This window comes from Gorilla gorilla, chromosome 3, assembly GCF_029281585.2.
Source record: "Gorilla gorilla gorilla isolate KB3781 chromosome 3, NHGRI_mGorGor1-v2.1_pri, whole genome shotgun sequence".
Taxonomy (NCBI): domain Eukaryota; kingdom Metazoa; phylum Chordata; class Mammalia; order Primates; family Hominidae; genus Gorilla; species Gorilla gorilla.
Window position 1 is genome coordinate 198312759 of NC_073227.2, and position 514914 is coordinate 198827672.

Sequence of the window (514914 nt, forward strand, 5' to 3'; positions counted from 1 at the left end):
CGAAATGAAACTGCTTCTTCATCTGTAAAATACTAAAGCTAATATCCTCCCTGACTACTATACAGGGTTATCGTGAAGACAAATACATACAAAATACAGTCATGTGTTGTGTGACAATGTTTTGATAAACAATGGACCGCATACACTACGGTGGTCCCATAAGATTGTAATGGAGCTATTGCCTAGTGATGTCATCGTAGCTATCCTAACATCATAGTGTAATGCATTACTCATGTTTGTGGTGATAAACAAACCTACCGCACTGCTGTCGTATAAATAATTATGTACAGCACATAATATTTGATAATAATTGGCTGGTATAAACAAACCTACTGCACTGCTGTCATATAAACAATTATGTACAGTACATAATATTCGATAATAATTGACTATGTTCCTGCTTTTTATATACAATATACTGTGCATTTTATTATTATTTTAGAGTTTACCCGTTGTCCTTATTAAAAATAGAAAAAAAGGTTAACCATGAAACAGTCTCAGGCAAGCCCTTCAGGAGGTATTCTGGAAGGCATTGCTGTAAGAGATGACAGCTCCATGCATGTCGTTGCCCCTGAAGACCTTCCAGTGGGACAAGATGTGGAGGTGGAAGACAGTGATATTGATGATCCTGACCCTGTGTGGGCCTAGGCTAATGTGTGTGTTTGTGTCTTCATTTTTTCAAAAAGTTTAAAAGTAAAAAAAAATAAATTTTAAAATAGAGGTTATAGAATAACAATATAAAGAAAATAGTTTTGTACAGCTGTACAATGTGGTTATGTTTTAAGCTAAGTGTTATTACAAAAGAGTCAAAAAGTTTAAAATTTTATAAAGTAAAAAAGTTACAGTAAGCTAAGGTTAATTTATTACTGAAGAAAGAAAAATACTTTTTATAAATGTAGTGTAGCCTAAGTGTACTGTGTTTATAAAGTCTCCAGTTGTGTACAGCAATATCCTAGGCCTTCCCACTCACCCACCACTCACTCACTGACTCACCCAGAGCAACTTCCAGTCCTCTAAGCTCCATTCATAAAAAGTGTCTTATGGAGGTGTACCATTTTAAAATCTTTTATACTGTATTTTTACTGTACCTCTTCTATGTTTAGATATGTTAAGAAACACAAATATGGCCGGGCACTGTGGCTCAAGCCTGTAATCCCAGCACTTTGAGAGGCCGAGGCGGGTGGATCATGAGGTCAGGAGATTGAGACCATCCTGGCTAACACGGTGAAACCCCATCTCTACTAATAATACAAAAAAATTAGCCAGGTGTGGTGGCGGGCACCTGTAGTCCCAGCTACTTGGGTGGCTGAGGCAGGAGAATGGCGTGAACCTGGGAGGTGGAGGTTGCAGTGAGCTGAGATCACACCACTGCACTCCAGCCTGGGCAACAGAGCAAGACTCCGTCTCAAACAAACAAAAAAAAGAAACACAAATACTTACCATTGTGTTATAATTGCTTACAGTATTCAATACAGTAACATGCTGTACAGGTTTAGTAGCCTAGGAGCAATAGTCTATACCACATAGCCTAGCTGTGCAGTAGGCTGTCCCATCTATGTTAGTAAAAGTGCACTCCATGATGTTCACACAATGTCAAAACTGCCTAATGACAAATTTCTCAGAATGCTTCCCATCACTGAGTGGCGCATGACTGTAACGTACACAAATGACTGCACATACGGTTGGTCTAATGCCCTCGGGAATACATCAAGATTACTGGCTTGTTGCTCTAATTACTGGCATGTCACAGGTTAACGTAATGTATTACTAATTTTCCACAACATTTATTTTAGAAGAGACCCTTGAAAACATCAAATCTCAATTCAAAAGAATGATATTAAAGGCCCTTGGGAGCAGATGGTCTAATTTTTCAACCTTAAGTTAATGATAATAATTCAATTAAACAAATATTTGTTGAATATCTATTATATACAAAAAAAGCATCCTGGCTGCTATGGAAAGTATAAAGATGAGATCTCTTCTGTCTTTAAGGAATGAGGGTCTAGTCTAGAAGACCAAAATGTACAAAATGTACACAAATTACTTTACCACAAGGTAAGTTTGGTAAGTTCTTTGGAAGAACTAACTTCAGAAGATATGAGGTTAATTCTGACTGTATCAATAAGGGTTTTTAGAGGATATCCATACAACTGGGGCTTAAAAGTTGGGAGAACTTGGCCAGGCACGGTGGCTCACACCTGTAACCCCAGCACTTTGGGCGGCTGAGGTGGGCGGATCATGAGGTCAAGAGATCGAGATCATGGTGGCCAACATGGTGAACCGTCTCTACTAAAAATACAAAAATTAGCTGGGCATGGTGGTACGTGACTGTAGTCCCAGCTACTCGGGAGGCTGAGGCAGGAGAATTGCTTGAACCCGGGAGGCAGAGGTTGCAGTGCATGTTGGTGCATGCCTGTAGTCCCAGCTACTCGGGAGGCTGAGGCAGGAGAACTGCTTGAACTTGGGAGATGGAGGTTGCAGTGAGCCAAGATTGCACCACTGCACTCCAGCCTGGGTGACAGAGTGAGACTCCATGTCAAAAAAAAAAAAAAAAAAAATTGGGAGAACTTCAGTAAACTGGGAAAAAAAGAGGTATTAAAAACGTAAGAATAGGCCGGGCACGGTGGCTCATGCCTGTAATCCCAGCACTTTGGGAGGTTGAGGTGGGCAGATCACCTAAGGTCAAAAATTTGAGACAAGCCTAGCCAACATGGCAAAACCTGGTCTCTACTAAAAATACAAAAATTAGCTGGGGGTGGTGTTGGGTGCCTGTAATCCCAGCTACTCGGGAGACTGAGGCAGGAGAATTGCTTGAACCCAGGAGATGGGGGTTACAGTGAGCTGAGATCACGCCACTGCACTCCAGCCTGGGAGACAGAGCTAGACTCTGTCTTGGAAAAAAGAAAAGGTGAGAATAATAGCATGAGCCAAAAAACGAAAGGTACAAAATATATTCTGGGAATAAGTACAATTTATCTTAATTTCGTAGAGTATTCATAGTTTTCAAAGTGCTTTCACATAAGCTATGTTGTGTATGGAAATTAGAGCAATCATATGCAGGTGTATAGAAAAAGTATTATTTATTGTCCGTATGAAGAAAGTGAGTTTTGGAAAAGGTAAATGACATATATATATATAGTTATCAAATAGCACAATTTAATAGATTTAGCAAATTTACTAAAATTAGTAAATTGGATTTAGGAAGAAATTGTGAAGGTTCCTCTGGTAAGAGTGCACAAGAGAAAATTCAAGGAGGATAGCAGTTAGCAGGATCCTGACATAGTCCAGCTGAAACGTAGCAAGGGTCTGCACTAGGGTAGGCTTGCTTGCAATGTTGTGGGCTCTTTTTACAGACAATGTAGATACACAGCGTATGTGAGTTTGCTTTTGACTGGATGTAAGAAGCGAGATCAAAGAGATATACCAAAGGACTCAGAGGTTAGTCACATATAAACAAAATCTGGGCTGGGTGCAGTGGCTCATGCCTGTAATCCCAGCACTTTGGGAGGCAAGGCGGGTGGATCCCTTGAAGTCAGGAGTTCAAAACCAGTCTGGCCAACATGGTGAAACCCCGTCTTTACTAAAAATACAAAAATTAGCCAGGCGTGGTGGTAGGTGCCTGTAATCCCAGCTACTTCGGAGGCTGAGGCAAGAGAATTGCTTGAACCCAGGAGGTGGAGGTTGCAGTGAGCTAAGGTCAGGCCACTGCACTCCAGCCAACAAAACAAAACAAAATCTGACTCCGCCTTTCAGTCACGCCAGTGAAATCTCTTAATGCCTTCAGTGTCAGTCCCCAACTCTTACTAATTAAAGATCGTATTTGACCCAGATGTGCACAGTACACAACACCTTAAAGAGAAATGAGGTGAATCAGATAAATGAACAGGTTGATATTTTTAAAATTTGTCCAGAAGCTCTTTGATATCCCTCCTTTCAAATCACAGCTTAATTCCCCTCCCCTTGTGAATGCACTGTATTTAATGACTGGCTTCTGATGAATGGAATAAGAAGTAAGTTACCATAGTAAACTAAGTAATAAAGGGTGACTAAGTAATAAAGGGCATTGCAGCTTTCTCCTTGACTTCTCTGTTGGATCACACTCTCAGCTGCCATGTCATTAGAAGAGCCGAGCCGCACTATAGAGACACAAGAGGTGAGAAACTGAGGCCTCCTGCCAACAGCCATGCAAGTGACTCATCTCGGAAGTGGATCTTTTAGCTACAAAAAGCCTTTAGGGCACTTTAGCCCTGGCTAATATTTTAACTGTAACCTCTTGAGAAATGCTGAGCCAGGATGACCCTGGCTAGCTAGACTATTGCCAAATTCCTGACCCACAGAAACTTTGAAATAACAAATGGGATAATTGATGAAGTAACAATAAATAACTAGTACAACGCTGAAAGAGGAGAAGATATATAGGACTTTTCTCCATCAAAGGACAGAGATTATTGAATTGAACAAGGGAGTAAAGTACAAATAGTCCTGAAATTGATCCAGCCAACTTTTGATCACTAATCTCTCCCTGCAAAGAGAAAGATTTAATACTTTTCAAAATTTCAAAGTCAAGTCTTCAGTATATTCAAATTCAACTCTCTAGTATACAGATGCTCCTCAACTTACGATGGGGTTACGTCCTTATAAACCCGTTGTAAACCGAAAATACAGTAAGTCGAAAATGCCTTTAATACATCTAACCCACCAAACATCATAGCTTCACGAGGCCCTCCTTAAATGTGTTCAGAACACTTACATTAGCCTACAGTTGGGAAAAATCACCTAACACAAAGCATATTTTATAATAAAGTGTTGAATAATTTATTGACTACTGTACTGAAAATTAAAAACAGAATGGCTGTATGAGTACTCAAAGTACAGTTTCTACTGTGTGTCACTTTTGCACCATCATACAGTCAAAACACTGTTACGCTGAGGCATCCTAAGTCAGCAACCACCTGTGTATATGCTCTTCTGGTTTAACTGCAGTGCAGTGCTATGCTTATGAAATCACTTAGAAATTGACATTCTGTTTTAATGTGTAGTATTTCAGTTGTCAAAAAAGAATACACTTTATAATTTACAAAACTATATGGAGTCATAAACTTCATAGATTTATATATATGCATGCATCTTTGGTTAGGGTTGTGGGTAAATTTGAAAAGCTACGCATTACCCTCAAATTTATATAAACCTCTACCTTTAACAAAGTAATTTCATATAGCTTTCATCTTGGGGCGTCCCCTTACAAAATGGATGCATGGACTTAGGTAGGGCTCACTTAACTATCTAATAATGGAGTTTTTAAATATAGACACTAGAATATATTCTGCTGTTTGTTCCAAAAACCCTCTTCTTCGTTTCTCTTATCCCACCCACGTCCAAATATAGCATACCAAAAACAGAGCCAAAAACAAGATTGTCTGTGACATATCTGTCCTGTCACAGACAAGGACAGATTAAGAGGACCAGATCAGAAAATGTGTGTATACTAAGTAGCTCAAAGACAAAGGCAAAACTTTAACGCAAAGAAAATACATTCAGAGCTTTCCAAGTCCCAATTTCTTCTGCTTTTACAGTTCAGCCTAGTTAGTTGTCCTCCACGCCCCCCGCCCCACGCGCGTTTGCGTTTTCTTAATAAACCCACAGCAAGACCTAGGGCGGGGGTGAACCACAGCGCATGCGCCGCAGGGAGCGACCTCAACAGCTAGGGTGCTGTTTGGGCGGGGCCTGGGCGGGGCCAGACGCGCGCGAGATTTGAATTTCCTCTGCGTGCAGTCAGTGCCCGCGCAGGGTTGAGTTGCACAGCGGTATTCTCACCAGGCCCTGCAATCGGTGGGCCACAGTGCCGGCCACAGAGATGGTGGAAGGACCAGGCTGTACTCTGAATGGAGAGAAGATTCGCGCGCGGGTGCTCCCGGGCCAGGCGGTGACCGGCGTGCGGGGAAGCGCTCTGCGGAGTCTGCAGGGCCGCGCTTTGCGGCTCGCAGCCTCCACGGCTGTGGTCTCCCCGCAGGTGAGCTACTCCTGTAACAGGCCATGCAGTCAGCAGGGGGAAATGGAATAAAGACCCCATCAGGGTTCCAGGATTGAAAGTGTCATCTCTTTGCTCTGGCCCAGGTTTCCTGGGGTCCCACCTTTCACAGAGTTTATCGTCACTTTACTGTAGGGAGAAGTCGGTCCTAGCGCGCCTGCGCAGGAGAGGAGGGCTAGCGTTCTGGGCTCACGCTGCCTGAGCAAGATGCCCTAGGGGAATCCAGTGAAGGTGTTTTATCCGAGTCACCTTAGTTAACTTCTTTATGATACCCACATGGTTTCCCATGTCTACAGGTGCATTTTTTACTATTGATATTATCAAATCTCTGCTACCTCTGATATGTTTTCTTCGTCCCATTTTAAGCTTTTAGCATAAAATTCTACTTTCTTGCTTGCCTAATCTGCAATTGGTAAGTATATCACAACTAGTATATAATTCTAAAACTACACGTAGAAAATTTAGCACTAACTTCTCACTCAACTTCATATCGCCATCTAATTAAGGGGCAATGAAACCCAGTTCTGGTTCCCTTAAGTGAATTTCTTTCTTTTTAAAGTAAACTAGCACAGCTTCTTGCCACTCAGGCATTCATTGCAGACGATGTGGTATTCATTTGGCCAGAACTTGTACTAAAAATATTCTGATTAAGGCATCATGTTTTAAAAGCCCTTTAGATGTGTGGATGATTGTATTTCATGCCTACATGCAATATTGCACTGTATTTCAATTTCTTCTGCAAAGCTTCTTATAGCCTTTGGTCCTGGAAGAAAAAGTTGCCTGCTATGAAATTAGCATACTTACAACTTGAAAGAAATGAGGTTCTAAGTCTAAGAAAATATATTTTCAAACTTGGGAAAAAATAAGTTTTACATCTCCTTCCAATTGCCCTTTTGTTTATTTTGACTTGATATGCCAGTAAGTACTCTGTACCTATTTTTTTTATTATTGTTATAGTGTTTCTAAAATCGTTTCAGGGTACCACAGAGATGGATTTTAGATGGTTTCTTAAGAATATTAATATTTATGAAAATTATTCAATAAAATTTTGAATACTCAAGACACCTGGAGAGCAAAAACAAATACTTCCTCTTTTGGAACCTATACTTTAGTTGGGAAGATACAAAGACATTCATTAAATAATCACCTAAAGAAATATAAATTAATAAGTTCTGTGAAGGAGAGATACACGATTCTTTAAGGACTTGTAGGAAGACCTGGGAAGACTTCCCAGGGAAGTAGCAAAGCTGAGGTGTGGGCCGGGTGCAGTGGCTCATGCCTGTAATCCCAGCACTTTGGGATGCTGAGGTGGGCAGATCGCTTGAGGTTGGGAGTTCAACACCAGCCTGACCAATATGGAGAAATTCCATCCCTACAAAAATAAAAAATTAGTCAGGCATGGTGGTGCATGCCTGTAATCCCAGCTACTCAGGAGGCTAAGGCAGGAGAATCGCTTGAATCCAGGAGGTGGAGGCTGCAGTGAGCTGAGGTCGCGTTATTGCACTCCAGCCTGGGCAATAAGAGCGAAACTCTGTCTCAAAAAAAAAAAAAAAAAAAAAAGCTGAGGTGTGCAGGGTGAGTAGAAGCTATGCAGCTCAGGGATTGGAAAAGGAAAAAGACTGAAAGAAAGCCAGAGTAGACACTGCCCTCTCATTTAGGAGACGACTGCAGAAATCCAGGTGACAAATCTGGGGTCAAGTGCTGGTGGTGGAGATGAAGACAAGAGAATCACTATGATGGGAGGGCTAAGCAATGGATATGACATGAATATACTTAGGGATATCATCATTTACATCATTCAACCACAACGTATTTTGTGTTAGGTTTTATGCTAGCTCCTGCGGATACAAAGTTGAGTAGGATATGCTTTCTGCTGTGAGAGTCCAACCTAATGTTTTAAATAAATAGTACCTCATTGGTATTTAGGAAAAATAGCTTAAACATTTCCTTTTAAGTTTTGTTGTGATTATCTCTGATGGTATGGCATGAGATGCTTTTACATTTCATTCAGTCATGAAAAAGGATAACCCTATGATAAAGGATTAACCTGATTCTACAGATGAGGCATATGAGGCTCAGAGTGACTTTAAGTAAGTTTGCCCAAGATCACATGTCTAGTAAGGGGCTAAACCAGGGTTTGATTTTTCTTTAAAACTCCAAAGCCTACCGTCCTAACCATGCCATAGCTCCTCTCAGCCATAAAAGATTCAGTAGGATCTTTATTGCTTTTTTAGCATACAACGGTAGGAACACCATAATGCTCAGTATGTAGTAGTGGTTATTTATTAAATAGAAAAGTGCAATCTTGGATTTTTGCCTGTGTCTACCACCATTTTTAGTTTTGTTCGGTTGAGTCAATTCTCTTATATCTATTCTGATAATTCTCTTCTAACAGCTTCTATGGCCATGTTTGGATTGCACAAAAGAGTGCAGCCTGATAATATAATACAAATGCTTCAGTAATGGTTAGGCAATTATTAACATCACTTGGCAGCAATATTCAATAAGTTATACCCCACACATAAAAAGCCTGGCATTTAAAGGTATTATTTTTGATACCTTGATAGAAAGAGGCATTAAAAATTGGAATAGGTCTTTGTGGTTAGTATCAGGAATCTGGTTCTATGGACACTGGATTTTAAAATCAATATGGAAGGAATACATTCTTTGAGGCTGTTGGTAAACTTCTAAATAATTTACTATGGCTTCATTTTCTGGGACTTTGATCTGAAAAAAAAACATAATTATAACCTTTTGTAAACATGAAGAGTCTTTTGCATTTTAGAGGGATCCATAGTAAATTTCATTAAAACATGGTAGGTTGTCACAAACCTCTGGCAAGATCATTACTGTAACAGATGATCCCATGTCTCCTAGGCATTTATGCCAAAGAGTTAAAGCTATTTAAATGTTTCTGCTACTGGCTTGAAATGATTAGTTTTCACAAGGCAGCACTTAAAAATAATTTAATAACTGCATACTGCATTCTTTACAGTGCAGTAAATATGGTAAAGTTACTAATGAGAGCTAAAGAAATATTTAATGGGCATTCAAAATAAAATATTTAAACCTCAGATAATCATACCAAAAAACAAACCAAAAAACACTACTTCAGTAGTTATTGCCATAATGGACTGTTACTGTGTCATATAGCATTCCTCTTTGTTACAGTATAAAGTTTATAGAGAACACACTTGAATGCATGTCTGCCTGTGACAACTGATCCTCATTTTGAGAAAACCTAGCCATAGAAGATCCCAGCATCTGCTAGTCATGGATGTACTATATTATTTTTCTGAGTCGTGATCCACTGTCTTGTCAGCATAAAATTGTGCAACAGTATAAGCAAATTGCATAAAACTCTGCTGGAGATTGTGGAAACTTATGGTAAGAAACAATATTGGAATATAAATGAACATATCTGGTTAATGAGCTTTGAAGAGTCAATCCTTTGATTTTAATTGTTGGGTGGATACAATATTTTAGTGAAATCATATTTAATCTGCATGTGTTTTCAATCTCACAAAACAGGATATGAAACAGTTTATAAGCATTCATTTTATTTGAAACATGGTCTGATTATTTCCATCACTCCTTAAAATTTGATACATGTATTTAATATGCCAGCTATTTATCGTTATATATGCTTCACAGTGTCAGGAACTGAGGAGACATTTAATAAAAATTGAATGGATGGAGAAGAACAAGGTTTTGAATAGTGCAAAATGATTAAAGATTTAGAAATAAATTCCATTTGGAATCTTTCATTATGAGACTGTGTATATTTTGTTGTGCATGTTATATGGAAATTCCTACTACCAGAATATAAAGCAGGTAGTAAATTTTCCTTCTTCAAAGTGGGGAAAAAAAATCATGGCTCATTTTATTGCCATTATTTAAAGAAATGAGCTAATCTACAGAGATTCATTTTCCAGCAAAATGAGGCTCATTTCTTTAAGCATCTGAAGGGGATTTCTAAATAATTTAGAGAACATGCATTATATACTTCCTTACCTTCTTAAATGGATACTAATAATGATTTCTCCTTAATGACTCAAGATCATCATTATTGGTATCCAGAATCCTATGGAATCATGAAACAAGGGGTAACAAAGAACAGAAACATTCTTACAAAGGAGGAAAAAGGGGAGGTGATTTTCCATGGCCATTGTAGCTTTTTATCCAAGATGAACATATTTGGCATGCTGCAGAGAAGAGAACATCTGATCATCTTGATTTTGAATTCCCATTTTTTTGTTACTTCCTCGTCTGGAGATGCTTATTGTCGCATCTTAGCTTATTTGGTCAGGATTAAATTAAGCAGCATGTAAAATTCTTAGCTTAGTACCTAGCAAAATAAACATCCTGGGAATTGTTCCTTTTTCTTCTGGATCAGAGCTTTCTCACCAGACCCATTTATCTGAGGAACACCCTATTTTTATGAAGGGTTTGTAATCATTTGGTGCCTTCAGATAAGGTACAAAGTCTTTAGTCTGAGTAAGTGCTTGAAGGTCCTGCACTTAGAAAATTGTAGAATATGTTTTTGATGAATGGGCCTGAGGACCTCTATTTTGTTGTTTAGAAATCACTTTAAAATTATATTCTTTGATGACTTCGATTGGTATATAAGAGATCTCTGATTAAAAAGTGTTGTTGTAGGCCGGGCGCGGTGGCTCACACCTGTAATTCCAGCACATTGGGAAGCCGCGGCGGCCAGATCACGAGGTCAGGAGATTGAGACCATTCTGGCTAACACAGTGAAACCCTGTATCTACTAAAAATACAAAAAATTAGCTGGGCGTGGTGGTGGGTGCCTGTAGTCCCAGCTACTCGGGAGGCTGAGGCAGGAGAATGGCGTGAACCCAGGAGGTGGAGCTTGCAGTGAGCCGAGATCGCGCCACTGCACTCAAGCCTGGGCAACAGAGCGAGACTCCATCTCAAAAAAAAAAAAAAAAAAGTATTGTTGTATTGGGGTGAAAAGTGTGTGAGGAAAAGAGGAGAGAGTATGAAAGTAAATATGGTATTTTCTTCTCTATAGGGAAAATACTTAACTGCACTAGGGTTGAAACATTTATCTATGGAAAAGTCTTATTCTGCTCTAAAAAGTTTATCTTCCTTGTCCATCCATGGATAGGCAGGATAAATGGTAATCAGCACAATAAATCATGTGCTGTCTCTGAAAATACATGTTGTTTTGAAGATTTCATATTATTAAGCCACTTGAAAATGGGAAGGTGAACCCTTCTCAATCATACTTAAACTTGTGTCAAAGGAGATTTTCGTCTTTATTTCAGAAAAAACTAAAAAGGATGAAATGTTCAAATAATACAGTAATGGATTATAAGGGTCAACATGAGAACGTCAAGTGTATATTGGACAATTGCATATAGTCATAGCAAAGATAACAGGCTTATGGAAATTAGTTTTTGAATTTGTGCAGCAAAAGCTTGTAGACAGCAGTGATAACCCTAGATTCTATGGTAGGACAAGTGAATATCTTATAAATCTTAGGTTTATTGCAAAAGCCTTTCCCAGTTTGTACACAATAGCTCTTAAAACAAGTAGAACAAACCATTACCAGTATACCAGAATTTTACCTTAAGATGGAGTTTTAAAAGAGCAGTGAAAGATATATATCCAGGTGCTTGCAATGGCCAATCCTAAGTTGAAAATTTTATTTTATCCCAAGTATATTATCCAGAGCTGATTATTTTAGAAATGATAGAGTACCAGGAATCCGCTGACTTGGGTAAACCATCTGCATGATAGACAACTGAATAAAAAAATCTTGATGTGTCATTTCAAAACCAAAATTAAGCACCGTAGTACCACCTGTCCACAGAAGGTGCATTTAAAGACACCCAGCGAATGCCAGAAACCATGCATAGTATCGAACCCTATATATGCTATCTTTTTTCCTATACATACAACCTATGTTAGTTTAATTTATAAATTAGGTACAGTAGGAGATTAATAGCAATAACTAATAGAACAGTTATGACATACTGTAATAAAAGTTAATGTGGTATCTCTCTCTCTCAAAATATCTCATGGTACTGTACCGTGAGTAACTGAAACTACAGAAAGTGAAACCTTGGATAGGGGAGAACTACTGTATTGGATTAGATCTTTTTAGAGCAACAATTTAAATGCTAAGTAAACTTGTCAAATAAAAACCAGGCATTCTAGGACTGGTTGCTAAACACAGAGGAACTCCTCCCTAAACCTTCCCGTATGGTTCATTTAATTTTATGGGAAATTCTGGTAAGTAGAGTATTTTACTTCCGTTATAGCTTTTAGTAGTCATGAGAATTTGGTCCTGCTATGTTTAAATCTCACTCCATTGCAGGTAATTAGAAAATAAGATATTGGGATGTTAATGAATTTTAAAAGGAGATTAAGTAGATGGTAGAGTAGAAGATTTTGCCAAGATATCTTGGGAAAAGTCAAGCAGGGTGGGGATGGTGGGAGGGGAAGAAGTGAATGTATATTTTAAAGCCACACTTGGTTTTCAGAGCTAAAGGAGGAGGCATTATTTAATCCCACAAATGTTCACTGAACCTCAGGCATTGTGTAAAGCCATCAAGGATATTAGCTAAACTTGTTACTGTCCCCAGAGAGCTTATAGACAGGGGAGAAATGCAAGTCACAGACAAGTAATAATTCAGTATAGTAAGTACTATGACAGTGGTTTAGAAAATACTATGCGAAATTTGGCAGGTACAAAGCCTCAAGATTATCCTACTGTCCAGATGGGGAAACCCTAAGCCCAGAGAGAATTACAGACTATATATGTGAGCAAGGAAGAGGTTTTACTAACATTGCATTTTAATACCCAAATGCCATCGGGTATTAGAAAAGGAATTCTTAAACATATTCAAGCCAAGGTCATATAGCATCTGTACCTAGAAGAGTTTCTGCTGCACTGAAGTCATTTGATATTTTTAGGTTAATGTTTTTCTGTAAGTTAATATCTACCGTGAATTCCTTCACTTGCTCTTCTGTCAACATGTATGTTACAATATTAACATTCATCAGGCAATAAACATCTTTTTTCAACATTGGTAATTTCAGAGTTTTCATTTTTTAAAGATCATATTGTATGTTGTTTTTAATTGCAGAGAATAGGGTGAAACACCAGTAGAGCAAATAAGACGTGTATTACACCTCTAAGACTTTAGTTGGAGGTTCTCTTTGAGGCTCTGTCAGCTAGGACAACATATTTCAATTTCCATTGACAGCCATGTGAAGATATATAATGGTCTCATGCATTTTAAGTATATTGGGGGCTTTGTATTTTTGACTCCTTTTCCTTTCACAACAGAGTTTATTTACAACGGAACGTATTACCTTTTTTCTTGTTAATAAGTGGCGCAGTAAACATAAGGTTTGAAGAACTAGCCACCAAAACTTTGTTTCGCTAAATGGCCACATCATTTTCCATGGTTAGAACTTTCTTTTTTTTTTTTTTTTTTGAGATGGAGTCTTGCTCTGTCACCCAGGCTGCAGTGCTGTTGAGAGATCAGCTCACTGCAGCCTCCACCTCCTGGGTTCAAGCGATTCTCCTGCCTCAGCCTCCCAAATAGCTGGGATTACAGGCATGCACCACTAGACCTGGTTAATTTTTGTGTTTTTAGTAGAGTTTTCATCATGTTGGTCAGTCTGGTCTCAAACTCCCGACCTCAGGTCATCCGCCTGCCTCGGCCTCCCAAAGTGCTGGAATTACAGGCATGAGCCACCGTGCCTGGCCACCATGGTTAGAACTTGCTAAAATCTCTGATAGATGACAGTAGGTTTGCAGATATAGATGTCTGCTCCAGGATAACCTTTGATGCCTTGAGGCATAAATCCTGGAAATAATAAAAACTTCTTTCAAAAAAACCTGTCCCTCAGCATTGGTTATGAGGGACGTTTCAGCCGTTCTTTTCATAAACTGTACATGGAACCATATTCCCCACAGTGCAGGTTCTATAGAATCTTGAGGCAGGATCTTATAGGCTCATTTACCACATAGGAATTCCCTGGGGGAAAATCTCTGGTAGAAATCAGGATGGCTAGTTTTGAGTCTCTTCCTAATAAATATTATTAGGAGTCCTAAGCATTTTAATATTGGGGTAAAAAGAAGTTGAGGTTTCCATTAAGAACCCTTACTTTTGTCAGTTTTTTCCTGTTTGTTTTTTCAATTGATCTCACCTGAAATGTATGTCATATGGTGGTTTGAGGTTAAATGATACAAAAAATTTTACACATTATTTCTGTAAGTATTTTGGTTTGCCAATTACAACAAAACTCAATGGGGCAGTACTGCTGAATTAGATTTGGGCGTTTTGATAATGGGGCAGTTGTCTTCATGGAGTAGAAAACTTCCCCAGGAAATTGGCAGAGTTTTCAGAACTGATAGAGTAAAATCAGAAAATCTATCTACTACTCTTCCTCTTGTTCTCTGGGCCGTGGCATACAAGGGCCTTTGCTCTGTCATTCCTTTTGCCTGGATCATGGCTCACTTATTTAAAACTTGCCCAAATTTCAATTCCTTGATGAAATTATGACTGCTCCTTTAAAATTGCAACCCGTTGCACCCTCCCCCGATCTTGATCTCTCCTTTTCATCTCCATCTCTTTTCCGAATGTTCTAACATACTGTGTTGTGTTTATTGCCTACTCTTTTTCCTTACTAGAACATAAACTCCATGAGGGCAGCTGGTTTTAGTTGTTTTATTTATGGATGCATCCCAAGCATCTAGAACAAGGCCTGACACATAGTGGAAGGTCAGTAAACTTTTCTAAAATGAGTTTATCCAGGTAAACAGCCATTTTTAATGGGGAGGAGGATCATCTTTCCAGATGTCACGTGCCACTTTTGTTGTAGACAAAGCCAGGTGAATAACATGAACTGTAATAGGTGATGGCTTTTGGAGTTTTTAACTAAATGGTGTAAGTTCTTGTCAAAGCTGTTAACTTGGTGATGTGAGCAGACTTCACATGAGACATTTGGGACTCATGTACTGTCTTATTAGGTGTTGTGACAGCACTGTCTATTTCAAGGTTACTTCTCTATCTCTTTGCTAGTAGCCATTATAAAACCTGGTAAAGTCAGAACTAAGCAGAAGAAAGAAGGTCCAGGTAGGGAGAAGACAAGTAGTGAGTGCAGGCCAGTCAGATGGTTTCCCATCTTGGAAGAAGGGAAGAGAGCCAGTCAGGTGCACTGAGAAGCAGTAATATGGTAGCTGACATAGGATTTCATAATTGGCCAATCAGACATTAGATAGATGTTGAGTTTCAGCTTTAACTTTTTTTAATTTCTTATTTTTAATTACAGTAGGCTTTTGGGGGAACAGGTGGTGTTTGGTTACGCGGATAAATTCTTTAGTGGTGATTTCTGAGGTTTTGGCGCCCCCATCACCTGGGCAATGCACACTATACCCAATGTGTAGTCTTTTATCCCTCACGCCCCTCTGTCCCTCCCCGCAAGTCCCCAAAGTCTAATGTGTCATTCTTATGCCTTTGCATCAGATGTAACTTATAAAACTTAAAGGGGTAAAGGAGATTAAAGCACAGGAGTGGCAGTAGTAGCAAATTCTTCCCTACTGAAGAAGCAGGGAACGCTACTATATATGAGAGAGAGAGAAGGGTGTGTGTGTGTGTGTGTGTGTGTGTGTGTGTGTGTGTGTGTGTGTAAAATGGGATAACATTCATCACCTGGCCTCTGCTGGGAGCTCTAAGAAAAGCTAGAAAATTTCACAGGGTATGGCTAAAACAAGTTGCTAGTAAAGAATGTTGGAAAAAGATAAGAGATTGTTGACATTGGAGTGGTGGGGAAACAAGGCTCTGACCATTGACTTATAAATGTGGGTTTAAAATGTTAGTAAGAACTTAAATCTGAGATCCTGAAAATGTACAACCTAATCTATATTGAGACAAAGATCTATATCTGCTTTGTATATCATCATCTTAAAAGTGTCCTGGCAAGTTTATAAGAACTTTTTACATACTGATTGGTTGTCATGGAAACCTACCTTAAAACCCACTATTGTAATCTATACTTGGCCTGAAGTGTATTTAAGTGACTTAAAGTCTCTTGTTAGGGAGAAAAGCATCAAGATTCTTGGTGTTTCTCAATTCAGGGCTCTAAAAGATTGACTTATATAAAAAGAAGGCAAATGTGTTTTTTCCTCACTGAGTACTCAAGCCTGCCTTCCCAGTGCTTGATAATTATTGATAGGTGCTAGAGTTCATCCCAGAAAGGGCAACCAGAGACTGAGCTTTGAGGACATGGTGGCATATACCTACAGTCTCCAACAGGTTCTTTTTTTGTGATTTGTGCAGAACAGGAAGTGACTGCTGTCTTTTTTTTTTTTTTTTTTTTTTTTTTTGAGACGGAGTCTCGCTCTGTCTCCCAGGCTGGAGTGCAGTGGCGTGATCTCGGCTCACTGCAAGCTCCACCTCCCGGGTTCACGCCATTCTCCTGACTCAGCCTCCCGAGTAGCTGGGGCTACAGGCGCCCGCCACCATGCCCGGCTAATTTTTTTTGTATTTTTAGTAGAGACAGGGTTTCACGGTGGTCTCGATCTCCTGACCTCGTGATCCGCCCGCCTCGGCCTCCCACAGTGCTGAGATTACAGGCGTGAGCCACAGCGCCGGGCCTGCTGTCATTTTTAATTACTCCTGTGCATTTAATTTATCTGTCATTCTAAGCCAGTGATTGATTCTCCAGTCCTTAAACAAAGGAGGGATAGATAAAGTCAGTCGCCTGAACTTCAGGCAGTTGGAAAATTCTGGCATTGACTGTAGCTATTTCAACCTTGAATGGGTTTAGTGGAAGAATAGTGTCTGTTTTTTTTTTTTTCTTTATCTCCCTGTTATCTCTCTTTGAGCTAAGTACTGTGATTGTATCTTAACAAAGACCAATTTAGTGAAATAAAGAATAGAGTGGACATGTCATCTTAAGCATTTAGAATGACAAATGTCTGTAAAACCAAAAGTTTGAGAATCACTGAACAATATCATTTCACTCTAAATTGAGGAAAAATTGTGACTTGTTTCTAGACTCTGTATCTAAAGCTGTTTTATAATTATATCTTGACATTTCCCCACTCCCACTGCCCACCAAGGTTTCATTCAGAATCTTCTGAGGATCCTTAGCCCATTTGAGAAAAACACAAAAGAAGTTAGAGGTAAATGAGAATATTACCTTAGACTGAGTTAATGCGTAGATGTAATTCTGTGTACCCTATTTTATCTTATATAATAATTATGCATGTCTTAAGTTTTACATTTTTATTACATTTTGAGTTTAAATTAAATAATGTTTATAAAACATATATAAATAATAAAAAATAATGACATAAGAAACACCAGTATACATAATGCTCAGTTTAAGAAAAAGGGCATTACTAAAATCTAAACCAAATGCCCTTTCTTTTCTTCTCCCACAGAAGAACCTACATTTTGTATTTTTGTTTTCTGTGTAATTCATGTTTATAATTTCCTCGAATATCTTATAGGATTCTGCCTATATGTTGTCATTCTAACAATATATTGTTTGGTTTTGCAAGGCTGATGGGGGAAAGGGAATATGAATTTATTTTTTCTTTATTCTTAACATTGTGCTTGGAATAGGACAGGTCTCAAATTAGATTCCCCTACTCACGGGGCCGCAGGTTTTTATCTCTGATCTCCTGCACCCTCACAAGATGTGAAAATTGAAGCTCTCATTCCTTAGTTTCATGTGAAAATTGAAGCTCTCATTCCTTAGTTTCAATCAATGCCCTTAGGATAGATGCTGGCTTCACAGCTCTCCCTACTACCTCTCAGGGTTCTCTCCTGCTTTTAGTTTTTGACCTTTTATTATTTCATACTAGCTTAAAAGTTCATCGGTGAAGTTAAAAATATTTTGTTTTCATATTTTATCATCTGTCATTTGTAGCTGTTTTTATCTGACCACTCTTTCAGGGAACTTGGCTATATACTTCTGGAAATGGAAGAACCTGTATTCCAGTTTTTAGTTTTAGAACATTCGTGTTGTATTCCTATGCTTTCTTTTCATATGCACAGAGCTATATGGTCCTGGAAGAAACTTTATTTTGATTGTCTACCAATTACTTTTTTTCACTTAATTTTTTTGGCCTCTCTCTCTTTAAATGACTGCATAGTGATTTGACAAAATGTATGTAAACAGCCGATTACATTACATGACTTGTTGGAGATTATTCTCATTGGAATGCACCTGGGCATGAAGTAATATAAACACATTTAAGAATTAAATAATGATTTTGCTTAGAGTTTGTGTGTGTGTGCTTATGTGTGTACATGTATTTTCCACTAGGCTGCTGCACTGAATAATAATGATTCCAGCCAGAATGTCTTGAGCCTGTTTAATGGATATGTTTACAGTGGCGTGGAAACTTTGGGGAAGGAGCTCTTTATGTACTTTGGACCAAAAGCTTTACGGTAAGATAAGCCTGTACGATACATCTTATCTCTCTATATTTAAAGATGCGTAGAAGGCTAGATGGAGTTTGCCGGGTGTCACCTTTAATCATATAGGAAGTACTGTGTTTTTAAGAGAGCTCCAATATGAGAGGTTGTGATTCTATCATGGAAATCAATAAACAGCAGAAGAATAAATTCTGATGTCATCATCACTTGGAAGACAGTCATTTTACAGGGCTTCCCAAGATGTATTAGAGCAACACATCTGTTTTGCTAGTCCCCAAGCTTCCTATACCACAAGTCTCTCCTTGTTTTTACCGAATGCTTATTGTATTCAGTGACATCGGTTACTTTATATTTGTGACAGGCCCTAGTTTGGTTTAAATGTATCACTTGATCTTTAAATATTTTTCTGGCTTCCTGCTTTCTCTGAAGCCTTGAATGGAATTTGGAAATTTACTTAGAGAGTGTAAAAACTTTCCAGAGAAATAACAGGTTCTCCATTGTTTCACAGTTCCCATGGAAATTCATGGCTAATATACTGGCAGAGAAGGACTAGCAACCTACTCCCTTTGTTGACTTAATGATAAAAAAGTCAAAATATATGTAATTGTGATGCATGATCACATGTTTAATTTTTGCAGGAAAATGAAAGCGGCCTTTGAGTTAATACGTCTACCCAATCTCATTCTGTCTTTTCTGAGTTTAGCCTAAGCTTTTGCCAACTGTAAAAATTGATACTGCTTCCTCAAATCGTTTTTAGTGCTGTTTAAAGATACTGACCACAGTTATCACCTTTTTCTTAAAAGAAAAGACCTGTTCCTGGACCCCATGCTAACCAAAGGTGAATAATTGTCACAAAGAGATGATACTATATGATTGTTCTTTATTGCATCTCATCTACCACATATTTAGAGTAATCCAGGGTTTATGTAATTGCTTTTCCTTTGAGGTGTTCTCTTTTCATTGTCAGCAGCTGCTGTCCTTGGACAACATTGTCACTTCATGGTTTTGCTTAGTCTGGAATTGATAACATCAGCATATGCCTAGTTGTTCATGCAGTAATGATATATTGCAGGTTACACTGCTGCTGTAGTAGACTGATGTGATGGAAAACTCATAGCTCTGGATAGAGTAGTACACAATGGGATCTATGCACGATAGTTGAAAACATTGATATGTTATTGATTCTCTGGTGTTAGGTACAGATTTATTTCTGTAAGATGAGAGGGGGTTTTTATCAAGTGCTCTCCACCAGACTGATAAGGGGGAAGTCATTTCTCAGCACACGGCTGTCAGTAAGTGTTCCATGAAGTTCTAAACAAGGACAATCACTTCTTCAAACTCATTGAACTAGTGCCCTCCCTGGAGAGTACCTATGTCAGTATATGGGTGGGAAAAATGCAGTGGCTTGCTTCCTTTCAGTTTCCTGCAGCCATAACAACTATTGGATGTAACAATTCAAGGTCAATGGCAGATCTGCTGTTGGAATCTGAACCTAAAATCATTTGCTCCTCTTTTCACAATGTAACAGAAGTTCAAAAAATGTACTTCCAACCTGTGCTTCTTAGAGGAATGTATAACTCTCTCAAAGAAATGTGATCTTTTTGTGAGGCTGCAGGTCTGTGCACCTGCAATAGAAATGTAGTCTTCATTTTTGACTTCTGCCTCCCACCCACCTGGCTCGTCTGCATTTGATAGAGCTTATAGCAGGAAACACTTTTAAAGGTTGCTCACAGTTTTCCCTTGATACCCAACTTTTCACAAGCAAAATTGCCCGCAGAGTTTAGTCATAAAGTGTGTGCATCTCATAGGTCGGGCCATGAATCTCCTGGGAGTCATTGGTTGAATCTCCTGGGATTCATTTGTTAATGAAAGTAGAATACAAGCATAGCCCTCTAAAAGAATCTGCCCTGTAAAAATCCACACATCAGAAAGATACAAATTAGAGAGTGATTACTTCTCTACCTACTAAGTGATATATTCAAGTGCTCCTGATAGTGCCAAGGAATACTAAAAATTATTTGATACACATTTATTTCAGGAGCACTATTGTGGTGTTATGTGTGATTAATACCTGTACAACTTCTGAACACTTTCCAGTAACTCTTCAACTAAAACAACACAAACGTCACTTGAAGTTTTTGCTACAAATGTAACAAGTACTCAGTAGAGAAAACTGAAAAATAATGAAAATAAGTGTAAAGTAATACATTCTCAATCCCACTACCAGGTGTAATCTTTATTAACTTTGGATGCATACATTGCCACATTGCCAGTATAGTGTGTGCGAATGTTTATATGCATGTTCACCCAGCTGCACTCACACTTAAGCTATCATTTTAATCAAAATGGACATAGCTGTTGCATTTTGGACTAAAATTTAAAAAACAGATAGATAGATAGATAAATAAATATATTTTTCCAAGACCATTTTCTGTTTCCAGTTTGTGATTTACATGACTCTGGCTTTTGAAGTTATATGTGCTCAGAGACCAGAAACTATATCTGAGATATTTTGGAGGCTTTGCCATTTTAGAAATGCCTTATACATGATTGATTTTATAATTTATTGGGGTTTAAGTATGAACCTCAAATCAGTTATGCAAGAGATAATATAATGATTCTTTTTAGTTTTCTGAAATGTCTTTATTGAATCCATCATATATTACTTATAAAAGAGTTTTACAGCTTCAACATAGTTTCTGTACTATCATATAACATGTTAGGAGAAATAGAAGTGTACTTTTACTCTGTATAATACTTTAAGATTCATTCATATTGTTTGAAGTATCAGTGGTACTTTCTTTTCTTTTACTAAGTAGTCTCCCATTGTATGAACATACCATATTTTGTTAATTCATTCATCAGATGATGGACATTTGGATTCTTTCAAGTTTTTAATATTGTGAATAAAATTTCTATGAATATTCACATACATATGACATATATGTGTGGACATACATTTTCATTTCTCTTGGATAAATTACCAAATGACTTAGAAATTCTAAGTCATTTGGTAAGCATATGTTTGACTTTAAGAGGAATTGCCAAACTGTTCTTAAAAGTGGTGGTACCATTTTACATTCTCACCAGCAGAGTATGAGAATTTCAGTTACTCAGCATCTTTGCCAGCACCTGGTATTGTCAGTCGTGTTAATTTCAGCTATTCTAATAGGTGTACAGTGTATCTCACTATGATTTTAATTTTCTTCTCCCTACTAACTAATGATATCTGATGCAATATGCATATTTCCTGTTTGTGTATTTTATAGGGTGATGTGTCTATTAATGTTTTCCTTTTTTATTGGATATATTTTTGTATTATTGAGTTATAGTATTCTGTATATATTCTAGATGTAAGTCATTTATCAGATACATGTTTTGCAAGTATTTTCTCCCAATCTGTGGCTTTTCTCTTCATTTTCTTAACCATATCTCTTCAAGATTAAAAACTTTTAAGTTTGATGGAACCTAATTTATCAAATTTTTTTTTCATGGTTCATTCATACTTTTTGTGACCAGTCTAAGAAATAGCTGCCTAATGCAAATTAATTAACATTTCCTTGTTTGTTTTCTTCTGGAAGTTTTATTGAGTTAGCTCTTCTGTTTAGGATTATGATCTATTTTGAGTTCTTTTTTGTATATGGTACAAGGCAGGAGCTGAACTTTGTCTTTTTGCATGTGTATTTTCCAGCACCATTGTTGACGAGATTATCCTTTCTCCATTGAATTTCTTTGCAACTTTGTTGAAAATTAGTTGACCATATATGTATGGGTCTATTTCTGAACTCTGCATTCAGAAGAATATCAGATAAAGTGATATTCTATCATTTTTTGTGTCTGTCCTTTCACCAATAATACACTGTCTTAATTAAAGTAGCTTTAAAGTCAGTTTAAATTAAGTGGTGTCAGTCGTCTGACTTTATTCTTTTTTTTTTCAAAATTGTTTTTGTTGTTTTAGTTATCTTTCTACATTTTAGACTTAGCTTGTTGATTTCTACAGAGTTCTTTCTGGCGTTTTGATTGGCCTTGTGTTGGATCTATAGATCAATTAGGTGATAATTCACATGCTAACATTATTGTCTTCCACTCCATGACCACAGTATATATTAATATGTATTTAGATCTTCCTTCATTTCTTTATCAGTATTTTGTAATTTTCAGCTTCAGACATATTTTATATTTGTAACTAAGTGGGTTTTTTTGGAGCTATTGTAAAGGGTACTTTTTTAAAATTTGAATTTCTAATTGTTCATTTGCAGTGTATGGAAATACAATTTTTGTGTGTATATTGACCTTGTATCCTGCAGCCTTGCTGATATGATCTGGCTCTGTGTCCCCACCCAGATTTCATCTTGAATTGTAATTCCCATGTGTCGAGGTGTGGGGGTGGCATGTAATCCCCTTGTGTCAAGGGAAAGAGGCGACTGGATCATGGGGGCAGTTTCCCCCATGCTGTTCTTGTGATAGTGAGTGAGTTCTCACTAGATCTCTTGGTTTTATAAGGGGCTCTTCCCCCTTCTCTTTCTCTTCTCTCTCCTGCTGCCATCTGAAGAAGGTCCTTGCTTCCCTTTCACCTTCCACCATGATTGTAAGTTTCCTGAGACCTCCCAAACCATGTGGAACTGCGAGTCAATTAAGCCTCTTTCCTTTATAAATTATCCAGTCTCAGGGAAGTTCTTTACAGCAGTGTAAAAACAGACTAATACACTTGCTAAACTCGTTATAGTTCTAGTCGCTTTTTCTTGTATACTTTTAGTATTTTCTATGTAGATAATCATATCATCTGTGAATTAAAGCAGTTTTATTTTTTCCTTTCTGATCTATATGACTTTTTTAAAAAAAATTTACTTCAAGTTCTAGGATACATGTGCAGAACATGCAGGTTTGTTACATAGGTATACATGTGCCATGGTGGTTTGCTGCACCTATCAACCTGTCATCTAGGTTTTAAGCCTCGCATGCATTAAGAGTTTGTCCTAATGCTCTCCCTCTCCTTGTCCCCCACACCCTATATGCCTTTTATTTCTTTTTCTTGTTTTATTGCACTGGCCAGGACCCCCAGCATGATGTTGAGTAGTAGTGGTGAGAGCAAATAAGTTTGCCTTGTTGTCTGTGATATTAGCTTTATTTTCTTTTATTAAATCAAAAAATTTCCCTTTTATTTCTAATTTGTTGAATTTTTCAAGTATTTTTTCTGCATCTATTGAGATCATCATATTGCCTTTCTTACTTCATTTGTTTATGTGTGGAATTCTATATTGATTGGTTTTTAAATTTTGAATGAGCCTTGCATTCCTGAAATATACTCCACTTTGTCATGATGGATTATCCTTTCTATATGTTTCTGGATTCGATTAGTTAATATTTTATTGAGGACTTTTGCTTGTGTCTTCATAAGAGATATTGCACTATGGTGTTATTTTTCTGTTACTGCCTTTGTCTAATTTTGGTATTAGGGTAATGATGGCCTCCAACTGAGTTTTATCTGATATTCCAGAAACATTTGTATAGATTTGTTATTGGTATAACATCAACTGGTCTGATGTATTTGGAGTTCCAGAAAGGAAAGAGAAAAAAACAAAACAGAAGACATTTTTAAAAGAAGTAATGGCCAAGAATTGTGCAGGATTAACAAAGCTATGGAACAAGGTGACATAATCTAACATTCTTGTAACTGTCATCCTAGAAGAAAGAAAGAACAGAACAGAAGACATCTTTGGATTTAAATGGCCAAGAATTTTCTTAACAAACCACAGATCCAAGAAGCTAAAGGAGCCTCAAACCAAACCAAATGTCCCTCACACGTACCTAGCCAATGTGCTAAAAACCAAAGATGAAGAGAAAGTGCTGGAAGCAGAGAAAAAGAAACATTACATATTAATACAAAGGAACAAAGCTAAGAAATACATTTACAGAAATTATGTAAGACAGAAGACAACAGAGCAACGTTTGCTGAAAGAAAAACCTCTCAACTCAGAATTCTAAACCCATCTAATATATCTATTAAAAATGAAGGTATAATAAAGACTTTTTCAAAAAAAAGAAGCTAAGAGAATGTAGTAGCAGGAGACCTGCAGTGCAAGAAAAGTTAAAGTCTGTCCAGCATAAGGGATATAATAACAGACAGAAATCTGAACTACAGAAAGAAAAAACTGGGAATGGGAAACTTGGAAGTAAATATAAAAGATGTTTTTCTATTATGTTCTATATCTAAAGCAAGCATAATAACAATTTATTGTGGACTTTATAACATATGTCAGAGTAAAATGCATTGCAACAATAGTACAAATGAGATAGGAAAATGATGGTACACTAATGTTGTTGCAATATACGTTTTGCATATCATTTGAAGATACGCATATCATTTGAAGATATCACTGAGATAACTTGTATCTCAGTGATATACGTTTTGCATATCATTTGAAGATTTGCATATCGTTTGAATATATCACTGAGATAACTTGTATCACAGTGTAAGATGTGTATTATAAAACCTAGAGCAACTACTAAAAAAAATTCAAAAAGTGGTAAAAGTAATAAGCTGCTATGGAGATAAAATAGAAGTTTTAAAAATGCTCAATCCAAAAGAATGCATTAAAAGATGAACAAAGAACAGATGGAACAAATAGAAAACAATAGTAATACAGTATATTTAAATCAAAGCATAAAAATAATCACATTAAATATAAATAATCTAACCATCCCAATTATTTGGCAGAAATTAATTGAATAAAAACACAAGACCCAACTATAATGTGCCTATAAGAAAACCACTTAAAATATAATGATGCAGGTTAAAATAAAAGGATGGAAACAGAAATACTATGGAAACACTTATCAAAAGAAAGCTGGAGTAGCTAGAATAAAATCAAAGTAGATTTCAGATCAAGGAATATTACTGAGGGTAAAGAAGGACATTAAACAAAGATTAAGGGGTTAATTCATCAAGAAAATGTAGTAATCCTAATAGAAATTCAAAAGATGTAAAGCAAGAACTGCTAGAATGGAAAGGGCAAAGAGAAACTAATATTGTTGAATAATTCAACACTCTCTGGTCAGTAACTGATAGAACAAGTGGGCAAAAATCACCAAGGATAAAAGACCTGAGCAACACTATCAACCACCTTGACCTAATTGACAAGTAGAGAACATTCCACCCAACAACACATGCTTTTCAAGTGCACGTGGAACACTTAGCAAGATTGACCAGATTATGGACAGCAAAATGAGTCTTAACAAATTTAAAAGTATTGATATCATGGAAGAATACTCTCTGACTACAACAGAATTAAACTAGAAATTATTGAGATACCTAGAAAAATCTTTTTTTTTTCTTTTTCAAATGGAGTCTTGCTCTGTCATCCAGACTGGAGTACAGTGGAGGGATCTCTGCTCATTGCAGCCTCTACCTCCTGGGTTCAAGTGATTCTCCTGCCTCAGCTTCTTGAGTAGCTGGGATTACAGACGCCTGCTACCATGCCTGGCTAATTTTTATATTTTTAGTGGAGACGGCGTTTCACCACGTTGGCCAGGCTGGTCTCAAACTCCTGACCTCAGGTCATCCACCTGCCTTGGCCTCCCAAAGTGCTGGGATTACAGGCGTGAGCCACTGCGCCCAGCTGAAAAATTTTAAGTATTTGGAAATCAATGTGCTTCTAAACTCACCTGTCAAATAAATCACAAAGGAAGTTAGAACATATTTTGAATTGAATGAAAATGAAAACGCCAGATCAAAATTTGTAGGAGACAGCTAAAGCAATGCTTGAGGGAATGTTCTGGCATTAAATATTTTTTATAAATGAATAAAATTCTCTAAGATTTAAGCTTCCATATAAAAAACTAGAAGAATAAGAGCTAATTAAACCCAGAACAGACAGAAGGATGGAAATAATGAAGATAAGAACAGAAATCAATGGAATTTAAAAATGAAAGCAATAGAGAAAAAAAATCAATGAAGCAAATAATTGGTCCTTTGAAAAGCATAATAAAAATGAATAACACCAAAAATTGGTTCTTTGAAAAATGTAATAAAAATGATAAACTTTTAGCTCAATGCAGTCCAATATAAACATGGGAGACATATATATAATTTAAAATCTTCCAATAGCTGCATTAACCAAAGCAAAAAGAAATCAATTTTAATAATGTATTTTATTAACCTATACAAAATATTTCAACATATAAACAATATAAACAATTATTGATAAGCTATGTAACTTTTTTATACTAAGTCTTCAAAATCTACTGTGTATTTTATAATTAGAGTACACATTAATTTGAACTAATAACATTTCCAGTGCTCACTTGCCACATGTGGGTAGTGGCTGCCATATTGGACAATACAGCTCACATATAAACACTATGAGGAATGACAAAGGGAACATTACTGCAGATCCTCAAGTTGTTATTTGAATAGAAATACGACACTATATATTACCTAACAAATTTATGTCCATGAATTCAACAACTAAAATAAATGGACAGATTCCTTGAAAGACACAAATTATCAAAACATACTCTAGAAAAGTAAAAATATGAGTTATTTTCTATGTTTTAAATAAGTTGAGTTGATAGTTTAAAACTTCTCAAGAAAGAAAACCCCAGGCATATTTAAGGAATATGCTCTGTTTTATCTTTTTCATCCTTTTTTCTCTTTCTTAGGTTTGGATAATCTCTATTAATCTATATTCAGGTTCACTTATTCTTTCCTCTGCTCTGTGCAGTCTGCTGGTCTGCTCATTGAAGAAATGTCTTCTCCCTGCTCTCATGTATTTTGGTTTCTCTGCTGAAATATCACACCTGTTCATGTGCCTTTATACTAGATCCTTACATATGTTAAATCATTAACATATTAATAACTAATATATAATATAAAATTTGATTAAGAATCAATATTTTAAGTTTAAAATTAATTTAACATTACTTTTAAATCACCTGTCTCATAGATATGACATCTGGTGCATCTTTGGGTCTGGCTCTGTTGACTGCTTTATCTCTTGATATATTTATCTCTTGATACTTTTTTAATCTTTGTGTGTATATATGTGTCTTATCATTTTTTTGAATCCTAGACATTGTCTATAGAAGACAAAAAGCTAAATCCCAGACACCATGTATAGACAAATAAGAGCTAAATAATATTTAAGCTCAGAAACAGTCATGCCTCTTCTGTCAGTCATTAGTGTCAGGGATTGAGTGAGTCTAGTAAAGTAGTTGACCTTCGTTTGAGTTTTGCTTTGTTTGGGTTGGCTTCAGTGCACCAACAACTTCAAAAGTCCAGCTGCTACTGCTACTTTATGCCTTGTGTGTGGTCTGGTTTGGCAGTGGATGGTTTCTCTGTGTTGCTGCTTGACTCTCAGCTTTCAGCACATCTTGCATATTCATGTCACAGAGAAAGTCTCTCCATGTTCTTACCTCTCCACCATGTAGACTGCTGTCGCTTGTGACTCAGTGGGAGGCTTATGATGGGGATAGTGGGGATATTTACTTCTGGATTAGCCTGGAACTTGGGCAGGCCTTTGTGTATGTAGAACCCAAGGTCACAGTTTTCTTAGGGTTACTGTCCCTTGCCCTCCTATGGCAGCCAAACTCTGCCTTGCACCTGTGGGTGTACTTGGGTCAGAGAGCTTCCTACCTCTTTTCTGGTGGAAGCAGATTTCTCTTTGTATCATCACAGTATTTTGTGCCAAAGCCGATTTTCTGTTTCAACTCTAGGGACAGATGGCTTTTGCTTCTACCTCACCTTCAACAGGCCAGGGTACCTTTGCCTGGGCTGGGTGGCGAAGGGTTTCCGCTGCTGTCCTGTGGCAGACTGCTTATGGTTGTTATTCAGTATAAGACATATTGTTTGGGCAGAGGAAGTTTCCTGTTCCTCCCTCAAGGACAGATATGACCTTTGTTTCTACCTCTCCCTTGGCCCCAGCAGCTTAAAGACTTCTTAAGACTTGGACTTCATCTCAAAGAAGTGTTCAAGAAGCAGACAGAGTTTGATGAAGACAGGTGTCATGCCACCAAGAGCAGCTCTTTCAGGTCTCTTGCTGTCACTCACATCTTTCACATGGGCCCACGAGTGTGTATTCTCCTTGTGTCTGGGGCTCCAGGGATTCTAAACTGTCACACCAGCCCACATTCAGTATGTAAAAGTTTGTTGAAAATTTTGCAGTTTTCTGCTTTCCCATTTTTATAGTAGCCTTCTCTTCCTCTTGTGCTCTGCCACAGGTGAAACAATTTGTGTATTCTGACTTTACTTTCCATGGCGGGGCTTGTCACATTTTGGAATTTAGCTTACCTGGTTGCGTTGCAATCTCATGTCTCTGATGGGCTTAAGAAAATGTATGATTTTGTAGATAATGTGATTTTTTTTCTCCTTGTTGGAGTGGTAGCTATGTTCACTTTCAGCCTTCTGCATCCTAAGTAGTAGCAGAACTCCTATTTTTTTTTTTAGCGTTGTTAAAACCATATCTTTTTACATTCTTTTTTTTTTAAATTCCCAGCATAGGTTTTACAACTATTATGTTCTACATTTTCCACTCTTTATTACCCTTAGGACGCTTCTGACCACTTGAAAATTTTTATAGGCAGTTGCCTTATTTGCAAAATGTAGTTGTTATTAATGTGAAACTGTGACAGTACTGCTTTGTTTATGCTATTTGTACTTGCTTAAGGATGTTCAGATTATTCTGACAGTGATAGCTTGGAGAATACGGCTGATTCTTAAAACAGGATCAGGGCTTATTTACTAGTTTCTTTAGGAAGATATTTCTTTTTTTTTTTTTTTTTTTTTTTTTTTTTTTTTTTTATTGATCATTCTTGGGTGTTTCTCGCAGAGGGGGATTTGGCAGGGTTACGGGACAATAGTGGAGGGAAGGTCGGCAGATAAGCAAGTGAACAAAGTTCTCTGGTTTTCCTAGGCAGAGGACCCTGCGGCCTTCCGCAGTGTTTGTGTCCCTGGGTACTTGAGATTAGGGAGTGGTGATGGCTCTTAACGAGCATGCTGCCTTCAAGCATCTGTTTAACAAAGCACATCTTGCACCGCCCTTAATCCATTCAACCCTGAGTGGATACAGCACATGTTTCAGAGAGCACAGGGTTGGGGGTAGGGTCACAGATCAACAGGATCCCAAGGCAGAAGAATTTTTTCTTAGTACAGAACAAAATGAAAAGTCTCCCCTGTCTACCTCTTTCCACACAGACACGGCAACCATCCAATTTCTCAATCTTTTCCCCACCTTTCCCCCCTTTCCATTCCACAAAACCGCCATTGTCATCATGACCCGTTCTCAATGAGCTGTTGGGTACACCTCCAAGACGGGGTGGTGGCCGGGCAGAGGGGCTCCTCACTTCCCAGTAGGGGCGGCCGGGCAGAGGTGCCCCTCACCTCCCGGACGGGGCGGCTGGCCGGGCAGGGGGCTGACCACCCCCACCTCCCTCCTGGACGGGGCGGCTGGCCGGGCAGAGGGGCTCCTCACTTCCCAGTAGGGGCGGCCGGGCAGAGGCGCCCCTCACCTCCTGGATGGGGCGGCTGGCCAGGCGGGGGGCCGAACCCCCACCTCCCTCCCAGACAGGGCGGCAGGCTGGGCGGTGGGCTGACCCCCCCACCTCCCTCCCGGACGGGGCGGCTGGCCGGGCTGAGGGGCTCCTCACTTCCCAGTAGGGGCGGCCGGGCAGAGGCGCCCCTCATCTCCCGGTCGGGGCGGCTGGCCGGGCGGGGGGCTGACCCCCCCACCTCCCTCCCGGACGGGGCGGCTGGCCGGGCGGGGGGCTGACCCCCCCCCACCTCCCTCCCGGACAGGGCGGCTGGCCGGGCGGGGGGCTGACCCCCCCACCTCCCTCCCGGACGGGGCGGCTGGCGGGGTGGGGGGTTGACCCCCCCACCTCCCTTCCGGACGGGGTGGCTGGCCGGGCGGGGGGCTGACCCCCCCACCTCCCTCCCGGACGGAGCGGCTGGCCGATCAGAGGGGCTCCTCACTTCCCAGTAGGGGCGGCCGGGCAGAGGCGCCCCTCACCTCTCGGACCGGGTGGCCGGCCAGGCGGGGGTCCGAACCCCCACCTCCCTCCTGGACAGGGCGGCAGGCTGGGCGGTGGGCTAACCCCCCCACCTCCCTCCCGGACGGGGCGGCTGGCCGGACGGGGCGGCTTGCCGGGCGGGGGGCTGGCCCCCCCACCTCCCTCCCGGACGGGGCGGCCGGCCGGGCGGTGGGCTGGCCCCCCCACCTCCCTCCCGGACGGGGCGGCTGGCCGGGCGGGGGGCTGACCCCCCCACCTCCCTCCCGGACGAGGTGGCTGCCGGGCGGAGATGCTCCTCACTTCCCAGACGGGGTGGCTGCCGGGCGGAGGGGCTCCTCACTTCTCGGGCGGGGCGGCTGCCGGGCGGAGGGGCTCCTCACTTCTCAGGGCGGTTGCCAGGCAGAGGGTCTCCTCACTTCTCAGACGGGGCGGCCGGGCAGAGACGCTCCTCACATCCTGGACGGGGCGGCAGGGCAGAGGTGCTCCCCACATCTCAGATGATGGGCGGCGGGGCAGAGCCGCTCCTCACTTCCCAGATGTGATGGCGGCCGGGAAGAGGCGCTCCTTGTTTCCTAGATGGGATGGCGGCCGGGCAGAGAGGCTCCTCACTTTCCAGACTGGGCAGCCAGGCAGAGGGGCTCCTCACATCCCGGACGATGGGCGGCCAGGCGGAGACGCTCCTCACTTCCCAGACGGGGCGGCAGCCGAGCAGAGGCTGCAATCTCGGCACTTTGGGAGGCCAAGGCAGGCGGCTGGGAGGTGGTTGTAGCGGGCCGAGATCACGCCACTGCCAGGAAGATATTTCTAATGAGAGGAATTTTCTTACTATTAATTGAATTTTTAGTTTGGGCACATTTTCATATTAGAACTTGGTTGCAAGTGACAGAAGCCCAACTCAAGCAAGTTCAATAATTATTATCTTTTGTTGACTTTGGCACCAAAAACTTCTTTAAAATTTAAAAAAGCATATGAAGTATCTTACAAAACCTGAAGAGAATACAGGCAGGCTTCAAGGAGAACTAAAGCAAGCAAAGACTAAAAGCTGTTAGGATTCCTCTTCATTTCTTCACTCTGCTCCTCACCGAAATCTTCTATAGTCTTCCTCTTTGCAGGGAGATCTTCCTTTGCTTTGCTGGTGCTCACATTGGGAATCATTCCCATAGACAGCTCTCATATGAGATCTCTTAATGCTAACAGGATCTCCTTGGGTCCTACGTCTTTAAATTCATCAGAAAAATTGACGAATCCAGCTTGGATACTGATGGATCTAGCTTGGGACAGGTGTCCATTTCTGAATCAACTGTATCAAAGGCACAGGATCTGAGAAAACGACGGAGACCTGTTCAGGTTAAGCCTGATGCCCACCCTTGGACCAGGCAACTGTGGTTGGCAGGTAGACTTCTATTATGCAGAGTGAATTGTCTCGGGTAACCGTTTGGGTTGGTAGAAGGAGCTTGAGATAGAAATAAGGATCTGATAAAAGTTTCCTAAACTAATTAATTATGAGGAATCCTGAAAAGCAAATGAAACCCTAAAAATGTCTTTTCTTTATGTAATATGGGCCTATGTCCTGGTTTAAAAAAAAAAAAAAATCAGTATCAATTGTTGTCGCAGTATAGGTGTTTACTGTGCCTCAAATATTTTCATGATACTGATACATTTTTTATAGTTTAAGATCAAAGGTACTTAGTAATAAACCCACGAGATGTGTTGGTTTATTGGGGCTCAATTATAATATCTAACTATTTAATAAAACAAAATAAATAAAAATTTTAAAAAACATTTTATGCACTTTTTTCCTAAAAATGAATTGATTTATAAGACAGAGCCATACTTATTTGATCTAAGGTTCTTGCTGGGGCTACTCCTGCATTTAAATTGGGTCTTAACCTTTGAGATTTTTTATGTGGATGTGGTTTCATTATAGAAAGTGATTTAGAATCCACTTTATGAGCCATGCAGCTGAAAAGATTTTAGATATGATGGCTTCTGGGCATGACAGTTGTACACCTTTCACTGGTGTTGAACTTCCGTAAGTTAAATTATGGAGTACTTACAGGCACACATTTTTCCTGTCAAGAACTATGGGGCATGTAAAATGCATTTATGATTGATAGTAGGGCACACTGAGTTTAAAACCCACATTTTTAAAGTTAGACTGGTTAACCTTGTACAATACTATAACATGGTGCTCCGCAATTAGAAGCACAGAGCAGTAGCATTCGCTGCCAAAAGAGCCATATTTATGAACTCAACAAAGCTATGAGGAGAAGGATTTGAAAGGTGGATCACAGTATTTCATCTTGAGAATCATTTTTGATCTTCATCATCAGAGGTCTTACAGAACTACTTTTTTTAAAAACTGGACATGCTAATCAATCCTATAAAATCTGAAAGGTTACGAATTTTTCATCACTGCCTTGTGGCTTTCAAGTTAACCGTAAATATTTATAAATCTCCTCTTCCCAATACATATAGAGGTAAAAGAAAACGAAAAGAATTGAGGACAATAGCATTTTGACTTGTTCTCTCTTTTTTTGATATGTAAGATTTTGCAAAAATAAAAAAATTGTTTCATTGCCTAGTGCAAAACAAGGGGGGAAAAGAGCGTCTTAAACCATAGATATTATTTTGCAGTAGGTAATTATTTCCAATCCATTGTGGTTAGAAATAAGGAATTTGAATATTAGTGGCTTTGTAGAATTTATGAAAACACAAACTATAGGCAACTTAAACTTAGCCTTATCTCATCCCAAGCCTTTGAATCTGAGAAAATGCCAAGAGATGCTAGACTGTTCCGTGAATAAAAGATATTTCATCTGACAAGAGGAGCAGGGGTGTATTTTCTTGGGCTTATTGTTGGTACCATATTATTTCTTTGAGAAGTTATTTTACTTTTGAGTTGAAAAACTGATTGTCATGTCTTCTATCTTTATAAGGATACAAAGTCATGAGACAAAAATATATAATAATCTTACCACTGGTTTCTGCCCTTTAAATGTGTCTATCCTAACATTTGTTTGCTTATAATCCAAAAAAAAGATAGTACAGGAAAAAAGCTTGATAAATGATATACTTTCTGCCACTCAAAAATGGGTTTGATTTTGTTTCAGGATTCATTTTGGAATGAAAGGCTTCATCATGATTAATCCACTTGAGTATAAATATAAAAATGGAGCTTCTCCTGTTTTGGAAGTGCAGCTCACCAAAGATTTGATTTGTTTCTTTGACTCATCAGTAGAACTCAGGTAAAAAAATTAAATAAAAGTACTTACGCTGCAATACTGCAGAGCTTGGTTTGGGATGTCACACGTGTAACTAAAGAAACAAATAAATAAACAGTTTGTAATTGATGAAACCTCATTTTAAAGAAGCCTTCAGATAATATAATTTGTAAGGTCTTTGTTGTTTGCATATGTAACTCTTATACCCTGATTAACATAAAGTGCTTATAGCAAAGCTCATTTTAAAAGACACTTTGTGAAATTATAACCAGACTTATGATTAATGTGTTTTATATTCCTTTCTATAGAAACTCAATGGAAAGCCAACAGAGAATAAGAATGATGAAAGAATTAGATGTATGTTCACCTGAATTTAGTTTCTTGAGAGCAGAGAGTGAAGTTAAAAAACAGAAAGGCCGGATGCTAGGTGATGTGCTAATGGATCAGAATGTATTGCCTGGAGTAGGGAACATCATCAAAAATGAAGCTCTCTTTGACAGTGGTCTCCACCCAGCTGTTAAAGTAAGTTTTAAGTATTTTTTTAATTATCTGTTGATTTTTCAGTACTGTGAAGGAACCAACGTGGAAGCCTTAACTCTGCATTTCAGTAACACAGTCTCATCAGACTTCAGGTGTCCCGCTTCCCATTTCTATCCAGGTCAATTTCTCGGTGCAGCCGGCTCCGACCACAGCACTTAGAGTTGCCTTGTGCACACCCTCCCACTCCACATTTCACTCTATCAGTCTTCCTTAACTTGCCCTGCTTTTTGTTCTCTCCATACCAGGTATCCCTTTCAAACACAGCATATTTACTTATTATACGATTGTTTAAAAGCTGTCTCCTTCTGCTAGAACACAGTCTCAAAAGGAAACAAGGCTTTTGTTCACTGAAGTATCCCAACATCTAGAACGTGACCTCTGGTGTATGGTAGGCATTAGATATTAATATTTGTGGAATATGTGAATGAACTAACTCACAACTTATTTTCTCTCTCTGGCATATTAAGTACATGTTCTGCACACGCTTGTGTATTCCTGATTACAGCTGTTGGTGACATTAGAAGCTGCTGTTGTGGAAGGATAGCAATGAAAGGCAGGCAGCAGGGACCAAGGAATAAGTGATCAGTGAGGAAATGAAAGCAAAATGTAGAGCCCTTGTTCACATAGGCCGGAGTGAAGGGAAAATATTGGCCTGCTAGAGGGGATTCCAGGGCAAGACATGAGTTTGTTATTTTATTTTTTTCTTGTTCTACAACTGCAGAGACTTGAACTTATTTATATGTTGCAAAAAAAAAAAGTGGTTAAAGGGCAGAGGTTAAAATTGTAGAAAAGGGAATGGTGATGAATATAGCAATGTGGGTAAGAGAGGTGAGAACCCTAACCCAGGTAGAATACATACATTTTAGTTTCTAGGGAAGACCTCTACATTAGGGCTTTTATCAAGACCTGTTGCTACTAACTAAATTAATTTTTAGCTCTTTTAGCTGAATTATTTTTTACATAATTGACTCTATTAACTAAATTATCTTTTACATAAACCCAGGTTATTTTTTTACTTTGTGTAGATACTTACTAGATAGTTTTAGTAATACCCAAATCAGTAGGAATGAAGCTTTAAAAGAAGCCAGTTAATGATAGGTCTAGATTAGATTCTGCTTTTTGATACTTGGAACAAGTGAGTTCAGTATGGAAATAATGAAACAGAACTTTAACAAGAGTAAGCTTTTTAAAAATCACTTAGACCTCTACGAAAGTTGTTTTTGAAAAAAAGAGAACCCGGGGTATTGTTGTTATCTGTGATGCACTGAGAATTTACTTTTTATCTCTGCATCCAGCCATCCATCCATCTAGGAAAAGATCATTTACCCATAATGCCTGGGGGTTTAAAAATTAATGACATTGGCCAGGCACGGTGGTTCATGCCTGTAATCCCAGCACTTTGGGAGGCTGACGCGGGCAGATCACGAGGTCAAGAGGTGAGACCATCCTGGCCAACATGGTGAAACCCTGTCTCTACTAAAAACAGAAAAATGAGGTGGGCGTGGTGGCACACGCCTGTAGTCCCAGCTACTGGAGAGGCTGAGGCAGGACAATCGCTTAAGCCCTGGAGGCGGAGGTTGCAGTGAGCAGAGATCACGCCACTGTACTGCAGTCTGGCAACAGAGCGAGACTCTGTCACACACACACACACACACACACACACAAATTTCTGAAATTTAGCTATTAGCTTCTTAAAAGCACGTGCACAATTACTGAAAAAGCACAGTTTAACTTTTCAAGATGTGACTTAATATAGTATGTAAGATTTGGAAAGTAATAAATGTTTTGGATGTATGTAAGTTTTAAAGTTTAAGTGAACAACTGAGGAATATGTATAATACTTTCAGGATGACTATGTTGATTAGATTTTCGCTTCTATAGTCACTGATAAGTGATCTTCTTTGTATGTGTATGTGTCTGTTTATATGCAGCTTCCCTCAGTATACACAGGGGATCAGTTGCAGTACTCCTGCCTATACCAAATCCATACATACTGAAGTCCTGCAGTTGGCCCTAGGGACACTGCTACACAAAAAGTCAGCCCTACACACATGCAGACTTCACATCTCACAAATACTATATTTTTCATTCACGTTTGATTGAAAAAAATCTACATGTACGTGGACCTGCTCAGTTCAAACCTGTGTCATTGAAGGGTCAGCTGTACATATAGATATTCACACACAGGCAACAAGCATGAGGCATCAGACGGTTTCTTTTGGGATTACCATTGACAGCACATGTGCCAAATAATAATTCTGCAAGGGTAACACTGAGATTTATGTTAGGCTGTGTCAGAAAAAAATTCTTCAGTAAGGTCTGTGTCTGAGCTCTTCCATGTGTTAATAAGTACTTTGATATTAATGCATGTATAGAAATGTGTATCTTTTCTAAAGCTCGATAGTGACCTTGGTGGTCATCTGCTCCTGTGCCTATTTTCCCTTCCCTTCTTTCTGTTTTATATTGTTCTTGGTAATTTTTTTTTTTTTGAGTCCAGCAAGACTTCTCAAGGTGTCTGATAGACAATGCTGAGACTTTGAAGATGTCTAATACAGAATAAATATTCAATAAATGCTTGAATTTACAATTAAAACGTATAAATAGGAATCGTATTTTGTCAGTAATATTATCAGTTCAAAATAAAACTGCTGTTAATGGTACTAAATAGATCCGTAAAAAATAGAGCTCTAGAAGATATTCATATACGATTGACTCTTGAACAACACAGGAATTGGGGTGCTAACCCCCCCCATTGAAAATCTATATACAATTTTTGACTCTTCAAAAACGTAACTACTAATAGCCTACTGTTGATCAGAAGCCTTACTGATAACATAGTTCACACATATTCTGTATGTTTTATGTGTTACATATGTATTATTACAATAAAGTAAGCTTGAGAAAAGAAATTGTTATTAAGAATATGGTAAGAGCCAGGTGTGATGGTCTGCGCCTGTAATCCCAGCTACTTGGGAGGCTGAGGCGGAAGGGTGGCTGAGCCCAGGAGTTTGAAGCTGCAGTGAGCTATGATGATGCCGCTGCACTCCAGCCCGGGCAATAGAGTGAGACCCTGTCTCTAAAAAAACAGAAGAATATCATAAGGATTATATTTACTACTCATTAAGTGGAAGTCGGTCATCATAAAGATATTCCTCCTCATCATCATTACATTGAATAGATTGAGGAGGAAGAGGAGGGGTTGGTCTTGCTGTCTCAGGGATGGCAGAGGCAGAAAAAAATCTGCGTATAAGTGGACCCTCCCAGTTCAAACCCATGTTGTTCAAAGGTCAGCTGTATTCAAAATCTATTTACAGTTCTCTTTCACAGAATTGGCAAGGCGTATTATTTCTTACAGTAATGAGCAAGTCATGAAACTAGGCTCTGCTGTTTTTTCCACTTTAAGGTTTGTCAATTAACAGATGAACAGATCCATCACCTTGTGAAAATGATACGTGATTTCAGCATTCTCTTTTACAGGGTAAGAGCAAAATTTTTCAACTGTGTAAAATGTAAAATGTCAGTGGTTTCCTTTTGGAGTGCACCAAAAAATGTGAAAGCTGTATATAGCCATCAGTGGAAAGAGCATGGAGGTACATTAAGGGAGAGTGACATTATGTGGGTGTAATTAACATCTTGAAATTCTAGGTCATAGGTCAGTTCAAACTCGTCTAACTATAATCATATTCAATTCTCTTTATACCAAGTTAGGAGCAGCCATGTTGGCATTTCACAGACTCTTTTCCTATTTTTGGATACATAAAATATAGAAAGTCTAGAGAGGCTGACCTACAGTAACACTTTCAGATAACCTTAGTTCCATCAGGCTTTGCCACTGACTATAGACCTTGGTTCAATCAAGCTTTGCCACTTACTACTATCTGTGTGGTTTAGATTATTTGGATAACTTTATTTAAGTTTAGTTTCTTCATCTGTAAAATGGGATAATAATGTTTCTCTGTCTACCACAGTTTTGAGAAGGAAGGACTTGCTGACTTGTAAATGTGGAAAGTTATATACTATATGCATATATAGAATTCAATAAACACATCTTTTAAACAAAGTAATGCAAATATGTCTTTTCTTTCTTCACAGTCCATTTTCTGTATCCAAAATTTTCATTTTTACTATGTTCAGAAAGGCAGGTATTGTAGTATTCTTTATTGATTGGCCTAAAATGTGAATGAACCTCTTGCTCTGCAGATCTGTCTTGAGTAACTACGGCTATTTTTAAATTGCATTTGCTTACTTCTTCCTCCAGAAAAAGATGACCATAGAAAACTGCCCATTTCCACCCAGATTAAATTGGGTCTTTCAATACTTTCCTTAAATTAATATAAATTGTGTAATTTTCAGCTCATACATGGTGAGCCATATTTCTGGGCTTTTAAATTTTCACAGTGCTGATGGAAACTCAAGATATTTTCTTTGTAGGAGCCTTAAATATTTGTGAGTGGAATAAAACTGACCAAATATATCAAAATATCTTTTGAAGTAGAATTTATACCAAAATGGAATATATTCTCTGAGGAATGTTTATTTTCTTTCTTTCTTTTTTTATTAATGAATCTCTAAGGTTAAAAAAGAAAAAAATCCTTTTTCAGGTCAACAAAGAAAATGCTCTTATTAAATTTTGTCCCCTAGAATTAAGTTTTTTGGTTGTTGAAACTGAGTGAGCAGTTTCAGTCTTCTAAAAATAATCAGATTTCAAGCTAATCTAGCCTTTTTCTTTTAACTATATAATTATGGTTAATTAAAAAAAACCTAAAAGTGTAAAAGACATTTTTAAATATAGAACTTTTACATGTCATTTAGATAAGAGGATAAAGCTATGCAAAGAGCAATTTTGAATACTAATGTCATTAAATAATGACTTATTTCACACAAATTTTATTTGACAAATATTACCAAATCTTGTCAATACCTTTTTCTCTGATGAAAGAAAAGATTATATTGACATATGTACAAACATATGTAAATTTTTAACAGATGATTTTCAGAGGTGACTTTCGAGAATGTGTCTTTGGCTCCTTGGCAGCACTGTTTTGTGGATAACAGGATTTTTTGGTTTTTTTTTTTTTTAGTGCCGTAAAGCGGGACTTGCTCTCTCTAAACACTATAAGGTTTACAAGCGTCCTAATTGTGGTCAGTGCCACTGCAGAATAACTGTGTGCCGCTTTGGGGACAATAACAGAATGACATATTTCTGTCCACACTGTCAAAAAGAAAATCCTCAACATGTTGACATATGGTAAGATATTTAATTTAAAGGGATACCATTTGCCCTAACCATCTAACTAAAAGGCTAATAATCAGAGAATATAACTGAATAACTGTCAGGCTATTCAGAAGAAAACGTGACTCAAAAGTATTTTAGTCCTTGAAAGGAAATAGTAAATAATGTCACCAAAGAACCCGAGGGAGCCAAAGATGATTTATGGACCAGTTCTGAATTTAGGTAGAAAATCTCTGGCTCAGGGAATAATATCTAGCCTTTACCTTTAACCTAGTTTGTAAAGTGAGTACCAGGAGATGTCAATAATTGGAAAAAATGCAACTACCTTCAAAAGTCTCTGCTTCACTTAGAAATAATATAAAACACGAGCAAGATCTTTTTACAGATTGTATGTCTTGTTGGTGAAATAATAGACCACTTACTAAACTCACGTGTAGTAGTTCTGCCAGTTGCTGAGTATGTCTCTTCCAATGATACATTCCAGAACTGGAGAAATAACCACAGGATAGGTTTGAGGACTTACTGTGAGAAGTATTTGGGCTAAAACTCCATTGATCACCTGACCAGACTGGTGGTGGATCACAGTGATATTTTTGTCTTCTGAAATTAGTGTCAGTTCAGAGCCAGTGTCCAATAATCCTTAAAAAGTCTGATTATTTTCTTTTCCCCAATGTACAGTTACCTTGGTAACAGGCCATAGGACCTTTTGGGGAAATCTAAGAGAAAGATTATGCAGTAGAAAGCAGCTGCATAGCAGTATATGTGATTATAAGATTATGTAGTATAAAGCAGCTGCATAGCAGTATATGTGATTATAAGCCAGTAGTACCAGTATGACATGAAGCACAAAAAATGCTGCATGGGTTCAGGGATATTAGAGGTTTCTATGTGCAGGAAGGTTGGGAAGATCTCAAGGAAAGCGTCATTTGAATGTAGCTCCTTGTTCCACTCTTTCCCCCCTTCTCCCTACTGTACTTGACTAGACTTAAAAAAAGTATCATTTGAAATTTACCTTAAAAAATAGAATTTTGATTAAACAATAAAGCAAACAGTATTTAATTGGAAAAAAGGAGCATGGCCACAAACCTTGACTCATTAATAAACATGGCATGGTGGAGGAATGATGAGAATACTGGCCAACCCCAACAGAGGCTCCACGTTGTGGAATAATAAAAGCTAGTTTTACAGGGATAGTGGGATCAAATGGTGGGAGTCATTAGTAGTTTGGAGGATGGTTAAGGTCTTTCCTAAATTAGCGCGTTAAGGACTTTTAGTTGATTGTAGCATAGTTAACATGGAAAACGAAGAGACTGAAAATGCATGTAAAGAAGCTGGTGCAGAGTAACGGGCAAGTGATGGTTACCAGCCTGGGGTCAAGACACTGGACATGGTACTCTAGTAAAACTTTTTAAAAGTCAACAAGGACTGTGGCAGATTTGATAGGTAGGATGATGCAAAAGGTTTCAGGACCAAATAATAAAAATTTTCACATTGTGGGTGTGGGAAAATTGGGATGCAGCAGTGAAGATGCAGTATGTGTTAGATATGTGAAAGAACCCTGGAATATCCAGGAAGACATGTCTTAGGGGCTGCGATCCAGGATGAGAGAGGCTGTCGGCATAGTGCTGTTGATTGAAGCATTCCAACTTCTCAGTTCAGTAAGAAAGAAAAAGGAAATGAGCCAAGGTCTGAGCTTCAGCAAATACCTATAACTACAAAGTGGGCAGGAAAGAAAAAGCAAAGGAAACAAAACCATAGGATTGGACATAGGAAGAGACTCAGGGCACCACTCGACTGTGGGAAACCCGGGAGGTGGGAAGGGCCGTCATGTCTGTAGAGCTGGGGGCAGGGGAGGGAGCTGGTGTGCAGAGGAAGTCCCAGCTTAAGTCTTCATAAATATGTCCAGAACTGCGTGCTTTTTCTTTGTGTCCCTGCGTTTCATTTTCTGCATCACTCTTCTTGTTCTCCAATACTTTTCTCTACAGCACTCTATATCTTCTTCCACTCAGCTGCTTCACCCCCGTTACTATCATAGACATCTGAAATACATTTAGATAATTTTATATATATATATATATATAATCCACACTTATGGTTTTTAAATTTTTTATGAACATTCATAATTTTTTTTATAAACAAGAACTTTCATAGTTTTTTATGAACAGGAACTTTTTTATAATATAGGTATACATTTATTTGACCAAGTAACTAGATACTGCGTTGAACACAGTAGCTGGCAGATAGAAGATCTTCAATATATATTTGTCTACTAAATAAATGATTAATGTTATGTATTGGTTTTCTATGAATTGATATCTTTTGAGATTAAAAAATTATAAATATGTTATTTATCACATAAATAGTTGTCAATGTCAAAGGTTTTTTTGAAACTAGATTTCAAAGACCCCACAGTTCCCCAAAAGAGACCTATGAGTTTGGGAAAGCTGTACTGAAAATGTTCTGGGCCTTGTAATCCCTCTTCCCTCCCGGCCTGATTCTGTTTTCTACACTGGCAGTCAGCTTAAGACTCTGTTTGGAAAACCAACTATACACTGTGAAATAAATGTTTACATATTTTAAAAAGCTTGAAAACCAAGATGATTTGCCCTGTTCTTAGATTTTTCTATGAATAAGTACATCCCATTTATTTTCTGGATGAGTATTTGATCCTTTTTTATGTTGATTAAATTTTCTCATTTTAATGTAAAGTCATTTCAAGTTAAGCTGAAGAAGTCTGAAAAGGCCACTACCAATTATCTAAATCCTCCTGTTTCTTCTGTCGCTGAAAGCTTACTGAACTCATGAAGTCCTCCCCCAATTTTCCAGTTTCTACTGATCATATCACACTTTTAATACTGATACTATTTATTGTTGGTTCTTTTTTTTTTTTTATTTGAGTTGGAGTCTCGGAGTCTCGCTCTCATCACCCAGGCTGGAGTACAGTGGTGTGATCTCGGCTCACTGCAACTTTCGCCTCCCGGGTTCAAGTGATTCTCCTACTTCAGCCTCCCGAGTAGCTGGGATTACAGGTACCCACCACCACGCCCGGCTAATTTTTGTATTTTTAGTAGAGGCGGGGTTTCACCATGTGGGCCAGGCTGGTCTCAAACTCCTGAGCTCAAGTGATCTGCCTGCCTTGGCCTCCCAAAGTGCTGGGATTACAGGTGTGAGCCACCGTGTCCGGCTTATTGTTGGTTCTTAATTATTTGCTAGCTAATATAATTTATGTATGTGAGTATTATTTCCTTTAAAGAAAACAGAGGAGGTAGTCTTTACCTTTCATTAGGGACTTTAAATTTTTTTAATTGTTATTTCCTTTATTTATTAGGGTCTACTGTACACCAGGTACTTGGAATACAAAGACAAAATAGAACACAGCCTCTCAAAGTGCTCAAGGGCTAATGTGGGAAGTAAATGGTAAATAGATAAAGCACCATGATGGAAGTGTTGTAAAGGGACATGTTTATCCTACTGGCAATGGAAGTATGGAAGAAGAAACACTTAAGTCTACCTGGGAAGGACAAGGAAGTCTTTCTGAAAGAGGCAGTCTTTGAGTTTAGTATAGAAAGAAATAGGAATTCATCAAAGACAAGAGGTAGGAAAAGGATTTTCTGAAAGACGAAACAAGACATGGGAAGGTATACAGGGAGAACATTTGGAAAGCTGCACACAGGATATTTTGTTCCTTCAGGAGCACATATTCAGGTCTCTAAAAACCATCTAGTTTGGAAATGTGGCTGTAGTTGGTTGCCAGTCAATGAGAATTTAGTGCTGTCTGCAAACCAACTCTTTTTTTTTTTATTATTATTATACTTTAAGTTTTAGGGTACATGTGCACAATGTGCAGGTTTGTTACATACGTATACATGAGATGTCACGTATTTGTACGTAGAGATGGCATTTCCCATGTTGGCCAGGATGGTCTCGATCTCTTGGCCTTGTGATCCACCCGCCTCGGCCTCCCAAAGTGCTGGGATTACAGGCGTGAGCCACGACGCCTGGCTTTTTTTTTTTTTTTTTTGAGACAGAGTCTCAATCTATCACCCAGGCTGGAGTGCAGTGGCACGATCTCGGCTCACTACAACTTCCACTTCCTAGGTTCAAATGATTCTCCTGCCTCGGCCTCCCAGGTAGCTGGAATCACAGGTGCATGCTACCACACCTGACTAATTTTTTGTATTTTCAGTAGAGATGGGGTTTCACTATGTTGGCCAGGCTGGTCTGGAACTCCTTACCTCAGGTGATCCATCCACCTCGACCTCCCAAAGTGACAGGATTACAGGCATGAGCCACCACACCAGCCAAGTTTTTTCTTAAATAGATCTCCTCCCACTGGAATATAGTTATCTACAAATATTCAATAAATATAGGCGTAATGAACAAATTTTGCCCCTACATATCTATTACAACTGCTCTCTTGAAAATCACCTATTTCCCAGAGGTCTTAAATAGGCTTCTTCAAGCCTCACCCTCTCTAACTCAGTTGAATTATTTTTAAATTTTTAAAATTTTAATCTTTTTAAAGACAGGAGTGCAGTGGAGTGATTATAGCTCACTGTGATCTCGAACTCCTGGGCTCAGGTGACCCTCCTGCCTCAGCCTCCCAAGTAGCTGGGACAACAGGCATGCACCATCATGCTTGCCTAATTTTTTATTTTATTTTTAGAGATGGAGTATTGTTATGTTGCCCAGGCTGGTTTTGAACTCCTGGCCTCCAGCAATCCTCCTGCCTCAGCTGTCCAGAGTGTTGGAACTACAGGCATAAGCCACCGTGCCAGCTGACTCAGTTGAATTTAATTCTCTCCATCACTTCCCATCTTTGTTCCTATAGCTCTGTTTCTTCTGCCTCTCTTTCATGGGCTCCTTTTCTTTTGATTATCAAAGTTAAGGCAACAGCAAGGCTCTCTATTGGACCTTTCTGCCTCTCCTCCCTCTGTGCATTCCCAGTGATGGCAAATACTACGATTCAGCTATCATCTCAGACCATTTCTGGTAAAGATCTTTAGGTTATGTGTCAAACTATAGTTCTTGGGCCAGGTATGGTGGCTCACATCTGTAATCCCAGTACTTTAAAAGGCTGAAAGGGAGGTTCACGAGGTCAAGAGATTAAGACCAGCCTGGCCAACGTGGGAAACCCCATCTCTACGAACAATACAAAAATTAGCTGGGTGTGGTGGCGTGCACCTGTAGTAGTCCCAGCTACTTGGGAGACTGAGGCAGGATAATTGCTTCAACGCGGGAGGTGGAGGTTGCAGTGAGCCGAGATCGCGCCAATGCACTCCACCCTGGGTAACAGAGCGAGACTCCGTCTGAAAAAAAAAAAAAAGAAAAAGAAAAAAACCTATCTACACATACATGTATAAGACATGAGGCAATGATAAGTGGTGATTAGTGTTCTCAAGAACATCAGCCACAGTAGCGAATAGTGACGGAGACGGCTCGTTTTTGATAGGGTAGCAGATAAGTCCGTGGGGAGGACTTTGTTGAAAAGATATGATGACTTGTAACAATCTGAGGGTGGGGGAAAAATTTCAAAGAAGGTAGCCCAGAAAAGCATAAAGCCTCTGAGTTGTTCAAGGAAGAGAAAGAAGGCATGTGTGACTGAACCAAGCAGAGGGAATGAGAGATAGAGGCAGCCTCTCTGCTTGGGAGGGACCAAGGAGCATGCAGAGTCGGCTTGGCCAAGGAAAGTTTCTGAGTACAATGGGAAGCCTTTGGAGGGTTTTGAACGGGCGTGAAATAACTGACTTAATGTTTGAAAAGATTAATCACTCTGGCGACTGTTGCCAATACTTTTGAGCTGGGAAGCCACTGGGAGATTTTGAGCAGGAGGGCAGCATGAAGTGACTTGGGTTTTCTGAGGATGATTTGGGCTGCTGTGTGGAATAGTGACGGTCATGGAACCAGAGTGAAGTGGCAGCATCGGGGGCTCTCAACAGTAGTGCAGGTGGTAAATGCTGGTGACGGGAAAGAGAGAGAAGGTGGTGGGAAAAAAAGGTTGAATTTAGGATAATTTTGGAAGTTGAGGTAGGGTTAAGGCCAGAAATTTATATAATTTGGGGGCCCTTATTTATGAAAAACCATAAAAAATTATGACTACAACGTTAGGTCCTAATGTGAATATTTAGAATAAGAAATCACAACAAATTACATTTTTTAAACACCACAAACATCAGAAAAATGAGATATTATTAGTTCACTGCCTGACACAGCTGTGTAATTGTGTTCCTTTATGTTTCTGGCTGCAAACTCCTTGATTGCCTTTTCATATGACCACCAACAATATCATTACATCTTTTATTACGGCTAGATGAGAAAACTTTTAGCTTCACAATTGGCTGTTGATAGTGACACATCTCCAACTTCCTCTATCTTTTCTTTAAGCAGTACTTCTCTGTAAGGAAACCCTGAGAGCAGTGCCTCTCAAACTTTAGTGTGTACCAGCATTTTCTGAAGGGCTTGTGAAAACACAGATTGCCGGGCCCCACCCCTAGAGCTGGGGATTCAGTGGGTCTGAGGAGGGGCCTGAGAATCTGCATGTCTAACACGTTCCCACATGACGCCCATGCTGCTGGCCTGAGGACTTGACTTTGAGAACCCCAGCCCTTTGATCTTCCTCAGGTGCCTCAGGTTACCCCCCTCTACCAGGTAGTTTCTGAGATAGGGTGGGTAGTATAGGGGTAGAGTGGCCTGGCAGCCTGGATCATGGTGGCCTGTGAGCTCGGAACGATGCAGTATCTTTTGTTCAGGTCCTTCTCCTCAAGCCTCAGGGCAGCGTCCGCCTGCTCCTTGAGGTCACCAGGGCAATAGTTTCCCTGGGCACTGAGCAGATGTGAGGTGATGCTGGCAGCACCCAGGCGCCAGGATTACCGCTGCCTGCAGTCCTCTGAGTCCCCGGCATGTGGTCGAGTTATGGCTCCCATTCTCCACGCTGCCCACCCCAGTGTGCAGAGGACACGTCAAGCCATGGAAAGTTAAACTTCTTTTGTTTCATGTAAATTTGCATCTGCAGCAGATCCCACGGGATTTGCTGATGGACTGGAAGTGGGATGTGAGAAAAGGAAGTGTTAAGGGTGACTTCTAGGTCTGGGCCTGATGAATTGAGCAATGCTGATGCCATTTCCTGACATGAGATAGAATAGTAGAATTGCAGATTGGTGGCTCATGAATTTTTTTTTTTTTTTTTTTTTTTGACATGGAGTCTCGCTCTGTCACCCAGGCTGGAGTGCAGTGGCGTGATCTGGGCTCACTTCAAGCTCTGCCTCCTGGGTTCACGCCATTCTCCTGCCTCAGCCTCCCGAGTAGCTGGGACTACAGGCACCCGCCACCACACCTGGCTAATTTTTTTTTTTTTTTTTTTTTTTGTATTTTTAGTAGAGACGGGGTTTCACCGTGTTAGCCAGGATGGTCTCGATCTCCTGACCTTGTGATCCACACGTCTCGGCCTCCCAAAGTGCTGAGATTACCGGCGTGAGCCACCGCGCCCGGCCTGGTGGGTCATGAATTTTATCTGTATTCGTTTCCGCTGGCTGCCATCATAAATTATCATGACCATGGTAGCTTAAAGCAACAGAAATGCATTCACTCAAACGCTGGATGCTAAAAGCTCAACATCAGTTTCATTGAACCAAAATTAAGGTGTGGGTAGGACTGTGCTGCCTCTGGAGGAACTGGGGGGAATCATATTCCTTTCCTCTTCTCGCATCCAGTGCTGCCAGCGTTCTTTCATGTGTGGCTACATCACTGCAACCTCTGCCTTTGTGGTCTCCTTGCCTTCTCTTTGGTGTGTATCAAATCTCCCCCTCCCTCTCTCTTATAAAGACACTTGTGATTGGGTTAAGGGACCATCAGCTAATCCAAAATAATCTCTCTATGCCAAGATCCTTAATTACATCTGCAAACCCTCCTTCTTTATAAAGTAACATTTATAGATTCCTGGAATTGTGCCCTATGTCTTTGGGAGGCCATTATTCATCCTACTACAAAACATTAAGTTTGGGATTCTTCTTACACATCCAAGTGGAGATTGGGAAGAATTTATTAATGAGTGATTAAGAAATAGAGCAGTAAGGAAAGGAAAGAATGTTTCCAAAGCCTCCATATGTAACAATAAAATTCTCCTTATGATCAGGGAAACTTTTAGGACAGAAGAAAATGAAAATAGGGAAAAGTTGGAGCACATGGAAAATCTAAAAGTCATTTAAATTGTGTTTGTTTAATTATAGATAAATGCATCATGCTGCCTTTCAAAGTAAGTTAGTAGAGGACAAAGATTAGGTCAAATAAACAAATTCTGTAGAAGATCTGATATTCCATAGGGATAATAAATACTGAGTGGCATTAAAAGTCAAGGGAAGTAAAGATAAAAGAATCCTAATGAGATGTATCTTACCTTCAGATTTTCTTATTCTATTTATTATTTTACCAGACACTCCTGAATTTTAAAACTAGTGTAATTATATGTAAGGAACAAAATGTCACAGGAGACAAGGTTACCTTTGAAAGTCAAAGAACTCATGTTCTGAAATGTAAGATACATAGCCTTTACCTGCAAGAGCTTTGTTCAGTATTAATGTTTGGGATCATGAAGGGAATCTGTGATACTGCCATGGTTGCTTAACTGTGTGACATGCTCTATATCCAGACCTATAGCTAGCTGTGCATTAGAGAGTAGGACTATGTCACAGCCGTATAAAGGCATTTTGTGTAAAAATACATGGTCAATGAAGGACTTCAGATGGAGAATCATGATTTATGTTTGTGGCCAAAAATCAGGGTTTTATTGTTTGCTTGCTAATCTATTAATTGGCTATCCACCATGAAGCAGTCTTACATGAAGGGAAATAACACAAAGAGATATCTTTTTTCATCATTATGAATTAATGAATGTACATAGTGCTCAGCAGATACTGTAGAGAAATTCTAGAGTTTCCTGAGTTTTCTGTGCACATGAAGTAAATATAAAACTTTCACATCTTTCAATCCTCTAATTTCTGCATAGGTGTATTTTCCCATCATTTAATTGAATAAAGGTATTTTCATTTTGTTTGGGAAAAAGTACCAATTACTTAAAACATTATTTGAGAAATACTTCCTAATGTGATATCAAATATTTTTAGTTGGTTTAAAAAAAAGCTACTCAATTATTTGACTCTAAATAACTTTTATTTGATGTTTCTCACTTTAACAACAATTAGTTGTTAAAGGGTCCAGGTGAAAACATTTTACTCTGGCCAGGTGCAGTGGCTCATGCCTTAATCCCAGCGCTTTGGGAGGCTGAGGCAGGAAGATTACTTGAGGCCAGGAGTTCAAGACCAGCCTAGGCAACACAGCATTCCATCTCTACTAAAAATTTAAAAATTAGCCAAGCAGGCCAGTGTGCACCTGTAGTCCTAGCTACTCAGGAGATTCAGGTGGGAGGATTGTTTGAGTCCAGGAGTTCAAGGCTGCAGTGAACTATAATGGTGCCACTACACTGCAACCTGGATGACAGAGCAAGACCCCATCTCTACAAAAAAAAAAAAAAAAAAAAAAAGACTCTAAGATACAGTACTAACTTCTAAGCAATAATAAAGAGATGGCATTGGGGTATTAATGGTTCTATAATCATTTCTAAAATACCCAGACAAGAACAAGGCAATAACAACAATGTTAATGATTAATTTTAAAAATTATCTTATAGCAAGCTACCGACTAGAAATACTATAATCAGTTGGACATCCAGCAGGGTGGATCATGTTATGGACTCCGTGGCTCGGAAGTCGGAAGAGCACTGGACCTGTGTGGTGTGTACTTTAATCAATAAGCCCTCTTCTAAGGCATGTGGTGCTTGCTTGACCTCAAGGCCTATTGGTAAGACTGAATTTTGATTTTGAGTTTGTTACATTTCTAAGAGGGTTAATTATACAAAGTCAGGAATATATCTTGCTCCATCTTGATATTCCATAACTATATAAAATTTCTTTCTCAAAGGTTTAAAGGAATTGCCAGTTTTTACATGTAAACCATGCTAATATTCTGTTGAGTATTTTTTTTAACAGGGAGGGAAAGCATGTTTGTGCTATAACAGTATGTGCCTTTGTATCTCAAAAAAATGGAGATGATCACATCTGTTCTCTACTGTTTCTAATGAATTATTCAATAAAGCTTTGTTTTATGCAGATTTCAGCAACTTTCGAGTTTGTTATTCAGTCCAAGTGTTTCATAAATTGAAAGGGAGGATTTCTGTAAGAATATCTTTGCAGGTGGAATAGAAAAATGCTGAATTTTTTCTCTTCTTTATCCCTTCTACCCCTTGTTATTAAAATCTTTATCCAGACAATTGTACTGATTTCATTGAAATCCTTCAAAATAACTCTTTATAGCTCACGATTTCATGCATTTAGAGCGTGTAAAACCTCAGAGGAAACCTGTGATTAAGAGCCATCTCATTGCAGCGGCTTCTATTGTGTTCTCAAAGTGTTATTTCTTTCTTCAATTAGAGATGAGAAAGTTCATTCCTGACTTACGCACCCCCGCATTGTGTCAACTGTCATATTGTGTTTTGTTCCCTGGGCCAGAAAGGCAGACATCACTCCTTGCACAGCTTTGCTGTGCTGCATCTCCTATTTCCATCCCTCCTTCTTCAGTATCCTTCAGCAGAGATGGAGCCCATGGAAAAACACAATCTTAGGTTGCCACATTGATTTCAACATTCTGAAATGCATTTATATGTCTCATTAACTATTTTCTTGTTAATGTTTCTGAGTCAGAAAGACATCTTAATGATAATATAGAATGTATTATAGTACAGATTCCAAAATCCTAGGATACTCTGTTGAAACATTGTATTTAATAGATGTTAAGTCTGGCCGGTCGCGGTGGCTCACACTTGTAATCCCAGCACTGTGGGAGGCTGAGGCAGGTGGATCATGAGGTCAGGATATCGAGACCATCCTGGCTAACATGGTGAAACCCCATCTCTACTAAAAACACAAAAAATTAGCCAGGCGTGGTGGCGGGTGCCCGTAATCCCAGATACTCAGGAGTTTGAGGCAGGAGAATGGCGTGAACCCGGGAGGCGGAGGTTGCAGTGAGCCGAGATTGCGCCACTGCACTCCAGCCTGGGCAACAGAACAAGACTCCGTTTCAAAAAAAAAAAAAGATGTTAAGTCTTTGTGATTCATCTTTACTTATTTTAAATAAGCCTTTCACTTTGTCTTGTCATTCCTTGTCATTCCTAGTAGTCTAGAAACAGGTCTCTAACTGCTGACCTAAAGCTTTATGGGATATCATCTCTTAACTACCACTTTTTAATGCTTTGCCTAATATTAGCAAAACTGATAACTGAATGACCTTTAAATGCTTAAACATAATAAAAAGCAAATATAAATCTTTGTTAAACCCATGTCTGGGTTTCTGAAGTCGAAATTTTGCATTTTACATAATATTTCATTTCCTAGCCAGAAGATGATTAATTCTAACTTGTCTGAGCTAACTTTGTGTTATTAGTTCTATATATTAGTTCACTGTAATAAAGTGAAGTAAATTTTTTAATCAAATAAAAAGATGTTTCACATAATCAGTATGTTATATTTATGGGACTGTTGCAGAATTACTTCTCTCTCCTTCCAGATTCAGTGCTCAAGAATGAGGAAAATTCTACTGTCTTTAGCCACTTAATGAAGTACCCGTGTAATACTTTTGGAAAACCTCATACAGAAGTCAAGATCAACAGGAAAACTGCATTTGGAACTACAACTCTTGTCTTGACTGATTTTAGCAATAAATCCAGTACTTTGGAAAGAAAAACAAAGCAAAACCAGATACTAGATGAGGAGTTTCAAAACTCTCCTCCTACCAATGTTTGTTTGAATGATATACAGCACCCCTCCAAGAAGACAACAAACGATATAACTCAACTATCCAGCAAAGTAAACATATCACCTACAATCAGTTCAGAATCTAAATTATTTAGTCCAGCACATAAAAAACTGAAAACAGCCCACTACTCATCACCAGAGCTTAAAAGCTGCAACCCTGGATATTCTAACAGGTATGATGCTTTTAACCTTGGTCTTTAAGATAATTGCTTTTCTTTTTTTTTTTTAAAGACGAGGTCTCACTCTGTCACCTAGGCTACAGTGCAGTGGTGTGATCTCAGCTCACTGCAACCTCTGCCTCCCACATTCAAGCGATTCTCCTGCCTCAGCCTCCCAAGTAGCTGAGATTACAGGCACATGCCATCGGGCCCGACTAATTTTTGTATTTTCAGTAGAGACGGGGTTTCACCATGTTGGCCAGGCTGGTCTCAATCTCCTGATCTCAAGTTATCTGCCCACCTCCGCCTCTCAAGGTGCTGGGATTTACAGGCTTGAGCCACCATGCCCGGCCGGTTGCATTAAGTTTTAAGAAGACAGAAATTGTCCCTTGGTAAGGAAGTTGAATTACTTTTGGTAACATGAATCAAACCCTAAAAGACTATTATAGTAGTCTGTCTCCCTTCCCTTCTCTAGATTATAATGTTAGAGAAAGGAAGGAAATGAAAAACGTAATTTCCTACACGTATGAAAAGTTGGGTTTTTTTTTTTCTGACAATAACCATACACATGATCAATACAGAATATTTGGAAAATATTGTAAGGTATAAAGAAAAATATTTGTCACCCATAATCATACTGCTTATCAATAACCAGTTAGCATTTTTTAATATTTCCTTCCAATGAAAGATAGTCTTCCAAAAGGGGAACTATTTTTTATAGAAGTTTAGTAAGTATACTGTGTTCTAAAAGGAGGGGTCTGAGATGCCTGTAGTGACCTTTCTGTTAAAGAACGTGGATGGATCTCAAACAGTCATGCGAGATGGTGTTTATTTTTATTTTTATTTTTTTCTTTGAGATGGCGTTTTGCTCTTGTCGCCCAGCTGGAGTGCAATGGCGCAATCTCGCCTCACTGCAACAACACTCGGCTAATTTTTTTTGTATTTTTAGTAGAGATGGGGTTTCGCCATGTTGGCCAGGCTGGTCTTGAACTCCTGACCTCAGGTGATCTGCCCACCTCAGCCTCCCAAAGTGCTGGGATTACAGGCGTGAGCCACTACGCCTGGTGTTGTTCTTTAACTAAAAGTCCTAAAAAGCATACTTGCTACTTTGTATCTGAAATTCAAAAGTTGCAATTCTAACTAATAAATACTACCAGAGCAGATATATTTTATAGGACTTCCAGCTACATGTCCAGGAGAACACCCTCATTTTTGTCACCTGTGATACAGAAATTTTAATACATAATGTCATCCTCTCTTTTCCTTAATGATTATCGGCAGCTCCTGAAACAATTTTCTGTTGACCCTCCTTCCCCCTTTATCTGGCCCTCCCAGTCCCTTTATCTGGAATTCCTAACTATGGCAACCCGATGTCATATCTCCAACACAGGACACATTTCTCCACCATTTTCTTTTCTCAGCTGCTTTCTTTTTTCCTTCAGAAAGCAGCTGACTTACATCAAGCATTTTTAAATAAGTGGAGAATTTATAACACATAAATGGAGGGTTATCCTCCCATGTATGTCTTTTCTTGCCAGTGGGAGACAGGCAGAGAAGGAGTTACAGTCATCCCTCGGTATCCTCGAGGGATTTGTTCCAGGACCCCCCAGGATACCAAAATCTGCAGATGCTCAAGTCCCTGATATGAAATGGCATAGTCCTTGCATATAACCTATGCACACCTTTTCATATATTTAACTCATCTCTGCATTACTTCTTATAATACTGAATTCAATGTAAAGGCTGTGTAAATAATTGTTATACTGTATATTTTGTGTAATTTTTTTATTGTTTCGTTATTTTTTGTTTCCAAATATTTTCGATCCAAGGTTGGTTGAATTCATGGATTGGGAACCTACAGCTATGGAGGGATGTACTTTGGTTGGGACCTAGAGTAATCTCAGGTGGAATTCTGAGATTCGCTGGCTTTTCCTCTTATTAGCTGTGCCTTTACTGATGGGTAGATGCCTTCTCTCAGCGGTGGGGTGAGGGACCATTTGGTGTAAACTCCTAGAGCAACCTGTAGGAATCCTTAAGCTTATTTCATAACAAATTCTGAGACAGTCTCTGCTCAATAGATGTGTTTACTCCAAGTTTCCTATTCCAACTCTAAATTTACCATCAGTTAATCCTGATGATTTATCCTTGACTGGTTTTTTTAATGTTTTGTTCATAATCATTTATGATAACTGGTTTAACTTTTGTTCATATACTCACATTTGAAGTAAGCTAAGGGGGCTAAACTTTTAACTGACTGGATAAATCCACCACCTTTTCACTTTAACCCTAATTAGTGCCTCATGATAGAAGTTCATTAAGGAGTTAACTAAGAATGTTTGAGTTGGGAGGCTGTCCTGGAACAGAAAATCATTTCCAAACAGTCTTTTCTGTTCCATGGCTTAAGTGGAAAGTAGAAGTGATCATCTTAAAATATTGTGGCATTTGTTGTACCTAGATGAAATATCTTGGCATATTTTTATTTCCTTAATGCTTTGTAGAAAATCTCAGACATTTTAACTAATGAATTAGGGATTTAAAAAAACATTAATGTAACCTTAAATTTAAATGATTTCTTCATACGCCATTAGTAATAGGATCATATGATTAATCACAGTGCCCAGCATTACTTAGGAATGCTGCAGCCTGTGTATGTATTGAATATAAGAACACCAGGACTGAGACTCCACAATCAATCAAGATCAACTAGCAGAATAAATGTCAAGTGATGAAATAAATTCACCCAGCAGCCCTTCTGCACCCAGCTACTTTACAAGGAATAAATTGCAAATTACTGTCATTTATTTCATTTTTCTCCTTGTCTGGCAGCTATAGTGTTCATCTTGTGGACAAGATGCCTAGCAGAAGCTCACAACATAATACTATTAAAGCAGGTGGTCCATTCATAATTTATAGCCAGTTTATTTTTTCTTTAATATGATATGATAATTACTTTGACTTTTGTTCTCTTAATTACTGTTCTCATTACCACACAATCCGTGCAGTGTTGATGAGGCATATTTTCTGATTGGTCTTGAGATAGATGTGTATTCCATCCAGCTATTGGCTTATAAATTAGATGATTGAACCCATTTTTAAACAGTTAAGAATAATTACTAGAAACAGTTTAAGTTGTCGATCCAATTACTGTAAACACAGAGCAAAACACAGTGATGCAGTTTCAAAGAATGCATGTGTTTTAGGTTGAAATTTTTCCTGCGTTGATGCAAAGGCTCACATAGGAGGGTGAAATGACAATAACAAAATCATTAATATTTTCTCATGTTTGCTGCCATCAGGGGTGTTGAAGATCTGTCTTTAATCACCAGTGCAAGTACTGACACCATGTCCTTGTCTCTTGGTTGTTTCTTGGAGTTTTCAGTCACAGGATTTCAGAACCACCTGGGGCCGTCCAGAATGAGTCATTTCACTTTTGTTTGTTTTAATCCTCGAAATAATCCTGTATGACAAAATCTACATTCAGTGAGACCAATTAATCCAAAAAATTCAGACAGTATTTTTATTATAATGAATCACCCTATCTATAAAATGAGTTAAACCAAGCTTGTCCAACCATAGGCTTGTGGGCTGGATGGCTTTGAATGCAGCCCAACACAAATTTGTAAACTTTCTTAAAACATGAGTTTTTTTTGTGATTTTTTTTTTTTTTAAGTTCATCAGCTATCACCAGGGTTACTGTATTTTATGTGTGGCCCAAGACAATTCTTCTTCTTCCACTGTGGCCCAGGGAAGCCAAGATTGGACACCCCTAAGTTAAACTGTGATAAATTGACCATGAAAAAATAATATTCACTTTAAAATTACAGATCTGTGCTTAGTAATGTCTTCCTTCTTGAGGATAGTTTTTGTCTGGTCTCTGTTCACTTTTATTTATTAATAAGTATTGAGAATCTATTATGCCTCAGGCATTGTTCTTGATTCTGATGACATGTACATGAGCAGACTATAGCCAGCAGGGCCAAATCCATCCCACCACCTGTTTGTGTAAAGCTTTATTTACATTTGTTTAGATATTATCTATGGCTGCTTTTTGTGATAACAAACTTAGACCATAAGACCAGCAAGCCTAAAATACGTTATCTGAAAAGGTTTGCCAGCCCCGATCTATTGTATTAATAGATCACTTATAACCCAGAATTAATATTCAAAATGATGGTCATGATCACTAAAACGAACAATTCTGTATGCTACATTTAAGTAAGAAATCTGCTACATTTTAGAAAGTTTTTATAAAACAAAGAGGAACTAAGATGTCCTCAGTTAATCAGAACATTTAATTATCCTGGATAATGTTTTCTATCATAAAATTAAGATTAGCTGTGCATATTTAGAGCCAGTGTGATCACAGGTGGCATTAGTATCTTGGTTACATTACTTCAGTGCTTCATAACTTAATGTGCATACGAATCACCTGGGAATCCTGCTAACATGCAGATTCTGATTCTGCAGGCAATCAGGAGTAGGGGTGGATACGTCTGTGTTTTCTAACAAGCTCCAGGTGATGCTGCTGCTTCTGGTCAGTGGACCACACTCTGAGTACCAAGAATAAGATCACACGTGGCTATGTTGTTGTTGTTGTTGTTGTTTGTTTTTTGTTTTTTTTGAGACGGAGTCTTGTTCTGTTGCCAGGCTGGAGTGCAATGGCGCGATCTCAGCTCACTGCAACATCTGCCTCCCGGGTTCAAGCAATTCTCCTGACTCAGCCTCCCGAGTAGCTGGGATTAGAGGCACCCACCACCACGCCCAGCTAATTTTCTATTTTTAGTCGAGATGGGGTTTCACCATGTTGGCCAGGCTGGTCTTGAACTCTCGACCTCAGGTGATCCGCCCGGCTCAGCCTCCCAAAGTGCTGGGATTACAGTCGTGAGCCACCATGCCCAGCCTGTGGCTATGTTTTTAATTTAATTTTTAAAGGAAGAAATGGAGTGGAAGGCAGAAATGAAGGCAGAGAGATGACATTTGGGCCTCTCCTTTCTACTTTAATCCTACCTTCTACCTTGGCCCTTCTCCCCAGAAAAATTTTAATACAGAATCTAAACCTCTCCCTGGATATGTGGAACCCTGGAGCTCTCTAGGTTGAAACAAGTAGGTTAGAAAATGTTCAACCGTTATCCAAAACAGCCGCCTCTAAAATAATATATAAAACTGTTTTTATGTCCACACAATTTTTAATAAGAATGCATCATTTCATTAATTTTGTTAATATTCTTAATCTTTTCTCCTTTAATTTTAAGAGAGCATTGTTTATGAACCACTTGCTTTAATTGTGAAATCTCTTGACTTCTCTACAACTGTCCAGATATCTGGCTTCCCTTGAAGTTAAAGTTTTGGAGGAGATTGGTGAAATGGAGTTTTGGAGGGGGTTGGTGAACTGAAAGGTTGTGGAAAAGAAAAGTCCTCTGCCTCTCAGCTTTCCTATTTCTGGTCTGGTATTACCCATGACTCGAAAATACAGCCACCACCCCTCTACCCTGGACAAGTTACCATCAAAATAGTTGCTGGTGAAGTATTTAATGGTAACGATTTATTTAACAATGCCTGCAGCTGCTCTTATTTTGCAAATGGCTATTGAAGAAACCTTCAAAAACTGCCCTCAGAATGTTTGAGTTCATCCCAGCAAACATTTTCAAAGCAGTATATTTAAGCATCCTTTATATAAATGAATTTCAGTCCATTTAATCACAAATAAAAGATTGCATTCTCTGAACATTTCAATTAGATATGATGCATTGAGGCATCATAGAAAGAAGTGTGTAAAAAATGCAGTTTAGGAAGCAAGGAAAAAGGGAAATCACCTTTGATTTTTAAGTATTTTTAACAATTATTTAAGAATGATATTTTTGTTCTTTAGATATTTACCGAAAAGATGAGAATGGATTAACTGTTTTATCATTAAAGAGTTAAAAAAAAATAGGAATATTAAGAGGTGGACTTCTGGTTTTAATGAATGTGAACACTTTCTCTTCAACCAGTTTATTAAAAAACTAATTCTCTTAAAGGCATTATTAAAATACGCACAACACAGAAAATTTAAATAAGCTTCTTTTCAAAAAGAAAATTCTGTTTATACAGCTACAGTACAAGGCCAGCTTCTAGCCTGTGTACACTGGGTATGAGGACAACCTCCAAATACTCTTGATCCTAATTATGGGGGAGAATAAAGCTTCCCTGCTAGCTTTACAAAATTCACATTTTTGCTCTCTGCCAGGCAGCCTGTTTCTTGCAGGAATATGATTGCGACTATTATAGTAGCCTTGATCAAAGAAAAGCATAGAAAATTGTCTTGAAAGTGGACAGCAGAGAGAGTGATTTCTACGGCCTTGTCAGAGCCATTGATGAGAGTTTGCTACCAATGAGAAAATAATTAGAGAAGATTGTGACTAGCTACTTTGGGGCCAGTGGGAATGGAGAACCTGGACTTGAGAATATTTTAGAGGAAAAAGAAGTGGCTACAGTGTGATATTGGGTAAGAAAAGAACTGAATATCACAAATGAAAAATAAAATTTGATTTACTGGATACACAGTCCGGCTGCTTTTGTTCTTTAGAAATTTACATTACGTGTTTTAGGTACATAGGTAACTTTGGAAATAAATTAGAATTACCTGGGAAAACAAAGAATAAAGACAGCCTTTTGCATAATGACCTAATGTTAACGAGGTCCACTTTTTGATAGAATTTCTTTGTACAAGTGAAATTCTGACATGTGGGGGTAAAGTCATGTGAATGGTCCCTTAGCACTCCTATGCTGTACTTATTTTGTAACCTGTCATTACAGTGAACTTCAAATTAATATGACAGATGGCCCTCGTACCTTAAATCCTGACAGCCCTCGCTGCAGTAAACACAACCGCCTCTGCATTCTCCGAGTTGTGAGGAAGGATGGGGAAAACAAGGGCAGGCAGTTTTATGCCTGTCCTCTACCTAGAGAAGCACAATGTGGATTTTTTGAAGTATGTGTAAGATTTATCTAGCTTACTAAAATGTAATTAAATGCTTTGGTTATTAATGTATAACAAATAGCAATACTTTCCTAGTTTTACCTTTTACCTTTAAATTTGAAATAGCCATATTGGCATTCAGTTTAAAGCTTGAATGTTGACTAACTTAAAATTCAGATGTTCAGCCACAAGAAATTTAATAAAATAATAGCTGTTACATTGTTAGAGTATATCATATTTATAATCACAAGTCTAGAAGTGTTGCCCTTAGCTTGTAAAGTTAGAAAGACACTGAGTGACTAGTAAGTACTAGTAGTACATATGTGGCTAATAATCCAAGGTAAGAATTTGTTCTTCCTAACTTCAGCGCTACATCAAAACCTTTGGTTTATGCATTGGATAAAGGTTTATAAGAAAAGCAATTTACATGCCTGGGATTTACAATAACCTTATCAAATCCTACTTAACCACACTTGACCCAAAAAAGTGATGGCACAATAGCAATTTAGCTATAGGCGATTCCTCCTGCCTTTCCAGTCTGTGGATGTATCCCTAAAGATGAACCTAAGATAGGAGATAAGAACCTGAGGTCCGTTTAGTCGGTCTCACTTCCGGTATTCCTCGGTGTGAGCATCTCATCAGGCTGAGTGTGATTCTAATGTTCAGAGATAGATATTTTTTCTAGTTACTCTTCATCTGGAATAGAACTGAAAAAAGAAAATATTGATATGTTTCAGTGCTGGCGCAAAGATTTTCTGGTTGGACTTTTTGAAAGATCAAATATCTGTCTTCAATATGATACCTTCTTAAGGAATTTCCCGGGGAAAACTGGATAGTGATTTTAGACCTCAATCTCTGAACACAGTGTAACTCTGCCCTACAAAATCCACAGATTTCCTCCTCAAGAAGCTTTTATAGATGGAATGGGAAAATATTATTAGCAATATTCATGGTATTGCTAAAAATATAATAGCCTTTTTCATATCACTCTTGAGGTCAAAATTAGTAAGAATAATATAATAGAATCTGTCTAATTCAGTCTGGGTATTTGATTCTTTCTTTTCCTAAGGAAGTTTAATATTAAAATCATGACAAATCTTTGATCTTACAGGGTTTTTGTTGTTGTTGTTGTTTGATTTTTTTAGAGACAGGGTCTCACTATGTTGCCCAGGCTGGTTTCAAACTCTTGTGCTCAAGCTATCCTCCCACCTCAGCCTCCCAAAGTGCTGGGATTAAAGGCATGAGCCACCGCACCTCACCTGATCTTACAGGTTTAACTGAAACAGACCTATAGCAGGGATATTGGTGATTACAGCAAGATTTTGATAGTTTTCAATTATTCTTAACAAAGTGAAGAAACTTCTGTAAATATACCTTTAGACAAAGGGAAGCTCAGAATTATGGCCATTTTCTGCGTGATTCAAACAAATTTGTAAGAGAGATGCTTCTTTTAGGATATAAGCTTTTTTAAAGGTGACGACTAATTACTTGTCTATTTTACAATGTCAAATTAATGATAACAGCAGTGAAGACTATATGGCACTAATCACATGTGCCTAGGGTTAGCCTGTACATCATGATAACTTTTGTATAAACTTGTAAATTTACCTTTTTTTCCTGCAGTGGGCAGATTTGTCCTTCCCATTCTGCAACCATGGCAAGCGTTCCATCATGAAAACAGTATTGAAGATTGGACCTAACAATGGAAAGAATTTTTTTGTATGTCCTCTTGGGAAGGAAAAACAATGCAATTTTTTCCAGTGGGCAGAAAATGGGCCAGGAATAAAAATTATTCCTGGATGCTAATATCTGTAGATTCTCTGGCATTTAGTCTCTTCAAACTGTGTATAATGTTTGGTCCTCCTCTGTTTCATACAAAAGTTGTAGAATATCTATGATACATTGAAAAGTTACTGCAATATTTGAGAACTGTTCTTTTTTTTTTTTTCTTGTGTGTGCCATCTTTCCATTGTTGGCTACGTGTTTTCTTTTTGCCTTGATGAACGTTCTATGTATTTCATCGGATATACAGCATATTCCATTTAGGATGTGTATTTAATGCATTTAGTAATGACAATAAAGTGTTTTTAGTATGCTTTTAGTCTCTTGTAACTGGGGAGAAGCAGTGTTTTTTTTTTTAGGAAAGGATTATGCGACACAATAAAATAAGATATTCTGTCTGTAGTGAATACATTTCTCGTGTACTAACACTATTTATAATATATGATTAAAGATATTTCTTGTTTTATTAAATAATAAGAAATAAGATCCCCTTTATGAACAAGTCTATTTTTAAAATTCTGTTCAACCAACATTAAGTTCCTGTTAGATGCTGGGGCGATGCCACACCTTGTATGACTTCAAATTTGTGTTCTCATGTAAAGTGATGTGGATGCAGACTATAAAAGTAACATTTAAGAAAAGAAGAACTTGCGTGTAGCCATTTAAAAGAGAGGTTGATTTATATTTTTCTAACGCCCTCTCCCCACTGCTTGTATTTAAATTTTAGCACAGATCACTATGATTGTTCCTCCTCGATAAAAAGTCACTCTTAAGGTGTTTCTGTATGCTTGTAAAAAAAAATCCTTTCAGAGCTGGTTGAATCTATTTTTTTTAAAGGACAGCACAAAGGTGGCTTGAACCACTTTCCCGTTCTACCACTAATTTTTCCATGCAGAGCTATAGAAGTTAACAGCATATGAAATTACTGGCAAGAACAAAACATGTTTTATAGTTTTATAAGTATTTTGTTTTGACTCTACACTGAAAAGACAGGACCAACCTAGAATGAGTGATCTTCACCCAAATTGCTCAACATGGCAGTGACTCTACAGAACAGACCAGGAACTGGACTGGACAGTTGACAATCTTAGCTGCGCTAATGTGAAGTACATAGTACATTAGGAAGGAAACTGCAAGCTAATTGTGCAATAAAGAGGAAAAAACGTCCACTGCAAAAAGGACTTCCATGAAGTCTGGTCTCCAAAAATGTGCATGTTAATTACACGAAAATGTAAGTAAATGAAACAATAGGTTATATGATAAACGTACATCCTTATCCTAATAAGAAATGTACAGGATCTATATGAGGAAACTTTTTTTTTTGAGACAGGGTCTCACTCTGTCCCCCAGGCTGCAGTGCAGTAGCATGATCTTGGCTCACTGCAGCCTCAACCTGTCGGACTCAAGCGATCCCCTAGCCTCAGCCTCCCAAGTAGCTGGGAATACAGGTGTGTGCCAGCATGCCGGGCTAATTTTTGTATTTTTTGTAGAGACAGGGTTTGCCATACCGCCCAGGCTGGTTTCTTCTGGGCTCAAGAGATCCTCTCACCTTGGCCTTCCAAAGTGCTGGGATTACAGGCATGAGCCACCGTGCCCGGCCTGAAGAAACTTTCATCTGAGAGGCCCAGAGAACCAGATGCATTCTGGTTCAAACAAGAACAAAAACAAGTTCCTGTTTGAAAAGAGATTGTTTAAAAGACAGCATTCTTTCAGACTTAATTGTATTATGATAAAATTTCTCATAAAAAATCTCAGTGGGGGTTTCTGCCTCCTTGTGTCCTGGTGAGCTCCAGCTGAACCCAACCTTCCCACAGATAACTCTAGATTCCGGACAAAATCAAAAGCACCGCTGGAGAGTGAACTAAAGCAGGCAGATTCTTGAGGGCTGTGAAATTTAGAAGAAAGAATAGGCTGGAGGTGATTTCCCATTTTTTACAGCTTTTGTCCTGAGGGCAGAACAAAAACAGAATCAAGTAGGCCAACCAAAACTTCAGTAGAAAACCTGAAGTATTTCTCATCTACAGAATCAGCAGGCAATTTTGGCAGCCACAGCCACTGGGAAGTAAGGGGGAAATCTCAGAAAGGACATGGAGAGGGGAGCCCCACATTCTGTGAAACTCTGCTGATGTCATTGACCACTGAACCATATATGCATGGGACAAACTGAACACGGAGCAACCTAAGATAAAAGAGCTGAGCCGGCCGGGCACGGTGGCTCACACCTGTAATCCCAGCACTGTGGGAGGCCGAGGCAGGCAAATCACGAAGTCAAGAGTTGGAGACCATCCTGGCCAACATGGTGAAACCCTGTCTCTACTAAAAATACAAAAATTAGCTGGGCATGGTGGCTCACACCTGTAGTCCCAGCTACTGTGGAGGCTGAGGCAGTAGAATTGCTTGAACCTGGAAGGTGGAGGTTGCAGTGAGCTGAGATCTCGCCATTGCACTCCAGCCTGGCGACAGAGTGAGACTCTCTCTCAAAAAAAAAAAAAAAAATGCTGAGCCAAGATATTATCTGCCATGCAAGAAAGAGATTTTGCAATTTGAATCTAACCAAATTAATCTGCTGCTGAGATAAATATATCAACACTCTTTAGAAGACTACAGCAGGTCCTTGAATAAGACTTCATTCAACATCATTTTGTTATAACTATGAGAAAAAAATCGCTTTCAGCCAAGGCCACTATCTGTGTGGAGTTGGCATGCTCTCCACATGTCTGCGTGAGTTTTCCTCTAGACACTGGGTTCCTACCACATCCCAAAGATGTGTGCTTTAGGTGAACTGGCACATGTTCATGGTCCCAGTGTGAGTGTGTGAGTGTGAGTTGCCCTGTCATATGAGGGCATCCTGGCCAGGGAGAGTTCCCACCTGGTGCCCTGAGCTGCCAGGATGGGTTCCAACCACCTGCAACCCAGAACTGGAACAAGTGGGTTGGAAAATGAATGAATATGAATTATAGGACAATAAAAATTTGCCAAGTATACAATACAATAATCATACAAATGCACAACAACACAGTATGAAACATTTGCAAACATTTATTCTGTGAGTTAACTCATCACCACTACAACCACCATCAGTCCCTCCAAAATTTGGGTGACTAAGAAAAAGAAAAAAAATTTACTCTGACTGCAGTGTGGAGGGTGAATGAATTCATTCACCAAAATTTGAGTAACTATTTTGTTTTTATTAATCTTTCTTAAATATATGTACAACTCACGTTTATTTTAGTGTTTAACATTAGAAGTCTATTTAGAAGTTTGATGATGTTTTTGTGACCAGAAATATGCTGTAGGAATTTAACTCTGGTTTATATCAATTAGCCTTTGTGGAAATTGGTTCTGTTTTACATTATTTCGCTTAAAGTCACAGTTTCCATGAACCTATCGATGATGTGAAGTGAGAAATTACTGCATGCCAAATCCAGAGTCTTCACCATATAATACCTATACTATTCAGGATACAGTCCAAAACCACACAGCATATGAACAATCAGAATGATGTGACCCAGTTTTAGAGGAAAGACAACCAAGACCCACCCTAAGATGGCCCAGATGTTGAATAGTAAACACAGATTTTAAAGCAGCTATTATAACTATGTTCATTGAAGTGAATGCTAGAGGGAAATAAAGCCAGGTGGAAATCCAAATATTCAAGAGGCAATACAGAAAATATGAAATTGCAAATATCTAAAGGAATATAAAATTTTTTTCCTCTTAGTTTCTTTAAAACATATGGGACTTTTAAAGCAAGAAATTAGCTTGTGAAATTTACAGTGCAGGTAGATATATGTGACAACTATATCATCAAGGATGGAGAGATTGAAGGATCTATTATATGAGTTTTCTACATTTTATGTGAAGTGTTACCTTATTAATTCTAATTGTACAAAGTTAATGATGTATTTTAATTATCTATTACCAAATTTGGGAAGTTTGCAACCATTATCTCTGCCAATACTTTTTATTTTGAGATGGAGTCTCGCTCTTGTCGCCCAGACTCTAGTGCAGTGGCACGAGCTCGGCTCACTGCAACCTCCGCTTCCTGGGTTCAACCAATTCTCTTGCCTCAGCCTCCTGAGTAGCTGGGATTACAAGCACCTGCCACCACACCTGGCTAATTTTTGTACTTTTAGTAGAGACAGGCTGTCGCCGTGTTGGCCAGGCTGGTCTCAAACTCCTGACCTCAGGTGATCTGCCTGCCTCGGCCTCCCAAAGTGCTGGGATTACAGGCGCGAGCCACCGCGCCAGGCCTCCAATACTTTTCCAATCCCATACTCTTCCTATTCTTCTGAGACTCCAGTGATACAAATGTTAGATTATTAGATTGTTATTGAGATCCCCAAGGAACATAGCCCAGATCCCTGAGACTCTCTTCCTTTTTTCCAGTCTATTTTTCTCTCTTTTGTTCCAATTGAGTAAATTTTATTGATCTGTCTTCAAGGTCACTGAATCTTTTCCGTCATCTCCACTCTACTATTGAGATCATTCAGTGAGGTTTTATTTCAGTTATTATATTTTCCATTTCTATTACTTCCACTTGGTTTTTTAAAAATATAATTTCTGGGGTTTTTTTGCTAAGATGTTCTAGTTTTTTCCCCTTTGGTTTTGGGGGCATGTATAATTGATTCTTGAAGCATTTTTGTGACATCTGCTTTAAAATTGAGATAATCCCCAAATCTGATGAATCTCAGTATTGTCCTCAGTTGAGTATCTAGTCTCATTCAGGTGGCTGTTTTCCTGGTTTTGAGCTTGACAGGTGATTTTTTTTTCATCATACCCTGGATGTTTCAGTTATGTTAGGAGAGCTTAGATCCTATTTTAATCTTCTATTTTAGCATGCCATCAGCCTGTTGAGGTTTAGTGTGTAGGTTCTGGCCTGCACTGTAGGCTTTGGTTTCAATGACAGTGTCATTTACAGAGCCCTTGCGATGCAGTTCTGTTCTTTCTTCTGATGCTGCTGTGGCTCCTTATCAATCCCCCTGGTGCAGTCTGCGGGCACAGGTGATCCCCTGGGTTGCCTGCTGTTTCTGGAGTTGGGGAGAGCAGATGTCTCTGTGCCTGTGTTTCCTTATACCACTAGGTGGAGGGAAGCAGTTGCTATTGTCCCACATCAACCACATTGACTCCCACAGCAGCAGAACCTGGACAGGGTTGTCAGATTTCAGAGCCTGCATCTGTTAGTCCTTATGCTTAACTTGTGAGATGCTGTGTGGTCTGCTGGTATTCATCTCTTTGGAGTTTATCTGCCCATTTCCTGGTACTTCAAACCAGCATCACAAGAATATAAAATATTTTAATGATGGGAGAAAAAACTGAGAGTCAGATAGACTGTGAGGAAGACAGTGATTTCGAGAGCCACTGTTTATTGAACCTTTCTTTGCAACAGCCGCTGTGCTGAATATTTGCCACAGATCACTTCACTTAATTCTCTTGACCACTCTGTGTAATAGACTGTGTTGCTGTTGTTGTGGTGTTGTCGCTATTTCTGATTTTTCAGTTAAGGAGACTTGGACTTCTGTAGGTTAAGTAGCAAGTGTGTCTGTGTCACACAAGCCATGGTTTGAATGAACTTTGTGAAGCACTAATGCCCACACCCTGAATAAGCTATTCTCCTTTTCATTTATTAAGGAAAAGTAGCTGTACCCACAATTGCCTGTCTTTAATATGTACAAATATCTAAGAGTCATCTATGTAGGAAAAATAAAGGGAAAAAATACACAAATGAAAATAATTGTGGTATGATGAGATTATGGTCATTTTTCTTTTCTAACATTTATGTTAAATTTACAGTGTTAAAATTCCCATAAGTTCATTTTAAATTCTCGTTACACATTTTAGTTCCATTATTTTATTTTTAAAAATCCACTGTTTTCATGTACTTTTCTAAAGGTACTTATCATTGTATATTATAGTTTATCAGTATTGGCAAATTGGTCAAGGAAACAAAAAAGTAAGTGTTCTCATGGGGTTCCTAAAAGATGAAACTTCTTTTTGTGGATGTCTTTACAGCACGGATATCTTTTCTGGAGTATACTATGGTCTGCATCATGTTGTATTTGTCATCTCCGCATTTCTTAATGTTCACTTGCTTAAGAAATTATATATGACTCTTCCTTATTCTTCACAGAATCTTACCAAGTATTGTACTTTGCATACAGCAGAAATTTGGTAAATATTTGTTAAACTTTGTAGATGGAGGTTTAATATAATGTCAATCTATTGAACATTTTTAACGTTGTTACCACTATTCAAACATGAAGGCAGTGAAATGTCATTGAAAAGTGTTACTGGAAAATTCCTAAGTATCTAAAAGCTGTTAAATCTTTCCAGTAGTTTAAATGAAAGTCCCTTTTTTTGGTATTTTCTAGAACTTTGCTTACAGATATACAGGCCAAAATTAATCGAATCAAAGGACATGCATTCAGTAAAAGGGAAAGAAGACACAAAAATAATGCTGCCTTACATCTACACTGTATTTAGGGACATATAGAGATGAGTAAATATAATTATATCTCACAATGCCCATGACTTTGAACCTCTTCATTTTTTAGAAAACAAAGCCAACTGATTTAAATAAATGTTTAATTCAATTAATCTCTGTTGAACACCTACTATGTGAAAGATTCAGGGACAGGTATTTTTAAAGCGATCTTGCAGATACATAAATGAGGAAGAAATGATAAGGGAAAATAAGCACTTTAAGCAAAGTGCTAAAGGTTGCAGAGAGGGAAATTTCACATATGAGTCAGGAGCTAGGAGAGCTTCAGGAAAGAGGTAGGAAAGAGTTGACATGTCACCTTGATGAGGATTTGCATACATAGAAGGGCATTTTAGGCAGTAGGCATAGCATATACAAAGATCTCTAAGAGCAGCAGCACAAGAAGGTGTCAGCAACAGAAATATTCCTGTTTGGCTAGATCATAGGGTATATGAAGGAAAATGGGGAGATAAATGTATAAAAGAAGAATCAATTCCCATTTCATGGCTATAAATGGATCCTGGGATGGGCCAGTTCTGAGTTCTGAGAATACAAAAATAAATAAATCACTCTCTCCTTAAGGAGCCCATGGGCAGATAAGCAAGCCAATGTACACTGGGATACACGCTAAACTAATGATGCAGAGGAACTCAAACAAATGAAAAAAATGATCAATCCTGCCAGTGGTGTGGGAGATGGTATGCATGGTGGTTAGTTACTCAGATTCTGAATAAAATTGAGTCCTGGAGTCAGACTGCTGGTCCCAAGATCTCCACCAGCCCTGACGGTGACCTTGACCATACGACCTCAATCTCAATGTTTTATTAAGTTTTGGCTACTGTGTGCTAAGTCTTAGATACCTCATCTGTTAGATGGTGACAATAACAGTACAGTTCTTAACACGGCTGTTGTGAGGATAAAATAAAATATCCACATGAAGGGTTTAGCATTGGCAGTTAAAGCTCTTGAGTTAATTTTATTATCTTTATCAGTAATAGCCCTGCTACTGTTATGTGTCACAACTACTCCTGGAATGTTTCAGAGAGGAAATAACAATGGCGATAACCTTAAAGAAGGACCTGAACTACACCCTACAGCCAGGGGATTAAGGGTCGAAGGAACAGTGCAAAAGCTGTTTTTGTTTAGGGAACAGAGTCCAGAAGTTCAAAAAGAAAAGTATTTGGAAGAGATGCTGGGGTGAGTATTATGGTTCCAATGAGACATCAAAAATTTAGAAATAGAAAACACGAAAGAACTCATAAAAGTCCTTCATACGTGATGAATTTTGAGAGCCAAAGCCTCAGATTAACCTAGGCATATATTATACTATAGATAGAAATCATGTATCAGAATAATGAATGTTATTACCAAAACTAATCTCTTTCTCTCTCTACTTCTTTGCAGCAGAGATTGTGGCTTCAAGTGCATGGAAACACTGAATATATAGTGTTTCTAGAGGAGCAGATTGTAGGGTCACATGGTTTCACCCCGTGATGGATCCAAGTAGTTCCAGAGTCACATTCATTGAAATCTATTTGAGAAGGGGTAAATCCTGTACTCAAAGGAGGGCCTGGGGAACAGCAGAGAATGGAAGAAACCTATTGTTCTACTTTCTATTTATTATTTGAATTGTATTGACTTCTCTAATAAAAGAGTAATGAGGGAGGAAAAAAGAAGTTAAAAAGAGATGAAGAGCTGGGTGCAGTGGCTCATGCCTGTAATCCCAGCATGCTGGGAGGCCGAAGCAGGCAGATCACTTGAGGTCAGGAGTTTGAGATCAGCCTGGCCAACACGGTAAAACCCCATCTCTACTAAAAATACAAAAACTAGTCTGGTTTGGTGGCGAGCACCTGTAGTCCCAGCTACGTGGGAGGCTGAGGTGGGAGGATCACTTGAGCCAGGGAGGTCGAGGCTACAGTGAGCCATGATCATACCACTGCCCTCCAGCCTGGGCAACAGAGCGAGACCCTGTCTCAAAAGAAAAAATAAGTGATGAAGAAAAAAGTGAAGACAAAAAAAAAAGATCCTGTGACTGCGAACAGAAAGGGAAGGATGAAGAGAACACCTAAAGTATCTATATTTAGGTGGGCACTTGGCATCTGTTTTTGGTAATCAGAAACACAAATATATGTAATCAACAAAAGAACAGTCTTCTAAATTTTTAAAACTACATACTAGCATTTTGTACTAAATGCTATCATAAAATGCAAAACTGCAAAACAAATTCAAAGTCTCATTACAAAAATTCCATATCTACCTTCCATATTAACATATCTATGTCACTCCCAATCGCTAGCATGAGCATCTTGGTTTACCTATTAATAAATACTTGCCTGCTTGTAATATGCATTTATTTTTCTTATTATTATGTTATTACATTCAGCTTGTTTGGCACCATTTTAAAGAATTTATTTTGCTATCAATACCAGAAAACAATTTAGGAAACTGAATAGAGCAGGAAAAATGTTAAATCTATGTACTTGAGTTGGTTATTGACTCCTTAGTTTAATAACTCATTTTTTCAAACCTGAATAATTTAAATGCATTAGAAATGATACAGCATTAAAAAATGCCTTCTGAAAATGGTAAACACTGGATCTAGGATCTGAGTTTGTAGTTATTACTTATTTAAAATAAGCAAATTCCGTTGAGATACGGCCTCATTTTTAGGAATGGTCTATTAGCAGGCAGCAGTGAGCACAACAATTAGCCATATCAGCACATTAAAGCCTAATGTGTAAACTCAACATAGCAGCAAACACACATCCTACCATGGCCTATTGAGTAATCAGAAATGATTGCAGATAATTAGCCCAGGAACAGCTGCATAAACTCAACTATTCCATTTTTTGTCAGACGTGGAGACTTCAAGTGGAAGGGAGGTTTATCAGGTATGTCTTGAATTGGGTGGGAGTACCACTGTGAAATGAGAGACAGATTCTAACGTTTGATGGCATATTGCCATTTTACATTGTCTTCTGATCATACTCCTAACGTTCACATAAATATTGTTCTTGGGTAAAAAATATGGAAACAAAGATATCACCAGTGATTTAAGAAACTTGTAAAATTGGAAGTCAAAATAGGATAAAAAGTAGAAGTCGGTTAGTAAATCCCTTTAATGAGTGTGTATCATTCATACTTGTTTGTATTTTCAGTTCAAATTTGATTTGTGCATTCCCATCTATTCTTTCTGAGTGACATTAAATACAGCACCACTGGTAAATATATATTTGCATTTGAATTAATACGTATACTTGGTAAGTATTTCTTTTCTAAATTTAAAAAAATGTAGTCTCCTTTTTTTTCTATTCCTTTGTTTACAAAAGAAAACATGCTAGGTAGAAGATAACTATCTGTAGAAATCTGAAAGACTGAGATAAAAAGAAAGAATTATATTTATTCCATGCATGTCCAGAAAAACAGAACTAACATGAGTTTGATTGTTAAAAAGAAGAATAAAATTCCAAAAATTAGAATTTTAAAAAATGAAATGAGGACGCTGTGAGGTGCTTAGCTCCTACCGGGAATGTCATCAGAGAAATTCAGTGACCGACCTCCAGGAGTAGATGTGGTTAAAAGGAACCTCAGATTCCATCAAAGTTTCCTTCCCACTGTAATATTCTAGGAACTATAGCTAAAGAGGTTGAAGTCCTTCAAACACAGCTTTGCTATACACTTGTCCAGAGATCAGCAGCAGATGGGAATGCCACCTCTTAAAGAAGACTGGAATCTATGTTTATCTGTGCCCATTATATCCTTAAGTTTGGACATTTAGCTGACCTTCTCTTTTAACATGGGTCTAATTTATTTGCTGTGTCATTTTCCATACAATTCAGTTGCTTTAAAAGTTCATTTCTCATACCATGAATTAAAATAAAAATTTGACCAATTAAAAAAACCAAAGAAAATGGCTCAGAATAAATGAATGTATTATCAATGGTGCTAAACTTTTGCAGGGTAATTCCTGAATACTTGCATTAAAGATTTTGTATCATGAAATTACACTTAGCACATGTTTATTGTTTTTTTGACAGTTTTCCGTTTATTTATAGGCCTACCAAGGATAAAATGGATAGATAAAATTAGAAACCATAAATTTCACAGAGAATTAGTTCTACTATATATATTTTACGTATGTTTTCTCTCTAGTTATCCTCATTTTTATAAGCGTTCAATCGACAAATGTTGAAGTGCATGATGTCAGCAAGGCACTGTGAAAGCATAAATAAAGAACAGTGCCTCAAGGAGTTTACAGTCTTCGGGGGGAATTAAGCATGCAAAGTAACTATTACAGCCCAATGTGACAAGGACTATAGTCGAGAGAGGTAGGATGCAAAGAGAAAACAGGAAAAAGAACTCCCGTTGCAACCTGGAGGACACAAGGAATCTTCACAAAGGAGGTAGCACTGAAGAGATGAGTAGTTGCCAACTTCAAGCAAGTAGAGTTTAGGAGAAGCCTATAAACAGAGAATTTGTAAAGGGCTACTTGCCATGGAAAGGAACTAGCATATTGTAAATATGAATGATAACTGGAGCTAAAATCAACCCACTCTAATAATGGTAATTATTTTCATGCCGTTCATTCATTGCAAATTATTACCTGTTCTCACCCAACTTACCAAGAGTGGGCTTACTATAACCGCTGTTTCCTAGAGCAACACTTGTTAAGTAAAAGTGCTAATAAAATGTGAACTAGCAGCATCAGCACCAGCTTAGAGCTGCTTAGACTGTCCGGGATTAAGGCCCAGGAATGTTTGCTGTCCAACAAGCTCTCCTGGTAATCCTTGTGCATTCTCAAATTTGAGGACCCCTGTCCTGGAGGAAAAAGTATTTGCTTGTGTTTTAGATAACATTTTAATATACTATATTAGAACACACAGGTGAGACTTCTTTTTTGAAATGTGTTGTAATACGTGGGTTAATTCATTTAAAATGAAATTGAAATGTGAGGTTGAAAAAAGAACAGTGAGTGCAGTGGGAGTCAGGCAACCTGATTTCTCATTTCAGCTCTGCCACTAAATAATCATTAATAATAATAATAATAATAAATATGATTGCTAACAAATATATGAAACTCTGCCAAGATACAGAACTTCTCTTGGATCTCAGAGTCTTCAGCCATAAGACAAGAAGGTTGTATTAGAAGATCTCTAAAATCCTTTTCCAAATCTAAAATACATTTCTCAAAAAGTTTCTGCATTCACCATTTGCGTAATTAAATAGTATAATCATCCCCAATCTCTTCAGATTAGCTCCAGTTGTTTTCAGCTTCTTGTGTCTTTTCAAAGCAGTACTGAAAAGACCGCTCTCTGCTGTGTTTCCCTGTCCATCACTTTTAAATCTGCTTTTCTTTCTGCCCTCTCTTTCCTTTAGGTCAGTGGTTAGTTCACTATACAATTGTTTAAAATGAGGTATTCTTACTTTTATACATGTAAATTCCCATGAAAACTGCTTGATTAAAACTCCCCCATAGACTTCTAGAAGAAAACAAAACAAATTGTACTCATCTCAGAGTGTGAAGCATCCTGTCTTGAAGGTCAATTGAACAATTCACAGGGGCTGAAAACTAACAAGAAAAAAACGTTTCACTGAAGTTGAGATAGAGAAGAGAAGATCAGAGAAGCTAGCAATCCAGGGGAAAAATGTAACACTGCTGTTTGTGCACAAGCCTCTGAATTTCCTTTTCTCATCCTTTTCTGTTTTTCCCTCCCTCCTTTCCTTTTTTCCCCTACTTCCTTTCTTCCTTCTTTTTTATCTCTTTTGTTGATGCTGATTGTCTATCTGTCGAATTGCTTTCACACCAAATCTTGCTTATGTAAACTACAATCTTCAAAAAGGCAAGATTTAATAACCCCCATAATATTTAGTGAATACCTCCCAAACTAATAATTTCTCAATAAAAGCTTAAGGGAAACACACTTAAAGAACAAATGCATAATGCATTATAATCCTGGCAACAGTCAATTAATTGGCTTTCTTTACAACCTATGAGTGCTTCTTCCCAAAACATTTTATTTGTATTTTCGCAAGGAGGTACATTTTTTCTTTCATCTATCCACTGCTTCCTCGGCTCCTGCTCCCTTTCTGTTAGGATCTGTGACTGGGGGGCGGACATATGCTGGCGCTTTGCTTGTATCTCACACACTGCAGTGTTTTAGCACTTCATATTTTATGTCCTGGCTCTCCAACTCCTAACACATTCCTGGGTAATGCAGCTTCTGCCTGAGTGCCCTTGAGGCCCACTTAGAGCATGTGCATGGTTGATCTAAAACTTTTCAATAACCCTTCTCTGCCTCAGATAGGAAATTACAAGAGAATGCCCTATTTCAGCATCACATTGCAATCATTCTACCTCCATGCCTTATGGTCTTGCATCCTCAAATTGGTCTTTCTGCTATAGCTGATTGTCCAGTGCTTTCCAATGGGGCTGTAACTACAGCATGTTTCCAGCACCCTCATTTTGTTTCAGGAATGAACATAGATAATTTTGATCCATGGTCAACTCCAGTGGTGAAAATCTTCAAAGCTGTTAGTTATCAGTTCAAAAAAGATCGGAAGTAGTTCATTTCTAAATAGTACATCATTTCTGGAATGTGGATTACTATGTAAGCCTCTCTTGATGCCACTCTTAAGGAAACATGAGCAATAGTCTTTCAAAACGCTCTGTATGCAAATAATTGCTTTGTCACAGATCGTTTTTGAGCTACTTATTGTCACCCACTTTATTCACAATGTTAGCCTAATGTTACTCCCTTAGCTAACTATATTTATTCCCTCATTCCTTCTTTTCCCTTCCATAAGATATGCATAAATCAAACAAAAGAATCCTCAGAAAAGCTTTCTCTAAACCTCAGGTCAGTTCAGGAGCCCCTGTGATTTTTCTCAGTTCAGGTAAATCCTGTATATGTTCTTCCTAGAAATAATCACAATTGTAATGAAATCATGTAAATCTTGTTGTTGAATACCTATCTTTCTTTTTTAAATGAATGCACTATAAGGGCATGGATTTTCTCTTCTTCAACACTGAATCCCCTGTGCCTAGGCCAGTGGCTTGAGTGTAATTGGCATTCCATAAATGATTGTTGAGTGAATATGTATCCTATTCCTTTATTAATTTTCCTAACTGCTCTTTGCCTGTTATTGTATTTCTAAAAATGCAGTCCTTGGCATTTTGCTGCTTTGCTGGTAAAGGCATTCTCTCCCTGTAGACAAATGGACACACGAATAAAGCTTTTGAAATCCAAATTACTATGGAAACAGCCCTTGTTTCTACCAGCCTGCTAAGTGGAGCACAGTGGCCACACATCTTACGCTGGAGGGAGCTGAAGTCACACACAAGTTCCGGCTTCTCAGGTTCCCCTTTCCTTGTGGACACCCCCCGATCCTTCAGTTAGAACTTTTTTTCTTCAGGTGGGTTACAATGCAATTGACTGTGATTAGGGCACTTAATCTATTCACTATAACTGATTAAGTTACTGCTTGATTGTGTTACAGCTTCATCCATTTACTGTGATTAGATTGTTGCTAGAAATATATGGATACAATCAAGCTTCTGCTATTGTCAAATTCCTCGGGGTGTTCTGAATTTCTCCACAAAATCTTTTTGTCTGTTCCTTGGGGTATGTCATTTCCACAGATAACTAATCTCATCCATTACGTTTTGAATCTTCTTGATTTTATTCTCAGAGGGCAACTTTATCTCAAAACTCCTGGGGTGACTTTCCTGCTCTCCCCAGTACTAACCATGCCTGACAAATAACTTACGGGGGGCACCAACTATGCTTTTCTTTGCCTTTCCTACGGTCTATTCCTTCATCTCAGAGAGGTGGTGGCAGAGACTCATTCATTTATAACTCCTAACAAAGAGTAGGAGACCTTTGTGTGAATTTTTCATCAGGGGCCTGGAATGCAAGTTATGCCAACATCTTCAATATATTAGAGGAGCAGAACAGGCAGAAGCACAGTTGTAAAGATAATAACAATGAAAAGATTCAGACTATGCAATGCCCCACGTTAAGAAAAGCACATATGCATAACTCAGATCATAACCAACCACTTGCATCAGGCTCACCTTTTCCAGGGTGAAGTGGGGTCAGTGGTGGCTTCCGGCACACTCCAGGTTTCCCAGCCATGGCGATGAGCCTTCAAAGTCAGAGAGAGGCTCACTTTGTAGCGTGACACAGCTGATGCCAGTAGGCTCACTACATTTATTGCTTTGGGAGGTCAACAGAGCAATGAGGTGTGTCGCGTTTGTTTGTGTATTTGACTTTCCAGAGCCTCCTCTTGTGGATGAATGGTGAAAAGTTTCCTCTTCGTAATCACAGAAACCAAACGCCAGAGACTTCCCTATGGTTCCTCCAGAAATCGCGTGGTCTAGCTAGGCAGTGCCTTAAAAATTGTTTTTCCCAAACAACACAAGAGAATACAGAGGATCTCATGGTAAATATGATAAATAATAATTAGTAATTGAAAATCTTTTTTTTTTTTTTTTTTGAGACAGAGTCTTGCTCTGTTGCCAGGCTGGAGTGCAGTAGCGTGACCTCGGCTCACTGCAAACTCCGCCTCCCGGTCCAAGTGATTCTCCTGCCTCAGCATCCCGAGTAGCTGGAACTACAGGCGTGCGCCACCACGCCCAGCAAATTTTTGTATTTTTAGTAGAGATGGGGGTTTCACCATGTTGGCCAGGATAATCTCGATCTCTTGACCTTGTGATCCACCCGCCTCAGCCTCCCAAAGTGCTGGGATTACAGGCTTGAGCCACCGCACCCAGCCTGAAATTCTTTTCGTCTGTGAATATGGATTGTACCAGCCTTACATCTCTTGTATGCTGTTAAATTATTTTTTGTCTCGGGAGTCCTAGTCTTCCAGCATTTCTGTTATCTCTTCCATTCATACAAGCAGGTGCAACCCTGTGCTCTGTCTTCAGGGCTACATCTAATTGCTTTCAAGAGGAAAAAGAGAGGTGCAAGTTTACACAGTTAAATGTATACAAAACACATTTTTGTTGCACTTCACCTACAAAAACTATAATCTCTCTTTTTTTTTTTTTTTTTAATTGAGATGGAATCTTTCTCTGTCGCCAGGCTGGAGTGCAACGGTGCAATTTTGGCTCACTGCAACCTCCGCTTCCTGGGTTCAAGTGATTCTCCTGCCTCAGCTTCCCGAGTAGCTGGGACTACAGGCACTTGCCACCACGCCCAGCTAATTTTTGTATTTTTAGTAGAGATGAGGTTTCACCATGTCGCCCAGGCTGGTCTCGATCTCTTCACCTCGTGAACCTCCCTCTCAGCCTTTTAAAGTGCTGGGATTACAGATGTGAGCCACCATACGCAGCCCAAGAACTATAATTTCTTGACACATAACCTAAAGAACTTTACCGGAAATGGAAAAACAGAACTACAAATACCTCCGTATGTTTTAACTTTAAAAAATAACTTTCTAAAATATCGTATCATGAAGAAATTCTCTTTATCTAAATGAGTGGCCATGTTATCTGCACTTTAGAGGTTGAATAACATTGTCACATACTTTGAGATCCTCAATAACAGCTTTAATAATGTCCACTAAACATTATTTGAATATGAACCCAGGTATCTGACGATCTCATGTAAGCAGAACACTGTGCAGTAAGTAAAACATGCTTTTGACAAGGTAAAATATAAATCCCCAAATCCCGGCACTCCATTTCTGTAACTGATTTTGGGGGTGAACTACCATCTTAAAGATGAGGATCAGATTCTGCTAATTTGCTCTTTGTACACTATTTTCATAAAACTGATCGTCTGGTATTCAAGACTTTCAGAAAATGAAAGCAGAAATCAGAGGTAAGTTGAGAGTGGCTTATTGGTATCCATGCTGATAAAAACTAGAAAACACAGAAAAATGCAGGAAACTTCAAAAAGCAAAGACCGAGAATCCAACATATAAGAGCTGTCATATCTTGTCCAGATTTACAGTCATCCCTTTACTATAGCATAAAATACTCATCTATGTTCATAGCAACAGCATCGAGGAATCAATTCAGTAAACACACCGGTCCCCTATCTGCAGCCTAACATTTTATATTCAGCTCCTAACATGTTCTGGCACATGCCCCGGAATTCAACTGGCATAGTGTCGAATGATACTGTGAAAATCCGCTTCATGGACACACAGTGGAAATTAGGTACTTCACATTGTAATTTTTAATGGAACTATTTCAAGAGAAGGGTAAGAGAAAGTTAAAGGGTATCAAGAATAAAGCAAGTAACCTGGTAACTGAGAGTTTAAAAAAAATGGATGAAGAAGCCATCAAAGATTATAGAAAGGTCAGGAATATAGAGCTTTGAAAAATGGAGAGGTAACGTAGTATAGCATCAGAATTCTAGATCTTCTGAAACTCGCAGATTAAAGATTTGAGAAGGCTATAAATGAGGTAGAGGTAGGATTTGATACAGAAAACGATTAAGATATAAATAAGAATCTCAGCATAGGCAAGATTCTGGTCGGTGATGTATTAGAAATGCTCAGGAGTGGATGACATGAAGAGGGGAAATGGCAAGTTCAAGTCAAGGATAACTTAACTATTTTTGGCCTTGGGAAAAAAATAAAATGAGAAAATCTGAAGGAGAAAAAGAAGCAAAACCAAATCATGATCAGGCATAACTGGAAGGTAAATGACATTCTTTAAAAAATGAAGAATAAATTGACAAAGTTTAGGGAGATAACAGATTCAAACTAGGAACTAAAAAAGGTATCTGCCTTGAAATAAGTTTGAGACCAATATGATCATCAGATATTCTCGTGAGAATCCATGGGATTCACTGGGAGATCCAAAATCAGGATTAATTGCACTCATGAAAGAGGCAATGAGGCAAGACTGGGAAATATTTTAAAAATTATAGAAAAATGCACCAAAAAGAGAGCTGTGCTTTGGAAATAAGGGCATGCATAATATAATCCAAACGGTATCTTACTCCTGGAGGCTCACCTCACCATTAAGGTGTCTGAGGCTCAGCTTTTAACAAGTATACTTCTTCCCATCTTCTAATTAGATTGTGTTCATGAGAAACAGAAGGATGCATAAGGACTTAGACAACATGTTAAGAATAGATTGCAATCACTCCTGCCTTACCAATTAGAATTATTTTTTCAGATCTCCTCATTAATTATAAAAATGGAAATTATTGTACTTGGTGCTTTACAATAAATATTCAAGCAACTGGAGCTGTAAAATATAACCTGGCAATTTAAGTGATTTATTACAGCAGCGTAATGCTCGAGACATTTCTATTAGCTGAAAACCTGAAATATTTCTAGTAAAATATTTAACGAAAAGAAGGTCTCTTTAGGCCAAGTAAAACCAGAGCACTTGTAGCTGAGAAAGGTGGATTCGTCCTCTTCCTTCTGTCACAAAAATATCATCAAAATGACCTTTTACCATATTCCATTATGTAAATAACACAACTTTGTATAATGTTATACATAAAAAGAATAGGAAAAATGAGAACTGATTGCTAAGTGAATTACTTTCAGTCATTAGAAGAAACATAGATTTAGTAACATTGTATCATTGTAATTGTTATGTTATGATGCTTAGGTTTCTCATTAAATGATACCTATGTGTGGAATATTGTCCTAAGAACAAAAAGTGAACAAAATAAAGTAGTAAAATGAGCATTTTTAAATGACCCTTTTTCACCAAAAAGATGTTATTAAATTATATGTAATTTTCAATGCATTAATATTTTTGTGGTTTCTAATTAACTTTCTTTAATGGAAAAGTACTATATCACCAGAAATCACACATCATTTCAAAATTCATTGATAGTTTATACTTATTACTGCAAGATGTAGCTGACCTGGTCATTTTATTTAGTTGAAAAGAAAACAATAAAGCCAAATATAATTTTGCATGAGTCTATAATGAAAGTGTTTTGGAATGTGTAGATTTAATTGTACCCAATCTAACAACATCAGGCACAGTTTTCAACTACAGGGGGAAAAGGCAACAACCCTGTCTCTGTACATGGCCTCCTTCTTATATGAAAGTCTTGCTAGAGTCTCACAATACAAACTGCATTTTACATTTCTTTTGATATTGACTTAAATAGCTTGTTATTGACAAAGGAAGAAATAGGTCAAAGAAACCGTTATAGTCACATCAAGCCTGTTCAGGGCTGTAAGGTTTCACTAATTGTGCACATTTCTCTGAAGTGAACAGTAGCAAATCCAGCCCTCACCACATGCTCTCTGGCCTGCCTCGTTTTGTATTGAGCCATATTTTAAATTACTTGTCAATATTTATAATTGGAAGGTGTCACTTGAAAAGCCTAGATTTATGGATCCTCTTTAAAAATCAGAGATGGATCCACATTCCCCCATGGGCTCCCTCTTTCTGTAAGGTACTTGATCACTTTTGTCCCAGCCCTAACTATTCCTTGTTGTCCCTCCAACACTGAAAGAACATCGATTGTCCTTAAACATCTTTCTAGCTCACACCCATTTTACTTCTCACATTTATGTCACCTGCCTGGCAATGCATGTGTGTTTGATGCCCACTCTACGAGCCTAGAGGATTAGCTTTGTCATGCCTTATTCCTCTACCCCCAATCATTTGCTAGAGTCTAAGTCTGCATTATCTTCCAGATACCATCTCTCAGTGCTTGGAGTAACTTTGAAGATTTTTCTGTCTTTTATGTTGTAAATTTTACCTGCACAGTGAAAAGAGGTGGATTTATTTTCATTCAGCTTCCTTACTTAATTCATTCCTTCAGTTAATGTTCTGTTTTATATTTTTAATATCGTTATGTCCTGCATGGGAGGTGAATTCCTTTTAAATTAATATTTTAATTTATTTAGTCTCTATTTAATTTTGCCTAGTCCCAAGGTTATCGCATATATTTAGATTTTGTCTGCTTTTCTTTTCAAAAATGTTATCTGTTTCTTTTCCCTAACCATTGCTATTTAACATGTGTTTGCTATGTTCCTTCACTGAGACTCCTAAACATACTTATTTTAATGTAATTTTCAGCATACTATTATTTGTCTTTCTTCCAGAGTGAATTAATCTCCTGATGCTTCTGTTTTTATTTTATTGACTGTCTTTCCTAGCTTTGCTTTTCCTTATGATGCAGGAATTTTTCTGAGCCCCTTTGCTGGGCTCGCGGTAGAAGATCACCCCATCTACTCAGCGTACCTAGCCGCGCTTGAGGGCAAGTCTCTGGCGCGAATCCCACAGCCACTGTGACTGCGGTGAGAGGCAGCATGTGAGCGAGCGAGTGCAGGGTCTGGCCAGCTGCTCCGAGCATCAACATAGCAGCAGGCTCCACGTGCGGCCCGCGGCCAAACGAGGTGTCACCCCAAGGGGAATGTGGTGACCCACTCAGGCAGGGATGCCCGTGACCCCGAAGCCCCAGAGGGGGTGTCACAGTGTGCTAATTAGCTCTTTTAGTTCTGCTCCCCACAGCCCAATGGACAGTGGTGTGTTAGCAGCTCAATCAGCCCCTTGCCCTGCTCTAGTCCACAGCTGCGGGACTACCTCGGCCCCGCCACTGCTTCCGGTGCATGGAGCAGCTGCCCTCTGCTGGCAAAGGCAGAGGGCCACAGTGTTACAGCCTTTCCAGGCACCCATGTTTGCTGGGTCCTGAGCTCTTGTCCCACATTCATGAAGAATGAGGTCATGCTGACAACTGAAGGGTGATGAGGGCAGAGAATTTTATTAAATGACAAAACAGCTCTTAGTGGAGAGGGGACAGGAAGGTAGTCTCTCACCTGAAGTTGGGTCATCTCCCCCAGTGTGGCTGAGTCTGGGATTTTTATACTCATAGATGGGGGAGGGACGGGCCAAAGGTAGTATTGGAAAACGTAACATTCCATTGGTTAAAAAGCATTATTCAGAAAGAACCAATCAGGAAAGGGCAGGCAAACAGGAACGGAAGTTCTCACTCTGGGTCACGTTTTTCATCCGGAACTAGCAGTCCAGTCTTTCAGCCTTCAGGCTGTTTTTGACTTGAAGGTGGGATTTCACAAGGGACCGGCCCCTATCTGCCTAGGCATTTGACTGCCTCCTGTCACTTATCACTCATACGTTTAAATTTTTATTTTGTTTTAGGTAAGTTTATATATCCTTTTTCTACATTTGGGTTTTTTTGGCATTTTCTTTTGCTTTAAGGGTACTCTTTATATATTAGCTTAATTTGCCCATAGTGTTGTCAGGGGCCTGGTGTGTTAGCACTGCCCCGAGTGTGCGCAAACCTGGCCAGGCTGTGACAGCACCTGGGCTTGGCCCCAACCGCACTCTAATATCAGAGTGGGCTCCTGGAGTGGGGAGAGGCCAGGCAGTAGGAACAGAGAGGGCTTTCCTGGGCCCGGAGGGTGCAGAGTTCAGAGATGCCTGGGTCCTGCGCCTGGGAGGGCGGGACTCCTGCCCACTCCATGGCGCATGCAGGCAGCCCTGGCCACACCTCCTTACAGCCTGGGGTGGGGGCTCCAGGTCCTCACTGGGCCCCTCTCTGTCTGCCCTTCCATGCCTGACTGGGCTGCTCCCCTGCAAACAGGTGGCTTAGCCTGGCCCCATCGTGGCAGCCCCCAGGGCAGGAGGTTCTGGGAGGTCTCCCACTTGTCCCTGGCTCCCACCGGCAGTGTGGAGCATGGCAATGCCCCAGGCCCAGCTCTGCCTCCTTCCTGCGTCCTCCTCACAGCAGCCAGTGTGATGGCAGTGGCTGCCCTGGACGGTCCGCCGCTGCCATCATCAGCATCTCTGAATCTAAATTGATCAGAAAACACTCTCAATCACATAGTTGGTCTCATTTTAAATTTAATTATTTATTTTATTTTTGTGTAGAGACAGAGAGGGTCTTACTGTGTTTCCCAGGCTGGTCTCAAACTTCTAGCCTTAAGTGAGCCTCCCACCACATCCTCCCAAAACACTGGGATTACAGGCATGAGCCACTGCACCTATAGATAAAACTATAGATTTAAAATATTAAAATAAAACTATAGATTTATTTTAAATATTCTCTTTTGTCCTAGAACATCAAACCTCTAAAAGCCTTCCATATCCTCACTTTCAATTGTCTATATCCTATGTCACTAAAGAAACAGAAGCAATCAGAAGAGAACTTCCATTAGCTTCCTCTGTCACCATCCACCCACCTGCATTGAGCAAGTTAAATCTTATTAGTGTGCCTCCTCCAGAGAAGTACTTCTTCAGTGGCAGTGTTTTAATGACGTAAAGAAGTCTTTATTAATCAGAAAGAAATCTTACAATAAATAATTTGGGAATGCAAATATTTTTATGATCTCATACAATTTTATTATTCCACCGTAAGTACTACTATTTTAAATCTTTGAGATCACTGATAAATTACTTAAACATCATAGTATATTACAAAGCTGAAGTGTCAATTGCTTCGTGAGCCCCTGATACTGTCTTCAGCATTGCCCTTCTTAGAAAATTGATTCATTGACTGTTTTGACCTCATTGATCTTGATATATCTCCAACATAATTTCAGGGATGCATTATAACTGAGTCTGATTTGAAATTATTTTCTCTTAAACAGCATCACAGAATGAACCTGATATTAGGAAATCTATGACATTAAGTAACATTTTTTAAAAGACTTTTTACATTCATCCCTCAAGAAGTAGAGCGCATTTCCTTTTCTAGCAGCCGCAAATGACAACCTGCACAAGTTCAACAATCCACAACTATATACATGGCTACTATGCATGAATATGATGACTGCAAAGGATTGGAAGAAAAGTTATAAATAGGTGCTCATGGAAATGTCACCTTAGTTCTGAGACTATAGAAACACTTTTCAGCTGTACCTGGAGAATGTAAAAACTACTGCTTAATAAATGAGTGTCTAGTCAAGGAGAGAGGGTTTTTCGTTTTTCATACTCTACTTGGTCTTAACAGGCTCTTTTATTTTTCAAGAGTAGTCTATGATAACTTACTTTGGCATTCTCTCCTTGAGAGCTAAAATTCTGTAACTCTATCAAGCTGGTTGCTTATTGCTCTTCTGTGAATAGCATACTCTGTCCAATCTATTTCAAAGGACAATACTCCAGGCATAACATATGATGCAAATATAATGTGGCGATCTGACTTTCAAGAGGTATTTCCTAAGAAGCATGTTTAAGCAAGAGCAGCATGCCACAATCAGCCCTTGTATGTATTATATGAAACCGACTTAAGTGTTACCGAGTAAAGTAACAATCTTAACTTTCTCAAAAACAGATCATATCCCAAAGATTGAAAATATCTTGTTCTCTACAACTTTTAGCTCATAAGCTTAATTCTCTACCTTTCCCTGAGCATGGTTTGATGCTCCTTAGACCCCAAATGGAGAAGACAGTCCTTCTTTCATGGCTTCAGCTCCACTTAAGAGATTCATGGTAGGTGGCTTAGTCCTACTGCTACAACAAAAATACCCCAGGCTGTGTAATTTATAAAGACAATACATTTCTTACTCACAATTCTGGAGACTGAGAAGTCTGAGATCAAGGTTCCAGTAGATTTGGTGTCTGGTGAAAGCCTGATCTCTGCTACCAAGATGGCACCTTGTTACTGCATCCTCACATGGCAGAAGGATAAGGCAGCTCCGTTCAGCCCCTTTTATAAGGGTATTAATCCCATTCATGAGGTTGGAGCCTTATAAAATGACTTGTTTCACAAAAGACCCCACTACTTAATAATATCAGGTTCCAGCATGTGAATTTTGGGGGGATGCCAATATTCAGACCATAGGGACAGGTTTCTCCGACTCTTCCAGATATCAAACCTGGAAATGTACATTGTATAACACACCCAAGACCAAGAGGATAAACAGAACTAAGGAGGTATATTAGGAGATCCTCATTCAGGCGGGGTGCGGTGGCTCATGCCTGTAATCCCAGCACTTCGGGAGGCCAAGGAAGGCGGATCACCTGACGTCAGGAGTTTGAGATGAGCTTGGCCAATATGTTTCTACTAAAAATACAAAACTTAGCTGGGCGTGGTGGCACACACCTGTATCCCAGCTACTCAGGAGGCTGAGGCAAGAGAATTGCTTGAACCCGGGAGGCGGAGGTTGCAGTGAGCCGAGATTGCACCACTGCACTCCAGCCTGGGTGACAGAGTGAGACTCCTTCTCAAAAAATAATAATAAATAAATGTTTTAAAAAAAAGATCCTCATTCAGTGTGTCAAACATAACTATAAAGATAGCAGTCAACCAAGTTATCACAAAGAATTTTTGGGCAATAAACAACAACAGTACCAAGCAAAGCATGATGTGCTTTCTAACATTCCTCCTCAAGACCCAGCCTCTTCCCAACCCCTTAGATATCATCACATATGTGTCAGTAGCAGTCACTCAATGACAGCATCTCAGAGTAAATTCTGACTCCTTGCTGTAAAAATCAGAACAATTTTCCCTACAGCGGTCAAAATGTTTGCATCTTCCTCTCTACATATCAGAATCAAATCTCTGGTTCAGGTCACACTCATCTATCTCATAGCTGAATGACTGTAATTTTCTCCACTGTGAAAATCATCTCTTTGGTCTTTCAGTTCTGCTTGACTGTGTCAAAATCTTACTGGCTTCCTTTGGACTTCTGTATTAAATTCCATTTCCGCTCCCTCGGTTTCTTTCTGTTTACTCAACAGCATTACAGCACTCATCTAGCCAGGCTTTGCCACCTGCCCCTTCGGTTTAGAGCAGCAGTTCTCAAATGTTTTGACCTCAGAACTCCTTTACATTTTTAAAAATTAATGAGAACCAAAATGTTGATGTGTGTTCATTCTATCTATCACTATTCATTATATTAAAAATTAAAATGGAGACATTACAAAAATATCTACTTATAAACCCTTCACATGTTGACATAAAATATTTTTATTAAAAAACTATTTTTTCAAAACAAAAACAAAGCAAGAAGAGTTATGTTGTTTTACATTTATGCGAATCTCTTTATTGGCTGGCTTCTTAGTGGTGGCTTCTTATTTCTCCTTCTGAATTCCATGTAGCAATGTCTTCTTTTGGTTTAAGTTCCTAAAGAAAAATTCCACACATACTTCACACAGCTATACAACTGGAAAAGAGAAGAATATTTTAATCGCCTTCTCAGATAATGTTGAATTTCCTTCTTTGATATGACACCAAAACTTGACAAGTGATAATTTCTTAAAGCAATATGCAATGTAGAAACTGAAACCATGTCAATGAACTTGTTTTTGTGTGCTGCATTAAATTCCACTGTTCTGTCTTGTGATCAAATAGGGGTATTTTGTTCGTGCATAATATTATACATCCATGCATTTGGAAAATATTGACTAACTGATTATGCAGCTCTTACAAATGTTGATGATTTTATTATACAATATAAAAATACTTATAATTACTGATCTCATAAGAAAAGTCTCTAAGTAGTGGGAAGCTGTTAAATCTCATGGTTGTGGATGTATTTCAAAATGTAATGTGTACATGAAAGCTCTAATTTTACTGCTGACAATAATACATACTGACAGCTATTCCCTTGAGGTGTCAGGCTTACATCATTTATTTTCAATAAAATCTCTGCCAAATATCCAAGTCTGTATAGTTTGTGTGTTAGCCATTCTTTCAAGTAAAAAGAGTGTTTACGAAAACATTGGCTAATTTTAGCTCACAACTCAATCACACAAGTGTTTTTCCTCAAGACATACGTTAGTATGCAGCAGATGCAATTCATGCATAATTCTCATTTTGTCAAAGAACACAAAGTGAAGGGGTGACATTTAATCAAATTAATATTTTTCCTGCTTCATCATCAAGGACATTCTTAAGAGAAACTAGATTTTTTTTTTTAACTGCAAGTGTGTAGCTGCAAAAACAAATGATGACAATTAGTACAATTTGGTGTCACTGTCTTGATGTGTGCTAAGGCACCAGCGGTTTTACCCATCATTGTTTTTGCACCAGATGTCAACACAGAGAATCACTGCAGATATCAACACAAGGAAAAGGCAAACAATGCCCTAGCATTACTATGAAAAGAGTTGTGACGTCACAGACCATGTGAGAGTGTTTCCGGAACCCCCAGGCCCCGGTGCACCACACTTGGAGAAGTGCTGCCTTGATGCAGGGGATTTCAAACCCTGGTTGCCAATTAAAACAATGTAGAGAGCTTTTATATATACACATACATACACACACACAAACATATATGCATACATATCCATATCCATATATTATCTATACATACATATATACATTACATATATACACACATATACATACATATATACATATACATGTACATTACATATGTACACATATACATACATGCATATACATGGACATTACATATATACACACACATATACTTACATATCTTGAGATGCATCTATGTTTCTCAGGCTGGTCTCTAACTCCTGGGTTTAAGCAATTCTCCCACTTTCAGCATCCCAAGTAGCTAGGATTACAGGTGTGAGCCACCACACACAGGTAGCTTTTAAAAAATACATATGCTGGGCCGGGCGTGGTGGCTCACGCCTGTAATCCCAGCACTTTGGGAGGCCGAGGCGGGTGGATCATGAGGTCAGGAGATCGAGACCATCCTGGCTAACACAGTGAAACCCCGTCTCTACTAAAAATACAAAAAAATTAGCTGGGCGTGGTGGTGGCTGCCTGTAGTCCCAGCTACTCGGGAGGCTGAGGCAGGAGAATGGCGTGAACCTGGGAGGCGGAGCTTGCAGTGAGCCGAGATCACGCCGCTGCACTCCAGCCTGGACGACAAAGCAAGACTCCGTCTCAAAAAAAAAAAAAAAAAAAAAATACCTATGCTGGCCAGGTGTGGTGGCTCATGCCTGTAATGCCAGCACTTTGGGAGGCCGAGGCAGGCAGATCACAAGGTTAGGAGTTCGAGACCAGCCTGGCCAAGATGGTGAAACCCTGTCTCTACTAAAAATACAAAAAATTAGCCAGGCGTGTTGGCGCACTCCTGTAGTCCCAGCTGCTCAGGAGGTGGAGACAGAAGAATTGCTTGAACCCAGGAGGTGCAGGTTGCAGTGAGCCAAAATTATGCCACTGCACTCCAGCCTGGGTGACAGAGTGAGACTCCATCTCAAAAAAAAAAATAAATAAAATAAATGCTTAGGTCCCAACCAGACCACTTAAATCAGAACCATTGAAAGTGTGGCCCAGGAGTCAGTGTTTTTTTTTAAAGGTTCCTGGGTGTTTCTACTAAGAACAAGGCTGAGAAACATTGGTCTTGTCTCTATGGTATTTGAACCAGTTTTGAATGCTATGGCCTCTTCTTCCTTGTTTTATTATTCTAACTTTCCCCAAGTTCTTTGATGTGCTAAGCACACTTATCTATGACTCTTCTAACTCACTCAAATCTTACATTCTTTAAGAAATTTTTTCAGACTTTTTTTTCTTTGAGACGGAGTCTCGCTCTGTCGCCCATGTTGGAGTGCGGCGGTGCGACCTCGGCTCACCGCAACCTCTGCCCCTGGGTTTAAGCAATTCTCCTGCCTCAGCCTCCCGCATAGCTGGGATTACAGGCACGCACCATTGCACCCAGCTAATTTTTGTATTTTTAGTAGAAACAGGGTTTCACCATGTTGGCCAGGCTGGTCTTGAACTCCTGACCTCAGGTGATCCGACTGCCTCAGCCTCCCAAAGTGCTGGGATTACATGTGTGAGCCACCATGCCTGGCCAGTGATGCAATCTTGGCTCACTGCAACCTCCTCCTGGGATCAGGTGATCCTCTCATCTCAGCCCCTGAGTAGCTGGGACTGCAGGCACGCACCACCAGGCCCTGCTAATTTTTTTTTTTTTTTTTTTGTATTTTTGTAGAGATAGCATCTCACCATGTTGCCCAGGCTGGTCGCAAGCACCTAGACTCAAGTGATCTGCTCACCTAGGCCTCCCAAAATGCTGGGATTACAGGGGTGAGTCACTGTGCCCGGCCTTAAAATGATTATTAATTAATATATGAACTTGTTGTTGGAAAAGAATATACATTTTTCTTATATTTTCTAATAAGAAGGTACAGAAAATCATATTGCAATTTGTTACATTCCCCCTCCCACATAGCACTTTGCTAGATTTTGAATTTTACTTGGTAGGATAGTCTGGCATCATGCAGACAAAGAGTTAAACTTGTTTCTATAAATGACAAAATAGCTCTCTCTATATAAGTGACAGAATTTCCTGATGAAAATTAGACCATGAAGCAAAGGTTAATAGTAAGTATAATAAAAATAAGGTTTCCTGGCCAGGAGCAGTGGCTCATGCCTGTAATCCCAGCACTCTGGGAGGCCAAGGTGGGCAGATCATACCAGGTCTAGACATTGAGACCATCCTGGCCAACATGGTGAAACCCCAACTCTACTAAAAATACAAAAATTAACTGGGCATGGTGGCACATGACTGTGGTCCCAGCTACTCGGGAGGCTGAGGCAGGAGAATCGCTTGAACCCGGGAGGCAGAGGTTGCAGTGAGCTGAGATTGCGCCACTGCACTCCAGCCTGGCAACAGAGCGAGACTCCATCTCAAAAAAAGAAAGAGAAAGAAAGGTTTTCTGTTTATAACATCTTTTCCTATGAAAAACCTAAAACACTTATCAAGACAACCTATTATTTTTTGATGCTAACCCTCTCATATCTGAGCAAACTCTTCCCTTAAAGAAATAAAAACGGCCAAGAGTCTCGGATGACTAATGACACTAAGAGAGCTGGTGTCAACAATCTGTATCCAGTTCACGGGCCACAGTTCACTAGCCTCCAGCGTGGCTGATAAAACTATGCCCCGTGATAAAACTATTCACAAAATATCACTTGAACACTTTACTATATGGAATTTAAGATAAGAATTTGGGGATGGGGGGAAAAGGTATTTTTCTCCCTTCATAGAGATTGTAGTTCTCAGCTGTTATCAAATTGTCGATATAACACGAAAGAGTGACTGCTCTCTTTCAGAGTCTGAAAGAGAAAGAGAATTCCTCCAGGTCAGAAGAAGAGGATAATGATTTTTTAAGAGTATATCAAGAGATTGATGATATGAAGAAGAATTTCAGGCAGGCAAAGGAAATGGCTGGAAATAAATGTCTCAGGCATAACTGGTTTTCCACAGTTGTCTTTCAGAGCTGCCACAGGGAACAACTTCATAGCCTTATTGAGCATGAAGCAGTTAAAGTTTCCATTAAAATTGGCTAAATTAACTCTCCCGATGCTTTCGGACAAATAGTAAAAGGTCAGGCCTGATGTTTAACTGACTTCATAATATCTGCTTTTCTTTTATTTATTAATATTATTTTCACTTTCCTTTTTATTACCATTGTTTCAAATATGCTATTTAAAGTAACTACACATGAGAATGTTATGAAATAGTGAGGCAATATTAAACCAGTCCAAGCAGGTGCTTCTTTCCATAACCACCTTCATATCTAATTGCAGTCCTCGCCTTCCTATTTTCTTATTGGACCACTAGGCTGGAATGTCTAAGCTGTGTAAATTCAAGCTCACTAGGCTTTTATCTTTGACAGTGCCTAGTGTCACTTTGGGAATATCTTGGGGAAAATGTTACATCTGCACATTTTTTTTTCATTTTATTGTCTTTTCTTCCTTGCAAATTGTTACCTAATGACACATTAACTTGTCAGATTATTTGGTTACTTTCTGTTTCAATCATTTCTATTAATTTAATTTTTCACATCCAGTTTTCATGTTTACCGAGCAATTTTGATGTTCAGTTTGTTTTACTTTCCTTACACTACAAATTTCTTGTTTGAAATCTCCTGCCTTATTTCCAGTTTTTTTTTAAATCCCTTTTCCCTCCCTTCCTTTTCCCTCCTTCCCTCCCTTCCTTCCTTCTTCCCTGCCTCCCTCCCTTCCTCCCTTTCTTCTTTACTGTCTTTCTCTCTTTTTTCTTCCTTACCTGTTTCCTTGCTTTTCTTCCTTACTTCAAAATCATAGGGAAGGCTCACAGATACTCAACAATTATTCAATTGTTAAGTATTCAAATGGTAAGCATGTAAATGCTTACCATGTCCTAAACACTGTGCCAAGCCCACACATATATATTTTTTTAGTTTTCATAACCATTCTCTGAGGCAGAAATTATCATTCCCCTCATTTTGCAGATATCAAACCTCAGGCTTAGAAAGAACATGTAAACTGACCACGTAAGTCAGTGGCAGAGTCATAGACAGAATTGAGCTACGCTGCCTTTCCCCATAGGGTGAGATTCTCAACCATTCTGCCTGTAACTCTATCTCTGACTATAGCTGCAAAGTGTCCTCTAAAAAAGAAAGGATAACTGTCTTTGATGATATTCACCTCAGAAAAATTAAAGTTTATTCCAAATGTCAGAGGCTTCCATTAATAGTATTTTATAAGACTATGATCTATAAATGTGTCCAAAGCCAACCTGAAGTCATTTATGTTTTTTACACTTACTATCTCAAAATGGTAGACTTTTCTAGAAGTTTTATATACATCCTATTAGCTGCTGTTCCTTTTAGACCTTTAAAGTTTCCCTCATTCGTCACCCCTTTCACCTGCAGGCATTTTCTCGACTCACTGCCAAATCTCTTCACTCCCTTCCCTTTCTTCTAACATTTTTGGCTTCTGTCGCATCTCTTCTCCACTTCAACTTTCCAGAGTCCTAATTCAGTTAGTCAATTGTCATTCACTGCCTCTGCTTTCTCTTGATTTCTGTAATTGCACTCCTTATGACCCCTTTCCCGTCCACCATATTCTTCTGAAAGTACAGATCAAATAGATGTCCCAACTTATTTCAGACAGGAAAGCTTTGATTGGGCAAATTATATTGTAAGTACTGTGAGGGCTGGGTTGAAAGAAAAATATGAGACTTAAAGCAGGAAAGCTCTTGCAATAACATGGATAAGAGGCAATGAGGTCTGCTGAGGGGATCCGTGGGCTGTGATGAAAGGAATGCAGACAAATATGGGGTAAGATCCACTGCCGCCCACTTGCCAGCTCGGTGGCCCTGGGCAAATCACTGAAGGTCTTTGAGCTTTAGTGCTTTCATTTTCAAGATAAAGGTTGTAATATCTATCTTATTTGTTGCTTCAAGCATCAAAGGAAATACATTTATTTTGGCTTATAGGAGATGCTCCAGAAGTTGCAGTCTTTACAATTTAGATTTGGGGCAATTCGGTTGCAAAGAGAGATAGATAAGGGAAACAAAGACGAGAAGAATAAAAGAATGCCAGTAGGTTCAATTTGAATTATCTCTGGCTTTCTAAATTCCTAGATTGTTCCTAACCTGCCACAATATATGTGGGTTTTCTTTGTCTTGTTTTCATTTAGAAAAACTTACCATCTTTGAAAAGATATGTTTTTGATAATACTAGCCTATATTACTTGCCAGTTAACTGTGCTGTCTGTGAGTTTCTCTGTATAGGAAGTTGGAGGGGGGTAGTGATGGGAAAAGAAAAAAAGCAGTAGAGGAAGGCAGAAAGGTGGGCAGAGGAAAGATGAGGGTGGAGGGTGGCAAAGGCAAGGAGTTACACAGTCTTTCTTTTTGATTCATAGCACACACTTTTCCTGAGTTTGCTCCGGGTTGTTTTCAAAGAGTGTACAGATTTCCTGCTGATTATTGACTCTGCTTTACAATTCCAGCGTTTTGTCATAGTTTGTTTTTTAAAGTTGAGTAACCAAGCAATGGATTTTTAAAAAGTGTTTCCTCTCCAAGAAGACATTGATTCCTATTATATTATGACTTAACCCACAGATGCTTCCAGCAAGGATTTCTGTTCACTGCTCAGGTCCAGGCCTATACCCATTTATCCTTCCCTAAACTATTGTAGCCCAAAGGAGAGATTTCGCCAATATAGTATGGATAAAGTCTTACAGTATAAACAATTACTACATTTTTGTGTTTGCATTTCTCCTTATCACTACCAATCCTTCTACCTTAACATAATTTATCCTTGTCAAATCTCTGCAATATATTTCATTGCCAGTTTTGAAAACATTGTATGGACTAATACAAAGCACATACTTTACATGGTTTGATTTTTGTGCCATGATGGTATCTGTTTTTCTTTGCACAATGCTATTTCTCCTTCCATCTTTTTGACTTTTCCTGTAGACTTTCTAATCTGCATGCTCCATGCCCCCTTTGATCTTCCAATCACTGACATTCAAATTATTTCCAAATTATTTCATTTGCTGCCATGCTTCTTATTCAAACTTCCATGTATTTATTTATTTATTTTTATTTTTATTTTTATTTTTATGGAGACAGGGTCTCACTCTTGTCACCCAGGCTGGAGTGCAATAGCGTGATCTTGGGATCTCGGCTCAGTGCAACCTCCGCCTCCCAGGTGCAAGCAATCCTCCCACCTCAGCCTCCTGAGTAGCTGGGATTACAGGTCCATGCCACTACACCCTGCTAATTTTTGTATTTTTTGGTAGAGACACGGTTTTGCCATTTTGGCCATGCTGGTCTTGAATGCCTGACCTCACGTGATCCGCCCCCCCTCGGCCTCCCAAAGTGCTGAGATTATAGGCATGAGCCACCGTGCCCAGCCCCTTCAATTTATTTTTATTAGGGCCTTTAATATTTGTTTTAAAGCATTTATGCAAACTTGGCTTTCTGATTTCCTACCACAGTAAAATTGACTGATATAATAAACAATTTAGTCCTTCCTATTCTCCTTAAATTGTCTACAAAATTTCTATGTTACTTTTTAACTGGGTCACTGAATATAAATCTTACATTTTTTAAAAATTGGCTTCCCAGAATTTTTAGTTTACAAATTGTTTTTCCATATTTAACTTATTTGGGTGGAGGGAGCTAAATTTAATATTGTTTAGGTTGAAGTTCATCCTTCCTTAACCAGCATAGTGAGCATATAGAGTCCCTGAATATTCTTGCCGTCCACACATTGAAACATTTGGTTGCATTTCTTTTGGTTACATTTATTAAATGGTGTCTAAGGAAATACTATTCATAAGTCTTGGATTGAATTCTTCAGTCTATGAAACAAAATGGAGCATTAGTGTCTCCACGACCTGTACCTTTATCTATGCTGCTAATACCTCCTTAGTCACATGACAACTGTTCCCTGGGTCTCTCCTATAGTGTTCTGACATGTTTGTACCCAGCAAGGAAATCATATCCCTCAGTCATCATTACTTTAGTTCTAATCATTTGCATTTCTATAATCTCTCCTATGATATACATTCGTATTTCAGAATTTCTCGCCCTAATTAATGTGGGAGAATTAGCTAGAAGGTAAGTTATATAAAAAAATCTGTTTTCTTCCTTGTAATTGTCATCTAGAGGTCTCCCCTACCATCATATCCCTTGAAATTCTGAGTAACTACTGTATATGCTTCTATCTGAGTCTCTTGATCAATCTCAGGGAAAAAAGCATGCGATATTATTATTATTATTATTATTATTATTATTATTATTATTGAGATGGAGGCTTGCTCTGTTGCCCAGGCTGGAGTGCAGTGGTGCAATCTCAGCTCACTGCAATCTCCACCTCCTGGGTTCAAGCAATTCCTCTGCCTCAGCCTCCCAAGTAGCTGGGATTACAGGCACCTGCCACCACTCCTGGCCAGTTTTTTGTATTTTCAGTAGAGTTGAGGTTTCACCATGTTGGCCAGGCTGGTCTCGAAATCCTGACCTCAGGTGATCCACCTGCCTTAGCCCCCCAAAGTGCTGGGATTACAGATGTGAGCCACCATGCCCAGCCATATTATTCTGAGATAACCATACAAAATTCTGTAATCAAAAACTATTTCTGTGTTCCTGAGTCTGAGATCATAGAACATAATAAACATAAAGCTTGATTGTATGTTATGTCACTGAACCATATTGACTACTATCAGAGCAAACAGACCTTTGATGAACTTTTGTAACTGTTGAGAATAGAGAAGGAAGAATGGGCATGAGAGCAGAAGACCTCTGAGAGACAAAATGATCTCAAAGCCATATACACATGGAGCTCCCTACAGGGATTTGGTTAGGGGGAGGTAGGTAGAGATGAAGATGTGCTTTTTAATTTGTTTCCCATGTACTTTCCAGCCACTCCTCTGAGCTATTTGGATGGTTTGTTCTAAAAAGTCTAGATTGGTTGTGGGGACATATTAAAGTTCATTAGATATATGAAATAATCATCTTTTTTTATTTTTTGATACGAAGTCTTGCTCTGTTGCCCAGGCTGGAGTGCAGTGGGGCTATCTTGGCTCACCACAACCTCTGCCTCCCAAGTTCAAGCGATTCTCCTGCCTCAGCTTCCCAGGTAGCTGAGATCACAGGCATGTGCCACCATGCCCAGCTGATTTGTTTTTGTATTTTTAGTAGAGACAGGGTTTCACCATGTTGGCCAGGCTGGTCTCAAACTTCTGACCTCAGGTAATCCACCCACCTCGGCCTCACAAAGTGCTGGGATTACAGGTGTGAGCCACTGCGCCTGGCCTGAACTAATCATTTTCATTTTCACTGTCTAAATACAGCCTACGAGGGATTACTCAAATATTATAATATAGAAGATCTTAGTTTAATGAAAAAATTAGAAACCAGTGGAAAGAATTATTTAACATTGATATAATGTGTTACCAGAAATGCTGTCAGGATTCAGAAAAAGAAGACATTGGTATGAGCTAGAATTTTCCAGATAATTTTCACACAATAGTAAGGATACTAGTGAGACCTTAGGGAAATGTAAGCTCTGGACTGGTAAGGTAGTTGTTTTAGGCGAAGGAGGCTCCTGAAGCAAAAGTGTGGAGATGAGATTTCCCCTGGCTTATATGCAGAGGATGGAAGGAAAACTCACCTCAAATTATGGAGCCCATAGTTTGAAGGCAGTGAGACATCAGATTGTACAGTGAAGGGTCAATTGATGTGGGATCTTGAATATGGAACTAAGGTGTTGGGATGAGATCCAATCATTTAAGGAACTAGATCTAACTCTGTAGAGTTTTAGTAGAGATGTGTTTTATGAAGATTGGTTCATGAGCAGTGTGTGCTATATGGATTGGAATGGGAGAAAATAGGAGTATTTGCAATACAGGTGTTTCCCAACTTATGTAGCTTGACTCTTCCATGGGCTTATCAGGGTATCAAATGCGTCTTAGACTTATGGTGTTTTCTACTTACTGTGGGTTTATCCTGACATAATCCCATTATAACTCAAGGAGCATCTATATTCCAGACATGAGGCAATGATAAGAGTCTACACTAATGTAGCTACTATAGTAACAAAAACAATAAGATATGAGACAGGCTGCAAAGGAAAAAGTCAAATACACTTGGTGCCTGCCTAGATTTGGAAAGCCAAGCAATTTGAGAAGAGATAATTCTAAGGAAATAAGAAGCAGTTGCCCAATATTTTAATAAACCTTTTTTTTCACCTTCATTCTCATACTAAATTTTGAAGCTGGGGTAAAATCGAAATGGAAAGAAAATTATACTAACATCCTCCTGAAGAACTAAATATGATCAAAGAGTTGATAGTTTTAAGGCAAGGGTATTGTTTTTATTCTATAACTCAAGATCCACTTGTAAAACATGATCATCATTACTGTGTTATTTGTATATTGAGTAGCATTTTTTGTGATTTGTATATTAACAGCAAATTAGAATAAGTTTTATCCAGTGGGACTTCAAAATGTCATTAGTGCTAGTTCATTAGTTCCATTAAATGTTTTTTATTGAACTCAAAACACAAATCAGTACCCTACTTTACTTTTGCCACATTACTTTAGGACAAAGTCCTTGTTTTCTTTTCTTCTAATGTTAAAACGTAAGATCTAATTATCTTGTTCACACCTCCTATGATTGACTTTCTAACAAGGACCTTTGTGAAAACCTATGAACCTATTGCTCCTGGAACAAGAAGAGGTTTGAGATATAGACTTAGCTTCAAGAGAAAAAGTTATCTTCTAGGCTGTTTGTTATCTGGAAGACTAGATTTGCTTAGAAACATTTTTTTTTCTCTGAAATACCTTCCTGTCACTCATTATCAGATACCTACCTCACTGAGCAAGAGGGGTTAATAGCTACCTGCTTGCTGCCTTGCATTTCATGTCGATTTAAACGTAGGCAGCAAATATAATTATATCCCGGGGTCCACTGTCACCACCTTGACCAACACTAATGAGGACATTACAAAGAATGCTACTATTGTGATTATCCCCAAACCATGCATGAGTCCACAGCTGCTTTCAAAACTGCTGTTTCTTTCCATTTATTCTTCTAAGCTTAATTGAACAAATTATATTTAAATATTGCATATAAACACATGGTATACAATAGGGATTTAAAAACTTGTGGCTATCCCTCACTACCTTTGAACATTAAGAGCTGTCTTATTTGGATGTTAATAATAATTAACACTTATATTGCACTTATGTACAATTCTAAACATATTAATATGTTTACTTCTTTTATCGTAACAATAACCGAATGAAGTAAATATTTTATTATTGCCATTGTCTGGATGAGGAATCTGAAGACCACAGAGGTTGAATAACTTTTCCAAGGGATATGCCAAGATCTGAAACCAGATCATCTGGTTCAAACGTCAGCATTCTTAATTCATATTGAAACTCATAGCTCATGTCAAATAACTCACAACTCATGCCAAACTCATAACTCATATCAAAATTCGACTTTGATAGTTCAAGCTAGTCCTAGTCTATTCTACTTACACAGTACTAGTTTTTGTTATCTTTTTTTTTTTTTTTTTTTTTTGAGACAGAGTCTCTCTCTGTCACCCAAGCTGGAATGCAGTGGCGTGATCTCAGCTCACTGCAGCCTCCACCTCCTGAGTTCCAGCGATTCTCCTGCCTCAGCCTCCTGAGTAGCTGGGACTACAGGAGCGTGCCACCATGCCCGGCTAATTTTTGTATTTTTAGTAGAGACGGGGTTTCACCATGTTGGCCAGGACGGTCTCGATCTCCTGACCTCGTGATCCACCTGCCTTGACTTCCCAAAGTGCTGGGATTACAGGCATGAGCCACCACGGCTGGCCTTGTTATCTTAATTGCTTAATATGTGATGCTCAGAAATGTATTTTAAAGTGAATTCATTTATTCATCCGTTTCTACAAATGTTGAGTGAGCCTCTGCTGTTCACTGTGCTTAGTGCTGAAGGTGCTGTGAGCGATAAGGCAGACATGGCTCCACAATCTGGTGGGGAAGAAATGACAGCTCAACAAAGACTTTCAAGACAGCAGTAAGTGGTATGGTTGGAGAATAATCAGGACGCCCTTGAGGGCTGTGAAAATATTTAATGGAGGGAAAACTTTACCCTATGGCCAATGAGACGCCACTGAAAAGTTTTGAAAAGAGAAATCCCTTGATCCAATATACATTTTAATAAGGTAAAGCTGCCCTCAATGAGGAAGAGACGCTGGAAGGAAGCAAGAATAGGGAAAGAGGGCAGCTATGACAATCATCACAGACAGGAAATGATGGTGGCCTCTGCTGAACCAAAGCCAGAAAAGACAGATGAATTCAAGGGAAGAGGGAGGTGAAACAACTTAGAATTTTCCTGGAGTCAGTTAAGAAGGAGTAAGCAGAAACTCCAGGTTAAGGCTTGAAATACTGGGTAAATGAGAGTGTCATTTACTGAATTAGAGACTGCTTTAAAGGATTGAGTTGGTAGGCAAAGCTCATGAAAAAGGAATTCACGTAGTTAAGGAGGTAGCACAATGTAGTGTATGCTTGTGCAATGATTCCCAAACAAAGTAATTTAAGAAGCTGAGAAAACACACAAATCTTTTCCAGGCCATGGCCAGGAGCAGTAGCTCACGCCTGTAATCCCAGCACTTTGGGAGTCCGAGGTGGGTGGATCACCTGAGGTTAGGACTTCAGGACCAGCCTGGCAACATGGAGAAACCCCGCCTCTACTAAAAAAATACAAAAAAATTAGCTGGGCATGGTGATGCATGCCTGTAATGGCATCTACTTGGAGGCTGAGGCAGGAGAATCGCTTGATCCCAGGAGGAGGAGGTTGCAGTCAGCTGAGATTGCGCCACTGCACTTTAGCCTGGAGACAGAACGAGACTCTGTCTCAAAAAAAAAAGAAAAAGAAAAAAGAATATTTTCCAGGTCATTATAATCTATTGATGCCATAGACTATATGTTCAGGCGTTAAATATTTATCACTATAACAAAAACATTACAATCTAGAAGCCATTTCTACTCTGGATAAGAACAGTATGGGCCGGGCGCGGTGGCTCATGCCTGTAATCCCAGCACTTTGGGAGGCTGAGGCAGGCGGATCACAAGGTCAGGAGTTCGAGACCAGTCTGGTGAAACCCTAGCTCTACTAAAAATACAAAAAATTAGCCAGGCGTGGCGGCACGTGCCTGTAATCCCAGCTACTCAGGAGGCTGAGGGAGGAGAATTGCTTGAACCGGGCAGGCGGAGGTTGCAGTGAGCCAAGATCGAGCCACTGCACTCTGGCCTGGGTGACACAGCAAGACTCCGCTTCAAAAACAAAAACAAACAAACAAACAAACAAAAAACAGTATGGCTGTACTGCTGCCATAGATGACAGCCACAGGTTAGGAGATCAGAGGAACAGAGAAGTTCTGCAGGACCCCCACTTATAGGAAAGATGCGGGAAAACACAAAGCTGGGCTAGGGTGGTCTGGATTAAGAGAGAGGCCGTGAGTTGGGGAAAACAAAGGTTTACCACCTTCCAAACCACCACTATTTGCAGCCCTCCTGTTTGTTCTCTGCTAGCCAATGCTTCCCCACTCTCCCATTCTGCCTGTGGGTTGCCCCCTGTAGCCCTGACCTCCATCCCATCTCTCCTCCTTCCATCCATCCCAATCAAATATCTCTAATTTGGTAATTAAGAAGGATGTTCATCTAACTAGAATATTCACACCAGCGAATGGATGAGGCTTAACCCCTTCAGAGATCATTTCCATTTTAAAGCTGTAAAAATGAAGAAAGGGAATATTGGGAAAGAAATGGCCAGATCCTGCATTTTTCGTGACCCCATATCTGCTTTTCTAGAGGGCCAAGAGATGAAAATTATTCTGGCTGCATAATTTATAGCTATATGGATTTGAATTGTTGCTTTCCTCTTGCTTCTCTCTGACTTGACCAAGCACGTAGCTAGGCCTTTGTGCCCCTGTGCACGAGGGAAGCTTCGTGCAGAAGGAAGGCAGGGAGTAAGTGTGGTTTGTGGTGAACTCTTTCTCGTGATCTTTGTTTTCAAGAATCCTGAGCTCCTCTAGGGGTCTGTACTAGAGCAGAAGGCAGGGAGACCAGGGCCTTTGAGCACAGTGCTCTAGAAGGAAACTGCTGCAGTGTGAGCTCAGCGGACTGGACTCCAGTTAGAGGGTCTCAGCTTTGTCCCAGGCTGTGAGGGGCACAGGAGTAACAAAGCTGAACCTCAGAGGATACGTGGGTCTGAACATGAACACATGTAAGGCATATAGGTGGGCTGGTCATAGGAGGACTGCCCCCATCTAGGCTGCTCTGGGTGAGTCTCTCCCTGCCCAAAGAACGTTGAGGACCCTAAACTAGAAGGGCACTCACAGTGATGGAGATTGAATTCCCCATTAGGCAAGTTAGAAGGGGGCTCAGAGACTAATTTGTCTTCAAGTAAACAACATTTTTTAGTATATGGGGGTTTGTGGATTCAAACTTACACTCAACAAGAATCAACTTTAGAGCCATGTAAAATCTCCTTTCATCACTAGCTTGTAAATGATCACAAAACAAAAAGTAGAGTAAAATTCACAATCCTCTAGGCAGCAGTGCAGGTATTACTATATCTTCACTGTCTCCATGTTCTCTATATCGTCATTTTACTCAAAGCTAGGCTTCAAGGAATCAGTCAGGTTTATTTTAAAACTGAAAATACAAACGTTAACAACTTCTTTTAAAAAACCAGAGTGTCTCCCAATAGTCCTAGCTCAGCTATTTCATTTTTACATATTACCTTTCACTGGCATAATTTTACACATTTGCAATTATGTCTTGCAGACTGTTTCTTTTCTTTCTCAAAGCCTATGAGGGTTAATGCTTCAAATAACCTGCTGAACTTGAGAAGAACTGACAGAAGATATCTATTAATTAATTAGCTCCAGAGAATGCTAGAGGAAAAATAAGAGTGGCTTGGTCTGGTCATTGTATGCTACACAAATAAAGGCTAAAGGGAGATTTTAAAGCATACCACTGGTCAATTGCATACTGTTCAAATCCTGAACTAATGCTTTTTCCCTCTACTTTTTTTTCTGCCACATATTTTCTTTCCTGAAACACCTTGGGTTCTCCTAATAACCTGGATTTTTAAATACGCTCAGGCCTATTCTGGCCAAATACCTGAACTTACAAGATTCCTCTTTTGTACTGTCCTGTTGCTCTTCCTGCATTTGCAGATTGATAGAATAAGCACTGGAGGCTGAGCACGGTGGCTCACGCCTGTAATCCCAGCACGTTGGGAGACCGAGGTGGGTGGATCACTTGAGGTCGGGAGTTCAAGACCTGCCTGGCCAACAAAGCGAAACCCCATCTCTACTAAAAATACAAAAAAATTAGCCAGGCATGGTGCCAAACGCCTGTAATCCCAGCTACTCCAGAGGCTGAGGTGGGAGAATTGCTGGAACCCAGGAGGCAGAGGTCAAGGAGGCTCACTGCTTCCTTGAACTCAGGAGGCAGTGAGCCAAGATTGCACCACTGCACTCCATCCTGGGTGACAGAGCCAGACTCCTCAAAAAATAAATAGAGAAGCCACTGGATAAAGCAGGTCTTGATTCTAGTTCTCCTTCTGCCTACTTTTAGGAGCTTGGTGGGCAAGCCATTCAGCCTTTACAAACCTCATTTGTTATCAGCAAAATGTGAATTACAAATAGTGATTCTATCTACCTCCCAAGGTGGTTGTTAGGATCAAAAGAATCAAATCTGGGAAAACACTTGAAAAACTTTAACATGGAACACAAATGTAAGCTATTGCATAAGACCAAATTAAGTATCTTACATTTAATTGTACTTTTTCCCATCTATCAGTTATAAGCAGGTCACCTGAATTTAAAAAATAACTGATACAGAGTAATGTGTGTGTGCATACCATTCTGGCCATAGAGCATACTGAGAAGACAATATTATAATTCACTGCATAACACCATTAGTTAGACGGAATGTTTTCAATCCAACCAGGTGATCTACTTTCTTTCCAAGCAGCTTTTAAAACAGGTAGCAAACTGCCATTAAGTGAAAAAAATAACCATTTTATAAACTTCACAGGCGTTTACTCCTTTATCTTTCTTGTCATTTGCACAGAAAGTAAAATTTGCACAGAAAGCACGTAGCTCACTTACTTGAGAAGCGAGGTGATTCTGTTTTCTCTTCCCTTTGGAATCACCACTTTCCTTCTGCTGTTATTCTATGTGGGCTTCACTAATCATAGAATGGCAGTTTCTTAATCAAAATTGTCTTATTTTGAACACAAAAGCAAATTAAGCAGATTTTTTAAGAGATGGAATCACACAGAGTTTATCTTACCTCCAAAGGAATGGATTGGGTTTGGTGTTTGAGTTTTATTAGGAAATTTATCATAAACTCAGGTCAGATATATTAATAAGTATTATATTTGGCTCAAATGAAAGCAGAGGGGAAAAATGACGTTAGGGATAGTGATGGTTGAGAAATAAAAGCCACAAATTATTTAACACTCCTGAGCAACATCAAACAAAACACCTCCAAGTTAAGGGATCACTTTTTACACAGCAATATTTACTGTAACAGTGGTCCCAAAATTATTTTATGTTGAACTTAGGTAGTTGGTAAGACTAATATTCAATTTTCAAGAGACCGAAGTTCCTACCCCTTAGGTAGTTGGTAAGACTGTTATTCAATTTTCAAGAGACGGAAGTTCCTACTCCTGGTTTTATCATTCATTAACCTGTGAGCTAGCCAAAGTGTCATTTAAATGTGCTGATTCCTTTGTCTATAAAATGGGAATGTCTATTACTTAAAGTTATTATAAAGTTCAAATGAGAATACATGTAAAACTCTTTTCAAAAGGGAGCATGTGGAAAGCATTATCATTATTCTCGATTTAACCAATAAGAAAAATTGTAATGTTAATCTCTTATAGCACAGATTTTGTGTTTTTTTTTACAAATCAAATTTTCCAAGAAATGTTTAAGGTGTTTTCTTATTTTCCAGAGTAATATTTATTGTTAGATTGAGGGAGTGGGTGGAAAGAATACAAATTCAAGTCAAAGTACATAAAAGCATATGCCTATTTAAAGTTTCATTTTCTTTCCCATTCTTATTGTGATGTTACTCAGCATGATGTATTACGGGCTTTAGGGGTGATTTGTATTCATCATAAAATTTTCTCTCAGTATTATTAGAGCCCATTGTGGGATGCTTAGGACTGTCTGAAAGTCATTTATCATTCAGAATTTATGATAAAACCACTGTTAGGCAGCTTCTAGACACTCTGTCATATTTACCCTTCTGGAAAGCAACATAGTGAAAGAACATTTGGGAAGTGACCTTGATGCTTTCATATTGTGCTATTGTAAATATCATTAATGCTAGAACTTTTAAACATCAATCCTATCAAGAATCAACTGCTAAGATGTCTAAAAAGCTATATTCCTACATTTCATTTCTGACTCTTTTCCTCAAATTGTAAATGAGCTGTTTCTAGCAAGCATGGTCCTTGATGTGGCATTGGAGTGTACTTTTTCGATCACTGACATTTACTAAGGCCTTTCAAGAAATGAAGGCCACATTCTTCAGACTGTATTTCTGGAAATTATGTGCATATTTAGCTGGATTTGTTTTTCTGTGCAAGGAACAGACTAGAGACTTGCTGTGCAACGTTATTGGGATGCCCCCTTGAATAATTCTCAAAGGTCTGAGCAGCTGCTCAGAATGGGAAGTTGTGCTTCTTTGCCAAGACAAGTATTTTTCATTTTCTAGAGTCATAGATTACATTGGACAGAGAGAAAATGTTCTGGATTCTTATTGTCCCAGTGATACCACCATACTACCTACCTTGCATGCAAGTTGGTGTTGAACAATGCAGTGAATCTACAGTGCTAGTGTGTATTCTTCCTCCTTATTAGGGCAATCAAGAAAAAACAAAACTACCTTTGTCCAGAATTTAAGACGATGACAACTCTCAGTTTTGAAGGGTAGAAATTATTTAAGTGCTATTTTTTTCTAGCACCAAAGCCACTTCTTCTGTACAAAGTACTTAGATTGTAGAAGTTTCTTGTAAAAAAACACACAAAAAACTTCCATGATTCCAAGGAAGAAAAAATGCAAAAACATTACACAGTTCCCCCAGAGAGTTGGATGCTGTCCCTTTTTCTAGGCTTGTTGCTCCATTTCTTTTCTCCTGACGCTACCCACCAATATAACCAGTCTCTCCTTGCCTAACATGTCCTTAGACTTTACTCAAACTGTTCCCACTACTAGTAATGCCATTACCTGATACTCCAACTGTTGAAGTCCTACCCTTCCTTCAAGGCCCCATTGAAATTCTGCTTTCTAGGTCTTCCCATATGTTCTCTGACCAAAATGATCTGTCTTCAGATATACCTTCATGATAATTTGCTTATACTTCTATTAATGGCTTTTTGTCAACCTTATTTTATCATTAGTTATCTACTGTGTTTGAAATAAAAAATGGGCAGCATGTTGGTTGTCAAGAATTGTGGAGCATCTGAGATTTTATCCAAAAGTAAGCTAACATGTTTACCTATCAGATTCATGAATGCTGGCAGAAGACATGAAACTCCTGGGTCAGAGACAAAGGACTTTATTACACAAAGATATAGCAGTAGCTGGAATATCAGCATTTGTCCCAGTTCTCTAAACTCCAGTTCCCAAGGGAGACACAAAGAAGGCCAGGTAATGCCTGCATGTGCAGTGGGTTGCCCTGTGGAGAGGAACCCTGAACTCACGGAACCCAAATCCTTTATAATAAGCAGTAAACCTTACTAAATTTTGCCTGGAGAGATTAATTTATTATTCTGAACCACAAACAAACCTGTCCTTTGCTCCAGAGGCAGCTCCCTTTACTGTCTTCCAAGTCTGTTCACTAAACAAACATCCTTAGAAAGATTCCCCAAAACAAAGGTGGTCTGTACCTCTGCACCTCTGTCCGTAAGACATGAAGAAACGTAACAGACCCAGAAAATTGATTCCCAACACTAGTTTCCTCTATACTGCCCACACTTCCCCTTGATTATAAGCCCCCTAGAGGGCAAGAAGAATGTCTTATCATAGTTCTCATGGAATAAATGCTGTTTGTTCAAGAAAGTCCATTACATCTTCTGAGTAAATAGAATGATCTACCAGAGATGTTAATAATTTCCTATGTCAACACACTATTTTTAGAGAAATGTTTCTGCCCCAGCTGTCTGGAGACCAATGAGAATATACATTTTTTTGACAACACAGTCTCCCTGTTCTACATGAGTTTTTCTCTTTGGGGGTAACTAACTCTCAGGCCTTCCATTTCCTATTTCTTCTCACTCCTTGCCACAAACAAGTATTTTTCTACTTTTATTCTTGCCCTCGCCAATACCAAATCCTAGGAAAAGAGTGAGATTCATTTGCACCAGGGTATAAAAAGCTTTAGTATCACCCATCTGAGACTGTCAACAACTTCCATTAAGTGGGAAAGAAATACAAATTTTGAGAATGTAGCAATTGCTAGAAACCATAATAAATAAAAATGTTTGACTGCTGTTCTTGAAATTGTTCATTCATAATACATTGATGAACAACTACCCTACCTACACACAAGAGTAAGCTTCAGGAATGAGTATTCATACTACAAGGAAGTTATTTACGATGGAAGTACTCTGAGAGTAGAAATACAGCATTTTTATTATCACTTATATCTCTGCTATTTTAAAGCTAACACAAAGCAACACAAAGTGGTTTTGAATCAGGGACAAGAAAAAACACTTGTTCCTGCTAAGACAATCATGTAGTAGTATATATTCTTTGTCTAAGACAATTCTTACATAGGCCAGGCACGGTGGCTCACACCTGTAATCTTAGCACTTTGGGAGGCTGAGGTGGACGGATCATGAGGTCAGGAGATCAAGACCATCCTGGCCAACATAGCGAAACCCCGTCTCTACTAAAAATACAAAAATCAGCTGGGTGTGGTGGTGCGTGCCTGTAATCCCAGCTACTAAGGAGGCTGAGGCATGAGAATTGCTTGAACCCAGGAGGCAGTGAGCCGAGATCACGCACGGCATTCCAGCCTGGCAACAGAGCGAGACCTCGTCTCAAAAAAAAAGAAAAGAAAAGAGAAGAAAATTCTTACATAACCCAAGGTTTTTTTCTTCAAAGTAACACCCCTTCTAAACATTGAGAGTGCCAAGAGAGTTTGAAAGGGCCAAAGGGGATGGTGATTATCTTAACAGAAGAAATATGCCTGTATGAGTATGGCATATTTGAGTGGTGTGAGTGGTAGCTGCACGGATTTTATAAAAAGTTCACATAATGCCTAGGGGATACACTGCATTGTATTTAATGCAGCATTTGCATGGGAGTTGCCAGAACTCTCAGAGATGCTTTCATAGTGTGTCATGTTTAAACTCGGTAGGTATAAAGACGGTTGTGATAATTATGGGCCAATTTTGCTAGTTAATATTCACTGCAAAATATCAGATCCCATGTATTCCATGCCTGGTGCCACTCCAATATTCAGGTTTGCAGGTCGAAGTTACCACCTCAGAGAGAACCTCTCTGATCACCAGTCTAAAGCTGCATCTATACCCCATCAGTCAGCCTGAAATGATCTTAGTGGTTTATTTGCTTATTGATAATTTTCTCCTTTCTCCCTCCAGCACATGAGATTTGGGAGTCTTGTCTATTTCTTTAGAGCTGTATCCCTGGGCCTAGAACAGTGTCTGACATACAGGGAAAATCAAGAAACAATCAAAGAGAGAATGGATCTGTTGTTCTACCCTTTTAGGCCACAGTTTCCATTGGTATCTGCAGTTTTCCCGGCAGTTAGCAACTGTTCTCAGCAGAGTGCTGGCCAAGTTTGCTTTCTCAAAACCCACAGATGATAGGTGAAATCCTCATGGCTTGACGAGGAAGGAAGAAGACTCTTTCATTCTTCTCTCACAGTAACTGTGGTTTCCTCCTTCTAATGCATTTCTTCTCCTTATTTGAGATTTGGGGTTGTGTTAGGCCATTTTTTGCATTGCTAGAAAGAAATACCTGAGACTGGGTAACTGAAAAAGAAAAGAGGTTTAATTGGCTCATGGTTCTGCAGCCTGTGCAATAAGCGTGGCACCGGCATCTGCTCAGCTCCCAGTGAGGCCTCAAAGAGCTTTTACTCATGGCAGAAGGCAAAGTGGGAGCAGGCACGTCACACTGCAAGAGCAGGAGCAAGAGAGAGAGGAGGGAGATGCCACACTCTTTTAAACAACCAGACCCTGCATGAACTCAGAGCGAGAGCACAGATATCACCAAGGGGATGGGCCAACCTATTCATGAGGGATCTGCCCCCGTGACCCACCACCTCCCACCTCCAACACTGGCGATTCCATTTCCTTCTTTTTTTCTTTTCCGTTTCATCATGAGATTTGGAGAGAACTAACCATATCAGGGTGTTTTTCTGAGTATAGAGAGAATCATTCCTGGTAACTGTTGGATTTTTCAGCAGTTCATCCAGTCCACAGACCATCTTCCCTTCAGTCCCTCCCACCACATCACACAGCCTCCAGCAATTTGTGGGGAATACTTGTTTACAACCGTGTTATGCATATACACTTATGTGTGTAACATAGATTATGCATATTTCACACTGATAAATACAAAGAAAATAATGATAGGGGTGCAGGGAGAATGCACACCTGCTGATTCTCACATTTTAAAAGGAAGTACTGGCCGGGAGCGGTGGCTCACACCTGTAATCCCAGCACTTTGGGAGGTTGAGGCAGGCGGATCACGAGGTCAGGAGATCAAGACCATCCTGGCTAACACGGTGAAACCCTGTCTCTACTGAAAAATACAAAAAATTAGCCGGGCATGGTGGTCGGTGACTGTAGTCCCAGCTACTCGGGAGGCTGAGGCAAGAGAATGGTGTGAACCTGGGAGGCGGAACTTGCAGTGAGCCGAGATAGCGCCACTGCACTCCAGCCTGGGCAACAGAGCAAGACTCTGTCTCAAAATAAATAAATAAATACAAGTACTAATTTTATGAGGGAAATTTCAGGTACTAAAACTCTTCTATTTAGTAATTGGGCTAGGTTCTATAAAATATGAGCCACATCAAATCTCAGATGATTTAGGTCACATTGAGTTTCAGATTAGTCTGCCTTTCTGAACCTAGGCAGACTTCTAATAAATATATTCTGGAAAAAATGCATATATTTCTCTCACCATCAACCCCAAGAAGGATGTATGTGATTTTTTTCTAGTATTATTTCTAACACAAGCCATCCTTATATTCACCATCCTCCCTCTCCTGTTTCTACAATTCTGCTCATTTCACATTTTCTGCAGAAGCAGATTTCCAGAAGGAAAAATCAAAGACCTAACAATTGCTGTTAGCACAGGAGTTGACCTAGGAAAGGGCTCCGCATTTGCAAGTTGGAGGCCTAATCTACCTCGCTGTAGATAACTGTCTGTTTCCTTCTGTGGCTCTAGGGCTTTCCCAATTCATCTCGCTGATCAAACCTGGTTACTCAGAGCCTGGGGTGTGTTTGCGAAGGACAGAGCAGGCTGTATTTAGGGAGAATGCCTGTTAACACATAGAAAAAGTGACTTAGTGTTGGCAAGTCTTTCATTTCCCTATTTATCTACATTATTTCTTTACATGGATGTTTCTAACATCACAGGAAGTACTGTGGCTTTCTTGCTGTGTTTTTGTCTTCCTCCTCAACCAATATGGTCACCCTTTCCTGTTCACTAAACCTAAAGCAGGAAGATTCTTATACACTCTCCAAATGCTTCCAGGAAAGACTCTGTTGCTTGTTCCTTTGATTGAGGAGATTGCATTGCAAATAGGAAGATATCTTGAGAATGATTAGGAAAGGCTTTTATTCTGGAAATGCTCAAGTACTGAGGTGAAGAAAGATGAAGACCTGCAGAGCTGATTCACATCCATTTAATTGTTATGTAGCAGGACAAGCCACAGACAAAACCCCTCAGACACCGAGTTAAAGAAGGAAGGGCTTTATTTGGTCAGCCAGGAGCTTCACCGGCAAGACTCATGTCTCCAAAAACAGAGCTCTCTGAGTGAGCAATTCCTGTCCCTTTTAAGGGCTTACAACTCTAAGGGGGTCTGCGTGAGAGGGTCGTGATCGATTGAGCAAGCAGTGGGTACATGACTGGGGGCTGCATGCACCGGAAATCAGAAGGGAACAGAACAGGACAGGGATTTTCACAATGCTTTTCCATACGATGTCTGTAATCTATAGATAACATAATTGATTAGGTCAAGGGTCAATCTTTAACCAGGCCCAGGGTGCGGCACTGCGCTGTCTTCCTGTGGATTTCATCTCTGCCTTTTAGTTTTTACTTCTTCTTTTTTCGGAGGCAGAAATTGGGCATAAGACTATATGAGGCGTGGTCTCCTCCCTTAGTTACAGGCCAAATAAATACCAAGAGGAAGGAAAAACAGAAATTCTCAACTGAGAATGTGGCATTTTCATTGAAACACTAGTAATCAGCTAAATGAGATTTAGGGGCTGATATTTATATTTACAAGAATTTTTCTTTCAATAATAAGAAAAGGCCAGGCACGGTGGCTCAAGCCTATAATCTCAGCACTTTGGGAGGCCGAGGCGGGTGGATCACTTGAGGTCAGGAGTTCGAGACCAGCCTGGCCAACATGGTAAAACCCTGTCTCTACTAAAAATACAAAAATTAGCTGGGCGTGGTGGCGTGCATCTGTAATCCCAGATACTCAGGAGGCTGAGGCAAGAGAATTGCTTGAACCCAGGAGGCGGAGGTTGCAGTGAGCCGAGATCTGGCCATTGCACTCCAGCCTGGGTGACAGAGTGAGACTCTGTGTCAAAAATTAATTAATTAATTAATTAAAGAAAAACATATTTAACACAGTGTTGAAAATGATTCAGAACATCCCATCTGACTGAAAAAGATCAACAGATTAAGTACTCTGCACTCTTATCTAGTAGAAGTCATGATTCATTGTAGCATTTCAGAGACATTGGCTTTAGTTTCCGTTTTGTGAAAAATTAAGAAAGCCAGTAGCTTAACCACAAAAAAACCTTGTTTTATGTGTTAGCTCATAATGATATCCTAATATCACACAAGACAGTGATTTAATCCATAAGGCAACGAGCTCAAATTTCACACTCAGCTGTCACTTTCTGCCTACCCTGTATAAAGAATCACCTAGTTTCCTTTTTAATCTTAGCTCTGTAAGCAATTCCTTCATCTGACTCACAAAGTTCTGAGGGTTGTATCCTTACCTGAAATATACGGATAGCATTTTCGCTGAGACTTAAATTATCTCATTGTGGTAAGAAGAGAAAGGTGATTCATCAGGAAAAACAGGAAAGTTTGACATTTAAAAAATAATATTAAACTATTATAAAACATATATGGAAATAAAAAAAAGACAACTAAACTTCACCAGATGGTCAGAGACTTCTAGGAGTTCTGTATACTCAAAATGCTTTGAATAAGATAAGCTTTTCTTCACCACCTTGAAATGTAACGACCCAACAGGTTCGCCTTGCCCACAGCCTGGACAGAGCCCATTTATCAAGACAGGGGACTTGCAGTGGAGAAAGAGTAATTCATTCAGAGCCAGCTGTGCGGGAGAGCGGAGTTTTATTATTACTCAAATCAGTCTCCCAGAGCATTCTGGGATCAGAGTTTTTGAAGATAATTTGGTGGGTAGGGGCTTGGGAAGTAGGGAGTGCTGATTGGTCAGGTTGGAGATGGAAACACAGGGAGTCAAAGCGAGTTTTTCTTGCTGTCAAAGCGAGTTTTTCTTGCTGTTTCCTCTTCCGGGGTGGGGTGGCAGAACCATTTCAGCCGAATTATGGGTCTGGGTGGTGTCAGCTGATCCACTGAGGGGTGCAGAATCAGCAAATTATCTCAATTACTGATCCTAGGTTTGACAGTAGTGATGGTATCCCCAGGAGCAATTTGGGGAGGTTCAGACTCTTGGAGCCAGAGGCTGCGTGACCCCTGAACTGTAATTTCTAATCTTGTAGCTAATTTGTTAGTCCTGCAAAGGCAGACTGGTTCCCAGGCAAGAAGGAATTTTTTTCCAGAAAGGGCTATTATCCATTTTGTTTCAGAGTCAAACCATGAACTGAATTCCTTCCCAAAGTTAGTTTGGTCTATGCCCAGGAATAACAAGGACAGCTTGAAGGTTAGAAGCAAGATGGAATCAGTTAGGTTCTTTTACGTCATCATTTCCTCCGTTATAATTTTTGCAAAGGCAGTTTCAGAAACACAAAAAACAAATCTGAAAGCACAGAAGCACACAGACACACATTGGATCGCCAGTTACGATACAGTCATTGTTTCAAATCTTTCTCTCCCTGTAGCAGTGAGAGCCTGGTCTGAGATAGGACTTACTGTCTGACAATCTGAAAAAAACAGAGGAAGATTCGAGTGCCACAAGGAACACCTTTCAATCTAACTCTCAAATGTGTCAACTGAAAGGTTAAATAACAAGCACTGTAACTTAAAGAAATTTAAAGTGAGCTTTATTCTGAGCCAAGTTTGAGGATGATAGCCCAGGAAACACAGAGTCAGGGCAAAACGACAATGTGTCCCCAAGTGGGCTACACGAGGCACAGTATTTATACATTCCTCCTACGTAGGAATGGGAGAAGGGGCAGTCAAGCAAAGGCGACAAGCTTACAATTCTGTTTATTGCTCAGTGATCTTATACATAAGATACAGCAAATATGTGGTTAAGGCATAGAGGGTAAAATGTTTAAGAACATGTGGGCATCTTAGGGCCAGAGAGGAATGACCTGTTCTACTGTGCCCTTGTGAATCATCTGCTAGGCAAGGCTGTAATCAGTACAGATCAGTGAAATATTTGACAGCCTCAAGCCTTGCAGACAAAGGTTCAGCTCTAGTTCATGGGCATCGTTTCCATTACCATATGTCCAACCTGTAACCATCTTGGGCTGCTTTTAAATATTTTCCCTTCAGATTTTCCTTTTTCTGACATGTAGAATGAAATCAAGCAGAACGCTACTCTGACTATCTCAATTTATATATTTTCTAAAAACAAAATTTGACATTTGCATGGTAATCTTTCAGCCAATTTGGCAGAAAAAAAAACCCAATTCAAATATTTCAAAAGAATTCCACCTGTTCTTTTAAAAAGTTATTGGAGACCCATCAATGACAAAAAATACCTTTCAAGCTCTCCCTCAAACAGTGTCACATTTACCAGGTGACATTTTCTTCTACTTCACATAACTTATCTGACACAGGAGCGTATCAGCAATATACTACAGGGAAGATAATTGGAATCAAGAAAGCTAATCCACCTTTCTGCTTCAACTGTCAGAGAAAAAAAATTGAAGTCGCAGCAAATACTTTTAAAAGCACAAGAGTAGAATGTCAATTTCCTGACTCAGCAACCCAAACAAAAATGGCAAATCTATTCACAAAGCTGGAAGAATCTGCCACATCTGGTATTCAGTGGCATAATGTGCTTTCACAGCTAACTTGAATGGAAGCTATAGGAAAGAAAGATGTGACAATCCCTTTGCCCCAGGCTCCATGTAAGGATATCATACGTGCATAAGGGGATACTGCCCAATAAATTCAGCTGAGTTAAAGTGTTAAACTAGTACTTTGGTCTAACAGACCAAAAGTTTCACAAAAGTAATTCTAAATGCAAGAAAGGACAATGATTTCCATAATACTTGTAGAAAATGATGTCACCTGGCCACAAAGTTAATCGGAAAGCAAAATGGACCCAGGTAAATCTTAACACACTGGTATTCACACACCCCCATCTTCCTTATGCCTGGAAGCAGATTCCTAAGCATTGGGCAGAAACACATATGCTGATTTTAGAAATTCACGTGCTTGTAAGACCAAAAAAAAAGCTGACTTGATAAATACATTGTTCTTATTTATGTCGTATCAGGAAGTGGATCTTTGAAGTTATTTTGCCAAGGACAATTTTCGCAAGGTATCCCTCTCTTTCTGCTTGTTTCCCTCCCGCTCACGTGTGATCTCTCTCTCTCTCTCTTTTTCTCTCTCTGTCTCTCTGTCTCTTTCCTTGTTTCTTTCCAGGAAGTCTCTGACTTAGGAGCATCTACCAACCTTACCAAGATGTTGCGCATGATTTCCAAAATCTGAAGGGTCATCTCTCCTGGGAGAGAAATGTCTAAATATCCCCTAGGCCAACAGCCACGGTATGAAGCAATTCCTTTCTTCAAGGTGGCAGCAAATTGATGGGGTAGTGAGACCAGCAACCAGCTGGGCACAGGGAAAGGCCGCCCCCCTGCTCCATCCCAGTGCTTGCCACCTCCTACTCAGCGGAGGAAGGGGAACTGTCCTTGGATTCCAAGGCTGATTTCCAAAAAAGTCCAGAAATTAAATAAAATAGAAAGTTCAAATTCCTTTATGTTTGATTTTCTACTTTTATACTAAAGCATTTAGAGGGGAAATAACATCTAGGAAAATGATTTTTACAAGGAAACTTGAATTTAAATTTTTTTTTTTTTTAGACAGAGTCTCGCTCTGTCACCCAGGCTGGAGTGCAGTGGCGCAATCTGGGCTCACTGCAAGCTCCGCCTCCTGGGTTCATGCCATTCTCCTGCCTCAGCCTCCCGAGTAGCTGGGACTACAGGTGCCCGCCACCACGCCCGGCTAATTTTTTTGTATTTTTAGTAGAGACGGGGTTTCACTGTGTTAGCCAGGGTGGTCTGGATCTCCTGACCTCGTGATCCACCTGCTTCGGCCTCCCAAAGTGCTGGGATTACAAGTGTGAGCCACCGCCCCGGCCAAATTTAATATTTTATAGGCTGGGTTCAGAATCCTGTCTCCCATCAAGATGGTAACCTATTATCGCACTTGAGAAAACGCCTGAGGCATGAGTGATTGCAGACTAATTCACAGTCTGTCACATCGTACTACTTGTCATATACCAATGTAAACAGATACCATATTTTTGTCACTAATAAACATGTTTTTGTTATGAAGGCTTTAATGTAATTAATTCTACCTGTAACTTCAAGCCCAGGAAAGTAATTTTTGATATTTGCCTACAAATATCATGAATAGGAAATAAGCCTGCCCTCTCCTGCCCTTTAAACTTTAAACCACCCTCGTCAACAGTCTTAGCTACTACATTTTTGCAAAATTCCCTTATGACAGGTTCCAACATTGCTCCACAAGAGTTTCATTGTTTCTTTTCTTTCTTCTTTTACAAGCAAATATCTATGGATTTCCCACTAAGGTGAATGCATTACACTCAGAACTGGGGAGACAATACTTAACACAGAGATAGTTCTCCGTCTTAGCATCTAGAAAAGACAATCACAGGCAATGTAAGTTAGTGTGATAAATGTTATGCTGGGGGTGAACCGGTGCTGATGGAGAACTTATGAAGGATACCTGATCAGGATTAAGGGAGTCAGCGAAAGCTCCCTGTAAGATGCGGTGACCTTTAAAATAGAAGGTGGAGGGTAATCAAGAGTCATCCTGGCAAAGAAGGGCTTGTGGTTGGAGGTAGAGTGTGAAGAGTGGGGAGTTGTGAAAAAATGGGGTTGGTGATGTTGGGGCTCAGAAAACGGTCCCAAAATTGTGTTACCAGCAGGTCTTTGTTCTTAGAGCTCCCAAGATGGTGGGGGGCCGCTCCCAAGATGGCACAAGCCTTTTGTTCCCTGACCTGGGGTTCTTGGCCTCACGGATTCTAGGGAATGGAACGTTGGGCCATGAGGTGAGTTGTTATAGCTCTATTAGAAGCCGTGGGTCGCAGAAGAGAACCGTGGAACCCAGCGACTAGTGTTCAGCTCAATTAGGATGAACCTGGGCACTTAGCCGCGCAGGAACAATGGCGAGCCTCTAGCCCGACCGGGAGCGGCAACGGGCGCCTCGCTGGATCAGGAGCACAGCAGACACCGGGCTGGATCCGGAGGGTGGAAGTCAGTGGAGGGGCTGCGACGGCAGCAATCAGCAGTGGCGGACGGTGAGTGAAAGCTCAGCTCGAGCCAGAACAAACACGGACCAGAAGAGCGCGCAGTTGCAAGATATAATAGAGTGAAAACAGAGCTCCCATACAAGGGGAGGGGACCCAAAGGGGGTTGCCACACCGGATCCAGTGCCTGGGTTTATATCCCGGTCATTGTCTCTCCCTGTGCTCTCAGGCGATAGATGATTGAGTATTTCTTTACCTCCTGCTTTTAGCCTAATTGGTATTTTAGTGAGCTGTCTTTACTTCCTGATTGGTCAGGTGTGAGCTGAATTACAAGCCCTGTGTTTAAAAGCGGGTGCGGTCACCTTCCCCAGCTAGGCTTAGGAATTCTTAGTCGGCCTAGGAAATCCAGCTAGTCCTGTCTCTCAGTTGGAAGGCCTCAGCAGCAAACGTTTTCTCTGACCTTCTGCCCTCCTGTCCTCTTATTGCATTCCCTACCAAGGCTAGCCACAGAAACTTAGACCCATCCACAGGGTGTATCTTAGAAACCAGAATTTCTTTTCCCCAAAGCCAATTATAAGACCTAAACATACTACTCTAATTTGCCTTCCTCTCTATCTGTGTAAAACTGATCATAAAAAAATTATCTGATCTACCTTGTAAAAGCCTCATTCCAATGAGGGTCCTGCCCCACACCCAGAAGGAAGGAAAGCTGCACAGAGAGGCCAAGAAGAATCTAAACAGAAAGGTCTTGCAGGGTGACCCCACCCAGTCTATTAGCAAGGTCCAATGAACTTTCCCCTTAGCCCCTACAGCGATGTCAGCAAGGTCCACATCATGTCACATTCTCAAACTACATGAAGGATTAGTAGGATCCTAGGACCAATGTAATAACTAAAAAATTAGATGAATTACATTTGGGTTATAATAACATTACTCTGGCTGGAGTTTAGAGAATGGATCAGAGAAGAGCCTTAGACTAGGGGTAAGAAAATCAGTTAGGTAGCTGCTGGGATAATCTACATGGGAGGAAACGGTGGCCAACCTAAAGAATCACTGGCGAGGATGGTGAGAAATAGATGGATTTGCAATATATTGGAAGTACAGTGAACTCCATGATTGATTCTGTTTGAGTAAATGAGTGTTGAAGTTCTTGAATAGCTGGATGGATGCTATTGCCATTGCCTGAGACAGAAAACACAGTAGAAGGAACACATTTGTTGAGAAACATGAGTTCAAGTTGTACCTGATGAGTCTGATGATGATTGCGGGATAACCCAGTGGAACTTTCCAGTAGGCACGTGGGTCTATGAGACCAAACTTTCAGCGAGTGATGGAGCGTGATGGCAGGAGAAGCAGATGTGGGACTCATCACATCCTAAAGACGACATAGAGCCATAGGGGTCAATGAGACAGCCCAGGGAGGGTGTGGAAGACGATAGGGCCTAGGACAGAGCTTCGAGGAAGACAGACATTCAAGATTAGGCACAAGAAGGGAAGTCATAGAAGCATACAGAGGAGCAGAAGCAATTCTTCTTAAGCTTTGAATCCCACCCTCTTCCCCAGGTCGCTCACGCCATCCATTATTCCTTCTCTACTCTGAATTTTTAACTTTTCCCTTTCTACTGATTCTCCTCATAGGCTTTGACCACACTCAGGTTCCTCTCATCTTAAGGAAAAGCAGCCAGCCTTTGACTCCACCCACTTCCCTCCATGTACTGGCCTATCCTCTCCTCAAAGGCAACTTCAGTAAATTACTCAAGTGATTTTTATTTACTCTCTCTCTTGCCCCACCTACAGTCATATTTAGCTCACTCTATCTGGCTTCTGCTCTAAGTATATTCTAGAAACAGTCCCCATTAAAGTCATGAATGATTTCTGTGTCTCTAAATTCAACAGATATTATTCATTCCTTAACACTTCATCCTTTTTCTTTTTTCTTTCTTTTTTTTGTTTTTTGTTTTTTGTTTTTGAGACAGAGTCTTGCTCTTGTTACCCAGGCTGGAGTGCGGTGGTGCAATCTCAGCTCACTGAAACCTCCACCTCCTGGGATCAAGTGATTCTCCTGCCTCAGCCTCCTGAGTAGCTGGGATTACAGGCATGCGCCACCACTCCTGGCTAATTTTTTTTTTTTTTTGTATTTTTAGTAGAGATGGGGTTTCACCATGTTGACCAGGCTGGTGTCGAACTCCTGACCTCAAGTGACCCACCTGCCTCAGCCTCTCAAAGTGCTGGGATTACTGGCATGAGCCACCGCGCCCAGCCACTTCATCCTTTTTGAAGTACATCCTGTTTTCCTTTGGACAGGTGTAAGGACAAACACAATTTGAAAATAAGAGGCTTGACTGTCCCTGATGAAAATTAAGAGAAGAGATCTTTCTACCCCACCTCCTTTATCTCAGGACACTTACTTTAGAATTAAACTCCTGATTACTTTGTCCTGTTTTGAAATGTATATAAATCCCTGGAAGATTAATAGGCGTTTTGTCAGCTTTATGACCTAGGGAATGTCTTTCTCAAAGAACTGGGAGCCCTCTCTTTGCAATGTAAACATCTGGGGAGATAGAAACACTGTCTCCCAGTTTCTGTGTTAAGGTAGGGGCCTACATTTAGTGAGTGCCTCTCTCCAAGTTGGAAAATGACCTTCTGTCATAAAGATATGAGAAGTTTGTTTTCCCTCTAGACCATGCCATATTTACCCATCACACATGCTCATCCCAATTACCAGATGAAGTGAGGATGAGCTATAAGTGACAAATGGTGCTGGTAAGTCCTCTAACTCTAGGACTAGTTATTGTTTAACTTGAGAATGAGAATCGGTTGTGTCTGCTTGGCTATAGAAAAGGCTGAGATTTCTTTCTGTCTTTTCAATTTCTTAGCAGATCGCCTGTGAGGCTTGCTTGCTCAATACTTTTTAAAAATGTTTTCTTTCTCTTCTTCCTTTGTGGAGAGGATTTCTGAGTTGCAAGAAGGTTTTGTTTTAAATTATATTTCCCCTACACTGGTTGTCACCAACAGAATGTCACCATTTTCCATTCTGTGTAATATTATCTTTCTGTCTAACAATCATTTTTTGTTAACACACTGCAGCATGATTTTTCAAATGTGAACGTGACTACATCAAAGCCCAGGTCCATCTCTTTCCCCTTACTACTTATTTAAAATACTACAGTGATCTTAGCATTAAAATTACAACCAGTAATACAGTTTGCGCAGGCCTACAATCTCGGGCTTTATCTTGTACCCTTCTTGTCTCTAGCCACACTAACCTTCTAGTTTCTCAAATGTGCCACGCTCCTTCAGTCTAAACAAGTCTCCCCTCTTCAGCACCCCCACCTCATTTTGCTTAATTAACTCTATTTTACCGTTAGAATCTCAGCTCACGTATCCCATCTTGAAGGGGAGCTTAGCTCTCACAGAAGCAAGGTCAGATTTTCCTGGTATAGTTATCACAGCTCTGTACACAATTTTTTTTTGATAATCCTATTGCAGATTGTTTTGTGAAATTATTTGCTGTCTTCTCCATTTGACTATAAGCTCCAAGAGGGCAGGGTCTTTATCTGTTTTAACTTACCATTGCTTCTCCATGGCCTAATACAGTGCCTGGCATATGGTAGGAGTTCAAGAAAAGCTCCATTCATCCTGCTCCTCATTGGAACAAAATGTTGCCATGCTATGCAATAAATGAGAAAAAAATTCAGGAATTTCAATGTTAATTTTTTTCAGTTGTTAGATTCCTTTTGAATCAACTATAAAGGTATGTAGTTAAGAAATCTACTATTTTATTAAAGGTGTTTCTTATGGATTCCATTTGCAAAGTCAGTATTGACTTTTGACTTAGATTACTGCTGTTTATTGATTACTGTGTAACTAATTAACCCAAAACTTGGTAGTTTAAAACAGGAGTTGATGAACTTTTTCTGGGAGTTGACAAACTTTTTCTGTAAAGAGTCATATAGTAAATATTTTAGAGATCTCTACTGCAACTACTTCACTCTGTCATCGTAGTACAAAAGCAGCCAACAACGGTACACGAAAAAATGGGTGTGGCTGTGCTCCAATACAACTGTACCAATGGACACTGCAATTTCAGTTTCAGATGATTTGATTATGTCACAAATATTATTGCTATTTTGATTCTTTTTGCAACCTTTCAATAATGTAGGACTCATTCTCAGCTCACAGGCTATACAGAAACAGGCCATGGCCTAGATTTGACCCATAGGCCATAGTTTGCCAACAATAATATTTTTATTATCTTTGACTCTTTGGGGGGTTAAGGATTAAGACAGATCATAGCAGTTTGATTCTCCTGCTCCTCTTGATATTGACAGAGGCCAGTTGGTAGTATTCGTCTTTGGATGTGTTGGCCTGGCGAGTCTAAGAAAGCTTTTTTTTTTTTTCTTAGATGGAGTCTTACTCTGTCACCCAGGCTGGAGTGCGGTGCTACAGCAGCTTTATTCGTATTTCTGGCACCTTGGTGGGAGTGCTGGAAAGGCTGAGCTCAGCTGGGATTGTGACTCCAATTTCTGGACTTTCAGAGAGACTTGAGATTACCAATATACATTTTGATAGAGGGTATGATCTTTTCCACATGTAAAATGAGTCAGGTTTGGAGAGGAAGGAATGATACTTATGAGCATTAACAAAGTACAATGGTGTGGTGGTGTAAGTTCTTCAGTTTCCTCATAAGAAAGTGCTTATGCTAATGCACACCGTCAGGTTTCGTAGCACTGTTCGCTTTTCATCTCATCATTTTCTTCTTTTTTCTTCATCCTTCAATTGCCTTTCCTTTTCAGTTCAAAACAAGCCTGCAGAGTAAATGCTGAAGCATAATCCTGTATTAATTTATGGGCCGTGGTGTGGCTTACTAGAAATGAAATGCTCTGGTCCCATGAAATCCTAATCACTTTCACAGCCAGCAGGTGCCAGAGTTAAAGCATTTCCAGTGAAGTGAACAAGAACATTAAATAAAACCCATGCTCAGGACTGGATGCATTTAAGTCAGGAAGAGGAAAGTACTGTGTTACTGATCAAAGTCTGGCCCAGGGAGGCAACTCTATTTGGCTTTAACTCAGTGGGAAAGGCAGTAACTTCAAATCCATGGTCAGTTCAATTCAATTTATGAGAGACTTACCCAGTTATTTCTGTATTGCATGGCAAGCAGCGAGGCTCTGAGCTGGCTTATGAAAGATCTCCCAGGTGAAAGAGATATAGAAAAATTGCCCCCCATGCAAGTTCTTTCAACTATCCCTGACCCTTTGAGCCATTCTGCGGAAGTAGGATCAGAATCTCAAGGGAAGGGGGAAGGCATCTGTGTTTGGAATGGACAGTCCTGGTCCCATTCCCTGGTGAAAATTTCTCTCTCATGTGGCATGAGTGGTGGGAAAAGCCCTCTCTATTAACTACTGACTAGGAGTTGCCAAAAGAAAAGCAGGTTTGGGGGAAACCCCAACTTACATGTGCTGAGATTAATGAATGAACTTCCTGAATAGACAAGTGACTGAGAATAATTTTCTAAAGTGTACATACAATAGATATAAAGATATCTTTAAAGACATTGTAAATCCAAAAGATGCTGAATAAGGGATAGTTTAAAAATAATATGATTAAGGTTAATTCTGATGATTGATTATGTCAACCAAAACAGATTCTCAGAGCTGACAAACACTTTCCATATATCTTAAACAGCAGAGGGCTGTTATAGCCAATAGAATGGTGAAGAGAAATAGAATGATAAGCCAAAAACTACAGACAATCAGAAAATTGTTGATGCAGTATTAGATTTGGAATATCTGATATGAACACCGTGGCAGAATATGTATCTTCTTAATGATATTTAACTTACAAAAATATTAGAATCAGCTTGCTTTCCCTGCGTTCTACTTATGATGTCATACAGAATATTGCCCAGGTTTTGATTTTGACAGTAGTCCTAATTTTGAATGCCAATTTTATCTAAAAAATGATTTTATAACCGATTAAAATAGCTTGGGTAATGTGTAAGCATAATAGCATAAAACTTTTTAGAATTAAATTAAAGTTACTAACATTGTCTTCATTTTGACTTCTAAGTTTAATACAATACAGGCATACCTCAGAGATATTGTGGGTTTGGTTCCAGACCAACACAACAAAGCAAATACTGCAATAAATTTAATCACACAATTTTTTTTGGTTTCCCACTGCATATGAAAGTTATAGGCCAGGTACAGTTGCTCATGCCTGTAATCTCAGCACTTTGGAAAGCAGAGACAGAGGGATCACTTGAGCCTGAGAGGTTGAGGCTACAGTGAACCATGGTCATGTCACTGCACTCCAACTTGGGCAACAGAGTGAGAACCTGTCTCAAAAAAAATTATGTTTACACTATGCTGTAGTCTATTAGGTGTGCAATAGCATGATGTCTAAAAAAATAGTGTATATAACTCAATTTAAAAATAGGCCAGGTGTGGTGGCTCATGCCTGTAATCCTGACATTTTGGGAAGCCAAGCCTGGAAGATTTTGCTGGAGGCCAGGAGTTTGAGACCAGCCTAAGCAACTGAGTAAGACCCCATCTCTACAAAAATAAATAATGATTAACTGGGTGTGGTGGTGGGCACCTGCAGTCTTAGCTACTCAGGAGACTGAAGTGGGAGGATTGCTTGAGGCCAGGAGTTTGAGACCAGTCTGGGCAACATAGTGAGACCTCTTTTCTACCATAAAGTAAAATAAAATAAAAATACTTTATTGCTAAAAAATGCTAAAAATCATTTGAATTGTCAGCAAGTTATAATCTTTTTGCTAGTAGAGGGTCTTGCCTCGATATTGATGGCTGTTGACCGATCAGGGTGGTGTTGGTTACTGAAGGTTAGGGTGCCTGTGGCAATTTCTTCAAATAAGACAACAATGAAATTTGCCATATCGATTGACTCTTCCTCTCATGAAATATTTTTCTGTAGCATGCAATACTGGTTGATAGCATTATACTCACAGTAGAACTTTTCAAAATTGGAGTTAATCCTCTCAAATCCTGTCACTGCTTTAACAAATAAGTTTATGGAATATTCTAAATTCCTTGTTGTCATTTCAACAATGTTCACATAATCACCAAGAGTTGATGTCATCTCGAGAAACTACTTTTTTGCTCATCCCTAAGAATCAACTTCTCATCTGTTAATGTTTTATCATGAAATTTTAGCAATGCAGTCACATCATCAGGCTTCACTTCTAATTCTAGTTCTTTCGCTATTTCTACTACATCTGCTGTTACTTTCCCCACTGGAGTCTCAAACCCCTCAAAGTCATCCATGAGAGCTCGAATTAACTTCTTTCAAGCTCCTGTTATGTTGATACTTGACCTCCTCTCATGAATCATGAATGTTCTTAATGGGATCTAGAATGGTGAATCTTTCCTGAAAGGTTTTCAATTTACTTTGCCTAGACCCATCAGAGGAATCACTGTCTATGACAGCTATAACCTTATAAAATCTATTTCTTAAACAATTAAACTTGGAAGTCAAAATTATTCCTTGATTTGTGGACTGCAGAATAAATATTGTGTTAGCAGGCAAGAAAACATTAATCTCCTTGTACCTCTCCATCCGAGCTTTTGGATGACCAGGTGCATTTTCAGTGAACAGTAATATCTTGAAAGGAATCCTTCTTTTCTGAGCAGTAGGTCTCAACAGTGGGGTTAAAATATTCAGTAAAGTGGGCTTAAAATATGCTGTAAACAATGTAAAAAAAGTGGGCTTAACATATGCTGCAAAATAAGTAGATATGCTGTCATCCAGGTTTTGTTGTTCCATTTATAGAGCACAGGCAGAGTAGATTTAGTATAATTCTTAAGGGCCCTATGGTTTTTGAAATGCTGAATGAGCATTGGCTTTAACTTCAAGTCACCAGCTGCATTAGCCCCTAATAAGAGTCAGCCTGTCCTTTGAAACTTTGAAACCAGGCCTTGACTTCTCCTCTCTAGCTAAGAAAGTACTAGATAGCATCTTCTTTCAATAAAGGCTGTTTCACCTACCTTGAAAATCTGTTGTTTAGTGTAGCCATCTTTACCAATTATCTTAGCTAGATCTTCTGGATAACTTGCTGTAGATTCTACCTCAGCACTTGCCACTTCATCTTGTACTTCTATGTTATGGAGACAGCTTCTTTCCTTAAACCTCTGATGGCTTCCAGGTTTTCTTCTCCTGCTTTCTTACCTCTCTCAGCCTTTATAAAATTGAAGAGAACTAGGGCCTTTCTCTGGATTAGGCTTTGACTTAAGGGAATGTTATGGCTGGTTTGATCTCCTATCCAGACCACTCATACTTTCTGCATATCAACAATAATGCTGTTTCTCTCTTTTATCTTTTGTGTGTTCGCTGGAGTAGCACTTTTAATTTCCTTCAAGAACTTTTCCTTTGCATTCATAACTTGGCTAATTGTTTGGCACAAGAGGTCTGGCTTTTGACCTATTTTGGTTTTCAACATTGCCTTCCTCACTAAGCTTAATCATTTCTAGCTTTTTATCTAAAGTGAGAGGCATGTGACTCTCTTTCACTTGAACACTTAGAGGCCATTATAGGGTTGTTAACTGGCCTAATTTCAATATTGTTTTGTCTCGAGGAACAGGGAGGCTGGAGGAGAAGAGAGATGGGAGAATGGCCGGAGGGTGAAGCAGTCAGAACACACACACATGTATCGACTAAGTTTGCTGTCTTATATGTGCACAGTTGGTGGTGCCCCAAAACAATTGAAGTGGTAACTTCAAAGATCACTGATCACAGAGCACCGTAACTAGATAAAATAATAATGAAAAAGTTTGAAATATTGTGAGAATTTACAAATTGTGACATAGAGAAACAAAGTGAACACATGCTGTTGGAAAAATGGACTGATAGACTTGCTATCAATGCAAGGTTGCCACAAAACTTCAGTTTATAAAATATGCAATATCTGCAAAGAATAATAAAATAAAGCACAATAAAACGAGATATCCCTGTATTTAGAATACTTTTTTTTTTTTTTTTTTTAGAGATAAGGCCTCACTCTGTCACCCAAGCTTGAGTGCAGTGGTACAATCATAGATCATTGCAGCCCCCTGAGCTCAAGCAATCCTCCCATCTCAGCCTCCAGAGTAGCTGATACTACAGGCATGTACCTCCACACCAGGCTATTTTTAATTTTTTTTTTTTTGTAGAGCTGAGGTCTTGCTATGTTGCCTAGGCTGGTCTTAAACTCCTAGCCTCAAGTGATCCTCCCACCTTAGCCTTCCAAAATGTTGGGATTACAGGTGTGGATCACCACACCTAACCAGAATTACTTTTTCATTACAAACGTAGTAACAGTCACAGTAGCCAGTGTGGCAATCCAAGGGTGAATGTAGCAAAATCTACAAAACGCATGTTCATGCTGTGATATGAGCATTGGGAAAGAATTGAGAAGCTACTCATAAGCGTGGGCTAGGAATGGAAGGAGTGAGTCTGAGGATACTTTGAGCTAGGCCAATATATCAATATATAGTTAAGCACGAATTCTGTTTTGTTTCGTTTTTTTTGTTTGTTTGTTTGTTTTTTAGATGGAGTCTTGCTCTGTCACCCCTGCTGGAGTGCAGTGGTGCAACCTCAGCTCACTGCAACCTCTGCCTCCCAGGTTCAAGCAATTCTCCTGCCTCAGCCTCCCAAGTAGCTGGGATTACAGGCACCCACCACCACGCCTGGCTAATTTTTGTATTTTTGGTAGAGACGGGGTTTCACCATGTTGGCCAGGCTGGTCTCGAAGTCCATCCGACCTCAAGTGATCCACCCGCCTCGGCCTCCCAAAGTGCTGGGATTACAGGATTGAGACGAATTTATGGGTTAGACAGTAACCTAGGGAGGAGGGAAGAAAGGAGGAAATGTTGTTGATGTGACAAGTGGGTGGTTGTGTGTGTTTATGTGTATTTTTCTATACTGGGTAATAAAAATATTGCCTAGATTTATAAGATGACAGAAGGAAACCCTTCAGAGGCTCTTGAATTTGATCCTTCTGTAAATCTATGTCCTGAAAGAATAGCTACAAGAGTATTTTATAAGCAAAGATCTCCAATCCCCTTTCTTCTTTCAGCAAGTTTTGTCATAATCATGACACAAATAATTCAGTTTTAAAAAACAAAGCTGTTCTAGAAAATGACTGTTAATGGAGCACTTGAAGCATATTCGGACTCAACAAGCCAAGTTCAAATAGTATTTGTGGGCATGAGAACATGGTTTATTTTTATCTGCACCCAGACATTCTACCCCTGGAAAAGTTTTGTGCCATGATTTTTTAAAAGAAATACTGTCTAGAGCTTTGACAGTGCTCCCTGCTGATAATCCTTAACCAGTTAAATAGGACCCACCAGAGACCTTGTTCATAAAAGATTTACAGAAAAGTCACAATGTAGTTGAATTCAAAATGAAGAGTGTAAGATAAGTGAGCAATTTTTGAATAATAACATATTCAGTAAACCATAAAACATATCACCTCGAAATACAATGGAACAACATTAAAGTAGTTATCTTGGGAGACATTTCTCTCCCCTAACAACTCTTTAGAATAAACAGATTTCTTCAGGGTTACTTTGAAAGACTGTAACACTTAAAAGGTAATTGGGTCAACAATCTTGTTTTGAGACAACACTCTAGGGATGCACTCATCTTGCCTCCAAGCAACAGCATCATTTTGATAATTTGAAGAACAAAAATGTTAGTTTGATGGTCTCTAGCTGAACTGACACTCATAGAGAAAGAAGCTAGTTTGTTTATTTCCAAGAGATATTGCATATCAAGACCTGAATTAATACCATGTGTTGACACACAATAACTACTGGTTTCCAGAATAGGATGTCACTTTTGCAAGATTTTGTACTTTGTTTATTTTCTTCTTAAGTTAGGGACAACAGCAGTAGGAAATAAGGTCTACAGAAGGAAATGGGAGCCATAGAATTATAGAATATGGATTCTGCAGGAGAGAGCAGGCAAGGGAGGAGAATTAGAATACATTAAATTCCTATTGTATGCCAGGCACTCTGGTAGGTCCTTCATAATTTATCATTGCTATATTAGTCTTATAAAGCACGTATTCATGTCTCTCATTTGGCAGATGTGAAAAAGGCTCAGAGAAGTCAAGTACTTTCTCCAGTGCCACGTGGATAACGTGGTAGCAGAAAAAGAGTTCTAATTTAGGGCTGTCAAGTTCCAATGTTATTGTTCTCTCTAATTGAAGGCTGACTCAGGAAAAGAACTAGATATCATCTAGCTCTTTTCTAATTCTAATGCACTGCTCAATTCCAATGTGCATATGAATCGGCACATTAGATCTTGTGAAAATGCAGTTTCTGATTCAGTAGGTGTGGGGAGGGGCCTAATATCCTGCATTTTTTAAAGCACCCTAATGATGTAGATGGTGTTGGCTTGGGGACTACACTTATGGTAGATAGTCTCTAGTTTACCCTCTCAGGTTCAGATGTAGAAACCTAATGTTCAGAGAAAGAGCCTAAGATCCCTGACTGGTGCTGAGTTTGAGCCAGTGTCAATGCCAAAAGGTGGTTTTGGAGGTAGCCCCCTCCTATTCTCCATCATTCCACCAAAGCAGACCCACATAAAAGCATGTACTTGCTGTGCAAATTCAGTTACAAGAACTCCCTAGGCCCCTATTTCAATGGGATTGCTGTCCCTGTCTTCTATTGGAACTCTGGAGTCATCATCACTGTGAACCTCTGTATTCTGACTTCCACTTGATGCTCTTTCTACTGTAACTGAGTTGTTACATCTCAAAGTGGCATATACAAATGAGAAATGAAATGAAACCATTATGATTCCCCCACAGCAGGAGCCACAAACTCAAATGTCCATGGTCCGGCAGGTAATGTAAAGGAATAACACGGTCCTCGTGGGTACTGACAAAACTGAGTGCTTGTGTCCATCCCAAGAGGGCAGCTGATACACATGTCCTGGTGGTCACCACCATGTGGAATGCAACCTTAATGCTGACTGATCTTCCAGGTTTTTGGAGAAGTTGGAAATATGGATTATTTTAAATAGACCATTTAAAAATAGTCTTTTTAGAGCAGCTTTGGGTTTGCAGCAAAATCAAGCAAAACATGAAGTTCTTATATACCACTGCCTCCCCATTTTCTCCCCCGTATCAATATCCCCCACCACAGTGGTTCCTTTGTTACAAACCCAGAACCACATCCATAGTCCACAGTTTACATTAGCACTTATTCTTGGTGTTGTACATCCTGTGGGTTTTGACAAATGCACAATGACATGTACTGTGACTGCCCTAAAAGTCCTCCGTGTTCCGCCTATTCATCCCTCCCTCCATACTACTCCTGGCAACCACTGATTTTTTTACAGTCTCCATAGTTTTGCTTTCCCAGAATATCACATGGTTGGAATCATAGAGTATGCGACCTATTCAGATTGGCTTACTTCACTTAGTAATATGCATTTAAGGTTTCTCCATGTCTTCTCATGGCTCAAAAGCTATTTTCTTTTTAGCAGTGAATAATATTTTACTATTAATAACAAATAAATAATAAATATTTATATCTATTTATTATATAGAGTAGCTCACATTTATTGTGCCACAATTTATTTATTCACTCATCTACCAAAAAACATCTTGGTTGCTTCCAAGTTATGGCAATTGTGAATAAAATGGTTATAAGCATCCATGTACAGGTGTTTATGTGGACACAAGTTTTCAACCCACTTGGGTAAATACCAAGGAATGTGGTTACTGGATCACATGGTAAGAGCATATTTAGTTTTGTAAGAAGCTGCCAAATTGTATTCTATTTTGCACGTACCACTGTGCATTCTCACCAGTAATGAATGAGAATTCCTGTTGCTCCACATCCTCCCCAACATTTGATGTCGTCAGTGTTTTGTTTTGATTTTGGCTATTCTAATAGGTAGATAGTGGTATCTCATCATTGTTTTAATTTGCATTTCCCCAATAACATATGATGAGCAGCAAATTTTCATATGCTTACTTGCAATCTGTATGTCTTCTTTAGTGAAGTGTCTTTTCAAGCCTTTTGCCCATTTTAAAATCTTGCTGTCCATTTTCTTATTGTTGCATTGTAAATGTTCTTTGTATATTTTGGATGACAATGCTTTATCAGCCAAGTCTTTTGCACATATTTTCTCTCAGCTTGTAGCTGTCTTCTCACTCTCTTGATAGCATCTTTCACAGAGTAGAAGTCTTAAATTCCAGGGTATCAATTTTTTTTCATGTATCTTGCCTTTGGTATTATATCTAAAACTCATTGCCATACCCAGGTCCTCTAGATTTTCTAGGAGTTTTATAGTTTTGCATTTTTCATTTAAGTATATGCTCTATTTTGAGTTAATTTTGGGAAATGGTATAAGTTTTGTTTCTCAATTCAGTTTTCTGCATGTGTATGTCTACTTGGTGTAGTACCATTTGTTGAAGAGACTATTTTTTTTCTCGATGGTATTGCCTTTGCTCATTTGCCAAAGATCAGTTGACTATATTTATGTGAGTTTATTTCTGGTCTCTCTATTTTGTTCTATTGATCTATATGTCTATTCTGTTGACAATACCACACTATCTTAATTACTGTTTTTTTTTTGTAAGTCTTGAAGTTGGGTAGAGTCAGACTTTCAACTTTATCATCGCCTTCAATATTGTGTTAGCTATTCTTGGTCTTGTACTTCTTTATATACATTGTAGAATCAGTTTGTCAATATACAAGAAATAACTTGCAGGAATTTTGAATGGAATTGTATTGAATCTGCAGGGCAAGTTGGGAAGACCTGACATCTTGGCAATATTGTGTCTTTCTATCCATGAATATGGGGTATCTCTCAATTTATTTAGTTCTTCTTTGATTTTTTTAAAATAAGAGTTTTATAGTCTTCTTCATATAGATCTTGTACATATTTTTGTTAGATTTATATGTAATTATTTTATGCTTTTGGTAATAATATAGGCATTATTTTGTTTTTAATTTTAAATTCCATTTGTCCATTGATAATATATTAGAAAGTGACTGACTTCTGAATACTAAGCTTGAATGCTTCTGTCTTGCTATAACAGCTTTTTAGTTTCAGGAGATTTCTTATTGATTCTTTCAGATTTTCTACATAGGCAATCTTTTCATGTTATCTGCAAACAAAGACAGTTTTATTTATTTCTTCCCAATCTGGATAACTTCTCTTTTCTTGTCTTATTGGACTAGCTAGGATTTCCAGTACAACACTGAAAAGGAATGATGAGAGGGCACATAATTTTTTAAATTATTATTTTTAAATATTTGAAAGAAAACTCTCTCTATATATAGTATATATGTAATATATATAATATATAATATATACTGTATATAGTATATAATATTAATATATTAATATATAATTAATATATATAATTAATATAATTAATATATCAATATAATATATAATATATAATATATACAATATATACATAAATACATACATATATATACATAAATATATGTGTGTGTGTGTGTGTGCATATATACATATATATATATGTATTTTTTTTTTGAGACAGAGCTTTGCTCTGTTGCCCAGGCTGGAGTGCAGTGGTGTGATCTTGGCTCACTGCAACCTCTGCCTCCCCAGTTCAAACTATTCTCCTGCCGCGTCCTCTCAAGTAGCTGGAATTACAGGTTTGCGCCACCATGCCTGGCACATTTTTATATTTTTAGTAGAGACAGGGTTTCACCATGTTACCCAGGCTGATTTTAAGCTCCTGACCTCAAGTGATCCACCCACCTTGGCCTCCCAAAGTGCTGGGATTACAGGCGTGAGCCACTGTGGCTAGCCAAAAACTCAAATATTTTTAAATGCTGGGCTAGCTAGACAAAATACATATGGAGATATATATTTGGCTAGAGAGCTAGCAGATTGTGACCTCTGCCCCACATCCTTGTGTGGAAAAACTATGCACTTTCAGATTATTGGAATCAACTTCTCTTGTTTTTTTTTTTGGCACAGTGTCTCACTCTGTCACCTAAGCTGGGGTGCAGTGGCACAATCTTGGCTCACTGCAACCTCCACCTCCTGGGTTCAAGTGATTCTGGTGCCTCAGCCTCCTGAGTAGTTGGGATTACAGACGTGTGCCACCATGCCTGGCTAATGTTTTGTATTTTTAGTAGAGATGAGGTTTCACCATGTTGGCCAGGCTGGTTGTGAACTCTCGCCCTCAAGTGATCTGCCCACCTTGGCCTCTCGAAGTGCTAGGATTACAGGTGTGAGCCACCGGGCCTGGCTGGAATCAACTTTTTCAACCAAAACTATTTTAGACATGATCTGCATAATGATTAGCTACTTTATATTCAGGTATTTACGATACTAAAATGACTAAGAGAATGAGTCTTATAAAGGCCCTATTCTGGTCTACATACCCTTCCAATAGCTAACTAGTGATAAGACTGAGTGTGAATGAATCTTTACAACTGGAGTTGCCAGAAACTAGAGATATTATAATCAATTACACAGACAACTCAGTCTCAATACATGATGGGAGAAAGAGAGGGATGTCTATGAGGCCCTAATCAAGGGTTAAGTCTTGGACATGGTTATAAAATCAACCACCTCTTTCTTTCTTCCTTTCTCTCTTTGACAGCAAAATACACATAACAGAACATTTACCATCTTAACCATTATTATTACTAAATTACCATCTTAGCCATCATTAACCACTTTCATCTTCTCTAACTAAAACTTTGTACCCGTTAAACAACTCTCCATTTTTTCTTCTCCTCAGCCCCTGATAACCACTCATCTACTTTCTGTTTCTATCAATTTGACTATTCTAGGTACCTCATCTCACTGGAATCAAACCATGATTTGGTTTGTTTCCAAACCAAACTAGAAGATATTAAAATTAATTCAGAAATGCTAGTTCAGAAGGCTAAACTTTTCTACCACTGCTTAGTATCTCAGTAAACAACCCTGCTCAAATTTTCAGTTGAGGATTGGTTCCTCTGAGAATATCTAGGATCCTCCAGGGTGTTGGAGGGATTTGAACAATTCTCAATCAATTTTGGATGATAACATATGTATGTATTTCTGCTTGTCCTATTCTTCATATTCATATTCAGGGACTTCCTTCCCTTCCATTTTGTATATCTGCCATAGAATTTCAACTTGACTTGTGTAACTTGGCTTCAAAATGTTCCACTGACTAGGGGATTATTTGGTTGGCAATGGACTGTTAATCCAATTAAATAGTAGCAGCTGGCAGTTCCTTTCCAATGTGGTTAGATGAGACACCTGGGTGAGGTATGCCCACTTAATTATTTACAAAATGAACCAAATCCAGAGAAGGAAGTAGGTGTTATCATGGTTTCTGCATCTTATTTTAACTGATAACTTATCTTCAAGTCATCTTTTAATGTGAAGGTATCAAATAATTCAAGCAAATGTTACAAAATATATGTTTTAAAAGTATTACTCTAGGCTGAGCGTGGTAGCTTACGCCTGTAATCCTAGCACTTTGGGAGGTCAAGGCGGGCGGATCACCTGAGGTCAGGAGTTTGAGACCAGCCTGGCGAACATGGTGAAACCCTTTCTCTACTAAAAATACAAAATTAGCCAGACGTGGTGGCGCTCACCTGTAATCCCAGCTACTTGGAGGCTGAGGCAGGAGAATCGCTTGAACCTGGGAGGCAGAGGTTGCAGTGAGCCTAGATCGTGCCATTGCACTCCAGCCTGGGCAAAAAGAGCAAAATTCCATCTCAAAAAAAATTTAAAAATTAAAAAAAATTAGTCTATAAGTAACAGTCCATATTAAATGGACTTAAGTTCTACAGCTGCCATTAAAAATATGGATTGATCCTTTGTGGCTCAGAATATCAGAATTATGAATTCAATTAATTTATTCACCATTTCTATAATTCTGCATACAAATTAAATGTTAGGAAACCTAGTAAGTTAGTAAGAACATAGAGTGTTGGACACATTTTGTTTAAGAATATAGAAACTTGGGTTTATAATTTATGTATGATCTGTATTTATGCATAATTCTATGACTATACTGGAGATTATCTGAGTATTATATCTGACTTAGAATTTGAGAACCTTATGATTTCCTGCTGTTGCCGAAGAAAAGAAATGAAACACCAGACTCTTGAAGGACAGAATTAACTGTAGTGTGTGCACCCTTGGTAGGGTAGCATGCTTGGTAGGATAAGCATGATCACAGGCAGAGAGAAATGATATGTTCTTGACACTAACTAGTCATGACACCTCCTGAGTTATGAGTCACTTTTAAGTGTCAGCTTACCTATAAAATGCAGGAGTTAGATTTCTGTAGCTGATCTCAAAGGTGTATTCTAGTTCTAAATTCTGATCCTATGAACCATTTACGGTTTCACATTTATAGTTAGCTTTAATCAACCTTGATATATTATGAAAATAATAGGTAGGTATGATTTTTAAAAAATTCTAGTAGAGAAAGGCTTATGGAATTATCAGTGATCTTCTTATACCTCCACCTCCACTCCCTATAAGGAATCACTATTGACTTCTCCTGGTGATAACCTCCTTATTCTAAAAGGGATGTGGTACTTATACCTCTTTTTTTGACTAATTGAGTGTAGATAACGAGGATTTTCCTCACACTCCCCATTGCAGTTAAATCACTGTAGTGAGAGAGATCCTTTCTTGAATACCTATAAACATTTACACCTTTGTTTCTTGTTTCATTTCCTACTGACAGTGTCTCCTGATTTTCTATTTTGAAAGATGAGAATATTCATCATTTTAAACGCAGCCTGTTTACATTTGAATTACGTTAGTTACTATCTGATTATTTTCTTCAAAGGAAAGAGGTTAACATTTAGATGTTTTAGATGGTATTCCTGAATAGAATAAGGGTTCCTTTGAAAACTTTATCGCAATTAATTCAATGTTCATTATATGAACTATTTATAAAACAATCTCAGAAGGTTGTCCTTGGCTTTTGTTAAGTCATTCTTTAGGTTTCGAACTTGCAAAACTGCAGTCTTTGATCTTATCTTTGATTTACCTGCAAGTCTACAATTTTTTTTTAATCTCAAATACGTATTGCAAGGGAAAGCAAATAATAACAAAATAAGTCTCTTTTACTAAGCACTGTTGACAGTATCAAGAATTGTGAAGGGTCAGAGGTTTCACCCTACTTGCCAGCTAACAAGTTAGCTTGCCATAGCTTCATGAAAACAGGCAGAAAGCATGAGACACGCGGGTCAGAGAGAAAGGACATTATTAGTCACAGCACAGTAAACAACAGGACTTTGATGTTCTGATCCCTACTAGGGTCCCATTGGGGGTACAGAGGGGCAGGTTCAGGTGGATACTGCAAACGGTAAGTTTGCGTGCATCTCAGCTGAGGGACCTCATGCTTAGGAAACCCCAGTCTTTCATAAGGGTTGCAAGCAAACCTGCCTAACCTTTGCCTCCAAGGGAGACATTATTTTTATTGTACTAGACAGCAACAAACATGCCCCTTGCCCAGGAGGGAAACCCCTTGGAATCTCAATCTTCCAAGGGTTTTTTGCTATAGAAACATTCTTGAAAAGATAGTCCTGAACAAAAGCCAGCACCATGCATGCCTGAAGGAATTGCAGCTACTATGTATAAAATTATCTAAACCCAGGATGCTATTACCTTCCTCACTGGCTTTTGGTAGAATTAAATGATAATACATCAAAGTGCTTACTATTGTTAGGTGTTCAATCAATGCTGGCTACTCTTATACAACAGCACATACTCAGATGAAAGAACTTTAATACTTGAGTTTCCCGCCTCCATCATAAAAATAATATATGCTTCTTTTTTTCCTTTTAAATAGACTTTATTTTTTTAGAGCAGTTTAAAGTTCACAGCAAAATTGGGAGGAAGGTACAAAGATTTCCCTGATATTCCCTTTCCTCACACGTACACAGTCTTTCTTCCACATCACCCACATTCCCCAGCAGAGTTGTACATGTTACAGCTGGTACACCTGACATTGATACATCGTTATTACCCAGAGTCCATAGTTCACGACAGGGTTCACTCAGTGTTGCATATTCTATGGGTTTGGAGAAATGATAAAATGACATCCACCATTTGCAGTATTATAGAGAACAGTTTCACTGCCCTAAAAGTAGTCTGTGCTTTGCTGATTCATTCCTCCCTCCCCACAACCGCTGGCAGCCTCTGATCTTTATACTGTCTTCATAGTTTTTCCCTGTCTGGTGTCATACAGTTGGAATCTTATGGTATGGATGCTTCTTTTTTAAAAACATACAAATATTATTAAGATAAAGTGACCAACAACCTTCCTACAAAGTAGTACCTTTAACTTTTTGATTAATTTCCTAATGATACCTTTCTAGGCATCTATTTTTTTTTAAATTCCTTTTGTCCTTTAGAGTTTCATTTGTCACTAGTTTAATAACCTCCACAAAAACTCTTTAAATTATTTCTTTCTTTTTTTTTTGAGATGGTCTCACTTTGTCATCCAGGCTGGAGCGGAGTGGCACGATCTCAGCTCACTGCAGCTTCAACCTCCCAGGCTCAAGTAATCTCACCACCTCAGCCTCTGCGGTGGCTGAAACTACAGGCATGAGCCACCACATCCAGTTAATTTTGTGTATTTTTTGTAGAGACCAGGTCTCTACAAAATTATGTTATTGCCCAGGCTGGTCTCAAACCCCTGGGCTCAAGTGATCCTCCTGTCTTGGCCTCCCAAAGTGCTGGGAATATAGGCAAGAGCCCCTGTGCCTGGCCTAACCATGCTCTATGTATCAGTCAGGATAGGGTAGTTTATGCTGTGTCACAACAAAAAGGCTTATTTTGGCCGGGCGCAGTGGCTCATGCCTGTAATCCCAGCACTTTGGGAGGCCGAGGCGGGCGGATCATGAGGTCAGGAGATCAAGACCATCCTGGCTAACACGTGAAACCCCGTCTCTACTGAAAATACAAAAAATCAGCCAGGTGTGGTGGTGGGCGCCTGTAGTCCCAGCTACTTGGGAGGCTGAGGCGGGAGAATGGTGTGAACCCAGGAGCTGGAGCTTGCAGTGAGCTGAGATTGCACCACTGCACTCCATTCTGGGCAACAGAGCGAGACTCTGTCTCAAAAAATAATAATAAATTTAAAAAAAAAGGCTTATTTCTTTTTCACACCGCATGTGCATCCTGCACTGTCCTGGGGTTCTCTTCATTACGGTCACTCAAGGACAACCACCATCATGTTGTTAGGTTTGAAAAAAAATGGTCAAAACTCATGACCAGAACATCACATGGCTGGACCAGATCACAAGAGGCCAAAAAGAACAATCCTACCATGTGCCAGGTAGGAAGAGCTGGAAATGTTTGGTGAACAGGATTCATGACAACCAGTTTACACCGTGGCTAGCAGAAATAAGAATCAACCTACAATTAGTCTTTGTTGCCCATTTAAATCAGTGAAATAATTTCTTTAAGTTCCAGGGATTGATCAAAGCAAATAAAGAGCATGAAACTACCAAAATCTTTACTACATACCGTGGTTAACATTTTCCTCTTTGCCTATTGTGCTAAAAATACAAAGCACTTGAGTGATGTTTATCTGAAGTCTCTGGAGTATTAATCAAGAAATTTTAATATTGTTAATATCAAAAATCAGTTTCTTTTTCTAAGTGGGGGTGTTAAATTGAGCTAAAAGAATGCTCAAACTACTGCCCGCTACGCTCCTAGGCTATTCTGTAATAGTAATGTTATGAGATGGAAGGTGTAAGCAGAAAACAGGAGAGAATAGAATCAGGTGGCAAGTACTTATACCTCTTTGCATATACATATTATATATGTATACATATACATATATACTTTTCTATTTCTCTTTATATATATCTACATGTATCTATAGATATTGTCACTTGATATATATTGTCACTGAAATGTTTATCCATTTAGAGAGAAAGAGAATACAAAAGCTGATAATAAAAATCTAAATGACAATATGTTCGTTCTCAGAATCACTTAGAAAAGTTGCTTAATCCACATATGTGCTTAGGACAATCTAATTTCACCTTAGCAGTAGGCAAGTGATAGAACATTTTTTTATAAGATCGAAGGAAAACAACAACAACAACAACAAAAAGAAAAGCAACTTGCCAGAATGGGGAAGAAAATTCTGCAACTAGATCCCTTACCTTATGCTATGTAATAGCCATGCAATCTATACAATGATACAACCAGGACAGATGTGAGGCAAACCATTAACTACTGTCTGGCATAAAAAGTTAAATCAAGTCCAGCTGCGGTGGCTCACGCCATAATCCCACCACTTTGGGAGGCCGAGGCAGGTGGATCACAAGGTCAGGAGTTTGAGGCCAGCCTGACCAACATGGTGAAACCCCATCTCTACTAAAAATACAAAAATTAGCTGGGCGTGGTGGTGGGCGCCTGTAGTCCCAGCTACTCGGGAGGCTGAGGCAGGAGAATGGCGTGAACCCATGAGGCAGAGCTTGCAGTGAGCTGAGATCGCGCCACTGCACTCCAGCCTGGGCGACAGAGCGAGACTCTGTCTCAAAAAAAAAAAAAAAAAAGAGTTAAACCATGATTACATTTTCTAAGGCTCCCTTCCCAAGTTACTTTCTTGCTTTTCCCATTTTAGTGAACCACTTCCAAATTCAATGTATTTCTGATTGGCTCACAATTCTCTTTCCCAGCTGTGTTATTAATATTTCACCAGTTTCCTACATGTATTTCCCACAACCCCCGTGAACACTGGTATCGCATCATCAGAGAAGTTCCCTCCGTATACAACATCACTAGGGACACACAAACAATTCTTTTCAAAAGAAGACACATCTATATTATTTAAATAATATTACAGTCAAAACTGAATTTTACGAATGTATTTACAAAGTAATTCCATCACTTAAGAAATATAGGGAAATTATTTCTCTGAGGAAGAATGCGACTTAAAAAGAAAACATCTTTTAGAAACATATGTGGATTGCTTTTGTCAGCTCAACTCCCAGTTTGCTGGGAAGTGACAGGCCATGAATACTTCATTCTCCTTTTCCTGGTGATTTTGTAAATGACTGCCTTATTTATTAATGGAAAGCAAATATACAAAAGTATCATCTTAATGTAACCACAAGTTTAAATCTGATTTTTTTCTTTTTCCAAGGCCCAGCACGAGGTTTAAGCAGGTTAGCATACCTCAGATAACCCTGGAGGAAGATTCCTTCTCTGAGAGTGTGAAGCTGTAGGGCTGCCATTAGTAGTTGCTAATTCCAGGTTTCAAGTCCTCAGTTATGGAGAATCTGACTTAGTGGGACAGAGGGCATTTTTAAAGAAAGAGGCTCCCCAGACAATTCTGATACATAGCAAGGTCCCAGAACAAGTGACTTACACTGTTCTTAAAACGATAGCTTTCTCCCCTAAATTAGAAAGAACATAAGATGAGCACAGAAAAAAACAGCTGAAATTCTAAAGTTTGAATATCGTACATGTACATTTATTAATGACTGTTGATTAAAAAGATGATTTTGAAGGAAAAATGCTGCTGAGAAAGCACGCGCACAACTTCTGTAGAGTGGTCATACAGAGAGTTAATCAGAAGTTAGGGAAACAAACCAAGCTAAACAACCCATTTCTTGACTTCTAATTGCCATACCCACCTCTGCACAAGGAATTAGTAAAATTACAGTACAGATCAAGTTCCCCAAATCATTTTTAAAAGAAACGATCAATACTAAACATTAGCAGCTAAAACATCATTGATTCTTGTGGCTTTAGAACTTTCACACACTGAGAGCTCCATAAGAGGAAAAAAGCAAAGAAAATCAACACAATTGCTCATCAGAAGATAGCTGTATTTTCTAGTATGTACAAAACAAACAGTATCTCATGTTCTATCATCTTCCTTCCTCAAGTTTTTAGGGAATATTAAGTAAAACCAATAATCAGTGCTAAGAGATGCATCACTGTGACATAATGAAATTCAATCAGGACTGATCATGCTGAGACTCTGCTGTTTTTTTCTTTGGGTCTAAAAAACTTGTATACTCTATTTTAAGCATCCAAATATGATGATTCCTTTTGGGTTTAATATATCACTGTGGAAATAAATCTCAAAGTAGCAATTTTTTGCAACACTGATCAGAAATCCAAGTGTCACTTAAAACTTAAATATATACAAAATACAGCCACATACATATTCATCTTCGGATAATATAAGAAAGGTTAAATAAAAATAGATAATACAATTTCAGATATAGAAAGTGCCAATTCAACATAAATTTATTTTTGTGTTTATTTTACAAAAAGACTTTAGAACACATGAGGAACACTAGATGATGAGAGTGAGCAGCCTTTTCAGCCTTTGTTCCTTTCTTCTTTAAATACAGATGTTGACAGTAAAGATGGATTAGATGCAGTCCACTTTTTCCTCAGTTGGCTGATTTTTTTCGGAATTATAAACCATGAAACTAAACTGAGTAAATGTTGAAAGTTTATTGCAAGCAGCACCTGGGGCCAAAAATAAGAAAGACGTTTGGTGAACTATAGGATGCACATATTTATAACCAATACAGATACTGCTTATTTGACTAGACACTGGCTACTGTATACCTTATGTCTAACCACATGGAAATACACTAGTGTCATCCTCCTCAGAACTGAGCAGTGAACAGTCCATGAAAGGAATGAGGTAGCTGGTAAACTATCTCTTTGAACTTCAGAAAACTGGCTGGTTTTTGTTGTTGTTGTTGATCTATACACATGCTGTCACTGCTACGATTATTTAACTGTTCTTACGTGTTTTTCTTAGAAAAAATTATTCAGGCACATCTCCCACATTTTATTTCTCTAGCCACTAGAACATTCTCATCATTCATTCATAACCCCATACCCCACCACTGCTCCCTATTCTTCTACTCTCACAGGAAGAGTCAAGAGTAATTTGTCAAGATGCTTTGTCTAATCAAGTTCATCTTCTCATGCTCAAACACCTGGGGGAGGGTCCTCTTTGGTCATTAAACAGAAGAAATTAGTCACCTGTAAATTCATCCACAATGATATAATTATCATTTTTTTCATTCTGTTAAATCCAACTTTGAGCTTTCTAATAAGGTTTATTTCTTAAGAGGGAACCAATAAAACTGCCTTATTTGATACATAAAGCTTTTCCCCTTCATAATTTTTATTGACTTTTGGGTCTTAGTGCTTAAAAAAGAATAAAGCATTCCTCAAACAAGTTTTTCAAATATAGAACTGTGGGAAGTAAAAGATCAAAGAACAGTAATAAGCAGTCCAACCTAATAAGTCATATTGATCAGTAAGCTGTGTATCTTCCCCATCTGAAAATTCACTAATGAGAATCAGCAGTGGCTGATCTTAAAATGCTTTGAAACTGTGATAGGCTCATATGGAAAGTAAATGAAGCGAAAGACAAGCCTCAAACAGTGCAAAAATAATTCTGCTAACCTCTTCGGTTTACTAATTAGTAATACATTTTGTTCTTTGGAGCCCCGAGAAGATCTAAATGGCTGAGGCATTTAAATAATGAATAGAAAAGAAATAGGGAAGATAACTTATCCTTGTCTATTTTTAATTAGTATAAACATTTGACTAGATTAGCCTATGTCAACGTGTACTGGAGCTGAAGCTAAACTTCATTTAAGACACATGTGAAAGATAAGAACTACTAGTCAGAGACTGGGTCATAACTACCAGCAGTCAATCCAAAGAGGCTTTTAGGTATATTTTTAACGCTGTGGGTCTTGACAGATCATCAATGAACATTTATTCAATGCCCACTTAAGGAGTCTCTTTTTCTATTGAATATAGTGTATTGTACAAAACAATATTTAAAAAGTGTATGTTTTATAGATATTTGGAAGTTCACACAAATACAAAATCCAAACGCAACTTACCGTAACTTCCAGTCACATTGGCACATATAACAGCCCCAAAGAATTCTGGAAAATGCTTCTGGATTCTTGAAATCACTTTTTGGCAAGCTATGGTTGGCTCTTCTCCTCTTCTCATGTATTCTACAGCTTGGTAGCTGATTGAAACAGAGGTGAAACCTTAGTGTCTCAGAATAAACACTAACTCCAAATTGGGTTACTTGAAGTTAGAAATTAAAACCACCAAAATTGCCACGTGATAGAATACACATAAACGAACAAGAGTTGGTTACTTCTGTTAAAGCATCCACAAAGCAAGTCAACTTTGATACAGTGTCTATCTTTTCAACTAATCCACCCAAGAATTTCAGATGTGGAATATTATTTTTGGCTTTGGCTGAATAACCATCAGTAATGATACTGACAGTCAAATGTAATGGCCAGAAGTCAAAAAGAATACAGATTTTCAATGAGAAAAACAGCTACAATCAAAGGGGAAAGTAGTGTGCATGGGCACAACATCTAGCTAGGGTGGTTAAAGGTACACGATGACTGCACTTCCTACTTTTACCATCAATTATCACAGCTCCTTTACTCAGTAGCTTTACATCAATTACTAAATAGATCATAAGTATTCTCATCTTGGAAGCAGGGTGAGAAATACTACTTTATTTCACAGGACTATGATTACTTAACATGAATGATTATCATTATCAAAATGATAAGCAACAAGTTTGTATGCAGTTTCTAAGAAGCTCTTGTGCACAGAAATTCAGGTTACACAATACAAAAATTATGTTTTCTTTCTTTTTTTTTTCTTGAGACAGAGTCTCACTCTTGTTGCTCAGGCTGGAGTGCAGTGGCGCGATCTTGGTTCACTGCAACCTCTGTCTCCCAGGTTCAAGCGATTCTCCTACCTCCACCTCCTGAATAGCTGGGACTACAGACTTGTGCCACCATGCCCAGCTAAATTTTTTGTATTTTTAGTAGAAACGGTCAGGAGTTCGAGACCAGCCTGGCCAGGCTGGTCTCGAACTCCTGACCTCAGGTGATCCACCTGCCTCGGTCTCCCAAAATGCTAGGATTACAGTCGTGAGCCACTGCACCCAGCCTCAAAAATTATTTTCTATCTTAAAAGAAAAAAATATCTTCTCCAAAGGTCTCTAAAATTCACAAACTAAGAAGTCATACCTTGGTAGGAAGCGCATCAATATATCACCATTCCCAGTGGCTGCGGCTGCCCCTGCAGTATCGTCAGCATAGGCTCCAGCTCCAGGTATTGGTGAGTCTCCTACACGGCTTTGAGAGGGTATTAACAATTTAGGGCAGGAAATCGAGTGTAAAACACATTAAGTCATAAGCTGTTCCAAATAAGGGATAGTTCCACTTAGCCTCTGATACCGTTTTAAGTAAATTCTTCATCAGAACAAAGACAGAACAGGTTTTCATTAGTTTTTCAACTAAGGTTTTCACAAACCTGCATTAATTATGTAAGAATCTGTTATCAGACGTGGAGTGTAAAACAGCTGAACTCATAGAAACAGAGACTAAAATGGTGGTTACTGGAGGCTGGGGGAGGGGGACCTGGCGAGATGCGGGTCAAAGGACACACAATTCCAGTTAGGCAGGAGGGTAAGTTCCAGAGGCCTACTGCGGATCATGCTGACTAAGGTTAATAACAATAGAGTGCACATTTGAAAACTGCGAAGTAGACTTTTTTTTTTTTGAGACGGAGTCTTGCTCTGTCACCCAGCTGGAGTGCAATGGCATTGATCTTGGCTCACTGCAACCTCCGCCTCCTGGGTTCAAGCGATTCTCCCTGCCTCAGCCTCCTGAGTAGCTGGCACTACAGACATGAACCACCAAGCTCAGATAATTTTTTGTATTTTTTTTTTTTTCAGTAGAGACTGGGTTTCACCATGTTGGCCAGGCTGGTCTCGAACTCCTGACCTCAGGTGATCTGCCTGCCTTGGCCTCCCAAAGAGCTGGGATTACAGGCGTGAGCCACTGCACCCAGCTGAAAACTGCTAAGTAGATTTTAAGTGTTCTCACCATAATAAAATAGGTCTGTGAGATAATAAGTTAAATAGCTTGATTTAGCCATTCTACAACATATACATATATCAAAATATCATGTTGTACACCACAAATACACATAATTTTCATTGTCATTAAAATTAATTTTTTAAAAGAACTTGTTATCAGCCAGGTATATACCAGGATGGCATAGATTTACAGTGACTATTCTATTATTACCATCCTTTATCATCTAATTTCCAGATGATCGCAACATGTTCAAAATTGGTTTCCCTCATCTATAATCTGTTTCCGCTTCCTATGTAATGTGCCAAACTTTTACCAGATTTTTTTCTAGTAAGAAATGTTTAATGCTTTTCTATTTCAAAATTAAATCCAGAATGCCTTCAACTGACTTAAGACGCCTTAAATCTGGCCCCAGTCTTCCCTTGTAGTCTTATCTTCCAATACCACTTCCCCTACCCCAAAATACACACACACCCCCACACCCCTTCTTCCCTAGCCAGTGGGAGCCCTGAATACACACACACACACCCACACCAGTGGGAGCCCTGAGCGTGCACGCACACATACGCACACACACACACACTTCTTTCCAAGCCAGTGGGAGTTCTGAACACATGCACACATACACACAACCCAATGGGAGCCCTGCACACACACACACATATACGCACACAACTTTCCTAGCCAGTAGGAGCGCTGAACCTCAACTACCATGACTCAGGGCTGAGCTCCAAGCATCACTTTACTGGTGTTCCTAACTACCCCAGGTTAAAGAGATCCCTCTGCCACCCCTAAACCCTACAGCACTGGCTGTGACTCCCTCTCCTGTGGCACTCAGCAGAGAGTACTGCGTTTTCTTTCACACTCATTCATCGCAGCTGTGAGACTAGGGCTGTGCTTTGCAACCCCCATAGCACCCGGCATATATTGCTCTGCATTCAATGTATATTTGAGAGCTCTGTTCTTTTGGAAACACTAACCCATGTATTTTGAATTTTATACCATTTGTAGATGTACCAGCAGCAATATGTCCTGTCTTATGGATTACAACCATGCCTAGAAGTTAAAAAAAAAAAAATCACTGTAGGTGTATAAAGTTTACCTCAAATATAACCAAATAATTGAGCAACTGGTAATAACTGCTGTGCTCTGAATGTTTGTGTTCCCCCAAATTCATGTCAACATCCTATTCCACAAGGAGATGGTATGAAGAGGTGAGGCCTTTGGGAGCTCATTAGGTCATGAGGACAGAGCCCCCATGAATGGAATTCATGCCCTTATAAATGAGGCCCCAGAGAGCTTCCTCGCCCCTTCCACCATGTGACGACACAGCAAGAAGACGCCATCCATGAGCCAGGAAAACAAGCTGTCTCCAAACTCTGAACCTGCCAGCGCCTTGACCTTGAACTTCCCAGCCTCCCTAACTGTGAGAAATAAATTTGTTGTTTATAAGCCATCCAGTCTGGGTATTTTGTTAACTGCCACTGTAACAGGCAATTAACATTATTAATTATTATCAACAGGTGGGGCCTTTAAGAGGCGATTAGGCTAAAAGGGCTTAATGCCATTATCGCAGGGAGTGGGTTCCTGATATAAAGGATGAGTTCTACCCGATTTCCTGTCTCATTCTCTTGACTTCCACCTTGGGATGGCCCTTGCCAGATGCCAGCGCCCTGTTCTTGAACTTCTCAGGCTCCAGAACTGTGAGGCAAATAAACTTTTGTTTATAAATTACCCAGTCTGTGGTAGTCTGTTATAACAGCGAAAAACAAACTAAGACATAGACTAATGTAAATTTTCAACGTTGTAACTTGGAAAAAGTTATTTAAGGTCACTAAAATACAGCAACATAAAACTGCCAAAAAATGAAATGTCAAATAAAGATTTAAAAATCCGCAAGTGAATAGTCACTGGGTTTTAGGTGTCTTGTATAAATAATTTACCAAATTTTATACAGATCCTAAGACAAGATGGATCTATCTATAGAGAGGCACACTTAATTGGCAGTTAAAACAATCAAAATCAACTTCTGGTAGAAGAATAGGGAAGAGCTACAGGAAGATAATTAACTAAACTTTATCCATAAAAACTGCACAAAAGGCAAATTACCAATAGTGTCATGACCACAATCATCTTCTGTTTCTTTATGGATAGGAATATCCTGCTTTAAGATACCAGGTGGTTTGTAGGGTCCGCAGTATTTTGAGGGATCTGGTATAACATTCTGTAAACAAGATTTAAGTTTTATTTCTTACAAAGGGTATTTTTAGAAATTGCCAAGAAATTATGTACAATCGCTAAACACTAGCAAGAAACCAAAAAAAGACATCTGGTAACTTAAAGATAAGAATTAAAAGCTAAGAAATCACTAAGTCTTATATAAAAACAAATAAGATAAATAATTTTACTGAATATCCATTCTAGTCTAAGAATTAAATAATACAGGTGAGGTATCTATATTGCATGACACAGGTCCCTAATTTCTCTCTTTATATATACCTAAAATTCTCAACACAGTAGTAAAGTTTTTTAAAATTAGATATTAATCCTTAAAGAAATTAGATACACACTGGACCTTTAAATTTCAGAAATTTGTTCCTTGGCCAAAGAATGCTGAGACTTAAAGTAAAATATGTTTTAAAAGCTTTTATTGTTTTTTCAAAGCTAGGTTTATGTGAATATATTCTAAGTTGTGCTTTAAGATTCCTTTATAAATCTTAAGGGCTCAAGAATATAATGCAAACTCATAAATTTAGGTTGTGTATGTAGACTGGTATTAAAGCAAGAAACCTATTCCTATTCCTCATGTCTTACACATCAGTGCACTAGATGCCTCCCCTAACTTCATTTTATGATTAGCCTCTTTGAAGTGCTAACCCAAGGGACTTCTGACTTGATGGCTACTTGAAAGTAATTAGGACTTAGGGAAGAAATAGATGAGAGACTAAGATATCCCACAGAAGGACCCTGTACGGCAAAGGCAAACTGATATATGCCAAAAGTCTCATTAAAGAAAAATTATTCCACTGGTAACATACTAGACATGTAATAATTACATGTCCTCAAGTCAAGAACAAGATACTGGATATACTGCACGTAAAATCTAAGAAATATTTTAGACTCATAGTTTCCAAACTGATTTTTTAGACTTAGTTACAAAGAAATACAAGCAGAGCAGCCCTGATTGAGGCAGCCACTTCCACATGGCAGAAACTTCAGTTTGAAAACTATTGTTAGAGACCAGTAGCTCTCCACGCTGGATATGCATCCGATGCAGCTAGAGGTGTTTCAGGAACATCCATACCTGGAGAATCAACTAAAACCACTAGTTCTAATATACAGCCAGGATGCTAACCAGCACCCTAGACAATAGGCAGGCAACACTGAGCAGAAAGGATGTCACTGAATATTTTCAATTAACTTATTTTTTTAAATTAAATGTGTGCATACCCTCCAATAATTTGGCTGGCAATTCCGAGCAAGCCAATCTGAATGCAGAGCTTGAGAAGCACTGGTAGATAAGTCTTCATTGATAAACCCCATACTTTGAGCAAATGTGGTGGCTGGAGATTGGAAAAAAGGAAAGTGTAAATTATTCAAGTATTGTCTTTTCAACAAAAATATATGTACTAGAGACATTCTGGGTCAGCAGCATCTTAAGTGAGCTACACAAAGACTTTCAAAGGAATATTCACACACGAACAGTTTTAAGAGACTCAACTTTTAGACCTTCGATTTCCTTATGCCCTTCCTAAAACAGATCCACTTAAAACCTTTGTGGTATGCATTGTAAGAGTTCTTGTCCCGGCCAGGGGCGGTGGCTCACACCTGTAATCCCAGCACTTTGGGAGGCTGAGGCGGGTGGATCACGAAGTCAAGAGATTGGGACCATCCTGGCCAACATGGTGAAACCCCGTCTCTACGAAAAATACAAAAATTAGCTGGGCGTGGTGGCACGTGCCTGTAATCCCAGCTATTTGGAAGGCTGAGGTAGGAGAATCACTTGAACCCAGGAGGCGGAGGTTGTAGGGAGCTGAGATCGCGCCATTGCACTCCAGCCTGGGTGACAAGAGTGAAACTCCGTCTCAAAAAAAAAAGAGTTCCCTTCCCACCTCGCCGCCTCCACAATTTTCCTCCTTCCACTTCACAAAAGGCACACTTCTCACCAATACTGAGTCTTAGAATTGCACTGAAACTAGACTGCAACGCCCGCGTATAAAAAAAAAAACTTTGAGATACCAAAGGAACAACTGAATTCCAATGAATGGGTAGCAGATCCTTTTACTTATCAGGTAGTTTCTAATTCTGTAGATGCTACAAAATTGAGGGAAGCCTACTGGAGTTGTTAGATAATAGATTATTAACAATAAATTTTGACTACAGGTCACTGTATGGTTTTTGGTCTGTAACTTGGAAGGTGTTCAAATAACAGACCCTGCCACAGCAAAACTTCCATTCCCTTCTTCTTAGAGATGAAGAAGTAAAGAGATTTAGAAGTTACTTATCCAGTTAAATAGATGTTAAGTAACACAACTGGAATTTGAACTTAGGTCTGCTTTCATCCATGATTTTGTACTATTTTTCAGTGAAAACTATAGTCAAAAGACTAGAAAAAATTTTAGTGTAGTTAAAAAAATACCTGACTCTCCTACTAAAAGTGTGTGTGTTGTATGTTCCAGTACTTTCCGTGCCACACCAATAGCATTTTTAATTCGTCTGAGATCTCCTACTGCTCCTACATCCATAGTAGTGCTGCAAGAAAATAGAATGCAGTTAGGAATTAAGGAGTTTTCAGAGGTTCATAGATTAAAAACATTGCTTTTCTCCAATCAATAGTGTTTTGCAGTTAAACTCCACCATCTTAACACAGAAGTGACAGCACATCCACGAAGTTCATATAGATTCCCACAATCAGACAAAATTAAGGAAAAAAATAGAAAATCAACTTGCCATATACCACAACAGCACTAAAATTCTCAGTTTCTCCAAGCTCATTTTAAATATGGCTTTTGAAAGGGGCCTGAAGACTTCAGGTCAGGCAAATCACAGCATTTGTGGACAGCAGATAAACGATTGTTTATAAGGTCAGAGACATAGTTTTTTAGCTTGGCATTCTCCCAGTTCTAAGGGACTACCTATCTCTCCATGTGATATTTCTATTACTCTGATTTTTTTTTTTTTTTCAGTTGAGAGGGAAACTGTGTTTAGAAAGGTCAAGTATAATAAGCTAGGGGTTTTGATCTGTGACAAAACTCATGCATTCTTTCATCTTGCTCTCAGAAGACCACAACTCTAAATGTAACTCAACATAATAAATAGGACCTGAACGGTGTTCTTACCCATCCATGATCATGGCATCTAGTGTGGTTTCTCCAAGTTCATCAGGACTTCCTCCAAAGCCTACAGAGCCGTCACACTGCTCTCTCTCACACATGGCACAGCCGCTCTCCACTGCATCCAGGGCAGAGCCTCCAGATGCTAATGCCCTCCACGCTGTTAATCAAATCCCAATAATGCTTGTTTATATATATATATATATTTTTTCAATGCCAAATGCAACAAACCAACTCCAATTTAACAACTTTTTCACATTTACTGAGTTAAGCTGATTTTTTAACACATTAGTTTATCAAGTGCTACAAAGGAGTCAGTGAAGAGTCAAAATTATTTAACTAGTTATCAGAAGAACTCAAAAAACTGGCTATTGGTGCAAGGTGAAGGTTTTTTTTTTTCACTTACTAATAGCTATCTCTTCTGTGTGTGAGAAACGAAATCAGTATCCCCTCCTTTATTTTAAAAGGTACAATCGAAACCACTAAAAGGCAGTTAAATAAAAAATCCACTAAACCGCAGCCTTCTTCACACATTTCTTCTGCATCATTAGATTAAAATATGCATAATTAATATGTGTATTGAGGTAACACCTATCCCAGGAAGTCTTAATAATACTGAACAGCAAACAATTACAACGTGGACTTCATATGGATTAGTTCATTGAGTCTTCATAACAGCTTCTGTGGTAGGTACTGTACAATCACGACGCTCATTTTAAAGAAAAGTAAACAGAGCCACAGGTCAGGCAGTTAGTTTAAGGTCACACAGCTGGTAAGTAGCAGAGCCAGGATCCCATACATTTGGGGGTGTGTGGGGAAGGGTCTTTGATGGACAATTTCTTTTCTGGTAACAACGGAATTCCTTGAAGAGTGGGTGCTCTGGTTGGTAAACACTTTAAGCATCACTACAGCACCTACAGGCTTGAAAGTGTATTTACACGAGTTCCCTCTTTCAATACAGGCAACTTAAACACAGAACTGTCCCCCGCCCAGGCTGATGCAATTTCTTTTCGTCTCATCATGGCTGGGAATATCTTTCTCACAGCCTGCTTCTTCATTTTCTCTGAATCGTATGCACTGCCTATAACACAGAAATTTAGCTCCACCAAATTCTGGAGCCAATTCTGCCCTAGAAAGTTAATACGTTAGCAACCTCAGATGGAGGAGGAGGGGTCTGAAAATGACTCTTCTGGTCATTAAGCAAATGAAAGAAACAAGCATAGTACAATGCGAAAATGCCAAGATAATGGTACGTAAAGGCTATTAACAAGGTGCAGAAGGCAGGAACCTAACTCATTCTGGACACGAGGGCAGTTAAGTCAGGGAACGCTTCCTGGAAGAGGTGATACCTTAGCTTAGTGGTTCTCAACCCTGTCTGCAAATCGAAATCACCTAGGGAGCTTTTTAAAGAAAAACAGTGGCCCTGATTCCAGCAGTTAGATCACAGTCACAGGAGGTGGGCCCCGGCAGGATGATTTTTGAGAAGCTCCCCAGATAGTGTTAATGTACAGCAAAGGCTGGAACCTTGAATTCTAGGTGGCAGGTAAAGTATGACAACACGTGGCAAAAAAAGTAAATGGCAAAAGAGTAGGCTATGGCTGGGAAACTATTAGTCGTCTACAAAACTGCAAAGAAGTGAAGGATTAGAAACGAGAGGTGGAGACGTACACAGCCCGTGAAAAGACTGTCAGACAGAAAAGCGTAGCTGCTACTTGATTAAAGCACAAAGGCCGTAACTATGGTCAGCAGCACGGTGGAAAATATATTGCGCTGGGGGCTGCATGAAGGGAGGACCTAAAATGCAACAGCGGTAGGTGGGGAGGATGCAGTAAAGGCCACTTGCAAGAGACTGAGCGGCGCTGGAGACTCAGGAAGACCTAGAGGGCGGGACCGCGAGGCCCGGCCCCGCCCGGCGCTCGTCCGTCCGCCCTGCTGGGTGACTGCAGCGGGGTGGGCTAGTCCTCCCCACCCGCCAGCTCTCGCGGCGCAGCCACCCGCCCAGGCCGCCAACCCGCACCTGCTTCGGTTGCATTCTTAAAACGCCAAGTGTTGAGGACCAGGGGCAGAGGGCTGGAGCAGCGCACTAGGGCCTGGCAGAGCAGAAACGGCACGAGAAGCACACGCAAGTTGGACTTCCGCGCCATCCCTGAGCACCGAAGAGACCAGCGCGAGAAAAGTCCCGGCAGCCAGCGATCGCTGAACAATTAATATCCAGTGCCCCGCCCGCCTAGCGCCCACGCCCGCTCTCTCGGGGGTGCGCTCAGGCGTCCGCTCAGGCGTCCCTCAACTCTCGCGAGACGAGGCGTCCCTGGGCCCGCGGGAGAGTTGTATCACGGGGTGCTGAGCTGTTCCCTGCGCTAAGGTGCTTCTTCCTAAGTGCTGTTCAGATTATTAAAATAGCCAGACAAGTTGCTGCTTTTCCTGTGGTTAAAACAGATTTAGCTTGATATTGGGAATTTAATACAAAATTCTTCAACTCTGGGTTGCAGGGCCCCAGGAACTTTAGCCGATTGCTGTGTACTATGGATTTGGTTCTTTTACTGTCTGTTTAAAGTTGAAGTTGAAAAGTTTGTCAAACTCAGTATATTCTTGGGGATCGCAGGCCTCGGAGGTCTGCAGTAGTTATGAGTGTAGGTGAAGCGAGTTTGCTTAGAACCGGATTGATTTTAGATTTTTTTTTCCATTCATAGCGTCCGTCATTTTTGCACCACAGCTTTTTGTAGCACTTCCTCTCATTATAAATCCCTGAGCTGGAAGAAAAGCAGAAACGGCCTATGTACCCTCTACCTAGCACACTGAAGTGCAGCTTCCTGCACCTCCAGGGCAAGACGGCTACCTCCATTCCCTTTTAAATGTATTTTTACCTTCCTGCCTGGCACTATTAAGTGCTAAATAAATGAATAAGAGGAGGAATGGGGATTTTACGTGCTTGGTGGAGGCTGCTCAGTTTTGTTGCTGGGCAGACGTGCGAACATGAACTAATAATCCCTTTGGGCGTCTGGAATGCCTGCCCAGGTTGCCAAGGCAAGACACATAACCACATAATTTTTAAAAGCATCTATAAATCTATACAAACTTTAAAAATATGAACTAGGCTGGGCACGATGGCTCACGCCTGTAATCCCAGCACTTTGGGATGCTGAGGCGGGTGGATCACGAGGTCAGGAGTTCGAGACCAGCCTGGCCAACATAGTGAAACCCGTCTCTACTAAAAATACAAAAATTAGCCGGGCGTGGTGGTGCATGCCAGTAGTCCCAACTACTTGGGAGGCTGAGGCAGAATTGCTTGAAGCCGGGAGGTGGAGATTGTGGTGAGCCGAGATCGCACCACTTCACTCCAGCCTGGACAACAGAGCGAGACTCTGTCTCAAAAATAAATAAATAAATAAATGTAAAAATATAAACTAGGTAGGAGTTGTGAGACTTACAAAACCTTCAAGGCTCTTATTGATTGCTAGGAAATTAAATACATAATTTAAAGAACATAAGATAGCCCAGAAGTATCATTATCCCGTTGGGGAAGTGTTATTTAAAAGATACAATAAAAACAAATTTTCTAAGTTCCTTTCATGGGGTTTGGAAGAGGAACAAGTCATCTGTGCTGGAGTAATCATAACCCAATGGCAGGTGAAACTGGAAACTTGGGTGAAACAGGGTAAGAAAGCAAGAAAAACATACATTGTCCTCTGAGTAAATTTTCCTTAGCTCCTGGGCTGAGTATTTTTATGCAGCCTTAAGGAATTAGGACATGCCTTTAGCAAAAATTGTAAAATACAATACATGGAAAATTGGTCTTAGTACCCCACTGATCTCTCTAGCCTCTTCCTGTTTTTTAAGGTATTTGTGTTTCTTCTGGTGGAAAGAGCCTGATCTGTTACCTCCTACTATGTCTATTTCTCCAAATTCTTTCTTCTTAAATAAAAATTCGTGTCAGAGAAACAGCTAAATTACACTATAGCGGGAACGGCTGATAGAAGGTCTCAATATATCAACTTTTCCATGGATATTTGTATGTATGTATGTATGTATTTATTTTTTGAGATGGAGTCTTGCTCTATCGCCCAGGCTGGAGTTCACTGGTGTAATCTCAGCTCACTGCAACCTCCACCTCCTGCATTCAAGCGATTCTCTTGCTCCAGCCTCCTGAGTAGCTGGGATTGCTACTGCCTACCACCATGCCCGGCTAATTTTTGTATTTTTAGTAGAGACAGGTTTTGCCATTTTGGACAGGTTGGTCTTGAACTCCTGACCTCAGGTGATCCACCCACCAACCCCCCAACCCCGGACATCCCAAAATGCTGGGATTACAGGTGTGAGCCACCGTGCCCAGCCGGATATTTGTATTTAAATAACTAATATGCAATCCCTATAGAATCTACCCGATTAAGTGTCTTCTTAGTGGCTACTAAAATACCTACTGGATCCACTGTCCAGTTTGCCTAAACTGTAGCTATTTCTTAAAGAAGTTAAATGTGTCTGGTTATTTGGTTCCTTCTGGAGTAGTTTTCCTTTGACTAACACTTGAAGAATAATTTTCATTTTAGTTCTAGAAGTAACCTACCGTTACTCTCACTTAGGTGCTGTTTTGGGCCTAAATATAATTAGATCCTTCGCCTTTGTTTTGAGGTAAATCTAAACGAAAAGGAACAACTGTTAACAGGTAGTGATGCCGCAGGCAAGTGCTGGGAAGGGAAGGGCGTGGTCCCTTTAAATGATACGGAAGGGGGACGGGAAGTGCTGGGTAGAGGAGGGCGTGGTCCCCAGCTAGGGCTTCATCCCTGGGCCTGGGCCCACGTAGGGGAAGACAGGCACTTTTGTTTTCCTGCCCGGATGTTGCATTTCCCAAGACCACCCTGGCCTGCCATGCCCTCATCTTGTGCCTATAAAAACCCCCGAGACCCTGGCAGGCAGACGCACAAACAGCTGGACAGTGAGAGGAGCATATAGGCAGAGAGAATACAGGGGCTGCTAGATGTCGAAAGGAACTCACCAGCATAGGAGCACACCGGCATGCTGGCAGGCCATTGACCAGTGGAAGAATGCAGAGTTTGTCGCGGGAGGTCAGAGAAGAGTCAGGCCGCCATACCTGACTCCAGGAGAAAACCATCTCCCTTCTGGTTCCCCCGTCTGCCGAGAGCTACTTCCACTCAATAAAACTTTCCACTCATTCAAGCCCACGTGTGATCCAATTCTTCCCGTACACCAAGGTAAGAACCTGGGATTCAGAAAGCCCTCTGTCTTTGCAATAAGGCAGGGGTCTAACTGAGCTAACACAAACCGCCTACGGACGGTTAAACTAAAAGAGCACCCTGTAACACATGCCCACTGGGGCTTCAGCTGTAAACATTCACACCTAGACACTGCTGTGGGGTCAGAGCCTCACAATCTGCCCGTCTGTATGCCCCTGTAGAGGTTTGAGCAGCAGGGCACTGAAGAAGCGAGCCACACCCCGATCACAAGCCCTGCAAGGGGGACAAGGGAACTTTTCCTGTTTCAGTAGTAGACCGTAAAATAAATGATCCTCAGTTTTTCCAGCATCCTCTCCAATTTTTCATTCTTTAAATCATTATACACAAGGGCAGAGATATTTAGTGTTACTGATAAATCAAAGGAACTATTTGTAAAAGTATTTTTATTTAAATTTAGAATGCATTACACAATTTTGTTTGGCAAAATGTTTCTGTTCCTAAGTAGAGCTTACTTATAACTAGCAATACTTCAGGATGATTTTCGAGACTTAGATTTTAAAACTTAGGGTGTGGCCAGGCCTAGTGGCTCATGTCCATAATCCTGGCACTTTGGGAGGCTGAGGTGGGTGGATGGCTTGAGCCCAAGAGTTTGAGACCAGCCTGGGCAACATAGCGAGATTCCTGTCTCTATTAAAAAAAAAAATTAAAAAAACAGGTGACTATGTATCAGCTGTGATTAACTCATGTAAGCTTCCTAAGCCATGCTTTTCTCATCTATAAAATGGAGATAATAATAGTATTCTTTCTTATTTTACGAAGCTTTGTGAATGAGGTAGGAGATGTGGGAGAATGGTGTAATACCAGGCAAATTAAATAAAATTCTCTTATTCTAATTTGCCATTCCCAAGTACCTATAATTGATGTCAAGGAGGCAGTCCAGAAACATACAAGGCAGTAAAAAGAAATCAATTTGATCAATTTGAGACACAGAAATTTCCACAGGAAGAATAAAGAGTTGACCCAATACCTATAATGCATTTGAAAGTAATCACTTAGAATTTCCTTGAATATATTAAATGAGAATTAAAAATAATGTTTTTAGTTTACTTGGAGCTGCCTGAAATTTGGTTTAAATGCTTATAAAGATGGTGCATGGCAGGACTGTGAGATTTCTGGATGTCTTAAAAACAGCACCCTTAAGTCTTAACAAGGGGAAAGCCTCAAATGGAATCTTAAGTGATGTTGCAAATAGAGCCTTTGTGTGTGTTTGTGTATGTGTGTGTGTTGGAGGTGGGTGGAGGAGTTTCAGACCGCTGCAGGCTCTCTTATTTCCTCTAAACTTCATGGCTTTCAATTTATCAGTCTCAGAAGGATGAAGAGTTGAGTCCCTCCTGATAGCATTTGAAGCTGTGGTTCCACAGAGGATTTAATGCTGTAGTTGCAGGGAGTCTAGGTATTTCAATTCTGAGGCTTAAAAAACTAAGCCATCCCCTCCAGCTTTTGCACTGATGCTGTGAAATCCATTTGAGAAACATGTCCATGTTTTGCTACTTGTTCAAAGCTGTAAGCGTGACTTGGCATTGAAATGATAATTTCTTTTTCAAAACTCCCCACTGAACTATTACCTAGGTTATCTAAATATAGGCTATTTACTTGATTGGCATTTGCTCTTGTCAGTTTCATAAACTGTAAGTAATGATTTTTGCTGATGTTAGAGCATTGTGGTACTGTGTTTCTAATTTAAATCAGTGTCTACATTAATCTGGGAACATTTGATGTTACTACCTGATTGTACATTCTGGATGTAATTAGAGTCATTATACAGAAATAAGTGTCATCTTCTTATTCTCTAAATGAGAAAAGAGAGCATTCTTCTCTTCTGAAATAATTTTTCTGGGTCATGCCCCCAAAACCATTTGTCAAATCAATAGCAGATTCTAATCACAAACTTTTTTGACTTTTTAACCTTTAAAAGTCATCTTAGTGACTTATAAAGACCAAGATTGTGCAGTAGAATGTGGGCCTATTAAGTTATTTCTTATCAAAATAAATTATGTACAACATATTTTCAATGTGTAATTGTAATACTGGGCCACTGCTGTGATATAGTTTTCATAACAAGGACATAGTAGACTATTAAACATGGTGGATCTTGCTTTTTGTGACAGTTGTTTATAACATTATGATGTCATAAATGTGATCCATTACAATAGTAAAGCCTTGGGGCAACAGAGTAGATGTCAGGATGTCTTCCTACCACTTAAAAAATGACTTTGACATTGTTAAGGTAGTGTGACAGATGATTTCAATAAAGAAATTCAACAATAAAAGCAAACTTCTAAACTAACAGTGACTTACAGGAAGTACATTATGCATTTAAAATGATATCTACTTGTTGATCATGATAATGAGTATTAGAAAACTATCCAAATAATGAACACATGTATCCTGTGTGTAGCTACACAAATAGTCTGTTAATTCTCATTCATATAAAAATATGAAAGGAAAGATTTTCACATAACATAGCTTATTTTTTTCATTTTTTAGAAACACTTTTGTGTCCTTCAAATATCTCTGAAATACTCTAGTTCTTGTTGAAAATCAGCAGCCTCTTAACATTTTGATATGTATCTGTTTGGTGAAAAATCTTGGTATTATACACACTGTTGTAGAACCTGCTTTTTTATTTAATTCTCTTTGACCTCTGCATATCATTAAAATTTATGCTTTTTAAAAACCTTCATTGTGCAATGTAAATACAGTAAAGGGCATAAAATGTAAATAAATAGATTAAAGAATTTTGTAGAAAATGAACAGCTATGTAATCACCACTTATATAAACAAACAGAATATTGTCAATACCCCAGAAAACCGCTAAGGACCTCTATAACATGTTCTCTGAAGATTTAAAAAAATTTTATTTAATTTTTTATTTTTATAGATACGGGGTATAAGTGTAGTTGTGTTATATGTATATATTGAGTAATGGTGACGTCTGGGCTTTTAGTGTACCCATCACCCAAACAGGATACATTGCACCCAAAAGGTAGTATTTCATTCCTCACCCCCTCCTTCCCCCCTACCTTTTGGAGTCTTCTGTTATTCCACTCTAAATGTCCGTGTGTACTCATTGTTTAGCTCCCACTTACGAATGAAAACATCCAGTTTTTTCCTTTCCGTTTCTGAGTTATTTCACTAAGGATAATGGCCTTCGGTTCCATTAACATTGCTGCAAACGACATGATTTCATTCATTTTTATGGATGAGTAGTATTCCATGGTGTGTGTGTGTATATATACATATATCACATTTTTAATCCAGTTGTTTGCTGATGGACATTTAGGTTGATTCCATGACTTTGCTATTGTGAATAGTGTTGTGATAAACATTTGAGTGCAGGTGTCTTTTTGATAAAATGATTTCTTTCCCTTTGGTTAGATACCCAGTAGTGGGATTGCTGGATGGAAGGGTAGATCTATTTTTAGTTCTTTGAGAAATCTCCATACTGTTTTCCATAGAGATTATACTAATTTACATTCCCACCAACTGTGTATAAGTGTTTCTTTTTCTACACATCCTTGCCAACATCTGCTGTTTCTTGCTTTTTTAGTAATAGCCATTCTGACTGGTATGAGATGGTAACTCATTGTGGTTTTAAATTGCATTTTTCTGATGATTACTGATGTTGAACATTTTTTTCATATGGTTGTTTGCCACTTGTATGTCTTCTTTTGAAAAATATGTGTTCATGTCTTTGCCTACTCTTTAATGGGGTTATTTGTTGTTTTTGTCATTGTATTGTTTGATTTCTTCCTAAATTCTGGATACTAGTCCTTTGCCAGATGCATTGTTTCCAAATATTTTCTCCCATTCTGAAGGTTGTGTGTTTACTCTGTTGATTACTTCTTTTGCTGTGCAGAAGCTTTTAGGTTTAATGAAGTCCCATTAGTCTATTTTTGGTTTTGTCACATTTCCTTTTGAGGACCTAGTGATAAGTTCTTTGCCTAGACCAATGTCCAAAAGAGTTTTTCCTAGATTTTATGATTTTATTCTAGAATTTTTATAGTTTCAGGTCTTACATTTAAGTTGAAGACTTTATTTCTTAAGAACAATTTTTGGTTCACAGCAAAATTGAGCAGAAAGTACAAAATATACCCCTGCCCCCACACATGATAGCCTTCCCACCAGAGTGGCACATTTGTTACACTTGATGAACAAATTCTACACATCATTATCATTCCACATCCATAGTTCATATATATTTTTTTTTTGAGACGGAATCTTGCTGTGTTGCCCAGGCTGGAGTGCAGTGGCGCCATCTCGGCTCACTGCAAGCTCCGCCTCCTGGGTTCACACCATTCTCCTGCCTCAGCCGCCGGAGTAGCTGGGACTACAGGCACCCACCACCAGGCCCAGCTAATTTTTTGTATTTTTAGTAGAGACAGGGTTTCACTGCGTTAGCGGTGGTCTTGATCTCCTGACCTCATGGCACATTTGTTACAGTTGATGAACAAATTGTACACATCATTATCATTCCACATCCATACTTCATATTAAGGTTCACACTTGGTATTATACATTCTGTGGGTTTGACAAATGTATACTGGCATATATTCCATTAGAGTATTGCAAGAATCCTCTACTCCATCTATTCATCCCTCCCTCCCCTCTAACCCATGGCAACCACTGACCTTTTTACTGTCTCCATGGTTTTTGCCTTTCCCGGAAGGTCATTTAGTTGGAATTGTGCAGTATGGAGACTTTTTAGATTGGCTTCTTTCACTTTGTAATACGCATTTAAGGTTCCTCCATGTCTTTTCATGGCTTGATAGCTCATTTTATTTAAGCGCTGAATAATATTCCATTGTCTGGATGTATCACAGTTTATTCATTCTCCTACTGAAGGACATCTTGGCTGCTTCCAAGTTTTGGGAATTATGAATAAAGCTGCTGTAAACATCCATGTGCACCTGGGTGTGGTGGTGCATGTCTGTAATCCTAGTTACTGGGAAGGCTGAGGCATGAGGATTGCTTGAGGCCAGGAGTTAGAGACCAGCCTGAGCAATGTAGCTAGACTCTGTTTCTAAAAAAATTTTTTTTTAAGTTAACTTTGTGGTGGCAACTGCTGCCTGTAGTCCCAGCTATTAAATGGAAGGCTGAGGCAGGAGGATTGCTCAAGCCCAGTGTTTCAAAACTAGAATGAGCTGTTTGCACCACGGCCCTCCAGCCTGGGGCAACACAGTGAGACCTTGTCTCTGAAAAAAAATTCCATGTGCAGATACAATGTAATTTTAAAGGATGTATAAAATCTATTTATGATGCACAGAAATTACTTAACCATTGATTTCTGTTGCTGTAAAAATTTTTGGCTTTGTATACGAAGAATTTTTTCAGAATTAATCTGTCAGATACTATGTTGAGTTTATATGATAGTCAGTAGCAATTAAAATAGCATCACGCTAGATCATGAGTGAAGGTCAGTATTAGGAATTCAGGACTCTGACAAAGCAGAGTTAGCGCTGTCTGTTACTAACACTAAGGTTTCTCAAGAGGGCAGATTTAGAGATTAAGCAGGTCTCCAAATTCAGGACAAATTCAGGGAGTCAGGTGGTTTGAGAGAATGGTATCATAAGAACTCTGATATGAGGAAGCCCCTTATGTATCAGAGGGGCTTGAGACAGTGTCTTGCTCTGTTGCCCAGGCTGGAATGCAGTGGTGCAATCTTGGCTCAAGATTGAGAGGATTGGCAGTGCATCCTCTGCCTCTTGGGTTCAAGCAACCCTTCCACATCACCCTCCTGAGCAGCTGGAATCCCAGGCGTGGGCCACCACACCCAGCTAATGTAGCTTCTGTGGAAGAGGCTTTTTGATCCTCCTATCATCTTTATAATTTTCTACTAACCACAGAATTGGGTAGCTGTGAAGCCACTCACTTTTAATTGCACCCAAAGCTCTGAGGACACTCAGTAGTTTAGGTGCCCTTATTACTGGATGGCCCTTAGAATAAAGGCACAGCTTAAAAATGTTTTTTTTTAATGCCAGGTCTCGCTGTGTTTCCCAGGCTGGGTGCAGTGGCTATTCAAAGGTACAGTGATAGCTCACTGCAGCCTGGAACTCCTGGACTCAAGCGATCCTCCTGCCTCAGCTGCGACTAACAGGTGTGTACCACCACACCCAACTCATAAATTATTAAACCCCTTGAATTTCATAGGTTTAGAGTTATGACCATGGTAACTCTGCAATTTTGTATTAGCTTTAAGTGCTTTCGGTTGCAAATAACAGAAAACTTAAAGCGACAAGGCTTTACTTTTTTGCACCTAGTAAGAAAGCTGCTGGCATTGGTTCAGTAGCTCTAAACTGTGAGAACTTACTTGCTGCTTTATTTTCACAAGACAGCTACTGTTGCTCCAGACATACATCCACATTCGAGCTGGGGAAAAGGACAAGGACCTGGTATCAGCCACATCTTTCCCTTTTCATCCAGAAAGCAAAAGCCTTCTCAGACACTCCCAGTAGAATACTGCTTTATTCTCATCATCAGAACGATGCCACCTGGCCTTTTCAATGAAGTCTCCACTACTCAACAATATTTCTTTCTTTTTTTCAAAAAATTTTGAAGGATCTGGATTTCGCTTCTGGATCAACATAGTATACAGTGGGGCCGGGAGCAGTGGCTCACGCCTGTAATCCCAGCACTTTGGGAGGCCAGAGCAGGCAGATCACTTGAGGCCAGGAGTTCGAGACCAGCATGGCCAACATGACAAAACCCGTGTCTTCTAAAAATACAAAAAATTAGCTGGGTATGGTGGTGCATGCCAGTAATCACAGCTACTCAGGAGGCTGAGGCAGGAGAATTGCTTCAGCCTCTCCCCTCCCCACCCCTCCTCTCCCCGCCTCTCCTTTCCTCTCCTCTCCTCTCCCTTTTCTTTTCAAAAGTATTTATTGGCTGCCTACCATGTGTCAGAGGTTGCCGTGAGCTCAGATCAGGCCACTGCACTCCAGTCTAGGCAATAGAGCGAGACTATGTTTCAAAAAACAAACAAAAAAGCCCCCAAACCCCACATGGTATATAATGGGAATAGCACATGCACAAACAGAAGCTCAGATACTTAGGTGAGCTTGAAAATTTAAGACCTATGTAAATGTCTAGAAACGTTTTAAAGGACTTTGGACTTCAGAAGAGTATAAATTCAGAGTCTAAACCTATCTTATTTAGATCTCAGGGACCAAAGAAGCCTCATTCAACATCAGAATTATGACTGTGGTGCTCAAGGAGAGATTGAAAGGAAAATGACAGTTCTCCATCTGGGAGAAAAAGATGGTTATTTTTCAGAATAAGAGATTAAGGGAACATGGGGGATTAATGCCTGCTAATCTTGATCTTCTCTAAGAGTAGTAAAAGTCACCTGCCAAGATTACAACAGATTTGAAATTGAATTGGTGACTAGAAATTGGTGAAGCATTTTAAAAGATTTGTTATGGAAAGTCTTATGAAGATGGGCAATAACTGAACAAAAAAGATTGTGAAACATGAATGGGGATCCATTTGAATCAAGTAGCCTAACATTGCTGAATCCTAATTAATCACAGTCTTTTGCCTTTCTTCAGTATCATTTTAAAACCTAAGTTATAACACTAAAAGTGAGGGTTATCCCTTACTGTAGAGGGAGTCTAGTTGGTTGATGGGAAATCTATTGGTATTGCTGATAATGACAAAGTGCAGGCTGGAGCTGGAAAATAAGGAGTTTGTAATAAATGATAACAGCCCTTTTCATATACCACTAACATTGTATTCTAGGCTTCAAAGGTAGGTTCAACCACAAATTGAAGAGGGTGTCTTGCAATATAAGAGTGACTTAGCGTTAGAAACCCTAACAATTGTTGCTTTTCATTTGCCTTCCTTTTTTCCTTACTTCTTTTTCCCTCCCTGCCTCTCCTTCCTCCCTTCTCTTTTACTTTTTCCTCTCCCCTTCCCTGCTCTCCCCTCCCCTCTCCTCCCCTGCTCTCCCCTCCCCTCCCTTCCTCTGCTCTCCTCTCCTTTCCCTTTTCTTTTCACAAGTATTTATTGGTTGCCTACCATGTATCAGGAATGTTTTTAGGTGTTGTGGATATAGTAGTGAATAAAACAGACAAAATTCCTACTCTGATGGAACTTATCTAAGCTACTAAACAAATGCATAGTAAGAGTTTAGAACTCATGGAGGAAATTGAAGCAGCATAATGGAATTGCTGGGGTGCGATGCTCATGGTGAAGTGATGAGAAGTGGATTTTTTTGTTTTGTTGTTGTTGTTTTATTTTTGTTGTCATTGTTTTCGTTTGAGATGAAATTTTGCTCTTATAGCCCAGGCTATAAGAGTACAGTGGCGCGATCTCGGCTCACTGCAACCTCTGCCTCCCTGGTTCAAGCGATTCTCCTGCCTCAGCCTACTGAGTAGCTGGGATTACAGGCGCCCACCACCATGCCTGACTAATTTTTATAGTTTTAGTAGAGACAGGGTTTCGCCATGTTGGCCAGGCTGGACTGGAACTCCTGACCACAGGTGATCCGCCCACCTTGGCCTCCCAGAATGCTGGGATTACAGGCGTGAGCCACCGCCTGGCCAAGAAGTGGTTTTGAAGGAAGAACATACAGGGCTTGGTGATGGCTTGGATATGTGGTGTAGAGTAGAGTAAGTGAAGCACCGAACTTTACCTAGTTTTGTTGAACAATGTGACTGGACATAGTTTAGGATGAGGAATACATTTTTGGCCTTGGGTACAGAGTGACCTTGGAGGTGATTTAATGAATGTAGTACTCTAGCAGCTTTCTGAGCCTTATGAGACTGAAATCTATATTGTTCACAGTGGACTCAGGAAAATACTCACAGAAGTGATTGCTGGTATTGAGAGAGTAGTTTCATGAAAGTAGGAGTAGGACTCTCCTGCTCGATTATGATATCTTCCTCCAAAGAGGAGAGCCATATCCCTGACTGACCAAGCGTTAATGTTTAAGTCATCTGGAATAAGAAGAAAAGCTGAAGAATGTTAGAGGAAGACACTCCTTATATTTCCTTTCATGTCGAGGGTATTCAGTGAACCGCCGTCTTTCTATTCCTTTGCTTTGAGTGGCTTCTTTGATTGATAAATTTTGAAAGACAAAACCAGGCATGCCAGCCTCATCTTTGACCTTGTTCCTGTTGATCCGGAGCTGCTTACAGGGACTGTGTTCCTTGCCTCTGCTTTGTCTTGCCTTGCTGCGTACATCTGGGGTTGAATGCTAGGAAGTCCATTTGACTCTCGAAGCAAGGGATGGCCTCTGACTTAGCCTTTATTAACTATGAAAGTCGTCTTCAGTCCTCTCTGTGCCACTCCTTAATTTTATATTTCAGTTTACTGAGAACCCTGGTGGGGAAGAGAATTACTCTTTACTGAGTCCCTAGAGAACCAAGAAGCAGTAAGAGAGTCACACCACTTTCTTCTGTTTCATAGCAGTTTGCAAAACAGAGTCACATGTGTGTTATCATCTGTAGCTCCCATTTTTCTGGTGAAGGCATTGAGGTTTATAGAAGTTAAATGACAGGACCAAACCTATAGAAACTAAAAGTAGCAGTGAGATGCTATATCTACAGCTCCTTACTACAAATACAATGTTTCTTTCTTCTCGCCATGACTACTTAGGAGATACATTAAGGATAAGTTTTCTTTTTGTCACTGGGGTGGTGCATACATGCATCAGAGTTTGAGCAGCAGCATAGGGAATCTCTGTCAAATTGTGAAAATAGAAAACTTGCCACTATATATTTTCTTGAACCCTTTCACATTCATTCATCCATCTCACATTTGAAACATGTCAGATTTTTCACTTGTATCTGAAATGTATTCAAATATATTTCCTTGAGAATTGCCCTTCTCGGAGTGTTTAATTTAAAGTGCTGAATTCTGGTATTAATTTTGTTCTATTTGTTGACCTGGTGATATTTGTGGTTCAACTAAGATATAATAATATTCCAACAATGTTGAAGAATCTCCACAGCAGCTGCCTTCCAGTCACGTACTTTTTAATTCCTCCACCATAGCAGAATGCGCTATTAATTATTGCAAAATTTTAAAAGTCTCCCACTTCACAGTGGAAACTCTGTTGCGCTTATTTTAATGTGAAGGAAAATCTAACATGGTGAGTGCCCAGGAGAGTCGTTATGGATAGACAGCAGTACAATATGAATGGCCCTGGCATGTTGCCATGTGGCAGTAAACCCTTATCTCCAGCCAAGACCCATGAACACAAATAGAAGGAATGTGAATTAGCTGTGGAGGCTGTGTGTTTACCATTAAGAGCAACTGTGCAATCTAGTTTTCAAGACCCGTGCTACCCAAACACATTTTTCTAAATTACATAATGTTATCATTTAAATATTGTCATTCAAATGTGAAGACCAGCTGTGCATATCAGGACACAGCTGTCGGGTTGAGGTGCAGATAAGCCATCTGGTGCCTGGTTCTGGGTGGTTAGATTCCAGCTGGGGATTTAGCTTCATATCCAGCTGTGATAAAGAAAATTGAAGGCTGCATATTATTCCTCAGAAATCACTCCTTCGGGATAATTCTCAGAAATAAATTTTAACCAGAGGTGTCATTGATTGGTTTTACACTTTCAGTTATAGCATTTGCCAGAATAAAACCAAATGAAAAACTATTCTGTCGTTTCATTTTCTTTGTATGAAATAAAACCAAATAGTTAAAGAGAATGAAGCTTCTTCAGTCTTCTTCAAATTATGTCTGTACAGGGACAATCTGCTGTCAAATTGCCTGGGTTCACACATCTCTCTAGACAACGAAAAGAAAAATCAGGTGATCCATAAAAGCTGAGTAGGAGAGCAAAGGTGGTAATTATCCTAATTTCTAGAATCATTATGTCTGGAGATATGTGAAATATGAGAAAGCAACACCATTTTAACAACAGTCGTTTCTTGTGCTTAGACACACCTCTTTCTTGATTTCGAATGTTTTCAAGGAAAGGACGTTAAAATCCTGCCTTGCCCTTTTATATGTGTGGCTAATCATGGAGTCCACAAAGGAAAAAAAACCTGAAAAAGTGAGCCTTCTCCAGTGTCTTCAGGCATGTTTGTGTATAACTACCCAATTATGGAATTAATCTATATTACTGTTAAACATCTTCAAAGGAGTAGACTTTTACTGTAACTTACTGCAACATTTTAGTGAATACTGTATAGATTATTTTATCTAAAGCAAATAACACTAGGATATATTAAGTAATGAGTGAGATAGAGTTATGGTATATATTACGTATGTTAGCTATCAAATAATTTAGCCAATATACAGGTAAAATGGTTTCTTCTTTCTTTAAAACTAATTTACTTAATTCTGGCCAGGGCGGTGGCTCAGGCCTGTAATCCCAGCACTTTGATAGGCCAAGGTGGGCAGATCACTTGAGGCCAGGAGTTACAGACCAGCCTGGCCAACATGGTGAAACCCCGCCTATAATAAAAATACAAAAAACTAGCCAGGTGTGGGGCGCAGGCCTGTAATCCCAGCTGCTTGGGAGGCTGAGGCAGAAAGAATTGCTTGAACGCAGGAGGCGGAGGTTGCAGTGAGCTGAGATCACGCCACTGCACTCCAGCATGGGTAACAGAGTGAGATTCTGTCTCAAAAAAACAAAAACAGAACTAATTTATGTAATTCTCCCATCCAAGTACTAACCAGGCCCGACCCTGCTTAGCTTCTGAGCTCAGACGAGAGCAGGCATGTTCAGGGTGGTGTGGCCATAGACTAATTTACTTAATTCTATCCCACGGCTACTGATTGGAAAACCAACCTTGTATCTCTAGATGGAACTTTCTTCTGGCAGACACAATTGCTAATTTAAATAAACTAAGAAGTGATTGTGGGTGTGTGTAGAGAAATTATTCAGTAAAGACAACATTTTTCTTTTCAAAATGTGTTTAGGGAAAATCTTGTAGGAGGAGTATGTGAATCAACGGAATCCAGAGATAAGTATACTAATGCAAACTTCAAATGCAAACCTTCAGATTTGGCAGTTTATTTTCCTTTTGATTCTACATGCAGAACTCTTAAGTTCAGGACTTGTTTCTAAAGGTTTGAGATGTCTAAGATAAACCACTGAAAGTGGTATATTGTCAGAAAAACTGAAGGGAGATTATATTTCTTTTGCGTGTGTTTGTGGAGGGAAGAGAATTTAAACAAATATTTTTTGGAAGCCAGTCATGGTAGCTTATGCTTGTAAGGCTTATGCTTGTAATCCCAGCATTTTGGGAGCACGAGGAGGGATGTTTGCTTGAGGTTAGGAGTTCAAGACCAGCCTGGGCAACATAGTGAGACTGTCTCTACCAAAAATAATAAGAAAATTAGCCGGGTGTGGTGGTGCATGCTTATAGAGACAGCTACTGGGGAGGCTGAGGTAGGAGGATTGCTTGAGACCAGGTATTTGAGGTTACAGTGAACTAGGATCATACCAGAGCACTCCAGCCCGGGTGACAGAATAAGACCCTGTCTCTACAAAATAAATAAATAAATAAATTAATTAAAAAAAAAAGGTTTTTTAGAATTGGCATCAGGATTATATACTAATTAGCAATTTCTCCAAAATATGTTTTAAAAATCTTATTAATACATTGAATACAAAATAAAGAAATCTACCCTTTAAATTCTATAGGTGCCTGTACTCTACATTCCATTCCCTGGACTAACTGGGGCTAACAGTAGCAATATAAGCAACTTTGTGGAGCACAGAAAGGCAGGCCTTGATTTCACAGAAATTGTTAGTCAAAAGTGAGAAACAACAAGGCGAAAACAGAAGTTTACCAAAATTCTAAATTTACAAAGGTTCTAAACTCCTACTATGCCTCCTGTTTTTAGATTTTAACTGTTGACAGTTGTTAAATTTGAGACTATTTCTCTTCTCATCTAGAATACTTAAAAAATAATTTTTACGTGCTTTTTTTACTACAAGGTTTTGTACATTGAATTGAAGACAATGAAAAACTAAACTGAAAGTTGCTGCTACTTGGTGTCAGAGGTTTCATTACTTGACTGAAAAAAAATTAATTTTACTGAACTCACCATGCCGCTCCAAAGCCCTTCAGTGATGGCAAATAGCCCCTTCTTCCTTACAACAAAAAGGCTGTAACTGGGAGGGAAAGTGTAAGGAAAACCAATTTTCAGCGACTTCGGCTGTTCACTTTATGTGAATTCTCTTTCTTTTGAAAATGGGAGGTGAGCAAGAATCTCCTGAGTTAGTGAATTTTAAAAATACTTGAAGGTAGGCCGGGCATGGTGGCTCACGCCTGTAATCCCAGCACTTTGGGAGGCCAAGGCAGGTGGGTCACCTGAGGTCAGGAGTTCGAGTCCAGCCTGGCCAACATGGTGAAACCCCGTCACTGCTAAAAATACAAAAATTAGCCAGGCGTGGTGGCACACACCTGTAATCCCAGCTACTCGGGAGGCTGAGGCAGGAGAATTACTTGAACCCAGGAGGCGGAGGTTGCATGAGCCGAGATCGCACCATTGCACTCCAGTCTGGGTGACAAAAGCGAAACTCCATCTCGAAAAAAAAAGAAAAAAAATAAAAATACTTGAGGATAAATATATAATATAATCCCTGTATGGGAAAATGTAAGGGAAAAATGGGGAATGGTGGAAAGTACCCAAGTCAATTAGTGTTCATATTAAGGGACAGGTTGAAGAGTCAGACCTTCTACAATAAAAAAGAGGTTTTTGGCTTTTTTTTCATTTTCCTGACTCTGCCATGAGTTTTGGTTTCCCTCTAGGAAATGTGAGGAGCCTAAATATGTCAATGTGTCATGTATGTATACAATAACATCATGACGATGAACAGCTACCACATACTGTGTACTTACCAAGAACCTAGCACTATCCTGAGTATTTCATGTGTTAACTTATTTAATCCTCTCACTATTATTATCCATGCATTATAGGCGAGGAAAAGAAACCCAGAAAGGTTAAGCAACTTGTCCAAATTCTCCCAAATAGTACAGCTAGAATACCAACCCATCATATCTAATTCCAGAAACCACATTATTTTCTTTTAAATTATACTTCTTCCAAACTAATAGGTCATGTTATATTACATAATAACATCTGATTGTGTCTCATAAACAACTAAGACTCAGAATATACACACACACCACCCACGTGCACTGTTTCTCCTTAAACAACCAACCAAAGAAATGATTATGTTGAGGATATTTTAAATATGCTAGATTAGTAATCCTCTCATTATTTTTCTTTAAGTAAAATAATTTAAGGAAAGTAACTTGAAGATGATGAAGTGGAAGGCAACAGAATAATTTAGCTTCTAAAATGGGTATTAGAGTACAGAGAACTTAAGCAGCTTTGACTTTAAGAGGGTTACCTAAATTGTAATCAAATGCATTTAAAAAAATCCCAAACAGCAAAGGACAAAGTTTCCATATCCATATATACCCTGAAGACAGGACAAGAAGAATTTTGCTCAACAGGTAGGTTTAGTTTAGACATAAATAAATCTTTCCAGGACTCTGTGACCTAAATCAAAGCCATAGAGAATCACTTGGTCACTGTTATCACAACTCATGTACCTGTTAAGGTCAATACTGTATCACTAACATTTCTTCCACCTCTATAATTTTATTGAACCTAACCAACAGTCAAAGTAGATGCTCTGTCCCCCTACCATTCAAACTGATATGACTTGATTATAAGGGCTGTGATACAAATAACTGCTAAAGGTGATTATTTAATCATTGGGGAATTACAGAAAAAGCAGTATGATGAATGCTTGATTCGTGATGGATACTCCAATTTTCCTGATTTGATCGTTATACATTGTGTGCTTGTATCAAAGTATCACATGTACCCCATAAATATGTACAACTAGTATGAATTCATAATAATAAAAAGCTTAAAAATCCAGTATTATTACCATCCTATGGGAGCTGAATGGTGGTGTTTTACAATTTATTTTCAAATCTTTATATAACATCTCAGATAAACTTAATTAAATTCTAACCAACATGGGTTTGATAATCATGGATTTAGCCTATTCGTGGGTTAGAATCCTCTAGCCAAGCATCTAGTTTAGGTTAAAAACAAACAAACAAATATTCTTGCTGGGAAAACATTGTGATAATCAAAATTACAATTTAATAGAAGACATAATCCTCTCTGAAGGAAAGATTTTAAGCTAAATTTTAACATAAAAAAATGCACAGTCAGCTCATTGCTAGTTGTTTGGAAGAGGAATAAAAGAACATTTCATTTTGAACAAAAACTAAATTATCTAAACAGTTACTTGACATTTGTAAAAACGGTAAGTCTTATGAAGCATCAATTAATCTTGCAAGTGCAAATCTATGTATTAGTAATCCTTTAATCATCATATTGCTATTATCTGGCTGTTCCAAATTTTCTCGGTCCACCCCAAGTTATGAAACCTACATTATTGGTAAAATAGGGCCTGGAGGAACAAAATGGAACACTTCTTTTTCATTTTTTTAATACAAAGATATGACATTGCAAACTTGTGATATGTGTTTGAATCTATGTTCTATCAGGCTATATTTCCTATGTATGTAACCCGTTTGATCTTCATGAGCAGTTTTAAAAGTTCTGGTTCCTTCAATAATTTATTCTAAGTCACTATTAAATCTCATCCCATCTTCCAAAATTCTTCATCCCTTTCAACAGGTTTGGTGACATTTCAAGGTCAGTAACTACTGAGGATAATATGAAAGAAAATCTGGTTAAGATGAAGCCCAAAATATTAGGTTATTTTTTATTTTTATTTATTTATTTGTTTTGAGATGGAGTCTTCCTCTGTCACCCAGGCTGGATTGCAGTGAAGCAATCTTGGCTCACTGCAACCTCCACTTCCCAAGTCCAAGAGATTCTCCCACCTCAGCCTCCCGAGTAGCTGGGATTACAGGTGCATGCCACCACACCCAGCTAATTTTTGTATTTTATTAGAGAAGGGTTCTGCCATTTGGCCAGGCTGGTCTTGAACCCCTGACCTCAAGTGATCTGCCTGCCTTGGCCTCCCAAAGTGCTGGGATTACAGGCGGGAGCAACTGTGCTCAGCCAACATTAGGTTATTTAAATATGAGACGTTTCTTCACAAAGAGGCTTGTTAGATTTTATATACTTGAATATAAATTACCGTCTTTTATCTGTTGGTTATAAACATTCTCATTTATCTGACATGAAGTAATTGTAATAATTTTAGGAGAATTGGGAAGGAAGTAGTTAACCTTAAAAACTCATCTCATGAATCTAGGTATGACATATACAATCTTGGGTAGGAAGGGATGAAATGGTAGCTGTCTAAGGCACTATTCTCAGAGTAGAAGAGACTGTTTAACGGTGATTAATGGGAATGTCATGGCATACTTGAGGCTGCCTAGTGATGGAGGCGTAGGAGATCTTCTTGTCAGAGTGACTTTAAAGGCCCAAGCTTCCCACTCACTTTTCAGAAAAATGCAGTACCCAGGGCTCGGTTGAAAATCCAGAGCTGGGGCTGGGCGCAGTGGCTTACACCAATAGTCCCAGAACTTCATGAGGCTGAGTCTCAGCACGTGAGTTTGAGACCAGCCTGGGGAACGTGGCAAAACCACTTCTGGACAAAAACTATTAAACTTAGCCAGGCATGGTGGTGTGCGCCTGTGGTCCCAGCTACTCAGGAGGCTGAGATGGGAGGATGGCTTCAGCCTAGGGAGGTCAAGGCTGCAGTGAGTGGTGATCATGCCACTGCGCTCCAGCCTGGGTGACAGCGTGAGACTCTATCTCAAAAGAAAAAGAAACTGCAGAGCTGAAGCACCATGCAGTCATACCCAGAGTCAAATGAGAAAAGCAAACCTTTCATATAAATTAGGTGATATAGACTCGTGCTTAAAAATATATATTTGAGCAAGTGCAAGCAAAGGCTAAGGCTTACTAATGAGGAAATTCAAAAACATATGCCTGATGTCCTGGTGCAAAGGAAGCACAGCAGAGTGGGTAAGGCTACAAACCCTGGAGTCTTCAGGTGTATATGTTTGAACCCACTATATAAATTTTGTTGTTTGTAGTATAGAACTATGTTTTTCATATTGTAGAAAGTTTTCATTTCATCTAACTATTTCCTTGCTTATTTGATGTGTTAGTCCATCTTCCTAATAAAATCCTCTGTTTTGCCAAGAATTTCAGTTTCTTCAGTGGATTCTTTTATCATCTTCATAAAAGGCAGAGGAGATGTCTGGGTAGTACACACAGTTGTGTTATAAAAGCTGGTGTCTCTTCTGAGAGTCTGGGTATTCTTTCTGATTAGCTAGTGCTGATGAGTCAAAAATAAATCATTTGGGCCGAGCGCGGTGGCTCATGTCTGTAATCTCAGCACTTTGGGAGGCCGAGGCGGGTGGATCACCTATGATCAGGAGTTTGTAACCAGTCTGGCCATCATGCCGAAACCCCGTCTCCACTGAAAATAACAAAAATTAGCTGGGCACTGTGGCGCACACCTGTAATCCCAGCTATTTGCTGTGTCACCCAGGCTGGAGTGCAGTGGCACAATCTCAGCTCACTGCAACCTTCTCCGCCTCCTGGATTCAAGTGATTCTCGTGCCTCAGCCTCCCAAGTTGCTGGGATTATAGGCGTGTGCCATCATGCCCAGCTAATTTTTGTATTTTCTAGTAGAGATGTGAGTTCGCTATGTTGGCTAGCCTGGGACCATTTAGATTATTTTCAATTTAATCACTTTTATTGAAGTATATAAGTTATACTAGATTTGTATGTATAGCTTACATATATTTCTTATAGAAAGTATAAAAGTATACATGTGTGTATGTATGAGTGTACAAATATTAAGTATATAACATGATGAATTTTTACATGTAAAAATTCACCAATGCAATCACCAGTTAGATCAAGTTATAGAACATTTTCAGCATCTCCCCCTAGTTAATTTCTACCTCCTTCCAAAAATAAGCCCTGTTCTTATCTCTATCGCCACAGAACAGTTTGCCTGCTCTTGAACTTCACATACATGAAACCATACAGTCTGCATTCTTTTATGTGTGGCTTTGTTTCAACACTACATCTGTGAAATTCATCTACATCACTGCACGTAGCTATAGTTCCTTCTTTTTCATTCTTGTGTAGCACATTGTTCTACAGCCTGTTTATCCATTGTGGTATTGATTGATTGCATTGTTTCCAATTTGGGCTAGCTGTTACTAGTATGTTTGCATATGTTCTCAAGTAGACATAAGCATTCATTTCTGTAGTGTGTGTACCTACAACTCATTGCTCTTAAGCAAGGTAAGTAAGGCACCTTTGTCCATTTCTTGGATTCTACCTATCTGCCTAAAGGGAGATTAACTCCCTTCATATGCTGAAATCCTCTTTGTTTAGGAATTGTTTCCTTGCTCATTTGATATGTTCATCTATCTACCTAATAAAAGCTTCTGTTTTGTCAAGAAAGCAAAACAGAGTTGAAGTGATAGCTCATAAGATTTAAGCATGAAGGTCTAACAGGACTATGCCATAGGCAGAGATCAAAAAAAAAGAAAAAATGATAATTTTATCATTAAACCCACGGTCTCAGCCCAAATTCTCTGCTCCAGAAAAGCTAATCCAAACATTTCAGAAACTGTCCTTACCTGCAGCAATTTCCAACGCATCCCTACAAAAATGTAAGAGGCATGCACAGCTTCTTACAGCACCCTGATCGTTGAGAGAGAAATGCCAGCTCTTCTCTGCCTCGTGACTTACACCTTCAGCCAGAGGAAGGAAAAGCAGTGTGAATTATGTTTACATATGCTTAGGAATTGCATTTGACAAGGCATAATGAATCAGCAATGTTTTCTTGTTTGGTTTCTGTCTCAAAATTGATGTAGCTCCAAGTTTAGAAGACCCTACGACCTGACTCAGTAAGTGGCCTCACCTTCATCCGATTGCTCAGAATTAAAACCTAGAAGTCATCCTTGATTTTCTCCTCTCAAATCTGTCTCCATTCATCGGCACGTGCTTTTGACTCGATGAAATGCTCCAAACACAATTGCTTCCCACCGCCTCCACTGCTGCCTCTTGTCCCTGCAGCATCATCTCTCACCCACATTGGCCACAGCGGCTTGTTGTTGGTGTTCCTGCTTCTACTTTTGACTTGTTTCTATTGTCTTCCATGCCCACTGGAACTGTAATTATTTTTTGCAAATATAAGTTAGATAATGACACTCCACTGTTAAAAAAAAAAAAACAGAAAACAAAATGAAAGAACAAAATAAAAATGTCTAGTGACCCCCTGTTACACCTAGCCGAAAATCCTTACTTGGCCCAGAAGGGCCTAGATTCTCAGTCTTGACTGCACATGGGAAATCACCTGGGAACTTGAAAAATACTGACTTTAGCTGGGTCTGGGGAATTGTGTGTGTATGTATGTGTGTGTGAGATGGAGCTTCGCTTTTATTGCCCGGGCTACAGTGCAATGGCACCATCTCAGCTCACCGCAACCTCCGCCTCCACAGTTCAAGCCGTTCTCGTGCCTCAGCCTCCCGAGTAGGTGGGATTACAGGCATGCACCATGACGCCCGGCTAATTTTTTCTATTTTTGGTAGAGACGGGGGTTTCTCCATGTTGGTCAGGCTGGTCTCGAACTCCTGACCTCAGGTGATCCACCTGCCTCGGCCTCCCAAAGTGCTGGGATTACAGGCGTGAGCCATCGCGCCCAGCCGGCACAGGGAATTTAAAAGCTTCCCAGAAGTTTCTCATGTATAACCAAGATTGAGAGCTACTCTAGGATCCTTCCACCACTCTCTTCCTCTCTCTGTCTATCTCCACCCCAGTTGCTTACTTGCTGTGTTTTGAGCACACTCTGATCCTTTCCACCCCAAAGCATGGATCATTCTTGCCCCAGATATTTGCATGAGCTATTCTTTCACACAAAGAGGTCTCTGCTCAAATGTTACCTTTTCAAATATATTTTCCCCAACGAACCTACCTAATGACTCTATTTTTTTACCCTGTATATTTTTAGTTTTTACATGAAATTATATTACTTGCTTCTTTAACTGTTTATTGGTGCTCTTCCTCACAAGCATGTAAGTGCATGAAGATAGACACCTTGTCTTATTCACTAAGACATTATCACCCTGGCATATAGTGTGCTTGGAACTCATTCTCTGATTAGTATTTTTCAGTGAAAAAAATGAGGATTACTCAAGGTTCTGGGATCTGGATTTGCTACAAGTAGCTAATTGTAGCTTATGGATTCTCTGTTTGTAAGGCTTTTGTTGCTTTTGTTCTATTTGCAACCCTAGACTTTCCTTCCAGAAATAGTTGTCTGGGCGTGGTGCCTCACACATGTAATCCCCGTACTTTGGGAGGCTGATGCAGGTCGATCACTTGAGGCCAGGAGTTTGAGATCAGCCTGGCCGATATGGTGAAATCCCCTCTATTGAAAACACAAAAAACTAGCCAGGTGTAGTGGCGGGCGCCTGTAATCCCAGCTACTCAGGAGGCTGAGGCAGGAGAATAGCTTGAACCCAGGAGGTGGAGATTGCAGCGAGCCCAGATTGCCCCACTGCACTCCAGCCTGGGCGACAGAGGGAGACTTTGTCTCAAAAAAAAAAAAAAGTCAAGGAGTCTTTTGCTTTTACTTGCTTACCTATGCTGCTATATTTTACATTTAACTTCCTTCCTGATACACAGGAAGGACTGTGTCTGCTTGGACTGGACACAGTTGGACTTTCAAGTGAGTTGGCTGGCTCTGGGTCTTTGATTATTCCTCTCTGTTAGAGGGGCAGAATCCACCATTTTCTTAGGAGAATGGTGCAAGTGGGAAATCCTTGTCCTATAGGCTGAAGGCCAGTCACTTCTCTCTCTCTCTCTCTCTCTCTTTCTCTCTTTCTTTCTTTCTCTCTCTCAATAGGGTCTCACTCTATTCCTGGGCTGGAGTGCAGTGACACTATCACAGTGCACCATAGCCTCAACCTCCTGGACTCAGGTGATCCTCCTGCCTCAGTTTCCCAAGTAGCTGGGACTACAGGTATGCGCCATTATTCCCAGCTATTTTTTATTATCTTTTTTGTAGAGATGGCATTTCACCATTTTGCCCAGGCTACTTCTCTCTCTCTTTATTCATGCTTCCTTTCACTTTTTGATATCTAAGCCTTGCCCATCTCTTTTTCTCAGCCAGGGGGATGGATCTACACATAGAGGACTTAAGCTCTAGGTACAGACCTTCCACATATCTGTCTGCCTATCCCTGGCTTAGGTCTGGGTCCTGGTCACTCACAAAGAGGTCCAAGATGGCTCTATTGCAGCTCCAAGGCAAATAAATGCTGCAAATCTTTCTCCTGAATTAGAACTTGAATAAAGGAGGAGTCAGAGTCCAAAATCACACTCCAGCATTGAGGCTGTGGCTTACAGTGGTCGGGAGCGTCTGAGTGCTAACTCTTCCTGGCTAAAGATTGATTTCTCAGGAATAGAAAATCTCATTCATATTCATGTCGTAGGATCTTTCAACATGCTAAGGTGCTAATATTATTTCATTATTATAATCTTGGGAGTTATTTTCCTGGTGAAGAACCAGATGTATGAGAGATTAAGTTATTGGTCTAGAGCCATATAGCTTGTGAGAAGAACTGAGGTTTGAACTTATCATTTGACTACAAGAACTGTGCATGCTACATTTTACCACGTTACTTTTCTAAAACTAAGAGAAAATATAATGAAAAAGTGAGAGAGGTGAGAAAAAAATGGAGAAACTAAGATGGAGAAAGAATAAAAAGTGAAATAAATTTTACTTTGGATTGGTGAATAGAAACTGATCTGGCTATTTTAAGCAGAAAAGGATTTTCTGTAGTGGATTAAGTGCTAATAAGAACATACATATGATGATGACACAAAAGTGGGAACAGTCCTTTTTTGAAAAAGTGAAAATAAGAAAAGTCAAAGATGTCCTAAATGTACATGGCTAAATGCTTTTTAAAATTGGAGTGATTCTGAAACATAATATGTAAAAAATTCTGCAACATATGGGCAACAGGAAATAGGAAAATGATTATGACAGATAAAAAACAAAACTTTTTTGACTATATGCCATGCATGAAAACTCAACATTAAGGGAGTTTATAAAGCCCTTACAAGAGTTTCTGCATATAGAGAGAGATCAATAAGTACTAGCTATTAGTATCACTATCCTAACGTTTACCCAGGAGAAACCATAGACTACATATATCATGTGGAAAGTGCCAACTCACACAATTTTTGTTGCAAGCTCCAGGTAGTTGACTATTTTGAAAGTCCCTTCAAGTCTTCTATTGTCAAGATAAGTGACAAGGCACCTGGCTATGGAGGGCTCCAGATTCAATATTTGGTAAGGTGGCTCCAAACACATCTGAGACATAAGGTTGGTGGTGCCAGCCTCAATAGATTCTGTTCTTGTTTTTTTCTTTTTTTAAATTATAAGTCATATACTCCTTACGTCAAATCAAACAGCAGAGATGTATGAAGAGAAAGTTCAGAAATGCAGCCAAATCAAATTTCCCATCTAATTTTGCTAACAAATGTTAATGGCTGTATGCCAGTCCACACATTTCCAATCAGTGCATTTCAAATTCAGGTAACGTTTGTTCATTTTGGAAAAAGTTACAAAATAGAAGCTAGGAGTAAAATAGCATGCCTTCAAAAGAATTTCATTTCAGAGAATTGTTGGTGGAAATACAAAGACAGTAAGCTTAATTCCTTTATGGATATATGAACAAAAGGACTTAGAACAAACAAATTACCTTTATAGTATTTTGTTAGTTAACTATAAAAATAAATTTTTGTTGGTATTATTCTGGAAAAAAAAGAATGCTTATTAAACAAGACTGTGAGCTCCTTAAGGATTGGTATTATCATAAAACCCAGCAAAGAACCAACCTCACCATGTGATGGGTATTTTCTAAGTATTTGTTAAAATTTTAAAAAAGAACATTTAAACTCCATTAAATGCCAGGGTTTTTGTTTCTATAATGTCAATGGAGGGCTCATTTTACTTAATTATGAATACTACTTTCTTCCACTATAATCATTAAAATCAGATAAAACATTTATTCAATTTGTTTCATGTATTTTTATTTAATTACTGTTATTGTACAGTTATATGTATTTAAGAATTTAGTATATTTTCTACTTGTTTTATGACTGAATATTTTAAAAAATTGTTATAAATTTTCAATACTTCCTTCGTATAATACATAGCATACATATTAGCTTACTTCAGCACCACCTAAATTAATGTTTCTGTAAGAAACATTACCAAGTCCAAATAATACATTGTTTAGAATTCTAAGTCTGTTTATAATTTAGGGACTGCTTATAATGATTCATTTGGGGGGTTTAATCCATAGCATCAGGCATATATGGAATGTGCATTAATGGCACAGGAAGAAAAGGAGACAAAGGAAGCATCTACTTTTAATTACCTCTGAAAAATATCTAAGTAATTTCATACACATGGCTACCTGTTTTCTTCCTGACCATCTCAAGGGACAGCTTTGCCACAATAGTTCCCAGTAACTGGTTTTATTCCAAACAAATGTAGCCCAAGCTGTACTTAAATCTGCATTATATCTGGGTGTCTCCTTCTTGCTCTCCTTTCTCCCTTCTATGAGGACTTTACCTTTTGTTAATCAGCTAACAAAATTCAAGTAGTGCCACTCATCAAGAAATCAAGGCTCTGTAATAGGGTGCTAGGTTATTCTTATTGAAATGTAGTATCCGTCTCGCTCAATATGAAGCCTATGATTGAATTTAAATAATAACCAAATCTACAGCTCAACCAATTGGTTTTTAATGAGATTCTTGCATAGTTATATTTTATTTTGTATAAGGAATAGGGTCCTTGTGCATCATTGACTATGGAAAGGTTAAGGAAGAAAAAAGTGTAAAGAGAATTTTAAAACATATAAGGTTAATTGAAATTCCAGGTTCTTCTGCAATCAAAGCAATTCTAACTCAGTTTGGTGGCAATGAAACATGTTTTAGAGGTGTGTTAGTTATGGTTATGAGGAGCAGATATTTTACCCTGGTTAGTGTTAATTTTGTTAAAGAAACCAGTGTCTCAGAAAAAGTTTTATTTCCATTTGGATGTGGTTTTGTTAGTGTAAATTTGATAGGAAGGGCAAGATTCTCCAAAGTTGGGTCTTCTTCCTTTCGTTTTCAAAAGAGAGATGGTCAAAGGCAGGAGCTAAAGCATCTTGATTTGAAAAATAGACCTTTAATTAAAGAACGCCATTTTCTTGTCCTGCTAGAAAACAAAACCACATCTTTAAATCTTCTGTGGATGGTTGAGAGATTATAATAACGATTGGTGTACTAATAATCCTTTTTATATATATATATAAAAGCAAAACTGGATTTTAGTAACTATAAAATACTATTGAATATATCAATCGCATACATTTTTATTGGCTGAATTTTCTAGTAATTGCATATAACACATGAATGTGCTTCTAATTAAATTAATTCATTTAGAGAAAAGAAGACCTCATAAAGCAATTGCTAGTTTCATGATTTTTTTTTTTTTTTTTTGATATGGAGTCTGGCTCTGTCACCCAGGCTGGAGGGTAGTGGTGCACTGCAACCTCTGCCTCCCTGGTTCAGGTGAGTCTCCTGCCTCAGCCTCCCAAGTAGCTAGGACTACAAACATGCACCACCACGCCTAATTTTTTTATTTTCAGTAAAGATGGGGTTTCACCGTGTTGGCCAGGCTTGTCTCAAACTCCTGGCCTCAATTAATCCTCCCACCTGGACTTCCCAAAGTGCTGGCATTACAGACATGAGCCACCATGCCTGGCCTAATCTTATTTACCATAGATTTTTTTTTTTTTTAGGTGAATGAGCCAGGAAACTATTGTCATTGTTTGAAAAATAACACTATGCGTTGATAACTGCAAAAAGTGGCAATTAAGTAGTTTATGTTATTCCTAATGCTAATAATAATGACACTGAAACAGGAAAGGTTCCCTTGTCCCCCTCGCAGGGCGTGCGATGGGGGTGTGGCTCACTTCTTCAGTGCCCCACTGCTCTAGGGGAGCATACAGACATGCAGGCTGTGGGGCTCCGAGCCTACAGCAGTGTCTAGGAGGGAATGTTTACAGCTGAAGCCCCAGTGGGTGTGTGTTACATGATGCTCTTTTAGTTTGCTGTCTATAGGCAGCTTGTATTTACCAGCTCAGTAAGACCCTCTACCTTGTCCCTAGGGCAGAGGGTTTTCTGTATCCCGGGTTGTTGCCTTGGTGTACCGGAAGAATCGGACCACACGTGGGCTTGGAGAATGAGTGCAAAGTTTTTTTGTTTTTTTTTTTTTGAGGCGGAGTCTCGCTCTGTCGCCCAGGCTGGAGTGCAGTGGCTCCATCTGGGCTTACTGCAAGCTCCGCCTCCTGGGTTCACGCCGTTCTCCTGCCTCAGCCTCTCAAGTAGCTGGGACTACAGGCGCCTGCCACCACGCCCGGCTAATTTTTTTGTGTTTTTAGTAGAGACGGGGTTTCATCATGTTAGCCAGGATGGTCTCCATCTCCTGACCTCGTGATCCGCCCGCCTCGGCCTCCCAAAGTGCTGGGATTACAGGCGTGAGCCACCGCGCCCGGCCGAGTGCAAAGTTTTATTGAGTAGAAGTAGCTCTCAGCGGTTGGGGAAGCCAGAAGGGAGCTGCAGTTTGGCTCGTCACTGGCCCCGGCTCTCCTTTGACTGCCTCCGCCAAACTCTGCCTCCTCCCGCCGGTTGATGGCCTGCTGGCGTGGCAGCGCCTATTGGCGTGCGCTCCCGCTGGCGTGCTCTCGACAGCCTTGTCGAGAAATAGCTTGTGTCTTCTTCCACCGATGTGTTCCTCACGATGTCCAGCAGCTTCTTTTTCTGCTGATGTGCTCCTCTTGACATCAGGCCGCCTGCGTGTCTACCCGCTAGGGTATAAGCCCAGGATGGGGGCATGATGGGCCAGAGTGGTCTTGGAAAATGCAACATTTGGATACGAAAGCAGGAGTGCCTGTCCTCACCTAGGTCCATAGGGTTGGAGCCCTAGCTAGGGACTTGCTTTTCTCTACCCGGCACTTCCCTGCCCCCGTATCAACACTACTTGATTAAAATTCCAACTTTGCTACTTATTTGCTGTGTAACCTTGGGCAAGCTAATTGACTTTTTTTCCTCTTCAGTAAAATGTCTCTGTGTACATGTGTGTAAGTTTGCAATGTAAATAATAGTTTTTGGCCGGGCGCGGTGGCTCACGCCTGTAATCCCAGCACTCTGGGAGGCAGAGACGGGCGGATCACGAGGTCAGGAGATCGAGACCATCCTGGCTAACACGGTGAAACCCCGTCTCTACTAAAAATACAAAAAAAAAAAAAAAAAAAAAAAAAAATTAGCCGGGCGTAATGGCGGGCACCTGTAGTCCCAGCTACTCGGGAGGCTGAGGCAGGAGAATGGCGTGAACCCGGAAGGTGGAGCTTGCAGTGAGGCGAGATCGTGCCACTGCACTCCAGCTTGGGTGACAGAGCGACACTCCGTCTCAAAAAAAAAAAAAAAAAAAAGAATAGTTTTTTTCTGAGGATCAATTCATTTAATTCATATAAAGCACTTAGAACATAATACATGCAATATATGTTTTCATTTTTCTATTCAACAAAAGTTATACTTTGAGCTAATTCCCCTTCCCTAGCAGACACATCATCTCAGCCAATGTAAAGGCTTCTCTTTCCTTCATTCTAGGGTTGTCTATATTGCAGGAGCTTACAGAGTAACAGGCTTTAGTGGGGGTGCTAGGGCAACAGATCCGACCCTCAGAGTCTTTGCTCATACAGTTGTCTGCTGACATGAGCTGTCCATCATACTGACTGGCCTTCACAATCTAGGTCATTTCTAATATATGTTTGATATGTCGATTTTTCATCTGTCCCTGGGCACACAGAGAAACTGTGAGGCTGTTTGAAGTCCTGTCTGCCTAGACAGTCGGAGGCATAGCTCCTGCTCCAGCCATGCTGCTGGCCCTGTGTTCTCCCCATGGAATGAAGCTCAGGGCTCCCCTCATTTTCTGGTCCTACAAATCTAACTGGAAGTTTGCATATGTAAATAGGATGGACTCTGGAACAAATTTGCCCAAAAAATGTAGAAGCACAGAAACATAAGTATCTATTAGAGTTACCAAATTAATATTATTTTGAGCAAACTCTTTCATTCCATTTTTTGGAAGGAAAAGGAAGATTAAAGACAGTAATTGGGATGTGCAAAGACATTAGCAATAATCCTGGGCTGTTATTTACCCTGAGCTTGGGCCAGGGGACTCCTTGACATTTGATCAGCTGACATCATGACTATTAAACTAAAGAAACATTTGTGAGAATGTAACTGCACAAGACCAATCTGGTTCAACTTTTATGTAATAAAGTTCCGAGTTGATTTTAAGTTGCCATGAAGGTCACGTAACCTGAGCATGCCCAGTTGAACCAAGGGTGTAACCACAGGTGGAACTTGAGTGCTCCCACCAAGGAGTGGAGAATGAGTTAGGAAGCCGACACCACATGGCAAGATCCAGGATCCAATCAGATTGAGTTTTGGCTTCATCCCATAGCAAGATCCAGTCAGATCATGCCTTCCAGCATCACCTAGTTGCAAGATCCAATCAGAGCACACCTCATTACCTTATGCTTATAAAACCCAACCCAGTCCCCAGCTCAGAGAGATAGATTTGAGCTTTCCCTCAGTCTCCTTGAGGGCCAACAGCTGGTCTTTTCTCAAAAGCCAGTATGGTGGTGTTGGCCTCTATGCACACAGGGCAGTGAGCCCACTGAGTGCTTGGTAATGAGAAGTCAAGGACTCTGGTGTTTAGTGCCATACCGTGAATGTAGTATATGAATGATTTGGTCATAGTGAAAACAATATTTGGGGAGTGTTAGGAGAGAGATTGGTCACTTCTGGCTAGTGATGCAGGGAAAGGGAAGAAAATGGAAGAGGAGGTATATAATTTAGGCCTGGAAAGTTGGCTGGGGTTTAAGCAAAGACAAATTTTGCAAAGAAAAACTCTTAATGCTGTTTCTACTCAAAGTTTATCTTTTTTCATCCTCAAATTTAATAAATAGGACAGTGTTTTGTCGTGGAAAGCCTGTAGACTTTGCAGTCATTAGACTCTACTGCCTGTGAGTTGTTGGATGACTTTAGAAAATCAGTCTCTGTGCCTCTGTAAAATGACAATGACATCTGCCTAACAGGGCTGAGAAAATCAAATTCTGAACTACACATAAAGTAGCTAAAGTACCCTGCCTAATGCCTTGTAGCAACTCAATAATTGCTATTTCCCTTCCTTTCTCCCTTTTGATCCCAGTGGCTTTAATGTTAAGTTTATGTAGCTTATGTTGGGGACCTTAACAAAATTTCCTTAAGTATCTAATTCTAGAAATAAGCAGTTTGGATTGATAGTCCACTTTTTTCTTGGAAGAATCTGTAAAACATAAGATGTTTATTGGCTCTGATGTCTAACCCAAATTTGTATAATCATAAAATGTAACCAAATAGCTGGTGATACATAGAGCCTAAAAAGAGATGTTTGATTTACAGGATTTTTTAAATCAGAAAATTCTACAAAGAGCTATTTTCAAAGGAGCACTTCTGCAGACCTGACATCTAAGACTTTGCAAGTGGTTGCATTTAGTGGGAAACATGATGTTTTTCTCCCAATTGACCTCTTAAGAATTAGGTCACAGGGTACACTCTGTTCCCACCAATTAGGCTTTGATAACATCTAATTGGACAATTAAGCTCCCTCTTTAGACCTTTTGCTCTTATTATGTACAAATTTACCCCATCTCAAGAAGCATGAGACAGCCCCCCTGGAGTAAAAATGGAAGACATTACAGTTTTGAGGTATGTGGGAGTGAAACAGAGAACTATTCTCTGCTATATAGGCTAACCGTGGAGTTGTAGAAGTCGCAAATGCTAATCCATTTTTCACATCGACATGGGGCAGAATTTCCAGTCTTGGTACTGTTGGGTGTCCGGAGATGGTTTGGAGAGAGGAAAATTAGAAGAAAAAAGCTGCTGTCAATGGAGAGGAAGTCAAAACTCGTCTACATAAAGACAGTCTGATTTTGACTTTTGCTAGGCAAAACCCTTTATAATTATTTTATCCAGTCATACAAGTGAAATAAGCATGAAATCACAAAATGGCATTTTGATGCCATTTATGATAAATGAAAATTGTCTTTGATTAGCTCTAAATAAGAATATTTCTAATAGAGCAAAGAATTGTATCTGAATAAATTGCTCATTAATGATGTCTGCACAGCACAATTGAGAGTCTGCAGTATTAGGTACTAACTCAGAAAGAAAATTGTGTTTGGACTGATTTTTAACTTGTTATCCTAAATAATTCAAATCCATTTCTCCTCAGCACGATTTCTTGCAACAATGTTAAGCATTCAGCTTATTTTGTGCTATTTTGACCTGGCATTTGTAATAGTTTGGGGGTGAGGATGGGTACACCATATTTGTTTTTCAGTTATCCCACTTATGACCACTGTTGGGGGGCTCAGTTAATTTTTATGTGAATATTTTTCAAGTGGTTTGCATTTTTTGTTGCCTGCATTACTTTGTTTTTGTTGTTGTTGTTGTTGTTTTGCGACAGAGCCTCGCTCTTGTTGCCCATGCTGGAGTACAATAGTGCCATCTCGGCTCACTGCAACCTCTGCCTCCTGGGTTCAAGCGATTCTCCTGCCTCAGCCTCTTGAATAGCTGGGATTAAAGGTGCCCACCACCACGCCTGGCTAATTTTTGCATTTTTAGTAGAGATGAGGTTTCACCATGTTGGCCAGGCTGGTCTCGAACTCCTGACATCAGGTGATCCGCCCACCTAGGCCTCCCAGAGTGCTGGGATTATAGGCGTGAGCTACTGCGCCTGACCTGCATTAGTTACTTTGATCCTGTTCTCACATTCATTCCTTACTTGAGAGCAGTAGATTCAAGGAGTTATTTCCTCAATGTCGTGTATTTACTTTGCTATCCCATTCTGTGGTCTTTGTCATCTGCTTTGACATGGAACTGTTCTGCATTACTTCTCTTCTTCCTGCTTTACTTATTGAGATTGTGTCCTGCTTCTAATTAACAGATAGACTTGAGAATTCTTTGGTGGTTCTAATTTGTGATACTACATTTACAGTTAGTCAGAGTTAATATTAAATACATATTTTCACAACTTTTTGCTTTATTAGAAATATTTCATTAAAGTTAACCTTCAGATTTAAGCATAAAATGATACTTCATACAATTTTATTGATGGTTTCTCTGAACTCTCTTAATAATGTATACATTTCTTATAGAACCATGTAGCCTATTATTTATATTCTTTCTCCCCTACTAGTTACAGATACAAAATCTGATGGCTCTCATGTTCCAACAAACTATGGCTCATGGGCCATCTAGCTAACCACCTGTTTTTATAAAGTTCATGAGTTGAGTGATTTTTACACTTCTAAATGGTTGAAAAAACATCAAAAGAGGAAGATATTTTGTGACGTGAAAATTAGATGAAATTTACATTTTGGAATAGAAAAAGTATTACTGGAACACAGCCATGTTCTTTCATCTATATATTGTCTATGGCTACCTTCATGCTATATGACAGCAGAGTGGTGATTTCATCCTCATGACAGAGGCTGTATATTCCATAAAGCCTAACATATTTACTGTCCATTCCTTTACAGAAAAGTTTACAGATCTCCACTATAAAGTTGAGATCTGCAACTTTTAGAAATTTATAGAAGTATTTCTAACACTCTAAAGTATTAGAACAGTGCTTTTCATAAGAAGTGTTCCCTAAAGGACTTCAAATTGTCAAATAAATGTATATTACATTGGAAGTCATTATTTAAGCCATTTATACCAGTGAATCCATAGAGACAATATAGAACTAGGAATTTTCATTGGAATTTGAAGTCAAACTAGCATCAGGTACTTTGCTGTTTCTCTGTTGTCATTCTTCTGGAATCAAGGTTAGTAGCTATAGGGCATAGTCATATAAAGATGATCCAGCCTGTGGGATTCTGGAAAAGATTGAGAAGGTGCATAAATTTGAAGAACACTAAGAACTTCCTGCTTGAAAATGAAAGGAAGACTTTTAAAACTAATTGATAAAATTCAAACACCAATTTTAAGTAAACTAATAAAAAACCCCAGGGATTTCATTTAGATAAAATAACTCTTAGGATAAGAAAAATAAACAATCTTGATTTAAAACAAAGCAGACATCATATAAAACTCACATCCCTACCTGTGGATTAGAAAAAGTATATAGAGAATAATAACTTGATACACGTATAAAAGATGAAGAAAGCTTTAAAATCACACTAAGAGGAGTATGAGATGAATTTTCTCTCTTATTTTGACCACCTCTGACACTAAAAAAGAAATGGCAAAAATTGAAAAAGAAATATATTTCTTATGCTCGTCTCCTTATCCACATTTTGTTATGATGAGGCAGCACTGAAAATGTTAGTGATTACAAAAGGTGAGTTACCAGAAAGATGAGATTTTCTTTTTTGTTTGTTTGTTTTTTGAGACAGGGTCTCGCTCTGTCATCCAAGCTGGAGTGCAGTGGTGCAATCCTGGCTCACTGCAACCTCCGCCTCCCAGGTTCAAGCGATTCTCGTGCCTCAGCCTCCTGAGTAGCTGGGATTACAGGTGTCCACCACCACGCCTGGCTAATTTTTGTATTTTTAATAGAGACAGGGTTTCACCATATTGGGCAGGCTGATCTCAAACTCTTGACCTCAGGTGATCCACCCGTCTAGGCCTCCCAAAGTGCTGGGATTACAGGCTTGCGCCACCATGCCGGCCAGATTTTCTTTCCTTTTATTTTTATATGTTGACCAGGCATTTCTGATATTCATAGTTTTAACAGCACTTTGGATGTTTAACAGTGGTTTTGAATACAAAATATCATTTTCTGTACTTAAATTCATAAAAGAAAAGTTGTAGTTAAAATGTTTCCCGAAAGTTCATAAATTTTAATACGTGACATTTAATAGGCAACATATAACTAAAACTTAGACTTGCTCTTACTTGCCAGGACAATGTTTTACTTAGTATGTTTGCATTAAGCACCTATTGGCGATGAGACTATCATCCCTCTTCTTCTTACTATCATGCCTACTATAATTAGCTTGAAAATATTCAAATAAGTATCATATAAACACATGCCATAAGTGTAGCCCCAAATGCATAAAAGCCAAGAGTAGGGGAGAATTTTATTTGTCTGGGGGTAATCATTGAAGAGTTAGCAGTGGCTCTTGAAAGATTTATAATGGGTAAAGATTGGGGATGAGTAATCCAAGCAGGACTGGCAGGAGAAAGCCCATGAAAGCAGGAACCATATGAGATGTCTTCAGAAAGTGATATATCACTTACTATGTATCATTTGGGGTATATGTAGGAGAATAAGTCCCCAAGTTAAAATAAAACCGTTACAGAAAGATGGCATGAAATCATGTTTAGATGGTATGTTTTCTTATTTAAAATCTAGGCAGATTCAACTGGCAGTGAACATAAAACACTGAAATAAAATTTCATATTCTGATATGGAAAAAAAGAACAACATTAAGCATCGGTACTTGAAAAACTAGTGATCTGAATGCTCTGTGAAGACCTGCCTGGTAAAATTTACTAGGGAGAAGAAAAGTTGTATTAGCCAGGATGTCACATCATGCTTCATCACCCTTAGCTTCTCTCTGCCAAAGCAAAAGGAGAGAAGCAGGGAGTTCAGGACTTCATCTGGGCCATTTAGAAGAAAAAAATCCTTTCTAGAAATAGCATAACATAGCATTCGTTATAGGCCTGTATAGGTTTATCACTTGTGCTATTTGGTCATTGCTTACAAGTCCTGTTTGCTCTGCCTAGGTTGGTAAAGCCATAGGTTTCTAGTTACAAAAACATGTAACTAATGCATTTCCACATTTTTATTTTGAGGATTTCTGAGAAGGGAGCCCCCAAAGCAAAAACTCTGGAGCAAAGATGTGTGGATATTAATATTATACTCATTATCCATCATTATCAGTTTCATCTTTATTATAAACTAATCTTTTTGTACACAGAACTCTCCAAGGCCCAGGCTGCAATGTCCATGACAGTTTATAACTCCATGAAATGTAATTCCTTGTGCTCTGATATGACGAAACTATAAAGGTTTAGTGATAATGAAGGAAAAAGATGAAAGAAAACATTACTTACGTAGCATAGTTTAGGGAATGAAATGCTTAATCAAATTTAGAAAAGTAAAGCTGTATTGCTAACAAAAAATACCTATCTGTTTACCTTTTTATGGGAAAAGTACAAATTTTCTGAATAGTTGGGTCAAATCCCAAAATACCATGTGACTCTATAATACAGAATGAAAAGCATCTATTGTATTCAAACCATGTGTTCAGGCTAAAAGGTAATGTTAACTGGATTTACTGAATCCAGCCTAGGAACTTTGATATCCTTCTGTGCCCTGTGAGGACTTAGAAGCCTCTGCACGATATTAAGCTGCCTACGGAGGATCATACTGTCTTTTATCAATCTGGGTTGCCCCTTATCCAGTTTTGCTCCTATTAACTTCTGCTGCAACCCCTTCTGGTAAAGGAATAGAAGTTAGATATTCTTTTCTTGCCATCATTTTTGCATTGATGTGGCTCTGTCTGTGCCTGAGGATTTCAGGAATAAATAGATATTATGGATCAAGAAAAGAATAAGAATAAAATTGTGAAGTTGACCTAGCTATTAGAGAATATTTTTCACTATTAGCTTGGAAGAACATCTGCTTCAATAGCGTATGATATCGGAACCCTGACTTTGGAGGCTTCAGACATCCTGAAATATAATTCAGATAATATGAAAAGGATGCACGCTGAAGCCTCTAAAGCTCTGTTCCTGCAGATTTTCATCTCTTCCTGTTACGAAACTAAAATGATAGCCATTCTCTTATCTGTGCACAAGGTATAAACAAGTTAATTGATGGCTGTTCTTCCTGAGTTACATTCAGTCTACTGGGGAAAACCTATGTGTAATGAGTTTAGAAATAGAGTGAATTAGAATGTAATGTCACAAATAAGCAGTGAAACTTTAATTCATACTTTTATGGTAGCCAACTTAGATTACTGTAATTCTCTGTCTCCTTCAGGTGTCCCACTGGAAAAAGAAAAGATAGCTTGTACAAGTATGCAACCCCTGAGATTTTAAGCACGCAGAATCTGGTCAACATACACCTAGACTTAGAGATTTTGGTTCTAGCTGTCAGTGAGCTACTAGATTGATTGTAAGAGGTCCTAGTGATGTGTTTTTGAAACACTGCATGAATCCAAATGAGTTTTAGGTTCCCTATTGTCCAAGCCGAATTTTGTTCAACTGTAAAAACGTTGGGTTTTTATTTGTTCAGAACTACTATTATAAATCACGATGCCCTATAGTTTTTTCAAGCACTTGTGGAATATATTTTTCCCAGACAGATTCAGAATATCAGAAGTGTCATTGAATTTAGGTCAAGACTAAAGTGACTTGTTTAATTTGTTTCCTTTCAATAGTACTGATTCTTTCTGTGTAGCTTTCCTAGGTACTTTAAGAAATCCTTTAAAATCTTAGCATTGTAATATTTAGCAATACCGTTTAAAATGGACACAGTTGATAGAATCTGGGTTAAAAGCATATTAATTTATATGCGTACTGTGCTATGCATGGTAACATCATAGCCATCACTCTCATGGGTTTCTTGTTGGTGAAAAAAACATTTTGTATTTTGCTTATAATGTTAATTATATTGTATAGGATATTTTATAGAAATATTTTGAGATCATTTTTCACAGGTGTTATTTTCATTATAAATTCTCATATTATTATATTGTGTCAATCATATTTGAAATTAAATCATTGAAATGCATTTGCACTGTTTAAAAAAATCTGGTAGTTGAAATAACAATAAAGGCCTTTATTTCTAAGTGCAGTTGCATAATTTAGTTCATTTCTCTACTGGCATTTTCCTATTTCTTTTAAGCATATTTCTTCCACTATATAGACACTTATTTGCTATATATATTGTAGTCAGTGAAATTGTTCTCACCTTTTACCTGTTGGTCATATTTGGTATGTGACAGCAGTTTTATGCATATTAAGTCAGCAATACTTGTTTTAAGGGAAAGATATATTACTGATTACTAACTACGTCAGTTTTATTTCTTCTGAGCATGGGATAATTGTTAGCTGTATAATTATAGGCAATGTGGCATAAGAAATAAAAATGAGATTTGAAAATGAAAAATATTGTGGTTATGGACAAGTCACTTTGCTTTTCAAAAAATTATTTATTATTCTTTATAACTGACATAAGATTGTGTTTGCTGTGTACAACACATGGGTTTTTGGGTTTTGTTTTTAGCTTTTTGTAGCGATGGGGTCTTGCTGTGTTGCCTCGGCTGGCCTTAAACTCCTGGCCTCAGGCAACCCTCCCACCTTGGCCCCCCAGATTCTGGGTTTATAGGCATGAGCCGCCACGCTCAGCCCAACATATGGTTTTAAAGTATGTATACACTGTGGAATGACTAGCTAATTAACATATGGATTACCTCACATAGTTTTATTTCTGTGGTGAGAACACTTGACATTCACTCTCTTGGCATTTTCCAAGAATATATTATTAACTTTAGTCAGCATACTCTACAGTAGAGCTCTTGAACTTATTCTCCCTATCTTACTGAAATTTTGTATCTTGACAAACCTCTCCACATTCCCCCCTACCCCCAACAACCTCAGGCCCTGATAACCACCCTTCTAATCTCTACTTCTATAAGATCAAACTTTTTAGCTTCCACATATGAGTAAGATCATCTGGTATTTGTCTTTCTGTGCCTGCCTTATTTCACTTAACGTAGTGTTCTCCAGGCTCATCCGCGTTGTTGTTTTGAGCTTCTTTTGTTATTTGTCACATAGATAGTAGTAGTTCATGACTTATGCTGAGAATTAAAATAAATATAAAAGCACTTTGTAAGCTATAAGAGTCTTTGAGGCCGGTGGCTCAGGCCTGTAATCCCAGTTCTTTGGGAGGCTGAGGCAGGTGGATTGCTTGAGCCCAGGAGTTCCAGATCAGCCTATGCAACATAGAAAAACTGGTCTTTGCAAAAAATACAAAAATTAGCTGGGTGTGGTGGTGCTTGCCTGTAGTCCCAGCTACTTGGGAGGCTGAGGCGGGAGGATCACTTGAGCCTAAGAGGCCAGAGTTTGCAGTGAGCCGAGATTGCCCCACTGCACTGCAGCTTGGGTGATAGAGCAAGACTCAGTCTCAAAAAAAAAAAAAAGACTATTTGATAATATTAGTTATTTATAACACTGGTCTAGTGGAAGCAAAGATTTTATTGATAAGAAACAAAGTATGTAGCAGCTTACTTTAGTACAGTCATGCACTGCATAAGGACCTTTCACTTAACGAAGGATCACATGTATGATGGTGATCCCGTAAGATTATAATGGCTCTAAAAATTCGTATCTATTAGTATTTACTATACCATACTATTTATTGTTATTTTAGAGTACTCATACATATATATGCATATATATACACATATATATTTTTTGTATATATACACATACATATGTATTTATATATATACATACACACACACACACACATATATATATATATATATATATATATATATATATATATATATATATATATGAATCAACTGTGAAACAGCCTCAGGGAGGTTCTTTGGGAGGTATTCCAGAAGAAAGCTTTATTATCATAGGATAATTTTATCCTATAATCATAGGATAAAATTTTATCCATATTATCACACTCCATATGGACTATTGCTTCTGAAGACCTTCCAGTAGGACAAGATGTGGAGGTGGAGGACAGTGATATTGATGCTCCTGACCCTGTGTAGGCCTAAGCTAATGTGTGTGCTTATGTGTGTTCGTGTCTTTATTTTTAACAAAAAAGCTCAAAAAGTGAAAAAAAAAATTTAAAATAGGAAAAGCTTATAGAATAAGGATATAAAGGAAGAAAATTTTTTTGTTCAACTGTACACTGTATTTGTGTTTTAAGCTGTGCTATTACAAAAGTCAAAAAGTTTAAAATATTAAAAAGTTTATAAAGTAAAAGTTACAGTAATCTAAGTAATTTATTATTGAAGAAAGAAAAAATACTTTTAAAATAAATGTACTGTAGCCTAAATATACAATGTTCATAAACTCTATAGTAGTGTACAGTAATGCCCTAGGCCTTCACATTCACTCACCACTCACTGATTCACCCAGCTCCACTTCCAGTTCTGCAAGCTACATTCAAGTTAGGCACCTATACAGGTGTACCTGTATTTTTACTGTATTTTACCTTTTATACTCCTTTAATTTTTACTTTATCTTTTCTATGTTTAGAAACACAAAAACTTAACCACTGTGTTACAGTTGTTTATAGTATGTAGTACAGTTACATACACACTGTACAGGTTTGTAACTTAGGGGCAACAGATTACCCCATATAGTCTAGGTGTGCAGTAGGTGTGTCAGTGCACTCTATGGTGTTTGTGCAATGACAACATTGCCTCATGATACATTTCTCAGAATATATCCTCATTAAGCGACACATGATTATATTTTATTTTGAGTCAGAGTTTGTTCTAACAGATGATCCTTCTCCCCACTCTTTTTTTTTGCTACATATTCTCTTGCACTTTTTTGGTTTATTATTCCACTTGTATGTCTATTAGTATGTTTTATACAAATATCAGTATAAAACACTGCACATGATGACCTCTTTATGGTGTCTTAGTAACAATCCAGATAATAAAATCTTTGAGTATGTGCAAAAATATGGTAGTAAATATGGAAAGTGAAAATATACATTATTGAGATCGTTTTGAGACATTTCATTCTGTAAGTTCACAATAGCAGAAATAACCACCATTTTTCCAAACTGTCACAAAATATAGTGGTAATTATGCTGGGATTAATACACATCTCATTTCCATATTTTCTATAGGGTTTCTTTAATGTTATTAATATGATATTAAGCAGGGGATTCTTCTTTTCAGGTGACTTGAGAGCTATTTCTGACCATATCTTTGAGCTTTTCCTAGTAAGGAAAGGTGAAGTTCAAATGCCTGAGCATACAGATGTGGTACCATGTGGAAAGGGTGGGGTGACTCAATCTTATTTACCTCTTGGTTTCTTCCTGTTATTGCTCTGTTTTGAGTAATTGTCCCTTTCTTCTGAGAAAAGAAAAAAAGCAGCTTTTCTTAGGGAATCACAAATGAGCTCCTTTAATTCTGTGGACCAAGTCCTTTTGCAGACCAGTTAAAGTGGTTAATCTCTTGCTACTGATCCAGCTGTAGGACATCTTTTTCCTTGAACTGTTGAAAGCTCACAGGCTACTTGGATTCTTTCTTCTTTGTGTTTTCTGCCTGAACTTTTTACTACTGAATTTTTTCCTCTTTTGTTTTACATCATTGCCAAACTCATGTGTATTATTTTTTTAAAAAAGGAGCATTTATAGATGGGACGAATTGTCCCAGTTTTATGCATGCCCGGTGCAATTCATGCTCTGCTTGAAAGTGATTCTGCATTTTGTCTGTAAAACAAACTCAGAAGGCTTCATCCAGAACCAGTTTACACAGCTTCGAAGAAGAATGCAGATGTGACATAGTACGAATGCTAACAGCGATGGTAAGGTCTCACAACACCGAGGTGAGCTTCTGATGTTCCCAAATTACTTCCACTGACCATAAATTACTTTGCCATCCACTAGCTCTTAAAACTTTCCTTTTTATTGCACAAAATGCAAGTGAAAAAACAGAAGCTGGAAAATGCATGCATGTAAATGTACAGCTGGACTTTCTCCTGTAGGCTAGGTTGCAATAATTATAGATTAGGCCTTTAGAATATTTCATTTCACAAAGAATGAATTCTTCTTTACATGCCCTAAGTCTTGTTCAATCCTCTAAATCAATTATTTTCAACAAACATTTCCTGAACATGCTAGGTAGTAAGCTGAACGCACACATATGAATAAAATATAGTCTTAATCACTTACGGTCTCCCTTGGCTTGAGGAACTCATAAGCTAACTGCTTATAAGTTGTAAAGAATTTATTTTGGGGGAAGAGCCTAACTAATAACAATGAAGATACTTAAAACTTATTGACTTGTAAAGACAGGATAGCATAGTAGTTAAAAGCTTGGACTCTGATTTCACCACTTTCTAGTGTTGACCATTGGAAAAGTGGTTTGATCATCTGATGCCTGTTTCTTCATTTACCAAAAATAGTTAGTAACAGAATTTACCTCATAGGCTTGTTGCAGGGCTTAAATGAGTTAATAGTTGTAAGGCACTTAGAACAGTGCCTGGAGTCAAATAATTGTTTAAAAATAGTTAAAATGCTTTGCTTATACCAAGGATAGATCTAACATTAGGAATGCACAGATGGTATTAGTCATCTATTGTGTAACAAATTACCCCAAAACCTAGCAGCTTAAAACAACAAACCTATTGTCAGGCATGTGAATACCTAGTTAGCTATTTGTCTCTGATTCAGGGTCACTTAAGGCAGCAACTAAGCTGTGAGCTGGGGCTGCAATCATCTTAGGTCTTGAATAGGGAAGGATCAGCTTTGAAGGTCATTGTTGTGATGATTGGCAGGTCTCAGGTGTTTGCAGGTTGTCAGATGGAGACATCAGTTCCATGTCACATGGACCTCATGGGACATTTTATAACATGGCAACTGGCTTCCCTCAGACTGCGGGATGGAGGAAGTAGAAAGGGCACCACAGAGGAAGCCACTGTTTTATGATGAAATGATATTCTATCACTTTTACTGTATTTTGTTTGTTATAAGCAAGTCACTGGGTCTGGGCCACATTCAAGGGAAAGGATTTACACAAGGGTCTGAATACCAGAAGGTGGATTTCTTTGGTGACCATCTTATGAGATACCAACCACAGAGATGATTAGTATTTTTCTTAGCCTATAAATGCTAAATAGAATGTATTTAAGTACACAGTGTTTAGAAACTGTATTTATAATTCTTCCAGTAAGAGAGAAATGAAAGTCACTTAAAATCTCCAGAAATTTGGCAATCTTTGAATGAACTTTATTTGCTCAACTTAAAGTTTGTCTCAGATGCCAGGTTGTTCATTAAAGTTTCTGTTAGTCCATTGTCTGTCTTTAAAAGATAGAAAGACCATGGTAACTTGAAAGTCGCCAAGTAGAACTCCTCCAGGGTTGGAACTAATACTGCCTCTTTCCTCTGAAGCTCTTGTTCCACTCTGATTTGTGGATTTACTTATATAATTTAGTCAAGACTATGGCTTCTTGGAAGAAATCTCAGAAGGACTGAAATATAATAGCTTCTTTGTCCATACGGCCCTCAAAGTGTGATTCCCAGAATATTTTGCCCTTCATGGCTCATGAGAAACCACGTCATGTCTTTAAGTCATTGACTTAAAACTAAATTATGAGGATGAATCAAAATGATGTAAAGAAAAGTGTCTGTTGAATTTAGTATGAATAATCAACCTGTATAATGCAAGATAAAAAGAAAAATAGTGTTCTAAGATAAGAGTTGCTATGATTTTATTTGGTCTTGAAGCACTGAGATGTATTCTGTTTTGCCTCATCAGTTCAATCAAACACACATGATTAATATTTTGTTACTAATTAATTTGTGTGTACTTTGAAAAAGTATCCTTGAACTACACAATTTATATGAACTATTTCTGAAGTATATTTAGAAGAGAAAAAAATTTATGATTGCTTTTTCAATTAGTATTCCTCTGCTTATATTGTGCCTGACCTCTTTTAAAACCTTAATTTAAATGAAGAGTAAATAATTCAACATTCTCTTGCAAGGTGTATTCCAGATGAAATGTTCTTCAGTTATGTTTCAAAAACATACAGAGTTGTTCTGAATTTTAATTCGACTGGCAATGAACTCTTGTTCTCTAGAAACGTGAATAGTAAGACACAATTTCCTAGCAGCATCGTAACAACAAAAACAACAACAACAAAATGATGTTTCAGTATGCCTTTCGATGAGGAGAGAAAGTAGACAAACTTACTATTAAGAGATATATTGGTTTCATTAATTTAAAAATCTAAGTGAATTTTGTGGAAAAAATAATTATTTCTATTTTCTGATTAGACCATCTGCATAACCTCATCTTTCATCCTAATTCTTCTCTATTATTTCTGAACCCTTCCTTATTCATTCTCCTCCCTTTCTATTCCATCTTCCATGTCTTCCTCCCCATGGACCTCTTTTTCTCTGCCTATTCACAGGCCCAGGCCTCTTATTTATAAACAGAAAATAAAATAGAAATTTTCCTTTAGCCATGCCATTCCCTTGAGGAACTGACTTATCATGCACATTTTTAACCAAAAAAAAAACCAAAAACAAAAACAAAAACAAAACTCTTTGACAGAAACTGTTTCTGTCCTCTGTGCTTTTTTATCTTTGCATTCTTCAACCCTAAATCATCTACCTTCCACCTTAACTCCTTAGCAGGTGAACAGCAGCCGTCACATGTGATTGTATAACAACACAAACAATGGTCTCTTTTCAATTTTCATCTACCTTGATAAGTTGTCAGTAACTAACACTGATTCCCCCAACCCTTTTTGCAGAAATCAATCACCCTGGCTTTCTTGATATAGCATTTTATAGTTCTCCTATCTCCCACTAAAGGAAGAAATAGAAAGAGAGAGAGAGAGAGATAATGGTGAGACAGACTTAATTAATATAAAGAATTGGTTTACACTATTATGGAGGTGGAGAAGTCTGAAGATCTTCAATTGGCAAGCTAGAAAACCAGAAGAGCTGATGGTGTAGTACCAGTCCAAGTCAAAAGGCCTGAGAAACAGAACAATGGTCTAAGTTCCAGTCCAAAATGTAGCAGGCTTGAGACCCAAAATGAGCCATTTCAGTCTGAGCCCAAAGGCTGGAAAAACCAACTTTCCAGTGCAAGCAGTCTGACAGAAGTAATTCCCTCCTACTCAAGGGAGGGTCAAATTTTGTCTTGTTCAAGTTTTCAGCTGATTAGTTGAGGGCCATCCACATTATGGAAAGTAATCTGCTTTACTCAGTTTAGTAATTCAAATATTAATCTTATCCAAAAACACCCTCACAGACACACTCAGAATAATGTTTAACCAAGTAGCTGGGCACCCCGTGGCCCAGTCAAGTTGACATATAAAATTAACCACACACCACCACCCATTCTAAATTCCCTTTTCCCTCAAATGACACATAGCAAATCAGGGTTTATTCCTTGTGGGTAACTCAAATCTTCCTTGTTGTAGCAGAATTGGGAAGTAACCTTGCCCAGAGCATTGCATCTTCCAGAATATTCTTTCTGTCTTCACAATATAGCAATGACTATTTCCCCGTAAGATGTATTAATCACCCACTAAAACAGTAACACCCCTTGTTCCTTTGTCGGTTCAGTAACATGTGGACTCCCAAATGACCAGGCAACAATGCCATCTGCTAGTGCAGTGGGATCATTTTTATTTTTTTGGTTGAGAACATTACTCCCTTGGATACTGTTTCAGTTACAGAACAAGATAACCTGCTACCATGAAGAAACCACAAAATACGGTAGCTCAAACAAGATACTCTTTTCCCCTCCCATGAGTCCAGTACTGGCAGATGGTTTAGGGCATAAAACTATCTCTGCTTTATAAGATTACATAGGGGCTTCTTCAGTCTTGTTCTGTCTTGTTGCTCTGTAGTGCTGTAGGGTTTTGCAGTCATGGTCAGAACTGGATCATCTGCATTACATCTGTAGAATTTGTATGTATTTGTACATACGAATGTGGAAAGAAAGTAGAGTTCAGGCATTTTCCATTATTAAAGATTTGACCTGAAAGTTGCATGCATCACTCTGCTCACACCCCATTAGTCATAACTTAACCACGTGACTACCTAATAGGTGCAATGGAAAATTGTAACATGTAGTCTCTAACCGGGCAGCCATGTGCTAAATACTTAGGGTGCTCTATAATTAAGATGTAGAAAGGGATCATTAGTCTTGGGGACATTATTAGTATTGAAACCTCTAAACAACTGGAGACCAAAGTTCCAGGATGGAAAACAAAATTATGAACAAGACAGCAGGTATGAGAGCAAGGTGCCACTTTCATTCCTTGGTCCCAGGCTCATGTATTTTTGGTTTTGAGAGACTTGGCATCATATACGAGATGACGGTTTGAAGCATATACTACGTCCTGAAAGACAGTGCCCCAACCACAGTGGGATTGGTGCTCACTGGGAGGATTAATCTTTCCTACTGTCCATCAGGGACACCCTGACTGTCCTGAAATGCTATATTGGTCTACCTCTGCATGGTTATAACATACCATGTTTATGTAAACCAAGTCCAAATGTTTTCTTCCTCAGTCGAGTAGTAACAAAAGTCATTCTCATGAGACTTTATGAGGGAGAGGAGGCAGGACAATAAGAGTAGAGATGGTGATAATTTGAGTTGTCTCCGCATTCAACTTGCCTATGTCTTTACATTGACTTCATGATGTAGTATTGCTGACAATGTGATGATTTTCTGGGTTCAGTAACACCTAATTCATGCTGGACAGGTCAGGTTGCATGGCCATTTGGTATCTCATGATTGAGTGTTTAGTCTACCAGATCCTAGTAATACGGTTGCAGTTAGTACAAAAGAAGAGAAAAATTGTTTCCAGTGAGGGTTTTTCCTCAGGGGGCATTCAATGAGTGTTTACTATGATTTTCTTCCAGGAGCCTGCCATTGGCTCCACCAAGTACCCTGATCTGCTACAGTCATTTCAAGTACTAATGGGTCCACAAAGTCATAAGAGCTAAGAGGCAGGGATGCTTTTGCTACAGCTTTATCAGCTGTAAAACTTTGTCTTTCTCTGGATTCCATTCAAAACTGGCAACCTTATAGATGGCTTGCTAGTTTAGAAAAATATGCCAAAAGTTGTATGTTGCCTACCAAATTGAAATAGGACCGTGGTGTGTACTTTATCTTTCTTAGTTGTGGGCAATGCAAGGTACAGCAAGTTGCCTTTCACTGTGGCAAAGATATTATAATGTTATTTAGTCCACTGAGCACTATATTTTAATGGGTTTATCTTGGACCTTTTTATTTACTTGTGTCTTAGCAAGACCACTAGGTTAATTGCTTTTAATTAGTGTTCATAAAATTCTATCTTTATGAAATAATCAGTATAAGAGTACAACTTGACTTACTGTGGAATGGTGAAATCATTATCATTCCTATAGACTAAATTATGACACAGAGATAGAATTACCACACATAGCTCACATACTACACAAAAACTGACATATCACAAGACAGGAAAGTGAAAATATACTGCTATCCATGCCCAGTGAAAGCAAACTGTTTCTGGTATTCTCTATATAGTATGATGGAGAAGAAAAATAGTCCAGCTGCATACTAAGCTGAAGGGCTTAATTTGCTCTGTTATGAGACAATATTTGGTTCAGCAGCTTGAATTTGAGTAACTACTGCTTAAACTCTCCCTAATCTACTATTCTTCTGTAAGTCTTATTGATTTTCTGTATAGACTGAAAGGCAAATTAAAAGAGGACACATAAGGGACCAAAATCACTGCATCTTTTAAGTAATTAATAGTGGCACTAATATACAGATTCCCACTGGAGATATCATGCTGCTTTGGTCTTACTCATCTTAGGGAAGGGGAATTCCACAGACACCAAATTGGCCTGTGGTTCCATCTAGTCCTCACTCCGTGATTCAGAGTCAATGTAGGGATTTTGCTAGTTGTTGAGTATACCCATTTCAATTTACACTCTGATACTGAGCAACAGGAGAATGTGTTTACCATGAGACAGACCCAGGCCCTCACTCTGAGTGGTGTTTCCGCAGTAGCATTCTAGGTCTCCAGGGATTAGCAGAACCAGGGTCTGACAGTAAGTCCACGTATTTCTCTCTCCCAATACTCAAAGAAATTAGTAAATAGTCACAAGCTCCTGGCAAAGGCCAGGAGAAAGAATTACAGAATAGTCTTTGATGGTTTCTTGGGGTTCTTTCTCAAACATATCTGATTTTCCATTCTTTCAGGAACCATGAGTACATTAATTTATTCAGGTCTTATAATTGATTGAAGAACCATGACATGGCTCAACACTCAATGTGACATTCTACAAGGGTCAAGTTATTCAATTTATATTTGCTATACCTAAATATTTTTGGATATGTAATAATTTGGGTCATTAGAGAATTTATTATTAATTAGTTACCACCAAAAATTCTCGTGGTTTTATACTCACTAGTTGTAAGATCTTAGATAAGTGTCTTAAGATTTAAATGCCTTAGTTTCCTTATCTGTAAAACAGATTATAGTACCTGTCTCATGGATTAATAATTCTGTGGATTAATTGTGAGAACAATTAAAGTGGTTAGAATAGTATCAAGCACAAAATAAGTCTTCAATAAGTGATAGCTGTTATTTTTATTGAATGTAGATCAATATCTTTAGTTTGCCAATAAAAGCCCTTCATCCTCTTATTATCATCTTACCCTCCACTGTTATTTTACACCAACCACGTTTCATTTTTGCTTAGCTGGATTACATCATGTTTTCTGACAAGTCTCTCACTTCTGTGTTTTGACATCTTTTTCTGACATGTCCTTTCATGGAACACTGCTTATTGGATTTCACACATTTTCCGATGTTCATTTCAAGTGCTACTGCCATTGTGAATTCTTTCTTGCTATTTTCCTGTCTGAATATGATCTCTCTTCTCAAAAATCTTCATTATAGTTTTTTGGGGAATATCTCATTAATTAATTAATTGACGGAAGAATTAAACCCATTTTGAATAGGTAACCACCTATACCATATTTAAGGAGACCCTTTCTGTGAGAGGAGCTTGCAAATTTCTAAGAGAAATAGCTGTATAAATAGATGATTCAAATACAGTGGTTTGATGTTATTAGAGTAATGCTCAGAGTTTTCCAAAAGTTCAGAAGATAGGGTACCTAGCTCCAAAATGGGAAGTCAGTAAGGCTTCTTGGAGAAAGTGATGTCAGAACAAAGTTGTGAAAATGTTTTGAAATTAACCAGGCAATGTTCAGCAGGAGAGAATAACACAAGCAATGTTCAGCGATGGATATGCAGTTCAGAATTTCTGAAGTGAACTTATGATGGTGGATTAAGGGAAGGTATACTGAAAAGGTAGGTACTGGAAAGGTAGAATCCCAAGGAACTCTGTATAAGAGAGTAAAGAACTTGCACACATTCGTAAGTGCCATTGAAGGCTTTTCAGCAGTTTTTGATATAGACAGTTCATCTTGACAGTAGTATAGAGGTGGTGCTTTGAGGCAGAAAGGCCAATTAGAAGTATATTGCCATCATTCAGGTGAGAGATAGAAAGGGTAGGAATAGTAGAGACAGATGGAAAAGAGGGAATAAATATGAAAATTATTCATGAGAAAAATCAGAATGGCTTTATGATCAATTAAGTCTGGGAGATGAAGAAAAGGATGGCACTAAATATATCTTTAACATTTTAAGGATGGTAACAGGGAGGTTGTTACAGAATATTTCCTGAATTTGAAACTATATGTAGTGTAGGAGACAAAAGAGCAGGATTATAATGTTTATAATGTGCACATTCCTGATCATGCAGTGACTTTTAAGTTCCCATATTAAACACAGATATAAACATCTGAGGTGAAAATGTGAGTACAATGACAAAGGAGAATATATGTTTATGGAGTCATGTCCACCAAAGTCTCTACAGTAGTATCCCCTTATCTGTGGGAGGTACATTCCAAGACCCCCAGTGATTGCCTGAAACCATGGAGAGCACCAAACTCTCTCTGTGTCATACCATTTTTTCCCATCTGATACAGATGCTAAGTGACTAATGGGTGGGTAGCTGGACAAAAGGAGGATTCACATCCCAGGAAGGATGCCACAGGATGGTGTGAGATTTCATCACACTACTCAGAATGGCATCTAATTTAACATTTATGAATTGTTTATTTCTGAAATTTTCCACTTAATATTTTCAGACCGAGGTTGACCGTGGGTAACTGAAACAGCAGAAAGTAAAACTGCAGATAAAGGAGGACTACCTATCTCTTTATTTGGTTGTTCATATCATCTTATTTGATATTGATAGAGAAAGCTGCTAAGGTAGAAAATATTCATAATCTTAATTAAAAAGAGGGAGAAATGGAGAAAAAGGAAGAAGGGAAAAAAGGAGGAAAATCAAATAAAAATAATGAATTGAATTTTTTTTTTTTTGAGATGGAGTCTCGCTCTGTCGCCCAGGCCGGAGTGCAGTGGTGGGATCTCGGCTCACTGCAAGTTCCACCTCCTGGGTTCACGCCAATGAATTGAATGTTTTAATTCATATGGAAGTTGAGTTTACTTGAATACAATTTTTTTTTAACAATTGGAATTGGTGACTGTCATAATGTGAAAAGCAGTTAGCTAATAGGATAATGAAAAACTGCTTTCAATGAAAAAATTGACTAATCTCTACCATCATTCTTTTTTGTAAAGCATTTATGTAAATTATTCCATACTGAAGATCTATTTCTGTTTGGAAACATTGATGGCAGAATGAAAGATGTACTGAACGGGGACCACAAAGCCTGGTTTCTAGCACTATCCTATCATACCCTCAACAAAACAAATAACTAGAGCTCTTTAATCTCTTCATAAAAATAAATGCGTTGTTTAAGTTCTCTAAAGTCTGTATCTGTTCAACACATTGGCTTTATAGTGAGGACTAGACTTCCTTGATTCTTTTTCAGTTACTGACATTCATAATCTCCTGACATTCACAATCAAATTTACTGCGGCTCTGAAATATTCACCTTCTCATTCAGAAATGCTTGTGAAAAGAGAAGAAGCATATGGCAACTGTTCTCAGACATGGTTGCCCATGAAGTGCTTATATCAATCAAATATAATATAATATAATGGTACCAAATTAAGGCTCTGGAATGAATACTTTTAATTTCCTCTAGGCTAATATTGACACTGCTACAATGACAATGGCTACAATGACAATGGCTACAATTCCACAAACAGTCCATTAAGGCATAGTATTAGTAAGTTAAAGGGTTAATACAATTTTAAAAAATGTACTAGTCAACTTTTAAGGACAGAATGAAATGAAATGGAAATGGAGTACAAGATGAATGTAATTAGAACGTATTTTACAGAGTAGACGTTTTAGAAATACAGGTTAAATACATCTAAAAAAATAGCACAAAAGGCTTGGCTTACTTTTTCCTCTACATTTTAAACTGAAATTTTTCATTATGATCAGTGTTCTTTTTCAGAGATGAGTAGCTACATCTGCCTTTAGCAGTAAAAAACCCCACATTTCCTCAGTCTCTGTTATTATCACCATTGTACGAAGTGGCCAGTGTTCAATTATTACCTGTCACTAACAACCTCAAACTGTAGATTGAAGAGGTTAATTTTCAGTTTATTATACTCTATATGTGAGTGCTGAGTAATAATGCTAGTCTTGAAATTTTTTGAAAAGAGAAAATCCTTTCTTGCTAGAGGAAATTTAAGCTCATTGGGATGAAAACAGTACTTATACTATTATTTGCAGAGCATAAAACACTTAAAATTAAGAAATTTTTAGAAACTTTGTGTTAGCCAAAACTGGCTTCAAAACTCATTGAATTGTATAATAATTCATATGAAAATGTATGTAAGACTAACCCAAGGAAGAAATGATACAGATGATCTATTTTTCAGGATTTTTTTTTTTTTTTGTACAGCTTCATGTACAATCTCTATAGATACAAGGGAGGAAATAGGTTGCTCACAAAACTTAAATTCAGTGGGGTACTGATTAGATTTTTGAACTTATGTTTAGTTCCTAAATAACTTTTCTTTTGCCAGACCACCATGTCCTTGAAAAGTTAATTTTGTTTTATCTCCGGATACAGGAGGCTTCACATGACAATGGCAGTTGAAAGCTTCCCAGGTAAAGATCCTTCAAAGAATAAGCAACTCATGATAGGGAAGGATAAAAGTCAACAGTTTATACCACTCAACTGCTTTTAAGATTTTCATCAAATGCATCCCCTGCAGTTGAAACTTACTAGAGAAGCTTCCCAGCAGAGTTAAAATCATAAAACAATGACAATGTTACCTTTGTTTCTCTGAGCTTTTAGACAGGAAAGACAGCCACCGAACTGTGTATCAACTTACTTTCTTCCCCTTCTGGTGTTGAAAAAAAAAAAAAATCTCTTACCCTGAGGTACATGCCATTATACCACAATTTAAGAAAAGATAGTTTTTGTAATCAGCTAGAAAATACAACTTTATTCTAAAAGTGTTTGTATTTTATGGTTTCTGGTATGAATATGCGATGTATTTACTAAAGGGCAAAATCTTCCATAGCACAAAAATGGAGTTCATTGCAATTTTAAAAGTAAATATTAACTTGTGGGTTAAAAAATTTTTTTACTAATACCTTTTCATTATGCCTAGAATTTGACATTTTAAAATATGTACATATCATGGCAAAGACTATAGCATATTTAAACATAAATATTGGCAAATATGAAGAGGGCTGTATTTTCTTATTTCTGAGATGTTGCCAGTCCATGATCTCACGCTGACCATTGCTCCGGAAATTATCATAAGTCAGTAAAAGAAGGCTTCTGTCCATTCCCTTGTGTGTATGATATGTTTCCTCTTGGGAGCAAAGGTATGAAGGGAGCATAGTTTGATACTATCCTTAAAATGCAAAGTACAGTTTTGAGTTGAGAAGCTTTATTAAAATCCATACTGTAGCTGCTTCACCAAATAGACACAGAATGCTGGACTAGACTTGCTTTATGTTATACTGCAAGCTAATAAAAGCTGAAATTAGTTCTCTTGGATATTCACTGAGTAGAAGTTTCGCTGTTGAATTGCCTTTTTAAGATTTAGTTTTTAAAAAGTCCTTGATGTCAGCACAAAGGAGACTCTGCTATAAGGTTCACTAGGACAAACTATATTAATCTGGCTAAATTTCAACTGGGTTAATGATATTTTGTCTCCTTAAATTCTTTTGAATAACATACTTTTCTTTATTCATATAAATGCCATATTGAGAGGTGACAGCGTGCTGGCAGTCCTCACAGCCCCTCGCTTGCTCTGGGCACCTCCTCTGCCTGGGCTCCCGCTTCGGCGGCATTTGAGGAGCCCTTCAGCCCACCACTGCACTGTGGGAGCCCCTTTCTGGGCTGGCCCAGGCTGGAGCCCACTCCCTCAGCTTGCAGGGAGGTGTGGAGGGAGAGGCGCGAGCAGGAACTGGGGCTGCATGCAGCGCTTGCGGGCCAGCTGGAGTTCCGGGTGGGCATGGGCTTGGCGGCCCCACACTTGGAGCAGCCGGCCGGCCCTGCCGGCCCCGCCGGCCCCGGGCAATGAGGGGTTTAGCACCCGGGCCAGCGGCTGTGGAGGGTGTACTGGGTCCCCCAGCAGTGCCAGCCCACCAACGCTGCGCTCGATTTCTCACCGGGCCTTAGCTGCCTTCCCGCAGGGCAGGGCTCAGGACCTGCAGCCCGCCATGCCTGAGCCTCCCACCCCCTCCGTGGGCTCCTGTGCGGCCCGAGCCTCCCGGATGAGCGCCACCCCCTGCGCCACCCCCTGCTCCACGGTGCCCAGTCCCATCGACCACCCAAGGGCTGAGGAGTGCGGGCCCATGGCACAGGCCTGGCAGGAAGCTCCACCTGCAGCCCCGGTGCGGGATCCACTGGGTGAAGCCAGTTGGGCTCCTGAGTTTGGTGGGGACGGGGAGAATCTTTATGTCTAGCTCAGGGATTGTAAATACACCAATGGGCACTCTGTATCTAGCTCAAGGTTTGTAAACACACCAATCAGCACCCTGTGACTAGCTCAGGGTTTGTGAATGCACCAGTCCACACTCTGTATCTAGCTACTCTGGTGGTGCTTTGGAAAACCTTTGTGTGGATACTTTGTATCTAACTAATCTGGTGGGGAGGTGGAGAACCTTTGTGTTTAGGTCAGGGATTGTAAACGCACCAATCAGTGCCCTGTCAAAACAGACCACTGGGCTCTACCAATCAGCAGGATGTGGGTGGGGCCGGATAAGAGAATAAAAGCAGGCTGCCCCAGCCAGCAGTGGCAACCCGCCTGGGTCTCCTTCCACACTGTGGAAGCTTTGTTCTTTCGCTCTGTGCAATAAATCTTGGTACCGCTCAGTCTTTGGGTCCATGCTGCTTTTATGAGCTGTAACACTCACCGTGAAGGTCTGCAGCTTCACTCCTGAAGCCAGCGAGACCATGAGCCCACCGGGAGGAACGAACAACTCCAGACATGCTGCCTTAAGAGCTGTAACACTCACTGCGAAGCTCTGCAGCTTCACTCCTTAGCCAGTGAGACCACGAACCCACCAGAAGGAAGAAATTCCGAACACATCCGACCATCAGAAGGGACAAACGCCAGACGCGCCACCTTAAGAGCTGTAACACTCACCACGAGGGTCCGCCGCTTCATTCTTGAAGTCAGTGAGACCAAGAACCCACCAATTCCGGACACAATATTAAACATCTGTTACATTTCAGTTTTAAAAAAGTTTTTGAAGTTTAGGAATTGTTATCACATCAGTTTTCTGTGTAAATGGTTTTGATTGGAATTAAATTTAAAATAAATTATTGTGCTTTTCTGCGGTAGTTCCTCTAACATGGGTAAATACGACCAAGGCAAGTATATTCTACTGTGGTTGAAGTAATGCTGAAGCTGCAGTTTAAAAACATTGTGAAGAATGAGAACAATTATTGCATTTGGCCGAGGTATTGAAGGAGTTAAACCTGTACCACTCTGGCATTATTGACAATTTTGAATTAAAGGCACTTAAAAAAACAGCAGGTGCAAGAAGATCATTGTGACCTCTTTTCTACTTCTTAAAAGCGGAAGATGAAATTGCTATGTGAAAGACACTTTCCCTGTACCAAAAGGAATAACATTCTTATTTTCATGGATGAAAAATTGAGACCCAAATAATTCTGTACAGACTTTGTTAAAATAACTCCTCTCTTTTAAGCCTCCCCACATAATTTAGTTGCTTCTCCACAACTCACTGTTGTTTATCCAACTCGGTATTTAAGTAACTGACTCTAACTGCTTCATTGGGTTTTCATTTCCTTATGAAGGCTCTCGTGCCACATAAAACTTGTATTGAGTAACTTTGTCTCCTTTTCTCCTGTTAATCTCTTTTATGTCAGTTAAATTCTTGGGCCCAGCCAGGACCCTAAGAGGATGGAGATGGAATTTTGTCCCTGGTATTGTATTGAAGAACTTACACTTTTTTACTGCAGTGTCTTGTCCTCTGCTCTTCCTGAGGATGGTTCATATTTGAAGAAACGGACACAATTCTTCTAAACAGAGAGAAAATATTCAATGAGGAGTTGGATGGGCCCATCAATTCTTTTGTCTTCTGTGAAAATTACATATTGCTGCATTTTGTTGTTCCTGTGGTGGCCAAGGACATTAGCTTTACTGTCACCAACATTTTGTCTCCTAGTGGCTGTTGGTCATGTCTCTCAGCTTTTCCTCCCTCAACGATGTCACTAGACTTGTCAATTACAATTATTGCTTTTGGCATTTCTTCACTGATTAGGTTTTATAAATTCTCCTTACATAGTTCACCCAAATTCATGTGACCTCTTGCTAATCTCTTAGATTTTCTGTCTACTAAGGGTTGACTAGGGACAGAGAAGTGAGCTCTAAGGTCCTTTCTCTCATAACCCTATTAGTTCTCCAGTCACCTGCAAAACGATGAAGAAAATTGACATTTTTTTGAATCTAATGTAAAAGTGCAGGAAAGCATCTCTGGACATTTTGTCTTTTTTTTTTTTTTTTAAATCTGTGACATATAAACAACATAAAAACAGTACACTTGCTTCTAAACTGTAACTTAAAAAAAATCCTCTAGTCCCTTCCCCAGCAAGCCTGCTGCCCCTAGGCCCTGCTATGTGGAAGTTCTATGGCTCTGGCGAAGCTCCCAAGTAGCCTTTGGGACATAAACAAGGAGAATCAGAACCAGAAGATGTTAGGGTTCCTTTCAGAAGCTACCAGATGTCCTCTGAGACTACCAGATAGGAAAGAGACTTGAAGGGAAGGTAAGGTTGTGTGTTAAGCAGTTATAAACAGGGCACACGCCAGTGGAATTTTAATTACGACTGCTAATAATAGCAATTATTATGTAGAATTTTTAAAACTTATTTATTTTATTTTTCCATAATTTATTGGGATATATATATATATATATGCCACAGTTTCTTTATTCACTCATTGATTAATGGGCATTTGGGCTGGTTGCATGGTTTTGCAATTGTGAGTTGTGCTGCTATAAACATGCGTATGCAAGTATCTTTTTCAAATAATGACTTCTTTTCCTCTGGGTAGATACCCAGTAGTGAGATTGCTGGATCAAAGAGTAGTTCTATTAATAGTTCTTTAAGAATCTCCACACCATTTTCCATAGTGGCTGCACGACTTTCCATTCCCACCAGCAGTGTAGAAGTGTTCCCTGTTCCCTGCATCCACGCCAACATCTACCGTTTTTTGATTATGGCCATTCTTGCAGGAGTAAGGTGGTATTGCATTGTGGTTTCGATTTACATTTCCCTAATCATTAGTGATGCTGAGCATTTTCTCATATGTTTATTGGTCATTTGTATATCTTCGTTTGAGAATTGTCTATTCATGTACTTAGCCCTCTTTTTGATGTGATTGTTTGTTTTTTTCTTACTGATTTGTTTGAGTTAATTGCAGATTCTGGACATTAGTCCTTTCTCAGATGTGTAGATTGTGAAGATTTTCTCCCACTCTGTGGGTTGTCTATTTATTCTGCTGACTGTTCCTTTTGCCATGCAAAAGCTCTTTAGTTTAATTAGGTCCCAGCTATTTATCTTTTGTTTTTATTGCATTTGCTTTTGGGTTCTTGGTCATGAAATCCTTGCCCATGCCAATGTCTAGAAGGGATTTTCCAATGTTATCTTCTAGAATTTTTATAGTTTCAAGTCTTAGGTTTAAGTCTTTAATCCATCTTGAGTTGATTTTTGTATAAGGTGAGAGATGAGGATCCAATTTCATTCTCCTACATGTGGCTAGCCAAATACCCCAGCACCATTTGTTAGAAAGAGTGTCCTTTTCCTACTTTATGTTTTTGTTTGCTTTCCTGAAGATCAGTTGGCTGTAGGTGAGAGGTGACAACGTGCTAGCAGCCGTCGCTCACTCTCGGTGCCTCCTCGGTCTCAGCGTCTGCTCTGGCCACGCTTCAGGAGCCCTTCAGCTTGCCGCTGGGCTGTGGGGTCCCCTCTCTGGGGCCGGCGGAGGCCGGAGCTGGCTCTCTCTGCTTGCAGGGAGGTGTGGAGGGAGAAGCGTGGGCAGGAGCTGGGGCTGCAGGCAGTGCTCACGGGCCAGCATGGGTTCTGGGTGGGCGTGGGCTCCCAGGGCCCCGCACTGGGCATGGCAGGCTGGCGCCTGCTGGGCTTGATGGGGGACAAGCTCCCTCTGGGCTGTTGGAGAGTGCCCAGGCTAGGTGCCACAAAGTCCCGCCGCGAATGCCATTGAGAAGTGAAGCCGGCTGGGCTTCTGGGTCGGGTGGGGACCTGGAGAGCTTTTCTAACTAAAGGTTTGTAAATGCGCCAATAAGCACTCTATGTCTACCTAAAGGTTTGTAAACGCACCAATCAGTGCTCTGTGTCTAGCTAATCAGGCAGGGGACTTGGAGAACTTTTGTGTCTAGCTAAAGGATTGTAAATGCACCAGTCAGCCTCGGTGTCTAGCTAAAGGTTTATAAACACACCAATCAGCACTCTGTCAAAATGGACCAATCAGCTCTCTGTAAAACAGACCAATCAGCTCTCTGTAAAATGGACCAATCAGCTCTCTGTAAAATGGACCAATCAGCAGGATGTGGGTGGGGCCAGATATGGGAATAAAAGCAGGCCACCTGAGCCAGCAGTGGCAACCTGCTCGGGTCACCTTCCACGCCGTTGAAGGTTTGTTCTTTCGCTCTTCGCAATAAATTTTGTTGCTGCTCACTGTTTGGGTCTGCGTCACCTTTATGAGCTGTAACACTCACCACAAAGGTCTGAAGCTTCACTTCTGAAGCCAGTGAGACCATGAACCCACTGGGAGGGACGAACAACTCCGGACAGGTGGAACAAACCACTCCGGATATGCCACCTTTATGAACTGTAACACTCACTGTGAAAGTCTGCAGCTTCACTCCTGAGGCCAGCGAGACCATGAACCCACTGGAAGGAATGAACAATCCAGACGTGCCACCTTTAAGAGCTGTAACACTCACCGTGAAGGTCTGCAGCTTCAGTCCTGAAGTCAGTGAGACCACAGACCCACCAGAAGGAAGAAACTCCGGACACATCTGAACATCTGAAGGAACAACACATCATCTTTAAGAACTGTAACACTGACCGCGATGGTCCATGGCTTCATTCTTGAAGTCAGCGAGACCAAGAACCCACCAATTCCGGCCACATAAGTATTTGGGTTTATTTCTGTGTTCTCTATTCTGTTACATTGGTCTATGTGCCCATTTTTATGCCAGTACCGTGCTGTTTTGGTGACTGTGGCCTTATAGTATAGTTTAAAATCAGGTAGTGTGATGCCTCCAGATTTGTTCTTTTGCTTAATCTTGCTTTGCCTATGCAGGCTCTTTTTGGTTCCCTGTGAATTTTAGAATTGTTTTTTCTAATTCTGTGAGGAATGATGGTGGTATTTTGATGGAGTTTGCATTGAATTTGTAGATTCCTTATGGCAGTATGATCATTTTCACAATATTGATTCTACCCATCCATAAGCATGGGATGTGTTTCCATTTGTTTGTGTCATCTATTATTTCTTTCAGTAGTGTTTTGTAGTTTTCCTTGTAGAGGTCTTTCAACTCCTTGGTTAGGTGTATTCCTAAGTATTTTTTTTATTTATTTTGCAGCTATTGTGAGAGGGGTTGAGTTCTTGATTTGATTCACTGCTTGGTCGCTGTTGGTGTATAGAAGAACTACTGATTTGTGTACATTTATCTTGTACCTGGAAACTTTGCTGAATTCTTTTATCAGTTCTAGGAGCTTTCTGGAGGAGTCCTTAGAGTTTTCAAGGTAAACAATCACATCATCATCAAACAGTGACAGTCTTATTTTCTCTTTACTGATTTGGACGCCCTTTATTTCTTTCTCTTGTCTGATTGCTCTGGCTAGGACTTCCAGTACTATGTTGAAGAGGAGTGGTGAGAGTTGGCATCCTTGTCTTGTCCCGGTTCTCAGAGGGCATGTTCTCAACTTTTCCCCATTTAGTATTACGTTGGCTGTGGGTTTGTTATAGATGGCTTTTATTACATTAAGGTATGTGCCTAGTATGCCGATTTTGCTGAGAGTTTTAATCATAAAGGGATGCTGGATTTTTCAAATGCTTTTTCTGCATCAATTGAGATTATCATGTGATTTTTGTCTTTAATTCTGTTTATGTGGTGTATCACATTCACTGACTTGAGCATGTTAAACCATCCCTGCTCCCTGGTATGAAACCAACTTAATCATCATGGTGGATTATCTTTTTGATATGCTGTTGGATTCGGGTAACTAGTATTTTCTTAAAAATTTTAGCATTTGTGTTCATCAAGGATATTGGTCTGTAGTTTTCTTTTTTGTTTGTGTCCTTTCCTGATTTCGATATTAGGCTGATGCTGGCTTCATGGAATGAGTTAGGGAGGATTCCTTGTTTCTCTATTTTGTGGAATAGTGTCAAAAGGATTGGTACCAATTCTTCCTGAATGTCTGGTTGAATTCTGCTGTGAATCCATCTGGTCCTGGAGTTTTTTTGTTGTTGTTGGTAATTTTTAAGTTACCATTTCAATCTTGCTGCTTGTTATTGTTCTGTTCTGTATTTAATTTTTCCTGATTTAAGCTAGAAGGGTTGTATTTTTCCAGGAATTTATCAATCTCTTCTAGGTTTTCTAGTTTATGTGTGTAAAGGTGTTCATAGTAGCCTTGAATGATCTATTGTATTTCAGTGGTGTCAGTTGTAATATCTCCTGTTTTGTTTCTTAGTGAGGTTATTTGGATTTTCTCTCTTCTTTTTTGGTTAATCTTGCTAATGTTCTATCAATTTTATTTATCTTTGCAAAGAACTAGCTTTTTGTTTCATTTATCTTTTGTATTTTTTGTTTCAATTTCATTTAGTTCTGCTCTGATCTTGGTTATTTCCTTTCTTCTGCTGGGTTTGGGTTTGGTTTGTTCTTGTTTCTCTAGTTCCTTGAGGTATGACCTTAGATTGTCTGTTTGTGCCCTTTCAGACTTTTTGAAGTAGGCGTTTAGGGCTATGAACCTCCTGTTGGCATCTTAGAACTGCCTTTGCTGTATCCCAGAGGTTTTGATAGGTTGTGTCATTATTGTCATTCAGTTCAAAGAATTTTTAACTTTCCATCTTGATTTCATTTTTTACCCAATGCTCATTCATGAGCAAGTTATTTAATTTCCATGTATTTGCATGGTTTACAAGGTTCCTTTTAGAGTTGATTTCCAGTTTTATACCACTGTGGTCTGAGAGAGTGCTTGATATAATTTCAATTTTCTTAAATTTATTGAGGCTCATTATATGGTCTGTCTTGGAGAGAGTTCCATGTGCTGTTGAATAGAATGCATATTCTGTGGTTGTTGGATGAAATCTTCTGTATATATCTATTAAGTCCATTTGTTCCAAGGTATAGTTTAAATCCATGGTTTCTTTGTTGACTTTCTGTCTTGATGACATGTCTAGTGCTGTCGCTGGAGTATTGAAGTCCCCCACTATTATTGTGTTGCTGTCTATCTCATTTCTTATGTCTATTAGTAATTGTTTTATAAATTTGGGAGCTCCAGTGTTAGGTGCATATATGTTTAGGATTGTGATATTTTCCTATTGGACGAGGCCTTTTACCATTATATAATGTCCCTCTTTCTGTCTTTTAACCGATGTTGCTTTAAAGTTTGTTTTGTCGGATATAAGAATAGCTAACCCTGCTCTCTTTTGGTGTTCATTTGCATAAAATGTATTTCTCCACCCCTTTACTTTATGTGAGTCCTTATGTGTTAGGTGAGTCTTCTTAAGGCAGCAGATGGTTGGTGAGTTCTTATCCATTCTGCAGTTCTGTATCTTTTAAGTGGAGCCTTTTGGCCATTTACATTCAATGTTAGTATTGAAATGTGAGGTACCGTTGCATTCATTGTGCTCTTTGTTGCTTGTGTACTTCGGGTTTTTTTGTTTTTTGCTTTTGCTTTTCAGCTTTTATTTTTGTTTCATAGGTCCTGTGTGATTTATGCTTTAAAGAGATTCTGTTTTGATGTGTTTCCAGGATTTGTTTCAAGATTTAGAGCTCCTTTTAGCAGTTCTTGTAGTGGTGACTTGGTAATGGCAAATTCTCTCAGCATTTGTTTGTCTGAAAATGACTGCATCTTTCCTTCATATATGATGCTTAGTTTTGCTGGATATGAAATTCTTGGCTGATAATTGTTTTGTTTGAGGAGGCTGAAGATAGGGCCCCAATCCCTTCTAGCATGTAGGGTTTCTGCTGAGAAATCTGCTGTTAATCTGATAGGTTTTCTTTTATAGGTTACCTGGTGCTTCTGTCTCACAGCTCTTAAGAATCTTTCCTTCATCTTAACTTTGAATAACCTGATGAAAATGTGCCTAGGTGAAGATCTTTTTGTGATGAATTTCCCAGGTGTCCTTTGTGCTTCTTGTATTTAGATGTCTAGGTCTCTAGCTAGGCTGGAGGAGTTTTCTTTGCTTATTCCCCCAGATATGTTTTCCAAGCTTTTATAATTCTCTTCTTCCTCAGGAACACTGATTATGCTTAGGTTTGATCATTTAACATAATCCCAGACTTCTTGGAGGCTTTGTTCTTATTTTCTTATTCTTTTTTCTTTGTCTTTGTTGGATTGGGTTAATTCAAAGAGCGGGTCTTTGAGCTCTGAATTTCTTTCTTCTACTTGTTCCGTTCTATTGCTGGGAATTTCCAGAGCATTTCACATTTCTAAAAGTGTGCCCAAAGTTTCCTGACTTTTTTAATTGTTTTTTCTTTAATTCTCTATTTCAGTGATTATGTCTCCCTTCACTTCTTGTATCTTTATTTTGGATTTTCTTGCATTGAGCTTTGCTTTTATTTATTTTTTATTGTTTTTTTTGAGACAGAGTCTTGCTCTGTCACCCAGGCTGGAGGGCAATGGCGAGATCTCAGCTCGCTGCAGTCTCCACCTCCTGGGTTCAAGTGATTCTCCTGCTGCAGCCTCCTGAGTAGTTGGGGCTACAGGTGCCCACTACCACACCCAGCTAATATTTGTATTTCTAGTAGAGACAGAGTTTCACCATGTTGGCCAGGCTGGTCTCAAACTCCTGACCTCAGGTGATCTGCCTGCCTCAGCCTCCCAAAGTGCTGAGATTACAGGCATGAGCCACCATGCCAGGCCTGGGCTTTGCCTTTCTCTGGTCCCTCCCTGATTAGCTTAATAACTAATCTCTTGAATTCTTTTTCAGGTAAATCAGGGATTTCTTCTTGGTTTGGGTCTATTACTGGTGAACTAGTATGATTTTTGGGGGGTGTTGAAGAGCCTTCAGGGTTGGTTTTCTGGTTCCTTCTCATTTGGGTAGGCTCTGTCAGAGGGAAGGTCTAGGGCTGAAGGCTGTTGTTCAGGTTCTTTTGTTCCACGGGGTGTTCCTTTGATGTAGTGCTCTCCCCCTTTTCCTATGGATGTGGCTTCCTGTGAGCTGAACTGCGGTGATTGTTGTCTGTCTTCTGGGTCTAGCCACCTAGCGAGTCTACCAGGCTCCGAGCTGGTACTGGGGGTTGTCTGCACAGAGTCCTATGATGTGAACCGTCTATGGGTCTCTCAGCTGTGGATATAGGCGCTTGTTCCAGTGGTGGTGGCAGAGGGGCCCAATAGACTCCGTGAGGGGTCTTAGCTTTGGTGGTTTAATGCTCCTGCCAGGAGGTGGTGCTTTCCGGAAAACATCAGCTGTAGTAGTGTGGAGGACTGGCAGGGCCCTAGAACTCCCAAGATTATATGCCCTTTGTCTTCAGCTACCACGGTGGATAGAGAAGGACCATCAGATGGGGGCGGGGCTAGGCATGCCTGAGCTCAGACTCTCCTTGGGCAGGTCTTGCTTCAGCTGCTGTGGGGGATGGAGGTGAGAGTCCCAGGTCACTGGAGTTGTGTACCTAGGAGGATTAGGGTTGCCTCTGCTGAGTCATGCATGTTATCAGGGAAGTGGGGAAAAGCCGGCAGTCACATGCCTCACCCAGCTCCCACGCAAACTGAAAGGCCGGTCTCACTCCCACTGTGCTCCCCCAACAGCTCAGATGGTCTCTTGCCCTCCTTCCAAGAGGAGGGCAAGAAGGGCTTGAAAATTTACCTGAGGCTATCTGCCTCCCCGCTGCCAAAGAAAAGGGCTTTAGTTGTTCCCCTTCTGGCCCTGCACCGTGAAGTCGGCCTGCTGGATTCACAACCTCTGTGGACTTCTGGCCAGGAGGCTTCTCGCCTCATTCAAATTGTTACAAAGTTGGACTAGAGAATTCTTTCTGCCTGTGGAGCTTTACCCCCTGCACCTCTGGCCACACTCGCGATGGTTCCCTGTGGTGCCAGGCAGGCATGGGCTGCTCGGGGACCCAGCAAGCTTCCAGGGCTTTTCTGCTGCTTCCTCTACCCCTGTAGTTCACTTGGCTCTCTAACTTGACTCAGCTCCAAGTCAAGTCGGGAACTTCTCCCACAAACAGACCTTCAGCTTCTCCAGTGAGGGTGTGTGTTCGGGAGAGAAGGGTCTCCCTTTCCCACTTCCACAGTTGGGGCACTCACAGTATTTGGGGTGTCTCCGGGGTCCTGCAGGAGCAGTCCGCTTCCTTCATAGGGTCTGTGGGTCGTCTCGGGATTGCTGGTTTGTTCTTGCAGTTGATCTGGAGCTAAAATTCACAATGCAAGCCTCCCGATGCTGCTCTGTCTGGAGCTGCAATCTAGTCCTGCCTCCTGTCTGCCATGATCCCCTCCATCTCTGTTATTATGTAGAAAATTGAAGTGACACCTGCCACTGACATTCTGAGTTAACTGTCAGGTCATCTGAAATGGGAAGAAATTTATCTTTGATTCCGTGCGCACCACCCTAGGGAAGAATAATGCTAGAGTTGGATATTTAAGGCCACGAAGTATTAGAGAAGTGGTCCTCAGACTTTAGCACACATTCGAATCTCCTGGAGGACTCTTTGAAACAAAAAGTGTGCCTGGGAGCAGTGGCTCATGCCTGTAATCCCAGCACTTTGGGAGGCCGAGGCAGGCAGATCACCTGAGGTCGGGAGTTTGAGACTAGCCTGACTAACATGGAGAAACCCCGCCTCTACTAAACATACAAAATTAGCCCGGCATGGTGGTGCATGCCTGTCATCCCAGCTACTCGGGAGGCTGAGGCAGGAGAATTGCTTGAACCCGAGAGAGGTTGTGGTGAGCCAAGATGGTGCCATTGCGCTCCAGCCTGGGCAACAAGAGTGAAATTCTGTCTGAAACAAACAAACAAAATGATTGGACTCCACCCCCAGAGCTTTGACTCAGTAGGTCTGCAGTAGGGAATCTGTAGTTCAGAAAGTTACCAGGTGACACTGCTGCTGTTCCTGGTCTGGGGATGACACTTTGAAAACCACTGGATTACAGTGGAAATGAACACAAGAAGCTGCGCAGAGAATGGAGCAGGCCCCTAAATAGAATCAAAGGATCCAAGTCCCAATTCTTCATGGAAGGGAGTAAACAGCAAGAGTTTCGTTACTGCAATGCCTTTAGAGCAGGAGTAGGGCCAAAGACAACTTTTGTTGTCATCATTGTATCCATTAATGCTGTGAAAAGATAAGCAAAGGAAGTTGGAAATGGAGTTCTCACAGGTTATGCTTAAACAAAGATGGAGAATCACCACAGCTTTCTCCTATCTATAGCATTTTTAGCCTGTGCTACTGAAAAATCTCTTTTGCATTTCGCACTTGCATTTTTTTAAATTGAGTTTTGTTTTGTTTTTTTTTTTTTTTTTTTTTTTTTTTTTGAGGCAGAGTCTCGCTCTGTTGCCCAGGCTGGAGTGCAGTGGTGCAATCTCGGCTCACTGCAACCTCCGCTTCCTGGGTTCACGCCATTCTCGTGCCTCAGCCTCCCGAGTAGCTGGGACTACAGGCACCCACCACCATGCCTGGGTAATTTTTTTGTATTTTTAGTAGAGACAGGGTTTCACTGTGTTAGCCAGGATGGTCTCGATCTCCTGACCTCGTGATCCACCCGCCTCGGCCTCCCAAAGTACTGGGATTACAGGCGTGAGCCACCATGCCTGGCCTAAATTGAGTTTTAAAAAGTACTGTGAATATAAATGCACTTAGGTTAAGTTTCGGTTATCCTTAATAATTAATGGCAAGTTTACTGCAATCTGAAAATAGTAACTATGGTAAAATCAAGCCTCATGGAGACTGGAAACAGATCCAAGCAAGTCCAGGGAGCTCAGCAGCAAGAATTCTTGGACATCCCCTTTTCAGTGGTGTGGTGGAGGCAGCTGTAGCGTTTCTTCTGAACTGAGCATTCAGTGACTTCACATTGGATGCTTTAATTTGGTCAGGCTGGAAGCCTTTACTCCACAGAAATTATCAGTTGTCAATGCTGCAAATCAAAGATCTCTACTTCAGCCCATTACTCATTTACTTTTACCAGGGCACTTTCACCTGATGAAATAGCTGGGAAAATTCTTTTTCTTACTCTTTCTTTAGTGCCTTACTTATAGGCACAGCTAAAAAAAATCAGGTGGACTGGGATGGCACCAGAGCTTTGTGACCCCTGACCAGGTATTAGAGGGGGATCAGACCCCAAAACCAGCCCAAGCTGGAACAGAGGATCCCTAGTTGCCTTTAGTTCATGACTATATCATTTTAGTGCTAAAATTCCCACCCCAAGGAGAGAATCTCCACCATCTTATGTATATGGGTTGTGTGAAGATGCATGTTTATGAATGAAGCCTGAACATGTGGAGTCCCACCTTACACATGCTAACATTCCTCTCCAACCCCCAGACTCAGTCCTTAAAAACCTCATGTTTTCTATTACCTGGGGAGAAAGGGTCTTTAGAGCATGTGCTTACTCCATCTCTGGCCAGAAATGTTTGCCCTTTGGTCCAGTTGGGTGTTCTTTCTTTGTGACCCATACAAAGTAGGAAGAGAGCTCAATTTTCCGGTGATATTACCCTTACGCCACTGCCTTTAGTTCTCAGTGTGCTTTTCTTTCACACTGTTAATCTTTTTTCTATTTTACAGTTTCATCTTTTAAAAAAACACAATTTCTCCTTTTGCCGCTCCTCTAGCATTCCTTCAATTTTAGCTCTTGAAAATTATACGATTTTTGTATATTCCAGCTCAAATACCCAAGAAGGGGCTACAATTTGTTATTTTTCTTGTACCCTCTATAACTCATTGAACAATCTGTAAATGGGGTGTTCAGATGAGATGCCCAGTTTCAAATCCTCTGGGGCAAGCTCTACATTGTACCATACACAGCGCACCTGCAGCCAGGACTGTGGAAGGGAAACTCTTTAGAAGGGGCTGTCGCCTGTTAGAAACCATAAATGATGCATTTAGTGCTGACGAGTCGTTTGTATCCCAACCAAATACTCTGTTTTGTTACATTCATTATCTTAGCCTCTAGCTTTTTGTTTTGCTTTTTGCATTTTGACTTTTGTTCAGGTAATTTTTTAAACTGGTCCCATTTCATAAGATCATAGAATTTCTCTCCTTTTAAAAATAGCGATAAAAAATGATGAACCAGGGTAGAGTTGGAGATAGGGCACCATGCTTCAAATGTAACAGTAATGAATAAATAAATACATGGACATGTAAGACTCATTTTACAAATCTTATCTACATTACCTATGATAGCTCTCTACTTACTTATGGCACTATAAAAATAGTTTGTAATCTAACAGAGCTCAGGAGCTAATGACTCCCTTAAATTCTTTGACCAGAGGTCTATTAGAATTCTTTATTGCTGGGATCAAATTTCATCACAGCTCATATGACCCCAGGATCTCCCTCCAGGCCTATTTGTTTCCTTAAGCCTGTGGTGATAGACCTCACCTAGGCCCGCTGAGCTTAGTTCCCCCAGGCCACGTGGAGCAGAAGATACATGATGGTCCATTCTTACATGATGGTCATCAAAATGTAATTACAATGTGGCTGTGCATGCAGGATGCCTACTCATTATTACATAACCTTTGGGTAATGCAGTAATATAGCATTGGGAGCATACAGGAAACTGTACTTATGCCCTGGAAGTTATGATTTGGGTAATTTGGTTTATCAATGTTGTTTCACAACCGTAAGAGGTAATTATGACAAGTCTGGGGAATAAAACATGCAGAGAGCTCCAGCCCTGGCTTTCATTTCCAGCATATCTTCCTCCTGAGCGAACTGAAAACCACCACTAAATCTGAGAGTATCTCTCATGAGTGAAAGGGCTGCACTGCTTACTGAACATCCCTGGCTTGATGTCATTTGACTGCCTTTGCAAAAATCTCTAACCTTGGAGTTGATTGCTTTAAAATGCAACTTACATAAAACTTACGTGTGAGAATGCTCTTTTTAAAAATTTTATTTTATGTTCAGGGGTCCACGTGCAGGTTTGTTACATAGATAAACTTGTGTCACAGAGGCTTATTGTACAGATTATTTTGTCAAGCATGTGTTAAGCCTAGTACCCATTAGTTATTTTTCCTGATCGTCTCCCTCCTTCCATGCTCCACGCCTAGGTAGGCCCCAGTGTCTGTTGTTCCCATCTATGTGTCCATCTGTCCTCATCATTTAGCTCCCACTTACAAGTGAGAGAAGCATGCAAAATATTTGGTTTTCTGTACTTAGTTTGCTAAGGATACTGGCCTCCAGCTCCATCCATGTTCCTGCAAAAGACATGATCTCATTCTTTTTTAATGGCTGCATAGTATTCCCTGGTGTATATGTACCACATTTTCTTTATCCAGTCTACCATTGATGGGCATTTAGTTTGATTTCATGTCTCTGCTGTTGTGAATAGTGCCACAGTGAACATAACACATGCATGTGTCTTATGGTGGAAAAAAATTGTATTTCCTTGGGTAGATACCTAGTAATGGGATTGCTGGGTTGGATGGCAGTTTTTTTTTTTTTTTTTTGACAGAGTCTCACTCTGTTGTCAGGCTGGAGTGCAGTGGTGCAATCTCGGCTCACTGCAACCTCTGCCTCCCGGGTTCAAGCAGTTCTCCTGCCTCAGCCTCCTGAGTAGCTGGGTCTACAGGCACGCACCACCATGCCCAGCTAATTTTTGTATTTTTAGTAGAGACAGGGTTTCACCATGTTGGCCAGGATGGTCTCGATCTCTTGACCTTGTGATCCACCCACCTCGGCCTGCCAAAGTGCTGGGATTGCAAGGCGTGAGCCACTGTGCCCAGCCGATAGTTCTGTTTTTAGTTATTTGAGGAACCACCACACTGCTTTCCATATGGTTGAACTAATTTACACTCCCACCAGCAGTGGATAAGCATTCCCTTTTCTCTGTAACCTCCCCAGCATCTGTTATTTTTTGACTTTTAAAAAATAGCCATTCTAATGGAGTGAAATGATATCTCATTTTGGTTTTGATTTAGATAATGTTCTTCTTCAACAAGCCCCAAATTCAGTCTTCAGCGGAATGAATTCACCAGTTTCTACTTTACCTCATAATTACATCACTTGGAGTGCAATCTACATTTCTTCTGTATCTTTAGTTATTTCAGCAGCAATTTTCATGATTTTCAGTCTTTTCCCTGTTGTTCAGTTTCCCAGACTTTATAGATTTTTGTTTTAAATTCACATTGTTGGCTGGGTGCGGCAGCTCACGCCTATAATCCCAGCACTTTGGGAGGCCAAGGCGGGTGGATCACGAGGTCAGGAGATAGAGACGACCCCGTCTCTACTAAAAAAATACAAAAATACAAAAAATTAGCCGGGCATGGTGGCGGGAGTCTGTAGTCCCAGCTACTCGGGAGGCTGAGGCAGGAGAATGACGTGAACCCAGGAGGCAGAGCTTGCAGTGAGCCGAGATCATGCCATTGCACTCAAAGCCTGGGTGACAGGGCGAGACTCTGCCCCCCCAAAAAAATAAAATAAAATAAATAAAATAAATAAATAAATAAATACACATTGTCAGACCAGAATGACTACCCCTTGAACATAAACATCATGTGGCATTGCTCAGGCTCTGGAGAGATCTCTAACAGCTTTGTCCTTTTCTGATTCTCCACTCAGTATCTACCAGTCCTCCCACAATGCTCCCTGAGTTTCTAACTTCCCATTCCCTTCTCACAAAGACCTTCAATTTCTAAAACTTGTCTATGCGTTCTCTTCTCGACTCCTTCTTTATCTTAGACTATTTTCAGTCTTTTTGGTTTTGTCCTGCAGGTTTCTGGACTCCTTTTACCCATCTTCACCTTCCCAGCCCTCATCACCCTATTTATTTACTGCAGCTGATGTTCAAACCTGCTGGAGGCATATGTGGAGCATGCATTCTTCATGTTCAACCTGTTCTTCCTGTTCGACCAGGCAAAGTTCTTACTGAGACCTGGGCATGTAATTTTCTTGCCCCAGAAGGTTTCCACCTTCTATATGTTCTTATTTACTGTCAGCTCAATTCTAGCTCATACCCTTTGCTCAATATTCTTTATTCAATATATTGAATAACATCTTCAAGATGTGTATTTACATAAGGCATAAGATAACTAATTCTATAAGAAAAGAAGCAAATGTGGGAAGTGTTGTTTCATCACATCTTACATTATGATCGCATGTTATCTAATTTGACTGCCTTCGGATCACTTTTTTTTTCTTGTGTCTTTGTCCTTTTTCTTTTTTTTTTTTTTTTTGAGATGGAGTCTCACTCTGTCGCCCAGGCTGGAGTGCAGTGGTTCTATCTTGGCTCACTGCAACTTTCGCCTCTCAGGTTCAAGCGATTCTCCTGCCTCTGCCTCCCAAGGAGCTGGAATTACAGGCGCGCGCCACCATAGGCAGCTGATTTTTGTATTTTTAGTGGAGATGGGGTTTCACCATGTTGGTCAGGCTGGTCTCAAACTCCTGACCTTAGGTGATCCACCTGCCTTGGCCTCCCAAAGTGCTGGGATTACAGGCGTGAGCCACCGTGCCCGGCCCTGACTGTGAATATATTTCTAATTGAAACTTGCATTCATAGAATCTGTGTGCAGAGACTGAAAACTGTTTCATTAAGTAAATATCAGTGACTTCCGCTGAGGTCAGTGGCTGAAGAGCTGCTCTTGTATGAAGACTTGGAAAGACACCTTTGCTTTTTGATTATAACCAGAAAATACTCATAATTCTGCACTGGTACCTATGGTGGTAGTAGTTTGTAAACCTCTTGGTCATATAGATAAAAGGAATGAGGTAATACTCCCTTATAAATGGATAAAATGATAATGCATTTTAGTATTAGTAGGAATGAGAGGTGACAAATACATAATTACATAAGTACATAGTAAGCAGAAAGGGTGGGAATTTTCTGTTCAGACTCATGAGCTGGTACATGTTTAGACTGGTTTGATTGTTGTTTCTGGTGGACAGCTCTAAAAATTTGGTAGTTACTGCATTTTTTTTTTTCCAGATCTAAGAAAAAAATTAGCCTTTGGTCTTTGGAAAATAGAAAAGTGCTAACTTGAAGTATGGTATATGTAATCTAGTATGCCTACCAAATAACATCTTCATTTTTAAAACTAGGAGTTACATAATAAAATGGTGTCTTAGTGCATTTGATCTGCTATAACAAAAATACCATGGACTAGGTATGCTTAAATAAACATTTATTTCTCATAGTTCTAGAGGCCAGGAAGTCTGAGATTAGGGTGCCGGATGGTTGGGTTCTGAGGAGGGTCCCACTCTGGGTGGGAAACTGCCAACTTCTCCATGTATCCTCATGTGGTAGAACAGGCTGAGGGTTCTCCGCGGACTCTTTTATAAGGGGACTAGCCTGCTCATGAGCACTCCACCTCATGAGCTAAAACCCAAAAGCCACATCTCCTACCACCACCACACTGGGAATTAGGATTTTAACATATGAATTTTGGGGAGACATATTTAGTCCCTGATACAAGGAATATTTTGTTTTATTTTTATTTTATATATTTATTTATTTTGAGATGGTAGTCTCGCTGTGTCTCCCAGGCTGGAGTGCAGTGGCGCGATCTCTGCTCACTGCAAGCTCCGCCTCCCGGGTTCACGCCATTCTCCTGCCTCAGCTTCCCGAGTAGCTGGGACTCCAGGCGCCCGCCACCACACCCGACTAATTTTTTTGTATTTTTAGTAGAGGCAGGGTTTCACCGTGTTAGCCAGGTTGGTCTTGATCTCCTGACCTCGTGATCCGCCCGCCTCTGCCTCCCAAAGTGCTGGGATTACAGGTGTGAGCCACTGCGCCTGGCCACAAGGAATATTTTAATAGGATATTTTTATAACAAAAATATTTTCTATTTAGAAGATACAGTATTCTGATGACATAGATACAAGGTGTTTTTTTTTTATTCAGTTAGATAGCATCCTTCTAATAATTATTTTCCATAATTTAAATCAAACACTTCTCGAAAAATAACTGGCAAATTAGGATCAGTTAGCAAAAAAGGAAAACGATGAAGAGATTACTTGAGTTTTAAAGAATGGAGGGAATAGAAAAAAATTGTGCCATGAAGACACTGTAACATAAACATCTTATGATTTTAAATAAGGAGCTCAGATTTCATAAGTCAAGGCCAGTGAGAACAAAGATACTTTACTGTACATTGCTATTAAAGAGTCACACTGTTACATTAAAAAAAAAAAAAAAAGAATAATTAGGCCAGGCCCAGTGGCTCATGCCTGCAATCCCAGCACTTTGGGAGGCCCAGGTGGGTGGATCACGAGGTTAGGAGTTCAAGATCAGCCTGGCCAAGATGGCAAAACCCTGTCTCTACTAAAAATACAAAAAAAAAAAAACTTTAGCTGGGCATGGTGGTGGGTGCCTGTAATCCTAGCTACTCGGGAGGCTGAGGCAGACAATTGCTTAAACCCGGGAGGCGGAGGATGCAGTGAGCCGAGATCACGCCACTGCACTCTAGCCTGGGCAACAGAGCGAAACTCCATCTCAAAAAAAAAAAAAAAAAGAATAATGAAAAGCCACACAGTAGAATATGAACCAACTTGAATCCTCTGGGGACATGCTAGAGTTTAGTTACATAAGATAATTGATTTTTAAAAATGTTTTATTAAAACCATTTACTGATTTTTTATTCTTATAGTGCCTTTGAGAATTGCTTTTCATTATTAGAGAAGATTTTTACTAATGATAATATATAGGCTTTTTACTTGAAGGATGCAGACAGAAAGAATTCTCAAACTTCAGAGAAACAAATTTGGTTGGATTACAGATATTTTTGTAATGAAGGTCACAATTGTGGGTTAAATTACAATGTCCATAGAGCGTTTTGTGAGAGAAAGTCAGTCATTAAATCTCAAAGCGTATTTGTATGGAAAGATCCATAATTCCTGTATTGAACAAACCTTTTCCAAGCTCTTATATTAGAAAAGGCTGCCTTCCAAAGATGTGGCTACACATGAGGAATATACTGTTTTAATGCTATAGCTAGGATACTGAAATACTAACCAAGAATTTTTATAGATTGAATTTGCAAGCTGAAAATAGCCTAAATTTATACACTACATGTGGAACTTATGTCCAGACAGAAATATCTATAAACATACAGGATGACAGCAATTTGTACTTTTATTTAAGACTGCAAATCAGTTTTTACATTCTTTTTTTTTTTTTTGAGATGGAGTCTTACTCTGTCTCCAGGCTGGAGTGCAGTGGCACGATCTTGGCTCACTGCAACCTCCACCTCCCGGGTTCAAGTGATTCTCCTGCCTCAGCCTCCCGAGTAGCTGGGACTACAGGCGTGTGCCACCACGCCCAGCTAATTTTTGTATTTTTAGCAGAGGTGGGGTTTCGCCATGTTGTCCAGGATTGTCTCTATCTCTTTACCTCGTGATCTGCCTGCCTTGGCCTCCCAAAGTGTTGGGATTACAGGTGTGAGCCACTGCACCTGGACAGTTTTTACATTTTTAGATTATATAACTTTAGATATGGCCACATACGACTGAATTCACCACTATTGAAAATCAGGCTGGGCATGGTGTCTCACACCTGTAATCCCAGCACTTTGGGAGGCTGAGGCGGGTGGATCACTTGAGGCCAGGAGTTTGAGACTAGCCTGGCTAACATGGTGAAATGCCATCTCAACTAAAAATACAAAAAAAAATTAGCTGGGCATGGTGGTGAGTGCCTGTAATCCCAGCTACTCGGGAGGCTGAGGCAGGAGAATCAGTTGAACCTGGAAGGCAGAGGTTGCAGTGAGCCAAGATAGTGCCATTGCACTCCAGCCTAGGTGACACTAGTTCTTAGTGAAACACTGTCTCAAAAAAAAAAAAAAAAAAAAAGAAGAAAAAAGAAAAACAAAAAGAAAATTATCTGTGAGTTAACCATTGTATAATTCAAGTTTAAAACAATTTTGATGCATTCTAAATAACCTTAAAATGTTCAGAATGAACTTGAAACTATAATATACTTTTTTGGAAAGAAGTTCTGTTACAAAAGAACCTGCTGTCAGTTGGTAGTGAGATGAATTATTTATGTTGCAAAGAACTCTTGTGGGTTGCATCCTTCCTGATAGTGGAGAGGGAAGGAGATGTAGTTGGTAACTGAGCCAATAAATCTCTGATAGGGATAATTCAATTGCCCTTTGGAGGGAATGAATATGATGTTATGATTATGATAATCCAAGACCTGTTAAACCTTTTAAAATTATTCTGGGCCTGGTGCGTGACTCACACCTGTAATCCCAGTACTTTGGGAGGCCAAGGCAGGAGGATCACTTGAGCCCAGGAGTTCAAGACCACCCACCCTGGGCAACATAGGGAGACCCCATCTCTACAAAAAATAACTTTTAAAAAATTAGTTGGGGCTGGGTACGGTGGCTCACACTTGTAATCCCAGCACTCTGGGAGGCCGAGGTAGGTGGATCACAAGGTCAAGAGATCGAGACCATCCTGACCAACATGGTGAAATCCTGTCTCTACTAAAAATACAAAAATTAGCTGGGCGTGGTGGCGGGCGCCTGTAGTCCCAGCTACTCGGGAGGCTGAGGCAGGAGAATCACTTGAACTTGGGAGGCAGAGGTTGTAGTGAGCCGAGATTGCGCCACTGCACTGCAGCCTGGCGACAGAGTGAACCTCCATCTCAAAAAAAAAAAAAAAAAAAAAGAAAAAAAAATTAGTTGGGCATGGTGGCACATGTATGTGGTCCCTGCTACTCCAGAGGCTGAGGTAGGAGAATCACTTGAAGCCTGGGAGGTCAAGGCTGCAGTAAGCCATGATTCCGCCACTGCACTCCAGCCTGGGTGATAGAGTAAGACCCTGTCTCAAAAAATAAAATAAAATCAAGGAAATAAAGTAAAAACATTCTGTTTCTTAAACTGGGCACATATAGTTGATGCATTGGATTATTGTAAGCAAGTAGGTAAACTTAGCTTTTATTCCTGGAAAATCAACATTATTGGAAGATTTTTAAAAATTAATCACTCATTCTGTAGTAGAATGCGCTATTTGCATAAAATATAACAAGAAATCTCAAAGAAGCTTGAAGCTTTTAGCTCTCCTTTCCATTTCTCCCCTTGATTCCTGCAAATGTACAAGTCAATCTCCCCTACTTTTAGAGGGACCTGAAGTGTTTGAGAAGCAATGATATACAACTTAATCTTTACAATGGCCCCTGAGATATTGATTTTTCATGGTTGAAAAGAGAGACTCTGAGAAATTAAGCAATTTGTTGGGCTTCAGATCTAAGAATCTAATTCAGTGATAGCTCCCCCTCTGACCTGCTGCTTCCCTACAATTCTAAAAGGATTTTCATTTCTATAACTTTGTTTAAATATCATAAATACTGTTGAGTATTATAATTTCCATTTTATAAAAGGGAAACCAAGGCTCAGTTATGATGGGGCATACTCCCGGATATACTAAGTATCAGAGCTAAAATCAGACCTGGGTTCTTGATTTCCAGGACAGAGGCTTTTCTTCTTCACAGAAGCAATCAACTATAACATGAAACTAACTATAGCCATTCAATGCTCGGTTGGAGACACAGATCCTTGTCAACTGACTGGACATAATTCTTGTACTAGTAGTAGTGATAATGAATGTAAATATGTTGGTTTACATTTCTCAAAGGTCTTTTTGCATACATATTATCTCATTTAATTCTCCCTGTTACCCCCATGACAAGAGTTCTGTTAATCCCTTTAATAGGAAGAGGAATTAACCTTTATTTAGCTTCTACGAGGCACAATACTAACATCTTAAGAAAGGTAATCTCATATTATATTCATAACCTCATATTGTCATCATAATTGTCATTTGTTGAGGAAATTGAGGCTCAGAGGAGTTAAATTATCATCATCTTGTGTAGCTAGTAAATTTAGTGAAACTAAAATATAGTAAGATTGAGTAAAATCCTCTAATGCAAATATCAATCTCTTTTTTTACTATAAAATATTTGTCTCATAACATCTGGTGAAGTCTATTATTCTGCCTTGCTCTGTTCTCACAGATGTTCATGAAGCAGATGATATATCCTTACGAAATTCAACTGCTCTCAGGCACTGCAGGACATCCCTTCTCTTACTTATGAGAAAGTTACTTCCTTTGGGAGGAGAAAGTTTTCCAGTGAATTACTTGCTCATGAATAATTTATTACTTTTCTCCCCCATTCTTCTATCAGCATATCTCTTTAGGATATTTGAATATAACAGGCAGTTTATACAAATAAATCTATTTAATACAAATAAATCTCTGGTATTTCAGGCAATGGAACCAAGCAAAGGGGAGATGGGGAGATTGACAGACAGAATGGGGAAGACATATGGGGGCACTGGACAATTCCTGGTTACCTAAAACCCCACTGTGCGGGTTTTGCTCAGCCTTTGCATCCTCACGAGTTAGCCCACCCTATGGCTCGGTCACTGGGGGAACATCAGATGATATTGTTTCTTATTAGAGATACTATGTACGAAATACCAAAGACCACTCTATTTCCTTAGACTTACGTGGCCTTTCTGGGAAGAGGCAAATCTTGTCAAAGGAGATGGACTAAGAATATCCACCTATCAACACTGATCCAACTGGAAAGAAACAATTTGATTTAGATAAAGATAGCTACAGCAAAAAATTAGCAGTGCCTAGGATTCTCGCTGAGTGGCTTGCTATTTTGTTAGCAACACGTTATTTAACGTGTTTAGTAAAATAATTGATCTGATGCATTTATAAACTCTGTTCTGCCATGTGATGCTTAAAATGCTGAGGTGCTTAGTCGTTTGATTAAATTGACTAGTTGATTAGTTAAATGTCATTAATCAAAAAACATCATTGAGTGCCTTCATCGTGCATGGGTCCTTGGGGGTGGAGTGGCAATCTGAAAATGTATGACCTGGCTTCTGTTCTCTTTTATGTTTCCAGTCGGGTTGGACAATGACAACATAACAAATAGGCAACTAACTATTACATGGATCTATATGTGCTAAAAAAAGTCGAATAGGCAAGAAATGCTTTATAAAGTCTGTGTACAGTGGCAATAGCTACCGCAGAGAATATAGTTCATTCAGTTCTCAGAATACCCCTATGAGGTAGATACTATGTTTATCCCTGTTTTAGCAAGGATAAAATTAAGACATGGAAAAGTTTTAAAAGTTGCCCAAGGTCATAGAAGTAATACGTGATGCAGTGTGAATGCAGAGGAGGGTGTCTGGGTTAAGAACTCAAGTCTCTAGCTCCTGTTCTCTATTGCCTATCTGTGAGATGTCGCAGAAATGGTCAAATGTCTCTTTAAAATATTTAATATATTGAAGTTTGTTACAATGTACATTTTTACAAACATATTGTATAAAATGATAATTTAATGACATTGCTTTGTTTCTCAATTTTCATGAAATGATTTATTCAAATTCTGAGAAGACTGTTTTTACCATAAGGATCTTTATCATCATCAGAGACACAGTTTTTAGAGCAGATTGTCTTTACATCTATCTAAGTTATCTGAAAACAAAGCACTTTCTCAATATGTATATGATACTGTCACTGGAAAATTTATACAAGTGAACACACTTTTTTCCCATTTGTTCTGTGGTTTTTTTTTTTTTTTAATCTCTACAGTGTAACCACTTACTATATGCTTTTAAAAGTAATTTTGAGACAGGAATGATACAGAGTGGTTGCAGAATAGAAAATTCCAGGCAGCAGTTTCATATGACTAGCAAAAAGGATACAGTTGAAATAGCATCATAAGCTAGGGGCTGATAAGACCCTGAAAACCAGCGTGTGTGTGAAACTCCCCAACACCGACTGGACCCATCACAGTGCTGGATTTGACTCAGCTTTCTCCTAGGGCCTCATTATATGCCCATTAGCCTAGAAATCACACACCCTCCAGCACCATGACAGTTCCAGGAACACCCATATTTTGTGTAAAAATGGATGGCATCACACTTCCAAGAAATGTCCACCTTTTTCTGGGAATATTCCACCCCCTGGTTAAAGAAACTCATAAGGATAAAACCCCAAACCCCCTTGGGAGCGACTCACTCGCTTGAGTACGCCTGCACTCCCCTTTCCTGAGTATGTACTTTCACTTCGCAATACATCTCGGTACTTTCACTCTTTTCTCACTTGTCCTTGAATTCCTAACTGCAACAGTGTCAAGAGGTTGGACACTGGCCGGGGTCGAGGTCCCACTGGTGTTTGGGCACCTCCCCTAGCCCATTAGTATCAATTTTAAAATTCTTTTCTTTAAATTCCAACACTGGCAGTTCTGAGGTCAAACTTCGAGAACAATAATGAAATTTACAGTGGCTCACGCCTGTAATCCCAGCACTTTGGGAGGCCAGGGCGGGTGGATCACGAGGTCAGGAATTGGAGACCATCCTGGCTAACACGGTGAAACCCCGTCTCTACTAAAAATACAAAAAAATTAGGCGGGCATGGTGACGGGCGCCTGTAGTCCCAGCTACTCGGGAGGCTGAGCCAGGAGAATGATGTGAACCCGGGAGGTAGAGCTTGCAGTGAGCCAAGATTGCGCCACTGCACTCCAGCCTGGGTGACAGAGCAAGACTCCATCTCAAAAAAAAAAAAAAAGATAAATAATAGATAACATTTATATTACACTTATTTGCTTTTTTTTTTTTAAAAAAAAAAAATGGACTTCATCTGTCAGTCTTTAAGCACCTGATACTAACATTGCGAGAGGTCATTTCAGGCTATGGTGTTCTTCCCAGATAACTCACTGTTGTTCCAGGTTAAGTCTCTGAGAACTATCTCACAATGTGGAAGTCTTGGTAAGGATTTACATCTAAGGCAGCCATTATATGAGCAGGCATAAGAAATGGATGTATTGAGGCGATTCAAACAGAATAAGGGAAAAAATTAATATAAGTGTGAAGCCGGGTGAGGTGACTCACACCTGTAATCCCAGCACTTTGGGAGGCCAAGGTGGGCAGATCACGAAGACAGGAGATGGAGACCATCCTGGCTAGCGTGGTGAAACTCCATCTCTACTAAAAATACAAAAAATTAGCTGGGCGTGGAGGCACGTGCCTGCTACTTGGGAGACTGCTACTTGATAGTCCCAGCTACTTGGGAGACTGAGGCAGAATTGCTTGAACCCGGGAAGCGGAGGTTGCAGTGAGCTGAGATCGAATCACTGTACTCCAGCCTGGGCGACAGTGTGAGACTTCATCTCAAAAAGAAAAAAAAAAAAAAAAAATATATATATATATATATACACACACACACACATATATATATACACACACACATATATATACATACACACACACATATATATACATATGTATACGTGTATATATATACACATATACATATATACACACATATATACGTATATATATACACATATATACATATATAGTATATATACACATACATATATAGTATATATACACACACATATATCCGTATATATGTGTGTGTATATATATACATACACATATATATATGTTCTTGTTGTTCAACTCCCACTTATGAGTGGGAACATGCGGTGTTTGGTTTTCTGTTCCTGTGTTAGTTTGCTGAGAATGATAGTTTCCAGCTTCATTCATGTCCCTGCAAAGGACATGAACTCATCATTTTTTACAGCTGCATAGTATTCCATGGTGTATATGTGCCACATTTTATCTATCCAGTCTATCATTGATGGGCATTTGGGTTGGTTCCAAGTGTTTGCTATTGAGAATAGTGCTGCAATAAACATACATGTGCATGTGTCTATATAGTAGAATGATTTATAATCCTTTGGGTATATACCCAGTAATGGGATTGCTTGTTCAAATGGCATTTCTAGTTCTACATCCTTGAGGAATCACTACACTGTCTTCCACAGTGGTTGAACTAATTTACACACCCACCAACAGTATAAAAGCATTCTTATTTCTCCAAATCCTCTCCAGCATCTGTTGTTTCCTGACTTCTTAATGATCGCCATTCTAACTGGCATGGGATGGTATCTCACTGTGGTGATGATGAGCTTTTTTAAATATGTTTTTTGGCCACATAAATGTCTTCTTTTGAGAAGTGTCTGTTCATATCCTTTGTCCACTTTTTGATGGTTTTTTTTTGTCTGTAAATTTCTTTCAGTTCCTTGTAGATTCTGGATATTAGCCCTTTGTCAGATGGATAGATTGCAAAAATTTTCTCCCATTCTGTAGGTTGCCTGTTCACTCTGATGGTAGTTTCTTTTGCTGTTCAGAAGCTCTTTAGTTTAATTACATCCCATTTGTCGTTGCTTTTGGTGTGTTTTAGCCATGAAGTCTTTGCTCATGCCTATGTTTTGAATGTTATTGCCTAGGTTTTCTTCTAGGGTTTTTATGGTTTTAGGTCCTATGTTTAAGTTTTTAATCCATCTTGAGTTAATTTTTGTATAAGGTGTATAAGGAAGGGGTCCAGTTTCAGTTTTCTGCATATGGCTAGCCAATTTTTCCAACACCATTTCTTAAATAGGAAATCCTTTCCCCATTGCTTGTTTTTGTCAGGTTTGTCAAAGATCAGATGGTTGAAGATGGGTGGCATTATTTCTGAGGCCTCTGTTCTGTTCTGTTGGTCTATGTATCTGTTTTGGTACCAATACCATGCTGTTTTGGTTACTGTAGCCTTGTAGTATAGTTTGAAGTCAGGTAGCATGATGCCTCCAGCTTTGTTCTTTTTTGCTTAGGATTGTCTTGGCTATACAGGCTGTAGTTTTTTCTAATTCTGTGAAGAAAGTCGGTAGCTTGATGGGGATAGCATTGAATCTATAAATTACTTTGGGCAGTATGACCATTTTCACAATATTCCAAGCAGACCTAATCGGCATCTACAGAACTCTCCACCCCAAATCAACAGAATATACATTCTTAGCACCACATCACACTCATTCTAAAAATTGACCACATAATTGGAAGTAAAACACACCTCAGCAAATGCAAAAGAATGGAAATAATAACAAACAGTCTCTCAGACCACAGTGCAATCAAATTAGAATTTAGGATTAAGAAAGTCACTCAAAACCACACAACTACATGGAAACTGAACAACCTGCTCCTGAATGACAACTGGGTACATAACGAAATTAAGGCAGAAATAAATAAGTTCTTTGAAACCAATCAGAACAAAAACACAATGTATCAGAATCTCTGGGACACAGCTAAAGCAGTGTTTAGAGAGAAATGTATAGCACTAAATGCCCACAGGAGAAATCGGGAAAGATCTAAAACCGACACCCTAACATCACAATTAAAAGAACTGGAGAAGCAAGAGCAAACAAATTCCAAAGCTAGCAGAAGACAAGAAATAACTAAGATCAGAGCAGAACTAAAGGAGATAGAAACACGAAAAACCCTTCAAAAAAAGCAGTGAATCCGGAAGCTGGTTTTTTGAAGATTATCAAAATAGATAGACTGCTAGCCAGACTAATAAAGGAGAAAAGAGAGAAGAATCAAATAGATACAATAAAAAATGATAAAGGGGATATCACCACTGATCCAACAAAAATACAAACTACCATCAGAGAATACCATAAACACCTCTATGTGAATAAACTAGAAAATCTAGAAGAAATGGATAGATTTCTGGACACTTACAACCTCTCAAGACTAAACCAGGAAGAAGTCTAATCCCTGAATACACCAATAACAAGTTCTGAAATTGAGGCAGTAATTAATTAATAGCCTACCAACCAAGAAAAGCCCAGGACCAGATGGATTCACAGCCGAATTCTACCAGAGGTACAAAGAGGAGCTGGTACCATTCTTTCTGAAACTATTCCAAACAGTAGAAAAAAAAGGACTCCTTCCTAACTCATTTTATGAGGCCAGCATCATCCTGATACCAAAACCTGGCAGAGACACAACAAAAAAAGAAAATTTCAGGCCAATATCCCTGATGAACATTGATGCAAAATCCTCAATAAAATACTGGCAAACCGAATCCAGCAGCACATCAAAAAGCTTATCCACCACGATCAAGTCAGCTTCATCCCTGGGATGCAAGGCTGGTTCAACATATGCAAATCAATAAACATAAATTATCACGTAATCAGAACCAATGACAAAATCAAATGATTATCTCGATAGATGCGGAAAAGGCCTGGCTGGGCGCAGTGGCTCACCCCTGTAATCTCAGCACTTTGAGAGGCCGAGGCAGGCAGATCACGACGTCAGGAGATTGAGATCATCCTGCCCAACATGGTGAAACCACACCTCTACTAAAAATACAAAAATTAGCTGGGTGTGGTGGCGGGTGCCTGTAATCCCAGCTATTCAGGAGGCTGAGGAAGGAGAATCACTTGAACCAGGAAGCGGAGGTTGCAGTGAGCCGAGATCACGCTACTGCACTCCAGCCTGGCAACAGAGTGAGACTCCATCTCCAAAACAACGACAGCAAAAAACAAAAGGCCTTCAATAAAATTCAACACCCCTTCATGCTAAAAACTCTCAGTAAACTAGGTATTGATGGAACATATCTCAAAATAATAAGAACTCTGTGACAAACCCACAGCCAATATCATACTGAATGGGCAAAAGATGGAAGCATCCCCTTTGAAAACTGGCACAAGACAAGGATGCCCTCTCTCACCACTCCTATTCAACATAGTATTGGAAGTTCTGGCCAGGGCAGTCAGGCAAGAGAAAGAAATAAAGGTTATTCAAATAGGAAGAGAGTGTGGGAGTTCAATCAGGCTGCTGAGAAAAATATTAAAGATAGTTACAATAGCCACACACCTTTTTGGAAGGCCTGAAGGTTTTTGCAAAAGTCTCAGGATAAGGCTATGGCTAAAGGCAACCTAATCCTTACCTTAAGTAAATAGCTTAAAGTGGGTACAAAGGAAGGTAGAGTAATTTATCTAATTAGCTTGTTTACTCATGTGGTCCTAGGACTAACCTTTAATTTACCAGGTTTCTTAATTGCTTTCTACTTGGGAAGTCCACAATGTCAATTACCCTTTAGTGGTGTTGACTCAAGCCTTTGTCAATTAATCTTTACTGATGAAATGTACGTCTCACTAGCTGATTGGGGCCATGGTCGCAACTGTTTACAGCACTCTGCTTGGAGTCTGTAAGCGGCCTGGATGCTCAGCCAAACTGGCAAAGCAGAATATCTGTGTGTCAGTGTATTTCATTCATCTGTCATTGGGTCAGGGTCTGCAGGACAGGCCCCCGCAAGAGAGGAAGTCAAATTGTCTCTGTTTGCAGATGACATGATTGTATATTTAGAAAACCCCATCATCTCAGCCCAAAATGTCCTTAAGCTGATAAGCAACTTCAGCAAAATCTCAGGATACAAAATCAGTTTGCAAAAATTACAAGCATTCCTATACACCAATAATAGACAAACAGAGCCAAATCATGAGTGAACTCCCATTCACAATTGCTACAAAGAGAATAAAATACTTAGGAATGCAATTTACAAGGGATGTGAAGGACCTCTGCAAGGAGAGCTACAAACCACTGCTCAAGGAAATAAAAGAGGACACAAACAAGGCTGGGTGCGATGGCTCAAGCCTGTAATCCCAGCAGTTTGGGAGGCCGAGGCAGGCGGATCAAGGAGGTAAGGAGATCAAGACCATCCTGGCTAACACGGTGAAACCCTGTCTCTACTAAAAATACAAAAAATTAGCCGGGAGTGGTGGCGGGCGCCTGTAGTCCAAGCTGCTTGGGAGGCTGAGGCAGGAGAATGGCGTGAACCCGGGAGGCGGAGCTTGCAGTGAGCCGAGATCATGACACGGCACTTCAGCCTGGGTGACAGAGCGAGACTCCGTCTCAAAAAAAAAAAAAAAAAAAAAGAGGACACAAACAAATGGGAAAACATTCCATGCTCATGAGTAGGAAGAATTCTTTGATTGATTTTATTTTATTATTTTTATTTTTATTTTTTGCCTGAAATTTTCTTTTTTTGTTGTGTCTGTCGCCCAGGTACGATCTCAGCTCACTGCAAGCTCCGCCTCCTGGCTTCACGCCATTCTCCTGCCTCAGCCTCCCGAGTAGCTGGGACTACAGGCGCCCACCACCCCGCCCGGCTAATTTTTTGTATTGGTCTTGATCTCCTGACCTCATGATCCTCCCACCTTGGCCTCTCAAAGTACTAGGATTACAGGCGTGAGCCACCACGCCAGGCTTGGTTTTTTTTTTTAAGAAAACATATATTTATTGAGCTTTTAAAAAAAATTTGCCAGGGATGGTGCTACTCATTTGAGATTTTAAAGAGAAAAAAGTCTCGCAAGATTCTGACCCTCATAGAACTTACCTGTAGTGTGTTAGACAGAAAATGAACAAGTGAAAAATAATTAGAACAATTACAAATATTATAAAGTATATGAAGGAAATAATGATGCATTAAATAAGTAATTAACAGAGGGCCTATTTTTAAAAAGGTAGTCAAAAAAATGGCTGTATGATTCCATAGACAATAAGATAAATAATTATTTTAGCTATCTGATTTATTTGCCCAATATTCATTTCCCACTTGTAGGAATGGCATTTCAGTCTCTTTGGGGAACGAACCCTCTCCCACTCATAGCCCATGTCCATGTTTCTGGCTTCTGTGGCTTAGGCCTAGATAGTCGATATTTCCTCAGGCTACCATAATGTCTTTGATTTAAGGATGAACTTTTAACCCAAATATGAAAATGAAATTTGATTCCTAATCTTTAATTGGGTCTATAGGGAAAAAAATTCTCTTCCCACTGGCATAAGCTGGAAGGATGTAATTGTGGAGCATCCAAGGGCCATGAGATGAGAACTGATTAAGAAAGGAGGGAGTCAGCATAGACAGAAACAGAGCACGTGGAAGGAAAGAGGTGATGCAGATGACATCATTTATCTATCTTGATGCAGTTGTAAATTCTCACTCATGGGATCCAATAAATGTCCCTGTCCCCACTCTCTTTTTTAAACCTAAGTAAGTTAATTTTGTAGATGAGTTTAGTAGCTGATATGTCAAATTTGAGGCAATGTAGGCTCTCATACCTTAGATCTGTCTATTTGGTTGCTGTGATACAGGACTGTGCCTGTATCACTGGTAAGATTGTGGCAAAATTTCTCTCAATTTATCTACATTAATGTGTCTTAGTTTTAGCAATGAGGAGATAATATGTTTAAAGATGAGAATATACACCCACAGACCCAGAACCACACACAATGTACACATATTACAGTGTATGTATATCCAAAATATGTGTCTATAGATATGTATACTATATACATATTATATATACAAATATACACATATATACTTATATGTGTGTATATATGTGAATAGACTATTTACATGTATATATACAAATATGTTATATACACATTATATACTATATATATTTATACACATATTTAAACACATGCATGTATGTGGTTAGAGAGAGAGCGAGATAGAAAGATAGATAGAAAGGGAAAGAGAGTGATCCAAGCTCTGATTTAAATTTAGAGTTGGGGGAAAAAAGAACTCTCAAAGAAAATAGAGATTGAAGAATAAGAGAGACAGAAGGACGTCTTACAAAGTAAGGAAAGAAAGATTTTAGTATAGAATTTGTTGTTAAAGTCTTCAGCATCTTCAGTGGTCATATCAGGATCTGCTATTATTTTCCATCTCTGATTCCCTACTCCAGTCATGTGTTCACTTTTGCCTCTACCAGTAGCCTCAGAGATGAGTTCCTGCTCTTGGCAAAAAACACTGAAGAGCACCCTTTGCCCCAGCTGTGGATCACTGGGTTTTGCTAGCAGCGAATCCTCAGATGCTGGCTTTTAACACCCTGGGAAACAACATTTAGCTGTATATGCAGTCTGCCGCCTGCCATTTTTTGAATTTATTCTATCTTTCCTGATTCTAATCGGGTCTTTGGTTTTGGTGCCCATCTGGCATATGAACACTATGCTTGCCTAAAATTTTTGATGGATAGGTTTGTTTTATCCTCGGGATGTATTGTCTGAGACTGACATCATCTAGCCTCTGGGGCTCCTTAAAATTTTGCCATGTATCCTGGAGCACTGATTACCTATTTGATCCTTGTGTTTGTTCAACGCTTATGGCCTGGCATGAAATACAGAGAATGGGGAGTAAAATGAATAATTAAATTTTCCCTGAAGAACATTAACAATGCAATTTCCAGAAATTGGAGGGGTTAGAAGCACTGAGAAACTTTTGATTTGTCACACATTCTAGATAATCTAAATATGAAAATTAGAACATAAAAAGCAATATCGTATTTTTCTACACAGAAGAACTGCAAGAAGTAAAGGGTAATTTGCTGCATTTGTAGTGGGAGCAAAAAGGTATGTAATGAAAACCTTCTTTTAGAAGCTCCAAAGTAGAGAATGGGTGTAGCCAATTGCCAACAGGGAACACAAAATTGATTGTGGCTTGTCAAATTGGAGGCATATAATGCATGATGTAGTAGCGACTGCACAAGTCTCCCTCATTGTAAAACCTGATCACACTCCTCATGTAATCTATATTTAAATCTTTTGGGAATCATGACACAAATATGCCCACCCCCAATTGTTAAATTGTCAGCTTACACTGAGCATACTCTAGCTGTCAGACTGATCCGTGGGCGCCAGCTGACCTAGAAAGCAGGACACAGAGAGCCGCGCTTGAAGTTGAGAATTAAACTGAGGGCTGGATTGAAAAGAGTATATGAGACCAAGGTGGACCAAGAAGTCAGAGGTGTAAAGCAGTAGAAGGTCAAGGCTATGTAATTTCTCAAAAGCCAAAGACTACATGCAGTTGTAGGCCAAGCTGGGGCAGTCTGCAAAACAGGCAAGTCATAAGGGAGGAGGGGACAATGAAGCAGAGACAGGCGTGACGCAGGCAGAGTTCCTCATTCACTCCTCACTCTTGCAAGAGCCAAAATTTGATATCTGGGCAGGCATGAGGGCAGCCCAAGTCTTAGGGCCTCAGGGCAGGCACGAGGGTGTCAGGTCTTCGGCAGTCTGATCTACTTCAGTCTCAGATGAATGTGAACAGGAATATAATACCTGACCCAGTCAGCCAGGCGTTTGATACAAAAATGAATTGAACAAAAATTAATTAACCTTCATTTCTATTGAGATTTTGTAGCAATATCTCATATGAAAATATCTACTCTCCTTAGGTATAACTTACTTTTCTTCGTATTCCTAGAAATAGGAAAATTTCTTCTTATATTTAAAGTGAAGGCATATTAGTTAAAGTAACTAATTTAATTCGTCATGTGCTTAAATGTCAAGTACTTTATATTGCTTACTTCTTCCATTCTCTGAGTTTGGCTTCTTATCCTCACATTAGGATGAGAGCTATTCACTTGTTTTTTTCAAAGTTATATCACTAGTAATGGTAGATTCTTGGAAGACCTGTGGTTTTGAGTTCTCTCTCCTAAAGAATGTATATATGAAGTATGTATTTATATGAATACTCTCTATATAGTTTGTATATTTCTTTTTTTTTCTTTCTTTTTTTGAGACGGAGTCTCGCTCTGTCGCCCAGGCTGGAGTGCAGTGGCGTGATCTCAGCTCACTGCAAGCTCCGCCTCCCGGGTTCACGCCATTCTCCTGCCTCAGCCTCCTGAGTAGCTTGGACTACAGGCGCCCGCCACTACGCCCAGCTAATTTTTTGTATATTTGGTATAGACGGGGTTTCACCATGTTAGCCAGGATGGTCTCGATCTCCTGACCTTGTAATCCAACCCCCTCCCCGGCTTCCCAAAGTGCTGGGATTACAGGCATGAGCCACCACGCCTGGCCAATTTGTATATTTCAAACTTCAAATTTCCAAACCTGTGTTCAAATGATCTTGACAAAGGAAAGTTAATTTACCACTTAATTGTGGCTTGATCAACACTTTTAAGGCAGCTGCTATCAAAAGAGTGGCTATTGTTTCATATATGAAATAGCCAGAAATTAGATTATGCATAGACATGGAAATGGGGAAAGGAGCAGAACATAACCTGTATCCTGTATGAACTTTAATTCCTAACCTTTAATTGGACCTATAGGGAAAAAACATTCTCTTTCCACTGGCATAACTTGGAAGGATGTAATTGTGGAGCATCCAAGGGCCATGAGATGAGAACTGATCTCTGTATCCTAATTCAGTGACAGAAAAATAACCCTTAAATCATGAATTACTGGCTGCTGTAAATGAAGGTGATTAGAGGTTCCTCTGGTTGGGGAAGAGATGAAGAAATGTACCCAGTAAATTGTCACAGGTAACACCATACACCACTCTGACCATCACAAACAGCTATCTGAATTACTGAGCAACCGCCCAACTCATCCTTTCAAAGCGGACCCTCACACTGGCTCAGTAAAAGAAATCATTTGCCTGCTTAAAGATGATCTGGAGATAAATTGTTGCAGGTCTCTCCATGATATTGTTGCAATTACAGCTCAGACTCACAATAGAATATACAGTACTTGTTGTGAGAGACAATCACTCTTGTTCCTTTAGGTATCCTGATTTGTTGTTAACAGTTGCCAATTGTGATCTTCCTCTGATAATCTCAAGCCATAGAACATTTGGGAGGGGTGACCAGGCTTCCTTGGTTCAGTCAAACTGGACCTATCTTACATTTTACTAGATAGAATATCATATATATATATATATATATATATATATATATATATATATATATATATATTTTTTTTTTTTTTGCCTGTGTCTGCACTCCTGTTGTGTTATTCTGAAATGGGTTTGTCTACATTGGCTAGTGGAAAAAAATAGCACAAGGAGATGTTTGCTTAAATTAACATCTCTCCTTCTGCCCTGTCCCTCTCTATCCCAAATTCCATCTGCACAGTAGAATGACAAAGCAATGCAACCATTCATAGTACCAAAAGATTTTGTGGAAGATATTTGCATATAAAAAGTCCTAGTCATTCTCATATGAAGAGGACAGAACAAAACTCAATATATCTTTTATTATAAATTACATTAGCAATTATGGTAATTCATATTTCTTTGGAATGCTTATATCTTGTGGCAACAGTTATCTGAAGGGAAAAAGGATGCATATATATCCTGGTTTTTCTTGCAATTGTTAGACTTATTCCACAACATTTATGGCACCAACATTTATGCCTCATTATCATTATTTTACTTTTCTGCCTCTTTAATAGCAACTGAACTCTGAGGAAAGAAATGATTTCAGGATCCTTTTGGCCCTTTCTTAACACTGAACCTCAGTGTTTGAAAATAAATTTTTAAAATGTATATTCTGGATTTTAATGATAAATCTTGAAATAGCTGTCCACTCTCTTCATTTCAGCATTCAAATCCTTCAGTGTTTTCTTTTTTTTTTAAATGCAAAGCTAATATGGTTTCTCTTCATTTTTTAGAAAAATTAACTAAAACTTTGGCATTGCTTTATCATCTTGGCTTATTGTGTACCCTCTCTCATTGGAAGTTAGCCTCTTTTTATTATATTAATGGGCAGACATTAAAATGCGGTTGTTTTTTCAATGAATGAATAGACTTTCAGCTGTTCCCTTTCCCACATGAGCTTACAGTAAAGAAGTTCCCACTTGCTTCTTGCAAATATGTTTCTACTTGCCATTTTTAAATTACTGTTGCCTTTGGATGTGGGAGAATGTCTTCCTTTGTCAAAATGGCAATAGGAGGCACAAGTGACAATCCCTTTTCCTTAAGATTTGGGACTGCACAAAGCTGTCAGTTTTTAAAATGACACTGTGCCACAGCCTTTCTCTAAGGTGGTGCCTTTCATTTTTGACTCCTGCTGTTCTTGACAGTTGAAATGGCAGCAGGAGGTAGAAACTAAAGTAAGTTCTCTTGGCATTTGCCCTTAGGTAGAAATTAATAATTGAAGAAGCAGCCCTGTGTTTAAAAACAGTTAGTGTCAGATGTCACGCAATGGAATGTGACCAATCCCCTAATGAGATGACCCAAACTGTCCATAATTTTCCAGAGATAGACTTAATTCTCACACTTGCTTGCAATGTTCATCTGTGTTCTTATACTTAAAGAACATTTAATATGTTCTAGAATATTATGTTCTACTTCAAGAACTATGCCAAAAATTCCAACTGGATTTTTCACTAAACCCTAAATTACTTGTCTACTTTGAATTTGCTAAATTGTGCATTGTATTTTTTTTATTACTCTGTGTTTCTAATTGCTGATGAATTAATATTCACATTTTTGCCCTCACTCCCATTATTCACATTTTTAAATGTAATAGCCTTATGTGATATAAATACCTCTACTGATTCAACCTAAGTACTAACTGCACATTTTTACAGATTTATTATAACTGTATGGACTCTTCTAGCTTAGTAGTTTATTTATGTGTTGCTGAATTTTATTGTATCCCTTCTTTGTCTGATACAGTCTAGTTCTGCACCATCAGCTGGTTTGTATATAATATTTGCAATTCTTTTCTTTGTGGCTGGATGCTCTATTCCCAGGGCTTGGGATCTGGACATACAATAGAATTTAAATGATCCTCTTCCAAACCCCACTTTGGTAGTTGAATTCCCATATTCAGCTCTGGGAATAAGCCAGGGCATTTAGCTATGTGGTTATGTATGAGATATACATTCAGTTTTTTTGCTCAATAAATTTTCACATCAGTTGCTCTGGTACCTGCAAATTGCCTTAGCATGTACTTTAAACTCTTGCACAATCTCCCTTTCCTTGCCTGAGCTGATGTATATTGATTTATTTCTCACTTCCTTAACTTCATTTTATAATCTTTTTAGCTCTCCCAAATGCCTCTTTCTCAAATTTGATTACTTCTTGTTTTTCTTATTTATCTATTTTGGTCCATTTTATTCAGGGTATTTTCCTTTCTAGTTGAGCCTTCCGATTCTTGGGCAAGATTAGTTGCCCTTTAATAATTGCCATTTTTGGGATTTTGTATAGTTATTGATTACATATATTTAATTTCATATACTTTGAGTCAGCTCCCAACGTTTGTTTTCTTTAAACTGTTTACCCATTAAATGTTACCTTAGTGATAATTGATTGTAGTCACTGTCTCAGCCGGTCCTCTGTATATTTCTAATCTGTCATTTACGTTACTACTGAGTAAGTTGGATGCTGTTCCATTTTTACCATTTCATGTTAAGAAACAATATTTTCCCCACACCCACAAATTACTCACTAATTTTTATTTTTACCACTAGACATATTATCTCTGATATTTTGGTTCATAGGAATACACTGATACATTTACTCACTTCATTAAAATGTTCCTCATTGTCTATGTTTTTCTTTGTGTGTGTATATATTTGTTTACATATAAGGAAAGGCTATCTCACTATTTCTTCTAACACAGGAGTTCCAAAACTTGGTTATGTATCAGAATCACATGAGGAGCTTTGAAAAATACAGATTCCCTAGGATTTACTACGAATTTGCAGATTTGAATTTCCTGATAAAGGTCCCAAGAACCTATATTTGAATAAGCCTCCACTGAGAATCTTTGGCAAGTCAGTCTTCTGATAGGCATTTGGAAACCAATACTAAATATTTCTCCATTTGAAATGGACCCAAGTCCCACAGACAGGTTGTGAGTTTTTCTTTTTGTTTTAATAAACATAGAAATTGACCCTTCTGGTCTTAAAGCTTGAAACTCACCAGGTCCAGACAGTGAGATACCAGGCCCCTCAAAAGGTATTGAAGAACTGAAACTCACCAGATTATCACATCCAGACAATGAGACATCAGGCCCCTTATTCATCATGATTGCCTCCTTACTCCTCCCTTGTTCCTGTTTTCCCACACATAGTTACATTTCTTCCCTGCTATAAAACCCCTAATTTTAGTCAGAGAGTTGGATTTGAGACTGACCTCCCATCTCCTTGGTTGTGGCACCAGATGGAAGCCTTCTTCCTTGGCAGTAACTGCTGTCTCAGTAATTGGTTTTCTGTGTGGCGAGCAGCAGGACCCAGACCAAACCCCTGGTGTTTAGTTAACACATTCGGGACTAATTGTGTTTAAATACTTGGGGTAAATGAAATAATACAGATGACAAAGCTACATATATTTATGAAGAGCTCTATTTTGATCATCTATTTGGTTTTCAGTCTGGTGTCTAGGACTTCTTCGAGGGCTGGAACTTACTTCAGCTTGTTCACCCACGAATTCCCTAGACCTTGACTCCTTCCTGACACAAGGGAGTGCGCCATCCATGTTTGCTAAATATAGAGACTGTCTGACCCATTATCAATGGGCATGGCTTCATGAGTGTCTATCAGGACATGTTTGAAGGCAGTTCTTTGAAAAATAATATATCATTAAAAGAAAGAAACACCTCTCTGGAGAAGCAGGAGGGAGTAGGGAGAAAACATGAGCGAGGAAATGGGTAGAAAAACAGGTAAATGTTGGAAGCATGCAGAAAATGATTTTGAAAGCATCAAAAGTTGACGTATAACAGCCACCTTTCTTTTAAGGTCATTTATAGAAAATATCTCAGTGTATTGAATGTTTCACTGTTACAACAGGATAGTGTTACTCCTCGTCATATCGTTTAGTCTGTTGCCCACAAAAATGGAATTTTGCAATAAAAACAGACATCCTTCAGAAGAATTTTTAATTTTATTTTCTGTTTCCTGAGAGAGAAACAAAGTAATAGAAGATACATTGCAAAAAAAAAAACACATTGTAACATAAGAAAATTTATTTTCCTAGTTTCTACAGCGATAAATGAAGATTTGTGTATGTGTGTGTGTTTATTTCTTCAACTTCATCCTCTTCCTAGGCAGATCAAAGGCAATCTTTTCAAGATTTGTATATTTTAGCATGAAATTAGTGCATAGACTCTGATTTATCAGGAAACATTTATTTCTAATCACTGAATAACAACAAATGAATAACTAAGAACTCTCATTAGAACACTGACTGAAAATGAGTTAATCTATCCCAATTTCAGAGTTTTAGTATCTTTCATTCCAACCTCAGCTACAGTTTGCACTCTGGTGTCATATGTGTGCTGCACAGGGTTTCTTAAGGCTACAGAGAAATCACTGCAAGAAAGCTGTGCTTCCTAGCTGCATCTTTATAAACAGTTATTATCTTACCCAGAAGTGGGCCAGATAGTAAAATGGCAAAACAGGGTGTATTAGTCCATTTTCATACTGCTATGAAGAAATACCCGAGATTGGGTAATTCATCAAGAAAAAGAGGTTTAACAGACTCATAGTCCACATGCCTGGGGAGGCCTCACAATGATGGTGGAAGGTGAAGGAGGAGCAAAGGCACGTCCTACATGATGGCAGGCAAGAGAGTGTGTGCAGGGGAACTGCCCTTTATAAAACCATCAGGTCTCATGAGACTTATTCACTATCATGAGAACATGGGAAAAACCTGCCCCAGTGATTCAGTTACCTCTCACTGGGTCCCACCCACAACACGTGAAGATTATGGGCGCTATAATTCAATATGAGATTTGGGTGGGGACACAGACAAACTATATCACAGGGGAGGTGTAATCAAGAGGTCCTCTCACCCATTGTTAAACTTCCTTATTATTAAACTTGTAACCAGTGAAATGTGAGCAGATGTGATATATATGCTACTGGTAGGAGCTTTAAGAATGTGTGTGGCTTGCGGCCAGGCGTGGTGGCTCACGCCTGTAATCCCAGCACTTTGGGAGGCCAAGGTGGGCAGATCATGAGGTCAGGAGTTTGAGACCAGTCTGGCCACAATAGTGAAACCCCGTCTCTACTAAAAGTACAAAAAAATTAGCTGGGTGTGGTGGTGTGCGCCTATAATCCCAGCTACTCGGGAGGCTGAGGCAGGAGAATTGCTTGAACCTGGGAGACAGAGGTTGCAGTGAGTCGAGATTGTGCCGTTGCCCTCCAGCCTGGTTGACAGTGTGAGACTCTGTCTCAAAAAAAAAAAAAAAAAAAAGGGTGTGTGGTTTGCTATTTTTTCTCCCTCTGCTGGAATGATCAGCAATGTTGTAGAGAGTGGCTACTCTGCCAACTGGGATCCAGGAATGAGGAAGATGTGGAATTTTGATCCAGCCAACCTGTAATAAATGTGAAGTAAGAGAACGTAATAAACGATTCTTTAAACCTGCTGAGACTTGGGGCCTGTTGGTTGCTGCCTCACTTCTTAGATCATTCTGATGAATACAAGGGGTATATAATAATTGGGCAATTCACTAGTTGATAATGTAGAATGTTTCAATGGGTTTATAGTTATTCATGGATATAGATTTTACACAAGGTTTAATATTTATGGAAAAATTTACATAATATCAACATTTAAAAAAGAAAGGTAATATTAAAACATATTTAATAACTACAAAATATAGAATTATTGAAAATTAAATTCAAGGACCCATAAATGTACACAATTATATGCCAATTAAAAATAATATCTCTTTAAATTTAAAAAAAGCCTATTTCTGTCAGTTCATCAAACTTATTCTCCATCCAGTTTTGTTCCCATGCTGGTGAGGAGTTGTGATCCTCTGAAGGGGAAGAGGTGTTTTGTTTTTTGGAATTTTCAGCCTTTTTGCACTGGTTTTTCCTCATCTTCGTGGATTTATTTACCTTTGGTCTTTGATGTTGGTGACCTTTGGATGGGGTTTTTGTGTGGACGTCCTTTTTGTTGATGATGCTATTCCTTTCTGTTAGTTTTCTTTCTAACAGTCAAGCCCCTCTGCCGCAGGTCTGCTGGAGTTTGCTGGAGGTCCACTCCAGACCCTGTTTGCCTGGGTATTACCAGCAGAGGCTGCAGAACAGCAAAGATTGCTGCCTGTTGCTTCCTCTGGAAGCTTCGTCGCAGAGGGGCACCTGCCAGATGCCAGCCGGAGCTCTCCTGTGGGAGGTGTCTGTCAATCCCTTCTGGGAGGTGTCTCCCTAGTCAGGAGGCACGGGCATCAGACACCCACTTTGGGAGGCTGTCTGTCCCTTAGCAGAGCTCAAGCGCAGTGCTGGGAGATCTGCTGCTCTCTTCAGAGCCAGCAGGCAGGAACATTTAAGTCTGCTGAAGCTGCGACCACAGCCGCCCCTTCCCCTGGGTACTCTGTCCCAGGGAGATGAGAGTTTTATCTGTAAGTCCCTGACTGGAGCTGCTGCCTTTCTTTCAGACATGCCCTGCCCAGAGAGGAGGAATCTAGAGAGGCAGTCTGGCCACAGTGGCTTTGCCAAGCTGTGGTGGGCTCTGCCTAGTCCGAACTTTCCAGAGGCTTTGTTTACACTGTGAGGGGAAAAACGCCTACTCAAGCGTCAATAATTGTGGACGCCTCTCCCCCACCAAGATGGAGTGTCCCAGGTCAACTTCAGGCTGCTGTGCTGCCAGCGAGAATTTCAAGCCAGTAGATCTTAGTTTGCTGGGCTCCATGGGGGTGGGATCCACTGAGCTAGACCACTTGGCTCCCTGGCTTCAGCCCCCTTTTCAGGGGAGTGAACGGTTCCGTCTCCCTGGCATTCCAGGCACCACTGGGGTACAAAAAAAAAAAAAAACCTCCTGCAGCTAGCTCAGGGTCTGCCCAAATGGCTGCCCAGTTCTGTGCTTGAAACCCAGGGCTGTGGTGGTGTAGGCACCCGAGGAAATCTCCTGGTCTGCGGGTTGCGAAGACTGTGGAAAAAGTGTAGTATCTGGGCCGGAATGCCCATGATACCTAGCCATGGCTTCCCTTGGCTAGGGGAGGGAATTCACCGACCCCTTGTGCTTCCCAGGTGAGGCAGTGCCACACCCTGCTTCGGCTCGCCCTCTGTGGGCTGCACCCACTGTCTAACCAGTCCCAATGAGAGGAGCCAGGTACCTCAGTTGGAAATGCAGAAATCACCGACCTTCTGCGTTGATCTCGCTGGGAGCTGCAGACCGGAGCTGTTCCTATTTGGCAAATCAAAACCACAATGAGATACCATCTCACGCCAGTTAGAATATCGATCATTAGGCTGGGTGCGGTGGCTCACGCCTGTAATCTCAGCACTTTGGGAGGCCAAGGCAGGAGGATTACGAGGTCAGGAGATTGAGACCATCCTGGCTAACACAGTGAAACCCTGTCTCTATAAAAATACAAAAAATTAACCGGGCATGGTGGCGGATGCCTGTAGTCCCAGCTACTCAGGCTGAAGCAGGAGAATGGCGTGAACCCGGGAGGCAGAGCTTGCAGTGAGCTGAGGTCGCACCACTGCATTCCAGCCTGGGCGACAGAGGGAGACTCCATCTCAAAAAAAAAAAAAAAAAAGCAATCATTAAAAAGTCAGGAAACAACAGATACTAGAGAGGATGTGGAGAAACAGAAATACTTTTACACTGTTGGTGGGAGTGTAAATTAGTTCAACCATTGTGGAAGACAGTGTGGTGATTCCTCAGGGATCTAGAACCAGAAATACCATTTGACCCAGCCATCCTATTACTGGGTATACACCCAAAGGATTACAAATCATTCTACTATAAAGACACATGCACATGTTTGTTTATTGCAGCACTATTCACAACAGCAAAGACTTGGAACCAACCCAAACACCCATCAATGATAGGCTGGATAAAGAAAATGTGGCACATATACACCATGGAATACTATGCAGCCATAAAAACCTATGAGTTCATGCCCTTTGCCAGGGACATGAATGAAGCTGGAAACCATCATTCTCAGCAAACTGAGACAGGAACAGAAAACCAAACACCTCATGTTCTCACTCATAAGTGGGAGTTGTAAAATGAGAACACATGGACAGAGGGAGGGGAACATCACACACCAGGGCCTGTCAGGGAGTGGGGTGTTAGGGGAGGGATAGCATTAGGAGAAATACCTAATGTAGATGACAGGTTGATGGGTGCAGCAAACCACTATGGCACTTGTATACCTATGTAACAAACCTGCACATTCTGTACATGTATCCCAGGATATTTTATTAAAGTAGAATAAAAAATAAAAAAATTAATAAATTATTTAAAAAAATAAATTAAGGAGATCTTAGAGTTCTGTAATGTATTTTACTGTCCCATGTACATAGAAACATCCATAAGTCTTTCCTCGCTGTGGATATTTGGTAGCTATATAACTCATGGTCTTTTTGAGTCAACAAATTCTATTGTTGAAAATTCTAATTGTTAGGTAGAACTTTCTTAAATTTAGAGGAAATTATTTTCTTGAGGGTTAAGCTCTGTCCTAATAGGAAATTGTTTTCTGTGTCAGCCAGTTCTACTGCTGGACAGCTATAATAATTAGGTAGGATTTTTATATATATATAATACATATATATATATTTATCAAAGTCTTTTTTAATTTAATTTTTTGCAAGGCCTACACTCAAGAAAAGGTTAGATTAAATGTATTCCACTGTTCACATGACAATTCTTGAAATATTTGAAGACAGCTGTCATGTCCCCTGAGTCTACTATCTAGCACTAAATATGGTTTCTCAACCATTCATTATAGGAAACCTTTATGACACCATTTGAAGAAATTGATTGCTCTCCTCTAGATACCTTAATGTATAAATGCCTTTTTAAAGGTACAACAAGAAGGACGTTTGGCATGCCAGATGGGGTACAACAGTTTCTGAGTATATGAGGATTATTCTTCCTGGGTGTTATACTTCTGTTACCACAGCCTGGGACTGCATTAGTTTTTTGAGAGATTGAATCAAGCAACTGGATCCTCTAAACTCCCTAGGATGTTTTTCTCCTTCCTCTGTCCTTTTCTTTTGTGATAGGTTTCTGGGAAACAACAGAAGAGCTTTATTTGTAATACCATATACATTGTTAAAGTAAATATTACTTAATTTTAATTCCATAGAGTTACAACTTAAACATTTAAGTTTGTGTGTGTTTATAAACGTAATTGATAAGTGAAATATTTTCCCCTTAGTTTATTAGATTCTTTGGGATTACCTATTGCTATAATTTTCTAACTGTGCAGTATAATCTTTGATACACTTGTTTCAGGTATATCAATGTTAAAAATATTGGCTGGGCATGGATGGCTCATGCCTTTAATCCCAGCACTTTGGGAGGCAGATATAGACAGATCATTTGAGCCCAAGAGTTTGAGCAAGACCAGCCTGGGAAACATGGTGAAACCCTGTCTCTACAAAAAATAAAAAAATTAGCCAGGTGTGGTGATGTGTGCCTATAGTCCCAGCTACATGGGAGGCTGAGGTGGGAAGATCACTTGGGTCTGGGCAGTCGAGGCTGCAGTGAGCCCATGATCGCACCACTGCACTCCAGCCTGGGTGACAGAGTGAGACCCTGTCTCAAGAAAAAAAAAAAAAAATTAAATATATCATTCGTAAATTTTTATGTGAATTATTAATTTATAGGCTTTTTCCATTCCATTCATGTTACTTCTAAGATAATCTGCTCACATAAAGACCATTTAAAAAATTTAAACATTAATAGTAAAATGAATAATAAATAAAAATTATACTAAAGACAGTATGAAGTACAAAACCAGGCAAAAATAAGCCATGATGTTTGACATTAGGATAGTGGTTATCCTTGGGCTTCAGTGGATTGTAATAGAAGTGGGGATGGGGACTGCTTATAGGATGCTGATAAGGATTTGTTTCTTGGTCTGGAAATTAGATATATGATTGATGAAAATTCATCTTGTGTCCAGAATTTATTCCTTCTGGTGGGTTCTTGGACTCGCTGACTTCAAGAACGAAGCCGTGGACCCTCACGGTGAGTGTTACAGCTCTTAAACATGGTGTGTGCAGAGTTTGTACCTTCAAATGTTCAGATGTGTCTGGAGTTCCTTCTGGTGAGTTCATGGTCTTGCTGACTTCAGGAGTGAAGCTGCAGACCTTCGCAGTGAGTGTTACAGCTCTTAAAGGTGGCACATCTGGAGTTGTTTGTGCCTCCAGGTGGGTTCGTGGTCTCACTGACTTCAGGAATGAAGCCGCAGACCCTCATGGTGAGTGTTACAGCTCATAAATGTAGTGTAAACCCTAAGAGTGAGCAGCAGCAAGATTTATTATGAAGAGCAAAAGAACAAAGCTTCCACAGCATAGAAGGGTACCGGAGCAGGTTGCCACTGCTGGCTTGGGTGCCCAGCTTTTATTCCCTTATTTGGCCCCGCCCACGTCCCACTGACTGGTCCATTTTACAGAGTGCTGATTGGTGCATTTTTACAGAGTGCTGATTGGTGTGTTTACAGACCTTTAGCTAGACACAGAGCACTGATTGGTGCGTTTTTACAGAGTGCTGATTGGTGTGTTTACAAACCTTTAGCTAGACACAGAGTGCTGATTGGTGCATTTTTACAGAGTGCTGATTGGTGCATTTACAAACCTTTAGCTAGACACAGAGCACTCATTGGTGCGTTTTTACAGAGTGCTGATTGGTGCGTTTACAAACCTTTAGCTAGACACAGAGCACTCATTGGTGCGTTTTTACAGAGTGCTGATTGGTGTGTTTACAAACCTTTAGCTAGACACAGAGCACTGATTGGTGCGTTTTTACAGAATGCTAATTGGTGCATTTACAAACCTTTAGCTAGACACAGCGCTGATTCGTGAGTGTTTACAGAGTGCTGATTGGTACATTTACAATCCTTTAGCTAGACACAGAGCACTGATTGGTGCGTTTTTACAGAGTGCTGATTGGTGCATTTACAATCCTTTAGCTAGACACAGAGTGCTGATTGGTGTGTTTTTACAGAGTGCTGTTTGGTGCATTTACAATTCTCTAGCTAGACAGAAAAGTTCTCCAACTCCCCAGTCGACCCAGGAAGTCCAGCTGGCGTCACCTCTCTGTGTACTTATAATGGGTACTTGTTTCTCTACGTATCTTATATTTCAATAGAAACTTTTCAAAGATGTTTCCATAATGGGAACTATAATAACATTCTCTAAACTGTTGAATCAATTCGGTAAGCTGTTATAAAGGCAAAGCCTATGTTCAGACTTCCATCTGGGAGAAGTGTTACTTCATTCACAATGCTGTCCTTACTGTGGTTATGTTTCAGAGAAGCACAATGGAATTACTACAATTTTGCAATAACTAAAATATTGCACCTATAAAAAAGGGAAGCTTTGTCCCTTCCACAGGGCTCTTCGAATGTGATGATGCCATGTGGAAGCTGGGGCTTTTGGAAGTTGGTTATGATTGAGTGGTGAGATCTCTTCACTCTCCCTCTCACTACTTCTTCATTCTAGAAAGAGTAGTAAATACTTATTTTTCTATCTGACTAAAAACTCTTATATTTATTTGTTCTATTGATGGTAGACCTTGCCTGATGCTTTCCTATATCTCTATTGAAATCTTCTGAAAGTGACAGAATGTTCCCATTAAAAACAATTTACTGCCACTTTGCTTCAAGACACTGGACCAAACTATAATTAATAGTGAGTTAGAGAGAATGGAATTAGTAGGTACTGGTGACTAGAGGTGGAAAGATCAATAAAGAGAAGGAATGAGATACTACAATAGAGGAAGCAGACAAGGGCCATTGAAATAAAAAAAAGTAGAGAGGAAAAAGAACTGAGAAATGAGAAACAAAGGGACAGAAAGATAAAAAAGAGAGACAAAATGGGCTGGTCACAGTGGCTCAAGCCTGTAATCCCAGCACTTTGGGAGGCTGAGGTGGGTGGATCACGAAGTCAGGAGTTCGAGACCAGCCTGGCCAGCATGGTGAAACCCCGTCTCTACTAAAGACACACACACACACACACTAAAGACACACACACACACACACACACACATTAGCTGGGCATGGTGGTGCGCATCTGTAATCCCAGCTACTCGGGAAGCTGAGTCAGGAGAATCACTTGAACCCAGGAGGCGGAGGTTGCAGTGAGCCGAGATTGCACCACTGCACTCCATCCTGGGCAATAGAGTAAAAAAAAAAAAAAAAAAAAAGGACAGACAAAGATTTAAACAGTGATCACTGTTCCTCATCCTTCCCCTCCCCACCCCATCCTAATTCTGCCATAGCCTCTCTTTCCTACCCACTTCGTCTGAAACTTGTTGGCCTGGTCCTGTAGACAACTTCCCCACCTTCCCTCACTCAGGAAATCCTTCTTTTCTTTTTTCCTTATTACTGTAATTCTTGTAATGAACATTTGTTGAGGGCCACGTACTCTGGTTGGCTCTGAGGATAGCGGGGAAATACAGCACAAGGTCCTGCCCCTTGGATGCATTCTCTTGTGCTATGTCTTTCTGTGGCTACGGTCACCCTTACTGAGAAGGTGTGATTGGGATCCTATTCCTTGATGGATTCCTCTCAGGATGATTCAATTGTATCAGGCAGTATTACTTACTCAAATTATAAGGTTCTACAGTTAAACCCCGTATTTACAATTCTGCATGTGTTTGAAAGTTTAATTCTGCACATATCTAAACATACATAGCTAGACAGATACAGATCGAGTTTGGCTTTAGTTTGCAGTTATACTATTTTATATTATTATATCATTATATTTGGTTCAGGGCTTGCAATTGTTTTCATTCAGTCTCTTGTTCTATGTTATAAAGGCCAGGCCAGGCGTGGTGGCTCACGCCTGTAATCCCAGCACTTTGGGAGGCTGAGGAGAGTGGCTCACCTGAGGTCAGGAGTTCGAGGCCAGCCTGACCAACATGGTGAAGCCCCGTCTCTACTAAAAATACAAAAATTAGCCAGTGTGGTGGCACATGCCTGTAATCCCAGCTACTCGGGAGGCTGAGGCAGGAGAATCGCTTGAAGCAGGAGGTGAAGGTTGCAGTGAGCTGAGATCTCACCACTGCACTCCAGCCTGGGCAACAGAGTGAGACTGTCAAAAAAAAAAAAAAAAAAAAAAAAAAAAAGGTCCAGGTCATAGAGAAACAAATGTTTCTTAAGTGCCTACTTTATGTCAGTGGCTTTCCTGGATAAGTAAGATTGGATAAATAAGACATACAGTATTTATGTTTCAGAAAGAAATTAAAAAAAAAAAACAACCAAAACCCTGTATCCCAGATAACTAATTCAGGAATCATTGGTTGAGGAGACCTGAGGGACCTTAGTTTAGCCTTTTAAATGTTAAAATGTTCAGCTTTTCTCACATGTGACATTTGCTGGTCTAGATAGCCTTAATTTTACAGCCGCCAAAATTTCTTTGGTATGGCAAATGCAGACAGAAGACTAATCTCGTGGGATTAAGTAGAGTTAAAAACTATTTACAAATAACTTTTAGAGTGTGAATAAATGGACAGACATTACTATGTGTCTCACATAGCAATGGCACATGCACCCACAGTGCAGTAGTAGATTTCCCCCGGTACCCCGGCATCAACACTGGTTTACTTTTAAGAGCAGGGCTGAGCTCTCTGGGAGCACATTACTACTTCTTAAGTGTTTTTTCTGCTATCTCAGGATATCCCGCATGATATTCTGACTACTTTAGAGGCCTGGGCAACTACGCTCCATTCATCATCAGTGTGAAAGAAATCTACACATTACATACGGTTAAGGATATTTCTTTGTTCCTTTTTGTGTTGCAATTTAAATCAGAGCCAATGTGGTGTATTCTAGCTGCGTTTTAGGTATGTAAAATTTTCAGTACTATGGTTGCTGCAAATGTAATTGTGGTTTTTGCCATTGCTTTTAGTGGCAAAAACCACAATTACTTTTGCACCAACCAAATACTAAAATAAACTTTTTTCATTATAATAAATTTGATACCATGATATAGACTTAAGAAATCAAACCTTAAAAATATCTAGTTCAAATGGCATACTATTATAGTAAATGATGTAATAATTTTAAGCAATTAAACATTATCACTTAACCATATTCTCCTACATGATTGGCATTTTAATGCAAGTAGTGTCAGTTAAAGAGAAAAGTTCTTTTGATAAAAGCTCTATTGATATAATAACTAAAGTCAAAGTTAATTCTAAATAGTAAATAAATCAATCAGTGCACATTTATTGGGGGTAATTCTGTGTTTTCTGCACAATTCCAGAGTTGCGGAAGATAACATAATTCCCTTTCTAAAGCAGAAAGAAAAATACAAGGGAATTTCTAATTAAATGATTGATTATATGGCATAAGTGTATTTGCTATAGAAGTTAAGAAGAGAGCTATGAAAGCTGGAATGAAAATTTGAACTAGCAAGGTTAGATCAGATTTAAATGACTGGAAGAAAGTAGGAAAGATATTTTTGGCAAACCTAAAAGCTGGGATTGAATGTGTGAGGCTCTGAGGGGAGGCCACTCTGTGAGTACAGCTGTCAGTGTATGTTGAAGTGAAGCAGGATAGGGGCTAATGTGGAGAATAGGGCCAAGTTATAAAGCGACCTGAAGGCCATGAAAAGAAACAGAAGTAGGCTGGGCGTGGTGGCTCATGCCTGTAATCCCAGCACTTTGGGAGGCCGAGGCATGCAGATCACCTGAGGTCAGGAGTTCAAGACCTGCCTGACCAACATCGTTAAACCCCATCTCTACTAAAAATACAAAAATTAGCTGGGCGTGGTGGCGGGCATCTGTAATTCCAGCTACTCAGGAGGCTGAGGCAGGAGAAACACTTGAACCTAGGAGGCGGAGGTTGCAGTGAGCTGAGATCGTGCCATTGCACTCTAGCCTGGGTGACAGAGCGAGATTCCGTCTCAAAAAAAAAAAAAAAAAAAGAAAACAAACAGAAGTAAGAACAGGTAGAGATGGGCAGGGAAACAAAACATTTCTTGGTTGTATTGTACAAATTATAATCGGTAACATTCATTATTAGCTTAATTATTATCTGAATATTGTGCTAAGAATTTCGCATAAATTACATAATCCTCATATCAACCTTGTAAGTTGGTATAATGATTGTTATTTTAAAGATGAGAAAACTGAGACACACAGAGAATAAGTCACTAGGCGATTATACACAGGTAGTATATGGAAGAATCAAGATTTAAAGTCAGGCAATTTAGCTTCCAAATTTCTATACTGAGATACTTTACCATCCAACATCGCGAGGAGGCTCTCGGCCTAAAAAGTTACACAACCCTATGAAAGAGGTATTATTATCCTAATTTTCGAGTTGATATACTGAGTGTCCACAAATTCCTACTATAACAGTTAAAATGGAAATTTCTACTTACCTGAAAGCACAATACAGCATTTACTCTGAGTTCAATTGCAATAAAAGGAAAATATTTAATCAATAATTTAATCAGTATATAGAGACAGCAATACTGTGTGCCAAACACCGTTGGTGGTACTAAAGATATAACTTGGGGACTTTGTAATTAACTAAATATTTTGTTATACTTATTTCTTCATTTATCTATATGCATTTTATATGCTCAGCTACTAATATTTTCTTTTTTTCATTATTTATTATACTTTAAGTTCTGGGATACATGTGCAGAATGTGCGGGTTTGTTACATAGGTATACATGTGCCGTGGTGGTTTGCTGCACCTATCAATCTGTCATCTAGGTTTTAAGCCTCGCATGCGTTAGGTATTTGTCCTAATGCTATCCCTCCCCTTCCCCCCACCCCCCGACAGGCCCCAGTGTGTGATGTTCCCCTCCCTGAGTCCATGTGTTCTCATTGTTCAACTCCCACTTATGATTGGGAACATGTGGTGTTTGGGTTCCTGTTCCTCTGTTAGTTTGCTGAGAATGATGGTCTCCAGCTTCATCCATGTCACTCCAAAGGACATGAACTCATGCTTTTTTATGGCTGCATAGTATTCCATGGTGTATATGTGCCACATTTTCTTTATCCAGTCTATCATTGATGAGCATTTGGGTTGGTTCTATGTCTTTGCTATTGTGAATAGTGCTGCAATAGACATACATGTGCATGTGTCTTTATAGTAGAATGATTTATAATCCTTTGGGTATATACCCAGTAATGGGACTGCTGGATCAAATGGTATTTCTAGTTCTAGATCCTTGAGGAATTTTCTTCTGTCAACATTTACTTTGGTTTATTCTGAATTTCAGCCTAACCATTCCCTACCCTTATGCTTTGAAGACAAGACAGGAAACAGGTACCAACAAGCACAATACCAGTGATGAAAATCACAGTTGTAAGTTTCCTCTGGTGTGGAGCCACCACACCAGAGTAAAAGCAGATTGTTAAATATTTCGGAAGTTTGATGGCTGATTGTTTATAGTTTATATGTTATAGTTTATAGATTGTTATATAGCTTGAAATTAGCCATCACAGGGTGCATCTACATCACAGAAATTGGCAAACATTACTGACACTATGATATATATATATATATATATATATATATATATATGCTATTAAATGTGTATATATGTAAAATGTGATATATATGCTCTTAAATTTGTATATATATGCTATTAAATGTGTATATCATATGTGTGTGTATATATGTGCTATTAAATGTGTATATTATATATATGTGTGTGTATGTGTGTGTGTGTGTGTGTGTGTGTGTGTGTGTATCTGTTCTATTTTCAGTGGCTCGCTGCACAGAACTGCCAGGGAAGAAGACTTTTTATTTGGGTGAAGTCAACCAGAGGGATGAGAGCCAAACCTCAAATCCATCTCTCCAAATTGATTAAAATTGGTGTGTTGACATAGTGGGGGGGAAATATAACTACATGTGGGAAACAGGAATTAGAGGAATTAGGGAAGGGTGAGGAAGCAATCACGATTTATGGGGGCTCTGGCTTCTCCTTGTCTGGGTGCCAGGATCTGGTGAGTCCCTTGCCTGAGGGTTGGTTTCCTGAGGAAGGAACCCAGAGGAGACAAATGTTAAGTTTCGAGTTTCAAGATCAGGAGGATCAATCTCTATGTTTATTGAAAAAACCCCATAAATATCAGTTCTATGGGAAAATTGGGCCAGTTTTATGTAAATATGTGTAATATGTGTACGTATAATTTTGAAATGCTTTAGTAACATAGTTGCTTTGTTAATTTATTGATTCCATAAATACTGAATATGTATACATATTGTGAATATGTCATCTGTATACACACAGGGGCACACACACATATAGGTTTTCATCCATTGTTCCTGGCTCATAACTCCCGTAGCCTTTGTAACAGTTTTTATAATGCTGTGGCTCTTTAGGTTTCAAAAAACAGAAACTCTCTCTCTGACCTTCTCCTATTCTCCTGTCAGCAGCCCGAGACAGGACTCTAATCTTCTTTCACCATTCTGATTGTGGGTTATAAGATCCTCATTTCAGAAGGGGTCCTGCCCCTTAGCCTGGAAAAAGGAATACAGCAAAGAGAAGCCAAAAAGAATCTGGACAAGCCTTGCTGGGTTTCTGTTCAGCCTATTAGTATTAGAGAATACCCTTTTTGTCCAATCATACTTCTCCCTGGTGGTCAATTCTGTCTATGCAGTGAAGTCTCCATTAAAGGCCCAGGAGGACAGGGTGCAAGAGAACTTCTGGATAGCTGAATATGTGGAAGCTGAGAGGAAGGCGAACAAGAATTCATCTATGTGCTGGGAAGTGGTGCACCCAACTCCAAAGGGACAGAAACTCCTGTGCTTGAGACCCTTCCAGACCTTGCCTTGTGTATCTCTTCATCTGGTGGTTTATGTGTATCCTTTAAAATATCCTTTGGCATAAACTGGTAAACATCATAAATGTTTTCTTGAGTTCTATGAGCCGCTCTAGAAAATTAATTGAACCCAAAGAGGGGGCTCTGAGAGTCCCAATTTGAAGCCAGTGCATTAGAAATTCTAGAGGCTGGGGTATGCTGATGGGAAGGAGGGGGTGGTTTTGTGTGACTGAGCCCCCAACTTGTGGGATCTGAGGCTGTCTCCAGATAGTGGCTGAATTGAATTGAATTGGAGGGCACCCAGCAGGTGTCTGCTGCAGAGCTGATTGCTTGCTTGGTGTGGGGAGAAACCCCACACATTTGGTCACAGAAGTCTTCTGTGTTGCTTGTGGTGATAGAACAGAGGAAAAACAGTTTGAGTTTTTCCACTATCACAAGTACAAATGAGGGCTTTTATTTTTTTTTTCAGTCTAGCTGCCAGTACACCACTGCCCTCCTCCTTTATGAGATCTTTGTAGGTTCTATTCTCATTCTTTCAGATGCCTGGTATATTTGTAATTTGCATCCTGTTATTTGTATCTTTTTTTCCTATCAAAGAGAGCTCACAAGAATGGAGAAGGGGAAGGGAATTAATATTTCCTAAGCATCTTCTGTATATCAATTACTGTGCTTAACTGTACATATTATTTGATATTCATGATAACTCAGTGAGTTAATTATTACTCCCATTTTCAGGCTGGAAAACTGTGACTTAGAAAGGTTAAGTTACATTTCTGTGGTCAAACATATAAGAACTGAAGTTGAGGGCGGGCACAGTGGCTCACACCTGTAATCCCAGCACTTTGAGAGGCCAAGGTGGGCAGATCAGGAGGTCAGCAGACCAAGACCATCCTGGCCAACATGGTGAAATCCCATCTCTATTAAAAATACAAAATTTAGCTGGGTATGGTGGCACGTGCCTGTAATCCCAGCTACTCGGGAGGTGCCACTGCACTCCAGCCTGGGCAACAGAGCGAGAGTCCTTCTCAAAATAAAAAAAAGAACTGAAGTTGAATTTCTTATATGTGACTTCAAAGTCCACAGTCTTTCCAGCTGGTGAATGTGTCAGTAATTTAGGCTTCTGGGTTTGTTTAGAGTGGCTAATTTTGAAATGCTTTAGTAACTGTTTTACATAGTTGCTTTGTTCATTTATTGATTACATAAGTACTCAAGAAATATGGCCGGGTGCGGTGGCTCACGCCTGTAATCCCAGCACTTTGGGAGGCCGAGGCAGGCGGATTATGAGGTCAGGAGATTGAGACCATCCTGGCTAACATGGTGAAACCCCGTCGCTACTAAAAATACAAAAAAAATAGCTGGGCATGGTGGCGGGCACCTGTAGTCCCAGCTACTCGAGAGGCTGAGTCAGGAGAATGGCGTGAACCCGGGAGGCAGAGCTTGCAGTGAGCCAAGATCGCGCCACTGCACTCCAGCCTGGGCGACAGAGCAAGACTCCGTCTCAAAAAAATAAATAAATGAAAAAAAAGAAATAACTGGGTCCCCATCTGACAATGAGAAGGACATTTAATGCCTTAAGGTAGGAATGAAAGAGGCAGACACCTGAACAGAGAGAGCAGGTGTGTGGAAGGCATTGTTTCCTAATCACAAGCATTTGAAAAAGGCTTTTTGGGGAAGCAAATATAGGCCTCTTGACATCCAAGAAATCCTACTGCATTCCTATTCCAGTTAAGGCTGAGTCTGGAAACAATGTTTAGTACCTGTTCTCTTAAAGACCTTTCATACCACTTCAGCTGTAAGGTAATAATGGAGTCTTTGTATAATAAAAGAGTAAAAATAGACTTGTTTTTCTATTACATTTTGTTTTTGGTTAGGGAGGAAAAAAACGTGAAGCTGTATCAAGGTTGTATTTGTCCTAATAAATTTTGCTTTAGATTCATTGACGTTCAAAGGCCCAAGTCTCCTAAATCTCAGCTCTGCTATTTGTTACCTACTTATTACATTGCACCTGTTGATAAGTAGCTCAGCTTTTTGGCCCCACTTTTCTCATCTATAGTTTCACTACTGTATGAATACTCACCTTACAAGGCTGTCTGGCTATAGATAATGTACATAGCCTCTCCAATCTACTTTTGTACCCAACTTCTATCACTTTCCTGTGGAATCCTTAATGTTAGTAAAACTTTTCTCCTCACTACGCTTTGATCAGTCCTTTGGGATTAACTTTCCTGCAATGCCTCCTTTTCTCTTTGTCCCTTCAGCTCCAACCTGAAGGCCCAAGTCAAGTTTAGTACCCTCCCAAATCCTTCCCAGTCCATGATATCTGCTTTAGATCTCTTCTATTCTCTTCTGAGTTTAGACTTGGTCTTCCTTTCCTTTACCTATTTGTAATTATAAACCATCATTAGCATCTCTTGTAGCATTGCTTTGTGCGGTTACACATATCTTTCCCTTTTCTTTCCAACAAGATTTTAATTACCTAGAGGTTGGGGCTGTTATGTTTCTTCACATTTCTCACAGAGTGCAACACACCTGAACAGACTCAAACAGCAGCAACATTAATATGTACTAACATTCATAATCCTTCCATGAGCATTGCATACAGAACTGTGCACAGGGTGAATGTTTAATAAGTATTGCAGTAATTACTTATTACTTCTGCGTTAATTGTAGTATGTTCCGAGGATCCAACCTCTGCAGCACTTTTGCTCATTTTCTTGACCTGCATAAATTCCCAAGAAAATTAACAAAAAGTTTGTTATGGTCTGAACTGTGTCCTTCCCGAGTTGATAGGTTGAAATCCTAACCCCCAGTATCTCAGAATGTGACTGTATTTTGAGACAGGGTATTTGAGGAGGTAATAAAGGTTAAGTGAAGTCATTAGTGTGGGACTGGTGTCCTTATAAGAAGAGGAGGTTAGAAGACAGGCACATACAGAGAAAGGACCATATAAAGATACAGGGAAAAGACACCTGTGTACAAGCCAAGGAGGGAGGCCGTAGAAACCAACCCTACAGACACCTTGATCTTGAACTTCGATCCTCTAGAATTGTGACAAAATAAATTTTCTGTTTAAGTCACTCAGTCTGCGTGCGTGTGTGTGTGTGTGTGTGTGTGTGTGTGTGTGTGTGTGTGTTTTCAATCTGGCAAACTAATACATCATCTTAGAAGAGCAAGTTTGTCTGCATCTTTTCATTGTACAGCCTGCTTCCCTTTGGATCTGGCCCTTTCATTTAGGTTCTGGGAGGAGCCAATGAGTTCAACTGCTTAGTGGTTTGTTTTGTTTTGTTTTGTTTTTTCAGACAGAGTCTCACTCTGTCACCAAGGCTGGAGTACAGTGGTGTGATCTTGGCTCACCACAAGCTCCATCTCCCAGGTTCACGCCATTCTCCTGCCTCAGCCTCCCGAGTAGCTGGGTACAGGCGCTTGCCACCACACCTGGCCAATTTTTTTGTATTTTTAGTAGAGACGGGGTTTCACCGTGTTAGCCAGGATGGTCTTGATCTCCTGACCTCATGATCCATCCACCTTGGCCTCCCAAAGTGCTGAGATTACAGGCATGAGCCACCATGCCCGGCCTTGGTGGTCTTTTTGAGAGAGCACAGAGAGGCAGGAGACCATGGTGGGTATGAATGGATTGCTCTGCAGTCAGACTTTTTTGACTTTGAACATCAGTTTAATCACCTGTTAGTTGTATATTCTTGGGCAAATTAATAGATTTCTTGTTTTTGTTTTGCTTTTTTTTTTGATTTGGAGTTTCACTCTTGTCACCCAGGCTGGAGTGTGATGGCGTGATCTTGGCTTACTGCAACCTCTGCCTCCCGGGTTCAAGTGATTCTCCTGCCTCAGCCTCCCAAGTAGCTGGTATTACAGTCATGAGACACCACGCCTGGCTAATTTTTGTATTTTTAGTAGATACAGGGTTTTGCCATGTTGGCCAGGCTGGTCTCGAACTCCTGACCTCAGGTGATCTGCCTTCCTCTGCCTCCCAAAGTGCTGGGATTACAGGTGTGAGCCACCACGCCCTGCCTTAAATTTCTTTTTTCCTTGGTTTCTTCACCTGAGAAATGAGGCCCATAATCACATATTTCTTATAAGGATGTGAGAATCAAATTAGTTTAAACATACTAGTGCTTAGAACAGTTCTTAGTACATAGTAATTAGTAAATTCTAGCTATTATTTAAAGATTTTTACCTTTATTGTATGAAGTTATTTATTTTTGATGAATTGAATTCTAACAGCCTAGTTAAACGGTTTAGCACTGAAATTGAGAGACCCATTCCTTCTAACACATATTCCTGTATCCACTTGTATTCTTAAACAGGTTTAAAACAAAGAGCTAAATTATTTATTTGTCTGTTGTGTGTGTACATGTACAGACATATGTACATATTCATCTTTATTAACCCAAGAAGAAGTGATCTGTTAGCACCTCTCTCGTCACAGGAAAAACACACATTTCTGTTGTCAAGTTTCCCTGGCTCCCAGGCCTTGTTTGTTTGGGTACCTCAGTCACTGGGTCTTGATCCTGTTGAACTAATGAGGCAAATTGACTATGTAGTTCAGTGTTGATGAATGGTCTAAGAGGTGACTTCAATTGAATATTTTTCTTTTTATTATCATGTTTTTCTTCTAAATTAGTGCTATAAAACCAAGGACACACTTTCACTGGTGTTTCTGTGATTTGAGATTACTTCTGTTACTGCCTTTAGATTTTGTTTCCCAAGGGGGTTGCGGAACAGACTGCCTTTGCACATTGTGAGCATCTAATCAGTTATAATATGCTAATAAGTTTTAATATGGTGTGATCTTGTGTTTATAAGCACAAACCTTATTGTAAATGTCAAAATAATTCAGATCTTAATATATCCCCTGTAGTGATACATTAATAAGGGCCATAGGAGCAAGTACTGTAGGTGGTTAATTCTTAATGGACAAGGATCTTTTTGCTATTTGATTTGGAGATCAAAACCCAGAGAGACAATAAATAGCCTGCATTTTAATTTCAGAATGTGATATTTGCTCTCCTCACAGCAAGGGAGAAGTTCCCTTGAAAATCCTCATTTATTAATCCACCATGGCAGTACCAAGGACATGATAGGGTTTTCTACCCATGATTGTCAAATAAATAAATAGATGTATTCATCATTGTGTTACAATTATATGTAGTCTCAAAAGTAGTCTTTGAGCTCAATAGTGTAGCACCACTACTTTGCAGTTAAGAAAACGGAGGTCATAGAGGTTAAGTGACTTTGGATCATGGACAAATCAGATCTAGAACCCAATTCATTGATTCCAAATCCAATTTTAATTTTGGAGCTTTTTATTTTATTTTTAATTTTAATTTTTTTTTTTGAGACTGAGTCTTGCCCTGTTGCTCATGCTGGAGTTCAATGGCCCAATCTCGCCTCACTGCAATCTCTGCCTCCCAGTTCAAGCAATTCTCGTGCCTCAGCCTCCTGAGCTGGGATTACAAGCACACACCACCATGTCCAGCTAATTTTTGTATTTTTAGTAGAGACGGGGTTTCACCATGTTGGCCAGACTGGTCACAAACTAATTTTGGAACATTTTATACTACACCATCTGTAATAAAGATTTGAAGGAAGCAGGATAATTGTTAGATTTTAATTGCCTTTGACATTGAAAACATATTTTTTTGAGAAAAATAGGGAGAATACACAATGTGACTAGTTATTTTTGGTATTCATTCCATAAGAAGACCTTTCTAGTTGCTGCATATATTTGTTAGCATTATGCATGCAAATCACTACTCACTATTTTTGTATTTCTTCATGAATTGACTTCCACAAGATAGTTGAACACTAACTTTAATCCAAATGGAGCTTAAGACAAAATACAACTTAGCGTAATGTCCTACAGGTTCATCCGTGTTGTTGCAAAGGACAGAATTTATTTCTTTTTTAGAGGCTGAATAGTACTCCATTGTGTATATGTACCATGTTATCTTTATCCATTCATCCATCAATGGACACTTAGGTCATTCCATATCTTGACTATTGTGAATAAAGCCGCAATGAACACGAGAATGCAACTGTCTATTCTACGTACTAATTTCAATTGTTTTGAATATATACCCAGAAATGGAACTGACAGATAATATGGTAGTCCTATTTTTATTTTGCAAGGAACCTCGATACCGTTTTCCATAATGGCTGCACTAATTTATATTGCCATTAGCAATGTACAAGAGTTTCCTTTTTTGATGAATATGTTAAGTAGTTTGATTTAATCACTCCACATTGTATACTTTTATCAAAAAATCACCTTATACTCCATAAATGTATACAACTATGATTTGTCAGTGAAAAATAATATGAAATTAAGAAACAAAATTAAAAACCCAAAACACAATTTAGCTGACAATCACTCCCAATGTGACAAAATTTAACAAATCTGTATTTTATGTTGCCACCAGGAGGCAGCACAACCAAGCAATCCAATCTGTTTTCATTATCATTTGTTTTTTCAATCTGGAAAACTGAATAGTGTACAGGCAAGTATAGTATTGAATTGGTCGATATAACTTCTTATTACATCATCTCACTATCTTTTGCCATGTAGGTTTAAACTATGACTTAGTGATACAAGAGACCACATCTTCAAGTAGCAAATGATGGAATCTCAATGACCACATCCATGATCTCCTGGTCCAAAAAGCATATGTTCTGTTTCTATGTATCTCCATTTATCTAGGTCATTCAACTAATTCCTGGGGGTAGGGGAGAATCTCCTTTCAGGTGGCATTATGGTTTAGAGGACATATGAATTAGGCATGAGAAGTCTTGGCTTCTCCATGAACTGTGAGATCTTGGGATCTTGGCCTCAATCTAACGCTCTTGGCCTCAACATTCTAATATGCAAAATGGGAGAGATGTGTGAAGGTAACTTTTCCTTTTATGATATCTTTATGAGGTAATATACTATGCTTCTAAAAAAGAATTGGCAAGAAAAAAATGTGAGAATTCCTTCAGCCGCAAGACTGACAGGAAATCTCCAGGTTTCCCTGTAGTCTAACTCATATCAGAAGAGTAATGGCTGAGTCAAAATACATCAGTTCAAAAATATGGCACCGTTTCTTAAGCCTGGAATGATCCAACCAGAAAACAAACTCAGTGTTTGTACCTCACAGTGGGTTTTAACATCTCTAGAATGCACTTCATATGTGTAGACTCTGAGGCACTTTGATGGAAGATTATTTCTGATATTTAGGAAACTGTCAGGCCGCCTTTTGGAGATTTGTAGTTGCTGTGATTGACAACTGGTTTCAGATATATATTTTCATTGCTTTGGTTAGGTGTGAGTATATATCAAAATGAATTGCTGAGTGTATGAAATAAAAGAAAAGTGAGTTTCTTCTACTTGTGTGATCTCTAAAGATCTTAAAGGAATCATTTGTAAAGCAAATTGGCTAAATATCATTTATAGCAACCTAAGGGAATTTTCTTTTTTTATATATAAAAAAGACATGAGAATTAAACCAAAGGTCTTTGGTGTGCTAAAGACCTTTGAATGTGCACTAGTTTTGGAGTAAGCAAACTGCTATTGTATTTTTTCTTTATTGTCAGTGTTTTAAGACCAATTTATTCGAGCCATCAGATGGCTTCTTTGTACTTACATAAAATGAAGTTATGTACGCTTCAAACCAGTCCTCTATTTATTATTTATTTGCATGGAGCTTTATTCACACTATTATTATTATTATTTTCTTCAAGGATAATTGGGGTGCAGGAATATTTAGGATTTGGACAAAAAATTTAAAGACCTGATATTTACTGACTTTACTCAAGTTGATATTCTATCTTTCTAGCTTAACTCACATTTTGTAACATTTTAAAGGATTATTTTCAAAATAAAGAATATATACAAAGTTAGAGGACCACACAGCAAAAAGTTTTCTCTTTCCATTAGGGAATGCTGGATTCCATTACGGTAAGACATTTTTTGATGAAGTAAAGCAGTATATTCAACTGTCAGCCAAAAGGCAAAAACTTCTATTTCTTTTCTTGTTATTGATCTTCTTGGAAGCCCGTATCATTTGCAAAAATATAATTCTTGACTTTTTCACATCCAGTTTCTTTTTTCTTTTTCTTTTTCTTTTTTTTTTTGAGACGGCGTCTTACTCTGTCGCCCATGCTGGGCTGCAGTGGCATGATCTCGGCTCACTCCAAGCTCCGCCCCCCGGGTTCACACCATTCTCCCACCTCAGCCTCCTGAGTTGCTGGAACTACAGGCGCCCGCCAGCCACCACGCCCAGCTAATTAAAAAAAAATTTTTTTTTTATTTTTAGTAGAGGCAGGGTTTCACTGTGTTATCCAGGGTGGTCTCTATCTCCTGACCTCATGATCCGCCTGCCTCTGCCTCCCAAAGTGCTGGGATTACAGGCGTGAGCCACCACACCCGACCTTCACATCCATTTTATAAAGTGTAAACATTTTTTTTTCATGATTATACTCTAAAACACTGTCCAATTTACAATAAGATCTCCATGGACACAATTACTTTAGTTTCCCGCAGGCTGGCCAGTGAACCAGATCAGTGCCAGCAGAGAAGCATGTTGTAACGCTGCTATTGATACGGAAGGGGAGCAGGGAAGTGCTGGGTAGAGGAGGGCATGGTCCCTGGTTAGGGCTCCACCCCCAGGGACCTAGGTGAGGACAGGCACTCCTGCCTTCCTGCCCAAATGTTGCATTTGCCAAGACCACCCTGGCCCACCACGCCTCCATCCTGCACCTATACAAACTTGAGACCCTAGCGGGCAGACACACAAGCGGCTGGAGGTCGTGAGGAACACATCTGTGGAGGAAGACACAAGTGGCTGGTTGTTGAGAGCACGCCAGCGGAAGAGCACGCGACAGGCACCGGCAGGCCAGGAGGCCATTGACCCGCGAGACAAGGCGGAGTTTGGCCGGGGCAGTTGGAGGAGAGTCCTGGACCACGGAGCGGCCCAACTCCGGGGGAAAACCATCTGCCTTCTGGCTCCCCCATCTGCAGAGAGCTACTTCCACTTGATAAAACTTTGTATTCGGCCGGGCACGGTGGCTCACGCCTGTAATCCCAGCACTTTGGGAGGCTGTGGCGGGCGGATCACTTGAGGTCAGGAGTTTGAGACCAGCCTGGCCAACATGGCGAAACCCCGTCTCTACTAAAAATACAAAAATTAGCCAGGCCGGTGGCATATGCCTGTAAACCCAGCTACAGCTACTCGGGAGGCTAAGGCAGGAGAATCTCTTGAACCCAGGAGGCAGAGGTTGTGGTGAGGCGAGATCGCACCATTGCACTCCAGCCTGGGCAAAAAAGAGTGGAACTCCCTCTCAAAAAACAAACAAACAAACAAACAAACAAACCTTTGCATTCAGTCTCCAAGCCCACGTGTAATCCGATCTTCCCATAGAGCAAGGCAAGAACCAGGGATACAGAAAGCCCTCTGTCCTTGCAATAAGGCAGGGGTCTAATTGAGTTGACTAACACAAGCCGCCTATAGACGGCAAACTAAAAGAGCACCCTATAACACACACTTTCTGAGCCTTCAGCTGTAAACATTCACCCCTAGACACTGCCGTGGGGTTGGAGCCCCACAGCCCACGCATCTGTATGCTCCCACAGAGGTTTGAGCAGCTGGCCACTCAAGAAGCGAGCCACACCACCATCACATGCCCTGCGAGGGGGACAAGGGAACCGTTGCCGTTTCACTATAGCAGCACCACACAGCTCTTTTTGGGGAATGAACTTATGGTTGTAACAAAGATGAAAATCACTGCATAAAAAAAAAATCCCAAAATACCATGTTAATCAAACATAAAGTACAAAAAGCATTGGAGTAATGTTAGAAACTTGACTGGATTTGCAACTGAGAGAGAATCAGAAGGAATGAGAGCACATTTCTCTTTCTTCACTGTTATGAGACTTCAAACGTACACTACTTTTAGTCCTTTAAAAATCATTCAGAGCCTCAGTCCAGCAAGATTCATCGTAGAGGCATTGGTTCCTTAAGAGCTAAACTCAAAATATGTTGTTGGTAAGAAATGGCATTATGGAACACATCGTGTTTAAGTATGCGACCTGTTGAAGAGTGTGTCTTGGTTCTTAATCTTGAGATCCATAGCAAATGTGGATGCTGATATGCAAGATTGAGAGTATATATTAACCCCCTTTTCCTTTTAGTGGCAAGAGATTTAAGATGGAATTTAGATCTCAGAAAATACAACGGGTAACAGGTATATAACCCTGAGAAAGAAACAATCATCCCTTTACTGGAGTGATTCTGTATGTTTTATTTAGTTTTCTTACTGCAACGCTCCTTCCACCACCGTCACAGTGATTTTTGTTGGACATAACTTGAAATCCTCCATCAGAATTAAAGAAGGAACAAACAAATCCCCCCTCCTGCTATAGAACAAAAGCAAACAAACAAAAGAAACCCTACAACCCTCCTGCTGGTTCCATCCGTTTGCGGGCTTCCTGCAGCTTGGTTCCTGCTGTTCTATCCCTAAGCCGACTGCAGGCAGGGTGACCATCTGCTGCTAGGTCACAGCTGCCTCTTCAAAATTATGCTCTGGTTCCTCTGTCCCATTTTAAATGCCTGAATATTGTTATATGTTGCTTTTATCATCTGCTGAAAAGCTGCCAAAACAAGTCTCTATTTGGAATCATTGGTCTTGAATATTCCTTTAAGACATATACATCTCATCTCTTATTTTCTAGACAAATATCATACAGAGTTCTTTCCTAAAGCAATGGTCCCTTCTCTGATAGAATCCAGACTCTCAAGTTAAGTGAGAATTACCAATATGTACCACATTAAGTCTCACACTATAGATATTAATTTTTTTGCTAATAAATGTGAATGCTTATATTTGATTTTTAAATTTTATGTTTTCAGTCATTGATAGGACATTTGGGCTTAGTGTTTTTGTGTAACATTAAGAACATGAAGTCACAAATGCAGCTAGAGAAGAGACAAAGCATGGGAATTTTTTTTTGGGGGGTGGCAGGGGGGACGGAGTCTCGCTCTGTCGCCCAGGCTGGAGCGCAGTGGCACGATCTCGGCTGACTGCAAGCTCCGCCTCCCGCGTTCACGCCATTCTCCTGCCTCAGCCTCCCGAGTAGCTGGGACTACAGGTGCCCGCCTAATTTTTTCTATTTTTTAGTACAGATGGGGTTTCATCGTGTTAGCCAGGATGGTCTCAATCTCCTGACCTCGTGATCCACCCACCTCGGCCCCCCAAAGTGCTGGGATCACAGGCGTGAGCCACCGCACCCGGCCGGGAAATTTTTAAGAGTAATTAAAGAACATTGCTGGGCAGATCTCCTGAGATAGGCTAATTCTTGGGTAAGTTAACATGGTTCATTCGTAAGAGTTCTTTCTTCTTTGGACAGAGTGTCTGTGGGCTTCAGGTTCCTGGGGAACAGCTTTTAATAATGATGTTTGATAGTATGGCCTACAATTGTCTATTTTAAAATGTAGCATTTTCTCATATCTCGTAAAATTCAAGGACATAGCACTAAATTTTAATTTGATAAAGCCATTTCTATAGAGATCTAAGATAAGATAGCCTAGACACATTGTATTCCAAAGATCTGTTTTAGGAATAGAATACTAGAGACTCATTATATTTAATGTAAAACACTTAGGTACTTCTGAGTTTTCTAGTGATCACACTAAAAAGAGTACAAAGAAACAGGCACAATATATTTCGGGCTGGGTGTAGGTGGCGTGCACCTGCAGTCTAAGCTATTCGGGAGGCTGAGGCAGGAGAATTGCTTGAACCTGGGAGGCAGAGGTTGCAGTGAGCCGAGATCGTGCCACTGCACTCCAGCCTGGTGACAGAGTGAGACTACGTCTCAAAAAAAAATTATATATATTTCATGTACCCAATACATCCAAAATATTATTTCAACATATAATAAACAAAAAATTATAAATGTAATATGTTAATTCTTTTCTTGGATAATCTAGTGTATATTTTACACTTACAGAACATCTCAGTTGATACTAATAATATTTTAACTGCTCAATAGCTACACAGATCTCGTGGCTACTGAATTGGACAGGACAATTGTAGTGGAATAACTGGCTATTATGTTTTTTGTATAGCCCCTTTTAAAAACTCAGGGCCCGGCACAGTGACTCACACCTGTAATCCCAGCACTTTGGGAGGCCAAGGTGGGTAGATCACTTGAGGTCAGAAGTTTGAGACCAGCCTGGCCAACATGGTGAAACCCCGTCTCTACTGAAAATACAAAAATTAGCCAGGCATGGTGGTGCATGCTTGTAATCCCAGCTACTGGGGTGGCTGAAGCAGGAGAATAGCTTGAGGCCAAAAAGGCAGAGCTTGTAGTGAGCCGAGATTGTGCCACTGCACTCCAGGCTGGGTGATGGAGTGAGACTGTCTAAAAAAACAAAAAGAAAAACATACAAAAAATCAGATATTTCCAGTATGTTTGACTAGTGCTATATGACATTGAGATGGTTGAATTCAAATGTAGGTAGCAAAATTTCACCTTTTTTAGAAAGGTTGAAAGCCCAGTTTGTCTTCTCACTCAGATAGGTAGTCATTAACACAGAAATCTACATACTGGTAAGTTGTAAAGTTTTTTTACTGCCACTTTGGGTGATAAAGATGATAGTTACTTCAATTATCTTAGCAATTATTTACTTTCAGAGGTGCAAGTTGGGCAATTCATTACTGCTGATATTGTTTAGGTTGTCACAACTTTTAAGATCATGTATATCCTACGAGACTTGAAATAACCTTCCAAAATTTAGGTTATTACCTTTGAGAATTCACTATAGTAGGAATTAACTGGGTGACACATTTAAGTCAGTCAAGAATCGCATTTTTCTTATGAAGTTAATTTGTATAATAACACATTTAAGAGTAAAACAGTACTATGGCATGCAATGAGGAGTTAAAAATAAATTGCTACTTTCTATGGAAAGAAAAGTAGTAAGTTTAATGGTGAAATTCCCTAGGAAAACCACACAACTTAACATCTTATTCTTGCCAAGTAGCATGACCTCTTTAAAAGCTCTCATCTCATTTCCAAAAGGAAATAGAAAATCAATGAAAACATCAACAAGTAAAGTAAGCTAGGTGCTTCAAAGAGGAAATAGAAAATCAATAAAACACCCAGCAAAGTAAGTTCTATAGTAACATTTGTAAATGAAATTAATATGTGTTAGAAAGAGAATGTGTGTGTTTGTGCAATGAACAGAATCACTTAATGCACACTATTATAGAAAAGTTAATTCCTCAGAGTTCATGCTATGATGCTTTTCTTGGTTTGCATTTCAAGCAAAGAGGGATAGAATTAACATGAATGCCTTATGATATATTTGGTTAGTGGATCCATTATTGTAATTTAAGTTGTATTTATACTTAATAATCCTTATTTTATATTTTACCTGGATTAAATTTTGAAAGAAAACTGGATATAAGATGGTAAAAACCTAGAAATTTCATTTTCATCAATCTTTCTAATATGCACTCATGCACCGCATAACGGTGTTTCAGTCAATGGTGGACTGCATATGTGACAGACCCCAGATTATAATGGATCTGAAAACTTCCTATTGCCTAATGACATCATAATCAATGCATTACTCATGTGTTTGTGGTGACGGTGTAAACACACCTACTGTGCTCCCAGTCATATGAAAGTATAACACATAGAATTCCGTACAGCACATAATATTTGATAATCACTATTTTACTGACATGTTTACCATACTATGCTTTTATCATTATTTTAGAGTGTACTTCTACATATATGTGTATATATATACTGTTAATTAGTATAATTAATAACAATACTAATGAACAGTTAATTAGTACTAATTGATACTAATTATTATTATGAGTGTATATATATATATACTGTTAGCCTCAGGCAGGTGCTTCAGGAGGTATTCCAGAAGAAGGCATTGCTATCATAGCAGATGGCAGCTCCATGCAGTGGGATAAGATGTGGAGCTGGAAGATGGTGATATTGATGATCCTGACCCCGTGTAGGCCTAGGCCAATATATGTATTTGTGTCTTAGTTTTTAACAAAGAAGTTTAAAAAGTAAAGAAAAAAATAGAAAAAAAATGTAGAATAAGGATATAGAGAAACTAGTCAAAGAGTTAAGAAATAAAATGTATAAAGTAATAATGTTACAGTAAGCTAACGTTAATTTATTATTAAAGAAAGAAAAATTGGATCCCATGAATGTAGTGTAGCCTAAGTACACAGTGTTTCTGAAGGCTACAGTGGTGTATGGTAACATTCTAGGCCTTCACATTCACTCATACTCATTCACTGAGTCACTCAGGTCAATTTCCAGTCCTGCAAGCTCCATTCATCCTGAGAGCCCTTTACAGGTGTACCATTTTTAATCTTTTATACCGCGTTTTTACTGTACCTTTTCTGTGTTTAGATATGTTTAGAGATACAAATACTTACTATTATGTTCTAATTGCCTACAGCATTCAGTAGAGTAACATGCTGTCCAGGCTTGTAGCATAGGAGCAAAAGGCTGTATCATTTAACCTAGGTGTGTACTGGGCTATACCACCTAGATTTGTGTAAGTACACTTTTGTTGTCTTGATGTTCACATAACAACTAAATTGCCTAATGTTGCACTTTTCAGAACATTAAGTGATTCATCACTGTATATAGAACCATTCTGATCAAATGTTACATTTGGATTTTTCTTCTGTGTTTAGTCACAGTATAAATTTTACCACATTTTATTCACATATTTAAAAGACAATGCCAGCTTTTCTAGAAGACTTCATATATTTATAGAACAAGGCTTAACGTATGAATAAGAATCTAATTCCTTTTAAATAGCTTTTAATCTATATAATTTATAATGACTTTTAAATTACCTCCAGATATTTTTAAATGGTAAAGCCTTTGGAATTATGAAATTGCATTCTAAGTTTAATGTAGTTAGTGCTTTGGTAACTTTGATACTGTAGGATGGGCCATAAAATAAATGTATCCTGAAAAGATTATTTTAATTCCCATTTTAATCAAGAAAATGTGAGATATGAAGATTATATTGCCATTAAAATAAATTCAAAAGCTTCATTTACTTTTTAAAATAAACTTCTCATTTTAGGAGAGTTTTATATTTATAGAAAAATCATAAAGATAGTACAGAGAGTTCACATATAGCCCATCCCCAGTTTTCCCTATTTATCTTAAATTGCTATGGTACATTTGTTACAATTAATGGACCAATATTGATACATTATTTTAAAAGTCTATGTTTTACTCATATTTCCTTGGGTTTACCTAGTATCCTTTTTTCTGTATAAAGATTCCATCCAGGATGCAGGATTATATTAGCTCTCATGTCTCGTTAAATTCCTCTTGGATGTAACAATTTCTTACACTTTTCTTGTTTTTAATGGCCTTTCATAGTTTTGAAGGTTATGGCCAGGTACTTCATAGACTGTCCCTCAGTTGTGACTGTCAAATGTTCCTAATGTTTTGGGGAGGAAAACCATAGGTAATGTGCCATTTTCATCACATTACATCAGGGAAACATGCTATCAGCAGAAGCAATCACTGTTGATGTTGCCATTGATTACCTGACTAAGAATAGTGTGTGGCAATTTTCTCCAATGGGAAGTTTCTCTGCCTACTCCCCCTTTCTATACTACATCCTTTAGAAAAAAAGTCATTAGTGCAGTTCTCACTTAGGGAATAGGGAGTAATGTTCCACCTCCTTGAAGGTGGAGTGTCTACATAAGTTGCTTGGCATTTTCTGAATAAAAGATTTATCCCTTCTCTCCTATTGATTTATTTGTTTCATCATTTTAGCAGTATGAATTCATGGACGTGTATGTAATACTTGGGGATATAATTCTATACTACTTTATGTTATTGCTTGAATGGTCTCTGCTTTAGCTGATGTGTCCCTTTGACACACCACATCACCATATGGGGGTGTGTGTGTGTGTGTATGCACGTTTTAATTTTTTTTAGTTCTTCCTTACTTCATGGCACTAAAGGATACTGTAGGCTTCTCTTCTATATTTCCTACCCCAAGCCTAGAATCCACCATTTCTCCAAGGAGTCCTTGTTCCTTTTGTTTCAGGTTGGTATCAGAAACAGAGACCTAGGGGCTTTATACGCTCATTGCTGCTGGGTGTCATTGTTTCTAGGACTCTTAGCTGACACAGCAAGGAAATACACACGCACACACACACACACACACACATCATTTACTTTTTCGATCCCTGTTTTCCTATGTGTTTTGGCTGCATGTTAGTCACAGAAAGGTGATATTAGTACTATCTTATATTTGTGGACTGCATGTTTCAATAGGTTAATAATGATATGCTACCCATAATCCCCTCTCCTCTCCATACCAGCCTCGTTTTATGGGTGGAGTCACTATTTGTCTAATTTGGTTTTAAATAGTGACTTTAAATTTTTTAACCAGGCAGACCTATTAAAAATAATGGTCATCTGACATACAAAGGAAAATGATAGAGGTTTGTACAAGTTTTTTATCAAAGCAAGGAAGGAAAATTATCCTGACTTGTGAAGTTTAAGGATGGATGAAGTGTTTAAGCTCATAAGCAATCATAAAGTCCATTTCCTTGACCTTGTGATTATTTTGGGTCTTTCTATAAAAAATTTCATTTTCTAGCTCATGTTACACCATGTGCAGTTTTGATTACTGCAATATGGTGTTACTGCTTTACCAAAGGTAAATATTCATGCCTCATTTTTCCAACCATATTTAAGCTGGTCTGTGAAGCTTTGTTTTTTGTTTTGTTTTGTTTTGTTTTATTATTATACTTTAAGTTATAGGGTACATGTGCACAACGTGCAGGTTTGTTACATATGTATACATGTGCCATGTTGGTGCGCTGCACCCATTAACTCGTCATTTACATTAGGTGTATCTCCTAATGCTTTCCCTTCCCTCTCCCCTCACCCCACGATAGGCCCCCATGTGTGATGGTCCCCTTCCTGTGTCCAAGTGTTCTCATTGTTCATTTCCCATCTATGAGTGAGAACATGCAGTGTTTGGTTTTTTGTTCTTGCGATAGTTTGCTGAGAATGATGGTTTCCAGCTTCATCCATGTCCCTCCAAAGGACATGAACTCATCATTTTTTATGGCTGCATAGTATTCCATGGTGTATATGTGCCACATTTTCTTAATCCAGTCTATCATTGTTGGACATTTGGGTTGGTTCCAAGTCTTTGCTATTGTGAATAGTGCCGCAATAAACATACGTGTGCATGTGTCTGTATAGCAGCATGATTTATAATCCTTTGGGTATATACCCAGTGATGGGATGGCTGGGTCAAATGGTATTTCTAGTTCTAGATCCTTGAGGAATCGCCACACTGACTTCCACAATGGTTGAACTAGTTTACAGTCCCACCAACAGTGTAAAAGTGTTCCTATTTCTCCACATCCTCTCCAGCACCTGTTGTTTCCTGACTTTTTAATGATTGCCATTCTAACTGGTGTGAGATGGTATCTCATTGTGGTTTTCATTTGCATTTCTCTGATGGCCAGTGATGATGAGTGATGATCATGTGTCTGTTGGCTGCATAAATGTCTTCTTTTGAGAAGTGTCTGTTCATATCCTTTGCCCACTTTTTGATGGGGTTGTTTTTTTCTTGTACATTTGTTTGAGTTCTTTGTAGATTCTGGATATTAGCCCTTTGTCAGATGATTAGATTGCAAAAATTATCTCCCATTCTGTAGGTTGCCTGTTCACTCCGATGGTAGTTTCTTTTGCCGTGCAGAAGCTCTTTAGCTTAATTAGATCCAATTTGTCAATTTCAGCTTTTGTTGCCATTGAAGCTTTGTTTTTTATTTGACTCTTTTAATTATTTGACTAGTATTAGCTTTTATTTTATGTATTAGCTTTTGCTAACAAAAAAAGTCAAAATCTCAGTGGCTTACCTCAAACACTTATTTTTGCCCGCTTGTCTCTATACATCTTCTCATTCTGAGACTCAGGTGCTGGAGGAGCCTCCATGTGGCTAATGCTGTGCTCATGGTAGAGAACCAGGAATACAAGCCCTGCTAAGCCCATTGCAATCACATTAAGCTTCTGCTTGGATGCAGAAAGGGCATATGTCCTCTCATTCCGTTGGCCAAAGTCCAAAGTCAATGCGTCAGACAGGATCATCTACTCCTCCTGTAGAAGCACAGGAAAGTTATGGGAAAATGGCAAATGATGTAGAAACAAACTACAGAGAGTGAATGAGGAAACACAAGCAATAACCCAGCCCCAGAAACTTTGCCTAAATACTTATGCATTAGAATTACATCAGCTATATATGTCAGAAAGACCAAGAGAAAATGGCTTAAAACAAAGGAGAAGTTTATGTCTCCCTCACCGAAATGAATGGTCCATGCTCAGTATAGACCTTCACAACGTTCAGGACTGAAGCTCTTTCTATGCTGTTTCTCAGCTGTATGTGATGGTATGGTTTAAGATGGTTCCAGGCAGTAGTATGGAGGAAGAGATGGTGAAACAACACATCAGTTGTTTTTTCAGAAGGGTTTAGAAAACTGCTAAGGAATAATTTTATTTACATTTTATTGGCCAAAACATAGTCACATGATTATACATAAATGCAAGGAGACTTGAAAATATGGTCTTATTCTTTGTTTCTCTGTGCCCAGCTAAAATTTTTATTACTGTGGAAGATGTGGAGAAAGAGTTGGGAATGAAAACATGTTAGCAGACTTGGAGTAAAGTTCTTTGAATGAATCAGATAAAGTCTAAAGAATGAAGGAACATAAGGTAATCAACAAAAGACCAAATGAAAGGCAGAAACAGGTTAAAAAATTCAGAAAATAATGGTTCAATTGAGTGGAAAATGCAATGAGGTAACAACAGGTAACAACAGACTTTGAGCAGAGAAGAGAGATGGCTGGAGGATGGAAATAACTTTGAATTTTTGTAGGAGATAGGTGCAAATCAGGTTCTCAAAGAGTTAAAGTTCAGTATTTTTCTGCTAACGTAACGATCCATCTCAGGAATCTTAAGTTAACCAACAATTGCCCCAAACTTGTTTCAGTTCTTCTTATGACCTTTCATTTAGATTAGTTTTAAGTAATTTATTTCCTCTGGTATTCTAATCAAATGGCTTAAAAAGGATCTCTGAGATTCCTGAAGTATGCTTGGCTGTTCAAATATTTTCCAAACAAATTAATGGACTTGAAAATCAGACAAAAGAGAAGTTAGGCTGAGACTGCATTGTGTGCTCTGTAAAGCCAGAGAATGAAAGGATGCACTGTGTACCAAGACATTGACTTAGGACAGTAAATGTGAATACACCTTCTTATAGCAACGAGCAAATGTTGGTTTAAAAATACTGGTAGCACGGCCGGGCGCGGTGGCTCATGGCTGTAATCCCAGCACTCTGAGAGGCCGAGGCGGGCGGATCACGAGGTCAGGAGATCGAGACCATCCTGGCTAACATGGTGAAACCCTGCCTCTAGTAAAAATACAAAAAATTAGCCGGGCGTGGTGGCGGGCGCCTGTAGTCCCAGCTACTCGGGAGGCTGAGGCAGGAGAATGGCGTGAACCTGGGAGGCGGAGTTTGCAGTGAGCCAAGATCGCGCCACTGCACTCCAGCCTGGACGACAGAGCAAAACTCCGTCTCAAAAAATAATAATAATAATGGTAGCACACTAGAGCATAACAGGAATTTTATACTGACAATTTCATTTACAGTATTTAATTCAGGAACATCTCTATGAATATAGGCACTCGATATGTTTCATACCTGTGTTCTTATACTTTGGTACCTATTCCTCATCTTTTGTAAATGGTATTTAAGACACATCCTAATATTTCTGAAGTATTCAGGGATATTTTTAAAGTGTGGGTGACGTATGAATCACCAGCTAGTTGTATCTGGTGCGTTTTACTTTGTGCTTGAGAATGGCATTGCAATTCTGGCCAGTGACTATAGAGTAGTCATTTTCTAGTTAATTGGTTTTAAGAAAGTTTAATCATTACTGGAAGCACTTAAACAGACATCAGGTTAGACTTGACGTTTATTTATTTATTTTTTACGTTTCACCCTCTTGGTCTTTTATTCTTTTATTTTAAGTCTTGTTTTATTTTAGCATATGAAGTGAATACAGACCATTCTAGCATTGTACATCTGGGGGACTACCATGACCTTTAGAACAGCAGCATCAGAGGAATCTGGGGAAATATATGCTTTGAACATTTAATAACACCACTGCCGTGACTTAGTGAATATTTTCATGCCTGTGTATTATGAAAATATAGCACTGGGACCATGGTTGAAAAGTTCAAAACCACAAAAGCTGAAGAATACATGGCATTTCAAATGTCTGCATTACTGTTCTGTGAGATGTTTAGTTCTACTTTGCTAGAGCCGGGATTACTTAACCCTCGGTCCTGTAGATTATAACAAGAACAGTTGAAACAGCTATGATTTCATGTTTGAGATGACTCTATAATGTAAAATGCTTTTTAAATTCTCAAGTTTAATCAACAGTGTGTGAATGTAAATGTTGTTATAAACTCATGATCGATGTTTTACAAATAACCTGAATTCTTTTGAACTAGCTGTGTTTTGACAGAGGTTTTTTTTTTTCTTTTTTTGGTTTTTTGCTTCTCTGACAAAGGCCTTTGGAAGAATGAGCTCCTTCCCCCACATCTTTATTTATTTATTTATTTTTAAGCTATGCTCAGGAAAATGAACATTTCTCCTTTGCAGTTGATAACAGCATTTACAAGGTATACAGCATATAGGGTTGTTCCAAATTCCTTCCCCAGATAACCATGCTTGCCAAATAGCTTTGACTTTGCAAAAACATTGCATTGTTGGACAAATGCCTGATATGAATCTTTCCCAAACTTTCGGTTGGGGAAGCAAATATGTGGAATAATGCTCAGAGCCATTTGCTGTTCAAAGGATTTCAGATCCTCCATCCAGCCCCACAGATACTCAGCCTTTGCCACAGTTTTAGCAGCATGCTTGGCTTTTTTGACAGCAGTAATAGCTGTTTGGCCCACTTTCTCTTCTAAACTTTATCTAAACTTCAAACTCTTTGGCTTTTTCCCCCTCTTTTGCTAAAGCTAGTGATCACATGCTGAATAAATAATCTATAGACCATGATCTCCTGTCCTGTCAGGCTTGTTATCCAAACTCTAAACCAGCGGTGTCAGAAACCTGCCTGATAAGTATTCCCAGGTAGATTTTCTAACTACCTACCCCACTGGTTACCATCATCATTGCTTACATACTTCCAGAACTCCCTCATAGCACATTGACTATATTTGGAAGAACTAATTGGTGGTTCTGGTGTCTTTGTTAGGAAAAAGTGACACTTTTTGAAGTTAATAAAAATCTCTTCAGCTACAGCCTTTTATCAGATGTAACAAAACATTGTTTGAACAAATATGTTCTCAGTAGTAGTGACAGTTCCTTTCTGCTTTTCCTAGCCATCAACATCTTAGGAAAGAAAATGGTAGGAGAAGTTCCTTAAAGACGTAAAATTAATTTTTGAATAATGGCAGCTCCTGATAGAAAATTGCTTTTCAAATCAAGAACTCAATTAAATTAGGTTCCAATTGGATTGCATCAGCATTTTTATATGTCTTTAAGTAACATATTTTTCATTTGATCTTAAGCAACTTTTAATATCTATTTCAATTCTGTACAAACATTTTTTACTATATTAACGGCTCTTGGAGGAAAGAAGCATATTTATCAAATATCACAATTAAGAAAGTGACTCTGTGATTATTCAGGTGTGACATCAGCAAAACTAAAAAGGGTTCCCTTTAGCATTTACTAACAGAATTTTCTTGAGAGGCAATGAGAAGCAGAGAGATCATGCTCTTTGGGGACAGAAAGTTTACCTGAATACAACAGAGCTTGATTTATTCAGCAGTGACTGAGAATTCAGTACAGTCTTTCAATATTTGAACTCTAGTATAAGATGTACTTGGAAAAATTTCTTTATTTCCCATTTGTAAATGTTAAAACAAACATATTCTTGTTTAGTGTGAGGGAAAAGGATAAATATAATCCATTAAATATAGTGCAATGCCGATGGGTGGCTGGGTGCACTCGCTTCTCCCTCCTCCATGATGTCGTTATCTACTCTCAATTCACCCTCATTCACATAATACCTAATTGAAATACATTGATAACCTGAAGACTTAAAAAAAAAGGAATTTGGATGCTGCCACTGTTTTGTAAATTAGGATTTTGATAATATGGGAAAATAAAAAAAGTTTATTCATAGAAATCTACTCAGCTGCTTTTCAGGAGCATTATTTTTCTTAATTAAATTAATTAATTAATTAATTTTTTTGAGATGGAGTTTCACTCTTGTTGCCCAGGCTGGAGTGCCATGGTGTGATCTCGGCTCACTGCAACCTCTGCCCCCGGGTTCAAGCAATTCTCCTACCTCAGCTTCTTGAGTAGCTGGGATTGCAGGCATGCACCACCATGCCTGGCTAATTTTTTGTATTTTTAGTAGAGATGGGGTTTCTCCATGGTGGTCAGGCTGGTCTCGAACTCCTGACCTCAGGTGATCCACCCGCCTCGGCCTCTTAAAGTGCTGGGATTACAGGCGTGAGCCACCATGCCTGGCCTATTTTTCTTTCTTTTAAAAATTTAGATACTTATTTTTAAATGAGAATAGAAAATATTAAGTGATCTAGTTACTTTGTTTTCTTTTTAGCCTAGTGAACTACCAAATTCAGTTGATTTTTTTGCATAATCAAAAGTGATACATGAAAATATTAAATCTAAGCAGGTAGATGAATATTTGAATGAGAAGTTGTGCCAGTAGTATGTACATTAACCCAGTAAAATTTATAAATCAGTTCACTAAAAAATTCAGCTAAGCATAACTAACTTGACAATTTTGAATAGTAAGCTATTATTAGCACTTTTTCCACAAGTATATCATATTTCCAAAATACTCAGCACTAAAAATTATAAGGTTAAAATGGGACTTTATCAAATTCATAAGTATTTTGAATTCAGATGTAAAATAAATTATTTTTATTATTTGAAGCATTTGTTAATTGCACTGTTTACTCAACAAAAATGTATTGAGTTTCTTTTTTGTACCAGGCACTGTGTAAAGTATAAGTGAAGTGCATAAAGTATTACTTTATAAAGTAAAGATAGGTGAGATGTTCATCCAGCCTTCAATGACTTTACAGAATTAAAATGTTTCTTAATTAAAAAAAGAAAGGCTTAAACCAAGTAAAAGCCCAAACTAAAGCAAACAGAAATGAACAGAAGACAAAATTCACTGAGGAATTAGCACCAATAAATACACAGGTGTGTTTTATCACCTGTTTTGTGGGATTAAACTGAGGCAATATTTTCACGAAGTGTATTATTTAGTCTTAAGAAACCCCACATGTTTCTTAGTTCGCATAAAAGCTGTTGAAATGGGTTAAATAAAAAGTAGTGTTCATTTCACTAGAGATCAATGACTCAACCTGACACTTGTTTCTAATGGTCAGCAAATTTTATTTTCAATGTGTGTATTACTTTTTTGTAATCGCAAACCAAAGTTTGCTAATCTTCATCAATCTCCTGAGTATTTAGTATAGTAGAAATGATTTGTTTTGAAATATCAGAGCATATGATGATGGACCTTAATTGTGTGCTGCTACAATAGAATACCACAGACTGGGTAATTTTTAATGAACAGACATTTATTCAGCTTACAGTTCTGGAGGCTGGTAAGTCCCAGATCAAGGGGCAGGCATCTTGTGGGGCCTTCTTGCTGTGTCATAACATGGCAGAAGGGACGACATGTGCAAGAAGGAGGAAGAGAGAGAGAGCACGCACTTGCAGGCACTTGAGAGAGTGAGAGAAGGGGTCTGAACTCATCCTTTTATAAATCAGCCAGTCTCTCAATAATGACATTAATCCTTTTAGGAGGGTGGAGCCCTCATGACCTAATCACCTCTTAAAGGTTCCATCTCTCAACTCTGTTGCATTGTGGATTAAGTTTACAACACATGAACTTTGGGGGACTCATTGAAACCACAGAAGTGACCTATGTTTAATCTTTGTACTATGAAATTTTCCTTAAAAAATTAAATCTAAAAAATTGTAGCTAATAGGTGAAGAATTATCTTATTATCACACTGTTATAAATTGTATTTCTTTATTGCTAATGAGGTTCAAATAGTTTTTTGTTTTATTTTTCATTAACACATAATGATTGTTTATAAAATAAATTTTTAAAATACTATCTTTAAGTCTTTGTGTTGAAACTAAAGACCAAAATACAAATATTTAAATTGGAATGACCTAGATATATAAATATGAAATTGAGGACTTAGATCCTGATGGATTAAAATGGGTTGGCAAATTTCTTCTGTAAAGGACCAGATAGTAAATATTTTAGGCTTTGCAGGCCGTATGATCTCTGTCCCAGGTACCTAACTTTTTTGTAGTACTGAGAAATCTTCCACCAACAGTGCATAAATGAATAGACATGGATGTGTTCTTTTTTTTTTTTTCGAGATGGAGTCTCCCTCTGTCACCCAGGCTGGAGTGCAATGGCGCGATCTCGGCTCACTGCAAGCTCTGCCTCCCGGGTTCAAGCGATTCTCCTGCCTCAGCCTCCTGAGTAGCTGGGATTACAGGCACCCACCACCACGCCAGGCTAATTTTTTGTATTTTTAGTAGAGACGGGGTTTCACTGTATTAGCCAGGATGGTCTTGATCTCCAGACCTTGTGATCCACCCACCTGGGCCTCCCAAGGATGTGTTCTAATAAAACTTTCTTTATACAAACAGGCTGGGTACTGGATTTGGCCTAAAGGATATAGTTTCCCAATCCCTGGATTAAAACATACATTGAGTGGATAGGCATTTATGTTAACCATAAATGTGACTGTGTCTTTGCTGATGAGTCATTGCTTCAAAGACTGAGATTCATTAACTTTTGGGAAGACACAAGCTGCTTGTTTCTCAACTCTATTTTAAGGAAATAGATTGCACTTCTTTCTTTCTCATAATCAGATAGGGATCATGTTGTACTTACTGCAGCTCTGCCAAGGAATCAGTTTTTTATATCAGTGCTTCATCCAATTCCTTCCCGCCATGGCATGTTTGGAAAAGAATCATATTTATATTAAATACTTGGGCAAATGGCTGAGGCTGCTTATGGATGAGGATTTTGATTATGCCCTTTAAATTCAAAGAATCATCACAGTATTCTCACTTCCTTCCCAATTCTTCTTTTCCTCTCCCCCACTTTTTTTTGCGGCCCAATTCTTTGCAGGCTTGAGTTCCTCTAAATATATCCCCCCAAAATGAAGGTGACAAACATTTGCCAGAAATGAGATGAGATGCTGCGGTACATTACTTTTACATATTTTAGTGAGCCCATCTATTTTCATTTTTGTAAAGAAACCAGGAAAAATAAGAGATTTTTCTAAGGCCTTATTCAGGATTAAATTTACATATTTACATATGATATCTATCTTTTAAAGTCTGAAAGAAGTCTCTTTTTCTGGAGTCTTCCTTGTCCTCTGAACCCTTTTCCCTCATGTTCGGTTACTTGTTTATAAAATAATGTCCGCGATCTCAACTTTTTCTAGAGGAAAGTGGGCTCAGAAAAATAAGTTTGGAAAGTACAGCAGAATCTCCTCTCGTTAATCCTCAGAATCTGTCCGAGTCACAGTAAATTATATTTGATGCTGAAACAAACAACCTCACAGTAAATTATATTTGATGCTGAAACAAACAACCCAAAATTTCTGTGGCTCGCCAAATTAAGAATATATTTATCACGGACATTCCAGTCTGATGATTCAGGTGACAGTTAAGTTCAGGCAGAGGTGCCAGAACTTCATGCATTAAGCAAACTCGGCACCTCTGTTCAGCTAGTGGCTCTTAGGCTCTGAAGTTGTCTATAGACGAGGGACTAGAGAGTGAAGCTGGAAGATCTGAATGTAGCCGACACTACTTCTGCCCACGTTTATCTGGGGACCCAGTTACGTGGCCCCATGTAATGGTAAGTGAGCATGGGCAATATAATCTAGCTAATTGCATAGAGGAAAAGGAAACAAGGCTTGGAGAATAAAAATCATTGTTTAAGCCCTAGCCACCAAAACAGGTTTTCCACGAAGCTGATGTTTATACAGGCATGCAGTTCCTACTTGGTGTATACTACCTGCAACATCATCTTCTCATACTCAAGGAGAAGCACAGGGAAAAGTACATAAACCTCTGAATGACATGGTGGAAACTATAATTCTAAAACTCTGAGAGAAACACCAACAAGGGGAATAGGGCTGAGCTTAGGTCTCAAGACTACAACTGTGAATTTGACTATAAACTCTCAAGGACAACAACCAAGTGAAGGATGTATTGTAGATAAAATCATGTTTAGTTGTAGAGATTTTACAGACATACATTCATGTCAGCTGCCAGAACTCTAAGTGGTAGGAACCAGTCTGCTATAATAGATCAAATGAAAACGGTTTAAAAATGAGCACGATGATTAATAGATATGTATTTGATTAATGGGTCTGTAGGATACGTATTTGATTAATAGGTCCATACACACACATGTGGATGCCCAGGCATACCCCATACTCTACTTCTTTCTCGTGCTTTCAAACTCAACTTTCACATGAAAAATTCTTTATTATACCTTTTCTTTTCCCCTTGACTGCAGTATTCATGATATATGACATACTGGCACCTTTTAATATAAAGGCCATCAGGAACATTTTTGAGAATTATGGATGTAAGCAATGCCACAGAGTGTCCTTTAATTTTTTAAGGTTACATTGGTGAGCTACTTCAAATAGTCCTGTTTGCTTATATAAATCAAATGAAAACATTGGTGAAAATATACACAATCAGATGATATAGGTTATTAATCCAGATTTTTTAATGTTCAAAAAGTGATCTACTATTTTTCAGAAGTATTTTATAATTTTAGTACAGCTGGCAGTTGAAACTTACCATTACATTTCCTGACCCAAAGCATTAGATACAAACTCATTTTTTTTATCTATAGACATGAATTTAAACCATTTTCTAGTGACTAGATATTGTTGCTGGAACACATGGAGCTTAACAATAAAGTAAGCGTTACATAGCCTTTAATAAACTGTGATTCTGTTTCATAATGTTTTGATGCCATAGATTATCAGAAAATGGTATTAATATTCTTTCCCAAAATAACATTCATAAAACTTTCCCAAATTGCTTTTTAACTCAAACCTTTTATTTGATGCATTAAAATAATGTTTATTGGAGGGTTTTTTTTTTGGATGAAATTGAGACATTCAGGGTTATTTTTTTAAACAAAGTAAGCTCATTTATTTAAAACTCACCACAAGCTATAATTTGCACACACTCATACGCAAAAAAAGCCTGGACAGCTGCACTGGTGACATAGGTACATCAAAAAGATCTGAATTATCTATGTGACAAAACTTCTGAAAAGCCTTTTTTCTTTGCATCTGTTTTAAACCGTTCTTTTCTATTCCTGCATCGTTTCTCAAATGCCACCCATGCTATCTCCATCCCTGCTTTCCTGATCTTCCTTTCCCTGCTCTATTTTTTCTATAGCACTGATCATCTTTTAATAGATAATACAAATTGCTTATTTGTCATGTGTGTTGTTTATTGTCAATTTCCCATTCTAACTTGCAAATTCCGTGGGTAGGTATTTTTGCCTGTCCTGTTCCCTGATGTATTCCAACCACCAGGAACAGTGTTTTCTCCATGTCTATTTCTATATTGAAATATGAATCTAACTACAAGTATTACTTGCTTAACCTTTATGTGTGATTCGTCTTCTTTTTGCTCACAGCAACAACAGCAAAGATCATCCCAACTGTCTCTTACATTCAGATGGTTAATAGCTCTGATGACTATGGGTTGCCTCCACCAAAGTAAGAACCTGCTGTTTGGGTCTAAGGACCTTGGACCCAGCAGTCCATTATTCTTGTGCACACCAGAGTTACCACTGAAACTACTCTTCCATGATTCTAAGTGTTTGATCACTAATGCACTTAATTCCAAATTAATTTGAAAAAATCCTTAATTCCTTTTGAAGTCATCTCAAATCATTTTGGAAACAGGGTCAATATAAGTAAATGCATAAATTTGCTGTTGAATTACACTTTCTTTTTCTACTTAATTTACGTTTTTTGCTAAGAAACCACTTTTCCTTACAAGCAGTATCAATATTCTTTTATTTCAAAGAACTGTAGCATTGTGCAGATCTCATGTTTTCCTCATCTACCATTCATTTTTATGCAAATGCAAATTAGTCTACTTAAAATAAACACCAGGAACAGCTTTGTAGGGGATGATATCTCCTTGAAAGTGCACCAGACGTCTCTAGGCAAGCAGGGGGAGGTCTGAGGGCTTTGATTTCCCCTGTTTCTGTAGCACTATTGTTCTCTACACTTTCCCCACTAAGGGCTGTCTCCCTTAGGTTACTAACAGCTATAGCATTATCTTGCCTTCTGTAGTACAAGTCCTGAAGCAGCTGCTGTCGTACTCTACAGCAGTGTTTTCCAATCTTGGAGCATGAAATCTGACAGTATACAGTAGTTGATTAAACTAGCTTTATTTGTTTTTTAAAACCAGAATAGCATAGTATAGAATATAATAAAATGGAACAGACTAGTATGGAACAGAGTAAGATGTATCAGAATACTCAGTAAGGTTAAGTATCACTTCATTAAGTAGTAATTTCTTATTATTTAATATCTATAATATACATGTATTATAGAATCAACAAAGAGAGTGCCATTATTCTAGGTTAGGGATTCTTAACCAAAAACCTATGATATGGGCTTTAGAGTTTTCATAAACCTCTTGAAATTGTACATATATTTGTGCTTATGTATGTTTTATATATGGATTTACAGACTATATATGTATATATACATATGTGTGCACCTATATATGTATATATAGTATGCATATACATATATTTTATTTCTTTATACATACAGTCACGTGCTGCATAACTGTGTTTCCAGCACCAATGAACCACATATATGACGGTAGTCCCAAAAGATTAGAATCTTGTATTTACACTCTACCTTTTCTATGTTTAGTTATGTTTAAGTAAACATATGGCCATTGTGTTTCAATTGCTTACAGTATTCAGTAATGTGCTGTATGGGCATATAGCCTAGAAACAATAGGCTCTACCATATAGCCTTGGGGTGTCGTAGGCTATTATACCACCTGGGTTGATGTAAGTGCCCTCTATGATGTCTGCACAACCATGAAGTGTCTAATGAGGCATTTCTCAGATCATATCCCTGTCACTAGATGACATATGACTGGAGATTGTTTTTAGGGACAGAATCGTAGCTGCTATCAAGCTTTCAAACTGGGCTGGTAACCTCTAAGTTTAGGAACTTCAGTTCTAGGAAAAGATATTCTCACTAGAGAAGTTCATTTATCAGGAATTCCCAAAGTCAATTAGCATCCAGTGGAGTTTTTGGCTATTCTTCCATACCAGAGCGGGCCATATTCTGTTGGTTTATTTTTTGAGAATTGTTAATCTTAAATAATAGATGAATTTGACCAGGTTATAAAAATCTCTTCATGTTAAGGTAATTCCTTCCTTGTCACTTAAAATTCACTCAATAAAAGTACTGGTTGGATATTTTTCATGTCCAGGCCATATCTCTGAACTTAAGAGACTTACAGATTAATAATGAACATTTGTTTATAAAGTCTAGGCTGCTAGGCATAGTTCTAGTAGATTTCACAAGGTTATTTTAGTACTTAACAAAAACCTTGAGGAAAAGGTATTATCATCCTCGTACAAGGAAACAGAAGCTTGGAGAGTTTCTGTTAGAGATAGATACATAAATTCACCAGCTTGGTAAGACACAAAGCTATAATTGGAACCTGTGTCTTCTAATGTGTTTTCCAGATGCATGTAAAATGAATGGATTTCTAAGAAGGTGAATCCTTTCATTATGTCTGTCATACTTATTTTACATTCTGTGTTTAGGTCGTTATTAGTACCATTGGATCAAATATGTCACTAAAAGTGATCTGTTAATTTGTTGTTCAGATGGTACACATTAGAATGCGAAAAGGTGCTCTACTGGTAATTACTATAGTCTCAGGCAAATCAGAATAGATGATTGCCCCAAATGACGCCAAAGAATCGTGTTGGTTTTCTTTAGGGCTTCTTAGTGGTCTAAGACAGCAGATTTGTATTTGCTGTATAGTCTGGTTTTACCACATGAGCAGTTCATTTGTATCGTATTCATCTGTGGATTGATTTGTGTAATTCTACCATAATTTTCCATTGGTCAAATATGTCCTTGTTTCACTATAGATTTCTTAGTTAAATAAAGTTCAGAAATGATAAAAGAATTGAGCTACATATTTAAATGTCTGATTTTCTGATATACAGTCACCATATCCAGGAATTATTCCAACTTTCAGTATAGATGTTTTAACAATTATTGAACAAAAGTAATTAAAAATTATGTATAATTTTCATCATTGATTTTAAGGATATTATATATCACTATAATAGTAGAAATAACTTTTTACTTGTAGTAAAAAGATGTAGTCTTGAATCTTGGCTATATAATTCAGTCTTTGAAACTTTGAACAGTAATTCATGTCTTTAAATAAGAGCTTTCTCATTTTTAAAAGGATATACAAGTTTCTGCTGTAACACCTCAGAGGAACACTGTAAATACTAAATAAGATAATATGTGAATGCTTTGGAAATTGTAAAGAACTTTAAAAAATGTATGTCTGTAGGTATATATATTTACATATATACATTTTGATGTCTACATTCTCATCTACATTAAAGCTTAAATTATTTTGCTTTATAGATTTTAGCTAATATTTTAAAACTTAAAATAACTATACATAAACAAAACCTTCTATAGCTTTAAAATAATAATTTAAAAACCCCACCAAGGAAAGTAATTTCTAATTTACTTCATGGAGCTGTTTCCTAAAAACGCCCTGAAGATGGCACAATAAGTACATTTTGGTGCAAATATTACTAAAGAAGTTGTAAGAAAAATATATTTGAGGTTAAAACACTAAATTTAAAACAAGTCTTTTGTAAGTTTGTGGAAAAGAAATAGTTTCTGAGCCTTTTAACCAATGCCCATTGTTTTAATGTTACAGAAGTCATTTGTTTCATTGCAGCTTAAGGAGCACTACAAACAGGTAGCTAGTCAGAAAACTGATATTGTCACATGTTACTGACAAGAGTCAGGTTAGCTCATGTTGCACAGTTTTATCAATAAATTTACCCTTGTAATTGTAAAACAGCTGATAAGCTCATCTGTTATCTTCTGCATAATGTACAATCTGTATCTAAATGCCAGTTTTTATTAGGCATTATGGGGATAAGGACTAGCAGAGAGAAAGGTTGAAAAATATCTGTTTTATTAAAATATAAAATACAGTAGGCCCTATTTTTAGAAAAAATATTAGACAGTTATAATGATTTCTGTGGGGTTGTAATACTTACAAGTTTTAAAAATATACATCTATATTATAGGCCAACTATATATTTTACAAAGATGAAGTAGAATTCACGAAATGACAGTTAGTAGAAATAAAGGTTTCTTTGGAAATACACAGGTGTGAAAATATTTATGCTCTATCTATTTGAGTATCAGAGGTTACTGTTCTCAGCCATCTCTGTGACTTACTTATTTCTCTATCACACACATATTAAATACTTATAATATGTATTATGTAGTCTCTACCTATTAAGGATTTAAAATCTAAATATGACCAATTATATATTCATATGCATACACATATAAATGTTACAAATCAATTAATATTATATATTGGTTGTAAATATATGTCCATACACATTCACTTACAGCATGTTAAATAAATACCTAGGTGAAAATTAGGTTTTGTAATTAAATTCATATCTAAATCCTCGAAGGAAAGAGTTTGTGTTTTTATGGGTGTTGGCAAATTGTGTCTCACTGGAAGGGACTTCTTTAACTTACCTTTCGAGAACTGAACTTTAGTCCCAACAAAACTGATTTATTAGTGTTATAACTCTTCTATAATTTGTGTAGCAGGTTTTCTGGTCTTCACTAGAAAAACTAATAAGGATACATTAAACAAAATGATTTATTATGGCATTCTTAGAGCACTGAGATACTAGAGGAGCATAAGAAATTTTGACAATTTGGAAGTTAATTACAATTTTTTTTCTGTGTCAATATCCCAAGGCCTCTTGAATTTTTTTCAGGATCAAAAGCGATATGATTTTTGGCTATTAGTAAATCATGGAAATGTCAATATAGTCTTTTCAATTTAGATGGATTGCTAAAAATTAAAATGATATGAAGTTATAGCATTTGGGACTTCATCAGTTTATAAATTAGGAACTGAGGCCAGGTGCAGTGGCTCATGGCTGTCATCCCAGCACTTTGGGAGGCCGAGGCTGGTGGATCACCTGAGGTCAGGAGTTCGAGACCAGCCTGGCCAACATGGTGAAACCCCATCTCTACTAAAAATACAAAAATTAGCCGGGCATGGTGGCAGGTGCCTGTAATCCCAGCTACTCGGGAGGCTGAGGCAGGAGAATTGCTGGAACCTGGGAGGCGGAGGTTGCAGTGAGCCAAGATCGCGCCATTGCCCTATAGCTAAGGCAACAACAACGAGACTCCGTCTCAAAAATAAAATAAAATAAATAAAGAACTGAGTCTTATCATTTGTTTTGAGCTTTTCTTCTTGTGTTTCTTTTTGAATGAAATATCTGCTTATTTAAAATATTTTAGTAGACCTTTTATGTTCAAAATCTTTAGGTAGGGAAAATGGGAGTATACATTTAGAAAATTATAGATTGTGATGCTTACAAAAATGTCATCATAAGTTATCAAAAGAATAATGGATGGTTCAGAAATGTCTAAATGCTTATGAAGCTGATTGTTAATGATGTGTTATTTGGAACCGTATGGGTCAATTTGACAATGTGTACTTAAGGATGTCAGGCGACATGTTGCTGAACTGACTGCACTGCCTCTTTTAAAAATGTTTTAAAAACTGTCCATATATACATTTATCTATGTGGTCTTTGTTAGTATATTTTTCACTGTTTTAAAAATATTTTTAAAAACAATTTTAAAAATCTTAAAGAAATGAACAAAATGGACGAACACACTAAACAAGCAAACAACGAAAAAGCAAACAGAGAGGGAGGGAAAAAAAGCTCTTACCTTGCAACATGCTATTTTGAACTTAATCTGACAGAATCGCAGTCAGTCCATTGTTGGAAGGTTCTCAAAAGAATGTGAGATCTTATTTGATTGAAAGAAAACATGGCTTTCAGTCATAATTTTCATATTTCACTGGACTTACTTTATTTTCATTGTAGAGTGGTATTTCATGACCTTGGCAAGGTTATAAAACCATTCTGCATTGATGTAGCATATCCTATAGATGTTAGAATGACCTGGTTAGTATACCATCTCTTTCAAAGTAGTCCCAAATGATTATTAAATACATAATAATATATTTAATACTTTCTGAGATCCATAGTTTAGCATCCAGTGTCTCTAAGGACTGTTACATGTTAATCCAAGGAAGAAAATGGTATAATCTATATTATGATGAAAAAATCAATAAATAACTGTGAATGAACAACATTGATTAATTTATAGAAATAATGAAAAGTAGTGAAAATAGCTGAGAGAGTGATAATTCGCTGCCATGATATTTCATTGTAATTAATTAGTTGTTCATATTTTCTTAGTTGAAGAGATTTTGAAATTTGACTTTCCATATATTACCTGGGAGATGGCATTAAATGAAATAAAGCGTATTGTTATTATTCCCAATTAATAAAATCATGTGTATTTGTTGATAGCATGCTTTTGTAAAACCACTTTTTTGGTGGCCACACAAGAACACACATAACAATGTTGTAGGCATTTGAAAAAGGAGCATAGTAAGCTTGAAGGGAGTGTTAAAAAACGGACTATTTTACCTTCATTTGCTTCACTTAATTGTTCTAAAATGTTAGTAAAGAAAGTTGTTATTGTATTTTTAAACTTTTTGTATTGGTTTCTTTGTTCTGTCTTATTGAGAGTATACTTTTACTTATCTTTCTCTATAAAAATAGCAATCTGCAAATAGATATGTTTTAAAGTGTCTATAGCCACCTATCAATTAAAGAGTATGTCATCTTCTGTTCCAAAAGACTCTAAAATAGAAGTCATTATAATGATTTAGATGTGACATTGTGTAAGTAGAAGGCTCTATGAATGATCTCTAAATATTTCTTAGGGCTTTAAGATTGTGAGATTTTCTGAATGAAGTTTGGGTGTTCCCTAAGCAACCATTAGTCATGGTAAGTTATTCATGTACATGATCCCCTTATCTTGTCTAAATAATCATTGTTAGCACATGTGAAGCTTTAGCAACATTCATGTTATGCTCACTGACAGAATGTAAAGGGACTCTACATTTGGCATGCTTAGTAAATGGCTTGAGGTTTTGGTTGCAGTGATGTCTTTCTTTGTGAAGACTCTAGAACACCTTTGACTTCCTTTAGTAACACTTATTTGTCAGAGAATATTTAGGGACTTCAGTGAGACACTCACAAAAGACAGTTCCTACCACAGTGGGTTCATCACCACCACCACCCTACTACTGTAGTGTTTTGGGTGTTTGTTGGCCACTGTGGTGCTGGGGCCCTCACTATGTCTTTGCTCCCTCCACCTCTCCTGCCTGTTGCTCCAACTCACCTTTCAGACTGATGCCAGACAAATCTTCCTCAAACACTGCTCCTATCATGACCTATGTGAGTGAGGGTTTTGTGGATTATTTTTTTTTGGCCCAACCAGTGAAAATAATTTAACCTAATCTATTTTCCTTTTTGTTTTAAGTAAGAAAATGAAGAGTGAAGTTTGGCATAGCCAAGTAATCAGCATCCAGCTGTTTCAAGTAGTGCGTAGCCCACCATCTCTTCCTTCTGTTTCATTAAATTCATTAAGTCCATTAAATTCGTCAAGCAGACAATGCTTGGTTTTATTCCCTGATGCCTAATTTTGCATCATATTGTACTGTGTATACCACTTCTTGTCCTCGTGGAGATAAGTGCAGTATAATTCTTAAACAAGAAATCTCAGGCTTTTGCTCAAGAACTTCAAATGTTTCCCAGTTTTCTACTGTGTCAGTTCTAAGTTCTGCTGTGTGGTTTACAAGATTCTCTGCTCCATGTATTTATTTTCCACGATTTCTCAAAATTTACTCTCTGTCTAATTAGGCCTATTAAGTTTCTCTGAAGCTGTCATAGCCCTTCTCGCCTTTGCTTTCCCTGGAGCCCATCATCTTGCCTCTAATGTACTCTCTTTTCCCCACTCCTATGTCAATCTCACCATTCTGTCCTTGAGAGACTAACTCACACAACTTTTTTATGAAGCCCACTGTAATTATTCATGGATCTCCTTCTTTAATAGTAAATGTTTCTGTTTCTGTGCTGCAAAAAAAAATCATTCTTAAATCTTGATACATTTTGCATTGACTCCTTAACCATATTATACATTTTAGGATTTTCGTGGGTAGGAATTATGTCTTAAACTTTTTATGTTTCACAAAATCTCGAATATAAGATTGAGGACTCATCTAGTAAGCATTTTGTGGCAGAGATCTAACCTCTCTTAATTCTTCTACGTATTACAGATTTTTAAATTGCATAGGCTTTAGTTGAGATACGTGGCAGAAACCAATGTTTCCTTCATTTCTCTGCATTCTCTAGCCTTCCATCTTGTTCTGATTAATGAGCTATGAGCAGAAATGACATCAATTCCAGAAGAAGTAGAAGCCAGCAGGTGTGTCTCCACCATCACTCTCTTCTCCTGTGACTTGGGAGGCATATGTTCCTGATGGCAGAGTAGCAACATGAAACGGGATTTGTATCAGATTTCAGGTGGACAAGAAATACATCTATGTTGTTTTAAGCCATGGAAACTTTGAAGTCTGTCTCTTGCAGAAGCTAAATTTAATTATCCTCAGGAGTATAAGATTCAAATGGTGGTATACATGTTTTGTGGAATCTTCACATATATGTATATTTGTTTTATAGAATCTTCACATATATGTGTATTCAATTTTATATACATGTATTTTTTATAGAATCTTCAAACATTAATTCAGATATTTGTATTCTCTAGAACTCCAGAGTTCTGCAACCTCCCTAAGAATCTCTTCAAAGTAAATTAACGTCGTTCATATCTACAGCAAACAAAGGCACCTATATAATGGTTTTCTCAGTTATAGCAAATGTTGGCTTTGACTGCATTTTGACATTAAACATTGTTGATGCCATTTCTGAATCTACTGCATAGTTGTAATCTTAGTTGGAAATACTGTTGGTTACTGGTTGGTCAAGGAGATTAACCCTGGAGTTTGAGACTTTATTTAGAGTTTTTCTTTTGGACTTGAAAAAAAATCTGCTAAGAGAACTTGTCCCATTTTAGGTTATGCTGAAGCATGACAAGATGTACAGAAATATTCTGAATTCTAAAGGAAGCTCAATATTATGTAATCTCAATTTGTAGTATAATGAAAAAAGTGTGAATGAGAAAGTCAAGGAGTAAAGGTGAATTTGATATTCCATAACTTCAGTTTTACTTCTGCTATATATTTCTTTATTAATAGTAATAGAGCACATCGCCAGTCATTTGATAAGGAGTGATTAAAAAAATCCGTTACTGAGAAAAGCTATCCTTTTAAAGTTCTCTCATTTTAAAAAACACAGTTTTAAGTATCAGATTTTTTCTAAGTTTTAATGTTAACCATGAGCTCATGCTGTCATAGTGGCTTAATAAGAATTACTACTACATATAATGTGAACAAAAACCTTCATGTTTATTTTGATATTCAAAATGCAAAGTTAGACCAAGATAAAACAGTTAGTTATCCAGCTAATAAAGATATAGGTACGATAAGAGATACTTAGACAATGAAACCTCTCATATACTATTGGTAAGAATGTATTCTTCCTGGAAAGCAGTTTGAAAATGCATACGAAAATCTCTAAAAATGTATTCTTTCCTCCATAATCCTAGTTTTCAAAATCTATGCTAAAAGATAATCACAGATATTATATATGTGTGTATATTAATTTTTCATAGTTCCTAAAAAACTATAAATCACTGAACGCCAAAACAAAGGTCACGATTAAATATACTTTGGTACATTTTGATGATGGCATATTTTGCAGTTGCTAATAAACAATTTTTAAAGATAACTTAAAATATTTAATGGCATCTGAAAATGTTTGCAATATTAAGTTGAAAACCGGGTATCAAACTACATATTCGATGACTCCAATTTAATAAAATTTATGTAGCTACTTTGAAAAAACAATGAACAGAAATACACAGAAATATTCACATCAATTGATGTTGGTAGTGTTTTTTGCTTTATAAATTTATGCATATAGAAATGAAGAATATAGACAGACTTATGGAAACTACTAAATTATTAAAATAAGCATCTGTTGCCTTGATTAATGGAAATCACCAAATTCTGCGCCAGCTGTATGGAGTGTGTTGTAGGCCTGTCATCTTTCTGTTCATGCGGTTGCTATTACCTCAGAACAAATGAACAACAACAACAAAACATTTCATCTTCTCAGACTACCTTACCTCATCTTAGCCACCAAGGACAGTGGAGGTGCCAGCCTCTGTGACAAGCCCTCCCTGCCCCGCTTCAGATTGGGTTGTGTATTCTTCCTCGTTACTCCCACTGTGTCCAGCATATTCCCTTACAACGGTAATAAAATGGGATTGATTGCTTGGCTGGGTTCGCCACTGGACTGTAGCTCTGCAGATCTTTGAGGTCTGGAATATCTTTTCCACGTTCTTAGCATTATAGCACAATGACAGGCACACAAATGGCAGTCAATAAATGTTTGTAGACTGAACCATGTTTAAATGACTTATGGCAGTGTGTAATGCAGAGTGAAGTGCTGTCTTGAGGCAGGTTCCATTAAACTCCTGATTTGATTTTGCTCTGGAAATGTCCGGAATCTAAGTAGTCTGAGAGTCCTATATATAAAAAAATATACACATCAACTTTTGCTATTCAAAGATGATTTAGATAATTATAAAAACAATACATGAAAGTACTGTTGTTTTATATTTCAGGAATATTTTTCATTGATATATGAGAGTTTCTGATTAATCTGAATAACTAAATTTAAGCTTTCAAAGCCAGGATGTTAATGGTAGTCTTTAACAAATTGTACCCCCTTTTTAGACTCTGTTATAAATTATAAAGTGCACTGGTACTAAACTTCCCAACTCAAATCACAGTGATGTTTCATAAATTTATTTGATAAGGTTATTCATTAATTTGTGTGAGAAAGACAGTTGTCATGGTAATGGCTTAAAATGAACCGAAACACAATCCTGGTCATGTTTGCTAAAGCAGGTGAATCTGCTCTATTGTGTTGCATTTTTCTAATTTAAACATAACTGAAGCAAAATACAAAGGGAATTTAAAATGAACATTTAGGGGTGTTTTCGCTATATATATATATATATAAAATAAAGTTTCAAAAATCCCCGAATTTGGAGAGTCTGTTCTATTGGCATACTCGATATTCGCATTCCTGAGTTTTCCATAAAATGCAGATTTTATTCAGAATGATTCAGATCAATGCAACTGGACTTTCGTCTGATTTTCAGAGAATGAGTTAATAAAATGGCTGAGATGTGTCTGGAGAAGAAGGCAAACAGATAAGATTATTTCTGTGTACAAACATGTTATCTTTGATTCCCTACCTAAGCTATTTGGTTTATCATAACTTGCCATGATGATAATTAGGTGACAGAATAAATGAATGTGCTTTCATGGAAGAATGGCAGATGCAAAAAGTAATAAAAAAGGCAATACCTGAGCTTGAGTAATTTTATTATTGTGCATTCAGAGAGTTTTGAAATCTATGGAATTCCTGCTGGGAAACAAATTTTCCTCACTGAATGGATCATTAAAAAGTCCATTTACTATAACAAAATGCATGTTCTGAATGTGTATACATTTGAATTTGCAGATTTTTTCCCTTCAAGTATAGATGCTTGAATTTCATTGATATAATTTAAAAAGAGTGAAACAAATTTCTTAATACTAAGTAGTTTTATTTTTTTGTAAATGTTGCTATGTTCAAATAGCATTTGGCAAAAATCATTGCTTATAGCATTCTGCGTAAGGAAAATAAAATGTAGTTGTCTCTCAAATTGTAAGGTATACCTTATTGTTTACTTGAAAGTTTAGTGCTGTATTTTAAATAAAATATATTCAACGTCTTAGAGTAGCAGTCATCTCTGCATTTTAGAGCCAAAACCTCAAAACAAATCAGGCGTATGTGTGTAAAATATGTGTATATTTTTAACTGCTGCATAAAACACAAATATACATAACATTTTTACATAATCCCAGCCTCTTAACAAATGTTACAGTACGATACCAATTGGTGAGGTTCAAAAAATTAAGATGTGGATGAAAAATAAAATTCTGCCTCTCAAAAATTGCCTGGAATGCCACTTACATTTTAATTCCAAGAAAACTCAAATATCAATAAGATAATCTTTTTGGATGTTTCACTCATAATGTAAGATATTCAGGTAGTTTTTAATTTGTTTAAATTTTAGGTTTGGGGGTACATGTGAAGGTTTGTTGCACAGGTAAACACGTGTCTCGGGGCTTTGTTGTACATATTATTACATCACCCAGGTATTAAGCCCAGTAAAATCCCAACAAATTCACATATCATCTTATCCATGTGACAGTAAATATCCAAATAAACAATTAAAATTGAGTACTAAATTTTTATAACTTACTCTGGGCGATATTAAATGAGAAAATATTTAGTTACATCCAGGTAATTGACTCAGTTCCTTGTGTCTGGTATGTAACTGTTAAAATTGAAATACAGATAAAGTAGATAATTTAATTTTTGAATTGTGTAAATGTCTGTGTGTACCAAATGAGGAGAAAAGTCACAAAACCCAATTCCCAAATCCTAGGTATTGCATATGAGATGAAGGTTTTAGTTACGCAACAACAATAATGATTTCTCTGAACAGTACAATCTTTAAAAATAACTTTCGGAGTGCTGATTTTCATAATTACAAATAAGTGCAATTTAGCTAGTAATTAAAATGAAAATGTTAACAAAGGCTCTGCATTGATGCTTCATTTGCAAGTACAGGCAAATGTTCTGAGGCAATCTGTCTCTATGCTTAATTCTTACTTGAAAATTTCCCTGAAGATATTCCTTGCCTTACAAAGTGAAGTCAATTGTTTGAAAAAATATTAAAGAGTAATTTTCTATATTATTCTTTAAAAAACTATAATTATTCGCAATATCTTAGGGTATAAGTAACAGCATAATAAACCTATTCTGGCAATATTACCCCCTCATCCTTACCAATTCATGTACTCAGATCCACTTTATATGTCTATTCCAGAAAATTTCAAGATGTAGTAATCACTAACAGTAATGTTATCCTTTTCAGACAGTAAAAATTTTAACCTTTTTGAATAATTGGAACAAATTACTTCTTTTAGCCAAGTACACATTTTAATGACCATACATTATCTTGTTAGCCGACCCGTATATTAGGCATATTTACTACTATACTTTGATTTACCTTGAGATCAAGCTTTGTTCTATTATCTAAATTTCATAGGTTCAAACATTTTCTTTACAAAAGAAAACGTATTACTGTTTTATGAAGAATGTAACCTATGATTTTTCTAATGTTTCTAGTGAATTTTCTTCTGGCTTAAATAATATTAAAATAAAGCAAGTTAAATTAACTTTGCAATATGATTTCTAGTTCTTTTCTCTAGAGCCATTACAAATGACTTTTACTACAGTTCTATATCATTTATAGTATATCCTGATACATTAAATTTATAGAAAATGTACTCAAATTGATATCTTTTAAAAAATTTTCACTAAAGGGTGTATTCATACAAAATAGAATATGAATTCCACAATATGACTTGTTTTATATTAAAAAATTATTATTTTTAAAAATGTGTTTTGCATTATTTACATCTGGTGAAATTAAAATATGAAAGAAATACGTATCCATGGTTCTTTGGAAAGTGTAGTAAATTTGAGGTCTATGTATGCTTTATTTTAATGTGAACACAGAAAACCATAGAGGTGTTTTTTTTCCCCCTTTGGAGATAAAGCAGTTGGGTAATGGATAGCAAACCACCTGTCTTCTGCTCGGAGAATGTACTCTTGTTGCTCTGGGTTCAGAGAGAATCCCTCCTGGTACCCATTGCCATGTCCTATATTGTAAGTTAATAAAGTTACAGTCTAATGGTCTTTTTGAGTAAAGTACACTTCTGAGTCTCTTTTTGCCCAAAGGGTCTGCACTATTAGTAGAGTCATTCCCAGTGCTCCTTTGATATTTTGCTTTTCTGTCCTTTCTTGTGAATGAATTAGTAAGAACAGTGATATTAACTATTCACTTCCAGTGTTGGTTCCATTGCATTAAGTGGCCAAACATAATTAATTCCTAAAATCTAGTCATTTCCTCTGTCACGTTTATTAAGTCTGCAAAAGCAAAACAAAAACCCCACTTTATTAATACAGGAGTATTTTTTACTTGTTTTGGAGGTTTACTCAGTTTCATCTTTTTCTTTAGCATGCTTTTCTTGTGTAATAAACATTTATTCTCACAGCAAAATATTCATTTCAATTATGCTATCAGTTAAATAATTTATTGAATTTGTGTGATCATTTTCCTCCCTCATTTATCTAAATTTGTTAGCGCCTCACGGTTTATGAAGGGTCATAAATAGTTTACTGGATTTATCTTTTCCAATTTTAATCTAATTCTTATTTACCCATGACTGCTGAAGTTATCCAACTATTGTTACTGAGATGATGTTGGGAAATGACAAAGAAAGTATCATTTGATGTACAATTTTGTACAATCTGTATTTTCTTATGCTCCTTCTGTTTTTGTTGTTTAGTTTGGCATTTTTCGAGACAGAGTCTCACTCTGTCACCCAGGCTGGAGTGCAGTGGCGTGATCTTGACTCACTGCAACCTCCGCCTCCCAGGTTCAGGTGATCCTACTGCCTCAGCCTCCCGAGTAGCTGGGATTACAGACATGTGCCACCACCCCTGGCTAATTTTTGTATTTGCAGTACAGATGGGGTTTCACCATGTTGGCTAGGCTGGTCTTGAACTCCTGACCTCAAGTGATCTGCCTGCCTTGACCTCCCAAAGTGCTGGGATTACAGGCATGAGCCATGGCATGTGGCCTCTTATGTTCCTTTTTAAAAGGCATTGAAAAAATGTGAACATTTTATAGTATCCTGTTGATTTTATGAATGTATCTTACTCTTAAAATTTTTTTTCTTTAAGATATATCTGTAAATGTTAAGTAGTATTCATATTTTATTAACTGGCTATTTTAAAATTGAACTTTCTTCCCATTTGGTGTATAACTAGCATTTTCCCACTTTGTTTTCAGAACCTGTTTCATCCCCTTTATATTCCATGCACTCTGTTCCTCTAGGGTATTAGGTACCTTCATGTTAGAATGTAGGAATTTGCTAGGGAATATTTATTTATTAATTGTGTCCTATATGTTCAACATTGGAAAGTCACTTGGTGATCATCCATGGAAAGTCCTCTTGTTTTCTTTCTAGCTATTACGCATTTTATCTATCTAGTCCCCACTAATACAGATCCATTATATCTTTTCCATAGAATTTTCCTTGTTTGCCCCAAGTTATCTTCTCCATTTTAAGATCTCATCTGGATTAATTTTGAAGATTGGTAGAAAGTCCTTTCTGATATGTTTTCCATCTACTCTCATCCTGCTAGGCTCTCAGATGCTTACAGTTCCATTATTATTATTGTGTAAGTTAAACACTGTATTTTGAGTTATTGCTCTCAGTGATCACATAATGAATTATTATCTAAATTTTCTTGCCTTAAAATTTTAAGGGCCACATTATGGAACTGCTGGCCCATATTAAAAATGTGAACTCTGTCTAAAGAACCTTTTACTGGCCAGGCGTGGTGGCTCACACCTGTAATCCCAGAACTTTGGGAGGCCAAGGCAGGAGGATCACTTAAGGCCAGGAGTTTGAGACCAGGCTGGCTAACATGGTGAAACCCCGCCTCTACTACTTGGGAGGCTGAGGTGGGAGAATCACTTGAACCCAGATGGTGGAGGCTACAATAATTATGCCACTGCTCTCCAGCCTGAGTGACAGAGCGAGACTCTGTCTCAAAACAAACAAACAAACAAGAACCTTTTATCACTCTTCAACCTGTGTGCATTACTCAGACTTGGAAATCTTTTTTGTCCTTTCAGGGATAACCCCTACCTCTAGAATTATTTACTTTCTAAATTTGAGTGTGAAAATCTAATGAATAAGATTTGCCTTATTCTCTTTGATCTTTGTGCCACCAAAACTTGTGAATGTTTCATTTATTACTAATTCTCTATATTTGCAAATTGCACATTAGAAAAAGTAAGTGAAATCACATTTTTCAAAGGAAATTGTTTAATTTTTATCAATGAACACTTCTTAAAATGAAAAAAAGATGAGCTTCCCTTACTTTCATTTCTAAATGTAGTTACATCTTTACAGTAAGAGTTTAGGTATACATTTACAATGAGATGGTTAACAGAAAGCATTAAATATCCTGAATTGTCAGATGGGAGAGCTTTATCCACAAAAACTCCTTGATCTCTTTTGCCTGTGAGCTTTCTCAGCTTTTGTATCTCATATAATCCACATTTGTTCTAATTTTATGTTGTCTGGAATCCTTTCATGTGTGTTAGATTTGCCTCTTGAGGTAAATGCTAAAGTTTTTTACGATAAAGCTTATGTCACATATTTGTATATTACCTCTATTTCTATATTTTCAAAAAAGTTAATTTGTTAATCAAAAGATTGAACTTGTTAGTTACTAAACAGATTGTCTCTAATTGTTAGACAAAGAATATTTATGTGAGCAATTGACTTTTAGCAATAGCACCATAAAGATAAAGGCATATTAATTTAAACCTTAATTTTTATGGGTAAGGAAAATGATCCATAGAAATTAAATGAACATTGAAAGATGATATAACAAAATTGTTCTTTTAACCTTTTTGAAATGTTCACTTTTTCTAAAATGTGCACTTTTATACACATTATTCATCTTTAGCATCTTTAGTACTGGATCAGTAGAAATAGTATTTTTTAAATTTTACATGAGTGGCTATTAAAGCATACAACTAGGGGTCTTTAAATTATAAAACCTAAACAAATGATTAATCTCTCCTAACGCTAAAATATTTTTAAATTGATTACTACAGTGCTGGTAATGATGTATACCTGGCAGTTGACCGTCAAATCTTATGAAGGATTAAAACATAAAGTTTGCATTAAAGGTAAGATTTCTATGTACCTTATAACTGTTTCATCTCAGAAAACAATATAACAACTTCCTTTTCTAACAACCAGTATTTCTTTTTTCACAAACATAAATCTGTGAGCTATTAGCAAACACTGAATTGACATTCCATTGAAAAGATACACACTGAAATTTACAGTGTAAAATACATTTTATGTCCTCTTTATGGAAAACACAAACACATACCTACACGTGCACACATACACACACTCACCCTCACATGGAACTCTATCAACATAGCATAACTAACTGCAAAGTATGTATCTAACTAAAAACATCGTTATGTGACAATGATTCTCTCCTTGACCAAGCTCTTTTCAGGCTCCTCTGAACTCTTCTCAATTAGGCCCTGACTTTTGGGCTTCTGTGTTTATCTCTGCATTGTCCAGCTTTAGCAAGAATCGTGCTGAGCCAATTTATAAAAGCACCCCTCCATCCCCAGTTCTTGGTCTGACTACTCTGAATTTTATCACCTGGCCTGTCTTCAGCAAAACTCCTTAGGTCAGCTGAACAAATAATTACCATACCTCCTAGTAATTGTCCATCCAGCAGCCCCTGACTCTGCTCCTTTGCTATAAATCCTTTTTTCTTATTGTATCTGGAATTAAGCCCAGTGTCTCTCACCTGCTACAATCCTCCATTGTAGTAGCCCATTTTGAATTAAGTCTTCCTTATCATCTTTAACAAGTATCTTCAGTAATTTTTCTTTAAGATAAAAATATATTCCAGCAATTCAGTTTTTACACATTTCCTCTTAGATGTTTATCATTCTGCTTTCTTATTAGCAATTAAATCATAAAATATAGTTATATTCACATTTAATGTTTGCACACTTACAACATGTAGTCTTTGAATCAATAGCCCTAACACTTAAAATGTGCTTCAGAATGGCCTTTTCTCCTTAAATATGTTTTTCTTAGCCCACTGGATAAAAATGCAAGTTATTGTATTGAATAATATAAACCAGTACACATGTTATAAGCACCATATTATATATCTCTGCACAAGACAGAAGAATGCATTCCCCCCCTCAAATAGACATTTAAGTTCTGAGAACAAAACAATACATAGGAAGTAATAGAGAGAGGAGGTTGGAGCCCCCACTGAACAACATGAAGCCCCTCACCTGTTTGTCCTCTGTCACATCACCTTTTCAGTGAATTCAATACCAAGCCTTAATGCTGCAGTTAGACACTAAGCAATGATCTTTTGTTCATTAACTGTATACTCCTTGATGTTCAGCTCTCATTTACACAATGTCAATATGCTTCTTGCAGTTCTTTTTGCTCTTTCAAACAAACTATGACCTTTAATTGAAAGGAGAAAATTAGTTATGATACTGTGGCAGGAGATACCTTCTGGGACTTGAATTTGCCAGAAAAGATAGTAGCTAAGAGTTTGGTGCCGAGAAATCTGGGAGTAGAGAAAAAATAAAGTGGAAATAGAAGAAAAGTGACATGTGAAACATATTTATAATAAACAGATTAATATGAAATCTACATAAAGAGAATAGACTAATGATGCCTGAATATAGCATTCATTGTCTTCTGTCTCAAATTTTTATTTTCAAGGACTGACGGTAAGCTGCTTGTGTGTAATGATAACTGGCTTTTTTCCTTCCTTTTCTTTCTGAAATCATGCTGTTGGCGGTTAATCAGTCATAATAAGAATGTTACAGTGTCCTCAGCACTTGTCCTCCTAAAAGCTTAAAGAACACAAAATGTCCTGGTTCACTCACTGGTTTTATTTTTCCCAAACTCCATATGCTTCCATTGCACAGCCTCTGGGCCCAATTAAATGATTTTTAAAAATTAGGTTAGCAAAAAGAAGAAAATGGCCTGTTTTTTGTAGATGCAAAGACTAAATGGTCCCCCTACATCGAGGAGTTGACACAGACAATGATAACAGAAAGAGGAAAAAACAATAGAATCCTTGCATGTGCCCCCCCACTCCCCTTCCCTCTTATTCTTTGTAGGGACAAAAGAAGGCAGCATTCCTTTTTCCATCATCTGCTGTCACAATACTGACTGGCTTGCCTTGCAAAATTACCTCTAGAATGACACAGAATTTGTACCAAGTGCAGGCAGATGACAAAACTGAAGATCAAATAATATGCAATTGAGAAATGATTTTTAGGTGCTTTTCAAAGCATTAAAGGCTTCTAGGTATTGGCCCCAAATAGTGGTGTTTATTTCATGAATGCTTGAAATGGATCTGGCAATTTTTCAATAATATTGACAAACATTACCTCCTCTTTGAAGCCTTCCTCAACTTGCCCAGCCAGAAAAAGTGGTCTAAGGACTGCTCTTATCAGAAGAAAGCTTTAGGCCAATATCTGATCATCTAAAGGATCTTGAAGGATTTAAAGTTACTGAATATTTGAAATAAAGGCCATCTGAAAATTCTGAAATATATGATCACTATCTATTTTGTTCCATTTACCTATTGCGACATGACAAACCACCCCAAACTTAGTGACAAAATGTCAATCATTTTATTATGCTTAGACTTTCTGTGGATCAGAAATAAAGGCACATTGCAGGCATGGTTTTCTCTGCTGCATGTCAGGGCCTAGAAAGCCTTGACTGGCTGGAGGTGACTCACACTTGTGAGTCATCTGCAGGTTTCTCCATCTGCGAGTTGGGTTCTTGGGCTGGGGTGACTGGCAGGCTCAGCAGGGACTGTCATCAGAGCACTTACTTGTCCTCTTCCCAGGAGGCTTGGCATTCTCACAGTACAGCTGCTGGCTCCCAGGGCCTGTGTTCTGAGAGGGAATATCCAGATAGTAGAGATTCCAGAAAGCCAGATAGAAACCTTATGCCTCTAAGGATCTTGCTTTGGAAGTCACATAGCATCACTTCTTCTGTTATCTACAGGTCAAAACAGTCACAAGCCTGCTCAAAGTGGAAAAGAGGGGACGGAAATGGAACCTCTTCATGGGAGGAAGGTAAAAGCATTTGGTACCGTCTTTAAGACTACCACATTACACCGATGGCATCTTCTCCACACTTTTAGCACAGCCTCTCTGCAACTCGATGATCTGCAATTTGTTTTCTCTTCTCCCCAAGTGACTATGAGCTCATGAGGGGCAAAAATTATTTATAATCTTAAAAAATTATATTCTAAGAAACTTTATTAAAATGAGACACTATAAATATTGAATGAAGTTTACATACACACACACCTAGAGAAAATTAAAATGTTAATAATAAAAGACAATCTAAAGTCTATGGTTTAATCTCTTACTTAAATACAGTCAGTTGCATTTGAGTAACTTGACAGTGATGCAGGGCAGGCGACCCCCGGAAATTGGGGTTTAGCCCATGAGGGTTATTGGCTTCACCCAGGAAAGAACTCAAGGGGGAGCCAGTGGTGTTAGACAGCAACTTTTATTGAAGCAGCAGCGTACAGCAGCAGCAGAGGTATTTCTCCTTGTGGAGCAGGGCCACCCCATAGATAGTGAACTCAGGGTAGTGGCCGAGAGCCACTTCTGTAGTCATATTTATACCCACTTTTAACTACATGCAAATTAAGGCGGGATGATGCAGAAATTTCTAGGAAAAGGATGGTAACTTCCAGGTCGTTGGGCCATTGCCATGGAAAGGGGTGGTAACTTCCGGGTGTTGCCATGGCAATGGTAAACTGATGTAGCACACTGGTGGGCATATCTTACGTAATGTTGCTTTTGCCCCAGATGCCCTGGACCTTTTAACTAGTCCTCAATCTGGTCCAGTTTCCGAGTCCCTGCTCCAGAGTCGAGTACCGCCTCCTACCTCAATGGGCAAGAGTCTAGAAAATTTAATCCTTAAGCCTGGTAACTTACATAATTATTTTTGTTTGGATGCATTCTAATTGTTTCAAGGTTTTCTAGAGATGGACAATTGAGAAGGTGGCAGTCTTGCCTATTTCTAGCAAAATTTCATTAAATAAATGCTAGCAGACAACAACAAAAAAGCCCTAAAAAGAGTGTTTGTTATTTTGCCCTCCAGGTGCAGATTGAGATGTGACTTTTATCAATTAAGAAAATTGATCATAAGAAAAAGGAGATTGTGACTTAGAAGCTTTACCTCTAGATTTATCGTTTATATTCAAAAGTACATTGACAGTCCTCTGTTCCTTGAACAAGACAACATGCCTCTTTGCAGAGCTCTTGCATTAGCTTTTCTTTTGTCTAGAATGCTTTTTCCATAGTATATACGTGCCTCATTCTGTCACTTTTTTTTTTTTTTTTTTTTTGAGATAGAGTCTCGCTCTGTTGCCCAGGTAGAGTGCAGTGGTGCGATCTTGGCTCACTGCAACCTCTGCCTCCTGGGTTCAAGCGATTCTCCTGCCTCAGCCCCCCCCCAGTAGCTGGGACTACAGGCAGGTGCCACCATGCCCGGCTAATTTTTTTTAGCTTTTTTTTTTTAGTAGATACGGGGTTTCACCGGGTTAGCCAGGATGGTCTCAATCTCCTGACCTCGTGATCCACCTGCCTCAGCCTCACCTCCCAAAGTGCTGGGATTACAGGCATGAGCCACCGCGCCTGGCCTCTGTCACTTTTTAAAAACAACAGCTTAAATGTCAATGCATTGTCCTTTTTAACTATACTTTATACAGTCCTTACTCCTATCAGTCTATCTAGTTTTGTCATAGTATTTACCTAACAGAAAACTACTTATTTGTTTATTTATTTAAGTCAACCTCCCTTACTGGAATGTAAATTGCATAAGCATAGGGCCTTTCAGCTTTATCTTCTACTACCATTCTAGTTCGTAGTACAGTGACTGGTGCATAATAAACAATATACATTTGTTATATAAAAGAATGAGTACAAAGCATATGAAGACATCCTCCATTGTACAAGGGCATGGAGAAAATAAATAGTGATACATTTAATGAATTTATGTATTGAACAATTTTAAACATCACATCTAAAGAGCTTAACAAGTATTTGTTTTTATAGTTTTTGCTGAAGCACCAAAATAGAGGCAAAGTTTTGTGGAGGCCAAGTGCTACCTTATTCTCAAATGGAGTTTTAGATCATCCATGAATTACTTGCAAAAGGGACGTCCTGAAACTCTGCACCACTAGACCATCGTACACCTTTAATGAATTCTTAGATGCATTTTATATATGATGTATGTATATAAAAATGAATGAATTCATTAGAAGACATTTTAAAAATGGGAATTTCCCTGGACAAAGAGTTTTAGGAAAGTGGAGTATTTCTTTTGAAGCTATGTGAGGAGAGCTTTTGGAAAAGCACTAAGGAATCTTGATACGTATGCTTCGTGCTTCTGTAGACACACAGTTGGCACCTGACTCAGATATAAAAAAGTCTCAAGGTTTTATCATCACTGGCAGAGCAAGAGGAGAGATGGCCAGAGTGGGACACTGCAACCCACCCACTGATGTTGGGGCGAAGATGCCCTGGGCCAGACCTATAACACATAAATAGAAAGGAGCTGGACTTGAGGGACTTGATTTTGGACAGGACACTGTCAAAAGCCCCCACCTGGGAAATTGTACTAATAGCCCCCACCTGGGAAACTGTACTAATAGAAGAGTCAGCGTGGGGTGGTGTGTTAGTTTGTTTTGATGCTGCTGATGAAGACATACCCAAGACTAGGCGATTTACAAAAGAAAGAAGAGGTTGAATTGCACTTACATTTCCGCACGGCTGGGGAAGCCTCACAATCATGGCGGAAGGTGAGGAGGAGCAAGTCACATCTTAACATGGATAGCGGCAGGCAAAGAGACAAAGAATGAGAGCCGAGTGAAACGGATTTCCCCTTATCAAACCAGCAGATCTCATGAGACTTATTCACTACCACGAGGACAGCATGGGAGAACTCACCCCCATAATCCAACCATCTCCCACCAGGTCCCTCCCAGAACACGCAGGAATTATGGGAGTACAATTCAAGATGATATTTGGGTGGGGACACAGAGCCAAACCATATCAGGTGGACTGCCAGTAAAAAGGGGCAGGCGTGTGTTAATGCTTTGGAGAAGGCATTGTGTCTCTGATACGAACTACAGGTGAGAGAGAGATCCCAGCGACAGAAGGTCGCCAAGGAATCTGTGGGAGAGGAAATAAGAATTTGCCTGTCTGTTCCCAGTTGTTTGAGACTGGGGAGAAGACGATGAGAAAAGTTTTAAATTGGATGACAGGTTGATACTCAGATATTAGGCAGAAAAGAACTTTTATACCCCTGAAAAATGAGAGTTCTTCTTAATAACTAACTAGAAAAAAATGTCAGATCGGCCTAATATTTCATCTGGGGATAAATAAGGACAGTTCAAAATTAGAAAGAGCAGTAGTGAGGAAAAAAAAATGGTCACTCTCTGCTTTTAACCTGACAACTCTTATTCAGTCAATTTAAATGTTATACAGGTTTTAGATAAAATACTAACAAGTAAAACACCTATGATAGAGTTCTGAGTAAAATGTACAGCATTCTGTACTTCATAAATAATATAAACTCAAGTTTATTATATATATTACATGTTCTCTCTATATTCTTTCTATATAATCTATTATATGTATTTTCTCTAATAGTAATTAAAAAAACCCACACATACAGGTATGTATAGAAAAAACTGGATGCTGACACACTTACCTAATGTTAAGACAATTTTTTCCCCAGGGATTGATTTAAATTTTCTTCTTTATATTTATTTCCTCTGGCCCTGGAGGCAGTGTATACTTTACTCATTCTTTGATGCAAATGCTTTTTTTTTTTTTTTTTTTCCAGACGGAGTCTCACTCTTGTCGCCCAGGCTGGAGTGCAGTGGTGCTATCTCGGCTCACTGCAACCTCCTCCTCCCGGGTTCAAGCGATTCTCCTGCCTCAGCCTTCCAAGTAGCTAGGATTACAGGTGCCCGCCACCATGCCCTGCTAATTTTGTATTTTTCGGTGAGACAGGTTTCGCCATGTTGGCCAGGCTCATCTTGAACTCCTGACCTCAGATGATCTGCCTGCCTCAGCCTCCCAAAGTGCTAGGATTACAGGTGTGAGCCACTGCACCGGGCCGCAGGTACTTTTTTGAATCCTTTGAAGGTGTCTGTTGGAAAATGTGATTACACTTCCCAGGAAGCAGGTGATAATCTCTCCCTAAGCCCCTTGACAATGGATGGTCCAGCCTCCTGTTGGGGTTGCTTGGTCCTTTGGCATGATTTAAAATTTCTTAGGCAAATTTTTATTTTCAGGCAGCCGCTCGCTGGTTGATGAGAACCACCTGCATGCTGTTGCCCCTGCTGATGAGAGAATTCTAGCTGGTTCCAGGGCTGCTTGGGCTTTCTCTGCACAGTACTTTCTTGTTATTACCATGGCCTCTTGCCTTTATTTCATAGGCCTTTGTCAGACCCTGGGTAACAGTTTTCCTAAATATCCAGGGCTCCAGGAGGCCCTTTTTCTAGGCTTAAAACTCTCCTAACTTCTTCCCAGTCGGGAAATTGAGACTTAGAGCAGACCAATAACTTTCTCCTAAAATAAATCACCTCCTCTATCTGCAACCTAGGTCAGCTTCTCTAACTCTTTTACCAGCTGGAGGCCAGTGATCTGCTAAGGTCATATGTGTGCACGTGTTGCTGGGTGAGTCTAGCTTTCTATAGGCTATGGGAGTGGCTGACATACATTTCCTAGGACTTCGTCATACACATAATGGAAATAATTCCATGTGAGCATACCATTTTTAGCTTACTAAATCCAAAAGTATATTAAAAGGTACTTTATGATAAATAGAAGAATAGAAGAATATTTTCACTTTGTAAAAGTTTTCAATGTTCTAATTCACTCATTAACAGTAAAAATCACATAAATATCTTGATAGATGCTGAATAAGAATTTTATAAAGCTCATTATTTATTTTAAAAATTGAAACAAACAACTTATAAAGTTGAATTTCTGCCATATTATGTATTTTTTAAATTCTCATAAAATTGAATGGAAACTTCCTTAATGTGTTAAAAGCTTATACCAAAATATAATGTAAATATAAATATTTGATGCATATACATCAAATATCACATTTAAAGATTAGATACATTATCTTAAATTGGGAGCAAAACAAATGTCCAATTTTAATTATTGGATTTCAATAAATCACTTGAGATTAGAGCTAATTCTTTGGAATTCATGTAAAAGAAATATGGATTTTGAAAATTTTGAGAAAAAAATAAAACAGTATAACTCTATGATTACAGAGATATGATCTGCATGAAATCCTAGTAGAATTAACAAAGAATGAGTGTTAATAAGAGAACTGAACAAGTTTGCTAAACATGAGGTCAACTTTCTCAATTCTTCAGCATTCATTTAAGTAAGTAATGCCAACCAAAACAAAAAATAATGTAATATAAAACAATAGCAACAAAATTTTAAAAGTATTTAGAAATTAACTTTGGAAAGAAATCTATAAACCTTTATAATAGAAATTTTAAAATTGTAATAAATGAAATTAAAGAAGACCTAAATAAATGTGGAAATCTATTATGTCTTTATTTAAAAATATAAAAGTTTTTATTCCAAAATAAACGTATAAGTTCAATGTAATTTCAATAAATATTCAGTAGTACCTTTGAGGAACTGAACATATATACGTATATACAAAATATACAGATACAAAAATATCTGTGAAAAAGTCAGCTGACAAAAAAGAAACAGGAAATCTTCTTAGTGATATATAAATGTATTACAAAGCCTAAGTAATAATAATATAGGAAATAAAGAGTGAAAATATTAATGTAACAAAATAGAGTTCAAGAGCAGACCCCTTGATCTGGGAACTAGATAAAGATGAAAGTGGTATCATGTCCAATGGCAAAAGGTTGAATGGTTCATAAATTGTTTTGGGAAAACAGACTTACAAAGTATAAAAATAAAATTGGCCTTCTATTTCATAGCATATACAAAGGAGGACTCCTGATTGATTAATGATTTAAATGCAAATAGTAAAACCATAAAAAATAATGGGGCTATGGAGACTTCATTACAGAACCTTAAAAGCACAATGTATATGGATTTAACTGCAATGGATTTATCAACATAAAAATTCAGGATATTTTTCCAGCAATGAATATTACAAAAAATATTAACAGATGGACGACAGATTGGGAGAAGATATTTGCAAAGGGTTTAATATTAAAACTATACAAAGAATGTCTTCCAAGTAACCAAAAAGATGAAAAAATTAGTAAGGAAATTGGCAAAGGATATAAATGGCACAAAATGACTGAAAATTATGTGTATAGATGTGCAACCACATTAGTAATCAGATAAATGCAAAATAAAATAAAATACTACTTCACAGTTATTGGAGTCCCCAAATGGAAAAGAAACTGTGTTGATAAGAATATGGAGAATTGATGCTTGTCATCTATAGCTTATGGGAACATAGACTGGTGCAGCCTTTCTGGAGGAAATTACACAGTGGTGGATTTACAAATGCTTATATCGTACTACTCAACAATGTGATCTTTGTTATTTTATTCTGGAAAAATCTTGCCCCCATTCCAAGCAAGAACATGTTTTGTGGAAATAGGTAATTGGAGGCAACATAGCTATTATTATTAGGGGAATGAATAAAAGCAAAATGTGTTGATTACATACTATGGTTGTATTAGTCTGTTTTCATGCTACTGATAAAAACATACCTGAGACTGGGAAATTTACAAAACAAAGAGGTTTAATTGGGCTGACAGTTCCACATGGCTGGAGAGGCCTAACAATCATGGCGTAAGGCAAGGAGGAGTAAGTCACATCTTACGTGGATAGTGGCAGGCAAAGACAGAATGTACCAGCAGGGGAAATGCCAGATGCTTATAAAACCATCAGATAATGAGAACTCACTCATTATCATGAGAACAGTAAGGGGGAATAGCCCCCATGATTCAATTATCTCTGCCTGGCCCCACCCTTGACACCTGGAGATTATTACAATTCAAGGTGAGATTTGGGTGGGCACACAGAGCCAAACCATGTCAATGGTATTCATAATCAACATGTCTGATCTTAAAAACTTCCTGTTGACTAAATAAAAACAGAATATTGATACATAGTAATAATTACAAGTACCTTCACAAAACATTATTCTTGTTTTAGAAAAAATTCTCATACTGAAAAAAAACCAAAAACATGAAATCAAGCATTTATTCCATTGATAGATGAATGGGGGTAGGACTCAGGGAGGAAGGTGAGAAATATAAGATAAAATATATAATAAAATAAAATAAAACAAAATGGGACCTTTAAGACTAATGGTGAACATGTGTCATGATTTATGTGAAATGTTTAATTCAGTTATTTGGACCTGTGGTAAAAATCAAATACCAAGGGGTAAAAATTAAATGAAATTTTATTTTAATGCACAGGAAAATTGATCATGCAGACAGGTCCTATTCTACTATCAATCTCTTTTTAGGAAATCCCTTTACAAACAGTAGACTGTTGAGCATTGTTTCTTCACATTTTCTGTATGTGAAGATTTAAAATATTAGGCATTTTTGAATATGGAATTGATAATGTATGGTGAAGGCAATTTCTTTGTGTGTTTTTACAATGCTATCCAATACGCAATGAGTATGTAAAACATTTCTGTCAACTTCAAGTGTGCCATTTTGTTCTATTACTTGCCAATATTTTCGCTGCATGAAACTAATTTGTTTCTGAGGAGTTGGTGACTTTCTTTAACATATTTTATGGACAATCCAAAACAATCCATTAAGCACTCCCTCCCCACACTCCCTGTTTTTCTGTTGACATTCAGATTCAACACATTTATAAAATTAAGGACTGTTTTGCCAATCTCAGGTACCAGGTGTACTATACTTTGAGGGTTATTTATTTTCTTCAAAGTCAGACTGGATTTTGGCCCATACATCATTTGAACTTCTCTCCTTGCATTATTTGTCTATAGGAGAAATATTGATTGGAAAAGCAGTGTAGAATAAAGTTAGGTATCCTATATAATTTTTCCTAAATAATTAAAAATGAGTTTTTTTAAAAAGTGATGTTAAAATTGTTAAGTAAAATCCAATATGACTGATTCCTGTTTTGACTTCCCAAGGATTAAAATCTCATTAGATAAGCATGTAATATGTCTTACATGATAAAGTATCCATAAGAGTAGCTAATAGTTTTCTTAGCATGTAACATTCAAAACTGAGCAATTAATAATATGGAGTGACCAGTAGCTAACAGTATTTAAATTTAATGAAACCTTCACAAATTCATGTTCTTCCATTTCACAGAAGGAGAAAAAGCTGATATTTAACAGTATTCAGTTTTTTGGGGGAATACTTTTTAGGAGTAATAATATTTTCTAAGTGCTTATTCAAGATAAGTTTTACATTATGGGAAAATGCAAGTTATTAATTATCATTAGATTTATTTAGTGTTCTGTCACTCTTACATTTTTGGAGATTTTCCTAATATGTATATTTTGGCATCCAACCTCTCAATATCTTGCATGGTATTTAATACTGATATAGATATTCCTTTTTGTTATCCTGGAGTTTGAAAATGCCAGCTTGTGGTACGTCCTTTGTATATTATGAATTAAAATATTTGCCATTCTTTAAAATACCATGTTATCCATGATTTATCTTTTATTAACATTAAATCCACAGACTGCCATAAGCATAGTCTTATCACAGTTTCTTCTCACCTAAGTATTTAACAATATAAATCAATGTGTTAGATGTTCTTTCATGTGCTACGAGGGAAAAATAACTGGCTTTTAAATGATTTTTAGTTGTAATTATAACAATAGCTATAGTTCTTCTCCTGATGGCTTTTTTTCCCAGGTGGCCTATTTTTATCCTGACATTTTTGTCCATCCTATGAATTTCATCATAGGGAAGGAACAGCAGTTTGTCTTACAGCAGCTCAATTTCAATCTCCAGGTGACAAGCTGATATTTCTTTCCTTTGAAGAAGCTTTTAATATGATGGGTTAAATGTCAAGGAAGAAAAAACCATCATATATTGAACCTTGATAACCTCATTTCTCTTAATATTAATAACATTGACATTTGATTTTTAAAAAATGTTCTATTTTTTAACAGATGTCAAGATTTTTAAATAATGCATTTATTTAGGTATCTTGCACGTTGTTACCAAGTCATTTAGGGTAATCACATTATTTTGGTGAATATAAAAGAAATAAAGGTATTTACTCATCTTCAGCTGATAGTATAAAAAGAAAAACTGTGAATTATTACACTAAAAATTCTGTGATATTGTATTCATTTTAGTTTAAAAATGGTATCTACTATGAATAACATGAAGGAGCCAAAAGACTAGAGTTGAAAAAATAACTTCTATTTATTAGATGATAAAAGAAAAGTAAGTTACAAACAGGAGAGTTTAAAATGGTTTCTTACACTGGCTTCTTAAATAGATTTTATGTTACTTTTTTTCAGAGACACAACTATTTAAGTATTGAGAAAATAGAACGTTATATGTTTACTGTCTGTTTACCTAAGGCCATTAATTATACAACAAATACTAAATGTAGTCATGTGTCCGGAATTGGTGGGTTCTTGGTCTCACCGACTTCAAGAATGAAGCTGCGGCCCCTCACGGTGAGTGTTACAGTTCTTAAAGGTGGCGTGTCCGGAGATTGTTCCTTCTGATGTTCAGATGTGTTTGGAGTTTCTTCCTTCTGGTGGGTTTATGGTTTCCTTGGCTGAGGTCACAGTGAGTGGTACAGCTCTTAAGGCAGCACGTCTGGAGTTGTTTGTTCCTCCCGGTGGGTTCATGGTCTCACTGGCTTCAGGAGTGAAGCTACAGCCTTTTGCGGGCAATGTTACAGCTCATAAAGGCAGTATAGACCAAAACAGTGAGCAGTAGCAAAATTTATTGCCAAGAGCCAAAGAACAAAGCTTCCATGCTATGCAAGGGCACCACACCAGATTCCTACTGCTGGCTTGGGCAGTCTGCTGCTTTTATTCTCTTATCTGGCCCCACCCACATCCTGCTAATTGGTCCATTTTACAGAGAGCTGATTGGTCTGTTTTACAGAGAGCTGATTGGTCTGTTTTGACAGGGTGCTGATTGGTGCGTTTACAATCCCTGAGCTAGACACAAAAGTTCTCCACTTCCCCACTAGATTAGCTAGATACAGAGTGCTGATTGGTGTATTTACAAACCCTGAGCTAGACACAGAGTGCTGATTCATGCATTTACAAATCTTGAGCTAGATACAGAGTGCTGATTGATGTATTCACAATCCCTTAGCTAGACATAAAGATTCTCCAAGTCCCCACCAGATTAGCTAGATACAGAGTACCAATTGGTGCATCCACAAACCATGAGCTAGACACAGGGTGCTGATTGGTGTGTTTACAAACCTTGAGCTAGATACAGAGTGCCTATTGGTGTATTTATAATCCCTTAGCTAGACATAAAGGTTCTCTAAGTCCCCACTAGACTCAGGAGCCCAGGTGGCTTCACCCACCGGGTCCCGCACGAGGGCCACAGGTGGAGCTGCTTGCCAGTCCTGCACCTTGCGCCAGTACTCCTCAGTCCTTGGGCGGTTGATGGGACCGGGTGCCATGGAGGAGCATGGGGCGGCACTCCTCAGGGAGGCTCTGGCGGCACAGGAGCCCAGAGAGGGGGGGTGGGGGGTGCTCAGTCATGGCGGGCTGCAGGTCTGGAGCCCTGCCCTGCAGGGAGGCAGCTAAGGCCCGGGGAGAAATCGAGCACAGCGCTGGTGGGCGGGCATTGCTGGCGGACCCGGTGCACCCTCTGCAGCTGCTGGCTGGGGTGCTAAGCCCCTCACTGTCTGGGCCTGCGGACCGCTCTGAGTGCGGGGCTGCGGAGCCCACACCCACGTGGAACTCGTGCTGGCCCGCAAACGTCACGGGCAACCCTGGTTCCCGCCCGCACCTCTGGTTCAACGCTTCCCGGCAAGCTGAGGGAGCCGGCTCCAGCCTCGGCCAGCCCAGAAAGGGGCTCCCACGGTGCAGCGGTGGGCTGAAGGGCTTCTCAAGTGTGGCCAGAGTGGGCGCCAAGGCCCAGGAGGTGCTGAGAGCAGGGGAGGGCTGTGAGGGCTGTAAGGGCTGTCAGCACGCTGTCACCTTTCAGTAAGCCCCTTACCAAGCCTGAAAAGTAATTTCTTTTCAGTTTTACAGCATAAAAACAAAATCAGGTGCCACAGGAGATGTGATTCATGACTCTTACATAGCTTTAAAATGAGGAGATATGGGAGGTTTTTAGCCTCTTAAATAAATGCTGCAAGTATAGCTTACTTCATTTATTCTTTCTAACAATCGCTATACACACAAACACAAGTATGAACACATATAAGATGTGTAGTCTATACTTTTAGGATGGTAGCCACTAGCCACGTGTAACTACTTAGGTTTAAATTTAAATTCATTAAATTTAATAAAATAAAAAGTTCGTTTTCTCATTTTCCCATTTTAAGTGCTCAAGAGTCACCTGTGGCTGCTGGCTTCCCGATTGAACGGTATAGGTCTAAAACATTTCCATCATCGCAGAAAGTTCTATTGGACAGTGCTGCTAATTGATTTCTCAGTGTGGAAGGAGGTGTCTTTAAACACCTTTGATTCTTTCATAACATTACATTCAATATTTTAATATCTAGTCATACATATTTTCCGCTGTTATGGAGCTACAATATGCATCCATGAACTTTTCACAAATTTCTACTTAAAAAAATCAATACCACTGTGTACTATCAAGTTCTTAAAAATTTAAGAACTTAAAAATTAATGTTTAAGAAAATTTAAAATTTAAGTTTAAGAACTTAAACTTAAGGACAGCTTAACCACTCATCACATCATAGAGTAAAGAAGATACACTTTCTTAGGAGAAATAAAACAGATTAAATATTCATGTTTGGTTACTGCTGTGGTTTGAATGTCCCCACCAAAACACGTGTTAAATTTAATTGCCAGTGTAACAGTATTGGGAGGTGGGGCTTTTAACAGGTGATTAGCTTATGAGGGCTCCACCTTCATGAAAAGATTAATGCCCCGATGGAAGCAGTGGGTCAGTTATTACAGGAGTGGGCTCCTAATAAAAGTGCAAGGTGGACTTATCTCTATCTTGTGGAAGGGTGCCTTCCACCCTTCTGCCATGGGGTGCCGTTCACCAGATGCCAGGGCCATGCTCTTGGATGTCCTAGCTTCCAGAACCATGAGCCAAATAAATTTCTTTTCTTTGTAAATTATCCACTCTGCAGTATTCTGTTACAACAGCAAAACACAGACTAAGACAGTTATTTACTTTGCAATTAACCTTTAAAAAATTAGTCATTCTTTCATTTGTTTGAAGGCAAGATTTTGTTGTTTGAATTTGTGGCCTCTACTGAAACTTCTCTTCGAATAATTTTTCTTCAGACTGTGTTATTTTGTAATTGCATAAGGAGTCTGACATTCTAAAGAATGCTTTGAGGGAATTATCTTTCTCTAATCTGAAAAATTATTGGTAATAAGGGCCATGGTAATTTCAATTTCAGTTTCAACAGAATATTTATTATATTAAAACACAAGGGGCACAATTGACAAGGCTAGTATGATATATTAGGTGTAGTTTAAAAATGATAAAGTGCTTTAACTAAAAGTTATTTTATATCAACTTAATTCTTAATTCTCTATCAAAGTATCAGAGAAAAGTTAAACTGAAGTTCAGAAAGGTTATCTAAATTAATGTAAGTTGTGATTGCAAAGTAAGGATTTAAGCTTATGTCCTCCAAACTTGAAGTCCTGTTTTTCAATTCTATAGCTGTGGTGTGCTGGTAAACCAGCTCTTAAAATTAAAAAAAAAAAATTAGTGCTTTGCCACATCTGCTGATTTTTGTGATGTAAATACTCCCACTGTGGCTAAATTTAAGCTACCAATGATTTAAAAAGCGGCTACAAAATTGTCAAATATTTCATTATTGCCTGTCCTGAGTCAGTCTGAGTGACTGCAGCACACCAGTGCCACTCTGCTTTTCTAATATACAGAAAAATTGTGAGTGAAGGGGAGTAGGTGGAAGAACATTGTAGAATTATGGAGAGTCACCCTTTTCTGCTCCTGAATTTTATTACATAGTATTTTCAACGAGGGAGATCTATCTGAACATTCATCCAACTATGATTACTGAAGGTCATAAAAATACATATCCATAATTCTTTTCTATTTGAACTTTGTTGCATGGTACAACAGATTCTAAAAGAAAAAATCTAGTGTACTATCATTTTCAATGAAAATTCAATTTGATTCTCTTTTGTGCTCTCTCAACAAGCTGATGCCAGGCTGGCGTCTGACCAAGGTAAAGAATAATGCTGAATGATCAAGTAAAACATAGGAACCACATGCATATCTTGATATTACATGTCTCCAATGATGAGACTTTGTCCTCAGAACAGAGGAGACAACTTTCGACTCAACTGACCATGCTATCTAATAACTATCATAAAGAACAGCATACCATTATACAATGTTAAAACTATTGGTTTTGTTTTTACAGATGTTCTCCAAATTATAATTGCAAATCATCATTATTAAAAATTGCACTTAACAGGCCAATTTGTTCAATTACATGCATGCATATTTTGGTGTTAACTGAATTCTCTAGGTGCAATGTTGAGTCAATGTTACCCTAAATCTAATACAGCATTCCACAGAAGAGATGATCTTTGATTGAAGTGAGAGCCTGGTAAAACCTCAAAAACATCCTCAACTAAAATGATCTCTATCATGCTCAAATGTCCCTGCACATAAAGCCACCCACGAAGCATATTAAAAAAGGCGGTTCTGTAGGCTCCACTGCAACGGACTCTGAAGGAGTACGTTTAAAGAATGGTTGAAGAACGTGTACTTTCCACAATCACACCATATGGATTTGATGAAAGTTTAAGCTTCTACTGAAATAGAATTAAAATAGAAGAAAATTAGGTATCCAAACTTCACTAACTTTAGGCCTCTAAACACATAGTTTTCTAGTTCTTAAAGACTTTATATCCCCTTAAGTACATTTCCTTAGATCCTCTTTTCCTGCTTTTAAATTTTGTTTGCATTCCAGTTCACCTTTTATTATGCACATTATACATCGCTTTTCAGTAAAACCTGTCTTGACTCACCCCCGAGTAAATTTACCTCTCCTCTTTCATTGCATATGTAAAATCTGCATTTATTCTAGCATCTATTGCACTCCAGTGTCCTTTCGTTTGCTTCGTTTTGATCCGTAAGGGCCTGCAGCCTTCTTGAGATCCGGGATCCTGTTAATTTTGTGTTCCCTATCAGTGACTTGTCAAATATGTCGAACAGATGACTGAACAAATCAGCTTACCTGCTACCAAAATTGCCTCACAGAGTTAGGCTTTATTGTTGGGTTTTTAGGCCATTAAAAAAAAAATCCTGGTACACATTTTAAAGGCACCCCTATTTAAAAAAAGTGACCATCATATTTCTGCGCATTCTTTATGTAAGAACTCAGTTAATAAACTTCTTTTAGAAAAGCTTTGTCCCTCTTAAGGAATTCATATTATTATGAATTCACAACTCTGCCTATCCAGGTTTGAACCGTGTTTCCATCAGTTACCCTCTGAGTGACCTCAAGCGATTTGTTTAGGATATCTGTGCTTCAGTTTTCTTATCTTTTAAATGGGGCTAAGCTGGGCACATTGTCTAGTGCCTCTGTAATCCCAGCTACTCAGGAGGCTGAGGTAGGAGAATCCCTTGAGCCCAGGAGCTGAAGACCAGCTTGGGCAACACAGGGAGAATTGGTCTCTAAAAAATAAAATTAAAAAAGAAAACGGGGCTATAATCATAAGCACTTCTTGAGCTTTGACTAAATTAAAATATGAAAATAACATAATAGTAAGAAAACATTGTAAATGTTGACTATTATTTCTTTTTAAAAATTTTGAGGCTTATATTTCTCACATTATTTTTCTTATTCAGGTTTTGAAAACATCTGAAGGTAATATTAATATCCATTCACAGTAACTGACCACATCAGTATGTTTGCTTTCTTCTACTTCTTCCTATTTTAATATGATGTTTCTGCACTGCCTGGTTTATGGTATACCTGTGAGATGCCTACTGTATGCCTTGATCTTTTATTTCAAGTTGTCTTGAATAACTTGCAGAACATCTAGACAGCAAATTATTAATAAATACTAAATAGCCTTGGATATTTTACCTTTTAATGTATGTGCATATGATCTTTACATATATATATATATATATATATATATATATAAATGTTTTCCTGTCTGTATTCTCACTCATCAGATGTCACTTTTTGCATTTGTCAATATATTCTACCTAACCTCTCCACCCTAATTTGTTGCTGTGCTTTGGGAAAACCAAATAATCACATAGCCATCAGCTGTGTTTATCTCAGAAAGGACTTTTCGAAGTCTTTAATCTTAGTGAGTAGCACAAATGACATTTTGCTTGCATTGTTGGATAACTTTGGTAGCTATCACCTGATTTAAATAGATGGGTTTGACAGATAAATAATATTGGATCATAAATGAGACATTAAGGCTAACTTTATTCATTTGTAGCAGCTGTTTCCTTTCCCAAAGTAAAGTCCAAGAAAGTATAAATAACAGGATTTGAAGATGATAAGCAGCAATAAGCAGACACTTTGGAAATGTCCTCAACAGGACATAAATCAGTAAGTTAATAAAAATATCATGTTTCATGGATAACAGGAGCAGGAAACATACATTAAAAAAACTTTCAATACATCAAAAAAGATGGGATATAACTGAATTCCTAGAGATGAAGAGAAAAACCAACCTCTGATTTCAGTTTCCTGAAGTCTTCGTTGGCTGACTTTTAATCATTTACTCCAGGCACATTGATATTAACAGTATCATTGTTGAGTTCCCTGCCCCTCCATTCGTAGACTAGCTTTAGAAGGGGACCGTCCCAGCACACCTTCTCCTCAGAACTGAGTGGAAGCGTTAGTTGATGTGCAAATGTGCCACACTGTTTAACAAGAAATGTTGGATTTATTACAAAAAAAAAAAAAAAGTGAGTGAAACTGAAGCCTCTGGGCAAAAGGAACTGGGAAGGAAACTGAAAAAAAAAAAAGGATGGTTGTGATTAACAACAAAACAATTTCACTTAAAATAATGAGGAAAGACATCCATTGTTTAGTTAGAAGTAGAAGCCCAGATTGGCTGAGCTAAGGTGGCACCAGGAAAGACAGAATTGGAGCTTATTTTTTCAATTTTCTATTTCTGTATCTAAGAAGTTACTTTCCTCGTAAGTTTGAGTATGGACACAACTGTAATACAGTGTATATTGGCATGGTTCCTATACTTCCAGGTTGCTCAAATCCAGGATCAGTTATGTTCGTCATACAAGCATAAGAAGGTGAAATTAAAACATTTTCCCGGGAAACTGATATGTGAGGAAATGTTAGAAATAGGATTAGAGTTAAACATTTCACCCATATTTACCCCACCTATCCTCCTCAACAGTCCCCAACATATTTACAAAGTCTGTTTTTGCTTCAAAGAAGGAGGAATTTAGCAAATTATTATTTTGATGAATATATATTTATTCCTTCTCATCACCCCATAATTGGTTAAGTCCTGGGCACTGATCCCTTTATTTGTTGCTGCAGAATCCTTCCAGATCCTTCCTTGGGTCTACTAGTCTGCAATTCCTAATAAAGATGTTATTCATTTATTTTTGTAAATATGTTTGTATTTGCTTAGACTTCTGGGATCTTATGATTCCTCAACGAGTCTTTAAATATAAGAGGTAATGGCAGTGAGATTGAATCAGTAGTTTCTGAGTGCACTGGGGTAAATTTCATCAAGTCTAGATTACCTGTAAGCATGGAGTTTGACTAAGTAGTCTCTCACCTGTTAAGCTGCTGTTTGCAATTGCTTTGCTGTCAGTGTTCAAATTTATGTGAAGCCTGCAATCACACTTAATTCCTTTTGGGAAGAGGAAAGAAAATACAATTTAAGATCTAACATTCTAGATTTCCTCTTTCATATATTTATTTAAAAATATTTGTTAATTTCCTTTAAAGGGAATGTTGTATGCCTATGCACAGCTATTTTTATACAACAGAAAGTGAGAAAGAATTTTGGGTAAGATTAAGAGTGACACCATTGGAGCCAAATGTCATGGGTTCAGAATCTTAGCTTTGCCACTAAGTTTGTGTAATCATGTTTGCTCATTGTTTTTCTGTTTCCCCATTTCTAAAATGTGGTCCTAGTGGTATGTACCTCACATCTACTTTATAGGGTAATTGCAATAATTAAATGAATTAATGTATAGAGCAGCTGGTTAGTGCTATGTACTATTGTTTAATAAATAGTGCTATGTAACTAATTCTTATTTAAATGTCATATGATGTGTGTATATATGTATGTAAAATATTATGTTCTCTATATACATACATATATACATACCTACGTACAGACATGGCATTTTTTTCTTGTGTGTTGCTCCTTATACTATATACTTAAATATGTATTATAGATGTTCAAAAGATAAACTAAAATATTTTAAGAGTATGAGTATGACTCTCACAAAAATATAAAAAGAATACATGCTGAATATTTTATTTGACTTACTGATTCATGAGAGAACCAATAAGACATTAAGACTGATTCAAAGAAGGATTCAAAATACATACACATACATACATATAGTCCATCAAGGATGATTATTAATAAATTGTCTTACTGATATACACATGTACATAACTAATTATACATATGCTTATATATGTAACAATCAGCTCTTTATCTTCCTATCATTTTGTCTATAATTTTATTTCCTTAGCATTTTGCTAATTATTGTGTACATTATATGGGGTCTCTGGATGCTTATAAACCTTATTTTTAATTTGTCCTCACTTTCCTTTGTGTAATATAAATTTGAGTGTTAGTTTCAGAGAACTTATCGCTTGGCCGGGATGATTTCCTGCAGTGTATTTCATTCATTGTCATGATTCTGCTTATGCATCTAATAATGCTTCTATTTACAAATTTACCTATTCTCCTTTTTTTCTCCAATCCTTGAAATCTTTTCTGTTGTTTCACCATGCTAACATTTGCATTTTCCAAGGACATTTGCTTTTCTTTTTGCAATTTTTCATCATCTTTATGTATAAAACCCTAGTTTTTACTCCTCTATTTTTAGAATATGTTAAAATGTTAAATTGTCTTGTTCTTTTTGCTTTGTGTCTTTGCACAGTGTACACCCTAAGCATTTGTTAAACCCTTCTGTCACATACCCAATGTCCATTTACATTTAGCTCTAGGATTTTCTCACTTTACCAAGTGTCTTCTCGAACTTTCATGCAAAATCTACATCACTGACACAGAAGACTTTTTTGCTTCGTACTCTACTTCTAGTGATATTTGAAAGATATCTCACCAAGAGTTTTATTACTCATTATCATTGCTTTAATTATGTATTCCTATAATTCTTTTGTGAATGTGATTAAGTATCCTCTTTTCTCATTATTGTTCCTGGTACAACTTCTAAAATCTGCATCAGCTGATTGCTTTCTCCATCATTACAATTTAAAATCACCTCTTGACTATGTTCATCATTCACTGAAATTATTTCAAAGTCCCTTCCTTGGATTAATGACTCCTTCTTGCCTTGTACTGCGCTCTCCTTTCTTTGAGAGATAAATAGGTAAGTAGCCCATTCCATAATCATCAACTCCTTAGATTAGAAGATAATACTAGAAGTTATTTAGAGTTGATCCTCTTGATTCCAGATGGGAGGGAGGATACTGAAACTTTCCGAGTCTGATGGTTATCTCTTCAGAAGGAGATTTGGGAACATCTTATGTGAATAAATTTATTTCTATGCTGTGATGCAGAGTTACTAAAAGTGAAGGTTCAATTAACAGCTACAAATTCAAGTAAGTTTAAATCACATTACTGCCAATTATCCTTTGCTGGTACGTGCCAAAGGGGAATATTAACCAGAAAATTAGCATGTTGAATGTTTCATTCATATACAAATCAAATTCCAGCAAGATGTCTCTTCCAAGGAGAAATAGCAAGACATGTATCCTTAGCTATCTTTGTAGGACAAGAGATTCGGTAAGGTACTAGTTTTTAGAAAAAACAAAACAAAACAACTGTGAACCTTTTAAATAATTTTGTATTTGTTTTGTGACATTATTTAATTGTTGTAAAGGCAGAATATTTCCAGAGTTGACATTTATAAGTTTTCTACCTACTTCGTTATCTATCTTGTAACAGATAATAACTTTATTTATTTATGACTTATTACATCAGCAGGAGGATAATTTCCTTTTTAATGTTTTCTTACTTTTTTGGGGGGAGTAGTCTTACACTGAAATTGAGTGGTAGATAAAAACAATTCAGGGAGACGCATCAAAAGTTTGCAGTGTATTAATCAATAGTAAGAAACATTCTTACAGCTTTTTCTTACCTTTGACTTTTATCTACTCTTTTTTCTCTTGCTGAAATAGCTAATGTCCCCTATTCACCTATCAATGTTTTAAAACTCTATTGAACTATCACCTTTTCCGGGAAGTGTTCTCTCAGTTTGTTTTGACAAATCTTTCTGCACTGTCACCCAGTGTGTGGGTTTCTCATTGCACTGTGGTAAGAATGGCTTGTCTATGGATCAAACTGCGGTACTCAGCTATGAAGTCCTTTGTTGGTGGGATGATTCTTGATTATCCCTGCATCTTTGAGGACTAACACTGCATCTGACATTTGGTGAATAGAAATTTATTTATATTTGATAAGTAGAATTCTGACCCACGGTTTGCTGTTATTTTGGTCAAAATAACATTATCACATTAAACAAAAGCAATATTGCATAAGTGATACAGAGGTTTAACAAACTCATAGGGCATATGCAATGGAGAAATCAAAACAAAAGAACAATCAAAACAAAAGCAACAACAAAAAGACAAAATAAACAAAAACAGGAAGAGAGAGGCAAGAATAATTAAAATAAGTGAATTTGCTAAACCCTACATGAACTGCTACAGATTTGGTAGGTGTTTGTGTCAAAGACATGAATCAGCTATCTTTAGTTTTGTAAAATTGATGTAGGAGGGACATTATGGGGAGGAGACATCAAGAATTCTCACAATTCACAACTCTCCTCTATGGCTACTAAACCTTTCAAATAACAGGTAGTGTGGTGTTGATTGTGGTGATAGTGGTGGTCTTAGGGGTGAAATTTGATTGCCTGATGATAATTGAAAGACAGTCCATCTCCCTTTTTGAAGCATCAATTTCTAAGAGATGATTCATGAAAGAACTTCGTAGAGAGTGAGGGATTGAAACCTGATTGTCTGGTGAAGCTTGGAGCAAGGGGTGGAGGGGGAGACTGAGTTCAGGAACAGACTTACAGAATCAAGACCATATTCAGATTCAGGCCTAGGGTATAGATATGCGGCTTGAACAGATTCTACTGATTGCTGAAAGGGTGCAGCAGTCTAGCTATCCTGGACCCTTATTTTGACAACCACAGGAGGCAGGGCTGAGACGTGACTGGTAATTCTCTTGGCAATTTCAAGTGCCTTGCCACAGTCACCCCTCACAATGGCAGGTTATGCATTTTTGCTAATACTTTTTCTATTTTTCCCTTGAATTTCTTCAGATTTCTTAAATGCATTTAATCTGATCCTGGTACTTTGTCTTCTATCTGTTTTACCCATTCAAACTCTTCTTCCCTGTGAGAGGTGAATTTTAGCAATAGAATGAGTATAAAATGACCCTTGGAAACTGGAACCACAATAATAACATAACTATCTGAGGTTCACTAAGAATAAATATTCCTGGGAAAGAAAAACAAACTGCAATAGGAAAATAAGCAAACAACAAAAAACTCCAAATGAGAAACGAATGTGAATAAATTACTACCTATGGAAGTGAAAATAAGATGAAATTCAAAAGCTGAATTTGACCCTAGTGTTTGCTCCAACTCTAAAAACAAGCATGAAATTACAATCAATAGAATAGGGACCAGCATTCCTAAGGCGGGTATTAGAGTCCAACATGAGAAGAATGCAGAGGATGTAAGAGGCTTAATAAGAATATCATCATGGTGTTTGAAGGATTCCATCAATTTGGAATAGTTTACCTGTGAACAGATGATTGAGAAAAGGCTTCTAGGAACTTAAAATCTATTCTGGAAAATAAAACAGTTATAGAATAGTGCCAGACCATGGGCAATGATTTCTAAATTGTGAGGTTTAGACTAATGATTGTGTATCATTTTGGAGAACAAGTCCTATGAGTTGGACAAAGTATAGATATTTACTTAGAAGAGGTGGAATTTGGGCCGGGCGCGGTTGCTCATGCCTGTAATCCCAGCACATTGCGACGCCGAGGCGGATGGATCACGAGGTCAGGAGTTCAAGACCAGCCTGGCCAAGATGGTGAAATCCCGACTCTACTAAAAATACAAAAATTAGCCGGTTGTGGTGGTGGGTGCCTATAATCCCAGCTACTCGGGAGGCTGAGGCAGAGAATTGCTTGAACCCGGGAGGCAGAGGTTGCAGTGAGCCGAAATTGAGCCACTGCACTCCAGCCTGGGTGATAGAGCGAGACTCCGTCTCAAAAAAAAAAAAAAAAGAAGAGGTGGAATTTAATCTGACTTTTTAAGGGTTTTAGGATTTAGATGAGCCTGGATACTGGGGCATATTGGGATATTTCACATGAGAAATAGGAAAAGCAAATTTACATATATTTAATTTGGCATAATGGATGGCCATGATGTAGGGTGTTTTCCATGAAAACTTTTTTTTGGTATTGTTTAAATGCCATCGTAGGTGAAGGCAAGAATAAAAAAATTTGTTTATGTCTCACTTGCTTCACTCTCATTTTTATCAGGATTTTGGTGATCCCTGGTGAAGAACTATATTTCACATGCTGTTTTATATTTGTTTGAAAATAATTATTAATAAAATACATAGCCATAAAAATATTCAAAATTCATGTATAGATTATTAGCTTTTTTTAAGTGAAGTAAGGGTGGTGTTTTAAACAATTATTAATATCTTGACTTATTGTAGATTCTTTTTTTTAATTAAGAAACTCACCAGACACCTTAATACTATGCCCCAACTAGGTCCCTTATGTCTCTGAATTGCTTGTACTGTGAGGGGAATCACTTAATACAAGCTTATTAGACAACCGAGTAGCTTGGAAATCCCCCGCTAGATCTTTCAATAAGGTTTAATCAACCAGGTAAGACCCTGATGAGGCTGGCAATTAGACTTACTGTATTTTTTAAATGGAGATGCTGAGTTTCAAAATATTAAAATGCTGTTTAAACACAGTGATGACAAAATTGGAGGTGCTATTGCAGCCACAAATCCAAATCCCTGCCCCCCACCCCCACCGCCACCCTTCAACCCTGTGGTTCATTACAGCGCTTTGTTGAATTAACAAGTATTAATTTACCTCTGAATTGCTACTAGGAATTTAGCCTGATTCAGTATTGCCATTTGAATGGAGAAAATAGTTGCAGTACTAATAGGTATTGCACTGGAAATAATTAAACTGAGTTTTTTTAACTCTCCGTATCTCTGAACTGAATGAGCATTTCTACTTTAGTTGTCTCTTAAAAAAATACACACATATACTTATATATGTGTATATACAAATGTACAAATAGAAATATATGTATATACATGATAATATATGGGCATAGTAAAAAAATTCAAAATGTGTAAGAGGTTATATTATTAAATATAGTTTATCTCTTCATTCACCAGGTTTTTAAGCTGCTAATGTAAGGACAAATAAAAATTGCAGTTAGAAGCTTAATTCCCCTCTTAAAAGCAAGAGAATGTCTCCCTTACCTTTTCTTAGAGCGTTTACTTTAGGAAACTTGTAATTATGTCATTTCTTGGTCTCTGAAATGTATGGAAAAATTTTTTAAAGCTAAATAAGCTTCTGACCAGCTTTACAACGCAGAAATGTCTCTCTCAAAGACCAGGAATCACCTCTTTTAAATTTAATTATTAACCAAAAAAGCACCCCACCTCCCAGTTTCTGTGGGAGGGTAGGAGCCTAACTCCAGTGAACATCTCACTCCAAGTTGCAAAACTACATCTTGTCATAAAGACGAGTTTATTTCTCAATTGGATAAATCCAATTAGGTCACACAAATGATCATCCCAAATATCGAGTGAATTTAGGATGAATTACGTGTGACAAATGGTGCTGTCAAGTCCTCTTACTTGAGGACTTGGCTATATAAACGGGTGAGGTTTCCTTCTGTTTTTGCAATCTCTTAGCAGATTTTGTGGAATGCACATCACATTCTGGTTTAATGCTCATTCGACGATAAAATTGTCTTCTTTCTCTTCTACCTATATAGCAAGTTTTTCTGGGTTGGTAGGAGATTTTGTTTTTAATCCTATTTCCCCCAACACAAAACAGACACCACTCTGGTTCTTAACAGAGAAAAGGGATGAATTTTAGGTATCTAAGATACCTAAAGAATTCTCCAAGATGATTGGAGAGTCTGAATTGGAAACTAACATAATATGACCATGAAATCTGGACAGGCAAGCTTTGTAGCTTGAAATACAAAGTGAGAAATCACCTAAATGTAGGGATAATTTTCAAACACATTGGACAGCCAAAAATATCTAGTATCCACTACATCCTTCCAGCCCTGTCCCTCGTCTTTATTATTCTCAAATGTCACTATTATTAGTTATGTAATACATTCATGCACCATATAACATTGACATACCACGTATATGAGATGGTCCAATAAGATCATAATGGAGTTGAGAAATCCCTGTTGCCTAGTGATGTCCTAGCTATCCTAATATCTTAGCACAATGCAGTCATCACGCATGTATTTGTGGTGATGCTTGTGTAAACAAGCCATTTGCATAAAAAGTATAGCACACACATTACATACAGTACATAATACTTGATAATGATACTGGTTTATGTATTTACTATACTATACTTTTTATTGTTATTTTAAAGTGCACTCTCCTGAGTATTAAACAACTGAACTGTAAAATAGTCTCGGGCAGATCCTTCAGGAGTGCTATAGTTTTGATGTTTGTTCTCTCCCAATCTCACCTTGAAAATTTATTCCCAACGTTGGAGGTGGGGCCTAATGGGAAACGTTTGAATTCGGGTCATGGGGACTGGTCATGGGAGTGAGTGAGTTCGCAGCCTATTAGTTCCCATGAGAGCTGGTTGTTAAAAAGAGACTGACGGCCATGCACGGTGGCTCATGCCTGTAATCCCACCACTTTGGGAGGCCAAGGGGGGCGGATCATGAGGTCAAGACATCTAGACCATTCTAGCCAACATGGTGAAACCCTGTCTCTACTAAAAGTACAAAAATTAGCTGGGCGTGGTTGCGCTCGCCTGTAGTCCCAGCTACTCGGGAGGCTGAGGCAGGAGAATGGCTTGAACCCAGGAGGCGGAGGTTGCAGTGAGCCAAGATCGCGCCACTGCACTCTAGCCTGGTGACAGAGCGAGACTCCATCTCAAAAACAAACAAACAAACAAAAAACAAAAAAAAAGAGACTGAGGCCTCCATACCTCCTCTCGATTCCTCTCTCACCATATGATCACTGCACACACCAGCTCCCTTTCGCCTTCCACTATGAGTGGAAGCAGGCTGATGCTGACGCCATGCCTCTTGCACAGCCTGCAGAACCACGAGCTAAATAAACCTCTTTTTTATAAATGACCCAGCCTCAGGTTTTTCTTTATAGCAACACAAAACAAAGACAAGGAGGTATTCCTTAAGAAGGCATTAGTATCATAGGAGATGACAGCTCCATGCTTCTTGTTGCCCCTGAAGACCTTCCAGTGGGACAAGATGTGGAGGTAAAGACAGTGATATTGATGGTCCTGACCCTGTGTAGGCCTAGGCTAATTTGTGTGTTTGTGTCTTTGTTTTTAACAAAGACATTTAGAAAGTGAAAAATTAAAACAAAAAATTTAAAAATAGAAAAAGCTTATAGAATAAGAATATAAAGAATAAAAGAAAATATTTTGTATAGTGGTACAATGTGTTTGTTTTAAGCTTTGTTATTACAGGACTCAAAAAGGTAAAACATTAAAAAGTTTATAAAGTAAAAAAGTTACAGTAAGATAAGTTTACTTTTTTATTAAAGAAATAAATTTTTGTTTAATAAATTAACTATAGCCTAAGTGTACAGTGTTTATAAATTCTACAGTAGTGTACAGTAATGTCCTAGGTTTTCACAGTCACTCACCACTTTCACTGACTCACCCAGAGCAACTTCCAGTCCCGCAAGCTTCATTCATGGCAAGTGCCCTATACAGCTATACTATTTTTGTCTTTTATACTATATTTTTATTGTACCTTTTCTATGGTTAGTCATGTTTAGATATGCAAATACTTACCATTTTGTTCCAGTTGCTGATAGTATTCATTATAGTAACAGGCTGTACAGGTTTGTAGCCTAGGAGCAATAGGCTATACCATACAGCCTAGGTGTGTAGTAGGCTGTACCAACTCAGTCCGTGTGAGTACACCCTATGATAGTCACACTATGAGGAAAATGGCGAATGATGCAGTACTCAGAATGTATCCCCATCATTAAACAGTGTTTGACTGTACATCTAGATAAACTATGCTGGCCGGGTGCAGTGGCTCACGCCTGTAATCCCAGAACTTTGGAAGGCCAGGGCGGGTGGATCACGAGGTCAGGAGATGGAGACCATTCTGGCTAACATGGTGAAACCCCATCTCTACTAAAAATACAAAAAATTAGCCGGGCGTGGTGGTGGACGCCTGTAGTCCTGGCTACTTGGGAGGCTGAGGAAAGAGAATGGCATGAACCTGAGAGGCAGAGCTTGCAGTGAGCTGAGATTGTGCCACTGCACTCCAGCCTGGGTGACAGAGCGAGACTCCATAAAAAAAAAAAAAAAAGATAAACTACGCACATGCAGGCAGACAATATGAAAAATACACATTCTGTCTTGAATATTGTTTTCTTAAATTTTTTTATTGAAGAATGATAAACATATATAAAAGTAGACAAAATATAAATGTACAATCCAAAGAACTATCAAAGCTAACACCAACATAATCACATCCCAGGTCAAGAAATAGAACATGGCCACATCCCCAAACTACTGCCCTGGCGCCTCTTGCAGTAAGTCACTTCTCTCCTCGTTCCTGAGTTTTAATACCATAGATCATTTTTTTGTGTGTGCCTATTTCTGAAGTTTATATAACTGCAATTATATTCTTTTGCGTCTGGCTATTTGGGTTCAAAATTCTGTTGGTGAGATTATGTTTGTGAGTGTAGCTGCAGTGCATTTTATCGCTCTATGGTATTTCATTAACGTCAGTGTCCCCCTAGTAATTTGCTCACTTCAATGTGGATGAATTCTGTTTTCAGTTTGAGGCTATAATACATTAAGCTACTATGAATATTTTGAAAATGTCTTTAGGTGCATACGTCCATGCAGTGCTATTCAGTATATGCTAGGAGTGGAATAGCTGGGTTATATATCAACTTTAGTAAGTACTGTTTTTGCAAAGTGATTGTACCAATTTGCATACCCATGAGCCCTGGATGAGAGTTTCTATTATTACTTAACATGCTCAACCAAAACTTAGTTGTAAGTGTTTCATAATTTTAGCCATTATAATGCATAGTTAATAGTGTCTCATTGAGATTTTATTTCAAATTTGCCAGATTAATAATGAGGGTGAGTACCTTCCACATTAGTAGTTATTTGTATCCCTTTCTGTGAAAAGATATTCTTTTTGCCCATTTTATGATTGAATTATGTGTCATTTATTAATTTGAAGGGATTATTTATTCTACATACAAATAATTTGCTGTTTATATGTGTTGCAAGTGTCTTTTCTTGTTGCATGGTTTGATTTATATTCTCAGTGATGTCTTCTGATAAGTAGAATTTTAAAATTTTACTGTATTTGAATTATTAATCTTTTATGGGATATATCTATGTATTTATACACACATTCATTTAGGATTTAAGATTTGTAAACTTCTTGTCTTTCTTTCTGCCTTTGTTTCAGAAACAGGGTCTTGCTCTGTTGCCCTGGCTGGAGTGCAATGGTATGATCATAGCTCACTGTAGCCTTGAACTCCTGGGCCCAAGCCATCCTCCTACCTCAGCAACCAGAGTAGCTGGGATTACAGGCGAATACCACCACACCTGGGTAATTTCTTTTTCTTTTTCTTCTTATTTTTATTAGAGATAGGATCATGCTATGTTGCCCAAGCTGGTCTTGAACTTCTGGCCTCCAGCAATCCTCCTGCCTTAGCCTCCCAAGTAGCTGGGATTACAGGCATGAGCCACCAGTCCTGGCAGATTTGTTAATTTCTTTGAATTATTATATATTTTTAAGTTTACTTCCATGTATTTGACTTTTTGTGTGCTTATAACTGGTATCTTTTTAAAATTTCATTTTGTAATTGTTGTTGCTGGTGTATAGAAATAAAAACAATTTTCATATGTTGACCTTGTCACCAGCAAATTTTCTATATTTACTTATTAGTTGTAATGTGTTATCTGTAGATTCTGTTAGATTATTTGCAATCATTAGCATTGATTATGTAATGGTATACGATGGAGCTCATTTCATCTTAGTAAACACAAAGTTGGATAATTCTTTTTAATGGCTAGTGAGTATTTATATACTACAGGTCAGTGGCATGGTTAGTATGGAGACTGTAGGGTCAGACTTCTGGGTTTGACTTATGGTTCCACCAGTTATTATCTGAGTGACACTATTAATGTCACCCATGTCCCTATGCTTCACTTTCCTTCAAGGAAGACTCATGCATATGTGTTGCTCTTACCAACACTGTTTCAGTGAATGCTCTTGAGTATGTTCCTTGTTTATATGTTGTGTGTAAATGGGTGTGAAGTTCTATATTCAGATATTTCTCTGAAATGGTTGTACTAATTTACACTCGTATCAGCTGTTTGTAAGAGTTCATATTGCCTCACATTTTTGTCAGCACTTGGTAATGTCAACCTATGAAGGGTTTTGAATCAAAAAGATTTTGAAAATCTTGTCAAACTTAAACATTGGCAAATTAAAAAAAAATAAAACAATGTTTCACTTTTATGAGACTGACGCATTGCTGGCTGTGCTAAGAGGTCTACATAGCTCATTAATTTTATAATTAGCACTTTTATGGTTACTAATGAGTTTTGGAAACTTTCCATATCCTTGATAGACATTTTGCTTTCTGTGAATTGGCTATTCATTTTTTGCCTTTTTTTTTTTTTTTTTTTTGAGACAGAGTCTCACTGTGTCACCCAGGCTGGAGTGCTATGGCACGATCTCGGCTCACTGCAACCTCTGCCTCCTGGGTTCAGGCAATTCTCCTGCCTCGGCCTCCCAAGTAGCTAAGAATACAGGGGCCCGCCACCACGCCTGGCTAATTTATTTTGTATTTTTAGTAGAGATGGGGTTTCACTATGTTGGCCAGGTTGGTCTCGAACTCCTGACCTGGTGATCCGCCTGCTTCGGCCTCCCAAAGTGCTGGGATTACAGGCATGAGCCACTGTGCCTGGCCATTTTTTCTTATCAATTCAAAGGAATTGCTTCAACGTGTTGATTACTTATTCTTTTTTGGTTACATAGATTGTAAATGTCTTTTTCAGTTTGTCATTTCTTCTTCTTGTTCTTTTTTTTTGATGGGGTCTCACTCTGTCACCCAGGCTGGAGTGCAGTGGTGTTATCTTGGCTCACTGCAGCCTCCACCTTTCAGGCTTAGGTGCTGATCCTCCCACCTCAGCCTCCTGAGTAGCTGGGACCACCAAAAATACAATTTTTTTTGTATTTTTTGTAGAGACGGGGTTTCACCATGTTGCCCAGGCTGGTCTTGAACCCCTGGACTCAAGTGATCCACCCATCTCAGCCACCCAAAGTGCCGGGATTACAGGTATGAGCCACTGCACCTGGCCCAGCTTATCATTTCTTTCCTACTTTGTGTATGCTGAACTTTGTTGTACAGAAATTGCTTAATATTGTGTATTATGTTTTGTTCATTTTCCTCTTGTATAAAAAATCCCTTCTCATCTTAAAATCAAAAGATAATCTTGCATACTCTATTCTCAAAACTTTTACAGAAATGCTTTTCACATATGTATCTTTAATGTACCTGGAGTTTGCTTTTGTGTATGGTTTGAAGTACGGACTTAATTTCATTCTATTTTCCATATGAATAACCAATTGTCCCAGAACAATGTATTGAAAAAGTCTTCATTTTCCCACTGATTTGCAAGCACTCTATCTTAGATCAGGTTTCCACAAATGCATGGCTACACTTCGGAGCACTTTCCGTTCCTTCTTATTTATCCTTGCACAAATTCCACATTATCTTACTAGTAGGATTTTGTAATACAGTTCTTAGGTATCAACCCCCCTCTCTCTCCACTATTATTCTTCTTTAGGAATATCTTGGCTCTTTTTGGACCTTGAAGTTTTCATTACTGTAATTGTATTAGTCAGGGTTCTCTAGAGGGACAGAACTAATAGGCTAGATGTATACATGAGGGGGAGTTTATTAAGGAGTATTGACTCACACGATCACAAGGTGAAGTCCCACAATAGGCTGTCTGCAAGCTGAGGAGCAAGAAAGCCAGTCCGAGTCCCCAGACCTCAAAAGTAGAGAAGCCAACAGAGCAGCCTTCAGTCTGTGGCCAGAGGCCTGAGAGCCCCTGGCAAATCACTGGTGTAGGTCCAAGAGTGCAAAAGGTGAAGAACTTGGAGTCTGATGTTCAAGGGCCGGGAGCATTCAGCGCTGGAGAAAGATGAAATCTGGAAAACTCAGCAAGTCTGCTCTTTCAACATCTGCCTGCTTTATTCTAGCCACGCTGGTAGCTGATTAGATGATGCCCACCAAGATTGAGGGTGGGTCTGCCTCTCACAGACCACTGAATCAAATGTCAATCTCCTTTGGCAACACCCTCACAGACACACCCAGGAGCAATACTTTGCATCCTTCAATCCAATCAAGTTGACACTCAGTATTAACCATCACAATTACATTTTAGAATTTTAATAGGATTGTGCTAGTGGGTTGTCTGTGATTAGCTGTCTCTCCTTCCCCACGTGGGACCCCTTCCTCCTTGCTGCTTTAAAATGCAACCCTGGGGCGAGTCTAAGGGAATAGAGGGGCTTTGCCCCATGGTGGGAATGGGAAAGAATGTCTGCTGGGGACATGAACTGCAATTTGTCTAAGGCAATCTGGCCAAGGGAAAAGGGATCCACTCACATCCACTGACAGACTCCAAGATGCACTTGCCAAAGGGGCATCCCCCCTATTAGAAAGGATCTCTCGGTGCTAGAACCTTGCACTGAATGAACACTGGGTGAGCAACCCCAGGTCAGTTCAGGTATGAATTATGTTGAGTGACCAATCCAGGTACGAGGATAAAAGGTTGCGGGAAGACTCACTGTCCTGGTGCTGTTTGGGATCACCTGACTTAAGACATCCAGAGCATGGTGGCTGGCTGTCTTCATATGAGAATTTAGATTGAGAAAGATGGGGTCTGAGTTCCCCAAAACATGTGTGGATTTGTCCTGTTTGAGCTTCTGCCTCCAGATGCATCACATGTAGGGACTGGGGACTTTTGACTGGAATAAGGAGGAGAGAACCTTCCTCCTTTCCGGGGAAGGCAGCCAAACCTGTTCATCCCCTGGCCATCAGGCTACACCAGGGAGTGGCCCTGGCCCATTGCCTTCAGTTGCCAGAGGGATACTAGAGATTGTCCACTGGACAACTGAAAGGAAAATTCTAAACTCTCACCCAATCAGGCAGTGGCAGTCAGATGTCTTTCCACTAGGACATTGGGAAAAGAGGAAATGGGAAGAGTACGGGAGAGAGTACGTGGCTGGCTGGGGCCGGCGTTGCAGGGGGTAAAAGAATTTACTGACACAGTTGTGGGTAAAGAAAGGTAGATTTATTAGAGAAAGTACAAAGATACATTAAAGGGTATACAAAGATACATTAAAGGGTGCAACAGGCAGCACAGCAGAGAAGGGGCTGTCTGCTAAAAGAGGCAGGGGCTGGAGGGTGGTGCTGAGGAGCTGTGTGTAGACGAGGTTGTGCTGCTGGGCCTATGTGTGGAGCAAGGTATTTGGGAACAGGATTGTTGTATGAGTGGGTTGTCTGTGATTAGCTGTCTCTTAGAGCAATTCTTCTTTCCAACCTGGGGCACGTCCTCCTTGGTTACTTATTTTATCAGGACTCCACGATTACCACAAATGGTCCCTCAAGCTACTTTGTAGTGATCTCCTCAACACTCTGCCCTGGGAACCACCCCATTTCAATCACCATGATTTAGTTTTGTCTGTTCTAGGACTTCATGTAATGGAGTATGGTATGGTTTCGTTTGCATCTGGCTTCTTTTTTAAGTTCAGGGGTACATGTGCAGGTTTGTTACATAGGTAAATGTGTGTCATGGGATTTGTTCAGATTATTTTATCATATTAAGCCTAGTATCCACTATTTATTTTTCTTGATTGTCTCCCTCTTCTCACTTTCCACCCTTTTCTCTCTCTCTCTCTTTTTTTTTTTTTGACACAGAGTCTTGCTCTGTTGCCCAAGCTGGAGTGCAGTGGCTCAATCTTCGCTCACCACAACCTCCACCTTCCGGGTTCAAGCGATTCTTGTGCCTCAGCCTCCTGAGTACCTGGGATTACAGACACCTGCCACCATGCCTGGCTAATTTTTGTATTTTTAGTAGAGAGGGGGTTTCACCACGTTGGCCAGGCTGGTCTTGAACTCCTGATCTCAGGTGGCCCACCCACCTCGGCCTCCCAAAGTGTTGGGATTACAGGCGTGAGCCACCGCCCCTGGCCTCCACCCTCCCCTTTAGCTCAGCATACTAGTTTTGTTCATTCACGTTCTATGCATCAGTAGTTTGTTGCTTTTATTCCCAAGTAGCATTCTACTGTATGCGCATACGCAACTTTTATCCATTCTTCAGTTTATGGTCACTTGGGATGTTTTTAGTTCTGGGCTGTTATGAGTAAAACTGCTATGAACATTTGTATACGTGTCTTTTTTTTTTTTTTTTTTTTTTGAAATGGAGTTTCGCTCCTGTCACCCAGGTTAGAGTGCAATAATGGCACAATCTCGGCTCACTGCAACCTCTGCCTCCCGGGTTCAAGCGATTCTCTTGCCTCAGCCTCCAGAGTAGCTGGGATTACAGGCGTACACCACCACGCCTGGCTAATTTTTTTGTATTTTTAGTAGAGATGGGGTTTCTCCATGTTGGTCAAGCTGGTCTCGAACTCCCAACCTCAGGTGATCCGCCTGCCTCGACCTCCCAAAGTGCTGGGATTACCGGTGTGAGCCACCGCACCCCGTCCTACATGTCTTTTTTTTGTATACAAATGTTTTCACTTCTCTTGGATAACACCAAGAAATGGAATAGCAAGATCTTATCCAAGTGTATGTTTAAATTTACAAGAAATTGCCGAAGTGTTTCTCCAACAGTTATAGCCTTTTACATACCCACACACAAAATATAAGAATTCCAGTTTCCTCACATCTTTTTATTTTTAGCCATTCAAGTGGGTGTGTAGTGGTACTCAAATATGGTTTTAATTGCATTTATTGAATAAAGAAAGATGTGTGTGTTTTCATGTGCTGATTTGTTATTCATATAGCTTCTTTGGTGAAGTGTTTGTATAAATCCTTTGCCCATTTTTAATTGGATTGCTTGTCTTCCTATTATTGTGTTGTAAGAATTCTTATATGCTTGGCTCAAGACCTTGCTTAAATACATAAATATCTTTTCCAATATGCGTCTTGTTTTTCACTTACTAAAGGGCATATTTTGAAAAGTAGAAGTTTAAAAGTTAATAAAGTGAAATTTATTACTATTTTCCTTTTCTGGTTGGTGCTCTTTGTATTTTTTAGAAGACATGATTGCCTCACCCAAAGTTGCAATGAGTTTTTCACTTTTTAAAAGACATTTTATAGCTTTGGCTTTTATATTTGTCTCTGATTCATTTAAAATTAATTCTTAGGTGTGGTGAGATTCAATTAAGGTTTAACTAAAAAATATTCTTCAGTTGTTCCAGCAGCAGTCGCTGAAAAAGCTACCCTTTTCCTATTAAATTCTCTTAGCAGCATTGTTGAGAGTCAATGATGCTTTATGTGAGGGTCTATATTTGAATGCCCTGTCCTGCTCCATTGACCTATATTGTCTATCCTTATGCTAGTACTGTATTATCTTGATAGTGGTAATTTGTTTTTTTCTCTTTTTTTTCTTGGTTGTCCTGGCTAAGGCTTATCAGGTTTGCTGATCTTTCTAAATAGTAAACCTTTAATTGCTTCATTGATTTTTTTCTATTGTTTGCCCATTTTCTATTTCATTGATTTCTGCTCTTACTGCTTCCTTCCTCTACCTATTTTAGAATTAATTTGTTCTTTCATTTCTAGATATTTGTTTGTGTGTGTCTTTTGACTTTGGTCTTTCTTGTTTTCTAAAATAAAGCACTTAAGACTATAAATTTCCCTTTAAGACCTGATTTAGCTGCATTTTACAGGTTTGGCAGTGCGTTTTTATATTTCAAAATATTTTCTAATGTTCCTTCTTATGATTTGTTCTTTGGCCCATAATTATTTAAAGGTATGCTGCTTAACTTCCAAATGTTTTCTATATATTTTTGAAAAGAAATTGTCTAATTGTTTGCTTTAGCTTAACTTCCAAATGTTTCTGTATATTTTTGAAAAGAAATTGTCTAATTGTTTGCTTTATATATATTTGTGTATATATAATTATCTCATCAGTTATTTATGTTCAAATATTTCATAATTTTTTAAAAGAATTATAGAAAGAAATATCATGAAATATCCTTTCAACTATGATGTTGAATTTTCTGTTTACCTTGTAATTCTTTCATATTTTTCTCATGTATTTTGAGGTTATAGTATCTACCTGCTGATTGAGAAAAAAAGTTATCATTGCATAATAACTATATTTCTTCCTCTTAATTATTCTGTACTACAATGTATTAGGTCTGATTAATATCTCCATACCAGATTTCATTTAGTTAATATTTACCTGGCATATATTGTTTCACATTACTAGTCTAAAAAAATGCACTCAATCTCTGCTTTTAAATTTAGTCCAATTTATGTATTTATATTCATTGTAAATGCTAGTATGTTTGCATTTATTTTTAATATTTAATTTTGATTCGCATCCACCCAACTGTTTTCTCTGTTTCTTTTTTTTTTCATTTTCTTCCCTATTTAGTATTGGAATACACAATACCAGAAAAAGCTTACTTCTTTAGAAATTGTATTTTCTGTTTTTCTGTTAGAGGTTAACCATAAAATTGTTGCATGTCTATTTGCCTTAAAAATGTCTAACATTAATGTATATGTCTACACTCCCTATATTAAAAGAGTTTTAACTGCATTAGCTCTGAAAACTTCTTTCTTGTCTCACAGGTAATTGATATAATATAATTGAATTTGTCTTTTTCTATCTTTACAAAAAACCCATTATTAATAATTTTTGTTTATACTGCTGCTGCTGTTATATAGTTAATACTTGTTAAAGTCTTATCTACCACTTCAGTAACTTCTTTGCTCACCATTCCTTTCTGTATTTCAGACGTTCTTTATAAGGTTCAAATTCCTTATACCTGAAATATATGCTTTATTACAAAGAATTCTTTTTTTTTTTTTTTTGAGACTGGGTCTTTCTCTGTCACCCAGGCTGGAGTGCAGTGGCAACATCTTGGCTCACTGCAGCCTCGACCTGGGCTCAAGTAATCCTTCCACCTCAGCCTCCCGAATAGTTGGGACCACAGGCGTGCACCACCATGCCTGGCTAATTTTTGTATTTTTTGTAGAGAAGGGGTTTTGTCATGTTGCCCAGGCTGATCTCGAACTCCTAAGCTCAAGCGATCTGCCCGCCTCAGCCTCCCAAAGTGCTAGGATTACAAGCATGAGCCACCACACTGGGCCGGAATTCTTTTATGTATAAACACCAGTCTTTTATTTTTATTTTTTCTCTCTTAGTTTGAAAATACAGCCCTTTTGCTTAGCTGGGTATAGATATCGAACTGAACTTTTCTTTCTCAGTACATTCATTGTCTTTATATTTTGTTTTAGCTCTTCAGCTCTTCAGTCTGCCCTTAATCTAAAAATCAGTCCTTTGAAAGTAGTTTGCCTTACCTATTAAGGTCCTCTGTTTTACTGTTTTTCTTCTTCTGGTTAATGTTTACCTAATTATCTGTGGATCTAAAAAATTTTACTTTTTATGGGATATTTTGTACTACTGAATCTAAGAATTATATATTTTTTCTATGTAAGGAAATTTCTCCAAGATAATACTTATGAAAATATGAGTTTTTCCTCATTCTTTTTCAGTTTAAAAACTTTATATTAGCCATACATTCTATTTCCTATTTTAACTTACATATTGTACTCTCATATATTCCATGTCTGTTTTTATTTTCTGCTAAATTGTAAGTGATTTTTCTCTGATTAATATTCAAATTTACTGATTTTCTTTACAGCTTTATTTAATTGACTATTTAGTTCACTCAGTTTTTGACTGCAATTACTAAATATCTTTTAATATTCAAATTTCTGCTTTATATACATGTATATTTTTATAGTCTACTAATCTGGGATTTTTATGTGTTTGATTAATTCTTTTATATTTTACTCATTTTGGACTCACTGTATTATCTCTATATAATCAGATAGTCTATATCTGATAGTTCTACTGTCTGTACTTGAATATTTCTTTCTACTAGTTTTGGATCAGCTGGGTGAATTCTAGTTTTCCATGTTCACACTCATGTTGGGTTGAAGTCTGAAGAGGGAGTTTAAGAGAGAGCTTTTTTTTGTTTGTTTTGGTTTGGTTTTGTTGTGTTTCAGTCTGTGCTTTTTGGGTGCTACAGGTATCTCAGCACCTCAGGCTGCATTTGCTGTTGATGTCTTGAGGTAGGAATTCCCAGATCATACTTGAAATTTAAGCTGCAGGCCCATTGTGCTTGTAAGTTTCCAGGAGATTTTTTTTGGACCAAAGCCCAGGCTAAAATAGGCAAACAATGTTTGTGGGCATCCTCTATCAGTGGGAATACTTTTTTCTCTTTCACTCTTTTATTGTGTTTTCATCTAAATGATATGTGTGGTTTGCCAGGTGCAGTGGCTCAAGCCTTTAATCCCAGCACTTTGAGAAGCTGAGGCAAGAGGATTGCAAGAGAAGCTGAGGCCAGGAGGTCTAGGCTTCAATGAGCTGTGATTGCACCACTGCACTCCAGCCTGGGCAACAGAGTGAGGCCCCATTTTTCTCCAAAAAGAAAAATAGTATATGTGGAATTCTTCACAACAATTCCCCAAGGCTTTTTTGCCCGTCCCCACGTGTGGTTTTCTGGGTTATTGAGATGAGCAGAATCCCTCAGCCAGTCGCAGCTTCAATTCATGGGCGTAACCATGTTTGTCCCTCATGATTTTCTTTATACTTTTCTGTTCAGTTATTTATTGATAGATATCCCACACATACACACATACACTCATCACTATTTGTATACATTTCTAAAGGTTTTATTCTGGGAGACTTTTCAAGGGCTCACTCAAGGCTTCTTTCTACTGGCAGAGGAAGAGAAATGAAGAGTGAAGCTTCTCTGCTTGTTCGTGGGATTCTAGTGTTCCTCCTGATACAGAACAGGGGCTCCTGGCTAAACCCCACCCTCAAGCCTGGAACTTTGGCGCTAGGTGAAAACAGCTGACCCCATTTTTCCTCCCAAATGATTACCTTTTTGGCCTGCCCCGTCCTATATCGTGTGCCCTTAAAAACCAGACCAGTTGGCAGAAACGAACAAGAAAAAGAGCAACAGAAGCGGCTGATGCAAGAGTTTGGGGATGCAAGCTGCTGAACGGTGGGGATACATGCTGCTGAGCATCGGAGACTATGGATACACTGGGTTATCTTCAGATGGTGCGGCTTCAGGGAAAGATCACCTTCTGCACCATCTCCTTTCCAATTCCCCATCCTTCTGAGACCCACTTTTAACACCCAGTGAAATCCTCCACATATACTAGCCTTCAAATAGTTTGTGTGACCTGATTCTTTCCAGACACCAAACAAGAACTCGGGTGTCAAAAAGTGTAGGTGCAACTGGCTGTCACCCTGACCCTTCACTGAGCTGTTAACACTTATTTGTCCATGGACTGGAGGCTGAGTGAAACGAGCCATTCCAGTTCCTGCCCACGAAGGGGGTCAAGGTCAAGGGAACAATGCCGTCTCCCTCCCAGAATGGATGGATGGGATTTTACCATTTTGTTTGGAGCTGCCATCTCCTAGGCTAGCTGTTTTCTGCAAGGGAATCAAGCTTGTAATCCTTTTGTGATTCTCCCTCAAGAAGACCCAGTGTGAATAGTGTTACATTTATAATCCATAAAGAGAGAAGTAACAGCTCTGTGGATCAAAAAGCCTGGGTTCTCTGGGCAATTTGTGAATGTCCGGGTCAAATAAAGTCACTTCAGTAACTTGTGAGAAGGACCAATAGAACAGATAAGACAGCACACCCAGCACCTCATCTAACATTTGAGTAAGAGAAAAGGGCTGAACCACAAAATAATTATTTTGCTATACGCTTCTTCCTTAGATGTGCGTCTGGTGTCTTGGAGAGACTTCTGTTATATTACACAGCATGGTTACTCTGATTCACACACCCTGAATCAGATTCTTTTCATTATTTTTCTCTTTTTTTTTTTTTTTTTTTTTTTTGAGATAGAGTCTTGCTCTGTCGCCCAGGCTGGATGCAGTGGCACGATCTCGGCTCACTGCAAGCTCCGCCTCCCAGGTTCACGCCATTCTCCTGCCTCAGCCTCCCGAGTAGCTGAGACTACAAGAGCCCACCACCGCGCCCGGCTAATTTTTTGTATTTTTAGTAGAGACGGGGTTTCACCGTGTTAGCCAGGATGGTAGTTGTTTTTCTCTTTAAAGTTCCTAGTTAGAGTGGTGGTTCTTACAAACCACACTCCCTTTGCACTAAGTCAAAATGTGTATTAGTTGCTGCGTTTAGAAGTTGTTAGATATCTTCCTGCATTCACAGAATCATTTTTATTAAGTTACAATATTCAGTTAACAATATTATTTTTCCATTTGAAAAGTCTAATAATATTATTCAATGGGGCCCTTCCTATTATAAGAAAATAGCTGTCTTATGTGTAGACTTCAGTAACAGGATGTTCCCACATATAAGGACGATGTGTAAATGTGTGGCTTAGCTTATGTAAGAGGGGAGCCATCAACGTTTGGTATTCTAGGTTATGTCAATCTAAAGATACTTGGGTGATGGAGAAATAGGAAAAAAAAAGCTCAATTTATTTTTCCTCTTTATATCAATAGCAGCAGGTGCCCTTTTCAATCAACCTAGAAGGCTTTGATTTCATATGGAAATATCCATAAGTGAAGGTGTAAAATGAGTTAGGTACTGGAGTATGAACATTTTATCAAGAAGACAAACTGTGTTAATGCTCATCTCTACATTTATTCATTTTAGATAGATTTATTTTATGTGTCAGGCACATAGCCATTCTATTAGGCACAAAATATACAAACATGAGTGATCTGGCTCTTTCGTCAAGGAACTCATGGTTTGATAAGAGAATACACACGCACACTGTCTATTATCTATCTATCCATCTATTTATTACCTATGTATTCATCTATCACTCTCTCACACACACAATAATCAGGAAAAAATTTACAGATGATTGAGCTTAATGGAGTTTGTCAGTCAGGCAAGGAAGGAAAAAGCATTCCAGGAAGAGGGAACAATATTAATATAGTGAGATGTAGCCAGTGAAAATAAAAGTAATATTCAGAGACACTGAGGTAATTTGAAATTTCTGAAGTGTAGAGTGCATAAGGAAGAGTAGTGGAAATTCAAACTAGGGCAAGTAGGGATTAACCCGTAAAGGGCCTTGGATGATATGCTATAGAACTGTTGACTTTAATCTTCCAAATAACCGAGCTTCTCAATAATATGAATGAGAGAGACCATATAACACCACTTGAATTCATCTCACTTGTCCTTCACTCTATCTCAGACATGTACTTCCAAGAGTGGTACTGGACCTGGTCAATAATTAGCACCCCTATAAAAGTCAAACTTCCATGTATATTATTCTTACCTCACTTCCTATAAAGACAGCTTACTCTTAGTCCGGAAATCTTCCATTGCCACTCTAATCCCTTACTCCACTGGTGTTATTTAATTGGCCCTTACCTGATTTGATTATCTCCTCATTGCCCTCCTTACTCAGAATGAAGCTCATAATCAATCACTCTTATAATAGCTTTGCATATATTTTCAACCTTGTTTTCAACTTTCTTGCTTGCACTAGGTTGGAAAACCTACAATCTGGTTAAATTCAGTTTTCTACCTAATTCTATGACTGGTATCAGCTTCAAGTCGTGATGGTGAACCTCAAGTGGACTGCTTGGAATCACACTGTATATATATATATCCACAGGCTATTCTCCAAAGGAGATCATTTCCAAATTTATTTTATTTTGTTTGTTTTTAAACTTTTAGGTTCAGAGGTACATGTGATGGTTTGTTACATAGGTGAACTCATGCCATGGGGGTTTGTTGTACAGATTATTTCATCACTCAGGTATTACATCCAATACAAACAGTTACCTTTTCTGCTTCTCTCCCTCCTCCTACCCTCCACCCTCAGGTAGATCGCAGTGTCTGTTGTTCCCTTCTTTGTGTTCATGAGTTCTCATCATTGAGTTTCCACTTACAAGCGAGAACATGTGGTATTTGGTGTTCTGTTCTTGTGTTAGTTTGCTAAGGATAATAGCCTCTAGTGCCATCCATGTTCCCAAAAAGGAAATAATTTACTTCTTTCTTAAAATAATTGTAATGTTTATTAAAACAAGCTGTTTTATGTTTTTGTGTGGGTATAATGGATCTACTTCTTTTTTATGGCTGCATAGGATTCCATGGCATATATGTACCACATTTTCTTTATCCAATCTGTCATTGGCAGACATTAGGGTTGATTCCATGTCTTTGCTATTGTGACTGGTGCTGCAGTGAACATTTGCATGCATGTGTCTTTATGGTAGAATGATTTATATTCCTCTGGGTATATACCTAGTAATGGGATTGCTGGGTGGAATGGCAGTTCTACTTTTAGCTCTTTGAGGAATCACCATACCGCTTTCCTCACCAGCATCTATTATTTCTTGACTTTTTATTTTATGATTTTTTTTAAGGCAGTGTCTCACTCTGTTGTCAAGTCTGGAGTGCAGTGGCATGATCTTGGCTCACTGCACCCTCTGCCTTCTGGGTTCAAGCAATTCTCATGCCTCAGCCTACTGAGTAGCTGGGATTACAGGCATTCACCACCATGTCCAGCTAATTTTTTGTATTTTTAGTAGAGATGGGGTTTCGCAATGTTGGCTGGGCTGGTTTGGAACTCCTGGCCTCAAGTGATCTACCCGCCTCTGCCTCCCAAAGTGCTGGGATTACAGGCGTAAGTCACCGCACCTGGACTATTTTTTGATATTTTAGTAGTAGCCATTCTGACTGGTGTGAGATGGCATCTCATTGTGATTTGATTTGTATTTCTTTAATGATCAGTGATGTGGGGCTTTAATTCATATGCTTGTTGGCCACATGTATGTCTTCTTTTGAGAAGTGTCTGTTCATAAGTAGACCCTTTCAGACCTTGGCTGACCATTTTCATACCCCAATGCCTCCTCCTCCTTCCCCGCTCTCAGCTTGGTTTTTTTCTCACTGAAAAATTGAAGCAATCAAGAGATGTCTTCCACAGACTCTCACTGCTCACTCTCTGTCTTCCATACATGCAAACTCTGCTTTTCTGCATGTTACTGTGGATGGACTTTCTGTGATACCGTCTAAAACCAATCAACGTCTCTACTTTGCTTGTCCATACCATGTCATTTCTTTGTTCCTTGTAATAGTTAACTTCCTATGTCTAAGTCTTCTTCTCCCATTATTTTAGAAATAATGCTTTTATCAATTTTTTCCCCTCACTTCTCCATCAAAATTGCTCCTAGAGCTCACTAATGACTTCATGTTGGTGCCACCCTTGTTGGTAGGAGATATAATCATCTTATCTGACTTGGTAGCAGCCCTGGCAAAATGAATACTCATTTTCCCTTAATACACTAGATTTTCACATGGACTAAAACAAACAGATGTCCTTTCTTTCCCTCCCACTTCGCTGAACTTCTTGGGTTCCTTTGCAGGTAAAATAGAGAATGAATTATTTTTCTTATATGAAAGACATAAACTGCATATTTGTGTGTCATGAGAATAAGCCATTCTGGAGTTAAAAGTAATGATACAAGAAAGTGGGATGATTAATTTTCTATGTCAACTGGACTGAATTAAGGTATATCCAGGTAGCTGGTAAGAGGTTGCTTCTGGGTATGTCTGTCATTGAGGGTGCTGTAAGAAGAGATTACCTTTTGAATATTAAGAAGACTGAGTATAGAAGATCTGACCTCATCATTGTAGGCAGGCATTATCCCACTTCTTATGGGCCCAAATAGAACAAAAATGTGGAAGAAAGGCAAAATTTCTCTCTCTCCTTTAGCTGAGATATTTATCTAATTTTTCCCTTAGACTTTGGAGCTCCTGGTTTTTGGGTCTTCAGACTTTGGAACTTACACAAGTCCTTCCCACTCCCGGCATGGGTTCCCTGATTTTCAGACCTTTATACTCAGACTGAATCACAACACCAACTTTTCTGGGTTTCCAGCTTGCAAACAGCATATCATGAAACCTCTTGGCCCTCATAATCATGTGAGCCAATTCCCATAATAAACTTCCTCATATATTTATACATATCTTAATGGTTCTGTTTCTCTGGAGAACCCTGACTAATACAGAAAGCAAAGAAATAATAATTTTCCACAGTGTCTATGAGCATACCAAGAGGGGATGAGATTCAGGACAAATTGAGGAATTGGTTTTGGATAAGACCATGGCAAATTCATCTAAGTTAACAGGTGGAAGAGTAGGTTAGGTAGGTGCAGATTGGAGTAAGTAGTAGATGTGGTGGTGAGACTCTGTTAAATGTCACCTTACGGTGGCTCCATTTTTCTATGTGAGTGTGAGTAAAATCATTAACTAAAGGTGTGGGTGGGAGGCATGAAGGAAGAGGTTTGGGATATGAGCAGGTATGTGAAATAATGAATCAGTATTCCTGTCAACTTTAGAGAGACCTGCTGAAATCCCCAAATTCACTGTGATTCTCCAGGAAGTTACCAGGGCCTGAGCTAATGACATGGCCAACAGCAAGCCTGCAAGATGAAAGCAGTTTATTAATACTCATACCATTGAGGATTCCAGGAAGGAAAGCAGACTCACCAGCTGGAGGTGGGTGGTCCAGAACAACAGGGGAAGTGGCAGGAAACAAAAGGGAAAGAATGTATGCATCAATTAGGGAGGGACATTTATTTGTTTATTTGTTTGTTACTTTTCATTATTTTGAGACTAAGATCGAGATTATTTTTCTAGTTGTGTAATTGCAACCTTAATAAAAATAAAAGATCGATGCCCTTGATATTTTTCTTCCAAATAAATAGATACAAAAAAACAACAAAACCAAATACTTGTAACCTTAGTCTGGGTTCAGCATTCTCCCAGCTCTTCATGGGAGTTTCTATACCCTCCCAAATAAAGCTTCGCCAAAGAAAACCTCACAACATCTAGCAACAGTATCTTTATGCCTTCATTTCCTACTATAATGTAAATTTCTGCTAGTACATTTCCTACTAGTCACCATACGACTGGATTTTGGTCCCAATCAGTACTTGCAGATATCACCAAAAAGGGAATCTGCTTTTCTTTTTGTATCACAGCCTCTGATGAGGGCCATTTATCAACCTAACCCATATGAGTTATGGGTGTTGGTTAAGGAGAAAACGAACTGGGGAGAGGCAAGTGGTAAATGTTGCTGGGGCATCCCTGGAGCTGACAAGCAGTTGTCACGTAGACATTACAAACTGGTGAGTCCTTCTCATTTGAGTCACCTGGGATTGTGGAAGAACAAACCTACATTTATGTCTGTACCCAGTAGAATTTAAGCTCCTTGAGGATGAGCTTCTTTGCCTATCTTTTTGAAGGACCAGAATCCAGTATAATGCTTGGCACTATTTGGCGTTCAATAAATATTTGTTGGAAAATCAATTGCACATATAAAACATTATTCTCATAGAGTTTGTAGGGATTGCAGAATTGGTATGCCAAACAAACAAACTGGTATCAAAGTAACTCAAATGCTTACGTTTTTCTAACACTGTAATATTAACCAAGACTCTTGTTTTTGAGGACACTTGTTTTTGAATATAAACTCATGTCAAAGTGTTTTATAGAAAAGTGTTTTACTCTTTTTCATTTTCTTCACATAACTGAGAAATCCAAGAGGTGAACGAATGTCAGTTATGGCTGGATCTAAGGCCTCATGGTGCCACTACAGCTTGATGCCCTCTCCCTTTCTGGCTCTGCTTACCCTGCCTGGATTGACTCTCAGAAGAGCCATCTCTATGTGGTGGTGTGAGTGAGGGCTGCTTCAAGTCCCATGCTGCCATCTTCCTTTCTACCTTTGATCCCAAATCTGAGCCACTTCTTGGAATTTGGGTAAAGAGATTAAATTAAAGAGGAAAATGCATCATCTGCATTAGTGGATTGAGAGAGGGCAATTCTGTGAGCATCTAGAGATGAATTCTTTCTGTTCTCTCAAGGATTTAAAGGATTCAAATTCCTCCAGTGCACATGCTCTTTCCTTTTACAGGGATGACTTCCATATTGTGTGTGGAACACTTACTTAGTGTTCAAAACGCTGTCCAGCTTTCACTTTCTCTGTGAAATTGTCTGCATCAGTCTGGGTTTACTGAGAAAAAGTTCACTACAAGTATTAGAGAAATAGAAGATTTTATCTAGGAATCTACATATAGGATTTAATGTAGGAATTAGAATTTATCTGAATATGGTAGGATCTGGAAGACTGAGAGATTAGAGTCTGGGAGATTGGAGAAATACTCAATATAATGTCAGCCTGGAGGAAGCTGCAGATCCTGTAGCCCACCCAGCAGGAGTTTGTGGAAGGCTCTGGAAACCTGCTGCATCAGACAGTATAAAATGCCAAGCTCATGGTTTCTGCTTTCCCTCTTCCCAGTCTTCTAGGAGTTCGTTTCAGTGACAAAATCTAACCTGGCACTTTTCAAGACAAGTGGTTTCTGAGAAATGTAGTTTCCAGCTTAGAAAGAACTGATAGTGATGTCACCAAACTGACAGCTGTCAGTCCCAAAGCACTGCCATGGTGGTGAGCTGCCTCCAACCCCTCAGCCAATCCCTACAACCATGGCTGAGGCTGGGCTTCCTCTGCTGTAGCCCCGTGGTTACGTGGGGGCTTCCTTCAACTTCCTTCTGTGTACTCCATAAACCGTTCTGTTATTTCATCTTTTATATTCTAATTATTTATTTACATAAATGTCTTCCTCTCAGAGTTGTGACTACAGAAACTACTTTCTTATTCATGTTCATGTCTTCAGAATCTGCCATGTAGTAGACCCATAAACATTTTCTGTTGAGCTAAAATACTGTAATAAAAATATTTCAAAAATCAGAACGAAAGGACCAGATATCTATAGATAACAGTTAAACAAAGGCATGAGGATGCCCTTGCCAGATGTTGCGAGGTTTTCTTTGGCGAAGTTTTATTTGGGATGTTATGAAGACCCCCATGCTGAACCCAGACTAAGGTTACAAGTATTTGGTTTTGCTGTTGTTTTCTTTTTGTATCTATTTATTTTGAAGAAAAATATCAAACGCATCAATCTTTTATTTTTATTAAGGTTGCAATTACACAACTAGAAAAATCTCAATCTTAGTCTCAAAATAATGAAAACCAACAAACAAATAAACAACAATAACACTGTGTTCTTACCTGAAAGAATATTGCTTTCTTAGTACTGAGATCGTTAAACTTAATTCCTGAGAAAAACAAAGATGGCTCTCTTGTCTTTAGGTATTTGTTCAGCATTGTGTGTTTTACTCAAACCAGTTGGGTCATCCACAGGCTATCCTACATGCCCTTAAAACTTCACTTATTTAAGGATAGGACAGATTAACAGTTTGTCCTATCTTTAATTCTGTTTTGCAAAAGCTATTTAAAATACATCTGATAATACATGTATTTTAATGCCAAAAATCCCGTGCCACTTTCCTTTGAATGAGTCTCTTTGTCTTGGAGTATTTATCCTTTTTGATACTGCATTGTTTTAGAATTCAGAGTGTCGAGTTTAATTCTGAATTCTGTCAGTAACTTGGCAAACTTTGTCCAAGTCACTTTTCTACCTAGTGCATGAGTATAAAAATAGGCATCTAATCTCACTCTATCAGAAAACCTACAGTAATGTTTTCAAAGCACTTTGTATTCCTAAGGCAAAACTCTCTATATAAACCCAGTTTCCTTCTTTCTAAAAGTGAATTGAAAGTTAAAAAAAAAGCTCAAGTATATGATGAAAATTCTTTTCCCTGCATAAATAATTAAAATGGCATTTTGCATGAGACACTCTAGGGTCCACTGAATAAGCCATTAACTCATTGTTTAATGTTTGCTCCCACAGATGCCTTAAGAGCAATACTGGCAGCATGCTGAAGTATTTTTCTTACTTATTTTTAGCTATTGCTTTCCTTTTAATTTTTCATATATCATGTATAAAATAACAGGTCATTAGTAAAAAGAGAAAAAAAACTAGAGGGATATTTTCCCCATTCTTTTGAGAAATTTGGAGTTAATTGCTCATACTTTTGTATTTCACTGTGAACAGAAATCTTGCCCCCTGTATGGCATAGACTACAAGGATTTAAATCGTATCGTATGATAATACTCTTGCTTTAAAACCATTCTGGAAGCATATGCATTTGCAGGAGGCTGGCCACTACAAAATTAAGACAAAGAAGAGGAAATTTTTAGGTCTCTTACCTCAGCTAGGGAAAAAAAAAAAAAACAACTTAGAACATAATCCAAGTAAATGCTATCTGCCTACTTTAAATCCCTACCACGTACTTGGTATAATGCACAAAATATTTTGGGTGAAGGGAGGTTGAAGAAGGAAGAGTAACATTTCAAAAATGTGAAGTTAAAAAGAAATTAAAGATCGTCCTTCTAGTTCACTTTCAATATTGTTCACGGTTCACTTCTTTTTTGATCTAATTTGAAATTTCAATCTATAATTTCCTTCACATTTATACAATTTAATGGTCCCTTGTCTTAATACTTTCTTTCATATCCCCTTAGGATTCTAAGATGAATCACCCCAGCCATTCTTTTCTCTGTATGCTAAACCTCCTGCTCCATTTCATCTATCTGGCAAAATCCCAAATCTTGCAGACATCCAAGTCGAACTGCCTGATTTATTCTCACCCCAAAGTAGGCCACTATATAAGAAGACGCCACTTTAGAGACTATGAATGCCCCCCGCCCCACACCCAGTGCTTTCGTAAAAGGTCTATGTTTCTTGTCAGGGCTTATAGGACTAGGGGCATTCTATTTGCAAAACTTGGCTGCTTGGCAGTTTCCTAAAACATTCTAAAGATACAGTAGATCTTAGAAATAAGTTCTAGCATTCTATAGCTCTGTAGGATTCCTACAGTTAACAATAATATATTACTATAGTTGACAATAATATCTGCTATATAGATAATATATAATAGTAATATATTAATAATACTATAGTTAACAATATACTATAGTTAACAATAATATAGTTTCAAATAGCTAGAAGGAGAATATTGAATGTTTCCAACACAAATAAATGATAAATCTTTGAGATGATGTATATGCTAATTACCCTAATTTGATCACTATCCATTATATATATGGAAACATCACTATGTATCCCATAAACAGGTATAATTATTATGTGTCAATTAAAAAATAAAATAGACAAAGAAGCATTGGAATGCAAACAATAAAAATAAAATGATATACCTCAATATACCCAGGTCTATTTTCCCCTGGATTTAGCCATTCTGCCCACAGGCCCATTGCTCTTCTCTTCTACATGATGAAAAGCCATTCTGCTCTATTCACCATCTGTCTTCAACTTGCTGACCAAAACCCATCTCAGTGCTCAGCAACCAAAATGCCATTCAGCCTACAAACCCAGCCTCTTTAGAATCCATTCAGAAGCGATCCTTTGTTACACGATCATGTCCTTGGTTATTAGGCAGTGGATGGGGTTAACTTTGCCCTTGAAGTAGCTTATCAACATATTTCTTTCAAAAAGTTCTCTTCCCCAGAATAATTCTGGTGAATATATATATATATATATTTTCACTGTCTGATTCCACTGTTCTCTATTCCATTCTGACAAGTGTTGTGTGTGGCAAGTTATGTGATCGAACTGATTACGTTCAATTCAAATTCATATTATTCAAGACTAATTGGATCCTCACTGCTGCTCCACAAATCTCTTTACTTCTCTTTAGCTTTTGAATTCTGAACAGTAGCTGTCCTAAACTATTTTATTCCCATCAAGACCTGACTTCCCTCTCATTACATGACTTTCTCTTCTATTTTAATAAAATTACCAAGACTATTTAATGTAAGCTCCCTGTGCTATGCCTTAGAATGTCCTCGTATTTTCTGCCCTTTTCTGTTTCAGAGGAAAAATCATCAATTCTTACTTTGAAGATTATTGTTAGTGTGGTAACAGTGTAGCAGTCCATCTGTTTGATGAATCTCAAGATTCCTACAATTTTACTCTGAATTGTGAAGAGAGTAAATTATCAGAGTTGATCTTAGGTTTCCTGTTCTCTTTGTTGCATTCTCATCTCTCTATTCCGTCTTCCTAATTTGCTTCCTGCACTTCCTGGGTTTAATGCCTTCATATTTCTTTTTTTTTCCTTCTGTGCTCCCAACTTCCACTTTCAGGCTCACAACCTCAAAATGCTGAAATCCTACTTACCCTAGAGTTCCATCCCTTTAGCTAGCTCTCTATCTCATCACGTTCTTTGCAGATTTGTCTATCTCTTTATATTTTTACCTCCTTATTTGGAGGAATTTTTTCTGCCTCTACCACATACCACTGAGTGTTAAGGTTACCACTAGGGATAAAAATAAGTGAATGAACTATATTTCCCATTTACAAGGAGTCCTATTTGGAATAAGTCATTTTTTAACGAGAAAATGGAAATGAGGAAACTAATGATTAATGAGGCATGCTGGTCTCAGGTGCTTCATAGAGCTGATCTTCCATTCTCATTTGATCAGTAGGTCACATTCTGATTACCTGAAATTTCCCCTGATAATTTCTTAACTGGAAGAGTAAGGCTACTTTCTTGTGAATTTGTAATGCCAATACTATTTATTCAGGATAAATATTGAAAATGTATTATTTTTATAAGTTAAGCTAACATATTTTCAAAGTTTTGGTTTTGTACAGTTTTGTTGGTCACCATCTGTATGCACAATATGCATTAGACTAGCTCTATCACAAACTAGTAACATTCAGTATAGAAAAATTCTACTTCTTCCTTTTGCATCCCAGACAACCACCTGGACCCAAGAATCTTCATGCCTCTGACCTGGCTCCTATAGCACTTTACCTGGGTCTGAATGGGCTTTAGTTTTATTTGTTTGTAGTTTTGTTTTAAACTGCAGAGTAGACAGTTTTCTTAACTTCTACCTATTAGCATATAACCCTAATAATGTTATATGCTTGTATTCTGACAAAATTTTCCATGTGGCTATATCATTATGTAAGTTTTTACAGTTATCATAACATGCTAAGTGGGTAATATCCAAGATATAACATGTTAATATCATTAATGAATCAATTTAGACATGTTGGCAGACACATAAGAATAATATTGTTGGACATGTCAGTTTTTCAACATCTCTAAAAGCATATCACTGATTAAACCATAGTTTCTTAGCCTAGTAGATCTTTGGATCACAAAGTTACTCACAGATGGCCTTCAGAGGACCGGGTGTTCATGAAACCATTCAAAGAGTTTGCAACAATTTCTTTATGCATGTTTACATATATATATATATATATACACATATATACACACACACACATGTATATATGTATGTATGGTTTAGAAAGAGGGTCTATAACTTTACTTACATTTTTCAGTGGGATATCAGACCTTTCAAAATGTTAAAAACCTTTGACTTTTACTAACTTCAAAACACTTTTGAATGGAGTAAACAAATGTGATCCACAATCTTTTGATTTATTATTTCTTAAAAGACTTTTTATGTGAAATTTACAACTTCAGTTTTTCAAGAATATATTTTTAAAATATATTTGAATTCTAAAATTATATTCACTTACTTCTAAGGTAGAATACAAAATTGAACTAATACAAAATTGAACTAAGCATCTGACATATCCACCCCAGGAATTTGAATATAGATTGCTTCATAATATCGCCTAAGGTATTGTATCTAATGGTAAAATGGCAGAATAGAAGATATTGTTAATTTTAACAAAATTAACTTTGTGCTTTGTGAGTGTTTTATATTTCTTTATATATTTGCCCCAGGATATTTCTAGATGAAACAAATTACCTCATCTGCAGTCAAGAAGGATGGACTCTGAGCATCACCTGGCAGTCCTATTGGTTGAGATTAAATAGCTCAGCAGTGTTTCTGAAAAACATTAGATGCTCCCTTGGGCACATTTTGAATTTCTACTTTTTGATTTTTAAAATATATGTAAACATAAGCATGTTGATTATAAAAATACCTCTGAACTCATCTTAATGTTACTGCATATAAATTATTTTTAAATCAGGTGTTCAAAACATTTACTGGCCAGAGACAGTGCTTGTGCTTAAAATCATGTTTGTGCATACAAATTAAAAGTATCCAGAAGAAGCAATAATAAGAGTACACTTCTCATTTAACACCAAAGTCTCTTCTGCCTTGCTCGATTAATTGTCACTGAATGCAATTTTTTCATAGTTAAAATGAATTCAGGTCTATTTCCAGGTAGTAATAATTTTGGGGGGGTTATAGAAATTAATGTTCCTCGAAAACTAATTAATAATTTCTAAAGAATCATTTGCATAAAGGATGTTCGAGTCTTGTGGCCATCATGTGTTGTATGTAACTAATTCACAGGTCCATTTTCATTACTGCATGTAGCTGTGAGGTGACAAGCGTGACCACTCCAAATGGCCAAGCAAAAGGCCAACTGATTGAGCAATCATTTAGCAGCAGTTCATCCAATGATCACATTGTGTTTTTCAGTAAGGTCTGTCAACAAAATAAAGAAAAGAAGGGCAGGAGGAAGGGAAAGTCCACCAAAATAGTGGTGATGTTGTTTGAACTTAGGCTTTTTTCTACCATAAACTTATTGTTCTTGAGCCTGGTTCATTTCTGCATTTTAACAGTGTACTATGCATTAAGATGAAGTCTTGATCTCACCATAAACCTGTATGGAAACAGGTTCATTATATAACACATATTTTTATATTAGCAGAAATAACTTTCCAACTTTTCATTTGTTTTGATGTCAATGTATTATAAGAAACTCTTGCCTGGAAGTGGAGCTATTGTGTTGCTCTGCTGAAAATTACTGTGTATAACAATTTTAATATATTAAATTTGTTTGACTTATTGGTAGAGCCCACCAAATAAGGACCATGCAAGAGAGCATAATTCTTAGCAGACAGAAGATCCATTCACTATTTCTACTATAATTACAGTGAAAACATTATTGATAAATCAAACCAAAATAATTATTCTTTGAAAAGGAAAGGATATTTGTAGCTTTCTAATGACACGAAAGATGCTGAGTGTAAAATGTTCACTTGCTCACTCTCAAATGTGCTGGGATAATCCAGAAATATCAAATGCAACTTTCCACATCATTTCCTCCACCAAACTTCATTTCCACCATCAACAGTGGTGAAATTATAGGCTTTCAAACACAACATATGGAACAAAAATCATTTTATCAGAGTGAGGATGTAACATCAACTCCCCACCCCAAGCTCAAGCAAAAGAAAACAAAATAAGGAGTTTTTATAGCTTTGAAGACAATCCACAGGAGGTAAATTTCCCCCCATAGCAAGACCCTACTGGAAAGTGTGTGCTAAGAAAGCATTTCAATTACCAGCTAGCTGAACATGATTCACAATTTTCGAGTAAACTTTTTTTCCAGTTCTCTGAATATGTAGAAAATTACGTGAAGAAATAGCTATAGAAAATAAGAATGCTAAAGTCAGCAGTTGAAAATAGAGAAAGTAATGTTGAATAGCTTGCTCAAATAAACTTATTGAAACCTCACTAATACATTATCTTGGTGGACTCCATTTTTGAAGATAATACAACCGACTGATGTAATTGTGAGCTGCGGGCCTCCAGGTACCTGGAAGGACCTGGATGGAATCAGGAGTCTTTTTTACTGTACATGTGAAGAATCTTCTGGCTTGGGGAAATGGTTGTTTTGGCTTATTCTCTGCCCTTGAAAATGCCCAAGGCTTTTGCGAAATGTGAATGACCTAATTTCTGATTGCTGTGTGCCAGGTCGGTCTGTCTGCTGTTGTTATTTCCCCAAAGTGGACAGTTAACTCCATGTTGTTTCAAATTGTGTTTTTGTATTCTTAAAGCTTTTCTTCAGACTGCTGTGCTTATAGCCATTGTAGGGCATTCTCACAGCAAAACACTTGCACAATCTTACTAAATATAACAGGAAAAATATAAAAATCACTTCGTTTGCTACATGACACAAAGTGTGAGCATTTGCTTAAAAATGTCCCTAAAGAATGTTGCTGAATATTTGCATCAAGAAAAATCTCTTTAATTACAAAATAGCAAAACAATGGCTTAAACATTAAAATAACACCCTAGGTTAGCAGCAGTCAGAATAATCCCCCAAAGAGACTTAACATTCTCACTAAGATAGACAAAAATGCTGCTATGACAAAATGATCATGTCTACATTATAAAAGAAAACAGAGACAATTCTTAGTTTACAGGCTTGAATTCTGGAAATATATATAATCCAGTTTATAAGAAGCAATATAAACCAGTATACAGAGTTTTAGTTTAGCACTTATAGAGGGCTGAGGTGTAATTTAGTGGGTTTTCTTATTCTTCATAAAAATAAACTGCGCATTTTATATATGTAGGAGCTTTTTGAAGTCATCAGAAATCATTTGGCTTTTCATTTTTAAAAAGGTTTTAGATTCGATTATCTCCAAGATATTTTATCATATTTTATTACTATGACTTTAATTTCATTGCAGAATAAGTGGGAAATTAATATGTGCAAATAATATAATATTTTAAGTAATGAAGTATATCCATAGTTTGATGCTTTTTTTGATAACTGTGTTTAAAATTTTATATGCCCAGCATCACTAAGAAGAGTTCAGGAAGGGTTTTAAAATGTATTATGTTTTGTGTAGTCACATTATAAAATTCCCCCCCCATTCCCACTCAGTTACTAAAATCATTTATATATATTTTTAATTTTTAAAAATTTGTATGCCTTGGATACAGAGAGAGTATTTGGTGTGATCTTTTAGGAAATGCCAGAGAAGCAACATTAATTTAGAAAAGACATAAAACAATATGGTGGGAAAAGTAGAATCAGGAAATTCTTGACTTTCTTTTTGGATGCAAACACATTTCACAACAGAAACTATATATTAAGGTAGGTGCACTGTGCATAATATAGAATTTTCTTTTGTAATGTAAGATATTGCTTTATACATATAGTTCATAAGACTTGTTTCATGGTATATTATATTATATATGGTAACTTCAGAGGATCCGTACTTGTGTAGTTCATAAGACTTGTTTCATGGTATATTATATTATATATGGTAACTTCAGAGGATCCGTACTTGTGGAACTTTGACATGAGGAAGGTGTATGAAGGGCTTAAATGCACCTGTTTGTATTTTCCCATTGTCTTTCCAAATGCCCCAATTTTATGATGTAATTTTAGAGAACTTAAAGGCAAATGGTGCAAAATTAGAAAAATAAATTGTATTGAGATATACTTAAAATAACTATGATATTTACTTATTTTTAACGCATCTAAACTAATAGGAATTAGTCATACAAGAGTGTGGCAAATAGCTTCCGCTTTTCTATTAGCTTATATGTACTAAACAATTATCCTCAGGGGAACTTCGCTATAACATGAGGCAGACTTCATTTGGCAAATATATGTAGTATTTGATCTTTGATTTTGCCTACCCTCATCTGCAATGTGTGCTAACACAGAGTTAGGAAATGGATGAAGAAACAGTTTATTAAGTGAAAAATCAGTTCTGGCTTCTAGATGTATTGATTTGTATTCCTGGTAATGAGGCCAGGGAAAGCAATGCTGGAACAATATGTTCTGTAGATGTTGGTGACAAAGATTATTTTCATGACCAAACTCTTGATCGTTCTCCTATGTCCATCTGTGAACCCTGCTAAATCAGTTTAGCAAGAAAACCTCACCCTCGATATCTGATCATCCTCAATATCTAAGCGGGATCCTCATCCTCTGCCATCCCCCAGGTAAGGTCTGATCACCCTGGCCTGTCTTCAGCAAGAATTCTGTTAGGTCTGTTTAGACAGAGTCCTCCTTACTTCTTAGTCATTTTCTATCCACTGGCCCCCACCCTGCTCCTTGGCTATAAATTTCCGCTTTCCCATGCTGTATAGGGCGTTAAACCCAATCTCTCTCCCTTACTGCAAAATCTCGCTATGGTGGTCCTTAATATCTATCATGATGGCCCTGAATAAAGACTCCCTTATCGTGCTTTAACAACTATCATTGAATAACTTTTTTTGTTTGTTTGTTTCAATTTTATTATTATTATACTTTAAGTTTTAGGGTACATGTGCACAATGTGCAGGTTTGTTACATACGTACACATGTGCCATGTTGGTGTGCTGCACCCATTAACTCGTCATTTAGCATTAGGTATATCTCCTAATGCTATCCCTCCCCACCCCCCACCCCACAACAGTCCCCGAAGTGTGATGTTCCCCTTCCTGTGTCCATGTGTTCTCATTGTTCAATTCCCATCTATGAGTGAGAACATGCGGTGTTTGGTTTTTTGTCCTTGCAATAGTTTGCTGAGAATGATGGTTTCCAGTTTCATCCATGTCCCTACAAAGGACATGAACTCTTCATTTTTTATGGCTGCGTAGTATTCCATGGTGTATGTGTGCCACATTTTCTTAATCCAGTCTATCATTGTTGGACATTTGGGTTGGTTCCAAGTCTTTGCTATTGTGAATAGTGCCGCAATAAACATACGTGTGCCTGTGTCTTTATAGCAGCATGATTTATAATCCTTTGGGTATATACCCAGTAATGGGATGGCTGCATCAAATGGTTTTTCTAGTTCTAGATCCCTGAGGAATTGCCACACTGACTTCCACAATGGTTGTTAAACACTGAGTAGGGAAGCCAGTCTCAGAAAAAGAACAATGTACTCATACACTGTTAGGAAGTCATTCTCATCAACGGTCAAATCATTTGCTGATGTGAGCCACAAGTTACCTTTTCTGTTGTACACAGGAAGAGACTACTATTAGTTAGATATTGACTATTTCCCAAGGTCTAGAAGATTGAATAATAGCTTACAAAATTGTTCTAATATAGTTTTTAAACTAGTACTGTTCTCTAACCACAATCTTAAATTGCTCAGTAATTTCCAATTTTCACTTACATGATAGCAGTGTGGATGAAGCTTTTATAATTACTGAGCTACTACAAATAATCATGTTTTTTGTCACAGAAATAAGATGATTGAAATTCAACATTCAGCTACTAGTTGGAAAATACCACTTGGCTTTTATAATTTAAAATATTCATAAGTACAATGTATAATTTTATTTTAGATATTAATCATAAACTGATTCATGAGGACACTTATAAACCTTGAATGGGCAGTATTTATGGCGTTGTAGTTACGAGTGCAATCACTGTATATTAGAGATGTGAGCTCAAGTCCATTATTTGAATTCTCTATGTCTTAGTTACTTCATATAAAAAGTGAGAATAATGGTGTCTATTTTCTAGAGTTGTTGTGAAGATTAATTGTAAATCTCTTAAAATGGTACCTGACATTCTATAAGCAGCATATAATTACAAGCTAATATCACAGAGAAGCTATATATTTAATCAAATGTGTAACATTGTTTCCAAATATTGGAGAAATGGTAATTTTCATTATGAATGATTTTATATACTCTCCATCAAGTTACTGAATTACTAGAACAAAGTTATGACTCTTCCTTTAGATAATTATTTTTTCCCCTCCTCTGGCTATAGTTTACTTAAATTACTTAGAACTCCTTTTAGTAGCAGGCTGACTTCTAACGTTGGTAAGAAACTATCATAACATGTTATTCAGAAAATATTAAAACTAGATATTTGTTTTTAATGGAACTTGTTCAATGTGTCAATTATCTGGAATACTGTTATCTAATATATGTGTTATGGGTGAACACAAATAAGATTGCCTCTTCCAGGTTTATCAATTTATATTTGGGATATGGAGACTGTAAGATGCAAATTAGGATAATACACCAAGCAGATGGTAAGTAAAGAAGCTAGTCTACAGAGAAAGAACAAGGAAACAGACAGACAGAAAAATAGATACATACATAGCACAGTTATGAGAGGGAGAAAACTGTCCAAGTGTGATTTTTCTTCCTTTAAAGCCCTATTGTATTGTACATAATATAATCATATGTATGTATACATATATACACATATCTTAATTCATATATATAGTAGGCTGAGAGCCCATTTCTGATGATAACTAACATATTGGCTCTCTTGAACAGCAACTTCTTATTGGTCAAGCAGACAACAGTGGAGAGAAGCTGACACTCTTCATTTCTTAGGGAAGAAACAATACATGCCAAGACATAATGGTATAAGAGCAAATTGTGTTTGCGGGAGTAAATTAGTTTCTAAGTATAAGATGCCAGGGTATGTCTGGTGCAGTGGTCAGAGATGATGCTGAAATGGAGGGCAGAAGCCAGATCATGAATGACCATGCTTTCCCCACTGAGGAGTTTGAATTATATTCTGTAGGTGATTTGCGTCGCTAAAGGATTTGTACTGGGGGGATGACAAAATCAGATATTTGTTCTAGAGGTTGACATTTGAAATATTCATATATGATAGTCCAGATATCATGTTCAAGCAAAACTCATGATTCTCTTCTGTTCCATTACACACAGAAGTGATGAAAATACACCTTGACAATGAAACTTAAAAATAGTCATCAAGACCGGGCGTGGTGGCTCACGCCTGTAATCCCAGCACTCTGGGAGGCCGAGGTGGGTGGATCACAAGGTCAGGAGACCATCCTGGCTAACATGGTGAAACACCGTCTCTACTAAAAATGCAAAAAGAAATTAGCCAGGCTTGGTGGTGGGCGCTTGTAGTCCCAGCTACTCAGGAGGCTGAGGCAGGAGAATGGCGTGAACCTGGGAGGTGGAGCTTGCAGTGAGTCGAGATCGCACCACTGCACTCTAGCATGGGCGACAGAGCGAGACTCCGTCTCAAAAAAAATAAAAAACTAAAAACTAAAAAACAGTCATCAACCCATGCAAGAATTAACTAGGCCGGGCGCGGTGGCTCACGCCTGTAATCCCAGCACTTTGGGAGGCCGAGGTGGGCGGATCACGAGGTCAGGAGATCGAGACCATCCTGGCTAACACAGTGAAACCCCGTCTCTACTAAAAATACAAAAAATTAGCCGTGGTGGCGGGCGCCTGTAGTCCCAGCTACTCGGGAGGCTGAGGCAGGAGAATGGCATGAACCCGGGAGGCGGAGCTTGCAGTGAGCCAAGATCGCGCCACTGCACTCCAGCCTGGGCGACAGAGCGAGACTCCGTCTCAAAAAAAAAAAAAAAAAAAAAAAGAATTAACTGAAAAATGGGTGGGGCTGGGGGCTGGAATAACACGACCCTTGGCTATGCCTACCTTGAGGGGAATAAGAAGATAGACACCAGAAGATTTTTACTTATCTACTGTCTAGCTGGGGTTAAAGTGAATGCATAAACTAAAAAACATGCAGCCACTCACAAAATCTCTTGTGAAATGGGAAATGAACAGAGTAACATATTAATATACTACCTCCTATGTATGGTGTGGTTTTTTTCTCCCTGATAGAGAATTGTGATTAAAAGAGTTTGGGGACCACTGATTTTATTTTGCACTTATTCCTGTTTTAAAGTCTTAGAATTAGACAAAGGTCAATAGTACAGTATAGTCACTGTAGAATGATCCTGAGGTAATTATTGGATACAGGATTAAAGATAGTAGTGCAACAATTTACTTCTGGCTTTAGATTTGAGAAAAAACTTTTCCAGTTATTACATGGAGTTGAGAATTAAGGAGTGGGCAATTAGAAAAAAATTAACATTATTTTGCTGGCAAAAGTCAGATCTAAAAAAAAAATCCTAATTCAAAAATCAGTAAAGAGATACCAAACAAATGTTAAATATGAATAAAGATAACTGTAATAAAATAAAAATAAAATCTCAAGGGAAAAAGGGATTGCTGTTTTCTAGGCAAAATTTAAGAAGAGACCCTTACCTAGAGATAGATTAGTGGCATCTTCAATCTCAAGAAAAAGAAAAAAATCCTATTGGCTCTCAAGCAGAAAAGTAACAATAAGAAAACTCTGATTACTTTAAAAAATTTATAATAATAGTCTTCTATAACATAAAATTCCAGAAGACAATGGAACAATAACCAATGATAACATATTGAGAGAAAACAGTTTTTAATCAAAATGTTGACAGTGAAGCAAGTTGATGTTTATTATAAATGCAACAACAGAAAAAATAACTTTCTCAGAAATCTAATGGCTTCCAGGATGCTGGGGTAGCGGCAGTAGAGTGACTGATTCCAAGACTTACTCCTACTGAGAAAGTGGCTTAGAGATAAATACAACTGAATAATTCAAAAACACGTACTTCAGTTTGAAAGAACTACTCATGAGCACTGAAATAGTAACATGAAATGACAAATCCAATCCTCTTCTGTTCTCATTTGAATGCATAAAACAAAAGGGGAATATTTATGATTCCTTAAAATACAATAATGATTGTTTAGTTTGATATTTCAAGATTGAATTCATGAAAAATAGAAGTGGGTGAGATGAAGAAAATTAAAAGATATTTTTCCCTCCAGCAAGAAGGAAAAGAAGGTCAATATTTTGGTGTGTTTGTTTAACTTTCGTATTAGGAGAAGTAATTCATGTAGGTTTTGAAAAAACTTACAGACAAATAACACTGGAATTTTTTAAAGTTTGACTTTCAAGTCATTGCAGATAATGGATGTAATAATAGCTTAGTACACATAATTATAGACTGAAAATAAATGAAACAATTAGGAAGCCTGATAAAAAACATAAAACAAGAAAACAGAAATATAACCAAGGTCATCAGTTATTGCTCTAAATGTTAATTGATAAAGTCCCCTATTGTAACAAAATGCTCTGAGATTGTATTATAAACAAAAACTAAAGGAAATTCAATTATATATTGCCCATAATGGAAAAACTTAAAGCATAGTTACACTTAAAATGTTGAAAGAATGGGCAAAAGCTTATTAGACAAAGAAAAGGAAAGATACACCTTAATTTTATTAGTGATGGACAAAATAGAATTTGAAAGAATAAAAAGTAATATATTGATATTATATTTATATTGAGAAAAGGTACATTCCACAGTAAGGCTGTAATATTAATGAGTCTCATTAAAATGTGAACCTTGGGAATAGAGATTATCATCAGGGCCAAACACAGTGACAAGCACATGCAACAGATACTTATTAAATAAAATGGACCAAGGATAGTAATTTTTTGTTGCTAAAAGTTAATAATAATCACTCACTCTTTGGCTCTGTATGGAAGGGATCATGAAGCTCTTTTATGGGCCTTAGTTCCTTCAGATACAATTCATAATGAAGACAATCCCATCATAAAACTGTGACAAATAATAGAGCAGCAAAATGTTTATGACAAAAACCATCAAAAATCTAGAATAAATAGATTTATTTATTTAATCACAATTACTGGAAGAGCTATTAGTACATCACTAATTAAAATACTATGAAATATATAAAATATGACAAATAAAGGATTTGAGCAATGAAATTAATAAAGTGTAATTAATATATACCATATTTTGTGCACTACAAATAGAATACACTTTTTAAAATTTATATAAATTTAAAGGGTACAAGTAGAGTTTTGTTACATGGATATATTTCACCATGGTGAAATCTGAGCTTTCAGTGTAACCATTACCTGAATAATGTGTGTTGTGCCTATTAAGTAATTTCTCATCCTTTACACACCCCCTTTCCCCCTCCTACCTTTCTCGGTCTCCAGTGTCTATTATTCCACACTCTATGTCCATGTGTGTACATTAGTTATCTCCCATTTATAAGTAAGAATATGTGGTATTTGACTTTCTATTTCTGAGTTGTTTCACTTAAGATAACAGCCTCCAGCTCCATTCTTGTGGCTGCAATATACATTATTTCATTCTTTTTTATAGCTGCATAGTAATTCATGATGTATATATTCCACATTTTCTTCATCCAATCATCCTTTCATGAACACTTAGATTGATTCCACATCTTTGTTACTGTGACTAGTTCTGCAATAAACATCTGAGTACAGGTAATCTTTTTGATATAATAAACTATTTTCCTTTGGGTAGATATCCAGTAGTAAGATAGTTGTACTGAATGGTAGTTCTATTTTTAGTTCTTTATCAAATCTCCATATTGTTTTCCATAGAGGTTGTACTAATTTACATTTCCACCAATAGTATATAAGTGCACCCTTTTCTATACATCCTTGCCAACATCTGTTATGTTGAGACTTTTTAATAATGGCCATGTGGAGATTGACGTAAGATTATATTTCACTGTGGGTTTAATTTGCGTGTCTCTGATGATTAGTGATAAGTATTTTTTCATAAGCTTGTTGGTAATTTGTATGTATTCTTTTGAAAAATGTCTTCATATCTTTTGCTCACTTTTTAATAGTGTTACGTTTTTGTTGTTGTTGAATTGCTTGAGTTCCTTGTAAATTCTGAATATAAGTCCCCTGACAGATGCATAGTTTGCAAATATTTTCTTCTATTCTGCAAGTTGTTAGAGTACATATTTTAAATAAATTTGAATAAAAGAATGAGTAGATGAATATATTGTGTGTAGAATGGTTTCCATTATTGAGATAGTAAATGTGAGGTTATGATCAGTTTTAGAACACCTGTTGAGACCTACTGCTCAAAAAAATTCCTTTCAAAATATTACTGTTCATTGAGAATGCACTTGGTCGCTCAAAAGCTCTGATAGAGATGTATGAGGGGATTAATGTTGTTTTCATGCCTGCTAACACAGCATCCATTCTGTAGCCCATGAATCAAGGAGTAACTTTGACTTTCAAGTCTTTTTACTTAAGAAGTGCATTCTATAAGGCTGTAGCTTTCACAGTGATTCCTCTGATAAATCTGCAAAAAGTTAGTTGAAAAACCTTCTGGAAAGGATTGACTGTTCTAGATGTCATTAAAAACACTCATGATTCATGAGAGGAGGCCAAAATATGAACATTAATAAGAGTTTGTAAGAAGTTGATTCCAATCCTCAGGGATGACTTTGAGTGTTTCAAGACTTCAGTGGAATTAGTCACAGCAGATGTGGTGGAAAAATAGCAAGAGAATTAGAGGTAGAAATGGAGCCTGAAGATGTGACTGAATTGCTGAAATCTCAAAATAATACTTACATAAATGAGGAGCTGCTTTTTATGGATGAGCAAAAAAAGTGGTTTCTTGAGATGAAATTCACCCCTGGTGAAGATGCAGTGGGCTTTTTTTTTTATGGGCTTTTTTTTTTTAATGACAACAAAGAATTTAGAATATTTCATAAAGTTGATAAAGCCATGACTGGGATTGAAAAGATTGACTCCAATTTGGAAAGAACTTCTACTGTGGGTAAAATGCTATCAAACGGCATCACATGCTACTGAAAAATCTTTCATTAAATAAAGGGTCAACTGATGCAGCAAAGTTTATTTTTGTCTTATTTTAAGAAATTGCCACAGTCACCCCAATCTTCAGTAATCACCACTCTGATCAGTCAGTAGCTACCAATATTGAGGCAAGACCTCTCACCAGCAAAAACATTACGACTTGCTGAAGCCTCAGATGATCATTAGCATTTTTTACCAATAAACCATCTTAAAATTAAGGCACGTACATTGTTTTTTAGACATAATGCTATGGCATAATTAACAGACCACAGTATTCTATAAATGTAACTCCTATATATTAACTGAGTACCCCATTTTTTTCTGAAAGAAATGTGTTTTTTATTATATTCTTCTTCTTTTCTCTTTTCTCCTTTTCCCCTGTTCCTTACTTCCTATTTCGCTCTTTAGAAATACAGTTATAACCTTTACCTTCTCTTCACCAGACACTTACTACAGGGCAAGCTTATCTAACTATGTACTTACTTAGAAGCTCCAGAGCAAGAGCTCTTTCCCACCAGGAGATTGCCTCAAGAGACAACAGTCAATTTACAACTGATATGGTTTGGCTGTGTCCCCACACAAAGCTCACCTTGAATTGTAATAATCCCCACATGTCAAGGGCAGGACCAGGTGGAGGTAATTGAATCTTGGGGGCAGTTTCCCCCATACTGTTCTTGTAGTGAATAAGTCTCATGAGATCCGATGGTTTTATAAATGTGAGTTCCCCTGCACACACTCTCTTGCCTGCCACCATGTAAGATGTGCCTTTGTTCTTCCTTCGCCTTCCATTATGATGGTGAGGCCTCGCCAGCCATGTGGAACTGTGAGTCCATTAAACCTCTTTCCTTCATAAATTACCCAGTCTTGGGTACATCTTTATTAGCAGCACGAGGATGGACTAATACAAAAACCTAACATATGCCCACCAGAAAAAACTCTGTCCCACCTGGAAAATATCTCATACAATGTCCAGTTTATAGCCTAGTTCTTCCCCTAATGGGGCCAACTCGACCACCCAGGAGAGAAGGCACTGAAGTGAGTCACATAGATCCCCACCTGCTCACTGCCTCCCCTGCATGCTGTTCGCCAACTCCTGCTTTTAAAGCCCCTGCGTTCTGTCCCAAAGGAGAAGTGGCACCCTCAAAGGCAGGAGCCTGTCCCTCTTCCTTTAAGCTAAACTTTGAGATAAAAAGTCACTTTTGGTCAGATGCCTGTAATCCCAGCACTTTGGGAGGTCTAGGTAGGTGGATCACTTGAGGTCAGAAGCTCAAGACCAGCTTGGCCAACATGGTGAAGCTCTGTCCCTCCTAAAAAATACAAAAATTAGCCGGGCATGGTGGGGTATGCCTGTAGTTCCAGCTACCTGGGAGGCTGAAGCATGAAAATTACTTGAACCTGGGAGGCAAAGGTTACAGTGAGCTGAGTTTACGCCACTGCACTCCAGCCTGCGCGACAGAGTGAGACTCTGTCAAAACAAAACAAAACAAAACCATAAAACCAGTCACTTTCTTTATATCAGACCTCACTCTTGCAAATTGGACTGCAAGCAGCCAGTCACTGAACCTGAGATTTAGTTACATATATACACTGGGAAACCAAAATTTTGTGTGACTCACTTTATTATGATATTTGCTTTATTGTGGCAATCCAGAACAGAAACTGCAATATTGCTAATATATGCTTATATCTTATTCTGTTCATAATTCTGTTATAGTGTATCTAAAATATATCTTTTCCCACTTTACCTCAAGAATTAAGTGAATTCATTTTTGTTTCTATTTCTAAGTGTCCATCTGAAATTAGCACAACTTGGAGTTCATTTCATTCAGAGACAAAAACAAAACAGTTTGTAGGGAGAAAGGCAAAGGGCTTGTCTCCTGACTACCATCCTTGTTACTGGAGATTGCAGAGAATTATCACCATAACTGGAGCTGGAAAAATGGTCTCATCCATTGGGAAATGTCTAGAAGAATCTGTTTGACATGAAATTTTTTCAATATTTTATCCCAGAATTTGTGCCTTCTCCTTTTAGTTCCAACTCTTTCCCCCTTCCTCCAGAGTATTCATTTGTCAAATCCCAATGCTTTTTATAACTGAAGTTATAAAGGACTCTGGTTAGACAATATTATTATAAGATACTGGAAAAATAGTGTAACACCTGAGGTATTTTCTGTCCTTAGTGTGTTTTTTGTGTGTTGGTTGGGGAAGGATAGGTATATAACACTAAAGTCTGAGTATTCTGGCCTTACAATGTAATCATAATCGAGTCATTCTCTAATTCAGTGACCCTGTCTCAGAACAATTAAATAAGAGTTTCTGGGAGCCAGTCACAGTCATTGCTATATTTTAGCCCCTTCTTAGATGATTTTCCGTATAATTAGTTTTAAGAACTACACCTTACATTACAGACTTTAGAAATTTCATACTCTTATTCTTTGTTTCCAGGTCAACTGTAATTGAGTAGTTTTGTGAGTACTTCTTTCAGATGCCTATAATTTGAAAATAATTCTATAAACTATGACACTGGGGTTTTGCTAAAAATAAGCATTTGCATATCACTTTTATGATCTAACATGGTATATCCAAGCCTGTTCAGAGTTTAACATTAATTTCTAATGGTTCTCTTTTATAGAATTTAACTTGTGAATTTATTAAAATATACTAAACTTGCTCACCCTCAGGGTATGTGAGAATGAGCTTCTGCATTCCTGGGAGCAAATTGCAGATCAGCATTTTTAATGCTGCCTAAGACCCTTTGTGTGTGTGTTTTTTAAAATTACCAACATAGATCAAGTTTGTGTTAATTGTATGAAAAAGCAACAGAAATAATCAGTAACATTTACACAACTTTAAGTAGTTAACCTAGTTCTGAGGCAGCAGAATTATTAAATAGTCAGCACCTTAAAGTAGGCAAAACATGTAATAAAGCATTTCTTTTTACTAGCGTTTTTTCTTTCTGCAGGCATGGTTGAGTACTGAGGTGTACATGTTGGGGTTGTAGTGATGTGGTTTAAATCAAATTTATCTCAACTTAAACTAAATATGTTTCTTTACATATGTTAAGCAGTCTTCTGTAAGTGACTTCTTCTTTCTTCAGAGGTTCCGTGCAGCTCTTAAAAGTAGAAAGATCACTAAACTGACAGCATAGAACAGGCACAAAAATTGCCTTGTATACAACTGCACACACACAAAAAGAGAACAAAATAGCCGTATTTTAAAAACTTTGTAAGAAATCAACATTTATTAAGAGTATACTTCTATACTTTATTGACTGAACAATAGCTCATCTTTTTCTTGAAAAGAAAGCTCCTGAATATTGTGGAAAATAAAACAAATCTTAGAAACAAGTTACTATATACTTCCTCAGGGGCTGAGTAGCATTTTCTGTCTAAATGACACATTGCTGTGCATTATCACATTGTTCTTCCAAATAAATCTGTGGTTTCGTCAATGAAAGGTGAGTAATAGGTTCATTTTTTTTAAGATTTTAGAAGGAACACAGATCTAACTAAATACTACCAGCATTATTAATGAAGATCTATGATTAATTAAAAGCCTATGGAGCTTTAAAATTACCACTGGCTACTCGAGAATTGGAGCGGCCCCTCCTGTTCTTACTCTACTCTTTCTCCCTCTCACCCACCTCCTGATGACCTTGTCACTACACTGGACCTTTCATCATTGATCTGCTATTACCAGACTCTTACTCTAGCACGTTTTGTTTTTTTCTGTCCCATCACCATTCCAGAGGTTTTTCTCTTAAACACAGATATACATGTCCTTAGAACATTATAGACCCCAGTGAAAGCTTATTTTACAATTGTGGTAAAAAGCACATAACATATAATTTACAGTCTTAAGCATTTTTAGGTGCATAGTTCGGCTGTGTTAAGTACATTCACGTTGCTGTGAAATAGATCTCTGGAACTTTTTCACTTTGTGAAACAACTCCCCCTTTTCCCCTGGTCACAACCAATTTACTTTCTGTTTTTAAGCATTTAACTACATTAGATAGCTCACGTGAATCACACAGTATTTGTCTTTTTGTGACTGGTTTATTTCACTTAGTAAGAACTTTGTTTTTTGTCCTGCGTGATGGGAAGCTATTAGATGATTGATATGGTTTGGCTGTGTCCCCATCCAAATCTCATTTTGAATTGTAGTTCCCACAACCCTCACATGTCGTGGGAGGGACCTAGTGGTGGGAGGTAATTGAATCATGGGAGTTGGTTTTTCCTGTTCTGTTCTCGTGATAGTGAATAAGTCTCATAAGATCCTGATGGTTTTATAAAGGGCAGTTCCCCTGAACACTCTTGCCTGCTGCCATGTAAGACGTGACTTTGCTCCTCATTCACCTTCTGCCATGATTGTGAGGACTTCCCAGCCATGTGGAATTGTGAGTCCATGAAATCTTTTTTCTTTATAAATTATCCAGTCGCTCGGTATGTCTTTATTAGCAGCGTGAGAACAGACTAATCCAATGATCTTGAGCAGGGGAGTGACAGAATCTGATTTACGTTTTTAAAAGGTCACCCTGATATTGTGAAGTGTGGGTGATTTTGTGAGGAGATGATGGCAGCTTGGATTTGAGTGGTAGTGGCGAGTCAATGAGAAGTGACTGTATTTCAGTTATATTTTCAATGTAGATTAAAGCTATTAAGGTTTTGCCATTACTTTCAATAGCAAAAACTGCAATTACTTTTGCACCAACCTAATAAAAGTCACTGATGAGTTGGATAGGGAGGTAGGATTCATAAGCCTGTGTTCTGTGTAGCTGGGAGAGTGGTGGTGCTGCTTCCTAGGATGTGTATGCTTCTTAGAAAGGGAGTGGAAGAGTCTGAGGTGTTTTCCTTGCACATTAAAGAGTAGAAATTGCTGAGACAAGCTCGGTCATGGAAACTGAGGAATTAAAGACATACACCCAGAAATATAGAGTGTGGAGTGGGAAATCAGGGGTCTCACAGCCTTCAGAGCTGAGAGCCTTGAACAGAGATTTACCCACATATTTATTGACAGCAAGCCAGTGATAAGCATTGTTTCTATAGATTATAGAGTAACTGAAAGTATTCCTTATGGGAAACAAAGGGATGGGCTGAAATAAAGGGTTGGGTCTGGCTAGTTATCTGCAGCAAGAACATGTCCTTAAGGCACAGATCGCTCATGCTATTGTTTGTGGTTCAGGAACTCCTTTAAGTGGTTTTCCACCCTGGGTGGGCCAGGTGTTCCTTGCCATCATTCCAGTAAACCCACAACCTTCCAGCGTGGGTGTCATGGCCATCACAAACATGTCACAGTGCTACAGAGATTTTGTTTATGGCTAGTTTATGGCCAGACGTGGGGGCCAATTCCCAACAAGAAATATTGTTCAGGTAGTTGGATTTAGGAGACTTCACAGGGTAGAAATTGGGGTCAGAGATGTAAATTTGGGAATCATCAAAATACAGAAAACATTTAAAACCTGGATCCTGGAGAGAGTCTAGTTAGAGAATAAAAGTAGTCTGAGGGCCGACCCCCGGCCCCCGGCATTTGGAGGTCTAATCTGCACTGAACGCTCCGTTTGCCAGCATGCTGCTCCAAAGTAGTGCTTTATCCCTTCCCAGGGACCCTGAGAGGAAATTATAAGCATAACTCCACTTACAAAGTATCAAGAAATTATTCAAAATTAATTATATTATCTGGTACATGATTTCCTACTCACATTCTTAAGTGATATTCAGAACACCCTTCTGAATGGTGATATACTCTCTGTAAGATAACTTTTTTTGAAATAAACATCTGTGTATTTACTGATTCAAGGAGCAATTCCTCTTCTTGCTTAGACTGATGTGTGCTTATTTGCAATGTTGAGATTTTATAGTGTAAGGATAAATTCAAATTAAAAATAAGAGATTTAATTCTTTCTCTTGAAAATAAGGAAAAAGATTTCTTCCCACTCTCTTTTCTCAGATAATTTAATTTAGACAACTTGTTTATTCTTTCTCTGTCTTTAAAAATATATTTCAATCTTAAAAAGCTAAAGAATCTCTGGAAGCTTCAGGACCCAGGAATGTTTTGCTCTAGGATCTGAGAACCATCTCTTGAAAATGTAATCATCCTCAAGGAAGAAAGTGTAACTGGACCTAAGTCCAGCAGTCCACTACCTAAAAGCCAGTCTTGAGAGACAAGATTTGGTGGAAGGAAAAATTGGATTGAATCAAGTGCCAGAGGGCTTGTGAAGATGCTGAACTCAAGTCATAAAGACCATCTCAAATTTTAAAGTTTATCATAAGGTTTTAAAAGGGAAACTTGATATGGGAGACATGCAGGACTGGTGCAGAGTGTAAGGTCCGAGTGTCTTTTTCTGCTGGCTATCTTGGGTACTCGCCCATCTGAAGATCTGGTTGGCATTATCTTGACTTTAGCCCAGTGATGGTGGATTGATAGTTCACAATTCCTCCTAAAGAGAATTCTACCATTAGGGCTCCATGCCTTGTTTCAAAAGATTAGTCTTTTGAGTTTCTTAAGGAAGAAAATAATTAAGTGAGTGTGCATTGCTGGGGTGGGGGGGTGGGGGAGTGTCTAGAGAGGTAAGGAATGAAGGGGTGAGGGAAGGGAAGGAAGAAAAAGAGAGTAAGTGATTTAAAAATGCATTTTTAAAACTGAGGTCCCCAATTACAAAAGTACACCGACCTCCCAATTTCTGTGGGAGGGTAGGAACCTGATATTGGTAGGCATCTCACTCCAAGTTGCAAAACTACTGCTTTTCATAAAGATATGAGAAGTTTGTTTTTCCTTTGGATAAAGCCAAAGGAAACACAGATGGCCAGCCCAATGACCAAGAATCCAGGATGAACTATGTGTTGTCACATATGTCACAGTGGTGTTGTGAAGTCCTTTGATTTGAGGACTAGTTATTGTTTATCTTGGGAACATATATGTAATGGGTTGTATCTGCTTGGCTATATAAAATGAGATTTCTTTCTGTTTTTGCAATCTCTTAGCAATTATTGTGATGCACATCACGTTCTGGTTTAATGCTATTCAATAATAAAATTATTTTTTCTTTTCTATCTTATTGGAGCAATTTTCTGGGTTGGCAGAAGAGTTCGTTTTTAAGTATATTTCTTTAACAATAGTTTTAAAAGTGTGAAGTTGGAACCAAATATTGTTTTAACAGGTGAAACGGAGGTCCAGGGAATGTTACTGACCTATCAAGGCTGACAAAGCTGATCAGAGCCATGTTTAGAAGCAGTAGCTTCTACTTTCAACATAGTGCGCTTTGTGTACTCCATGGCTCTTGTCCACATTCAAAAGCTTAATTGTTTTTGAGTGTTCCCAATATGCATAGCTAATAAATCCGGGGTAATAGTTTTTTCCATGCTTCACTGGAAGCGAATCAGCATGATTTGACTTCTAAGTTTATTGACATTTTCTAAGTGATGGCTGCTCACTGTAATGTGTACGAACCTATTTAACAGAATTAATGAAAATCTAATTTCTGCATTTTGAAGATGCTGAGTTAAGAGAAAGAGAGAAAAACAAAAAAAGAGGGGAGCAAAAGCACTGCAAAGATGAATTGATTTATGAATATCACCCTAGCTATTCCAATAGGATATGACATGAAACAATTATAAGATGAAAACATACATGTGTATTAATCTTAATGAGAGAAATTCAGAGAACTGATGCATAACTACAGGATTGAGAGCTAACAAAAATAGAGAGTAATAAATGTTTTACTCCAGTAGTTTTGACTACTCAGGGGAAATAGATTTGGAATAAAAATGAGATGTGCAAACCGATCTAACTTGTACCAATATATACTGTAAATTAAAAAAAATTAAACAGCCAATTTCTAAACTAGCATAGATGAGAATAAAGAAATGTGAAGGTCTGTTGAATCAATCTTTCAAAAGACTGTGATGCATAAAAAATTGTGCTTAAAAATTTACTTCCATGAAACAGATTCTTAAAAAATATCAAAGGAAAGCTTCTAACCTGCAATCAGGGTACTTAAATTTAGATTAGAAGAGGCAGTTGATGCTCTTTCAATCCATTTTGCTATTATTATGCACACTAAAGCATTAGAAGGAAAAGAGTTAATAGCTGAGGAGAAGGGGGGCAGGTTTGAACTGAATGATTACCCTCATTTTAATGTGTGAACTTGACCAAAGAGTAAAATATTTGGATTTTTGAGGAAAAAGGGCATGCAGGAACAGGAGAGATAATAACCTCACAAATGATTTCACCAAAGTGTTCTATATAATTTACTACTGCAATATTTGTTTTTCAAAAGTAGTATCATGTATCAAAAGAATGATGCTTCTTATCAGTCTGATCTTTGTTAGATAAAGCAAAAACAGTGATGTGCAGAAACTCTTCAGTTTTAATTTGCATTTGAATGTAAGCAAATTGATTAGTATTACATTCACCTCTTTTGCTACTTATAAAGTGGTTTTGTCTTGTGTAGATCTGTATGTCTGTAATTTAAATGTTATTTTAAACTCCTAAGTTTCATTTGTAATTCAAATTTGCATTAATTTACTGAACGTATTGTTATGGGTGGGTCTTTGTTCTTAGAGCTCCCAAGATGGTGGTAGTCCACTCCCAAGATGGTGGTGGGCCGCTCCCAAGTTGGTGGCAGGCCACTCCCAAGATGGCGGCAAGCCTTTTGTTCTCTGACCTGAGGTTCTTGGCCTCACAGATTCCAAGGAATGGAACCTTAGGCCATGCGGTGACTGTTATAGCTCTATTAGAAACTAAGGGTCACAGAGGAGAACTGTGGAACCCAGCGACTAGTGTTCAGCTCAAATAGGACGAACCCGGGTGCTTAGCCATGCAGGAACAATGGCAAGCCTCTAGCCCGAATGGGAGGGGCAATGGGTGCCTCGCTGGATCAGAAACACAGCAGACACCCTGCTGGGTCTGGAGGGGTGGAAGTCAATGGCGGGTCTGTGATGACTGCAAACAGCAGTGGTGGACAGTGAGGGAAGGCTCAGCTCCAGCAGGAACACAGACCAGAAAAGCATGCAGTTACAAGATTTAATAGAGTGAAAGCAGAGCTCCCACACAAGGGGAGGGGACCCAAAGGGGTTGCCCACTTCCGGCTCGAATGCCTGGGGTTTATATCCCAATCATTGTCCCTCCCCCGTGCTCTCAGATGATAGATGATTTGACTATTTCTTTACCTCCTGCTTTTAGCCTAATTGGTATTTTAGTGAGACCTCTTTACTACCTGATTGGTCAGGTGTGAGCTGAGTTACAAGTCCCGTGTTTAAAGGAGGGTGTGGTCACCTTCCCCAGCTAGGTTTAGGAATTCTTAGTCAGCTAGTCCTGTCTCTCAGTATCCCAATAAATTGGTGACATATAGAGGTGTGAAGTTTAAAAGAGTAAATAATATTTTGTTTAGACTTGTTATTTTGAACATTTATTACTTAACAGAGTTGGAGGAAGAAATGAACTATGAAAATACTTTAAATATTTGAATGTACTAATGCCTTTAAAATCATTTTATAAATCACAGAACATCCATTTTGATAATAGACACTCTAACACAAAATATCAATTTTATTGTAATATTGGTAGTGGCAAAATACTTGCTTTGCCATTTAAATAAAATGTAAAGTAAGCCTGCATCCCAGAGTCACATTTTAATAACTGTAAACTAGCAGAAAATAAGAAAACATGATTGAAGCAATTGCATAAGACATATTGAGAGAATCCACATTCAGCTATGGTGTACATGCTTATTATAGGAATAGAGGCCGATTTTAGAAAATGGAGAACAAATTAAGTAAAAAAACAAAAAAACAAAAAAACTTTATACTCACCAAGTATAGCCATCATAGCATATTTGCATTATGTATATTTCCTGTCACTATTTTTTCTATGCCCAAATTGTGATTAAACTCTAAGTACAATTAAAATGGTTATTTTCAGGCCAGCCGTTGTGGCTCATGCCTGTAATCCCAGCACTTTGGGAGGCCAAGGCAGCTGGATTGCTTCATCTCAGGAGTTAAGAGACCAGCCTAGGCAACATGGCAAAACCCTGTCTCTGCTAAAAATGCAAAAATCAGCTGGGCATGGTGGCAAGTGCCTGTAATCCCAGCTACTTGGGAGGCTGAGGAAGGAGAATCACTTGAGTCCGGAGGCAGAGGTTGCAGTGAGAGGAGATCGTGCCACTGCACAGAGGGAACGACAGAGGGAGACAGAGCCTGGGCGACAGAGGGAGACTCTGTCTCAAAAAGAGAAAAGAGCTTTTTATTAGCTTGATATTATATTGTAAAAATTGTCTCATGCCATTAAAATCCTTCAAACATCTGTTTATACTGCCTAAAATAGTCTTTTGTATAGATGTGCCATAATTATTTTTTGATTATTGAAATTTTGACTTATTTACATTATCTTCTTCTATACACAAGATTATGATGAAGATTTTTTAACATATTTTTATGTTTAAATGTGTGATGATATACTTAGGAAAGATATCAGAATAAGAATAATTAAGTTAAATTACATAGGGATTTGTAAGTATTTTGATACAAACTGTTGAATGCTTTCCAGATGTTCAAACCAATTTATATTCTGTACCAACTTTTCAACACAAAATCATATTTAAAAGTTATTTTCCATATGTTAAAGCATCAGTTTCTTCATTTGCTGCAACAACTACAGAAATACAGTATTAAATATATTCATTAAACAATTTTTTTTGTTTAATTGCTTATTCATTATTAGATTTCCCTATTTTTCACATTTATTTTAAGAGAGTGTATGTGTGTGTGTGTGTGCTTATGTGTCTGTATATGAGAGAGAGAATACAATATTAAACTTGGCATTGAAAAATAACCTTCCAATTAAAAAAATATGTTAATTTATGTTCTTTTTGACATTAAGAAGGTTTAGTTATTTTTCATTCAGATCTATCAACATTTTCTTTAATAATTGCTTTTGTTTTTTAAATAATTAACAAATTGCTTCCAATTTAGCAATAAATATTTCTTTAACTTATTTTTTAAATAATTTATTTAAATATTCACTTTTTTGTCTATTTGAAACTGATTTTGGTTTATGGCATTAACACTACTGATTACTATGTTCCTTCTCCATTGGTTCATGATAGTTCTTTCAGCATGAAATCAATGTTTATAACCATTAGAGTCTATTTTATGGCAGTTTACTATGTTCCATGAATTTGCCTGTTAAATATGATATTGTAAGAGGTTGTTATTATACTGATTGATTATACTGTGTTGTTTTATATAGCCCAATTTTAATTATTTTGTAGCTTATAATTTATTTTAATATCCAGAAAGGCATGTCACTTCTCATTACTCTTTCTTTTCCAAAAATTCTTAGCTATTATTGCCTCTTTATTTTTCCAGGTGAAGTTTATAGTTTTTTTAAAAAAGATCAGAAATAAATAATTTGTTATTGTGTTGGAAATATAAACTATTTAAAAAAGAACCACAGTAGTTGATCTCCTCATCCAGACTCCTGGTAAATCTCTCCATTTATCAAAGACTTACTTAGACTTACTTATTATCTCTGAGGAAAAGTTTCAGGGTTTTATTTATATATGCACATAGCTTGAAGATTATACCTAGACATTTTATGTTTTTCTTTTTCTGTTTTTTTTCTGAACTTAGATGAATTTATGTATTTGCGTATAAGGAATGACAAAATGTTATTTAAAAATGATTAGCAACTTTCAAAAATGGCATTTTTCATATTGGCAAGCTCCAGGTGAAACTGGTATAGTCATGTGTTACGGTGGGTGCTGAAGTCGGTCGTAGTAACTGCTAACACTGATTTAGTACTTACACTTTGCTAGACTTCATCTTAGCAGTTTCTTTTTTTTTTTTTTTTAAGATGGAAACTCGCTCTGTTGCCTAGGCTGGAGTGCAGTGGCTCACTGCAACATCCACCTCCCAGGTTCAAGCAATTCTCTGCTTCAGCCTCCCGAGTAGCTGGGATTACAGGCACCCGCCACCATGCCAGGCTAATTTTTTTGTATTTTTAGTAGAGATGAGGTTTCACCATCTTGGCCAGGCTGGTCTTGAACTCCTGACCTGGTGAGCAACCCGCCTCGGCCTCCCAAAGTGCTGGGATCATAGGCGTGAGCCACCGAGCCCGGCTAATCTTAGCATTTTCTAAGTGTGGTATCATTTAGACTAAGCAATAGCAATATAAGGCAGGCACTGCTATCACAGAAAGTTCAAATTCAAGTAAAATAACCCAAGTTTAATTAAGTGGTACTGCTGCCAGAACTGAAAACTAGGCAGTCTAACTCCACAGTCTGTGCCAGTAATCATTAACTTTTTTTTATTATAATAGTTTTATTGAAATAGAGTTTATACACCACAAAATTTACTTACCTAAAGTGTACAATTCAATTGTTTAGTATATTCACAGAGATGTGCAATTGTTAATCAATGGTAGGACATTTTATCACCCACCAAAAATGACCTGTACCTATTAGCAGTCATTCTGCATTTTCTCTTTAGCCATTTCCAGCCCCTGGCAACCACTAAACTACTTTCTGTGTCTATGGATTTGCCTATTCTGGATGTTTCACAAATAGAATAATAAAATATATGACTTTTTGTGACTGGCTAATTTCACTTAGTATGATGTTCTACAGGTTCACCCATATTGTAACATGTATTATTAGTACTGAATACTCTTTTATAGACAAATAATATTCCTTTGTATGATTAAATCACATTGTTTATCTGTTCATCAGTTGATGGACATTTGGGGTTTTTCTATTTTTGACTGTTATAAATAATGCTACTATAAACATTATTATTATTACTATTATTATTATTTCAGACGGAGTCTCACTGTCACGCAGATTGGAGTGCAGTGGCACGATCCTGGCTCACTGCAACCTCTGCCTCCTGGGTTCAAGCAACTCTCCTGCCCCAGCCTCCTCAGTAGCTGGGACTACAGGCCTGTGCCACAATGCCCAGCTAATTTCTGTATTTTTAGTAGACATGGGGTTTCACCGTATTGGCCAGGCTGGTCTTGAACTCCTGACTTCAGGTAATCTGTCTGCCTCGGCCTCCCAAAGTGTTGGGATTACAGGAGTGAGCCATTGCACCCGGCCTATAAACATTCTTGTTCAAATTTTTGTGTGGCTGTATGTTTTTCCTTTGATATATACCTTGGAGTGAAATTGCTGAATCATATGGAAACTCTATGTTTAACATTATGAGAGATTGCTGAACTGTTTTCCAAAGCACTGCACTATGACACATTTCCATCAGCAGTTTCTGAGGTTACTGTCATATTCTGTTTGTGCTGCTACAACAGAATACCTGAGACTGTTCTAATTTATGAAGAACAGAAATGTGTTTTCTCACCTTGTGATCCGCCCACCTCGGCCTCCCAAAGTGCTGGGATTACAGGCGTGACCACTGCGCCCGGCTCAACTCTGATCCATTTTGAGTTAATTTTTGTGTAACGTGTGAGGAAGGAGTCCAACTTCCTTCTAATGCATCTGGATGTCTGGTTATCACAGCCCTATTTTCAAACCAAAATTTGATGTTGTCAATAACTAGTCCAGTGTCCTTTATCATACATACACAAATGCATACACATACACTTACATCCTTTAATAGCTCCTGATTTCTCTTAGTGTAAAGGTGTAATTAACATGATTTGCAAAGATCATGCTCATGCCTGTGAAATTACATGACTGCAAGGGACCATTCACCTCCCGGGCTTCATTTGGTTTTTTAGCTCTTGCCGCCATTGTCATCAATTAGATGCGTAAGAAATGTGTTTTCTTTCACTACTGGGTCTTTGCACATGTTATGCCATTCTCATGAAATTTTCTTTCCTTTTTGTCTATTTTAATCACTCACACTCATCCCTCAGAGTTCAGCTCAGTTGTAATTTCCTTAGGTAAGCCTGTTGGCATTCTTCCTTAAGTCGAATCTCCCTAGAGCACTGGTGTACCTGCCTGTGGCTGTATTAAAACAAATTAAGCTTACTTTTGAGATTTTTAAGTTTTTTTGTGTCTCCCACATGGGCTTATGTAGTCCGGGACCATGTTAGCTTTTTCACTTCATTATATTCCCACACCTGGAACTCTGTCGGGACCCTAGTTAGGCTCTATTAATATGGATTAAAATAATGAATGAGAACACCTCCTCTATGCAGCAGTTGTGGAATTCTTTGTTAGGATTAGGGTGGTCTTGTTTGCATCTGCTGTTTCCATAATTTTTTTAGAGCAACAATTTACTGAGTGTTTGTTGTGTGTTCGACACTGTTCCAAATGCTTTAGATGTAGTAGTAAACAAAACAAAAATGTCTTCACTCATGGAACTTATCATGGAATACAGATCATAGGTGATAAAACTGAGCATAATATATAAGTAAGCTATATTGCACATTTGAAGAATACACGGAGATTTGAAAATGGAAAATTAGAGCAAGTTAGGGAGTTTGGATGTAGGTAAGGAGAGTTGCAGTTTTAAGTACTTTGGTTGGGGTAGATTCTGTTAAGAAGGTGACAATCAAAAATGTGAAGGAGGAATTTAGCTTTACAGATACATTGGAGAAGAGGGGGATTTTTTTTTCCGGGCAGAAGGAACAGTTAGTACAAAAGGCCTGCTGCTGGAAGCACATTTGGTATTGGAGCAAGTATGAAGAGGTCATTGTGACTGGAGCCAAGTGAATAAAGTCATCAAGAGAGCAGTAGAAGAGGGATTCTGAGATGTAAAAGGTGGGGAAGGGAGTGTAGATTATACATCCTCTCTGAGGCCACAAAAGGAATTTGCCAAGATTGATGTGGAAAAACATTTCTGGGTATTTCATCAGAGTGGCATGATGTGGCTTATACTTAAATGATCATTCTGGCTGCTGTGCTGAAGATAGACTGCAGGGGATAAGGGTATAATGAGGCGCATGAGTTAGGAGGCCTTTGCTGCAGATTACCTAGGTAATACCAGGGGAGCTGTTGAGAAGCGGCTGGATTCCAAGTATATGGTAAAGGTAGAGCCAAAGGGTTTTCTGACGGATTGGATGTTGTCCTGAATCTGTAAATATCATTTTTAAGCTGGTCCAAATCACAAGTCAATCCATGAAAGGTTGCTTCTAAAATGTTGAAAAATTTTCATTCAGTTCTGCTAGTTATTAACTTAATATCTAGAATGAAAATGTTATGAAAAAACCTAAACAAGCCAAAAAAAAAATACCCAAAAAGCTGAAAACCCAAAAAATACCTCCTCCCTAAAATGCTTACTTGTTTCTTCAACTGAATGAAAACCCACTGATTTTTAAATAACGTTATGCACATACTCTAAGATTGGCAATAGAGGAAATATTTTCTTATGCAGAAGCAAGATTCTAGTCATCTCTCCACACTACCCTATTTTTTTTTATTTATTTTTTATTTTTATTTTTTAGAATATTACCACTGTCACTGTCTTCTTGATTTCAGGAAAGTTGTTTCTTCCTATTTAACCTCTGGCCTAAGAGGAGGAGGTTGGGAAGACACACTTTTCTTAATTCTTTTTAGCAACGTAAGGCGAGGTGGAAATATTTCAGTAAGACTGAACTAAATGTTTGGAGAAGACAAGAAAATATAAAAACATGCAATTAGAAAAAATAGTTTACACTACAGAGTTTTACTCAACTATTCCTTGAGGTTCTGCTTTTTTTTTTTTGTTTTTTTTGTTTGTTTGTTTGTTTGTTTTTTGAGATGGAGTCTCGCTCTGTCGCCCAGGCTGGAATGCAGTGGCATGATCTCAGCTCACTGCAGCCTCCGCCTCTCGGGTTCGAGCAATTCTTCTGCCTCAGCCTCCCGAGTAGCTGGGATTGCAGATATGTACCACCACGCCTGGCTAATTTTTGTATTTTTAGTAGAGACGGGGTTTCACCATGTTGGCCAGGCTGGTCTCAAACTCCTGACCTCATGACCCACCCACCTTAGCCCCCCAGAGTGCTGGGATTACACGCATTAGCCACCGCGCCCGGCCTCCTTGAGGTCCTGGACAGAGAATATTCCTACCACAGTCCTTGGCTTCATGTGAAGTCTTTCATCCCTTCACCAAAGAAGAGCCTCAACTTACCTGGGCTCCTTGATGTCTAAGTCCTGTAGAGTGAGACTCAAGAAAAACAAAATGACTTCCTGCTCTGTTATCCAAACCCTCTTTCCAACGTACTGTGTCCCCTTGAAATATCTGCCTTTTCCAGTGTGATGAATAGCATGGCTTTTCAGGGATAGAGAAGGATAAGAAAGTGTCTTTAAGACATTCAGTCAGTACACAGGACATTAAGCTAGCATCTGTACAGGAGACACAGGCACTAACAAAAGAGTGGGTGGCTTGAAATTGTATTTCATTAATTAATTTATATTTTGGCTACACATGGTGTTTCTGAGGAGATCAAGGTGATTTGCTTTTCTCTAACATAGTGTGAAAATTAATTTGTCTTCACGGAATTGGAAAAATGAATGTAATTTGACATATGTCTTGAGTCTGGTTGGCTTCTGAGGAACTTGTGTGCATCTCATCAGTATGCATCTTAAGAACTGATATGACCCTACTTCAGCATTGTGAGAAGACATGCATTCTCTTCTTATAAATAGTGTGGATCTTACATGTAAAGTATTATAAAGATTAGCTGTTTAACAACTTCAATAAGCTTGTGAATAATAAATTAATAACAACGTTATGCTAATACGTAACTATGATATTTGCTGAACAAAATAAATTTGCCTACTTTGGAAGCAGATTGGGTGGTTTAATATATCAGCAAAAGTGTTTTTTAAAAATATCAAAGTTCTGTTAATCAAACGTTTATTTTAGGACAGTTAGTAATGTTTTGTTTGCCAACTTATATTATAAAGTCTCTGTCTTAAATGTTTCCTTGCAAATAAAATGACAATGCTGCCTTACATTTTATTACTTTAGAGTCTGCAAAATATCTTCATTATAATATTTCATTTAGTAGACATGCCTATGGGAACATTACTTCCAGAATTAAAAACATTATTTTTGTTTTGGTATATTTTTAAACTACAAATGATAGAAAGGCAAGTAAATGTAAGTTTTTCTCTAGTTATTTGTTCAAATGCTAATTTAAAACGTTTGTACATTTCTAATACAAAGATTCCTTATTTGAGAAAAAATGGATTTCTTAAAAACAAAATGCATTTTAGCAGAGAGACAGGGCATTGAGCTGAAAATGGTGGCTGGAAGTTGGGATCTGTAAGAGAAGCTGAATGTGCCCCAAGGCATAAAGCTGCTAATTTTGTTTTATTGGATTTTACTGTAGCTATTAATATATTTTGCTGGAGATTTATGTGATCAATTTATCTTATGGCCAGAACTAATTCCCTTAGTATATTTTATTAGAATATGTGACTTTTTCTAAATTTAGCTTTATTTTTCATATTTTCCATAAATGGCAAAGATTCTATGTTTCCAGACGTGTTAAGTATTGCAAGAATTATTTGAGCACCTAAAGATAAATAATATCAAAATAGTGTCATTGTTTCCCTTAGTTTCTCCTTCTCCCCCACAAATAAACCAAGAGATATTTAGTTATACTATTGCATGTCTCTAGCTTTATCAGATTCTTCCATGAAAGACAAATGGATTACATTTTTGGTTGTGTGGCCCTCGTTGCCCTATTGCACTTTTGATAATATTTGCCTGTGACAAGTAGTTATTTTTCATTACCACATTCAATCATGGGTAATAAAATATTTTAATAATGGTGAATGTGAAGTTAATTAATAACCCGCAGGTATGGCAGCTGGACAGGATTGCTCTCCATCTCAAACACAAGGAAAACAATTCCATTGGTAGTTATAAATTTGCATATGAATGTCAAATATATGAGGTTTTGAGTAAAAATCGTTTCTGAGTAAAAGTGTACATCGGCAAGCTGTATTTAAGTTCCGTATTTATAGATAAATTATTTCAGAATATGTTAGTTACTATGACAATCATAATCAGAGTTCTTCAGTTAGGGAACTCTTGTAGTGCGTCAGTAGGTATCAATATTGAAATATTTGATATTATTTAACATGTTTTGCAACTTAGTTGAATGTATATGTGGTTTTACATATATATAAGACATATATATTAGTGAAATTTATTTTGGAATGAGTTGTTGCTTTATGTATTATAAATACAGAAATATTATGCAAAGTAATTTTAGGTTTATTGGCATGCAGCGTATCTATATCTTCCTTCCTTCTTTCTCTCTTTGGTTCCTTCCTCTCTTCCTTCCCCTCTTTTTTTTTTTGAAACACAGTCTCTCTCTGCACCCAGGCTGGAGTGCAGTGGACCTATCACAGCTCACTGCAGCCTGGGCCTCCCAGGCTCAGATGATCCTCCCACCTCAGCCTCCAGAGTAGCTGGGACTAAAGGCATGCACTACCACACCTGGCTAATTTTTTTCTATTTTTTGTAGACCTGGGGTTTTGCCAGATTGGCCAGGTTTATCTCAAACTCCTGGCTTCAAGTATTCCACCTGCCTCAGCCTCCCCAAATGCTGGGACTACAGGCATGAGCCACCATGCCTGCCTGGCCTCTTCTTCCCCGTCTCAATCTTCCTTCCCTCTCTCTTTCTTTCCCTCTCTCTCCCTCTCTCTTCTTCCTCTTTTCTCCTTCCTCTCTCCCTCCCTCCTTTCCTTCCTTCCTTCCTTCCTTCTTTTTCTTTTCTACTTTTTCTTTCTTTCTGCCTTCTAATACCCATCTTGTTTTTTGCAAAGTCAGCAAAAAACAGACAAAATAATAAAATCTTTAGTAACTTTTTCAAAGTCATTTTCATGTATTCTCCAATATGTGGCCTTCTAGAAAAAAGAAAAGGCCATTGAAAGAGTGGAATAATATTCTTCTTCTTCTTTTTTTTTTTTTTGAGATGGAGTCTTGCTCTGTCACCCAGGCTGGAGTGCAGTGGCGAAATCTAGGCTCACTGCAACCTCCGCCTCCCAGGTTCACGCCATTCTCTTTCCTCAGGCTCCCGAGTAGCTGGGACTACAGGCGCCCACCACCCCATCTGGCTAATTTTTTGTATTTTTAGTAGAGATGGGGTTTCACCATGTTAGCCAGGATGGTCTCGATCTCCTGACCTTGTGAACCGCTGGCCTCGGCCTCCCAAAGTGCTGGGATTATAGGCGTGAGCCACTGCACCCAGCCGAGTCCATTTGGGAATGGCTCAAGTTGTTTAACCATGTGAGACATAGAATTTTTGATTCTCTCATTCTGTTATAGATGCATTGCTTGTGTTGCCCAATCTATTCTTTTTAGGTATGAAAGGGACTATCATTGTTATTGTTTATTACTTATTAGGAGAGGAGCAGGTGATATAGAGAAGTAACAAGGCCTGGTCAGATAGGGCCCTTCCTTGTGGGACCCTTGAAAGGCTTTCGTTTTTACTGTGAGCAACAAGGATTGTGAGCAGAAGAGTGACATGATTGGAATTACATTTTATCCCTTTGGCCATTGAGTTTCTAACTCACTATTGAGGGAAGGGTAAAAGCAGGGAGGCCAATTTGAAATCGATGAAATAATCTAGGCAAGAGATGATGCAGGCCTAGACCAAAATAGTTGCTGTACAAATGCCATGAAATGCTCGTATTTGGTGGGATATGGAGTGAAGGTAGGAGCAAAATTTTACTGACGGACTAGATATCTGTCCTTAGAGAAAAGAGGACCCTGGATATTTTCAAGACTTTTACCCTAAACTACTAAAAGGTTAGCATTGCTGTAAAATAAGATCAGAAAGACTGCGGCAAGACAGGTATAGGGAAAGATCAAATTTTCAGTTCGGAAGATTTTGAAGGTGGACTATCTCTTAGCCATTTATGTGGTGATCTTTTCTAGGTAGTTGGATATAGGAATTTTGAGTTCACGGGGCAGTTCTGTCTGGGAGATTTAAATGTAGGAAACATCACTTAACAGTGTATTCATAAATCATTATCTAGGTGAAATTACATAAAGATAAAAGGGGATGCACTGAACCTGATGGTACTTTCCTGTACAATTGAGAAAAGGTGAAATAAGCAGAAGACTAAGGGAGGCACTGGGAGGAGGAGAACCAGGAGGAGGACCGTGTAATGGAAGCCAAGCGAAGACAGTGTTTCCCAGTGCTGGTGAGTTAAGTAGGATGAAGACTCGGACTTGACCATGTAGCCGTGTGGAGGGTATTGATGATCTCTGTTTCCCCAGAAGGGACAATAGAAATAATTACATATCGATAGAGGAATCCTAAAATTACACTTTGTGATTTTCCTCACCTTGAGAGCTCTCATATCTCTGGCAATGTCTAAATCTTTTATAGATATTGACTCATTTACTCACCCATATAAACTATAAAGTAGAATCCCTTATTATCCTCACTTTAGAGATGTGAAAACTGAAATCAGAGAAGTTAAATAATTGGGCCATGTTATTACATGGCCAGAAAGTAGCAGAGCTAAGATTTGATCTCAATTGTTCTGATTTTAGAGTCCACAGTCTTAAACACTGCACTATATACTAGCTATGAAATAAAGGAAAGTTAAACATGATTTATATATGATCCTAAGTAGTAGAATTTATATAGGATTTTAATATTTTTATGTGATCTATATTACATATTATTCTAAGTAGTAGGATAAAAAAGCAAAAATGGCTACCATGTAATCATCAAAGAATGCTAAGTTCAGAGTGTTTTAGTATCACGTTTTTTTCTAAATATTTTTTCCTTTAATAAAGAGTTGAGCCATTAACTATTAGGCACTGTGTTTTTGTTTGTTTGTTTGTTTGATAGAGGTCTTGCTCTGTTTCCCAAGATGGATTGCAGTGGCCTGATCATGGCTCACTGCAGCCTCTACCTCCCAGGTTTGAGCAATCCTCCCACCTCAGCCTCCTGAGTAACTGGGACTTCAGGCATGTGCCACCATGCCTGGTTAATTTTTTAAACTTTTAGTAGAGACAAGATCTCCCTACATTGCCCAGGCTGGTCTCAAGCTCCTGAACTCAAGTAATCCTCTTGCCTTGGTCTCCAAAGGTGCTGGGATTACAGGTATGGGCCACTGTGCCCAGCCAGCACTGGCTTTTAACAAGTGTCACTGAAAAGTAAGTCAGTAAGAAACAACCCTTATCTCCAGGTGGTAGTAACCGAAAATGAAAGTAAAAGAAAGTGAGAACATGGGGTGTGATTCTTGTAGTCTGTATTTTGCTGGTTTTTATTAGTTTTGAGCCTCAATTTGAACCTTTTGTACTGGAATCTAAAGATGAAATTTCCCTGATGGCAAAATTACAATCCATCACTCACTAATGTCATTTCTTCCATGAGTCACATCCATCCTGAAGGAAAGTGCTTGAACTAGGAACATGTACCTTTATTACATGTAGGAGCAAAGACCATAATCCTATTATTTACTTCACCCCCATCTAATGCCTCTTAGTAATAGGGATGTTTATTATTTTTTAAACGAGAAGTTCACTTTCTCGTATCCATGTAAGTCTGTCTAGTTAGATTGGAGTAAACTGAATCCACTTCTGGCCAACTCAAGATACAATTGAAACTTAATTGAATACGACCATGCACCGGTCATAATGGTATTTTGGTCAAGGATGGATTGCATATGTAACAGTGGTAATATAAGGTAATAATGAATGGAGTTGAAAAATTGCTATTGTTAATGCTGTCATAGCCATTGTGATATTGTAGCACAAGGCATTACTCACATTTCTGTAGTGATGCTGGTGTAAACACACCTACTGCACTGCCAGTCATATAAAAGTATAGCAATACAATTATGTACAGTACAAAACACTTGATAATTCTAATAAATGGTTATGTATTTATTATACAAAACTTTTTACCATTATCTTAGAGTATTCTCTTTCTACTTAGAAAAAAGTTAACTCTAAAATAGCCTCAGGTAACTGTAAACAGCCTGTTAAATAACAAGTCCTTCAGTAGGTATTCCAGAAGAAGGCATTGTTATTACAGGAGATGATAGCTCCATGTGTGTTGGTGCCGTGAAGACTTACAAGTGGGACAAGATGTGGAGGTGGAAGACAGTGATACTGATGATCCTTACCCTGTGTAGGCCTAGACTAATGTGTGTGTTTGTGTCTTCGTTTTTTTTTTTTTTTTTTTTTTTTAGACGGAGTCTTGGAGTCTTGCTCTGTTGCCCAGGCTGGAGTGTAGTGGCGCAATCTTGGCTCATTGCAACCTCCTCCTCCCAGGTTCAAGCGATTCTCTGGCCTCGGTTGCTCAAGTAGCTGGCATTACAAGTGCATGCCACCATGCCCAGCTAAGTTTTGTATTTTTAGTAGAGATGGGGTTTCACCATGTTGGCCAGGCTGGTCTTGAACCCTTGACCTCAGGTGATCTGCCCACCTCGGCCTCCCAAAGTGCTGAGATTACAGGCATGAGCCACTGTACCAGGCTTACATCTAAGTTTTTAATAAAGAAGCTTAAAAAATAAAAAAATATGCAGAAGCTTATAAAATAAGGATATAAAGAAAATATTTTTGTACAGGTGTACAATGTGTTTGTGTTTTAAGCTAAGTGTTTCTTCAAAAGAGTCAAAAAGTTTAAAACATTAAAATGTTTATAAAGCAAAAGAGTTACAGTAAGCCACAGTTAATTTATTATTGAAGAAAGAAGAATTTTTAAAATAAATGTAGCGTGGCCTGAGTGTACAGTGTTTACAGAGTCTACAGTGTTGTACAGTCATGTCCTAGGCCTTCACATTCACTCACCACTCACTCACTTGCACACCCAGGGCAACTTCCTGTCCTGCAAACCGCATTCATGGTAAGTGCCCTGTCCAGGTGTACCATTTTTTATCTTTTCTACCATGTTTTTACTGTACATTTTCCATGTTTAGGTAAGTTTAGATACATAAATACTTACTATTGTGTTCCAATTGTTTACAGTATTTAGTAGAGTAACCTGCTGTACAGATTTGTAGCCTAGGAGCAATAGGCTATACCATATACTAGATGTGTAGTAGGCTACACCATTTAGGTTTGTGTAAGTACACTCTATGTGGTTTGCACAATGACAAAATTGTCTGAGGACACGTTTCTCAAAGTATATCCTCATCGTTAAGTGATGCATGATTATACTTGAGCTGTAGAATGCTGATTACATCATTTGCCTTGATCTCAAAAGCTCATTGAAACTTCCTATTCTTTCATGAGTTATATCCATTTTTTTCAATCAAAACATGAAATACTCCATCAGTCTGTATCTGAATTAACTATATTGTCTGCTGTTTCCTTAAAATGAACATATTTTCAACTCACTGCTTCAGTCAGCCTTAATCTTTGCTTAAGCAATTTTTTTCCAATCTCTATTCCAATCATAGTCATCTTTCTTTTCAAGTCTTTCATTAGGAGAACTTTTTTCCTTAGAATTAATCACATTATTTCCTATTTCTGCCTCAGTGTTTAAAAACTTAATATCTACAGATTTTATTGTACTTCACTGTGTATAACTAAATTATAGCTACAGCATTTTAATCCACTCAGACCTAATATGACATCTTAAGAAATTGAACTTCTGGGCCGGGTGCAGTGGTGGCTCATGCCTGTAATCCCAGCACTTTGGGAGGCCGAGGCGTGTGGATCACCTGAGGTCAGGAGTTTGAGACCAGCCTGGCCAACGTGGTGAAACACCATCTCTACTAAAAATACAAAAATTAGCCAGGCATGGTGGCAGGTGCCTGTAATCCCAGCTACTCGGGAGGCTGAGGCAGGAGAATCACTTGAACCCAAGAGGTGGAGGTTTCAGTGAGCTGAGATCGCACCACTGCACTCCAGCCTGGGCGACAAGAGCAAAACTCCATCTCGAAGAAAAAAAAAATTAAACTTCTGGTGTGTAACAGGGAGTTATTGAGAAATTCAAACAGGTAATGATGTTTGAGGTTTTTGAAATGTGAGTGTAGGAGCGGTATAGTGTTTGGATTGGAGGAGGGATAGACTGGCCTCAGGGAGGCCAGTTAGCAGAAGACTGAAATAGTATTGTCAAGGAATGATTAGCCCTGAATTACAGAAATAGCAGTAGGAGTGGGAAAATACTGAAAACATTTGGGACATGTCCAAAACATTAAACATTTTTCTGTATTATTCTAGCAGGCTGGAAGATATGACAAGTGAAAATCTCCCCTCTAGAATCCGTTTTCGTCACCTCTACTATTGTACTGCTGGTTTCACATATATCTTATAGATTGAGGGAGTTGGGCTGGGTGGGGAGACAGGTCTCTTTTCTGGCTTTCTAATTCTGCTGTATATCCTGCAATGGCTTAATTTATGGTGGCTGGCTTCATATTGAACAAAGGCCCTGTGACCAGGTCATTTTCTGGGAGCAGAAAGACAAAGAGGAATTTCGTTCTTCTCCCTAAACTCAGCACTGCATCAACCTTGATGCCACCTATTTAATGGGCATAGTTTTTCAACCTTGTTTATTATGACGAAGTTTCAATTGCTAGACCCATTTAAGACTTGTAGGAACAGAATGTGTCTTCTTGCTTCCAGGACGGAGTTCCTCTCCTGGTTTCTTCAAGACTTTATTTCTAGTTCAATTCCAACACCCTGTGCACTGGGACTCTGCTGCTGAGTAATAATGCCTGTGCTCTTCTCCAGTCACAGGCCCTTGTTTTTGCATTTCACAGTAACTCTTCTGTGATAATTGCAAGGTCAGATTTTCTGGTCATTATCTGCCGCTGACTTGTATTTATTTCTTCACTTATGTGTTCAAATATGTTCAGTTATCAAAAACCTATTTTGTATAAATTAGTCCACTGGCATCAAGGAGAGAATGCATAGAAATAAAAAAAATTCCCTGCCCTCAGTAAACTTACACACTGGAAGAGTTGACTGAAAGTTGGTTTCACTGCCTTTCCAGTCTGACCTGTGAGAGATTACCATAGATTCTTCACTCTAAGTTCTTCTATGAAAATATTACATATGTAATACATAAAAATGTAAGTTTTTATATAAAAATAAAAATAGAGAAAGTAGAATAAAAAAGTAGCTTTCTCCACTCACAGATGCATATACAAACATACCCGTTCTTTGTAGAAGGAACCATTATGAAGAATTTCATGTGTCCCCCTACACTACTTTTTCTTCGGCTTTAGAAAGTATATATTTATGTAGATTAAAGCATATACATTTTTATACATAAATGAGTTTATATTACTATAGAGCAATTCTACTTAAAGCATGCTTTCAGATTTCAATGAATCTTTGTTTTAGATACCTTCTGTTAATTAGATTTTGCAATACTTTAAAGTTAATCAAATAAGTCAGTGCCACCTAATTATAAAAAGCTAATACCAGTTCTAAATTATGTGCTAACGCTATTCTAATATAAAATACACATTAAGCCAAACTCAAAAACTCTACCTCTTAAATTATTAATGTGTGATGCTGGTTAACCAGACAATTTTTACATTGATTTGAACTCAAAGAAATTATCTATGTAAAGTGGCTTAAAGTGGAAAAGTCTCCTTATTTTGATATCAAAGTCGTAGGGAGGTGATAAATATTTTTGATGTCTTTGGAAAAAATCAACTCAAGAATGATAGTATTTTAATTTGCAGTGGACTGAAATTCAAGGTTCCATATAAAGAACTGTGGTTGTTTATAAAATAGTCAGAATATTGTGGAACATTGTAATATGCAATGATATGGCTTTTATGCAAACTAGGTACAAGCTGATGGCTCTTTCCTTTGTGATTGAATTATTTGCTCCACATATAGCCTGTTCAATCTTGAAAATTAAGTCAAATCCCAAGTATTTTCTCTTCCCCTGATCACTTAGTTATAAGAAATATTCGTATATTCTATTGTGCATTTCTTAGTTTTGATCTTCAACCTTAAATACCTTGGCTTTGCTTTTGTTACATAGTTTTAATTTACTGTTTTACTTGAATTATGTCATTATACTGAAAGGGATTAAAGAGAATATAGCAAATTAAAGTGTGGATTGGATGGTAGCTGTTTTAGTGTAATACCAAAGCTGGGCTTCCACAAGTATTTCCTTTTATTTCTATTTTGTTCCTTTTATTGCATTAATTTAATTTATTTGCTTATTTATGTATTGGTTAGCTTTGGTGATATTTGTTCCTTGGCAACTCTAATTTATATAGCCTGTATATGAGAACTGAGAATGAAAAGAAAAAAAAAGAATGATCGTAATAGAAAGGAGAGCAATTGTGTACAACTGGAACTTCTAATATTCAATGACATTACAATTTCAGGTTTATATTAAGTTCTCAGATTAGAATTTTATATAAAACATTGATGCCTATTAAAATAATTATTTGATATGGAAATGATACATTAGTATAAATTCTTGAATTATCAGTTTATAAGGTTATTAGTTGGATAAATATTTTAAGATAATATCATATCATCCAATAATTGTATTATTTTACAACTTCTCTAACTTAACCACTGAACACCCTAAGAGCCTGTTGACATGGGTTTTTATCATTTCTATAATCTAGTTGGATGAGTAATGTGCTAATCTTTGATGAAAAGTTATGCTTCTTTTTAGGGGGCCGCAGATGGTGTGGAGGTAGATTGATTAATTTGTGTCATGGTTTTAAACAAGGATCAGGAAAAATATGTTTTCACAATAAAAAACATTTTTCAGAAAGAAAAACTTATGTAAGAGTGAGAATCGTATGCCTCAATCTAGCTTTGAGTTTGGAAATTATACGTCAAGAACAGAGTGGATAGAATCAAGGCAATATTTAAGGTTATTAAACATAGGAAACAGATAATAAAATGGAACAAAGATCCTTCTTCATGGCTATATATCAAATAACATCATTTTAAATTTGTATCTATTTTGAATTGCTGGTAATGCTGCCATCTTGTTGCTGTACTACAAGATGAATAAAGAGCCTGGAAATAGTCAACATTTATTAGCAGGATTTTCAAAATATGTTCTTAAATTTAAACTTCATCACCTTTCATGTGCCACTTATTACCTCTTTTATTATCAACCTCACCTAAATTCTCTGGAAGCTGCTTGGTAAATTAAAAGGAAGATATTGAGCATATCAATAATTTTTTAGAGCAAGCATTAAAATCCAGTGGTGTGTAGTAATAGATTTTTTTATGGGAGATATTATTTAGCTTTCCCTTATTGCTTCTAGTTATTTGTGTTCAAGAAAAATGTTTAGAGAGGTTCAATAGATGTCTATTGTCCCCCACAACTCTGACCCCCATACTCTAAAACAAGAATATCGCAAATCTAGGGTGTTGAAGAAAGAAGAACAAGAGGGTATCACCAAAAATTTTAATCACTTATTTGTATGTTACATTTCACAAACTACCTTGAGAGACTTAATTTTATATAATGCAGATGTTAGTAGTTCAATCTCTAGAAGCAGAAAGACTGGAGTTTGAAATTTGGTTCTGTCACTTTTCCCCAGTGTGATCTTACACCAATGATTCTAGTCCTTAATTTCTTCATCTACAAATTGAAGAAAATACCAGTTTTTACTTTATAAAGTTGTGGTGAGCATGAAATAAATGTTATTGCATGTAAAGTTTATAGAAGTGTACAGAGAAGGCATATCAAAAGCATACATATCAGCCATTATTTTGATATTCTAATAATTTGTTAACCTAACTTATTTATCACCTAAAAAATTTGGTTGGTTTCCCATTGTCTGCCTGACACAGCCTGAGCTCTTTGGTGGACCATTTATGACACTTTATAGTCTGATCCTGAGCTCTTTGTTGTACCATTTATGACACTTTATAGTTGGATCTAAACATCCCTTTCCATTCTTACCTTCTGTAAGTACCAAAAAGGATATGGGTGAGTAAACATCACACACTTTTGGATATAGCTTCACAACACTATTCATCATTTCTAAGTAGATGATTTCCAAATGACATGATCTGTGTGCATAAAAGTGATCTTTGCCCATATTGCCTGCTAAATGTTTTCCACTTGCCTCCACTGGGCATGGATTATGACTTAGGTTAATTCTTAACTCTTCTTGTAAACCTTTGCTTGTTCTGGGTACTCCAGTCATAATTAATTAGTTTGTCTTTTGTGTTCTTATATAATTTAAAAAATATTTATATTTCAGTGCTATAACCAGTACTATGGTAATTTGTAACAATTTATCTGCCACAAAATTGTAAATTCTTCATGATCTTGAAAGGTTCAAGCTCCATGTCTTGTATTTATCACAGTTCCTAGGACATAGTAGGCATTTGATAATCTTTTCAGAAACAGAAACTCATGGAAATTAAGAAAAATGGGAGACATATTAAGAACTTAATAAAATCTTAATAAAGATTACTGTGTACTGAATGATGGTGGCTCCCCCAGATTCTTATGTGGAAGCCCTAACCCCCAATGTGATGGTGTTTGGAGGTGGGGCCTTTGGGAGGTGATTAGGTTTAGATCTTGAGACAGAGAGCCTTATGATGAGATTATTACCCTTATAAGAAGAAGGAGACAGAGAGCTCCTTCGAAGGGCCATGTGAACGCACAGCTAGAAGGTAGTTACAAGCTGGGAATTAGACCCTCATCTGGAAATAAATCTGCCATCATCTTGATCTTGGACTTTCCAGTGGCCAGAACAGTGAAAGACAAGTATCTATTGCTTAAGACATCAAGTCTTGGTATTTTGTTTTAGCACCCCAAGAAGGCTAAGAAAAACATATTATTTGGTGTTTTCACATTAGGTAGAGAAACATTTTTTAGATGAAAGCATGTCTATTTTGGGACTGGGATCCTCAAATAGAGGATATCACTGTTTTAAAATTTGAAAACTTTAATAGAAGTTAATATAGGCAAAATAAAAGAAACATGTTGATGATCAAGTGATCAAGGCAGGCCGGAGTGAGGTATAAGAAACCTAGTTTATAATACAGTGGGTAGTAAATAAATATTTGTAAATGACTGTCCCATAATGAATGGATGCATTGATTAATAAGTGAAAACCTAGTAGGCCTCCCTCTACTGAACTTCAGTGTTGGCATCATGAGATGTCTCACTTTTAAAAAAATGTTTCCCATTGAGTTTCTCTTATTCTTTGTCAGTTGAAGAATATTAAGTTAGTTCCATCAGGTTTAACCTCACAACCTTGCACATTTCTGTAGTTATTCCAGATATGAAGTTCTGTTAAGTTAGTCTCCTAGCAAGTTGTCCATTAATTCTGAATTCAGACCAAACTTTAAAGTTATCAATAGGAATAAAGCTAATGAAGTCTATAGTTCCAAATAAAATTGATGATTATTCGTTAAATTACCAAGAGAGAAATATCCAAAATTTTCAAGGCAATTATATTTATGTACATGCATTTGACCACAGATTTTGAGACAGGTACTTCAAAATATCATTGCATTTTGAACGATTAACTATTCATGATTTCATATATTCATGCATTATCAGGTCATTTATTTTAATTAAAATAATGTAACACCTTCCAATGATTAATAATAGGATGTTTCACAAAAGTAAATTCTACTTTATTAAAATCATAAAAATTATAGTAATAGATTAATCTCCTCCATAAGTTAGCTGCATAAAGTGCCTTCACCAATAAATAAAACTGTTCATTTTCAATATTTGGGGTTTGTATTTCTTGACATTATGAAATAGATGCTTCCTTTTTTTTGGCCCTATACAAGCAATTTATTGAAATCTGTTATAATTTGAGCTAAGTCTGTATTGGGCTTATTATCCTGCCTCCATGCTTGAAAAAAAAAAAAAACAAAATACAGTTTCTTTAAAATAGTTGCTCTGAGATTACTTCCAACTTCCATATATAACGCGTCATTATTTTTTACTTACTGCTTCATAAATCAATGCTTCTACTTATATCTTTTTTCTATTTTTCCTCTCTTTTATAAAAATCATCCAGGTCTATAATACTTCCTCCAATTCTTGCTCTAGGATGGGATCTCTGTGTATTACTAGGAAAAATACAACTATAATTTAGTATTTATTGCAGGAATGACAACTGAGGAATAAAATGCCTCTAACATTGCATCCACATAATCCCAGATGAGGATCATTTTCATGCTTAATAAGTAGCTCTATTCACTATATCTTGTTTTGTTTGTTTCATATTTTTCCTGGTGTGGCGGTCTTGTAATAATTTTTGGCTCTAAAGTATGCTGTTGTTTGGTTTTAATAAGACATCAGCTTGCAGTAAAACTGAACAGATGCGATTTAAAGTGCCGATCTATCTTGCAGATCCCCATAAACTTGCATTCCTATTTCATAGGCATGAATAGGAATGAAACCCAGTGCAATTGTAAGTAGAATAATCTATTTCTAAGTTTTTATACCCCAACACCACTACCTCCTCCCATTTTTCATGGCAAAGATTTTCTTTGATAAGAAAGCCTTCATTGTAGGAAACAATCTCTCATGGGCTGATTTATCTGGATAATTTTTTGAAAACTCATGTTTACCATGACAGACTCTGCAGATTACACTGGGCTGAGAGTCAAAAAATCAGCAGTGGATTTCTCTGCATAGTAGACATTAGTACACCTTTTTTGTTCAATGAGCTACTTTAGCATATGGGATGTAAAGTTCCACTGTGTGATTATGTCTTGAGCTAGCTGAGTTATAGACAGTTCAAGTACTTTTTGATAGCGGATTTTTTTTTTTTTTTTTTTTTTTTTTTAAGATGGAGTCTCCCTCTGTCGCCCAGGCTGGAGTGCAGTGGCACGATCTCGGCTCACTGCAAGCTCTGCCTCCCGGGTTCACGCCATTCTCCTTCCTCAGCCTCCCGAGTAGCTGGGACAACAGGCGCCCGCCACCACGCCCGGCTAATGTTTTGTATTTTTAGTAGAGACGGGGTTTCACCATGTTAGCCAGGATGGTCTCGATCTCCTAACCTTGTGATCTGCCCGCCTCGGCCTCCCAAAGTGCTGGGATTACAGGCGTGAGCCACCGTGCCCGGCATTGATAGTGGACTTTAAATAACCCAGCTCAGAGCACTTAACATGTTCTACTGAGTTCCTGAGGGTCGCTTACTCACATATTTTCAACATAGGCTTAATGTAGTATCATGAAAGGACCATACAAATGCTCAAAGATTGTTTCTCTAAGAACATGTTTGGATTTTTTTAAAGGAAAATATGCTTATTATAAGTGTTAGAAGTTGTTATAGCACGTGCCTTGTAGTCCCAGCTACTCGGGAGGCTGAGGCTGGAGAAGCGCTTGAACCCGGGAGGCGGAGCTTGCAGTGAGCTGAGATCGCGCCACTGCACTCCAGCCTGGGTGACAGAGTGAGATTCCGTCTCAAAATAATAATAATAAAAAATTGTTATACCAAATATGGAATCGGTTTACCATGAAATTCTAAGCTGCTGAATTGGGGAGGAGCATTCATTGTGTTACTCTGGAAACATCACAATTATTTTTTAAAAAACTTTTAAGTTAAATTGGTTCTGGCAACTTTTCTAGTTGCCTAAAGGTAAGGTGTCGTAAACCTGTCGTAAACAGTGAATAAGTGACAGCAAATTTGGGAATAGAAAAGGAGAAAATAGTGATCCTACAGATTGAGATAAGTATACCAGATATTTGTCAGCATTCAGGAATACCACATTTATTCAACAGATGAAAAACTCACATAATCCAGTGGTTTCCAATGTCCTCTATAACAAGGCAGCTTGTGTGAGACTAACCCTCCTCTAAAAAATAGAAAAGATTAGTACGTGAGTCCACTCTTTTAAAGCATTAGGGAACCACCATGGCAGGCAGAACTACGGGGCTACAAATTCTGGAAACAAGGGAGGCAGATTTATGTGAGTCCTATATTTATCTATCTCTGAGATTTTCCTCAGGGCTTTGCCAATGCCATGGGTGAGGTGGCAGAGCAGAAGTCGAAAGCCTGGGGTCACGAAAGTCTCATTGTGCTGAGGAAACAGAAGGTGGCGTTTGGACCCTCCAAGAACAATTGAATTTTAGGGAAAAAATAACTGCAGGGAAGTAAGTGAGAGACTACGTGAAGGCCTTTGGTCACTTCCTCCACACCTCCTTCCACCACACACTTCCTGTGTGGTGTTCAGGAAAAGACACCAGAAAACAAATAGCAAGCCATATTTGAGATCTAAAGAATTGAACAAATATTCCAACAGTCTTGGTTATAGGGAAAATGAAGCAAAAGTGTAGAGATGAGCAAATTGGATGCCCCCATGAGCACTCAGCTTTCAATTAAGATCGCAGAAAGGATATAACCTAAGAGCAAGGTTTATGCCTTAGAGGTAAGAGTTGACCAAAGAAAGCCCAACTTTAAGAAAGCTTCATACCTTCCTTTGACTAGATCAGGGTGATCTGCCAAAATACTCTAGGCATGCACGAAGATTAGCCCTCTTTTGAGAAAGATTATAAATCAGGGACTCCCCAATTATTATATACCATGTATGTCATTAATTAAAAATGACCAGACATGTCTATAAAATGTATGGAAACCAAAATTAAAAATACAGACTATCAAAATAGATCCACAGGTGATCTAGGTGGTCTAATTATTTATAAATAATGGACTTTAATAATGATTATTAAGTTAAAACATAAAAGATGTCGACTTATTGGAGGACTGGGATCTATAAGTCAACTTCTCATTTTCAAACTAAGGAAATAGAATAATTGAATATAAGAATTAAAAAGCTAGACTTATTAATGTATTAAACATTGCAGGAGAAATAGCAAACTGAAAAAAGTCAGAATACTTGAAACACGTATAGAAATAGGATGGGAAATTCAGAAAGACATGTAAAATATAGGGAATACAATGAACAGATCTTTTTTAAAAATGTAATTTGAGTTCCAGAGTAAGAAGACTAGGGCAGAAGCAATATTTGACATAATATTTCCTGCAAATTTACCAAGATAGGCATAGACATCAAATATACAATGCAAGAAGCATGATGGACCCCAATTAGAAGAAATACAAAGAAAATCACATGTAAATGCATCATATAAAATAGCTGAACTAAAGAGAAAAAATCTTCATAGCAGCCGGAAAAAAAAAATTTCCCTTAACAGAGAGAAAGAAATAAAAAAAGAGTGGCAGCTGTTTTTTTAGCAGAAGCAATGAAAGAAAGAAGGAAAAGGAATCACATTTTTCAAGTTCTGAAAGCAATAACTGACAATGGAGAATTCCATATTATGCAAAATATTAACCAATCTTGTGTAACGATACCAGATACCAGATAAAGTAGTGTTTACGGTGAGAAATAGTATAAGAAATACGTAGGCATATTTCATTATGATAAATGTATGAATTCAACAGAAATCACAATTCTAAATTTGTGTGTATGCAATGGTAGTTTAAAATATACATGGCAAAACCTAACAAAAGTTAAAGAAAAAATAGCAAGGAGATAAAATAACAAGGAGATTTTAACATTCTCCTCTCACTCATGTATGGTCATTTTAACAGTCTTCTCTCAATCGTGTAAAACAGATACAAGTCAGAGTAAATTTATTAGTGTGGTAGGGCTGCCATAACAAAGTACCACAAAGTTGGTGGCTTAATCAAAGGAAATGTATTGTCTCTCAGTTCTGGATTATAGAAGTTTGAAATCAAGGTATCAAAAGGGTTGGGTCTTCCTAGAGGTTTTGTTGGACATCCACACCATAGAATAACAAGCAATTCAAGAAGCACAATGAAAAGAAATGTAAACAAACACCCAAATGCATCAAATAAAATTGCTGACACACACAATTATACGTTGAGATCTCAAAGGAATTTTGAAAAAGACATTCTCAGAAAGTTATATGTGATTCTATGTATATAACATTGTAAAAAAATGACAAAATTATAGACATGAAAAACAGATTATTGTGGCCAGGGGTTAGGAGATTTGAGAACGGGAGGTGGCTTTGGCTATAAACATGTAGCACACGGTCTTTTGTGATATAACTGTTGGTGGTCACATGAATCTATTAAAAGATAAACTTACATAGACTCAATATATACACAAAGTGAGTATGTGTAAAACTTGTGAAATCGAAACAATATTGGTGGATTGTATCAAGGTCAATTTTTTTTTAATATTATACTCTGATTTTATACAGTGTTATCATTGGGGGAAGCTGAAGAAAGTTTATACAGGAAGTCTCTGTATTATTTCTTAGGACTGCATATGACTCTACTATTATCTCTGGATGCAAGAGTTAGAAAAAAATACAGCATTCAGAGAATTAAAAGACAAGCCTGAGGTTGGGTGTGGTGGCTCACACCTGTAATCCCAGTACTTTGAGTGGCCAAAGCAGGCAGATCACCTGAGGTCAGGAGTTCAAGACCAGCCTGGCCAACATGGCAAAACCCTCTGTCTCTACTAAAAAACACAAAAATTAGCCAGGCACGTTGGCGGGCATCTGTAATCCCAGCTGCTCGGGAGGTTGAGGCAGGAGAATCACTTGAACCTGGTTGGCAGAGGTTGCAGTGAGCAGAGATCACTGTACTCCAGTGTACTCTGCTGTACTCCAGCCTGGGCGACAGAGAGAGACACTGTCTCAAAAAAATCCAAAAAAGACAAGCCTGAGTGGGAGAAGATATTTGTGACACATACATAACAATGATACCACATCCAGATCTATCTAGCTCTAGATCTAAATCAGGACAATAAAAATTAAACCGCAATAAAATACCGTTACAAACCTACCAGATGGCTAAGAATGAAACAAAACAAAAAATTAAAAATACACAGTGATATCCAGGATGCAAGGCAACTGGAAATCTTACACACTGCTGATGGGAGTATAAATTAATTGATGCAACAGCTTTAGAAAATCCTTTGGCAATATATTCAAAGCTGAGCATCCCCATATTCTATGACCCAGCAGTTCCACTCTTCCGTATACACCCAACACAAATGAGTCCATGAGATTTATTTTTAGCAATTTCTATATCTCATATAAATTAAATCATGGGTTAGATATTGATGTAGTCTGACTTCCTTTATTCAACATTATGTCTGTGAGATTCTCTCTGGATGTTGAGTGCAGTAGCACAATCAAACTATGTGTCTTTCACGGCTATATAGCAGATTTGTCAACCGTGGTACTATTCCACCTTTTGGACTGGTTAATTCTTTATTAGTCAGGTTCATCCTATGTATGTTAAGATGTTTAGCAGCTTCCCTGGCCTCTACTCATTAAATGCCAGCAGCAGCCCCCTCAAGTTGGAACAATCAAAATATCTGTAGACATTCCTACTTTCAAGGGGGGACAAAATTGGCTCCAGTTGACTATCAAATCTGTATAGTATTCCGTTGTTGGAAAGTATGATATAACTACCCACTTTACTGCAGTGCAAGTTTGGTTGATTGGGGTTTTGGTAACAGTATGGATTTATTCAAGTAAATAAGTTTACTCAAATTATCCTGAGGATAAAGTGGTTTAGTGTATAGGGTTTACACAACTTTTGTGAGAACTTTCCAGGGACAGTGGGGAAGCAATAATGATACTGTCACTAAATGTAAGCACTCGTGAAGAAGAAAGTTCGGGAAGTTCAGATGCTGGAGACCTCAACCTGGATCACCAAAGCAAGTATTTCTCAAAGGTACCAGGAAAATTGCATCTTTATGTAGTTTATTAAGGAAAATAAGAATTTTCCTTAATAAATAAAAATTATTGAACTTCATTACTGCCTTTTTGCAAACAGAATTTCAAGTGAATAAAAAGTATTGGTCTTACTGTTGGAGGCCTATTACCATATTACAGCTAAATGCAAAACAAAAGAAACATATGTATTGGTTAACAACATTTATCTGAAAAATACAAAATAAAGTAATCTTTAAAAAACATGGTTGGCATGATTAGATTAAGAATGATTAGGTCGGGAGCGGTGGCTCACACCTGTAATCCTAGCACTTTGGGAGGCCGAGGGGGGCGATCACGAGGTCAGGAGATGGAGACCATCCTGGCCAACATGGTGAAACCCCATCTCTACTAAAAATACAAAAATTAGCTGGGTGTGGTGGCGTGTGCCTGTAATCCCAGCTACTGGAGAGGCTGAGGCAGGAAAATCGCTTGAACCGGGGAGTCGGAGGTTGCAGTGAGCAGAGATCGTGCCTAGCGACAGAGCAAGAGACTCTGCCTCAAAACAAAACAAAACCAGAATGATTATAAGAAAAGGGCTTTCTGTAAGGTTTGACTACTGTCATCTAAACTAAGATAATTACGGTTAACACAGTTGTGTGCCTGATAGCTAGCAAAAGCATTTAGTCCTCTAAGGACTGAGACACAATTCATAAGTTTTGTTTTTGTTTCTTGTTTCAATTTTTAAAAATCCAGGCATAATAATTGTACCTATTTACAAGGTACATGTGATATTTTGATAAGCATATAGAACTTAACACCGATCTGATCTTTTAATTGTTTCCAGGCAAGGAGCAGGCTCCATGCATGCATCTGGGCTCTGTGGAAAATCTGGCCAGGGATTCGTGCCTTTCTGAAGGCCGCTTTCATTGTGCCCCCTGCAGCATTACCTCTTCAATGCGATGTCCCTGCTGATTGAAATGCAGAGAAGCTATTAAGATCCACACACCAGTTGCTGCAATCGGTGCCCTGCTCTTTGTCCCCCATTCACCCCAGGTGATTCAGCTCTTCTGGCACTCCCAGTGATTCCTGTGGGACAGGCCCAGAGTGGACTTCCCACGAAGATTCCCAGACTGGGGGAGAGCTCTAAGATTCACTTCCAATTCCTTTGTCTCACCTAGGAGACTCTGGGTTTATGGAAGTTCTCTCTGATTAGTGCTGTTGCAGCTGGGTTTGGGGGTCATGTAGTCTAAATGATTGTTTCTCTTACTGGTGGTGATTTTTCCAGTTTTTGTGGGCCCAGTGGATTTCTCTGCTTCTCCTTACAGTTCTGGTGAACTCAGAGTGTTAGTGTTATTCTTTTCTTTGAAAACAGTTTCCATTTGTAATTTGCTTGGAGAGTGATTCTGGGGGATTCTATTCTGCCATCTTGCTGCTGTCACTCTTTAATAAGATTTGTAAATAATTCTCAAATTGTTCATAGTCTTAAAACTACATAGAGTTGATTTCATACATTTTATTATGAGAACAATAAAATTATTTTGTGTCTTTGCTAGTGAGATTTTTAGCTATACAGAAATTACAGTGTTTCCTGCTATGTTCAATCATTCCAAGATTCATTATACATATGTTAAATATGTTATACATTTGTTTACGTAATGCATATTTTATTTTTTTCTGAGATACCCAAAGCATAATCTCCCTTCACTATCCTGAATAATTATAAATTAGTATTTCATAAATAATAGAAAATTTGTGACATCCACTATTTTTAAGAATGGCTAGGCTGGGCGTGGTGGCTCATGCCTGTAATCCCAGCACTTTGAGAGGCTGAGGTGGGCGGATCACATGAGTTCGGGAGTTCGAGACCAGCCTGACCAGCATGGAGAAACCCCATCTCTACTAAAAATACAAAATTAGCCGGGCATGGTGGCGCATGCCTGTATTCCCAGCTACTCGGGAGGCTGAGGCAGGAGAATTGCTTGAACCCAGGAGGTGGAGGTTGCGGTGAGCCGAGATCATGCCATTGCACTCCAGCCTGGGCAGCAAGAGTGAAACTCTGTCTCAAAAAAAAAAAAAAAAAGAAGAATGGCTAATTTCAGAACATGTTTATATGTATGTTGTATTCAATGTCTTTAATTAAAGTCTATTTCTTTATCCTAATTTGTGTGGCAAACTAATATTTACCATAATAAATGGCTTGAAGAATAAAAGTCAATTAGCAGCTATATTTGTTATATTTTGTCTAAGAGAGGGTTACAAATTAAAATATATTTAATAATTAATAATATTTAAAAATATTTAATAATATTTAATAATAATCACCTTAGTAATTATATTGATTTAAAATACATACTAGATAATATACTTAAATTTATTTTTGAGACTATGTCATTTTAGACACAGTCAAAAACAAAACACCTTGTAGAGATGTCATATGATGATTATTCATGGTTATTTAAATGTAAATATCCACACATACACAAAAATGCCCAAAGAGGTCATCGCAAAGGAATAAATTGCATCTTACTAAGAAGTAAACTTAGAGCTCAGGTCTATATTTTTATCAGAGAAAACAAAAATCAATATTTCAGTATGTGTCTGTGTGACTACCATACAGATTCTTCATCACACATTTACCAAGTCTAATAACATCCACTTTGGGTTACTCTTACGTATTTATTTTTACAACTGTAAGATGTGGTAGAGCTTCCTCTTTTTTTAATGCTAGTCATTTCATATATGTTTTTTTCCCCAAAATTCCTGCTTCTCAGTCCTTGGTGTTTTTTTTTTTTTTTTTTTTAAATACCAAGAGAATGCCTTTAGAGGAGCACTGAATATACAGAAAATCCTGATGCCCCGTTCTGACCAATTCACCTTTAACACTTCCTTTCTCATTCAACAAATTCATTTAAATATTTTTGAACAATTGTGTACTTTTCAGGTTGAAGGAAACATATTTATTTTTAGGCAGGAAGACTGATGCAATAAATATTTATTAAAATATTTTTCTCTCCAGGCTTAAACATGTCTGTCAGTTGATGAAATTCAGGGTAATCTTTACAGGATGAATAAAATGACCTAGAGATTCTGTCAATGTTCTCACTCTCCGTGACACATTTTTATGCCTAGCAGAGTCATAGACTAAATTCTTATGAATCAGTTGGATGAAATACCTTAATAGAAGATATGGTCATCTTCTATTGTGATAATTCATGACAACATAGTAAATCAGAGGGAGCCACTACATCTTATCAGTAATATAGGAGCACCTCCCCTTACTGGCCAGCTAAGCAGCTTCTACATGATGTTAAATATTGTGCATTTTGAAAACGTCCTCAGAGAAAGCCTATACTTGGACATCTTTGGAGTTAACAGGTATTGTTAATAACTCACACAATAGTAAAACTCTGATGGATTGATTCTTGAATACTTGTTTCCCAGACACAACAACACTGTTCATTTTCCAACAGTAAATGGTAAAACAAAACAAGGCCAACTAACACACTTCCAAACCAAAACCCACATACCCTGAGGTTCTCTGGTGACTCTTCAGAAGCAGATGGTCCACAGGAATAGACAACTCGGGATAAGCCAATAACCCGACCAAGCAGACTCCTTCCGCCAAAGGACCTCAGAAAACTGCCTTGATCCAGAAGCCTCTAATTGCAATATGCTTATTTGCAAGTTTTTGTTCTTTATTCTCTATATTCTTTCCCCCTACTGGAAAAAGGTTCTGAATTTTTAGCAGATACCCCTCTCCTGAAGTCATAGTACTGCAAGACTCATTGATAATGACCAGGTTATGTGAATTCACTGTCACACCAGATGACGGAAAAAAGATCACTAAAGAAAAAACAACATGAGTAATTCCACTTGAAGAGGTGAAAATACACTGTTACAACATGATACAAGATTACTAACCCCTGAGTGAACAGTGTTGCGAGTTTGGATTGATCATATCCCCGGGAGGGGATGGTTTGTCCTTTAGCTTAGCCTGAAAACCCACCAGATGCGGAACTAATGAAATAAAATAAAGTACCTGGTGATAGCAAGGGTATGCATACGTGGGTTGAGGGTGGGGATGAGAACTTAAGCAGAAATCATGACTTGCAAAATAGACTGATTTATTACTCACAAAATAGATAAATCTATCAGACAAAACCATAATATACATGCCACACTATCTGTAACTAGATTTTTTAATATCAGCTTTATCAGACCCATATGCTCCAGGAAATCAAAGAACAACAGAAAAACTTCCCTCCATTTCTACATGAACCCATGTACTCTAATGGTGAGATCACTGACTAGTCCAGCACTTTGCCTATTTTCTGTATCTTGGAGAATCCTTGCCAAAACAAGCTTATGATTAACTTCAGCCTGTCAAATTCTAAAATAGCTTTTCCTTAGCTTCTCCTATGAAATACTCCGTGATCATTCATGTGTATGTCATTGTTTGCTGCAGCAGGCTACATAAACCTATGTCTTTTGAGTTACAAGTATCTTCTCAGTGGTCTTTAGTTGGAGGATCTGTAATTAGTTTAAAAAGGTAATTAGTTTTTAAAAATTGTTTTGAAAAAGATATAGATGAGATCCAACACTACCATTTCAAATTTTTATTTAAATGGCTAGAGAATATTATATCGATTTATTTTACATAGTTTTCTCTTACGGCTTTTAATTAAATCTAGATCCTGGTGAGTGGAAAATTAGACAATTTTAGAGAATGAATAAAACAAAAATATTCTAAATATACAATCATATCTTCTGCAAACAGAGACAATTTGACTTCCTGTCTTCCTATTTGAACACCCTTTATTTCTTTCTCTTGCCTGATTGCCCTGGCCAGAACTTCCAACACTATGGTGAATAGGAGTGGTGAGAGAGGGCATCCTTGTCTTGTGCAGGTTTTCAAAGGGAATGCTTCCAGCTTTTGACCATTCAGTATGATATTGGCTATGGGTTTGTCATAAATAGATCTTATTATTTTGAGATATGTTTCATCAATACCTAGTTTATTGAGAGTTTTTAACATGAAGTGGTGTTGAATTTTATCAAAGGCCTTTTCTGCATCTATTGAGATAATCATGTGGTTTTTGTCACTGGTTCTGTTTATCTGATGGATTACGTTTATTGATTTGCATATGTTGAACCAGCCTTGCATCCCAGGGATGAAGCCAACTTGACCATGGTAGATAAGCTTTTTGATGTGCTGCTGTATTTGGTTTGCCAGTATTTTACTGAGGATTTCGCATTGATGTTCATCAGGGAAATTGGCCTGAAATTTTCTTTCATTGTTGTGTCTCTGCCAGGTCTTGGTATCAGGATGATGCTGGCCTCATAAAATGAGTTAGGGAGGAGTCCCTCTTTTTCTATTGTTTGGAACAGTTTCAGAAGGAATGGCACCAGCTCCTTTTTTGTACCTCTGGTAGAATTCAGCTGTGAATCTGTCTGGTCCTGGGCTGTTTTTTCGGTTAGTAGGCTATTAATTACTGCCTCAATTTCAGAACTTGTTATTGGTCTATTCAGGGATTCGACTTCTTCCTGGTTTAGTGTTGGGAGGGTGTATGTGTGCAGGAATTTATCCATTTCTTCTAGAATTTCTAGTTTATTTGCATACCGGTGTTTATAGTATTCTCTGATGGTAGTTTGTATTTCTGTGGGATCAGTGCTGATATTCCCTTTACTATTTTTTATTGTGTCTATTTGATTCTTCTCTCTTTTCTTCTTTATTAGTCTGGCTAGCATCTATCTATTTTGTTGATATTTTCAAAAAACCAGCTTCTGGATTCATTGATTTTTTTTTGAAGGTTTTTTATGTCTCTGTCTCCTTCAGTTCTGCTCTGATCTTAGCTATTTCTTGTCTTCTGCTTGTTTTTCTCCTTAAGCTTATAAGCAGCTTCAGCAAAGAGTCAGGATACAAAATCAATGTGCAAAAATCAAAAGCATTCCTAAACACCAATAATAGACAAACAGAGAGCCAAATAATGAGTGAACTCCCATTCACAACTGCTACAAAGAGAATAAAATGCCTAGGAATACAACTTACAAGGGAGGTGAAGGACCTCTTCAGGGAGAACTACAAACCATTGCTCCAGAAAATAAGAGAGGACACAAACAAATGGAAAAAGATTCCATGCTTATGGATAGGAAGAATCAATGTCATGAAAATGGTCTTACTGCCCAAAGTAATTTATAGATTCAATGCTATCCCCATCAAGCTACCATTGACTTTCTTCACAGAATTAGAAAAAACTACTTTAAATTTCATATGGAAACAAAAAAGTGCCCATATATCCAAGACAATCCTAAGCAAAAAGAACAAAGCTAGAGGCATCATGCTACCTGACTTCAAACTATATTATAAGGCTACAGTAACCAAAACAGCATGGTACTGGTACCAAAACAGCATGGTACTGGTACCAAAACAGATATATAGACAAATAGAACAGAACAGAGGCCTCAGAAATAACACCACACATCTACAACCATCTGATCTTTGACAAACCTGACAAAAACAAGCAATGGGGGAAGGATTCCTTATTTTATAAATGGTGTTGGAAAACCGGCTTAGCCATATGCAGAAAACTGAAACTGGACCCCTTCCTTACACCTTAACTCAAGATAGATTAAAGACTTAAACATAAGACCTAAAATCATAAAATCCCTAGAAGAAAACCTAGGCAATACCATTCAGGACATAGGCATGGGCAAAGACTTCATGACTAAAACACCAAAAGCAATGGCAACAAAAGCCAAAATTGACAAATAGGATCCAATTAAACTAAAGAACTTCTGCACAGCTGAAGAAACTATCATCAGAGTGAACAGGCAACCTAAAGAATGGGAGAAAAAATTTTCAATATATCCATCTGACAAAGGGTTAATATCCAGAATCTACAAGGAACTTAAACAAATTTACAAGAAAAAAACAAACAACCTCATCAAAAAGTGGGCAAAGGGTATGAACAGATGCTTCTCAAAAGAAGACATTTTTGTGGCTAACAAACACATGAAAAAAAACTCATCATCACTGGTCATCAGAGAAATGAAAATCAAAACCACAATGAGATCCCATCTCATGACAGTTAGAGTGGCGATCATTAAGAAGTCAGGAAACAACAGATGCTGGAGAGGATTTGGAGAACTAGGAACAGTTTTACACTGTTGGTGAAAGTGTGAATTAGTTCAACCATTGTGGAAGACAGTGTGGTGATTCCTCAAGGATCTAGAACTAGAAATACCATTTGACCCAGCAATACCATTACTGGGTATATACCCAAAGGTTTATAAATCATTCTACTATAAAGACACATGTACACGTATGTTTATTGCGGCACTGTTAACAATAGCAAAGACTTGGAACCAACCCAAATGCTCATCAATGATAGACTGGATAAAGAAAATGTGGCACATATACACCATGGAATACTATGCAGCCATAGAAAAGAATGAGTTCATGTCCTTTGGAGGGACATGGATGAAGCTGGAAACCATCATTCTCAGCAAACTATCACAGGAACAGAAAACCAAACACTGCATGTTCCCAATCATAAGTGGGAGTTGAACAATGAGAACACATGGACTCAGGGAGGGGAACATCACACACCAGGGCATGTCGGGGAGTAGGGGGCTAGGGGAGGGATAGCATTACGAGAAATACCTAATGTAGATGATGGGTTGATGTGTGCAGCAAACCACCATGGCACGTGTATGCCTATGTAACAAACCTGCACATTCTGCACCTGTATCCCAGAACTTGAAGTATAAGAATAAAAAACGGAAAATATTTATAAGAAATGTGGTGGCTCACGCCTGTAACCCCAGCACTCTGGGAGGCTGAGACAGGTGGATCACCTGAGGTCAGGAGTTGGAGACCAGCCTGGCCATCATGGTGAAACCCCATCTCTACTAAAAATACAAAAATTAGCTGGGCATGGTGGCAGGCACCTGTAATCCCAGCTACTTGGGAGGCTGAGGCAGGAGAATTGCTTGAACCTGTGAGGCAGAGGTTTCAGTGAGCCAAGATCGTGTCATTGCACTCCAGCCTGGGTGATAAGAGCGAGGCTGTGTCTCATTAAAAATAAAAAGAAAAGAAAATATTTCTTCTTCATTCCTTTAATGTTTAGAAGTGTCAACAACTACAAGCATTTATGAAAATTCATGTGTATAAAATAAGTCTTACTTCATTTTTTTAACCAGTAGACTATCTTTATGATGTCCAATTTTTAAAGAGGCAAATCCAATACCTGAATTATCAATTTATTATATTCTCTACAATCAAAACAGGCAAGTTAAAAGGTGTAGTCTAATCAAAAGTGCTTTTTAAAAATTAATTATTTTAGATTTCTAGAAAACTCCACCTGACACTATCTGAATGCTGACATAATAATACTACCCCATATCCCAGCTATTTATTGTCTTTGAATTGTCCTCAGGAAAAAAATTCAGAGAAATTATGAGCTTCAGACTAACCAAAGGGAACAATTACATAAATTATTCAATATTGAAAATGTGTGTAATTTAGGCTATTATAATTATACATAAAATGATAAAAGCAATTTCACATTTAAAAAATCACATTTACCTTTTTCCTCTCAGGGAAATATATATGCATAAAATAAAGCTTAGGTAGCAATTATAAATTATATATAAAAATTGAATAATTACAGTCCTGGTTTCTTACATTGTGATTATGATGATTATTTTATTTCATTAAACATACTTACCAAAACTTTTAACTAACTGCATTTTGCCCTATAAAGCTAACAAGAAAAGGGAGTCAAGCCCTGCTTCAAAATTTTTCAGTGTAAGTTCTCACCCATGAATGACACAGATTTTAGAGTTTGAAATGGCATGAGTGAAGTTATATGAATTAACATGTTTATCAAAAAGAGCCAGTTTTTCTTCTGCCTTAGGCTCCCTCTGATCCAACACAAAATCTACTTAGTTATATGAATAATTATGTTATCCACTTCATTTCCCCAAAATAAATACACTTGAGTGGAAAGTGCCCCATTTGTAATGAAATCTTTGTTTCCATTTTAAGCTCATTAGTCCATTTAATTCAAGAAAATTAAATCGAATCAAGGAATGAAAATTTCAATAAGCATTGCCGTTTAGGTTCTCATCATAATACACAAAAATGAAAACTCCCTAAGTTTTTGCCCCTAGTTTAAACTGCTACCCTTGTTAGATTAATTCTTGCTGAATCCTTGTGCATGCTTTATAGTAAGCGAGGAAATAAACTTTGTTTCAAGAGTTCATTTTATCAAATTCAATTTTCTAAACTGCTGTGCTTTTTTTGAGGTAAAACTAGGTATAGGAACCATTCAAAATAAAGAGATGTCTTAATTTTTGCATTATTATTACTTGAAGATCAGGTTAGAATGGAACTCCTTTGCTGCACCTAAGTAATGTAGTTGCAAATGTTGGTTATTTCACGTAATTCAAACAGTTTAGGTATGACTAAGTTAGGTGATTAGTTGATATTATTAATTTTGACATAAGTCTGATAGCATGCAGCACACTCAGGAAATAGCTTTATTGAATCATCATTTATTAATTGGAACTGCGTATCTATTTTGTCCACATTGAGATACAAATTCCTTTCTTTAACATTTTTCTGATAATACATATAATTGCTACTAATTAAAAAACATTTTGGAAAATATTTTAGAAAAATAACAACCAAAAATTAGCCATAATTCCACCATCCAGATTTATCTACACTGTGCTTTTAAAATTTCATCAATAGTCTTTAAACATATATACCTTAAAATCTGGTCTAGAGCCATAAAGACAGTATACAAGGTAATAGTATGTCAAATTTTGTAAGCTTCCTACTATGCCTAACACCATATTATGTTCCCATATTCCTAAGTATTCTAGCACCTGTTGCAATGTCAATTTAACTCACAATGATCAGAAAAGCATATCAGTGAAATTCTTAACTGCAGGTGACTCATTGTCACTCAGAGTTGTTCCGGAATATGTGTGAAGTCCGAGTGACAGAGCCAGTACTTCACTGTTGTCCTCTGGTCCATCTATAGGCAGTGACAGAGCAGACTCATATCAACATTTTGAAGCCTCCTCCTCTGGTCTCCTTTCCTCTTACCTTTTCTACTTCTTTTCTATAGGTAGCATCTCTGCTACACATTGCTATTCCTTTTTCTACCCATATTTGTGATTCTTCAGTGTGGAGTTTCTACAACAAAAAAAGAGGCTGGCCGAGGCGGGTGGATCACGAGGTCAGGAGTTCAAGACCAGCCTGACCAAGATGGTGAAACCCCATCTCTACTAAAAATGCAAAAGTTAGCCGGGCGTGGTGGCGGGTGCCTGTAGTCCCAGCTACTCGGGAGGCTGAGGCAGGGAATTGCTTGAACCCAAGAGGTGGAGGTTGCAGTGAGCCAAGATTGCCCCACTGCCCTCCAGCCTGGGCGACAGAGCGAGACTCCATCTCAAAAAACAAAAAAAAGAAAAAAAGAAAAAAAAAGAAAAAGAGGCTGGGCTTGATGGCTCACGCCTGTAAACCCAGCAATTTGGGAGGCTGAGGTGGGAGTTTGAGCCCAGGAGTTTGAGACCAGCCTTGGCAACATGGAGAAACCACATCTCTACAAAAATACAAAAATAAACCGAGGCCGGGCGCGGTGGCTCATGCCTGTAATCCCAGCACTTTGGGAGGCTGAGATGGGCAGATCACCTGAGGTCAGGAGTTTGAGATCAGCCTGGCCAACATGGTGAAACCCCGTCTCTACTAAAAACACAAAAATTAGCTGGGTGTGGTTGCACACACCTGTAATCCCAGCTACTTGGGGGGGCTGAGGCAGAAGAATTGCTTGAATTCGGGAGGCGGAGGTTGCAGTGAGCCTAGATCGTGCCACTGCACTCCAGCCTGGGCAACACAGTGAGACTTTATCACAAAAAAATATATATATATTAACCAAGCATGGCGGTGTACACATGTAGTCCCAGCTACTCAGAAGGCTGAGGCAGGAGGATCACCTGAGCCTGGAGGTCCAGGCTGCAGTGAGCTGTGATTGTGCCACTGCACTCTAGCCTGGGTGACAGAGGACAGAGGGAGACCTTTTCTCAAAAAAAAAAAAAAGAAAGAAAAATAGATTGTGTGTATATATAATTTTATGTAAAATTATAAATATACATTTATAAAATATATTTATATTCTTACATAAAAGAAAATGATTATATATATATAATATTATATTTATATACACAATATTTTTTCTTTTAGAAATGTAGTTTTTGACTTCTCAGTCCTGATATATTATATTAGAGAAATACATTTTCTCAAATAAAAGTGAAGATGGTGAGGGTGCAAAAAGGTAATGAAAGCGTAGACCTTTTTCATAAGTTTTCAACTGTGGGTTATTCTGCATAGCATGATGCAAACCTGGACTGTTCCTGCTACCTCACCTGGAACATGAATCATTTCTTTGTCGGGTGTCTTCTGGCTATAGATGCTACCCTCCCATTAGTCACTTGGTAGCCATCGTGGTGATCAGGACATCACAGGGCTGGTGTTCAAATAACTCTTACTTTACTTAATCATGGCCCCAGAGTGCAAGAGTGGTGATGCTGGCTATGTGGATATTCCAAGAGAAGCCATAAATTACTTCCTTTAAGTGAAAAAGTGAAAGTTCTTGTCTTAATGAGGAAAGAAGAAAAACTTTTATTGCAGCATATTGTTAGAATTATTCTATTTTTATTATTAGTTATTGTCATTAATCTCTTACTGTGCTTACTTTGTAAACTAAACTTTCTCATAGGTATGTATGTATAGGAAAAACGTGGTGTATATAAGGTTCTGTGCTATCTGTGGTTTCAGATATACACTGGGGGTCTCGGAACGTATGCCCCATGGGTAAGGGGCATGATTGTAATGGCAACATATTATGCCATCATATGGACATACCAAACGTATTTACCTAATCTATTATTCAAGGATTTAAGCTATTTTTACATTTTCCATTTATAAATAACAATGCAATGAAAACTGTTCTTCTCCAATAGATTTCTTAAGATAAATTCCTAGAGGTGAATGATTAGATCAAGAATATAAGCATTTTTATGGCTCTAAATTCAAAATATCATGTGTCTAATAGAGAGCTATGATTGACACTCTCTGGTAGTTGGTTATTGTCTGTTTGCCTCCTCTTCAACTGACCCGAAACCTAAGATCCATCTTTGCCTTTTTCTGTTCTGCTTTACCTCCTGGGAAGTTGATTGGCGTGAGCTTGATTACACCATATGGGCTTCCTTGCCCTTGGTGTCTGGTTGGGTTCGATTAAAGAAAGGCACTGGCAGGAGATGGAAAGGTGGGAATAGAAGATCAGGGGATTTATCCATACTCATCACACCTTCTCTATTTTTCTTCCTGGAAATAACTGTGGTGTACATTTAGAGTTCTTTTAGGAAATCCCAATTTCTACAGTGCAGACTTTAACCAGTCTCCTGTAATCCAATTTTCTCCCTTTCTGGGCTGAAGTTTGGTAATGGTTTTCTGCTGCTTCTACTTCTTGGGTGCCTTGCTTATAATTTATAATTCCCTTAACTGTGTTCACACCCCAATAAATAGAACCTATTGACTCCACATACACTGACCTTCTAAAGTAAGTCCAGAAAGGTTTTCCTGATTCCTGGGACTGCTGGCCTCCTCCCTGAAAGCGCTGACTTGCCTGTAGCACTGTGATTGATACTTAAGACTCAGCGTCATGAGCAATGCCCCACATCTGCCATGTACCTGTGCCCGCATGACTGCCCAGCCACCCCCAAATCAAGATGACTTCTCTCTTGTGCCTCTTTTCAGATCTTGCATAGTGCCTCTCAGTAGAAGACTACAACTGGAACCCTGCTGTGAAAAACATCTAGGAAATGCAAGAAGAGCTTAGAAGGGTAAGCATGCTTCTGAAAACAGCAAGCTGTATCTGGTACCGTTCACCACTTGGATAATAACTTTTATATACATCTTCCACTCATATTTAAACTTTCAAACTCAACAGTGGCAACATCATATTTTGCCTAACATGGTGCCAAGAAGATGTGCTCATTACAAACACCAAAATAGGAGGTCAAACTTCCTATAAGCCTCTGTACTTTCTTGTGATGTGTACTCATTTACTAGTACAGCCACCGTCATGTTTTGATCTTATACAACTTAATGACCACCACCACCAATTTACAGTAGAAAATTTTAGTAGATGGGAATGAGCTTCTGCAAAGGATTCTGCAACTTGTCATGAGGTTGTAGGTGGAACTTATAATTTTTTCATTCAATATTAATTTCTTGTTTCTTTGCCCTCAGCTTGAGTTTTATCAAGTCATAGCTCTTGACCTTGTAGATTGAGTCAAATTATCATTGAAATTCTGAGTCACACCAGGCGCGGTGGCTTACCCCTGTAATCCCAACATTTTGGGAGGCTGAGGCGGGCAGATCACCTGAGGTTGGGAGATGGAGACCAGCCTGACTAACATGGAGAAACCCCATCTCTACTAAAGATACAAAATTAGCTGGGTGTGGTGGCACATGCCTGTAATCCCAGCTATTTGGGAGGCTGAGGCAGGAAGATCGCTTGAACCCAGGAGATGGAGGTTGTGGTGAGATCGCGCCATTGCACTCCAGCCTGGGCAACAAGAGCAAAACTCCGTCTCAAAAATAAAACAAACAAACAAAAAAACAACAACAACAAAAAAGAAATTCTGAGTCATTAGTGATCTTACTACTTGGGAGTGTTTTAGTCTTTCATTATCTTATGTCATTGGACAGGGACATTACTAAGAAGTACAATCAGGATTTCACTTGAATTCCAGAAATTATTCTTGTGGTTTCCATTTTGTAGGAACAGCTGCATTTTTCCCTTGATAAGCAGGAATGATCAAATGTGATTTACCTTTGTTGCTAATTGATGACCTGTACATGATAATGTGGCAGCCTCAACTTGGAATTCAGGACAGCCATCGTGCTCATAGGTGGAAACATATTATCTTTTTAAAATCAAAGTCCTATAAATTATTATTGCGCAAGACTTGGAGGAGAGGAAATGTAATAAAGAATTGGACACCATATTTTGATATTCGATTTTGATATTTGACTGCCTCACATGCCTTGCTCCCATGAATACCTCTCTGCCTCCCGTCTGGGCACACTGGTAAGAAAGCCTGGCTGCTCTCTCCTTTGGCGCAGGCCAGAGGTTCAAATGATACAAATTCCTGCCTGTGTACAGCAGCCCTCACCATGCTCCTACCCCAGACACAATAATAACCCTTAGGCCATGAGGGATCCACCATCATGGATAGGATTAATGCCTTATAAAACGGCTGAAGGAAACTAGCTAGGCCGACTAGTTCAATTTTTTACTTGCTCACTCAAGCCAGTTTTGGGCCTGTTGAGGAGACCTGCCCTGCTCCCTCCAGAAAATAAAAGTAATAAAACTTTTCATACCCTCTTAGTATGTATGTGGTGTTATCAGTCTTGACATCTGATCCAAATGATCAGTGGAGGACCATCCTGTATAGAGGTGCTACAATAAGTGGTAAAAATGTTGATTTTGATCATTAGGATTAATAGTAAGAAGAGCCATTGTATTTTCATCCTTTGGCTCCAAATGCATTTTGGCAATGGGAAAAGCAACTCCTCATGTTGGTAAATTGCTATCCTTCAAGATATAAGGATATATTAAAGAATAGCATTCCAGATATAAAACGAGTTATCACCAGCCAGCTTCATAATTGATCTCTAATGGATCATTTTACCATTGTATAAATAACATATTTGTGCCTTCCTTTTGAAAACTTACAACTATTTTAAAAAATTTGCTGAACTAGCTGAGGCCCCTAGGAGAATGATGAATAGAAGTAAAAATGTGAGGCAACTTTACTTCATTTCTGAACTCAAGGGGGAAAAAGAGCAATGTTCACTATTAAGATAGATGCTAAAATTTTTTCTTCAGATTTTCATTATGAAATGTATCTGTTATTTGTCTTTGTATCAAACCAAATCATGAGTTAGTAGCTTCAATCATTATCATGTATTTAGATGCTAGGTCTCTGGGTAAGAAGTTTAGGCTAGGCTAAGTTGGGTAATTCTTTGATGGTCTTGATAGATGATGTCTGTTCAACTAAGCCTTATAATCGTTGTGAAGTTATCTACTTTATTTCTGGTACTTCATTTTGCTTTAAAGTCTACTTCTTATTTTAACATAGCTACCTTAATGTTCTTCGATGGGTGTTTATATAGTATGTCTTTTTCTATACCTTCACTTTACATTTTCTGCATGCAAATAATTCAGATGTATTTTTTATGGGCATGTATATATACATTTTGCTTGTATTTTTTCATTCAGACTGACAAACACTTTTTCTCACATGGGTAATTGTGCATTTATTTATACATTGAGTTTTAATTCTGTGATATGATTATGTTATTCTTATTTGGCCCTAATATTTTACTTCTGATTTCCTTTCTTTTTGACTGATTAATATATTTAACATTTTTATTATTCTATTTTTCTTATTGGTATGTTAGTTATACAGTCTTTCACTATTCTATGAATTGTTAACCTAGACATTTTATGCCCTCTTGACTTATGTAATTCTTTCATTTAATATTTTCAAACACAACAGTGTATAAATTTTTGTTTTATTCAAAAATGTTACTTTTTTTTTTTTTGGTCTCACTCTGTCAACCATGGCTGGAATGCAGTGGTGACGTCTCAGCTCACTGCAACCTCTGCCTCCCGGGTTCAAGCGGTTCTCCTGCCTCAGCCTCCTGAGTAGCTGGTATTACAGGCATCTCCCATCATGCTTGGCTAATTTTTGTATTTTTAGTAGAGATGGGGTTTCTCCATGTTGGTCAGGCTGGTTTCCAACTCCTGACCTCAAATTATCTGTCCTTCCTCGGCCTCCCAAAGTGCTGGGATTACAGGCGTGAGCAATTGCGCCTGAAATATTACTTTGTATTTACCCACATATTTCACATTTTCATTGCTTTTTGCAATTAAGTATATATGAAATCTTCTAACTGTGACCTTGCTATCTCTTATCCCCTCTTTTGTAGCTTTTATTGTTTTGTCTTTCTGAGCTTTAGTCTTGATAGTTTCTTCTCATCTGTCTGCAAGTTTACTACATTCTTCATTTATATCTCATTTCCTCTTATATTTGCACACTAAATTATTAATTTTGGTAAACATATTTAGTGTAAAATGTTTACACTAAACTTTTTTTTTAAAAAGAGTTTTAAAAAGTATGATACCAGTTTTTTGTTTTTTTTTTTTTGTTGAGATGGAGTCTTAATCTGTTGCCTAGGCTGGAGGGCAGTGGCACGATCTCAGCTCACTGCAACCTCCGCCTCCCTGATTCAAGTGATTCTCCTGCCTCAGCTTCCCGAGAAGCTGGGATTACAGGCACCTGCCACCACGCCTGGCTAATTTTGTATTTTTGGTAGAGACAGGGTTTCACCATGCTGGCCAGGCTGGTCTCGAACTCCGGACCTCAGGCGATCTGCCCGCCTTGGCCTCCCAAAGTGCTGGGATTACAGGCGTGAGCCACCATGCCAGGCTGATACCAGTTTTTAAAATCTTTTAGTTCTTTCTTGAAATGCTGCTTAAACTTGCGTTTATAGTAACTGTAGATATTTTACAACCCATACATATTATTAATTCTACTCTTTGGAGTACCTGAGGACCTAATTTTATTTAATATTTTGTGTATGTTGGTCCCTACTCATCTGCCATATCTTCTAATTTCCCTAGATATCTTTGTGTGGTGGACATTTTAGTTGAAACACTATTTTTAGAAATACATTTCAAGGTATTGGATAATCTAATATCCTCCCAGAGAGAACTTTTTAACCTCTTCAGGACCTGAGAACATAAGAAATATATGACCACCCTAATCCAATTTCAGAAAGTTAGATTTTTTAGGACCGCTGGTGTAACTCAAAGAGATGTTATAGTCCTATGTAAGGGCTTTCTTACTTCTATGTATGTTTACTCTTAGGACACGCACTTTAAAACTTCAACTCTAAATAAGAATGGTTTACAGTGCCTCAAAGTTAGCATGTTCTATTGTATTCTTATTCCTCTCCTTCTTGTTCCACAAGGGTACAAATTTCCTGCTAATTCTATCAGCATAGTGGCCCTAAATGCTTGGTTTCTTTCACTGATATACAATGTATATCACATCTTAGCCTTGTAACTTCTTGTTATTTGATTATTCTAGGAAATTATTTTAGTTACTGCAGTTATAATTTTATTTTGTTTTAAGTAAAGATTGCTATTTCCTAAGTTCACTATTACTAAAATCAGAAGTCTCCCACTTCACTGTTTTATTTAGGCATTTTCTTCCCCACTCTATGTCTTAGTCCATTTGTGCAGCTATAACAAAATGCCTTAGACTGGGTAATTTATAATCAGCATACATTTATTGATCACAGTTAAGGAGGCTGGATATTTAAAGATCAAGGTACCGGCGGCTTCATTGTCTGGTCAGGACCCAATCTCATTTATGAGGCATTAATCCTATTCATAACAGTGGATTCTTCATGGGCTGATCACCTCTTAAATGTTTCACCCCTTAATACTATGTGCTTTGGGTATAAGTTTCAGTATAAATTTTGAAGAGCACACAAACATTCAAACTGTACCACCCTCATAGGAAAAGCTGATAGAACTGTAAATCTCATGAACTAGAGGTGATTTACACAATATTTTACTATAAAATAAAATTCCCTGATCAAAGGCAATGCTGAGTGAAATGTTATGATGATGAATAAGATATTTAATAAATATATGGATGGTAGTGTTGGCGGAATTAATACAGATAGAGAATGCAGCTACAAATTAGGTATAAGTGTCTATTTTACTGAGGACAAATTGCTGCTCCTGCCATGATGGAAGAATTCCAATGTAATCAATCCTAATTTGCTACCAGTTGGCTGTTCTTCCTCTCCAGGGAATGGTGCCATATCAAGGAATCAACACTATTCTGTTGTTGACATATTAGATATGCAGTAGTAACGTTAGCCAAATCAGTCTTGGTAAGACAAGATTATGCAATCATTTTATCCTTGCTGGCATGGCTATATTTTTTATATACTCATTTAGCAAGAACCAGGTCATCTGGGGAAGAAGGCAGACTGACCTCTATTGAATAGATCATTTTATCTACCTGATCACTGAGAGCTTGATTTATAGAAGATACGCTCTGATGATCGATCTTATGGCAATTAAAGCTTCGTATGCTCAGTTCTTATACTGAGTATCAGTCCAGAGATCTCACACTCATTCCTCAAATGTTATTCCTTCAGAGCCTATGATAATCAGTGAAGCCATTAGCCACTGTTCATGTTTCAGTATGGCTCCAAAACTTGGTTATCTCTTCTTAGAGCCAAAGTAGACAAACAGATGTGTTGTTCCACATTCTATCCATGGGAAGTAATTTTTTATCCACTGTTATTCAAGGACATACCTGTGAAGGACTTTGGGAGCAAGCAGTGTTGCCTTAGGCCGTATCAACCTATTATATGGAACTATCCTAAATGAAGCTCCAGATTTTTTTATTTCTCATTTAACTGGTCATAAAGAATTCCACATGAAGCCATAGATTTGGGTGGAGGTAGAGGTGGTAATAGTAGGTCCTTGAGAGCCTGAGCCATTGATTATAAGATTTTTGCCTTCAGAAAGAGCTTTGTCCTGATCTTTTCTATAACACTCACACTTGGCAATAGAATACTTAACTCTAGGCCTTCATAGATCATACATATTTTCTGATACATATATATATTTTTTTGAGATGGAGTCTCGCTCTGTTGCCCAGACTGGAGTGCAGTGGCATGGTCTTGTCTCACTGCAACCTCCACCTCCCAGGTTCATGCCATTCTCCTGCCTCAGCCTCCCAAGTAGCTGGGACTACAGGCACCCGCCACCACGCCCGGCTAATTTTTTGTATTTTTAGTAGAGACAGGGTTTCACCATGTTAGCCAGGATGGTCTTGATCTCCTGACCTCGTGATCCGCCTGCCTCGGCCTCCCAAAATGCTGGGATTACAGGCGTGAGCCACCGTGCCTGGCCAGATACATGTGTTTTAGTATACATATTTTCTGATAGGCAGGTCAGATCACAAGATCCATTTGTCACTCATGGTCAGGTATTCTGTCTCTACTAGTGCCCAGCATTAAGCCAGAAGTTGCTGTCAAAAGGAGAATATCTTTTGGAAGAAGAATGCATGCTTTCCTCAACCTAGACAATGTTTATCTTATCAGAGCTTGTCAGAAGCTCCATGTACACCAACCATATCTGCCACAGACACTTGCAGTTCTACTGACCTGGCTCATACAGCTCAAGTGGCTTAGTAGCTTGCAGTGTCCTGGACTTACTCTTGTTCTTGAACCCACAAAAATTGACAGCCTTATAGTTTATTTGGTAAATGGGTCCAATAGGTATACTATACCAATAAGTTATATATAATTTTCCCATTGTAGAGAGTTGTACTTCTTTCTTAGAAGAAAATCCCAACAACTTTATCATTTTTCCTTTGGAAAAACAATCTAATATACCTTAGAAAACTAGACTCATAGAATCTTTTCTAAGTTAATGACCATGATTTTCACTTAATTTTTACTTTCTGATAAGAGATAAGCATTTCTTACCAATAGGATAAAATAGTTATTACTTCCTGATCAATCAGTCCAATCAGCAAGTGACCAATATGGCAAAATGGTATGATGCTCAAACCGATATCAAGATAAGCAAGGTCCATTAAAGACTAGACTATGACAATAATGGAGATGACATAATCCTGAGGTAAGACTGAGAAGTTATGCTTATGTCTCTGCCAAGTGAGAGAAAACTACATCTAGTGGTCTCTACTGAGGACAAATTGCTACTCCTGCCATGATGGAAGAATTCCAATATAATCAATCTTAATTTGCCACCAGTTGGCTGTTCTTCCTCTCCAGGGAATCGTGCCATATCAAGAAATCAACACTATTCTGTTATTGACATATTAGATATGCAATCGTAATGTTTGCAAATCAGTCTTGGTAAGACAAGACTATGCAATCATTTTATCCCTGCTAACATGGCTATATTTTTTATGTACTCATTTAGTGAGAGCCAGTTCATTTGGTAAAGAAGGCAGACTGACCTCTATGGACTAGATCATTATGTCTACCTGGTCACTAAGAGCTTGATCTATAGAAGATACACTTGATCTATAGAAGATCTAAGAAAATACATCTCATTTTTCATTGATAGAGATAACAAAGCATTTTCTGAATAGATAGCTTTATGTCAGATGGCAGAGGCTGTGTTAATTTGCTTACAAAGATAAGACATCAGTGCAATTAGGGTTCTCATGTGGTTATATAATGAATTTATATTGTCATTTTTAAAGATACGTTTGCCTTATACAAAGGTTAATGAGAAAGTTAAGTAGAAATATAATTCATTGTTGCTTTAAACTTTGAAATTCCCTGAGAAATATGGTTTTGAATTTAGTTGTCTATTTTGACAGAGGAAGTTCAATTGGTTCTATCTTTTTTTTTCTACTAGATTCTTTAACACATTGATCGTAGTTATTTTACATATCCTATCTGAAAGGGTCTGTATCTTGGCCATTGCTTACTGATTAATTTCTCTCTTGTCAATACTCCTATTCCTACCCCACCCAACTCTAATTTTTTTTTTTTTTTGAGACATAGTCTTACTCTGTTGCCCAGGCTGGAATGCAGTGGCACGATCTCAGCTTCCTGCAACCCTTTCCTCCTGGGTTCAAGTGATTCTCCTGTCTCAGCCTCCTGAGTAGCTGGGACTATAGGCACGCACCCCCAAGCCCAGCTAATTTTTGTATTTTTAGTACAGATGGGGTTTTGCCATGTTGTCCAGGCCGGTCCACCCAACTCTATTTTATGGCTCATCATTTTTGATTAAATGACAGACACTAAGTGTAAAAAACAAACAAACAGAAAACATACAGTTCAAACCTGTGTTGTTCAAGGGTCAGCTGTGCTCCATTTCCTCCTGGGTTCAAGGGATTTTCCCGTCTCAGCCTCCCGAGCAGCTGGGATTACAGGTGCCCGCCACCACACCCAGCTAATTATTTTTTGTAGTTTTAGTAGAGATGGTGCTTCACCATGTTGGCCAGGCTGGTCTCAATCTCCTAACCTTATGATCTGCCCTCCTCTGCCTCCCAAAGTGCTGGGATTACCGGTGTGAGGCACTGTGCCTGGTCATCCCCAGATTTTTAATGGAAAATGATGCTATACTGAGATGAAGAGCTTGTAGTGAGTATGAAATCCTTATGTCTTTGTGTGTGTAGGAGTCCCAATTATATTCCAAACTGATATTCTAATCATACTCAGTCTTTACAATTTTAGCTGAGTTCTTTCTACCCGCTTCTATGACAGCCACTCCTTCCTCTCATGCTTTGGTAAAGGGAAAACCATTTGGTTTTCTTCCTCCTCCTAGGGATTTGTCACTCTTGCATTCAGGTGTCTTGGTTACCTTATGACCTTCAGCTCTTTGATGAGTTATAGAAAAGTTAGGTTGTGTAGATTGTCTATTTTTTTTTCGTAGATGTTAGGATGGTTGTGACTTTGGTACTTTCTACTACCAGTAAGATTTTTGACGCAGGGAATTCGAGGCAAACAAAATCATTGGAAAGTTTGAGAAGTAAAAAAATATGGAAGCTCAGAGATTATCAGGAAGCCACCTCCAGTGGTTTTATCTGTGATCACACTGAAGTAGATGGTTCTCAGCAGGGCATCCAAATCTATAGGCTTCTGCCTTCAGCAAATTGCTGACAACTAAGCATCTACTTGCTGTTGCCACTTGAGAATAATCTCTTCCAACTTTCCAAACCAATAGATAAATTTCTTGTAGAAATCTTTCCATAACCTTCCTGGCAAGAAAAACTTGCAAGTAAAGTGTTCAAGATTAATGCCTCTGCATACCGCAAAGAGTTTGCAATGGTATAAAATAGACTGAGTATCAACAAATAATATCAGGCACATCTCAACCCATTAAATTTTAATTTCCAGTATAAGCAAATGATTAAATCTCTAAATATGTGTTTATATAACTGATCTTTTAAATAAATGTTACATGTTTTATAATCCCTAAGTTATATTTAGAATATGCTGTAATGACTCTGCAAATATCACAGGATAAACCATTTTAATTTATTTTAAAAGCACCAAACAAAATTGTTAAAATTAATCTCTGCTTGATAGAAGTCATATTAGTATATAGATTCTATACCTTAGGAGCTTTGGGGGCTTATGCTTTTTAAATAAAATAATAAAATAGATTATAAAATGCTTCATTTTGGACATAGTAATTAATGTGCTTGTTTATGTGGGTAAAATATTATCATTTTATATAGATTTTATAGCAAGTTTTTCTCAGAGTCAGTGCTATCAAGTCCAGTATGCACTTCTTAACAATGTACTCTAAGTTCTTCAAAATGCATCTATGGATAAAATACTACTCAGCAATACAAATGAATTAACTACTGATGCATACAACAACATCGATCTCAAAAAGCAATATACTTAGTGAAAGAAGCCAGGCATTGAAGAGTTCTACTGTATGAGTCTATTCACATTAAACTCGGGAAAGGACTAATTTAGTGAGACAGAAAGCAGATCAGTGGTTGCCTAGGACTGGGGGTATGAAGGGGGCTGACTGGGAAGGTACAAGAAGGAAATTTTGAGGCAAAGGAGATATCCTATATCTTGATTTTGATGGTATATAAATTTATCACAACTCACTGAAATGAACACTTCAGTGGGTGCACTTTATTTACATAACTCATATTTCAATAAAGTATAATCAGTTCACCCTATCTGTGGGTTCTGCACTCATAGAGTCAACCAATTGCAGACCAAAAATACCGTAGTTCCCCCTCATCTGCAGGGGAAATGTTTCAAGACCCCCAGTGGAAGCCTGAAACTGTGGATAGTACTGTGGTTTAAATACTGTTTTTTTCCCATACTGTAAGTGGCAGGTAGCACATGTAATATGGTTGCGCCAGACAAAGGGATGATTCATGTCCCGGGCAGGACAGAACTGGATAGCATGTTTCACCAAGATACTCAGACTGGCATGCACTTTAAAACTTATAAATTGTATAATTCTGACATTTTCCACTTAATATTTTCAGATCACTATTGATGGTTAAATTAAAACCACACAAGCATGATTAAAACCTTGGACAAACTGGGAGTCGTGTATTAGGGGAAAAAAACTAATAAAAATAACAATACAACAATAAAAAAAAGTATGGGCCGGGTGCAGTGGCTCACGCCTGTAATCCCAGCACTCTGGGAGGCCGAGGCGGGCAAATCACAAGGTCAGAATTTCGAGACCAGCCTGGCCAACATGGTGAAATCCCGTCTCTACTAAAAATACAAAAAATTAGCTGGGCATAGTGGCGGGTGCCTGTAATCCCAACTACTCAGGAGGCTGAGACAGAACCCAGGAGGCGGAAGTTGCAGTGAGCTGAGATCCTGCCACTGAACTCCAGCCCAGGCAACAGAGTGAGACTCTGTCTCAAAAACGAAAAAAAAGAAGTATGAATAGAAATTACAGTATAACAATGATTTACATGGTATTTACATTGTATTAGGTCTCATAAGTGATCTACAGATGATTTGAAGTACATAGGAGGGTTTGTGTAGGTTACATGCAAATACTGTGCCATTCCATAAAAGGGACTTGTGGAGCCATAGATTTGGTATTTCCTGGGTTCTGGAACCATTCCCTCTTGAGAGACAAACTATTTATTAAAACAAAGAAACAAGCAAACAACCAACAGAAAAAAACTGTCAGATTGGCATGAGGTGGCAAAATTCAGTTTAATGGGGGAGGATGGACTTAGATATAACCAAAACTATAACTATACATGATTCGAGGCAGGATGACACAGTTTTCAGGAAAGCCTTCTGTTAGAGAATATTCCTAACAATCAATAAGATGTTTATCTGAATGGTGGTTATCCTCACATCTTCTGGAAGAAACAAATATATATATATATATATATATATATATTCTTTTTTTTTTTTTTTTTACTGAGACTTTTTTTTTTTCAAGATGGAGTCTTGCTGTGTTGCCCAGGCTGGAGTGCAGTGGCACGATCTCGGCTCACTGCAACCACTATCTCCTGGGTTCAAGCGATTCTCCTGCCTCAGGTTCCCGAGTATCCGGGATTACAGGCACGTGCCACCACACCCAGCTAATTTTTGTATTTTAAGTAGAGACGGGGTTTCACTATATTGGTCAGTCTGGTCTCAAACTCCTGACTTCGTGATCCACCCGCCTTGGCCTCTCAAAGTGCTGGGATTACAGGCGTGAGCCACGGTGCTCGGCCTCACTGAGACTTTTAAGAGGGAAAAGACACTGGGGCCCACATCTTTTCCTCTTATAAATGACGGCATTTCACAACCTGAGCAGCAATTGAGTAGGGCTGGAGCACAGGTTTTTTGAGTCCTGCTGCTGGCGCTTCTTAGACCACTCCTCCAGCATTCCCCACCACTGGGAGTTAATGTATAACGTGTAGCAGAAATAACAACAGGCTTTGGTGCCCTATAGACAAGGATAAGAATCCTAGCCTTGCCACATAGTAGCTTTGTGATCTTGGCTGGATTACTTGCATTCTATTTGGTTCAGTTTATTTGTTGGTAAATGAGAAAAATCCACGTGAGCATTAAATGGGGCTGCATATATGAAGCTCCTAATGCAATGGCTGGCATATAAGAAATGTCAAATAAATAGTCAGTATATTAAGCTGTAGTAATAGAGGCCAGGTTTCTTATTTCCATTCTACTTAATTAACATTCTCTGATATCACTCATGTTTTGTGAGAAAACTTACAAATCAAACAAGCTCCATCACTCCTCCCATCTTAAACGGTGATATGAGTTACCAAGAGGACTTTTTGCCACCTATTTGCATGATCCTTAAATTAGTTGTTTAAATTCACCTAAATAAGTTCACTTAGTTAAACTAAAAAGTCTAAAAATGTTCATTTTGTTAACTTAGTTCATCCAATCGAGTAATTAGATCATAATTTTAAATTCAAATTGTACATGGGACTAATTTAAAACTTTTACAAAGGAAAACTGCAACCCATTGAGCACAAAATACATTACAAAATGTTAAAACCGAAAGGACACTTAGAAATCAGATATTGAAAATGTATTGAATTTGTGGCTGATGAAATTGTTGTTCAAGCAGCTTCAAGATGTGTCTAAAGCAATTGAAATAATTAACAATGGCCCTGGAACCATAACGTGTAGCTCAAACACGGCCTTCAAAGTCAGGCAAGTTGTAATTCAAATTCCATCTCCGTCATTAACTGCATCTGTGTGAACACAGAGACACTGCTTCACATTTTTTAACTTTAGTTTTCTTATCAATGAAATAGAGGATAACAATAATTACCAGATAAGATTGTCATGAGACAATGAAAAAAAAACATATATATGTATAATGTCTACATAATGGCTGGTGTATAGTAGGTACTCAAATAATGTTAAGGCACTTTGATATCTAGTGCTTTTCAGACCATGCCACCATAACATAAATAGAAACCATTGGCTTCCCAGAATCCCCTGTGCTCACTCAGATAGTCATTTTATACTATGATTTTCATGACCATATTGATTGGATCGGGAGTACATATAAGAGCCACACATATTTGCATCCTTCAGAATTTGAACCACAAGAATGAACAGAAAAACCAGGCAGAAAAATCACACATAAAGTGTGAGTTCATGGGAATTGTGCCAGGCTTAACAACAACACTTCAAAGATGCCCACATCCTAATATATGCCACCTGTGAGTATACCGCCTTCCATAGCAAAAAGAACTTTTCATATATAATTAAATTAAGTGTCTTGAGATGGGGAGAGCAATTTATATTTTTCAGATGGCCCAAAGGTGTTTCTAAATGAGAGGCAGGTGGCTCAGAATGGTAGCAGGAGACGTAGTAATGAACTCAAGAGTTTGGAGTGATGTGAAAGGGGGTCATGAGCCAAGCAGCATTGGTGGCCTGTAGAAGCTGAAAAGGGCAAGGAAAGGAATTCTTCCCTAGAACCTCCAGAAGGAATGCAGTCCTGCTGACACCTTGATTTTAGACTTTGACCTCCAGAACTGGAAGATAACTAATTTGTACTGTTTTAAGCCACTGTGTTATAATTTGTTGTAGCAAAAATATGAAACTAATGCAAGAATGTTAGATAACTTGAATGAAGGTCCCCAGATCCTTTCTGCAGAAGGTACCTGGTGTCACGTTGAATCTAAGATCACATTTCTGATCCAATTTCCTTGAGGGCCCTCATTATAATGGCCCTCTATTCTTAAGTTTCCTTGAGGTCACGACCTTTCCACCACCCCACCCGATAGTTTGAGAGAGGTAGGAGGTCTCTCTCCTCTCCTATCAGACAACTGGTAAATAACACCCATATTGCCTTTAGCCATTCATTCATTAAATATGTGATGTTGATTACAAGGGTCTAGCTGAGCTAGCCAAAGAATGACCCAGGGCAAGCTTATTATTGGTAATGCAATAAACATAAAGTTCTGTATCTTAAATCGCAGCTAGAAATAGAAAGGGAATATATATACATGTATATTTCCAGCCTCAGAAGCACACTTAAATATATAGGCCACTTAGAAAGGAAAGGGTAAAATAATTTGTTTAGAAAAGTGATATTTAAAATGAACACATTCTAAATCATACTTGGAGGCGAAAATTATTTGCAACAACAACTGCCTTCTAGGAAGAACTGTTCAATGGATTGTAGTATGTATTTTTGGCTGCCTTGCAAGTATCTGAGTGAGCTGAATGTTTTCTTCAGACTGATGATTTTGAGATGTGGAGCACTGCAGGTTGAATACTTTAGTGATAATGAAACATGCAATTAAAATACACCCTTGTGATGGCTATAATTACAAAGAAATGGTTTACAGAGAAGGCTATATTTGAAAAGTAGATTTCGAGATTTTCTTATAACTTTAAATGTTAAGATGAACAGAAGAAAGAATCACGTTCTTCTGTTTTCAAGTGATGGCAGATGACAATACTTGAACGGATAGTCTTGCCTCACTTAACGAAAGGGATACATTCTGAGAAATGTGTCAGGTGATTTCATCGTTATGTAAACACCATGGAGTGTACTTATCCAAACCTAGATGGTACAGTCTACAATGCATCTAGGTCATGGGGTTTAACCCTACTGTTCCTAGGCTATAAACTTGTCAAGCATGTTACTGTACTGAATACTATAGGCAACTGTAACACAATGGTAAGTATTTTTGTATCTAAATACAGAAAATGTACGGAAAAATATGCTATTATAATCTTATAGGACTACTGTCCTCTTATATGTGGTTGTTGATGGAATTGTTAGGTGGCACATGACTGTACTTGTTTCCAGGCACTCTGAACTTGCTAACTTTGTCCCAAAGATGCACTGGCATTAAAGAGCAATGGAAAAATATGAGGAGTTAAAATCTTGTAGAAGCAGGTACAATTGTATGAAAAGGTCATTTTCTTGATGGATTACATCACAAGGATTTTAAATACTTATTCAGCATCGCCATCGAGCACAGTTCTTCAGCCTTGGCTGCAGACTGAGGGGAATCACCTGAGGTGCTTTCAAAATGTAGGGACACCTGACTTCTACCACCAGAAGCTGATTTAACTGGTTTCAGGTGTGGCCTGTGTATGTTTTAAAGCTTCTTGCACCCAGATAATGGTAATATTCAGCCTGGCCTGGCCTGCCCACCTGCTTGCTTTTGGATCCATCCTCACTCTATGGCTACGGATTTCTTAACTGAAACTAACTTTTGGCTGTCTAAGCCTTAGCAGGTCTGATTGTCAACATGGCATTACTTCCGCTATGAAAGACAAGCAATGACCCAGCTAAAGCCCAACACACTGGGAATAGCTGTCACAATGATCTCAAATTAAATATTATCAAAACATCCAGGACCCCTGCCACCAATTTTTCTCTCCTCATAACAAGATATTTTAATAACTCTGATCCATATGTGGGTGGGTGGGTAGTAGTAGCTACTTGGATAGCATCTTGGCATTACAAAGGCAGTCATTTATCGTAAGAAATCTTAATTCAGCTATCGTCTCTTATTTACCTTGGTCTTGAACTTGTACTAAAATCTAGAGACCTGCTGTTGAAAGAAGTAACCTAACTCAATCAGCTGACAAGGAAAGAAATATATTCTGCAGACCTACGGACGTTAAAAGTTACTCTGCTTTAATGGAAAGTGTTTTTTTCTCTGATTTTATTTTTTATTTTTATTATTTTTTTGAGATGGAGTCTCGCTCTGTCACCGAGGCTGGAGTGCAGTGGCACGATCTCAGCTCACTGCAACCTCTGCCTCCAGGGTTCAAGCGATTCTCCTGCCTCAGCCTCCCAAGTAGCTGAGATTACAGGTGCCCGCTACCATGCCCAGCTAATTCTTATATTTTTAGTAGAGATGGAGTTTTGCTATGTTGGCCAAGCTGGTCTCGAACTCCTGACCTCAGGTGATCTGCCCACCTCAGCCTCCCAAAGTGCTGGGATTACAGATGTGAGTCACCGCACCCTGCCTTTCTCTGATTTTATAACCTTATTTCTTATAATACTAATTTAGTAATCTAACATAAATACACTTTAAATGACAGGGATTACTGTTACCACTTTCATCTGTTCTCTAGTCTGTGGCTTGCCCTTTACTAACCTCAAAGTTGAGTGTGATATAGGGATCTGGGTTGGAGGATTTTGTTTCTTATCATGGAGAGACTCATTTTCTACAGGATGAATAAAGGATATATGTCATGCCTTACAGAGTTTGGAAGCAGAAGATCAGTTGTAGTAAAATTGTTCGAGCTGTTTCTTTTGTGTGTGTGTGTGTTTTTTTGTTTGTGTTTGTTCGTTTGCTTTTTTGGTTTTTTTTTGAGACGGAGTCTCAGTCAGTCATCCAGGCTGGAATGCAGTGGCCTGATCTCTGCTCACTGCAAACTCTGCCTCTCGGGTTCATACCATTCTCCTGCCTCAATCTCCCGAGTAGCTGGGACTACAGGCGCCCGCCACCACGCCCGGCTAATTTTTTGTATTTTTAGTAGAGACGAGGTTTCACCGCGTTAGCCAGTATGGTCTCGATCTCCTGACCTCGTGATCTGCCCGTCTCAGCCTCCCAAAGTGCTGGGATTACAGGTGTGAGCCACCGTGCCCGGATGTTCGGGCTGTTTTTTACCTGGCAAGATGTTCTGGCATTGTCAGAATCAGGACAAGCTGGCTGTGTGTTTTGCAGTCTCTTCTCTTACTCCAACTATGTAAATATATAACGTTAGAACACAAACATACACACAAGCTGTGGTCAAAGAGAAAGATTTCTCAAAGAAGCTGCATCTGTGAGGAATTCTTGAGAGAGTGTAAGTAGGTGAGGGTTTACTGAAGAATAACATGGCAGTATGAGATCCTGCAGGAGAGAAAATCACAGAAGATGGTGGTCATATTAAAGGAGATATATGCCTGGAAGTGGTGGATCCTAGAAGCAGGGGAGGCCTCGGAGCACCTGCCAGGGAGATTAGTTTAGGCATTGCAGTGGATCCAGTCAAACTGCTGGCTCCCTGCACACTCCCTGCGTCACTGTGAGCCACAGCACTGGAGACATGACATCCAATAAAAGTGGGAGCAGTCCTGAGCACAGGGAGGCCGATAAGCCTTCATAAACTTATAGCAGATAGTCTTAAGCTATCTCAATGAGACTAGTTTTTAGGAGCAAATAATCAAAGTGGATATAGCAGACAATTTGTGTAGAAGCATGTAATTGCTGAAAATCAAGAACTAGAAGCAATAAGAACTCCCCACCCCAAAAAGTGAGAAAAGAATCTGAATTGGCAATTCACTGAGAGAAAATAAAAATGGCCAATTCATATGAAGCAATTCTCAGCATAACCACACATTTAGAAACTGAAATTTACAAACAAAGAAATTTTTTTTTGGCAAAAGTAAATGTCTGATAATATCAATGGTGGCAAGGATGAGGATAAGGTGTCATATATTACCAATGGGGAGAAAATAGTTGTGGACACTAAATAAAAATTAGCAAAATCTAGTGAAATTAAAAATATACAATCTACGATTCAGCTACTTTAATTTCACATGTAAAATTTTGAAAATATTCATTACGGTAAATAAAATGGCATTACAAAGATGTTTATTGCACCAGTACCATAACAGCAGATAAGTGAAGAAATGTTATATATCTATGAAAAGCACCAGAGTAATGTCACACAACCATAAAATGAAAATTATCATCAGTTAAAAGAATGAATTATACCTACGGTCATCAATATGAATACAGGAAAACATAAATTTTTGAGTGAAAAAGCAAGGTAAAATTGAATACTTTGAGCATTACACTATTTATGTGAATATTATGGCACAAGACATTAACAAAATTATATACACACATATTAGTTGCCTACATTCCTCTTAAATATTGTCAATCTACTTCCTTTCATAACAAAAGTTGTCAGAAGAATTGCCTGTACTTGTTTTCTTTTTCCTATTTTCTTCTTTAACTCACTCGTGCAAGGCTTTGTTCCCACCTCTCCACTGAAACCACAAAACCAATGTTGTCTGTGACCCCTACCTTGTCAAATACACGGATTGTGTCATAGTCCTTGACTTTAGTGACTCACTGCCTCTTTCTTGAACTCATTTCACTGCTTGCTTTCCAACATACCATACTTTTGTTTTCCCAAACTTCAATTTGTTTCTAGTTTGAATAAATTAAAATTGAGTTTAAGAAAAGGAAGTTAGAACTTACTTCCTGTAAGTCTATTTATCTTTTTCTATCATTTTACATACTACGTAGAAGCTGATGGCACTAAATATCTTCAGAACAAACTTCTCCCCCTGAAATCCAGGCTTAGTTAAGTCACTTTTCACTATATCTGCTTCCACTACCTCCTTGGAAGGTATTATAATTTCTTACCTGAATACTGCAGGTCTAAAAATACGTCCTCGTAGGCTCTACTTTTATACAATGACAGTCTATTCTTTATAAATCAGACTGGATACACTTACAGAATTCCTGATATAAGCTTCATATTTTTGAGTGAAATGTGGGTTGTAAGTCTTAGCATTGACTGATCAAGGGAGAATTAGCCCTAAATTAATGAATTATAATAACTAAATTTTTATACCTTCTTTTTCACTTGTGACGTGATACCTGAATTATTCAGAGTACCTACAAATCTTGGGTACTCATTTCGAGGAAAGACATGACCTTATATTCCACTTGCCAGAGAGGGGTTAAATCTTCATCTTGAGGTTACAGCAATCTATAGATTCTATACATATTTTAGTGGCAGATGTCAGTGCTTGCTTTATATATATTTTAGCAGCAGTTTTCAGTGAGTGGCAGATTTCAGCAAGTGCCAAAATCTCACTGGGACAAATCCTTCAGAAAATAGAAGAGAATACTGCTGTCTGGGACTAGGTGAATACAGATCTGTTTTTAATTTTCAGGCTTCCTTGTGAAAATTTAATGTTTAAAACACCTAAGCCGGGTTAAAAGTTCTAATAGTTCTGACTGCTGGTAGAATGGACATAATTCTTCATTCCGAGGTGTCCTTGATAGAACGCCTCTTGTTATTATAGAGATACAGGCCTTATGAAGATTCTTTCCTTCGTGGTTACCTCTCTTCCTCTGTTTTCATTTGTTTGTTTGACCAAGTCCTACGCTGTGCATACTCCAGAATCACACACACACTGTGTCACTTGTCAATCCTGCCGTCCCTGATTTCAGTTGATGATTTTTGTCTATTACTAATGTAGATTATCTGATTCTACCATCACTCTATAGTTGCTAATGGCCTAATTCAATTGTTATCTATAATCTGTTATTTTTCTTAAGAAATTAGGTCTATGATTGAATTTTTCATAATTTTTCTCTGCAGCAAACTTCGTTTGGAACATCTGGGAGTGATAACTCAAAAGTAGCAATATTCTTGATATGGACAGGGTAGTATAGTGAAAGTGGCGGTGATTATCCTCATTTAAAAAGTGAGTCTATTTTACATTTTAATTGTGGTGATGAACATATTTCAAGGAGATAGTAGCTTATACTTAGGAGAATGCTCTCAGCGCCAACAGACAATGAGGGATCAATTTATCATTAACTAATTAGACGAGACTTATTTTGGCAATTGGAAAGAGAAGCCAAATATATCCAGAACGTTCAGAGAATTTCATTTTTTATTCCACTTTCCATAGTCACTTATATCTAGAGCTTATATTTTATTTTTGAGTTGAATAAAGTAACGTTCATAATATTATGGCATAACGTGTTTTGGCACATTCAGCGAGTGCCAAAATCTCACTGGGACAAACCCCCATACCATTCATAATCAGCAATAGTTATAATAATCACTGTTTAGCTTTGTATTATGTACTATAACTTTTACCAGGCAATAATAGTCACTTGAAATAACCATATTCAACTTAAAGGAAATTTAAGAGTTAAAAATATCTATGTGATTATCAAAGAAAATGTAAAAAGCTGAACATAGAACTGTTTCTAGTAATATGGTAGATAAGCTACCTAAAAGCTTGGCTTATATACCACAAAACATTTAGGAGACTTGTATAAGAAAACTCCCAGTATTTTTTTTTTTTTTTTTAAAGGAAGCTAGAAACCAGAGCTTTCAGCTGAGGCTGTGAATGCTGTAAGCTACACGGATGTGCTTTGGTCAAGGAATGGGCCGAGGCAGACATCCCGGCCTGCATGACTCAGCGGGATTGGTGCACAGGCACACACCTCCACTTGTTATATAACCTGTTTGTGCAAGCTCATACTTGGCTCTATGCCACTATTGTTTGTAAAAGGTATAACTGCCCTGCTGATGCTGTACAGGGGCTCTTGGGCGTGGCTTGGCTCGGCTTGGCATCACATGGCTCAACATGGCGCTGGTGCCCAGAGAAAAAGAGAGCCAAAGCTGTCCGTCTTGAAGGCGGGCAGGGGGAAGCCAGGAAGCAGGAAAGAGTTAAGCTTCTGACCCTGAAGAAAAGGGAGAGCTGGCCGCGCAGCTGTGCGTGGAAATGGCCGGCTCAAGCAGCCGAGACAGAGCAGAGTGTGAGAGAGCTAATGGAAGTAAGCTGCTGAAGAAACCATATTCACCTGCCTATGGCCCATGAGTGTTCTTGAAGCTATCTGGCGTTCATCCACCCACTCCCCTCGGACCTCAGCATGGGCTGGAACCTCACCCTAGACCTAACAGATGCTCTCATGAGCACTCTTCAAACTCAGGAATTTCCCTTACGTCATCACGAGCCGAAGATTTCTAATTAAAGTGTGTCAAGATGAAGTGGACTTAATTGACATCTACCTTTTAAAGTATAATTCGTTCTTTTCTTGAAACTCAAATGGATCTCTAAGTAGTAGAATATTTAGTAAATGTAACTCCCATGCTTATTCTAGGCGATTTGGGAAACAAAATATTAGATGTGAAGCTTAATACAACATTTGAAAATATTATAAACACTTTGTTTTAGTCTATTATTTTGGTTGTTAATGTCAGAAACCCAGATCAAGTTGGATAAATTTAGGAGACTCAAATATTTTCATAAGGGTGCGTTTTCCCTCCATTTCTAGTATTTCCTCTGTAGTTTAGCTTTATTTTCTCCCTCTGTAGATGGACTCCCTCTATAAAGTCAAGGAATATTACGGCCACGAGTGGTGGCTCACGCCTATAATCCCAGCACTTTGGGAGGCCGAGGCAGGCGGATCACGAGGTCAGGAGATCAAGACCATCCTGGCCAACATGGTGAAATCCTGTTTCTACTAAAAATACATAAATTAGCTGGGTGTGGTTGTGAGTGCCTGTAATCCCAGCTACTCGGGAGGCTGAGGCAGGAGAATAGCTTGAACTAGGGAGGCGGAGGCTGCAGTGAGCTGAGATGGCACCACTGCACTCCAGCCTGGTGACAGAGCAAGACTCCATCTACAAAAAAAAAAAGTCAAGGAATATTACTAGCAGCTCAGATTTGGTTGCATAGTTTATCTGCCATAGTGGGAAAGGGGTGTGAAGCCTTCTTACCAAAAATTCTAATAAGAGTGACTAGAGCTAATACAACTTGATTCTGATGATTGGCCCTTGGTTCTGAGCCAGGTTGTCAACCCAAAACAACAACAAAAAGCTAAGAGAATATGCTAATCCCATTGCCAAGTCTGGCACCATGCTTGATGCCAGAGAGTTGCGTCAATTCCAGCCAAATTACACAGATAATTAGGAGAGAAGAGATAAATTGTCAAAGAAAACAGGTGTGCAGTTACTAGCAGGAGAGCAAATGAGTGAGTTTACTCTTCCTCTGGTACTCCCAGAACCAAAAATGTCCAAAACCTAAACTTCATATGTCATCTCATTTTATTTGCTATACGGTGAGTAGCTTTAGCAAGTTGTCATTCTTTGAGAGCTCTAGGATCAACGGATTCTTCTCCCTGCCTATGAGCTTTTAACAGATTCTTTAACGTCTGCTGAACTGTCAATACACTGCAAATGGCATTGGATAAAGGGAATGGGTTGTAGCTTGTTTCTGCCAGTAGTTACTATCAGTTATAATTGTAGACAATAAATCCAATTTCTTTAAACTCCAAATTTCTTGTTTGAAAAAATTCTATGCAAGACTCAATCAATTTTTTAGACTCCAGATTCTCTTGGATCCAAACAAGTTTCCTTGGTTCTTTCAAAGTCACTGAATTGATTGCCATATATTTATAGAGTTCATGGCTTGTAAATATAACTTTTGGAAAATACTCAAAAAATTTTGGATTATTATAATTGCAGATCCTTTTCCACCCCACTAACATCTCCTTTCTCCCGATTGTATGTATTGTCATCGAACCTTCGTGGTCACTTAATAAGTTTAAACAATTTTGGATATTTCCAAAAGCCAGTTTTGTTTTACCTTCAATTTGAAAATCAAACAAAATACTAACTTAATTAGACTCAAACATGTAATCCCCTTCAAATGTGCAGATTTGTTTTTCTGTTTTTTAGCTCCTAATGAAACTGATAAAATATTTATTTTATCTAATATAACTAGAGAGAATATTGGTCATTGGTATTTGCATCCCTTCCTACTGTTCATCTTCAGTATGTTACATATTTTAACAAATATCTTAAACAATGGCCTATGAGTTTATGTATTTTCATTAGTTATAAAATATAACTGACATAAAATAAGCTGCATGTACTTAAGCATATAAAGTGATAAGATTTGATACATGTATACACCCATAAAACCATCACCATAATCAAGAGTGAGTACATCCATAATCCCCAAAGATTTCCCGTGCCCCTTTCTTATATCTTTTCTTCCCCCACCCATGTCCAGGGCTACCACTGATCTGCTTCTTTCTCTGTAGATTAGTTGTGTTTTCTCAACATTTGCATAAATCAAGCCACGAAGTATGGCTTCTTTCAGTCAGCATAATTATTTTGCAATTCATACATGCTCTTGTGTTTCAATAGTTCATTATTTCTCGCTATTAAGCAGTCTTCCATGATAGGTATATACTAAAATTTGTTAATCCATTTAATGATGGGCAGTTGTGTTGTTTCCTGTTTCTGATTATTACATATAAATCTGCTATGGCCATGTGTATACCAATTTTTATATGGATGCATGCTTTTTTTCCTCTTGGGTAAATACCTAGGAGTAGAATGTCTCCATCATATGACAGGTATATGTTTAACTTCAAGAAGCTTACGTTGTCTTACAAAATGTTTGTAATAGTTTACATTGCTGCCACCAATCTTTCAGTTTCAGTTGTTCTGTGTTCTAGACAGCACTTGGTATTGTCAGTCTTTTAAAATTAGACAATCTAATAGATGTTTATTGATATAGCATTGTGGATTTCATTTGCATTAGCCTAATGATTAATATGTTAAGCATCTTTTCTATATATTTATTTGCCATTTGTATGTTTTCTTGGGTGAAATATCTGTTCAAATAGTCTGTCAACTTTTATATTGAGTTGTTTTTTAAAAAATTATTGGTTTGAGCATGCTTTATATTTTTTTAGATACAAGTCCTTTGTTAATGATTTGCCTCAATTTTCTGCTAGGCTGTGGTTTGCCTTTTTTACCTGTTTAGCAGTGTATTCTGAGGATCAAAAAAATTTAAAAATTGAATGTAGCTAAGTTAACCATATATTCCTTATTTGATTATGTTTTAGACTCATATTTTTAACAAACCTCTGTAAACCAATTTTCACAAATATTTCCCACGTTTCTTGAGCAACTTTTTGTATATTTTACATGATATAGAACAAAGTTCATTTTTTTCTTCATATGGACTTACCATTTTCCTACTACTGTTCATTGAACACAATCCTCCTACCACTGAATTGCTTTGACAAAAATTATATTTGTGGGTCAACTTCTGGGTCCCCTATTCTGTTTTATTGATGTACTTGTCTATGTTGATGCCAATTAAATCAGTCTTGATTACTGATGTGATTTGGCTGTGTCCTCACCCAAACTCTCATCTTGAATTGTAATCACCGTAATCCCCATGAGCCGCACCTGTCAAGGCAGAGTCCAGGTGGAGGTAATCGAATCATGGGGGTGGTTTTCTCAGTGCTGTCCTCTTGATGGTGAGTGATTTCTCACGAGATCTGATGGTTTTGTGTTTGGTAGTTCCTCCCGAGTTCATTCTGCTTCCTGCCACATTGTGAAAAAGGTGCCTTTCTTCTGGTTTGCTTTCCACCATGACTGCAAGTTTCCTGAGGCCTCCCCAGCCATGCAGAACTGTGAGTCAATTAAACCTCTTTCCTTTATAAATTACCCAGTTTCGGGCAGTTCTTTATAACAGTGTAAAAATTGACTAATACAATTACTGTAACTTTTTAAGTGTTGCAATCAATATCCTATAATTTTGTTCTCTTTTAAAATTATTTTGACTATTCTAGTTCGTTTGGTTTTCATATGAATTATAGAATCACCTTGTCAATTTCTACAAAAATTCTGTTGAGATTTTTATTTTTATTGAGATTGTGTTGAATCTTTAGGTCCACTCTGGGGAAATTTACATCTTAAGAAAATTGAGTCATCAGAATTATAAAAATGGCACATCTCTCCCTTTAAGTATTCTCTAATTTCTCTCAGCAATGTTTTATTTTTAGTGCACGTCTTGTATATCTTTTGTCAGATTTATTTGTAAGAATCTCATTTTTGATGCAATCTAAATGTTTCTTAAATTGTCAGTTGTGTCCACTGCTAGTATGTGGAGATATTTGATTTGTTTTTATCTTTCCACCTTACTAAATTAGTTATTAATTTTGATAGCTTTTTGTAGATTGTATCAGGTTTTCTACAAAGTCACAAGTGTCATCTGTGAATGAAGAGAGTTTTATTTCTTCCTTTTCTATGTGTATGTCTTTTTATTTTTTGATGACTTTTTGCACTGGCTAAAATGTCCAGTTCAATGTTAAATAGAAGCAGCGAGAGAAGACATTTCTATCTCCTTGCTCGTTTTAGGATGAAAGCACACTCTCTCTTACCATTAATTACGATGGTAGATGTTGGTTTATTGTAGACGTCCTTTATAATATCGAATAATTTCCCTTTTATTCTTACTTTGTTGAAAGTTTTTATCAGGACTAAATGTTGGATTTTTTCAAATGCTTTTTCTGAGTTTAAGGTTATCATATAGTTTTTCTTTTCAGTTTGTTAATATGGTGAATAATACTGATTTCTCTTCAAATGTAAAATCAAACATCATGTATATTTTCAGATTCTTATATATTAAAATTTTGTTTGAAACTTTACATTTATGTTCATTGGGAGTACTTGTTTGTAGTTTTTCTGGAAATGTCTGCTTTTGGCATTAGAGTAATTCTGGCCTTACGGAACGTGCTGGGAAGCATTCTGTCCTCTTCCATTTATGTTTGGTAGAATTCAATGAAGTATTTAATATGGGCATATAATTTTCCTTGTGGGAAAGCTTTAAATTCCCTTTTTAAAATTAATATGAGACTTTTATCAATTTTTTTTGTTTTTGAAGTAATTTCTCATTCACATTATATTGGAGTTGTTGAATATTTTGGCATACATTTTTCATATGATTACCTTAAAATTCTGTTAATACATAGAATATGAACTACTGTTATTTTTTATTCTTGGTATAGTTAATTCGGATCTTATTCCTCCCTATCTTTTCTTCCTGGCAAATCTGACTCAAGTTTTATCAGATTTTTTTTCCTCTCTAGAGACAGTTTTCAGGTACATTGATTTTTGTTGTTGTTTTTCCCCCCAATTTTTCTTTTTCTATAATGTATTTCTGTTCTGATCATTAATATTTCCTTTCCTTTGCTTTATTGGGCTTGTTTTTTTTCTGACTTCTTAAAATAGCACATGTGGTCATAAATTTGAGTACTTTTTTCTAATATGGCTTCTTCAAATTTATGCCTATACACTTACATCTAGTGACATTCTAGTTGTTCTGACATTTTGTGCTTTCATTGGCATTCAGTAAAATTTCTAACTTCCAATTTGATAGCTGCTTTGATCCACATATTACTTAGAAGTGTGGTGTTTTAATATTTAATTAGGAATTTTCACGAGATCTTTTCTATTAATGACTTGTAATTCAATTGTCAGAGAACATACTTTGCACTAATTGAGTTATTTTAAATCTGTTGGCTTGTGTTATGGCCCTAGATGTTCTATATCTCAGTAAGTGTTCTATATCTCAGTAAGTGTTCTATGTACTCTTAAAGAATTGGTGTAATCTGCTGTTAATTGGATTCTAAAATTGTCATTTTTTTCTTTTTACCATTGTAACCATTTTTAAGTGTACAGATAATAGTGTTAAGTATATTCACATTGTTGTGAAACAGATCTCCAGAACTTTTTCATCTTGTAAAATGAAATCCTATACCTGTTGAACAACTTCCCATTCTCTTCCCCACCCCCTGCAAGGCCCTGGCAACCACTATTTTATTTTCTGTTTCTATTAGTTTGACTACTCTAGATACCTCAAGTAAATGGAATCATACCGTATTTGTCTTTTTGTGGCTGGCTTATTGCTCTTAGCATAATGTCCTCAAGGTTCATTCATGTTGTAGCATGTAACAAGATTTCCTTCCCTTTTAAGGTTGAATAATCCATTGTATGTTTATACCATATTTCATTCATCCATTCCTCCATCAGTGGACATCTGGTTTGCTTCACCTCTTGGCCATTGTGGTAATGCTGTTATAAACATGGGTGAGCTAATATCTTTGAGATCCTGCTTTCAAAACTGTCAATTTCTTTGATTTGGTTGGTAGTGTTCAAGACTTCCATACGTTTATGGAATTATATATTTGTTCTATCAAGTTTTGAAAGAGTGCTATTGAAATCTTTAACTGTAACAGTAGATATGTATTTCCCCTTGCAGGTCTATTGAGTTTTTGCTTCATGTACTTTGAAGCTCCATTACTGCATACATAGAGTTTAAGATCTTAATGTCCTCTCAACGAACTGATCTCTTTATCATTGCAAAAAGAAATTTTTTTGTCTTTGGTGATATTCTTTGTTCTGTAATTTACTTTTTCTAGTGTCTTGCAGTTACAGCCACTTTATTTTGATTAGTTTAGCATGGTGTATCATTGTCATTCTACCCACTTAGATATCAGTGTTAAAGTTTCATTCCCTTTAAGCAGTAAAAAGATAAAACTGTATTTTTTATCCAATCTGATGGTTTTTCTACCTTTTAACTATAGTGTTTGTCACTTACACTTAATGGGATTATTGACTTGGTTGACTTTAAGACACCTGAAGTTGGCCATGGAGTTTATGACTGGCCATTTTCAACTTCAGTGTGAATACAGCATATTTATATTCCTGCATATTTTATTAAAAATTGAAAATGGAAATCTTTCAATTGGTCACAGAATGGAAACTAAAAACAAACACCAATGTTTGCTTTTATCAAGTTGATATGGTTTGGCTGTGTCCCCACCCAAATCTCATATTGAATTTTAGTTCCCATAATCCCCACGTGTCATGAGAGGGACCTGGTGGGAGGTAACTGAATCATGCGAGCAGTTACCCTCATGGTGCTTTTGTGATAGTGAGTTCTCATGAGATCTGATGGTTTTTTGAGGGGCTTTCCCCCCTTTTGCTTGGCACTTCTCCTTGCTGCCCCCACATGAAGGACATCTTTGCTTCCCCTTCTGCCATGATTGTACGTTTCCTGAGGCCTCCCCAGCCATGCTGAACTGTGAGTCAATTTAACCTCTTTCCTGTATAAATTACCCAGTCTTGGGTATGTCTTTATTAGCAGCATGAGAATGGACTAATACACAAATGCTAACCTATACTTGTAGTATTTAAAAAGAGACTATAAATTGAGGCTTCTACTGTTAAGATAGAAGCCTAGTTTAAATAAGAGTTATCTAAAATGTCTTAATTGGCAAATCCTGGACCAATTTTATTTTTATAGGTAGTATTGTATGCTATGCATGAAGCTAGTTTGATAAATATTGGTTAAATTGAATTTTCTGAATCTTCCTGGATGTTTAGTTTAATACATTTTGTCTCATGCCCCTAACATTGCTTTTATCAATTTCTAAGACTATGTCTAGGTTTCTAATTCCTTCTAAAGTTTTAAATTGGCAGAATCATTAGAAGCAGTCAGATAAGTTATCTGCAGATCCAGGAAAATTTTGATTTCACTGGTCGCATTCCCAAGGTTGTCCAGTCCCATATTCTGCCATTTTACAATGTGGCCTGTAAAAAGGAAGATAATTTTCTCACTCCTTCCACTAACTCCAAACATGAGGAACCTCTTTATATATCTATTAAAAACAGGTATGATAGCTTGATAAAGCCGGAGTTTGAATTATGGTAAAACAAAACCAAACTGTTTTATGCATACAGTAAGAAATTATATATATATATAAATTACATGTATATATATAAATTATATGTATATATATAAAAATTTTGAGACGGAGTCTCACTTTGTCACCCAGGCTGGAGAGCAGTGGCACAATCTCGGCTCACTGCAACCTCTGCCTCCTGGGTTCAAGCAATTCTCCACCCTCAGCCTCCTGAGTAGCTGGGACTACAGGCATGTGCGTGGCTAATTTTTTGTATTTTTAATAGAGATGGGGGTTTCACCATGTTAGTCAGGATGGTCTCGATCTCCTGACCTCTTGATCCGCCCATCTAGGCCTCCCAAAGTGCTGGAATTACAGGTGTGAGCCACTGTTCCTGGCCAAAATTTTATATTTCTACCTTTATATTCTGTTTGATATGATTCCTAAGTTATTAATAAATATTGTATATTTTATATCTAATAAGAATTGAACTATTAACAAAATTACTAATATACACATACATAAACTTGAATCAAATGGAAATAGTCTTGATATATTCCACTCAATTGTTAACTGGTGGGAATGGATTTATGATTTAACATAGAAGGCAAATTTAATAGTTGTTTGCATCGTGAAGATAAGTCCCTGACAGCATTTCTTTTTATTGAAACTGATGGTTGTAACTACTTTGAACCATTTATTTATACATCTATACATAGTGATCTTTAAAGACAAAATATTGAGTAACATTATAACATCTGGAGACCTATTAAGCCGTTATAAACAATAGGTCATAGAACACTTTCACAGAGAGAACTGATTCTAACAAATTATTGTACTGACCCATATAATTATCTTTAATACAAGAAGATACGATACTTTTAAAATAATGGTCAGAACAGAACTATAAAAGGATTTACCCAAGTATATACTGATGCATATTTGCCTGTGATGCCCTACTATGACAGACTGAGGACAAATATGATGAACATTACTCCAGATAAAGTTTCATTTTCAATTCTCACTAATCTAGAACATGCTACTTTAGCCAGGACAAGATAGGTAGTTTATAGGTCTCATGGTGACCACATCATATTCCAACAATAACTAGCCTTTAAAACTCAGCAGTTTTTAACAGTAGTTTCTCATGCTTTTCGGTGATTATATGCTGAATAATGTTGTCCTAATGTTCTGTGGGAATGCATAGTTTGAAAATATGAGATTCACTGATGCAAGTCTCAAGTAAAACCACATTAAACCTTCATCCATGACTAAGTGTAGTTCTTGCGGGGCAGGAGAGAGGTGGGAAACTAAAGGAGGAGAGCAAATAGGACAATGCTCTTATAGGATTGTATTGAACTACAAGTTTAGATTGTGTTTCTGAATTTGCTAGTAGTATAGAAAGCCATATATGTATGTGTGTACATATATGTATGTGTGTGTGTGTATATATATAGAGAGAGAGAGAGAGAGAGAGAAACAATGTTACACATGGTAGCTGATCTCAAGCCATCTAAAAAAGCTTGTAAGTAACATATTAGCATTACTATGCTTCATATGACATACAGGGCACAGAGGATAATAGTATTGAAATTAATGTTACTACTAATTTTAATTTCCCAGGTGACTGGAAAAAATTTCAAGTTTCAAATTCAGAATTCCACCAGCATGATTTTCTGCTTCTAGTACTTCTTATGAAAGATTGTATTTTCCAAAGATGACTATACCCATGTATACATATGAAAATCATCCTATATACTTAAAATGTAATGGTAATATACCTCTATTGAGAAGTACAATCTATGTTCCCTCTCCCCAAAACTGGGTGTACTTTTGTGACCTCTTTGACCAATAAAAAGTGGTAGAGGGGTGTTGCATGACTTCTGAGGTCTGACCATGAGTGGCAGTGTGGTTTCTCTTTTCCTTGGAAGACTTGCTAATAAAATGGAAAGGCCATTGTGTTCTTGCTGAGAGTCCCAGCTAGTCCCCTAACTGACTGTCAGCATCCATGGTCAGACATATGAGTGAATGAGGTTTCAAGTGTTTCTAGGCCTGGATTTTAAGTCTCTCAGCCATGTCCCAGACATTGTGGAACAGAGACAAACTGTCCCACTGTATCCTTTATTTGTGACCAACTGAAGCAGACAGATAATTATTCTTTCAAGTTCTAAGTTTTGGGGTAATTTGTTGCACAGCAATAGACATAGTTTTATGATTGTACCTGTTTTCTTCATGGCACCACCACATTTGTCCCCCTGGCTACATACATTTAGCCCTAACTTTTTGCTACAATGGCAAGGTTTAGGAGCTCTGACAGTACCAGTTCCAGCACTGGGGAGGGTAAGTAAGTTTGGAATGTGATAAAAGATACCAGGAGGAATAATTATTTCTGCAATAACAATTGCTACAAGTATGGTGAATCCAGAAGTGAAGGAGAAAGATTAGATTCAGCAGCACTTTGAAGCCCATTAATATGTAATATCACTATGAAGTTGTTTTGCTATTTTGCTTCAATAGCTCGTGATTAAAATAAACTTTATTAAATTCTAATTTAATGATCTAAAATATTATTTTACTATTAGAATGCATTAGCAATGCTTAAACATTGAATTGTTATTGCCATTTGTTAAGATTTAGAAAACACCTGCTTTTAATAAGTTGGTACTAGCAGTAGGTCTTTATTTGAAGTTGAAATTTTTCCTTAAGGTGTTTGAGAAATAAGTGTACGAAGCTTCATTTCTAAAAAAAACAAAACAAATAAAAATAAGCGGTCAAATGAAGTTGTACTCATGTTATTTGACCATAGTTAACATTTTACAGTAAAAAGAGTAGATAATTTGCAGTGGGACAGTGGATTTTGAATATATAGGCAATATTGATTAAAACAGTCAACTAGTTAACCCCTTTCTCAGTGACCTGAATAACCCAGTGCTATTGCTATTGTATTGTGCATTCTTTTCTTGAAACTCCGGAGAAAATGCTGAGTCTTTTATACTTTAGCTAACAAATTATTGGAGAAAATCTTGCATTAACAACTTGTGATTCATAGGTTATTTCTTGTCAGTGACAGATTTATGATCTCTTAATTTTTAGCCAGGTCTACTTCTGTAAGTACTAAACTCTATCATTTATTTTTTAAAATTGGAAATTAGAAACATTTGACTTAATGACGGTTGTATCAATAGAATAATAGTATGAGCAGTGCTCTGCAAATTTTAAAAAATCAAATGACATGGATTTATTATGTTTTAGATTACCATATTTTAAAAGCCTTATGGAAACATAGTCCACAATACATAACGTGTTAGAGTCTGGTCAGAATTAAAACAAAAATAAAGCAATTGCCAAACTAAAATTTCATGCAACATAACTTTTTAAATAAGAATAGAGACAGACATTTCCAATGACATAAGCAGGTGAGTCTTCTTGGCTCTCTTTTTGACTACCTCCGTGTGATCCCTATTTTCCTGCTAGAATGTACCGCCGGTCAGGTAAAGTTTAATATTTGATTTGAGTCTTACTCTATCAATGGTGGAATACAGCCTATTTATATACTTCCTTAGCTATTTTTTATAATGCTATTCAAACTACAATTGTCTGCCAGGAATACTCAATGTTTAAGGTTCTAATCAATTCTACCTTCTCTGTGAAGGCCTTCCCTTATCACCATCTAAGCCACTTCAATTTCAGGTAAACCTTCCACAACTCACTTCCACTGTTAAGGAATCTCATGTATACCTCTCCTAGAGCTGTGTGATTGTTTTTACAATATTTTTTTCTGAACTCATTGAGGGCAGAGACTGGGTCATTTTTTTGGAAGTGACGTTCCATGGGACAGTGCTTGGAATATATTACAAACTCAATAAATCCAGTTTGAATGAATTGAACCCTAAATGATAAGAAGGATATTAGAGTTTTACCTTAATAAGAGCAAAGAGTTAAAGACAGTGCAAGGCATAATTTTAATGAGTAATTAGACGAGAGAAGAAGGGAGTAGGGGGATAACCAGTAGATGAGACTAGAAAGCTAGAATGGAACCTTTAAATCCAGCTCATCTGTTACTTCACCTGGGAAAGCTTCTCTAAGCAGGGTGCACAGAAATCTGTTCTATGAACTCTTTCTAGAGTTTCCTTAACTGTCTCATACATATTTTTAGATACTATCTGGTATTAGTCATTTGTGGATATGATTTATCATTTCCGTTGAAAAGTGAAACTCTTCAAGGCATACTATGTTATTCCTCAGGTTTCTGGTCCCAGAAATACTTACTGTTACAGCTTCTACAAGTGAGTGTTCAATCATCATTAGTTACATAAATAAATGTATTTAAATAAAAAGGCAAATAGTTACTATATAGAATTCTTTAAAACTGCTTCAGAAAGGTCATAAATAAAAAAACAGTGACATATAGTGAAATTACATGCTGGACATTATTTGTGAACTTTTCATTTCTGAAAATATAATTAGAAATAATATTTATAGTTAACTACATACACAAAACTAATACTAGAAAGAAAAATAATGCCAGCTTTCTTTGTGCTATGGAGACTAAAGTAAGCATTAGCTGTCTGCTTTTATGAGAATTTTTTCCCCTTTGTTATAACAAAAATGTCCTTCAAATCCTTAGGCATTCTGAATTTCTAGAAACAAAACTGAGAGCATTTAAAAATACACGTTGTTAGACCATGATTTATTATAGTAATTATTTTCTAAAAACAGAAAACATAAAAGCACAGGACCTGAGGGCAGGGACATCTTTTTCATCCTTTTGTCCCCAGCTTAGTACATTGCTTTCAGAGAATAGGTACTCTATTTTTTACAAAGTATACTCTATCTGTTGAACGGAACTAAACTGACACACGCAAAAGAGTGAATATGAACATATACATTTATACATGTCAACATGTGCATGTTTACCACACTTAGGTTAATTAAAAACATTTTCCGTTGGAGTAAAAATACTTGCTAACATTCATAGTAAGGAAAAGAATGGAAAGAATACATTAGGAACCTATTATATATAAGGCATTGTAGAAGATACTAAGAAGCATAAAATTCCTAAGAAATTTCCACTTTAATGAGAAAAATAGCCTATGTATAGAAAGTTAAGCAACCATTAAGGATAACTAACAGTGCAATATATTAAATAGTTAACTACTGAGTTGTGATCATTATTTGTGTTTCCATTCATCATCTGTTTCTTCACCCTTTCTAATATCATCCTGGTTTCCTCGAGGAGGAGCACTCTTTTCTACCTTGGTAAGGTGGAATAGCAAGGTGCTTGTGTTTTTCCGTTAGAGTCTAGGTAGTATATTTTTGTTAGATACCCTTTTTATACTGTTGACAGCCAAATGACCGACAGGTGATCCTGGCCAATAGTATCTCTCACCTGGGACATTGAGGCTAAATTGGTACAAGGTTAAAACATTCACAAATGATGAGCTCTATCAAGGTACCTATAAGCTTGTGTAGTGGTCCCTTCTGATAGCTGTATGTTCCTATCTAGTCTGAGGATGGTTATGTTACCAGTGAAGGTTCTTGACTATGGGTCATCCAGGCTCTTGGCATTTTGAACAAAGAATTGGACAAAATGCCCAAACAAAACAACAAAAGAAGGAAGCAATGAAAGCATAGGTTTATTGAAAGGGAAGTACACTCCATGGAGTGGTGGTAGGCTCCAGCAAGCGGCTCAAGAGCACTGCTTACAGAATTTTCTGAGGTTTAAATACCCTCTTCCCATTTGTTAGTTGGTTACACCCTACGTAAATGAAGGAGTGGCCCACCACCAGTCTGGTTGCAGGAGGTGACCCATCAGAGGTACTCTCCATTTTTTATCTTCAGGCTGAAAGTGGGGGTTACCTCTGATCCTTTTGTTACTTGGACATGGAGAGGTGGGGTTTTCCTTTTGATTCAATTCTAGGAAGTCAGTGAATATTGAGCTTAGGTTCCCTGCCTTCAGACCCTATTCTCCTGCCTCAGTTATTCACCCTTTCCCTCAATCCTCTGAGTGGTCTTTCATCCTGCTAGTAACAGCTGCAATTGTTGAAAGTTAGGCAACATTGCTTGTTTTGTTCTTGTTTCTATAGATTTTTTTTGTTGTTAATTCAGCTTTTTAAAAATCCTGATTAAAATAATTACTAAATACTTCTAGTAAATACTAGAAAAGGTCAGAGGTAGGAGAGAGTTCTATGCTGCAGTGCTCTGAAAAAAAATAATTTCCAAAGAAATATTTGATGTGGGACTTTGAAGGATAGATACAAATTGACCAATGTTAAATGAAGAAGGCAGGCAGGCTTTTTAGTGATTAGGAAAGCCTGGTATTAAATATTAGAAACTGAAGATCATGAACTGCCACTGGGAGAGAGAGTAAGTAGAAATAATTTTATGTTGAACTACAAATGTAGAATAGAAAAGGGGTTGAGCACATATGTTTAAAATCCTGATTCTGGGTTTAAGTGTTTGGTGTTTATGACATAAAATATTTGAAGATAAAACCAAGTTAGAATGCAAAAGAGTAAAGCCCTACTTTAGATAAGAAACAACTAATATTAGCTACAGATCAATAAAATGAACTTTTAAAATATTTTTTGCCTTGCTATTGAGTCTTGTTTCAAATTAGATAAAGTATACACAATACACATAATAATCAAAGTTGGTATTATAAATACATAAATCCTATCTAAATTAAGAATATTACATATTTTCTCTTATATAGAATGAGAGAAAGAAAAAGCTATGTCTTCTGAAATCAATTTTTGAGATTTCATCTTAAGATTGGTAGACAAGGAAAAATGAGACAAGAAGTAAATCACAAAATTACAAAGTACAAAGAGATTTTTGAGAATTAAAAGAGAAACTTAGAGCTTTTGATCATAAAGGAAAAAAGGAAATTACATCCTTCTGTACAATTACATCAGTATTGATGTATAATCCACACCATTCAGTATCTAAAATTTGACTGGGCCTAAAATAGCTGCTGTGATTTCCATGCTAAATTAACAAGATAAATTACAGAGCATCATTTTATTGCTATTGTTGATGAAAAGTAAAAGTTGCAATCAATCATCTAAATGAATTTTGGCATTATGGTTTGGGCAAAACATCTGGATTTGGATAGACATGTTTTGGTTTTCATTATCTGCACAAAGTTACACTTAGATTTCCATACTTTTTCTTTTAGGGAATGTATCCTATCGATATGTTTTCCAAGGTTTTAACTACTAATTACTCTGGTTTTGATTAAACATAACACAAACTAAATAATGGAGCTTAGATATTAGATACCATCAGCATTTGTGCTGTACAAATGGTAGCCATTGGCCATATCTTGCTACGGAGCTCTTAAATTATGGCTAGATTGAATTGAGATGTGCTCTAAATGTAAAATACATACTGACTTTGAAGACTTAGTATGAAAAAAGAATTATACATATTCATATAAAAGATAAAATATATATGGCTAAAACCTTCCTGTTAAAGTAATTTCACTTGTTTCTTTTCACTTTTTAATATGGTTACTAGAAACTTAAAATTCTACTTGTGGCTTGCATTGTGGGTCTACTTGACAGCACTGATCCAGAGCCTGAAGTAATGAAATCATTGTAGTTGATGACGGAAGGCTGCCTTCTCTCTCCTACATTCTCTGATCAAATAACCTGAGGCCTAATTGTGGACACAAATTGCTTACTTGTAATCAGTGATCTTGGTTTCTTCTGGGAAACCAGTATCTAAGCACTCGTGATTGTTGCTCGTATAGCGAAGACTTGGCAATGAAAATTTCATAGCTCAGAATATGGGGTCAGTGTTGATAGATGAAGGGTTTTGAGCCTCCCCCTCCATCTTGACCCATAGGCAGGAGAGGATACGCTTATTTCAATGGGCAGTGGGACTATGTAGGGGCTGCCCAGGAACCGTGGGGCCTCCATGGCAGGGCAGTCATGAACTCTGCCTTCACTCCTAAGATCAGTTGAGTATTGGATCCATGAGCTGGCTAAGTGCACTGGCTTGCCGTTGGATTAAAAAAAATGCCTTTTTCAGTGACAGATTTGTTTTAATTCAAATACTTAGACTGTTTTTTTTTATTGCAAAGCATCAAAATTGGGTTTTAAAAGCTGCTTATCTTCATTATGTTTTCCCAGGGGGTGGCCTAAGATTCCCCATGTCATCGTATGTACAGAAAACATTATTTTGAATAAATGTGAATTCGCAAGTGCCATTAATCAAATTTACAAGATGATTGTTTTCTAATAAGCTTTGCCTGTCAACTTTCTTAGTAATTCTTTTACACCCCATGGTGAAAATGACCCATCATGCAATCTGTTGATGGCATTCATTGAATTAGAATTAGGCTTATAATAAATCTCACATACTTTAAGGTACAGTAATCAAGAGGATATGTTACTTAGCATTCAGCATTTCCATCTGTTGTACATTGGTAATCACTGGGTATTTCAGTTCAGTGCAAGAGCATATATCTGCCCTGCCTACACATCTAAAAAAATAGGCAATGTATTTGTAAGCTCCTCATTTTTTGCGTTGTAATTCAAAACATTTTCCAAAGAAATTTTTAAAGGATAAGCCTATATAACATGAATACTTTAAATGTTGAGACAGCTTTTTATTTAAGTCACCTACCTACACAATGTAAAATCTTAAATGTAGGTAGTCCTCGTTTTGCATAGTGTCATGTTACTGAAAGCTTGCGTAGATGGGAATGGAGTCCTCTTTCGTAGGTTCCATGGTAACTAGCAATTGCCAGACTGTTTAGGAAAGCCACATGCCTAACTATGAAACACTCAAAATTCAGTTAGACACATTATACCATTAAGTATAAAATTAGAAATAAAGACAAGTACCATCGTAGATAATTCTCAGATATTTTGTGCCAAATTGTATGATATTCCTAAATCCACTGGAGACTCCCGAACTGCTATGGATTTAGAGAGAAAAGTCATCTTCTCAGTTGTCTTTACCATTTTATCTCTTCTTTCACATTTACGCTACAAAAAATTGATTATAAATCTGGTTGCTGTGCAGACTAAGCATGGCAAAATGACACAGCAATTTAGGAAATGTTTTGTAAGGTTCTTGGTGAGCTACCAGAGTCAAACCAATGGAGTGGTATAATGCCAATTTGCACCCTATTGACAAGTCCAGATTTACTCACTTTGATAGGATTCTTCTGTAGATGACTTACATTTATCGTAAAACATAAATCTCCAAGCTTTATGTATTAGTGGAGAGGATCTTATACGCAGAGAATTAGGAAGCAATGAAAACTACCGATTTTAATTCGATCTGTTTGAAAATATTGAGAAGGTCCAATGCAATATAAGGCTAACATCCACCTCCTTGTTCCTATAACGTGACCACCCCTCATCTAGCATATTTTCATTCATCTTGACTCCTTTGCCAGTACAAGCAACCTAACCAAATAATAATGCTCAATTACAATAAATTGCCAAGAAATATATTATTTCCCTGAGTTATTTTAAAAATTCTCATAACCTTATGAAGTTGGCATCATAATTATCTCATTTTTTCAGAAGATGAAATAAAGCTAACAGGAAATGATATATAAAAATTCCACAAATTACATGAACAGCAAGTGGAAGAGTTAAACCTGGGAACCTGAAGGGAGCCAGTCTAATTCCATAGCTTTTCACTGACGTACTATATTGCAACTCCCTGTTCCTCATGAAGAAATCCTTAACTCATCTTGGGTTTCTGGTGTGTTATTATCATTCATCTTCTCTCTCATTTCTTTATTACCCATTGTTTCTTTCATCCTTTATAATTTCGTCTTATTTTTCAAAACTTTGCTGAAACTACAAACCTCCCAAATTTCTCATTATCAACTTAGCCTCATTCTTTTTGGCTTTATTCAAATGACATCAGATACAATTAACTAGGTTAGCCTCTTAAACGTCTCTCCTTCATTTTGACAGCAGCATATTAAACTATTTCTCTTTCCTTTTTCATAGTGCTTGTATTTCTCATTTGCTGGCTCTAACTACAAGTATTTCTGTGTTTTATCTTTGATCATCTTTTTGGTAATCCATTTTAATAGCTTCAGCTCTTGTTTCTAAGATGATAATGCCTTATGTTTAATTGAGAGTCTTAAATTCTCATTGGATGTCTGTTCTAATATTTTGAATTGTCTAATGTTGACTTCCACTGGGACACTTCTCTACTGTATTCCAAGGTTCATCTAAGAGGAAGATTTTTTCATAAAGAAGGCAATTGCTCCAGCCCTTTGTTGCCAGATTAATAGACACAAAACAGCATTCTCAACATCTCTCTTCCCTCTTAAGAGCAACAAAAACAAAAACAAACAATAAATATTTACTCTTTATATACTTGTCTGGATTTTCAGACCTAGTTTAATGTGACATTTACTTATCAATCCCTCTTCACAATACTTCCTCTTATTGCATTCCTGTGTTCTCCCATGCCACATGTTTTCCTTTCTTTTTCCTTTTTTCTCTCATCTCATTGTCCAAAAATACATCATCTTCATTGCCCATAATTTTAATTTTTTTTGTTTGTCATGGTGTTTATTATTCTTCCTACTTATCCAAGTTTTTGTAAATTGCATTGGCAAAAGTGAAAACCAATATCCTCCATTAGGCGGACTACTTCTCTGCCGCTGCTTCATGTCTTTTGAATTATTAAATTGTCCTGGAATACTTGTTTGACTCTTAGTATAAGAGTGCATGTTAACATTTGTTAAATTTGCATGTGTGTTATTCGTTAGTTCTCTTATGGTGACAACCATTTTTTTCTTTCCTATTCCTCCTATAACGCAGCAGTGCTAAGCACACAATAGGCATTCCAGTAAACACTCATTTTGATGAATTCTTGGTCATCAAATACATGTTTTGTTTCTCAGAAAACTAAATGGGGAGTTAGCTCTTATTCTATGTGATGTTGTGACAAGAATTCTTTTTAAAAGTGACATGTTGGTTACATAATAACTCCTAAGTTCTTCAATGAATTCTGATGACTTTATACTTAAAAACCCAATGAATTATAATTATTCAGATATTCTAGAAATACTTTGTACAAGGCTTACTTCTCAACCACAAATTAGACGTGCAGAAATATGAATTTGAATGACATCCATTTAACCTACCTTTTCTGAAAGGTTACTACTTTGAACCATTCATTTATTTGTGACTAGCTACCACTTAGCTGCCATATAATAGCATTTATATACACTGTCCTCGTTCTACTGTCTTTTATCCTTCACCTACCCTTGGTTGCATGGCATCAGAGACCTACTGTTACATAGCTGCAGTGGCTTATTCATGTAACACTGTTACCTATGGCATTTTGTATTAATTTGTATTTGTTTTTGTCAATAGGAAGATAATTTAAGACAAAAATGAAGCTTTGCTTTTCTCTAAATGCCCTGTGGGTATATTATAGTCCATCCAAAGATATTTCTGATTATATAACTGCATTTATTGAGTATAACCTTAGCCTGACAGTGAAAGAGTGTTTTCACCATGTGCAAGAGGCCATTTGTCAAAACTGACCTTTTCTGTGAAACGGCTACAATTATTAGTTGATTCAAGTGTCAAAGCTCCATCATAAGATAAGGAAGTCAGCTAGGAAATTTTTTCTCATTTGATAATAGGTTTCCAAAAGAGTTAGAGATGGATTTGATGTTTCTGTCTAGGGTTGAAAACCTAGCCTGAAATGTGCTGGAAACAATTTAGATAGCCACCTTTATTGAACTGAATTACACATCACAATTTTGGTCTTCTTATAGATTGTTCATAAAATACACTCTGAGCAATATCTTATTTTCATTTATGCTTTAATTCTAACACATAAGCAATATACAAGAAAAGCTTTATAAAATAAGCAAAACTTCTCTATATGATACATTGTTTTACAGAATGTGATTTTAATAACAGATGACAATGAAGTCTTATGAAACTCAGATACAGATATAACATGGATGTTATATTAATGACAATTTATAATTTACTGTAAAATAAAGTTCCATAGTTCTATAAACAAGATAAACAGTATAAGTAAAAATTAATAAGCATGAGAAATTCAAAACCCATAAGAAAAACTTCATCAGGAAAACTTTCAATGGGATTAACAAGACAAATTTCTTCATTTAACGGACTAGACATCCTTCTACGTATTAGCACAATGCTTAGATGTAGATGGTATGCCAAGATTGTGAGGGCTTGCACAGATTTTATAGAATTAAAACATGATCACATGAAATAGAAGTGTTAAACTTTTTGATTGGAAATAGAAAGTGTCAAAATGACATTTTCAAGTACAAAAAAATGGAATAATGGGAAAATAAAGAACAAGCTTACTTCCATGATAAAAATGTCCCGGCAAAAAACTAATGTGCCTTGTAATGGCTAGTGTAGCATTAAGTCAGCCATAGGGAGAGCTAAAAATGACCTTGCTAAATCCATCTTTTTGCTGCAGAAGATGTCACCTTGAAGTTAAGAATAGAAATGTGAACATCATAGATACATGTTAATTATGGGTTTGTCTACATGAAGATACCAAATGATACAGAAATAAGTATATTGAAATAAAATTGGCATGAGTAAATTTCTAAATGCCAGTAATTTTTAAAAATTAAGTTTTATTTTTAACTGACAAATTGTATACGTTTATGGAATATGATGTGATGTTTCAACACATGTTACATTGTAAAATGATCAAATAAGGCTAATTAGCATATCAATCACCTCAAATATTTATCATTTCTTGGTGCTGAGAACACTTAAGATCCTCTCTTTCAGTTATTTTGAAAAATGTAATTATTAACTATAGTCATCCTGCTGTGCAGTAGAACACCAGAATTTATTCCTGACATCTAATTGAAACTTTGTATTCATTGGCCAATGTTTCCCCATTTCTGTCAACGCCCCTCTACCCTCACCCACCTCTGGTAATCACCATTCTACTCTCTATCAGTTCAACTTTTTAGATTCCACATATAGGTGAGATTATATTGTATTTATATCCTTATGCCTGGCTTATTTTACTGAACATAATGTCTTCTAGGTTTATACATGTTGCAAATGACAGAATTTCCTTTTTTAAGGCCGAATAGTATTCCATTGTGTATATATGTCATATTTTAAAAATCTATTTGTTGATGGACACTTAGATTGCTTTCAAATGCTGGTTATTAGGATTAATGCTGCAATAAACATGAGAGTACAGATATCTCTTCAGCATACTGGTCTTAATTCATTTAGGTATATATGCCCAGGAGTGAGATTGCTGGATAGTTGAGTAATTCTATTTTAAGATTTTTGAGGAATCTCCATACTGGTTTTCAAAATGGCTGTACTAATTTACAATACTGAAAGCAGTGTGTAAGTATTCCCCTTTCTCCATAGCCTCACTAACACTTATCTATCATCTCTTTGATAATAAGTGATCTAATAGGTGTGAGGTGATTTCTCATTGTGATTTTAATTTGCATTTCTCTAATGATTACAGATGGTGAACAAATTTTCATATATCTGTTGGCCATTTGTATGTATTCCTTTGGAAAATGTGTATTCAGGTCCTTTGCCCATTTCTAATAGGGTTATTTGTTTTCTTGTTGTTGAATAGTTTGAGTTCCTTGCATTATATAATCTGGGTATTAGCCCCTTATCCAATGTACGATTTGTAACTATTTTCTCCCAGTGTGTGGGTGGTCTCTTCATTCTATTGTTTCTTTTGCTGGGCAGAAGCTTTTTAGTTTGATTCAATTAAATTTGTCTGTGCTTTGCTTTTCTTGCCTATGCTTGTGTGGTCATATCTAAGAAATCACTGTGCAGGCCAATGTCAGATGTCAGTGAGCTGTTTGTCTATATTTTCTTCTAGTAATTTTATAGTTTCAAGTCTTTAAGTATTCAATCCATTTTGAGTTGATTTTTGTATAAGGGGTGAAATAAAGGTTCGTTTTTATTCTTTATATGGATATCCATTTTTCCAGCCTCATCTATTTAAGACTGTCTCTTCCCAGTTGTGTGTTCTTGGCACCATTGAAAACCAACTGATTGTAGATACTTGGGCTTATTTTGGGGCTCTCTATCATATTTGTTTGTCCAATATATCAATTCTTATTTTGTCAGTACCATGCGGTTTTGATTAATATAGCTTTATAATATATTTTGAAATCAGGTAGTATGATGTCTCTAGCTTTGTTATTTTTGATCAAGATTGCTTTTTGGCTACTTGGGATCTTTTGTGGTTTCATGTAAATTTTAGGATTTCTTTTCTATTTCTGTGAAGAATGACATTAGAATTTTGATAGAAATTATATTAAATTTGTTGATTGCTTGAAGTATGAATCTTAACATTCTTCCAATCCATGAACAAGGGATATCTTTCCATTTATTTGCGTTATCGTCAATTCCTTTCATCTATGTTGTGTATAGATCTTTCACTTCCTTGGTTAAGTTTACTTCTAGCTTTTGATGTATTGTAAATGGAATTATTTTCTTTTTCAGACAGTTTCTTCATGTATAGAAATGCTACTGACTTTTATAAGTTGATTTTTGCATCCTGCAACTTTACTGAATTTCTCAGTTCTAAAACTTTTCTTGTGGAGTCTAGACTTTTCTAAGTATAAGATCATGTCATCTGTGAACAAGGCTAATTTGATTTCTTCCTTTCTATTTTTGGATGTTCTTTATTTATCTTTCTTACCTAATTGCTCAGGCTAGGACTTCCAGTAATATGCTGAATAGCAGTGGCAAAAATGGAATCCTTATCTTCCTGATCTTAGAGATAAAGCTGTCAACTTTTCACTGAGTATGATGTCACTGTGGGCTTGTCACATATGGTTTTTATTGTGTTGAGGAATATTCCTTGTATACTTAATTCATTGAGAGTTGTTATGGTGAAAATATGTCAAATTTTGTCAAATGCATTTTCTGCATCTATTGAGATGATATGGTCCTTCAATCTGGTAATATAGTGAATTACTGTATTGGTCCATTTTCAGGCTGCTGATAAAGACATACCTGAAACTGGGCAATGGAGAACTTATTAAAATAAAGAGGTTTAATGGACTTATAGTTCCACATGGCTGAGGAGGTCTCACAATTATGGCAGAAGGCAAGAAGGAGCAAGTCACATGTTGCATGGATGGCAGCAGGCAAAGAGAATGAGAACTTGTGCCGGGAAACTCCCATTTTTAAAACCATCAGATCTCATGAGACATATTTACTATCACAAGAAACAGCATAGGAAAGATCCACCCTCATGATTCAATTATCTCCCACCAGGTCCCTACCACAACCTGGTAATTATGAGAGCTACAAAATGAGATTTGGGTGGGGACACAGAGCCAAATGATATCAATTACATTTATTGATTTGCATATGTTGAATCAACCTTGCATCCCACGGAAAAATCACTTGATCATGGTGGATGATCCTTTTAATGTACTAAATACTGTTTATCAGTATTTTATTGAAGATTTTTATATCTGTGTTCATCAGTGATATTGGCCCATAGTTTATTTTTCATGTAATGTCTTTATCTGGTTTTGGTATGAGGGTAATGCTAGCTTTGTAAAAGGAGTTTAGAAGTATTTCCTCTTTTATACATTTTTGGAAGAATTTGAGAAGAATTTGTATTAGTTTTTCTTTAAATGATTGGTAGAGATCAGCTGTGAAGCCATCTGGTCCTGGGCTTTTCTTTGGTGGAATAATTTTAATTACTGATTTGATCTTCTTACTTATTATGGTCTGTTCAGACTTGAAAATAAAAATGGAAACATAACATACCCAAACTAATGGGATGCAGTAAAAGCAGTTGTAAGAGGGAAGTTTATAGCAGTAAATGCTTATATCAAAAAAGAAAGATCTCTAATAATCCAACATTACACCTCAAGGAACTAGAAAAAGAACAAACTTAGCCCAAAGTTAGCAGAAGAAAAAGAGATCAGAGCAGTCATAAATAAGGGACTAGAAAAACAAAAGATAAATGAAGAGTTGTTTCTTTTTAAAAGTGAAACAAAATTGATTAAAAACTTTAGTTAGACCTAGAAAAAGACTCAAAATGAGAAATGAAAGAAGAGACATTAGGACTGATAACACAGAAATACCAAAGATCATAAGAGAGTTTTGTGAACAGTTATACACTAACAAATTAGACAACTTAAAAAATGGATAAATTCCTAGAAATATTAAACCTATCAAGACTGAATCATGAATATTGGAAATCTGAACAAATTCTTGATCTAATCCCTCCCTTCAAGGATGCTGTGTCTTATTTTTTTTGAGGCAGGGTCTCACTCTATTGCCCAGGCCAGAAGGCCAGAGTGCGCTGGCACAATTTTGGCTTACTGCAGCCTGGACCTCCCCAGGCTCAAGTGATCCTCTCACCTCAGCCTCCTGAGTAGCTGGGACTACAGGCATGTGACACTATGCCTGAATAACTTTTGTATTTTTTGTAGAGACAGGATTTTGCCATGTGAAGGCTGTTACCCTGAAAAGTCATCTCTCCCTAGTTTTTGCTTTGAATGGTACAGTAAATCATCTAAATCTTCTGCAAACTGAAGCTGAAGGATAATCATAATAATCAGTGGATAACTTATGATTATTCCATGACCTGTACACATTTTGTTTGAAAATATTAAGCACTCCTTCAATGTCACTTATAAATGAATAGAAAAATGAAAAATGGTTTAGTAATTAACTCTACTGTAATTTGAAGCATTGGTAACACTAAGAACTAATGTGTTTTATTTCATTGTAAAAAACCTACCAGGAGTAGTTTTGAGTAGTGTTTGCCTTTTTCTCATTGCATAACTTACAATATGAAGCAAACATCTTTGCCTACACAAATTGTCATACTCCTTTCTGAGTTTGCATCAGCTTTCAACATTTTATCTTTTGTGCCTTCAATGTTGTATAATATCTGAATTCCTTTAACAAGAAGCTTTTCTCCCAATTTTCTTCCTTTTAATAATAATCACTTTCCTTACTTATATGTAAGTTCACCTTTATGGCATTTTTTTCTGGCTGCAAGTCTAGAGTCTCTTGAAAAACAGCTGCGTCAAAATTTCCACCGTGTATTTCTTCCACTTCCAATTTCTATTTGAATCTTTAGCCAATTCTTCTTTTCAATTATGCAGTTTTGTAAAGATGTTCAGTTTATCACTGGGAGTAAAGGAGGCAACACAACTACAAGCTTTACTGTCTGTGCATGAACTAAATAACAGATGTACAGTGAGGAGCCACCAGTAGACTTTGAAGTAATTCGTGTGGTCATGGATCATGATGCACATGTTGTTTATATAGTGGTTTTCATGCTAAAGAGCTAGCAGCAAAGTTTATACTTCATGCAATTACAGTTAACATAACTATACAGTTAACACAACTATGCTAACTGAAATTCAAACTGTTATGTAAACCACAGTAACTTAAGTTCAAGCATATATTGAAGCTATGCAAAGTACAGACTGCCTGTATGTGTGTGTGTGTGTGTGTATGCAATTTTGTATGCTTTGTTGTATTGTTTGGCTTATGCATGTCTATCTTCTTGTAAGCCTCAAATATTCTGTCCCTCTCTCTCAGAATGTAACCTTAAAAGCTGCATAGTTGTTTTAAAAACACCTCTAAATGTCCATAGTTTCCTCTGAATCAACTTTTGACATCTCCACACTCCTTGTGATGTTGTCATATGATTTTAGGATTTTCCTATAATAGTCTCTAAAGATATTTTATACTCTCATTTTGAAGAGTACCTTTTGCTGGAGGAAAAGATATGGAAAGTTGGGCAGTTGGGGCACAGTGAGTCATTTGACTCACACAGATATGAAAAGTCTCAAATTAAGCTGTAACTTTATCTTTAAATGATCTTATTTGTACAATCTGAATATACACGGACAAGATTTAGATAATATTACTATTTTTATTTTACCAAACATGTTCGTTTTCAGACTAAGCTATCTGTAATATACCAATAAACCCATATTTATTAAAAATATTTCAATTTTAATGTTTTGTTAAAATGTAATGTACAGACATACCAATGTGTATGCTTCATATAGAATGTGTATATATGCTCTTACTACATACATATTACATTATGCCAACAGCAGCAATTTAAGTATAAAATTTCAAATACATAAAATTCATTTGGTTATTTTGGCATTATTTAAAAATCTTGGGTACTCACAAAAGGAAGAGGCTCTAGGTTTCTTTTCTGAAGGTGTCTTTACTAACACAAACCTCTTAGTGTCATAGAATTTCAGAGCTGGAGGAGATGATGGATTATTTGTATACATCTTTCACTTTATCGATGAGAAAATGGGAAATCAAAAAAGATAAATGAAACAAAATGAAAGTGGGATCATATTTTCTCAACTCCACGTAGTAAAAATACTTCTGTGATGTTTATAATCTGTAAATTAGACTTTGTGTTTATCATTTAATTCTCACAATAACCCTCTGAAGTCAGGCGGCAGGAATTAAGGCATCTGTACCAATAGAAAACAGATTTAAAGGAGTCAAATGTCTTCCCTGAGGTGACACAGCTGGCGGGTGGAGAACTCCTGACGCTCTCATCTCCTCATTGTGGAGCCCAGGCTTTATCTGTTACCCACCCGTGGCTTTTGTAATTGGAGATGGAAACAGTGTCCATGCATAGGTGTAGAATCTCATTTACAGAAACAACGACATAAAGCATTGAGTGATTTTCTGCATAAGCCCTTGGCAGCCTTGATGTTTTTTTTCCCTAAGGTTGGCAGGTGTTATCACTTTAATCTGCAAAATATAATTTGCTTAGAACCACTTTTAATTCAGGGTTAGGCCAAAAGCTTCCTATATTCATATAGAGTGAAATGATTACTTACTCTGAATGCAGACTCTATTCCTTTTAAATCATTTGTGTACTGTTAATGCTTTGCATGTAGAGCAGTCTAGGTGGGCTCAGAGCTCAGTTATCCTGTGTCTCTTCCTTCCCACTTCTACCACTAACTTGTACGGCAGTGCCTGCACTCATTGGTTGACTCCTCCAAAGGGCTCCTAAACATTATAGACAACTTTTCATTATGTTGCATGCATATATTCAGAATTTCCTTTCTACAAAAATATGTGTTATCTAGGTAAGAAAGTTAGATATGCTAACACAAATCACATACATTTGTTAAGGAATTAAAAATGATATTAAACCAAGTACATACAATATCTATTCTTACTTAAATATCTTGTTTTTTTGAGTTCTCTGTATTGGTACTATGAATATAAATCAGCCATCCTAAAATAAGAGGATGCTTATTATAAAATGGTGACATTTCTAAAGCAGTGATAACTGCTATCTAAGTTACACCTGTGATTTCTCCAGTGCATCTTTCATGCTCAACTGCCCTGTATACGAGGCTTAGATGGTTAAAATCTTTGTGCAGAAAATTACATTGTCTATAGCAAATTTGATGTGATAAGTGAATCATAAAAGTAACTTTGAGACCAGACGTGATGGCTCACGCCTATAATATTCCCAGCACCTGGGAGGCCAAGGCGAGTGCATCACCTGAGTTCCAGACCAGCCTGGCATGGTGAAACCCCATTTCTACTTAAAATACAAAAATTAGCTGGGCATGGTGGTGGTCACCTGTAATCCCAGCTACTTGGAGGCTGAGGCAGGAGAATTGCTTGAACTCAGGAGGCAGAGGTTGCAGTGAGCTGAGATCACACCATTGTACTCTAGCCTGGTCAACAAGAGCAAAACTCTGTCTCAAAAAAAAAAAAATAACTTTGATCCTTTTGTCAAGACATAATAAAACCAGTGGTAAACTTAGTGGAGCAAACATTTGCAGGTATGTTTGTGGTATTAAAGTATTTGTGTTAAAATGCCAGGATGAGTATTTTACATAGACCTTTTCCAGTAACAATATACAATCAAAAATTTTCCCTTTGTTCATCGTAATTATAAAAGGTCAGATAATTATACTTTTTCTGTAAATGGTAACTAATTTCAATAGAATTTATAAGTGTTTCCAATTTTTATGAAACTTTCTCAGATTCACTACTTAGAAATATTTCACTTAAACTTACCTGAATTAAGTTTGGCAAATCATGATTTGTCAAGCAGTCCGTTGGGATAATACTGGACAGGTTATCTTTACTCCAGCATGGTTTGGTCACCCTCTCTTACATTAATGTCTTTAAATTCCACTCGGAGTTAGCTGTATGTAACAAGCAATTCGTGTAAGGTGAGGATCCTTACTTAAACATGTCTGAGGTTTGCATATTTCCTAGAGGCTCACGTTAAATCCCTCCAACAGTCTAATGACCTTGCCACCTGCTCCCTCACAGAAAACTAACATTTACATTTGTAAGGTTAAATCAAATATATAATGGGAAAAGTAGGAGGAATAACTATTATAAATCAAAGAAACATATTATAGGTTTTCACATCTTCCCTGACAATTTAAACTTTCATATAATGATCACATCAAGAACAATATCTAATCATGAGTTGTCTGCATATTGAGGTTGACAATTTCAGTTAGTGTGACAAACTGAAATAATTGTTTTACATAACACATAGGCTTTTAAAAAATGAGATTATTCTGGGTTATGATCTCAAGAAATATGTTATACTATTCCTGCCACCATAGCTTCCACACTCTGTAAGGAGATCCAAAATATGCTATAATAGTATGGCACCAAGCTGGTGAGATATTTTGGATAAGATAAACAAGTGCAATTGAATAGATTCATTTATTTTTGATAAAATTCTAAGCAATGTCTGTTGTGAGGAAATATGATTTAAGAAAAATAGACTTGTAAATGTATTTAAGCATAGTTAATAAATGAAAGAACACAGAACAACTTTTCTCTCACAATTGTAATTAACTAACTAATTAATTTGTTTGAGACAGAGTCTCGCTATGTTGCCCAGGCTGGAATGCAGTGGCACAATCTCAGCTCACTACAACCTCTTCCTCCCCGGTTCAAGTGATTCTTCTGCCTCAGACCCCTAAGTAGCTGGGACTACGGGTGCGTATCACCGCGCCTGGCTAATTTTTGTATTTTAGTAGAGACAGGGTTTTCCCATGTTGGCCAGACTGGTCTTAAACTCCTGGCCTCAGGTGATCCATCTGCCTTGGCCTCCCAAAGTGCTGGGATTACAGGTATGAGCCACTGTGCCCGGCTGTATCTCACAATTTGAAATAGTTTCTAAATGTAATTGTTTTTCCCTGAATCTCCTGTTCCCCGCAAACACCCTCATCTTGTTATAACTCTGTGCCTGGGCCTTTGGGTTTACAAATCTCAGTAAGAGTCCATCAAACCTCTCTAAGGCATTGGGAATTTTAAAAATATCCTCATCTTCTCAATTTTATTAATTTGCATAGAGTGCTTACAGTTTCCTTTTGAATAATTGCATTTCTATGACAAATGTAAACAATTTGCTACACCATGTCTTACTTGCTTTCCTGGAGAAGATAACTAGCAATTTAGTATAATTTTCATTCTCACCATAGTTTGTGTGATCTTCTGTTTTTGGAATTCTAGACATTTGATGTTAATATGAGGCCAGGTTATCTTTATTCCAGCAGGGTTTGCTCACTCTCTCTCAAATGTCTCATCTCACATCCACCCTGCACTTTGAGCTACATTGACTGTTGTTGGTTGAGAGGGTTGACATGGCTACTCAGCATCCTTCTGGGAGGCAGGTAAACTGTTGTCCCCTGTTAGAATTAGCAATGGTATAGGTTGATTTATTTTCTTCATTGTAAGGCATTCTAATTCAACTAGTTCAATTTAAATTATAGTCAACATTAACAGTATGATTTCATGGAATCTCAAAGGACTTTACACAATTAAATCTGCTCATAGTGAATCAGTTCCTATTGTATTAACAGCAAATGACTTCTTTTACCAGAAGTTGCATTCTAGGGCAGCAGGTCCCATAACCTTAAAAGTGGGGAAAAATGTTTTTGGCACTTTGTGATATCATCATATTCCAAGATATACCAGAAAAATCAGGATGACAAATGGTTTTCTCTCTTCAATGGCATTTATAAATTTCAGCCACATTATTATTTTTATCTTATCTCTCTTCAGCTATCGGCTTATCCAGCTGCCTAGACTTCTCCTTATAAATCCATACCTTCATTCTTTAAGTGATTTTTAAAAAATAGACTTTTCTTGTTTAATTCCAGAAGAACCAGATCCTAGCTTTCTAATGGCATATTTCTCTAAACACATAAAAAGATTTATATTCTATAGCTTAATTATAGTGAAGAAAGTAGTTTTCATCAAAAGAACTTGGTTAAAACAATATATTTATGGTCTTAAGTATGGCTAGATTTGGAATGTGTTAAGAGTTACCACAGTATCAGTCTGAGAAATGTTACTGAGTGATGCTATGAGGATTGGTGTTTTGACCTACACAATAATTGATGCTTTAGAGCAGTGGTCCCCAGCCTTTTTGGTGCCAGGGACTGGTTTCATTGAAGGCAATTTTTCCATGGACCTGGGGGGTGAAGGCTTCAGGATGAAACTGTCACTTCAGATTATCAGGCATTAGTTAGATTCTCATAAAGAGCACGCAACCTAGATCCCTTTCGTGTGCAGTTCACAATGCAGTTTGTGCTTCTATGAGAATCTAATGCTGTTGCTGATCTGACAAGGGGCAGAACTCAGGTGGTAACGCTTGCTCTCCGCTCACCTCCTGCCTTGTGGCCTAGTTACTAACAGGCCACGAACCTGTACCTGTCTGTGGCCCAGGGATTTGGGACTCCTTCTTTAGAGTTAAGAGTGAAGCATATTCTCAAAAGATATTTGCAGTATAAGGGGATATAATGGTGTGTTAGGATAGTATGATGGCAAAATAGCTACTATCATGATAAATTAGAAGAAAAGTCGTGCAATATTCAATCGTGAGTGTTATGAAATAATAGAGAAGCAATACCAACTTGTATTTGAGACAGTGAAAAATTACACTTTTTTAAACCTAAAGAGTCTTATTTAAGGAATTATCTCTACATATTTTCCACAATTCTTTTTTTTTTTTTTTTAAGAGCTAGGGTCTTTCTCTGCCTAGGCTGAAGTGCAGTGGCACACTCACAGCTCACTGAAATCTTGAATCTTGGGCCCAAGGTATCTTCCCACCGCAACCTCCTGAGTAGTTGGAACTACAGGCATGCACCAGAATGCCCGGCTAATTTTTAAGTTTCTTGTAGAGACATGTCTTGCTATGTTGCTGCCTAGGCTGATTTCAAATGTTTGGCCACATGTGATCCTCCCTCCACAACCTCCCAAAGTGCTGGGATTATAGGCGTGAATCACTTTGCCCAGCCTAACCACAATTCTAATCTAGTTAAGAATAATTTGGAGTCAGACTGTTGGAGTTTTTATCCTTGTGGTACCACTGACGACACTGGATAAGGTATTTTGTATTCCTGTTTCATAATTTCCTCATCTATAAAATGAGGATAAAAATCGTATTTCATAAAGACACTATAAATTATATGTGAGAGCATATATGTAAGCCATTACATAGCACGAGCTCAAAAACGTTAGCTAAAATTCCTTTCATTATTGCTATGTGCAAATCACTATGAGGAATGCAAAATTGAAAACAACAGCAACAACAGAAAATACTGTTCTTTTCCAAAAAAGGAAACCTGCCAACTTACAGATTATACAAGATAGTGAATAGAAAGAACGTATTTTATAGTGACTGAAATTCGAAATCTGTGCTTGGGTGTTACAGCAAATTTAGATGATCGAAAGCTCTCAGATTAGAACTCTGCAGATTTATTGCAGTCCAGATATTTGATATTGCTTGAAGCAGTTGTTTTTGTGGTTCATAATTTTCACTAAATCAAACCTTAATTAAAAAGTTTCTGCCTGGAGACGCTTCCTTTGAATTCCTAGGCGAGGCTCAGTAGGACTGTTGCCTGTTTGTGACAATATTAAATGTCAGGCTGACAAATGTTAGCTCAACAGATGAGTAATTGTATACATTAACCCTACTAATGGACAGATGTGTTTTAGCATAAATTGTAATATAATCTGTGACTAAAACCATAGCTCATATAGGAATGATCCTATTTACAAATGATAATGTTAACATATAATACACATTTATACAGTACTAGTTCAATAATACCATTATACATAATTATGTATGAGCACTTCTTAATACTAGGAACTCTACATTAAACATAGGTGTCTTAGTTGCATTTCTGAAAGAGCCTGAGAGAAGGGCCACAGTTCTTATTTGAGACGTGATCCAACAAGTAGGAGGGAAGAAGCAGGGAAGGATGAGAATGTGATCAGTGTCATCCTAGTAGGCACCAGGGATTGAATTTTGCAGGGACGTCAGAGAAGCATATAGAATACTCCTTAGAATTGCCTGCAGGCCGTGGCATTTGTCCAGTGGCAGCTTTTCCGCGTTGGTTGAGGGTGGTCTCCAGTGCTGCTGATCATCCCTCACTTCTATAATGCATTTGTGTCGGCCCAGTCAGAATCTCAGACTGAAGATGACTCTACAACAGAAATCTGAAAGTGGTTGGAAAGGCGATGGCAGTGGAACACTAATTTTGAGGGCCAGTAGACATGTAATTCTCCACTTTGGCTGTGGATAAAATTGGAGGGGCCCAAGGGAATGAGGAGGGGCAGCAAAAGCATCTTCTGTTCTGCCTTTGTTTTGCCTGCCCTTGATATTGCTCAGATCTCTCACTAAGTCTACTCCATTACCAAGACTGTAAGATGGTGGCCAGTCACAATTTATTAGACTTCTTATGGGAAGTGTGTGGAACAAGCTTGAGTCCCCATTGCTGCAGTTGGTTCAGGGGCAATAAACAGTATATCTCTTTTCTGATCACCCATGCTGGATTTCCCTCCCTCTTGCCCAACAGTTCAGTCTGCTAGTGAATGCAAGGCTGAAATGGGAGAATGCAATCCTGAATTTTATCTCTGGGGGATTTGACCTCCTGTCAGGTCATGAATGCTGTAATTTGCCTTTCACTGCTGTCAGTAAGCATAGAAACACCAACAGATGCCCCGGGGACTTCTCCAGGTTCCAGGCTACTTATCCCCAGTAGGTAGTCACACGACCCTAGAAACTCATGACATTCAGGTCTGCTACGATCACCAGCGTAATCTGTGCCTATAACAGGTTCGGTAGTAAGAAGCAACAGTTGGCATCTAAGACTTGCTCAGAAGGAGCCTGTGCTGTTTTGCCCATGCATCTTCTCTGTCTCCATCACCAGGACAGATTCCTTTGTGGGTCCACAGCACCAGAACCGGGATGGCCGAGGAAAGGGGCTGGCTGAAAGCCTCAACAAATCATCTCATCCACCACACATTTGACAGCCTCATCTGTGCAGAATCCTTTCTGATGGACACTGACACGAGACACAGAGATTCTCATACTTTGTAGTTTATCTCAAATGCCCATCCACAAATTTGTTCCACAAACCTCCTGGTTTACCATCTGAATCTTGCTATTTTGAAAACCATGTCCAAAGAGCGAAGACATTTGCCTCTGCCTTGGAGTTCACATACACCTTTATGTTAGGCTAATTCTGCCTCTATACAAAGTCATCTGAGGGTAAAACAATGCGGCATTAAACTTTGTTGAGTAGGATTTTCTAATCATCACCTTTAATGCCACCTGTGAGTCTGTAGTAGTTTACTAGTGTAAAACACTAAGCTGCCCTGTCTCCCATCTATGAGCCAGATAGGAGATCCTCCTGCCCCATATGCTAGTCATAGGGGACCTCTTTAATGACACAGGTTGTGCTAAGAAAGGAGCCTTGGTTCAAGAGTTCAGAGGCATAGAAGTTCTCTGTATCCTCTTTACTGACTTTAAGACTTTGTAAGACATTTGATTCATCTTAAGCCTGATCACCAATGTGTACTGTGACCATTGCATGAAGGATTTGTGCTGTACCCAACTGATCTTATGACTTGAAGATCTGATGATACTCACCTCATCATGGGAAACTCTGATCTTAGTCACTGATGTCCCATGATCAGATGCTAACTCATCATGAAGACCCCGTGGCATGAAAGGAGCCATTTACCAAAGGCATCTTTCTCTGCCACAAAGAGCATGGCCTTGCTCTAAAATGCTAGCAGTTTGTACTGTGACTCTCCTATAAGGCCCTGCCAGAGACTTCTCAGTGCATCTTTATTTACTGTGGCTACCTATGGCAGCATTGACTTTTCCAGGTCACATAGCTCAAATGGCAGGGGTTTTGCAGCATAGTCTAGACCTGACAGAGTCCTCTCTTGTTCTGGGACCCACTTGAAACTGACAGCCTTATGAACCAACCCATAATTGAGTCATAGTATTTTCAAGGGTGGCATAGGCTGCCACTAAAATCCTTGAGGGGCCTGTCAAAGCACTGGAGCTCTTGCTTTTTAATAGGGAGCTCAAGGTATACTAACTTGTCCTTTACATTGGAGGTGCTGTCTTAAACTGTCCCAGGTCATTGGACTTCTGAAAACTTCACCAATATAAAAGGCCTTGCCGCTATTCCTTGGTCCAGTTTCCATACACTGTGCCAGCATGAAGCTCTATAGAATAAGATGTCAAGTCTGTAGAATAAGATGGCCGAGGAGAGGGGCTGGTTGAAACAGAGGCAAGACTGTGAATGTGTACTGCTGCCCTTTCCACATAAAAGCAAACTGCTTTTGGATGAGGCTTGAACAGACTGTATTCATTATATCAATAGCTATATACTGAGTTCCAGAAGTTGCATTGATCTATTTTAATAAAATATTACTTCCAGCACATGGCTGTAATAAGGGATTCTACTTGAAGTTTCTTTTACTTTCCTGTCGTCTGCCATAATTTCATTTATAAAGGGACCATAAATGTTAATTCAATAGTAATATATTAGTAATTAAAATGCTATCATATTTTAAGTCTGAGGTTGGGATTAAACTTTATAAAGCCACCTGATACAGTATTGCTTATGATTTATTAGGCTGGAGGGTGGAAGTTTTAGGGGCTTGTATTTGGCCCTTCCTGCTATGGTGATTCTTTTAGTGTCAACATATCAAGTGAGGTTTTGATAACTGCCAAGTGTATTCATTCCAGTTATACATTAGGGGACACTTGATTCACTCAGACCCATTGGACCTACTTGCTTAACTGTAGTAAGACAGAATACTTGGGCTACTATGTATGTCATTTATCTACTCGATTCCATCAAACCTCATTTTTTTTTTTTTTTTTTCTAGACAGAGTCTTGCTCTGTCTGCAGGCTGGAGTGCAGTGGTGCTATTTGGGCTCACTGCAACCTCTGCCTCCCTCTGCTGGGATTACAAGTGTGAGCCACCATGCCCAGCCTCATCAAACCCCATTCTAACCAGGGTGCTATTATGGATTTTGGGGGGCGTGGGGAAGGAAAGAGGTCCTATAATGTATTGGCTTTCTATTTCTGTGTCACAGATTTTCACAAACTTAGTGACATAAAACATTGTAAGCATTATCTCACTATTCTCTAGGTCAGAAGCCTGCACATGGCATTACTAGGTTTTCTGTTGAGGGTTTCACAAGGCTGAGGTCAAGGCATCAGTTGGATTGTGTTCCCATCTAAGGCTGGAGGAAACTATTGGTCCAATCAGTTTGCTCTTTCTTCCAAGGTCACTTGTAATTAGCAGAATCCATTTTCTAGCAGCTGTATCACTGAGATCTGTTTTCTTTTATTGCTATTAGAAGGAGACCATGCTCCATTCCTAGGAGACAATCTCAAGTCCTAGCTGCATGACTCCCTTTAAGGCTCTTTCACAATATGCACCTATTTCTTCCAAGCCAGCAGTAGAATTTCTATCATGCTTCCAATTTCCTTTTTTAAGAAAGGTCTAGACCTTTTTTAGGGCCCACCTGATTAGGCTAGGCCTACTCTGGATAATTATCCTTAAGGTTGATTTAGGAATTTTGGTCATAGCTACACAATTTCTTTAACTTGTCACATGAGATAACCCAACTGTGCAAGCAAAATCCATATGCCGAGTCCCGCCCACTCTCATGAGGAAGGATTACAGATTATGTCTACGATGGGGCAACAATCTTGAAAGCCTTCCTATAATTTTTTTGCCTGCCACACCCAATATTGTTACCAACTCAGAGACTGTATTATGCAGCCTTTTGAAAAGTTTGTGTATTTCCCTTATAAGAGACTACAATAACTCAGATAAATGGCTGCAGCTCCCATTGGAGAAAGACTCACTACTCACATTACAAAGACCAGTTTATTGGTGCTATCGTCTACTGAGCAATATAGGAAAGTCATAAACATTTTGGTGATATCGCTCTTTTTGCCAGTGCTCTATTGTGCAACTAACGGAATGGAAATGATTTTGGGGATGATTAAAACTAAAAGCATAGCAAGAAACTTGTCATTGGTGTTTCTAATTTCTACATGGAATTATAGAATGGTAGATGACACTTCTTGCTGTGGTCTGAAAACAAGAAGTCAAGGTACATACATGCAAATACTTCTGTACATGTTATACCTTTAGCTGTGTAACAATAAGCAAGTTATATTTCCTCCTAAGTACAATTTATCTTCAAAATGAAGTGTCTTTCGGATGTTAATCTTCAATGATTACAACACACGTGGTGTTTCCTCTTAACTTCTTGGCACCTGATATGTTCCTACTCCATAACTCCCCATTTATTTGAAGATAGACAAGTGTTTTCTACTTGAGCCACAGAGTTTGACTTACAGTTATAGAATTATACCCCATTAAGTCAATTGGGCAGGAATTTCTATTAAAGCAAGGTAATTTTCTGATGTTTTTTCTGCAGGTCTAGAAAATAGATATTCAGCTACAATGTATAATAATGACAATGGACTTAATCATAGTTGACATGGTTGTAAAGAAGAGAGAGAAAGCTCTAACCATTCTAGATGCTCATGGACTGTATATCTCAAGTCTGTGGATTCTGGCTTAGTGAGCTATTTGGGATAGGTAAGCAAAACAGTATGCTTTTGAAAGGCAAATTTTCCCAGAACAAAATTTTATCTGACAATGCAATTAACTAGAGACTTAGTTGACTGCAGACATATTGACATTATATGTCCACATTTAGAGACGTATGAAGCCTTGTGAAATCACCTTTAACTGTGTCATCATTTACGCCCTGGGAAGTTAGCTATTAATAAGGTAAATGCTGCATCTCAAAATGAAGATTCTCAGTTGTGTAGCTGTGGCTAGTTACTCAGGTGGGTCTCAGAACAGACTTAATGAAACCAAGATTTCAGATCATTTTGTTCTGCTCAGTTCCATGACTAAAGTCTGCCCTTATTAGGTGCAACCCAGGAGATCATGGGTTATTGTGTGAAAATTCATCACGATTACAAGTGGGGGAAATAAAACAAAAGAGAAAAATTCCTGTTTCCAGTGGTGAATGGGGTCATCTCCATCAATAAAAGTATGCATTTGGGCTCTCTAGAGAAACAGAACAATGGAAGACAAATACAGTTTTGAGAGGGGATTTATATGGGGAACTGGCTCACGTTACTATGGAGGCTGAGAAGTCACAATAGGCTGTCTGCAAGCTGGAGAATCAGGAAAGCCAGTAGCATGGCCCAGTCCAAGTCTTACTGAACTTATGTAGTGATCTTATTTTACTGCTTCTCCAGGATAATATGCCCTTCATACCACATACTGTATGCGGAGTATTTATTATTACTTGAGTACACTTCCTTGGAAAGGACATCAGGGGTTTCATAAAGGCCTCAGAACCAGGGGTGCTAACAGTGTAACTCTCAATTTGAGGTCAAAGTCCTGATATATTAGGGTTCTCCAGAGGGACAGAACTGATAGGATATATGTATATATGAAAGGGAAGTTTTTTTGGGGGGAGAATTGGCTCATGCGATTACAAGGTGAAGTCCGACAATAGGCCATCTGCAAGCTGTGGAAGAGAGAAGCTGGTCATTGCTCAGTCTAAATTTGAAAGCCTCGAACCCAGGGAAGCTGAAAGAGCAGGCTTCAGTCTGTGGCCGAAGGCCCCAGAGCCCCCGGGAAACCACTGGTACAAGTCCTAGGGTCCAAAGGCTAAAGAACCTGGAGCGTGATGTCTGAGGACAGGAGGCGTGAAAGCAAGCATCCAGCATGGAAGAAGAAAGAAGGCAGCCAGAAGCCTCAGCAAGCAGTTGTCTTCACTTCCACCTGCTTTGTTCTTGCTGCACTGGCAGCCAATCGAATAGTGCCCACCCACAATGGGGGTGGGTCTTCCTTTCCCAGTCAACCAACTCAGGTGTCAATCTCCTCTAGCAACACCCTCACAGATGCACCCAGAAACAATACCAGCCACCTAGGCATCACTCAATCCAATCAAGTTGACACCTAATATGAACCATCACACCTGAAAACCTGGGGGTGCCTCTGGTGCAAGTCCTGGTATCTGGAGGCTGCAGTGCCTGAGCTCCTGATGTCTAAGGGCAGGAGAATATGGGCGTTCCAGCTCCAGAAGAAGAAATGTACCTTTCCTCTGTCATTTTGTTCTGTCCAGGCCCTTCGCCAACTGGATGGTGCCTACCCACATGGGATGAGGGCGGATCTGTTTTACTTACTTCACTGATTCAAATGCCAATCCTATCTGGAAACACCCTCACAGAGGTACCCAGACATAATGTTTTACCAGCTGTCTCAGTATGCCTTAATCCTGTCAAGTTGATACCTAAACTTAACCATCAGAGTATACAATATTTTTTTACATTTTTGATAATTGGAATCTTAAATACTATTTGTTTTCAAGTTGTATACTACATACTGTAACATAAGTCATCTTTCAAATGAAATACTTTCTGTAAATCTTACTGCTTTAAGCATCTGTATGTTAAACTGTGTAATACATTTATTATCTCATAAAATTTATTCACTGCAGGATTCATTTTTTTAATTTATGCAATCTTGTATTGTCACCAAACTTAAGTAGTTTTAATTGATAATTTCACAAAGTAGCTATGAAGTGCAATAAGGATGTTGCAGATACCTGAGTTTGTTTTTTCTTCCCCTTTTCTGCTGTTCCTTTTAATTAAAGATCCATAGTAATTTTTTTTCCAAACTAAGCCCCCTGGCTTGATAATTCACATTTTTGCATAAAATTGTATATTTTTTGCTTTTTCTTGAAATATGTGTACATTACACGTAAGTTTTATTGGCTTACAATATCAAAATCGGAATATAGAGCTATGTTGAGTCTCCTAACTTATACTGTTAAAAAGTACAGTGCCATTTTGCAACGTCGAGTCCTGGCCTTTCTGCTTCCGATGGGTTGGTAGCTTTATATATTATTTAGATTCATTTTTCAACATTGATATTGCATTGGGCACCTTCCAGTCTTTGCTGATTTTGCCTGCAGTGTTCTATTAAGTATTTTTGCTAAGAGTTGTTCAGTCTGTGTTCTGGTTTCTCTTAAATTCTGAAAATTCCAAAATGATATTCTACTGAACCCAGGTGATTACATGCTTTGAATGGATCTAGTGACATATTTGTTTGTCAATTTAGGGTACAAAGAGAAAATTTAAACTAAATTTTTTTCCCCGATGTATGAGATTTTAGGAAATGCACCTTTTCAGATTTCTCAATTGACAGTTACAAACAATCAGAATGTTGAAGAATTATAACCACAGTCATCATCTGCGGTTGTTCCCCCTTGCTGCCTTGAGGAATACCCTGCATTTGTACATGTTTCTCCTCACCTCAAAGTTGGAAGTGTGTGAATGCTTTATCACAAACTGAGGTGATGAAGCCGAGTTCTGGTGAGGAAGCTTGTATATCATAAAGAATACAAAACTGGAAATAATATAGTACTGGGTTTAATCTGGACTGGGCTATTTTACAACAGCTGACACTGACAATTTAACTTCTTCTAGGTTTATTCTTCTTATTGATAAAATAGGCTAATATCTACCCTAATGGCTTTTGGAGGATGAAAGGAGACATTTTTTGCACCTAGTGGATCTTACACTGCCTACCACATGGTAGGTATTCTTAAAATGGTGGTTTTCCCTCTCTATCCAACACAGTCAACTCATGGAAGAGTTGCTCACTAATATTACCATGAACTCATTCTGGTAGAGATTGTGCCAAATGTACTTGTAAGCTAGTGCAGCAGTCTAAGGAGCCTGCGTCCAGCTTTTATATTGATAACATTTCTTGCTATCAACTTTCTTTGGTTCTGAAATGTGAGCCTAAGCCTCAATTCTATGTACCTATGTAGGCTTCAGTTCATTTTTTCCAGCTTAGCTGGACACATGAGTTTTTCTTAGATTTAGACTGACCCAGGAAACTGCCTTGAATGACCAGATACTATCCAGAGGTGAGACATATGTGGGCAGGATGTCCACGTATCCCTGTTTCCAAGTTTATTTGAAATGATAGTGCTCCACTGGGAGAGTTCATAACGTTTCCTACCTTTATACTCTAGACATCTTCTTCACAGACACTACACATGTGCGGGGGTGTGCAGGTTGCACTGTCAATGAGAGTTTATGTAAAACACTTAAGAGACTTCAGTGTACTGGGCAGCTCAGCTGATTAGAGTTATGTTATGATCAAAGACAGTTCCTTGTTCTCAATGTAGGAGGGGCTTAAAACCAATAGCCCTTCCTACCAAACCTGGTTGGAAACAAGAGCTTGTTTTGAAGCTGTGTTTGCATACTCATCTCTGTGACATTTAGGTTCTATATTTGCATAGTCTGAGGAATACGAAGTTAGAACTTCCTATTATCAAATCACCTCTTGGAGTGACTACTTAACAGTTTGCTCTACATTGTGCAAGTTTAGTTCTTATAGAGGAGCAGTGGAGCCGTTCTTATTCACCTAGATCTTATTTAGTGGATCAAAGCCAACTGATTTATGCGGTGCTAGACAGACACAGAACCTTGAAAGCTGTTGCTGTTGCTTACTCTTAGCTGTTTGATGGTAATTAATATGACTGTCATTGCATATCATGTTGTCTTTGAATTCTGCCACTTTAATCTTTAAAATTATTTTTAGCTTTACTGGGTGTTTTTGTGTGTGTGTGTGTGCTTCTCATTGTCTTCTTTGGTCTTAACAGACACTTAACAAGGCACATACTGCCTGTAATTAAACTGTGTGTTGTTTTTCATTTATGTATAGAAATTGATCTCTCCTACTTGTCACTAACACATTTTATATGCACTTTAATTTTATTGTGCATATAAATCCACATCTGTGAATATATGCCACTCAACATCTATGGGAGGAATTATAGCTAAAATGTTTCTTATTTTCAGCAATGATTATAATTATTTCTTCTATCTTCTTCTGCCTTGCTGGCCATTTATTCTCTCTTTGTCTTTTAAAATTGTGTTCATTTACTTTTTTATGCCTGTAGAATTACATACTAAGGTGGAATAGTACATGGTATTAGCTCTACTAGTATATCTCCAATCTTATTTCCACTTCTTAATGGACTCCAGTCAATGTCTTGGTACTAAAAGCCTGTCACTACTTTCACTCTGGCCTTTTTATACTTTTTCATTTGCTTGTTTTATAGTATAGTTGCTATTTTTTGTCAAGTGGTTTATAATATATTCTTCCAAGTGCCAAAGTTTACAATCTAAAACATCTATAACTTCACTTCATAATGACTTTCTACTACTATGTTTCTCATATATTGCTTTTTGGAATAGCTAACAGAAATATGCACTCGATATAATTTCTATTTTTTTGCTAACCCAACAAATACTGAAACATGCCCCCTATCAATTTCCTTATTACCGCTAGAGCTATCTTATATAAAAAGTTAATTTGGGAACAATGGCTGTAATGGAAATTTGAGGGATAAATCATTTTTAAAATCGTATTTTATAACAGTTTGACTTCTCCTTTCCCACCTACCAGACAGGGCATCACTCACACTCCAGCACTGCTATGAGTGTCTGACATGGAGTGGTAGGATATGGACTGCTCTTTCATGCAAGTGTATGCTTTGATTTGGTAGCAGTGGGTTTACACTAAAAGCATCATGACAACTTTAGTGTGGACCAAGATGCGTTCTCCTTGCTAATTCTTTTAGAGCCAGTCTGTGACAGTCATCCCAGAGCAATCTGCCTTGATTTGGGGTCATCCTTGTTTTGGAAGACCTCCAGAGAGTTTGTTAATTATGAGGTTTACATAGAGGTTAAGTTCATTCAGTGTCTGGGGTAGTTCAAGAAACAATGATTCATCCAGAATATATGTACTACATATGCTGCTAAATCCTATGGCCATGCTTACGCTTTAACCAGTATATTTTTGAAAGATGATTATTGCCACTACTGAAATCACTTCCATATAGTCAACTGAAATGAGTTCCATACAGCTATCAAATATTTAATAGTGCGTGGGAAGGAAATCTTTTTATTCATGGGTACTTGTTGAATCTCTGTTCTTCAAGCTGCATGTTGACTTATCTGTTAAGTAAGCCTACTGTCACAAAGATGTCCCATGTCAGTGGGGTTTGTCCCTGATTCCCACTTTATTTAGGGGCTATACATTGGACACATCCAGACCCTTGTTACCACTGCTTCATTTCAGCTCATCCTAAATTGCTTAGGTGTCCTGCGGTCACCCCCTCCTCAGTCATTAACAGAATTAAGCTGCACAAAGCATGGCTTCATTGTCAGTGGATTGGATGTATTACAAAAGCTCATGGAGTTTTTTTATTGTTTTCTGCCATTTAGTGATTGATACATTTGGCTTTTAGGAAATACAGGTGAACCAATTCAAAAAGATTATTCAAATGCTATTGCTCAGTGTATATACTATGATAAAGCTTTTTAAAATTAACCTCTGAAATAACTGCTTTAGCTTTACACAAAACTGTACACACATATTTATTTAAGCATAGGTAGTAAGAAGTTTCTGGATGTCTTTTGATGGAAGATACTTAAGCTACCTTTGGATTATACCTAGGTTTACATACAGGGAATATATCCAAGCAGATTATGTTGTCTGAGCTTTTTCCAGCTCTGTTTTCATTGTTTACACAGTATATATAAAGAAGACAGAAGCAGGAAGCACAAACATCTTTTTATGGGCAGAGTTGTCTGCATGGCAAAGAGGCTTGGACTATATCCCTTAGTAGTAGAGTGCCAAAACCATTTAAACCCTTGGATTTTTCCAATTCAAAATAATTTCTTCATGGAAAATAGACGACTAAGGAAAAGGAGGGAAAAAAGTAGTGAGAGGCAGAATATCTGATTTAAATATGTACAATATGAAAAATCAGGACTTTAAAATGTAAATAATGTATTATACAAGTCAAATTAATTTTTTTTCCATATTTCTGCATTTATGCCTCTAATGTGGATAAGTTTTTATCTTTTTAATCCAAATACATGTATTTGATTGAAATGCTCCAATGTGTATAAAGCTCTGCTTTCCTTTTGGAGAATATACCTCTTTGCTTGCAAGTTATTAGTTGCAAACACCTGCTTAATTTTATTATGTCTTAAAATGGTGAATATTTCTATAAAATGTTGTTTTTGGTATAAAACTGTACATTAGTCAAAGTTTTGGTTTCTCTTAATTTAGTTTTGCATTTTAGGCTTGCCTTAATTACAGAGACTCAAAACGACATGTTGGGTTTTTATAACTGAATTTTTCATTTTTCTTCTGGAACCAACATATTTTAGTAATTGCTAAATACTTTGTAAAACCATGAAAAAATTAAATGCCTCACCTGCCCTAGACTCATAAGAGTAAGAATAGTTGGCATAATGAAGAATTTTTAATGCAGACTTTTTTATACTTGGGTTACTTCAGCTTTATTATAAACACACTGCTATAAACTTAATTTTTGCAACAAATTCAAGTAATTGCTTGATAGAATCATAGCTTGTCTTAACATGATACAAAAATGTGAAACATTAATAACTATAGTCTCAATTTTGCTTCAATGCAAAACATTCCGTAAGCCTATTTAATCAGAGCAAGATCAACTTTCTTGTTCAAGATTTTAAACATTTATGTTGTCCTAATTTTACTGCCATATATTATGTAGCTAGGTTTGTGAGATAAATGTTGAAGGTAGAACACTACCACTGAAAGCTTCTTAAAAGCACAAATAAAATTTTCTAATTATTTGAGGAAGGAGAAATGCTCGCAAGGCCTGCCATTTGCAGTCAGCCTCTTCCATTTGATTAGAATCAGTGAAATGGATACAAGCTCTTACTATGAAAAATATTTTCTCCTTTCTCCCATTCTGACACATGCACGATCCCTTTTAAAATATAGTTGAACAGTGAACTAAACAGATACTTTAGAATAGCTGCATCAATTTCTCCATCTATTCATTGTTGATTCAATGGAGCTGAGTAAATCAGAGGTGGGATTTAAGAATCATGAAAAGCACTCAGTCAGCAAGGACTTACTGAGAACTTCCAATGTAAAGAATACTGAACCAGTCAACATACGGCTAAAAGAGAATTCAAAGGCAGACTCTGGTCTCAGACATATACTTGATAGATAATTCAGTATTTCAGAAAACATCTCTTCCTATAAAACATTATTTGGTCTCTCTCCCTCCTCTAAGTTGGGCTTCATAAAAATACATGAAAGATCTTCATGTCCTTTAGATAACATCAATATAGATGATTAACCACTTACGGACCCATAAGCGCTGTCAACTCACTCAAGTTTTCAATGATTCCATACTGCCTGTAATTATTAAATGCAAATTCTTCTTTCCTATTTCAACTTACATAGACTATAAACTCAAATGTGCATTTCAATACAGTATCTCTTTAGTATTAAGTAATGTTATTACTACTACTTATTGTGGGTAGTGTCTACTTATTCTGGGTCCACTTTATCCAAGCCTCTGACACAGGATGACAAGCATACAGGCAGTCTTCACTTAGTCACAGCTTTTAGTTAAGACAGTGCCATACTATCAGAACCATGTCCAAGCTTTGTACTTTGCATTTTATTTTGAAATGATTTCAGACCTACGAGTTGCAACAATAGTATAAAGTTTCCATATATCCTTCATGTAGTTTATTGGTTTCAGTTTATATAGCCATAATACATTTATCAAAACTAGTAAATTAACACTGGTATGATATTTTTAACTAAACCACCTGATATTACTTGTATACTAGTGGTTCTTCTACTAATATGCTTTTTCTTTTCCAGAAAATTGCATACCATCCAGATCCAATGTGGGATATCCAGTCTGGGATACTATTTTGCATTTAGTTTTCATATCTTCTTAATCTCTCCCAATCTGTGAAAGCTTCTTGAGTGTCCCTTGTCTTTCACGATCTTAACACTTCTGATGACTACTAATTAGATTTTTTTTTCAAATGTCCCTTCATTTGTGTTTGTCTTACAATTAGCTTGAGGTTACAGATTTTGTGGAAAAATACCATTGAGGTGTCATATCAGGAATGATACCAACATGACTGACTTTTGGCGATGTTGACCTTGACCATTTGGTTAAGAAAGTGTCTGCCAGGTTTCTCTAGTGTAAAGTGTCTATTTCTCTCTTTCTATACTTTAGTCATTAGAAGAAAGTTACTGAGTACAGCCTACACTCGAGAAGTATGGTGGTAGTGGTTAAATATCATCTCTGGAAACAGGTGGTGACAATTTGTGGACTCTTGTTAAAATTATGATAGTAACTATTTCAGGAGTACAAATATCTCTAACTATTCATAACAAATTTTAGCACTGCTCCATAGATCTTGCTTGTAGCTGTTATTACTGTGGTGTTCCTAGAAATAGTGATGCCTCAGTAGCAATAAGAAAACAAGATGTTGCTTTACAAATAGCATTCTACAATAAAAGAAAACGAGCTCACTGGAGAAATGGCTGATTCTAGGGCTGAGTCAGGAAATACACAAGATGAACCTGGAGCATCTTGCATTGCCAGAAGGTAAATAAATGCTATAAAAACAAAATAACAACAAAAACAACAGGAGCTTGTCAAAAGGACACAGAAACAAGCCCCCAAAATCTGTCAGTAGCCAAAGCTGGAAAAATACAATGACCAAAGTAAATAGTGACAGTATTGGATTATAATGTCAAGAGTAAAATATCTGAGTCTATACTACCATTCTGATAAAACTAAATGACTGAATAAATGCAGAAGAGAAAAATATTGCTTATGGAATTCCAGTTATTAAATGTAGAAACAGTGAGGGAAATAGGAAAATCACTGAGTCACAAATGAATTCTAGTATCCGATTTTATATCTGTCAAAAGTGTATTTCACATAATTTTATCAAATATATAAACCACTTTGCATCCTACTCTTTTACTTAGCAATTAATCCAACTATCTTATGCCATATATCTTATAATAAAATTAACATTGTAGAAAATTTGGAAAATGAACAGAATTAAGAAAAATACATGCAGTCAGGCCAAAAATGAATAAGGCTCTTTGGATTTTAGTATATTTATTCAGTTTTTAATTTGCATTTTTACATTGTTAGCATTTGTATATTTATACATATTTTGTAGAAATTTTGAATAATACTGCAGATGCTGTCATTTAGCAATTTCATGAACTTTTTTCTAAGTAGTATTAAGTATTTTTTAAAATACTAAATTACTGGGTCCTCTTATGTAGACTATCCATATACATATCTAAAAGTCTCCCTTAGACATTATATATAGAATGCTATAATAAATACACATATATAAATCTTTGCCTACATGTTATTTTGGCTAAAGGTAAGTTCTTAGCAAGAAGAAGAGGTCAAATAATAGAAACACTTAAAGCTCTTGGGCACATAAACATGGCTTCTCAATACTATCATGAAACTAATACAATTTAATTAACTACTCTATTATTTTGGGCATTTAAGTAAATTCCCTGCATTTTACACTATCAGCGATGGTATCTGCATCTTTACCTGAATTATTGACTGTGAATTATCAACTCTCTTAAGCTGCTAATACATATTGATAAATTGGCTTCCAAAATAGATTGCACCAGGGCAAATTCCCACCATCAATAATTGTTTTTGTCTCATATACCCTTGAAATGTTAACTATAATCATTTTGTTTAAATCCTTGCTAATTTTACATATGATCAAGGTATTTAACTGCTTTTCTTTGATTACTTAGTGAGAGAGATTGAACATACAACATTAAAAATGGACCTGTTCTTAGAAAATGTTATATTACATGAATATGGATATAAATTTATCTTTCATGTAATTTAGCCCATATTTCTAATAGTCAATTAGTCATCACTAGATACTTCTATTAATTCAACATAACTTCAAAATGGACTCTTATTCATAAAAATTTTTAATATAAATGTATATTTTTTGATGGCAGGCAGTCAGAACCTAGCAAATAAAACTACTTTGAAATGGACTGTGAAAATTAACCTGAAAAAATAGCCTATATGATATTTTTTAAAAATATGTTTTTATATTTATACTCATTTTAGTTCTTTTAATTTTATGGAGTTCAAATTATCATGTAAATATTATTAAAACATCCAGATATTTTATATTCTTTTAGGATATAATAAAAATTTGAAATAATTTCTAGTAATTATAACATTTTGCAGTCCCAACAGGGAAAGTCATCACAATTTCAATGAGATGCTCTAGAGTAGCTTTTAAAATATAAACTATGTGTATATCAGTAACCTGTTAGTAGGTTAAGAGTATGTAACTTGGAATGTCATTAATATAATATTTTGATCATTAACCTGTTGAAATTAAGCTAGTAGGTCTCTATAATTTAATGAAATAATACATACTTGGATATGTTCCGCTGTGTTGTCTGCCAAGGAAAAAAAAAGACACATTAAAATCTTTATGATTGAAACACCTAAAGAGGCCAGAAGGGACTTTAACTTCTCTCACAGAAGTGCAAGAAGATGCAAAAATGAAGGTGGAATGTACATTTCATTAGGTTAATGTCTCTTATCAGCAAAAGTAGAAAAGCCATCCATCTGTTGAACTAGAAAGCATGTTTGCCAAGCACTTTATTCCTTTTAACTTTAATTCTTTTGTATTTTAAGAAAAATGAAGTCTATACATTTGCTATTATTACTTTTAGATTCTACTAAAATTAAGCAACTTTATTCAACTTCATTGAATTTCCTCTCAATCTCTTTTTAATTAGTATTACTAGTTAGGTATAAAAAGGTAGAAATAGAACTTGATTGGTTATATGGATATTCTTTTTATTCTTTCATTGATTCATTTCTTCATTTGAAAAACTGGGCCGGGCGCGGTGGCTCACGCCTGTAATCCCAGCACTTTGGGAGGCCGAGGCGGGTGGATCACGAGGTCAGGAGATCGAGACCATCCTGGCTAACACAGTGAAACCCCGTCTCTACTAAAAATACTAAAAATTAGCCGGGCGTGGTGGCGGGCGCCTGCAGTCCCAGCTACTCGGGAGGCTGAGGCAGGAGAATGGCGTGAACCCAGGAGGCGGAGCTTGCAGTGAGCCGAGATCGCGCCACTGCACTCCAGCCTGGGCGACAGAGCGAGACTCCGTCTCAAAAAAACAAAAAACAAAAAAACAAAAAAACAAAAAAACAAAAACGAAAAACTGAAGTGGCAGATTCTGTCAGGGACTGCATTGAATCCTTGTACAAATCTGAAGATAAGTCGTGGTGTTTGCCATCAAGTTGTTCTCACTGCAGTGGCAGGAAGAATTAAGGTGACCACAGCCTTGAGAAGTGCTTTAAGAAAACAAATCCATGGCTTTTGATGTTTTAGACATGAAGTCCTTGCCCATGCCTATGTCCTGAATGGTATTGCCTAGGTTTTCTTCTAGGGCTTTTATGGTTTTAGGTCTAACATTTAAGTCTTTAATCCATCTTGAATTAATTTTTGTTTAACGTGTAAGGAAGGGATCCAGTTTCAGCTTTCTACATATGGCTAGCCAGTTTTCCCAGCACCATTTATTAAATAGGGAATCCTTTCCCCATTGCTTGTTTTTGTCAGGTTTGTCAAAGATCAGATAGTTGTAGATATGCGGCATTATTTCTGAGGGCTCTGTTCTGTTCCCTTGGTCTATATCTCTGTTTTGTTACCAGTACCATGCTGTTTCAGTTACTGCAGCCTTTTAGTATAGTTTGAAGTCAGGTAGCGTGATGCCTCCAGCTTTGTTCTTTTGGCTTAGGATTGACTTGGCGATGCAGGCTCTTTTTTGGTTCCAAAATTGACAAATGGGATCTAATTAAACTAAAGAGCTTCTGCACAGCAAAAGGAACTACCATCAGAGTGAACAGGCAACCTACAGAATGAGAGAAAATTTTTGCAACCTACTCATCTGACAAAGGGCTAATATCCCGAATCTACAATGAACTCAAACAAATTTAGAAGAAAAAAACAAACGACCTCATCAAAAAGTGGGCGAAGGGTATGAACAGATACTTCTCAAAAGAAGACACTTATGCAGCCAAAAAACACATGAAAAAATGCTCACCATCACTGGCCATCAGAGAAATGCAAATCAAAACCACAATGTGATACCATCTCACACCAGATAGAATGGCGATCATTAAAAAGTCAGGAAACAGGTGCTGGAGAGGATGTGGAGAAATAGGAACACTTTTACACTGTTGGTGGGACTGTAAACTAATTCAACCATTGTGGAAGTCAGTGTGGCGATTCCTTAGGGATCTAGAACTAGAAATACCATTTGACCCAGCCATCCCATTACTGGGTATATACCCAAAGGACTATAAATCATGCTGCTATAAAGACACATGCACACGTATGTTTATTGCGGCATTATTCACAATAGCAAAGACTTGGAACCAACCTAAATGTCCAACAACGATAGACTGGATTAAGAAAATGTGGCACATATACACCATGGAATACTATGCAGCCAAAAAAAAGGATGAGTTCATGTCCTTTGTAGGGACATGGATGAAGCTGGAAACCATCATTCTCAGCAAACTATCGCAAGGACAAAAAACCAAGCAGCGCCATGTTCTCACTCATAGGTGGGAATTGAACAATGAGAACACATGGACACAGGAAGGGGAACATCACACACTGGGGACTGTTGTGGGGTAGGGGGAGGGGGGAGGGATGAGGGTTAGCATTAGGAGATATACCTACCTAATGCTAAATGATGAGTTAATGGGTACAGCACACCAGCATGGCACATGTATACATATGTAACAAACCTGCACGTTGCGCACATGTACCCTAAAACTTAAAGTATAATAATAATAAAATTAAAAAAGAAAACAAATCCATGAGGGGGATTATCTATGTTCTGGATGAAATATGAGTAAGAGGATAGTCCACATCATTGGAGTAATCGAAGGCATCCTTTGGTTTCTGGTTTAGAATCTTACTTGGATAGCAATCCTAGCAGTCTCCTAATTGCAAGTAGATACACATGAAAGCAAATGAAAACTATGACCAATCATGAATCTCACAGAATTCAATGAATGATTGGATTGATTTGGGGGGAGGGTGTTTTGACAAATTGGTAATGACAGCTAACACATGTATAAGCTTCCTATATGACAGGCACTGTTCTAAGTGTTTTATCTATGAGGTTTAATCCTTACAACAAACTTGTGAAATAGTTAGAATCTTCCCCATTTTACAAGTGGTTGAGGCAAATTTGATAAATTCTACTGGAATCATACATTCAGATTCCAGGGTCTGTGTTCTCACAACCCTTATGTTCTGTTACTTTATAGAAGCATGGGGGCTAACAAATTTTAATCAAAAAACTGAACCAGCAGTATGCACTGGGTTGTACTCCTTTTTTCTTGAAGGTAGTCCGGGAAGGATGTAGGAAGAAAACTTTAGCCTTTCTCTCACTATGGTTCTCAGCTGAAATCTGAGACTTTGATAAAATGAAATATATTCTTTAAAGTTATAACTACAGGTATATGATCATGTGATATGTCATATGATATGAAAGGTGCTTCCTATCTCTACAGTTTAATGCACTTTGCATGCCATGTCAGCCACTCACATAATACAATGGACCACCATGCCCTTTCAAATTTCATCAATGTGGCTTCTGCAGTCTATGATAGAAAAAAGAAAAAACCAGAACTGATAATGTAAAGAACATGAAAGCTAGAGTCTAGTTGCTCAAAACAAGCATATAATAAATGAAGACAAAACAACCTAAATTTGTTTAGATCAATGATGAATGACATTCTTATATCCGAATATGTCTGTTTCCTAAGGATGGATTGCTAAAGGAAACTAGAAATGCTATAGTAGAATTAAAAAGACATATTAGAATTGATAGAAAATCAAACTTCCACAATACACAAATGTGTAGCAAAACAATGCAAACTCTAATAAAGGAATCCAAAGAAGAAAGAAAAACTTAACACAGGCAATATTCAGTATAAAAATCAAATGATCAAAAACAATTGTTCGACTGGCTTCTTACTTGGTTTGCCGTAAGAAAACAATGTAGTAAGTATCTAGATATTTTAAAGGGGAAAACAGAATTAAGCAAGGATTTTCTATAACTGAACAGTCATCCATGTGTGAAGGCAGCAGAAAATATTCTCATATGTGGAAGAGCTCAAAGTATACCAGTATCTAATTACGGAACTAAGAAAATAGAAACAATTATCAAAACATTTTTTCTTTACATACAACTCTTTATTGTGTAAAATACTTTGAACAGAATAGTTGAGCAGAGATACATAAAGTGTTCCAATTTTTATCTAAAAATAGAAACATACTGATATCTACTTGAATGTAATTAATGCATGTTAAATATGTGCTTTCATAAAACACCCTAGTAAATTAAAACCTCAAAATCACTGAAAAGGTAGACACAAACCAAGCATAGTTTATTGAGATTCATAACATATGCAACAAAGAATGAGCAAAGCGAGAAGCACGAAACCCCGAAGACATAAAATAGGGGAACAGAAAACCAGCCACAACTCTTATGAGAGCAAATTCAGATGGTTCGAAGTTTTACATTAAGTTAAGGATATTCAATTAAAAATAAAGTTCAACTATTTATGAGATACCTGGGAAGCAAAATTACTGATATAAAGTTAAAATTAAAGATTAGGCAATAATTTATTAAGCAATAAGAATAAAGTCAGGTTGATCATATTAATTTCAGACAAAGTTGAATTTAAGGAAAGTCAATGCATTGAAGTGTCTTATAAAAATACAGTGGTCATGAATTTTTAAATTTGTAATAAAGATAATCACAAAAGGAATTAAGGAGATGTTTTGTAATATGAAGAAAAATTAATAATTTAGGAAAACAAAATCCATTTAATATATAGCAGAGACCTGTTAGATAATTTTATTGAGGCCCTGTGATCTTTATTTGAAAGATTAAAACACCCCAAAAAGGTTAAAATTTTCAGTAGCTCAGTATGATTTTTTTCCCTTCCTTCCAGCTTTTTTTTTTTTTTGTAGTTGTTGGTAATACAATCTTGATAGTTTATATATTCACTTTGATGTCAAACCCAGCTAGGATATTATGTTTCTCAGCCGGTGTTGCAGCTGGTGTGAACACAGAACTGGGTTCTGACCAGAGATGTATATGAAGTAGTGTGGGACTCCCTAAAGGCAGCATTGTGGGAAGATTCCACAAGGCAGCTGGCTCAGTTAGATGATAGGACCTGTTTGCTGTTTCCTCTTGCTCCTTCCAGCTATCTAGAACACAGATATATAGCTGGAAATTCAGTAGCAGTCTCAGACCAGGAGGTCATGTTGATAAGAAAGCCATGGACTAGAATAGCAGAGAAAATGAAGAAATTTGGGTTGCTGATGACAATGGAGTTATCATTTTTGATCTTGATTAACTACCTTTAGATTTGTTTTATGAGAAGAAAATCCTCATCTTGCTTAACTGTTATTTTGAGTTTTCTGTCTATTGCAGTTAAATATCATTTCTAACAAAGACTGAGATAAAGGGTTTTAGTCTTAATGTTGAATCCATTTATATACTATCCAAAAACAATGAAATGTTTCAAGTATCCGTATCATATTTTTTTAAAAAATGAATCTAACCTAGATGTGAGAGAGCTTAGTACGTATTAAATTTCTAAAATGCAATGGACTGAGTGGAACCCTGAGTAATACCTAGAAACTATTAAATAATACATTCTAAAACAAAGCTTCAAAAAGTTACAACTATTTAGCAAAAAATGGCAAAAATGAAAAACATTAAGTAATTATCAGGCAGGAAAGGTGACATTATACCTGCACTAATGACCACAAGCTTCTAGGCTCAAGATCCTCTACCTATCTCGACCCACCAGAGGTGTCAGGGGTTCAACACACTCTACCCTTGCAGCCTCCTGGGGAGGGCTGTGGACCACCTTTAATTACACACATTTGGCCACATTATTAGGAGTGATTCATAGCCTATGGCATAGTAATTCCACTTCTAGATATGTGAGAATAATCCAAAATGCTGACTGGGATTTATGCAAGAGTTGAAACTTAACAAAACAAAGGAAATAACAAAAATGCCTAGCAATGGAAAAATAGTTAAATTATGGAATGCAGATAGCTAGCCAATCATTATAGGATAATGTCTTGGTCTATTTGGGCTGCTATAGCAAAATACCATAGACGGGGTTGTTTGTAAATAACAAACTTATTTCTAACAATTCTAGGGGCTGGGCAGTCTCAGACTGAGTTACCGGCGTTTAATGAGGGCCTGCTTTCTGCTTCACAACAGTACTTTCTGGCTGTGTCTTCACATGGTGAAGGGGGTGAGGAGTCTGTCCTTTGCCTGTTTTATAAAGACACTAATCCTTTATAAAAGACAAGAAATGGGTACGGGCTGTGCGTGGTGGCTCATACTTGCAGCACTTCGAGATGCCAAGGTGGGCGGAGCACCTGAGGTCGGGAGTTTGAGAGCAGCCTGGCAAACATGTTAAAACCCTGTCTCCACTAAAACATAAAAAACTAGTCTGGCATGGTGGTGTGCACCTGCAGTCCCAGCTACTCGGGATGCTGAGGCACGGGAATTGCTTGAACCTGGGAGGAGGAGGTTGCAGTAAGCCGAAATCGCACCACTGCACTCCAGCCTGGGTGGCAGAGTGAGACTCCATCTTGAAAAATCAAGGCAGCGGGTTCAAAAAAAAAAGAAGACCTAGTATTTGATAGCACAACAGGCTGTTGACTCTAGTCAAAATACATTTAAAAATAACTAAAAGAGTATAACTGGATCGTTTATAAAACAAAGAATAAGTGTTTAAGGAATTGCATACCTCATTTTCCATGATGCAATTATTACGCCTTGAATGCCTGTATCAAAATATTTCACTGAAATAGAAAAGGTTCCCTTGTCCCCTCGAAGGGTGTGTGACAGGGGGAGTGGCTGGCCTTTTCAGTGCCCCGCTGCTCAAACCTCTAGGGGAACATACAGATGGGCAGGTTGTGGGACTCCGACCCTAAGGCAGTGACTAGTGGTGGATGTTTACAGCTCCTGAAGCCCCAGTGGGTGTGTGTTAAATGGTGCTCTTTTAGTTCGCTGTCTATAGGCATTTAGTTTGCTGTCCATAGGTAGCTTGTATTAACCAGCTCAACTGGACCCTCTACCTTGTCATAAGGACAGAGGGCTGTCTGTTTCCCGGGTTCTTGCCTTGGTATACTAGAAGAATCGGACCACAGGTGGACTTGGAGAATGAGTGCAAGGTTTTATTGAGTAGAAGTAGCTTTCAGCAGATAGGGGAGCCAGAAGTGAGATGGTTTTCCCCTGGAGTCAGGCCACGGCGGCCAGGCTCTCCTCCAACCACCCTGGCCAAACTCCATGTTGTTCTGCCAGTCAATGGCCTGCTTGTGTGCCGGTGCCTGTCAGTGTGTTCCCCAGGTGCTCTCCATGTCCAGCCTCTTATATCTTCCTCCACCCATCCACACCTCTTGACGTCCAGCCCTTTTTTTCTTCTTCAACCAATCTGCTTCTCTGGAGATTCAGGTGCTTGTATCTTCCTCCACCAATCTGCTCCTCTTAACCAGCCACTTGTGTGTCTGCCTGCTAAGGTCTTGGGTTTAACAGGCCTAGGGTGGGGGCGTGGCGGGTCAGGGTGGTCTTGAAAAATGCAACATTTGGGCATGAAGGCAGGAGTGCCTGTCCTCACCTAGGTCCATAGGCACAGGCCCAAGGGTGAAGCCCTAGCCAGGGACTCACCTTTCTCTACCCAGTGCTTCCCTGCCCCACTCCCATATCCTCATGTATCCCATGAATATTAATAAGCCCTTGTGAACTAATCACTTCTCAAATGTTCTACCTCCTAATTTCATCACATTGTGGGTTAGGACTTGAACATGTAAATCTGGTCGGGGGGACACAAATGTTTAGACCATAAAAATTTTAATGAAAGAATTTAACTGTTTTTGTCAGATTTGTCAAAGATCAGATGGTTGTAGATGTGTGGTATTATTTCTGAGGGCTCTGTTCTGTTCCATTGGTCTATATCTCTGTTTTGGTACCAGTACCATGCTGTTTTGGTTACTGTAGCCTTGTAGTATAGTTTGAAGTCAGGTAGCGTGATGCCTCCAGCTTTGTTCTTTTAGCTTAGGATTGTCTTGGCAATGCAGGCTCTTTTTTGGTTCCATATGAACTTTAAAGTAGTTTTTTCCAATTCTGTGAAGAAAGTCATTGGTAGCTTGATGGGGATGGCATTGAATCTATAAATTACCTTGGGCAGTAAGGCCATTTTCATGATATTGATTCTTCCTATCCATGAGCATGGAATGTTCTTCCATTTGTTTGTGTCCTCTTTTATTTCGTTGAACAGTGGTTTGTAGTTCTCCTTGAAGAGGTCCTTCACATCCCTTGTAAGTTGGATTCCTGGGTATTTTATTCTCTTTGAAGCAATTGTGAATGGGAGTTCACTCATAATTTGGGTTTAAAAACAAGAAATGGGGAAAGGATACTCTATTTAATAAATGGTGCTGGGAAAACTGGTAGCCATATGTAGAAAGCTGAAACTGGATCCCTTCCTAACACCTTATACAAAAGTTAATTCAAGATGGATTAAAGACTTAAATATTAGACCTAAAACCCTAAAAACCCTAGAAGAAAACCTAGGCAATACCATTCAGGTCACAGGCATGGGCAAGAACTTCATGTCTTAAACACCAAAAGCAATGACAGCAAAAGCCAAAATTGACAAATGGGATCTCATTAAACTAAAGAGCTTCTGCACAGAAAAATAAACTACCATCAGAGTAAACAGGCAACCTAACAGAATGGGAGAGAGGTTTTGCTATCTACCCATCTGACAAAGGGCTAATATCCCAAATCTACAAAGAACTTAAACAAATTTACAAGAAAAAATCAACCCCATCAAAAAGTGGGCAAAGGATATGAACAGACGCTTCTCAAAAGAAGACATTTATGCAGCCAAAAGACACATGAAAAAATGCTCATCATCACTGGCCATCAGAGAAATGCAAATCAAAACCACAATGAGATACTATATTTAAGAATGGCAATCATTAAAAAGTCAGGAAACAACAGGTGCTGGAAGGAACACTTTTACACTATTGGTGTGAGTGTAAAGTAGTTCAACCATTGTGGAAGACAGTATGGTGATTCCTCAAGGATCTAGAACTAGAAATATCATTTGACCCAGCCATCTCATTACTGGGTATACCCAAAGGATTATAAATCATGCTGCTATAAAGACACAGGCACACGTATGTTTATTGAGGCACTATTCACAATAGCAAAGACTTGGAACCAACCCAAATGTCCAACAATGATAGACTGGATTAAGAAAATGTGGCACATATACACCATGGAATACTATGCAGCCATAAAAATGATGAGTTCATGTCCTTTGTAGGGACATGGGTGAAGCTGGAAACCATCATTCTCAGCAAACTATCTCAAGGACAGAAAACCAAACACTGCATGTTCTCACTCATAGGTGGGAATTGAACAATGAGAACACTTAGACACAGGGTGGTGAACATCACACACTGGGGCCTGTCGTGGGGTGGGGGGAGTGGGGAGGGATAGCATTAGGAGATATACCTAATGCTAAATGACAAGTTAATGGGTGCAGCACACCAACATGGCACATGTATACATATATAACAAACCTGCACATTGTGCACATGTACCCTAGAACTTAAAGTATAATAATAATAATAAAAAGAATTTAACTGTATTGATTATTCTGGTACAATTTTAAAATCAATATAAAAAATAGATGTAATCAATAAAATTTTTAAAAAGAAACAAGTGTATTAAAGGTGTTCTCTATTTAGTGGGAAAATAGCCAATTCTTTTCTTTATATGATTTTTTTCATTTTTCCAGTTTTCTGTATGTATGAGTTCTTATTTTCATAGAAAAATTAGATTTTTTAAAGAATAGAACTGCATCTAAAAAAAAATTAAAACAGATCCATAAAAACATGTTCAGTAAAATGTTATATAAATATGAAGTAATCAGGGAATTCTTTGAACTAAGTTTATGAACCATATGCTAGTAAGCATATGCTGTCAGAATCAGGAGAGAATTGTTTTGCTATATTCTTTCAATGTGTTAAGAGGGAAAACGATATGGTTTTACATATAGTTGCTCCTGAGGTTGAAAAGCATTTCATAGAAGGTTTAAAAGTCCACTTTCTTATACATAGAAAAGATTTGTGTGATGCAGAGAAGTTTCCCAATGTCTCATTATAGACCAAAAGAACCAGACTCAGAAAATATTAAGTCAAAAGGCAAATGGATGATAAACTCTACATCACAAAAATCTTTTCTGTGTATGAGAAAGTGGACCTTTTTAATGATATGATAGTTTACCTAGAAAACCCTAAAGACTTCCCCAAAAAGCTCCTGGAACTGATAGATAAATTTAGCAAAGTTTCTGATTACAAAATTAATGTATACAAATCAGTAGCTCTTCTATACACCAATAGTGACCAAGCTGAGAATCAAATCAAGAACTCAACCCTTTTACAATAGCTGCAAAAATATATATATACTTGGGAAGATACCCAACCAAGGAGGTGAAAGACCTCTATAAGGAAAACTACAAAACACTGCTGAAAGAAATCATAGATGACATAAACAAATGGAAACACATCCCATGCTCATGGATGGGTAGAATCAATATTGCGAAAATGACCACACTGCCAAAAGCAATCTACAAATTCAATACAATTTCCACCAAAATACCACCACTGTTCATCATAGAACTAGAAAAAAAATCCTAAAATTCATATAAAACCAAAAAAGAGCTTGTGTAGCCAAAGCATGACTAAGCAAAAAGAACAAATCTGGAGGCATCGCATTACCCGATTTCAAACTATACTATAAGGCCATCGTCACCAAAACAGCATAGTACTAGCATAAAAATAGGCACATAGACGAATGGAAAAGAATAAAGAACCCAGAAATAAACCCAATACATACAGCCAACTCATCTTAAACAAAGCAAACAAAAACCTAAAGGGGGCAAATGATACCCTATTCAATAAATTGTGTTGGGATAATTGGCAAGCCATATGTAGGAGAATAAAACTGAATCCCCATCTCTCACTTTATACAAAAATCATCTCAAGATGGATCAAGAACTTAAATCTAAGATCTGAAACTATAACAGTTCTAGAAGATAACATTGGAAAATCCCTTCTAGACATTGGCTTAGGCAAGGGTTTCATGACCAAGAATCCAAAGCAAATGCAATAAAAACAAAGATAAATAGTTGGGACCTAATAAAACTACATAGCTTTTGCACAGCAAAAGGAATGATCAGAAGAGTAAACAGACAACCCACAGAGTGGGAGAAAATCTTTATAATCTATACATCTTACAAAGGACTAATATCCAGAATCTACAAGGAAATCAAATTAGCAAGAAAAAAAACAATTCCATCAAAAAATGGGCTAAGAAAATGAATAGACAATTCTCAAAAGAAGATATACTAATGGCCAACAAACATATGAAAAAATGCTCAACATCAGTAATGATCAGGGAAATGCAAATCAAAACCACAAGGTAGTAACCATACTTCTGCAAGAATGGCCATAATCAAAAAATCAAAAAATAATAGATATTGGCATGGATGTGATTAGAAGGGAACACTTCTACACTGCTGGTGGGGAATGTAAACTAATACAACCACTATGGAAAAAAGTGTGGGGATTCCTTAAAGAACTAAAAGTAGAACTACCATTTGATCCAGCAATCCCACTACTGGGTGTCTACCCAGAAGAAAAGAAGTCGTTATACAAAAAATACTTGCACACACATGTTTATAGCAGCACAATTCACAACTGCAAAAATATGGAACCAGCCCAAATGCCCATCAATCAACAAGTGGATAAACTGGTGTTGTGTGTGTGTGTATATATATATGTGTGTGTGTATATATGTATATATACACACACACATACTAGTGTTGTGTGTTTGTGTGTGTGTATATATGATTGTGGTTTGAATAAAATCTTATATTCAGTCTCAATTTTTCTGAAAAATTTCTTTGAAATTAATCAAACATGGAAAACCCCACAAAAACCTAAATGGAAGGTTTTCTTGTTTTAGAAACGTACTGGGGGCAAAACAGCTGGAGTGTGTTTAATGGTCTTCCTTACGAGCAGGGTGTGTATAGCATATTATGCTGTTTGCAGAGTCCTGTGAACTAAACTAAATGGGACTTCTGATTGGATTTGTAAGTCACCTAGGTTTACAGTACTAGAAGCTGTGCTACTAGAAGGAATACCCCAATAGCAAGCGAAAGGGGAGTTATAGTATAAGTTTTTCCTGTCCATATGTATTAGAATATTTTTTTATTAGATAATTTTTTAAATTTTGTTTATTTATTTATTTTTGAGACAGTGTCTTACTCTGTCACCCAGGCTGGAGTGCAGTGGCATGATCTCAGCTCCCTGCAACCTCCACCTCCTGGGTTCAAGCGATTCTCCTGCCTGAGCCTCCCAAGCAGCTGGGATTACAGGCACCCACCACCACGCCCAGCTAATTTTTTACTTGTTGTTGTATTTTTAGTAGAGACGGGGTTTCACTATTTTGGCCAGGCTGGTCTCAAACTCCTGACCTCAGGTGATCTGCCTGCCTCGGCCTCCCAAAGTGCTGAGATTATAGGTGGGAGCCACGGCACCAGGCCTGTTTTATTTTTTATCTAGTATTTTGTTATTTTGATACCTCTCTCATCTGGGTCCCAACATGTGAATATCTCTTAGCTCAAGGGAGGTTTGCTATACTAGAATATAAAAGTGATAGGATAAAAATTTTGGATTTTTTGAAATTCAAAAAGTTCTAAGTGGAAGGAATAGGGGCTGGAAGAATGTACAACTGGAAATATTCCTATGTTCATAGCAGAAACAGTTGATGGACTAGGTTAGGGTGTGGTGGGGGTGGAGAATCAGATAGGATTCCAAAGCGGGTTATCTTAGTGGGTCTCATTTGTAGGATTCAAGGGGTCCTAGAGTAAGATATTAGAGATTTGAAAACAGAGGTGATTTGTTGTCCCAGTTTTTGGCCAGGCTTGAAAAGTGGTAAGATCTCACTCTGTCCTGGGAAAGGCAGGGCAGCACAGGCTAGGAAGGATGGCAGGCCATTTTGAGGCAGTAGTGACCTAAAACAGCCTCATAGTGTTTAGTGTCAAGCAAAAGCATCAGAATTTTTTTTTTTTGTTACCCTCAAAGAAGCTCCAAACTGCTGGAAACACACAGTGCTTAGAAAGGACTTAAGTTTGGGAGTGAAAGACAATGATACCGTGACCTTAGCGGTAGACACTGAAGTCCATACAGGGTAACATACATTTCAACAAATACTACCATGGTCCAGCGTGGACAAGCATCCATCTCTTCAGTGGCATTACATAAATCCTAAGAACCGTTCAAACTTAAAAGTTAGATCATCTTCAATTAAAGTAATATTACTTAGTTGGGTTAGTTGCAGCTTGAGACTTGTAACTCAAAACTGAAAGACATAATTCACCAATAATCCTGATAAACAGAGCTTTTGACAGTTTGTGTTTCTGATTATTCTCCAATACATTTTCCAGATTGAGTTTCCTTAAACAATGATGTGTAAACATAAGGAAGGACTCATGAAAACATTGAAATAGATTCTAGTAAGTCTTAGACCATTAAAAGTAAAATTTTACAATAAACGTGAGCAAAGCTTTAATAGTACAAAATTGTAAAAGATCTAGAGCAGAAATATATATAAAATAGGTTTAAAAATAATGCAAGTTTTATAAATATAGCATACTAGTGTTATAAATTCCCCATTAAACATCAAATTAATAGAAATTCAAAATCCTTTCGTCTGGTGTAATTCTATACAAGCAAAAGGATTTTCTTTCATATCTAATCATTCAAGTTGTGCTTATTTGGCCTCCTAAATATTTTTCCATAATTGCCTTTTCTTCATCACTTCTACAACTATAAATATAGACATCATGCTAAATAGTGGAGACCTACCATGTATGTGGCTCCTCTGTGAAGGAAATGACTGTACAGTGTGACAAAGGTTTTGCTGGAGAAATACAAAGTGCTACAGTGGAGCTGATATCGTTTGGATATTTGTCCCCTACAAATCTTAGGTTAAAAATTGATCCCCAGTGTCGTAGTTGGGGCCTGATGAGAGGCGTTGGGTCACAGGAGCAGATCAGTCATGAATGGCTTGGTGCTGTCCTTGTGGTAATGAGTTTTGCTCTATTAGTTCCCACGAGATATGATTGTTAAAAACACCCTCGTACCTCCTCTCATCTTTCTCCTTGCCTCTCTCACCGTGTGATATTTGTTCCCCTTCCACCAAGATTAAAAGCTTCCTGAAGTCCTGACCAGAGCAGATACTGGTGCCATGCTTCTTCTATGGCCTGCAGAACTGTGAGATACATAAACCCCTTTTCTTTATGAATTACCCACCCTCAGGTATTCCTTTAGAGTGATGTAAAAGGGACTAACATGGGCGAGATCTAACTTATCCTGTAGTGTTGAGAGGAGGTGCCAGCTGGGCTTCCTGGGTCAAGCAGGGTCTCAGAAAGCTGTGAAACTTACTCATTTCCTGCATCAGGACTTCTTTCGGTCCTGGATGAATAAGATTGAAGATATATGCTTAAAATATTCCTAACACCGGGATTTGTGCATGTGTTTTCTTCCCCAAGAAAGCTATAAACAGCACAAATTTTGCTCTAAGTTTCCCTGTGTCCTCTCTCCCTCTCTCCCTTCCCCCTCCCCTGAAACTAAAGTAAAAAGAATGCTAACTGCCCATTTTTCTGTGACCAGCGGACCTTATCTATACGCCCAATTCCAATTCCTTGTAAACATACTTTGTAAAGTCCTGTAAGATCCTGTCTCCTTTGCCATGCCGCTACAAGGTCATAAAGTAGATAAAACCTAAGTTGCAATTCCAGTCTTCCTCAAATCTAAGACATGTCACAAAATAATTTACTGCCTTTGTTTCTTGCTCCTGTAACAAGCTTCCTGCCTCACGTATCTCCCACCTTAAAATGTTTAAAAGGCGAATACCCAAACTAGCAGTGGCTACCCTTTCGGGACCCCTTCCACACTGTGGAAGCTTTGTACTTTCACTCTGCTCAATAAAACGTACAGCTTTTTCTCTCTCTCAGTTGGTGTCTCTATCACTCGCCGCAGTCAGCCGCCACACCAATTCTTTGGCGTCGCTAAGCAAGAACCTTAGGCGTTACAGTGTCAGGGATGAACGCCCTAAAGAAAATAACTTGAGACTGAGAGGAAGTTTTCTGGGTAAAAGGTCTTTGGAGTGAGGATGGAAATGGGATAAGAACATTAAGAATAGGAAATAGCATGTGGATGGTACCTGAGAAAAGGGAGAATAAAGAGGGCTGCCTGAAAATAGCTAATGTGGTGGAGCCAAGAGTGAGAGGGGAAGTCACGTGATACAAGGCTGGAGAGGATCCAGAGGATTGAACAAGTTAAGGATTTGTTCTAAAGGCAACCATCAAAGGGCCTTAAGCAGCAGATTGACATAAACTGTACTTTTAAAGAAAGCTCTACCTGTTGTGAAGAAGATGGAGTGGAGAAGAGGAGCGAGGACTGGACTGGGCAAGGTGGGTTGAAGTTAAAAAGCTGCTCCATGTGAGGGATCCCTGTGACCAGGGCTTAGGCAACTCGACACACACACACACACACACACACACACACACACACACACACACACGTATGTGTACATATACATAAATGCTTATATTCATGTACCAACGTTTGATTTCAAGTATCCATTAAACAGATAAAATGACCATATAGTAAACATTTTTCAAAAACAAAAATACGTTTTGCAGTTAATCTAACCATGTAGGTAAGAAATACCTTAGGGAACGCTGTCTTTTGAAAGCTTGTTTCAAGATGCTCATTTAGGTTCACGGATTAGAGACAAGATGAGATTTTTAGTTTTGGTTAAGAGACTATGATTAATTCTATTTACAACTGTCCTAGGTGTTTGCTGAAATGTCAGCAAGGTGTCACCTGTCCCACTAATTGAAATGGCAGGACATTTCCTGCAAGAAATATGAACCACGGTAGTACACTGCGTGAAAAATCCTTAGTGATGTGGAAAAAGTCTGTCACTGTGTCAAGGCCTTCAGTGTCAGCATGGAATATGCATATCATGAATTTGCAGGTGGAAGAATCGGGCACATTATCTGCCTCGGTACCTGGTGATTGAGGAGAGTCTGAGCTGCTGCAGTAGGAATTGCAAGATGAAGGATGAATGCTGGGGTCATTTTGTAAATTAGTGGACTTCAAGTAATTATCTTTTGAATTGAGCATAGTTTACACAAAGAGAAGATACCATGGTTGAATACATTGTGAAAAAAATTGCTATGCCTCTAGTTAGGTCAAGATAAAGAAAAGGAGAGCAATTAGTAATTGGAAAAAATCACAATAAAAGTTGAATGTACTCCCTGTTGCCACAGAAAAACATTTGGACCATAATAGTCAAGTCTGAATTGTTAATCTATAATCTGTACACAATACTGAATTGAGGGGAAATGACATTAAGATTATAATTAATGTGCATTTTCTGGCAGGACAGGTGGAGGAGGAAAAATTATGGACATTTACAGTTTGGTAATAACTGGTTATTAGAATAATTAAAATCTGAGGCCTATATCAATCAGTAATACGTATGAAGCATCCACAGAACGACTTGTCAAGCTCCTGTGGAGATCCTTATTTTTCCTATCCAGAAAGACCTTGGCAGTCAGATACCATTTGACACCTATCTTGCCTCTAGAACTACACGTTTGAAGTATTCTCGGAGCTAGCTGAACTGTAAAGTATATTAACACTATGTATATAATTTTACTTTCTCTATTACTTATATAGCTATCTCATATAAGGTTGTCTGCAAATATAAGACCACACCCCTCAGAAGAAAAGTGCAATTTGAAGTTAGCTTTATCCAACTTCACATCCATTTAATATGCTGACATATGTCTTTTTAGAATTATATACCTCTGTTGTATCTTCCTGCAAGCAAATTAAGATGCAAGCTACAATGGCTTGTTAAATTTCTAGGTCTTATATTTTTCCTGACCCCATATTGGAGGCAAGTTTTCTCACCTCCACTCATTTCTCATTTCCAAGTCATAGGTTTAACCTCCATTTTCATGCCTAACATCCGTTTTGACATTAGGTTATATCTTTAGGAACCTGATGTTATTGATTAAAATACTTCAGCATTCAATATTTTTGTTCTTAACGTCATTTAACTTATAATAATCTAGTTCCTGAAGTCGGTCATGTCCCAACAATCTAAATTACATCTTAAGTTCAGTTCTCCAAATATTAGTATTTTTGATAACAGTTCTGCAGCACAATACGTTCAAGATTGGTATCATCTCTTAGTGTGACCAGAACTTTCAGCTACGGGGTGCTGGATTCTACCAAGTAAGAACCAACTTTCTGCTGTTTATCTGCTTTCCAGAAGCTCCACAAATTTAAATGTTCCTGGATAATACCATTTCCTGCTACTATCTAGTGAACTATATTAACTGCTGTGAGTAAAAGTAAAGAATACCCTTCTGAGGACAAACTATAGAAAATTCAGCCTCAAATCATAGGCTACATGTTGACCAAGAAGGCTACACTGTCCAGGTAGTGTACCTGCATCATGGTGAGGCCACCATCTACCTAGTTCCCAGTCCCTGGAGCAAAAGTTCTTGTGTGTGTATGTGTCAGTCCATTTTGTTTTGCTATGAAGGAATACCTGAGGCTGGGTAATTTATGAAGAAAAGAGGTTTATTTGACTTATGGTTCTGTAGGCTGTACAAGAAGCATGGCACCAGCATCAGCTTCTGGTAAGAGTCTCAAGGAGCTTCCACTCATGGTAAAGGCAAAGGGGAGTAGGCATCACATGGTGGGAGAGGAAGGAAGAGAGAAAGGAGGGGAGGTGTTTGGCTCTCTAATAGCCAGATCTTCTGAAAACTCTGAGTGAGAACGCATGCAATCCTGTGAGAATGGCATGAAGCCATTCATAAGGGCTCTGCACCCATAATGCAAACACACCTCCCACCAGGCCCCACCTCCAACACTGGGGATCACATTTTGATATGAGATTTGGAGGGGACAAACATTCAAACTATTTCAGGGCATATTGCGGAGTTCATTTGACTTGAAGAGTTTGTTGTTGCAGCATAACTTTCAAAATGAACACAAAAAATTACTAATTTGTCTATTGATTTTAGGATTGTGAAAGAAAAATATTGAAGGGTGAATAACAGTTTGGTAAGTGAACTAAGAGAGGGTGGTATATTTCAGGCAGAAGAAATAAACATTAAGGAAATTACAGAAAAATGCAAACAGTGTGTTTAGAGATTAGGAACTATTTTGGAATTATTCTCTTTTCTACTTTCCCATTATACTGTATATCTCTACCATAACATTTTTTCCATGGTTACAAATTAATTTTGTATATGTCCATTTCTTAAACTTTGAGTTCCTTGTGAGCAAGAACATATTTTTTTTCATCATTTTGTCCTCCATGTAATCTATCTTGTGCAAAATAGCTATCTAATGTTCATAAGTTTAAGTTACGTAGAATTAAAGAACTTATTTTCTTTGAATGTTTAATTCCCTTATTGAAAACATTGTCATTTAGATACACACTCCCAGAAAAAGTATCTATTCTTCCCTGAGAAAGACATACAGGACTGACATGGGCTTTGTGTAAACAAAGTGATTTCAAGCTGACAAGACACATTTAGATTTCTGAGAAATTATAAAAATAGCCCTAGATAAAATCCTTATAAATGCTTATAACATTAACAGCTCTGTGATATGCATAAATACATGTAAGTAAAATGCCACAGGTTATAGTCCTTAAAAACGCTTAGTGCTTACAGTTCACATAGCAGTATGCATAAATACACACATTATAATATCACAGGATGCAATTGTTAGAAACTGCTTGTAACATTAACAGGTCTTACTGTGAAGTGCATGCAATAAAAAATACTCAACAGAAGTATTCATGGCCAAGACATGGGCTTAACCACAAATAATTTTTCAATTGGGAGCAACAGATTCAAAGCATTCAGTGGTACTGTAAATGTTTGCATGCTTCTTTTCAACTAAACCAGACATTATGTGACCTGAAACAAAATTTTAGTAACTTCAAGTAGTTTCGAAAGAGTTAAGTTTTTTTTTATGAAAAGCTTTCTGTCTCCCCTCTGCCTTTGAAGCTCTTCTACAGAATGAGAATGCATATGTGTGTAAATATCCTCGTTGTTTCCAATGCCAGAGAAGATCTTCACAGTGATTCTATTTATCCAAGGAACTGAAATTTATCAGGTCTTAAATCTTTGTAAACAGGACTTTACAACTCAAGATATACTGAAAGATTGACATTGGAGCCGTCCTTCAGGACCAAAGCTAGCTGTCAAATTCCAAGGACATCTATAGGATAAGCAGCATTGCCCTTCCTGTGTAGGTGGCCACCAGCATGTGATTTCAGCTGGTTTGAGATGGCTTCTAGCAAGAATCCCTCACACTGTAGTTCCTGTGTTGGGTTGGTATTTCTCTTAATTAAGAGTGATTTTCTTATTATATTTATCTTTATAATTCAAATATTTCTATAACGTTCATTAAAAACACACAAGTTATCATAAAATAATTTCTAGAACAGAAGAGAATAATATTCTATGATAGGAAAATTGAGGAATAAAGTGCCAAAACTGGAGTTTGAACAGTATTGAAAATATTTTAGACCAGTGATCAGTTAGAAACCAGATCTGTTTACTACAAGGAAAAGGGTAACAGGATAAAACCTTATTAGTAGTGGTAACAGGGAAAGATTTAGATGGGTTGTTCAGTGTCTGCCCTCTTTTATAGAGCCCCCTGGTAATAGCAAATAATGGTCACGCCATAGGAACCTGGCAGTAAACAAAGGGCAGTCCTAAAAATGTAGAGTCTAGCCTTCCCTTTGATCAAGATGACCACCAGTATGATACACTCAGGTCAGTGATATTACATTTTACCTTCCCCAGAAGACAAGCCTGATAATGAGATGCCCACCATAAGGAATTTCTGATGACTTCTCATAGATTACAGAAAGAAATTCAAAATTCAGCATGACAAACGAGACCCTTCATATTTGATGTTGCACTTTCCTTTAAGATTTACCTTTAACATCTGTTCTCTGTCTAGCTCCAAGCATATTGCTAAGCAGAGGTGGTATTCTTCACACTTCCCTTTTGCACTTGAACTTTCTCTTGCCGGGAATGTTCTCTATTTCACCAGAGGAGCTCCTGCTTAGCCTTCAAGACACACTTCATTGTTCTTTTCAGCTTCCTCAGTGGACCAGTTTTAGGGCAGTTCAGAATGTTTCAATTTTGTGTTTAGACGCCTCAAGGAAACATTAGTCGCTTAGCTCCATGAGGAAATGGACTGTCTCTTATAGGAGCCTCATGTGCAACTATAAATTAACACAGAATCTGATATGCTTATCGCCATACAACTCTAGAAAAACAATGTTCACATTGAAAGTTTTTTTTTCCGTTTTAATAAGTATGCCAGACTTAATGGAAGTATTTTCTTTTGTTTCCTTTTTCTCTAGTATATTTAGATTGCAATTCTAAAATTGAGACTGGATGACACCTGAAAATGTGAAATGAATAAATACTATGAGAACTTTAAAAATTTTCTGATCTTTCTGACAAAGCTCAAGTTTTGTTCGAAGTAACTCATATTTTTAGAACTATTTCTAAATGTTTACCTTAACATGTAATTTTCCATTGTGAGTTTTAAATAATGCCACATAAAATTTAACCACTGTTATAATTTTATTAAAAATTTGGAGACCAAGCTACTAAAAAAAAGTTGATGACATTAAAGAACTTTCATAAAATATGTGATTTAGTTTTGTGTGTGACGCCTTTAGTAATTGAACAACTGGCTGCCTTGTGAAAATGCATTACTATCACTAATATCTTCATTATTTGTAGTATAACCATATGCCTCATGATTCTTTGTGACAGCCTGTTGTTATTTTGTGAGAAAGATGATTAGGCTATTATTTGATTTCAGCACATGTATGGTTTATCAGAAAGTCTGCACAATGTGAATAGGCAGTTTTTACACCCTCAAAGCTCCAATTTTGTAATAATTATATAAATAGTATTCTCCTCAAAGTGGGGCTCTTCTTGTTAATGTCCAGTGTACAGAACTTGGCTTGAGTATGGGCATGAAACAAAGCAATTGCTTTGTTTTCCTCTATGTGAGGAAACTGCAGTGATCACATATAGTAACAAGAGTTAATTATTTTCCCATAGCATCTGCAAATACAGGACATGTACCACCATGTTTGTGTCAATTTCTTACAAAGGCTAAGAATGGTTGTGGTGGTGGGGGCGGGAGGAAGGTAATGTGTGGGTGGGATTTAGCTGAAGGATTAGTAAAGAAGCAGCTCATTGATTTATTCAACACATACCTCTTTGATTCCTAGTACCGAACTGTGGTTTAATGAATTGTAAGGTATAGCATAAAAACAACGGTTAGATTAGTGGTTTTGCCCTTGAGAAATGTTTCCCGCCTGTAGTCCCAGCTACTCGCGAGGCGGAGGCAGGGGAATAGCTTGAGCCCGGGAGGCGCAGGTCGCAGTGAGCCATCGCGCCACTGCACTCCAGCCTGGCGACAGTGCAAGACTCCGTCTCAAAAAAAAAAAAAAAAAAAAAAAAAGAAACAGAAATGTTTCCACCTGATGATGAGCTAAACAATTAGATATTATGGCATCATAGAGAAATATCCAGAAATCTTATGCTATATTATGCTGCATATTGATATTTATACCACATAGCCCAGTTTTTCCTTTTTAAGGAATTCCCCCATCCTAGAAGATATTTGTAGTTCTTCATATATGAAGATTCCTCACTTTTGAAACTTTAGGTCTATATTCCATTTGGATTTATTTCATTTTCTTTACCTCCACAACTGGTAGGATTTCTGTCTACCATCCATTTAGGTTCTCATTTTGACTATCCAACTTCTTGAAAGATTCAGCACTTTTCAGCCTCTGAGCTCTGCTCTGTTCCAAATAAACTTTGATTCACCTTCGCAGTTCTGATTTCTCCCATCCCTGGGACTTCTTTTTCTTGCATGAAGTCCTGGGAGCAAGCTTCTCACGTGGTTTTGTTCCTTCGTTGTGGGGTGGTCGGGGGAGTGTGGTCGGTTCCAGATAATTTCCTAAACAAAAACATTAAATTGCTTTTCCAGGTGCCAAAAGAAAAAAAAAAAACTCTAACATTATGTATGGCAATCAAAATCTTTCTCATTATGATCCTGTGAACTACTATTCCAAATATTTGCACTTTTCCTCAGAAAATATTAAATAACCATTTTCAAACACATTCTTCCTTTCCACCACAGTCACCTCTAGTTATTTGTGTTAGTTACGTTCTATAAAATTGTTGAGAAAAATAAATTAGCAAATACTGAACCATTTGCTCCTAGGGGAAACACGGGGTCAGATTTTCATGAACAAATCAATACATAACTTTGATGTTTGTTTCTATTTAAAGACACATTATTTGATATATATTGTTGATTCATTAACAGTAAGCTTATAATCACATTATAATATGTATCTGAATGAAGTTTATTTAACAGCATGTTTTCTTTGTAAGGAATGTGACAGCCTTGTTATGCTAGAAACACTAGAAACTACTTCAAGCTGTGCTTGGGGGTTATTTTAAACACCAACAAAAATCAGAAAAGAGAAAAATGCAAATATAAATATGTCACTGAGAAAAGGATACTTGTTTATAGTAGGAGAGCTGCGATAAGAAGGCACAGTGTCACCTGCTTTGACCTCAGCTGGGAATGTTCTTGTCAGGCAACTCGAATTTTTCTCCGTTCTGCACATGTCTGTGAATGACTGTGAAAGCACTGGTAGTACTGATTTGGGGTTACAAATAAACTTTAACAAGCAGGTGAGTTTGCAAATACAGAATCCACAAATAATGAGGATTCTGTCCTTGCTTCTAGTTGAGGTAAAAGCAAAAAGTTGCAAATGGATTAAAAAAGACTATTTTTGGCAGAAGTTGTAGCATTCTTATCTATTGTAGTATTCAAACATATATTCTCATTTTTAAAAGAATGATAATGGTTAAATATATACTGAGTTCTCAGTACGTATCAGGTCCCGTGCTAAGTGCTTTATGTGTGTTAACGTGAGCCTAATCCAAAGTTTGAATTGTGGAGGAAAGTTGTATTATATTGTGTTAGCTTAGATGCATACAGGAAAGAACTAATAATCTGTGAGCCAAGCAGCCACTGTAAAGATGAGCTCAGATGGAACAGGTGACAATGATAGGATTAATAGGAAATAAGTGTGAGGGCAGAGTGAGTGCAATCTCGAACAGTGTGTATTAGAAGACGTTTACAAATAACCTGTTAACAAAGCCACATGTTTGCATGTTTTATACCAGAACCTTGAATGTGGGAAAAAATGTTACCTTCTTTGCAAAAGAACTACATGCACTTAAATTTTTGAGAAAAGATTGGCTCCAAGAAGTTGACATAACTATATTAGCTAAAGCTCAGCTTCCAAATTGTAATCTTTTGTAGGTTTTTAAAAAATGTTTTATTTGCACATTTTCCTCCATTTTCTCAGGAACTCCATGTGAAATGACATTCTTTCCCACCTTGGAGGAAAGGGTGAAATGTGAGGCATTCATTTACATGGAACAAAATGAGTGTAAAACTTTTAATTATATCTTGGCTAGAATTTGCCTGAGAATTTAAAATGTAGGCCTGGCCTTATGCCCCTCACCTAGCATTCAAGGGAAATTAAATAATTAAAAGAATTACCAATGCTTTTAAAGCATGACCTTTTACAGATGACTCACAGTAGATGATTTTATATATATCAACTAGATATAGTCAAATAGTCAAGAACATTTTGCCTAGAAACTCACTTGTTTTTTACTGCTATAATGTAGGCTAACTTTCTTTGACCTCTGATGTGCAATAGCCTCATATCTTAAAACCCCGACTCAGATCATCCTCTTTTATTATGAGCTCTCTATTACATCGTCATACCATTGCTGCTTCCCTTAAAGAGCGTCATTATACTCTTGACATTATTTTATCAGATGGACTTGTAAACTATCTAATTCCATTAACAAATCTATGAAAAAAGGGGTGAGGAGGGCAATTCTTTTAATTAACAAGTTGATTTTATACCACAAAATAACGGAACTACCTTGAAAGCAAATTTAAATTAACAGCTTTAAATGAGTTGGTTATAAAATGCTTAGATACAAAGAAGAAAAGAATGAAGCAGTAAAAGAAGATAAAGAATGAATATCTTCTTCAAAAGAAGGCTGTATAGATACCTATGACTTTGTGGTGAAGCTCGTCTAGTATACTAAAATATTTGATCCAGCACAGCAAAGAGTCTTAAAGAGAGAGGAAAAGAAAGATTAAAACAAGACCTAAACATGATAGTTTCTGTCTCTTGTGTTGCCGTGCTCTGAAACTTGGCCTTATTTTACCCCTTAGTTTCTGCTTTCCCCCACCCTTTTCCTATCCTGTGTTTTGTGGGTCATTTCATTTGCCATTCTCTGCAGCAAATCCAAGAAGAAATCCTAACTTGTGGTTAACAGTATTAGTGCCTCCAAATTCCTAATAACCCCTCTATTCCTCTGTATTCAATCGATTTGACGCTCTGTTTTCAAGATTGTATATTTTGCATTTTTCATCAGAAAAATAACAATATCTGCTTTATCAACTTAAAATTAGTTGATTTCAGAATATATCTATATTATGACAGCTGATTCATTTATGCATTCATCAGTAAACATTGAAGAAGTGCCTAAGGTGCTTCAGAAACTATGTTAGGTTCTTATTAGGAACCAATAAGGAAATAAAACTACCAGGTGCCTGGCTCTCATGATCCCTTCTGTCTAGTGGAAGAGACAGACTTAATAACACGATCGCATGAGTCAATGTATCATCACAAACTGAGACAAGTGCTGTCGTGGAAGAAATCCATTTGGATAAGCAGAAAAATCTCGGTGAAACGCCTGGATGTCAAAAATGATTTCCCTAAAGAAGTAAAACTTGAGCTGAAATCTAACCACAAGAAGAGGTGATGGTAGGCAGCATATCATAAAAGAAGCATGTGAAACCCTACACAAGGGAGGAATGGGGAAGTCTGAGGAACCAAGAGATGACCAGATATGCAAGGGAGTATGGCGGAAGATAGGACTAACAGGGTGGAATCTACCAGGGCATTTGGCACCTCATGTGCTTTATTTTGGGTCTCAGCCTAGTGCAATCCAAAGCTGAGAGAGAATTTTAAACTAGGAATAGATGGAAGAAGTGAGTAGCCGGGACATATTTGCACTTTGAAAAGTCTACTCTCACTGAGATCATTTTTTTTTTCTTAAGTCAGTAAATACAAGAATTACACATTTCAGGATATGAGAATATTTACCCTCTATTTTTGATTGAATTTTAATATATTACTTACTGTTTATTTGGCCCCTAAGCTAAACATTATTTGCTGTGTCAGTTTTGAAATCATGTATCAAGTCTATAACTAACCTAAAAAATTTAAGTAGAATGTATCCTTTACATATAGGATAAAAGACAAAGTTTTTTCTATAAATTTAAAATATCGTATAAGTGACCTTGACAAAGCAGCAGTTTATGATACGCTGTATCTGACCTGAAAGAAAATGTTTTTTGTTTGCTTTTTGTTTTTTACTTAAAATTACTCCTGTATTACATAGCATAGAACAAGTTCCCAAGAGGTTTGTGAGCCGGAGTTTTGGGGCGTCATGGCCCCAGTGCATCAGTGCAGTGCATCTTTCCTTTCAGTGGGAAGAGAGGACCATGAAATTTGACTGGATTCCTCTTCTTTGTTTGGCTGATCTCCGGTATTGGTTTGCTTTTTCTATAACATGTCCTTGAGCAGTTTTCCAAGTAGGTTATTTCTCCTTGTGAATGTTCTCACTTGGAAGTGTTTTCTATAGCTTTGGCCCCTCTCCTAACTACACCTTATTTTTAAATGATTTGCCTTTTTGAGTAGTATCCAGGTTAGGGCTCCAACAATGTGGGTCATATCGTGGCACATACAATATTTCAAAAAATAATATAATTAAGAAAGTAATATTCTTTTCTTTAGGTAGTGTCATTTGTTTCATTATACTGGTCTTATCTTTTGTTTCATTTTCCAGGTATTCTATAAAGATATACTTTCAAGAATTAGACCCACTGAAATTACATAAATCTTACCAGTGAAAGCAGGGACATCTTGCTGATGAGTAGCTATGATCCCTCCCTTTTCTTATTTATTTTTGTTTTTATTTTATGTTTAATTGATGCTAACTGTGCATATTTATGAAGTGCAGTGTGATGGATGTTTTGATATATATAAAGCTTGTGTAATGATCAAATCAGGGTATTTAGCATACCTTCACCTCAAACGTTTATCATTTCTTTGTGGTGAGAACATTCAAAATTTTGTCTTCTAGCTATTTTGAAAAATGAAATATAGTACTGCTAACTATCGTCACTCCAATGTGCGATAGAACACGATCACTTATTCCTCTTGTCTAACTGTAACTTTGTACCCCTCCACCTATCTCTTCCCATCCTTTCACCCCCGCTCCTCCCCATCCTCTGGTAACTACTGCTCTACTCTCTACTTCCAGGAAGTCAACTTTTTAAATTTCATATAAATGAGATCACGCGGTATTTGTTTTCTGTGCCCGACTTACTTCGCTTAACATAATGTCCTCCGAGCTAATCTGTGTTGCCACAAAGTGACAGGATTTAATTCTGTCTTTGAGGCTGAATATTATTAAATTGTGTATATATGCCACACTTACTTTACCCATTTATAGGTTGGTGGACACTTAGGTTTATTTCATATCTTGGCTATTGTGAATAATGCTGCAATAAAGATGGGGGTGCAGATATCTTTTCAACATAGTGATTTCATTTCCTTTGGATATATGGCCAGCGCCAAGTGGTAGGATTTTTTTGATCTTATGTTCTATTTTTAGTTTTTTGAGGAACCTTCGTACTGTAGTCCATAATGGCTGTAGTAATTTACATTTCCGCCAATAGTGTGTAAGTTTTGCTTTCTCCAGTCCTTGTTAGCATTTGTTACTTTTTATTATGTTTATGATAGCCATTTAAACTGGAGTGAGGTGATAATGTCATTGTGGTTTTAATTTGCATTTCCCTGAAGGTAATATTCTCGATAGCAGAAGAAGCAGTATGACACCTTCTCTGTAAATTTATGTTTCTTCTCAATATTCACTTGTGTCTGTGACCTGTGGTGTACATAGTATTCATTTGGCTACCTCTGAAATCCTTCTTTATACCACCCACAAGTAAAAGCAATGAATAGAACTTTATCATCACTCTATTATTCCCATGGTTATCTTAATTCACATACTATATTCCATTTATTTATTTAATTAATTATTATTGATTGATTAATAATAAACTAACAATTATCACTGTACCAGGTACTGGAATTACAAAAGAGGAAAAGGCATGATTTCTGCATTCAGAAACCTCTCTGTTCAGTAGGGAAGAATTGCATTAAAAATAGATGATCAGTAGAGTGTGATAAATCCATCATTAGATTCATGTTTGAAATGCCACTGGAGCACAGAAATAAAAACTATTTGGGAGACTATGAATTATACAATGGATTTAATATTGCAGATTAGATAGGATACTACCTATTGTATATATTTCCAGAAATAATCTAACCATGATCTGATCAAATTTTTATAAAACAGATAATGGTTTACATTTTCTCAAGGATCACAGCAGTTAATTTTAATTTCTGTGATGCCATCCTGCTTTACACTGCCTTTCATGTCAGAATGAATCCCTATTTCCTGAAAATATCCTGCAGCTTACACTGACTCTTCTGCAATGAATCATGCCTGCAGCCTAAGTACTTGGTGCCCCATCATGGGGGCATATTATGTTCAATAACGACATGAGCTGACAAATGTGAGGATTTGTTTTAACTGTCACATCAGTTAAAGCCTGATTAGATGTCCTTATCAAAATACATACTGATAAGACAGCTGTGCTCCACTTTTGTTTTACCAAACCTAGCAAGTATTTTATTTGCAATAAAGAAACTGAAGGGCCATCAAAGTTGTGTAGAGCCATCTGCTTCTGAAATTAGTTTCATACAGGGGATTTAATCCACAGTAATTCTTATCTACTTATGATCTTGGAAATGCATTGTGTTTTTTAAGTCTGTAGTTAACTACGAGCATCTAATTCTACTCTATCACCTTATATCAAGTGGGTTAGCACCATTTTCCAAATGGCAAAACATGGTAATAACCCAGGACTTATGCATGATAATGAATCATATCACAGGGCTCAGTCTGTCTAAAAAAGCACTAGGAACTCTCTATGCCTGCTAAGAAGCATATGGAGAAACATGACATAGGATCCAGTTTATAAAAGAACAACTTAAAAATTTAATGTAGTTAAGAGCAGGTGGGAATTCTATAAATGATGAGTCAGACTACATTTTGTCAACATCTCAATTGGGACTGAGCCATATATTGCCATTGCTTAATTTTCCTCAGCCTCTTGGACTATAGGATAACCCATTAACCATATTTTATTCATCTATGTGTTCCTAGGGGCATCTCTGACCCATTTTTCACGAAACGTAAGGAATTTGTGTGCAAGGTTGAGTATATGTGAGTTAGATCAAAGGTGTTTTAAGATGTTTAAATGGCTTAAATTCATTTTAACATGATGTCTTTTTAAGACAACCTTTCCCAAGCCCCCCAAAATCAATATCTATTGTTATTTGCATCTACAGTATATGGCACCTTCTTATACTATCTATATATAGTCTGTCAAATAATTAGTGCACTGCCTGGCTTCCACCCCTGTTTGTTCCCAAGGCTGTAAATGCTGCTGCTTTTCCTCACTAATTCTAAGGCTTTGACACACGTTAATGTGCTCTGACCCAAACAATGAGCAAACTTTCTGGTTCACTAACACAATTGCTTTTTGCAAGGCTACGTCTAAACAGACCACTATGAGAGATGAATCTTCATTCCCTGGAGTTTAACAGTCCAAAAAAAAAAAAAAAAAAAGAGCGTATAAGTGTGATGAAACATGTCTTCTGCTATTAAGAAAAAAAAAAAAAACCCTTGTTTTATATAAGCAGAAACAAGTGGAGTATACTATAGGTTAAAATGTTAATATTTGTAACATAGCAATTTTGACTTATTACAGTGTCCTGTAATATATTTCCTTTATCAAATGAATGCATATAAAGTGGAATTTTTCAATGAGAAACAAGTATATTTATGTATTCCAGATTTATTCATTTTATTCATATACTATGTGTTTTAATGTGTACTTATACACAAATAAATCAACAATATATAAATGAATAGCCTTTGAAAACTGTCCTTTTAAAACTAGTAAAATGCATATCCAATTTAACTTTTGAATATTAATTACAGTACTTTTGAACCTATAAATACAGTAAGTTCTAAGATTCATACTTTAAAATGCAAATAACATGAATATCCTTTGATTTATTCTTTCAATTTATTTAAACAATATTCAATTAATTGACATCTGTCAGGCAGTGGGGATGCAATTATGACCTAATCAAACTTAATTCCCACCCCTTTGGGTAGATTTGATTACACTTTAGAGAAGAAGATGGATAATAAAGAAGCGAGCAACAAATAAATATCTAAGGATAAATTATAAGTACCATAAAAGAAAGAAATTAGTCACCACCCAGATGAAAATAGAGACCATATATCTGAGTAAAAGAGTCTCAGGGTGGATAATTATGGGCTTGGATCTATGCTCTGATGGTAGGGGCTTGGACTTTTTCAATGCCGACATCGAAAATAAACTATCCCCTAATATGAAACCTAGTAATGATTTTACAAAGAGAAAATTGCTCTTAGACAGAAACATTCTAATGTTCTATGTGAAATTAATCAGGTTTTCCAATTAGAATAGCAACGAGAAAAGTATTACAACTTAAGAGCAATGCAGTATTCGTTTTAGTGTGTTTACCCTACTTAAAATGCTTTATGGTGTAATTTTGTGTCATGAGATGAAGTTAATTAAATTTGATAATTCTGTATTATTCCTTCAAATAACTAGAGAAAAAATTAACTCACTTTCCACATGTTTATGGGACTAAAAGAAGGTTGAGAATCACTGGCAAAAATAGTATGGTTCAACTATTATGCCAAATATATAATTTATACATTTTACATCAGATTGAGAAAATCCTTGTCATTCTTTTCCCTGGTTTTGTGATTTAGAAAACAATATCTATTACACATAAAACTAGTAAATATATTACATTTAAATATCAAATATATACTGATAAGATTAAATGTACTGAATTTATCCTAAATAGATGACATTGTTACAAGAATTCTCTTTTGACTTTATCACTAATTCTTAGTGATAGACTTAAATATTATTAAGTACAGTGATTTAGGAACTTTGTGTGGTAGATCCGGTGTTTGGGTGTTTCTTCTACAATATTTCTGTGAAGTTAATTGTAATTAACAGGAAAAAAAAACATAGGAATATAACCGTACTGTTTTTTATTTTTAAGATACTCATTTTATTTAAAATGTGTTCATGGTCTAATAAATTTTTCTTTGTTCCCTAAATTACAATAATGATCTTAGTAGTGTAAAAAAAAGTGGATATTGACTTACATACAAGCTTGATGAAATGTAACTAAAACAGACACAAAATGGAAAGATTCTGATTCATTAAGACAATATTGTTAAATTATTAATACTACCCAAAGCAATCTACAGATTCAATGTAATATGTATCAAAATCCCAATGTCATTTTATATAGAAATAGAAAAACATTAAAAAATCCATATGGAACCATGAAAGGCCATAAATAACCAGATCAATTTGGAGAAACAAGAACAGAGCTGGAGGCATTATTGTTCTTTATTTCAAAATATATAACAAATCTATAGTAATCAAGACAGCATGGTACTGGCTTAAAGGCAGACACATAGACAAATGGAACAAGAATAAAGAGCTCAGAAATAAACCCACACACATATGGTCAACTGATCTTTGACAAGGTTGCCAAGAATACACAATGAGCAAAGGTATTCTTTTCAACAAATGGTGTTGGGAGATCTGGATATCGACATGCAAAAGAGTGATATTTGATTGATATCTCACACCATACATAAAATTCATCTCAAAATGGATTAAAAAAATTAAACATAAGGCGTGAAACTGTAAAACTCCTAAAAGAAAATAGGCAAACACCTTCAGGACATTGGTCTTGGCAATGATTTTATGGATATGACACCAAAAGCACAGATACAAAAAGCAAAAATACAGTGGGACTACATCAAATTGAAAAGCTCCTACACAGCAAAGGGACTACAGATGGCCCCTAGCTTATGATGATTTCACTTACAATTTTGACTTTACAATCGATTTATTGGGGTATTGAATGCATTTTTGACTTAGGATATTTTCAATTTGGATGGCTTCATTGGGACATAACCTCATAACAAGTCAGGGAGTGTCTGTAAATCAGACAGTGAAAAGGCAATTTATGGAACGAGAGAAAATATTTGCAAACCATATATCTAATAAGGGGTTAATCTCCAAAATATATAAGGAATTCCTACAACTCAATAGTAAAAAAATAATAACCCAATTTAAAAAAAGGGTAAAGGACTTAATAGGTATTTCTCCAAAGAAGATGAAAAAATGGCCAACAGGCCTGTGAAAAGGTGCTCAACATCACTAAATCATCATGGAAATGCAAATTCAAACCGCAATGAAATATCACCTCTCAGCTGTCAAAATATGTATTGTCAAAAGAGGGAACGCATTGGCTAGGATGTAGAGAAATGGGAACCCTTGCACACAGTTGGTAGAAATGCAAAGTGGTACAACTGTTATAGAAAACAGTGTGGAGATTCTTCAAAAAAATAAAAATAGGATTACTGTATGATTCAAGTAACCCCACTTCTGCATATTTATCCAAAAGCATTGAAATCAGGATCTTGAAGATCTATAAGACCCTTATGTTTATGGCAGCACTATTTGCAATAGCCAACATGTGGAAACAATCTCAGTGCCCATCCCCAGACAAACGGATATAAAACTGGGGCATATGCATAGAGGGGTGTGCCTTTGAACCTTTAAAACAAAGGAAATCTGCCAAATTTGATAACATAGATGAAGCTTGACGACATTATGCTAAGTGAAATAAGCCAGTTATAGAAAGACAAATGCTACATGATTCCACTTTAATGAGGTATCTAAAATACTCAAATTCATAGCATCAAAGAGCAGAATGGTGGTTGCAAGGGGCTGGGGTTCGGAGAGATGGGGAGTTACTTCCTAATCAGGGGCTTACAATTTCAGTCAAGCAAGATGAATATGCTCTAGAGATCTGTACAAATTTGTACCTTTAGTCAATAATAATGTACACTTTAAATACTTAAGAGGGCAGATCTCATGTTGAGAGTTCTGTCTTATTCTCACCAACCTGTATTTCATGAGTAAGAATTTATAAGACAAAATTTAGAATACTGATCCCAGTGGTTTGAGATAAACATGCAAGGCCAGCAGACTTAATTTACTTTGTTTATAATCAAATTGCAATTGGAGACGCAAGAACCATTTTCACCGTGCTGCTTCTGAACATTACAGCCATGAAAAGAAGGTGCCAAACATCCTAATTACTTCACTTTTCTTTGCTGTGAGGAGCTCTAGACTTTAAGAGAATGGTTCCTTTTCTGCCTCTGTGCTCACATTGAGACTAAAAGCAGGTTGAAAGAAATGATGTACATAGTACATAGCGACATTAAAAAAATCTTACTGATACTTTCTTAATTCTTAGTGAAATGAGAGAGTAAGGTAAACCACTCTAAGAGCCTATGCAACTCCAAATTCAATGTCACTATTAAGTCATATTTGGTAGTATATTAATGCTTACACCCATTATTAAAATTTTGCTAGCCTATTACTTTACAATTTTTAACTTAACCATGATGATAATGGCTGGGCGTGGTGGCTCACGCCTGTAATTCCAGCACTTTGGGAGGCCAAGGTGGGCGGATCACGAGGTCAGGAGATCCAGACCATGGTGAAACCCCGTCTCTACTAAAAACACAAAAAAATTAGCCGGGCCTGGTGGCGGGCGCCTATAGTCCCAGCTACTCGGGAGGCTGAGGCAGGAGAATGGCGTGAGCCCGGGAGGCGGAGCTTGCAGTGAGCTGAGATCGCCACTGCACTCCAGCCTGGGCGACAGAGTGAGACTCTGTCTCAAAACAAACAAACAAACAAACAAACAAACAAACAAACAACCATGATGATAATGCAGCAGGAAAGTTCCCTGACTCGTTCATGGGCGGGAACTGGAGTGCATGGGTGCTGGGACTAGCTGGCCGCTTAGGTGCCAACAGGGGTGAACTCCACTCATTGGAACCCACAGTGTTCCACCCCTCGTGAGAAGGGGAGCATGTGGGTGAGTGAGTGCAGGGGCCAGGGCGAGTGCTTTTGGGAGCCACCAGGAGCAAACTACATTCTGGACCTGCAGCAGCATCTGGGCGGCATGCTGCGACCCCTGAAGCCCCAGAAGGAGAGTTACAATGTCCTTTTAGCTCTACTATCTGTGGATGGTTTAACTGTTAACAGCTCAGTGCAGGGTCAGTGTGACAGCCTTTTGTACCCACACTCATGGCACCCGAGTTCTTGTCTGGTGTCCAGGAGGGATGAGGTCACATGAATGAATTGAAGATGGTAAATGTAGGGGATTTTATTGCTGATGCAAGAGGCTCTCAGTGGGAAGGGTTGCTGAGAAGAGGACAGAGTAGGAAGGTAATCTTCCCCTGAAGCCAAGCTTCCTGGCCAGACTCCTCTCCTAAAGCTATGCCATTAAGACATCCCTCTGAAGTTAAGCTCTTCTCTCTAACATCCAACCATAGTCTCTGACATCCAGCTGCTTCTCTGTTAGCTGAGCCTGGGGTTTTTATGGGGACAGGATGGGGGATGGGACAGGCTATGACTGGTGGGAAAACAGGGATGTAAGTTCTCACTTTGGGCCATGGTATCAGGCTTTTCAGCTTGAGGGTGGGGCCCTAGCTGGGGACTCACCCTCCCAGAATTTCTCTGCCTTCTGTCCCTATCAATAGTAGACTGTAAATGCATTTAAATTATCTAGATAAGATTATTGAATAGAATAAAATTTGGTAGAATTTAAAAAACACACAATGTAAAGCTTTTCTTAAATGTACACAACTCTTGATTCTGACTGCTTTTTGGGGAAAATCAAATATCACAAAAATATATAAATAGAAGATCCAGCTTTAATAACTGATTTTAAAAAGGATTGTTTCCCTTGGACTTCTCATTCTTGGAATAATCTTCTCCCCCTGCCACCCCTCCTAAAAGAGTGAGAGAGGCCGGGAGTGGTGGCTCACGCCTGTAATCCCTGCACTTTGGGAGGCTGAGGCAGGCGGATCATGAAGTCAGGAGATCGAGACCATCCTGGCTAACATGGTGAAACCCCGTCTGCACTAAAAAAATACAAAAAATTAGCCGGGCATGGTGGCGGGCGCCTGTAGTCCCAGCTACTCGGGAGGCTGAGGCAGGAGAATGGTGTGAACTCAGGAGGCGGAGGTTGCAGTGAGCCGAGATCGTCCCACTGAACTCCAGCCTGGGTGACAGAGTGAGACTCCATCTCAAACCAAACCAAACCAAACCAAACAAAACAAAAAGGGTGAGAGAAAGTGAAGGCAGAAAAGCAGAAATGAACAACAGCAGTGGCAGCTCTCCTGCAAACGCCAAGAAGCAGCCACCCAAAAGGACTGTGGTCTGGGAATGAATTTCCCCTCCAAGTTATAGTGCTGTAGGTGTCAACTGCTAAATAAGCTTTAGCACGGGGTAGCAGTTAATTGATGTAATTGATTATTTTTCCTCAATAGAAAACTGCATCTTCTTTATGTACAATCATATCATGGGGAGAGTTAAGTTTAGACAATTTGAACAAGATGTAATTATCAATTTTGGATTCCTTTGGGTCCACGGTCATTGTTATCTTTTAATGACTTTGTTCCTTTTCATATGATTATTTGGAAATTACATATTGTTCCTCTTAGTGAATTGCAAAAATTATCCAACACAATGATATTCTAATGAAAAAAACAAACCTAGTAAGATACTCATATCATCCTTTGGATATTTTGACAAAGCATGACTTAAAACAATTCTATGGGGAACAATGAACCAAAATGACACAAGTGTACCACAAAACGATTTCATTTTTGATGTTCCCTGCTAATATTTTTATTGACCTTTTAAGTTTATCTAAGAGCTTTTTAATGCAACAGGCTATGTTAGTAGGGCTGTGTGTGTGTGTATATATATATATATATATGTGTGTAAACTTTTTTTGCACAATATACATTTCAGTCTTTATCACAGTGGGAACAATAAAGTAACAGACTGCAATGTATTAGCATCATAAAGAAAATGTAATAAATGACTTTATAACTGTAGTAAAAGTTGCATGAGCACCAGCAGCTGTACCAGAGATGTTGCTACAGCAGCGCTTTATGACCTAATGGCACTCAGTGGGCTGATAATATTATGTGTGTGTGTGTGATGCCAGCAGTTTCCAAGGCCTAGACTTCAATTCGATAAATAATTGAAAGCACTTTTAGACATTCCCATAAAATGTTTAATAAGGGATCAAATCCTCCCTCCCTGTACTAGAAAATTAAATAGTTTTTACGGGAGTATTTTATGATGAAATCCTAACTACTAACTGTGGGACAAGTGGTATTTTTAAACACAGCAGTTGAAAATAACTCCTCAAAGACTTCGTATTGTGTTGAATTTGATGAACAGTTCTTTCAACTTAAATTTTTCTTCTTTGCTTAAGTTTCTGGCTTTTCGATTTTGAAGCCTGCCTGTAAGAACTAGGTTTTTTGAAATGAACGTGTGGAGGATGGCACAGTCATGGAGCACTGTGGACACGAGTCGGGAATGCACATAGGCTAGAGGACTGCAGTGAGTCAATATTCTGGAAATGACAGAATGGATATTCCTGTGCTGTCAGTGTGCAATTCACCATGGGTTCTTTACGCTGTTAAAGGGGGGAAAAAGAAGTGAGACTGACTTTTCTCCTCTCTTTAACAGAACAGATGAGATGTAAAATGAGTGCTCTGTGAGTGGTTAAACATTTCTCATAATGTACATACAATCTATGAGATTGGAA

At 38.0% G+C, this 514914-nt stretch overlaps 2 protein-coding genes, 3 long non-coding RNA genes and 1 other non-coding gene across 13 annotated transcripts; 4 read left to right on the forward strand and 2 right to left on the reverse strand.

Moving 5' to 3' along the window:
- Positions 1-5719: 5719 nt before the first annotated feature.
- NEIL3 (nei like DNA glycosylase 3) lies at positions 5720-60636 on the forward strand. 2 transcript variants are annotated; one of them, XM_004040663.5, is made up of 10 exons: positions 5720-6010; positions 18353-18477; positions 33585-33719; positions 34004-34217; positions 37639-37713; positions 39317-39483; positions 49151-49320; positions 51082-51502; positions 58283-58457; positions 60069-60636. In XM_004040663.5, exons 1-10 carry the CDS (start codon positions 5855-5857, stop codon positions 60249-60251), a joined length of 1821 nt encoding a protein of 606 aa, XP_004040711.1. In that variant the 5' UTR covers positions 5720-5854; the 3' UTR covers positions 60252-60636. The 2 variants fall into 2 exon arrangements, with proteins under 2 accessions (XP_004040711.1, XP_063561720.1); XM_063705650.1 differs by lacking the exon at positions 5720-6010 and adding an exon at positions 12115-12292.
- On the reverse strand, positions 40581-80533 carry LOC109026438 (uncharacterized). 3 transcript variants are annotated; one of them, XR_008678906.2, is made up of 6 exons: positions 80464-80533; positions 60054-60141; positions 59030-59152; positions 58319-58428; positions 54827-54944; positions 40581-41507 (listed from the first exon to the last, which is right to left on the reverse strand). It is a non-coding gene; the product is annotated as an uncharacterized lncRNA (long non-coding RNA). The 3 variants fall into 3 exon arrangements; XR_008678907.2 differs by lacking the exon at positions 54827-54944; XR_002005470.3 differs by lacking the exon at positions 40581-41507 and having other exon boundaries at positions 54387-54944.
- A 75-nt stretch (positions 80534-80608) lies between these two features.
- Positions 80609-82525, forward strand: LOC109026542 (uncharacterized). The gene is made up of 3 exons (XR_002005548.3): positions 80609-80803; positions 81724-82017; positions 82255-82525. It is a non-coding gene; the product is annotated as an uncharacterized lncRNA (long non-coding RNA).
- Positions 82526-136215: 53690 nt separating this feature from the next.
- Positions 136216-148387, reverse strand: AGA (aspartylglucosaminidase). The gene is made up of 9 exons (XM_004040664.5): positions 148026-148387; positions 146015-146168; positions 145315-145427; positions 144126-144238; positions 142785-142899; positions 141656-141731; positions 139824-139931; positions 138657-138790; positions 136216-137250 (listed from the first exon to the last, which is right to left on the reverse strand). The coding sequence occupies exons 1-9, from the start codon at positions 148150-148152 to the stop codon at positions 137150-137152; spliced, it is 1041 nt and encodes a 346-aa protein (XP_004040712.4). The 5' UTR covers positions 148153-148387; the 3' UTR covers positions 136216-137149.
- A 2395-nt stretch (positions 148388-150782) lies between these two features.
- Positions 150783-435163, forward strand: LOC101142849 (uncharacterized protein C9orf85). 5 transcript variants are annotated; one of them, XR_008678855.2, is made up of 7 exons: positions 150783-151215; positions 157239-157354; positions 298684-298758; positions 301658-301728; positions 328785-328928; positions 411141-411226; positions 435051-435163. It is a non-coding gene; the product is annotated as an uncharacterized protein C9orf85 (long non-coding RNA). The 5 variants fall into 5 exon arrangements; XR_010133554.1 differs by lacking the exons at positions 298684-298758; positions 411141-411226; positions 435051-435163 and adding an exon at positions 399159-400524; XR_010133552.1 differs by lacking the exons at positions 157239-157354; positions 298684-298758; positions 411141-411226; positions 435051-435163 and adding an exon at positions 399159-400524.
- LOC115934451 (U7 small nuclear RNA) lies at positions 286365-286426 on the forward strand. Its single transcript, XR_004070246.1, has one exon. It is a non-coding gene; the product is annotated as a U7 small nuclear RNA (small nuclear RNA).
- Positions 435164-514914: the final 79751 nt, after the last annotated feature.

Excerpts from the sequence above, each read along its gene's own strand:
- NEIL3 (XM_004040663.5), top strand. The coding sequence starts at position 5,855 with ATGGTGGAAGGACCAGGCTGTACTCTGAATGGAGAGAAGATTCGCGCG. Across the intron at positions 33,720-34,003 it reads GACTCATCAGTAGAACTCAG|AAACTCAATGGAAAGCCAAC; the intron begins GTAAAAAAATTA and ends TCCTTTCTATAG. Across the intron at positions 34,218-37,638 it reads GTCTCCACCCAGCTGTTAAA|GTTTGTCAATTAACAGATGA; the intron begins GTAAGTTTTAAG and ends TTCCACTTTAAG.
- AGA (XM_004040664.5), bottom strand. The coding sequence starts at position 148,152 with ATGGCGCGGAAGTCCAACTTGCGTGTGCTTCTCGTGCCGTTTCTGCTC. Across the intron at positions 145,428-146,014 it reads GATGCCATGATCATGGATGG|CACTACTATGGATGTAGGAG; the intron begins GTAAGAACACCG and ends ATTTTCTTGCAG. Across the intron at positions 139,932-141,655 it reads ATAAAATTCAAAATACATGG|CCGTGTAGGAGACTCACCAA; the intron begins GTTAGTGTTTCC and ends ACCCTCTCAAAG.